Source organism: Pelmatolapia mariae, linkage group LG18, assembly GCF_036321145.2.
Source record: "Pelmatolapia mariae isolate MD_Pm_ZW linkage group LG18, Pm_UMD_F_2, whole genome shotgun sequence".
NCBI classification, from domain to species: Eukaryota; Metazoa; Chordata; class Actinopteri; order Cichliformes; family Cichlidae; genus Pelmatolapia; species Pelmatolapia mariae.
In genome coordinates, this window is record NC_086243.1 from 28,687,197 (window position 1) to 29,263,912 (window position 576,716).

General features: G+C 39.5%; 5 protein-coding genes and 3 non-coding genes across 15 annotated transcripts; 5 read left to right on the forward strand and 3 right to left on the reverse strand.

Moving 5' to 3' along the window:
- Positions 1-41,260: 41,260 nt before the first annotated feature.
- pard3ab (par-3 family cell polarity regulator alpha, b) lies at positions 41,261-279,912 on the reverse strand. Of its 5 annotated transcripts, XM_063462888.1 has the most exons (26): positions 279,556-279,912; positions 243,141-243,242; positions 200,533-200,716; positions 195,462-195,649; positions 194,690-194,833; positions 171,991-172,079; positions 169,988-170,071; positions 166,192-166,317; positions 163,887-164,296; positions 160,410-160,549; positions 159,625-159,753; positions 156,914-156,949; positions 154,233-154,280; positions 144,570-144,758; positions 143,664-143,834; positions 137,356-137,506; positions 129,777-129,963; positions 128,079-128,230; positions 127,009-127,053; positions 120,251-120,481; positions 118,887-119,127; positions 109,175-109,303; positions 100,112-100,393; positions 56,228-56,351; positions 49,147-49,289; positions 41,261-45,124 (listed from the first exon to the last, which is right to left on the reverse strand). In XM_063462888.1, exons 1-26 carry the CDS (start codon positions 279,673-279,675, stop codon positions 44,731-44,733), a joined length of 4,239 nt encoding a protein of 1,412 aa, XP_063318958.1. In that variant the 5' UTR covers positions 279,676-279,912; the 3' UTR covers positions 41,261-44,730. The 5 variants fall into 5 exon arrangements, with proteins under 5 accessions (XP_063318958.1, XP_063318959.1, XP_063318961.1 ...); XM_063462889.1 differs by lacking the exon at positions 156,914-156,949; XM_063462891.1 differs by lacking the exon at positions 154,233-154,280.
- Positions 279,913-284,732: 4,820 nt separating this feature from the next.
- crema (cAMP responsive element modulator a) lies at positions 284,733-300,115 on the forward strand. 3 transcript variants are annotated; one of them, XM_063461745.1, is made up of 8 exons: positions 284,733-284,857; positions 286,508-286,625; positions 286,774-286,902; positions 290,072-290,160; positions 290,260-290,396; positions 291,214-291,402; positions 297,598-297,757; positions 298,199-300,115. In XM_063461745.1, the coding sequence occupies exons 2-8, from the start codon at positions 286,518-286,520 to the stop codon at positions 298,341-298,343; spliced, it is 957 nt and encodes a 318-aa protein (XP_063317815.1). In that variant the 5' UTR covers positions 284,733-284,857; positions 286,508-286,517; the 3' UTR covers positions 298,344-300,115. The 3 variants fall into 3 exon arrangements, with proteins under 3 accessions (XP_063317815.1, XP_063317816.1, XP_063317817.1); XM_063461746.1 differs by lacking the exon at positions 286,774-286,902 and having other exon boundaries at positions 284,734-284,857; XM_063461747.1 differs by lacking the exons at positions 284,733-284,857; positions 286,508-286,625; positions 286,774-286,902; ... (1 more) ...; positions 290,260-290,396; positions 291,214-291,402 and adding an exon at positions 295,418-295,693.
- Positions 300,116-305,950: 5,835 nt separating this feature from the next.
- On the forward strand, positions 305,951-328,985 carry LOC134616943 (cyclin-Y-like). Of its 2 annotated transcripts, XM_063462056.1 has the most exons (11): positions 305,951-306,451; positions 319,030-319,104; positions 322,594-322,611; positions 322,893-322,927; positions 323,091-323,185; positions 323,273-323,308; positions 324,173-324,230; positions 324,585-324,704; positions 325,136-325,302; positions 325,691-325,853; positions 326,599-328,985. In XM_063462056.1, the coding sequence occupies exons 1-11, from the start codon at positions 306,298-306,300 to the stop codon at positions 326,713-326,715; spliced, it is 1,038 nt and encodes a 345-aa protein (XP_063318126.1). In that variant the 5' UTR covers positions 305,951-306,297; the 3' UTR covers positions 326,716-328,985. The 2 variants fall into 2 exon arrangements, with proteins under 2 accessions (XP_063318126.1, XP_063318127.1); XM_063462057.1 differs by lacking the exon at positions 322,594-322,611.
- Positions 328,986-329,471: 486 nt separating this feature from the next.
- LOC134616177 (gap junction delta-4 protein-like) lies at positions 329,472-330,904 on the forward strand. Its single transcript, XM_063460908.1, has 2 exons — positions 329,472-329,526; positions 329,814-330,904. The coding sequence occupies exons 1-2, from the start codon at positions 329,472-329,474 to the stop codon at positions 330,902-330,904; spliced, it is 1,146 nt and encodes a 381-aa protein (XP_063316978.1).
- A 6,835-nt stretch (positions 330,905-337,739) lies between these two features.
- LOC134617259 (frizzled-8-like) lies at positions 337,740-340,561 on the reverse strand. The gene has a single exon (XM_063462464.1). The coding sequence runs from the start codon at positions 340,314-340,316 to the stop codon at positions 338,571-338,573; it is 1,746 nt and encodes a 581-aa protein (XP_063318534.1). The 5' UTR covers positions 340,317-340,561; the 3' UTR covers positions 337,740-338,570.
- A 20,281-nt stretch (positions 340,562-360,842) lies between these two features.
- On the reverse strand, positions 360,843-360,935 carry trnar-ucu (transfer RNA arginine (anticodon UCU)). Its single transcript has 2 exons — positions 360,899-360,935; positions 360,843-360,878 (listed from the first exon to the last, which is right to left on the reverse strand). It is a non-coding gene; the product is annotated as a tRNA-Arg (tRNA).
- A 5,803-nt stretch (positions 360,936-366,738) lies between these two features.
- Positions 366,739-366,826, forward strand: trnay-gua (transfer RNA tyrosine (anticodon GUA)). The gene is given in 2 exon segments: positions 366,739-366,775; positions 366,791-366,826. It is a non-coding gene; the product is annotated as a tRNA-Tyr (tRNA).
- Positions 366,827-377,973: 11,147 nt separating this feature from the next.
- On the forward strand, positions 377,974-378,060 carry trnay-gua (transfer RNA tyrosine (anticodon GUA)). Its single transcript is given in 2 exon segments — positions 377,974-378,010; positions 378,025-378,060. It is a non-coding gene; the product is annotated as a tRNA-Tyr (tRNA).
- Positions 378,061-576,716: the final 198,656 nt, after the last annotated feature.

The following is a 576,716-nucleotide window of genomic DNA, read 5'->3' on the forward strand; positions in this document are numbered from 1 at the left end:
ATGTGGGAACACTAAGAAGTGATTTGCTCAGGTTAAGGAATAATGAATTACAATAATTTAGGTGTGATGAAATAAAAGCATGTTTGAACTTGTATAACATTTGAAAACTTTTCTCAGACACACATTCTGAAACATTTTATATTATTTTAAGTTTGAATTAAGGGTTAAACCCTGTGTGGTTACACCACCTTCTTTTAAAGGAAGTCCAAAAACATAAAGAGAAATTAATAAATATTAGGAAAAAAAGCAAAGCGCATGCATAATAGTGACAGCTGACCTGATAGAGCAAAAATAAAAAATACACAAATGATGTTCTTTCACATTCACAACAGTCTGGGTCAGTGATCTGGAACAACGTGGCCTTTGAATGACAGAAACCCTGCTAAGTGATCTGACTGTCGGATAAACCTGATGTTTGTGTGATTTTCAAACATTTCCCGTGATTCTTTAAGCTCTCGGGTGCTCTTTGTGTTTTGCCGTAAAGGTCAGAGGAGCTGCTGCGTGTGGGTTTAGTGTTTGCAATGGTTACAAGTATTCTTGTTGCTGTCATTTTCTAGAAATATGTAATGGTAAATCAATTTTGAATGAAGACAGTTGCTTTGAATTAACTGTTAGCACCAATATATAAAATCTATATCAGAGCAATAAATATAACATGTAGAGTCAGCCACCAGTTTATTGAGTGTACCAAACTACAAATTATTTAAGGGAGAGTGTGACACTGCATGCGTCAAATAAAGCAAAGTATACAGCAAAGTAAGGTGCTCTTTTCTTGCTAAAGTTATGAGCCACATAAAAAGGTTACCAAGCGCTACCACTGGCCCACAGGTAAACCCTACCTTTTGGAAAATGGATGGTTATGGGAATAGAATAGTCAAACAAGGGAAAGAAGTGATTGGAGACTGCAGCATGACTGGAATTATTCTGACTCTGTGCAATGAACTTGCATTTTTATTGCTTTAACATGGATGCTTTGCAGTATGGGAAAAGGCCTGAAATCATTTGCAGTCAGTTGCAGTCTTCAAAGCAACTTACATGTACATGTTGCTGCCACCCACATCTACTTTAACTACCACTCCAGGAGTATAATCAGAATAAAGCTAGTTTGCAACCAGTTAAGTCAATTTGCCTATACACTAAAGAGGCACGTTGCACACAAGCTGCATGTGACCTGTATAATCTCATTGCAAGCAAAAATAATGCCATATGAGAATGCAACACCCACAGCTGGTCACCGTAACTACTTGTATGTGCTCTTGGACCAGCTGAAAACCGCCATGACTAATTGATGAAAAGACACTGGTCACTACTGGTTAACAATCTTCTTGCCTCGCTCGGTGTCCATTTATTGACTGAAATCAGCTCAGGAATCTGAAACAAAACTCCACACAGCCAAGTATCATCAAGTCAGTCAGGAGGGAATTGTATTTGTCATGTGGCTAATGTTCTGACCTGCTGTTGTGCCACATGCTGTCCAGTTAGATAAGTCACCGCCTTTGTGTGAGTTGTTAGAAGAAAAAAAAAAAGAAAAAAGAAAAGCGAACAGCCTTTCTTTCCAATATTACAATTGCTGTACAACTTTGTATAGCAGCACCTTTCTCTGCGAACAACAGCAAAGCTTGTTTACAGAAGCAGAGGAGACCTTACTCTGATCCCATGAGTTCCATCAGAGGATCCGGCTGTGCAGCAAAGAAATAAAACATTGAGCAGCTTCAAATGTATCTGATCAAAAAAAAAAAAAAAAAAAAATCAGGAGCAGAAATCACACAACAGACTGAACTTCACAGACAGACTGACTAAAATCCCCTGTTGTGCTGCATGGTAAATATCTTCCACTCCTGCACCACTTGTTGCTCAGATGCTTTGATTTGGCACAGCCGTTTCCCTTGCTGAACCATCAAATACCTAATTTAAACACCAGAAAGACTGTGTATCTCTCTGCCTTTTTCTTCATCCCTTGCGCTGCTTCCGTCTTATATGCTAATGCGTGAACACACAGCGCTTTAGTTATGAATTTACCTTGGCTCTCTTTGGGAACAAATACCAGGCAGAACAAAGCTGAGCATACTTGTCCTAGATGAGATAGCTTGATGAAATCTGTGCATGTGTGTGTAAATACATGCGAGTGTATCTGTGCAGGAACAAAAAGAGGATCAAACAAATGTGCATGGACGCACATGCATGTTTCTTCTGTTCTTTTTAAGAGCCTCTCTTTGTCCCTGGAGACCCTCCAATCTGCAATCTATCATTCGACATGTTCATTAGCGTAAGTGTGTGTTGGTGTGTGTGCTGTATGTGATTCACCAGGCATCGCTCGCCTGGGAATCAGCATTAAGCGGTGCAGCAGCTCGCCATATGCTGAGATCAGGAAGAAGAGCATCAATTAACAGACTTTTGATCCTTTCTAATAAAGCACAAACACAGTGTACAATAAAGGCTGATAGCAACAAATCCCACAATGGGATCTAACAATCAATGGAAGTGTGTACCTCTGACTCAAACCTAAAAATAGAGTGATCTGATAGCTCTGTGGTATTTAAGACTGAAATTTGTTGTTTTCTGTACACAATATTGATATACAGCCAAAAGCATGTCAAACTTTATTCAGTGACTTTACTGGAAAAAATGATTAGTCAGTGCTGCCCTGTGTTGCACAATAAGCAAGGGTTGTGTCTAGTGGCCAATCTTAACCATCTAATCTGACCATCTCAAAAGGCATAGCGGTGTAGTCTGATCCTAATAATACTCCAGAGAGTATAAAAGGTGAACAAAGCTATGTTGACATCACCCATTGTTTTGTGAAGTCCTGTTATGAAGACTTGAACTGCGTGTTTTTTCTCTTTCAAACAAGCAAAAAATGGTGCTGCTGTAAAACCGCACACTCATTGGCTCGTGATAAGTCTTTAGCCAATGAGAATACCCAGGATAATCCTCCTTTGTGACTCTTGGATCATAAGTCATAAAATTGACTTAATTTTATTTTCAGTAAAACCCAAATCTAGGTCATAAAGTCATCAGGAAAGTGTTTAGTGAGGTTGCAGAGCGAAAAAGAAAGCCAGGGCTGTTTTCCCATAGTGAGGTATACAACTGGAAGTCATTTTGCAACCACAAGAGTTACCCCCTGATGGGCATTAAATAGAATGCAGGTTTAAAACACTTACTTTTTTGGCTTCAGTTTTCAGACCTCAAAGTTACATCCATCTGTGTACTCTCGGTGGACGTTACAGAGGTTTACCTGTGGTTGAATAAAATAGTTTAAGAATAGAAGTCACTGTGCATAAAACATTTAGAAAAAACTAAGGATAAACACAGAAGAAAAGTCAGTATGGAATAAGGTGGCAGTTGTGAGCCTTTGGCGAAGAATTTGTCAAATTAATCTTGTGGGTGAGAACTGGTCATGCCAGGATTTATGCTGCCTGCTGATGGATAATATCTTAATCTTTGAAATATTTGTGTTTTTCCTATCCAAAGAGGTGTGGGGGAAAACAACCTTACTTTCACCTACAAGAAATAAAACAGGATGTCTCAGATTACATAAAAATCTCAAATCACCCAGAACCTTAGCAATGGAATGCATTCAACATATGGCACCTCTTCTATGTGAATAATAAAGGGATTGAAGTGTGATCAACAGTTGCCAAGGTAACACATGTTTGTTCTCATATGTGATTTGTAACTAAATTTAATAAAAGCGGATGAAATCACAAGGCTGTTTTATTATAGAGCACAGTCTGCTACAGTGGGGACGGAGCCACTTTGAAGTATTTATTATCATTGTTTATTCATCCATCTTTTACAGAGCATGCACACACGCATGTTTGGGATCCAATGTAATTCTTAAACCACCTCAATTTGGCTGCAACATTCCTGGTGCACAAACAATGGTATTTTAGGAGATTCTTTACTTAAACTGATTAAATAAGCCTACAATTTTTTTACAGACTTAATCATCAGTTATATGAATACTGTGATATATAAAGGATGGTATTAATGTTGCTGTTAATATACAAATCTAGTACTTAACCTTAATTCAGTGATGATTAAAAGATTTATCATGTGCACATGCCCTAAATCCATATGTTTAAAAAAAAAAAAAAGGAAGAAAAAAAGAAAAAAAAAAATCATACTAGGTTAAAAATTAAGGGGTACTTATTACCTTCAAATATCATTAAAATGCTATTCCTGGTACCTAAATTAAATAAATATTAATTACTAGATTATGGGTACTTTAATGTAACATTTAAAGGAAACCTTACAACTTCATATTATTATTGGAGTGTAATAGATTAGCTTTAAATGACTCAGTTTGAAAAAAAATAATCCATATTTATCATGGGCATGAGGTAGGACCATGACAATACACAAGATAATGAAGAAAGAAAACAGGAGGTGCAACACATTTAAACAGAAAAAAAAAAGAACAAAAATGGACAAGGGAAATAAACTAAATCCCATTAAGCACACTAGACAAAGGTTACCAAAATAAGAGAGGAAATAACCAAACTAGCGGGACCCCACTGATGAAAACTTTACAGAAAGGGCAGAACAACATGGAAGATGTGCAAAACCCAAGAAAAAGAACAGAATTAATACACAAAGGGGAAAAGAATTTTGAAATTGAACCCAAGTGTGGAACAGAGTGCAAAGACAACAGAAGTAGTTTTAACAGTTTTATTTTGGTAGTGACAAACACAGCACAATAACTTGGCATAGAAACGTGGCAACTTAGAATATATACAGTAGGCTATACAACTTAGCAGGGTGAGGGACTAACGAGGTGGACTGAGTCATGGCTGGAAGTGGGTGTGGTAGCAGTTGCAGGTGGAGTTGGAGTAGCTTTGAGGGGAGAAGGTGTAGCTCTGGTGAGCTGAGCAGAGTGGAATGGCTGACCTGGGTTCGAAAGATCCACCGAGCAAAAGGTGGCAGGAGGGCAGGCAGGTGTAGAGCTGGAAGCTTTCCAAGAGATGGAGTGTGAAGAGCAGAGTGTATGGCTTGGAGTCTGAGAAATGAGCAAAGCCTGAGGGATGAGCCGTGACGTGACCAGAAAACTGCAGCACAAGAGAACAAGGTGGACTTGAGACAATAACAGAGCGTAAGAGCCTGTTACTAACATGGGTTAGTTGACAAACTGGCGGTGACAAGACAACGCAGGTCTTGGTGGACACAGGTGAATCTGGAACCCAGTGGAAATTTCCAGCAGCTCACCCGGACTGTGACAAAGAACCACACATTTACACAAAAAAACTAGAAAGTCCACAAAAAACTCAAAATCACAGGGTAGCAGATCCAGGACCATAACAACTTCTTGTAAACCGAAAGCTTCAGTAGAAGGAACGTGGGGCTGCTGTACTAGCAGCCAGCCTCAAATTACCATATTAAGGATATCCATGACCACTGGTGTCAAGTGTCCAGGAAAACTGTTGGAGACGGCACGTTTAATGAAATATGAAGCCTGAGGTTTTGGCCTCATTATCTGAAACTTTGACCATGTTATAAATACGCATCTAACATCGTATTAATATATGCATGGCGGAAAATAAAGCGTGGTATGTCACCTTTAAAACAAATCTACTTTTAAGAGAGAATAAACCCACACAGAAACATATGTACAGAGCATCAAAGAATCCATCAGACCTCATACTGTTTCGGCTGTAAAGAGGCTCAAATGAAAGTAGCAACATAAAATGATGATCTAATGTCACCGGGGTTCAGCGTCTCATCAAACAGTCACACTCTGAGGCAGAATCTAAATGGCGTTTGGTACTATATAGTTATTTTCAACAGTCGACATGGTCTGTGCCGCAGGTGGCAGAATATCCATTCACCTCTCAGGGTGCTTTCTCTGCTCTCATTTCATTTCTCATGGATGAAAGAGAATAAGGGGAAATGCTACCCACTGGTTCTCACTTTACTCAACAGCACTCTGCACTAGGCTCTGTTTTGTCAAAAGCCAAAATGGCTTCATTGTAATTCAGCAGATATGTTTGAGAAGTAAGGGAGATGACAAGTCTTAAGACACTCAATATTTCTCGCTGCTGTTCATGTGAAGAGTGAAAAGATGAAGATTTTCTGCATAGGAAAGAATCGGGAGTTGATGTCTTGGCTCTTCTATGACTTTGAAAATGTGTTTTTGCTGTGCCAGCTGTACATGTTTATATATAACTGGTGCAAGAAAAAGACATCCACACACATATTCTATACAGCTGTGGTCAAAGGTTTCATCACTCGCATGTCATGGTAATCTGGGGCTATTAAAGATTTCTTTGACCTCTTCTTTTTTCCAGGGTGTCATGATTGTGCAGCATATATTAACTTCTTTAAAAACTGAATTGGGTGCACATGTTTGAATTTATATAGAATAGGGAAAATCAAAATAAGGTCAAATGCACTGTTAAAAAGTTAAAGGAACACTTTCAAAACACATCACATCTCAAAGGGGAAAAAACCCATGCTGGTTATCCATTACTGATATGACCTGGATAATGTGTTGCCATTTTTTGATCAAATTAAAATGTTCAACCTACAGTGGGGCTGAATTCAAAGACACCCTGAAAATCAAACTGAAAAAGTGGTTACGGTAACACAGTCTAATGAAGGAGAAAACCCCTGGAAAACACAAAGGAAATTATTTTTATTGATTGAATTGGTATGCTTGGTGATAAATGGCCAACAAATGCAACTGATGAGTTTTCTAATCTACGCTCTATTAGCTAAAATTCCAGGAGTGTAACTTAGACATAAAATCGTGTAAACACTTCCAGCATCACCAACTGAATACATGTAAAATCCAATGAGAATGTGACACACACTTTGTGCCTCTGTAACATTATAGATGGGTTTCATTTTATGGGTTTTTTAAACTACAACTTAATAAGCTGAACTTTAAAAGAAAACACATTCTCCTAGCAGAGGATCTATATCACACTTGTGGGTGCTTCTACCTGATTTTAAACTGAAACTCTGAACATATGCTGGTCCTGATCAGGGTATGAGTTCAGCATACAGTGAGTTAGTCACGTAATAAGAAAGTAAATTCTATGAAAAAACTTCTGACTTTAAGCCCAAGACATCTGGCACTTTTACCCAGCTGTCCAAGAGGTAAGGAACAAAAAGTACAAACTGTACACACAAGACACAGACAGGGATGGGAAAAAGAAAGAAAAACAAGAGGAAACAACAGAAAAGTAATGATCAGTCTTACTAGAATCCATTTGTGGTCTGATGTTGTAGGCAGTTCTGTTTTTGTCTGTTGGTCATTGTTTACGAATGGAGACTTGGGTCACTTGTACAACAGCTTCTAGTGCAGAACAATAAAGGTGAAAAGTCAATACTGCTGCAGATACATTTTTAACAACCGAGAGAAATTAACTAAATCATTATCAGATGATAGTCAGTGGTTTTGGCATTGGTCTTCTGCCACTTCTCTTTCATTCTTTAAGCAAACTGTTTACCTGCATGCAACGATTCCTTGCTCAAAGCTGACTGATCAATAGCACTCAGAGTAAAAGCAACAACAAGAAGAAACCAAAAATCTTTTCATTGCTAGCAGATTACAACAGAAGCAATGATCAAAAATAAGATTTCTAAATAAGGTGTATGTGTAGAATTAAGGGACAGCTAGTTGTCACTACTCTCTGTGGCAACTGTATCTGTATCGTAAACATAGGTAAAAACGAATTGGTCAAAACCCACTTTAAAACCACAGCCTGATGGGGTTTTTCTATTGAATAAATAGATAATAATAAATACATAGACATTTTGTCTTGCTACCTTTAGACAGATCCAGGTCAGACATTTTCCTTTGTTTACACTCCTGCAAAGCTAAGCTAACAGGCTGCTGTAAGTTACATTTACTATGCAAATACAATTGAAAGACATTATTTTTGGCTTATATTTAGAATAACATAAGAAACGCAAACTGTTTAACTATTCAGTAACTATCAGAAATAACCTTGCAAGTTAAAAATTGAAACAAGGAACCAAAGGAACGCAGAAGAAGAAAATCATGAAGCAGTGCTTGTTCATTTGGTGAAGCCACTGTTTTCATGAAATGTTGAAGATGTTCGCACATTGTTGGGGAGTCCACTCACTCGCTGCTTTTCCCTTCGACTCGGGGACTTGGCTCGATATGAGGAGGGTGTTTTTACATAAAAATCAAGATGCCATGATTCTATTAAATTTGAATGAACTTCGGAGAAACCCATGTTGCCTTTAGCAAAAGGAATTCGGTCGAAGTCTTGGAACAAAACAAATGTAGGCCAAGCAAATTAATGTAGATGAAGGAACAAAATAAAATGAGTTTAATGGAAGAGAAAATGAAGTATTTGGCACGACGGAGTTTAAATTATTGAGCTCTCTTTCAGCTCACAACCAGTGGCTTCAGGGTGCTACAGGAAGACCCCAAAAGACACGTCTGGCCTTTCTCTCCGTCATCCTTTTAGTTTTATAGTTCTTAATCTCCTGCAGTGCGTTCCACAGCTTTTACCATTGTGGTTATTTTCTGCATGGAGTGACTCACAAAGAAGTGCCATTAATCATAAAAGTACAGCTCAGCCTGATACTCAAGTCTTTTAATTTACTGTTTGGAAGATAAAAGTTTGCAGAAACATTAATACTGTGAAATAAACCCACCGCTCAGCTTGTTGTTCCTGTTATATGTGTGAAGACGTATGAATACAAGCTTGGGAGCTTGGTATAAACAATAGTTTGGTGGTGTATATGAATACAGTTAGGCCCATAAATATTTGGACAATGACAAGTTTTTGTAATTATGTTTCTGTATTTCGCCACAGTGGATTTTAACTTACTGTTTTAATTTAAGGTGGTTAACAAAAGCATTGCACTGACTGTTTAGGATTTTTAAACAGTCCCCCTTTTCAGAGGCTCAAAAATAATTGGACAATTGACTGACAAGCAGTTGCCAAGTGAGGCCTGTTCATTTGTTGTTTTCTAACAAATGAAATCTGGAGTTTAATCCAAGTGTTAAACTTGCATTTGGAAATCTCAACATTGGATCCAAAGAGATGTTGATGCAAGTGAAGGAGGCTATCATTAGACTGAAAATAAATCCATCAGAGAGACAGCAAAAACATCAGCTGAGGCCAACAACCTTGTGAATTCTTAAAAAGAAAAAATGCACTGGGCACTTCTGCAACATCAAAAGATCTGGGAGACCACAGCAGGGTTAGTGCACAATGACAGATTTACATGGTTAACAAAAACAGTGTGATAACATCTAACCAAGTATAGGATAGCCTTGAGGAGCCAGGTGTGTCACCATCAAGGTCTATAACCAAGAGATGGAAATATAGAGGGATAGGAACAGGAAGACCTGGTCAGGCTGCCAGAAAACATCTAAAAGAGTCTGTACAGTTCTGGGAAAAATATTTTGGACAGACAAAATCAAGATGAAGTTGTAGAAGAAAAGAAGAAAAGGAGCAGCTTATGATCTGAAGCATAACACAACATCTGTCAGACATCTGTCATACATGTGCATGTTATGGGTGCACATGTGCAGAAATGTACATTGGGTATGCACTCTGCTCAGATTCACCCAAGTGCTGGAAAACTGATTGGACAGCACTTCACAGTGGAATTGGATAATTTTGTATAATTTTTTCAATTCAGTTTATACACATACATATATGTAAACACATATACATACACATATATATACACATACATATATAATATGTGTATGTATATATACACAAAGGGACATACCTACATATACAACTTTTTTTATTATCCTTGTTAACTTTGGCCACAACGATAAGTCTAATGCAACACCCTCATGACCCATCAGGACAGGGACATGAATTTAGGTGGATAATTCTTCTATGGACCCACATTTGGGGGTTTTGTTCCCCTCACCACCACACGGCCCACGACAGCTTCCTCTGATAAACACTCAACGTTTGTGGCACTGGAAGAACTTTGGCATCAAAATTAGCCTGTCTGAAAGTCCCCTTGTGGCTTTTTGTTCTGAAGCACAGTTGGAAAAGCATGCCAGGAATGACCCTCAATCCCAGAATGATGATATCATGACAGAACCAACAGCCAAAAGCTGTCACAGCACTGAGTCAGTCAAGTGATATAAAAACAAGCAAAAAAAAGAGAGCGAGAGAAAACCACAGTTGGCTCTTTCTCTGTATTAAATGCACATGCTGCATCCATCAGTGCATTTCTTATAAACAAAGATGCTCTATTGAAGCAGTTTAGCCTAAAGCAAAAATACCAAGAAGTTTAACATTTATAGGTTTTAACATTATTGCAGCATCATATTTGGCTGGCATCTGCGCTTGTTTCAAAGGTTTTATAGGCTAACTGTGTACTAAACTTATGTGCATGGTTGCCACGATGTTTATTTTATTGTTGGTGACACTTTATAACTTCATTATTTATCACTATAGTAAAAAACAGGCTCCTCACAAAAGGATGGTAAATGAGCTCAGCCACCACTTCTGAAATGGTGATATCTATTCTTGCTAAAGCATTCATTTTTGTTACCTCGCTCTACTTCAAGCTAAAGAGTGGCTGCCAATGATGAAAGCAATTAATGGCATCTAAAAGGAGCCGTAAGCAATGATGCAGTGACTTAATCTGCCTTCTATTGCGGGGCCTATATTGAATCTGTCAGTCTGCCTGTGTGCCACAATAGGCTATTGTTTAGGAGGAGGACATGAGGGATGACTTCTGCCTAGGCAACTGTCTTTTACGTTAGGATACACCTGAGTAGACACCCATGCTATACAGTCTGAATGGGTAATACACTACCTTAGTTATGTATGTACACTTTCAGCATATTTTTGTAATGACCTATACATTCAGGGATGTGCATAGAGGCAAACAGGGATGTAAATCTTTACAAATACAGTCAAACATGCAGATCATTTCATATAATTTGAGTGATACTGGGCTGTTTAGAAGAAAAATTATGTCTTATAAGACATTTACATAATACAACAAAGAGTAAGGAGCCAAAAACATATTCTCATCCACAGACTTTCTGTGAATACACCTCAGAAAATCCCAGCAGGCAGAGACAGCTACTATACATGCAAACTCACAACCAGTATGAATACTCAAAACTCATACAATCACAGGCACCGGCGCTCTAAAATAAGCCACTAAAAGATGAGATAAGCACAGAAAGAGAGTCGGCACGAAGGCTTATACTCCACAACACAAACACCTTGCATACAAAATTCTGTGTGCTCACAGAGATGACAGCGCTGCTAAAAGTGACACAGGTGCACAACCTGCTTGCATTAACATGCACATTTTTAGAACATGTGCCAGGCTTTGTATGTTTAAAATAATTTTTTGTAAACATAATATGAAGAGTAAACATATGTGCTTGTTTAACATACTATTGAGTGCATATAGCAACAATATAATCATAGCATATGTTCACTTGCCAATGCATATATTAGATTCCCTACCATGAAGCAATAATAATCAACAATTTTGCCTTCAGCTTGACACAATCTGGACATTTTCATCTGACCTCTGGCATCAAGAAGGTTACAGGATATTTTTTCTGCTCGTTTTCTATAAACTCTTAGATTGTTATGCAGGAAAATCCCAGCAGATCAGCAGTTTCTGAAATACTCAGCCCATCTAGGACCAACAGCCATGCTACCTTCAAAGTCAAATCACCTTAAATCACATTTCTTCCTCATTCTGATGCTCAGTTTGAACTTCAGCGAATTATCTTGACCATGTGTACGTGCCTTAATGCACTGAGTTGCTGCCAGTAATCTAACAGGTATACCTACAGTAAAAACATGGCGGCTGGGTGTATATCTATTATTAAATGCATTTTCTATAGAAAGGTAAAAACTTCAGAAATTCCATCCTAATATTTTTTTCTCTTATTCTCAATCTTTGTCTGGTTAGTGGCTTTCAGGAGCCTAGAGGGTCTCTGGGTTAACGACTTTCCCAGCCACAGCTGGACAGATAGACAGATGTGTTCTATAGATGGTGTTGTTGCAGATAAAGTCGAGGGGGAGTTACCATGTGTCCTGGTTGCTACAAAGCCCTTTGGTCTCCATTCATCAGCAAGAACAGGACCAGACCGCATGAATCACACACACAGCCGAGAGCAGTTTGTGTTTACTGTGTGTGTGTGTTCATGAATGTAACATACTGTCTGTAGGCAGAGCACATGCACTTTGTCTCACCATTGCAAACGATACATAGTGACAGAGGCTTGTGTATACAATGTGCAGGTGCAGGGATTTTGCACACACACACACACACACACACACACGCACGGGCACAGGCTTTCTGCTTTTAATCAGTCAAATAAACGCATACGGAAAAAAAAAATCAGTGCATCCATACCTCTCTCATCTAATCACACGGCATCATCTTAAATACAGGAAGTACAGGATAGTTTGCACACTGAGTGTCAGCGCTGTAGATGTTAACCAGAAAATAGTCATATTGTCCTTCAGTAAACAAAGGCTGGTAAACAAATAGGCAAGAGTGGGTTATTATTACCCAACAGCACACACTCATATATTACACACACACACGCATTCACACAGATATAAAAGCAGGAGCAGTATTCATTACTGTGCCACATTAAAAGACAGCACAATGGAACATAAATGACTCTGCGCTCCAATAGCTTAATTGCTAATCTCTTCTTTTAGGACAGTGTTTATTTCATTAGCCTCGTTTGCGCTGATGCTATCTCCCTCCTAATTAACTTGTTTGGATTAAATGTCTTTTCCCTTCGTGCCAGGAAAGAAACAAACAAATGCAAGGACCACCGTGAAGCCTGTTATAATAAATGTGAAAAAATAAGAATAAGGAAAATATATAAATCACAGGTTTACATGGACTTTGCGCTGTATTAGAAATAATGATCATTAAACGTGGAGTTAAAGTACTGGAAAAAGTCTATAAGTAACTAATATAGCTATTGGCCCATTTTGTAACTAATAGGAGAGTAATTAGCGTTTAAATATGTACTGCGCATAATTGAGAAATGGAGAAATATGACCCCATCTTTAGACCTCAAGACTGGAGCTTTTCAATCTTAATATTGAAAGCGTTTTTTCTCTCATATTTCTTATGTCTTCTCCTACTAGTAAATATCTTCTCCTTCTTTCATATTTTTTAATGTAATTACATTAAACTTTCAGTAATCCTAGTCTTTAAAACTAATCAGGTCTTTCAAGATGAAATGCCCAACCTTCCTCACATCGCTGAGAGAGCTCATGAGACACTGCACCCAGAACTACAAATTAAATGCTCTGTGCGTGGCTGTTCGAACAAATATAGTTACAAAATCTTAATCTAAGGCACAAATATCTTTGTGATCCATCCATCTGACTGGATCACGGCTGTATTCTCAGAAGCACAGTGCCCCGTGAACAGGTTGCCAGTTGATTATATGCCTAACACAGACAAAAAGGCAATCATTCAAGCTTCTCCTGCATCCAGTATTTAGAATGGCCAATTAACCTAAGATTCATGTCTCTGGATTGTGGGAGGAAGCCAGAGCATCTGGATTAAAAGAAGGCAGGCAAAGGGAGAACATGCAAATAACAGGCAGGTTTGATCCCAAAACCAGTATCAGTATTTGCCATACTTTGACAAAGAGCAATTACATAACTGTAACCAAACCTTAGCAATGGCCACAGTGCTTTTCAAGCCTTATTTCCAGCAGCTAAAAGAAAGAAATGCATTTTAAAAACATGGTGATTAAATGTAAATAGAGCTTCACTGTGTCAATTAAACAAAAGCTTTGTTCTTGTTCAAATCGTTCAAAATTCCCAGCATCTGGTTCCCCGGGTGGCCTGCTACATCAGATGAAAACTGAGATGTCTGGAAGCCTTCACCGGTCCTCATTTGTTTTAATCTGCTACTTTGGTCTTAATCTATCACTGTGGTGCTCTGCAGCATGGCATTCTTTCATTGTGTCAGACTCTGACACTGCAGGCTAGTTTATCTTCACAGTTTGAGTTTGTGCTGCAATGTGGAGCAAAGAAAATAAATGTTTAGGGGAATGCGCTCAGACATGTGTGTGTTTGAGAAAGAACAATAGGTTGAGGGTGGTAGACAAGTCAAATGGTGGATCGAGGGAAAGCTTGAGGTGTACGCTTGCTATTTTGTGGCCATTCACCCCCAAAAGTGATTTCTTTATCTCATTTCTCAGTGTTTAGAAGCCTGAAAAGGGAAGAAGGCTGGGGGAAAAGGACGTGTAAGAAAGAAACAAAGACAGAAACGTTATTTCTGGTTTGTGTAATTACGTCAACGTGATTGACGGTCAAAGGAAAACGATTCCTTTATCTCGATCCTCAGTCCTGGGAAATAAGAGGGGACGGAGAATTAGAGGAGAAAGCAGATGTGGGGCAACGAGAATGAAATGGAGTAAAACACTGTGTGCTTCGGGATGTGTGTTTTTCAGTCTACATGTACAAGGTGTGTAAAGAAGTGCAGTGATAAAGAGGCCGCGAAGACAGCAATGAGAAAAAGAGAGGGTGCGATTAGAGAGAGAGAAAAAAGCGGGCTCCGAACTATTGAACGGCGTATCTGGCTGTGTACACAGCCATCTGTACGCGGGGCCCTGAACCCATTTAAATTCAGGACGATTGCACTGTTTCTCAAATCCTTCAGAGCTGAATGCTTTTTGCACCCCGTCGAACAGGCTCAGAAGAGTAACACTGCGTCTGAAAATACGAACAGCAGCAGCACACGGAGGGCAGATCTCTTTGTCTGCTTAGAAAGGCAGCATTATCCACCCGGCAAGACACGTTTACACCGCGCGGCCTACAGGTTCTCACTTCGTGTTTTCATATCCTTATTGATGGGGGCATTTTACGGTGTGCTGGTTTTTGTTCAAAATGCCCAGAAGGTCAGTATAACAGCTTGGCCGGTCGGCTAACATCAACCAGTTAGCAGACATGGATGAGGACAATAAAACATCACAACCGGCTCAGTTTTCAAGAGTGTGTATGTGATTGAATCTCTTGGACATAAAGTGAATATTGGAGACTGACTGATCAGTTCTTAGAAGAGAAAGCATAGGTTGTTGGTTCATCAGACATATGCAGTCTAAGCAGTCATGAGTCGGCTTCGTTGGACTATAAAAACAAGTCAAAAGCCAACACTTTGGTAACCACCCTACCCAATAAAATGGTAATTCAGTGCAGTGGTGTGGTAAAACTCCCCTGAGGGGGAGAAACAAAAATACAGACCACAACCACAGCAGCGTTATAGACAGGGTTAGGTTTTATTTCTGCCTCAAGCTTGTACTCGATCCCAATCAAAAGGGCACGTTGGCATCTAGACAGGTACAAGAGAGCCATTTGGGAGATACTTAATAAAAATACAAAACTGAAATGGAAAACTGTGTGTCATACCCCAAACAGGCAACCTGTTGCTTTTTGTACCTACTTTTTTTGCCAAGATAAAATTGTAATATTGGGCTACTGTGCCAATATTTACTTACTGGCACAGAGTCCCACTAATTTCATCTGACTGCTGCACTCAGGACAGTTGCAATCAATGTAATATATATACATAAATTAATTGATTAGTTTTGTTAATCTTGTGTCATGGTTTATAGTGTAATTAATATTTTACACAGTTCATTATTGTTTTCTCATTCTTTCCTCATGTTTTTCCATTTTCCCCACTCTCCTCTGTGTGTATTCCACATTCCTTTCAGTTACTTCCCATTCATATTACTTCCTTATGTGGCTTGCTGTGTTTTGAGTCCCTGTCTTGTTATCTAATTGAATTTACCTGTGTCTTATTATATTTGGTAAGTGTGTCCCTTTCCTCAGTCTTAATGACCTTGTCGGGCTATCCCCCTCCTACTCCCATGTCTCCCACTGCTTCATTTTCTTGCTTCCTTCAGATTTTCTGTTTGAATTTTGGATTATTCTGTCATATTCTTACGGTACTGTTTTAAAATCAAAAAGTCAGATTAAGGATGATTTTCCTTTTTACAACATACAGCCTTTTTGTGCCTTTGTTTTGGTCTGCTAAAGACAGCATCATTTTATACAAACAGGCATCTGCCCACTAACTTCCTCCATCAAATTAAGGCAGATGAAATATGACTTTTCTTTTATGCCATTTCTCCTTTGAGAATTCTCCAAAAGCTTTCAAAGTGATGCTTTAAGCAGACACACAAATGCACAAAAATACACCAAATGATTCGTGTCATTATTTGTAGACCAACCATTTTCACTCTCTTATCTTCCCATACTTGCACTTGATAGGGACCTGTATGCAAGAGTCCAATAAAGTCAATAGGAATCCCTCCAAGTCGCCATGAAACCCCATCCCCCCCACCTGGCCTGTAAAGGAAAATTAGTTCGGTAACTCATGATTGATCTTCTTTCTATAGACATCAGAATTAAATTGGCTAAAACTAATGACCATGTGAAGTCAGAAGTGGAAAGTGTGTTGGCTTGTAAACAGAAAGCATTGTGCTTCTGGTTGAACTCCCACTTCACCATCACGATTCAGTACAACCTATGCATCTGTGCTAATGCTGGAACAATCCATCAAATCACTCCCCTCTATTGTTTTCTATGCAATTTTACAAACTCAAATTTCACTTGTGCTTGAACTGCTCCCTCTACACATTCAGTACATTCAGCTGAAACATGTCATATAATGTAGCTCCTCTGTTTTTCACTTTTTTCCACCAAGTCCAGCTGCCGATAAGTGAAACTGCCACATCAGACTTTACATAAATGCACATCTAAAACTATAACCGTTTGCTGTTCCAGATTGACAGGTGTATTACATTAAATGAAAATACAACCCCATCTACTGCACAAGTACATAAATTCATAAACAATCATCCCTCACCCTCTCAGGATACCATGCAGCACTCAAATCAGTGCATCTCATCAGCACCCATTCCATCAACACTTTGGTTGCTGACACTCAAGGGCAGCCTCTAATTTCAGCCAGTGATGAATGAGCTGGTGGGACAGAGGGAGGGGGATGAACTCCAATCAAGGGGCTCCTATGGGACTGTTATCAATGGGGTACTTCCGGAAACATCTGCCACATGGCTATCTATCATCAGATGACCAGAGAAGCTGCAGTGGGGAATGATGGGCTCAGCTGTGAGGCTTGTGTGGCTGGAGGTAGAAGCGCACCTTTTGAGTTTTTCATCACTGTACTTTGTCATTACATGATCAAAATGATAGTGGGACAGGTTAGCACGCATTCTCCACCTGTAATAAATCAGTGATTTTCTGTAATGATAAGAGAATGTGGTGATGGATTTCTATGAAAGTGTCTCGGTATGCTGTACAACCACATCTTATCTGATCTACGCGGAGCATGGAAGTTATTCCCGGGAAGCGAACATCTTCAATAAAATTGAAACCTATCAGAGCTCTGAACAAAAATCTCATTTAAAATATGAAACACAAATTTGGAGAAATGCTGCGCTGTCGTGTTCAAGAGATGAGCTTTGAGCTGCGGGTATCAGAAAGGACATTCTATGTTTCCTTTAATCAGTGAACAAACAGAAACACTGTTGCTGGAAGCAAGGCGCAGAAAAAAAGTTGCTAAATTTAAGAAGTAACATTTCTTCCTTGTTTTATTTTAGGACGTGTTCTCTCGTTTTAAAAGAGGATTCTTCCAACATGCTACGCCCTGTTGCTTTTGCTCGTAGTGTGTGGAGTTCAGAGTGATAAAGCCCATGGTGTTTGGTGTGATTACCCCAGATGCTGCCTGGCATGTAACTAATGACTTGCGATTCACCCTAGGTCAAGTCTGAGGCTTCTGCTTGAGCTTTGAAGCTTGTTTACCCTGCTGCTTAATGCCCATGAGACCTCTATGCTCCCCTCCGCTCCCTGCATACCTTCTAGACAAATTAAGTACCTGCACTAGAAAAGGATTTTTTTTTTTTTATGAAAGAAAAGAAACAGTCTTTTGGTGCTCAAAGCAACAAGAACAACAAAAGAAAGAAAAGAAAATACATTTGAAAAAGTCAGCAGCAATGTCTCTTTCCAGAAGTCATGACAGTGTTGTTGAAAATCCACAGAGCTTGTTGAGAAATGTTTCAGGCAGGAACTTTTTTTTCTGTTAAATGTCTACATCCTCCAACCAAGAAGCATGAAGCTAGCTAACTTTAACGCTGCCAAAAGAGACACCATCAGTATTCTCATTATATCGAGCAAAAGCCTCATCGGGGGTGGTGGATGCTTTTCTCTTTCAAGTGATGAAGACAAAAAGTTGTACATGAAGCTGTTTAGTGCTTGACTTAGTTAACACGTGTGGATTTCTTCATTCCTTTGTGGCTTGATCTGGCATGATTTTGTCAAAAACACATTGCTGTCATTGGGTTTTACTGTACTCACATTGTTACACGGCCTGGTCCGTACAGACAGGGAACTCACACCAAACTGAAGCAGACTGTGTGGGGAGTGAGCAGGACCCAACTGCACACACGGAGGGAGACGGAACTAAGGTTAAACAAAAAGCGAGCTGTGTATTATGGCTGATACATGAGTAGAAAATAAAGCAACAGGGGCAAAAATAAACCTGAAACATAAACAGAAAAAACTAAACTGAGGTAACTATGTCAGCGGACACGAACATGACTCTGAACAGGCACGTGCGAGAAACTATAAGGAAAAACATGAACTGAGCAGAATCAAGTACATGGAACTTGACATGACATGGAGGGAAGGAAAACAGACAACCTGACAAAGACTGAATGAAAACACACAGACTAAATACACAGAAGGGTAATGAGGCAAGTGGAAACACCTGGGGAGACACAGCTGACACAAATAAACATAATAGCGCCACAGGGGAAGAGTAAAATATTCATATTGAACATAGAAACACAAGACTTTCAAAATAAAACAGGAAACATGGAGAGACGTAAATATAATGACACAGACTAGACAACATGACACACGTAGACAAGAAATACATGACATACTGACACTGAAGACAAGAAAAGACTTGCATGAACTGCACCTTTAGTTTGAAATGTTCCTGCACGTTTCTTTTTTTCAGAAATCATTGTGTGCATATGGCATAAAGTGCAGGGCTTATGCTTTGGATTTAATTCAGTATTATAAAAAATGTTGAATAATACCAGATCTGGCAAGTGGGGCTGTAGATGAGTGATGGCTGTTTTAGTGTATCAAAAAAAACCCTCAAAACTCCTTTTTCACTGCACTGCACACCGGCAAGCAGCACAGCTGAGGTTGTTTGTGCCGAACGGTCCTCTTCAGACACTTTAGGATGTTACACTAAACCCCAAATTCACAATGCAAAACCATGTGAATGTCATTAAAGAAAAAAAAGCATAATCCTGACCTGACACACTGCCGTCAGGGATGGATACTGTGGATCCTTCCACTGAAAACAGCTGTTTGGTCTCTGAGTTGTAGCCAGTGATTCAGCTTTTCATCATCCTCAAACCCAAAATGATGATCTGTGGTTCAGTTTGAAACAGTTGATGTTTGCACTTTTGTCCAGTTAAAAGTAGTTGTTTATTTAAGCGGTGAGACAGGGATTTTCAGTGAGTGATCTAAAAATATTGGCTCAGAACCGCTGGAACCAGTCCAGAGGTGCACAAGAACATGACTTTGAAGCGGAGCCGTGCCAAATTTAAATCAGGTACTTTTTTATTTTTAATTAACAGGGCTGGAAAACATTGGCAAATTGACCTTTCTAATATAAAGGAAAACTGTTTCAAATCATTTGTTAAATGTGCTGTTATGATATCAAAAGGAAACTGAGACACATGGAAGATGGTGTGTACCTATAAAGACCACTGTACAAAGTGGTCATACAACCATGGCATCCATCAGGCTAAAGTAGACAAGTAATTAATATTGACTGGGAGCACTGAAGCTAAATAATCCAAATGTTTTATCTAAAAGAATAATCTGACTGTAAAGCACCATAACACTCAACCTACAACAACATGTTCCTTCATTTTCTTCTGTTGCAGATTTACATGATTTCTTAAGCTACAACCAATTTCACAGGACTCCAAACTTTTAAATGTGAGAACTTCACTCACTAAAACTCTTCAACCACTTGAAAAAATTAAATTAGTGAACTGATCACAACTCAGACATGTAATTACACAAGGCTTCATTTCAAAGGGTCACAAGCAAAACCAAGCAGAACTTCAAATTACTCTCATAGCGCCCAGTATTTCAACACCATGAAGCGATATCAGGTTCTTTAAATTCCATTTCAAACACCCTAATAAATTATGTTTAAGCTCATTAAAACTTTCATTTAAACCAGAATGCTGCATTGAGAGTGATGACAGGACTAAAAGGCAGACCATATATTACTAGTTAAATCCAGAATTGGTCTTGAATAATCAACCCCCATCATCTCTTAAAGACGCTACACTGCAACACTATTGTATTTAATCATTAGTAATTGATTGGAAATTTTGGCTCCCTCACAGTGTGTCCTTTGCCCTGTCTTCCTCCCTGCACCACCAACCAGTCGCAATAGATGGCTGCCACTCCCCGAGCCTGGTTCGACTGTAGGTTTCTTCCTGTTAAAAGGGAGCTTCTCTTCCTCACTGTTGCCAAGTGCTTGCTCATGGGGGTCATTTGATTGTTTGGGTTTACTTTCTAATATTGTAGCTTCTTTACCTTACATTATAAAGTGCCTCGATGTGACAGTTGGTTTGATTTGGCGCAATATAAAATAAATTGAACTCAACTGATTTGAAATATTTGCTTTTTACAGTTCCAGAAATAAAAGCTGAATAAATGGTTGTGGTGACTGTCTTTGCAAAATGTGTCCACTCAAGGTTAGCCCAAGGACACTAACCCCACCACACCTCTGGACAAAGCCCCTTAGCACATTTAGCTGGCTCCCATGCCTCTTTAATAAATAAAGCTGACTCCTCAGCTGTATTACAAGAAGCTGGAAAAAATGAAATGCCTGTGATGGGTAAAGGCAGGGCAAAGAGTCAGGCAGCCTGGAAACAGATAAAAATCAAAAGTCAAGCAGGATTTCTGGGGACTTGCAGCATCTAGCTCAAGGTTCACTGCTGGAGGTGTGTGTGCGTGTCAAGTGTGTGTGAGAGAGAACTGTGTGAGGCATTTAGTCTTGACCTTGCCATGCTGAATCCTATTTCCCTTTGGCTGTTGCCCAGCAACATCACCTTGACAGCAAGAAATGGTCAGAGAGAGATATAAAAAGGAGGATAAAAACAGAAATGGGTCTCCCGCTTACTTGATACGTTAATATCACCCTTTGCTTCAAAGCTACATGATGGCTTTTTCCCACATTTCTGCAGTAGCAGGGACTTTTTTAATTATTATTTCAACCTAAGTGGGACAGGTCAAAGGTCAAAGGGAAACCGATAGCATCTGTGGCCCCTGTGGAAGGTTTAGCAGCTTTAATCTAAGAGAAGTTATGGCCTTCACTTGGATGTGACCCTGGGGAGGCTGCAGGGCAGTAGGTGGTCAACATCAAAGTTGTCCTGCAGGACACTGGCACTTATGGTCAGGGAAGAGTCTGTACTGCTGCACAGATAAACATGATATAATATCTGTGTGAGCTCGCAGCTGCCCCGCCGAAGGCCCCGCCTCCTCACCCCAGAGTCCGTGCAAAATGAATGTGCTCTCTTCTTCAATCAAAGGGGAAGGAAATGATTGAGTGGCTCCCACGGAAGCATTTCATAGACAGAAGAAAACGTTTGACAAACAGGCAGGAAGATGGGGAACACGCAACATGGATTCAAAGGGGAAACATGAAGAGGCTGGTGCTATAGTTGTGACAAGGCTCATTTAAGTTTGTTTACATTGTTTTAGTATTTTATAGAAAAATATAGTAGAGACTTAATAACATGATAGTCTATCAATCAATCTTTATTACCGACATGAAGTTTAACTGTCACGTTGGATTTTCAGCTTTTACTGTCAGAACAAGAAACAGAAGTAGTCAGACATGTTTTTGGATTAGAACATGAAGACAATCTTTGTGTGATTCTTTCATCTTTCACTGCATGTACTTTACAAAGCTTTGTGACAAGAAACTGTAGCAGACTTTCTCTTAAGAGAAGAAAAACACTTTTGTATGCTAGAGGCTTTCGGCAAGACGAGATCAGAAAATTGCTTCAATTCAGAGAAACCGAGGCAGACAGATTTATCTATATTATATCCCTAACTGCAGCATTTGAGGATAGATGGGCCCAGGCTTTTATTTTGATAGAGTATAAATGGACAGGACTATCTAATGCATGTCAAACAGCCTCGCTTCAAAACACGATAACAAAAAGTGGAATTGGCTGTAAGGATATGAGCCCAACTGAACACAAGTTTTTACAAAAGAGATCATGCCTATATTATGATATAGGTAACACTTCTACGCACTTAAAAGCAATGCACGTTTCATTTTTTGGCTTTCAGCCTGTTCAAAGCAGGTTCATCAGGCTACACATTTATCTTTTCTCTTCTTTTGTGTTATTTCTTAAAAGCAATCAGCTGCAGAAACTGTCGGCTCTGAATCCAAAATATCTGTTGAGTTGAAACCGGTCTGCTTGTTGACTCCTTATATAGACACACAGAAATTATATTTTTTGTAATGATCAGTCCAGCCTTTAAAACCTGCGTGGGAACATCTCTGAGCAACATAACAAATGTTAAATGGGCTCAGAGTGTTTTATACATCATGTCTGCTTCACCCATTCACACATATATTCTTTTTTTTTTTACATCTAAGTGCTTTTTACTGAACATGGACACATAGCCACACTCTGATGTTCAGTATCTCGCCCAAGGACAATTTGGCATGCAGAATGGAGCAGCCATGGCTCAAACCACCAATCTGATTAGCAGATAACACTGCCCGTCTTTAGTTTTGATGACAGGATGCATTTGTTTCAGTAAACTTACACAATGTCACACCATTTATTTCTATCCAGAGTTTATTTTCTGTTCATTTTAAAACCAAGACCTTGCATTGATTTTGGCAGAGTTAAGTTCAGTGGAGTTAAGGTCTGGACTCTTTGGTGGCCATCCATGTGTGAAAATGATGCATCGTGCTCTGAACTACCCTTTGGCAGTTTGAGCCCGATGAATCTTGGCATTGTCATCTTGGAGCATGTCCATGCCATCGGGGAAGGGAAAAAAATCTGCTGATGAAAAAAAGCCTGGTGATTCAGTATATTCAGATAGTCAGCTGACTTCATTTACTGGGCACATACCCTTTGTGAACTTAGATGTGACCAACTGATGCAACCCCAGCTCATAACACTGCCTCCACAAGCTTGCATATTAGGCACTAGTCATGATGGGTGCATCACTTCATCTGCCGCTGATGCACCAGTGACTCTGCAGCAGGGTAAATCTGGACTCATTAGAGTGCATGACCTTTTCCCACAAACTTACCTCAACCCAGAGTTAAATATTTATCCTCCGCAGCAAACAGAAGCTTGTTTTTTTCTGAGTAGCCTCACTAATAAGTTGTTTTCTTAGGGCTGCACAGCTGTTTAGTCCCAATCCCCTGGGTTCTCTTCACATTATCCATGTAGACTTGCTCTTACTTTTACAATTTTACTTTAGTGATCTCCACTTATGATCATTCAACTTTTTTTTTCAGATAATATTTCTTCCACCTTCCAGTTTTAGTAATCTCCCTAGTTGTTTTCTGTGTTTTTGACCCAGGATACTAGTTTGACCTTATTGAAACAGAATAACAGGGTAACTTTTCCACAGCACGGGATGTGTCTTCCATATCCAAGAAAGGAGAAGCTACTCACTATGTCAGTTAAGGTTAAATAACCTGCTTCCAGCTGGAATATTAGTCGCAGCAGTAATTATCTAATGCAAAGCTCTTACCCCGAGTTAAATCCAGGTCTATAACGATGCAAAGCAAGCCACCAACTCTGCATTGAAACCCACATTAGCTTTCTAGCCAACGTCTCTTGTATTCTTAAGCATGGACATGAATATTTAGTTGTATGGTGGATTTTTATATAAACAACCAGAAGCTAGAAAACTGCAGCACACATCATCAGTCTAAATTAAAAGTTTGTTGTAAATGCTGGTACTGGCCATCTTTCCATGCTTATATTTTCTTCCTCTTTCATTCTCGTTCAGTGAAAATTTAATAAAGAAGTTAAAGTTGCAAATCATAGATACATGCATGTATGCACACATACAGAAATACCAGATAACAGCTGCATATCGACCAGTTATGGCATACAGAGTTTGTTTCTTTGCAGCATGCTTTATCAGCCTACACAACTTGCTTCCCCTCACTTTACCCTTAGATATTCAAAAGAGCACAGTCAGCAAAGTTAGTGCAGAGCAGAACATAAAAGAACACAAAGTCACAAAGTTCAGGAGTCACTTTACATGTCGAGACAAAGTGCAAAATGATATCTTTTCAGAGGGATGTCTAAATAACCAGAAGCTAACGCACAGAGTTTCCACGTGACACAAAAATCAATGATATCAGCTGATTTGGCAGCCGATGGACCAGAGCAGATGTGAGCAAAGGTTAAGTGTCAAAGCACTGCAAAACATTCCCTCTTTGAGAGAGAGATATTCACAGCGGGATACAAGCTCTATGTCATTACTCAAAGGTCAAAGGAAGCCGTGGACAGTGGAGTTCTAAGATATGAAACAGCCCATCAAATTGGTTGAAGACTTCATTTGCTGTTTTTACCACTATGGAAAATCCTGGTCAATGAAGAGGATTTTCAGATGCCCTGTGGCAAGATGTTTATTTAAAACTAGGTCAAATTCATTTTCTACATTTCAACAGTTGTCCCGAGTATTTGACATGTAACTCTGGTTCAGTTGAGTAACTTGGGTTTTTAAAGTATTATTTTACTCACCGAGGTCAGGAGAAGTTCTTATGGGGGAAAATCGTGATTAGTCAGATGATCAAAAGGGTTTTAAACAAGCCAATGGTTTATCCAAACTGTGGTTTGTTCCACTCATGAGTGTGCTACATTGTATCACTATCTGCATGATGAGGAAAATTTGGGATATCCTATAAAGCTGTTCATCGTTGCAGTGACAGCATGAGTGCATTACTTTTCTCCTGTGCATGTTAATATTTTACGGATGCAAAGCACTAGCAATGCACTTTGGCCTTGACCCAATGTACATACATAACAAATGATGCAAGACATGCATAACAAATGATGATTTCCCCTGAAGGTTTAAAAGCTTGATAAAGGCCAAAGAAGCAGGAAGTTGCTCTTTAGGTTCTGATAGATATTTTTAACAGGCAACTCTTTACCATCATCATCATTCAATCAGTGGATCTATTTTCTATCAAGGTTTTGGCAATGTGTTTTTGCACAGTCTGCTCTATTAGATTCAGAGCTAAAGTCTAGGAAAGACAGAAGAAAAAATATCCAAATATATGCTTGTTGCATAAAAAGAAAACACAGGAGACTTTGCAAGACGCTGGGTGCTTGGCAGCTTTGTTTATTAGGCGAGACATGAGAGAAAAGAAAGCTTAAAAGCGACTACCACAGCACAGTCTGCACTTAAAAGACATTTGAAGTCTACTTCCCACAATCTACTGTGTGGAATTCCCTTCTTGGCAAATGTATCTCATAAATTCAGCATGAGAGAGAGTGAGAGAGACTGTAGAAGGGAAATGAAATTCAAAGGAAGAAAAAAACAATTTCACTGGAGAAAATGTCGATATTTACATTAAAAAAAAGCTTTCCAACATGAAGCCGTACAGCTGACTTGTGTTCCCATCTCTCGCAGTACAGACAACACAACTCCCACAAAATAATTTCCACAGCACAGCTTTAGTAAACTGGATGGATAATTTTATTGTCCAACAATTGGCCGAGCTGAAAGCTGGCAGTGGCAGAGACAATGTAATTAGCTGTTTTACTATCATGCCTGACCACAGAAAGCCTAATTGTTTTTGCTGACGGCGCACACAACAGGTTGAAGAGATAATGATCACACAAATGTTACATTTCTCCATGAACATGCAGTCAAATAAAGAAAGACAACCCCTCCCCAATCTATTTAATATGGTAAGTGGCATTTTAGCACACCTGATTGGGGTCTCCTACCTTTAAAAGAGCATAATCCTGTACAATTACACAAGATGTATCATGCGTCCCCTCCCACATGTTTTTGGAATCAAACAGAGGCCCAGTTCCAGTCTGGCCCCTGCACCCTCCCCACACACTTTCTCTCTGTATGCTTGTTCGTGTGGAAAGTGCTGTTCCAAACCAACTAACCTTAAGTGGGAGTGGGTCATAAAATGCTCCAACACAGAGTCAACAATGATGTCAGCTTACTAACCACATTCCTTGAAGGTGTAGTACCTACTTGTGTCCAAAAATGGAGGGAATAAAAGCACGCTTACAAAAAATGACTTCTGTGTGGTTATTTTGATATAAAATGAAATAATCAGAAGGTCCTGTTTCAGCTGAAAAAGGACCAAGGCTTCTGAAAACCTACTGCTGTATTTATAATCTACCCTTTAATTAAGGGGCCCTTCAGGAGTTGCGAGTGTGACTCCACATGGAGATAAACTCATCTCGGAGTACAGACTGGGATTTTACCACAGTTTGATTACAGACACAAATAGCTCGCTATACATGCTATTTTTGCTGCTCCTCGTTGACCAGGTTAATATCCATATGTAGCAGTTCACTCGCAAATGTTAGCATCATGAGCTTCCCCAACAGGAGCTGTTTGATTCATCTGCATTTGTTCTTCAGTTTTACCTTTTTGTTTCTATGCGCCTCTTAGTCTTATACATCCCTTTTCTTTAAATGTCTTGTCTAACATGCAGATGCTCTTGTGCATGTTTTATTTTTTAAAGATTTATATACAGATTTTTCACTGGTTATTTTGAGTTGCATACTTTGTGTATGTTTATTAATGTTGCTTAGCAGTTGCAAATCAACCAGACACTTTAGGTAGCTATCAGCAAGCTTATAGTGTAATTCTGGCTGAATATTTGAGCACTTTTTTGGGGAGAATTTGTAAAATTCATCAACACCTTCAACAGCACCTTGTCATTGTGGCCAGTTAGCTCCATCTCGATCGACCAAACCAGTCAAGCTTAAATGTATCGACATTTGGCGTAGGGCTTCTTCCTTGGTCACCACCCTCTCAGTCCATGGCGATGTAAAACTCGCTTCACTGTAGACAGTGGTGGTGATTTTCCTGTTCATAGCAGGCTTGAGCCTTAGTGCTTCCTGGGCTGTTCTTGAACATCCTAGCCAATTTATTTTGCTTTAAGAATGACACTCTGAGTCTTCTTCCAGACCTTGGTGACATATATGAATAACTTACTGATGATTTTGGAATCTTCTGTTGTCTAGAAATGGCTTCAAGAGACCTTCCCAACTTGTATAAATCTGCAATTCTCCGTCTTAGATTTGGACAGTCCCTTGGACTGTACCATTGCTAAACAAATCAATCATGATCTCTAATTGGAAGTTAATTGGTCTTGGCCTTTTGAAGTTAAAAGACACTATAGAACCTTCAGCACACAAAGATTGATGTAAGCATGTATGTATATAAGTAAGCATGTGTGTAGTCTGTGTAGATTAGAGAAAATTCAAAATAATTTCCAACTTGTGCTTCAAATTCCTGTTTTTTTTTTTTTAGTCATTACAGATGTTTGGTGTCCATTCATTCCACTCTTGAAAAATAACATTTCAAAGAAATCATTAAAAGCTTAAAATTACTCAAAATGAGTGTGTGTAAACTTTTGACCATAACTGTATTTTTTGTTTGTACAGGATTCCATTATATGATGATATTATAATAGAAAATACAATATGCATGACTTTGGAGCACCTTCTCTTTTTTAAAGCTTTCAGCCTCGTTGCATGAGTTCAGCTGAGCTGGCCAGTGTTGAAGATCTTCCTTCAGAGAGTAGAGCATCTCCTTGCTTTTTAGCTAGAATGTGACAAATCGCATGATAATAGCACAAAAGCAAAACAAAATAAAAATCAGTGGACAGGGACAGAAAAAAAACGTATGCATGGATCACCTGCTGGCAGCTGGATACATGTGCAGAGGTACTGTTGTGAGCTTTGGAACATATCGCTGCCAAATAACTAAGATTTCTTACTCTGAGCTGACAGTACAAAAGCAGATTTATCCAGACTTTTGCATTTCAAGTCCAGCCCCTGTTTACCCCAGTGAGGAAAAAGCCTTTAGTCCAACAGTTTTGCTTGAGGGTACAAACTGGAGTCTATTGTTGAGGCAAAATTCCATCAGTGGAGTTACAAGAGTACAGCCCTGTTGTAGCTTAAACACAGTGATTGAAAAAGCTATCTGGGAAAGCTTTTATTCGTAGGGGACAATCGTTAGCCACAGTCTTGATAGCGCCAAAAGCTTTATTTAGACTTTTGTTTCATTCAGTCTCTGCAGTCTGAGATAAGCTGGATGTGTGGGCTAAGCGCAGACTAACCCTCTCAGCCATTACATGCCATGACTTGTGGCCAAATCTGGACAATGATGGTGTGTTGGGAGAACCAGTTATGTTTGAAGGGCAGTCTGTGAAAACACTAGAGGCCGGATGGAGAAAGATGTACAGAATAAAATGGAGTATGGATGAAGAAACTGAAGGTAATTCAATTGGTTAGCAATCTCTGCAGATAACACTGCTTTAATCAGAGGCATCTTATCTGAAAACATGTTATATAGAGCTCGAATTTGGGGGTGGGGGAGGTTGTCCTCCTGGACCACAAAAAGAACAACATGGCTTTCTGCAATTTACTTATGAAACACACGACAGGTCATACACATTGTATCTCAGCTATTATAAGTCTGCAGATTTGCTGTGGATACCCGGAGCAGCATGCTGCCAAGTCTGCAGCACAACATTTTTACAACAATGTGCAATTCTATTGATTGAAAACTCAGTGGATCCACGGTAATCTTATCAGCTCCTCTCTTTCCACAGTGGCAAAAACAACAGTGGCACACTGAAAGGAAAAACAAGCTCCTATTTCATGAGATAAAATGACAAGAGATGGTCCCACAAGAGTACTCAAGAGATGATACACCAAGATCTGCAAAGCCTCCATCAGATATTAAAGTGGGTTAGAACTTACCTTAGATATAATATTAAAAAATAAAAGACTCCCGCCAAAAGCCAAGAAAAGCCCCCAAAATCTTCCAGTTTCATTTGCATACATTGTTATGACATCTATATTCTGAAAGCATGTGCAGCAAAGAAGAGAGATGGCCTTTTCAGGTTTGGGGGCCTAGATGGACAGGCCTTGGCCTCAGGCTACCGACCCCGTGTTTTTCATTTGGAGCCCCCATCTTGGTCACTCTCTAGTCTTTATTTTCCATTAGGGAGAGAAATGCCTGTGGACGAAAAGTGGAAGCACAGAGAAAACGAGGGCAACACACACACACACACACACACAGAGGAAGAGAGAGAAAGGAGCTGAGCAGAAACACAGAAGACAAAATGGCTTTCATTCGCGCTGCAGTAGAAGGCCAGAGGTCCCTTATTTTTCCTCTTTCTCTTCATTTCTCGCCTCCTTTCATCTCGTCTGTGAGGCATGTTGTTGTGCAGCATTTTCAAATCACATAAAAGATGTTTACACATGCTCCACAAGCCCCTGTGATTGCCGTGTTTTGCGCAATTGTATGCAAATCTACACAAACCCGGATCAATGCAGCGAGAGGAGAGACTTTTATAAGCACACACAGTTGGTGATTCGGCATGCCGGGTTCCTCCAACACTCCTGCCTAAAGTGTTGGTGGTGAATATGAAGTGGAAAAAAATAACCTCTCAATCTGCTATTGAGAGGCATGTGTGTTTGGAATTATGCGCGCGTTTGGCTTATTGTTGTGTACGGTTTGCCCGGTGCACGCCATCGGTGTGTGGTGACAGTGATAAATAAGCATTATTAAACAGGAGACAGAGGCCTGGTGGAGCCATTAATCTTCATCCTTACTGGCACCATCACAGGACTCACTTCTCATCAACCCGCCACATCTACACGTCCCATTATCAATAAGACAAAGGATGCAGAACCAGTTGCCCGTGTTCTGATGGGGTTTGTGTGGCTCTTTAACCAGAGTGGACCATCTGCAGGGTCACAGCGAGAAGCGAGAAGCGAGAAGTGATTAACATCTACTAGTATCAGATGAGCGATGGGACAAAGAGAGAGGACGACACCTTGTCCGGTGGCTCAGAATTAATCACACTCTGCTTGGAGTTGACACACAAGTCTATTGCAGCAAAGGAGGAGGAATATGAACCTGTACGAGGAGGCTCGCTGACAGTGAGTGCCACACTGCGGCTTCTGACATTAAACTTAAAAAAAAGGATAAAGACATTCCCCGTCTTGTCGCTCCTTCCCTGGAAATAAAAAGCTGGGATGAACAGAAGCAGGTTGGAGGGGTGGGGGAAAAATGATGAATCATCAGGCAGTCTTCTTTTATCAGCAACTCAAATCAGCAGGTGGGAGGAAGAGAGGAAATAATAAGATGTGTGCAAAGCGAAAGCGCTGAACATGGACCAGTGAACACGCAGGTACCTTTTTAGAAACATTTCTATGCTCTCTAAAATTAAACTCCCACATACTGTCAACACATACTAATATTTACTGGAGGCTTTGTTTTTTAACATATGTTCAAAAAAGGGGATGGAGCAAAAAGAGTTGTTCTTTGTTTGTTTTTAACTATAAATGGGATCTGCAAGAATAATGAAAAATATTAAGCACATTTAACAACATAATAATGTCTTCATTAGGGGTATACTTGTAAGATTGTATTGGTAACCAAATGCTTTTATTAATTCTTCTTACAGATTTGATTCTTTAATGGATTTACTTATTGATTCCTGAGGGAAACATGAACATGCTGTCAATACAGAGTAAATAGAAAGGTTTGTATTAGGCCACTAGAAGCATGACAACAATAACATCATTCCAACAGTGGACAGTTTAGTATCACTTCTGGTTGGAACTGGTTTTCAGTTTCCATCCCTTTTCTAACTGATAGGGTCTGAAAAGTAGCAGTCTGAAGTGAGAGAATTTTGAAGAGCAACTCGTTGATTTTGGTCTTTCGGCACTTTCACCAGATGGTCACCAACAGCAGCACCTCCCTCCACAGGTGGCGGTACTTTCCCCTCCACTCATCTCCTCAACCCTGTGATCACACAACATCTGGTTCCACGGTTCATCGTACTCTTGCCTCTCTCTAATAAAACTGTGGCTCCAACCCTGAGGTCATTTCCTTCATTTGCAATATTTTTGTACCTCCTTACAGCAAACTGAAAATTAGGACAGGAAACAGCAGGAGAGTTTAAGGCAATGGAGCAGCACCGTGTCAAAAATTCAAGGGCAAAGGCCTTTGCAGATAGGAGACGGGCAGAGAAGTGAAAATCGAGCTGTCAGTCAAGCATAGAACCGTAATTAACGCCCAATATCAGTTGGAGGTGGAATCAGAGAGCGAAATAATGACAGAACTAAAGTGAAAGTACATTTTCCCACAAAAGGACAAATAAGTAACAGGTGAGCTGGTGAAGGAAATCTCTCTCATAAGTTTCTTTGCACAAATGCCAGGAAGAAAAATGACAACTCAACTTTGTTGTCCTCGGTGATTAACAAGATAAAATCAAATGCAGGCGATCATCAATCGTGTGTCGTAATTACAAAACCACAAAGTAATCCATTTCATGAGGCCTGAACCAACAGCATCATTATCTATCCATCTGCACTCAGGAATCATTGAGCAAGCCTTCGAATTGTTCACACGGGCCACATGAGCTTCGTTAATGTTAGTGGAAGAAAATGGAAAGCAGGCTTCCTATGCTCGATGTAATCACAAATCACACTGTTAAATTTGGTTCAAGGAAACAAACACGACGGACTTTCTTTCAAATAGTAAATACTCACCTCATCCACCTGTGGACTGAAATTAAAATAAAGACATTTTAAAGATTCAGCAGGCGGTGATTCTTAACTGATTGTGAACAGGTGCAGGCTACATCCTCCACACACACACACACACACACACACACACACACACACACACACACACACACACCATGTACCTAATAAAAAGCAATTGTGTATTATTATCGATTAAAAGTAAAGACAATTGCAAAAGTTTTCTTTTGTGTCTTGAAGTCTCAGCTGTGGTGTTATTAAATGTCAAGATATGGGCCTCTTTTAAAGAGGAACAAAGAACATGACCACAGACCCCAAGCATGCCGGCGGCTGCGTGTCCTGATTGGGGACTTTGTGTTTTGCACCTTGTTTTCATGCTCTGCTTTGGTTTAGGTGCAGGAAAAAACTTAGTTTGGTCAGAGTTTGTGGGTTTTGGTTAACCTAAGGCCCTATTAATCTTGCATGTTGAAAATTGAACCCAGGCGCAAATAAAATGCAACGCCGAAGGGGTCCATATGCAACACATGGTTAGTGACAGCAGTGATGCCAAATGAGTATTTCATGCTCTGGAAACAAGAATGAGCTGATATTTACCAGGGGAAGGAAAAAAAGTAGAGTTTACCAGCTTTTTCTCAAAAACTGACTCAAACAGCTCTGCAAACAAAAATTGTAGACAAAAAATAAGATTAAGTATTTTTTGATAAAAAGTTTTTTCATTGGAAACCATTTATGATTCCTTATATATATATATACAGTTAATAGTTGTTATGTGACACTTGGCAGTCTTATTAGTAGTCAGTGGCCTTGCTAGAACTGAGAGCGTAACATTTATGTGACTCACATACACGCCATGCCTATCAGATCAGAGTTTCTGCAGGATACTGCAGGGATAAGAGCCGCTCATCCTCTCAGAGGCAAACTTGGGAACCCGCCAGCATCAGACAGCTCAATGTCCAGCTACAGAGGCATGAAATCCGGGAAGGGGGTTTCATGGCTAAGCAGGGCAAAGCAGAAGAGAGCTGGGTGTGTTAGAGCCATTTCATGGAGCATTTGACAGCGGGAAGTTGGACAGAATCCTGTCGGAGTCCATGCTCGTAGGATTTGAGGCTCCTAGTCCTTCCCAATCTGTGCTGGTGATGCTTGATGGAGGTCCATGTCTGTGTTTGCTGATTTACAGACTTAATTAGCATTGCAATGTTTCCTCTGGGCCTGTTACATTTTCTCTGTGTTAGTACTAACTTGTATTTATTATTTTGGGCTTGAAAATCCAAACAGTTTTCTGTGATATTTGTTTGGTTTCTCTTCGAATTCTCAAATCTCCACCAGCGACGTTCCCAATAATAAATAAAGGGGCTTTTTTTCTCAACAAACAGGTTTCACGAGAACCTTGATGTTTGAGTTAGAAAACAGCTGAAACTAACTAAACGACAAGAACATTTTTTAAAATGCATTTATAAAAGCATGAGGGAAAAGTACAAGTAGAATAACAAGAACTAAGAGATAGACTTGCACTTCTGGGCAGAACAATGACGCAGTGGTTCAAACTGTCGCCTCACAGAGTGAAAGTCGTGGGTTCTTTTCAGGTACTCTAGTTTCCTCCCATAGTCCAGTGATATGCTAGGGTTAGGCTAATTGGTGATTCTAGATTAGTCACAGGTGTGAATGGTTCTTAGTTTTTCTGTGTTAGCCTTGCAATAGGCTTGTAACTTGTCCAGGGTTTATCCCGTCTTTCCCCTTTTGACAGCTGGGACAGACTTCGGCACTCCCACACCGCTAATTTGGATAAATCAAAAAAAAATGGAAGGAAGGATCTTTTTAAAATGCAATTTTGACACCACGTATAAAAGGTTGAGGGGAAATTATGGAGGTTACCAATGGAATAGCAACAACTAATAATAATAATCAGAGTGTTTTTATTGAGTTTTCAAAAAGCATATCATTCATACAGAAAAGCTCGAACTCAAGTCCTACAACACAGTGTAAGACAAAACTATACCCAGACAGAAAAAAAAAAAAGGGGGGGGGGGTAAAAAGTTGCCAGTTATGGAGTAGACGGAAACTCATCTTCAAAATAGGAAATGAAAGGCTGCCAGACCTTAAAAAATTTCTTGGTGTTGCCCTGTATAGTAAATCTGAGATGTTCTAATTTGAGGTGTGCCATCACCTCTTCCACCCAGCGTTTATGGGATGGCGGTGTTGCCTTTATCCAGTTGAATAGAATCAGTCTCCTAGCCAACAATGAGGTGAATGCTATTGCCTTCCTCTGAGAGGCTGTAAGTTGAGTTTCCCTCGGTGCCACACCAAAGATGGCTGTCAGAGGCATCGGTTCCATATCTTTATTATGAATGAATGAGAATGTTCTAAAAATGTTAGCCCAAAAGTCTTTCAGCCTGGGACAAGACCAGAACATGTGGCATAAGTTGGCTGGCACCTGTTTACATCTGGGGCAGGTCGGATCGGCCCCCCGGTACAGTCTTGCCAGTTTCTCCCTTGACAAGTGGAGTCTGTGTAACACCTTGAACTGTATCAATCCGTGTCTCACACATACAGAAGCAGAGTGTACTAGATCTACTGCCCCTCCCCAGTCAACCTCTGAAATGTCCAACCCCAATTCTTCCTCCCATTTCCTTCTTACATTATCCAGGGAGGGGGAAGCCACATTCTGAATATTTGCATATAGCGTGGAGATTGTCCCCTTAGCAGTCAGATCTGTGTCCATCAGCTCGTCTATCCATCCGCTTTGTGGAAGCTCGAGGGAGGGGCTGAATGACTTTTTCACAAAGTCCCGAACCTGGAAATATCTAAAGTAATTAGTCTTGGAGGAGATTCCATAGTCCTTTTCCAGTTGAGCAGCAGACATAAAAGTACCATTTTTAAAAAGATGTTTGACACATTCCACCCCAGCTCTATGCCATTCCCTAAAGGCTGTTCCCCCGAGGGCTGGGGAAAACAAGTGATTTCCATAGATGGGAGCAGATAGGAGGGCGTTTCTGTTTTTAAAATGTGATCTGAATTGAGTCCAAATTTTCAAAGAATTAGATACCACCGGGTTGTTTGTGTAAAGATGTTTGCTCAAGGGTAGAGGAGCGCAGACCAGGGAGCGCAGGGACACTGGGCTAGAGACATACCTCTCCATATGAACCCATATTGGGGTTTCATCCTCATCTAACTCTTTGACCCAAAATAACAACTTATGTATATTAGCAGCAAAATAATAGTGCATATAGTTCGGCAGAGCCAGGCCTCCCTCTTCTTTCTGTCTCTCAAGAAACTCTCTTCTTATCCTGGGGACTGTTTTTTTCCAAATAAAGGCAGATGTACATTTGTTCAATTCCTTAAAAAATGATTTAGGAATGAAAATTGGTATCGTCTGAAATAAATAGAGGAACCGTGGCATTATATTCATTTTAACAGAATTTATCTTCCCTGCTAATGATAAGGGGAGCGATGCCCACCTTTCCATATCTAATTTTGCTTTGTCCAGTGTTACTTTAAAGTTATTGTCCAGTAAATCTTTATATTTACTAGTTACATAGCAACAACTAATAACAATTAAAACAGACTTGCACTTTGTCTTGATGCATGCGCGATCATCCAGGTAAGTAAATCCCACATGGTTGATTCTGTTCATCTGGACGTAACGTTTTCAGTGGGAGAAACATTTCGTCAATCATCCAAGTGACTTCTTCAGTCTCAGCTGACTGCAGGTTTCCCCAATCTTATAAACAGTATATTTGCATAATGACTGAAACCAGCCCACTGAAGGAACAATGGGCTGGGAGGTCAGTTCCTTAATCATAATTATGCAAATTCTCATGACCATTGATCAACAACCACTGACCAAAACCCATTGATCAAGGACCACTGATCAATGGCCATGAGTACCATTCACAGAGAGTTGGGGAATGGCTGCAATCACAGCATTGTAAGATGGCGAAAGATGTACCCTTAGGCCCCCTCCTCGATTCAGAGATGGTCTTTCCCTTTTCACGTAAATGGCCTCCTTGACTCTGCGCTCAAACCAGCGTTCCTCCCTGTCCAGGATGTGTACATCCTCATCTTTGAAAGAGTGTCCACTGGCCTGTAGGTGTAAATAGACTGCAGAGTCCTGGCCTGACGAGGTAGCTCTTCTGTGTTGTGCCATCCGCTTCGCCAGAGGTTGTTTGGTTTCCCCGATGTATAAATCCTGGCATTCCTCCTGGCACTTAACAGCTTAAGTAGGTTTACGGTACACGTCAGCTTTTAGATGTCCCCCATTACTGATGGAAATCTCACAGTCTAAGAAGGCTAACCTGTCACTTTTCATATCCTCCCTGGTGAATTTGATGTGTCGGTCCACTGAGTTAATGTGATCCGTGAATTGTGGTACGTCCTGAGATTTGATTTTCACCCAGGTGTCATCCACATATCTGAACCAATGGCTTGGTGGTGTTCCAGGGTAGGATAGCAAAGCCCTCTTTTCCACTTCTTCCATGTACAAATTGGCCACGATGGGTGAAACTGGGGAGCCCATGGCACACCCATGTTTCTGCCTGTAGAACTGACCCTTGTATGTGAAGTAGGTGGAATGAAGACAGTTCCAAAAGCAAACACACTTGGTCGATGCTGAGAGTGGTCCTGTTGCTGAGGTTGGTGTCATCCTGTAATCTCTTACGGACCACCTCCAACGCTTCCGTGACTGGGATGCAAGTGAAGAGAGATGTAACGTCGTACGAGGCCATGGTTTCATCTGCCTCCATAATGACATCTCTCACCTTCTCAACAAAATCCAGTGTGTTCTGGATGTGGTGTTCAGAGTTGCCCACCAGCGGGTTGAGGAGCGAAGCCAGAAACTTGGAGATGTTATAGGTGACAGAGTTGATCATGTAGACAATCGGTCTTAAAGGTGCACCCTGTTTATGTATTTTCGGTAAACCATACAGACTTGGTGTAGACTCCCCTGGGTACAGCCTGTGGTATGAGGTCCGGTCAATAGCCTTGTCTTGTTCTAACTGCTTCAGACAGTCTATCACCCTCTTCCTGTAGCCACTTCCTGGGTCTCGTTTCAGGGGCTCATAAGTATTTTCATCACTGAGTAGTGACAAAATTTTCTCATGATCAGTGGGTTTTGGTCAGTGGTTCTTGATCAACGGTCATGAGTACCATTCACAGAGTCAAGGAGGCCATTTACGTGAAAAGGGAAAGACCATCTCTGAATTGAGGAGGGGGACTGAGGGTACATCTTTCACCATCTTACAATGCTGTGATTGCAGCCGTTCCCCAACTCTCTGTGAATGGTACTCATGGCCATTGATCAGTGGTTGTTGATTAATGGTTGTTGATCAGTGGTGTTGATCAATGGTCATGAGTATTTGCATATTAATGATCAAGGAACTGATCTCCCAGCCCATTGTTGAAACTAGCCCAGTGGTGCTGGTTTCAGTCATTATGCAGATGTACTGTTTATAAGATTTGGGAAAACCTGCAGTCAGCTGAGACTGAAGAAGTCACTTGGATGAGTGACGAAACGTTTCTCCCACTGAAAACGTTACCTCCAGATGAACAGAGTCAACCTTTTGGGAGAGACTTGCACTTTATGTGATAAATACGCATTGTTTTGCATACAGCAACATCTCATCTCAGGACAATGACAAATACATTCAATTTCTTTAAAGCCTTTCTTTTCCTCAAATGAACAAATGCTGCAGATTTACAGTAGTAAACACTAATATTTGTTACTCATTTATAATATTTGTTACATGTCAACAATGTTGGAGTTATTGAGTCTGTTTAGTTTTATGAGGGTCAAAACTTCACACCCTGCTTCCAGATGTCTGACAAATGGAGAGGATGTTAAATCTGGAGAACTTCCTCAGTTAGTTTCCTCTGTCCCCCATCTTGATTTACGCTCTCATGTCTTGCCCTCCTTTTGCGACTTCTCCAGCTTCCTGCCCAAATTCCAGAAGGATGGCATCATCTACGAACGATCCTTCCTAAACATTACGGCGGAAGGAGGAGGGGGGGGGGGAGAGCAAAAACAGGTGTCACCTCTGAATAGGCCTTTACACGACCTCCCAGGAGCTAAATTGCTTGGCTGCCCCCTACACAAGGTGAGTATGACATTAAACAAAATGATAGGCTTTGTTAATGGCATCACGGTGCACGGATGGCTGTAAAACAAAAGGTTTAGCAGCTTCTTGTTTTGGCTCGGTGTTGACAGAAAGGGTGGTGGTTGAAATGATCCGTGACAACGCTCCGGGGTTGATGCGGAGTGCATCAAAATGTTGTAATGCTGCTAAAGGAAAATGAGAAATAACATAAGGTGCAGTTTATTTGCTCCCAAAAGGCGCTGCATGCGCAAACTGTAGAACCCAAAGTCTTTTCACTATTACATCAATTTAAACAATTAATTTGTTAATATTCCCAGAAGTAAAAAAGAAAAACAAAACGATTATGAACAGATTAATTACATTTGCATTTATATAATTCATGAAAAAACTCAAGAAAAAACATGTAGCAAAACAATCAGTTTCTGATTGCCCTGACCACACCAATAAATAAACTTAATCTAATTAACTTAAGACAATCAGAAAATGGAAAACATAAACAGCAGAAAACAAATTAATTGCATGATTGATAAGCAGACACATTAGTGAATGAGGGGGAAAAAGGTAAAAATGAAAGAATCCCTTTTTATAAACAGACTTGCGATTACATTTTGAAAACCAATTATTACTTCAATTAAAAACAGAATAAGCAACTAGAATAATTAACCAGCAACTTTTTTTTTCTTAAACTTTAGACCTGTAGTGCAGAGTTTTTGTCTCTATTGGGAAGTGAGATCGGAGTTTCCTTCCTCTTTTTTTGGATGCTTCCGGTGTTTGAACACTGTAGACTCAGACATGGTCTCAGCTGGATGAGCTTACTCTGTTGCTATTAGTTGTTGTTCCTATTAGTCGTTCAGCTGTGGAAAGCCAACTATTGCTGGCTGATGTGAAGCACGTGCATCAGTGTACAGATGTCTCCACAGATACTGGATTTAAAGCTCTGGAATGCTTTGAAGTTCGTACAGATTGAGACGGCATTAAGAGGCTTTATTGGCAATGTGGAAACTTGCTTGGCAAATGTCTATATATGTACAGGAAATACATTTACTGTATAGTCCCTCCCTTCATCATGCATTAAGAACTAAATTTAGTTTTCCAATTTGTGTGAGATTCTCTGAATGCAAATTTTTATTCGTTTACAGACTATCAGCCAACTGTAGGTTCCACACAAGCAGGTTTCTTAAAGATATGTCTGCATATAGCCGTTTTTGTGTTAAATATTTGTAAATGCAAAGTAGTGCCAGCACTCATTTGGACTATTTAAAATTTTCCACTGGCATTTTTTTAAACCTGGCAAACTGTTATGAGTAGGATACAGTGATGAAAGCTTTTATGTGAAACACATTAGCCTGATGTTTACGGTTAATAGAGATATGATTTAATTGAGGTTAATTCTTGCAGTGGAGAAGTGCCATTTCCATATTTCAGAGATGTTTTTGGAACTCATTATGCAGCTTTTGGCTGAGAACTGAAGCCGATGAAGGTTACACGAAGACGATCACCTTTAAGACGGGGGGGTTTGCTGGGAAGAGATCAGAGCTTTTCTTCCCAAAGAGGATTTTTGGAGAGCCTTTCAGCAAGGTGGTAGAACCGCAAGTACTGGAATTATTAATGGCAAACAGAAAGTGTAGTTATGTTTTGCGCAGCCAAGAGAAATAACTCCTTAATTACTGGAACTTGTCCATGGACATTCTCGACATTTGGCCAAAACATATTAAGGACTGATTGTTTCATTGATTATTATTATTATTATGCCCAAGAAAAACTACATTTGGTCACTGATAGCATGCTGTAGGAAAAAGGAAATAAATCTTTATGTTACAATGTGTTGCCCCATTCTGAGGATTGCAGCTGTATGGGAAGAAATATTGGGCCATAGTTGCAAGTCACTGAGTTAAACTAAATGCATGGAGATCTAAAGGCTTCAAACAAGTCAGGAAGTAATACGTATTCTGAAAGAACACTATTGGGTTTGACTCCTGCCCTATGGAAGCTGGGACAGGCTCCAGCCCCCCGATGACCCTGATAAGCACAAGTGGATAAAATATGAATGTGAAACTGAACTTAAACAGTTTAGAATAAATCCCTGGTTTTGTTAGTACCGTGTTAATTTTTCTGAGCTTTTTTACTTTCTAGAGACATTTTTATTGTTCATCTTTTTATGTTTATGTAAGTTTTTTACTTAAGCAACTTTATTTTTTTCATTTTATTTTTAAACATTTATGGTTTTGAACCAAATTCCATCCCTGGATAAAGGAAACCACAATATCCAACAACAGTATATAAGCCTAAGTATCCAGCCTACAAGGTATGAGCTGAAGCCTGAAAGCACCTGTTAGTTCTGACTGGGTCTCAGTGCACTGCAGTAAACCCTGGGAGGGCTGTGCATGTTCCATATTTCAGCTGTATTTGAATACCAATGTGGAATGAGACAGCTGAAACGGCATCCTGTGTTCTTGTAAATCCACACTTGTCAGTGCCAAATGCCCTCATAAATGCAAGCGTGAATGGCCGGGTATTCATGCGAGCTTCCTCAGTGAACCTTAAAGGATGTGGTCTGAAGGTTATCATCGACAGTCTGCGACTCAAAATTTCAAAGAAGAAATAAGCACACAAAATCCCTTCTGTTGTCTCACTGTGATCGTGGCATTGTTACACATGACATGTATAATTCCTTCTTAATGTCATGCTATTAACCCAGCAAAAAGAACAACTGCTGTGAATAATAAAAAAAACGCAGGATGAGGTAGAGGGATCAAACTGCTTCCAGCTCTTTTTCCTGTGTACCTATATCTTAGTTTCTCTCAACACATGCAGGCTGTTGTCTTAAGCAGCATTAATTGTATTTAGTTAGGATGTCACCTTTGGCCTGAAGAACAAAAACAGTAGCAGGGAGCTGCTCAACAGGTCCCCTGTGAGTCACAGTGGGAATAAAGTTGGACTTAATAACAGGAAACGCAGTGGTGTTTTGGGAGATTATCTCATTGTATTCACCAGGTCGGTTACACGGGGGGAGACAGCGCCGTTACCCACTAGCCAAATGTTTGTTTCAGTTATGTTTGTACATCAACTGCTACACCATTTCCCCCCACGGGAATGAATGATTTCATCATGTTATCTCCTCTTTATCCATCAAACTCTCTCAGTTTGTCTTTCTGAAAAAGACATCAGCAAGCAGCCCTGACAGGTTTGACATCTGACTGCAGAGTCCCTCATGGTTAATTGACGACACGTCTGATCAGGGTTGGGAAGAAAAGCTAGGGAGGTGGAGCGAGACAGAGGCAAGGCGAGGTTGTAAACAGGATGGAACAGCCTTTTGTTTTATTCTAAATTTGATATGTACAGGAAGAAGTGGCTGCATACATTTCTTAATAGATCATGTAAAAGTTTTCTGGAAAAAAAAAACCCAACAACAACAAACAAAACAATTGCACATCAGCATCTAATAACTTCCATTTCTTTTGAGATATTTTAAAACACATCGTGGTGCAGTATGGTTGAAGGCATATCAAACAGAGTACAAATACAATGATAACTGTCCGCAAGTGTTGGCTCTTACAAATATTAAAAGAAAAACGTTCAGGAAAGTGTACCCTTAATATGGATTTAAAATGTTAAAAAAAACAAAATCCACTGTAATTTGTGTGCTGCAGTGTCACTGACAGAAAAAAAAAATCACATCATAACCTTCTTTGTGTAACATTTTGTGATATTATCTCAGGCACTTATTGATATAACAGGAACAGCTGAGCAGCTAAATCCACTGTATTTAGAGCACAGGTCAAATACATCCTTCTAAATATGCTGGTCTGCAATTTGTGTTCACAGCAGGAACCAAACACTTCGGTAAAATAATGTGCGTAATGGAGAATGCTTTTACTCTCATCTGCACAGCTTGTGTCATTTTTTTGGTAAGTTTTTCATCAGCTTCATTCTCAGGTGGGTTTAAAAACCTTCAAACTGGGAAGACGCCCCCCTCCCCAAAATCAGTTTCTATCATTGCACCCATGCACACATAAATACGTGCACTGAACAATATTGTTAGCTTTGCTAAGTTTAAACCTGGAACAATGCAACTAAAGGTTCAATTTTACTTCATCTCACTCATTACCCTTACCAGGCCTGCATCTATCCCAGCAAGGGTCTTCATTAACCAGCAGGAGATAATGTTTATCATGCAGCTTCCCTCTGCATATGGAGATGGTGTGGGAGTGAAGGGTGATTATGCACTGCCCATTTGTTCTCTGTAGCTTTTTCTGTATTTCCCTTTTGTTTAAAATTTGACCCCTGTCCCGTTTCATTTGTTAGCTCGGAGGCAGACACAATCACGTCACAAACATTAGCGCTGTCAAAGAAAGACAAGATAAGAGGTTGCCACCTACGGCAGCAATTATAATAGTGGGCTGGTGGCAGTATTTTTTATTTTTTTTAAAGTATGTGTCATCGATGCCCAAGCGTTTTTTCCCAGTACACCTACAACAGCTGGCTTCAGTGATTAGTGCCTCACAGAAAGTTTTCAATCAGCAGCTGCAGAGTTGGGCCAGAATGGAAATTTTTATCTAGTCTTGCAGATATTTCTTGTTTAATTTGTTCCGGTTTGGTTTTTTTAAGTTCTGTTTCCTCATAAAATGGAGACCAACAACAACAACAACAAAACAAATCGAGAATAAAAGTCCTTCTCAAGGCTGTCACAGCAAAAACCTACGAAACCAGTTCATTTTGAACAGAATCAGTGGGTTTGCCAAGAGGTCCGACGTAAATCTGTGTGCAACCTTTTCATTTTCATAACAATCTTCCTTCAATTTTAAGCGGAGCCATTGGGAGAAAAGGGGAGGAAGACATTTGAATAAATCAAATGTAAATAGTTAGCTAACAATAGACAGTTCGACAGCAAGCAAAATAAACTGAAGCGCTATTGTGACTAGTGTGCATTAGCATTATTCCAGCCTGAAGATTGCTGTGGAATCTTCACCTGTGTCACACAAAACCCCTGCTGCCCGGAAAAGCCACTTCCATGGGAACTCCATGCAGGGCTAACAGCCAGATGACCCTCTCACCTTGCATAATGATTAATGAAAGCCCGTTTGTTTACTTGTGAGCCTGTGGAGAGATTCCATATTTGTACCAGCTGCACAGAGAAAGAGGTGGTAAACACGAAGTTAGCATAACCCACTAAGCCTAATTGCCATATTAAGGGAAACATTTCAGGATGGTTAAAAGGGAGTTAAAAATGTTTTAAACGTTTGTTTGGAAAGAACGGCTTCTTTCCTTCTTCTATTGTCAAGAGAAAAGTCCTATTTCATCGACTTATGGCAGCAAAAGCAAACTCAGAGCTAGACACTGCAAAATAACAACAAAATGATGTGCCAGTAAATAAGCTGTTTTTGTCATTTTGTTCTGCCCTATAAAAGCTTTTGGCATTCAGATTATCTATTGACTGATGCTTTTTTTAAAGTATGATAGCCCGTTTACCTGTTCCCTCTTTTTAAATTATTATGGAGAATGGGGCTGACTAAATGCTAACAACTGCAAAAAAATACAAAAAGCAATTATAGCAATTGAAAGCAATTAACTCCCAAGGACAGTTTTGCCTTTTGTTAAAACTGGGAAAAAGCTCCAGCTAATCTCACACTCGGAGGCTCGTTGTCTCTCTTCCCATCTTTATTCTGTCTGTCTTTTTTTTTTTTGGCTTTTATTCCACTCTTTATGTCAGAAGCCGGGCCCTCTGTCGATGCCTCCGGTGGCAGCGTTCTTTGGCTCTGGCAGGCAGCAGGTGGCTTGTGATGAAAAATTCAGTGCAGAGCCTGACTCGGGAGACGAGGAGGAGGGTGGCACCGTGTAGCAGGAGGAAGAGTAAGGGGAAGCGAAGGTGTGAGATGTGCAAAGAAGGGAGAGCAGGGGAGCAGAGGATAAAGGTAGGGGTGTTGAGGTAGAAAAAGAAAATAGGAGCGTAATGAACAGAGAGAAGACGAGAACAACGCAGAGAGGATGAGGGCTCCAGACAGACAGGCGGGCGGGCCGGCAAGTCAAGCCCAGAGCCAAGCAGAGGGGCCAGGCAGAGGATCAGAGCTGTCTACCCTCTCTGCCTGAGCCTCCTCCATGGAGATAACACAAAATATGAATCATTTATGAGGGGGTCTTTTTTATTAATAACACACACAATGCGCCCCGCTTTCTTTTACACACTTTGCCTTGTTTTCTGTGCTCCCTGTGGAGTACTGTGCGAGTTGTGTTGCTGTGGAGAGAAGACTAAAAGCAGAGAAAACAGAATGCTGATAAACACCGGCAGCATCTGTCGGGGCTGAACGTGACAGGTGGGCAGAGTCATCCGCGGGACACATTCTTGATAGTGAAACATGTACCTTGTCACATGCCCACATACAAAACCCACACAGAAACTTACGCCTCCCCGTGGGCTCAAAAAAGCGCCCACTCACTTGCCTGTCTGCCCATTTGATTGTCAGTACACGACGATGCCAGATCTCGATGAATCAGAGTCCTGGACGACTGCGAACAAGCTTCGTGTCCGTGAATGCAGAGAAGGCACTGTTTGTAGGAGGGTGAATGACTGACTAGTATAGGTCATCCTCACACGAGGACTGAACACAAACACCCACATACCGAGTACACTTCACAACTGTTTACCTATAAGATCACTGCTAAACTATAAGACCTCTAGGTTGTCCCCTGTCAAGATTCATAGTGTCCATTTTTCTTTCTTCAAAACAATCCCCTTGGCTCTAATCGTTTCGTTTGGCTCTTCATCAATCAGTCCAATGATGCTCTTCAAGAATAAAAAAGTCTTCCTTTCTCAGAACCCAATCTATTAAGCCTCGCTAACTGTGAAGGCGAAGGTGGCACGTCGTGTCGGTACGGCCCTTTAGGAGAGGCGGGGTCTTTCAGATGTGCCGTGTACCCCTCATAGCTGCTGTTGCCGGCACTTTCCTGCATTAATTTCCCTTTGGCTTCTTGCTCTCTGCGTCTCTGCTCCTGCCTCAAGAGCTCCTGGGCCTCCAGAAGGACTCTGGCATTGACACCGCCTCCACCTGGATAGCCGTTCCTGGAGCCCTGGTAGCTGGAGTACCTGGGGTTGTCCTTAGCAGTCTGGAACCCTTCACCAGGTGGGTATGCCTTATCCCAAGAGTCTTGGGAGATGGTGCTAGGGTTCTTCCTGGGTTGCCTGAAGTAGAAAGAAAAATACAGCAAGGGTAAATGTGAAACGGCTTTTGACATATTCATAAATAATTAACTCTAGGTTGTTTTTATCACCTCATTTTCACTCCCTATTTAGTTAATCACGCCATCAGCAATCTGGAAACCTATCAGTTTCCAGTCCTTGCCTTTGGATATCCTGGCTGTGACTTCCTGTTACATTGTCCTAAGATGATAGCTGACAGTTTCGATAGAGATTTCATCTTGGCACGTGCGATCCCTATTTTGTTCTCCACAAGGACCGTTTACCTGCAAGTACACAAAGCCTCCTCTCCCCTTCAGTCAAAGCTTTCTTGTCTATAGAGTCAAGATATTCATATGCACAATCTGTTTTTAGGGATCATGCCACATGTGGTTATTTTCTGAATATATTTGCCTACAAACTGACTTCATCAGTTGTAGCAAATGCTGCAATTCATAGTGTAGGTTTGATAACATAGAAAGGGAAGCACTTTTTGAAACTGAGTGTAAAATATAGTCTTATGTCAAAGTCAGCTTTTTTTAAGCTTTTACTCTCTGGTTCTTCTTCAGTGGGACTAAGACGCGACGTTTAAAGCTCTGGAAAAATCTACCACCTCGAGCGTTAGGTGAGATATTTTTTGTACAATGACTCGAAATTATGTCACGAGGTTTTCATTTGACAGATTTAAGAGAGGAAAAAAAGTTTACCGTCATTACGTTTGTCACTCCTATGTTTATTGCCATTAAAAGCAGTTAGTATTTTTAGGCTACAGCTAACTTCACATAGGCGATGCAAACATAAGGTGTAATGTTGCCATGGAGATCAGCACAGAAAACTCTTTTATTAAGGTGAGATTTAAGGTGGATTTATCTGTTCTGGGCCATTTTTCTGTCCGCTTTTCCTCAAAGGAATATTTTAGGGTGGATCCTGGATGGGTTTCTTTAAAAATCAAGAAGGGGCTTTGCCACATTATGCTTCTTTGTCGGTGCCCTTCCAACCATCAACTGACATGGTTGTATTACAACCAGTAAATTAACTTGACTGAACTGACATGATGGAACTGATTATTTATTTATTTTTTAAACTGATGTAATAATTACTGACATACCTGAAATTGAATAATTTGACTATGTATTTGAGGTAAAATGAACAAATATTCTCTCACAAAAACTAATTTTGGGTTTATTAACAACCGAACCTGTTACCTCCAGGCAAAGCACTAGTGTTTGGATTATTTTTTCTGTTGTTGAGAAAAAAAAATGATAGTGTCAGTAGCACAGGAGCCAAAACATCACATTCAATGAAAATGAGGCACCATTAGAGCCTCACAAACTGCCTCTGGGCAACTATCAACCCACAGCGACAACATACAGGGATACCTAACCATGTCAGAGTCTCCTTCCAGCACATTGGGCCCACGTTGAGACGGACTGAAACAGCCATTGGATCTGACAGACAGTAATAGCAGAGCATTGGATCTGACAGACACAAATAGCAGACCTTTTGCAGCTAGAAAAATGAGGCGACCATGTTGTCCCCTATGGATTCATACGGGCTGATATGCAACACCTGACACAACAGTCTTAAAGGCGCAGTTGGTTGTCGTGATTCTGGGGGACTGCCCTGGCCTTTATAAGAAAGATAGACAGACGGGGGGGGGTCCAGATGTGTGACATCACCTCTCATTTCTGCTTGGCTGGCCTCTTTGTGGCAGCCTTGCCTTTGTGTGTGTTTGTGAGCCTATACGATATGCATGAGTATTCCGAGTCTAACAGCTCCACCCGTTTATCCCGAGGGCAAAACGGGAGCAAGAGACATAGAAGACGGCGACACACAAAAACATCAATGGGCATTTGACTGTGAGCCATGCATAATTAGCAGGTTTATCAGCCAGCTGTGAAGAAATCGTATTATTCCTGTGTTTGGATTTCAGTAGGAAGAGGAGGGAAAAAAAATCCTTAATGAGAACAAAAAAGACCTTTTGTTTTTATTCAAGGGGGATTGAATGCGATTGGGAATGGATACGCTCCTCGATCGGCAAGATAGGAGTATATAGCCCAGGTTTATTCTTGCACACGCCTGAGCGCTTCCAATTTTCAGAGACAGGCGTCCCCGGGATCTGATTTCATTTCATATTGTTGACAAAGAGGCCAAAGCCGGTCTGCCTCCCTGCTGAGAAATGCAAACCAGATCACCGCCTCAGTCTTATGCTGTGCCAAGAGGGAGCGTGTACATGTGTGGTAAATACAGAGAGATGTATACCGTTCTGTATTCCACTCATGCACACAGTGAAGCATGAAGAAAGAGAGAGGGAAAAGGTGACAGAGTGAGACTGACAGAGAAAAGGGGAGATGGGGCAGGGGTGTCATGACATGTGGTTGCGACACCCACGCATGCACGCAGGCACACACAAGTAAAACCAAATGCCAGCTGTTGCAGCCAGCCTTTGGCGTTCCGAAATGGCATTACTTTGGCTCACAGATCAATGGTGCTGATCTGTGATAAAGATCCCATTCCCCATCATTATTTCCAATGGTGGCCATTTATTTTCACTCATGCCTCCTTGTTTAGGAAAGGGTCTCATCCAGAAGAGAACTGGCCTTTGTCGAGAATAAACGCTGTTTTTATGGAATGATACTGTTATTAAAAAATAAATAAAAAGCTATGCTCATCCACTTGACGCTCAACAGAGCCGTGACCTTCCAAATGGAAAATGTAAAGCCTCTGACTCCAAAGGATGTTATGCTTCTCAGTCAAACAATACTTAGTGTTCTGGAGAAACTGCAGCCGTGTTTATCCAAACAGAGCAGTTTATTAATGGAATTAGTGTAAAAGTGAGGGTATGCGGCCACAGGATGTTGCCTCTGACCGCTGGAGCGCGACGGTAGTTCATTAATCTTTCAGCAAAGCTGCCTGCAATATTTATCAAGGAAGGGATTTATGTTGATAACAGTGGATTAGAGTACTACGGTGAAGTAAGAGAAGATAATGTATTAAATGTTGTATATGTATGGTAAGTGTGAGGCGACACGCACCAGGATGTGTCTGCTTAAACATAGTTGGCCTTAAAATGAGTTTGAAGGAGAAATTACACAGATGGCTTCGGGAAAGGCGACAGTAGCTGTGAACAATGTTTTCCTTCTGGACTTTTCATGCTTAAAGTGAAGAATTAAAAAATATCCATAATAGGGTACTGCTATGATTTTAAATTAACATCAAATCTATGATTATAATCTCATTACTAGGTGTCATTGTTACTTAACATAGTTTTTTTTCTTTTTTAAAAACACAATACTGAGGAAGGGAAACGATCATTTTTATTTCCTGACTTTCCAAGTGCTTTAGCGTTTTTAGAGGGGCTCATTTTTACTCTACATATGATACAAATATGTAAATATATGTAATGTGTTCAGGGGTGCTGAAAATGTCCACCCTGGACGTAAACATTTCACCAAAATCAACCCTAAACTCACACCAAAAGCATTAAAGCAATAACCAGAACTTCTCAAATTTAGAACAAAAAGAATAGAGGAAAAAAAAAACACACCCACACCCCAGCACACTTCCTGGAACAAGAGACGCGCATCTCATGCAGATCAAAGGGAATTACATTAAGGGAGAGGAAAGCAATCATGTCATATCTTTGGAAGAGGGTAACATGATCTGTCCATCCTGACACTGAGAGTGTGTGTGTGCAGCTTTGTGGTCTGAAGCTGACCAGCTATGACCCTTTTTCTTACTCAGACGGTTTATATATGTATCTATAAATTTAATCTGCCATCACTACTGTCACTGGGCCATTACGATGAATCAGACGTAATCAGACAGGCGCGTACACGAACGCGCACACGTAAAACCGCACATGCGTCACTGCTCGAGATCCATTACACCGGATCTCAAACAGTCGCAAACTCCAGGACACTTTTCATATTAGACAGACGCACGAAAATCTCTTGGTACGTATCGATTGTTGAACAGAAATAAACATCAAACACAATCGTGTCAAGTTCTACATCCGTCAATCTTACCGCGGCAGGGAGCTGTACTGTCGCTGCGCCTGGGTGAACGAGTCTCTCTCCTCCTGCCTCTGTCTTTGCATCTGCACCTCGACCGACACCGAGTGACGGCCTGGCTGGCTGTACCCGCCTGGACCGTTGCTGCTGGTGTTTGACTGAAAACATGAGAGCGGCAGCTCAGTTAGAACTCAGTCTCAGTGAGAACACAATCACCGCGCATATAATCAGAGACATACTTTAGTTGTCTAGCTACTGCACTTTGATGCCAATCCACAGAAGATACTAACTAATGAATATCACAGAAAATGTCCATTGGGTTAAAAATATTGCATAGAAATCAAAAACATTATGTATAGAATGCAAAAGTCTTGAACCAGCCCTTTTGCTTCCAAGGGGCCACGCGTTCTTGTAATCTTTGTGGTCTTGAGCCAATGGTTCTTCCGGCTTTCTGAAGGTCTTTCAAAGTCTTTCTCTGGACTTTGGCTGCTTTTCCCCCTCATTTTCAATCCAGTCCTTGTATCATTCAAGCACCTTTAAAAGGCACCCAACTCGAGGAATGGGCCGGTGTTTTGTCTACACATAACAGACAATTTAGCAAAGCTGATTAAATTCTTTAGCTGAATGTGTAAAAGACTGCTAAAGATGAAACTATTTCACTGTGTGGAGTGTGTTCTTGAAAATAATTGAGGAAACTGATAAGTAGAGGACAAAAGAAGAAGGGGTAAGTCTAAAACACTACCTAGAGTAGATGAGCAGTATCTGAAAGTCATGTCCTTAAGAAAATGGGGCGGGGGAAGAGATCCAGCAAAGACCTGACACAGGACCTGACAGATGCATCCTGGCCCTTCATCCATCTACTGTTCACTGAAGCCTTATCAGAAATAGTCTCAGTGGAAGGGTGGCTGTCAACAAGCCATTCTTAAGGAAGGAAAATGGGGAGAAAGGCTGAGGTATGCCAAATTATACAAGAACTGGACTGACAATCTTATGAAGTGATAATTATGGAGGTGGTCAGGAGAGGCCGAACAGTGTGTGTGTAAAATACACTGGAGCCTCCGTCACAGTTTGGAGCTGCATTTCAGCCAGCAGTGTTGGTGATTTTGATCCACCACGCAGTACCGTCTAGAAGAGGGGTTGGAAACTCCAGGCCTCAAGGGCCGGTGTCCTGCAGGTTTTAGATACCACCCTGGGTCAGCACACCTGAATCAAATAATTAGTTCATTACCAGGCCTCAGGAGAACTTCAAGACATGTTGAGGAGGTAATTTAGCCATTTAAATCAGCTGTGTTGGATCAAGGACACATGTAAAACCTGTAGGACACCGGCTCTTGAGGCCTGGAGTTCCCCCACCCCTGTTTTAGAAAGTCTCTGATTCAGCATGTCACTGATGCCAAACACCAGTCATGGATTGGCCTCCCCAAACCCCGGACCTCAACATTACTGAAGCTGTGTGGATCATCTCGACTGAGAAAAGAACAAAAGGCAGCCAACATCCAAGAAAAAGCTTTGAATGTCCTTCTAGAAGCCTGGAAAACTATTCCTGAAGACTATTCAAAGAAATTACGTGGCCAAATATCGACTTTCAAGCTTGCTACAATTGTACCAACTATGTTTGCCTTAAATACTACATTTCCATTTGTGATTGTACATATTTCATTTAATTATTGACTGCTGCCCATTTCCTAGTAAAATATAAAGAAATGAGTGGTGGCTTGAGACTTTTGCACCATATTGTAACTAATAAAGACATTTTGTTTATGTACTATAATTAGATAATCCACAGATTTTAAAATTTGGTTAAAAAAAGATGTATAGGAAACTTACAGAATTCAGAGATATTCTGCTGATCTCAGTGCAGGACACTGTCTAACTGCAAATGTGTCACAAGTAACACAGAACTGTTTCTTCTCAGATTAGTTATGGACACAATCAACCTGTATCAAAGTGTTTTGAAATATAAATAAGAGCTAAAATGTCTTACCACCTTCTGTATCACCTTTTGTGGCTCTAACATGAGCAAAAGTGCTGCTGGAAATGTCCTTGTGACAAAGCTGAAAATTGTCAGTAACGATGTGTTGATCAGAGCGCTGCTTGTACTCATAAAAGCTAATATGACTCTGGGACTTGTGGGAGTTTTACACTCCCAGTGTTAAATAAATACTGATGACTTTTTTGTGTCCCGTTAAATATTTATGGGGCTGAAGAGCCTCAAGGAACGCAAGAAAGACTCTAATGTGCCAAAGTGTGAAGTAAGTAGAATAATTTCGTTTTTAATGTGAACTGATAATCACTGGAAACTCAAACTATACACATCAAATACACATACATGACACATGTATATACAGCTGTAGCTAGGCTACAAAATTGTGGTGAATTTCATGCTGTAAATATGCAAAATCCTTAAAGAAACAACAAAAGAGTTTTTGTTTTCTTGATAGGCCTCTCATAAATTAGTGTGGCGAAAACACCACATTGCCTGTATAATAGCACACATCAATACATATTTTTATGAAAATGGCGTTTTGTTCTGAAAACTAAACTGCCACCGAGTTATATTTGCACGGACATCTTGACTTAAAATAGAGAAAAGAGCACACGATCCCTCGGTACAAATTCAAAGCATGAAAATCACCACAACTTGGAGTTCGAGTTTCCTCACAGTAGCCCAATAAAACTAGCAGCCATCCCTGACACAAGATACCCTCGCAAAATCTCCCCATCGCACCCCTCCACCCGCCCAAGCCCAAACCGCAGACACTTACCAGCAGTTAGTGGGGCAGACACACCCTGAGCTCGTCTCTTCTCAGGTCAAAATGAAGGTGAGTCACACAGACAGACAGGGAGGGAAGGTGATGTGAGAGAGGAGGGGGAGCCATGCTGGAGACTCAGAAGGGTTACACAATGAGATGTGATGGATGTTAGTGGGTGTTAATGAAAAAGACAACACCTGACATCGTGACAGTCCTCCCCATACACGAACACCTCCTGTGTTCCTGTTATCGGGCTGTGGTAGGTATGTGCACTCAGACACAGACAGCTGAGATAAATTTCAATTTTGTGGTAGCAAATAGTTCATGACTGCATACAACGGCGTGATTCAGATATGCACATACACATTTTTACTGCTAAACTGTGAGAATTTCTTAGCCCAAAAGAGGTTGACTATATTGAAACAAATGCCTTCATATTATTTGTTGCCCCGGCATGCCTACAAAGAAAAGTATCAATATCTGTTCCCTAGTAGCGATACTTACAGGCAGGGGGAAGAAATAACCCTGACATTATGGCCTTGCAATTCCTCTCCATTTTTTCTTGGAGAGATGTATGTCCTAGGCTGCTGCAGTTCAAACGGGGATAATGGCACACATTATGATACACCGTCTCCTTAAAAGCACTCACCAAAAGAGACGGTAGCAGTTGCAAACTTGTGACAGAAGCTCAAATCTTGCATATTTTTGCATGTTGGTCCACGCTAATTTGCCTAGGAAAGTGTACACACCTGATTAGCGGATATTTCCCCCACTAATTCAGAAGTTGCAAAGGTTGTACCTTTTTAGCCATTCAGCAATCTGATAAATGCTTCATTTGGAGTATAATTAGCTTTTAACCTTAATCCCCTTTATTGCAACTACAAGCCTAATCCATATTCTTAACTTGATCGTAATCATAACCCAAACATTGTTAAAATATGCAAGGGCAGTGCAGATCATACTGGACCTCACAAAGGCATACACACAAGAATGCATACACACAGATCTCTCTCAGAAACCTCAAGTTTCACCTCGAGGTTCAGCCCACACTTGTACCACAACCCCTCTTCCTGCAATGCTCATTAGCTGTGTGGGTGCAATAACTGTGTGCAGATTAGTTGCAACACAAAGCCAATCTAATTACTTTTATGGCTGCGCAACGTATTGAGAGCCTGGTGGGAGCAGTGTGGACATCAGTTGGTGGGAAGGCCATAAAACGATTAAGAGTGCTAACGAGGCTCGCCTTTATACCAAATGAAGCCGGGGCAATCATCTCTGGCACTGAGTGGCGCTGGATTGTGGTTCGGCTGACAATAAAGGAGGAGCGAGTGCCTGTATAGCCCGTATTCCACATGTGAATTAAAAATGCTCATAGGAGAAGTTCTGGCTTAACATTTTTTCCCCCTACTCGAGAAAAAAGAAAAATCCCTTCAGGGAGTGCTGAATATTCTTGGGAATGTTTTCTCATTCCTAAACACAGTGATCGCAGAGGGGAGTGGAAAATACCCCGAAGGAGGCCAGATAATAGCAGCATTAAAATGTTACAGTAAAATACAAAAGGCAATATCGTACCATTTCTAAACCCCCAACATCAACTGAATGAACTCCTCAGTTCCCGTAGTGGTATAAATGAGTGCAATAAAGCTTGGCGCGGTGCTGCCGAGAGGGTGAGCATCAGTCATCGTTGATGGAATTAGACCGTTCTACCCACAATCCTCTCCTGCTCCCCAAACTATGGAGAAAAAGGAGGAGAGGGGACCCATCACAAAGAATGGATATATTGACCCAACGCATGTGGCTACATATGGATGGCTAAGAAATAAGTGTTTATTTAGCCATCCATATTTAAAAAATGTGTAATTGGGTGGATGAGAAAGACGGCTGCAGATACCAGTCGTATCAGTATGGTGTGACACTGTGGTCAATAACTCCCAGTTTAAAGAAGAGAGATAACAGAGTGAATTAGGGCTGGAACTCATGATCGTTCTAACACCAACTAATCTCTCTGTTTTGCCTTAATTTGTAGATTATTATTTCATGAAATAACCAAAAGTATAGTCTTCTTTTTTAGGATTTGAAATTTGCAATGGTTAAAAACCAGATTCTCACGATTTATATTTGGCAAGTTTGCTTGAAAATGTTAAAACGCTGAGCCAAGTTTTTGTCCATTAATTCAATAAATCTACTCTATTAATTATTCCAGCACCGAAAACCACTGCTGCCCCTATAAATCTACATATGGTGAACAAAGGCAACTCTATTTTCATTTGCATCATACAGCATTACAATTTTCTACTATAAAAAAAGAAAAAAAGAGCAGTAGCAAATGGCACCATCTCACATGCGGCACTGTTCTGGCAAAGACTAAGTGGGGCAGATGTAGGTGAATTAAGAAAAAGGACGGTGGCTCCTTGAGGTTTGCAGCACATCACTCGGATGAAGCAAGAAAACGTAATAAATGCAAGGCAGAGGTAATTGAATTTCAAAGAAACGTTCTCCTGTTTTCCATATGGCCCACAAGTATGGCCAGAGCATGAGTCTAATAACATGCAATTACTATAGAAAGCCTGAGTGTGGGCTGCAGTCTGACAAAGTAAAAGGGATTTAACAGGCTGTGGAACTGAAAAGGATTGCTGGGAGAAATCTGTGCTTGTCAGGTTTATTTCCGGACTAATTAAGCTTTAATAATAATACTCTTGACACAAAGATTTTTTCATGTACCAATTTATCGGGTAACAAAGAACAAAACATTGCAGCTGATGGAATATGTAATTTTTATGGGTAACTAACACTACTTTCCATGATTTCGATGGCAATAGAAAGTACATTGCAACTAATAAAAGAAAAAACGCTGCAACGCTGTCCAGCTCTTTAAACAAGAGCACGCTCAGTAGTTTTTCAGACAAAAGGAGAGATGACCTACGCTCTTCTTTCCCACACACGCTGCTGCTTTTCCTGTACAATGCTGGTTGGAATGTGCACCAGTTCATCTATCCCATTTACACGCAGGACACTGGTTAATACTGCCAAATGCAAAACACTGCTGCACACATTTGTTGGGCTTATTAGTTAGAAAAGAAAGAGCCAGAACACAGAGGATATGGTTCATGAGCTCTCACTTTATCAATTCATTTCAATTATAAGTCACAAGGGGAAAGTTTTTCCATTGCACATCAAAAGACTGAGCAAAGTTACAGTGGGAATTTCTAGTTTATACACCAACAATTAAAAAACAAAAAAGTTCATACAGAAATATACAAAAACATATTTGTGCGAAAACACCTTGTAGAGGGAAAACGCTAACAAGGGCGCTCAATGTTATTCCTTATGGACAACACACTGTCTGGTATGGGACAACCCACATTTGTGCTACCTACCACCATAACACACTATTTAAAATTATATGTATTGTGTTATATATATTAGAATAAGTTGGGAGGGACTGTGTGTTAAAACAAAACAAAATGTGTGTTGTCCCGCACTCAGCGCAAGTATGTGAAGACATTTCATTTATAATACACATTCTACCAATTAGAAAAAAGGGAATAAAAAAGATGATGTATAAGGTTTAAAATCTGCTACAGCTGGCTGTTCATTTAAACAGTTTTCTACTAGAGTTCATGTAAAACCAAGTACACTTGAGGTGCAGTGCCAGGAAGCAAGGAGGACTAAAATAAATACTAAAAATATGACAAGTGATTGCATCAGCTCAAAAAAAACTTTGAAGGCATTCAGATTTTGTTCGCTTATAATTACCCCTTGTTGCTTCAGAATGCACTGATTATCCCTCTCCTCAGCTAATGCAACTTTGATTTAAAGCAATGTCCGTTAAAAAGCACATAGCTCTCACTTGAAACTGTAAGAAGGCACAGGTCGAAAAACAGGTGACCCCCTATACACAGAAACAAAATGGAAATGACCCAAATCCATGAGGTGGTGGGCGGGTCCATGTGGATGACTGACACAGAAAATGAAGACGATGGATCAGTACAGCAGGTCGTGACAGGTGGGTGGGGTTAGTGATGGTTGTATCAGGAGGTGTGAGGACTCCTGCATGCAGACGGTGTTAGCATTAGCACAATTAGCCATGAAGGCTAATGGAGGTTAATGGTAATCCTCAAGTGTAGAGGACCATCAGTCTTGTTCATGGCTGCTAGTAGTGGGGTTAGTGAGGGTAAGCACCATTAGCCACAGGTGCAAACACTGTTAGCATTCTCCTCAGGCTAGCACTTGAGTCTCGGCCTGGTAGATAGCGCTCGTTTCTGGACAGTCTTACAGTTTAGCCGTCTTCTCGGCCCAGCAGCGGATTTTAGTTACAGGCCCCAGTGATTTTAGACACTCACCCAGGGCTGCTCGAAGCTGTAGGTCCTCCTGCGATCATCTGGGTCGTCCGGGACATTCTGGGCCTGCTGAAACTCCTGCCTCAGCCTCTGTATCCGGTCGTGGTTGCTGGGGGTTAGTCGGTTACTAGGGAGAGAGCAGGGAGAGAAAAGAGAGAGGGTGGAGGGAGATGGATGAGTGTGAAAGGTCCATTGTTAACAAGTGACCTGATTCCATCATTGCAGGCAGAAATGGCCTGCAGGATGATGTTCTTTAAAGTCCAGCGTGTTTTGTCCATGAATTGATCAAATGCACTGTTGACACTGGCAAAGCACCCGGATTTACTCAACCCAGATAAAATGTAAAAAATGTGATAAAGTGAGGCCGGAGCCAAGAGCGAGCTTACAGCTGAGCCAACAGCAATATGAATCAAACTAATGTGCTTCTGATGTATTATTCAGAACAATGAACAAAGACTAGTGGTGAACGGTGAGTAGTACTCCAACATGCCCACGCCCCCACCCCATCCTTCCCATCGCAGCCTTATATCATTCATCCACTGCGCTGCTATTGTCTTTCGCAGCCCTGTTTACATCAGACAACGCTGCTGTCAGTGTAACTTCCTCATGGTACAACGAGTAAATACACTCACACTGGTCATTCATAATAACTCTACAACTGCAACTATATTAGGAATTACAGAGTCTGAAATGCTCAGATATAACACCATGAAGTGTGTAGGACGATTTTAGGGAACAAAAATATTGTTTTGATTTACTTTACGCTGAAAATCATTTTATACATTATATGTAAAAACTAAAATGTGTAGATAGATAACAATAGAGTGATACAAATATGTATATTTACAAAAATGTTTATTTATTCTCATGTGTTGTATTTATTTCTTGTTTGTTCCTACTATAACTGAACATTTTATTTTGTACAGTACTTTATTCTACTGTATATAGTATTTTATTCTTGTTGTACAGTATGTTATTCTATCTTATCCTATTCTATTGTGTTTTCTTAAATTTTACTACTCTTAAACTTGTACTTTCTGCTGTTAACAAAAAAGTTCCCAAGTGTGGGACTAATAAAGGTTTATCTTATCTTATTTCTCCTCATAGTTTTATATATATAAATTGTGTGAAATTTAGATTTTGAAAGTTACTCCCTTTCACCAACGGTTTGGACCATGCGTCATAAATCAGTCCTAAAATTTAGCTATTTTATTTCCACTGATTTTTCTGCATTTCACCATAAAGGTTTCTGCGTCCTCATGAACACAGAATGGAGAGAAATCTATAGACCTAAATAGAAACGAAGGGACAGGTTAGTGTTAAATTCACATGGCCTCCTACAGAGGAAAGTAATTAACACATTTTCCCTCTCACACAGTGTGAATGAATAGAAGTGTTGGGCTCTGAATGAAGGAGCAGCGGGTGACTGTGACTCTGAGCTTGACTTTTCAACTTTCCAACTTTTGCCAGGAAATTCCTGTGGACTTTGTTATCTCTCAAACTCAAAAGGTCCAGCCTGCAACCTTTTCAGCTTTTTCAAATCTTCTCCTGACTGAAGACGGGGAGCGTTAGGGTCAGCATAAAAAATTCCAAACTGCAACTGGTAAGGGTTATGATTAAACTAAAGTTAAAAAAACATAAAATACACGCTGTGCATATGCAAAAAAGGAAGAAGAAGAAATCCCAGAGCAGCTGCACATTTAGAATAGACTTAGAATAGCAGTTTGTCTTTATTAGGTCAACGTATGACTCTATGTAGCATAAAATTACTGCCTAATTCATTTCATCCATCACAAAACAGCCAGAAAGTGAGCCCTAATGGCATAACCTAAAACACAACAGCACCACCAACTTAGCCAGCTATCAACTCCAGACACACACAATAGAAGAGCCAGAGGCGGTCAGCCTTGTTAAAGACCAGGAACCTGCCATATGCAATCCAGCTAATCTCCATGACATGTAACACAGCTGCTTGGCCTTTCTGTAACTCAGCTGAACTGATGTGTGACCTTTTGACTATGGGTCAAGGATTCAATGCCAGCTTTAGCAGAAAGGCTCATATCTAATGTATGTAAACAGATGCCTGTCCAAACAAAAGAAAGAAAAAAATACTTAAAAAAAATGTAATGTTTGTCAGATGGAAGCTCTTCAGTCTTCCGAGGCTCAACCTTGTAATAAAAAAACGTATCAGCTGATATTACAGAATCCTGCCCGAGAGACTAAAGAAAACAGGAACTCAAATAAAGGGATCAAAGATCTCCAATCTTTGACAAAACGCTGTAAATCAATCAAAGAAAGAGCAACACAACAATACAACTGTACTGCCAAAAAACCCCAGAGACCAGGAAGAACAGCAGGCTGAAATTTAGCCTGAGATGAGCTTCATCATCTGGACAGACTCACTCAATATCTGGCACTACTGTATGAGGCTGAAAGGTCACTGTGAGGCTTTGTGGAGTGGAGTGTCTCTGGGACTCAATAAGAGGACTGTGGCTTGCTGACTGGGCTGCCAGCAAAGCTGTTTACGCTGAGATGCACCCTGCCTTTCATGGTCGGGTGTGCCTCCTGAAAAGCTGTCTGTCTCTGCCTTAAGCCTGGCAAGGAAGGAGCTTTGGGAAGATGTAATGTCTGCACTGTGGGCAGACTTTGACGACACTACTACAATATGCCCTAATGCGGCGTGTTCAAGCAGAGGGATTGCTCAAAAAGAAGCTTTGAGAATAAAATCCAAACAGTCAAAGGATTTTTTTTAAAAAAAATCAAAACTTGTGTCTTTTTTAAAATCCTTGGCTATAATGTGGGTCAGGAAGTCTGTAAACTCTGTGGTAACTTTGACAGATGCTTAAAAAGAAGAAATGTTTGGGGGGGAAAGGTTTACCGCTGACCCTTTCTCTGCCAAATCGGCATCTAATCAAGTCTAAATCAAGTGCTAAATCCAGTTCAATCACTGGTCAGAGAGATGACATTAACATTACAATACTAAGAACAATCTGTAATCTGCAAGTAGCAGATATCGATTACGCTGTTTTTAACAGCTTGAAAATACTGACTTTTACTTTTAACTGATCCAGATAATGGAGGCCCCGAGTCCAAACTGTAAGCTTAATGAGCATACAATATTGATTCAATGCATAAATGATATGACGTAAGATTATTCTCTTCAATGTGCTGCGATTAGCTGTTAATTTTAAGTATCACTCTGTTAAGTTTACTGGCAGTGACGACTTAGAGTGATGTCATTTCTACTTAGTAAACATTCTTTAGCAAATTACAAAGTGCAGCTTGGAGTGATCATTACCAAAAGACCAGAGTTTGCAGAAGATGCATCAGAATTAACGTTAATTATAGCTCATATAATCTTTTTTTTTTTTTTTTTTTAAAAACAGAAGTAAGCAACCCTGCAGGTTACAAACAAGAATATTGGCACTCGGTAATGCAAAAATACTTCAAAAAAACTAAAGCAAGTCAAAGCATTTCACAGAACTGAAACAGAACTTGATGGGCTCTTTGTATCTGTGACTACTTATTCTTGGTGCCCTTTAATGACAATTAGGGCAGGGCATTATGGTCGAAAATATTTATCACGATATATATTTGAAAATTTGCGATAACGATATAACTGACGATATAATTGACGCGAGACAAAATACTCCACAACTTTATTAGTGCAAAAACCCCCCATCAATGTATTTTCACTTAAACAAGCAGCTGTTTTTTATGTGCATTAAAGCTATAGAAAAATTTAACAGTGCAAATGCAAATTCCTTGCTGACAGTTTAACCAAAAGGCATTTTCAATGGAAATTGGCCGACATAATCTCAGCATAACCATGTATTTAACGGACGAAAGCCAAACCAGTGCCACACCACTGAAGTTGCAGCATTTCTACAAACCAATTCTGGTTCATCTGTTTCATTCAACGATTTGATTTCACCCTTCTCATTTTCCATCGCCGCCATGCTTTTTCCGCCATGTGCGTATGAAAACAAAGGCATTGCGCATGCGCGTTTTACACATATTCTATCGCGATATTTCATTTTCTTATCATTGCCTAACATTATACCGGTATTACCGTGAACGGTCCGATATGGCCCAGCCCTAGTGACAATGCTGTGGTCTTAGAGCTAAGGAATGATCAAAACTACAAATTCAAGATTTAAGTCTTTAATAAACACAATTTATTCTTGAAATCTGGCCTGTGTTACAGGCAGTCTTTTTGATCTCAGAGCCACAATATTAAGGAAAAATGCAGCCAAAAAACTCAAAACAAGAACCCAAACTTTATGAGCAAGATCGATTTAAGGCAGGCATACAAAGCCTTTGCTTCATTTGGCAGGGAAGAGGACTTCCAAACTAATAGGATTAGAAGATATGGGCTGTCACCTCAAAATCCCACATGACTCTGGCACTGCTTTCACAGATCCCAATCAAAGCATGCCAACAGACAAAGGGAAGGTGCAATGTACAGTAAGTGACAGAGGCAGCTGATAGGCAGCGCTTTAATCCTGCAGATTACAAATGAATGGCCTCATTCACAATGTGCGCTCTTCCCATGTCTTTAACATCCTTCAGACCTACCAGCAACTGGGCATAAATTTTACAACCATCGCTTAGAGGACTTGGCAACCTTTAGTGGATCGATGTGCTCTCGAGATGAATGCAAAGCGGCGGGTGTCCGCGCAGTTGAGAGCACTAAAAGAGAAACAACTGGAAACGACCCCACGGCCCGCAAAGACCATCTGAGCATGTACAGCCTGCTGAAGTTCAGAAGCCTACATGGTGGGAAGATTCAAGTGGATCTTGTGTCTGTTTTGTGACGAGGGCCCTTGTGGTGAGTGGTTACAAGTGGGGTGACCTTGAAGATACAAGAGCAGCATTGTTGGTTCACACTTCAAAGTATTAGATGAATGCATCGCCCTGAGCCAAATGCACCACCATGCAAACGAAAACCCCAGCCAAGACTACTCAGTGTCTTAAATGTTAGTGCCTTCAATTCGGGCTTACTTCATTACACTCCTTTAACTTAAAGGGCATCTTTTGCCCTTTAAGCAAATTAACAGTTGCTGACTCAAAAAGAAATCTCACCTCCCTTTTAATAACGATAGGGGTTGCGTTCTGTGATATTCTATCTATTTAATTTGGCAAAAATCCTCACTTCATAATAATCAACTTTTTAATTAAAAACACCATCTTAATTAAACATTTAATTAAGCATGGGTAGTCATGGGATTCCCATCTCTGATGTGACTGTTGTACTGACTAGCTCGGCAGCCTCTTAAATAAACATTTACTGATGTACCGATACACGCGGTAAGGAAAAAAAGTGCCCACACGTCCTTCTTGAACGCAGCAGATGTGGTGGTTAGTTTCTGTAATCTTATCAGATGGGTGAACTAGGCCCTACATCCTCTGACAAAGAGGGAGTAGCTGGTGGCGGCTTTCTCTGCTGTGAAAAATGAACTGAGATGCTGGAGATGATAATCCAGGTCTATTGATCGAAGGCTCGCAGACAGCTAGAAGGGAGACTGATGCTCTTGCTAACTGCTGCTAGCAGCTAACTCTCCATCTGTGAGCCACTGTATGACAGTGTCCCTGTTATCTACTGCAATAAAGCAAGAGGGATCGACTCTTTTTACACTCTTGTACAGATCTGCGATAGCTGTTAGATAGTTATTCCGATTTTAAAAAATGTAATTTTCTAAGTGTATTTCTGATTACAATCCAACATTCATGACACCCCCATATTTATTCTTGTGGTTTATCACAAGACTAAGAGCTAACCCAATTTTATGCCTTGATTTGCTCTACTTATGATTTAAATGGTTTTACTTTTTAAAAAATAAACTGTCATGCCATCTCTGTCGACTTGTTCTGGTTGGATGCTCATAAAAGCGCGTTTTAACAAGGGAGCCCTTCTTGTGGCATTTTTTTTTCTTATTTGTAGAGCTTCTAAGGAGAGACAAAGTTTATTGTTTTGAAAGTAATTTTCTTTCCTGAGTGTTGTTCACTGCTGCTACTGTGTAAATGGTGTCTCACGGGCCCATGTAGGCTGTGTGGTCGATGAAATAAAATATTCTCAAAGATTTTCTTGATTTACTTTTTAACAGTTTAATATCTAGATTTCTATATTTTTCTGTGATGCCAAATCTTTTCCAAGAAGCTGACTCTATATAGATGACGTGGCATTACTGACAAGACAGAGGATAAGAGAGAATTAGCTGAGATGTTTGACCACTCACAGCCTCGCTGGTGTCTGCTGATGCACTGGAAAGATTAGAGGTTCCAAGAGGCCATCGAGTCTGTGCCATTTAGGCACTATTAGTCCCATCTTGCCTTTATTCTGGATTACACAGGTTTAACATTGAAACAAATTGATCTGCAGAAACATGGCAATTAGACACCAATCGATACAATATCACCACAGTTAGCAACTCATTATCAACCCCCAGGTATTTACTTCATGATGTCAATGGACTAAGTGAGACTAAAGGAACTGCATGTTGATGAACTGCGCAAACAAATCAGTTAATATGTAGAGGAAGAAACAGCCAAGTAAAATGTCTCATTCTATGGAAAAGCTCGTGTTGACAGGGAAGTTAAGAGGCTAATGAATCCAGCTAACACATTCTGTAACCCAGGCCGAAGCAGACACCATCTGCGCGCTCGCGGCCCGGCTCGGATCAAACCGTTCTCTTCTCAGAGTGCACAGCATGGGCACAGCGCCGGCATGCTGTGCCAAGCTCAGAGCCATGAGTGTGCAAAAGTGTGTGTGTTCACCGGGAAAGAAACATGGCTCTTTAGTTGACTTTTTGCCACAGAAGAAGCGGTCACTGGGCTGCATTAAGAGCTGCAGCTATGGAGATGGATTTGAATACACGTGATGAATTCACACGTGTCACATTTTAGGTAAACTTTAAGGACCAAAAATGGATACAGAAGCCGATCTAATGACTAACTTGATTTACTGAGATTCATTTTGGGTCACTTCATCATTTAAGACTAAAAGCGCCACCCCCCCCCCCCCTCCCCCCCCCAAACTTTATGCATTACATAAATGGAGGAAACGCTTCATTTGTTTTCCTCAAAATGACGGAAGACAACTTTCCAAGAAATGACTAATTTCCTACAGCACACAGATACCCTCCTGCAACTTACAGTAGCAATCATTCTGAGCCTTAGCAATCCCACCGGGTGTCAACACTTGTGCAAAGCAGACAGTAAACATTGGAATCCATTGACGGAACGGATTGAATTTAATTGGCTTTCAGTTTTATAAGGCGTCTCTATTTTTCCAGGGGAACTGCTGGTCAGAAATGTGGGTGATGGTAATATAATATTTGACTGATATTAATGCAAGGGTGAGCACACACACACACACACACACACACACATACACACACACACTTAAAGCAAGATGGGTAACAGTTCTTCGATTTCAAGCCGTGGCGCCACTGGAAGCAATAATGGCGTGGCACACAGAAATATGCCTCCTTTTAATTCATGGGCCAATTTCATGCTTGCACACATCAGCGTATCGATGCCGGCCTTTTCAGTTAAGAGCAAATAAATTGCTCTGCGATTCTAATATCTGTAATTCTGCCCTACTTTTAATGAAGGTGAGGGACATGCCATGTCCTATGTGGGCCATTTAGGTTTCATTACTCAGCCCCAACCCCCCCCTCCGTGGTAGAGCCACTTCTGAATATGTCAGTGTAATATATGCAAGAGCATTTCACACGTGGTACAGCAGGAGCTCCGTTTCCTTTTCCTAACAAATGCTTTCTTTACAACGCTTTCTGAGATTAAACTTCATCCCCGGATTAAACTGAACAGGGATGGCGTCAGATCTAATCTGATGGATGCCAAAAATACAACGGGATCAAACTTACTCTTTCAGAATAAAAAGTGATTCTAAGAAAAGCAAAATTTACTGTAAACTGTGTGCCTCTTATATGAAGATAAATAGCTCTCCGTGTAACTGTCAAAGCTGACTACATATTGGTATTTACATCACTGCTTTGAGGCATCCGCTGTTTGTCTGCATTGTGGTTAGCCTCAACACCACTTTTACATTTTAGACAGTCCATCAAGAAAAAGACTGCATTTGCAGTCAACTCAAAATCTTAAAATGACATGTGATAAGTTATCTCATTATATGTTTTACATCCAAACAGCAACTCAAAGTCACAAGAGGCCGATTAGCAAAATGCTCATTGTGCTCCTTGTCTGTATTTTACAGGGTGTATCAAAAAGAATCCAATGTGCTCTAATTCCACAACCATCCACCAGTAATGACCAAAACGTGTACTGCTAGAAAAAGGGGATTCGTGAGTTTCACCTGGTCGCCAGTAGGTAGTTTAACAACCGCAATGGCTGCAGTGACTCAAGGATGGTCGCAAATGTTTAGGATGTAAATACATTACTTAAAAAATACAGCCTTCTTTAAATCAGATGATTCTTTTTGATACACACTGCACCTCTGGGCCTTCAAAAATACAAACACCCTCAGGTTCTGCAGTAGTGAGGGGATACACAGAAATCAATCAAACATCAGTTAAACAAGTGCATCTCAACAGATCGGAGCAAAACTAACTAAACTAACCAAAGGAAATGCATGAATGGTTAAAACACAGATGCTGGAAACAGCCTAAACTATTGCTAAAAATGCAAAAGCAGCTGATGGATAAACAAATGAAGCTGTTACATCGTAACATAATGGATAAATACATAAATAGTTAAAACTGGCACCTTATCATAATGACTGGCTGTTGTAGCTACAGTAATTAAATCAATGAGTCAAAGAGTAATACGAAATAAACAGGCAGACTGTGTGAACACCCTCATCTTTACTGGTTACTGTGCATAACTGATAAGCTAAAAGTAGTCTCAATCTAGAACATCTTGGACATGAGAAATGTTGATGAAGGGGTTTTTGAGCCCACTGGCGGTATGTGATATGAAACCACAAGTTGTCTCACCCATGTAGGTTTCAATTCCATCTCCCTGCTCCGCATTGAAATGCTAAATAGGGAATATCTGATCTTATCCACATTAACAGCAACTCCTGTAGATGCCATCGCAGTACCATCAGTAGTGCTTTGATGTAACAGTACGAGAAAAGAGCCTAATCTCATCCATCGATGATAGATGACAATCTCCTCGGTGCAGAGAAGGCGTAATGAAAATGAGATTATTTAAAACCGTGGAAGTCTCCAGACACTCGTGTTTAGACTCTTCTTCCTTTGTGAAATTTGAAACAGCTCTGAAACACAAAGCACATTTTCCGTCGCTTTCACCGCCCGTCTGTTTCAGAGTCTATTCATCTCAGATATAAATTCGCAGACCCTTTCGCGCCATCTCCATCACACCTTGCTTCATTGCTCTCTCTCCCCCCTACAGACACTGACACTGACTTGAGGGTTAAGCAGAGACGGCATCCATCAGGCCACACCGTTCAATCAGTCAACAGACAGATCTGTGCTGTCAGATAAGTCACTTACTGTAATATATCTGAGCTTCACATTGCCGTTACAATCCCACCAATCATAACTAACGCCTGCAGGCCACTGTCTTAGTGAGTCACAGCTGATCACTATGATTCAGCACATTTGGTCACCTGGGGAAACTGTAACCAGGCAACAGGGTTTGGAGAAAGGGTCGTCCGAGTTAATGGCTTTACCGCTGGCAGCATCGCATCCTACTAATTATTCCTTTCTGTGTCAACACGGCCGTAAAGTACACTCTTCTAGGCTATTAACTTGTAGTGGTGCTTTAACAACTCTGCAGCGAAGCGAAAACTAGTTTCAACCTGCCTGTGCCCACAAGAGCAGCGTTTTCCTACAGGTTGTGCAAATTACTGGCAGAGTTTGAGAACGCAAAGTGTGAGATGAAAGGGTGAGGGGAAGAGGAGAGGATTTTCAAACCAGCAGGGTGAGTACGCGGTCTTATCAGCGGTGGATTAGGGAAGCATTAAAGAGTCCGACTGGCTTTTTTACATTTTTATGAGGGCTCAGCTAAACTAAACATTGATAACAAGGGCTGACTTTTTCATACTCATGAATAAAGTTCAGTCTGAATGAGAAACTACAGTTGAACAAGTTCTTTGGCTCTTGTCTTTTCATGTTGGCAAAGCATCACAGAGTTTCACTCAAACATTATTTCTTTGTTGAGGTGAGAATAGAGGATTTCAGATTTACCAGTGGTTTTTAATTAGGATGTAGGGTTGCTATTCAGTGACTCAAAGTCTAGAGCGCTACTGGAAAGGAGAGCTGTGACCGACACTTTCTTTTCTATTACCGTATTTTCCGCACTATAAGGTGCACTTAAAATCCTTTAATTTTCTCAAAAAATCGACAGTGTGCTTTATGTATGAATTCTGGTTGTGCTTACTGACCTTGAACCGATTTTATGTGGTACACAGCGCTCAAAAATCTGTCAAAAAATGTTTTAGTATGACTTTGGTAAGCTACGAAGCTGCACCGCCTGATGGATTGTCGGAGTATTACGGCTACTGTAGTCAGGAGCCTCGCGGAGTAATCTAGGTCCAAAACTCCGTCCGCTTCAGGTCCAAAACAGTACGGCATCACTGCAAGTTAAAAACTGTCTAAATTCTTTCATCTTTAATAAAATGATCAATGTTGCTGCTTTACCAGGTGTAACAATTAAGTTTAAGTTAGCTCGCTAGCGAGAAGTTAGCTCGCTAGCTTCCATCTAAACATGTTCTGAGAGATTTCTGAAAAAATTAAAACATACAGCTCTGCTACCACTTCCAACATAAATGAAGACAGAAAACTAAACAGCAGTGACATTTGTAGAGTTACTGAAGTTGGACTAGCTGGTATATAATGATGTGCTACGTGATCGCTAGCGACACAGCTATGTTAGCATAACATAAACACAGTGAAGCTGGAGGATGAACTATAACTTTTTTCCACTCAATAAAAGTCAACGTGAGGGTTCCCAGTGGTTAGGAACAAATGCAATCGCATAGGGTTAGGGATGCTGTAAACGGACCAAACTTCAGTCAGGAGAACAACTGAGATAATCCATCCATAATACGAGGTTAGTCATTAATATACTGCAACAACATGGGAATAGAGCAGCTGTGAGAGAATTCAACATTTATAAATCAATGGTACGGAAGTGGAGGAAGCAAGAAGAATGAGTTGAGTAAAGTTTGACTTATCTGACAGTTTTGTTTCGCTTAATGCGCCTTATAATCCGGTGTGCCTTATGGTCTGAAAAATACGGTACTTGGCATTTATTTGGTAATATTTATTAGCTTCAGTAGTAGTAGTAAGACAAGATGCCCCATCTTAGTACCTTTTCTTAAACTCTGTATCAAGATCAGGATTAACAACAAAAAAAAACCCAAAACAAACAAACAAAAACCTGGGCTTACAATAAAAGTCTTCGATGGGATCACTGCAGATAACGGTAAATCTCACTCTACCGTCCATCAGAGGGCATCACCCCTTGTGGACAAACCTCAAAACTGGCAAAAAAAAAGGAGCTAATAAAAACCCCAGGAAAATAGACTAGTAAAATGGGAGAACACATAAAACTTCAATAATGGATAGTAATGACTTTGAACCTATTATATGCATGAGAGGCGAGATATCCTAAGGTCTCAAAAAATGATTTATCTATGCATGTATCAAAGACCGAGTTACTCAGTGCAGTAAATTTGCTAGTGGTCACAATGATCTGTACATTAGGAAGTGGACACTCTGAGTGGGAGATTATTCACGGCAACTACAAAAGGATCCATCCCATCTATGGCAGCAGAGTAGAGACAATTTTAACTTAAAGTAAGTCGAGCAGGCACACATTACAATTCCAATGCTCGTTTTATTAGCAAGCGTTAGGGTTTGACTGATGCTCGTGTCCAATGCCGGCTGACAATTTTGCCCTGACCTGGACTGGGAGAAAGGGAAGCAGTCATAAATGAAGGGGGAGGAGAGGCAGAACACCACAGAGAGAGAAAAGAAATCAAATTGGAGCAGTCTAATTTCTGGGGCAGGCATCACGGTCCAGCTCATATGGCCCTCTTGTTCTCTCCGTTATGGCGACCGGTGGGTGATGGATGGATGTCTCACTTGTAATGGTTCCCATTCTCAGAGAGCTGCATAATACTTCCGACTGAAGCATGAGCAGCATCTGATAAATCATAATCTAAGTCAAATTAGGATCCATTATCATCAGGAGGCAGGGGGCCTTTTTCCCCGTTTCAGGGCAGCATTGGAAGAAAATGAGACTGGAGGCATCTTGTGACAGCAGGCAATTTTGAGAGAGAAAGATTGAGTATTTGATGTATAATTGCCATGGTAATACATGTCCTGGATGCCAGGGAGAATGCTCACTCTCAGGCCGGATTTTGACAAAACCATGTTCTAAACATGAACCCATCCCCAGTCTCGTATGCCCTTAAACCACCCAGATAACATCTTTCTACAAATGTAAGTCTCTGACAGCGATTCCTGTAAAACATATTTATCGAAAAGAAAACAGCCAGTGCTTCTGTGTTAAATCGAACCATCTATATTTGCAATATTACATTTCAAAGGCCGGACTTGTTTGCTTTCTTTCTTTTTCTACCATTGCTGACTGAAACTGATCAGCTCATTACAATGTTCTGATGGGAAACCTTACGTCTTGCCACTTGGTATTAAATGTTCACATACGACCCATCTAAACTTTGCTCCACACCAAGCATACACTTAGAAGGTAGCGGGTGAGGTCAGAATATGATCTATGTTGTTACTGATCTGTTACTTAGTTGCTTGTTTTAGTTCTGTGAAAGACATAAAAAATGTATCAAATGAGTATTTTTGTTACTAAATCAACCCATGTATCTCACATTAGCTGAAAACCAAAAAAAAAGGACATTTGTTTTTCCAAATCACTCTTGGGAATGAAGCTAAAGTGCAGCAGTGGTTCAGGAAGCCTTCATTAAAAACTGGGACTCTACACAACAGCCTCATGAAATATTCAGGATATAGGAGCTTTTGGAGGACATGATTTCCAGACCACCACAAAAAAAAAAAAAAACATTCTGAGCAAAAGAAACATGAAATCATGTGTCTGTTTTATTTTAAGCAGAGACGGCACACAGAAATATCTTGGATTTATTTTTCCCTATACAAATTTAAAGGTTAGACCGAGTCGTCTCCTTGATATTTGCAAGCTTGAGATTTTAATAACACTGCAATAAAGAGTCAGATACTCAACGAGTCAGGGCTTATTACTTCAGATAGTGATGAGCCTTGAAATATGATCCTTGAGGTCCAGTTTAAACTCATAATTGTCGTACTCAAAGGCCAAAAGACTGAATAATCATTTATAATATGGCAACAGAAAAGTGAACGTAGAAGGCTACATTGTGGCAATAATAAAAATTTGCAATAACCTCCAATGCAATTCCTTGGGAACTGTCCCTTCTTATGGCTTTATATCTTTACTTGAAAAGTGTTAAGTCTCAGATCAACACCAGATATTAATGCCCTTTAGCAGCACAGAGTAATGTTTTTAAAGCCATTCATCTCTCCCAGCAAAACAGAAGCTGAAGTTGTTTAACAGGAAATCCTGGGTAACCTCCTCCTAGTCCTCTACCGAATGCTCCCACACAACCAGCTGCAGCCGTGAACACAGAGAGGCTCTACAGGCGCGCATACAGACTTTCCTGCCTCTCTTCAGGACAAACATTTCAAAGCAGGGCCACCGTGAAAAATACCCATAGCATCAGCAGGGTACAGACGCTTCCCCTTTCGTGCTCTCCCCTGCCTTTCATCAATCCCTCTTCCACTTTTTCCTGCCATTCAAATCTAAGCAGCATGAACTCCCCAAACAGGTGGAAATTCTCTGGCTTTTGGTGAGTCGCATGCAAATTTGTACTAGAAGTAAAATTCAGGCGCTATTTTAGACTAGTTTACAATTTTTTCACTATTTTCTCCTGGATGCGTCTGCGTGTGTCTAGGCTGTGTTGGATTGTGGGGAGCTGTGTAGTAATGACCCACATTGTGACAAATCCCAGCAATACTTTTCCCGCTGCAGGCGTTATGTTTTTCAATTATATGATAGATTTGAAAACAAATATAGGAAAAAAATTGTTTCAGTCTTCACTGCAGAACCAGAAAAATTGCTTTAAAAAAATCTGTTGCTATAGATCACAAAATTCACAAACACATTTCCAAGCTGCAGAATTATCGATATGAAAATTAATTTTGTAGCTGCCGGATGCAAAAATTTCCACTTAGCTGGAATATCATATGTTGCATTCAGAATTAGATTTGGTCATACTCATTGCCTAAGGGTGAGAGAGCACAGGGGAAAGCAAACAAACAAACAAACTGTCTGGTCTCTATTCAGGCTACCCCTCTGCTTCACAACCCCTGTCAAAACATCCACCTAGGCTCAGTGGTTGCTTAGTTAGACGCCTAGCAGCAGAGGAGTTGACAGGGTGACTACATCAGGTCTGTGTGTGTGGGTAAGGGTGTTTACATACAATCCTCCTGCACATAGGTGCAACATGTCTGCTTTATTTAATATGTTTCTAGTGCATCTTTGTGCATGGAATTGTCACTGCATCTAAACAGTGATTCTAAAATGAGAAAAGAAAGAATAATTTAAAATTTAGACTAATTTATGAGGCAAAAATCTAAAACATTTTTTTTATGTTTGTGTTTTGGATGTAATGCAGTAACACTAATTTTGAGCTACACTTGTTGCTTGTTTTATTGTCCTTGTATTTCATTGTTACTTTATGATTTAAGACCAATATCCAAAATGGGGAGGCAAACTAAACTTAAGTGGGAAGTAAAATAACACTTGCAACATTAAAACAAATTCTAGTCGTAAATGGCGCCAACCTAATATTGTAAATGGAGACACATAAAGACTCTAATTAATTAGGAAGTTTTATTTTTACGTATTTGTTTGAATAGAAAAAAAGAAAGGAAAAAAAAATCTGTTTTTCAAGGCCTGCACAGATCCTCTGCGCTGCCTGATGCAACAAAACGACACACATGCACCCACACGAAACACATACAAGTGCAGCCCATCAAAGAGCCCCCATGGAAAACTCAAAGGGAGTCACAGAGTTTCTGGCAGGTACCCGTCACACATCTCTCCACGGTTCAGATCCCTCAGGGAGGCTGGTTGCTGTCTAGAGAATGCTGTCAAGACCTCAAGATGGGAACTCTTTTTGAAAGCTGCGATGAGAAAGATAAGTGAGGCTGAGGGTGGAGGATGAAGGAGCAAAGAGGGAAGACAGTAATGGAAGGGAGGATGAGGGGATAAAGCAGGTGGGGGGATGGGGGTTCATAGGCCAAGTGTGAAGGAAGGATGAGTGAGGGAGATGACAAAGGAGGCAAGATGGTGGTGGGAGAGACAAAGGCAGGCAAAAAAAAAAAAAAAAAAAAAAAAGGTGTGGCAGACTGAAACCAGGAGTTCAAATGCATTCTTTTTACGTTAGCAAACAAGTCTGTCTTAAATTAAGCCTTAAATTTAAACGTAGTGATTGGGTTTCTGAAAGTAAAATTTGGATAATTTTTCATTTAAGTCGGAAGAGATGCTGAGCTGACAAGGTTACGGGAGATAGCGACAAGTCAAGGGATGCTAAAAGGATGGCCGAAGGGAAAGAAATATTTATAGATAAGGGCAGACAGTAAGAAGGAGAGCAGAGATAAGACTGAATGACAGCACAAAAGGCAGAGTCCGGTGAGAGCCTTCTGTAAAGACTTCAAAGAGATCAGGGGGGAGAAGAGGAGATGATACATGGGAAAGTGGGAAGCAGAGATAAAGTGCTGTGGCCATATCCACACCAAGCTAGCTAAATTTAAAAAAAAAACAACAACTTTTTCTTATCACTAAAAGCATTTTTTTAGCCGGCCAAATTGCAGACATAGTTTGTGTCGCAGTGCTGAAGAAGACTTAGCCCCTGACGGTTGAAGAATTGAATAAGGAAGAAGACAGGCAAGGGTGCAGTCTACGTACTGGCATGAAGTGAATGAATCCCTGGAGGTCCTGCAACTAGCTGCTGACACAGGCTGGTTTTATAGCAAACCAGGGGGCCATAAATAAGACATTAAGGCTTCGTGGGTGTGTGCTGGGTTTTAGTGTGCCACTTTAAAAGGCCTTTTTGCCATTAGTTGAGTGTCCAAGCTGGTTGGCGTGATAGGCCTATGCGTGCACGCACTTGCAACCGTAGGAGTGACCTCACTATGGCAGCACCGTAATTTAGGCGGCCAGACGAGACACAACTCAGGAGGCCTTGAGGGATCCGCCTGTCTCTAGATCATGATTCCCCTCTTCCTTGCCTGTTGTGCTGTTAATCATATTGTAAGAGCTGGAGTATAATGGTGCATAATGGTGGCCATCTCATCATGGAACAAAGCTCTTCAATCACTTGTAATATATTTTACATTGTATTGTGGAGGCAAGAGATGTTGAATTGATTGTGCATATTAGAACACTTTCTCCTTCATTTATTAATCTCCTACCATTTTCATATCTGCCAGAGTTCCACAAATGAGACTTGAAATGTAATGTATTCTCCATTTCACTCCCCCCATTCTTCATCTTTCCCATCAGCTCTTATTTGTGTAGCTGCCTCCATCCCTCGGTGTATCAGAAATAGTTGTACTGCTGTAGTGACTGTACTGGAACTATGCCTATTGTGATTCACTGCAGTTTTATTTATACGGCGCAAACTCCCAACCATAGTTGCGCCTCAGAGCAGCCTTACCAGGACCAAACAGGTGCAACCGGCACCAAATAAACACACTTAGAAATCAATAACAAGGGAACGTGCCTTTTACATGTATATTTATATTGTACATGTAGTATATCCTAGGTCACAGCTTAAACATAAACGACTTTTGAACATATTATCAGGGTTGTATTTCCTCCTTTTTTGGTATTTGTATGAAGTAAAACAGGACGATTACACTGTTTTATTGTTATGTTGTACTATATACAGATACTACTGAATGTATTAACAGCAAACTACTGTGAAATCTTACACTAATACAGTATTTTTTTCTTTGTCAGTTAAATTGGCTGAAATAAATACTGTAATCTAAAAGTTACATTTAAATACTTTATTCTCAAGTGCTGTACTGGTACAGTGTTTCTATTTGCGTGTATGTATGCTATGGTTTCTCGTATTAAGGTTTACCTAACAATGGGTAACCATGACTACAGCAATTAATCGTATCTGCCCAGCATTTTTTTCCAGTGTGGTTTTTTATGTCAAATAAAGCATGATTTTATAGAAAAATACTGAATGGAATAATATATCATGAGTAGAAACATAAAAGCAACACTGCAATAACAACCAAACAATTAGCAGTATTATACTGGCATATGTAGTACACAGTACTTTACTGTAAATTCACAGGGAAACTTTTTCTAGTAATTGACTTATAGATTTGTGCTAAATGAGTATTTTTACTGCAGTTGCTGACCTTTACTACTTAGTTTAACATATTTACATTGCACACGGTCCCCAACCTTTTTTGCGCCACGGACCAGTTTAATGTCAGACAATATTTTCACAGACTTTAAGGTGTCGCGGATAAATACAACAAAATAAAATGATACGACCAAGACAAAAACTGTGGTATTTTGTAAATATAATAAAAGCAAATTCACTGTGTAATTGTGTAACTTTATTAGCAGCGTCCTCCTGAAATGCACCAATAACATTTAGAGTAACATCCTCCTCTATGGGCCTTAATGCTCTCTGGTCGCTATGGTAACGCGTGAATATTTCTTTCAAAATATGACACACAACTACAACACTGGAGAAGACCCAGGGAAACAGAGTTAACGATAAAAACCATAAATTTCACACCCGAGCCTCGAAGTACCAAATGACTCATGGACCGGTCCATGGCCCAGGGGTTGGGAACCGCTGTACTAGATGGAGGATTATATGGAAACTAAGAAGTATTATCAACACTTCTGAGAATATTCCTATTTTTCTGTTTTTTTGTAATGTATTCCTGGGTTTGACCACCTCCTTTAAACATCAATATTGTTAATTACATTAACCACACCTGACACACTCACAGCTGCATATAAGCTTTCGTTCTAAGCTTGAGGGTCATTAGCTGCACTGGAAGACTTGGGCATCTGATGCTTATCTGATAAAGAAAATGAAAACGAAAACTGTGTAACAAAAAGCTTTTGCAGTATTTCTAACTGTTTTTTTCACCACTATGCACTACTTAACAGGATGTAGTTTTAGACTGCATATTTTCATTTTTACTTTCATAGGAAACTCCAGTCAAATACTGTCTGTATTTGTCATTTCCATGAAGTGTAGCTGCTCACCAGACACTGGATCAAAGTAACTGCACAGACAAACTTGTATTACCCTTTCAGGATCAGATGTTTAGAATTTGCCACAAACGACGGGACAATTACTGAAAAGCACTGTGAATATACAAGTCAGTTTATTACCATTTGCTGTGATTAACCATGATTAACCACCTGCAAATGGCAAATATACTGTATGATCCAGTTCTGGTTTCTGGCAAGAAACTGCTTTGTACTAAACTAAGGAATAAGCTAGCTATTAACATATAAATACCACTTGCCATTACCTTCCTCCGTCAGTGTGCGGTCACTGGGTTGTCAAGGTCCACGGAGCGTGAAAAATCCACAAAATTTGACAGGATACAAGGGTTAGTTAATTCCAACATCTGGTTTTTTTTTTTTGAAGTAAAATGACAGACGTGCCCTCTTAAAATAGCTCGGGGAACATGATAGGGATACACTCTGGATTAGTGTTAGTGATGGAACATTTACAGCCAAATCTACTGTTTTGGAAGGGGATTAGCACACGAAATCTGGACGTAATTCATATGGCATTAAATGTTAATATACGGAAATACCTGATAAAAATGCATAAGCTTCCTTTTGTCGAGGATTACTTGTCAATTAATGACACAGTGTAGGCCTTAAGTAAGAGACCTATGTAAAAAGGAACAAGGGAATGAGCAAGAGAGAAAAACGCAGCACATTCAGGTTCAAATTATGGAAATCGCAGCAGGAGCTAATTTTTTTTACAGTTTCAAAACCAGTTTTCGAGTGTTTCTGCTGTAATTGGAAAGTGTATATTTGATTTATTTAACAAATCAGTGCCACCTCAAAAAACACAATAACACAGCGACTTTGAGGTCACATCCTGCAAGATAGAAGCAGAACAGCAGCATACAACAAAATGATTTTGATAATCCGAAGAGCAAATCATACTTAGGCTTCCCTTGCAAGACCAAACTACTGTATTAGTTAGCCCAGTGGTTCCCAAACTTTTTTTTGCTGCCCCCCCCCTTTGTTTTACAAGAAAAATGTTCGCGCACACGCACGCACACATCCTCCAACCGCACACACCCATATTTTGCTCCATTGCGGTTTATTTCACACCTCAAACATTTAGTAAACAATTAAGCAAATACAAGTAATCTGCAATAAATTACAGGTAGTAATAAAATAAACTACTAACTCTTTTACGCTACGTCCGCACCTACACGGGTATTTTTGAAAACGCAGCTGTTTCGTCCACACGTAAACAGCGTTTCGAATCACCGAAAACGGAGATTTTTAAACCTCCTTCTTTGCGTTTACGTGTGGACAAGGAATACAGAGTTCGTCACGCAACGTCAAAGGTATGTGCCTTTTTTCACGTCACGCTGTGCGCCGCGTTATTGTTTACATGAGATGAATTGCAGAATGGCAGGTAGAGACAAAATACTGTTAATCTGACTGTCTGCAGGTTTTACGCGCTTACATATACACACGCAGTTACTGTCCCTCCATTTAGAAAGGCAGAGGCCTCACGGTGTGATTATTTTACGTGTAGTTGTTTTTTTCCTGTGTAATAATATTCAACATTGCTATCAATACATTTTTCAAAAAATGCCTCTCCGTGCAAAATGGGTTCAAAAACATAAACAGCTGTGGGATACTGCTTGTCCGTGATTTGAACCGGGGGAACAAATCGTGGCAGGATCAGCCTGATATTATTTGTATCCCCCTGTAACTTTACTGTATAAAGAGCTAACATCTCCAAAATGTCAGGAGTAGTTAGTAATTACAACAAGTGTTTGTGAACTAAAAATCAAGAATGTGGGATACTGTTTGTCCGTGATTTGAAGAACCCAGTGCCAGGGGCGGATCTAGAGAAATTTTCTTAGGGTGGCAAAGAAATCAAATGGGGTGGCAAAATTGAAGCCCTTTTTTTTCATACACATATGCAGGTGGTTATATATGGTTAAAATAATCCAAATGCAGTAAGCATACACGTTTTTCATATAAATAAAGTCTATAACTTAATTATTGTCTATAGCCCACATAATTAAACACTTTAGTTACATAAAACGTGAGTTTTGATGCTATGTACTGTATAGCCTGTATAATAAATAAATATGTAGCCCAATATGTATAAAATCCAGAAAGATACACAACATGGGGCGGTTCATTTACAAACACAAGTCTAACTTAAGTTTCACACTGTTCTTTGTTAGAAAACTATCACATTGTTACAGCTTAAATTACACAAAATGTCAGAAATCTGCACTGTCATGAACAAAAATTTAAACCTGATTTTTTCATGATTTGTTGGATTAACCCACTGAGGTCTGAAATACAACCGGCCATTTTTGACTCCTTTTGAGTTTACGTTTGTATTTCACCCTCAAATTGTTTAATTTTTTTCCCCTTGCCTTGTTTGGTATCTTTTTAGCTCAACTGAATTTAGTTGTTTTGACTGACATACTGCATTAGTATTACTGATCTGAAATCACACAAATAACTTAAAATCCTAGTAGTATTTTTTTACTGTAAAAAAACACACAGACATGTTGAGTAAATTTTTATAACTTGGAATGCAAATATAAAATGTACATTTTGTAAACATATACAACTATTTATCTAAAAATGCAGCCACTACACCTGCCGTTTTTTTTTTTTCATTTTGTATTAGAATTTAAAAATATTACTAAAACTAAAATGAGAGAACAATCAGGTTTCGCAATAAGATGCCCCACAAATGATGTGTGCCAGTAAAAAATAAGTTTGTCCACCAAAAGACAGAACAGCACAGGGATAAACCTGCAGGCCTGACAACAGCAGGTGTATCACTCCGCTGGTTTTCTACTTAGTGACAGTGTTTACATTGCAAATGTGCCTTTGTGACATTCATTAGTGCCCTCACTGACACACAAAACAAAGCAACGACTACACAACACAACAACTACACAACACACTAAGTATACACTCCACACTAAACGTTACAAATCTCCCACATCTAAAAACTCTCTCTCTCTCTCACTCACTCGCTCGCTCTGTCTCGCTGCCGTTACCGTCACCCCCAAAACTTTCCCCTCTTCCTAAACAACCAAATCCCACGTGTTGACTTTTTCTAAATTGGGCGACATGGTACATTTTTCCACGGATAGGAAAGAGGTGTTTTTTCCCCTTTCTTTACTGTTTTCGCGCTGTCCTTAGAAAACGCTTGAAACACACACACACACACACACACACACACACACAAACGTGACGACAGTATTTAGAAAAAAGCATGGCTTATATATATTATCATAACTCTGGATTTACTGGCCTGTAATTAAAATTAAAAAACTTTGAAGTCCGAACTTTCAATGTGGGCTGAGAGACTCAGCGTGGCTGCAGCTTGTTGCTATGTCAGCTTAAATCAGTCATGTGATTTGGAGGTGCAGGGTGTCCGTGGACCACGGAGGGTTAATAACACTCACCTTCCTTCCATTTCCAGAGTTTAACATCCATCCACCTGTGTTAAAAGTGAAATTCCCATGGTGTTGTTCAAAATGTGCTCTGGCACAATCATAAACATCGCTTGCTACTGAAAACAAGAAAAAAGCCGGTCCTGCTATGGGCTGAACCGTTTGTTAATGGTGGAGGGGGGGAACACTAAGCAATATATTCAGTTTTAGCATTTATATTCACTGTTGACTGTAACTACGCTCAAACTGTTAATGCTATCTTATTTTAATAAACAACACTGTCATATGCAAAATTGGGGTGGCACTTGGGGTGGCAAGGGATCATTTTAGGGTGGCACTTGCCACCCCATGCCACCCTTCTAGATCCGCCCCTGCCCAGCGCGTGCTCACGACATGCAGGGGAGACCTACCTTGGCACTTGTGCAGGTGAAACCAGAGGGAAGATATGCTTCACCATATTTTCTAGTCTTTGGCTTAGAATGAAGTTGGTTTGGAAACATATTCAGCAATGCTTCATCTCCTGATTTGCGTTTGTGGAGGCGCCCCGTGCTAGCAGTGTCCAAGAATTGTTTTTTTGTTTTGTTTTGTATTTTTTTTCATGCCGCGCCCCCCCCTGCAATGGCTCTGTGCCCCCCCTAGGGGGCGGGCCCCACACTTTGGGAAGGTCTGAGTTAGCCTGATTAAAGGGGGACGCACATAACCCTGGAAACACTTGATTTCCTCAAAAGGCACAACTGTTGAGTCAAATGCAGTTCAAACAGGCAAGCGAGGGAGAGAGACAGCTTCTGCCCATGTGGTTGTCATCACTGCTTCCGACGTACAGCCACGGAAATCAGATCCACTGAGAGGGTAAGGTCAGGGCAGCCCGAGCCTCAGTGCACTAAGTGCTGGCTTTGCTGCCACAGGAGCATCGTTTACCCCACATTCTTCCTCACCCACTCATGAATATGTATATCTATACCGATGGAGAGAAAAGCATGGAACAGCACATAGCCTCTTCCACTCTTTTCTTTACGAGTGAAAACAAAGAAACAATACTGGCCTTTTACCAGTTTGAGATTTTCTAAACTAAATATTTAATTATGAGAACCGCTCTCCTGTGTCCTGCTAATATATTCCTTAAATAAGACACCAGACCTCCTGCTCATTAAAATGTAACACGCACACTGACATATACACAACGTGTCAAACCCGCCAAAGTGACAGATGTGACAAAGCAGAGAAAAATCCCTTCTTGATGCAGCGAGCTGCCATTACAACTTGTTCACCGACAACTGCACGCAGACAGTGAGTGATGAACTGAAATCTCCAATCAATGCAAATCTACATAATAGATTCCAAATAGTCAATAAAGCCTCAGATGTGTGACCAAACTGCCCCACTACTGCACAATCTAACCCAATCAAGGCACGCCACTGAGGACATGCTGATATAGGGCATTTAATTAGAACTAAACTAAAATAAAAATGTATTTAACTGCATACGATGAAGAGAAACGGGTCTTCGCTGTGATTGGTTAAATTGATTGGCTGGTAAGTGAAATGAGTAAGAGAGAGTGTGCGCTGCTGTGACATAAATCTAGTGTTAAAAGGATATTCGCGGGGACTGCGGCGCATATTGATTAGACATTATTTGTACTAACGGGCCTGAGGGGAGGAGGGATGGGGGTAGGAGTGGATGTGCTGGCAATCCATTATCTAAAGGGGGGAGAGAAAGACGCTGGCAGGGATCAATAGGTCTCGCACGGGTCTGGCTGCGACTACGCTCTTCCCCTTTTAAGTTCCACTAAGACACAACAAGGGGGAAAAAAATCACTTACAGTGGTATGACTAGTAGAGTAATGGTCCTAGGCTGGCCGGCTTATGACCCCTTAGAACGAAGCTATGAGCCGTAATCGCTAAGATTTCCGTCCCCAATTATTCTTTATTTGGCTAATCTTCAGGGCCTCGAGAGGGACCACTCGTCTGTATTTTACAAGAAAAAGCAGTAGAAATGTTTCTTTGCTTTCCAACTTTATGAATCTTTTAAAACTGAATTAAAAAAAACTTACTGGAAATATGGAAAATCCTTTTATTAAAAAAAAGACTCACAACCAATAGAAAAATATATTAAGAAATACTGACATGGCTCATCAAGGGAGACTGGAAAAGAAGTTTCCCTTCTTCACCGCCAAGCAACAAAGCTGTCAACACTTCATAGATTCTTCCTTCTCTTCCACTAAACTATCTCTCCCTTCCTTTCTTAATGTTTCTGGAGGCCTCTGGGACTTCTTTTTCTTTTTTAAAAAGCACTGCTCAATTTCTTATCCTTACATTCTCCCTCTTTAACCCACGAGAACTAAAGGCTAGTAGTTTTGGAACCGGCGGTGTGTCGGGGCAGAGGGCCACTGCTTGCAGATGTCTGCTTCTTGTCAGAAGTCCTTAAGTGGACAGTACATGGAATAGGATATGTGAAGAAAGAGGGGAGGTTGTGGCCTGACGTCCTGAAAATATCAGGTAAATGAGGACTAATTGAGATCCCTTTAATCTAGAATGTTTCCCCTGTGTGTGTGATTTAAGGTGATTTGAGAACCCAATTACCAATCAAAGAAGAGGCGTCTTGGTGTGAGCCACCCCTGTCATCAAGTAGTCATTACACATTAACAAGGACAATAATTTAACTTGAGTCTTGCTTGTGTGAGGACAAAGACAAATTAATGAGGAATCAAAAGGATCTTTCTGTCAATCTGGTTATCTGTTCAAATGTTAAACACATGACAGTGTCTTATGGCAGTGAGGCTCCTCTTCAGCCCATCTATCATGTGAAAACAGACCATCTGACTGACATCACAGTAGGGCGGTGTGGTGAAACTAAAAACATGGTTTCAATCACAGGCGGTACAGTTTCACTTATTTCACCACAGATTTTTAAATAAAGTTAATGTGGTTTTAATCCAAGTACACAATAGTGGGGAAGGACGTTTTTCCTGTGATTTATCTTCTTTGAGTTTGCTTAGAGTGGCTTTTCTCAGAACATCAGTAAATAATTAATTTGCAACTCAGTTTGGCTACATTACATCTTTAGTAGTTGTATTTTCTTTTTGCTTTGCCGAGCCACAGTTTGAGAGTTGCATACAGACACTTCTGCATGACTAGCAGATGTTATGGAAACTTGCCATTAGATGGTCAGTGTTCAGTCCAAAGAAGAAGAACAAAGCAAACTGAGAACAAAGTTTACTCCCACGTCAGCAAATGTCTGAGCTAACCAGCTATCGAGGCCTCCATGCTAGGTAAGATACCCACATGGTGTTAACTGCTTTCTAAAAACAGCACTGGATCGCTTTCACTGTCATACTGAACAAAGTGTATTTCTCAGCTCCCAAAGTGAATATCAAAATGAATTCAAGTGGAATTATATGAGAATATGGTTACTTACAGATAGGGCTGTTCGATATAACGATATATATCGGATGATATAAAAACGTCTATCGTTTCATTTTACGCTATCGTTTGTTTCGTTGTGTCGCAAAATAAACTGTTTACGGCAATATTTTTTTTTCATCGTTTTGATGGTCACTGTAGTGGCTATATTAATTTCTTAAAGTTCTCTCTTTCTCTTATATTTAATATAACCACACTACTGACGGACAAGCAACTGTTTTTATGTGTTGTGTTAGCAACAACGACGGTAAAACCATCACGTGTCCGCTTGTTTATTTTCCACATAAACCTTTCACAATAAAGCTCAAGATCCTGTTGAGACTTTTCAAAATAAACTGAATCACGTGAAAGAGTATGCAGAGTATTTACGGATGAGAAGCAAAAAAGAGCCGTCAGGTGCTAAAAAATAAATCTTAGACTCAAACGTTAGAACAGGCTTTTCCCCGCAGCACGCCGTGTAATAAATACTCACAAAGAAAACGGCGGCATCGCTTAAAACTCTCGACTCCAGGTACACGACGCTCAGCTGGAAACACTTCACGCAAGTCGAGCTGCCCGAGATTCACAGAATTTACAGAAAATGTTACATTTTTGTGATTTATATCGTTGTCGGGACGCTAGATGTTTTATATCGGGATATGGGATTTTGGTCATATCGCACAGCCCTACTTATAGACATTAAATAAAAAGGGAATTTAATACATTTTTTTAACAACTCTAATTCTACCGTGGACTCAAAGCTGACCAAACACAACCCCTATTTTTAGAGCCAACATCAAAACATATTAAATTCTTCTTGACCCAAATCAACATCCTCACCCAACCATGTAGATCTTAAGAAAATAAGCAACATACATGGAAAGTGAACTTGGTGACTTTCCATGTGCCTGGTGTCTTAGCAGAGAAGCCAAGTTTATTGGAGATTTGCAAAAACACGGAAGCATAAAGGAAGGATTTTGTTTGGCAAATCATTCGCAGCAGTCTCCAGTCATTTCTCTGGTGTCATAAAAGGACGACAGATTGTCATCGGGATAAAAGATTCAAAGTGCAGATACACACTTTGCTACTGAGACTTTGGTAATTAGTCTAATGACTTTTCCTCTTTTTCCCACCACCATAAAATCATTGCATCTAATTAAATAAACAAAAAAGCCCTATAGTTGTGTGTGTGATTGTGTGCGTGGAAAGGGGCCAAGGATAATTACATTGAAGTCGTTGAAACAGGGGGTCTCTTAATCCCAAATGCAGTTACACTTATTAAAGCAGAGAGGAGAGAGGGGGCTGCAAACAACAGCAGCCCGATTCAATTCAAAAGAAGATTTATTTTATTGGCAACATCGTATTCTCCCAACAATCTTATGCATTTAAATAAATGTCTATTTGTGTTGGGCTAAGATAGTCCTGAAAATGCACTAAATACTCAGATATCTATTTATTTACTTATTTTAATAACTGCACCACAGTAACCTGGATCAACAGCAGTCAAATGTCAGGTGATTGATTGTCTGGCTTAACATGATACCAGACTTCTAAAATGAAGTCATAATGGCCGTCACCATCTTAGCTTTAGAAGTGAGTTAGAAGTGATCATATTTAATTTCTTAGTTTTTTTTATACATGTAACCCTAGAAAGTTGTTGCTAGGCAGGTCTGTAGACTGGATGTCACACACAATATGCTCCAAAAGGAACCAAACACAACTTTAGGGTTAAATATAGTTAAAATGGGTGACTTCCAAAAATAAAAACCAACAGAAAAAAAGCTGCAGATGCCCAAAACACATTTTGTCCTGGGTTGTAACGATGATTATTTGTACTTTATAGCTGGTCATGTCAACATGAGAGTATTTTTAAAAAATGGCCATTTGAGGAACTGCTCTGTTTTTCTTCTTGAAACCAAAGCATCCTCATTTAAATAAGATATTTCTGTCATTCTTTTGACTGCAAATTGCTGGAATTTAGATCAAACTGAATACTAATACAGTGGATAGTTTTTCCTAATTTGGATGTTCTGTTCTTTTCCCCTACATAACAGAAAAAGTACCACACTATTTTCCACTCTCCCTCCTCTCTAGGTTTTCCTCCAGTCCTTTCTTGACCACCCCAGACCTCATCATCTCCTTTCCTTTCCCCCTCCCTCTCAGCATCCCTGCCTTCCTCCTCTAAATAAAAACCAGTCGTTGTGATGCAGGCTGCAGCTCCTGCTGGTTGAGCTCTGCCGACAGCTTTGGAGGAACGCCCTCTATTTTCTGCCCTCCATGTGGGAAACCTGAGGCCTCAGCATTGTGGGCAGCACGCTGAGCTGAAGACAAGCCGGGGAGGCCTGACGTCCATTTCCTGAAATTACACACTCACACCCAACCGCACACATCTAGATTGACATTTACTTATGCATCCATAGAGCTGCAGTGAATCAGCATCAGAGACTGAAATGACTCAGATGGACAGCCTTTATATCGCCATAATGTCATGGGTAAAACACTTCTTAGAGAAGAGCAAAGAGAAGACAGACAGGAGGATGATGATCAACAACAGCCTGGAATCAGGTCATATGTGAATGAAACAGTGGATAAGCAACTGGGCTACCCAGAACTCTTTGTGAGTAAACAGTATATTTTCTGAGAATTGCATACACAGCAGTTTATCAACACACAGATGAGATGGGTGTGTCTGTCTGCTTTTGTGAGACACTATCTTAATGCATCGCACGTTTCCGAGGGTCTCGCAAGGTGCAAAGTCACTCATCATCAGTGAGCTCACGTTTATCTTTCCAAGCAGCACACATGCAACTCATGTATGATGAAAGCCAGGTGCAAAACATTAAGCTCTCTTAGTGAAAACATTCTCTATTATTATCATTGTCTGCTTTGGCTAAGACATGGTATCAAGTTTAAAAAAAAAACAAATCATCATACTTCATCAGATGAAGAAAAACACTCTTAATAAGCCCTGCTCGTCTGTAAGATTGCCTATTATGGTCTAACGTTGTAACAGAACGAGAGATTTATTTTGAGATTTATTATGAGTAGTGAAAATATCCACTTAAGTGGTGCAGATTTCGATAATTCATCTGCAAACTATATGAAAAACGCATTTGAAATCTTTCAGCACACGCAACATCCCGACAGCACAAGGAATCCGCCAAAGGCCAGCTCATCCTGTCCAGTCATGATATAGTTTTTGATAAAAAATGATGTGTTGGTGGAATGAAAACCAAGCCAGTACGATTCCCAGTTTTCAAATGTTCAGGTCAGGCAATCAAAGCATAAGTTTTCATGTCTCCTGAGGCTAAACACAACAATCCAGCAGTTCACGTGGCAGGTGACTCCCAGCCGAGGACAGAGCTCTGCTTCTCTGCTGTTTTGCTTCGTAGCTGCGCATCACATGAGACAAGAAGCCTCCAGGCGGGCATCGTATCTAACCATCAGAAAATGAATACAGGCCAAAACCCTTTGTAGAAGTTCACATCCAGAGCAACATTATGAGACGGAGAGGCACGACACAGGGCCCTAATGGCTACATCATCACACAAATAAAGGATTCTTATAACCAAAGCTCTGTTTGATACCCCAGAGGCATAAAGAGAGCATGCATGCACACATAAAAACAGTTTCCCTGCTGCATCAAAATCTCTCCCCATTTCTCTTTTTCCCCTTACCAGACTAGAGATTACATTATCTATGAGGGCCTAACAGACACCCCATGCTGTGCTTGCTGCTGCTATAAAAGCAGTGCTTTTCACATGGAGCGCTTTGCTATCACTAATGATTAACCAGAACTTGGACAGCACAGTTATTCTCCCAACACTTCAAAGACGAAATGCAAAGACGATTCAATTGCTTTAATAGGCCCCGGGCCGAAACGGCACAGAGAATGCACACTTCAACCCATCTATAAATGTCATAGGCCATTTAAAGATGAGAGCCCTGATGTAATTTTTATGTGGTGCAAGAACAAGTCTTGTTGAGAAGGGAGTGGGGATGTAAGAGCTGCGGACGTGCTGGATAAAATGTAGAAAAGATCGAATGCATGAGTGCGTGTTTTCTGGTAATGAGCTGCAGAAGAAGAAGAAGAAGAAGACAGGCCCAGAATGAAATCAAAAACCAGTCACGCTTTGCTTTTTCCAAGGAAGGATAATCGTAAATATCTTTATTTCAAAGAGGACACTATGCTCCCGACAGCGTGATGAAAAAGTTTCCTCTGATGCCCTGTGGTCTGTCGTGTGCATATTTGTGTGTTTTTTCATTTCCCCCGTCTTTCCTGCTGACTCTGATCTAATAATCGCGGAGTTGAGAAGTGATGCATCTCCAACAGCGGTGCAGCTGTAAGCAGAGGCACTCTGGAGTCCTCTGCGTACGCATGCAAACTGCAAAGCTTGAAAAGTTGGAGTAGCTTCGCTTTCTCTTTAACTTCCCAACCTCCTGCTGCTCCAGGTATTTTGTAAGAAAAGAAACGAAAGCGACAATGTTTGACACTAGAGAGGAGAGCAGCAACATGAAGCATAAATACATTAATACTGAATGCCATATGCTGTTGGGGAGTAAGCATCTGAATAGGGGATGAGCATGAGAAGGTCTAAAGAGGGGAGGAACGGGAGCGTGAAAATTTCCGAGGATGTTGCAACATGCTGTAACTCCCAGCAAACTCAGCCGGTACATCCCTAATGGCTCAACTGTTTCGTTGTCAAACAACTTCTCGCGTCCCCCTCCTTCCTCTCTTTCTTTACAACCAAAGTCCCCACTTACACTGTCCCAGATTGTTGTTGTACATCTACCTACATGCCGTGTGCCATATGTAATGAGGTCATCAGGTTGCAAGATGGGAGCACTTTAACGTCCGCGGTCATTTTGAAGAAGGAATTATGAAAAGGAAAATGTGAAATCCATGACTGAGCTACTTGAAAGTTGATCTCGACCATATATCTGCGCTGGTGGGATTAGCGTGTACTGAAGACCGACTGACATAGCCGTTTATGGTTTAGAGGAAGGGGAGGGAGGCTTAAGAGGGAACAGGCTGTTCTAATGAAAACCAGCAGGCTCTCAGGATCTGCTGTGATTTAAATCAAAAGAAAAATGGAAAAAACAGGGACAACCCAGGTAGAGCCATGCTTTGTCTACCCAAGGGCACATATTTGAATAACTGGTCATTTTAGGTCCCGTCTTTCTAGCAAGTGCATGCACACATTTGCAATAACTTGCAAGTGACCTACTCTGCTAGTTTGACATACCTGCTACTATTAGACGAACACAGTCCATCCTACGTTTATATGTTCCACATCTCTCCACCCAGTACGCACATGTGTTTGTGTGTGTGTGATTCCATTATTTAGAGATAAGTCTTAAATCAAAACTCTAATTAGGTAATACATAACCCCACCTGCCAAGGATTTCCCAGTGTGGTCCAGTTTAGGATGGATTAATGCACAGAGTCATGATAGGGGTTGGTGTCTCCAGGGGGAATGTAATGGTAGTCCTGAAGAGTCTTTCAACTAAGATTTATTACCCTCTTCTTTATTATCATGATTTGAATAAATTATTAATTTTTAATGGGGGCAATTTTTTCGATTGTTCTAGTAGTCAAGTAGTATATGTAATTACAAAGCTGACATGTAATAACATCTCCAGTTTGATTCCATTCATGAAAATTATAAATTATTCTGTTATGCCTTCACATCTCGAAGAAAATGAATAATTTACAAGAGCACAGAGGAAACATCTTTTAACTGCTTGTTTTGTCCATTCAGCGGTCCCAAAGAGATTTCATTTACACAAATTTTCTCTTATGCAACTAATGATTCTTTGTTAAACACAAACACTGTAGTACAGTTAACAAAAAATGAAATAAAATGCTGTAAAAAAGAATTGACACAACTCCACCAAAGTTATTGTATGATGCTTGCAAGTTAAACACCCGCATACACACACAGGGACACGGGGAGTTGCATGCAGACAGCTAAGTGATACAAAGTGCCATCCATGACACAAAATGTGGGTCAACAGCCTTTTAGGCTCAGACCAGACTCTGAACCCCGCTCTTGTGCTAAAACGCAGATGGTCAAGAGTTCCCCACTTACACCTCTGCTTTGCCCGTCTACTCGTGCTCCCACTATGACAGACTGCATTCCATTCACAGTGGGAAATAAAGCAGAATATGTCGCGCGGGCAGCGCACCATTACCGCTACACTAATGCGCAACATACTGTCAGAGATGGCTCAGCTGCAGTTAAGCGCTTTTGAGTGCTATTAGAAATGTTGGCAAATTCCTTGATCTGATGAATATTAAATACCTTAAGTGGATTTTGCAGAGACATTTGTGACATTAATGGCTTCACTGCTTCCAGGTTTTGTGACGAGTCGTGCCTTTAAGTTGACAGTTTGAATTTTTACTATTGCTTAAAGAAAACTGTTGGGAGTGAATGAAAAACATTTTTCTTTCTAATCTTTGAACTGAATGAATAATAATACCAAAAAAAAAAAAAAAAAAAAAAAAAAAAAAAAGGACACACAAAAAGAAATACAGAAATCGGTGAGAATCTTAGTAACAAAACACACAGGGATGCTAATCGTGCTAAATAATTGATCTGACCCAGTAAAAGCTTAAATGTAAAAACCTTTTTCAGATTTTTGGAAATATGGTGAGAACAGTTTTCTCTGCAATGTTAAACATTATATTTTTATGAGAGACTTACTTCTTTAACTTATAACGACCTCCCTGGGGTGTTGATAAAAAACAATTATTCAACTTGCCTGGTTGAAGAACTCTTCTCGTTGTAATAGTCACAAAGTAATGCAATGCGACTTTGTGGTTTCGAGGAACATCATGATGTTACGGTTTCATAAAATCCTTTTATTGCTGCTATGCTGATTTACTACAAACCTGTATTGCTTAATAAGGTTTTTGTTGTCAGGTTTAAAGGCAAGATGTGATTCCTCGCATACATTAACAGTTTTTGAAAACAGCACATGTATTTGCCAGTACTTACTTTCTTATTGGCTTGTAAATATTAGGAGCATATTGCAGCCTCAGTCATTATGAAGCACTTATCAATTTATTTGGCATTAAGATATTCTAAAATCACAATTCCAAAAATTAAGACCATTCGCTCCATAATTTCTTAACTATTTACTTTTTAATATGCATTAAACTTAATACAAATTATTTATAAGCAACAGCACCTTTAAGTTGTTATTAATAACTTTTGCTTCTGCCAGAGGTTTCTTCCTGTTAAAAGGGAGTTTTTCCTTCCCACTGTCACCAAAGTGCTCGCTCATAATAAGATGACCCCCTCATCTTGTTGTTAGGGTTTTCTCTGTACAGTGGAACCCCGACTTACGAAATAAATTCGTTCCAGAGGGTCTTTCGTAAGTCAAAATTTTCATAAGTCGAAGCACCTTTTTCCATCGCCTTTTGAGTGAGGCGATGCTGGCTGAAGACGAAGTTCTTGGTGGAGGAGGACCTCGCTCATATTTATCAATAATTTCTCTCTTTGTTTCCATCGAGAGCACTTTATGTTTCTTCTAATTGCAAACGTAAAGCACACGAAATAGCGCACTGCAACAACAATACAGCGAAAGCCAAAGGGTTATCACATGATTTGGAAGGCATTGTGGGCATTCTGGGCTCAGCCAGCGGATTTCGTTACGCAGGCATTTTGCCGTACCACGGGCAGAAACATTGCCGTTAAGTGCCTTCGTAACTTGAATTTTTCGTTAAATGGGGTCTTCGTAAGCCGGGGTTCCACTGTATTATTATAGGGTCTTTACATTACAAAATAATTTGGTGCTATATAAATATAACTGAATTAAGAATGGGGATTTTATTTTGAGTTATTTGGACATGTTTAAAAATTTATTTTTTTTAATTATTTTTTTTACATAAAATAAGAAAATACAACTACAATATCTTTTAAGCACTATTCTTGTGGTAAAGAAGCACATAAGGGTCAAACTGAGCAATGTATTTACTTAGGTTAGTTCATGTACAACAACTTTTTAATCAATAAGCAATGTCACATATAGTAACAGTAAGCAGTTAATAGTTAATGGTTACTTTTTTCCCAATATGTTCTCCATCCAGTCTCTTGTACTTTGTACCACTCTTTCATTGCTGGCATTTTCAGAAAAACTAAAACTAAAGGTCTTCAGATGGACGGACAGTCTGGCTCCAAATAAGAAGGAATGACATCATTACGCCATCAGACATGGTCAATACTGGGTGGAGATGGCCCTCAGACTGTCCCTGACAATAAACATGCGCACACATAGAGTCGAACACTGACACAGTAAATTTCTAAAACCTTCAAACTCAATTATACTCATAAATTCCAGCTACCATTATTTGGAAGCTTCCTCGCCTCTAATCTCACAATATTTATCTGTGTGTGTGTGTGTGCGCGCACTGCAGTTTCCATACTAACCACTCCTTGCTTTCTGTTGTTCACTCTAATACCTTCCAGTGTCCCAAAGGGCTTCCACCCCATGTCTGCGGTCTTGTGAGAAACATTACTCACAAATGGAAAGGGTTGAGATAAAGTTACTGACCCAAAAATGAGAAGAAAAAGCTTTTTTATGAGGACAGATCGAGTATCTGAATCTATATCGGGTTTTGGTGCCAATTAAGAATACCATCTTTGTTTTATGAATCTTCAAATATTTTTTCCTGGTGTGGGCTTTGCTTCAAAAAAGAAAATAATAATAAATAAATAAATAAATAATTATTCATGCAGGTTTAAAAAAAAAATTTAATTTCTAATCTCACCTAAACGGCAAGAATAAACAGGTTATAGCTTGTCAATTTGGGATAAAGGAAAAATAAAAGTTCAGTGCATCAAACTTATATTAAAGACATTTCCCTTTTCCTGTATTATTTTGCACTCTGAACTGCACTCCACTAATTATTTTGATGACAGTATAATCTTGGATTACTGTACATATTCACGTAAGCTCAGATCAAACACTTAATTCTGATTAGGACTCAGAGGGTGGCAGTGTTTAGTGCGATCACAGCAGGTTGTCTGTCATTAAAATGTTTGGAATGTCGAGCATCGATATCCACCACATAAATATGAGACATAATCCTCATCACTGTATCAATCAACAATGCACTTAAGGGGGGGATTCTGTTGCTTCTGCACAGCTGTTATTTTTGTGGAGGGATTACTATGAATCTGAGAATGTTGTTACTTGACGTCACACTTCTCAGACCATTAAACGGTAGCTGCTGGTAGGATATTAATTATATTAATATTTTAGTGTTGCAGGAAACGTCATTGTTTAACACCGATTGTTACATTATGATGGCCATAAAGGCTCTTTTGTGGTGAAATTCGCCTTAAAAATGCGTCGGGTCTATTGTCAATGCTTCGATGTGTAAATATGAGAACTAATCCGTGTGAACAATGCAGACGCATCACGTTCACAGACTTGCAGCCTCAGAAAGGAGGGAAGAGTGTATAAAAATGAATACATTCTTTTCAGTGCACAAATATTTGCTCATTTCAATTAATTCTGATTGAATTTATCTTTTTTATTTGGGTTTTGTTACCTCTTTTTTTTAAATCCTTTTTTTAAACTAATGTAAGGGTTTAATAAGATTTGAATTGTAAAGACAGAGGGGAATGATCTGTCATAGTTTTCTTCACTTGTGTGATATGTAGCTATTTCAATCAGTAAAATTCATATTCAACAGTCTTCTGTTGCAGGAAATAGTCAGAACCAATCATTTAACCAGCTACATCTCCACAGGGTTGAATGTTGAGACCATATATACTAAGTTTGATTTACAGGGCCTCCATGTATTCTGACAGGGCCAAATCCACCTGGTCTTAAAGCTATTTAAAACAACTCATATTTTACAATCTAAAATAACGAGACTTTAGAGATTTGGACCAACAGCTGCTTTGTTCAGAACCAACAATAAGTTTTTATTCCCTTCTAAGGAGAAGACAAACAGGACCAGCATAAGAATGTAAGAATGTTAGTTAAATCATCGGTTTATAAAACACAAGTGACATAGTCACCGTTTTTAAACAGGATGACTCTGCTCTTCCAAAATAAATAAAAAGAAGAACGTGGAAATAAAGCTTTCACCTGCCTGCTTTCGTTCCAACCCAGAAAACACCCAGATGACCCCTAAAAACCCACAGAGCCGTCCTCTCCCACATTCATAAAGGATTCCCCGGGGCAGAACACATCTTTCTTCTGTAGCTGTTGGCCTTGATCCAAGGATTAGGAGTGCAAGACGACTGGCCTGTCTCTCCTCATTTACAGTATAACTGATTCTCCCATATAGAAGCAGATGGTTCCTGACCGGCCTTAGCTTTAATACAACCCATCTCACGCTATACTCCGATTCATAATCATTAATATATGAAATATTCTGATTAAAGGACGGTGGAAGCCATTTCAAATTATTTTAAATGGAAGGCCGGCTGGCAAAACAGCAGGCATGAGGAGTGGTGGTATAACCCAGCTTGTTCATTGCAATTCATTGTTCAGCGGTTTGCATTAAATAGACAGAAAGCTGCAAGTGTAGAACAGGCAGTTTTTAATCCTGCTGTTGCTTCAGAAAGTTGACGTATTACATGAGCGGCAGATTTAGACAATACAACTATGGAAAGTATGCATTTCGCGTAATGCTTTAAAACATGGCATTACAGAAATTAAATTTCAATTCAATTCAATATATTTATTTATCGCCAAATCACAACAACAGTCGCCTCAAGGGGCTTCATATTGTAAGGTACACCCTACAATAATACAACAGAGAAAACCCCCAACAATCATATGACCTCCTATGAGCAAGCACTTTGGCCACAGTGGGAAGGAAAAACTCCCTTTTAACAGGAAGAAACCTCCAGCAGAACCAGGCTCAGGGAGGGGCGGGGCCATCTGCTGCGACCGGTTGGGGTGAAATAAGGAAGATGAGACAGAAGACATGCTGTGGAAGAGAGACTAATAACACGTATGATTCAATGCAGAGAGGTCTATTAACACACAGTGAGTGAGAAAGGTGACTGAAAAAGAAGTACTCAATGCATGATGGGAATCCCCCAGCAGCCTACACCTATTGCAGCATAACTAAGGGAGAATTCAGGGCCACCTGATCCAGCCCTAACTATATGCTTTAGCAAAAAGGAAAAATTAAAGCACTTAAATAGTTGATACATGAGCCTGCCAGTTTCTTGTAGCATAACAAAAATGTTATTTTTAAAAGAACCAAATAAAAAAAAAAAACCCCAGTACATTTTAAGATCAAAATGAGACGTCCTAATGTTTTTAGAGCCACATTAAGTACAATCACTTCCCTGGTTTTCTCCAAACTGTTACTCATTAGATGAATGCATCCTTTTAGGTGATGAATGAACATCTGTATCAGTGTTTTTTTTTTTCCACTGCTGCTTCACACATATCAGTTGGATTCCATCTGTCTGCATCATAAGTCACTGTGAAACTCAAACTCATGATCGCTCCACGGTTTGCAGTCCCAAATTCATAAAGTAAGATGTGATTAGTATCCTGCAGAAACCCTGACTGAATATAAAGAGCCTCAGACCCCAAGGTTAGAGTATCAAAAAACAAACAAAAAAACTGGTATCATTACAAAATGATTTTAGTTCAAATTTTAGTCAAGAGAGTTTTTCGACCTAATTTTGGGTGTGAGGGGAAAAAATAAAGTTAAGCTGTAATGCGTGACCTGCTGTGTGCACTTGGAAACCACAAAGAAAGTGTACCACCATCTCCCACAGAAATATGCTCAATGTGTCCTTTGGCCATGATGCCTTGATATTTGATACAGAGAACTAAAACGTCTTCATTTAAAGAGTGATAAAGTGCAAATTTGGAGGTTGTTTTCATTTTAATTTTACTTTCACTCGCTGTTTGGGTCTGGCAACAAAAATTCCCTGGCTACATTTAGGAAACAATTATATCTTGGATTAAACGATACCGCTCAAAAACATTATCCCTGAGCAAAGAAAAATGGCACTGAATCTGTGTTTAAATGTGCAGTCGAAGGATTTTTATTTTATTTTATTTTTTTAAAATGCTATGAGTTGAGTGTCAGACTTGTCTAAATATCGCCATAAACCTGGTGTGTCTCGTTATCGACACTCTGGGCATTTGGCATAATATCAGTATTTGACTCCCTGCAAAAGAGAGTTGGGTTTTATCACCAGTATTTGCCAGATAATGATGATTATGGGCTCAGTAAGGACAATTTTATTCCTACAGTTTGTTAACCTGCCATGCCTACAGAAACCTGCATTCTAGTCTTCACAGGTTAAACAAACCTTGCTAGCTTTAAGTGATAGTGAAGGTACATTTTTTCTTCCTTTTTCCAAACAGCGCTCAATTACACATGTTGAGTTATAGTTTTAATACATGCTAGCAACGATCAGATCCCCAATTTTCTCAGCTACCTTCTGCTGTAGATTTGAGTTTTCTCAGGTGCAAAAGTTCAGTTATGTCTGTGTTATGTAGACGTGTCTTACTCGAGGCAAAAAAGGTGGCAGCTTATCAAAATTCTGTCCCCGTTCTCATCACCAGGCTCTGGATCAACATTCACAGCAACAAATTCAAGCAATCATGATGACCCTCAAGCAGAGACGTTCCCCAAGCTGTAGTAAGACATCCTGTTCTGCTCAGTGAGTAGTGAGAACGCACATTCATATGCCGTATCGGAGTGAAAGCCAACATTTTGACTGTGATAGTGCAGCAGCTGAGGTGCGGAAAGATGTGACCGAGCTTGATTTTTCTCAAGTTGGTTGTCTGTTAAATGGTTGCGAACATGGGAAAAGTCACAGCTGCAACTTCCTACGAATCCAGGTTGATCTGGCAGAAGGAGTAAAACTTTTCTATGTACGTTTTTACTTACTGACTTTAATTTAGGGTATAAATTATAGCAAAATGTAAAAACGTTGGTGGGTAAACTTTACATTACTCAGAAATAAGACAATTCAATAATGGGTTAAATAGTCAAAGAACGCAACTTCCTCTATGTCCAAACAGAGTGATTACATCACTGACAAAGTCATTTGGTAATTATAGGGTGTAATGAGAAAGAAAGACTTGTTTTCTGATGGTCCCATCCTACATTGTACACTGTATGTAATGTAACATAATTATATTTAAGCTTTTAAAATCCCGTTAAATCTCTTTGTACTCTAAACTCATGAGAATCACAAGATCCCGACTAGACAGGAATGTTGGATTAGATGCACGTCTACTCAAAAGAGAATGAAAGGCGAGTGTGTTTAGATGAACCGGTAAGCATAATAACATTCCAAGTACTTTGGAACCCAATTTCATAACTGAGTCTTACTTTTAATGGCGTGGTTACAATTCCCCTAAAGTTGAAGTAACGAATAGCAGCCCAACAAAAATAAACCCTACATTTATATTCCATTGTCCTTATAAGATGTACAAATTACACCTTAGGCAAGCTCTAAGACATTAACAGCAATGTTTCTCATTATTGGCACCCATCCCACTATGACTCTCGAGTTGTACTTGTTATAATTTGAACTCTTTTCCTTTGATCTCCCTTTGGTCTCCACTGACCACTGGGCAAAAATGGCCATGCTTACTTAATAAGGATATTCTTCAGCATTTTTTAGACAACATCAAGCATAATCTGTGTTTATTCCTACATAAATGTATGCTTGAAGCCAAACTATGACTAAGGGACTCGTGCAAAACCCCCGGGTGGTAACGAAAATGTAACAATGCTGTCATATGCACTCAGGAACGCAGACACAATGGGGCCACAATGCTGGTTAATCTAGCTCTGGTTTCACTTCACCAACAACAGAAATCCTTTTAGAGTTTTAGAAAAGGCAGGGGCTTTGTATTCACTGCATGCTGCTGCACACCTGCCATCACTCTCTATCTCTGAGTCACAGCTCTGACTTGTCACCCTCACTCTTCGGAAAAAAAGTTGGGTTTTTTTGCAAACACACGTGCACACGAGCAAAACCCAACAGACGGAGTAGCACCTGCATCTAAACTAGGCAAAAGACAAAACCACCAGCAGAGATTCACATTACTAAATAACATGTACACAGAAAACACATGAAGTCAACAGTAAATGCATGCACGCAGGTGCAAACACACACACCTCATCTTATCAACCTATAAAAAGCTGCAAGGTGAGTACTTGTCTATTTGTTTGTGCGTGTTGCCGTTTCTGGTGTGTTTGTGATACAACACGGCCGCGTGTGCTCCCTCTGCGGCCTCTTATTCCCCCGGTGGAGATGAAATGTAATGGAGCCGATTCAATAAGAGCGCCGCCTCCTCGGAAAATGCGGAGAATCAAATCACACCAAATCCCTCGGAGCCTTCCCAGCATTCACTGCTGCCTCGTAGTTGGGAGGGGAATAAAACAATGGTTGCTAATTCACTCGGCTCTTTGCACACTTATTCTCACACAACAGGGACAGAGTGTGATACAGCAAACGTCGAGGGCTAATAAAGCTGCTTAAAAACATGCCGTCTACATTATGTTTTCACTGAATTCAGGTAATTAATTTCAGTAAACACAAAAGAAGCACCCAGTGAGTGAGCTGGTAAAACTTTCACGGGATATTGTCTCCCATTACTTCTTAATTACACTTCCTAGGCTACAAATGTTACCAGATGCCAAGTATACACACTAAAAGCACTAGTCGCAATAGTGGGGAAAACACTGGGGGAGAGGGGATAAAATCACCACACTTTGAACAATATTTAGCTTGGCAGGCTTCGAAAAGCAAAAGAAAGAAAATAATGTCTCAGCAGTGAGGTTATGCAATTTGGTTGAGAGCCAAAACAAAAACACACACACAAAAAAAAAAAAAGACTGTTTTCAACCTGATACTACACCGTACCACCTACGCGGTAAACCACAGAGTAACAACTAAAACATCATGTGCTCCAATATGCTGTCTCGCTAAAATATGCGGCTGTGGATATAAATAAGAGACATCTAAGAAACACAATTTATCCTGAAAGCAGCAAAATGTTGTTTCAGGCTTGTTGCAGCAGACTGCTTGAGCCTATAGGACTGTGTGGTCATTTTCCTTAAAGCAAAGGAAACGGTAGACGGCTCCCAAAGGCACACACGAAGCTCCTTCCAGCCTCTTTAGTTGTTTTTGTTTTTACACCACTGTGGTTAAATTGAAATTTCTGACAGTGTTTTGTTTGAAGGAAAAAGAGGCAATTAAAAATGAATTCCACTGGATATTTATGCAGCTGCAGCTACTTTTTTTGCGTTTCCCCTTGGAGTGCCCCGCACGACAGCGCTAAGGAAGGCAATAGTACGTTTTACAGGCCCAGAGGGAATTAAGAGACTAACGGGGGCGGTGGGATTCTGGTATTCTAATCTGGACACTCGGGAATATTTTTAGTCTTATTGTTCGCTGTGTTCAAAGTGACAGACAAGGTTAGAGATGAATTTCCTTTTGGCTAGAACGCATTTGGATAACATGTTTTGGGAAGATCAAGGTGACAATGCTGATGATCAGCAACTATTAGTAGCAGCAGAAGGAACAGTGGTAACAGGAAAAAGGAAGACTTGTGTCTTGTTGCCTTGTATTTAAGCTGTTTTGCCCCTTTTTGTGTTATTATTAGTCTTATGGCCTGTCAATCATTGTGTTATTCTGTGAAATGCAGAACAACTGGGATAAAGGTTACCATACTGTAGCTGGCAGGCCTCATATAGACTAGTGCAACACATTATTTTCATGCCTCACATGAACATTCACATGATTTATTATGCTCTTTTTTATGCATGTTTACATACTTTAGCATTGCGATGCATGCAGTTCTGTTTTTGCTTTGCATCTTATGGTTTTCGCAGGGATCAGCGTTTTAATTTGTGCTTTGTGTTTTCAGTGTAAATCAAAATGAAGCCATGTTAAAAAGGATACTATGCGAAGATAATTATTATATTTATTTAACATGCTGAAACTAGATCTCTCTGCCACAGCTTTGTCTTCTTCAGTTTTACTGCGAGTCATAATCTTGTGACAGTCACAACATTGCGGCACCAACAAAAGGCGCACACAAACAGCAGAAAACACAACTGTGACATTTTGAAAGCCATGATTTGGGGCGTGTAATGGGCACAACTTAACAGATGGTCAGAGATCAATCTGCTTTTCTCATGCAAATAAAATAGTTTCCTGGTTTGAACAATGTAAAAACAGCAAACGCAACACAGAGCGACATCCTGTGCACGTCGAGTATTTACGCTGACTACAATGAAATCTGAAACCTTTTACATGTGTGCCATTTTAGAGAGAAGTGTTAATGTTGGAGGAAAAATAACATTTTCCTTCACTGCCTGCTTCTAAGGACATGTTATTGCTTTGATTAAATCTCCACAATCCTCAAGCTCTGATATCAGCTCACACTGCCATTTGAATCCCACAATAACAAACACCCCTTCTGTCAGGTGAGAGCCCCCCCACGCACACACTCTGCCACCCACCCCGATGTGCTTGGCGTTGCAGGATCTAATTCACTTCCTGTTCAGCGGAGGGGGCAGACAGGAAACAGGAAACGTGCTTCCCGAATCTCTCAAAAGGTATATTCTTCTAATACTCGGGGGAGATGAGAAAGGAACACAATATCTTTCAGACGTTTGTGTCCCTGGCTCCTACACTGCTGTAATCAAAGCTTCCTGAAAAGAGCAAGTGTTCTGGGGGAGAATAGGTAGCTAGGAGGACATTATGAAAAGAAACAGTGTATCAGCTATGTGCAAAATTATAGAAAATTCTTTATTGAAGCAAGGAAAGACTTTATTATTTGCTCTGAAACCTGCCAGAGCCACTTACATTATCAGAAGAGACCAATATTTTCTTAGTTTGATCCTTCTGTGTTGCCTTACATTGATGTCCAACAGAGTTACGTCTCTTTTAAACAGTTATGTCTTAGAGAAAACAACGAAAAAAGCTTTGTGAGCATGATTTTAGGGATATATTTGTTGTTTTAATTCCTTATTTGTTGACAAATGTGACCGTCTCTTTACAAATCGATTCATAGTTTTATTTGTAAGAACACGTAAACTTTCCATCACGAGATACGTCCTTAATTTGCTTTCTCGGCCCAGAATCTCCACATTCAACTTTACAAAGAAACAATCAGAAAATCCTCATATTTCCATATTTGTAAGTAGTGAAAACTTAAAATGTTTGCTTGATGAAAGAGACTTAATTTTCAAAAAAAATCTGCTTATTAAAATGATTTCAGGCTAATCCATTTGCCTGTCGCCGATCCTAAACTGCAGCAGCATTTCCACAAAACTCATGCTTCCCCATCTCTAAGAGGTATTAAACTAAGAAAATCCCAGTAGTCCGAGTGAGAGGGAGGAGAAAAAAAAACCATTAATTGCTTATGTGGTAAATGAGTGAAATGGCTACAGATTTTAATAAGATGATGATGATTAAAGCCTAAATCACGAGTGAATTCCATCACCTAATTAAATAAGGCTTCGTATCTGTAATGCTAGTATATTATCTTCTGTTGTGCATCTGCATGCCTTAATACAGTGCCACATCAGGGACTGCACAAAAAAATAAAAAAAAGGAGGGAAGTGTGCAGTGACAACAGCAGCACAATGAATTATGAATCGATACGTGCTACGGCACTCTTGAAGTAGACACAGGCTGCTGAGGCCATCTGGGGATGCGTGAAAACCACAAGGAAGACAAACCCATTCATTCAGCTGTGGAGCTACTTGCCCGCACAGACTACGTTTCTGCTGCACAGCAGGTTTTCCTCAATTTGCTTCAAGTTCCCCAAATCCATCTTAGGCCCACGAATCTCCGCGTTCATCGATCGGAGCAGGATTGGGGAGCAGCTCAGCACCGGCGTGCAGTGCTGAGAACTCTGCTTCTGATGACCTGCATGATTTTTAAAACAATCTGGCTTTTGTTTGCTCTTTGCTGTGGAGTTGGCGTTTGGTTATGCGGGGGAGCCTCGTGGTGCCATTTGGCTGCTCTACAGAAACATAAAACCGTGTCAATGACAAAGAGGCTCTTTATGTCAAGCCTGGGTGATTATTTTAGAAATGACTGACAGCTCTCAATTAATGAGACCGAAGGTTTGAGCTGCCAGTAGCTCAGGTAGTATTGTCTGTGGGAAGACAGGAAAATGATGGAAACGCAATAAAAGTGAAAAGGTGGCAATAAGGTGAAACCAACAAGAGCACAAAAGACAGCGAAAGAGAGGTAGAAAGGTCAAGAGAGACAGAAAAAGAGACAGATATTCAAAGGTTTCCATTCACTCACTGCCTCCGCCGAGTATTCCCACATCCCCCTGAGAACAGCTCATGGTGTCTAGCAGTCGGCGAGCTGACATTTACCGCCTGCCTTCTGTTGCTGTGATTATTTTCTCCTCCAGGTGTGATAGCTAGCCTGCCGTCTCTGTGCAATAATGCCGCCTCAGAGTTACGAGAGCTGGGAAGGCGAGGCGGAATCAGACCTGGACAGACCTTTTACTGAAATACCACAGGTGAGCCGCACTTTGGATTTACAGGTAAGAAGGTTGCTGAACTGTGACTGGCAGCCCGTCACCTGGCTTAGAGGAAAGTGGCTTCTGAGGGGGACTCTGACTCCAGAGGTATTCGTGAATTAAATTTGCCAAGACTAAAATAAATAATAAAGAAATAAAATAAAATTCACATGATTCACATAACACTTGAAATGCATCAGTTCACCTCTTACCTGTCTGCAGACGGAGGTCGCTCGTTGCGCGCCTTGCTAACTTGGGTGTAGAGGGTATCGGAGTGCTGGTGCTGGTGTTGTGGATGGATGTGAGGGTGCTCATCACGGGGGCTGTGGGGGCGACTATGGCCACTGTCCATGGAGCTGTTAAGTTGGCTGATGCCAGCGTACTGGTGGTCCTCCTCAGAGGATCTCTCCGGCGATCGACTTATATCCAGAATCTCAGCGTAGTCTCGTTCCCTCGCCTGACGCTCCCTCAGCTCTCTGGTCTTAGCTTGGATCCTGATGGTAAAGATGATGTTGTTTATATTAAAATCCAATAACAATCTTGTGGTTGAAATGATCATATTAAGACATAATATTGCAGTTTCTCCCAAGTAAAAATCTAGGCAATGTCTGATCAGTTGCATTTTGTACTTTTTCTTAAAAATCAAGGTTAAAAAAAACTAACCAGGAAATGTATTTATTATACATTTACTATTGGGTGATAGGTTTATCTATTGTGACCCACTGGCAGAAGACTGGGGGCTGTTGTTGTTGTTGTTTTAAAAACTTTAAGGTTAAAAAAAAAAAAAAGGGGGATCTTATCTGCTAAACTTCGGCTCAAGGGAAAAACTTTACTCTTTGGCTTCTTCTGGCAAGTGTTTGCTGGTTTACTCAAATTACATTTCTGGGTCCTAATGCTCCTTTATTTCACAAAAGTAAGCAAGCCCTGAAGCACCTTTTAGAGCCATTTTTGCTCCAATAAGATGGCTAATCTAAAAGGCATTACAATAAAGCAACATTCAGACCTGTATGAAAACAAGGACTATATGATGGTTAGCCATAAGTTAGCTAGCTAGCTGAAGCATTTCCAAAACCACAACTGTGGATGTAAATAAAGATGGAAAACTAAACACCAGTGATGTCTACAGGGTTAATAGAGATGTGCTAAATGAGATATAATAATCTTCTAGCTCATAGCTAGCTCAAGAGCCATGGGTAGGCTTATATAGTTGGGGAAGATGTAGAATACTCGCTCAATAAAAGTGCATGTCGAGTCCCCAATAGGCAGAGAGAAATGCCATCAAAGTTGAAAAATTCTTCAACACAATTTTTGTGCCTTTTGGGATACTTTAGACTTTTGGTTTGAAAAAGGGAAGACATTTGAAGACAGCACTCTTTCAGAACAACAAACCCAATTCACTGAATAATTAATAATCCAAATAATACTTACTAGTAGCAGTTTCACTAATTATTTGTTTATTTTTAACTGCCAGGTTTCTGAGTATGATATTTTCAGTTGTCTGGTTTCCACTGGCCATTGACAGTAGCCAACTATAAATTGTAAATGCACACTGCAACTAAAAAAAGAGAACGGATGTAGGGCTACATGGAAAACTGCCTTACTTTTTTCTTTGTATATAAAAAAAGTCCTGTAGCGTGTCCAATCTAAATGAGAGATGCTGTAAATCTCAGTCGTCACATTAACAAAACACCAGATGAACCATTGTAACATCTGCTGATTGGTTATTGCACTTTTTAACTTTCCATTACAAAACAGAGAGAAGATCTGGAGTCTATTATTTATGCAATTTTCCCCACTGAATAATACCATAAACAATGCATGACAATCTCTTGCCCCCAATAACACCTAGCACAAGGGAAGCATTTTGTATTCACAGAGTAGTGCTAATATATAGCTAGCATGCTTTTCTCTTTCTTTCTCCCTCAACAACACACGCAGACACACATCTGACATCTTTCTGTCTGTCACGCACACACAAAAATCACACATTCGCTCTTTCTCTTCAGGCCATTATCTTGTGAATAACTGGCAACGCTATTTTCTATAGCGGGGGGACTACCTATCACGCAGCCCCCGTAATTACAGCCTTGCCAATTATCAGAGCTTTACAACTACCAATTATCATACTGCTCTCTTTTCTGCAGGCCTCTTTTTAATGGCAGTGGGAAAGTGAATGGGACAGGCGCCGTGGTGACAAGGTAGGGGGTGCAAGTGCACTGAAAACTCAGTGGGCTAAAATCTGAAACATTTCCTCCAGAAAAATTGCATGGTGTGCATAATGAAACAATAACTCTAATAAGGAGGGCTCCCTGCCGTAGACTACAAAATGTGTTAAAAAAAGGAAGAAAAAAAAAATCAAGGCCAAGTGGGTAGAAATGCTTCACTACTACAAAGTAGGCTGTTAATGAACTTGATGGTTTCAACGGCTCCCCACTGAATCTGGTCAGGAGGTAGACAATCATTTTTGGCAAAAACGTACACTTATTCCAACAACTTAACTTGAAAGCTTGCGGAGTCGCACGCTGTATCTTTGCTATTTGTGGACTCAGCGATTATCTAATAGCGCAGAAGGAAGTGAGGCCCTTGAGGGATCTATCTTTAAACCCAGAGGAAAAACTGTGTTTTCCATCAGTGAAACAGCAACAGCAGCAGAAGTAGTGGGAGCAACTACTGATTGTGTGCACAAGCACAGTGGCTGATAAGATAAGGCCAGACATACCAATCCAACGCACGGCCTTTTCTGTGCAGCCCCTTTCCATAACAAGGCACTGCATGGGTCAACAAGGCCACTTGCTGAGTTAGGGAGGATGCATCATTGAAACACTCGTGCTGTGTTGTGTGAAAAAGAAACTCTGAATTCTTATGAGCTTACGGAACAAACTTTACGTTTTGCTTCCAGGAAGTCAGACCTCCTTGACATTGTCAAACTTTTTCAAAACTATTCTTCCCACTTAGTTCTCTTGGCTTTGTAAAAGTCTTTCAATGTTTGTTTGTTTTTTTAATGTTAGCTGGTTTTTCCACTCATATTCATTTGATTAACTGAAAGCTTGGAGTATGTCCCTAAGGAAACTGGACCCCTCAAAGACAAAAAGAAAAATATCTACAGCAGATGAGAGTCATGTTCTTAATAAATATGAAGAAATCCAGCAAAGATGTGACACAGGACCTGAGAAATGACCTGGCCCTTCAGTTGATCCATCTCGTGTTGGCCAAAGACTCATCAGAAATGGCCTCAAAGGAAGAAGCCATTCATAACGGACCCTGACAAGGTGTGTCATATTACACAAGAACTGTACTGACATCAGTGGGCAGAGGTTTCACAGAGTGATGAATCCAAAATGGACATTTTTGGCTCAAGTTGTTATCAATCCAACAGTGAATGTCTACAGCCATCTGTAAAACATGACAGTAGGTTTGTCATGGTCTGGAACTGCATTTCAGCCAGTGAGATGGAGATCTTGTCGAAACTGACAGAATTATGAACACAGGAAAGTACAGCCAGATTTTGATCCACCATGCAAAACCATCTGGAAAGTCACTGAGTAGCAACAGCTTCATTTTTCAGCATCACAAGGATCCCAAACACGTTGCCAATGTAATGAAAGCATACCAGGATAGGAAAAAACACACAGTGGAACGCCATCAGTCATGGATTGGCCTCCCCAGAGTCTGTGAGAGTTCAAGCTGTGGTGTTGGGGTTTGTTTTGTTTTTTTGCACCCATCTTTTTTCATCTACATAAGCTACATATACATGAACAATAGCTGTCATTGCCCAGAAAACAGCAAGGTGTCCAACTTTTCTGAATTACTTTTAAAGGGCGCAGGAAATGTTACTTTAAGACAAAGACCATGACTGTCTGTGTCAACATGACAAGCACTTAAAATGTTTCACAAACACAAATGCAGTGCTGACTGAAATGGGACAGGAAGGAAAACCACACTTGGCCATATCATTACCCTTAATCCCAAAATACCTGCATGTGACAAGGGTTTCTCTTAAAAAATAACCTTAATGACAGATGAAAGAACTCTTACCATGTAGAGTAAATCATTAAGAAATCCAATGAGAGGTGGCAAAAGACCCAGAGGGGGAATAAAAACAATGTAGAGCAGAAAGAGAGGAAGAGGCGGCAGATAAAAGGGTATAGAAATGGCAGAATGGGATTTTATGGTAGAAGAAATTTCTGACAAGTGACCTTTCTACCACATCAAGCCAGAACAATGGTCCATTATGTGCTATTGTAGTCAATGTGTAATAAAGCGTTCTCTTACCGATACTGCTGACACAACTGACAGACTACAGTGAAAGGCAGGAAATACATGAAGGGAGAAGGTCCAGCAGGACAAGATGGCTGCTGAAAGACCTTTTAGATTGATAACACTGGTACGTGGAAATGTTTTATGATTTAGCGACAACTAGCTGCAGTTGGTTTTAAAGCACTTGTGATTTCTGAAGGTTAATACTAATAGCGTTTGACAATGCATGCCTTAATATCTATTTTTAGAATCACACACACACACACACACAAAATGCATTGTACTTAGACTGATGCTGTTCATCTTGAACAAGAGTAGCAGTACTGAGCAAGTGTTGAGGTCAAGGGAAGTTCACTGTGACAAATTACTTCATATACAGCAAGTCTGTTGTATAGATTGAACTTGTAACCTCTGGTCATGTGACTGCTGTTTAAAACAGTTATGTCAGAGCATGATCTGATTTAGTCTACAGATGGCTAAGGCAAAACCTGCTGTGCTGCCCAACGAAAAACGTTTATCTGGAAAAAAGCACAACAATCAAACGATAGCCTGTGAGCTAGCACTTGGCGATGGTCGGAAGAAGGGTTTCCATTTTAACGGGAAAAGACCTCTAGCATGATCAGAGGGGCAGCAAGGACAAAACACCAAATATAGGAAAAAACAGAAAAAAATGTAACCATAAGCAGTATTGGTATATAGGGAATGAAAAGATGTAAGTGGAGAAGAAATGCTCAGTGCATCACGGAAAGACCCCAAGCAACCTGAGCCTATGTCAGCATAACTAAGGCGATGGTTCAGGGTCACCTGACAGAGCGACAACTACAGCTTTATCAAAAAGGAACATTTTAAAGCTGATCTTACTATACAGAGGGTGTCAAGTGAAAGCTTGTTCCACAAGAGAGTGCTCTGTCTCCTATTCTACTTTTAGAAACCACAAGTAACCCTGAAGTCTGAGAGCAAGGTGCTCTATTAAAACAGTACAACACTATGAGGTCTTGCATTAGTATTGCGAGTACAGTAATTTTAGTAAAGACCATTCGATTTAGATCAAGTAACATAATATAACGTAACAAATTTATGACACTACTGAACAGTTATTCGCATACCTGTATATTTATCTTTTCTTCAAATAACTTCCACGAGTAGCGTACAATCTGAACTGTCTGTCAAGGTTTGTCTGTCTGCCTTGGGGCTAGGGTCCTTTGAGACCTGAGAATTAAACCTGTGAGGAAATCCATTCATCTAGTCAATCACAGCTGGATTAACCACAGCCTCTGGCAGTGGTCAATCGATACCTTCTGCAGTGAGGTGCCGAAGTTCCCAACGGAACCTGTGCAGAGCGGCTTGGCAGTACAGCAAACTGGATCGTTGTTTAACACCAAAGTAGCCGCAGTCTGAGCATGTGCTCCGAGGGATCTCTCGGTCAATATCAGCATCTCTCAGCTTAAATATAAACAAGAAGCGTGTTTGTGCTTTTGGGGTGTTCAGGGATGAGTCACGCTTGGTTGGAGTGCCTCTAAGAACCAACACATTATAAACTAATTAACACATTGACTTAAGAAATACTATGATCTTATTTTATTTTCTGCTTCAAGCAGGAACTTTTTACTGCTCTCTGGACATTTTTTGGTTTCTCTTGTAACCATTTCGCCAGATTTCTTTTGGCTCTTTGGCCCCAAGAACTCAACACAACTAAAATTGTTCACACCAGCAAAGAGAACTGAGAACCTATAACTCAACCTAAAAACCCAAGGAAAAAAAACAAACAGAATATGCTATCTCTACTTCTAGTATGACTTTTAATCAGACTTGTGCTTTATCAGCTAGAAATAGGCTGATAACTAATTCACATTTTATGATGCTAATAAATCAAGGTTAATATAGTTTAAAAAATGTAACCTACATTTCATTTAACAGCACAACAAAAAAATCTAAGCTCTGGAAACTTCTAGCTCTGTTTTGAGCTCAAAAAGCTTCACCTCTTGTCTGAGAGTTGGAAATAAAAGCAAACGCAGTTTAATCTACTTTGAATCAGAACGTTATTGCAAAAGCATTACAGTAGGCTACATGTAATTTGTGTCATCCATGTTCTTATGTGTGTGAAATAACATAATGGAGTCCTGAACAGGCTTAAATAGTCCAAGTTGTGTGTAACAAACACACGTGACAGTGATATTTAAGGGCAAGAAATAAGAGAACACTTGGACGGGATTAACACACAAAAGGACCAGTCTGAACTTTTAACTATATCCAGCATAACAACCAAATCATCTGACGTGGCCTTTGCGTTAACTTTATACCAATTAAAAATAAAGACTCAGCCATTATCATATTATTAGACTATCTGCTCTGCAGGCGCAAAGGAAGACTACAAACCAAATTTTCATAACAAGCAACTGTGGGGAGTAATGACTCTTGCCCTACACCAAGAGCAAGGGATTTAATTAGCTGGCAGGGCTGTAATGGCCTTGGCATTTATAAACTGCTGCCCCCCCAAAAACCTGGCACTGTGCCTGCCTGACATTTCCTTTGGTGAGGAAAGAGTGGGTTGCAGTGGGAAAAGGACTTGCCACTTGAGGCTTTTTGGTTTTGGGCACCCACGTAGTAAAAGCGAAAGAAGGCACAGGTTCTTTAACCGTGTAGTCATTATTTAAACACAGAGACTATCGATTTATTAAACAGTTAAACAGACAAAGCAGCTCTTTCAATTAATTTTTATGCAGCTTCATTCAGATTTTTTACACTAAACTGAAAAACCCGTGCTGCTTCAACCATCATTTTTTTGGGCTCTGAAACTTTAGATGTAATCAAGATAATGGTTGTGCTACAGTTTGAGTCATCTTTACAAGTTAAATGATTACTGCGAGTGTTTTTTCTTTTCTTTCATGCAACCCACGGGACCTGTGAGCATGAGCTCGCTGCTGAACAGAGCTGTGCCTCCAGTGCTGCAGTGAGACCTTTGCAAAGCAGTACTTTCTGTAGGTTCAGGTATGAAAAGCAGCTGAGCCTAGCAACAAAGCTGCTTAGCTGGCAACAGTGAGGTGAACCAAAGCCTGATGGCTGCTGTGAGTGAGATGCATGTCCAAACGAACCATCTGAATCAGTCTTCTGATTCCCCAAACTAAAAAACCCAATACGTGTCCAACGAGCTGATGCTCAAATATTGACTGTTCAGGTAGAGAACCTTGAAAACTATAATAACGCGCTTAGCTGAGCACCAGAGAAAAGTACAGTAAAGTATAACATGTGGACAATGGTGTCCACATACTTTTGAATAATTTGGGTTTGGCACTATTCATATTTTTCCCAGTGAGGAGACTTTGAGAATTTTTCTGCATACAGTTTGTTTCAAATCTTTTCTTTTTTGTTTTCACCCTGCAGAAACTGGGTCTATAAATGTAAATGAGGAAGAGCTCAACTCGCCTGCACTGAACTGCTGATTCAGCTAAATACTTATCAATTCAATTCAGTTCAATTTTATTTATACAGCGCCAAATCACAACAACAGCTGCCTCAAGGCACTTTATATTGTAATTAGGGCTGGGTATCGTCACCGATTTCTAGAATCGATTCAATTCCGATTCACAAGGTCCCGAATCGATTCGATCCACGATTCAATTCAATTCGGGGAAATTTTGCCTCAGAGAGTCAGAAATATTATAATTCAGATCATGCATCAGTACATTTCCATATTTTTATATCTATAAAAAGAAAGCTGACACTTGTGAGACTTTATCAAAGGTGTAAGCATCACAGCAGATGCCTTTGTGTCAAAGTAGCTGAAGATAAAACACAGAAAAACGTGAAGGTGATTTTCCAGGCCTGAGATTTTATAAAAATATTCTGCAGTAGATCAAAAACGAAAGAAAACCATTAATCAACATATGAGCATTACCTGATGCTGCTGAAGTGGAAGCAAAGCAAAGTTACAGAGGTTTTATTAGAGACACAGGTAAGCGTTTTGCAATTTTGCATAATTTTCAAAAGTTTAAATTTGTTCAGTAATGAACAGCAGAAATTAGGTTTTCTTTTCGGAAGTGAGTAAAAGGAAAAAAAACAGCCACCGACAGCGCTGTAAACCACTGTAGACTTGTGCGTAATAAGCAAGCGAATAAAGAAAACAGAATTTTAGACGGGAAACTGTTCTTGAAGTATACAGACAGAGAGAGAGAGAGAGAGAGAGAGAGAGAGAGAGGGAGAGAGAGAGAGGGAGGGAGGGAGGGAGAGAGAGGGAGAGAGAGAGAGAGAGCTGTGCATGAAGTGTGATTTTATCGTGTTGGAAGCAAAACAGCAAAAGTAAGAGGGAATTCATGACGATGTTCATGTGAAGCGTAGTTTGCTGCTTCTTTTGCTGCTGGTTCAGTCAAATAGTTTGGAGAGAGATAAAACTAACAGCTTTAGAATCAGCGCAAAAAAAGGCGTAAACACAAAGCGCGGACCCGCCGAAACATCAGAATCAGCGAGCTGCCGGCTTTCAGCCCTGACCGTGTCCGTGCCGTCGGGTGAGAAAGGCGACATCTCGCTGATTCTGATCCGTCGGCAGGTCCGCGCTCTGTGTTTACGTCTTTGTGCAGAATCCGTGTACCTGCTCTCATTTACTGTTTAGCTGTTTGGTGGTTGTTGAAATTTTGTGAGGTTTCACCTGAGATTCTGGCGTTTCGGGCAAAATAAATTTTTATTAAAAAAATCGATTCAGGATTTTAATGAATCGATATCACGTTATCCAAGCTAGAATCGATTTTAATCGATAAACTGATAATCAAAACCCACCCCTAATTGTAATGTCCACCCTACAATCATTCATACAGAGAAAACCCCAACAATCATATCACCCCGTATGAGCACGAACTTTGGTGACAGTGGGAAGGAAAAACTCTCTTTTAACAGGAAGAAAGCTCTGGCAGAACCAGGCTTTTCAATCTTATTTGAAACACTGATCTGTTTAAATGTCTATATACATTTGCTAATGTCATTAATAGCCACTCGTTGTCAGAATAGGTGACCATAAGTTGCCTCACCTTTCTTGCTCCATCCTCATCTTCATGGTCTCCTCGTCTGACACCTGCGTCTCCTCTGGCCTCCACTTGCTGGAGCCTTTACGATCAATCTTTTCTCCCGGCCGCTCATCCTTTCGGTGCTTCCCAAACCTGGAGTACATAAACAATTAATATCCACCACTTCATTAATGCTGCTATACTTCATTTTAATATTTTTTGTTGTATTCAAATTATGATTCGTCACAAGTTACTGCTGCAGTTGCATGACTAGACAGAAAGTCAGAAGCTACGGTGCAATTTCAAAAAACTCTATATCAGCTAATGTGATGCAAAACTGTCCTCGTAAACACAGATGTGTCTGCCAGAACCCTGACAATAACCCAACTTTTACCAATACGGCTGAAATGTTGTCTGCGATCACAAAAACAGCCCACTGCTACGACTTAACAGTTAATCAAGCCCACAAATGAAGCATTTGAAAAGTAGCTCTCACAAATTCAAACCCAATTCAGTTCTTTTAAAGTTGTGGAGAAGGCGTAGACGCAGCCCATCACAGTAATTATATTCATAGGGAGGGAGTGACGATTCACCGAATAGGAGGCACCGCAAAGATATTTCAGCTTGATTGACTCAGTATAAAGCTGCAGCCTGTTGAAGAAATGACTTTGGCAGCGCGCTCGCTTCTACAATGAACTGCCGTGATTATTCACAGAGAAATTGGTCCGCAGAGAATATCTACGACTTCGAAAGAGACAGCGCTGAGAAAAAACCAAAGAGGTGTGTCTGTGTGTTAATGAAAGAGGAAGACAGCGAACAAGAGGAAAAAAATGAACACGCACAAGAGAAACTCGTTGAATGAACCATTAAGACCGAAAACTAAACTATGGCGAAGAGCACAAAGACTACCTTGAAAGGAATGTGTGAGCGTCTGTGTGAGAAAGCTTCAGAAGAAAGAGCGATGGGAAAAAAGAAAGTGAAAACTCCGAAAGTAGAGTGCGCTTAAAGAATAAAGAGGATGAGTGTAAATTGCCTGAATATAAGTGCAAAAGAGAAAGAAGAAAAACACTTAGATGACAGGTACGTGAATTTGTGGTTTGCATGGAAATCAATACAGAAGAAAGAGAACTGAAAGCAATAAAAGTAAATACAAAAGTAAATCGATGAGAGAAGCACAAGAACCAACAAAACAAGCAAATGAAGCTGCACATAAAACCCAGAGGTGAGAGAGTGTAGGAGTGAGTTAAACACTGAAAAATAAAAGAGAAAGAAGAAAACGGCAGCGCACGGGGGAAAAGGTAAGAGAGAAAAATAAATGAATGCAGGCCTGAGAGAAAAATGCATAATGCAAAATTAAATTAAAGTCATATGAATCATGTAATTCTCTTTGTGGAAAAATACAATGAAATGAGACATGAAAAAAGAAGAGTATGATAAAAAGTGTATGGAAATTAGTAAAAGATGTGGATCAAAGTCATAGTTCATTAAAAACATAAATAAACTATGAGAGAGAAAAAAAGACTTTCCAAGACTTTTTCTGTTTGTGGCATTTTTAAGAAGTCGCTGATATATTGTTTATATTTCTACTAGTTTAGTAGCAGTTATACCATAATTACATAATATGTGATGATACAGTTATACATTTTGTTGTGATATAAAAACTGTGTCACAATATCACAGCTATAGCGAGACCGCGTGTTTATGTTCGGTGTACACAACAGCAAGTCTGAGAGCGAGAGCTGAAATTCCTGATATGGCTACAAGAAGGAAAAGCGGGACTGTAAGCATCTGGTTAAAAAGCTTGACCCAAGATTAAACAACCCAGATATAAATTATATTTCAGGTTAATTATGTGACAATATTCTGCTGCTCCTGGCGAGTTATATCCTTACGCTGTTTTAGGTACTGTGAAACTAAAGAGTAGCATTGATTTTATTCCTATATGTAAAATTCTAAGGAAAAACAAGACCAAGGGTACTTTGATTAATGCTGTGTCCCTGCTATTGCACTGCAATGCTACTAGCATCTTGTTTCAGTAGATTCACAGACATTAAAAAAGGAGAAACCGCTTCGATACCACACGCTAGTTCAGCTGCACCTATAAAGGTGACATCATACAGGAAGGCATAGCTCAAACTGATGGATCAACTCCTGCTCCACTGGACTAAAGCAGCAGTCCTCAACCTTTTTTGCGCCAGGGACCGGTTTAATGTCAGACAGTATTTTCACAGACCGGCCTTTAAGGTGTCACGGATAAATACAACAAAATAAAATGATACAACCAAGACAAAAACTGTGGTATTTTGTAAATATAATAATAAACGCAAATTCACTGTGTAACTGTGTAACTTTATTAGCAGCGTCCTCCTGAAATGCGCCAACAACATTGAGAGTAACATCCTCCTCTCTGCCCCTTAATGCTCTCAGGTCGCTATGGTAACGCGTGAATATTTCTTTCAAAATAAAAGACACAACTACAACACGGGAAAAGACCCAGGGAAACCGAGTTAACGATAAAAACCCTGAAAATCATAAATTTCACACCCGAGCCTCAACTCTCGCGGCCCGTTACCAAACGACTCCGGTTCGTGGCCCGGGGGTTGGGGACCGCTGGACCAAGTACCGGGGTACAGTTGAATATAGGTTTGCATCATCCATATGCTCATAACATGTCAACTGGGTAAATGCTTGTGAACTTTCTCCACAAAATGAGGGAATAAATGGATTAAAGAACAAGCAAGCTGCTTTCTGGTAAACGAGCGATCTGCTCAGAGTTCGACTCGTTTCCTGTCACGTCTTTACCATCTAATACCCAACACACAAAAAAAATGCCTTGCAAATTAGTTTTTCACACCATCTACACAGCTTCCCTAGTATTCCTTGAATGTTGTGCTAAGTACTAACCCCAAAGAGAGCATATACTGATACCATGGAGTGTAAAAGACAAACAGAAAAGCTAAGAGACAGGAATGAGGAAAAACTGCAGCTGGAGGGGGGAGGGGCGCAGACTAAGGGCCATTACTTGATTAATTTAACTACGGCTGTCTGAAATGCTCAGAGTGACAGCCTGCCGTTAATGCTAAGAGCAGGAGTGATCTATCACGGCGAGAGACGGTTGACACTTTCTCCACACCACTAACTTTCATTAACAGCCCCTTTTAAAAAACAGCCTCGTCATACACACACGTACGTGCGCAAATACCCGCACGGTGTGATTTATGACTGAAAAGGGAAAACTTTGAGGAGGAGACCGAGTATTAACCATGACACCAGGGCTTTTAATAATCTTATATTCCAGGCACAGTTAGACCCGCCTCGTCTTGTGAGTGCAACAGCATCGATAAAGAGGCTTTGACTGCTTTCTGCGGTTTGAAAAGATCACTTCAAAATGTCAGGGACTGAGCTGATTGAATTCAGCAGACCACCCGTGAAACACCGTTAATCCTTTTAATAGCACAAAAAGTGAAAACAAGTTTTTGGTAGCGTGCCGCAGTTTTTCGGGAACTCGCATAATCAGATGTGCGTGAGGAGCAACGCTAATTGCCAAGTAACTTGTTTTTGATTTCCACTGGGCAGAGACACACTATCAACCAGATGGTCATGAGCAAAACATCTCAACAACCAATGAATGGACTTGGTTGCCCAGTGATTTTAGTGATGACCTAATTTAATCGAATTACATCCACAGCTGAGGTGTACACCTTTAATTTTAAAACAACTAAGATTTTTAAGGTGGCCTTGCTGTCTTCTGTCACATCGAGGCCACATTTAGATTATTGCAAAAGTTTTCATCAATCCAACTTTTTTTCCTGATGTGAAATTACTCATATAAATTCATGTCTCCAAGGAAGGTGTTTCATCGGAATTTTTCAGTCATTTATTTCAATGATGGAACTGTTACACCGTTTTAAAATATTTTAATCAATCCAGCTGTATACTGAGTCTGCAGAATGCCTCACATTTGTCTTACACTATACACAGATTAACCATGGACTATATATAAATATATATCCATATAAATGATCGATGTACCAACCCAGATGTCACCCGATGCGTCATTTGGCCCCATCTTAGTTTTTAAGACCCAGAAATGATTATATTTAGATGACAGGGTGGAATTTCCCCTCATCGAGGGAAGGCACAACCCATAATCCGCATGGGTGCACATTTACAAATACTTGCATATTAGCTCTAAGTAACATAGAAACAGAAACGCATTAGAATTTCACTCACCATATCTGGTACACAGATTTATAGGAAGGACTGTTATTACAATTAACCACTAAGGATAAAATCGAGAACCAGTTCCCAGCAGTCCAATTCCTTGGAATTGTTCGTTTGCTTGCCTATCGATTCCGGTCATCGGTTGCATTTGCACTACACATTAATGCACACACCAGGAGGAACAGTGGTACTTTTCTACAGCGTGGATATGGACATTACTTTTATTTTTAATGTACAAAAGTATGAGAGCACGATGTTAAAGTGCAAACTAAGACAGAAACAACTGCTAATATGCTGCTAATGAATCTTTGGCTCTTTATAAGCACCTGGACAGACAGCATGCTAATGCTAAGGTAGCCATAGGGATGCTAAAGCTGAGTGAATGCCGACCCCAGCCCAGCGTCCAGACCCTGAACTTCAACAGGTAACAAAAGAGCAGTGATGAGCAGTCAGGCTGCAGTCTTCGTGTTTCTAAAGTCGAATCACTAAGTGTTCTGTGTAACATGTCTACTTTTTTTGAGTAATGACCCCAACACTGGCCACAACAAAGAGGGTAAATACCTCCAACATGCACAAACATTTGACTACACAGCATGCAATTAATTTGCATGAATGTAATGTCTCTGCTTAGCGATGGTGGTGACTCTCAAAGCAGAGCCAATGAGAACCCAATGAAAATGAAGAAGAGAATCAATAAAGAATCGAATCAAAGTGAAATCACTGAAAATGCTGCTGCTTTCCTAAGGCTACTCATGCTGCATCACTGCTGGTGTAGTGTTGCAAGATTGAATACCATGTCTTAAGTTGCAGGAACACCCAGCACTACATGCAATACCTCAACATAAACATATTATTACCTACAGCTACGACTATAAGGACCGCAATTATTAGCATTTTATCTTGCGGGCACCAAAATAACAGAGCACGATGCATTGACGTCCCTTCATCCATGACTAATCTTTCCTCGTCGCTGTTCAAGCCATCTCCGAGTCTAAGCTTGCTCCGCTTACTCGCACACAAACATGCACTAAAACCACTGCAAATTTAGTGTAGCCCTCAAATTTCTGGGCAATGACCACGTTCGCAGATGCCAAGCCCATAGACTGGGTGTTGCTTCTGTGTCCAAGTGATGATCAGAGAGCGAGAGAGGAGAGGAGCGGGAGAAAGGGGGAGGGAGGGCTACAGTTGGCAGGCCGCACTGTTGGCAGAGGCTGATGGTAATGATGCTTTGATTGGGACTGAGTGTGAGGCCTTCGAGACATGAGAGGGTCAGGCAGTGGCAACTCTGTTGATCACACACACGTGTGCGTGAGTGCGTACACAGACACACACACGGTCCTCCAACTTCTAAGGGCCTCCCTCTCCTGATCCACCCCTCCTACATGCTAACACATCAAAGCTCCCGGACACTCGCGCACCATAAAACCTTAACTCACAAACGCTGCCTCGCTCAAACACACGACACTCATCGGGAGCTCTTAACATGCTGTACAGCCACTCTTGGTATCAAACTTCCCAATTCACAGAGTGACACGGGCACACTTATAAAAACCTATGCCATTGTTCTCCACACAGCCAGCCTTTGCCTTAAGTTTCATCACGACGTGTTGACACTGACAAATGGAATACATAAATTCGGATGCTTTTCCCCCTCTTAGTAACATATTTGTTGCTAAATGCTCACTGCTGTGGTGTTCGCTAAACTGTAGCTCCCACATATCACCTTTCAGTCACACAATGTGGGTGTTAATGGGACTTTTTTTCCTCCTTTGGATTTTCTCTTTATGCTTATTTTGGAATCTGGATGTGGTATTTTTTGTGTGTCTTTAAAGCACATTGAAAAAAGTAAAAAAGCTACATGTACGCTTTTCCTGCTCTGTTCAGATGTGATACATATTCAGATTAGGTCTCTACCAGTGTCATTTATCTAAATAAACAACAAACTGTGATGTAAATAATACACTTTATTAATTTTCCTCTTAGATACAATACTTTCTTGCCCAGTAGTATGAATTATAGAGTAAAGACACAACAGTTTAAATATATTTATATTTTATATTTTGATGAAATTGGAGGAATTACTGTTTAAACTTAAAAATTTGCATCCATAAAATGAACCGGTCCCCTCAAAATTTGAACTTCTCCAGGAACTTGCTTCAATATCAAGTTTACTGAAGCCAAACTTTCTGGGATGTGCCCTTTAAAATTAGTATGAGGTCCAGATTACACACACAGACAGATGGATTGAATGCATCTCGCATCATTATTTTGGGGCACACAGCTGTCTCGGCCAGTAAACACTAGGCGTGGATCAAACAGGCAGCCAGACGCCGTTTTAATGGATCAGATCTGATGTGGGCTATATTTGAGCCAATCAGAGCAGGATAACATTGATGCTTTGACAATACACGCCAATCATTAACATATGGCAGGATAAGAAGGAAACTAGTGCTAAGTCGGTGTGAGTGCATGTGCATCTGTAAGAAAGGAAAGAAGATTACTGCAGTGTGCGGTTGTCTGTGACCAAAATTGTACGCGTGAGCTTCCCTGTCACTTTAAATCCAAAATCCAGCATGTATTTGCAGCTTGTGCATATCTATAAACCTCTGCATGTCAGTATGTGCAATGCATATCTTCAAGTCTGTGTATGTTGGAGCTAATTAGGTCAAATGTATATAGTGGAATTATTTACAGTATTTGTTGATGTGTATAACAATGTAGCGTTTATATGCAACTCTATTGTCTTACTGCACTGTCTCAACCAATGATCCCCCTTTTCTGTACGTTGCATTTTATTCTTGTTTTGAGGATTAAATATTATATCACATTAAATATATTCTGTAGTGTTACAGTGGATGTATTAGTGGACAGCATGATGCCCAAAAAAGGCTTAAAGTTTAATTTAAGCTCCAAATGAGACTTTCCTGCTCCTAATTCTGTATGATGTCACCGAGAGGGGATTTTCTCAATATGGTCATCTAAGGCACACGCCCCTCTGTTTGTAAGGGGCAGCCAATCAGAACAAAGCTGGCTTAAAGAGAGATTAAAATGGCTTGTTTTACACTCTGCCCAGTTTGAGATAAATAAAGATCAACTTAAACCTTAAATTACACAAAGCTATTACAGTAGCATCCAAGAATAAAAATATGGAGCTGAAGATTAGCGTACACTTAATTAAGCCATCACGTCAAACAGATTTGTCTTTAGTTTGACAAAAATTATTTTCAATGAAGACCCACTTAATAGACTTTTTTTTTTTAAATGTGTTTTCAGTTGGCTCACCTCCGTGATCTGTGATTATAGAATAGTATTTATGATTTTTGGCATTTGATTAGTCTTTTTATTCATTCTGCAACATGACGGCAACATCTGGACTAATTACAAACCATCTCAGTGAAAAGAACAACTACTAGCCCAGCCTACCTGCAAAAACTCCCTGAAACACTATGCAAGAGGATCTTATTGTTTACGTCTTTTATTTATTTTTCTGTTTAAGTTGACTGATAACAAAAACAAAACAAAAGCATTCTAATGTTAATTTTTGGTTCTCCATTTTATAAACTGGATCTATAAATGTTGACCGTTCACTGTTAAAATTCCCCTCAAATCCACATAATCCACTTCCCTTCCCTCACCCTCATGAGTTTAAAGCTCCTTTTATTCTCTCATCTACTTTTTATTTCAGAAGATTGCGTTTGTCTTTTGCTACCTGTTGCTCCAAACCCCGTCCTTCTTTCGCACATATTTTCGTTATCTCCTCATCTCTGTGGACCTCATTATTTCTCCCCATCAAATATTGATACTCTGTCTGATATACTCGCTGTTTTCCCCACTCTGTGTCACTGTCACTTTGGTCAATATCACAGACAGATAAAATTACTGGCAAGATCTAAAGCTTTCCAACAAATCGGATGAGAAGACCTTCAGACCAAACGACCTGTACACCAATAGTAATGAGGATTGGGACAGAGAAAGGGGAGGGAATATGTAGACAACACGCTAATGAGAGTGCGTTTGTGTGTGCTATTTAGCTATAAGAGAGCATAACAGTTGTAATATCAGAGGCTGAAAAGAAATTAATTAGAGGGAGATAAACCACAAAGGTCAAGTTGTCTGGGAGTCTAATTAAGGTTTCCACAGACTATTTAGCAGTGCCACGGTTGTATAACAGGCTTGTCAATCGTCTCCATTATGCAGGTCTTTCTGTTCTACCAAGCGTTCCAAAAATGAGGCGAAATGTTACATCTGTCTAAAAAACAACAATAAAAAAAACAGAAAGTTCAGGTTGTCCATGTCTAGACCTGTAATGAGTGATTTAGGGTTCTTGCTCTTCACGCAGGCAGACAGAACACAAAGCTCGCTCAATGTTCACAGCATCGATCACTGTGGCTTTGACACGAGCTCTGATATTGAACACAAGATTCTCTCTTTTTCCACTCTTAAAAAGTTACGGAGGCGGGGTACAGGAAACAGAAACCCTCAAAGATATGACGTTTTTCCCCCCAAATGAAAATCATCTGCTGCCGTCGTGCTTTTATTAAGGGGACAAGCGCACATGTTGGAGGCGGATTTGTCTGCTACACAAGGCAAGACACAAGTTACAACACCACAAGATAAAATATGAACACACTGTGTACGGTGGCCCTGGGAGGCCAAACGGACTGCAACTTAAGAAAACACCAGTAGTAAGAAAAACGCTGCAAAAGCACACAAAACACAACGGAAATAGGAAAAAACTAATTTCTAAAAGCACAAGCGAAGTGTTTCTGGGGAGACAATAACCCGACGGACCAGTTGCAGGAACCAAAATATGCTAAGATTTGCGCTGGGAGACACTTAAAAGAAGTGGAGGATCTATCGGTTTTGTGAGGAAAGAAAAGATGAGAGGCAAGTGTGTTAGCCTAACTATTATCTTAATTGCCCCTTGGGGATAAATAAAGTTGTTTTAAAAATCTGTCATCAGTATTGTATGAATCATGATAAAACACACCAATTAAGTTTTGGGTTCCTGCAACTGGTCCGTCGGGTTATTATCTCCCCATAAAAACTTCCCTTGTGCTTCTGGAAATCTGTTTTTTCCTATTTCCGTTGTGTTTTGTGTGCTTTTGCAGCGTTTTTCTTATTACTGTTGTTTTCTTAAGTTCCAGTCCATTTGGCCTCTCAGGGCCACCGTAACTGTGCGCTTATGTTTTGTTCTCAGGCAAAGTTGAACCAAAAAGTAAAAATAGTAAAATAATACAAAAAAAATGCAAGTGTGTGTTTGACTACATACACAGACTCAGTCGATAAGATGACCCTAGTTGCCCTATAAGCTCACGAGCTTAAATCTGTTTGCATATATTAAAATATTGACATTGCATGCACAGAAATGTCTTGAAAACTAAACTGAACTTTGTAAAATTTAATGAGGACTTGTCTGCTTACAGCTCTGATTGCTATTAAATGAAACCATAAAGTCATACAAGTCTTTGATTAGTTACTGTTACTCACTTCAAAAGTTTTAAAACTTCACCTGAACATGTCCCCGAGTCCCTTCAGCATCCCCTTCTTAGGTTTTCCCTTGTCCTTGTCCTTCCCTCCCTCCGGCTTCTTCTTTTCCTTCCCTCCCTTGTCCTTGTCCTTCTTCTTCTCCTCTTTGGTGCGGTTTGTGCCATTGACCAGTGGCTTTTCGGTAATCGACAGCGGCGTCTGGTCCGCTACTGTTGACACAGAGTCTCTCCCCGACCGTGAACTCTCCTCAGTGTCCTCCTCCACTAAAGGGAGGGAGCAATAAAAACAGAAGACGACAGGGGCAGAAAATTGGAAAGGAACGAAGAAAGCGTTCGTGTTAACCATTGAACAGGTAAGTTTTAAGATGGACTGTAGCACATGTGAAAATCAATAACCTTAATAAATGAAAATCTATAAGTCATAAACGCGCAATTATGTCTCCTAAGCACCAAGAGACTAATACAATTTAAATACATATTACAAGTGCTTAAAGAGCTCTGCTCTAAAACGAGACAGAAACCATTAGAGACTATTAGACACAGACTTATGGTGAACGGCGACACATTTGTACAGTTTTATGTCACTATGGTGTGGTACGCTACCTAAATTACATAATCTTCATACTTTTGTAATACTGCGGTTATTGAATCGTTAATGAGTCATTGGACAATCAGCACATCAGATTAAAGATACAGTAGCTACACTGCTGTCTCCTTCTCAGTTCTTATATTTGGAATGTTTAATTCATTACACAGAATAAAAAGACTAAAGCAAAGAAGGAGGGTTGTTTATCAGGCTACCCTGTGTAATCTTTACCTAAATTGACTTAACACTGCTCAAAAAGTAATGTATGCTTGAGAGGTTTTGAGACATTTTGACTTTTACTATAAATTAAAAAGCTGTTTTTTTTATAATATACAGCAGTTTAAAATTTGAACAGATTTCCCAAAAGATGGAAGCTCCTCTGTCGACTCCACTTAAGCTGCCCCTTAGTGACACTGTGACCCTGTGATATCTGATACAGTGCAGGTTACATCCTGACTCACCCAGATGCCATTGCCACAAGCAGTGATAATATCAGCTGCCAGATATTGAGCATTAGTCAGAATGCCGTCACTCCCATGCACAAGCATGAAAGCCACGTCAAAATTTTAGGTACTGACACTTCATCCGTTTCAATAATGATCCCTGCTGGGAATCATCATTGCTGTTAGTGTGAGTCGGCATCATTTCAGTAACCCAATGCAATGCCACATAACATTTCACATGACACATTGCAGGCGAAGGAACCGCCTGGGTTAGGGGGACACCGTGGTCGCTGTGGGAATCAAACCTGTGATGCTGCGAAAAGACGGTCACATTAAGATGGACCGTTTGATGCCTTACATGTCTCCATGCCCTCGTCGTCCTCTTCCGTGGCGGCCGGTCGGTCGTAGGATTTGTCGATGGCTGCTCTGAAGCTTTCGTTACAGCCCCGCCCCCTGATGATACGAGGGCGAGGCCTGTGGAAGGGGACGTCCCCGTTCAGAGTTACCTCTGCTACTGCTGTCTGGAGACTCTCGAGCGAGCTGGACTTCTTTAGGCCCAGCGATGGCCCCACGTCCTTTGTGGAAGAACCTAACGGGGGATATAGCAGTACGAAGTGAATGACATGAACAAACAACTCTGACCAAAACCTCTCCATCCACAGCAGAGGCCTTCAAACGACCCCATTAATGCTTTTTAGTATCGTTTATTGTACTATACACTAGAATGGATCTCTATGCTGACATATGAGGATATAAGTTTAGCATACAGGCAACACATCTTATACAAATGAAAACAAACCTTTCTTCAGGAGTCAGCTGTATTATTACAACAGGTAAAAATGTTTTTTACCAATAAATGTCACCTCTATTGTTAAGATGTTGCCTTGTTTGTAGTGTAGCGCTCATTATCCTTTACTTATCCATGTGTACCACATCTGTATAATCCCTGCATAGCAGCTTTTTTGACAATTTCAAAACAACAAGCAGCTGACTCACAGTCTTTCACGATCTAAAAACATTTTAGCCACGAGCAAAGAACAGCTCACTACGTTATCGCTTTAGGAGTGATCACAAGACTGTTCGTGGACTCCTGCCATCAGAGGAACTGATGACCCAGAGGATTACTTTTGATGGCAATGTCCCTGCAACAATATGGAATTAGAGGTGGTACATTAAGCAGCTACTGTGGCTACATAGAGCTGATGCTATAATTAACTTTGACTGCATGGTCACAGTAATCAGAACTGTTGGAAACTTAAAAGCTGATTTCAAACTAACAAACAAGGGCTGAGTGTGAGCTGCTGGCTTTTGCTCTAATGTGCAACCCAAACCCAAATCTTTTTTAGAAGATAAGGTAACAGAGTTGCTATTGAAAATTTAAAGAATAGACAACTGTGTTTAAAATATGCTGAAGGACAATGGATGGTGAATGATGATGCAAAGGATATGAAACAAAAACAGGAGAGTTATGTGAGAGGATGACTTCAGAGGACAGAGGTAGAGGATGAGCGTGTTCGTTTTCCCACCTTAAATACTGACTCAGCAACGTCACACATGTTTAACAACAGCAGCACACTAAAGCTGTCCAACTATGACCTCAGACTCTTCCCCAGTGTGTCCGCTTTGATTTTATGTAGCCGCAGTACTGTTGTGTATAGTACGTGAGTTAGTTATTTATTTACTTTTTGCAGTCTGGGATTTGTTCCAGCCAGCCTCACCATTCCCTCAAGGTGAACGCATCTACAGCAGCATCCTCAGCGCACACACACGTGTGTGTATGATGACGATGAGGAAACGCAGAGGCTGCAGGAACATCATACACAGACAGCTGATGCTACGTGTCTACTGTTACGTCTTTTTCCACAATGTGTGATTAAAGGCTTAATTTCTTGTTAACGCTAACAAAAGACGGGATCGTTAGAAAAAACAAAAAACAAAAAACTGTTTGTAGTCATGTGAGCTATAGCTGTATAACAGTGTTTTAAATATGACACCCTGACAGTATAATAGGCTGACGTCATATTGTCATAAAAACATCATAAAACATAAAACTCTTGATCTTTTGGCAATAATTGGTTAATAATTCATTAGTCCAACTACTACTTTACTGAAGCGTGACTAAAACACCTGGTTTACCTGAAGATGAGCGGTCTCCTAAGGGACAATAAGCAATAACCTCTAACAACAATGCACCGTAATCAAACCTGGCATGCTCGTTTCACTAAGACGGGAGGCTTATCGATTGTGTGCGCAGGTTCTCCTGTGTGCACGTGTGACAACGCCACTGACCGAGTACAAATTTCATTACGAGATGTGGCTCTAAATGAAAATAACCATCAGCAAAATTGGAGAAACATGACAGTTTAATTAAACTAAGACTATTCAGACAGTGGTGCAGGTATAATTTTTCTCCCATATGGCACCTTTCACAGGCTCAGAACATGTACAGTGAATAATAAATGTGGAAAAAAGATAAGGTGAGGAGGTTGGGAGGTAAATGAAATAGTCCCTAATCTCCTGGGTGGTGTCACTTCAGAGTGTATGAGGAGGCTGCAAAATACACAAATCCTAACAGAATAGCACGAGCTGTCACGGCACAGGAGGCTGAATGAAAACGATAGGCTACAAAAGAATAGCACAAAGTTTGGAGTAGTAGGAAGTGACATACAAATAAAAGCCAAAGACATGATGAAAATAGAGCAGTGAGACGAGTCAACATGTAACAGTAAGCAGAGCACTGAATCTGTACATTTTAGCATATGACCGGGCCTTCTTTCAAACATTCAAATATATGAATGAGATTACTTTCAACCTATTTTAGTCACATTAAGCTTCTGCAAAGATTTCTTTTGTGAATTCGATTGTTATTTATAGGCAGAATGTTGCTGGCATTCTTTAAACAAAGCAAATATTCATAAAAATCAATTTGGGCAAAATTTATTGTAATATATTAAAATGACCTGCCAGCGCTGTAGTATATTCACAAACGCCAAGTCTGGAAACAAGCAAAAAATATTTGCCAGGCAGCTTACTCACATTGAGACGGACCCAAAAAAAAAAAAAATCCAAAATAAAAAACTGTAGACAAAGTGAGCGAGAGGGGGGGGGGACAGAGCTGGAAAATTGAATGCATGCAGAATGAACAAGCTTGTGGGTTAGCAGCCTCCCATTCATTCTCATCAGCCTGTCCTGTTCCCTTAACGTCTTACTGAGAGCCGGCCTGATAGGCTTTTCACGCTGCGCAGCCACATTATTTAAAAGCTTTGCCCAGTGCCATTCACAAAAGTCACACTTCAGCAGCAGTCTTAAAAAAAAAAAAAAGAAAGAATAGTTTACACTGAGTTGGAGATCTGACAAATGGCATTTAGTCACAAACATGAAAAAAACTTTTGCTTTATATAAGACTTGACTTTTAAGTAACTTGGTGAGGACATTTCGTCTTATTCAGTCAGCAACTCAGAAAGCATACAGATCATACAGAGGACTGCTCACATGCTGGCAACCAGTGAGAGTAAGATAATCGTTATATTTCCATTTATACTGTTTTAATTATATTGCCACACTAGCCCAGTTGGTGGCATAATGGTAGATTAAGGCAGCAGTCATGTCAGGTTTTTAGTTACCAGCCTTTTCTTTTGTAAGAGGTTTTTTGTCAGTGTTACAATATTGAGACAACAGTTTAGGCCCACTCCCCACCAAAAACACTGACTCATGTTTCAAAAATAGCCCATAGTTCACTCTGGGAAACATTTCCTACCTCCCAAAATTAATATAAATGAGCTTGTAGTGTGAACTTTTCAGATATCACGCAGGGGTCACTTTCTCACAGATTTAGACCTGCAAGAAATCTGGATGCAGTTTCAGAGACTGCCAACAGTCCAGTACTGTCCTCTGTCAATGGAGTGTCCTCGTCCAACATGTGGCAGTGGCCTGTGCCAACAAACATCTCAGTCAATCACTGCTTAGGAGAGGAGGGCCGCTGTATCCCCTCTCGGAGCTGTCAGAGTCTTTGGTTTCAGCAGGATGGTCGTGTTTTGACTTTGCTAAATGGACCATGGATCGCTTGTACTTAGTGGAGAGTTCAAATATTGAAGAAGAAAAAAAAAAGTCGGTAAAGTGACACCAGAGGCCAACAAGCTAAAAAGAAACACTGAGCACTTAAAGAAAAAAGCAGGGTGGAATCTATTAGTCAAACCAATCGGGGAATGGAAAGGGAATCTGATTCCAGCCTTTAAAAACACTTTATTTTTCATGAATTTCACGCTAAATATCAATTAGATTATGATAATTTCAGCACATTTAGTCTTTGAAATTAGAATCTCAAAATTTCAGTGAAAAGGAAAAAGATAAGCCAGCGGTAATTAAACTGTAACCACACAACCAGTTTCATGGTAAACTGTTTTCAGATCCAAGGGATTTTTAGAAGAATGGATACTATCGGTCACCACTAGCATTCTTCTGGAGTCATCTGAAGTCATTTGCCGAAACGAGCTTACATCTGGATTTGAACGTTTACATTTACACAGCATCCTTCTCTATGCTTAAAACAGCCTGTGTCTTGACTGTTTGTGGTCTCTGCTGCATTGGTTGTCATTTAGGAAGCGGAGACGGACAGTTGTGCGTACAAAGCATCTAACTCTGACATTAAAGCCCTCCTGCTTCAATCAACCAGTGTTTTAGCTTGACGTTGATGTTTCCCCCAACCATAATCAAACAGTTATATGTGCGACTTAAAGAAACCTGTTATTAAACTATTAAGAATAATGTATTTTGTCATTTTAGGCATGAGAACTTGATGGATTTTAAGATGTGATGACATGCCAAGTTGTTACTTTTCTGGCTGTTATCAGATTATGCAACAAGTACAGTTGACTCATCTGTTGCCACCATTTGGCAGACACAGCTTATAAAATATGCAGCACTCCCATCCTCGGTGACTCAGGCCATCACAACATGATTAAAAGTTGGGAACAAAATCACTGTTACCCACATGCTGTTAAAAAAACAAGAGGTTGCATAAAAGAATGACAATGGTGGCCTTGGTATCAATCCGCATTTTTATTTCTCAAAGTCTAAAGCCTCATCCCTCTCGCTCCTGCTCCGCACATCTTCCTTCCGTCCATGTCACCAATTTCAGAGGCAGACCCTTTCATTCAGTTGAAGCGACAGCGAAAATACACAAGACTTGACAGTGACTGATGACTCGCTGTCAGCTCACTGCCTTAACCAAGGACAGAGCGCTTTCTCTCTACTCCCTGTACTGCCACACGCTCACAAAATAATTAGCGCAACAGCGGCATTTGAGGCAAAAAGGGAGAAAATCTAATCTGCAGTCACCCGACTGCTTTCACAACCGTGTTCAGCAGTGACCTTAAAGTGCAGCGAGGGCTACGAGTCTTCACTTTGCAAACTGACAAATTTGTCTTGCCAGCGAGCGAGCCAAACACGGGGAACACTACACAAATGCATAAAGACTCGTGCAGTGGGTAAACTTTCAGAACGAACCCTGCAAGCAAGCTGCAGAATCTATGTTTGTAGATCAATGTTTAATTTAATGGCTGTCATTGTAGCTCCTGTGCGATTCCTGCCTTGTACCTGTTATGAATCGATCTCTCCAGTACAAAGAAAAAAGAAAAAAGGGTGTAGTTATAAAACCACCTCTAATCTGCAGTTAAAGCGTTTCCAAGAAGGTTGAATAATGTGTTGCTAAACTAATCTGCGATCTGTTTTATAAAGGAAAGAGTAAAGGGGAAGATGATATGCAGGACTTGGATCAGAGGGGCTTAAGCTGGTTTCTAACAGAGTTGAGTAAACTTCTTTGCTGCTGGAGGACATTAACTTGAACTTTTGTTATAACAAATGAAGACAGTTCTTCTTTTTTCTCCAGTTTTGGAAAGCCTATTCCCCAGAAAGCACACATTACTATGTGAGTAACTTAAATGTAAAAAACCATTCTTAAGGACATTTATAAGATTAAACACAACTGCCTCATATGACGTATAAACCAAATACCGTATTTTCCGCACTATGAGGTGCACTTAAAATCCTTTAATTTTCTCAAAAATCAACAGTGTGCTTTATAATCCGGTGCGCCTTATGTATGAATTCTGGTTGTGCTTACTGACCTCGAACCGATTTTATGTGGTACACGGCGCTCAAACATCTGTCAAAAAATGTTTTAGTACGACTTTGGTAAGCTACGAAGCTGCACCGGCTTACGGCTACTGTGGTCAGGAGCCTCGCGGACTCGGAGTAATCTGTGTCCAAAACTCCATCCGCTTCAGGTCCCAAAGTCAAATGAACACTGCGGCATCACTGAGATTTAAAAACTGTCTAAATTCTTTCATCTTTAATAAAATGATCAGTGTTGCTGCTTTACCAGGTGTAACAATTAAGTTTAACATTCAGGCATCCATGAAAACAGAATTTATTAAATTTAACAGAGTTAGAAGTTAACAGGAAGTTAGCTCGCTAGTTTCGCTAGTTACCTAAACATGATATAGCATGTTCTGACTGAGAGATTTCTGAAAAAAATAAAACGTACAGCTCTGCTATCACTTCCAACATAAATGAAGACAGAAAACTAAACAGCAGTGACTTTTGTAGGGTTACTGAAGTTGGACTAGCAGGTATATAATGATGTGCTACGTGATCGCTAGCGACACAGCTATGTTAGCATAACATAAATACAGTGAAGCTGGAGGATGAACACTAAGAGGGTCCCAGATGGTTAGGGACAAATGCAATTGCATGGCAGGATATTTTAAACTTCAGTCAGGAGAACCACTGAGATAATCCATCCACAATATGAGGTTAGTCATTAATATACTGCAACAACATGGGAATAGAGCAGCTGCGAGAGAATTCAACATGTATGAATCAATGTTATGGAAGTGGAGGAAGCAAGAAGAATGAGTTGAGTAAACTTGACTTATCTGACTCTTTTGTTTTGCTTAATGCGCCTTATAATCCGGTGTGCCTTATGGTCCAAAAAATACGGTACCACCTGTACCCTTCAGTACCACACTTCTGAGATGCAGCTCAAGAATGAAAATATGATGAAGATGTTCTTGTTTTTTGGCTTTTAAATCAACCTTTCAGTGCACCGTTCCTTACCTGTGTAGGTCTCAGGATGAGGTGTGAGGTTAATCTCGTCGGCTACTGTTAAAGGAAGGGGGGGAAGAGAGAAGGGATACAAACATTTGGGGTTCAGTTAGTGCTCACGACATTCCACATGCAACATACAGGTAGTGCTGCAAACATCAGAACGAGCCTCATCTCAATTAGGATCGGAAGCCATGCGAGACCAGGGGGGTGGGGTCGGAGTGGGGGGAGATGGGAAATGAAAAGAGGGTTTGAGGATAGCAATCAGACTTGTTGTGATATCAACATGGCACACAGCAGCAATCTGGTCGGGAAGATTAGATATGATTATAGAGAGTGCGAGCAGAGAGACTGTTGCAGCCAAAGCAATCAGCGACTGTTCGAAGCCATTTCAAGGTGAATCAACACAGTGAAGTTCTTGACTTTGGCGAGAGATGCAGAGTGTGTTTTCAAACCAAGAGGCAAGGGGGGTGGAATACATTTAAATACGAGGTACATGTCTGAAACGCGAGGAGCGTGCAAAGATACGCACTCAAGGTTAAATGAAATCCAGTTAAACTAGTTAACTAGGTTTACTGACCTGATCAAAATTACTTTTAAACACTGACTTCACCAAAAAGTTTCATAAGCCATATGAAACTTTTCCTTAACCAACAAACAAAGCATGGGTATAACGCTCATGTTGTATATGCCTTTACTATTAATTTGTTCACATTTTCTATTAGAATTAGCAATAACAGGTCCTCGTGGATTATTTGCTTTTACTTTATGTATCAATGGGTATTAAACTCGATATTTCTAAACTTTAGGAGGTCTAAATACAGTTACTTTATAAGCATAACCTGGATTTTAATGTGAATGGAATTAAAAAGCTTTCATTGGGATATTCTGAGTCAAAGATGATTGATGCAAGACACTGACTATGTTTTAAAAAGTATTAGCACTATATGAATATGAAAGAGGAGCGTGTACAAACGGCTTTAGTCTATATAAAAGGCATTATTGTAGCATCTGGAAAATCCTTGAATTCTTAAGTCGAACTTGAATGATGGAGAGAAGCAGAAAGTTTTTAAACACTCTACCTAAATCCATGCTCTTGGACTTGCGTGTCTTGATGATTTCAAGTTGAGAGGCGTCTCCAAATTGCTTGGTGCGCTTCTCTGACATGCTCTGGCGTCCAAAACCTTCCCTCTGGAAAGCACCATCTGGATGATTTTCATCTGGAGTCGCAGAGCTGGATGGAGAGTGCGACAGGTTAAGATGAGCTGGACCTGATCTCACACACGGAAAACCTCACAGAAAAATATGTGTTCAAAGTCATTTCAATGGATTCAATTACTCCAAAAACAGGAATGTTTTGAAATAGTTGTCATATTTTTTTTATATAAAAGGAATGTAAAATGAAAGCAGAAAAGAAAGAAAGAAAAGTGGGAAGAAGAAAGCTGAACATGGTATAAGTAAAGAAGGATTCAAAGAGATTCAAAGAAGCTGTCCTCTTTGAACTCGAGGCCTTCAAAGGAGGTGAAACGAGGCTGAACAAGACATGAAGGGCATCGGGGAGCGACGGGGCAAAAATCAAGAAAAAAGTATGGGAGCTGAGCAACTGGAACTAGTGGAATATAGATTGGGGCAATGAGAGAAACAGGGAAGAAAGAGCAAAGTTGGTGAAGACAGCACGACGGTGAGAACTAAAATAAAAACAGCAGAACTGAGAGGGCAGAAAGGCTGACAGCAGGAGACAAGGAGTTATCTGGATGGAAGAAAGTAAAAGAGGAGATAAAGGTAGCAGTAGAATGGAAGAAAAACTTAACAGACAAAAACAGAAAAAAATATCTGTTAATCTTTCTCACACTGACACACTCAAGATGTCCTTATCATCACTGTGGCAGAAAAGGACATCAGGCTGAGAGGATAGTAGGGGAAAAAAAGAAAAGTAGCTGCTCCAGGAAACATAGCTTACAATCAAAGAGCAATCAGCTGGAAAATACAAACAATCTGCACACCGATAATCCACAACACTGAAACCCCTGACAGACAAAACACTGATTATCACCTCACAAAAGGGTGAGATATACTGTACTAGACAGCAAGTGAACAGTTAGTGCTTGAAGTTGAGCCAACAGGGAAATGAGCAATCATAAGGATTTAAGGGACTCTGACAAAGGTCAGACTCGACAACTGGGTCCAACAAAAGTGGTCCAAGGAACCGCACAGGTGACAGCGTTTTGGTTAGCAAAGACTGGCTTGTGTAGTCTGATGCTACAGAAGAGCTACTCCAGAATAAACTGCTGAAAAACTTCATGCTGAATAAGACAGGAAGGTCTCAGTATAGTGCAGCCCTTCTAATGGCAAATCATTAAATAAGTAACGGCAGCAATCTGTTAGAATAATAATGTTTTCTGTTGCTCTTGTCAGACACAAATTGCATCGGGGTGCACTGTGGGAAAAGCCCCCTGACTGAGCTCTGGGCTATAATGTAAAATTTTAAGGAACAGCTTCCAGAACAAGTGTTCAGAGCATCGAACGAACAGGAACCATCTCACAGTTTACAGAGCTTAAAGAGCCCGCTGCTAACATCTAGTGCCTGATACTGCATGACTGTGAGGTCTCAAATAGCCGTAAAAACTAACAACCTGTTGCAGGAGAAGTTTTTCTCCAACAAACCTCATTATTTTCAGCTATTATATGCCATTTGGTTAGATTTAGGCAGGCACAGTAGCTCTGTGGAAAACATGTTAAACTGTACGCTAACCAGAAACAACAGTTTCCACTTTGCCTACCTGTGATTCTGATTGGGCAGCTCTTTGGCCCACGGTGGAGTCACATCAGCTGCGAAGCCGACATCATCGTGCGAGCTCGAGGACGACTGGTCGGAAAGGTGGGGTGGAAGAAGCGGCGGCCGGTCATCTTCTATGATCACGGTGTCGTCCTGCGGCATGTTGACGGTCGGTGAGAGCTGATAGTTTCCTGCAGGGGACAAAAATATGCTTTTCATTATTCTTATGTTTTCATCGCTGTGTTTATGTGTTTTGGTCCTTCAGATCTAAAGTTTTCTGTGTTCCCAACTTCACAAAGAAGACTTTTTATGTCTCCACTCTGACAAAGACATAAATATACATGTAGAAAAAATGAAAAGGTTAAAGCCAAGTTGTTATGTTAGTCCTTGTGACTCAAAGCAACAGCAGCATTTCTCAAGTCAATAATAAGAGAGAAAAGGACCGAGAATCAACTCGCCAGAACACAAAGTTACAGTCTTACAGCTCGGTGTGACAGAGTAAAGTAATCTAACAAAATCAGTTAGTTTACATTTATACTGCTTCTTCTGACTGATTTCATTTCTCATGACTTTCACTAATGAAGAACAATATGTTTTATTGACACGACTCCAATTAGAGTCTTGCTTCTTCTTACAGTTCAGTAAGATGTATGCGACAAGTGCACAGCTCAACGAATGAATTGGTACTCAGCCGCCGTCTACTGTACAAACCACACAGCATCCCCGTCAGTGTGCTTGAGCATAAATCAGGAGTTATTTCCAGAGAGAACATTTGAGCCACACTTCCTAATCAGTCAGTGTTGCAGCGATTTATCAATATGGAGAACCTGAGAGTTGAGAAGACACTATGTCTCATCAGCAATTTCATTTTATTGGAATAATTCCGACATAGAAAACACCATCCGCGATTTATACTGGCGCCAAGGTGAAAATCATGAAACCTGAAAAAAGGAGCACACTGAATGGAGAAACACCCTCAGGAATTCATTTATTTGTGACAGAAGACAACTACTGTATTAAGCGTGAGACTGCAGTCACAGTTTAATTGGCCAGCGACACCAAAATACAATGAAACACGGGTAACTTTTGAAACCACAAAACATATTTTGAAGTTTAAAAACGGAGTGAAACGGCTTCTGGCTAATCAGCTTATACCAAGAGGAGTCTGGCAGCAGGCACAATGGTGTTCCTATGTCAAAACACTATGATTAATTCAAGCTGTGCCCTCGCAAATAAAGATTAAAAAAAAAGTCTCTGTGTTGAGGCAGAAAAAAAAATTAAATAGTCTCCTTTCTCCGCCTCTGAAAAGCACAGCTTAAAAACTCTCATTGATATGCAGCACATGACTTTGTCTTTAATCTGTATTTTGAAACTGGCATCAAAAAGGGTATCTTCAATGGTTCATAAAAGCCTTGTGTACTGAGCTTAGGGAGAGGTTTGTTTGTCTTTAGAAAAGCCAGAGACCAGGCGGTCTAAGCCAGGCCTGCTGTTTGCTTCTCTTAACCAGGCACCGAGGGGACCGCAGGGCTGCTGGATGTTGCTTCATCCAGCTAGCATGGGTGAATGACCTGATGTAAATGAGCTGAAAGGAGACAACAAAGGAGCGATGAGGAGGTTTGAGTGTGTTAGGGTATGCAAATTTGTGTGTAGAGGTCAATTAAAACGTCGTCGGTCAATGTTCAAAGTGGCATCTTATTTATGTGAACTGACTGATGCACAATGTACTTTTTAATCCCATTTTGGAAACATAATAAGGCAGTAAAGCTTGTGCCACACAAAACCCTATTTAGAGTGTTATTTTAAAGGAATTATCTGTCAAATAATATGACTTATAGTGATGTTTGTGCTGCAGTTTTGGTGATTGAAATTCTAGTATTTCAGCAGTTATCTGTAAGGGATGTATGGGAAGCTGCTTGTAAATCAAGGTTAGCAGCAGTAACTGATGACTTTGCCCTCCACCTTTTAAATATGGTTCTGGTTTCAAAATTGAGAGCTCAGAAGCCAATGATGAAATAGTTAATATTTACAGCCTCCTTGTGCTTGGTAGTGACTAAAAAACTAGTGGGAGAAAAAAGACAATAAGAAATGCAGAAATAAGGAATAAATGCACACATTTTTAGGAATATATATAGATGTTAGTGTACAAGCATGAATTCTCTCACACTCAGTGTGAATGTGCTGTGCTGGATCTGCAGAAGTGTGCAAAGTGCACGGCCTTAACCTTCCCTGAACAACTACAACTGTTATAGTGGTTTTAGTGTGTGTCTTTGCCCTCCTTTCAGCCCCGCCTCCTGCTGTGCATGTTTGTTATTCACTGTGAATCTGGGAGTCCGGGCGGGTCCTCCAGCACAGCATGGCCACTTCTTTCTCTCAGACCACAGCCACACACATTTTACACAAGCGTCCGCACACATGTGCATTCACAGAACCACTTAATCCCATTTCCCTAAGCAGTCCAATGCGCAACACTGAGAATCCCATCAATGTCACAGTTTGAATCACTGCAGTACAATCAACTGGCAGCTACTGAGTAGGAAACCAATGAATCTGTCAACTCAGTTGCTCGGTATAAGGAGGGGGAAAAAAGCGTCTTTGTTTTAGTGCCAGCACCCGAGGGCAGCCGTCGGCCAGCGACAATGGCTCTGCCATGTGGACGCAGCACACACCCAACATCACCTGAGAATCGAACCAATAAACACACATTATTGTTCCCAACGGCTGTAATAATTTTAGACAGCGCTGCAGTGGAACAATAGGCAGCATTTCATTGGTGAGTCTCCAGTATTATTAGATTATTTTTGTATACAACTACTGAATACTTGAAGGCCAAAAAAAGGGGGACATGGAACTGGCAAGAGGGAAGGAGGGGGTACAAAAGACTTTCTGAATGAAACTGGAAGTAGCAGGAGGGGAGAATAACATGAGGTGAAAGCCATGCGGAGCATTCCCCCCTCCCTCCTTTTAATTTTGTCTTGTCTCAATGTATTTGCATAATTAGCAAAGAGGTTATTGCCAGGGGTGCTGGGCCTTGAAAGCTATTGGCCTGAAGGAATAATTAAGCTGCTCTCTTATCCCTGGCATCTTCAGCAAGCGATCTAAGAGCGCACGCGGTCCGAAATTCAAGCTGATATGTTCGAAACCAAGTTCTCCTCTAAGAAAGCTTAATGCATGATTTATGTTTAGCTGCACCCTCACAACGCAAGAACAGGCTTATTCCAAGGAACTGTGAAGGACCCCTCCAGCACTCAAACACACACACAGACACACAATTGTATTTATCTTAAGAAGGTTTGCTGAGCATGCAAAGCTCTACTTTGTGTTCACATGCGTTCCCATCTGGGACCTGCTTCTAGTCTTTTCCTGACAGCTCCTGACTAGCAGCAATGGAGCAGCTCATAGCTGTGCATCTGCTTTTCCAGACCCTTCCACTGTATTCACATCAGTCATAACACAGCTGCCTATGTTGGCGAATCACCACATTTATGTTAATTCACAGGGAATTGACTCAAGTACAAAGGGTGACAAGTTAGCTCGTGCAATCATCAGAAGTTACTACAACTCAAAGTTGCAAATCCTGCAGCTGGTCCATCATGACAAACGTAAGCACGGGCCAGAGCACTCGTCCAACTCCCAGACGTGCACTTTAAAAGTGGTGGTTGACCCAAATTACACAGAAAGACGCCACGATTGTTACCCTATGTTGTAGTGGTGTGAAGCCATGTCCAAAGTTTGGGTTTTTCCGCCCATGTTTGGACATATTCTTGGAGGTGTCTTCTTTCACTCAAATACGGTGTCAAAAAGCTCTAAAATATCTTTCTATAAGACAAACATTAGATTCCACCAGCGCTACTTTCATTAAAGAAACCGTTCCAATCCAAACAAGAAGGGTTCTATAGAACCGACCTTCTAAAGTCAAGTCATGATCAAAAAGCTGCTGAAACTTTGACATCGACTCTGGCAAACCTGGTCTGAGGGCCAAAACAGTCATTTTATAGGTAGACATAAATAAAGGGAAAAATTAGATGTGGAATGAATGTTTGAAAAAAAAAACAAAAAAAAACCAAGTTTTAATAGCTTTAAGAACGGGGATGAAAGATCAATTGTTTGGGAGAAAAAATCTGATGTTTATGATGGGTTTGGCTGGACTATCGGTCCTCCATCCAATGTTTATTTATAATTGCCAGCACAGCCTCTATAATTCTCATGCTAGAAAGAAGGAGAAGAAAGATGCAGATGACACAAAAAATGTTCAGCTAATGATTTTTGCAAGACTCACTTTAAGCAGGTGGGTAATTTGCACTGGATTTTTTACTTTACAGATTACTGTCGGGTGATTTTCACAGGATTGAGATCAACAATCATATAATTATTACAGTTTATTAGATGTATATACATACTAACCTCATGTGAAGAGGAATAAAGTTCAAACTGAGTCCTATCAGTGTAACTGATTCTGCTGGAGGTTTCTTCCTGTTAAAAGGGAGTTTTTCCTTCCCACTGTCGCTTGCTCATAGGGGGTCATATGATTGTTGGGTCTTTCTCTGTATGTATTACTGTAGGGTCTACCTTACCATATAAAGCGCCTTAAGGTGACTGCTGTTGTGATTTGGCGCTGTATAAATAAAATGGAATTGAATTAATCCAGGTATCAGGTATGGTCCCCATCAAATCTTATTTTTAAGATAGCCCTAGATTAGACACTTGAGCTATAAAAATGTAGTTATAGACAACACAAAAGACATTTATTTATCACATTTCCCTTAATAAAAAATACCTTTAAAATGTTAATTTATGAGGAAAATACTAAGAAAAGCAGAGTCTACCAGCTTAAAGTTTGAGATTGCTGGCCTTTATCCTCTTTGCCGAGTCCACAGTGGAAAATTAAACAAGAGTTCATATAAGGATTTAATCCTTTCCCTACCTCTCCCAATCTTCACAAAACCACAGAGCAATGTTCTAAAAATCCCGAACTGCTTATCTGTAGTGATTCAAGTACATGAAAAAAAATCATTTTATAACCCACTTGATTTTAAAACCACGTGTCAAAAAGAAGACCCAGAATATGTTATATGATATATTGGGGCTGAAATGCCTCCTTAAACGGTCAAGGGAAAAAATCCACTGGGCTGATTAAGTGTTTAATAAGCAGAGAAAAGAGTCACGTGTCTGTGACACATAGCAATTATAGAGTGCGCAACCCTCGTAGGCCAGCCTTGGAGGTTTCAAGCATGCGGTGTCTGATCCTGGTGGACAAACGGACCACTCTTGGTGCTTTGATATCAGATATTCCCTGCTTAGCCCAGTCAGTTCACAGTGAAATTACAAAAACAAGACACGTGACAGAGGATCAAAAAGCACGTGGCACAAGTGTTGGGAGACACAAATACTGATGGGGCATGAGCTGCATGCCACCAAACACTACAGCAGCACTGCGGTGACATTATTTAATTTAAGTTGAGCCTCATCATGTTTCACAAAATCCATCTCTCGCTTGTAAAGGTTATGACTGGATGCAGCTCCACATTTTGGACAATATTTAATCATATTTAAGGGAGACTGACAGTAGAAAAGCAGATATTAATAACAATTTCTATATTTTTTTCTTAGTATAGCCTTCCTTTAATTTCACCTAACAATCTCATCCTCACCGACAGGCCAAACTTCACTTTTGATTTTTATTCTGGAAGATTATTTTGTTTGCTTAGTTTCCATTTGTTTGGATCGAATCTCTTGCTTAAAGAAAGAGGAAAAAAACACTTAAAGTATTACTGCAACGACTGTGCCACTCTGGTAACAACCTGAGAACCCATCAGCTAGTACACTGACTTGGCGTCCAAGTGCAACGGCTAGTTTTTCAGGGCTTCAGGATACCCAAACTGCGGATAATAGAGATCTGTTCAAAACCCCCTCTTTTGTTTTGCTCTCGACATAGATAGACTGACCTGCAACCAAAGCATGCTCAAATATTTGCTTAGTTAACAGGACACAGGAAACTTCTGTATATCTATCTAATAGCTACCCCCGAAAAATCAAAACTGTTTATTTGTATTATTTTCAAATTTCTGTAAAAGATCCTCTGCCAGGTTCGATTTTAAAGTTTAACAAAGTCCCATATTAACCACCCACTGTTTGCAGAAAGCTCTTCTATGCTCCAGTTCAACCTTGACAGCTTTACTGCTTTTTGTTTTTCGTTTCAGGCAGAAAAAAAGACTCTGCAATCTTTAGAAAGCCTTCTCCCATTCAACAAAACTAAAGATAGGCAACTGTTGAAACACGCCAGATCTGGTCAGTACATTCTGGAGGCCCCTGCAGATTATGCTGATTTTGAACTGTATACACAAAGTGATGTATTAACTTCATCAAGCATTAGGATAAACTCCAGCTTCACAAAAGATTCAGACATCCGTTTGTCTGGTCGGCAAAGTGACAGCGATCTCATTTGCCACTGCTGAGCAGACAACTGCTGTATCTCCCGTAAATCTGCCTCGTGCTTTCACTCCCGACCCTGTACGCTCATTATGAGCGCTTGCTGTTTGTTAAGCATGGATGAACGCAGCCACTGTAGCAGCATGGAGGAGCTTCACCTATTAACACTTTCTCTGTCACTCATAGCTTCCACTTTTGTTTATACTGACAGTGTCAGAGTCAACCGATTTGCATAAATGGAAAACACTTTCAGTTTAAGTTGCATTGATTAATGAGACAGATTTGCCTAGAGCTACTTTTTTAAAATACAAGATAAGAGTTACTTCAACTCTTCTTACTGTTTTTCTACTTAATTCATTTACATTAAAAGTATTTTCTGTGTCTTTTTTCCATTTGGGCTCATTTGCAATGATTCAGCAGAAGAGAAATTGAAGAATTCAAAGCAAATAAACAACTGCAAAGGACAAGATGTAGGAAGATGGTCGGGTCATTTTGTTCTTTCTTGAAATTAAAACAGGCGAGCTTGGCGATTTTACCATCTGGTGCACAGAAGCCTTTCTTTGACATTAACAAACATAACCACCCATCCATCAATCACTCAAGTGCTACACAAATGCAATCCTGCACAGATGCGCACAAAGCTCTTACACACAGATAAAAATATGCTTGCTAATCTCTTGAACACACACACACACACACACACACACACGCAGTCACTTTCAAACCAGCTCAGAGCATGTTTGAGCAATAGGTTATTTAGAAACAGGGAGAATCGCAGGTTTGAGAACCAATGCACGCGTGACACGCTTTCAGAAAACATACAAGCAACAAACTGTCGAGGGGGCATTTGTCCATCTCTGTCTCCTGCTGCCTGACATTTGCAGAGACATTAAAAACCACTGATTCCAGATGATACTGCTGGCTCATGCTGACAAAACCTGGCAGGTTAGCTTAGAGAACACACACAACAAAATGCTGTAATTGCTGTAAAATGCTGCAGTTGTGACCCTATAAACATCCTTAAGCAGAAGAAACAGGGAATCGCATTGCACCTGAAAATGGCCATAAACTACAACAAGGCAGGAAATGTTATAACCAGTTGCCAATGACTGAGTACAAAAAAAAGGTCAAAATTAATTAGTTATGCCGGAACTCACCTATCGTGCGTGGCAGCATGCCTTGCCGGGGCATCAAGTTGTCATCGAGGCCCTCCAGGCCACCATACAGCGAGTGGGAGATTCGGCGCTCGTGGTCATCTAGGGAGGTGTTTAAAATCTGCTGGGGTCCCAGTGGGCTCCCTGGTGTCTCCTGAATGAAGAGGAAGCTGATGTTACATCAAAGACTAACTCCTTCCTTTGTTTGAATCACCTGTAAAGTGCTTTTATAAAGGTTAACAAAGAACAAATAATCCTTTTTAACGGGGACAGAGTGAAGTGCTAGAAGTTAAGTCTTTTTCAAAAGTGAGAGAATGATTCTGAAGGGAACTAGCATCGCTAACATTTGCTCAATAGTAATGGCTGGACACAGGGGTGGCGATCCATGCTAATGCTACCAATGTGGTAACAAGGATAAATGAGGATGGATTTCCACTCGGCTGTTGAGCCACAGGCTGTTACCGAGCTGGCGGTCCCCCGCTGGGGAAGATTAGCTTCCTAGCATCTTGACATTTCCCTTAAGACCCATGATGACACTCTTTCTTGCTGGACAAATAGACCATTTGCATGCCCCGTTACCCTTTTGCACACATCTACTGCCTGAGAAGGTGTGTGCACGTGTGTCTTTTGTCCGTTGGATCACTGAATGTACTGATGTATTGATGTTTTCGGTATGGTTTTTGCATTTCTTTCTGAAGGTGATGACAGCTCTAAAGATAACAGTCATAAATGTCAACACATATCAGGACATGACACTATCAAACTTGACTCAATACTGGGACCAAATGACTCCAATCAATGACTATGACTAGCTTGGCTGGGATTTGAGTTTGGCAGAAGGTCTTTGCCCAATGATCCCTTTCACTTCAGTGAATGGTTGTGCTGCTATAAACACTGCCAAATAGATAGGGATGTAACAGAATACTTCAGTTTATGAGAGCATACATATGGTGGTAATATTAGGATGCTGGCAAAAGTGTCATGAGGCAGATTACAGAAAAGAAGGCTCTTTGTGCAAGACTAGAAACATGTTCACATCCTGAATCACCTTTAGCTCATTGATCAAACTGCTTTTTCTTTCTTGTTAGGGATTCACTGGGGTCATTTAGACAAGACAAGTCTGTTTATGAAAAAGGAATAAATAAATAAACCCTTGCAGCAGCCCTGAACTCGATCCTGTGTTGTGAATGCAAAACGTTATTTAGCACAGAAACCTATAACTAGGGATGGGTATCGTTTAGGTTTTATCCGATACCGGTGCCAAATCGGTACTTTTGAAACGGTGCCGGTGCTTAAACGGTGCTCGAACCGGTGCTTAAAGAATGGAGAACACAAACTTCATCCAAAAACCTCTCATGTTTTTATTTTTAGCAGTCTCTTTTTTTCTGCAAAATGATAAGAACCGTAACAACATATAAACATCATCTGTGCAAAGATTTATGTTTTTAAAGTGAAACAGTGAAAAATTACAGCGCTGTCAATACATGAATATCCAGACGTTGTACAAAAATGTCCAATTCTGGCAATTGGACACCATGCCAGTTGATTTTTTTAGGTATTTAAGAGCAGACATTAATTAATTTTATTAACATTAAACTTTTAACATTAAAAATCTGTTTTTGAAGAATTAACCATACATTTACATGGTAATGGGCCTTTTCTGCCATGGAGCGCTTAATTGGCCTCTGGCCCTTTAAACTCTGAGGGGCTGTAACTTTGGTTTCTTTTGGTCAATTTGCATGATTGACACCTCTTTTTAATTGTTTGAGCCAATAGAGTCACAGTAACGATGCCACGTTCACGTTACTTCAACCAATCAGACGTTCCAAGGCCAAAACCCACGTGGGCCCAAATTTACTGCATGTGACGTCTGTCCAGTCACGTGTCTATAGGTGGGTCTAAAATGGAGGTTGTTGACGGAAAACGACTCTGATGTGGCTATGTAGGCGTGGTAACTGCTGATAATCACATGGCTACCGGCTACCGGCGAAAATAACGGAGGAAATCTGGACGGTAAGCCAATTTCTGTCTTAGCACATTTGCGCCGCTGTATGTTTTTGTGGTCTTCTTTTGCAGCTCATTCAGTGAATTTTGGTCAGAGTATGGTGAAACTTGGTGTTTGGAATTGGTGATAGCTCTGGAAGATAACCAGCTTTTCTTTAGCCGGTTACATGAAGTCTGGAGAATTTCTGGTTCGCCTTGTTTGTTTAGCGGACTTTTGCGCATTTACATAACTGCTCGTTTAATCATGGCTTGTTTTCGTTGAGTTTGGTGGTTGTAGAAATGGTTTATATGACATTTTAGCTGAGATTCAGAGGTTTCTGTGGATACCACACATGTCTGGACTTATATTTCTCACCCCGTGTTATAACCGATTAAACGTGATCTCTTCCTTTTTGCTCGCGGTACCGGGGGCGTGGGGCTTAAAGCACTTGTTGCAGGCTGCTGAGTTTGCATCTTTTGATGTGAAGTACAGCCAGACTTTTGAGCGCTTCGCCTTGGGCATTTTTAATCTGTAGCTCTGCTCTAAAAATGGTAAATGGTAAATGGCCTGCATTTGTATAGCGCTTTACTTAGTCCCTAAGGACCCCAAAGTGCTTTACACTACATTCAGTCATTCACCCATTCACACACACATTCACACACTGGTGGTGGCAAGCTACATTGTAGCCACAGCTGCCCTGGGGCGCACTGACAGAACGTACGTACCTGGGCCCGCCTACTATCCTTGTAAAGGTAAAATGATTGGCTAGAATCCAAAGTGTATGACATCTCAAGAAAAAAAAAAAGCACCGAAATAAAGCACCGAAATGTGCGCTGCTTTTCGGTCTGGTTACTACCGTTTATGTCAGAACCATAATGGCACCGGATACCGGTACCCATCCCTACCTATAACTTTCCAATAAATGTACGCAAGTAAAAATACAGCACAGGCCTGCGAAATGTAGAGTAATACAATAAGTTCACATTGGAAATAAGGCAAAATTCAAGCACCTAAAATTTAAACTCTTTTAGAGAACTTGAGTAAATTAAGAGGACCTAAACCCTGAAACCCTTAAGCAAGACACCATAATAGCTCTTGTAGAACAGTAAGAAAGTCATAGACATTTCCTTTTTAAATAACTCCTCCTGTAGAAAAAAATGTTAGTATGCCAATAAAAGTTTCTACCAGTTTTACTGCTAACACGTCTTAATTTTTCTGGATGCCTTTCTTGCACTACAAATGAAGAAAGTCATTTGCTGAACAAATTAAACAGTTTGAATGATGGCAAACATAACTAATGAAAACTTCACATGGATAAAACAAATCAACTACGGAGACCGACTCATTTCGAAGGTCGCCATATGGTGCTGTGACTGCCGGCATGCAGCTGCTCTTGACTTTAAATGAGGTAGTTAATGAATCGGGCGACTGAGGGGCCGGGGTGAAATGCCTCGGTAATAGCCGATGGGATTCGCCGTACTGAGGGCACATGGACAAATCACACCGCAGCTCATTGCATATTCAGGCTGATAATTGAACTCCTGGAAGGTCTCGATCCCTTCGGGTGCCAGCGGTGATGTGGAAGTTGGCTGGTTGGAGTTCACTGCGTTTCTATGGGGATGGAGGAAAGATCAGAAGTGGTGGAGCCTGTGATTTATGCAAAAGCAAACATTTGAGATTGATATGAGATTGACGGGGACACGGGAGGGAGAGTAAATAGAGATTTATCTGATCCCATATGTCGCTAAATGTCAAATGAGCTATAGCTCTTATCCTATAGTAATTAGGTGTTATTAGATTTTAAGTAATATTTGATTGACGGCTGGTTATGATGCGTTAATCTATACTGAGCCTATGGGGCTTCGAGCTCAGACCAGTCTCTTTGAGAAAAAGTGTATTAAATTGTTGTTTTCCTCTTCTTGTTTTCTCAGTGTCATGGACTCTATTTTTATAAATAGCTAGACACTTGGACAGCCTCAGGCCATGCCTCCAGCTCTGCATGTGAAGCAAAGATTGATGAGACTCCCAGCGCTCGAATTTTATTCATCCACCACGCTCTCTGTGAAGTCTCACTGCTTCGACATGTCGGCAACACGCACACGCGTGTGCATATACATAGGACGTCTTGGCAAACAGACACACAGAAATATCCTGGTAAATAAATGCATACGTGCATAAGCTGGATGTACAAAAGCACAAACTGCACACTTCACTACACATATATACACGCACACAGGCTGATAAAACACACACACACACACACACACACACACACAAGACACACCTCCAGGCTTAGCCTCTGCTTTCAATTACGAGGCGGACCGAGGGGAAATCAAAACTTTGACACACCAGGTTGGAAAAGGAGAGCAGAGAAGCCAGGCACTGCCAGAGGCGTACACGTGCACACGGACGTGCGCGCCCATTTGCAGACACGCAGCAGCGGTGCACACAGATTCAGCCTCAGCTTTCAAGCAGGCGACAGGCCAAGGTGTACGGAGAATGTAAAAACATGACATTGAGGGGAGGAGAAAAGTTGCGCAGCTCAGTTCGCAGCCGTGTATTTTTCCTCCACCTGCCTCGAGGGAGGCAGGAGTGAATGTGAGGGGTTGGTGAAATGCTATGACCTGACTGCTTCCTTTTATTTTATGAAATAATTAATTGATGCTTATAAGGGTATTTCCCAGTGGTTTGGCTTTGGGTTGTTATATATTTATCACAGAAAGGAACTCACAGAAATCAGGCCTAACGACTTAAGTGGCTATATTCAGAAACAGCAATGCCAAATTTTACAGGAACAAAAGCAAAAAAAAAGCACAAAAGCAACATGAAAACTGCAACTATAGATATTCTGATCTGAATACTATCAGATTGGAAAGTGAAATTTGCCCCATTAGAGTTGAAAATACTAAAAGTAAGGTTGGACTCTAGCAGACTGAAATAGCAGTTCTTTACCAAACTGCAGTCTGCATCTAAATCTGGATGTTTTGTGAATCAGCAGCAGCAGTCAAAGAACTCCCTACACTGCTTCAAAACAGAACAGCTGGTAACAAAAAAGCCCGAGCATTAATATTGAATGAACGCCACCTTCTTTTGCTCAAAAACTAATGTTGACACAGCCTTGGGCACGATGTTTCCCCACAGTTTTCCCAATGAAACTGCTCAACTCTGCAAAACTCTGAGGTTTCAACTTGTGAAAGCCAAGTCGGCTACTGCAAAAGGTCATATATGCTCAGAGTGAGCAAAAACAGTAAATTATTCTAGTTGCTGTACTAGTTGTAAAATCTTCTGATTGCATGGTTTACACAAAAGCGTGCTGGTCACAGCTATGATGCTGAACTTGAGTAGATCCCGACTAATACAGCATTCTTTAGACCAATATGAAATTTAGTCACTTAAAAATCCAAAATAAGAGCCAATGTTTTTTTTTTCCTTTCATGGGACACATGTATGGATTTCCCTAACATTTGTTATGTTTAGTTTAGTGCTGTCAGCTTTAACGCGTTAATACGGCGTTAACATGGGTAAACGCGTTAATGCTGTCATCACGATTAACGCAATTAAAATTTTAGCGCACTCAACCCATCTGGAGTGCAGAATGGACAAATCGGACAAGCTGGCCAAAATGCTCCAGATGAGTTAATTGTTAATCGCGTTAGTCGTGATGACGGCGTTAACGCGTTTAAGCTGCATTAACGCGTTAACGCCGAGTAACCCCTCACACGGACTAATCTGCATTAACTCGTTAACGGGGATTTGCCAATTTTGACGCGTTAACATGGGTCAGTTCGCGTTAAAGCATTAGCGCTGACAGCACTAGTGTAGTCATTTATGAGTCCTTACTAAGGTGAACGCTTTGAGTACTCCGGGAGAGTAGAAAAGCGCTATATAAGAATCAGCGCATTTACTAAGGTGATATGTGAATGCTGTTTTAAAAAAATAAGTTAATAACTGTTTTACAAGTTATGAATCAGTCATTTACGCTCTGCCCCCTGGTGGACAAATTAAGCAATGTCAATGGTTGAAGGGTGTTTCTTCCACCTCCACTTTTAATTTTTCAACGCTGGAAATTCTGACACTGATTTATCTCCAAACAGCCAACATCAGGCAATGTAACGGCCAATATGCTGGATACGTTCTAAAACTGAGGCTTTAAATGGGAGTCTGAGAGGGCTTAATCATCAGTAAGACACATTAGCAAAATCGGCAAAGCAGAGGTTCTAATTAAAAAGTAATGATTGTCCTGGTATATATATATATATATATATATATATAAATTCACACAGCTGAGAACCAGACATTCAAATCCATCCTTCACCTTGGTTCCTACCTCATTTCTTTTGGCAACTCGTCTTGCCACGATGAGCTGGATCATACCACGCTTGTTGCCTTCGGTTGACATGGACTTGCGTAGCGTCTCCATAGCGTCTTGGTTGGTTTTGCCCAATAGCGACTCGCCGTTGACAGCAATCAACTGGTCATTTACTCGCAGCCGCCCATCCTTTGAATAAACAACCAATTACATATGCTGTTTAAAATTTTGACACTATGGAAAAAGTGCATTGTGCATTTTTACTGACTGAACAATAAACGCTGTAAATAGACCTAAAAGCACTTACACCTCCGGTTTAACAATAACCTTGATCTAATCAGACAAACGACCTCACTCACTAAGAGGATCCTGTTTCTAGTCATGATCTAATGTCTTGGAGAAAACAGTGCTTTCAAGACCATTATCATGAGCTGTCAACACAAGCTTGTTTGTATGAAAAACAATCAAGTTGAAGGACTATTGAAACTGACTGCAGCACTACAGACAGCCATGGAAGAAAGGGTGCTTTGTGCTCATAGAGCTCATCACAGCTTAAGTGTTTCTTAGAAACAGGAAAGTCGTTTACCTCACGTTCCCTGTTAGAAGGTTTGAGTTACTTTTTAAAGTTTGGCATACCGAAAAATCACACCTAAAATATAAAAAGCTTTAAGGCAAAGACATTCTAATGTAATGTAAAGACACACAGATTTAATTTTAAACTTAATGATTCTGCCGCCAGCCAGGTGTCAGTTAGGACTTGCTGGTGTACATAACATTTAGAGTCAGATTTAACTGAATCAGCATCTTTATATTTCAATTTCAGATTAAAAAAAAACTTGCCTACATGAATGAACACCACATTTTTAATCTTTCTTCTTCATTTCCATTCAGACGCTTTATTATTCATGAGAGAGGCTACTGTACCTTGCAGGCTGCACCTCCATTTATGATGGATTTGACAAAGATGCCCAGATCTGCATGGTTTTCCTTGGAGCGGTTGCCTTTGACGCTCACACCCAACCCTGCAGAACCCGAGTCACTGAGGGGGATCTCAAAGGTCAGGAACTCTCTGGTCCCATCAGGGGTCAGGACCAACTCGTCCTCCTCTGTCTTCTGTAAGAGGCGGAGCAAAGATTGAGATACGGAGCCCAATTTACAGAGTGAAAGCAACCCGACCAGCGACTACAAAAGAACTTTTGAAAATCCGCCAAGACAGAAGCACATTTAAATACATCTAAATGCTCATACACCGTAATAAATATTTAATCATCCAAACCAAAAACATTCATGCATTTAGCCTAAGCAGTAAAGCAAACACCCCTTCAGCCTTGCCACACTTTCTCCGTCTTCTTGGGGTTAGCAAAAGTACAAAAGTTAAAAGGACATTCATTTGGCTACTTGAGGTTAATGAAAAGAACCTGCATATAATTTGCAGCAGGGCAGTTAGCAGGGAGGTAAATCAGAGTGCAAGCTCATTATCTACAACAGATTTATTAGTGTTAGACTACCAGTCTTAAGTGTTAAATCAGGTGCTTAGTATATGCAGGCAGAGACTTCTGTTGTATAATTAAGGCACACGGCTCTCATTAGTCAACACTGAACCAGATAAATTAAGGAAATATCCATTCTGACATCAAAATGGCATCTTCTAATAGTTGGGATGTGATGTGTTAGTTTTGATCTTTGGTGCCAGTGAATAAGCTGCAAGTCTGAGTAAGTTCTGCAATCCCGTCTCCTACACTGGAAGAATTTTGGAGAAGAATTGTAGCCCGCTGCGCCAAATGAGAAATGACATAACACTAACCTGCTTCCCATCCACCAACAACAAACACTGCATTAATGACTGAGTCTCTTTACCGCGCGGTTATATGAAGCTCCACAACAGCCAATATCTTGGCTAACTGAACACTTCTGTCATGTACTTGAAAGCACAGCGTGAATCAAAGCAAATGCAATTGGAGAGCATTTACTGTGAAGCATCTGCAGGTACACAACTAAGAAGTGTTCAATAACTGCAAATTTGCCAGTGCGTGTTTCTGATTAGATTACTGGGTATATACTGCATCTATATTGTGATTAATGTCAGCCTTATGAGGTGTTCAAGCTTAGTCCAATATGATTATCTCCTGTTAATTTCAAATCATTACAGCACAGATGCACTCCAGATCAACGCCACAACTACATTTAGTGTTTCAAGGACACGAAGACTCCAAATATGGCCAACAAATGTCAAGACGTACTCTTCTTAAACATCCCTGTATACTCAGGACTAAGGCCTCACCTCAGAACTAAGAGTTGTGGCTTAGATATTAAGTCACAGCTGAATGTCTCCACTAAAAATGTCTGACTAAAAGTGTTCCTATAGAAAAAAAGCACAAACCTCGCACCTGAATCACGATGCCAAGTGCGTCAAACAGGCAGTAAACTTCCCAGTAACCCTGCATGAACACAGCAGCCTAATTGACATGCTGAGTGCTCTCTCTGTCTCTCTCTCTTCCCCTCCACAACAGGTGCTTCTCTCACTCTTTCTCTAAATTCATTCTCCCTCTCTCTTCCAGCTCCAACAATAAAAAGCTATTCTCTCTTGCTTGTTATTTGACAGCTGTCCTCTGAATAGATGGGTGCGTGCACGCTAGCGCCTGGCAATTATTGTGCACGCCTAATGAATTCAATCATCGGGCTCGGTGTCAGCATGTCATTAGCTCCCTTTGTTTGCTGGGAGAGAGATGGAATTACTCTGGGTGCAACCGAGGAGGGAGAAAGAGGGATGGAGGGAGAGGCAAAGTGGCGGAGGAGGAGGGCAAAGTGAGGATGGAGTAAAAAGGATGGGGAGGGAAGGGGAGGAAGGAAGGAGGAGGAAGATAAAGGACAAGGAAGCACGAAGAGCACCGTCAGGGTGTCTGCGTGTTTCAGAAAGACAAAAGAATGCTACCTGGAAAAAAGTTGAGACAAAATTAAAAACAGAGCACGAGTCGATTTGATACGAGGCACAATTCACTGGAAGTGCTGCGGAATAATAAAGACAACAGGAATTTAATTATTTGGTGCAATTCATTCTGCTGGAATAAATTTAAGGCTAATTAAAAAGTGACTCCTGAGCTGTGAGTAAGTGAATAAGAAGAAAAGTGAAGTCAATATAGAAGTGATCTGTAAATGAGGTTTTATTTCAGGGCTGAAAATAGCCTCCTGTTCCCTTTTAGATTTAAATCTAATGGTTTGATTGAATTTAACTGCCATATTTCATACAGCGTTATGCAAAACTTACAAGATAATTGGACTGGAAAGTATATCTGGTAACCCTGAGAGCAAAAAAATGGTAACGTCGGAGATGCTCCAAAGTCTTTTCGCCTTTCCAAAACACAAAAGAGACTGGAGAGCCTTCCAGCAACGGCAGTTAGTCTGGTAGACATAGTTAAGACTGATACTGTATCCACAGATGGCAAACTCAGCTAAAAATCAATTAATTAATTAACTAATCAGTTAAGCCTGTTATTTTAAATGCTATAACTCACTGTATTTCTAGCTAATGCTGGTCTCTGTTAGCTAAAATGTGCTTGCTCATCAGCTGGTACCACCAGTTTTTGATAAAAGAGGGTAGAGGTTGCTTCAATTAATTGTACTTTTTCTTCCCTAATGGCACGGGCATGCTCCAGCCAGGATTCATCAGGATCGCTTCTGAGAGCACGAGACATTTTCTTACATGCATCGGCCTCCACAGAGTCCAAAATCCCAACCAACATTAATACAAGAACTTGTCAAAATCAGTGCTACTCTGGATGGAAATCAATGTTGTGATATTGCATATGATTAGCAAGATCATGTCACAGCAAATGCGTGCTGTCATTGAAGCTAAAGATGCTTCTAATAAAATTTTAGGGAGGGGGCTTAGTATTGTGTCTTTTTGTAGGTATTAACAGTTGTCAAACCATCGCAGGCTTATTTACAGCATTTGCAATGTTGATTTTACACATCAAATGTGCACTAGCAAAGAATTTCCACCACCAACCAACACAATTATGGTTTCATCTGGAAATATAATGAATATTATCTTTGCAAAAATGAAACCTTGGGCTTCTTTATTTTGAAGACGATGTCAAAATTTTATTTTTGCCATTTAACTTCATTGCTCTTCTTTCTGGGCCATCTTTCTGGTACCTAATGATTGATGAGACTCTCATTCAGCATGCAATATGTGCACTTCACACCACAGGGTTCAATGTGCTGTTTGAGGCAGTCACAAAGGTCAGAGCAAAACAATTAAAGACTTCCAGCAGTGTTTCAGTCTGTGCCCTGCACCTCTTTTCTTCATTACTTGGAGGAACAAATCAGAAGATTTTCTCTGATGCTCTTACTACAATCTCAAAGCTCAATTATATAATTCAGTTACTTTACACCTATAATATCAATTTTCCCTCGATCCCTGCACACTGCTGTGTGGATGCCGTCTTTCCATTGGCTGCGAGGGCAGCAGTCACAGCTTGAGCGAAGCAGTGTAAATAATGGGTTTCAGAGCGTGCCACTCACGAGGCATCCTGCGTGACAGCACTTTAACAGGCAGCGAGTGGGCCTGCCACAGATCAGGTATGGTACCATCTGTGGAGAGAAGTCTGTGAAGCTAAGATTAGCATAAACCGCCAGAGTGGCTACTTTTTTCTCTTTTTTTTGAAAGGAGCTGTGGGTCAGCCTGGGAAAAGTTCTGAAGTACATGATTTTACCACTAAGGCCAACCGTGGGCATCAAATGTGCTCCACTCCTGCTACATCCCTGTTTACAGTGTGTAAGCAAAATTATAAGTAACATTCTGATCCTTGTTTTGTTATTATGTATAACAAAGTTACAACCTTCTGATAACCTATAATCAAAATTTTAGTCATGATCCAAAATATTTATCTTAAACTGGACGCAGTGTACCAACTTTTAAATAAAGCTTAATTGTTGTTTTTCTGAGATCCTGAATTATCTAACTGATTATTATTGTTATTAAGACCAGACAGAGAAAATACACCGACAAGAAAATCAGAAGAAAAAAAACCCCACACAGGCACAGGAGGAGGCAAAGAAGGTACAAAGTGAGAGGAGCTGAATGAAGGTGATGGAAAGAAAAGTAGCGATGGGCTTGAGGAGCGATGGGGGGAAACGGAGAGGGTGAAAAGGCGAGGAGCCGAAAAGAAAAGGGTGAGAAGAATGAGAGAGTGCGAGCATGACAATGACAGAGTGAGCGAGCGAGGGAGTGTGAATGAAAGGCCGACAGAAAGGGATGAATCCATGTGGAACACAAAAGGAGAGCCGCTGCCACCTCTCTCACTGCGCGCCTGTATCTCTCACTCTCTCTGCTTCTCATATTTTTATACTGCTCTTTCACATTTATTTATTTTTTAAATCTCCATCTCCTCCCCGTTTTGTGCCACCTCCCTTCCCCAGCTCCCACGTACTTGTTCTTCCTTCGCCCATTTATTCAGCTCCTCGTTTCGGTTCCCCCTCTTATCATTTATTCCTACGAGCACACCCAACATTAAAACATCTAAATTTGAGGAGCCATCGTTTTTGCTTTTATCCTTGACACTAAAGTAGTGTTTGTGCCTCACGGAAAACGAGCTTTTCTCAAAGTACTGTGCAGAAAGATGCATTTGAAAACGTGAGCCTCAAATTTGAACTCAGTTCAGATAAACACCGCTTAAGTCTGAAAACTCTGAAATCACAGGAAAAATGCTTTTTGTCTAGTTCACAGGTGGCATCCATAAAGTAAGCAGCTCCTTCTTTCTCAGTTATCCGACTTAAGAAATGGAAGAACTTATACATGAGAACAACCACAGATTGATGGGACTGGAGTGTTTAAAGTCAGCACAGGTGATGACAGTGAGTTGGACGAGGCTTTGAGGATTAACAGGCTTTAACTCAGAGCAATAACTTTTGTTTTTTGTTAACTGCTGACCAAATTTTGGCTGTAACATAAAACTTTATAGTTTGACACTTAAAAGAAGGAAAAGATGACGCATGAGATTCTCGTCTTTAAGCCCTCTCACACACACCAGCTTTCTGAAGCATTCTGTCCCTCTCGCGTTCTCCTTTTCACTCATTCCCATCCATCCCCCCCAAACCTCTCCAGTCCAGCACATCTAATGCAAGTCTCACACCTTCAAAGCCTCTGCTCTTCTTTGTATTCTACAGTGAGTAAAACTTGAGCATTATGAGGAATCAGACTCTTTTCCCGCTTTTCCCTTCTCCGCTACGGGGCCTGGAATGATTAGCTTGACTTTGGCTGTACAAACCTGTCGATTTGATGGCATCTGGAAAAGTCAGTTGAGGGGAATTTTAAGGGGGGGGGGAAAATGAGGGCTGGAGGTGATGATTGAAAAGAGAGAGAAGTAAAAAGGGGGCAGTGAAGGGTGTAATTGGTCAAGAGAAGTCGGGCATGGAGAGCATTGTTGGCTGCCTACTGTAGCACAGTCCATCTCTGCTTATTCATACTCCAAATCTTTTCATATTCCTGACTTTCTATTGCTGCTTTAAACACTGCCATCCTCGCTTTGTTCCTGTATCTTCATCAGCGTCACTCCATCTCACCCTTTACATCCACACTATACCCAAAAAGTGCCTGACGTTTCTGCTATGATCCTTTTTTCCAGTGAAAAAAAAAAAAATGTTCATAGCCTCTTCCCTCGTCTTTCCACTCTCCTCCCCTTCTCCCACCCTCCTTTCCTGCTTCCCCCTTTTCTCCCCTCTATTCATGACTCCTACTTGTCCCCCCTCCCCCTCACCTTCTCTCTCTTCTCCCACTCTTTCTGATGCGTCTCGCTGTAGCTCCATGCTGATAAACCATGAATATCAAATACCTGTGTGATCGACGCACCCGAGGCAGGCACAGCACGGAGGAGGAGAGGAAGGCAGGTGTGTGGAGTGTGTATGTGTGTCATAGAGAAAGCCAGTGGCAGGGGGAAAGACAGAGGAAGTGTGTGTGTTAGTAAGATTTGTGTGTGTGTGAACAAAAAAAAAAAAAAAATGCTATCCTTCTATGATATGACTATGCTGATAGACACTTCCTTTACAGCATTATGGAGGCTGATATCCACACACACACACACACACACACACACACACACACACACACACACACACACACACACACACACACACACACACACACACACACACACACACACAGTTACATGTTCAACTTGCAGTCCAAAACTAATCAGCTGCCCTCTTTCTACCTCTCCCTCTCCCTCGGCCACTAGAAACCATTTATAACCTCATCCAACCCCAAGCAATTACACTAGCAGCTGCTCCCAGTCACTCTACGCCCGTGTGTGCTAGTGCGCAAATACTTATGTGCAAATGTGTAGTGGTGCGTGTGCATCTGAGGTGTTGCGTGTTTGTGTAAATCGTGCCATATGGCTCGTGCGTTTTAGAGTTTGCAATGTGCAAAAGGCTCTATGTAGCTGCATACTGTGTGTGTGTGTGTGTGTGTGTGTGTGTGTGTGTGTGTGTGTGTGTGTGTGTGTATAATGTGCTGTATGGGTGGCTGTAATGTGTGTGCGTGAGGGTACAGGCCAGGTGGCAGCTTGAAACATCACTTTAATTAAGCCAAAAAGCCTGTTCTGTGGTAGAATGGCCCTCTCTGATTGACTTGTATGTGTCACCACCGTGCCGCTGCAAAACACAGAAACACCACTGTGCCTGCTGCCACCGAGCTGCAACCATTAATCACTGCTGCTATTCTCCTGTGCTAATAATGATACAAGTTATGTAACTCCAGTAATGACTTCTTGCTACATTACAGCTAAAAAAAAACCCCACTAAGCTGCTATTTACCTGAGGTGGCGATAACACCAATATTCAGATCATGTACACTAGTAAGAGCAACAGATACCCCATCAACAGAAAAACTCCAATTTCAAAGTACATTTTAGTTTACAGGGTTAGCAAGTTATGAACTGTCCACCAGTATTTGACTTTCAATGTATTTGACTAGAAGGACAAAAATTGAAATGCAAAGATTATTTGAGGCTGAAAGCAGTACAGTTAGGTACAGTAACATATTATCTTTCAACAGACTTATTTATCTTACACAGAGACTCAGTTCATCCTCTGTCTGAAATGTGTCCTTTTAACTCTTTTAGGACAGTTTTCTTTTGATTCACTGCAAACAGGAGGTCTGAACAGGAGGTGGGTTGTCGCTTTTGAGCTCATGGAGATCCATGTTACCCGACATCATACAGAGTGCAAAAAACGGTCTGGAATAAAATGTTTAGAGCATTGTCACGTCTGAGCTTTTGGCCATTAAGGATCACCTGCACACTGAGTACACTGGGCACAGTTTTAGAGCTTTGGACAGTGGTTGAGTGGTTAGGACCTATGGAGTTTGGAAAGAAAAGCGTCTGGACTTCTTTAAGTTTCCTTGGAAACGTTTCACCGAGAAGCTTCTTCAGTTCTAAGAGCAACTGAACAAGATCCCTTCCCAGACGCCTTAACGCCCACTCACATCCTGGGCCATTTGATCTCAGTAAATCACATGATAGGGTGGGGCTAGGTTTCACCAATGGATTCACCTGAAACCTTGGCTGATTGTGATCTACACCCACTCCCATAGGGTTTGAAATCTGGGACTCTCCACCAGTTGCTCTTAGAACTGAAGAAGCTTCTCAGATGAGAGGTGAAACGTCTTTAAGAAACCTCAAGAAGTCCAGACGCTTTTCCTCCCAAGCTCTTTAGACTACAATAACCTAGATGACTGAGAACCTTCACAGACAGTGGTTAGGACCGTTGCCTCACATGTGTAGAGTGACTGGGATCAGGAATCCACTGGTCAGCCAGGAGCTTCCTGTGTGGAGCTTTCATGCTCTCTCGCTGAGTACTTCAGCTTCCTCCCACAGTATGTTAGATTAATTGGTGATTCTAAATTGGGCATAGGTGTGATTGTGATCATGAATGACTGTCAGTCACTCTGTGTTAGCCCTTTTGTTCCGCCTATCACCCTCAGGCTTCAGCGTCCCCACTGTTGAATACATATAAATAATAGGAAAAGCACAATAGGTACTGCTTTAAAGTCGGGCTTTGTTTTATTAGTTATGCTTGCTTTGTACAAAGACACCAGCATTTTAGACTTTAAATAAGAATACTTGTCACTGATATTGCCAGATAGATTTATGCTGACGTAGGCCATCAGACAGGCAGCAGCAATAACCAGCCACCTAATGTGGAAAATGCAGAGTGAGGAATATCAGATCAGATCTTTTGAGATAGAGATATGATGCAATTATTACCCAAGTCAGTAGAGCTGACTCGTGGCTATAAAAACTACTTAACAGTGCTAGTTTCTCCAAAGGTTGAATCTGAATGCCTGCCATGGAGTCTGCAGTTATGATCCAGAAATATGTGAGATAATTTCATTAACTTCCTGGAATGAAAACTTTGTTGACTATGCATTCTCTTTCAGTTTATCAAAAATGAATTACGACCCCATATTCCACCGTTGACAGCATTTATTGCTTAACAAATAAACTGTGCACAGTTGTTTAAATGAAATATGGCGTAATGTTTGTTATATTTTTGCAAAACCTTAGATGAGTCCAAAAAAAAACCCGGACACGTTCGGTACTTTACTTCATGTAACAACTGCTATATCGGGTGCTGTGTGTTACGAAGCGTTGAAACAAAGAGCAGAACACAGAAGCTTTGATGCATCATGCGCTCACAGTTTTCACCGACTGACCTTGTTATTACGAGCTGCAAATGAAACGATGTTGCACTAATGCATGGCTTTGGTTTGTCATGCAAGTTGTAGTTTAAAAACAAAAATACAAACCCTCCCACACACCCGCACCACACTTCTGACCTCCTCACAGACAAATACAGTATAATACTGCCAAATTTTTCTGTAAATATATGCCGTGTCATGGGCGGCCAACGCACATCGTATGCTGAATGCTTTATCACGCTGTGAAAAAATCCTTCATCATTACACCAAAATGTGCTAACAAATTACCATTTCATAACAGCTTTGTGTGCAGAGAGAAACATTCACATGTGATAGATAGCATCTTGGCACGGCGCTGCTGTAGCATTACTGCTGCTCCTGCTGATGGCTTTTCAATATAGCATTGCAGTAATTTTCCATAAGCCAGTATGACTAATGGCATAAACAATGGAGCTGAATGTTCACGTTATGGGCCCATTATGAAACTATCAGAGCAGGCATGTAAAGACGGATGCCTTTGATCAGCACTCTATTGTAGCAGCCAGGTGCAGAGAAGAGGATTTAAGTCTTAAAGTGTGTCTTAAGTGTGCGTGTGTGAGGCAGAGAGAGAGGAAGGGGGGGAGTGAAATAAAGAAAAGGAGAACTAACAAAGACAGAGACAGGAGACGAAACAATGAAAACTGAAGAGAAGAAGGGGGCGAGGAAGAGACAGAAGAGAAAACCCAACAAAGTCTTTTGTTTTTACAGACCATTGGGAAAGCAATGGATTGCTTAAATGACTCCCAGTCTATTTGTGCAGCCACCAAAAGTATCTCATTTGCCTTTCATGCCTTTTTTCCCCCCTATACAGCACATAATAGCCCACGCTGGTGATGTCATGCAGCAGTTACCTCTATCAGCCAATGGTGTTTCCCGGCTGTCACAGGCTGCCGTGGATGCTAAAGGGAGCAGTCAAAGTCAACAGGTTAGACACAGAAGCCCCTTAGACATGGACCACTTACTGACTCCAAGACACTACTTGCAATAAAGAACCTATTTGGCCAGAAAGTTTAAAGTGACTTGGCCAAATATGTAACAAAGAGGGTCATGGGCACTAATGCCATGGATGAACTGCTAAAAGAAACAGAGTCTCCTTAATCATTGGCCATTTTTATTGCAATGATGGAGAGCACGTTGGCTTTACCGCGTAAAAAAACAGAACAAAACAACTAAAAGTTTTAGCCAACCTCTAAAGCACTACTGTAAAATCGTGTGTGATTTTTGGGTCATTGGACCGATTTCATAAAGCGAGTGCTTTTTCCACTTCACTTGCTGCATTTTGTCTGCCGTGTAACCCTTGACAGAGCTCTCTCAAAGGATGAGTCATGCTGTGCCAGCTTCCAAAAACCCAGCTGAGTGCCGGCAAAGCCGCGGATCTAAAAGCTGTCTACATAGTAAGTTTTGTTAGCTTTTTTAACGCTACTAACTGCACTGTAGAGATGCATAACAGAATCGTTTTTTCAAAAAGTTAAAGAAAATCAACAGATATAATTAAGCTCCCCATGCGGCGCGCTGAGCCTGCTTTTTACTTACTGCTAAAGAAGTGAAAGCTTTAGATTTGTTTTAATTAAATGCTTTTCAACTTTGGACAGTTGGCTGAACAAAATTAATGATTTGAGAGTGATTTGAATTTTCACAATGTTCTATAGTTGTTTTTATTATGTGGTCACTTAAGAAAAATAATACGAGAATGAAGACAATAATAACGAGCTGCTGTCCCAGGGGCACTGCTGTTATCCCGCCTTTTCCACTGGAAAGCTATCTAATACTTGCATGTCCATTAAAAGATGTTCTTTCGGACCCACTCCCTGCCCCTTACACCATCATGGTGCCTCTGCTATTGTTGCTGTTATTGGCAGTGAGATGTTTAAAATGAGGCGCCTGACAACAGATAACATCTGAAAGGCACTGAATCCATTATGGCGGTTGATGTTCCGGGAAAGGGTAAGGAGAAGGCTCATCTGGAGGTTTGGAGTTTGGAAAGCAGGAAAGAAGGGAGTTGAAAAGAGAAAACGGGAGCGAGAGGAGACAGCAGGACTGTGGTGCTTTTTCTTATCCGTCTGGCTCCGGTTCACATCGATCTTTAGGGTGGGAAACATCCAAAATTGAGGAAATGGATATTATTTTCTTGCATTAAAGACGCAAATTGCAATATTGCTACATTATATATATATAAATAATTAGGCTAGCATCAATTCCTATAAAGATAGAGTCAGAAAGAGACAAAACCACATGAAACTGCTACACAAACCACACAGACCACCTGGATTGTTCTTTACATTACTGAGAAAAAAGAAATGTGAGTAAAAGGCAAAAGCAAAGCAATTAATTCCCAATAAATATTCCAAACGTTTAAACTTATAGTGCACTTTTGGAAGGAAAACAGCACAATGCTTCCAAGGATGGGCTTATACAATTCCTACTTCGAAACGTGACATTGAAATGGCAGTGGTGTTTATCTGCACTTATTCTAATGCTTCTGGAATGATACGCGTCATCTTTTCTGCACATGTGCACACATATGAAATGTGCCAGCTGCAGTCACAATAGTCAACAACGCCCCGCCATAACGCTTCGTCACGATGAGGATCATCCCCACAGCTGGCAGGTACAACCGCCAATCAGATTAACTGGGCAATTACACTTCTAATGTGCCACGCAAAAACCTAACCAATTACCTGCACTCAGCCAGATGTAACCTGAAGGTAAGGCCAGATGTGAAGACGTGAAGTCTGTTAAATCACAAATCAAATTTGGCATGTAAATGGAGAGTTATGGAAATCTGAATAGCTTTTTAATACGAGCAGTAAAAACAGATGAGCTTTTAACAGCTGCTGCAATAGAGAGCCTTTTTGGGTAATGTGTGCCATAAAGACCACACTGTAACAGTTGGAGACACTGTACATCCTGATGAGAGCTGATTATTCACAGAAGGTAGATTCTGAAACACACTCCATAGGGTACGATCCCAAGATTAAGAATCTCTGTCAGACATTTATAGCACGCTATATACTTTATGTTAAGTTCCTCAATTACGGAAGCCGTTATCTATTAAAGCTGTCAAAGTGTCTGTGCACTTTTCACTGCACTGTCTGCATTTCCCCCTAAACTAAACTGGGTTTGTTATTCCCCTCACATATCGGAGCGGGTCTGCAGCAACAAGGCCAGACTGACAGCCTTAGCCACAGCCAACAAATACAGCAAACTTCCACCTTCACTGGCAAACAGCTCTGAAGGGAGTTATGGAGCAAATTATACTGCAGCACAGCTTCAACAGCCACATACTGATGAAGCATGAAATTGTGACTTGTTACAGCGACTCTAGCTAGAGATTTAAATTAGTGACTAACACTATAGGTAGGGTACCGACTTGCACTCTGATTAACCAGCTAGTTTAGCAGCAGAGGCTGGATGGATGCATAAGATGGGTGATAAGAGCGGGAGGGGGAGTTTGGGCTAAATAAAGAGGAGGGAGTTGTTAAAGAAGAGAGGTGGAGGTTTGTTGCAGGTCGGTGTAAGGGTGGTGTCTTACCAAATCTCTGGGGATTTGCATCTGGGGCTCAGCATTCTAGAGGATGGAGGAGGGACAGAAGAACCAAAAGTAATCAGGAAATAAAATATACTTATTTACATAAACAGTGAACATTCGACTATAACAGTAATCAGGGAGTGCGAACTAGTGGATAAAGTTAGGCAGTTCAAGAAAATGCGCATGCAGGATATGAAAACGATAAATCTGACAAGTGCAGAGACTTTGAGTATTAACCGTGGCTCGGAAACAACTGAAGCGGTTGCAAAGACAAAATGTCATATCATCGAAATGCTGTCTTTGCATCCACACAAACTTTTACAGTTTCACTTTCATTTACTCTAGACTTTTTTAACCATCCAGCTGTGCCCTATCGCAAGCTGAGACAAACATCCAGATTGCTTTCATCGCAAGAAAAACGACCTGAATAAATTCACAGCCACAATCTTTACAAGTAAAATGCTCCGTGTAGACCGAGATTCTGAAACTTTCACACAGTTTTGACTGTAAATAAAAAGTCAGCATCAGTCATCAAACAAAACAACAACAACAAATCTTGGTGAGCACCAGAATTTGGCCAAGCCCAAAGCGCGGTTAAAAAAGGATCGTCAAATGCATTCGGCACAGTTTAGTAACCGCTTTGAAAAAGTTGCCTGAATTTAACTACATTCAAAACTGTAAAGGACAGAGCTGCTTTTTACAATCCTGCTTCTCTCCGAGTGAAACTAAATGTGATTTTATGCCAGATTCTTGTATTGGTGATGCAGGAATTTGAATAATAATACAGCAAATCTGAATAACATTTCCAATTTCTTTGTTATCCTACCATTATAGTGTAAGCTTAATTTCCTGCTCAGCGTATTACGTGTCACACTGATGTAGTTTCACATTAGTGATAAAATAGATTGTTCAGCTTAGATTAAGGGCTTTTATACCTGCTGAGAATTATGTCACCTGTAATACAACAGCTGCTCACTTAATTCTTTTCATTACTCTACATTAGATTTAATATATTAGGCTTAGTAATCGCCATTTGTAATTCATAACTATGTGCCAAGAAAGCTCGATCTGGGTTTTTTTAAGCTTAAATTACCCAAGTAATGCGCTACTGTGAATTTAGAACATCTTTCACCCGTATGTTGTTGTTAACTGACAGACTGTTTCGTCTCTACAGGCTCTAAAACGCAGAAGAAAAAGTGCAGTCTAGCTTTAGATAGAGACTCAAGCTGCTCATTTTGTGCACTGGACCTCATCTCCCTCGAGTCCCATCTCAGCCCTTTCACATCGCACTCTCCACCCTCTGCAGCTGATAACCACAGATCAAATAAATCCTGCCATCTAACTACCAGCTATGCAGAGTCAGCCAGACTTAAAGCTCTGCTGTAATCTAAAGATGAGTATCGACCAGTGTGGCAGTTTGCCTCATCAAACTTCACCCATGGCGACAGCCAGCCAATAGCCTCATCTGCATCGCTCACTGTGATAATTGTCACCAATCAGCCGTTTGATTGGCACCGCTTGCTAGTGAATAGCTGTTTGTGGCTCTACTGGCTGTCATGGCTTCTGAAGGTAGAGGGAGAAATAAATTTTTGCTACAGCAGAGCAGAGATTTAAGGCTGTTTGGTGCCATTACTCACGTTAGTACTCGATAAGCTGTGTGTTAAAGCCAGCTAGCAGAGGTAGGGAGATAGCAGAGAAACCTTGACTGTTGCTGTAGAGTAAACACCAATGTGGTTTAAAGCGCACCCACAGCCTCCACTGTTCACTTCCCACACATTAAAAAAGCCACTTAATTCTCTGTGTTCTGCCATCTTGCTTTTGCCTTGGTCATTATAAGCTCCCTTCCTGATTAAAAAACACAACTTTGAGGTAACGCCATACATGCCGAGCATCCTATTACATGTTTCTGCAAAGATAATTAAGTACAACATCTGGCACCATGTAAAAACATGAACTTCATGAACATAAACAAACATGAAAACTAAATTAGCATCAGTATGCATGAATCACTGAGAGTGGCTTCTGCCAAGACTGAGTGACAGCAGCAGCATCCAAAAACTGCTCACAAACAGTTGTATTTCAGTTTGTAAAATGTAATGTGTGTGGACTACGCCTGATTGATATTCAAGCCAAGTGTGTTTTTCACTCTCTGCCTGCTACCTGCCCTGCGTCTGTCTTTTCATCCACACATCCATCAATCTACCGAGTCAGCTTGGAGGCAAAACACAGTGAGAGGAGATGGAAATGCAGATGCAGAGAAGGTTACCCACCAAATGTGAAGAAAGAAAGGGAGCTGGTGAAGTAGAATGAAAAGAGCGGGAGAGGAGGGTGATGGATAATGAAAGACTGAAGACAAAGTGAAATCGAGAAGAAAGGAGAGGGTGAAAAGACAGCTCTACAGGTTTCCACCGAGGCTAGCCGCGACTTGATAATAAAGAGCGGTGCGGCGATGGAGCAGGACAATCAATCTGCATGCTCGGCTAGCGTGCTGTGTTAGCTGGGAAATAAGAAGACGGCACAGCCCTCACTGGAAGGATTAACAGGGCTTGTGACAGCTCAGGATCACACACGGAAGCGCTCACACACATGTGCCAGAACACACCATCTCTGTATATACATAAATTACATATATATGTCATGATATCTAATGCATTATGGTGACAGGGTGAAGAGCTGCAGTGATGCTTCACTGAGGTGGCGAGCAGCCAACGTACCACTTCTCGGGGTAGGAAAGCATCCTCCTGGCGTAAAACCAGCAGCCCCACAGCCCCGCCCATGGGTGTAGCTCTAAGCAAGGAGACCACTTCCTCCTGGGTCCGCCCATTCAGGTCCACGCCATTCACCTGAACAGGAAGCACAGTAATTGGGTTAAACTCTACATTATCTTGTATGGATTATCATCTAGGCTTGTTTTAAAAAAGGTGAAACACTCAAATCTCTTAATTACGCCTTTTGGCCGTGACCGAAAAGCAGCAACACTTTACATTTTTATCAAAGCGGCAGATGGTTCGTTTTCTAATTTGATTAGTCGATCAACTAGTCGCTTTAGCCCTAGTTCAAACAAAGTTTGAAAATGAGAAAAACATGAGGATAAAAGGATTGAAAGTTTTGGTGGAATAACCCCATACATTCAGAGCTGCACAGTGTAATCCTTTATGCAAATGGTTTGCAACGTGGGATGATGCAACTTCAAAAGCCGTTCTGTTTTTGCTGCACGAGATAGCGTGTGCAAGCATAGTCTTTGATTTAATTTCAGGATCCCCATTTCCATTTAAAACAGTTACGAGAAAGGAATTTGTTACACTTCAGCAGATGGTAAGCAGCGTATATCACATATTTAAAATTGCAGTTTCTCGTGTTTTGGAACGAAATCACCGTTCCTACGTGATGCACATCTACTTTGCAGATCACAATCACCATCTAAGACTTTATTAAATGACTAAATTAAAGCCTCCTCACACATGCCTTGTAAAGCATTATCGCACTTTCCCGTGCTTACCTCTAGCAACCTGTCTCCTGCCTTGAGACGGCCATCTTGGATAGCAGCTCCTCTGGGCAGGATATTCTTCACGTAGATGGGTGCTGAGCCCCCGATGGGAACATCCCGTGACGTTATACTGAAGCCGAGTCCCTCGGGGCCTGCGGGATGAGCGGGTGAATAAGTGAGGATGCAAAATCTAATGATAGGATCTGGTTTTATCTTGACGCACAGTCTCCTCTGTACCTCTGGATCTCAAGCTGCTAAAAATATGTTAACATTCAACTGATAAAACTCTCCTGTATCTGAGAGGGCAATAATATTGGCTGGTGTTTTGGGAGACATTTAGCTGAGAGTCAAGTGGGTTCTTTCATTAGGAGTAAAGGGTTGGTATGAATATAGTTGTCCCACCCGAGGGGAACACTTGACCCATTAACAATGAGTACCTCATCTCTTTTAATAGAGCACACTCCTAACCAGTTTTTCCAGCACCATCATCCAGTAAAAAGTGGCCCACCTTACCTGAATTAAAGAGTGCGTCCCCCAGTGTCAGAGGAAATAACTGTAATCCACGTTAATAAATGAGGCCGTTGTTTAGGCCACTGTGAATATACTACTGCAACATCGTGATAAACATGATCCGCCTGATTCTGTCTGATTCAGCTCAGCATGCAGCTGAATGATTACATCATACTTTCAGGAAATAATCAGTAGCATATCACGATGCTGAAAAAAACCAGAGGCAATATAATCAGCATTACAGCGACAACCGGTGCTGTAAATTTCACAATAAATGCCTCTCACACCATCATTTATGAAATCTGAGCTCTGTGTTTTGAGAAGAATACACTAACGAGTCTCTCCTTTCCCTCGTGACCTGGCCTTTAAGGCACACAGTACCCTGAGATGTTGTTGATCTACATGTGCTCATTAACCTGTGTTTCTGTGGGCGGATTGCATTTGGCTTGTGTACGTTTGTAAGTTTTGCCTGCAACCTCGTACGAGTGCATCATTATGAGCCATTAGGAATGCAGGTCTCTGTCTCATATTATCCATATTCCTAGCAGACAAACAAACTATTTCCTATTATTGGGCAACTTGAAGTTGCAGGAAATGAAGAGAAATCCTCTACCCTGTCAGCACAGCACTTAAGTAGGTTTGTGGTGAATAATTAAAGTAGTTTGTACATTTCAGGGCAATGAAACTGCATGCTTTTAAAGTCTCAGTTTGAACCAGTCAATAATTACACGCAATTATGTTGTGCCAATAAGAAAGTTCAGCCTGAAGAAATGTAATACTTTTGCTTGATTTTTAATTGGAGCCAGAAATTAAAAAAACAACCTGGGTCAAAAAAAACATAACACATATTACACAACAGGGTTAGGGAGCAGGTAACCAGAACTTTTCATCTGCAAATGCAATGCAACTCTAAACCTTTCTACACAAAACCTGCAGGTCCAGAACAGAAACATCTAAATGAGCAGGACCAGACAACTGCAGATACTGCAGGTAAAAAAGCAGTGAATTAAAACTGAACTGAGCATTTACGGTCGTGAGTGGATGTCTGACACAGGCTGCTCTTCTCTGCAGCATGTATGAAGGAAAAAACAGCACAATGTCAATGCCAGCACAATTTCTCCAGATAATCAACATACTTGAGTAACTTCTCCCACATAAAGATTACTGTACAAGTGCTCAGAACTTGTGATCATGTGATATGTTTCTGTAAAACCATTTGAACAGATATGTGCGTCAAAAAAAAGTTAATATAAGAAGAATGAGGAACATTTTTGCTGTATAGGGGTTTTGGCCTTAATCCCCCCCTGCCTGTCTGAATGAGCCGATGAAAAGAATAGCACAACACTTAGCCATCCTGTTTCACATCCTCTACCTAATCCCCTGCATTGATGAGCCAATCAACTTCCCGCAGGCATTCGAGGTGCGGCATTAAACTCACCGGTAAATGCTTGTAGAGTTCCTGGCTTTAAACAGGGAGGAGGATCTTTAAAAGTCCCATTAGCTTGATTAAGACATACCTAAGCAATTTCCTGTGCAGAAATAAGATTCTGTGATTGATTTTGATACTCCCTGGGATTTGCAAGGAGCCCGGTGTCTGATTCAAGCACATAAGAAATGCAGGAGCTTAATCTGCGCTCAAAGCTGTAGGCTTAAGTCGGTACTCAAAACAAAACAGATGAGCCAAACAGCCTCTTGGGAATCGCTGTTAATCCATGTAAGTGTCTGCTCCAACAACAGCAAACAAAGGTGGAATGAGAAAAGATAACATCTTTGACTGTGAACATAACAGATCTCCTGCCATATCACGCACAGAATGCAGTGTTTTCACAAGTGTTTTGTCAGCGAGCGGGCAGATGAGAATGAGAAGAGTGAAAAAAAACCTGACAGAAGAATGGATGGTAAGAACTATGAGTCAGGAATTTTTAAAAAGCAGCTGGACGTTTTTATGTTTTATGTTCTGGCTTGATTCCTGCCCCATGAGAGAGGACAGGTTTGGGTGAAAACTTCAACGGGCATATGGTGCAGCCCTGTCAGACTCTTTGCTGTGGCATTTGACAGTGCACGGGGACGAGCGGCTGCTTAGCAACAAGCTCTCTGGCCCTGAGACCTGGCACCGACACCTGGAATCCTGTTGGCAGAGGTTTGCACCACCTGTGTCCACTGTCAGTCAAAGCGTACACCAGGATCCCTGCAGCTTTGCAGTCCTAACGTCGCCTGTTGCTCCACATTTCCATCTAACCAGATGCTGTTTGCTTTTATCACCCACTTTTTCACATCTTGCATCAGTACGGATAGCTCTGGATGGGGTTTTTAAGCCTCTTACATCCTCGTTCACATATTCCACGCTTCCGTGCTTGAACCATCTTCCAACAAAGGGTTCCTACACTTGTTTGCAAGGAATCAGGAAGCTGCTTGTTTATTGGGTAGAAATAAAAAGGTTAGACTGATGCTGTGTATTCCTCTAAATCTTAAAAAGCCAGAGAAATGCACAGCACGAGAAGAGACTCACAGATCCTCTGGAAAGAGTCTGAGTATGCTTCACAAACAAAATGAAATAACCCAACCCTTTTACAGCGGCTAGGATGACTTTGCTTTTTTCTTCCTCAGAAACAATAAAGATCTTTCCTGATAATGAAAGCTCCAAATGTTTTTCTGGGATAAAAAAAAAAAAAAAAAAAGACTGTTACGGCCAATCAGAATGAAAAACACAAGCTAAACTGCCTGAGATGTGACTGCCCCAGCTAAAGAGATATGACCCAAGTTATGGTAACTTAACTGTTAAAATTGCATCATAAATCATGTGGATCATTTACTTAACAATGAAAAACCTAACCTCATGACATCTTAAGACATAATTAATGTTAATAATATGCTTATGAGACTAGTTATGGTTTATGATATATCATCTTTGAGTTGAAACCAAAACCGCCACGAACACTAAAGCAAAGTTTGTGCGTTTTTGTGGAGACCTCTCCTCACCTTTCTTTAGCTGAATGCTGAGCCTCCTCCCGACTTTTTTCGTATAGCCTCCTGCTGGAGTGGAGTTCATCCCCTTCTGCGGTGAGTGGGCGTGACCTGTCGGGGGCTTGGCCGCAGAAACCGCGGGGTGAAGCAGAGGAGGGTAACCGTCAGTCGGCTCTGAGAGCACATGGGGGTGCGGATGGGAGTGTGGGTGCGTTTGGGAACCGTGCCGGGACATCCGCTGTGGCGTGTGGTCGATGCCTGACACAGTGCTGCCGCTGAGGGAGTCGGGGCTGAAACGGCCCGAGGCGTACGCGGGGTTCCTTTCAGCGTAGGACAGCTGCTCGTAGTGGGCCTTCATCGATGACGGCACCACGTGGAACATGATGACCGGAGAGCGCATGGCTTGACGGAACATATTCTGGGCTCTGGGATGAAGACAGTGAGAGGAAATTTACGACTTTTACGCTGGTTTAAGGACATGGAGAGAACAAAGGATAGACACAGAGGCAAAACTCAACATACTTAACAATCAAACGCAATACTTGTCTGTACAAACTTGCCAAGTGGAGCACTCCATCTACCCAGTGTCTCTCAAACACACACACCCATTCGTACTATATATAAAATCCATCTTCGCCCACCTGAACATTCTGACATGTTAATTAATACTCATTGCCAGCGTGAGCGGCTCTAGAAAGTGACTGAACCCTCCCCAACAGCTCCATCGCATAATCCCCTCATTTGGCTCCAGATGAAGGAGACCTCCAGTCGTCGAATACTTTGCAGAAAATCCTCTTTTAAAACCCCTTCGGTCTGAGCTCGTGTACATTAGGTGTGAATGGAAACTTATGTTGGCTGTCAGCGCCCTGTAAAACCAAAGCCTTGTTAGCGCCACCTGTTTCAATAAAGCAAACGTGGGTCCCCTGACAGCTGAACAGACGTTTGAGAAAATGCTAGGCCGCGAGAATTTCTATTGCTCCCCCTCCACCCCCAGACCGATAACCAAAAGTCGCGCTGCCGAAGAATTTCTTTGTGAAATTCCGGGCCTCTTTTCCCAGCTACCAACAACCTTCCCTCAGGGGGATGGTCTCGTCACGGTGTCTTTACAATTTCAGGCTGGATCGAGTGTCAGAGGAGATGTAGTCTGCCCCCTTATGAAAATAAATAACAAGAGCAACTGTTGCACTAATGCACTTGTTGCAACACTATGTATGGAAGCTTTATTCCCACCCATCACATAACTTGTGGCTCCAACTGTGGGAATGGCTGGAACATGACAACATGACCGGGATCCAGAAGTTGGTTGGTTCACCCAAATTATTCTTATATACCCCCACTCATACTTTTGGTGCAACTGCTCAGTTTCTACCCAGTAAACAGATCTGACAGCACATTCCTTGTATTATCAACACAGGAATTCTGTGTCATGTAAGAGATAATACTAAAGTAAAATCCCATTAATCTCCATTATAATGAGGTGGTAGCAAAAGTCTCAAAGCCTGAACTTATCAGAAACCAACCAAAATGATCCCTGTGACTAGATTCTGATTTAATTAGTTTGTTAAATGGGGAAATATATGTTTGACTCTTTACGTTTCGAGGAACGGTTAAATCCACCAAGATGCATCTATACATGGTCACGTGTGGGTGGTACTTTGCATAATAGGTGTCTTACATAATGTTCATCAGTTTGCAGCAGCTTATTGCATTTAAAACATGCATATACTTTGTATAAATTTAATGCTGGCAAAAGAACATCGCAAACAAAAAAGCATCGCTGCATTGTTGCATTGCTGATATTGCATGTACTGCATACACAGCATATAGGTTCGCATGCATCGTACGGGATCTAGAAAATGGGTGGATGTGTGAGTTTGGTTAGGCAGGGAATAAAAGCAGGAGACATGAACAGCACTGAAAAGGAGAAGCTGTGAATTTTAGGAGATTTATTCCCATTCCTTCTGACAGAAGAAAAGAGAAAGTAGCGAGAGTAGGAGTCCAGTGGAGCTGTTACTGTTACTGAAACACAAGGGAATAAAGGCTAAGAGGATTGCAGGGACGACTTGAGCAATTGAGGCTCTGACCTACAGGAGTTAAATAGGGAAAGGTTAGCTTAGCACAGTGACAGGCAGCAGAGGAGACTGCGCCGGCAGGAGAGGGAGTAAAATAGGCATGAGGAGAGCAGCCAAAAAGAAGAAGAATGTTTCAGACTATGGGTATAAAAAGCTAGGGAAGAGGCGATGGTGCGAAAAAGCCATTCACACAGGAAGACCAGGGACCATCAGAGCTCAACAACGGCTCCCGTGAGCTGCAGTCTTACTGTTCAAATCTGATGTTTCGCAGGTCTCCGTTATTGATACGGACGATACAGTCGTTCTCCTGGAAGAGGCCCTGCTGCTCGGCCTTCCCTCCTCTCTCCAGACGCTTGACCAACAAGCCAAGAGTCCTGAAATGTTCAGAAGTTCATGTCAAGAGGATGCAGTGTCTGTGGATTCAACATGGCTGTTAAAACACTGTGGCCTGCACAGCCGGGTGAAGAATACACTAGGACTTTTTTGCACACTGTATAAAAGCTGGCTAAGAGTCTTTGTCCTTGTGTGGGGTTATAAAATCTTTGACCACGCTTTGATATTCAATATAGTTTCGATTATTCTGACCACAGAAAATAATTCTCTTTTTTATTTTAACAATCCCTCTTCCCGTGGCCAGATGGTTATTCAAGAATCATCAATGTGAAGCTAATGAAAAGCCCTTTTTTTGGCAAAAAAGACAACTATGCCTAATTGCTGCCTCTGCTTCATCATGCAGTACTAGTGAAGAGAGTACAGTGTGGTCCTGTCATTTGCATCATCAGTGTACCAATGAGGCTTATGAGAGAAAATAGTCGCATCACATCAGGGTGCTTTAGAGGCTGTGTGTGGGGGAGGCATCTATTCAAAGGCAATCAACACATTCAAAACCTCAAATGTAGTTCTGGTCGGGTTGACGCTTTGCATGTGTTAATTTTCGAACCTCTTAAGCTCCTCTGTCCTTTTTCTGAATACAAAGTAAACAAAGTGGTTTCTGAGAGGAACAAAAAAAACCAACAGTATTAAAGACTGATGGCAGACAGTAGCTGGTATATCACGCTGTAGCTCTTCAGCCATGCTGAGCTTCAATGCTTGTCGCTCTGTAATCCAGTGTGGCAAACTGGCTTATGCCTCCCCGCACAGCCACAGCGAGGGGCTAACTTCACCTGAAAGGGCGCTTTTTGGATTATAGACCAGAGAACGAGGAAGAAAATCAGCTATGGGTAGGGAAGACGGCGCGACCCTAATCGAGTCTTCTTCGGCACATAGTCCGTGTCTGAGAGCATCAAGGATTTTTCGAGGGTAGTGTGAGCGAGTGTTGCCTAGGTAAATTGGGTTGATTTTAGGCTTTAATACTTGCCCTCGCCTCGGGCTTATAACTCAATATGAATGAGAATGTGATTACTCCGGGGGGCAGAAAAGTTCAGGAGTTGAAAAAGTTCAGAGACAATTCGGCTGATTGAATTTGAGTGAGAACACAATGTGATTTGCTGTGGAGGGGCCCATTTCTCTGATGAAAGCTGGGCATCTTAATCTTGGTGAACCACCCAAACTGACATTTCCCCAATAGCAGAAAAGCACATTATAAATGTGCTTTTAGGCTGATTACGTTGGGCAGAGAGAAAAGTGATATGATCTTGATTTTCAATAAAGTACAACAGAGACTTTACAGTCAGTGATGGCATTTGCGAGTCTTAGTTTAGATTGATACGTAGAGGAAGTCTGGGAATGTGCTGGTGGGAAAATATCTGAGACAGGAAATACCTTAGCACTATGACATTATATTAAACCTAAATAACCCGGTCAGCGCTGGGGTTTATGCTTTTTTTTTTTTTTTAAGGTCTACATGTAAACTTCAGCTTTAAAACTACGCAGACAGCTAGCTGCATGAGGTTGGCTCTATAGTTTCGTTATAACCTCAAAGGCATTCATGATGTGGATCTTCAAAAACCAGATGTGAAATTCCACTAATTCCTTCAGAGTTTTGTTCCATGTGTGCTTCTGAATGCGAGTGTATAGACGTGTGTGTGAGTGCACTGCTCAGTGTATTCTTTAAATAATGTAAAGCTGATGTGACAGCAGCCACAGAGAAATAAAACGGTCACCTGCAAACACCAAACAGCCATGATTAATCACTGTAAACTGGCAAATTGCTTCATGATGCCGGCATGAAAACCTCTGCGGTCGCACATGTGTGTGTGTGTGTGTGTGTGTGCGTGCTTGTCATTCAGCCTGTATGAGTGATGAAGTTATTAGGCTTTGCCACCAAAGTGGAATGTGTGGCATGCATTGGCATTACTGTGTGGGAGTGTTTCTGAGGTAATGCAGCCCGTTTCTCTCCAGGGGTTTTGCAAAAAATCAAAAAGGCCAAATTAACACATTTCGTGACATTTGTTACCAGAAACCAAATTCAACCAAGGAGAATTTCTTTTATGAGACTACAATAAGGCTGACAAGTCATCAGCTAAAGTGGGCAATTTTCTTTTTTCCTATTTTCTTTTCTTACATATAAAACCTGTCAGACGTGTGCCAGTGGCAAAAACCAAAACTAGAAGTGAAAAGATATATTTAAAAAGAAAAGAAAAGAAAGGCAGAGACCAAATGTTTGCAAAAAATCCTAATTAAACACAGGCGATTAGCAGAAAGAATTTAACATAATGCTACATGTTAAAATTGTAGCATTATGTTGCTAACACTTTCCTGTGGAACCCCAAATAAATAAGAGTCTGATCTTTATAGTGCTTTTGTGTGCTCTGCAGTGCTATTCATCAGTCTAGATAGTTATGTTGTGCTTTGGCCAGTTTTTGAGATATTGGCTTTAGAAATGTGATGCAGCACAGCAAAAGCCAGCCAAGCATGAAGACTGAGAATCCAAAAACAGCCGAGCAATGACGCAATCAAGAAAAAACACATTCTTTACGTCACTGTCTGCAGCTCTCTCTCAAAACTATGATCAAAAAATGGTTTATTGAACAGTTTCTGATGCATAAACTGCAAATAAACAACTCGATATTTTGCTCTTAAGTCCTTGTCCAGCAAACTTTCTCATCTATGAAGGGAAAACACTCGGCTCGGGTGCAAAGTGGACAGTCAGCCAGCAAAATCTGTCCCCTCTTAGTGAGGCCAAACTGGAAACACTGGAAAAACTGGACTGTGGCCATAGCACAATTTAATTTAAACATACTGGCGTTTTTAATCAAAAGTACAATACTTTATAAATAAGTTGCCACAAACTAAACCACATTAATAACTAAAGTATGGACACAGTTTGGCAGTTTTTTGGCATGTTCATGAAGATATTTTACAATTTTAGGACATACTGCAAATTGCAAATATTAGTTTTTAGCCTGATTTTTTTTCTTTTCTTTTTTTCCCCCATGCTCTGTCTGCCTTCTTTTGGATTTAATGAAAACTCAAGACCCGTAAGATGCTTAAACTGGAACAGGAAAAAAAAGGAAAATCAGCAGTAATGTCTTTATCCAGAATTCATGATCTGCTTACTTAAAAACAAAAAAAATCCCCAACAAACTTTGCTATGAGCATTTACATACAGGAACTCATTTCTTACTGTATACATCCGCCTAATGAGAGGAAGGCGCAGCTACTGTAGCTAATCTTACAGCTATTGCTGTCAATATTTACGTCTTGTAACACTGTCATGAATAGATGCATGCAAGTTGGTAGAAGTTGGTAAGAAAGAAAGTTCCGACATAAAACTCGATACATTAAATGTATTTTTTGGCTGTTTGAGCATCATAAGGCTAGTGCAGCTGGACTGCAATATATTCAAGAGCAATAAGACAGATGATACCCCAGAACTGGCAACTTGTATCAAAAGAATCTAGATGAATAAAAAGCACTGCAGGTCACAGAACAAAAAAAGGCTGAATTGGCCCTTTGAGCACACATATTTTAAATATCTAAGACCTTTATGCAAAAACCTGTTAACGTAGTTAAACCCGTGGACACCGTGTCTGAACGGCCCCCAGATTTATTTTCTTCTAGCCTGTCTGAAGAGCAAAGCGGTTCTGCTCTGGTTATTTTTACCTGCGGTCCCTGCCACTGAAAGGCACCACGTGGATCCCCAGGGGCCCACCGTCGTTTGACACCTCCACCAGTTTGACAATGTCTCTGGGATCGGAGACGGATGAATGACAGAGAGAGACGGGGGTGGGTAGGTGGGTTGGGGAGGAGGTGGGGGGTAGAGATCAGAGGAGAGGGGTGACACCATGTGGGCAAAAATAAAAACAGGAAATGAGGCAATGAAGACAGAAACATTATGACAACAGCTCAGTGGTGCAAACAAACAAATAAAAATAGAAGTCAAGGAGGAGTCAGAGGAGACAAAAAGCACAATAAAACAGAGCAATCCAAAGAAATCAAACACATGTACGGGAAAACAAAAAAAAAAGGTTTTCAAAAAAACTCTCACACCCCCAATTCGGACTTAAGATGCTCTTCAGAGGGTGTAATGAGACAAATGCAGTGTGTTTGCTTTTTGGGGCGTGGGACCTTAATCCTACGACACATTAATATCTGTGGAGTGGAAAATTGCCCTTTCAAAGCCGGAATTAAGCTGCATGTAAGCGAATGGGTGCTGTTTGAAGTTGTACACAGTGGGGTAGAAACTGAGTGTTAATTAGAAAGTTCCTAAACCAAATGGTACAGAAAACAATCAAGTCAAATCAATGTAACCACACAGACAAATTTAACATCCACTTATCCAAGAAAGAAATATGTCAAAATTTGAAATTTAACACTGTAGCACTAATAAGTTCCCTAAAGAGGAATTCAGCTTCCTCTGCTCTGCTGGAAAATCTCTTCTGGCAGCACTCTGCTGAAATGCACAGTCAAACTTGGCAAGAAAAAAAAAAAGAAAGGAAGCAACTTCCTGACAAGATGCTGGATCAACATATCAGGTTCCTTGAGAACAAATGGTACATGTTACTCAGATTTGAGAGGTGTGAGCATCTGCGACTTGACAAACACTTTTGGGTCAATAAAGATATGTTTGTGCATCTCTGCAGAGGTAGTTTTTTTTAAAAAGCACGTCTGATGTCCTTGAGTAAGCAACACAAACCAAAATGTTCCAAAAAGTTGTACAAAAAGCTCAAGTTTACTGATGTTTTGGCTTTTGCATGTAGAAACTGAAAACAGCGACAGGGGAGACCTAATAATGAAAGAACTGACAGAAAGTTGCATTCCTAAGGATGTTAAAGCATTTATATGTAAATTAATATGTGTGCTAATATCCATTTAAAAGCAAAGAAAACCCAAAACAGTTCCAGCTATTTGCATTTCTGAGGCTGTCCATACACTGGCAAATATTATAAAGATGCTAGATCTAATCCATTCACAGCTTTGATACAATGACTATGATTAGCCCAGGGAAAATGGGCCCCTTACTGACAACTAAGAGGCAGGAGAAACCAGAGTCTCTGGGAAATCATAGGAATAATAATACCATACCTGCATATTAAACTGGAAGCATGCAATGGAGCAAAATAACAAAACAAAACACAGTTGTTAATAACAGAAGCTGAATGGGTTAGTGCGTGGGAGAGCTCTGATGGCGAGACGAGGATCATTTTGCTCCCACAAAAGAGAATTATGTAAATCAGAAAGCAGGGCTGAAAATGAGATTTTCGACAAACAAACCTCGGCTACAATATAGAACCTGCTGCTTTAGCTTTTAAGTGCCTATTATGTGAAGAAAGCAAGCGGAGAACAGATTTACAACGGTCAACTCTGAAGAGATATTCTAGTCTCGAACAACCAAAGTTGTTACTTCTTCGTGTTAGGTTGTGTCCATCATACTTAACACTGCACGTACCAGGTTGCTGAGATGCGGAAACAGTATCGCAGTATTAGCAAGACATCAGGCGCTGGCTTACAGAGGTGTGGCGACACCATAGTGCAATTATTGACCAGCAAAGGTTGAATGATCTTCTGGTCAGAGTCACTTGGAGAGGATGAGATTGAAAAAGCTGCGCGTCCTCTACAACCATCATTCTAGCGAAGGAAAAGACGCTGATCAGCGAGTGACTTACTCTAGTGACCTCACAGCAGTGTGGTCAATGGAGTCAGCTCGGCCAACAGGCTCGATCCGTCCGTTTTCTTCTTCTCTTGCCGCTTCCTCCTGGAACGAAACAAAAGGAGAAAAGAAAGAAGAATTTGGAGTGAGTGACACTCAAAAAGCACACGAAGACTTGAGTCTGAATCTCTTTTACATAAACAGATTAATCTGAAACATTCAGCTCAGCCACCACATTACAAGTGCGAGGTAGATGAATCCTGTTTTAGTTCAAGGACTGAATGATGTCCATACAACTGTTGGCAACACACACCCATGACTAAATGTCTCCACGATGAAACCGCATACGCAGTTTTCCAGTTTTTCTTGCCAGCCAATGAACTGGTTGACAGTCACTCACATTATCTATGCTTTACAGAAAAATGATGTTGTCAACAGGCTACACAGCATTTTCTGCCACTCCAGTTGGTCCATATGTCACACTGGGCACTCGTGCTCGGCCATGAGTTGGCCAACGTTCACGTCAGTTGAACGCAGTCCAAGAAGCGTATGGTTTCTCACAGACCTCCGAGATGTGCGGCTATGATCCAGCAGGAGGTTTTCAAGACAGATTTCAGAGATCAGGAATGCATAACCGGCATGTCAACGTGTTGAAAATGTGTCCAGTTAGAGAACTGAACCTCCGTTATATCTTCAGGACCTAGTGTCGTTTCCTAGTGGGCACAACAAACAGGATAAGACCACGATCAACGCTGCTCCTCATCCATCTTATTTCCTGCCTTTCTGTTTGCATGCTGACACAAAAACAGTGCCATCCACCACCCAAAAAGTCTTAAATGCAAACCTGATGTGGCCAAGAGGAGCAGACCGGAGGAGGTTTTCCACAGCTATAAAAATACATGCCCTTTACAGCCGTACGCCATCAAAATTACATCGCCTTTGTTCTCTTCTTGTATTAACTGTGGACACTTTGTGCGTGTCAGTTTGGACAGGGAACTTGACATTCATGACACACACGCGTGCACAAACACACACAAGGTGCACTGAGAGGAGAAAAATGAGAAGCAGAGAAAGAAGGTCATTAAAATTTCAGGGCGACACTGGAGAGGAGAGAGGAGCGAGCGGCCGCAGCAGCAGAGGCGCAGGCCTCCCCGGCAACTGGCCTCATCAGTATGAAAATGAGCCTGCTGTTACCGTGGCTGCCGTACGGTTGCCATGACACTTTGGTTGCCTTGAGGACATGGAGCTACAGGGCAGCATACGAGTGTAAGCATGACTGTGAAGAACTTTCGGCTGCTGTCTTTTAATTTCGAAGTCGTCTTCTGCCAGCCCGAAGTGCTGACTGTAACAGTGAAAACAGAAACGTCAACAAATGTGACAAATGCAGTATACGCATTATTTACAAACGGACAAAAACCTGAATTTTCAATGACCCTAGATAGTTAGAAAAGTTACAGGAATTTAGATATTAATTAAATGTCTTTTCATATTTACAGGGATACACACCTGGGACTCTGAGGACTTACATTTCTTTTATTTTACACCTTTTTTTGTTTTGTTTTGGTCTATGCCATCCGGGGACCAGGTTAGGAATAAGTGTTCAAACACTAATGACTAATGCTGAAATCTAATGCGTCTCATACTTGGTGAAATCGTACAATTCTAGGACTCCACCCATTCAAACCACTGAGCACCTCTGATTGAAATTTGGCTCATTTCATCATGCGCACCTCTAAATTTCCCAGTGCATTCCCAGTCTTCTTGCTAATAAAGTGTGGCTGTGTGTTCAAGTTTAACCATGGAGCTTTAAACCAGACAACTTCTGTGCCAAACTGACCCAACTTTAATGTCAGCGCCAATCGCTGCCGATTTGACTAATACATTAAGACAAAACCACACTAGGAGCATAAGCATTGCTTTGCACTGAACTTTGCACCCTGAATTCTTCCCAGGGTTAGTCCATCAGCACCAAGATTTACTTTAACCTCATGAAAAACCTTTGGCCAAACCACCACATACAACTATTTCATCGTGCAGTGGGAAACACTGATGAAAAACACAGCATCTTTTACACCACATGAGCAAAACCACTGTTAACCACATTGCTTTTAGCAAGATTTGGTTTGGTCACAGATCTGGCTACCTGTGACCGTTTTCTATTCTAAATTTGAAGAGATGCATAAATCTTAAACTTTTTGATCCATAGACATTCAGCTTTCTGTTTCATGATTTAGTTTTTCTTTATATCAGCTTTGGCACTCGACTTCCCTGCCACTTACAGCAGTGTTCATCACACATCAGCTCCTTGTTTCAACTTAACGACCGCCGAAAGAGGCTTTTTCTAGCCCTCTAGCAACTGTTCAGAAAATCACCTACCAAAAAAAGTACTGCTTTGCAAAAATTGTAATTGTAATTGAGTATTGTTGTTGAGCTAACTGCAGAACAAAGGTTTCACAACTTCTTCTAACATTATTTCTGAAAAGCCCTGAATCCCCCAAAACAAGGTATTGAAAACATCATCATTAGTTAGTGTAATAACACAAAGTATAAATAACATGTGCTTTTTACATGGAAGCCATTAGCCAGCTAACCTATCCATGCAACATTTATTTAGCATCCAAGTCAACTTTTTATTCATTCCACTGACTCTCTCTGGGTTTTTGTACGAGACATGATATATGCTACACACAGTGCAGAATAATAGTGCAGGACAGTCTTATAATGTCTCATCGCTGTTTTGCCCAATTTGTGTGTGAACAAGCTGTGCTCAAATGCAAAACACACTGCAGTTTACACAGCCACCACCAACATTAATATCATTTATTTATTTAAATGAATGGAACCACTGATCTTCCATCACATATGCATAGATAAACAACAGCAAACATGTTAGACATGCTGTTAGACAATTTTTAATCCATCCATCCCCCTTACAGTAGTGCAGCACTAACAACTTAGACAATTGCATCATAAATGCAATAAAGTTTCAGTGCTATATTTTGCAACTTTTACTGTGGCTGTATCTAATAATATTCAATATTCTCTGCATCATCAAATGAGAAATTTAGTTCAAAAATGGCTCAATGAAGAAGAACATTAAAGTGTTCTGCCTCAGTCTCCTGGATACAGAGATGATAATATAAGCACTATGGGGAACACTATAAAGAAGCCAGCGTGGCTCTTAAAAGAGCTCTCTCTGATCGGTGGAGAGAAGCACCGAATTCCAAGTTTTTACATCATCATAAAGAAGTTATGTAATAATAATATTTTAAAAGAGAAGATTCCTAATGTGTCATTTTGACATTGCAGAAAAACTCTTCTATAAAATGGTGCAAACCTATGATCTAATCATCCACTGAATATTTGCCAAAGCCATGCAGCCTTGTTCATGTGCACATTAGAAAGAAAACACACAAAAACCAGAGCAAGAGAAAAATCCAGCAGGCAGAGAAACAATAGCACCTCAGAGCGCCTAATCCTAATACTATTCAACACTTATCAGGAGATGAGGAAGTGAGGCAGGGGGACATCAGAGGGGGGGAGAGGAGTCGCTATCTGGGGAAGACCAAATGAGATCCACATTCATCACAGCACACGCTGTTTTATTTCATTAGAGGAACAAAATGAGAGACATTTATAAAAGACAAAGTGTGCCGGGAAGAATGTATTAACAGCATCATATTATTCATTCATGGCAACTCCCATGGGCTAATGTGCATAGATGGATTTGCCAGTTGTCGTCAAATAACATCAACACAATAGAAAGTTTACTAGTGAAACATGGATAACACCATCTGCTGATGAACTTTCTGTGAAATGACTGAAAGCTTCAAAAGAGATGAAGGGAAGAGACGTGCAATTAAAAAAAAGCAAGTACTCGCTGTAAAGAAAAAACAAACAAACAAAAAATTGTTTTTCTCAGACAATTTCGGCGACAACTTGATTCGACCAGTTTAATGGAACAAATTTTTTTTACTTCGGCATCCTTTTCAGAAGTCCAGCTGGAGACACTCTGAGAGGCATCGCCACACTTTGCAAACCACACAATCAAGACGTCGCCCATTCCCGTTGCTGGGAGGGGGCCGAGCGAGCAAAGCAAAGGATAGAAGCATTAATAATTCAGGGCCGAGTTGGGGGGTTAATGGCTAGCAGGCAGACAGGCAGGTACGAGGGCCGGCGGCCGATGTGTTTTCCAGCCGAGTCATTGTTTGTTTCCTGGATGTGGAAAAGTAGAGGCAGGCAGGCAGTTTTCAGGCCCGGGGGCTCATTAAAGATTAATAGGAGAATCCATTGGGGCCTGTCCTTTCTATCTCTCAGACTAAATGAAGTGGTCTGCACCTAGTGTGTATGCATGGGAGGGAGACTGAGTGGAGTATTGCTGCACTTTAATGAAGTGTTGCCCACTCCCCTGTCCTGCCACTTTGACCATGCTGTCACTTACGAACTGATGCGAATGCACACACACACACGCACACACACACACACGCAGACAGATAGAGGAGTGAGTGTTATTTGCAGAAACGAGTACAACTTTCTAAAGACGCTGACACAAATCTGCAGAGACCAAATGCAAACATTTTGACGTGGCAGGAATGTTAAATGTGACGGTGAGCGTAAATGTTTAAAATCAGTAACAACCGTAGTTACAGTCATTTGTGGCATCGTACCTGGATCCTTTCATTTCTTTGAAACGCGCATTAAAATTTTAAAATCCCCACCCGTTTAAATATGAATGATTGTGTCTCCGGAGTACGGAAAGTTTTTGATCATTAGGTTTGATGTTAAAGCTGCCCTTCATCGTGACAACCTCTGAGAAAGACTTCACAGGAAGTGCTTTGAACTGGTGCAGTGGTGAGAAGTGCTGATTTGCTTTGTCAAGCTGACTGTTAGCAGTGCCAATTAAGTCAAGTCAAAGTTAAAAAATAAAAAAAAGAATCATACAAAGTGGTGCCTCGCATAAAAATCAATCTTTGCAAAATGCTGCATTTTTAAAATCAGTAAAAATAAACAGCAGGGTTAGGAATAATTAAATGTCTAAAGGCCATCATAGAGCCAAAGTATAAATAAAGCTTTATATGCACACAGGCAGGCTAATCAGACATTCTGTTCTTGGCAATTTATTTTTTAGATTTTAAAAACAGAATAAATAGACTATACCAGGCTGCCTGTGTTCAGTTGCAACCGCTGGTCAACATCCATGACCCGTCAACTTAGGTGCTCTTATATGATTAGCATTACATACTGGCTACTGTGCAGTAAATATGCAGTTTTACACAATAAAATTCAAAATGACACTACTTAAAATCTCAAAAGTGAACGATAAAAATATAAATATATCACAAAATATCGTCAAAATATAGCACCTTTTTATTTTCAGTTTCATTATGATACGAGGTCTTAATCTTTACTTTTAAAAACACTTAAAAATGAATGGTGCTCATTAATATGTGATTTTTTTCCTCCTATTATTTCAGTACTTTTGCATTGGAATTGGATTTCCACTCTGTTTTATTTCAAAATGTCATATATACATGCAGTTATATTGCACAGTCCTATTACTTCAATGAACTTTCATTTTCAAGATAACCAATGCTACATTAAAACACAAGCGCACAAACATTTATCTGTGTTAACTGGTATCTGTGTCCTCTCCAGCAGAACTCCATATGTTCACAACCGGATGAAACACTGAACTAAAGACTATAAATTAGCCTTAACCTTTAACCTCTAACCTGAAAGCCACCACACACCATCTGTGGCTGACAGACAGATGAAAGTTAAAGGTGGACTTCAAATAAAGCTCCAGACCATCTTTGCAGCATTCGGTCTTCCGTGAGCTCAAGACAGCTGCTGTAAGCTTTTAAGTTCTTTTTCCCCTCATGGAAAAATCCTGTAATGTTGGAGATAATGATGTGATAGACTTTAAAACAGAGAAGTGGTTTGTTAGGATTAGCACTTTGCCTAAAATAACTAAAGCAGAGCAACTCGTACACAAGCCGAAAGTGCTTCAATACAATGAGAATCTTTCCTTAAAGACAGACAATAACAACAGGACCACAAAACCACTAATAGTTTCTGGGGCAGTGGCTGTGTGACCCTTTCAGAAAGAAATAAAAACAACAACAAAAAAAAAATCTACTCAATTTCTTGGTGAGTTAGACAACAAATACAGACAGCTTCAGATTTTCACCAGAACATTTACTGAAAGCACTCAAAAGGTTCATTAGAGGCCACCTGAATGGACTCACACATTTCATCACGTCAAGGGATGTAATGATCAAACATGGCTGCACATGACCTTCGATGTCTTATTCATCGACGGCAGAGAGGAGGCAGACATCCAGCTAAGAGGATAAAAATAGCAAATAGTAAAAGAATACTAGCTCATCTCAAGTTCAGCTTTACTAGCTTTAAACATTTGATGCAGGATCAAATAAACCTCGTGTCCCTGATAAGTTTGATATTGCGCTGCACACAGTCCAATCCATCCCGACACAGAGACGTATAATGAATGCTGATGCTTGTCTCCGTGCAAGACCACAATGCATCATTAAAAGCAAGCTTTCAATTACAGATCCCTGCACTAATTCAATTAGTCTCCTTTGAAGACACTTTGATAATGGGATCCAGACGGGCGGACGGCATCGTCAATAACTCGAGGATTTATTGAGCCAAGGGGACGTTATCGGAGTTTATATCATCCTGGCAGCCTGTCGGGGTGTTACACAAGGAGGGGAGAACGCTACGTGTTCATGTGAATTGTGCGGTTTTGCATGAAGGGTATATTGAAAAAAATATAGAAGATTTCAAAAGATAACGTGCGATTTTGAATGTATTTCACTTTCAAGGACTTTACTTTATCTTTAGTCTATGCATCTTTGTGGTGTCACTTCTCTTAAATCCTGGCACAGAGAAGGATTTGAATATTTTTCTCTCTCTTAAATGAGTCCTAAACAATTTGCTGTAAGATTTTCCCGTATTGTGACATGGCTGAACAGTTCCTCCAGTGTAAGGGGAGGAAATGTTCTCTCGTTCTAGTGAGTGGTGCTTGTTAAAAATGGAATAACAATATTTTATTGTGTTGCTGTATTGAATTACAATGAGTGTTAACTTAACTGGTCCTCCTCAACTTTTAAAAGCTTGTTTTGCCTGATCATTTAAACATAATATGAACAAAGACGACCTTAACTTCAATCATTTGAGTTCTTTGGTCTCAGCCCATTTCAGTTGCTTTGGGACCCTTAAACTGGTTTATGGCGTCATGCTATCTGCCCATAGATTAATGTTGCCACTGGGAGGTCACCCAGTGGTTTTTGAAGTCCTGCTTTGAAGCCTCGGTTTAGTGTGTGCATCTTTTTTTTTTTTTTTTTTTACAGCCTGGGTGGAGGGCAAAGTGCATCGATACACTGTATTGGTCTAACATACAGAAAACAGATACCAGCTCATTTCTGCTGAGCAGCATACAAATAAAATCCTGTATGTTCTACTTTTGGTGGATGAAAATAGACTTGGTCAGGCTTTTGTCAGATAATTGCATTAAATGTATCCTATAACACCGACACCACAAACATGGCTGTTTGATCAGTACAGTGACTCTAATTAGCCGAGCAGAAAGCTAGCCGCATGTGTTAGCATCCACCTGTCAGTTACAGCAACCATGACATATATAATGCAAACTTTCTATAGCTAGCACTGTTTTTGTATCAAACTGTAACATGTTTATTTTATTTCTGCTCTTGCGAGTCTACGTGGACCTTCTTGGTTTTGTAGCCAGCCTCATGTGGCCTTTAGAGGAACTGCAGGCTTGTTTTTTTCCACTTTTTCAGCCCCAGTGGTTACTTTTGTTTAACACATTGGTAATCTAATTTATTTGCAAATAAATTGTGATATTTGACTCTGGGGTGCCTTCTCCATTTTAATGTCAAAGGGAGGTAAATGAAGAAATGCTTTTCTTGGTTTGGGGGAATTATCCCTGACCTTAGTCAGGTTTACAGTGTTATCCAACACCATTAGGATGAACTAGACCACATATTGTAAACCAGGCCCCACATTAAAGTTCAGGGTTCAGCGTTAATAAGATGAATTCGGCTGCATTTCTTTGGTCCCGTCCGTTATCTCTGGGTTCTGTGTCTGCAGCGCCAGGCTGGCATGAATAGTTTCCCCCGGCTCAGGATTATTTCGCAGTGACTCAGTCCCAGCCAGCTTTCCTTTGTTGCCAAACATCCCAATCAGTTTGATTGATCTGCGTAGTTCTCTCACCGGCCCCTGTGAAAGCGTTAACTTCTATTCAATAGCAACAATACGTCCATTCACCAGATGTGGGGACATTATCTTCAACCCATCCTTGCACTGCCACAGCTTTACGATGGTAGGACAGTAAGTCCCATCTTCAAACTGTTGGGTTTCAGGCGTAGTTGGACTGGTGGCAGCCGTACTACAGATTCCAGCTCAAAACTAGCAGATGCAGAGACCGTTATTCCTCAAGAAAACTCCTTATGCAGGAAAATTCTGTGCCGAAATTAATCCTCATAACAGGTTACAGTGCCATCACTCCCAATCCACAGTCACCTTCTTTGAACTCATCTCTCTTCCTCTTATTGCCTCTTTCTAAGGGCCTGCTGATACAGCGCACTCCCAAAACACTCTCTTGTGAAGGTCGTTTGCACCGTCTCTGATTGTGACCCCTATCAAAGAGGCTACTTTTCCTTCTTTCAATGCAAAAGGGCATCACCGTGCAAATATAATTCTTTATTTGAACGTAGAGGTCATCCTCATCAACTCTCCATATCTGATGTCTCCCGATGAGCCCGATGAGGAGCGGGTTTGACGGACTAAATGATTTCTCGAGGTCACTCTGCAGAACAGTCACTCTTCTCATTTCTTCTCTATATTTGATGGTTTCAGGTAAAATTATCTTGTGCGTTTTCTTCTGATTTATTTCTTCTCACACGTCTCACAGGGCTGGATTGTAAGCCCTTTATTTAGACCGGTAAATAAAACATTAAAAAGCTCATCCCCTCCTTGATCTTACTTGATCCTCCAGAAGAGTGTGTAAATGTTTATATTTTCCATTTTAATGTGTTCAGCTTTCCTGATGGTAGGATATTTTTCTTCTTTCTCCTGGAAGGAAATCTTCCCATTTTTTTTTTTATAATGTATTTCCCCCTTCCTCCCTCCGCTGCGCTGTGTGCCTCCTGTAACCTCGAGATAGTCATAACATTTTTACAACTTTGCCTCTGTATACCACCACAGTGGATTTCAAATCAAACAATTAAGATGTGATGGAAGTGCAGACTTTTAACTTTAACTCAAAGGGTTGAACAAAAGTATTGTGTTAACTCATTACTGCCAGTCCCTAACAGCTCTAGGTCCCCATGGTTCTGGTGAAAAGCCTTTGCAGAACAGTGGAGACTATGATTTTCTAGGTAAATGTACAAAAATCACACTCCAGAAAAGTTTAGGTGTCTTTGAAGGACAAAAAAAATGCTGACAGCGACAGCACGTCCTTTCCACAGCCCCGGCTCCACACATACAGCACTGTTTCTGCGACACTCCCATGTACCTCATGGAACTACAAGAGGCAGCAGTAATATCGGCGCGCACAAAATGAGACTTCCAGCACTTCCTAAATTACCGCAGAGCCGCTGTAGCAATCCACTTAATTCAACTGCAATTTCTCCGATCCAATTCAATCAAAGTGGCTGGGGTTGGTGGAGGGGTATCAGCGCACCAAAATATGCAATGCAATTTACTCAAACATAATAGACAATGGAGGCCTCATCAGGAATCAAAGCAATTTCAAAACTCACATTTTAGAAGCCGATGTCCCCTAAGAGCTCAGTCAGTCTCGTTTGAAGTAAATTTGTGGGTTGTGTTAAAAACGCTTGTATTGTGAGTCTGACTGAGGACGCGGAGGAGGGCAAAGGGGGGTTTCCCTTTTAAGCCAACTTTATTCCTTTCCCAAAGTTATCAGATGTAGTCTACAGGAAAAATAACTGAATATAAAGGTTACAGAGAGGTGTATCAGTATTCCTCCAGAGAGTGAAGGGGAGATGAAGCGAGTGATGGGACAGAGAAATGAAAAACTACAGAATAAAAGGAACAGTAGATTGAGGGAGTGACTCAAAGGATGACAGAGAGGCAGATAGCGAGACGGACAAAAACGCATTACACGAGGGACAGAGAGCCACGACAAAGCTCGTTCAAAGGATGACAAATGACACTTTGAAAACTCCCAGCTATAAATCTGAGGGGATTCTGAGATCTTCTGACATTTTACACTTTCACACTTTTGGCTGTCAAAACAAAAAAGAAGCTGAAAGTTTGAGGTTCTCCGGATATGTCAATCATTCAAACAGAGTATTTAGAAATACTAAAGGAGAGTCGCACAAGTGAGCTGGAAATACCACCAGGGGGTTAACTATCTAATGTTTGCTGTGGGGGTTATACCTGCCATTGTCACCATCCTGAATGGTGACGCTACATCCATTGATATGAGCCACACAGAGTGGCGGTACGAGAAACAGGAGGAAGAGCGAATGTGTTCGACTTTAAACCATATGCATCCCATATGGAGAGTCGAAATATGTGGCAACTGGAACAGATCAAGCCTACACACATTGCACTTACTTGCATATATAAACTTTGAAGTGCAATTACATTCCATTTAGAGAGCAAATAAAGGGGATGGGGTGCATATGCGTATGTTGCAAAAACATGCTGCATAAAAGTAACGAGGCGCGGTGCCATTACTGAAGTTTTTGCTGTTGCGCGTGTCAGCTTCTAAAGGTTTTAACTCAGGAAGCTAATCAACATGAATGCTCAAAATAATGAGCAGTTCAAACATGTTCAGTTGGACAGAAAAAACACAGACTCAGTGTGCTGAGGAGGGCTGTGTAATTCTTTTAAACTGACCTCCCGGGCTGATTAAGCTGCTGATTGATCTTCTAAAAGTCACGAAAGAACTGTCAACTTCAAATATACCATGATTCTTTGCATAAACAGTACATACCAGCTGATTACACTGAAGCTATCTGAGCAAGCTCTGCACTAATGCAGCATGTTCAAATCTCTGCAAGTACGTTCAATTTCAGACAAATACCCTGACAGAGGAAGGAAGTGGTGAACACGTTTGAAGCAATATTTACTTCCTGGACATTCTAATGGTGTTAGCGCAATGAAACGTCTTTTATGTTGGTAGTTTTCTGAAATTATTCACCTGGAGACAGAACACAGCTGGAGTGGCGAGGGTATGGGGATGTTTTAGAGCATGAAGAGTAGATATCATTTATAACAAAATAATCAAATAATGAACCCAAGTACTTCCTGATGTTACAACATCAACCTTTTAGCTGCCACAGTAACAAAAACCCAAACAGCGTTTTCTTTATAGAGCTTACGTCAAACTTGAAGTATTTTTTCATTTGTGTGCTTTCATCAGAGGTCTTAGAGCTACTGCAGGTCTAATCTTCGTGGTGTATTCGCCATACGCCCTTACAACAGAGGTGACCAGGATGAGCCGTGGCCAGTCACACAGCTTGTTATGTGATGCACCATTTACCAAGATGACACTCCCGATAGAGCCGCTGCAATAGAGCAAAATAACAGGTAAAGCTGACCAAACTACCCCTCTGAGAGGAAGGGAGCTATAGATAATAGTGACAAGAAAAACACACACACACAGCGGTAGAGATGTCAGATTGAAAGCCATTATTCTGACTGACTCAAACTGTAATGGCTGCTGCTGAGAAGAGCGTGTCTATATAAACAAGTCAAGGGGAAAAACAAAATTTCTCTCTATCATCTCCCTCTGGCTTTTTCCTTCCTGCAGCAATGCGTTCTGTACCTTCAACAGAACTTCTGTAACTCTCACAGCACCGTTAATGAGTCAAAAACTTGACTGAACATAGCGCATCAGTCAAAACAATGAAAGTTCAGTATATAAGAGTGTTTATTCTTACTATTAGAATTCAGGGAACTGTAATTTAAAATAAGCCCCAATTTTAAGAATTTGATTTTTTTTTTTTACATTTTAGAGAAATCCACCTAGGCCTTACAGCATGTCACATATTTGACATTTTTTGGTCTTATCAACTGATGATTTGCATTTACTATAAAGTTTTCTGCCTGTTTTGGACCCTTTCTGGACAGAAATCAAAACTAAGCTAATTAACAAATTGAAATTCTCATGTTTTGCAAATGAGGGCAAAAATAATTAATTTGTAGTGAACTGGCAAATCACTCTGGAGGCTAAAACCCAGGGATGAAAAAAAGGTTTCATCTATATTCACTATTACAGTTTTATTCAGATGTTTAAAAAAAAAAAGCACTTTGAACCTGCTTGCAGGTTTTGAGATCAGCTGTTTTGGATGTGTACTTGTCGTCCTTCATTTCAGAACAATCTGCCCGACTCTTCGGTGGGCAGGTTTCGTTTCCAGAGCACAACAGACCTCAATAATCAGCTCCATCCCTCTTTTGTCAGATCTCTGATTCTCCTCTGATAACAGCTGGCACCTGCTGTTGTCATCCTTCTCATCTGTCTTTGATCGTTTTATAGACCGCCGATAAACTCTGTTGCTCACGGAGCCCGTAGAGCGCTGCAGATGTACAAAACTGAGATCCTTATCTTGGATTTCAGTCTCTGCTGTATGTGTTTCTAACCCTTCCTGAACATCAACAGGCAACAGGTGGATTAAGTTTTGAGAAAGAGCTACCATCTGTCCAACCAGCGCAGGTCTCTTTTAGGTGTAATTACTTCTTGGTAGCAGGTGAGCAACATGGAATTACATGCTCGTGTGTGTGCCTGCAATGTCCTGACAGCAGCTTGCAGCCTAAGATGGAGCTCCCTTTGGGAAAACTGTGTACCCACAAGAGGGGGAGAGCTGTCTTTCATCTCTCATCCGTCTCTCTGTTCCGGCTCTCTCCCTGCGTCCCTCCCGGCTGGAAAAGATCTGGGCTCCCACAGCTCTCTGTCATATTAAAACCAAAAGATCAAAGGTGATGAGGAGTGGAGGACCAAAGAACAGACAGAAAGAAAAGAGAAATGAGAGGAGTCAAAACAAAGGGGCTGATGTGAGGACGGGATATAAAGAGCAAAGAGAAGAGGAGGATCAATAGAGAGAGATGAGGAGCGGGATCTGTGAGAACGGAAAGATGAAGTGAAATGGAAAGTTTTTTGGAGTAACGATGTGTCGCTCTAAAAAAAGCTGACGCTAATTCAACTCTCCTAAACGTCTTCCTGATTGAAGCAGAGGAAGAAAAAAAGAGGAGGGGGGTGTTTAAGCAAAGAATTTGTTCAATCAACAGCAGCGGAAGCATATGTCAAATAAACAATGATGAATATGTGAGACTGGATTTCACATGTGGAGACGTTTGTAAATGAAGGACGGAGACATGTAAGTCAAACACGGGCGGTTATTCCAGGTGGCTTTAAGGCTGTAAGCATGATGTCCTTGTCCTTCAGTCATGTGTGAAAGAAACTGTTACTGTAACCTTCTTATTATTACAACAGCAACATTACTCCTCCTCAGAGGCCTTTAGAAATACAGAAAAAGGAAAAAAATGAAGCCATCTCTCTGTGTATGAATATAATTAATAAAAAACAACTCCTCCCACGGAACATGAAACAACTACTACACAAAATTAACAACCACACTGCTTAAACAAGCGAGCAATAGCTGGTCACAACCAGCAGATCGTCATTTCAAGGTCACTTTGATCATGTTTGGCTAAGTACATAAACATCTGAGACTTCATTCTCACAGTTCAAGTCTGTTTAAAGTTGAAACATGAGCTGCAGAAAGGCCAGCTTTGGCTCTATGGGAAAAATACAGAATTTAAAAAAAATATTTCTGTAAGCACATGTGAGCTGGCAATGGGACTGACGGGCCGGTGCAACGCTGGCTTGAATAGCATTATTCTGCTTTTAACCTCATGATCATTGAGATGGACGATAAATAACTGCCAGTATGTTAACACTGCAAGCTCATGGAGATATTCCATATACTTCCTGGATCGTATTTCAACTTCTCACAGTGTAAGAAGAGCCTCCTGTATTTTTTTTTTAATTTTAAATTAAACATAGCCAGTCTTGTCACAATACCAGATTACTAGATATAATGAATCGAATCTTTTGTTCACAAGTATGTGAAAGAAAGAGGAGGGGGTATGACAATTAGGTAGATATGTCCTTAGATAGTAAACATGACATATTACTCTGTCATTAGTTACAATTGCATAACTGGCAATATGTCAATTACTTGACACATGCCTCTTTTTTCTTATCTTTAAAAAATAACCCTTACCAAAATGTGTGCATTTTGTTTTATATTTGTATTATTTGACTGTAAGATTCCCCCCAGATATGCACCCAGATCTGGTGACTGTGTGAAAAAGGCAAATAAAAGATTTCATCTTCATCTTATCTAGCAAAAATTAAGCCAGAATGAAGGTGCAGTGTGTGAAAAACAAAGTCCACTCCATGATTTACAACTTGTAGAAGTCCCTTTAGCAGTAATAGCTTAAAGTAAGCATTTCCTGTGCTATTATTGGATGAATTTTGGCTCTTTCCACAACCTTGCTTTAGTTTATTGAGATTTTCCTGCACAGCTCTGTTATGGTCCTGCCTCAACATTTCAATCAGGTTGAGGTCTGGATTTTGACTGGGCCATTCACTTGATTCTGTCTTTATTCTTTTTCCCACCAGCCATTCCTGCTGTAGATCTGCTGGTGTGCTTGGGATCCTTGTCCTGTTGCATGACACACTCTGTCAGACAGATTGAGTCTTTGGCATACAGAAGTGGTCACGGTCAACTCAATGACTGCAAGCCGCCCAAGTCCTCTGGCTGCAAAGCAAGCCAAAATCATTGCCCCTCCACCATCACGCCTGACAGTTTAATATGTGGCCGTTTGTGCTGACGTTTTATACGCTAACTGAAGCCTGTAGAGTCTGAGATATAGTTCTTGGTTTTTTTTCAGGGTTTTTTGCAGGTTCTCTGAACAATGCACGGTCTGACCTTGGGGTGAATTTGGAAGGGGCATCCACTCCTGGGAAGACTGGCAGCTGTCTCAAATGTTTTGCTCTTGCGAATAATCTCTCACACTTTAGAATGACGCACTTCAAATAGTTCTGAAATGTTCTTACAACCCTTCCCAGATTGATGGGCAGCAACAATTGCTTGTTTAGGATCATTGCTGATGTCACTGTGTTAACACTTGAAGGCTCCAGTCCAGCAAACTGCCAAAAGTCCTGCTTTTTTTTTTTTTAGGTGCGCTCACACTTGCTGATGATGAATTAATTAAACAGATCTGATTAGCGGCACCTGGCTGCTACTTACCCCTTTAATTCCTATGGAAGCAGGAAGGGTATTACTCAGCTTTTTTCCACTGATTCTGCATTTTGGCTTAATTTTTGTTAAATAACTAACAATAATAATTCACCTGAGGTTGTATTTACATCATCTTTAAGACCTGCAGAGGACCAGATTATTATTTTCCATTATGTCCTAATACATAAAATGTTACAGCTGAAAGAGGGTGCACTTTCTTTTTAGATAATTGTATACGTATACTATGCCTAGTACTCTTTACAAGTGTTAATGAAGCCATTTAGTCCTAGAAAAGCATAGTTTTATCTGTGCTGCGGAGATTTCTTTTTTCTAAATTAGCAATACTATAAGTAAAAAGGAAAAATGTATAAATGACAGTATGCTGTGGTAGGTGTATGTCATGTCTGACAAGTGGACATCAAAGCTAATGAGCACAAATGTTAAGATGAGACAAAGAAAAGAAAATTGATTGAATGAAAAGAAGACTGTGTAATTACCTACAGTGTGCATGACGCTGAAAGAGTGGCACAAAAAAACAGACAGGAGGGTTATGATGTATGAGACAGAATAACAAAGTTCAAATTAAAATAATAACATTGGAAGAGTGAGAAGAAAAAAAGATTAGAGGCTCATTATAACAAGGTGACAGCAGATTAACACTGTTCACACATCTGCAAACACACACCTACAGCATTTATCGATACACTCATTTACACCACACCAACATATTGTACAAAACCAGAAGGAAACACCTTCAATCTAAGCTCCACAGCAGCACCTACTGGTCGCTTGCACAGAATCTGTTTGCACTGATCGTACTGCTTTCACCCATCACTTTCATCTGTCTTATTAACACACAGACACACACACACACACACACACTCTATAGTATGCACCCACAAATCTCCTGAACCATCACACAGAAAATGATATGTACACCACACAGCTGCACAAATGGAAAAAAATAATAATAATAATAAAAAAAAAATCATATACACAGAGACACAGACATGCCACAAAACTTGAACATGCAGGTTTCAGTGCACATTACACATGCACATACGAACACAGTCTCACACAGTCTGAGGTGATTTATGACTGTGCGGCTCAGGTTTGCATGATTTATCCTGCTAAAGCTGCACTGTGCACCTGAGGGACTCAACCCTCCACTACACACAATGCATGGAGGCTTGTTAACAGCAAAGCAGCAGAGGAATGTGCGTTTGTGTGTGTGCTTACACATTTTTGTTTTTGTGCACACTTCGAGTGTAATTTGCTTTTATTGTGTAGGTGTGCACACAGCCTTGATCACTCTGGCTAAGGAATGCCTTGAATCCATAATAGCAGTATAACGTTCTTCTGTGTTTTAATGAAATCCTAATGTACGTTTATCATGTGCACGAATCACAACCTTGTGCTAGTATCTGCATGCTTACAATGTAACATGTTACTCGTGTGTAGCAAAGCTCACAGTACAGATATGCCAAGGCATTAACATTCCTGCACAGGTCTGTAGGTGTGTGAGCAGATCCACCGTCAGAATGTCTGTAACAACAACATCCCCAGTGAGCCGTGTGAAGCCTCCATCCCACCATGAAAGATAACCTGGTCCCCCAGCAGTCTAATGGCTGAGGACACGCAGCAGCAGAGCAAGCTTCTGTGATCACTGCATCACATGCTGCGATACACTGAGCTGCTTTATGCTACCAAGGACTTTTTTTTCCTTTTAATATTGCATTTAAAAAAAAATAAATAAAAATCTCAGATTTTATAAAGGTTACATCCAGTTTAATGAGGTCTGTACTCGAAAGGTGCTAATTAGGAAAATAAATAAATGTTATTCACATTAAAGCTACTTACGAGTGCAGTGCTCACTGCTAAGACGCTACAATCCCCTCAGGGGCTCACTTTAAGTTGCGGTGGTGAATAAATGCAACACACCCAACTGTTTAGAAAACATTTCTTTTCCTTAACTGATTCCCTCATTTGTCTACAAGATTCATCTACCTTCCCTGTTGTTGTTTCCTTTGGATCTCACATTGAAAATAACAGACTTTCCAGAGTCCGCTTTTGTGTCTTGTTTCTGAGGCCATGGCGGCTGCAGCTTTGTCAGTAGATAGTCTGTAGCTAGCACCCCTGGAGCTGCTGATAGGAAAATCAAAAGCATTTCCTTCAAAAATCATTTGACTTTATTTTATAGTTGTCTGGAAAGAAGAACTAGCCCACAGTCCACCACTCACCTAAAAGTATGAAACATTCCTAATAAGAATACGGAGTAAGCAGATTACTCCTTCTAATCGTGGCATAAATATGCAGATACAACAACAATTAATTATAAATTAAATAAGTAAAAAGAATTAAAATTGTTTACGACTTTGACTAATAGAAAAAACAACAAAAAAACAACATTATGCCTGAGTTTAATGATATGTATGAGTGTCAGAAATGAGTTAAGAAGAGAAAGTACATTTCCTGCATTAACACTATGGAAGCTCCAGCTCTGGGTATCAGGAATGTCAAGGGAAGTGCTCCAGGCATATTACACATGCACAGAAAGAAGCTCACTGCTGTCCTGTGAGTTGTTCATCCCAGTTCTCAGTTATTGAATTTTTAGGTAGAAATAAAAGGAGCCTTTACTTGAATTGTAAAATTGTGAGTTGGAGTTCTTTACTTTTTATTTTTTTATCCACCAATCTGATCTTCTTTTTTAAAAAAAAAAAATCAATTTATTACAATTTATTAATTTGCTGACATTTAATGGACAAATAAACGCAGACAAATATACAGTTTTGTATCTAAACTACATACAAGTGCAATTCACATAAACACAGATGCCAGATATTAAAAAGAAATACACCCAGTGCACCAAACAGAAGCAGACATGCACTGACCTGCAAGTCCTCAGAGACTGCCGTCTAAGACTGACCCTGACATGCTACAGTGAGAGTGTGTGTGAGTGTGTGTGTGTTGTCAGGGTTCAGCTCACTAACACTGCAGGTGGTTCAGTGGCTTTTGGTATTTCTTCTTAATTGGTTGATTTGCAACCCACTCGAAAACTGTTTGGATTTTTGACACCTGCTCACAGCTGACACACAAAACATACACACAACGCATACACACACACACACACAGACGATGCCACAGACATATTAATGCATAAACACACACGCACACACACACACACACACACACAGATGCAAAGATCCATAAATGCCCTCATGACTCATGAATATACACACAAACGCAGACGGCAGCACAGTGCAGGCCTCTTTTCTCTGCATAGCCTCGGCACCTCCACCCGGCTCTCATTAATACACACTCGAATGACAGCTCGCTGTTGCCATGGCGACCCCCTACCTGTTGCCAAAGGAGGCTGGTAGTTTAGGGAGCTTGTGAACGCTGCTCAAAACTATTGCAGCTCAATTTTTTTTTTTGCTGTGTGTCAGGAAGCTGCCAGTGCTGCTCCAGGCACGCACAATTAACCACTTTGGAACAGAGAATAGTTTCATTCATTTCAATGCAATTCAATCTGGCTCACTTCAGTGCAAAGCTATGCCCTGTTCTGTGCGTTTTGTTATGAGAGAGGCTGAATTCTCCTCAGGAGTAAAATAGGCCTACTCCAATATATGATGCTCTATTCTAATTCTTCTCTTCATTTTCGTACTCGTCTGTTCGACGTTATTCATTCCGGGAAGATAAGATGAAACTAACTTGAGGAAATTGCTTTGCTTAATTCATCATTCCGAGCTGCTCTATTCTAATTAAATCACTGCATATTCTATTCTTGCTCTGCTATTCTTCTTCGCCACACCATTCTATTTTATATTGTTAACAAAGGTTTTATAAACTGCTGGAAAATGGCTTTCTGGGCTAATTGTGCCGTGGAGGGATTCTTCTTGCTTCTCAAATAAACTGTTAGAGGAAGTTTAGGAACTATACAGAAACTGTACATCCATTAAAAATACATGAAATGTTCCAAATCAGCACTATTAAGAGAAGATGCTTAAAAATCACACCCTCGCTGCAGCTTCTCCCACAAGTTTTTATCCACCAGGATAACTTCAAACTCTACAGTTTGTTTCTATTCGTCTATATTCTGCTAATGTGTGGTGTTATTTTTTTAATGACCCATGGCTTACATGCCTGTGCAGACATGTTGGCCAGGGATTGCTGGGGTTAGGGTAGGATGTAGGGTTTTAGCATCTTTATGTGTAAAGTTTGCATGCTCTTGTGTATGCGTGGGTTCCCTCCAGGTACACCAGCTTCCTTCTAAAGCCCAAAGACACGTAGTTAGTGGGGTTAGGTTAACTGGTGATTCTAAATTGCCCATAGGTGTCAAGCTGAGTGTGAGTGGTTGTCTGTCTCGCTGTGTTAGCCCTGCGTCAGACTGGCAACCTGCCCAGGATGTTTCCTGCTGCTCGCACTATACATACACATACGCACACAGAGGTATGGACCTAAATGTTGTATGTTTAATTGGTAGTTAAATGTTTACCTTTTATAATATCAAAGATCAAGCATATCCATGTTACACCTATATAGGTGATTTTTCTTGCTTCAGCACTGTGTGGGTGTGTACAAATGGATTAAAGCTGAAATCTCGGTCACTCACTTATTTAGTTGCATTCTTTAGGGAGGGGATTTTTTTTACCTTGATCATTGTGATTTTCACATGGAGTCTAGTGAGATGGCTTTCCTTCAGCCTGAGCAAAGGTCAATCAAAAGTCTGTTACACTGTGTATGAAGATGGTGCTGAAAGTGACAACTGATAATTAAATGGTACCATCTTGCTATAGTCAAAGTGGAAGTAGATGCTCATATTAAATGTTTTTAAAGTTTAAAATAATGATGGCATATGCACAAATAATCAAAGGATTCAGACTGCTCTCTTTTTGCACTCCTGGTTTTGGTTGATTTCAATAAGACTGGATTTTCCCTTTATCGGTTACTAGATGAGCTGCACCCCAAGCACAGCACATGTTCTGTTGACTTAAATTTTTATCCAACACTTCCTGCTTTGACCTAGCTACTCTGCAGGTTTTCAAAGTTAATCAAAAATGCCTTTACTGTGGTAAAGCTAAATGCACTTAGCAACAAGGAATCCACATAAAAAATACAAAGCTAAAAATGAACATTTGTTTTTACCTAAACAGGCAGGAGACTTTGTGCTATTTCATAATTCAGACATGATGTCTAAAGACAAAACTTCTCAGAGGGCAGAGTCTGATTTAAAGGGTTACATTTTTATATAAAACAAAAAAATGTCTCCTTTTCATTTAAATTCAGACTAACAAAATGAAAAGGAGACATTTGTATAGTGATGAACAGTGTTTTGGTCAATGCAACAATAGAATAAGATAAACGAGAGCATTTTAAACTTAATAAAGCAGCAGTCACAGTCTATAATCAAGTGTATACCAGCAGCTTCAAACACAAGCCACCCCACCCCCCTGGTCTGGTATATCTCATATTCTTTCATTTGATTACAGTAAAAGTCCGGAACAAAATCAAGGCTTTTCTCATCATGCACTAAAGTTGCACCATCCTTCCTGGAACAAAGTAAGCTAACTGCAGCTTAAATCAATGTGATACAAACCTGCACACAGAGGGTTCCCTGTGCAGAGTCGGCCAACACAAGCAACTCGTGAGGTCTCAAACTGTGTTTGTAACACTGGCAAAAACCAGTCTGACTTTACATATGATGTAATGTAGCAGATTCAAACCGTTTCACTGGATTATTTTCTGCTCGGCCACACACACACACACACACACACACACACACTCCACCTGAGCTCTTGCAGAGCTAGCACAAAAAAAAAGAAAAAAAAAAAAAGACAGGACACCATGTCAACAAGCTGTCTCTCTCCATCACAAGGAGAGAGACAGCTTCAAATAAGACAGACACACACTCACACACTCCAAGGCCACACAGAATATTGTAGTTGGTCCTGTCATTGTGGGAGCTGTCAGGATGAGCGTATGGTTGGGGGACACGTGCTCGAGTGTGCATGTGTGTGACTTTAGGAGGGCAGATGGCTTTCAGCAGGTCATTAATACCGACTACACATCCTGCACTTATTCCATCACTTAATCCCCTTCAAACTAAAACCTGTTGTAAGGCGGAAGGAGGAAAACGGCGCAGCCCCACACTAATAAATGGTGACAACTTGTTGTACATTTAACCCATCAACCAGTTTACGAAAGACCTTATATAACAACAAAGGAAACAACCACTTTAAGCTAAATGGCACTTTGCAGAGAATCTAAGTGCTTAAGACAATAAATCAACATTAATCCATAAACAGTTTCAAACTGCTTTTAAAGCTTCTGAGAAGCGGCCTAAATTGTTCTGGCTATTACAGAACGAGAACCAGGAAATTATGATTTATCACTCATATCACAGATTATTTCTTAATGAGGTTCCACCAGAGCACAGCGTAGGCAACGTTTAGCTAATTGTAAAGCACATATGCATGAAAACGAAAAAAGTCTTTATGATGTGTTCAGTTTACACTATGGGCATTAAAGTGAAACATTTTAATGAACGCACAGTTTTCACAACGATTGTGGATCAAAGCTGAATCGACTGCTTTGTTTTCTTCCGTTTCATCTTCTGCATTACACAAGAGCAACCTTCGGATCATCATTATTTCAATACAGGACTCGACTTTAAACCCAAGTATTCGAAGCTAAACAGTTCTACTAGTGCCAAGCTGAAAGGCCAACCAACAGAAAAACATCCTGAAGCTATGAAACTGAAAACTGTTCATTTCCAAACCTAATACAATCCAAAGGATACATGCAGATCATACCGAGTCATCAGTATTTATCGTGATATTCCGAAAAACTCCTTGTTATACTTCATGGCATAGACGACCCCAGTGGGAAAAGATCCCCCAACTCTGCAATGTTCTCGGGATCCAGTTAAACAAAACCATATGTACTACGGGTGCTTATGTTATTTACTATATCAACATTATGTTATTTCCCCATCCTCACTTGCTCGCTCATTGTGGATTTATGGTAGAAATTCTTCACTTTTTAACCTTTCTGCAGAGATCCAAGGGGAGTGATAGAACTGGGCTCTGGCTCTGGAGTGGATCTAGACCACTCAGACAGGCTTTCAAAGAGCCTGGGCCTGATGGGTAGTCTCAGGGTAGAACTGGCTGTAAATCTCTTAACCTGGAGAGTTGAACTTATCAGGTGTGCGCGTCATGTGAAGCCATAAAAGTCTAACAGATGCAGTGCTTTCTGCTGTACCCCATCTTCCGGAACAATTGATTAATCCTCATGTCTTCACTTTCCACACACACTCTGAGAACAATACAGACAAAATGCACTGCTTTGAAGGAAAGCCCTGGTAGTATACATGCAGAAATAAACTCCTACCTGTTCCTGTCTCTCCAGCCAGCGGTCCACCATGGGATGATTGGCGCTGAGCGATGACCGTGCTGTCTCTCTCTGGAATTCTCTCTGATTGGCCCAGGTCCCAGCGTCTCGTGGCAGACTGCGGTACGTGTCCATCCCTTTACCCTACAAGAAGAAAAAGGTATAGTTTTTGTTTTTACTTTTAATACTGTTACTACATTTCTCAGACATATGCCATGTTTACTTTTTGTTAAGTAAATGTTTCTTTTCTTACTGAAAAATGCACATCAAGCATTAAAACCTTAACGATAAAGGCTAATCAACCTGCGTTGAATTTGCTCACAACTCTTTTTAAAGACAGACCGGACCACTTTATAGTTGTGAGCTGGTGTGTGTACATTGCTCAGTCTTCACACTGACAAACAAGTCGATACAACGAGCATCTCTTAGTCGGTGATGTTTAGTCACACTTATTGGGAGGTGCATCTTAAACAACAGTGTGGAGGTATGTGGCTTTAGGCATAAACCGATCAGAAGGGTGCAAATGTTCAATGTGATCAGTTTCAGCTTGGGAAAGTACAAAAAGGCGAAAAGCAGCTTTTAAGGAGTTCTATGGTGACGACAACAAGATGTTGATATATAACAGATGTAAAGGAACCTTTAGTCCATTTGTACTAAAAAGACAATGGCATCCCTCATGCAGTTTCGTGTGTGCAATTTCCTTCATTACCGTCAAATTATTCAAAATTAGCTGGCGCAAAGCCATGTCTGGTTCTGACATCCAAGCACCAACCTTCCTTTCCAGGCTATTTGTGCCAGACGAGTGGCGAGCTTTCAGGAAGCCAGCGGTGGTCGACCAGCGGGTTGGGTTCTTCCTTGATGGCGTCTCATCTGGTTGGACCCGTGACTCACCGCCGCTGAACGGCCCATTGATGGTCATCAGAGCAGGGTCACTGCTGCGCCGGACGTGGAGGGGCATATCTGAGGAACAGGTCATACACCAGGGCGTCAAAGCATTGTTGTACCTTTTTAGAGACCCAGAGTTGTAAAAAAAACATTTTTTTTTGTACTTTTCAATGGAAAAGTTCCACTTTCATATTCAAGTATGTAAAAAACAAACAACAAAAGAAACCCTCGGCTATAGCTGTTAAAGACTAACGGGCAAAGGCTGAGGAAGAAGACTGTTTGGAGATGATTGATGTAAATTTGCTGGAACAAATTTTACGTCTCAAACAATGTGGGCTAATAAAAGAAACAGATTCCATTATCATCCCATTGTGAATTAATGTGATTTATCGCCACAAGTCTAATCAGGCAGCCCTGCTTTACTGTCAGTGCATCTCACCCATAACGCAGAGCAGCAGGCTCTGTGTGGGAACAACAATAAGAGGAAGAGCCTATTGAGAAACTCCAGCGTTAGTGGATGCCTTCCATTAAAACTCTTCACTCTGTTTGAAAAGTTCCAGTGTGTGGGCGGTGGGCCAAGGTCCAAATAACAACCTCCAACAGGGGCAGCACGCACGAAAACACCGCAGCCCGCGCTTGTACACAAGACACGACGCTATGACAATAAAAATAACCTCTGGAAATTTCCACGAGCTCATTTGATTAGCTGAAAGGGCAGCCATCAGACCACACAGGAGACACGGATTATAAAAGATTAGAAGTGTTTAAAAAGCCCGAGCGTCGTCTCGGGACGACTACGCCGAGTGTCATGTTCCCATGTTCTCTTCCAAAACATATTGCTGTTTACAAGCTTTCAGATGTTTGGAGATGGTGGTGTGTGCTCATACAGGAAATGCTGTGATCTTCCCAAAGAGTGTGTGTCTGAGTCAACAGCTCGTTTTTGTGTGTGTGTGTGTGTGTGTGTATTGTGAGACTAGATTGACTGCATTCGTCTGTGTGTGTGTTAGTGTGCCTGTTTATTTGTGTTTCCTGACAAACTGGTGAGTATGCACATGAGATCATCTAATACTTTTGTTTAGAGTAGGATGCGTTCACATTAAGTGGATCTTTGTGTGTGTTCAACTTGTGTAAAGAATACGCATTAATGATGAGTTTTAATTTCGTATGTGCACAAATCAGTGACCAATGTTGTTTATGTTTGGAAGTACTAGAGCCCACAGCTACAGTAGTTGATGAGAATGTGTACACTCATGTACTTGGCTCAGTGGTTCTTCTGGGTCATCCAGAGCGTGGGATATGAATCGCTCTGAGCTGTGGGAGGCAGTGGCTCTCTGGGGGATGGAGTTCAGGAGGGGACAGAGTGCGGGCTGCCTGACAGGTCTCAACAACACCTACAGCTGAAACTGCAACTCCCAGGAGGCATTAGGATGCAGGGGTGCTTCCCTCGAACTGAATCACAGTCAAGACTAAATGTGTCCCGAACCCACATCTACTGAATTTGCATCGGTGCTGTGGAAAATGCTTCGCGGTTTCACGCAGTCACAATGCTTTAAACAAAGACAGGCCGCTACCCTTCTTTGTCATCGCTCATCTTAAATGCCATTGTGATCTCGCGGCACAGCTGCAGTCATTAACCTTTTGTTCGTCTTGTCAGACGCAGTGATCATAAAACAATTATTCTAACTACAGCACAACAGCTTGGTTAATGAGTGCCGGTTAAGATACCGTTCACCAGCTCAAATTTCACGCTACTTCAGACATCTCATAAGTGAGAAAACAGAAGTGCATAATGACAGCACCTATGTCATGAACGCAGCTGCAATAAAACACAGAATAAATTACACCAAAGTCTGCATAACTCTTTGAGTACAAGACCTAATCAAATTAAATGAGGAGGTATTAAAAGCAGGTATGTCATTTAGAAGTAATTGCAACATTTAAGGGATGCAGGGCAGTTCGGCAATAACATTCCCGACATAAAAACATAGGATTTGGGAACTCTAAGGCAGCAGTCCCAAACTTTTTTTGCCCCATGGACCAGTTTAATGTCAGACAATATTTTCACGGACCGGCCTTTAAGGTGTCGCGGATAAATATAATAAAATAAAATGATACGATCAAGACAAAAACTGTGGTATTTTGTAAATATAATAATAAATGCGAACTCACTGTGTAATTGTGTAACTTTATTAGCAGCGTCCTCCTGAAATGCGCCAACAACATTGAGAGTAACATCCTCCTCTCTGCCCCTTAAATCTCTCTGGTCGCTATGGTAATGGGTAAATATTTCTTTCAAAATAAGACACGCAACTACAACACGGGAAAAGACCCAGGGAAACCGAGTTAACGATAAAAACCCCAAAAACCATAAATTTCACACCTGAGCCTCAACTCTTGCGGACCGGTACCGGTCCCTGGGGGTTGGGGACCACTGCTCTAAGCCACGATTACGGTCCCCATACAGCGTATTTTGATGTATGTCAATGTATGATGTATGCAAAAAGTTCAAATAATTATTTTTTGCTACACCCTCCTGGTCTTCATTACAGCTAGTTCACACAAAACAAATGATGCTTCTTCGTCCACGACACAAACAGAGCTCCGTTTTTACCTCCATCTATTCATATCAGGTTGTTTGGGGGATTTTTTTTTACCATTTGCACCAGTGTGATATGGAGTAAAATCATTGCAGCTTGTCTGATCACAAGACAAGCTGCAACAATCAACCTGGACCATCACTGTGCAACAAAAGACTACTGCTCTGGAGAAAAAAACTAAAGATATCATCACAATTATTCCACTTTGATCATCTCTCATGTGGAATAGCGCAAAATCACACAGGGTACACCAAGCTCAGTTTTCTGCTATGTTCAAAGACAATCTTTTTCAAGTTGGCATCTGAAAGCCTCACACGTCCACAACAGTAGTATTGTCCCTTAATTATTATTTTCTTATCTGCAGAGGTTTTTCAATTTAACAAAGCCAAGAAAATAACATCAATCCATTTGTGAATTTCAATAGAGCTCTCTGTCTAATAAGCTTAATCATTTTTCTTTTGAGCTCCTGGGCCGAACAAGAAAACTGGCAAAGCCCCACAGAGTCCAGCGCTTCTCATCTCCTCTTCTCTCCAACATAAATCAGTGATTGAAAGCTAGTCTCATTAGGGTGCTTATGAAAAAAATAATCGAATTCCTTCTCTTCCATGTCAGACATTTTTCTTAAAACCCATTAAAATTCAGCTGATGAGATTCTGAGTCGTCAATTAAGCAGGGTTAGAATTTATTATGAAGAAAGTTAAATTGGACGTATCTGGCAGGTGTGATTGTAGCAGAGATTTCAATTTCTTACTGAAAATTCACAATCAGCATCTCATCCAGAAACGCAATTAGGGCTAAAGTGACCTCCGTCGCACTGTGTGTGTGTGTGTGTGTGTGTGTGTGTGTGTGTGTGTTATTGAGACCAAGAGAAAAGGAAAACTGTGCCGTCTCTGTCAGTCAATGCTATTTCAAAAGGTCATTAGTGAATAAGACAGTGGAGGGCTTCGGTGCTAATTAAAAGACAGTAATGAAAAAACGCCTTTTAACTTTTACTTTCTGATAACTACACATAAAGGTGCTCGACACATCCAGTCCAGAGGTAAACAAGCTCTATGCTAAAAGTGAAAAATCTTAATCAAACTTCTAGTTTAGTGCAGGAGTCTACTTTACAGTGCTGCTGTGATCACTAAATACATGCTAACATGCTAATTCTCCGTTTAAATCAGACTGACTTAGCCACTTCAGAGTGGCTAGCAAGCTAGCTAGCATTAGCATTAGCTGACAACTCCGGAGCTACCTGCTCGATCAAATACGGTCGCCTTCAAAAGAGTCGGCAAAAACGCAGCACCAACAAACAAATAAATACAAAGAGAAAAAGAAAGGCAAACATGAGGCTTCGATTTGTTTTAATACAGTCTGTAACTATAGATTTACTTTAATATCTTTTTGTCTGCATCCTACTCATTAAAAAAAAAACTTGGTATGAATTAGACGTATTTCTTTTGAACCAAAAAAATATTTTGAATTTATGATTTTCTCTATTTTTGTTATTCTATTTTATATTAATAAAACCATATATATATATATTTTTGGCTTTTTCAACTGTATTCAATAGACACAGTGAAGAGAGGACAGGAAAGCAGGGGCAGACATGCGGCGACAGGAAAGCAGGGGCAGACATGCGGCAAAGGGCCGCAGGTCAGGCCAGCAGCTCTCAGCTGCATGGCATGTGGTCGCCCGCTCAACGTACTGAGCTAAACTGGCGCCCATAAAACCATAATTATTAATTATTCTAATACAAATAGTAGGAACACTTCTTTCTTGCACTTTAGGCAGTGTGATAAAAATATGGACGGGTGGTGACGGTTGTCTTTCTGTATATTTGCATGTACATGTTTGCTTGCTTCTGAGCAAAAGATCTCGCTTGATCCGAATTGACAAATCACCTACACGAGTCACTTTCCCATCCAAACTCAGAGTAATTGCAGTAGAAGAAGCGACTTGGCCAGCGAAACTGCAGAGGTGAATGGCCTCAGCGTCACATTTGATTTAGGAGGCAGCGAATAGAACCAATTAGCCACTTTGGCCGGGGATCAAACGGCTATCTGTGTCTGAAAAAAAAAAAAAGGCACCTCCTGTCCAATTAACAAAATTTATGAACAGGGCGACGGTACGGCTGGGACGTGATAAGGTGATTTGTTGTGTTTTCTCTATACTGCTGTGGTTGATGACATTTGACTCCAATGAAGATGATAACGTGAGGAATATAAGACGAACTGAATTAAATATTAATCAGCCAATGTTGCAGTTCCTGATTGTATCTTTAGGTAATGATACCTCTGTCAAAATAATGCATGTCTGTGCAAATAACCCTAATGGTATTTGATCCAGAAACGCGTGTTCTCCAGTCTCGTGACTTACTGGTGCGCAGGGCCGAAGGCGTGACCTCGATCTCGCTGGCGGCCTGGTAAGGTTGGAAAGCAGAGGCTCCGCTGCCTGCGCTGAGGTCTGCAGCAAACAGGTCGGGGCTCTGGGTGCCTGTGGAGCTGGCACTGGTACCATCACCTCCATGATGGGGTTCCTGTTCATCATATATAGCTATTAACTGCAGGGAAAAGGAAAAACAGAGGAGAGAGCACAAAAGGTCAGATTTCAGAAATATGTAGCTTAATGTTACACCGCAGTATCGAAGTAATATAGCACAGGAAAAAAAAATTTTTTTTAACTTTATGGAATGACAATGCTTAGCTGTAATCTGGATATAGAGAACAATTACATAGAAGGTGCAATGACAGGAAACAAAAAATGATAAACACCCAAAAAGAAGAAGATGATAATGATGAACGACTCTTTTGTAGCGATACCTACTCATTTTCCCTTAGACTTGAAATTAAGCAGCATTCATGCATTTTCCCCCATATTTAAAACTACACAGGAAAGGAGAGACTTCATTATCTGCAAATCTGATTTTAATCCATTTAATCCAGGAAGAGGCAAATGAGAATAATTAAAACACAGCATACTGTGTGATTTTTGAAGGTAGGCATTAACACCAACTGAACCACACTGGCTCAAAAATCAGTCCTACTGGGTGTAATCAGGAAGTCCAAATCATAGCTGGTGTTCTATAAATGTAGAGGTAGCTTCCTTGAAAACAGCGCACAGACAAATAGAAGACATGGTGGTCCTTCTCGGCTCAAATGCACGGGGACCGCACATAAAGTCCAAAGGAAAATTGAGGTGATTTAGACCCCCCCCCTCCCCATTTTATTCTATGACAGAGACACACTCATTATGTCCAATCATATTCTCCCTCCACTCAAAAAGCTTCGTCTTTCACTCCACGTCTTTATGTTCAAAGCTCTTCTCCCTCACAGATCTGATTAATTCCAGCCTCTGCAGAGTCCCTTTATTAGATTAAAGATTACATTCATGCCATCTCTCTGCGACTCCCACTAGGCCGGCGTATGTGTTCAGCTGGCTTCAGTTAGCTGAGGAGAAAATGAAAAATCCATCTAACACGTGCCAATTCGAGGGATGTGATCCGAGCGTCCCTCGAGGTGAGATCTGATGCAGAAGCACGACTGTGATAAGGTTTGCCCCCTAATGCACAAAATATTAACCACATTCAAAACTAGCACACGTGCTCAACCGCTCAAACATCTTCAAGACATCACTTCACTTTATCTGGGTTTATGGACATGATCCTAACCAAAGGAAACGCCTGAACTTTAAAGAAAAACTGACCGAATACCTCCAACGCCAAAAGCAGCTAGTCACAGACAACATACTAATTTCACCTCAAGGAAAATATATATATATATTTTAAAAATACGTTTTTGCAAGGGCTCTTTGAAAATCAGTAATAAGGGTTTCCAGGTTTATCGATTTTATTTAGCGTCAGAAATAGATTTTCCTCTTAGAGGAAGAGTTTCAAATGAAGCCAGTTTAACATTTATAAGAGGAGGGAATTCAAAAGGGGAAGCATTTCACTTCTTTGAAGCAAGCAGTTCTTTAATCAACAATTTTAGTTGCATATCCATCATGAATACTGCTTTTAATATCATGGGGTAGAGCTAATCAGTAAGGTAACACTCAGGAGTATGAAAGCAAAACAATCACTACAAGCGAAGGTGTCTACATAAGAAGCCTCGCTTCGACTGCAGTCAGAGGAGAAAGCTTTGGCTCTGATGGAGCTTTGCCACATCTGTCCTTGATGATGAGTAACTTTATAAAAAAAAATATAACTAATTTGAATTTGGACTATTCTTCATTTAAAAGTTGCTTTCCAAAGCACAGCTGCAACTTTTATACTAATCCCAGGAAGTTCTGATTTGACACCGTGTAGAAACACGGTCTAATTTCACCACGGGCAACCAAGAGAGAAATTCTGTGTCAAATTCTGTTACCCAATTTTGATCAGCGATGACAAGAGTCCATCGCAAATGCTCAAGTGCAAGTGGTCACACTGGGACATCCAAAAAGCGATTTAAAAACAGCCGCCACTCAAACCAAGGTCGAGGGCTGCCACTGGAGAAATGAGCAAAAGAAGATCAGCCAAATTTCTATTCCATGCGGTTTTTGACTTTTTTTATGAGTATAGACGGGGAACTTAAGGGTCACACCTCGCCGTTTATGAACGTACGGTACAAAATGACTGGAGGGTTCTTTTAAAAGTAGTATATTTGTACGACTTTGTATGACTAAAATAAATGAAATCAATTCCATGGCGGAGTCGTTGTGCGTCTATTGCTTCAATGATTCTCACAAGTAACATCAAAATCCAAACATCATCTTCATCACACTAAAGATGAAAAGAAACTACAAGCACAAAATATTAACACTTCAAGGCCATTCAGGCTGCATACAGTGCAAATTAAAATACGTCAAGTTCTCTAAATCACAACTCTTAAACACACAAACACACACGGACAAATAAAAAGAAATGCATTGATACACACACAATTACATCTAGAGACACAAAGACACCCACAGAATCCATTAAAACACACACACACCATTCAAATCCAACGACCATTTTTCCAGCACATTAAACCTTCATTTCAGCCACATTTAGCCTGAGAGCTGTGGAGTTTTATAGCTTGCTGGACAGGCTCCCCTGGTGAGAGAAACACACTCTCCAGGGCACACACACAAACACACGCACACTTAAAAACATTTACAGACCTCAACACTCATTTTTCCCATTAGTCCCTTTACATAAACGCAAACACATTTACTTCGAATTACAGCTCGCTACAGCCAGAGGCTAATGTGAGCGCACGTTAATGAGGATTACAAAGGTCAAAGGGCGAGGCTATATGTGTGCTGCAGAAGTAATGAAAGTGCGAATAAAGACAGAAAAGAAAGGAGAAGAGGTGAAAATAGCGGACTGACAAGTAAAACAGAGCAGGTGTGTGCGGTCAGGTGCGAGCGTGTGTGCGCTTTAGTGAGACTCATGAGAAAAGGGAGTGTGTGCTGTGTGTTTGTAATTGTGTGTTTTATGTGTACAAATCTATATAAACCTGTGAGTGTAGTCTGCTGCTCCCTCATTAAAGCTCAGTTCAGGCCACAAGGGCTGAGTCAGCAAACTCCCTGCCTCCCCGGGCTACTCCCCGAGGGCACCACAGAAGAAGAGCTCTCAACCCCATGTGCTTTTTCAGCCCATGTGGCTGTTATTACATGGTAATCGGTTCAGCTGCAGCGGGCACTAAAAATGTGTTCAGGCTGAGCTTACCTGATATCGCTGGAAGTAGAAATAATCTGCAGCAATTAGCATTGCAGAAATAAAAGCCGTACAGCGCTGACAAAAAACAGCAGCAATCATAAAACCTGTTGAGCCACACAAATATCTGCCGCTAAAGCCATTTTGGACAGATCGTTAATCACATTCGCCCATTATCCCTGACGCTTTTCTGCATTATTATTATTCTATGGCATTAAGCTTCCAGTCTTTGACGACTGAAAAGCCTGCAGGGACCTCGAAAGTTTTTCGCATAATTTAAATTATTGAAACCCAGAAACAGTCACTGGAAGTATTTGCATTGCATTGTTTTCTGCACGGCATACAAATTGCGCATGTACGGGACCATTTGCTTACAATGAATATATCCATATGCAGATGAGTAGATAGTAATAAACATTTTTCAATACAAAAACAAACGGTTGCTGCGGGGTACACCAATAAGACACAAACGTTGCAAGAGTGTAGCTGCTAAAAAAAACCTTTTAACTAGCAAACACGCCTCAAGCTTTCAGAAGGAACTGTCAGGAATAAATGCTGTTCAAGAAAAGTGCCCAAGAGCATTTTTTTAAAACCCAAAATATGCATTCAAGTCTTAATTTGCATTCCCATGAAAAGCTTGTATCAGATTGCAGCAAGCGGCATACGCCAAACTTTGGGAGGGTGGAATTTTTTAAGTCGTAACAATATGAGCAGAAGATTGGTGGTTCGGAATGTCATATTTCCTACTAACATGTCCAGCATTTGAATGCAGCACAAGACTTCAAGCTTAACGTTCAGCTCGAGTGTCATATGTAACGCTAAAATGCACAGTAAAGTAAAAATGTTTAAAAAAAATTAAAAATACATTACTTATAATCCGAGTTGACTTTCAGTGTCTCGGTGGATTTGGCTTTTGGCTGCTATTACGTTACACGTTGAATAAGGTCAAAGTGAACATCATCAGTTGCCAGACTTTCCTTGGAAACTGACCAAACATGGGTTTTAAATAAGTGAATATGCCGTAGCTTCAGCAGTACCGGGCAGCGTCGTGACTGACAGATGCTCCCTCGAGGTTACGTGTTATTTCTGTCGGAGGTTTTGAATTGTTGTCTGCGAGCTAAGAAACAGCCCCGAGTCAAAGCTAATTGCTGAGGTTTGTTGACAAGCACAGCCCTGACCCTGCCACAGGAGAGCTGCTTAAACGCATAGGAGCACACAAGGGTGCACACACACACACACACACACACACACACACACACACACACACACACACACACACACACACACACACAGAGAGCACAAAACAAGGGTGACATCCAATTAGCAAGGTTCTGAGAAAAACAGAGGATGTAGAGTGAGAATTAGGTGTTGATTGGTCTGTGGAACTGTGTCAATATGTTGAAGACAACAAAAATAAATATGTAACCTGCTGTTTGCGAGGCACTATGTGTATTTTTCAGTTGTCTTTCAAAGTAATAGTACTTATTGAAAACACAACTACATTTGCAACTTTTCCTTTATGCAACTTTCCATTTGTGTTATTAAGAATATATTGATAACAAAAGAAATATGAAACTAAAGGACTTCGGATTAAAGGGAAGAACTTTTTCCATAATTATAAAATCCAAATGAAAATGATTTGCAATCCATCCAGCTTTATTATGTGCTACATTTCTGCATAGCTCTGTAATTACACCTGCAAAACTCGAGTTGACGTGAGGTTTCTATGCACTGCTGATCTTCTTTAATGCCCACTGAGCTGAGAAGAGTAAATCAGAGATGGAGCTAACAGTAAACACTGCAACACACACACACACACACACACACACAAAGAGCAGACCTAGATATAGACTAAGTTTATACACAGACTGATAGAGCTACAAAAATCAGAAAATAGCACCTAGCAAGTCAGGAATATTACACATGGCGGTCACACTTGTCATAAGCTGGATCATGTTAGCAACAATGGGTGTATGCCAGGCGGAAAAAATGGCTGATTCTGGTCTTCATATGAACAAACAATAAATAAACAAATCATTCAAAAACCAAAAAACCCAAGCAGATGACAGTTAAGAGTTAGCAAAGAGGTATTTTGGAACAATTTTCTCTAAAACAAGCCCAATAAAAACATAATTTGCTGACGGGCTGTACTGCCTCCCTAACATAATTTAAGTAAAGCCTCTGAAATGTTGGAGAAAGATGCAACTCTCTCTTCATTCTGTAAATCCCTTTTTAAAGCACAGATTGATGTCACATAGCAAAAATATAGCAGTACTTTGGCTAATACAGCAACAGTAAATTCCCACAATTTTAACTGAAGTGTCTCAGGGAAATTTGTGTGCAACTGTAGAAATCACAGCATGGAATACTAGAGCAGGTATGAACTTATTCAGGTGAATCAGTTTAATCCAACTTTATTTACACAGTGTAAAATCACAATAACAATGAGATAATATATGTTAAGTAGATTTGCTAAACGCTGTCCTTCAATACTTTTATCAACTTGTATCCCCTTTCTTGCACTTAGATTGCTTTATACTCAAAAACTAACAATTACTGAAGAGCAAATTACAGTGGAAAGTGTGAGTCAGTCCACTTTTCAGCAGTCACTTGCAGCTCGTAAATCATCATCATAACTCTGGCTAGAACAATATGCTGGCAGCGGGGCCAGAGAGAGGAAACCAGAGGTTTCTCAAAGGGGAATTAATCCTCACGGATGTGTGTTGGGGAGAGGATTGAATTTAGCAAGACGCAGTCACCGCTTGTGCCACATCAGCAATTGCCCATTTTTATTTCATCGAAATTCCCCAAGCTTTTGCGGTGCGACCGTCCCAAAAGTTACACTTGCCTTAGTTCTGGCTATCAACTCCAAAACATAAATCTTTCCAAGTTGAGCGTCCATCTATTGAGCATTTGATTTGTTCCCCCGTCACATAAAATAACGTCAAGTCATTACAGTTTCACACAGAATTATATTACATCAACAGACCGCATTTTCCCTCATGTCAAGCTCCACGTTGCATATCCTCTGTTCTTTCATAAGATTTATTTAATCTAAACTGTATATATCAATAAACGCAGACACATAAAACGAAAGTGAGCTCGACTGATTATTTGAGCAGAGGGGAAATTAAGCTTGTCATACACACTGCAAATGACGAGACGTTGGATCCTGACACGATACCAAATGTGTCACTGAAATTATAAATGAAAGACAGGATTAAAAATGGTGATAAAACTGATTATTTTTATTATTAGTGATTTTCATTTTAACAAATTATCTCTTTATGTGGCAACTCTTTAATGCATGGCCACTGCTCGTCAAATTACAAGCAGACACTGGTATCTTAGATTGTCATCTACTTTCACAGGTCCCAGTTTGTGTTTATGTTCTGCTGGTTTGGTGCACTGACAGTCCAGAATGAAACTAAAGGCTAAAAATGTAATAACTTATGAAAGAAATTGAAATTTTAAGATATAAATATTGGTAGAAGGCTATTTCAAGCCAAAATCAAAGAGCTCAAACATTTTCTTTTGAGTTCTTCGCCATCAAAGATTACCCTGATTGTGGGAATCAAAACCTTTCAGTTCTCTGGCTTGCACTATACCAGTTTCAGACCAGGAAGTAAGAGGGCACAAAGGAAATCGTCAGCAAAATGAAGGAAGTAACCGCTAAACTTTCACCTACACAGCTGTGTAATCCAAAGCATGTCGTCCCGACTCTCCTCTCAGGTCAAGAAACAGCAGCCTGGAACAAATTTTCTTGGTTACACACTTTATGTCGAAAGTGCGAGGTTGCAACAGGCCTTTTCCCAAAAGCAACAGCCATCAAAGCCCCCACCATCAGCTCGCCAGAGCCAAAACCCACACAGTGCAGACAGGCAGTGACCAATGTTACTCCCGGGTCAGTATACCACAGTATTTATGTGAGGAGTTTAGTTTCAAAATGAGATATCTAGCGATGCGGGAAAAGACGAGACACACCATCAGTTTTAAAGAATGGTTGCAACTTAAAACCTCAGATGACAGTATGATGAAACTCCAAGTTTTTAAAAGATGAACTTTAGATCATTTCTTATTTGAAAATAGATATATACTTTAAATATTTAAAAATGAAGCACATACTTATTTTGTCATTACATCCATTTCTTTCACTCATGAAATCTATCTGAGGTTTGGGAAACAGGAGGAACACGACTCTTGACAGGTTCATTAGGTAAAAGCAGGAAACTGACTGTACATTATGTCTTTCTTTAGAACCCTAAAAAAGGTGAAAACGCTGTGACAAGAGTTATGGCTACATGGTTTCTGCTACATCAGTAACATATACATGAAGGCGGCGAGAGCAATTTATCAAAAGTAGGGAAAGAAGACGTTTGATTTGTAAACTGAGAGGTTCGTGAAAGTTTTTAATGTAGCTGCTGGTGGAAAGCTGTACAGCAAGGTCATATAAAAAGGTACATTATCACATATCTGGTAGGATATATAAGATATATGGTATTTTCCTCAGCTTTTATTAACAAAAGGAAAAGCATGTGGCTTAAAACACAGCCTCTGGTATGAATCCGAGACCTTTAGAACCAACAGTCTTATTTCCCAAGACATTAAATACTGAAAATAGGGAGAACTGAGTGAAAATGGGGATGACGATGGTGGGGAATCTGGTAGGGAGTTAGGCCCCGATTATGAGGTGTATTCGATGGTCTCGGAAAGGCAAATGCCGTTTGGTCTGCCTTCGCCACAGGATGTCTGTGGATGCACATGGGATGTGCCAGGGGAACTGTACAGTAGTCACGGAGCGACAAACAGAGTTAGCTGTTCCAAGCAGCTAAAAGTAAATCAGGTGACATTGTTAAGAATAAGAATCCTTTATTATCATTATGGGTTCGCAGTATAAAATATGTTAGATTTACTTTCCCCAAATACATATTGTTGGCAGAAAGCTCACCAAAATGTTGTTTTTGTAATAGCTAGAAGCAAAAATCATTGGCAAAACTGAAATTTGATTAGTATCTAGCATCTGTGCCTGACTAATCAGTTTAGGGCAATATACAGATGAGCCTGTCACTTCTAACTTGTCACGTACGGGTGCATGTAAACAAACCTCTTGGCATCACATATAAACACTAAGCTGCTCATAGTGTCTAAACCTAACCAGTTCTGGTTTGTTCAAAGCTCCCACACACGACACAAATGATGGCCTTCCTCAACTACAACCTCCTGAGACTCTTAACGTAGCTTCTGTAGCTCTTCCAACAAGGAGCCTTGAGGAATAGTGCATCAACGCAGAGACGACTTCCTCAGATTAAAACACAGTGGAAAGTCTCATGTATCACAATGTGTCCTATCTCACTTTGTGTGTAATAAATCTATCCTCCAAAAAAATATATTTCTATTAAAAACGTCATAACTGACATCAGAGTACACTTGTTTTTCTAAAGCTTCCCTTTCAACACATCGCTGTCCTTGGAGAATTAAATGTATATTCAGACCTACTACTAAATTCTTGCATTAACTTCACAATGCAGTTAATGCAAGAAGTGCTGGATATAAAAGTTTTTAGTTATTTTGAAACACTCCTTCACAGTCAACAGATATCACTCTAATCCACTCACATCTACAAGTTTCAGAAACACAAATTTAAGACTTTGTGGGAAATCACTGGAGAAGAGCTCCCAGAGAGCAGAGGAAGTTTTGTAAAGCAGATTGGAAGTGTGCACTATGAACGAAACAAATACGAAACACATTTACTGCCCCCAAACGTCACTTTTCCCTACATACTTTTACTTTGTTTTCTCGACAGTGTGCAATCCTTAATTACTTAAGTCTGCGTAAAATAGCGTAAAGTTCAAGATGTCTGATTGTTTAAAACTTTCTCTTGCTTTTTAATTTAATTTGACTCATTTTTGTACTCAGAAAAGAGTGTTGCAACAATTAGTCTTTGTGGAAAAGTGTTAATCTGAGCAGCACAAGCCAAAGGGGCAGTGGTTTGGATGTGTGACTGATGTGACTAAGATTAGCTGAGGTTGCCAGACAAGCAATGCAACCCCAAACTCCCACAGAGACTGGGTGAGCTCAGGCAGAGCACGCAGTAACCTTGACCTCAATGAGTTTAACAAAAAACACACAAAGGCGAAGGAGATGTATTAAACACAGGGGAACGAGACCCGACACTGACCAGGTGCGAGCCAACCTTCCCAAACCTTTCAAACAGCCACTCCAAAAAACACCTTCGTGCCATTTCGTTCATTCAGTTTCTCATTCAAAACTCAATCTGACACAAAAACACATTTATTTGTGAGAAAGCACACATTTAGGATTACTGTGTAATAGAATTGGGGACAGCTCAGACCAGTGTGAAACAATCCCAGTCACACTGATGACCTACTATCCATTTCACTTTAATCCAGACAATAGAAAACATGTGGGGGGAAAGCAGTGTGCAGCCTGAGTCGAGGCCAAACGGACAAATGAAAACGGCAATCAGGCAGAGCCAGGAGGGAGTGAGGGAGCGAGGCACTGAAGGTAATTCATTCTCCAAAATGAAAGCAGAGCTGAGCTGTGACTCGTATTCCCTGAAAGATACTCCCCTAGTACACCACTTTTTACTCAACTCAAGTTCTACTGAACTTTGGCCACATGTACGGAAACAGTACTTGCAAAATATTTACTTTGCATAGCCATATACTTTTATCTTTATATTTAAGAAAAGAAATCAAACTTGAAGACAGGTTTTGGAAGACATTTGTCTTCTGATCTGATCTGGAGCATTGAGGTTTAATGGCAAGGAGGAAAGACATTAACAACAATGAAACAATTGTTGCTGCCCATCAATCAGGGAAGGGTCATAAAGCCATTTCCAAACAATTTGGAGTCCATTACTCTGTAGTGAGAAAGATTATCCACATGTGAAAAACACTTAAGACAGTTGCTAATTATCCCTGGATTGGCAAATTCACCCCATTGGCAGACTGTGAGATACTCAAATAAACTAGGAAAAACTCAAGAGCTACAACTCAGAATCTGCAGGCCTCGGTTAGCACGTAAAATATTAAAGTTCATGGCTTGTTTGGAAAGGTTATGGCCTTATGGAACAGTATTCTTTGGACAGACAAGACCAAAGTCAAGGTGCATGGACATAATGCACAGTGTCATGTTTGGCAAAGACCAAAGAACATATCAGCACAAACACCTCATACCAACCATCAAGCACAGTGATGGTGAAAAGGGAAAGAATCAAGGTGTTGCAATGACCCAGTCATGTCCAGACCTCAACCTGACTAAAATGCTGTTGTTTATAGAAGCCAAGCAGGTATAGAAGCAGGCGACCCACATAAGGCTTCTCCAAAGGCTCAGGTTTAAACCTGCACTGAGGCAACTTACTGGTCGTTCTTCCCCCCGTTCTCTCCACTAATATGGCTTAGACATTTTAGCCAGGCTGCTGGAGAGGAGAGTCCATCCATTAGTCAAACCTCAGAGGAGAAACAGTGTGGCTGCAGTGATGCTGCTGCGGTACCAGTCAGTGTGTTCTTTATTGCTGTATTTAAATCACTTTGGTGAAAACGTATTGCCCCTCCAAATTCATTTCAGTAATTACTTAATGAATACCTACTAACTAGTTATTTATGACTCAATTATTTGATGTATTATTCTTTTACCGTCCTGTAAATCTGGTTATATGAAATAAAAGATTTTTTCTATTGACTCCCACTGTGGAGTTTTATTTCAGGCTCATCTTCCCTTGTCAAATTAGAGAAGCCTTGTTCTCAACTGAGCCCGATCTGCTCATTCACTTACCTGCGACAACTAAACTGACTATTCTGGATATCTGAGCTTTAAAAAAACAACAACACTGAATAAGAGTGCTGACAGTCTTTCAGGGTGAGAAGTGTGTTTAATTTAAGCTGCTGAAAGCTGATAGATGTTGATACAGCACAAAAAAAAGAAAGAAAGAAAACCCACACGATAGTCAAGTGAATAGAAACACACAGACCATTTCCTATGGCCAAAAACCTGATACTGCACGCTGAACCCATTACTGAAACCTCCATTGCACCACCACTGCACCACCATTCTGACAAGTTTGGTATATATACACTAACAGCAGGCAGATTCTGGTGTTCACTGTAAACTACAGACTGCAGGAGGAGTTCATTTCTATTTCAATATTACTGGAAGAAGTACAAACTAGCCCTGACCACTTCTTCAAACATAAAATCATTTTGTAACAAATGTATACATAAATTCAGTTGTTAGATATCTAAACATTCAATCCCCACTAACATTCTTATCCAAACTGGCCTACTTTTTTTAAAATCAGCTGTCCAGGACTAAAAGGTTTTGGATCTTGAAATCATGTTTTCTGATATGAAATCCCCACACAGTTCTACTGAGCCCGGAGGCTGTTTCTGCAGAATAAACCTTGTGAGCTATGGACAGTTTTTCCACACAGCAGCTTCAGGGCCGAACTGTGTGGTGATCCGTCTCTATCATTTCAGTTACCAGAGTAAACAACCCAGACAAGCCAGTGCTGCTGGCTAAAAGAAAATATACAAAATAGCACAAGGAAAATCTGCTCAGCAATGCTCACTGATATATTGTGCACCGTATCTGGTGAACCAGTTGTATATTTGTAAAGTAACCACGACTGATCATTTTAGCTCTTACCTTTGTGAGCCTAAAGGAAAGGTCACTCCATTTTTAAGCTCAACATAAATTTTTGGGACTCAGACTAAATAACTTAAGTACAAAACCAAGCCTGAACCGAGCACACACCAGCCTAACATATCCTTGTGAAACCTGGGTGATCTGACGGAGATAGCACAGACACACTTTACGTCCTGTATTGATCACCACTCCTGCCATCAAACAGAGAGATAAGGAGATAAAGATGAGGTTGAAAATCAAACGGGGATTCCTTTAATTGAACGGCCACACAACGGTGTGTGTGTGTGTGTGTGTGTGTGTGCGTGCGTGTGTAGACAAGTTGGTTATGGGTTCTGGGTTGAGGCGGTTGTAAGCTAGCAAACTAATGAGCACCATACATCACATGCTATCACTGTTAATCACACTTAGGGCTATATTTAGCCATTTAGCTTTAATTACCCGTTTTCCATAGAGGTAATCAGTACTTAGTAGGCAACACGTAGCAGGCGATACTGAGTCTGTCTGTGTGTGGACGTTTACATTTATAGGTGTGTTTTAGGTAAGAAAATCCACTGAAAATAAGAGCTCTTGGGAGGAACCTGTGGCTCTCAGCATAAACTCATAAAGCTAACAGGTCATTTTAGGTTTCAGTCACACAGTCCTTGAGACAGCTCCTTGCAATTGCTTTGGTTGCTAGATGGTTGCAACAGTCGCCAAAAATCTTCATGAAAGACGCTCACTTGTGTGCAAACTTTGCTTTAAGAAACCAAATGGTGTCCATTTCCCGTGTTGCACTTTTCACAGTTTCATTACTGCTTAGTGAGTAATTTGCAAATATTTACAGACAAGTTGGCGTCTTCCACTCAGCCTACAGCAACTTGCAACCAAAGCAACCCCAAGGAGGTGTTTGGTACTGTACAGTATCCCACTTGCTAGCTGTTGTTATCACCTAGTAAGCAAACATCTAGCATCCACTTGTTAATCAGTTGTAGAGTACACACTTTTCCCCACACTTACAGCATATATTTACACACCAGTGGTTGCAGGGATCACCAACAGGTCTCTAGCAGCACCTGGATGATGCTTTAGCAGTAATTTCACAACGACTCCAAGCAACCTCCAGCAACCAACTGGTCAAGGAATACACATTTTTGGCATCATGAACAGTGGTTGTCAGATGGACCTTCAGTTAAAAACTCATGAACTAGGGCTACAGAAATCAAAACACCAATCACTTACAGCTAACCAGTTACTTACACTTACTTACTTACAACTACTTTGAGATTACATAAAAAGGTCTAAATCCAAATTTGAAAGACATTAATAGACATTCCTTGTTTATGTTTTGCTGTGACGGCTTCCATTTTCATGAGAAAACACACATTTCTTCATCTTAAACAACGGCTTTTCCCCTTTAGCTGACAAAAAAATGTGTAAAGTGTAGAACAAAGGTCTTATTTTTCCTCCATGTGCCTATTTCAGGATAACAAACGTGTTATTCATTTTACTCCCATTACGTAATATGAGAAACAGACAGCACACTTACTGGATGTGTCCTAAAAAAAAGAGACGTAAACAGAGGCGACTCAGGTACAACAAAGCTTTTTTTTTTTTTTTTAAAAAGGGGGCAAAAAAAAGGCTACATAAGATGTAAAAATGTAGATGCAAAACACAAAAAAGAGAAGTGTGAGGAAAGAAAAAAGAATAAGTTTGGATGGAAGAAGCTAGAGAGGGGAGAAAAGGAAGAAAAAGGAAGGAATAGATAAGAAAAGGACAAGGAGCAAGGAGATCATGGGGTTAGCAGAAGAATGAAGAGGAAGTGGGTGAAAGGAGGAAAGAGGCGAGACCAATCGTCCATGAGAAAGACTCGTCGGAAATAGCACAAGCTCTCACGATGGAACCGACGGTGCTTTAAACTAAGCTGTTTCTTCACAGAGCCTGGCTGAGATGCTCAGAACACAGCGAACTGGACAGCTTCCCTTCTCTCTTTGCCGGGAATTATTCTGTCACTCCCTTGGCCTGGACAAGTGGTGCTGGAAGAAGTGTTAGTGTAGCGTGAGCTGAAATCAGTGTGTGTGTGTGTGTGTGTGTGTGTGTGTGTGTGTGAGTGAGATTGCAGCAACACAGCTGGCAAGCCTCACGCTGGCTCGAGTGGTGGGGCATTTTCTGTTGCACAATGAAACAGGCATCAGCGAAGAGGAACCCACTCTTTTTTTTAGCAATAAATCAGCTGAGGTAAAGAAGGTGGGAAGTGAGGGGAGGCAGGGGGAGGAAAAAGAGGGGGGGTTGATGGGAGATTGAATGGCAGAAAGGACGTTGAAGAGACACACACACTTGGAAAAAAGAAAAAAAGAGTTAGACTCTATTGCCTGTATTAAGCATATATTTTATAAGAGACCTTTCAAGTTTTAAAACCCTAAAGAGAAGTCCAAACACATTGCATGGCAGCAGCAAAGGAAATTACTTTTTCACACATAAAGCTAACACACTAATGGGGCTACAACTATTTCCGATGACAACGCATTAGAGTCTTGTAAATATTGTTTTTGGGGGTTGTCCATATTTGGATGGGAGGTTGAAATGCCACATCATCAGCCAACACTGGAGCTAGCTTGTTTATCAATGTGAATCCGTGCACGGTCCCTAAGCACAGACACACGCACCTGCAATAAATGCAATACCAGAATGCCATCACTGAAAAACCAGAGTAAACTTCTTGTACATGCTGCACCTAGCAGGCCACACATTTTTCCAGATATCTGCAGTAAAAATGCTCCAAAATCTCAAACACAAAGGAGAGGTCCGAACTCTTTTTAATGTTATGTTTGCAATAATTTTCTGCTTAACAGAAAACCGCAGTCTAATACTGAAAAGCTTTGATGACAATTCTTCCCTTGTTGTCTGCTTTCTCTCTTTCTGGTTGGTATAAGATTTTTGGGGGGAGTTTTTACTGCAATTATGGTAAAAATTACATTCACCCATGTGAGAAGGTGCACTAGTGAGAGCAGGGGGAAATGAAACTAGCATGACCATCAGTATGCATCAGCCTAATGACTCCCACTGAGCCGAAATGAGTCCAGTGCAAACAAATTACATCAATAACGAAAACACAGAGGGTAAGGGTTATCTTGGTTCCATTTTCATTTACAGTGCTGTGAAAAAGCATTCTAATATTTTCTTTTGCTTCATGAGATTTAATCAAAAGACTCTACAACTTCAAACATTATGATAAATAAATGAACAAAAGGAGCTCTGCATTAGCTCAAAGAACCATTTATATTAATGACAGCAGTGCCTGTGAATTAAACTGATGTTTTTCATGTTTGCCTGTGTTCGCGCTCAGTCGCTAAAAGACTACAAGACTGTGCTGCTGTGTCGCACTACTGTACTTGCACGTATTGTACGGTATATTGATATTCCTGGGCATATTTATTTGTTACATTGCATTTTACAAAGCTAAGAAAGCAATATCAAAGTTGAGCCTGATGTTGCCTTCCTAATAAAAGACTGGTAGATTAAATTCGAGCAACCCGACTCAATCTAAAGAGCTTAGAAAGAAAAGCGTCTGGACTTCTTTAAGTTCTTGAAGACGTTCCAACTCTCATCTAAGAAGCATCTTCAGTTCTAGGGTCAAATGGTGGATGTGAACACTGGCATCCTCAAAAGAGTGACCTTTGTCCTTTAGATGCAGATGGACCGCCGAGTCTTGTCCCGTGGAGGTGGCTCTTCTATGCTGTGCCGTGCGTTTATGAAGTGGCTGTTTGGTCTCTCCAATGTAGAGCTCTGAGCATTCCTCGCTACACTGTACAGACACAACCCAACTCAATATTATTTACATGAGTGTGTTAACTTGGAGGACGACCCTGGACCCTTTCGTAATGAGACACTGGACTGGATGAGCACCTTTTTTCTTCTGACCTGCTCCTACACAGGCTACTTTACCCCAAACCTGTTCTCCAAGTCCATGGAGAAATATATTTGTTGCACTCTGCTATACTTACATATACTGTTGTTCATAAAGTCAGCAAATCAAATATACCCATATGAACAAAATAGAACATAATTACTAAAATGTACTGCTATTAGACGCTTCTCAGCCTGCAAGTACTACATGGTAGATTTCCAAAAACCACACCAATATAATCTCTGAAGACATCATTAAAAGAATATTTGCAGAACAACTATTACCCCTGAGCTGTGTGGGCAGTAACCCATCATAAATAAAGTCCAGATCTGTATAAGAGCAGCCCCGGTGGGAATGAAAGTGCTAATACTAAACATGTTAGTGCCCTTAAAAAATCTGCAGAAACACTTTGTGTTATGGAGGATTTAGGGATACTTTCAAACTGCGTGCCTGTCATTAGACGGCATCTGCGACTTTATGCGCACATATGTCTGTCCAAGGATTTGAAACCTCAAGATGTAAGACTGACCCACATATGCAGCCGTTTTCCAGCCAGGCGGAGGTCTCGTAAGCCTTGCTGTAATTGAGGGCCAAGGGAGCACCTCGGGAGTGACGGTCGTTTAATGAGAAATTATAGTTGTGCTGATGCTTTCAGAAAACCTGACTCCATTTGATAGTAATTACATCTCATATGGTTTCATTACGCAAGCTCCTTATTTGGATTAGGAAATATTACAACTGAAATAGGAGAGGATAAACTCTGCTGGGATTAACACTCATCTGAGACCCGAGACCCCCACAGCCCCTTAGCAACCCCCAACACACACACACACACACACACACACACACACACACACACACACACACACACAACCTCATTTTTGTGTGCGTTTGTAAGGGAATTCACCGGTCATTAATATATAAATAATACCGTGACCTTATCTGAATTATCTTCGCTTTGTCAATTTGCTCAAATTACAGTCATTAGTGGCATTACAGAAGAACAGGACTAACATAAGTAAGTGTCTCCAAGGTGGTGATCACATTAGATTAGTCTTGATGGATACGCAACTGGCTCCGGTGGGTTCGAAGGATTTTGTGCACTCTTGTTATTTCCCATCTACTTCTTCCTGAAAACTGTGCATTTCTTAGAAGCTGTTTAAGCTAAAAGAAAGGTACAACTGTGAGTGAGTAAGTGCTCAATCCACAGCACAGTGCAGGCTCAATTAAATCATCTGCGAGTAAAATGAAGAAAAGTCCTGCAGATTCTGTTGAAGACCAACTGACATAACACTATATAAAATGAATACATTTCATGCAGGGCTGTGCAATATGACCAAAATTTAATATCCCGATATAAGACATTTATCCTGACAACGATATATATCACTAAAATTTTACATGTTTGTACATTCTGTGAACCTCTCATCTTCACTGGCCATGCTGGTAGTCCCTACGCCTGAATCCACGTGGTGACTGTAAGCGCCATTTATAGTTACTTCATGTTTTTATTTGAGGTAATTTGTTTGATGCATATTCTGAAATTTGATGTTTGAGAATAATGTATTTTGTCATCATTTCAGTTTATTTTGAAAAACCTCAACAGGATCTTCAGCTTTATTGTGAAAGGTTTATGTGGAAAATAAACGAGCGGACGGCGGAGCCACACGCTGGGTTTACCGTATTTGTTGCTAACGACAGCGCGTAAAAACAGTTGCTTGTCCGTCAGTAGTGTGGTTATTTTAAATATAAGAGAAAGAGAGAACTTTAAGAAATTAATGGTCACCATCAAAACGATGAAAAAAATATTCCCGTAAACAGTTTATTTTGCGACATCACGAAACAAACGATAGCGTAAAATGAAACGATAGACGTTTTCATATCGTCATCTGATATATATCTTTATATCGAACAGCCCTAGTTTCATGATAGTTTTTATTTATTTGTCAGTTAATAGTCTTGTTTGATTGCTTAAATACCTACAGTTAAATATAAGTTACATGTTTTCTGCTTGCTTTTAAAACACTTTACCTATTGAGCCAGTCAGTAAAGGTAGAAGCAACTTCAATTATAAATTATCAACTGAATTGTGTTATAATATGAATACTAGGTGTGTTATAAAACGTGCATGCTTTGGTCTGAATTCAACTTTAAGCTCATAAAAAGGGCCAGAAGCCTCCAACTTAGTGACTGCTTCAACCTTTATCTCACTTGGGAGGCCTTTCTGGGTCAGTCTAACTGCTTTTATGACCACTGTTGACAATGGGAGACCTAAAGTTTGCATAGAGAATATTTCAGGCTGCGGCAGCTTTCCCATTACCACAGATAGTGCACTTGAGATTTGAAGTGCTTCTGCTAAGTCAGAGGTAAGAGCCAGTGGATTTGAGGTGCAGTGGTATTAGCCCTGCGAGTTTAGGCTTTAATCCAGGCCGAGGTAGCGCAGACGTCAAGGTTTTCCTCGAGTCTATCTCTTACACCCACACTCACTCTCAGGAGGAAACGCACACCCCCACAAGTTAACTCTGTGCAAATTTACGAGTTCTAACCTGCATACACACCAACGCAGAAGTTAACTCTTACCTTAAAAGAACCCAAAGTTTCCTCATCTCTCTTTCTCACACACACACACATACACCTCCCCAAACCCATCATCAAATCTCTTTGCCTTTCACCACCTCCATCCTCAGGAGAGGAGCCCCAGCACTGAAATCTAATTAAAGGCTCCATAAGCAGAGCTCAAATGAAACTGTCACATCAAAGTCGCAGCTGGGACGGAATGACACAAATCAATAAGACTGAGAGCTTCGGCAGATCCCCCTGCACCCCGGAGACTCCTGAGCAGACCTGGGCTGGGATTAGGCCAGTCAGACTCCACTCAGGTGGGAAGAGAAAGGGCTCTTCTTTGTCTATCTATTAGTTTCTATGTCTGCCCAGCAAAATCCAGATTTAATTAAGAGTGTGACTTTGATTAGTTTCACCTTCTTCACCCTGAGCGCACTACAGAATCAGGTTCTGTGTCTTTCAAAGGTTATCTGATCTATGACATTTTATTTCCAATTCTTCTCAAGTCACCCAGTTTATTTACTGCCGGGTGTGTCGATAATAAACACACAATACATCCCTTGGTTTTGATGCTACAATGTACAGGGTTTAGGTAAAAGTTTAGCCCACCTGACTCCCAACTCCTTGTGGTTACACTTAAACACATTGAGTAAGCGCCTCCTTCCCACAGGCAGGTTTAATGTTATGACAGGCCATATGTTTTAGATGCGTCCTTGAGCCAACACAGCTGATTTAAATGACTAAATGACCTCCTTAACATGTGTTGAGGTTCTCCAGAGGCCTGGTAATGACATAATCATTTGATTCAGGTGTGTTGACGCAGGGTGATATCTAAAACCTGCAGGGCACCGGCACTCCAGGCCTGGAGTTGCCTACCCCTGCTCTAAAATAAGGCCACTGTGTCATGGCCGCCGATGTCCAAGATCACCTTTATTGGATCTTCGTGACGCCGGCCGAAGCTTTCAAGTATTATTTGACCCTGTGCGGCAAAAAGCATCGAGTTAAAAAAAAGAAATAAACGAAACAAAGCTTAGCATACTGCTACTAGCTTTTATTCTTATGTATATGTACATTTATGTATCAATGCTATACATATAGATCTTGCTTTATAAAATTCAACTGAATGTGCGTCATGTTTTTGGTTTTTTTTATCTTTCCATATATTCATATAATGTACTCACATGAGTAACATACTGGGATATAAACTGTTTTCCCAAAAAACAATGCTTAATTTAGGAGCGCTCTGTTCACTCAGGTGTCCAGTGTAACCACAATAAGAGCTGAGCAGCTCTGCTGAGCAGGCGGTTGATTAAGGGTCTTGCTCAAGGGCACACAAATGATGAAAGTGCTACTTTTTCACTCTACATATTTATCCCGCTGTTCTGGGAACGGCACTAGTCACAAGCTTGGATTTATAAAAATCTGGGTTTCTGACAAAGGATCCAAGTTAATATATTATAGCTCAATGTGAGTCACACTGTCTGTTCGCATCACTGATCTATTTAAAAACCCCATACATTTTTCTGAGAACTGTGCAAATCTACTTGAGGGAGCTATGACAGCCAAGTGGGAAACTTTATTTCTTGTAAAATAGATTGTTATACGGATTTTATTTATTTTACAAGCCTGCAAAATGAAGCGCATTACTTTTTAATAAGTGTGCAGCCATAACTTGCTGCTCCAGGTGTTGTTCAGAAAGTGGCCCAACTTTCAGTGTTTCCTTTTGCATAAATCCCCCACAAACTAGCACACTGTATCAGACAATAAAGCGCAGTATTAGGATATTTTTGACAGAACTTATAATGTAAACTGAATCCCGCATGCAGCAGGTTTCAGTGGACTGTTGTGGGAATTCAGAGGATTTACAGGTGAACTGGAACAACAGTTTAAAGAACGGAGGAACGACTTACCTGCATGGATGAAAGTCGAGAAGAGATTGAAAGGAAAACATGAACATGGAAAAAAAGACAGAAAATACAAATGAGTTTCTTCAGTAAGCCAGTGCACCTCTTAGAACACACCCCAAAACCTTTCATCTACACTATAACAACTCGTGTTTGACACTTTCACATGTTTGGGGTGCAATTCTGCAATCCCCCCCCCTCCCCGAATCCTAAAGTTCACTAAGAGAGAGCCAAGAGATATTTCAGACAACATCAGCTTTTATTGGCCAGGATTTCATTCGTGCTGTGTGAACTAATCTCCCCCCACAGGCTTCAAACCTAATTATACGTTACACAATATCAAATCGCCAAACAACAAAAGCATTGTTTCCATACAAAAACCAGTGGGTGCCAAACAGTCTACTCTTTTTTCCTTCCTCCATTCTAATGATTTAATTTACAAGTAAAAAGACGAAACTTCTTCTGCTGAAATACATCAACACTTGTCTGGCATTTTTTTCCCCTCACAACAAGACAAACCTTGTGATACGAGACATGATGGTGCGCTATTCAAATGCAGGTTTTAACTGTGGTTTGAGGAGATTTGATTTCACCATTAAGAAAGTGTTGTGCAATTCAAGTGTGAGAGGTTAAATATGCATCTGAAAGCAATCCTCTTGACTTTAGCGGTACCTAAACAGCAGATTCCCATTTAATATAACATTTTTCTCTAGTATCCCATGCTTTCCATACCACTTAGGGAATAAAAAGTACATTAACCCACTCTCTGCAAAGTAATGCTTGTCTTAAAAGACACTGATACTTAACCGAATACCAAGGGAATAGGAGAGTGGGGCCGAGTACGCCGCCCTTGTTGTTGAAATAAGCACTTTCAGTCTCGCACAGACAGCAGAAACCTGACAACGATATCTTACACAATGGCCATTGTAGGAGGCAAAGCCGTAAGGGAAGAGCAAGCAAATGGGCTAATTTGCTGTGTGAACAAAAGGATGTTGGTGACAGCTCAGCAATGACACATTTCTGTTGCATTAAGGCGCGAGAGGGGATTAGAGAGAGCGTGCGATCCCGTCTTGTCTGACTCTGATCTCCGTGGAAAAGACGCTGCGTGGCTGACAGAAAAATGTCTACAGAAAACAAAATAATGGGAGCAACAACAGAAGCCTCTCATTCACTACATTTATCCTTTATCCATCCTGAAGAAATGCTGCAAACAAAGGCGGTCACTCCTCACGTCACCTTTATGGATCACACTTTGTTGTCTTCCCTTTATTCCTACAGAGGCAGCGAGTAAAGACATCTTTTTTTCTTTATTAGTAACAACACGTGAGCTGACACTTCACCACTGCACACCTTCCTCTGCTATTTGCACTGTGTCGTACGTCCCTTGAAACAATAGGGATGCATAACACTACAGAGTAAATGGTACAGGCCATAAGCTGAAATGGTCACATTTGATTTTATGGGAAATCCACTAAGGTTATATTCAAAGTTATATCCAAATATATGTCACTCTTAGTAGAACTGTTGAATTTCAACTTTCATTGCATAAAGCTGAATAAAGCTATTTAAGAAGCTGTCTGTAGTCTATATTTTTTAAAATGTGAATGGGTACGAAACATCTAAGGAGATCTGTGATTGGCCCGAGTATAGCCAGATGATTTGAGCAGCACTTCTAGTTTGATAAATAATGTACACTGCAAGTGAAAGATAGGCTATGTGGTTTCGAAAGCACTCAGTTTCTGAGAAATGCTAAATTGTGAATGAAACACCCTGAGACCTCATTTCAGCCTTTCCCCCAAAAAGATTAGTATAAAAGACGAGTATGAATTATCTATTTATCCTCCCTTTAAAGTGAAAACACTCAATGAATGACTTAAAACACATAAACTGGATTAAAAGCAGCATTTCAACTTCTGAGGAAAAAACAATATTTTTAAATGACTTATTTGTTTTCTGTAGAAAGATCAAAGTGCAAGTGCAGTGATTGCAAAGATGTGCTGGTCAGCTGTTGTAAAAAGAGCCAGGCGTGAATTCAAAGCTATCAACTGCTTGACCTTCCTTGCCTCCCCATGAACCGTGGATTGTGAAGGAGAAGAATAAAATAAAATCAAAATGAAAATGAGCTTCCTCACCTTTAGGATGAGCAGCCTGGTTATTTGGAAGAAGCTCGGGGTAGAGCTGTTACTCGTCTGTACTGAAAGGAACTAAGTGTGTGGTTCAGGTGTTTGACTAAAATGATGAGGCATTTCAGGCATGTCCAACTGGCATTCCCAAGGTAAATCCAATATATGCGGGAGAGCTGTCTTGACATGAGATAAAAAGTTGTTGATAAAAAAAATAATCCATAAAGAAACTCATTTTTAGCATCTGACGTAGTTTTCTCTCTGTGCTCCTGAATATTGACGATATATGTTGGATGGATCTACTTGGTATTCTGAACTCGGTACACTAGTCATGCATGACAGATAAGCCCGTGCAATTCATCGCCAACCCTGAAGCAGAAGGTGCACTCTGACTAGACGTGGAAACACACAGTTTCACAGTGCGATTCCTAACACACATCTTTGCAAAAGCCGAGGTTGTATGTGCACGTCCAAGTTTGACTAAGCAAAGAAAGAAAACATGGTGATATTTATGGACGTGAATTCATTTGCAAACATTGCCACTCACAATCTCTTTATATGGGCCAAGTTGGACTTCTGCATCCTTGAGTCTTATCGCAATTCCCTGAAAAAGCTTCAGAAATAAGTTCCCATGACTGAGTTAATACTCATACAAAGTCCTCTTACAACCGTTATGGAATAATTGCATCATCTTCATCATCTCCATTAAAAAGCTTTCTCTCTGGCTGATCTGAGACAGATTTGGTCTAGATTGGTCTTGATCAGCCCTGTCAGACCAAAAGTTCAACCTATTCCCAGTTGCACAGTATCAAAGGCTAAAATTCCCATGATGGGCGAAGGCCTGGGTGGTACTCAGGAGTTTAATACAGAAAGACAGGCAGAAAACAAGCAGAAGAGATGGACAGGAAGAGAAAAAGAAACAGGCGTGCAGAGAGATGGAGCTCTCAGTGGCTCCGGTTCAAAGACAACTGCACCGGGGCTCTGTTTTAATGTTAATTCAACCAAACGGACAACAAGTGCTGCTCTGCTTCTCTACTAGGCAATTAATCTTGCGTGAGCCAAGCAAAGAGATTTCAGAGAGGGCTAAAATAAGTCTGCATAATTTTTCTGAGCCAATTACCATGACAAGAAGAGGAGGGGTGAGGAGAGTGAAGGGGAAAGGAGGGAGAGAGGTGGTTGGACAGAAAGAGAACGAGGAAGGAGGTTAAGGAAAAAGGAGGCATTTGGGAACATAAATGAGGATATGAAACAAAAAATGGGAAAGTAGTAAGGAAAGACGCCAAGACTTGGTTCTAAGGTCAAAAAAGTGCTTGAAAAGCAAAAAGAGGGCTATAAGCTGTCAACAAAAGCTCAGAGTAAGACTATCCCAACTTGTCAAAATGAAAATATAAATCAGTGTGTCACAGAAATCACTAGTCCTCAACGTGCATGAAAAGAGGATGTGAAGTCTGATACTTTGAGAGGACAGGACAGACAAAGAGCTTTTCTGGCTTCCTCTATAAGCTTAGCTGTCAGTAATGCACTTACTTTGACAGATAACCGTTATTATAGAAGACACTATCATCAAATGATGATGCTAACAGAGATATAAACACATTGAAGGCGGCTTGTACAATGAGATGATTTCCCCTCACCGGAAAAGTAGTTAAGCCAGGAACATTTTTTAAACTCCCACGAGACTATAAAGAAACAGGATCGTTTCGTGGAACGGGAGAATAAATATATGTATAATTCAGAGCCAAACTGGTATAGGATTTTTAAGATCGATATTTGGTGCTTTTAAAATCTGACGCGTCCGCCAATTATTTTTCCCGTTTGCTTTCAGACACAAAATATAAAAACGCATTTCCCATTATCCATTTAACATTATTTATGAGTCCTTACTAATTTAATATGACTGTGCTTTTAAAAGTCATGGATTACTTGTTTATGACACGCCCAGTTTTGTTCAGATCAAATGGTGTTGCCATCAAAGAAGCGCCCTCTGGTGGGCATGTTAGAAGACTTTTCCAGTCACTCAACATATTAGTAACAGCCAATATCGGCCCTGCTGATATATCAGTCGAGCTCTAGTAGAAATTCCGTAGAATTGTGACATTTATGGTTTTCAAGGTTTTTAGCGTTATTTTTCATCGTTTTTATCGTTAACTCTGTTTCCCTGGGCCTTTCCCCATGTGTTAATAATAATGTATACTTTATTGATCCCTGTGGGGAAATTCCTCTCTGCATTCAACCCATTCACTCAGTGAAGCAGTGGCCAGCCATTGGGCGCCTGTAGGGACGGTACCTTACTCAGGGGTACCTCAGGGTAGCCATTTAGTGGATTCGAACCCCCAACCTTCCGATCATGGGGCCACCGCTCTAACTACTGAGCTATCCCTGCCCATGAACAAATCTTTTTCCTTTTTTTTTTGCTACCGGTACTGGTTTTATTTTGTTGTATTTATCTGCAACAACTTAAAGGCTGGTCCGTGAAAATATTGTCAGACATAAACAGGTCCGTGGCGCAAAAATGGTTGGGGACCGCTGCTCTAATACCAATAGGGATGTTTCACCCGCTTCAAATTAATCCTTAAAACATTAAAAGGGTCCGTGTTTGTTCCTTTCTTTGGTGACCACATTTACCAGGACATTCACAAAGACCAACTAAGGACATCTGGAGCCTTTTATGAGTTGCCACAGTGTGTTCTAACTCATTGTGACAGCTTGGGCAAAAACATCTCAGGAACAGCAATGGCAGCAGAAATGTCCCCATGCCTGGGGTCTGACTGGTTTTTGAGTGGTTTGTGTGTCTGAAATAACGCTGCACAATTACACAAACGGGTTCTATGACAGGCGAGAGGGTCACAGTTTCAAATGTAGGGCCCAGCTGTGTGGAGCCAGTATTGAATTGCAATTATTGTTGCTACATATCAGTGTAGTCACACTACAGTCACGCAGATAAAGGTTAAAGAGGTGTTAATGAAGATAATTACAGGCTCTGTATATTAAAATAATAAAGTCTGCATAAGGCACTGATAACATTCTCTTATTTGAACTTTAGGTGTTGAAGTCGAAGTATTTCCAAAGAAGGCTTATGTGTGTATCTCTGTGCATGACCGTATGCCAAATATAATCCGGACTACGTTCTGACACTGTGTCCACACACGTTTTTATTTTTTTTATTTAAGTACATCACTGTGCTCATGTGTGTCTGCTCTCTCCCCTGCTGTTCTGTGAGAGATTGCGAGGGTTATTTCATAAAGGTCCATCTCCAGCCCTGCCTCAGACCGAATCATCCCGCCAGCAAATCTCATTTACACCAAAGCCCCGGGGACATGACGGCCATTTCTGCTGCTAACTCTATACTGCAGCAGCCTGCAGCGACGTTGCATTTGGAACAAAAATAAAGAAGCTGGAGGACGCTGACTTTGCCATTACACTATCTCACATAAAATGTAAGTTTTAGATCACACTGCAGAGTTAAAGCTAACTATCATCAGATTCTACTTTCGTTCCAGAGACCCTTTACACACATCTGCAGGCATTTTCACTGGACACTGTGGCCTTAATGAAAATCTGTCAATCTGACATTTACATTGGCAGTGATTTCACCACTGCTGTTTTCAGAAAGCTTCTTATGCGGTCTCAACATCTGGATGCATTTGATATGCACGAGGGTTTGCAAGGTCAGATTTTGCCATTCGAGGGCTCTGTGGCAACATCCACAAACCTTTCACGCTCACCTGTGTGCAATCTCATAACAAACATGTTGCCTACTAACAGTTTAGATACCTGGCTATAATACTCAGAAACAATCGTGGAAACCGTTGTGTTGTTTATGAAATCCATTTTAATTGGTAACAGTTTCATAACACAAGTGTTGTTCAGAACTATGCAGATGCTGACTGCATCAAACAACAAATATACCATTACTTTACAGAGATGAAATTTCCATGTCCCACATGTCTAACATGGTTAGTGCCAATATGCTGCATAAATTGATGAATGATGAGCTTTACTCTTATTAAATTGCTGAAGTTTCCATATGGTTCTGTGCTGCGGGAAGCAAGGAGGGTCACGAGCGTGTACCAGATAGTGAGTTTGAGCCTAATGCGAACCAACACCGCAGATCCGCATCTCACATTCACAGACGATTCTACTGCTGCTCGTCCTCTGAGAGCTCCAGGAGCCAAAGTCAGACTTATCAGCGTCTCTGTTATGGCAACCGAGCTGATTAAAAATGTGTTTCTGTGTGTGTGCGCGCGCCTGTGTTTGCATCGTCTTCATGGCTGTCTCTGCTATAGCAACCAAATGTTTGGGATGAGGTTAACAGTAACTGAGACGGTAGAGAGTTCTTGCTCATCACATGGGTCCTGACTCAATTATTATATTTTTTTTTAAATGACTTTGGGGACCAAGCATTGAACTTTCAATGACAGATGAATCAAACCTCTTAGTTTGGAACTTCAGAACTAAATATTTCCTGTAATATCTGACTTGTAAAAATGTCTTTTTGGAAATACATCTGGAAATCATTTGCCTAAACCACAGTCCCTTGTGACTTTGGAAATAGTAAAGTTTTCTTCTTCTTTTTTTGGATGCACAATCACTTTCCTACATGACTGTACCCTGGAGGTTTACCACAGTCTGCAGACATAGCAGCCATTTGGTTCATAGGTCCTAACAGTTGTGCGTGCAAGCACCATGGCTACAAATCATGTACGCGTTACATTTTTGCTGACTGTGTAGCAATTATTTTTGATTAGTTTTTGGAAGTTTTGGCTGAATCATAGTTGCTGCTTGCAAAAACCATCAAGTCTGCAGTTTTTAGTTTTGTTTAGTTTTTTTTGGTGTATGGTTTAAATTTTGCTTTTAGACTCACTAAGAACAAATTCTACCAGAATAGTAGAAAAATGTAAAACACATGTGATTCGAATCAATAGGTCCAAAATCTGCTTAATTAATGGCAAAGTCTGTTAAAGGCCAGAAATGACACAATACAAAAGGAGCCATTATACCACAAACACATACTTTACATCCTTCCCACACTTTAGTCACTTCATATATCAGACGATAACAGGATGTCTTCCCACTTGGGTCAACTGCTGACCGGAGCGTTCAGAAGTGGTGTTTAGATCTGATAAAAACAGCCAGAAAGTAGCGCGGCTGGCCGCAAGTCAAGAATCTGCTTACTTAACACTCACGTAGAGTCCCTCAGATCAAAAAAGGAAAAAAGAAAGAAGAGCATGCACGCACACACACACACATATGCTTCTCCAGACTAGCCGGGGTGAACTTGGCACTTGTTGATTAGCCGTAATGGATTTAACATGCGCTGAGAGCAAAGAGGCACTGGCCTTTATCCCCACATGCCAGAGTTTGTGAATGAAGGAATAAACGAATGGCAGGATATCAGGGCACTCCATCACATCCGGCAGCCCCTCAACCTGCAGCTCCCGATAATGTGGCCATCTGTTTACACAGCCTATCAGGCAAAATGCTGCTCACGCCATTCTGAGAAAAGTCTTTTGTGGCAGATGTAAATATGTGAAGACACCAGGAGATCTGCTCAATTGCACTGGAGTCCACTTATCACGTACTGACGCAACAATTTTGCCTGCATTGTGTAGACTGCACAAAAAACCCCATTGATAAAATACATTTCTTCAGGTTTCATCATTCAGTGATCTCAGAAACACAGACGTTTGATTTTTCTGCTCATGTTTATGACAAACTACTCTAATTACTCCAAAAGTCTTCAGAACAGAATTATTAAGGTGGAATGGAATGGCCTGTATGACACTTGGGGGATTAAAGGTTGAGGATGTTCTAAAAGCTGACACGGTCCACGGTTCAGAGGTCCAGTTGACTGAACTGGCAGAGGTGAAGCCTAGCAGATCTCCAAACGCCATTCAAAGTGGCAACGGTGCATAATTTAAACCTTAACAAAATTCAACTGTGGGAGTATCAATAGTGTGTTAGCAGTCTAGCAGTCCAAAGCTATTCTTTGTAACATCAAAACATGATTTTTAACTTGGTGACATTTTAAGACTCGCCTTCACACTGGCTTCATTTTTATTTTTTTTTTAAGGTTGTCACTTCCTTCAGAAATTATGTTAGGATGACGTCAAAAACAGTAAGCTTTTCGATTAATCAGTGATTTTAGGTTTTAATGCTGTAGTTGTCACACATTTGATTCTGTTTAGTCCCATATTTACATTCTTTTCCCCCCAGCAGCTTAATATTATTGAAGTCCCCCTTGTGCCGCTACGACAGCTCTGACCTTGGGCTATCAACACAGGACCTCTAAGGGTGCCCTGTAGTGTCCGGCACTGGGATGTTGAAAGAAGGTCCTGTTTATATGCTGCAGTTGCCAAGTAAGGTCTTTGTGGTTGAGGTTTCGTCTGGTGCTTGATCTGACTAGGATCTGGAGTGTTTGTGATTATATGTCTTGGCCTCACCACCATTTAAATTTTTCCAATCTAGGATGCAGTTTTGTACATTTCACCTGTCATTGCTTCTTTATTTGGCAAGACATACATTTAGAATTGGATTAGTAATAATCTAATGAAAGAATTATGAAAAAAGATGAGATCAATTGGTTAAACTGTTATTATCGGCGATATTCTGGGAGTATACGTGTAACATTAAAGCTTTTTTTTACCTAACAAAACTATGACCATGTCATCAGGACACAGATCAGGGCAGAAGTGCAAACAACAGGAACTGCTACTGAAAACCCTGACAACATGCAAACCATAAAATGGCTCTTCTGGAGTAGCAGTGCTCTGTTTGGGTTGTCTTTAGTGTAACAATAGAAGGATGAAGTGCTGAGAGGTGAGATGATGAAGTGCCGAGTGCATTTGAAAGAACTCTGACTCTTAGAGGTTAATGAGTTTGTTGTGAGAAGGTGGTTTTCCGTGCTTCACGCTGTTCTGGCATTGGAATTAGCTGCTTAAAGGAAGTCTATATTTTGAGTGAAGGTATGTACTGCACATGCAGGAAACTGTACAAATAATATAAATGTTCACTAAAACTTCTGTGCACACTTCACAGTTTATTATTTTATTGCTTTCTTAATTTTAACATAAGGGCAGCAAACCTCCCATAAATAGTATAGCATCATGTATGGTGACCAACACTGTGAGAATGGGAATGCTTTCAAAAGATTTCAATGACTAAACTAAAATACGCTGCAAAATAAAAAGGGGCCTCAGATGCAAAACAACAAACAATCAAGGAACGTGCTCAATTCATTGCATGTCATTTTAAATGGAACATTCCAGCTACAATGGGAAGATCAATGGCATCTTTCACAGAATATTTCTATTCAAGTCGAGTCTGTGCCTGCAGATGAGAGAAAACAATTTATTTTCTCACTCTGATTTATTCCTGACGACCATCAAAGCACGGATGCTGGAAGGAAGTGACTACACAAACACTGCCGATCACATCACAACATCCTGTTTATTCCCCCCAACACTCACTTCCTGCCTGCTTTCTGCCACTTCCTGCAGTAGGAATTAAAAATTTATAGTTGCCCTTTGGTGGAAAAAGGGAGGAAATGATGACTGTTGGTCGTAAAAGGTGGAGGTTGCAAGATCGGGGGAATATTTTGAAAATGTCAATTTGTGTTACGCGTTTCAAAAACGTGTCATGAGAGATTTGGATGAGGATATAACAGAAACCTTACAGTTAATACTGCAAGATGAATGCCCTGTGTGTTATCGATCCTATGCTACATCCTCTACTGACCTCTGCCACAGAGCCAGAGAATTGTGGGCATTCAGTATTAGTGTAAGTAACACATAAAATCACCTATTTCCTGCCATCCCCCACAAACACTCTAAAAGAACCTTCTACAAGCATCCTAACAGTAACTACAGTCCCAGCAGGCACAGAAAACACCCGGGGGAGCGTGACGCAAGGCCTCACAGCTTTAAGAGACACAATTACTCCTGCTCTACCCCCTCTGCAAGCAACACAAAGTCCACGACCTCAACCTGGTTAATCCTAAACCCACACTGCCCCCTGCTGGTGCAATGAGAAAGTACTACAGGACAGACTGGGTCTTTGAGATCTAAGTGCAGTTACAGCCTATATAAGAACACAGAAATAACCACCTGCTAAAATATATACGAAAATTATTAAGAAAAATATGCAGGATGGATTCATTTAATCCCGCATATTCTGATATTTGTCACAATAAGTTGTTACATTACCTGATACTTAGAATATTCTGGATTAAATTCACAGGAGTACATTTAAGATTTTGGCTGGAAATCCCACACATGCAAGTGATGAACTATTACAAAAACCCTTGGGGCTCTTTTCAGATCTGTGTCAACTTTAGACATAATGCAGACACAACACGCAGAAATAGTCCCACACCACTTCCTGACTGTGCAGCCCGTTCCCACAGACCACAGCTGGGCTGGCTGAGTCACCGTGGTGAGAACCCCTCTGGCAGAGTCTACGTACGAGTGAGGGAGTGAGTTAACATAGAAAAGTAAGAGTCAAAGAAAAATGTCTAAGAAAGATAAAATAAGCCGAATAGCCATGGCTATTCGAACCACGATAAAATAAAATAAAAATGCAGGCGTTTGCATATTTTGCTACAAGGAAACGTGAAAATATTTAAATGAGTTTATTGCTTTCCTTTGTGCGAACTTTCAGCAGCAGCAAGCAGCACATTTTTAAGTGGCAATAGTTTTGTTTAAAACAACCTGTAAAGTACTGAATTTTTCATGCTTGGTTTTATAGTATTTCGATATTTGTGCATTGTGCTCGAGTGTAGTCATTGTGGGCACTGATCTGCTGAAACTGTTGTGTGTCTGAGACAGAGTGCAAGTGAGCGGTTTCAACTTCAACAGTTTCAATGTTTATGGGGGGGGGGGGCTAAAATGTTCTAGAGAAGGACCCTACCCAGTGTGTGTTTGTCAGTTTTAATATCTAAACCAGGCAGACAAGAGAAACAGACAAAAGAAAAGAAGCAGGGGAAACAATTAATGCACAAAAGCAACAGGAAACACTCCTGTTAATTTAAGCCAGGCGCATCGTGGGATCATGCAGCAGTAAATATCTCTGCAGAGATTCCTGAAAGCGGTAAGAAACTTCACTGGAAAAACGAGCTGACCTGCCCCCACACGTTGCAATTTTTAGTTAAAAATGATCAGGAAAAACTACGTGACTCAGTTTTGAAAAGTGAGTTTCTGTACAAAATCTGCACTCTGCATGCATGACCTCCAATGGTCACTGAAACAACCCTCAGCATCAGACCCTGACCAACAAAATCAAAGAGCCCCCACAGGGTCAGACGATCACAGCATCACTGTCTATGTTTGTCTCTGTGGTCTCCCACTGTTGCTTCTGTGGCCCAGAGGCTGTTGTTAGCAGTTATTTTGGTAGAATGGCCGGTCCTGAAACAGCGACAACAAGAAGCTCACAGTCCCTTTTAAAGAGCTTGAAGAGCTCCATGTTTAATCCTTCAAAAGAACCTGCTATGCTCATCGACACCTGCGTATTTTTATTCTTGGACTGAGCAGCTTTGCATGAATCACAGCGCAAAATACTCCGTATTAATCTGACACCAGGCTCTGATCCAGACCATCAGTTTATCCACTGTAAAAAAAAAAAGAGAAGCTTTTTTCTCTTTTCTTTTGCTCCTCTCTTTTTAAAGACATCACCCCTTTTAAGCCCATTCTCCCTTTAAGATCACGGTCTTATTTACTGCTGCTCATAACCAGAACATCTGAAATGTATGCCCAAGAGGACCACATCTGGAACATCTGCTTTCACTGATATACCGAGCAGAGAGTAGAAAACATAACCTGTCTGAGTATTTAGAGCAGTCTGAAGCCTGAGCTTTGGGCTCACAGGGACGACTTGTACATAAGCTGACATAAGCTCATGAAATGTGGAAAAGCACAAGATCCCACTTTTAAAAAGGAAACTAACAAAGTTCATAAACTTGTCAGTTACAGTTGCAGGGTGAACAGTCTTAAAACTGTGTCAGAGCCAAAGCAAACATCTCTGCAGCAACAACCAGAAGTCACCACGTCTATATTTTTGCTGTTCCAACTTAACTTTAAAGAATACTTTTCTATTTGCACACAGCTATGCAAAAGTACTGAAAGATGCACTGACACACCAACACCACTAGATGGCAGGACAGGCCTAATCTTACTCTTCCTCAACCATGATAGTTGAAGATTTTTATATGAGTACTATATTACCGCACAAAGCCTAAGTACAACACGGAGCCAGTACTTCAATACTTGACAATATCTTGCTAAAAACAAACTATTGTGGTGGGGAAGCAAAAAACACACAAAAAAGGAAATTAAGCATTGAGGCAGGGGAGAGAAAGCAGAGAGAGATGGATGGCGAAGAGAGGGGATGGAGGAGCAGAGATAAAGGAGACAAGGAGGGGAGGAGGGGGCGAGGGGAGTCATAATCTCATTACCGCCAACACAGAGACACAAAAACATCTGTTGTGAGACGCTGTAATCCAAACACTCCTGTTGACTCCTTACGCGTAGTCTTTGTTTCCTCCTGACAGTTTTCTATCACAAATTAAGATTAAAAACCTCAAGGCCAATGAAAATTCAGCGAAACCAGGTTTTAGTCAAATGTGTGGTTCACGGATTAACAAAAGTCTTTTCTTTTTGGCAGCTGCTGCCTTTTGTTCAAATCTTTTGAGTCAACGAAGTAATTTATGTTTTTTATCTTTTTGCTATAAAAGCATAGTTCTTATTCAACTATTCTAAACAAAAATCCATATAGTCTGACTTTTCTTACAGGGGGTCATGTGAACTACATTGCCATCAATTTAACACAAAGTGAGAAAAATCAGAAATACATTGAACAGCAGCAGTCATGCAAAGAATGTTTGAATATTGGGATTTCTGGGTGAACATCCACACCCCAGAATCATGTCGGTGCCCTGCTAAAACACCTCAGCTCATCACTCTTATTTTAGTTTCATCAGTGTTTAGTTGCCATGCTGAAAGCTCCCTGTGCCAAGGTTAAACGAGCTTGCATTGCTGGTAGGCAGCACTGAACTAATACTGGTACGGGACGCTGAATTAAAGCTGTGCTAAAATGAGATGATACAATTAAGTGAATGCACGAGGTATTTATGCCGGATGTTAACCGATGTGTTAAATATAAATAGAGGCGAAGTACCATTTTTAGCTTCAAAAACAGTGTATATCGTTACAACGGCCGGCGTAAGCTCCGTTTTCTCAGTTTAGAGTCTTCAATCCAATTTCACTTTATCACCATGGCGATGGAGAGTGGCGTTTATGTGTAATGAATCTTTAAGAGCTCAGTAATAGACTGACTGACATTGTAATAAACTACTTTTTAAAGCGACTGGATTTTTTTCTACACTCTTCAGCGTGACATGGATTTATTTCTCCATGTCCATGTACGGTGTTGTCGAGCTCAGGCCGTGTTGTCGGTTCTCTGGTCTCTGACCGTATCAGACACAGAGCGAGGCAGGGAAGCGAAGACTCGCCACACTGTTACCACAGAAGGAGATGACAGTCTGCGACGGTTACCTCACTGCTAACCTGCAATTATGCTGAAGGACCACAAAAGATGAACGCATAAGACACAATGCACAGAGTGCAAATGCACTTAGCATGCAGGAAGTCTACGCACATATGCATGCACACACAAACACACTTGAGTAATCATTACTCTGGATTTGTGTGGGTGACAGTTACTCAAGGTGAAGTGCTGAGACTGCTTAAGTGTGGGTGAGTAATCGTTCCACACAGCACTGTGAATAATAGACGGGTTATTAGGGACATAGGAGGTATAGAAGAATCTTATTTAAACTGCTTTTCTGTCCAATCTTACAAATTCATGATGAAGCAATCTGCAATCTGGTGTTAATTATACAAGAAATTGAGACCATGGTTTTCACACACCACCAATTATTGCAGCTCGTAGGCAGTATAACCTTTTTCTAATGATATAATGAGTCCATAACAGCAACAATAGGTCAGCTAAGTTCACTGTGACACATAAATCCTATTTATTTTAATCATGTTCGTAATATAAACATGCACAGTAAGAACGGAGGACTTGCAAAGAAAAAAGACAAGTGATTTTATTTACTTGCTCATATACTGACACTCTGCATGCACACATTTGACTCCATTCAGCAAAAATATATGTTTAAAATGTTGAGTTTCACTTCTTTATTTAGAGGTAATTCCATCCATCCGTCTTCTTCCACTTATCGTGGGGGGGGGGGGGGGGGGGGGGGGGGGGGGGGGCTGAAGCCTATCCCAGCTGTCATAGGGCGAGAGGCAGGGTACACCCCGGACAGGTTGCCAGTCTGTCGCCCTGATTTAGAGGTAATAGGCTATTAAATGTGTGGCATCAATGCCAGCATACTGTAGCTAATTAAAGCAGGAAGACCTAAGAAGACGTCACAAATTTATCGCAACATCAAACAGTCTAATGCTGATTTTCATCTGGGAAGCACAAAGACAGAACTGTATACCAACCAAGACAGTATACCTATGATTTGTACACTATACAGACTAGTTCAAAGACAGTATGAAGAAAAGGCCTACATTTCACTGATATAGGCTTAAAGATTGCATACACATCCTAAAAAATTCAATTATGGTCAAGAAAACCTAAATTCATAAATTTGCGCAACCAAGAGTCTCACGAGTTGCTCCCATAAGGCTGTATTCATCTGTCGGGTGAGTGAAGCCACTGTCTGCAGAACACAAGAGGTGGGCTGTTTGAAACATGACCAGGCACAGCAGCAGAAACACACCTCCTAAGTTTAAACAGCTCTCTAACATTTGCAACATTTCTTCTGTTTAAACAAGTACGTCTGCTACGGCTATTAAACGCGCTCCAAACAACGAGCTTAAACGATTTACAAAGAGGGAGAGAGTAAGTGCTTGTTAAGACAAACATGCTAAACTCCGCACTGATGGCAAGCCAAGTGGATGTCATCAATCTAGCAAGTACGCGTAAATTAATTTCATAAAAGCTTCGTGTTGCTTCACACGGAACGACAAGGCGAGGTTGGGCACGACTGTTTTGACAAGACTCCTCCAAAATAGGTAATCTGATCGATGTTAATATCACATTCATCATAGTGAAGAATCTGACTCTGATCTTTTTGGAGTCATAACGTAATTATGAAGGAACCATAAATCAGATTTCATCATAACGTCAGCAGAGAACATAAATACTGGTTCTCCGTCGTGCCTGAGCATGTGGGCTTGTGTTTGGTATTTTATCTATATGTAGCGCCAAATCACTGCAACAGTCGCTCCAAGGTGCTTTATATTGTAAGGTAAAGACCCCGCAATAATGCAATCAGAGAAATAACACATGCGATTAGGTACTGGACCTTTAGCTGCATTATTTGCACATCAGTCTTCAGAATGGAGCAGGCAGGTTAAAGAGCAACTAACATGCGTATGACTGCGCCAGACACTGGCGCCTCTGTCGGGTGACGTCGAGATGAGTTCAGGGCTGCTGTGCATGTGTTACAATGGCTCAATATACAGTCTGTATTATACTAAATGTATATGTTTGTATGTACTGGCCAGTATAAAATCATTTTATTAACTCTGAATATTTATTCTGGCATCCGTCAGCAATAAACTATCATTCAAACTCTATTTTTTGTGTGTCTACTCCCCTCAACACAAATGCGAATAAAACATTTTGACACTTAAACGCAACTGAAAACAGTTAAGATACTATATTAACTTTTTGAAAAAGGCAGTCACTTCCATATATTCATGCATAGCATTTCCAGAGTTGATTGCTCTTTCTGCGTCCACCCCCTCCTCTCCCTCATACCCTCGACTCATGCAGGAAGACTTGCTCAGAAAAATTCTGTGTCACCCATCTGATTCTGGTATAAAGTTGTCATCTTGTTCTCATTAGGAGGCTAGAAAGAGGGAAGAGAGAAAGGGAGGAGGAAGAGAAGGAGGAGGGCTAGCCTGGAATAAATGAGGTCACCACTAACACTCCCTGAGGAGGATCACTGAGGCCTGGAGGAGGGGCCCGGTCGGCCGTAGTTTGGTAAAAGTGAGATGTGTTTTAGCAGTCCAAAACAAGACAACCTCTCTGTTTGTTGGGGAAATATTTATATTATATAGTCATATCATATTCTGCATCCTGCACTTTTAGTTTTCCACGAGTTCTTAGAGGGCTTTCTCTAGAACTAGAAGTGAACAGAAAGTACACCGGAGCTTATGCATTTTCTGTTTACAGCAACAGCTCCAGGAGTTTGAAAAACAGGATAAAAGTCATAAACAGCACACACGCAGCTGTATAAGTAAAAGTACACAGTGCCTGCTACAACCAGGGCTTTTTTCCGTGCTGCTGCTGACTGGCATGAAGCTGACAATTGTTGAATTATTAAAGAAAAGTCTCACTTGCAACCTACAGAATGTATTTCAGTATGTAAGATGCTATTTTTGTTACTTTTTAACCACCACATATATGTATCAGATGACCTCTCATCTATCTCAACTAACTGTTGTTGGAGCAGCTCCACACAGGCAGTGGTCCAAACCAAAATCCGCCTCGCAGCAGCACTATCCATGGTATCCAGCTCCCTATATGGTTTTAAAAAAAACAACTTTTTTTTTCATGCTCAGGTGGCACAGATCGGCAGTATCTGTCTAAGGTTCGATTCATAATCTGGACAAAAATCCTCCCCAAACAACAAGGCAATGAGAGTATAATGCGAGAAATACATAAATCAGTTTTACTGAAAATATTTCACTACACCCTTCAATTCCCAAACGCTCCTCTCTCTTTCCAATATGACCCGCTTCCTATCTGAGGAAAAAAAAATCTCCATACTCAGCATCAGTCAGCATCTGCCTTTAAGAGGCCTCAGAGGGGATCAGTTTCACAGCACTTCCCCATCCTAGTGCATGCACTTAGAAAAATCAATACCAACCACAGACAAAACAAATACAAAGACATTAGATCAATACGTGTAAACGCTTCTTTTTGATTTAAATAGGTGGCAGCCTTGTTTTCAAGCTATATTTATTATCATATCTTACACCAATGGGATCATTTCTTAAATATTTAGTTCTTGCACAAAAGCTATTAAATATATTTTTAATAATGTCAACATTAAAATCTTAAATTATGCACAAAAAAAAGCTTCAAAGAAAGTAACACTAAGTAATTTAGTAGCAAGCCCTGCAAAGGCATGAATGACAGTCAGCACACTTGCTCACAAGGATCATATTGCTCCGATTCCACACATGCACGCGCGCACACACAGGCGCGCGCAACGCCAACTGTGAGTGGTAGCCTGCTCGTCTGTTGATATTCTGTGACAGGATAAACAGAAGACTGATGGAGTCGTTTTAAGAAACTCCTCTGGGTTTATTTAACCCAGCGGCCCCTCCTGTCTGTGTCTATTCGTCTCCTACACGGGAAGACGCTTCTATATTCAGCTCAGACTAAGATATCGCCTGGATCAAAATCAAAAACATGCATAAGGCAAACTCAAGCCAGAACTAGTATACAAGGAACATCACTCGGTCTTTCTGTTCAGTGTATCGTATTAATCAAAACATAACAAAACGTACAAAAACACTCAAACTTTTCCACATCCAAGTTAAACACAGATGCAATGAAGACGCTGTGTAAATTTAACATGTTTGAAGAAGGCACAGATGTCTGCACACGCACACACACACCCCGATACACAGAGCTAAATATTCAGTGCGCCTGTCACAGAGCCAGACACCATGCTGACCGGGGCCCGACGTGTCAGCGATGGAGTGAAGGCAAGCGCAGCTGTGCGGCACACCCTGACACCACACACGCTCAGAGGAATGTGGTGCTGGCACAGCCCAGGTGCCGTCATTTAGGGTTGTGACATCGCTGCAGGAGTTTGTGTAGGGACAAGTCTGTCATCAGACTCCCGGGGTACGTCGGTGGGTGCGCGTCAGAAGAGAGCAAAGAGAACTGGATGACAGAAGGTAGCAAAGATATCCGAGTGTTCGCATATGAAGGTCCACTGTCCAGGGGCAGCATGGGGAGCTTTAATCTAGCATATTTTCGTTGGGCTCCTGGAAAAAAAACAATGCAAGCACGAGGGGAAGATATAAGGTGGGTAATGCTGGGTAGTGTTGTGCTGCCAAGACTGCACGTGTGTTGCAGTGCAGAAGATTGTGTGCATGTCTTAGGTAACTATTAATGTACTGCCCCTGAACTTTAGACAACACAATAAAGATTGGTGAGGATGATCAAAGTATTTTTACGTTGCAGGCCAAACCTTAGCACATACACTGTGTCTGCAGGTTACTACTGTACAGCTGTACTTATCCATCGTAAAGTAGCAGAAAAATTTCCACCTTTCTGTAATCCAATCAAAGCAAGACGCTTCATAATCTCCATTAGTAACAATGTGTACAGTGTTGGGTCGCTCTCGTCCTCTCTTTTCTAGAATGAGTGAAAAAGAAGTCATACATTTTTTAACATGTATATATATTTTTAAGACTCCATTATTATTCCAGTTTTGCTTCACGTAGACACCTATCATGCTTTCATCACACATTAACTACCACACCTCCATATGGCTAATAAGCATGAACAACATGAAGGGGAGAAAGGGAAGAGGGAGCCACAGCACAAGACTATAAGGAGAGAGCAAGAGAGAGATTTGGTTTCTATTTAATAATTAGCTCTTCACTTGCAATTAATATTGTTCCTTGACTGAGTAAATTAAGTAATTTAATTTTTACATTAAGCACATATAGTACAGTAATGCTGTACTGAGAACAAGGAGGCTGCAGACAGTATAATTAATACTGCCCCCTCCAAAAAAAATTAAAAAAAAATATCACTGGCTGCCCTCTGCCACCCCTGGAGGTCATCGGCAGATCCTCCTGTCTCAGTAAAACCTGGGCCATCACAGCACTCCGTCCACCACCTGTTTGACCCGCTGCCCTCTGGTAGGCGCCTCAGGTCAATCATGTCCCGCACCTCCAGACTCACTAACAGCTTCTTGCCCTGGGCCTAACCCTAACCCCACCCCAGCCCACTCACTGCACCACTCTGAGCCATGATCCGAGTAACCCACCTCGCTCGGGTCACTCACACATGGACTCTAGTCAGGCTTTTCTTTGCACTACTTCCAAGCACTTTGCAACTTGTTCCCTAATGTGTGCCCTTCACTTATTTTTCTATGTATCCCTCTTGATTGTATACATTTCCCCTGCTTGCTACTTATTCCTTGTGTCTACTGTTTATATTTTATTCCGGCACTGTTGGTGTGGAGCACCCACAATTTCACTGCACATGTACAATGACAATTAAGGGTTATTCTGTTCTATTCTAGTGAATGTCCCAAGTAATACAATCTAAACCATCCAGCCAATCATACAGGTATCTTCTATGAACACAAGCAATGACTACTAACTGAAGTATGAACTATAAAGAGAGCGTCAGCAGCCAAAGTAGATTCTTAGTTATTGATGTTGTTACAGTTCATAGAAAATATGGTATGAAGGGGGAAAAGGAAGGAAGTCTGATGAAAGAAGGAAAAGATGGCATCTGAAAAAATATTCCCTCTGTGTGAGTTCAAACTGCCACTTTTTTTGGCAACGATGATACTGACTGTATCTGTATTATATACACACTTTATACTTAAAGGTGCTTCCACAGATACAGACACAAACACTCAGGGAAAGTATTAAACTGTGTTGTATATACTTGTATTCCCCAGATGAGCACTACACGCAGCCCGTTTCATTCCAGTGTAAGCTAATAAAAGTGTCCTTGTGTGATGGGCCAGACATTCCTTCCAGTCTTTAAAAAGCTCCTGTGCAATGGCAGAGATGAGTCACAGCTGCCAGGAGACCACCAGTCATGTTCAGTGGGACACGCGGAGTCACTCACACTCATACATGTTTCATGTCCCTACGTTTCCCCTGTTTTCTCGCGCCAAGTGTACATGAATGTGGATCAGACTCTTCCTGTTAGAGTGTTAAATCAACACAAATCCACAGTTTTCAAAAACTAAAAACAAAGGGAAAACATTTAAAACTACTAATGACAAATTTAAATTTAAAAGTAAAAATATTAAGGTTCACTGACATCGCTGGTACTTGAGAGCAAGAATGTTTAGAAAGCTGGTTGTGGTGCCGTTTCACATCCATATAAGGGATATTCCTTTTGGTATGAGCGCCACTTGATAAAGCCACATTATAAACATAAACAATTTATATTAAAAAATCCCCATTTTAGTTGTAGCTTCTGTATTAGCTGTGTAACATTATCACTTTTATTTGTCATCATCATAAATAATTACACAAAAGGAACAGCATCTCTTCAAGCGCTCACTGGGCTAATTTACAAAAGGATAACATCTCGTTACAATGTCACGTTCTGCTACCTGTTTAATGTTCTGCTACGCTACATTAAACAGGTGCTTCTGCCCTTATGGCTGATGCCTGTGTACGTTCAAACTTTGTAGAAAAGCAAAACATCCACCCGCAAAGGATGTGACTGTGATGCAGATGTGTGTCAGCGAGGCTGACAGGTTGTCATGTATGAAATGTACACACACTCTTCTGCGGGAAACGCCTGCAGGGACCAATGAGAGAGGGATGTGAAAAGATGAGCATGATGACAGCTCGTTGTAAGGGTGCACACGTAAACACATGAACTCACAAACGTGCAGATAAACACTGAGGCATGGGGGCTTATAAACAAAGATTGAAAGGGTTGCATGAGAGAGTGTGCGCCACAGAAAGCACAAAGATTCCTTTGAGCCACTGACTGTAGAGCAGATGGGAGAAGTCAAGTAGATCCTGTGCACCTGAAATCTCAATTCTTACTTTAACTTTAGCTGGAGTTTTCGTATTTGGGCCCCTAAAGTTCTGCCAAATGTTACGAGTTCTAAAACTGTTAGCACCTATGGAAAAATCAGCTCTTCATCTTTGAAAATACAATCAGTAGTTTTTATCTATGTGTGCAGAAGTCTGTTTCCAGTGGAATACCTCACAGAGACTCTCGATATATTTTCAGATTACTGGCTAAATGAACTGCTTAGAAATAACACCTGGCATTGATTGGCTGAAAACAAATAAGTGCAGCTAATAGAAGTAGGAGATCCAAATATCGATAGCGTCGATACCAATCCTGGTATTGGTACTGGATCAATACTGGCTCAAAAGGATTGATACTTTCTATCCTTTAAGTTTAGTATGTAGGTCACTGAAATGTGCAATTATTATCATTTTTTTAAAAATGAAAATATACTTAAAATTTTCACTATAAAAATGTTGAGTTGAGTGTCGCATCTATTTCTTTATAGCCTAAAGCACATTTAAACGACAGAAGTCGACCCAAAGTGCTTCACAGACGGGAAGATTTACATTCCAGGTCTCCAAAAAACCCCAAAAGAAACAAACAAACGAAAAAAAAACCCTATATAAGAAGCGGAAAGGGGTTTTGTTGCATTAACTAATTATTGTAGAAAGTCAAAATCACAGTGATTTAGTGGCCATTAAAATGTGTTCAGAATTTGCAAGTCGACGATTGAACTCATAAATCATGACACACTCTCCCAAAATTGTCGCACACCACCAGTGGCTGAGACGCTGCTCATGAATAACAGCAGTAAAAAAAATGTTTCAGTTATCTATACAAATATCTTTTTTTTTGGACCAACCTTTTTGTCTTTCATTGTTCTTTTTTGGGATTTTTAACCATAACACTCCCACCAACCACCATGACCTGAATCAGAATGGCAACACAGTCAGGGAGGTTGGAGTTTATGTGCACGCACAAATGATGAGTGCCTAGTTTGATAGCTGTAGACTTTGGGAATAAAACAACTGAATATTTACATTCCTGACCTCAGAAAGTCGTGGTTCAGGAGCTCTAAAGTAAAGCACACTGCTCGATCTGTTTAACTTAGATTTACCAAGAGATAGGCGTGGCCATGTAAATATATGGGGAGTGTTTAACTGATTAAAGAGATGGTTAACGACGGCATTAATGAAAATCCAGAAACCGATAAGAGGCACTTTGGTGCACAACAAATTCTCTTATCTGTCTGGTCAGTGAGCACTTCCTGTGCCTTGGAAAACAGAACAAAAAAACAACATTTTTAAAGACTTCATGAACAGTTCCCAGAAATTACTCACCCTGTCTTTGTCATCAGCCACATCGCAAAGCACATCATCCAGGTCGAGGATTCCCCCATCACCGTGCTCCAACCGGTGAACCTGCAGCCAGTAGCTGGCATCCTGCAGAACAAGGAGGCAAAAAGAGACATTTAAATTCAAAATCAACAGCCGTTTTAAGATTACCTGACACATGAAAATTTGGGGCAGCAATTGTAAGAAGATGCATATATCGCAAATGACCTTCAAGACCTATTTTATTCATTTTATATTTTAAATGCAAAGAAATGAGTGCATACAACCGTAAAGCATAAACATTGTGAGAACTGATAAAGGGTTTTAGTAGAAAAGTAGACATGACTGAAAATCCCTCAAAAGCTCTTTGGAGCTTACACAAGTCCACCAGCGGACACTCCAAACATTTTAACATGCCACTCATCTCATCATTGTTGGCTCTTTAAAGCAAGACTATCATAGTCATCGGGACCTGCGAGGAATGCCACCCACCATTACTATATAATCAAGTTCAATTACGTGTCAAAGAGTCTGACATGAAAAGCACACGCAAAGGTCACGCTTGATTGAAATAAGTGGGAATAAAGGCAAGGGTTAAGAAAAGAGAGGGGAAAGAAAAAGACACTGTACAATTATAGAAAAATGTAGCTTTACAATAACAAAATAAGGCAGGGATAAAAGGTAGAGTATTACCGCCATCACGCAGTGGTAAAAAGGAAATCCAACTCCCAGATGATTGTAAAGCCCCCTCCCAGGGTATTGACATGCAAAAACATGTGCACATGTAACTTGCTCCAAGCTAAAAGGGAGAACGAGTCGAGCGCACATGCATGGAAGTGCACAGTGTCCTGGCATCATTTGACAAAGTATTAACTTTTGAAGTGACTGTTTGGCTTCGTCCCACACACACAGAGCAGCCTTGAGGGTTACAGCCTCATTACCCACTTATACAGTTCCACTCCACTGCAACACACGCAACTCACTGCAAAAGGGCACCAGACGCACGTCTGATGTGTTTAACTGGCAAAGTAATACTACATGACAGGCCTGCCTTGGAGAAGGAAACTGAGATTTCTTGGGGGGAAAAAATGCAACTATACAGCAATGATAGTTTTGATAGTCTGAGTCTAAATGCACTCAGTGAAAACACGACAATTCAAACAGCTGCATTAGTATTTTTCATGTGTTGCTCTTTTTTAGCTTCTCTTTAACTCACCCACTCGCTGCTGTGACAGATATCATAGTTTATTACAGCCAGTGTCACTTTGTGCAACCCCAGACACAAAGACCCTGTGGATTCTAAATGATGGATCTCAGACACAAACACACAAACCTTTAATGTCAGCGATTTTATAAAGGAAAAAATGAAAAAAGTTTGGCCAGACCAGACTTTAGTAGTGATTGAACAGTAATCATTAACAGTGAACCATCCTGAAGCATCACTGTCTCAGAAACACTTGTTTAAAAAGAAATGGAGACCTCAAACACAACTTGTGTTTGTAACAAAATAAAACTTGAAGCGATTCTTAAAGTTTATTAGGAACACTCCACTGTACGCGACTATAAATAAAAGATGGAAGTTGAAATCAAAGCTAAGCTGTAAAACTTATCTGACACAGAAAAGCAGTAGCCAGCACTCACCAGAACTACATCTGCAAACAAGCCAATGCAAACAAATTACTGTAGGTTTCTGTGTGTGCTCAAGAACTTTTTTTTTTTTTTAATTTATCGCTGCCTGTTATAACTGAAAGCATTCAGTCCAGAGTATTCATCTGAAACAGAGCCAGCACGTCCAACTTTTTTGTTTGTTGTGGGAAAGAAAGCCACAAACCACTGCCTTTAAGCCAGTTCAGCCAAAACACATTTTACTGTTTTGTTTTGAATCAACTGGGGCGTCTCCCCAAAAACCATAAAATCTAAACACTTTGATTTATTGTTTATGATTAACAATGACTGAGCGTTCAAGAATGACTTAAAAAGCCAGGATTTTACCTACTTTACAAAAACTGTTACGCCAATTAGAGAATGACCCCGACAACCCATCAGCTTATTCGATAATTTATATACAATGTATATAATGCACTTTAAGATAATAAGGATACAGATTTAAAAAGTAATACTAATCCAGCCTGCTCTTTAGTTGAGGCTTTAAGAAGATAGTCACACATAATAAGTGCACATAGCAGCACAGTCTATTTAAAGTCCCCTATAGTATGTCACTGTGGGGACAGACCAGGGTTGGGCACAAAGAGACTTTAAAACTGATGTGTGCGTTTGTGTGTCGTTCTGTGGTGCCAAGTTCATCGCGCAAAAATAGCTCACAGCAAAATGTCACAGTGCCAGACTTAAGACAAGGGACTAAGTCACATAGTAAACAATGTTTCAACATAACAGCTCTCTGATGTGGGTATTACAACTTTCTGTGCACATCATCCCTCAAACCTTCTCACTCGACTTTCGGAGAGAAAAAAACAAAACATTACAAACAAGTTAATGTGGCATCTTCTTTCAAACTCTAGTTTGATCCCTGTGGGCCTCATTGAGATTCTCACGACATTATTCTGCTGAAGCTCTCTGCTAAAGAAAGGAGGACCGATCTAAACTATTGGAGCCCTCAACAGTCCAACAGCAGACTTGAAAGGAGGCCAAGGCAAACACGTTGGCAGCAGGGGAAGCCCATCACTACGTTTTAGCAAGACAATGCAGAGTCGTGAGCACCAAGGTCTCCCTAACACAGTGAAAAGGAATGTCTGGAAGGGCCAGTGTCCACAGTTGAGAAGTATTCAAATGGTATTATACAGTACTCAGTGTACTGACATGTGACAAAGACACTGTATGCAAAGTTGTGGAGGCAGACTAACTCGATACTATGTATTTCGCAAGATACTCTACAATGTTACAATTTTAACTACAGAGGAAAAAAAGCCTGGAAAAATGCTGAAACATTTAATTTAAAATATATATATATATATATATGTATGTATCTTACAGCATACAGCAGCCTGTTTAACAGGAAGCCATCAAAATGATGTGAAATATAGGCTTTAAAAATCTCTTTTCAATAACAAATCTTTCAAGGTCTTACACAATACTATTTTCATACAGTCCCAATAATACATTTATATGACATAAATTACATCACATGTTGCAGCCTTGGAATTTGTCCAGAACAAGAAATGTGTGAGGAGAAAGTGACATTTGCAGGTAAGGACAAGAAAAAGAAAAAACAATGTTTTAATACTTTCAGTGCGCAACTTCTCGTGACGTAGTGGCACAGCGTGTTAAACAAGAATAGCAATAAGGTGAATAATACATGCAAATAAGGGCTGTGTTTTTACTTGATGGTAGTTATTTTAATTTTGAAGACATTAATAAAACTATCAGGACAAGCTTCTTCTTTTTTTTTTTTCTTTTTTTTTTAAATGAGGAAACTGTAACCCTGAGCTGAAGTAACAGCAGCAGTCCAGAACTCTACAGTACTTTTCAAATCAAAGCACCAAACTGTTGTCCAGCGTACAAAACAATACGTGGATTTATCGTGGCAACACTCATTCTGATCACAGCAGTGTGCTGTACGAGACTTTGCACCACAATGTCTCTGGAAGACCTCACCGTATACTTCGAATCGGACGAGAGTGACAACGAGGCCAAAAAGCTCTGGAGTTACGGTGAATCTGACGACGACGGCAGCGAGGTGAATTACCGGGATCTTGTTTGCCTGCATGACAATCTGGTGAACTTTGAAAACATCTACTTAAACAATGCAGTTATAGACATGGAGGTAAGGTTATTTTAGGTGGGTCGATTAAATAGTGTTATAGCTGAGACATTGAATAGGCTTTGTATTTTATGCCACAATAAATGATAAATGATGTTGGTGGTAGAAATGATTTCTTTATTTTCAGCACTATTTGGTGAGTGAAGGTGGACAAAGCTTTGAATATGACAGCAGAGAGTCTCCAATCGCTCTGATTCAAGACTATATGGAAAGCACTGAAGAGCTGTTGCCCAGCAGTTCCTCCTCATTACCTTCTGTTGTACCACCTGAAGCTGCGGCGAGCCCAGACACAGATGACTCGGAGAACTCTACTATGAGGTTGCTTCAAGATTTAGAAGATTTTGTCCAGGTGTTTCAAAACATGCTCGCCTCATTCTCCTCCACTTCATCAGACTCAAGGGAGTCAGATTTACAGGAGACCAACTGGGATGACACAGACACCTTGGAATGAAAATCCAGAGCGCTAACCTTGATGGTATGAGCAATTATCCAATAAACAAGTGCATCATAGTCTTCATGCTAATTATTTTATTTCTGTAGGAACTAGTAAATTGTCTTGCAATACCAAAAATGCTTTAAAGAAAAATTTTGTTGCCAGGTTAAACTATTTAACATTTTATTTATCACATGGCCAGAAGAGTTAAAGGCCAAAATGAGCCAATGACACTCAGTCCAGATTTTAATAAAATCAGTCCAGATTTAACCAGAAAAGAGTTTTTAGAGCTTTTTTATTTGATGGTAAAGGTTTTAATTTTGAAGAAATTAATAAAACTATCTGGACAAAATTAAAGCCATAGAGTTTTTATTGTTTAAATTTTGGCTAAAGAGGGTTTTTCCCCCTTTTTTTAAATAAGCCAAATAAATGCATGACGACACCCAATATTTAAAAGTTATTCGACTTTACGGCTCTGATGGTCAACTGGATTTAAAGGGATATTCCGTATGATTTTTTTTTTTAAAAAAAAAAAAGTATTTTTGAGAAAAACAAAAACAGTTAAAGATACGATTCTGATTAAAACATTAATTAAATAATTTAAAAAAAACACTTGTGAAAAATGTGTTCAAACTCCAAGAGAAAACTAACCTGAAATAAAGAAAGGGAACACCAAGAAGTACGATAACATTGTGCATCTCCAGTTAAAAAGCTGGTTCGGTTACATTGTGTGTTCACAGTTCTCACACAGAAAACAATCTATGCTGTTAGGTTAGAGGTTTTAGCACAGATTACCTGGTATTCAGGCATTTGTGACATTGGCACTGTTTACTATAGTTAGAAAAAACTCACTCTGTGTCACTTTAAAGGCTTTAAAAAGGATGATGTTGGGAATCCATATAAAGTCAATCCAAAGACATGCGCAGATACCAACTTGTCTTCAATGGCACAGATTACATGTACCTACAACATTTTTAAACTTGTGAAACTGAACTGTGTTCACCTCGGGGCTGAATGAAACCAGTTCTCGAATGTTCACTCTCTATCAATCATCCCTTTGTGGCACAGATCATAAAGAGGTTTTTTGGGGATGAATTTTGAGCCAAAGACACTCCTGTGTGCCTTAAAGAAACGCAGCATTGTTCTGCCAGATCCAGCCTTCTGCTACACAGTGTGTCAGAGCTTGTAGACACTCTGTGTTCTTGCCAAAGGTTTGGGTTTTGTTATGATCTCTTGCAGTGGTTATGCATTACTGTGCCACAAAAGAGACATGACAAACTGTAGGTCATGTTCCCACCTACTCCTGTATTTACCACCAGTCTGCTCTTCGTCTTACTGTAAATGAGGTCTCTTTTTTGTTTTTTTAAACTCCCTTTTCAGCCCTCCTTGCTCTTTATTCTGTCTTTTGTCAAACATTTCAGTCATTTTTTAACGTATTTATTTTTTAAATCTTTGTTTTAATAAAAGTAACAGATTGCTGCCTTATGCTTGACACGAATTAAAATGTGTTTATTATTTCAGAAGTCGCCCGCAGTCTTCCCCTTTACTGGGAATCTTCTACACATCTATCCAACTCACTAAGCCTACGGTGCTGGATCAGTGCAGATCCAAAAGCATTTGTTGTGTCAACTTTAATTTGCAAGTTGAGTGTGACACCGTTTTGTACTCTCCAGAGAGCTTCCCCGTCACTAAAAAATGCATTTTGCTGCAGTCTTCTCTCCTCCTCCCTTTTAATTTAGGAAGATGGGGCAGAGGAAAGAGCAGTGAAGCACAGAAGATCTGAAAGAATATTTAAGAGCATGTAGATTCTAAACACAGGCCAGATGGAGACCTGGGGAGGAAGTCACTTAAAGGAAATGAGATGGTGGAAGCTCCCAAAAATCAAGACAACGTGACACTCATCTTATGGTGAGGGCAAACACATGCTTTATCCTCACAGCAGGCTCCACTAATGAACAGTGGATTAAGAACACACAGTGGGGTTTTTGTCACTTAAGTGGTGCATGAATGTGTGCACGCTCAACTCACTGTAGTTTCCCTGACCTTGGCATTTCACAACAGCCAATAAACCTCACTTACTTTATCGGTTCACCCAGTTTAACTTTCTGTATACGGTATTTTCCTTTTAATAACAAAAGGACTCTGATTCATGCGTGTAGCTTGCATAAGTAAGAGATCTCTTTCCCTGTAATTGAATTAGCGTCTGCAATTGAAAGCTAGATTTTTGATCCATACTTTTGGATTTTTCCAGATTGTTCCAAACCAGAAATTACAGGATTCAAACCTTTTGTGGACCACAATCTGTGACAAACAGTTAACACTGGTCCAACAACTAGAAGTGGTTTTGATTACTAGTGTGAAAACATGTCTCAACGCGGACTCTGTAACCTATTCCAGAAACATATCAGAAAATGTTTTTAAAATAAAACTTAATAATGCAAAAACTTTATAAAACAAGCTGAGGAAAAACTTGAGAAAAACAGTATTGAGAAAGAATAAGCAGGAGAGTACACTGACTGTATAATGAGTATATTGCCTGAACTTGCTCCCAGTAACACAAATTGCATAATATTTCTATACAAGCAACGTTTCCATTATTTTTCTCCATTATTCAAAAGGCAGCAGGGTAACATATAAAATAATAGAATAATAGCCAATATAGGTTAAGTATCATGAAACACAGCCCACATAGGCCATAACAACCACCATCGGATGTTCATGAACACTAAATGCTACACTCAGGTCAGTCAAACTACTTCTTGCGCTGGTTTGTTGTTTAACATTCTCAAGCCAGTTGCAGGAAACTGCTCCTCCTTGGGCCTGGATCTACCAGAGGTTTCTTCCTATTAAAAGGGAGTTCTTCCTCCCCAATGTCGCCAAATGGTTGCTCAAAGATCAAGATCAGATCGTTGGTGCTCCCGTTCTAATAGGGTTATGTTTTGTTTTGTTTGTGTTTTTCCTTGGAATATAAACCTTTGTATGATGACACTTGCTGTGAACTCAAAACTGAATTAAACTGAATTGAGCAGAATGTGAAGAATCGCATGGAAATAAACTGGAGTGTACAATCAGGGGATGGATATGTGACGATAAGCAGGACAAAGCTCCGCCTCCTTTCAAAGTTTGAATAAATATATATTTGCACTCATGTTGGTACAAGACGTGATGAGGTAACCTTACTGTGATATGTGAAAAGGAGCTACGTACTAATATGTTTTCTTTGTACTGCTCAAGGAAAGACTATTGTAGTAATAAGCAGCTCAGGCTGACAGTAAAAATATAAAGCGGGTGACTGCTGGAAGCAGACGCTTATTTTTCCAGGCAAACCCTCCCTGGATAAATAAAAGTTTCCTCAAGACTGTACAGAACATCTTTATAAGAGCTGTGATTTTAAAACCTTAAATAAAAAAAAACAAACAAACAAACAAACAAAAAAAAAACATGCTTAGACCAATGTGAGTGATGACTTTCTCACTTTTTTTAAAAAAGGAGAAAAGGTCACCTTTTAAGATATTATCACCTATCTCAATCTTGCAGACAAACAATGTGAGTGCTCTGTTCATGACGACTGACAAATTCCCCTTTCAATCACATCTGTTGTTCGGATGTGTACACAGCCACGGTAGGGCAGCACACTGTACGTTTCCTGGATTGTAGGGTCAAAGTAAGGTTGGCGTAAGGTACAAAAGACCCTTTCATTCAAGTACAATGACATCAGTGAGAAGAGAAACAGGAATTGGAAAAAGCCACAAAAGTGCTACGCGATGTGTGTAAAACCGCAGACAGACGTGTGCACAAACGCAGACCCATACGCGTGTGCGAGTGTGTGTAAGAACTGTGTGTAATCTAATAATACATTTTATTAGCTGTCAGTTTGATGTCGAGTTCACTTCGGGTTCGATTTGAACGAGTGCCCTGCTGGGCTCCACTGAAGTGAACACCAACACTGACATTATTAACTTTACCAGTGCACTTGGACCATGCTTATCATTTCAAAGCCTCACTCGTGCTTTGATATTAATCTTTTAACCCCTGAGTTGTGTTGCCATTGGCTTTTCTTTCTCATTGTTTGGGGGTCCCAAAGACCAGCCCACTACCCATGTCAAAATAATAAGAGCCATTTTTCTCCTTTCTTTTGTTCTTACCATCCAATAAAACCCATTACGTGTTGTAATAAGATGTTTTCCACAAACTGGGCTTGTTCATTTGATAATTCAGCGCTTCTTCCCCAAATTTTTTGCAAGATACATGTTCTAGGGAGTTACATGATATATGTAAATAAATGTCCTCAAGGTTTTCAGAAAGCTTTGATGACATCACTCTGACTGGTGCTGTCCTCTTCAAGAACCAAACATTCCTTCTGCTTTATGTGTCAAGTTGAGTTAATGTTTCCAAGACTCAGTGCTCACCATGTAGTAACAGACTAACTGTGGTCTTCACATATAAATATTCATTCTGGATGGAAAGAGGTGCAGGTAATGAAAAGGTTAGGTTCTTCTCTGTGCACTCGCTCACTTCCTGAATCAGAATCACTTCATTATGACCTTGATGACGAATGCCTCAGTTTACCAGTAAATTTATTTAAATAAAACCTGAACATCACTTCCTATAATTAGACACACATGAGCATAGAGCGATCACCAGAGGTCAACTACAGCAATGTCTTGAATTATGTTTCTTATCCATTATACCCTGTGTCAAAGTCACTCCTGTGGCACCAACACCATCACCCTTTGTCCTTCCATTCAAATCCACTAATGTTAAAGTCTTTGTCTCAGGAACTGAAACATAGGGATAATAAACTGAGAAAAGGCAGAAAACTCAGGCGCTCCAATGTTGCTAAGCCATACACAGAACAATGTTGCCATTCAAAGAAACACTCATATCTGATCAAAACAGGCAACCACTTGACAGCATAACGTATTACTCTCCAAAAATAGTCAAAAATTACACCGTCTGGGAGCAAACATTAAAACTAGGCAGGCAGGATTAATCAGCAGACTTTATCCAGCGCATTAAGCTTTAAAAGAAACCAAACAAAGGTATCTTTATTACAGCATGTGTGAACCACTGCTGCGAGTCGTGCAAGAAGAGAGCTCTCCATCTTATAAATTACTTAGCTGATTAACAGAGGGGGAAAAAAGATACCTGTGCAAAAATGCAAAAGAGGATTTCACATGCAATCCAAAGAGAAAGACACAGGAGATTTACGCCTGTAGCCTGATTAATTTAATGAATCATGAACAATCATTAAGCAGACTGCATCTTTTAATTCCTCACATGCAGCAAAATCCAAAGCAGCCTGAGAGGAAAGAAGAGTAAATGGAAATTGTGCCACAAAATCAGAGATCCCCCCCTCCCCCCACCCCGCACACACACGCACGCACCTGTATGAACTGTAAGCTGTAAAAATGTAACTTTAAAAAAATGCAATACAGTTAATGCAAATAAAATGCAATCCGATTTGGAAAGTTTACCATCATGGCAATTATGAAACTCACTAACGTGAATGCAAATGTGAAGTTCACTGCAAGTGGCTGCAAATCCCACTCAAATTTTTGGAGTAAAAATTATTTGTTTATTTTAATCTGTTTCAAAAATAACAGAAATCAAGCAGTGGAAAAGTGTGCAGTCAAATCCATTAAATGAAAACATGGTTTTTGTCATGTATTTGACAAATCACAAGTTACTTGTAGTATATAAGGTGCAAAATGGGGGGGGGAAAGCTGTAAAGTAAGACATTTTGTGTGTCACACAAAAATATACACATACATCGAGAGTTCAGTCAGTTACAGCATTGTAGGCTTAGTAGGCAAAGCAGACTTTGGGCCTTCATCATGATCAATTGAATGCATTGTCTTCGAGCTCATCGCTATAATGACCTTCACACTGGTTGTACGTTAACAAGCTAAGGCCAAAAAAATCAATGGAACCACAGGGAATGCTGGGAGCAAAGGTTTACATGTTAAACTCGAGTGAAGGGAGATAACACGCAAAAGAAATTGATCATCTCAAAGTACCAACAATTTTAAAACGACAACAGCTGTTTAGTTCGGTTATATTGTCTAACTTTTAAAACAGTCACTTTGAGCTGCTGTCAGGAACCAAACTAAGTGGCAGAAGTGCATCTAGTTGGGCCTTTTCCATGATGCTTCCAGAAAGTCAGGAAAACCGCACACGCTCCTTAATGATATGGATGTAGAACAACCATCTACGGTTGCAGTTTCACTTTCTTGTACAATGTTGAGGCGAGGATTTGTCTTCCAATAGAATTTATTGATCTGATTAATTAGTCAGGTCTGCCTTAGAGTGAAGCTGCATGACACTTGATGCAAGTGAAGCTGGCACAGCTGCACTGAAATCCAATAAGCAACTTGTGGCTGCTAATAAACTTGACACGCTTTCAGTTTTTCCTGGCTTAGCGTAGGCCTTGGGGGTAAGGTGGGGGTGGAGGGTAAATACTCACGTACGCACAGTAATGGCAGTGAGCCTGTGCTGCCTCCATAAACCCCAAACTATGTCTTTGGGTGGTGAGAAACTTTTTTTTTTCCTTTTTTAAATTTTTTAAAATTCACCGCTGTTTACTTTGTGTGCACCTTCAATTGTTGCTATAAAGTTGCATCATCGCCACGAGACACATAAAAGAATTTCTCATCAGCAGCGTCAAGGTAATTCAGATGAGATCCCTGAAATTCAAGAAATGCCTCAATGGGGAAAAAGCAGTAATCTGTCATTGGTATTTACACTGATGGCCATGGTTGAGTTCTTTAAAAAAAAGAAAAGAAATTTCCCAGGCTGAAATATTTCGGCTATGTTTACTTAAATCCCAACAGCCCTCAAATAAAGTCATTTTCCTAAACTAAAGTCTATTTTAAAGTTTGAATACACACAAGTCAGCAGCACAGAAGGTTTCAGGAAAACAAGCCAATAAATCTCAATTTCATCAGGTTCTTTTTTTCCTGGTCGTGTCAACAAATTTGCCAGCGTTTTACAAAAATGGCCTTAATATAGGTTCATTTTCTCACTACAAATAGCTGCTTATATTAACATTGCACTTACTCTTTCAGAGAGGGTCAAATATTTCACTACTCAACAACACTAACTCTTTGGAACAGTTCTGTTTGGCTGCATTTAAAACCGGAGGGTTAGTGTTACAGTCATTTAACTCCTTTTGGAACAGCACGTACATGGTTTACAGTATCACAACTGTAATACTGTTTACCACATGTAATGCTACATTTGAATTACGTTTTCTAAAAATCCAACATCAATTGAAGCAGTAGGTCAACTGTCTTCTGGATAAATACTTCTTCCACTAAGCAAATCACAAAAGAAAAATCAGAACAAAATACTGATGGCAATCATCTCCAACAGTTATGGGGGAAATCTAGGCCTTAAGTTCTTACTTGAATTCTAAAACTACTTTAAAGAGTTTCCTTTTTTCCAATGTAAAGCCTATTGTGGTCAACCAGAGAAAGCTACACAAGTTTGGTTTCTTTCAAGGGTCGAGAGGTAAAGTGAAGACACACGTCGGCGTGATGTCTAAGGTTACACCAACTGTTAGCCTGAAAGCACGTCAGCCCTTTGCCCGGCATCTCTTAATCCTACAACAACGAGAAGAACTGAAATCCGGCCCGAGTGGATTTCAAAACAAAACACAATCTAGACTCTTAAAACACTTTTTCAAAAAAGCAAAGCTGAAAACTGGCAACTGTCTATGTGAGTCTGAGATGTTAAATACCCTAAAGGAGACCACAAATTGACACAATGGAAGATTTTGAAAAGGCATACAAAGCTGTTCAAGAGATAATTTGCTAGGACTCGCTGGCAGATTCACTTAGCCGTCAATCGATTTCAGTGTTGATGCCGGACATGTTAATTTGGGTTTTATCATTTTCCCCACCTGACTTGCAAACTTGTCATAGCACGACAAGGGATGGGAAGAGAAGAAAAGAAGAAAGATAGACTAATATGCCCTTTATCAAGTATCTTTCTTCCTTTCAACATCACTGCTAGAGCGAGGCAATGCTTTATTTTTATTATCCTTTTCAGAGAAAAGCACGAGATGCGCAGAAGAGAATGAAAAGAAAACCACAAGAGCAGCAACTAGTGTGACAGGAAGGAGGAGATATAATCAGAAGGTGAGTCGGGGACAAAGAGCTCAGGTGTTTGAGAAACCGGTGATGAAAAGTTCAGTTGCGACACTTGATTCTTTCTCAGCGCTGTCATCCACAACTGACCTGCTTCGGCAGGCCTCGGCACAGAACGCACAGTGACACGAGACCAGTTCAATAACGTTATTCGGTGCGTTTTAGGATTTCAATTGATTCCTTGGAGGAGTCGTTTTCAGTCTTTATCGTCCAGCTACAAAGGTGAAATTACAGTGACAGGAAGAAAGGGATGTGTCCCCTGAAAGGTCCTCAGGAAGTAATACCCAGCGTAGGGGTGATACCTACTGCCATAAATGATTAAAAACAGTAATATTTAGGGTTCCTGTTGGATTTTGGATAGCCTATTACATCTAACAACTGTAGAAGTGCAGTGTCAGTCTTGACAGACTGTTCAAGGACCTTTCCAAAGAGCAAGACACGTCAAAGATTTGGTACCCTAAAATTAAAAACCTGATTACTGTTTTCATCTAAACCAGCTCTGCTCATGACACTCCCTGCAGTAAAATGGAACAGTTGGCAACTTTGTCATCTTAGCTTCGTCTGTCCCTCAAAACACTAAGATTTACCAATGTAGCATAGATTGTAGAGCTTGGATGCTGATAGCTGGCAAAAGATCAGAAATTGAATACAACTGGAGCACATCCCAGTATCCCAAACATAATCCCAATCCCATCCAACAAGGGTCATTCCTAGTAAGCAGTGCAAAATGATTAAACTGCAGCATTCACTAGACAGTACTAAATACTTGGATACACTGAGTCAAACCCCTCTCTCTCTTTTTCTGTAGCGCTGCAATACAACAGAATAAAAGATCATCCATGTAAAGAAAACGCTGGAACATACCTGACTGCCTCGGCATGACTCCACTTTGAGTCTCTTCTTGAGACCATAGTGGTGCTTCCACATTTCATCTGTAGCTTCCGCTACACACCCTCCACTGTTCGTCCACTGCAAACGGCCTGCAGCTTTAGCCTCGTCTAGGATCACACATGCTGGTGTGTGCATTTGTGCATCTGACATTTCACATTGTGTTGCATGTGCAGGTGTTCTCTTGCATGTGTGCAAATGCAACCTATCCCATGAAAGGGACATGAAAGGAGACACACGGCTGCACAGCAACCTGCTTTCCTTGCTTCAGAGACAGTGTGTATCAAATTGCCACTGGTGTCGCCGGTTATGGATACTCTAGCAGGGTAACAAGAAGCTGTACAGATTGAACTGCGTGAAAAATTACGTTGATAACTGAGCTTCACAAGCTGCATGCTATTTGCATTTATACGCCTTGTTGTGACAGCCACGTCAGGCCGTGAATAATCGTTTCATGAAGCACAAATCTCTGTGTTATGGTTCAGTGTCATATAAATGACCAGAACAGACATTCATTTTGCTGTGACAGAAGTGTAGCAAACACACTACATTTTTGAAAGACAAAAATTTTGCTTGCTAATTAAATTCTGTTGTTTAAGTACTGCATTTCATTGAACCCTGCGCTTCGACCCACACATCCGAAAAGCTTTCCACTCCTGTTTCTTCCCAATAAGATCAAAACAAAACCAGTGGTCGTGAAGCCCAACCTGGAAAAATTCACTTGTGCTTTTATTTTCTCTACCCTCTCCCGTATAAATGAAACATCACTCTCAAGTCCATTGAGTTCAAAATGCCTCTGAAACCAGCTTCACACTCGTTTCAGGAGATGATGTCACATCAACCCAGCCTTGGCTTCTCTCCATTGGCTCCCTGAACTGATTTTACGGATCACTTCTAAATCATGTCTGGATCTGGCCCCAAGTTACAAAACAAAAAAACCCCACTGACCTCATGTGAGCCATTTCACAGTCTTACGTCCTGAGGTGGATCCTTCTGGCTGTTACAAAATCAAAGCTTAAATCTAAAGGTGACCGTGCTTTTGCCATCAGCGTCCCCCAGCCTTAGAGCAATCTGCTTTTAGTTTGCCTATCCATCGCTTTGATTAGAATTGCTTCATTGCCTGTATTGCTTTATTAGTATCCAGTAATTACCAGGTCATTTTGTGCTTTGTAGATGTTGTTTTTATCCATCTGTCCTGACATTTCTTTATCCTTACTCGTAGCTCCACTGCCAAGCTTTGTGTTAAAATTTAGCGCTCTGCTTTTGCTCATCTGTCGAAGCACTTTAAAACTCTGGTTTTCCTAAGGTGCCATAAATATTGTATTAGTCTCCTCGTTATCACTACTACTTATTACTTCAGTTAGAATTCTTCATGAAGAAGGTTTTAAAAGAATTTAGGAAGTTATGCTACTTTTCTTGATATTTAATCTGGTCTACTAAATATGATCCACCTCTAGAGGACGACAGCATTATTTCATCAAGCAAACTTTTGTTCTGCAAACTCTGAAAGCAATAGGAACTAAATGTTTAGAAGACAACAACAAAAAGACCAAAGCACATGACCTCAGAGCCTTTCATTTCCACCGACATATGGTACGAAGCTGTGAAAGTAATAGCAAGCGAGTGTCAGATGTTGAGGATCGGTAAAGCAGAAGTGAATGTGGCGGACAGGTGCAGGAGACTCTGCAGGCAGCTGACTCAGATCAGATGAACAATCTACTGAGGCCGAACAAAGCAAAGCCATCAGGCTCAAAGCATCAGCTGCTGAAAGGCCGTCTCAGTGATCGCAACAGAGAGGTCTGTGCCACGTTTCGCTTACTTCTGTTTTACCGTTTTATTTTGGGGTCCAACCGCCTTCAGTAATTGTTTCAATAAACTTTTCTAAGATGGAGTTAAAAAATAAAGACAACAAATTTGTTTCTGTAAATTCTGGCAAGGGCAAAAAAACAAACAACCTTCTGTGGTCACCGCCGCCTCGTATTACAAAATCCTGTCACCACAGGCATCACTTCTGACCCCATGACTGACTGCTATCAGCAGACAATCTCGCGTTTGCTCCTGTCTGGTTTCTGAAGGAATGTGACAGGAGGATATCCTGTCTGTCAGCAGTAGAAGCCTCACAGACAAAATTGTGGCAACTTTAAAGAACCAGTTCAACCAAAGCCACTTCCTTCTATCTTCCAGAACAACCTGTTTTACGCCCTCATGCATGATTAAAACCCCATCGCCTCCTGACAGCCATAACATGCACCACATCTAATGAACTGAATGTTCTCATCTTTCCTTTTCAACCAGGAAGTATTTCTTTGAAATAAGAACTTTTACAACATTTATTTTTTTTTAATTACTTGACAGTAGATATGTACCTTGTGATTATTATCATTTCATAATAAACAGGCTAATTAATTTAAAATACTGGCACCCCGATGACTGGGCAAATCACCAAAAAGTGCAACTTAACTGCTGAGAAATGAATACGCTGGTTGGGCCCACAATAGTAACAACTCACAGCAGATCTAAACTGCAAAGAGTGCTTTGCTATTACGCATTATGTATGCTTTGGAGACAAACTTCCCTAAACTCACATCAGGCGGGCAATATAACAATAAATAGATTAGTAAGTGGCAATAGTCATGGTGCAAAACTATGTTAAGTCTCAAAGCAGCCCCATTATGATTTCATGAAAACAGTAACTGCATCATTGCGTCAATGTTTTCAGAAACTGCTCTTCAAAGGCACGAACATTTAAAGCTCTAAATCCTTGTTAGCTCAGTCTCAATCTTGGCTTTCCCCACTCCAACACTGACAGAAGCTCAGCCAAGAAGAGCTTTGGTCATCTCCAACACCGACACATCCCAGGTTTGGATGACAAACAAACCAAAACCATGGAGACTGAAATGACATCATCGCTGTCGTTTCTCACTTCAGCCAATCAAACGATGAAATAAACAGTGGAAGGCCCACTCTTCCTAGGAAAGTGGGTGGCCCCTACACCCTCTCTCCATGTGGAGTCATAATGGGGCAGTGGAGGGTCAGTTAAGTAAGAGGTGGGGTGGAAATACAAGTTTTGGGAGTTTATCAGATCTTCTACTTGGCATCTGTGGCAATATGAAGTCAAAAGCAAGGATTTATACAGATCATATGCCTTGCATCACCAGCTGGAAAATATCTGTTCCATTTCGCTTGCATTTATTTATTTACAACGGAGGCAATAAAACATTTTCTGACATCCTCTGACTATTTTATAAAACAGAAGCACAAAGTCCAGGAAAATTCAGATAAACGAATCCTGCAGAAACGCAGAAATGCAAGACTGATATCAGTATAAAAGCCATTGTTTTATTGTTTGAATGCCTGTTCTTTACAGTGTTTCCACTACATTAGGTCCTTTGTGGAAGCAGGAATGATTTTAGATTGGGTCTTCCTAAATTCTCAAGGTTTTGCTTTTACATTAGTGTTACTGCTTTATAACAGTGGAAATGTTAACTCTTGCTAGCTAAAAAAAGGCTTCACACAATTTATTAGCAATTTATTACATTTATAACAACACCCAACAACATTATTTCCAGCATGCTGGCTGTTATAAAAACTGATGTGAACCTGGCATAAAACTGGTCAATCTCATGTTACCCTGTTTGCCAAAGCCTTACATAGAAGAAGGTTGACAACCTTTTTGCTCTACTTGACAACAAGGCCCCCCTTTTCTCATTTTACTGAACTTTTATTTTGTGGAATAGTTCCAAGGTGCTTTTAAAGGGATCAAGCTTAAGAGCTTCAACAGTGCTGGACCAAAGCAGATCAACAATCCAGTTTGCCAGAGATACATGTGAAATCATTTGATCTCTTCTCTTAAAAAAAAAAAAAAAAAAAAAAAAAAAAAGAGTGCCAGCAACAGGTTTTGTGGAAAAAACAGATTTAGTATGAATGTATATGAATGACTCCAAATACATTTTACAACTCAATGAATATCTCCATTTTATTTACCAGACTATAATGCCATCTGGGAGCATTTTACAAGCAACTAACCAGCTCTGGTCCTTACCATCTCTTTGACGACTAGGCTGCTATTGTATCAGTATCATTCAGCTGCTTCTCCAGAGAGCCTCTTGTTTCGTGGTCAGAGAGGCTCCACTCTGCAGAGAGCTGGAAGGCCATTCTAACCAGAACCTGTAGCTGCTGGAGAATTAGCTCATGTGCCACTACACCGAGCTCACTGAAGTTGCATGGGGGAAGAAGATCTGCAGCTGCAGTCAAAGAAGGTGCAGCACGAGTCCATCCACTAACTGGAGATGGTGTTATTTACTGCCACAGAGTATATATAGCATTAGTTTCAAAATCATTTAATAAACAATGGGTGTGCTTTGCATGCACAACCACATCTGTCCATATGTGCATGTGCATGTGCATACCAACACCATCGCCACAAATGAAAATTAATTCTGAACCTGCAAGTTCTAGTTGTCCAGACTGGGTTTCACGTTAAGCTCCAACACACACATCTAACTCACACCTCTTAAGAAAACACGCACACACGCTTACACCTCTTTGAAGTGCAGTGATCTAACAGACGAACGCTCTCATTTAAAGTTTTTATATGCCGTCTCCATGATGTGGACGAATTCTGCTGTAGCCATACTGTGCTCCAGCAGGTCCATACATGTTATGACCAAAGCGGCACACACCTTGGCCATTCTGCTTCCCAACCCAAATGAAAAGGAGATGACAAGGAGTCTTTCGGGGGATGAGTCACATCAAAATCAGTGGTTTGGGTATAAAAGCAGCTGGTGACAACAGTCTGAATAAAAACAACTTACTCACATACAATTCCTGATCCAGTTATAAAGACTGAATGTTATCCAGGGGATTGGGAGATGTTGTACAAGAGGATTTGCGAGAGCAGAAGTAGTAGGAACAGTTGGTCAATAGGCAGACAGCGGTGGCATGGGATTATTCTGTAAAACACAGACTCGCACACAGAATCAGAAGCAGCGCTCTCTCTGCCAGCGTCATGTGACAGTTTGACAGTGGAGAGGAATAACTGCCAGTGGCCTCAGCCGTATCAGATTACAGCTCACCAAATGGAAAAGGCAAAAATAAGGAGGCTTATTTGTAGCAGTCTGAGATATGTCCTATTATCCATAAGTGGAAGAGCAGAGGGATGCAGAGGAAGCCTGCCAAAATAAAAGCTCACTGCACCACAGGGAGGCACGGGCTGCCAGAAGAGTTCTGCTGTGGAGAAGCACAGCAAGACCTTTCAAACTCCAATACATTTTTAAAGATGTTACAATAGGAAACTTACTGACAGTGAAATAAATTATAAATATTTAATAATATACAACACGATAAATCAATGTCTGAACTGAAGAGAAAGCAAAAATAATAATAACGGTGATGATAACAACATGAACACAAGTTACAATACTTAAACTTAAAAAAAAGACAAATTTGAAAAGACAAAAAACAAAACAAAACCAAAAACAAGGACTGCCATCTGATGCTTCTACGGCAGTTCCAAGATGTGACTGCACCTCACCTCGGCTTATGGGTGCTTGCTCAAAACAAACAGCGGATCACTGTGAGAAGCCAACAGACCAAGAGTAGGTCAGTATTAACTAAGTCGTAGGGGCTTTAACAAGTGAAACAGTGCACTTACATGTGCTCCAAATATCTGATTATAAGTTCGCAAAGTCAATATCCTGATTACTGGCAAGAGGCATTCATTAACAACAGAGCTATCTTAATTATGCAAGAAGGAGGTCACATTTAATTGGTCTATTCTGGTGGCCTATAAGGCTAACAAATGCATTAGATTTGTAAATTATTGTTGAAATATGTTTAAAAAACTATTCTACTGTAACCTCTGTCATGAACTTACACTGTTAACTGTTAGCTGATTGTGTGTGTGGGTGTTTTCGTGTGTGTGTGAGAGAGAAACCTCACCATGTTGGCAGGCTTGAAGTAAATGACAAAGAAGCACTCGATCAGGCTTTAAGATTCCTAATCTGAACCCAACAGCCATTTTTTCTTGGCCTTCCGATGGAGATAGGATATCCAGATATCAAATAATGGATATCCTGTTCAAGATTTCCTGTTCTGTGTTTTTTTCCCTTTTTGTTTTTTTAAACTGTGCCCAGAAGCAGACTGAACCAAGAATACTGTCTCTGATCTACAGAGACAATATTCTTCGCAATATTGATAATATGTCAAATGTGTATAGCCATTATAAAAATGCTTGGGTCTGATGCAGTCTGCTCTGGACATCTCCAATTTGATCACATGCGTTACACCATTTCTGATGGTGTGAGCAGAAGTGCATGGCCAAGGTGTGGAGTAGGGACCCAGGAGTTAACATCTATGGGGACTACAGAGGCTTGTGCTAACAGCAAATATAACAGACAGGCCCAGGCAGGCAGAAAACAAAGTACGGTACAGTCACTGATGGTTTACAGACATCGTTGCGTAATGTTTATGGATGCAGTTCAAACAGAGAGAAGTTCATTGAAAAGGCGATGGAGACGGACAGGGAAAAAAAAGTGTGCATCCCCAAGTGTCAAGCATCGGGGCTATACAGAGGTGATTCTGCAACGAAGATGGCAAAACCTCTTCACAACAGCTGGAGCGCATCCGTGAACATCCACAGGTGCATGAGCAAGATGCTATAAGCCTCCAAGCTGCATCTGAGCTCATCATTTTGTAATGATGACAAACAAGATCAGTGCATCCTCAGAAAGTTTGGGATGCATTTTCAAAACTGGCAAAAAAATCAAATAAACAACAAAAGGACTGTGAGAAAACAATATGTAGAAAATGTGAGGAAAGAATATATGAATATAGAGCTACTCCAAGGGACTAATGCACATTTCTTTGTGCATATGTGTAAAGAAAAGATGCAGAGCTGCACCGTTTAAAGCTCAAGCACAGGCCCATGTGGTTCAAAGCTGAGAAATGGGGGGGTTGTTTCAAGAAGTGGGTTGTGCAGATGGTGGGGGAAGTAACAAAGCAGGGAGGATGGAGCGCTGGGAGACGGAGATGCAAACTGCAGTCGTTTCCTCCTTTGGAGAGAAGTTGAAGGGGGTGTTAGTTACAGCAAGAGAGGCGAGGAGATCATTTTCTTTGGCTCTCTGAAACGTATGATGAAATAACAGTCATAACCCTGGAAGTATTTAACATCCATTTGGACTTTGGGTCAGAAATGACTCAGGGCTGTAATTTACATCTGCATTACAAAAATAATAAAATTTGTGATTTGATCTAATCAAGGTATGCACATATTTGTTAGGACACAATCGAGGAAAAACAATCCCTACTTACTTCCTAAACATCAGTTACTTAATATGATCTTTGAAAAAACACCAAGGGCTGGGGGCAAAAGAAGAACAAAGAAATGAAACATTGCTTTTGGTCACTAGGATCACATGAACACTTAAAGTCTAAGCATTTCTAATCCAACTGCAATTTAGATTTTTATTCTTTGGTACCAGCAATATAGCATGTATGCATCAGCATGCTCAAAGCAGGACTCACTGCACTGATTTACCCTCTGCAAGTCTAACGCTGGTTATGTAAGAGGATAAACCGCAGGGTCAGGACACTGTCTGATCCAATGAGACAACAGACACGGACATGATACATGATAGCAGAAAAGTTTTGTATCTAGAGAATCAATTTTTCTTGTTGCTAAAGGCACTGGTAGCATACATCATACCTATATGAAGATCAACAGATCTCCAATGTGAATGTGCTACTCATACAATGAAATGAAATGCGGGGTTTTTTATATTTAAAAAAAGCTTCATCTTTACGAGTCTCTGATGGGTGCACAATCTTCTCTACAAACATCGAATAGGAGCTTTTTATAGAGAACCAAGTGAACTACAGCACACATGGTTCCAAACTCTGGCAGGGGTTAGGCTTTTCCATCCATCTGAAGTCTGGATGGTGGAGATAGAGGTATTTGCAGCATCTCCTGCTCTTTGCCAGACTTTCACACAGCTTCACTTGCTACTAAGCTTCAACTAAGCTTTAAAACGGTGGACACATCAGCAAACAGCATCGTGGAAAAAGAAGTTAGCCACATGAATTTTGAAGAGCAACACAGACTTGCAGCTGCTGACGGTGAAATAAATAAAAAACAAGCAGCAAACACAAATGATTACCAATCAGAACCAATCAGCTTCTCGTGATGCACAATTATAAGCTTAAATGCACTTTTCATTGAGGGTAGATAAATCCAAGCATACCCTAGTTTATTGACCATGACTATGATGAAAGACATTTAGCAGTCATCTGGTTCACTAAGGAATCTGACCACATGTGAGGACCAGAAAGAGCCAAGCATCATGAGAATGCCTGAAGGGTTTTCCTGTTGTGACACAGCAGGAAAGGCTTCTGCAGCGGGCATGTAATTGGGAAATAAGTAGAGCGTGCAACTTTGAAGCTTGGGTCACTTTAAATGTAAATCAAGTCATTTGTAGCTGGAACTGTTTCTGTTGACATGTGCACTCACCTTGGAGTGCACATGTCAACACAGCGATAATATTCAGCAACAATGAAAGCACACCACCACCAATCACACTACCTGATAAGATTCCCACAACCAAATCCACTTTAATAATCGGGCAAAAGGGTAGATGACGCTGAGAAAATGAAGGATAGAAGTACTAAAAACACACATTACCTTGAAGACAAAACAGGTAACTTTTTAGGGCATTCAAATACAATGAGACTAAAGTCAGTTTTTTTAAACCATATCCAAAGCTTGCCTCAACTTGAAATCTAAAAGAGGTGCATGTGAAAATCCAAATCTCCAATGTGAATGTGCTGGGACTCCTTTGTGCAAAACCTGTGTAATTACATTGTATCAATGTACAAATAGTGCAGCTAATACTCTGATGCTAGCAAGTGTCAGTGGTCTATTGAAGCAGCTCCTTCACCTAGACTACACTGAGCTCACATCAGCTACAAATGCTTCCTTTCTTCTGGGTACTACATGTGAGAAACAACAAATGTGGAGAATAGCCAAACCTGATTCTCCTGAAAATGTCCACGGTTCATTGGTGAAAAGAGCTTATAGCAAAGCTAAGGTCAAAAAAAACGTCTTCACCGAAGTTTAAACAGCAGTTGATGGCTGGAACAATGGGACAGACAATGCTTTTCAACACAACCATCAACTTGACTTCCTCTCTGAGGCCGTTTTGGAGAAGTACAGCCTCGTGCCACTTCCATCAGCACCACAGTTTGAGAAATACAATTATAATATCTGCCATAACAAGGCTGACTATGCAGTGATTTGTAGTTACACGCCTTTACAGCCGATCAATTTCCCACTTCTGGATTTACGACTTTTCAACATAAATGGCTGCTTGTTTCCCTAAGTAGAGAAACCTTTAGCCAACGTATGGATTCTCGTCTGCAGACAAACTCTCATTCTGCATGAAGAGAAGGATGTTCCTAAAACAAGATAAAACTCACACATTCCTTTACTGGGACACGAGTGCAACTGAATATTGAAGTCCAACCTACAGGGTTGCGATTCTGGGCACACTTCAATACATGGATCAGGATAGTCTAAATGGGGCGCTTGTCTTCAACAAATGGCCTCCTCTTTGAAATGCCAGGCGTGTTGGGTTTGGTGTCCTAATTCATGTGTGCGAGAGGGCAAACTTGAGAGCTGAATGCACACACACACACAATCTTGTTCGATCATGTCAAAAGAGGCATCAGTCCCAGGCCAAACCTGACACAGTTCTTTCACACAGTAAGCTTTTTATCCCGCGAAGGCCCTATTCTGCTTCTGCTGACAGCAGTAAAATAAGCTGCATTCAAGTCAGAAGTACTCAGAATGCACCGTTTATTACAGAAATCATTTTCTTCAGCTTTAACTCGTTTCTACAAAACAAAGCTGAAAAGGAAGCCTTGTAAAAGCCACAACATTTTAGAGGGAATGCGTCAAGCTACTTTTTGCATGCAACTTCGTGCAACATTTATGCAACAAAGGGAAACGCTGGAACATTTGGTCATCGTGCAGAGAAGATTCTCTCAAGCTACTTTATTAGCAAATCCTACATTTTCCAGCTTATTGTTGTTTTATCACTTCCTTTCTGCAACATTCTGTGAACTAAGCAAAACTGAAACCTTCCTGCAGAAAGAAACTTCAGCAGAATCCACTGCCACCATATTACACCTGCCAATGAAGCCCAAAATATCTAATCTCTGCATTGGCTTCAGGCTCTGCAGTAAGAAATATCTCACTTATTGAACTCGTTGTAGTTTTCCTAAAATAGCCCTAACAGAGCACCAGCTGGTGTAAAATAACATGCATTTATTTGTGGTGCTTTTTCTTTTTCTCTTAATCTTTATTTTAGGTTTGTTTTTGGTTTTTTTTATCTTGGCTCACAATTAAACAACTGCCACTGTTTTCTATGACTTCAGATGTTCCTTCACCGCAGCATCAGTACTATTCTCTCTCGTGTCTTGGAGAACACCATTTCTGGTTTCACCAACTCACAACAGACCAAAAATGTCTTTAATTTTAAGTTACATAAAAACATCTAAATTTTTTCAGTGATATTTATATACATTGTCTGTTCTATCCTCCTCATTGTTAGTAGCCACACCTAGCTCCCTTCTGCTCTCCAGAGCAAAACAGTGGTCAGTTATTCACCTTTAATCAAATTGGGAGTTTGAAATGGCTACAGTATATAAACTGAACTCTCAATGACTCTGATGTCTCTCTGAGAGCACAGCCACCCCCCTCCATGCATTTCCTCAACACTAATTTCCTGCACACTAACGAGAAAAGACAGGAAAACCCATCTTCCACTGTGATACACCAGTAATTCTATGCCATCTGGGCTGAGGTGGCTTCCTCCAGCAACAAACTGTGTCACATGGACTACATGAAACCAGAACACAGTACTGTGCAAAAGCCTTAAGTCCCCCTTGATTTCTTTACATTTTGCTTCTGAAAACTTACTACTTTTAAAAACTTGCTACTTTTAAAAGTAGCTTTTAGCAATAGCTCTCCAGGCATTCTGAAGGTCTGTAACATGAACATTCCTAATTCTTTAGTTGAATCTATTAAGTTTGACAGGTATAACCGAAATGTGTAGTATTTTCACACCAATAAGGTGATTCTCCAAAGGTTGTATGCAGACTGCCCTTAAAAAGTTTGAGGAACTGGACAAGTAGAGGACAAAAACAAAGTTGCAGGCCTTAAAATAATAAATCTATCTAAAAGTCATTTCCTTGAGAAATAATCCTGCAAAGACCAAACACAGTACCTGAGAGATGCATCTAGGCCTTCAGTTGATCCCTCTACTGTTCACCTCAGCAGAAACCATCTCAGTGACAGTTTGAGAGCTTTTGTTGGTATTTTTAATACGTTTTTCTTAATCCAAACTCTTAACTGGTACTGGCAAAAATCAGACTGCAACTGAACTAGTACAACCTTAATATGCACTTCGATCATGCACTGTAGTCAATGCAATTTATGTCTGTGAATCACAAACAGCACAAGAAAGGTTGATATGGCATTCAACACAAGTCGACAAAGTTGACAGGACAAACAAAATAAATTGCAGGCCCTCTGTTAGCTTGAGTACCCACTTGGTGGCGATATCTAAATGTTGTACATCAACTGGTCAGGCAGAAAGCAGTTTTTCCAGTTGAGCAGCATGCCAATCTCACAGAGCAGTTTCTCCAGCTGACTGACACCAGTCTACTGCACAGACATCAGCTCCTCAGCTTTAGCTCACAGGACTAATACGATTAAATTATTTTAAAAACGACCTACACGGCTAGTTTAGAATCAGGCATCAGGTGATAACTTTTCCATCCATTTTCTTTGTCAAATGCACCAGAAGCAACCGCAACACTCCTACAGACATCCTGGAGAGGATGAAGAATGGAGTTCAAGGCCCTTGTGTGTCTGTGCTCTGCTTGAAGGCCAATAATCATCTGTCACAGGCACAGCTTTCATTTGGTCCGTCCTATATTTAGCAGACAAAGCCTTATCAGCCTAAGTACTGAATTCAATTTAAAGGGACATCATTAATCTACACTCATAAATCATTTGTGCTATGCTAATGTGGGTTCCTCTTTCCTCTGCTCAACATCAAATTTTCTTTTGCACAAAGCGTAACCTTGCATTTATCTCTGGTTACAACCATGTTTCAAAAATATGAATTATGCCGATGCGGTACCCGCCATCCCTTTGAAATGCATTTGGGTTTCCATGGAGAACATGCCTGGCAGTCTAAGCTGTGCACTTTGCATCACAATACTACCAGGTTTCTCACTTAGCTGCCAGTAATTAACATCTGGCTGAGAATGAGAAAGTCTGTTATGAGGGGGAAAATAAAATTACCTTCTAAGAAGACTTATACTGAGAATTCCAGAGGAAAGCAACAACACACAGAAGCAAAACAAGAGTTTGGAAAATCAGAACAAAAATAAAGGGTCAACAGCAGAAAAACAAGAGAACAGTTTTAGTAAGAATATTCTCCTGACTTAATCAAATATCCAATTTGTAGCACGGTGCACTGAGGGATACGCTACATCTGAGCTGTACTGTCCTGAGATTCCTCAGAGACAATCCTCTCCCTGTGCTCAGCAAGCCACACACAGCAAGTCCTTGACATTTCAGTCGGTGTCTGTCCACTTAATGGACAAGGGACAGTCATCCTATGAACAAGGCCAGTCTGCACGCTGAAAACAAATGCACATTCATTTTACATTTATCTGATACTCTGTTCTAAAGCAAATCATGCAGAGTCTGCTAGTAGAGGGCAGATGGGGACTCCACGTCTTGCTAACAAACACCACAACAGGGCAATAGATCATAAAATAAGCAGTTATAGAGAGTTCTGCTCTACTTGAATCTGAGCTGAAATGGGCGAACAGAAGACCCAGACTGACAGAAAATTCAAATGCAGCAATTTTGTGAAAAGAAAACATTTTTGACTTACTTTCCTAAACCAAACAATGAAGTGAAAAGCAAAATAATCAGCAAATTCAACATGGAAACTGAATAATATCTTGTGATTTGCAGCCCTATAATTAGGAAAATGATGTGAGCGACCAGTTCTCCCAGCCAGATGTAACTCCAAAGGCAGGTTCACATGCTTTTATAACATTGAAAAATACAAAATTGAAAGAGTGCTAGACATAAAATCTTTGCTAAGTTTTAAACCAGAGAAAGGAAAAAGTCCTTCCACACTCTGCCCAAACAGCTTGGGGTCCAAAGAGAATATTGTTCCTTTCTGCTCTACGAGACGTCTATGAAACCACGGCGTTTATTACAGGAGAAAGTTGATGAGTACCCAGCTACACTTGGCCAGCTTAGTATAACTATCAGTTGTGACCGTCTGAATGTTACTGAGGCTGAAGCCAAAGTACTCCAGTGTAAATTCACTGCAGGTCGACTGTTGAACCAAATTTTTCTTTAAAAATGAAAAAAAAAAGGCACAAAGATGAATATGGCGCAGTGTTCTCAGTACAAGCAATGACACTGTTCTGTAAGCAATCATTCAAATTGCTAATGGCTTCAATAACATGGACTGGTAAGTTTTCATTTCATACCAGATGTTTTATGGGTTCATTTGTTTTAGAAAACGTACACAGTGTAGCTTTAGTGTTGCTCTACTTAAGAGGGGGGGGGGAATCTAACACTCACGTCATTACATTTTCTTGATTTCAGCTTCTACAAGGACTTTATTCTCCTGAAAACACTCAGCCACACAATCAGGTTTTTCATAAACATCCTTCTGTGAACACTCTCTTTCATAACTAAACTATTTGGCTATTAGGCTGAAAGTTCGACTGACAAAGATGGACAAAAACATGAGCCCAGATGTAGAAACTTTTTTTACTAGCTTCCGGGTCATTCTTCCATGCACAAGTTTACATTCAGGCGCTTCCATTGTTTATGGAAGAAAGCCTACAGCTGAACAGAATGGGCGGGGAAAAGAAAAATCTTGACCTCTAAACACCACCCTGTGATGCAAGCATTCATCAAGAGATCTTCGAGTGCTGCTGATAATTTTTGAAGCATCCATCACCTAAAATAGGCTGCTGTCAGCCTGTGTCTGCATGGCCTACTTTGTCTGCAAGGCCGGCTGAGGGATGCAGTTCCATATGGAGCCGACTTTGCTTCACATGGTTGGGGTGCCAATGCTCGGCCGACTGGACCCAAGCCAGAGTTCAAGTAATCTGTTTACATAGCACTCTCTCAACTTTAAGCTCTCTGTGTCATTAAGTCTCGTGATCTGCTCCCTTATTAACTAAGGCCTCCCTCCATCGTGGTCAAGAGTTCAGTTGGCAAGTTTCATCTTGTGTTCTTCAAGTGATCGAGAGGAAAATTATAAAAAAATAAAAATAAAAGTCAGGTTTTCAGGGAGTCAAGTGTAAAGGTCACGTGCAGTATATGCTTCTGTGTCATCTAATCACTCCAGCTGCCAAAGTGGTTAGAGGTACTTCCAAGGGCCACTTTTAAAAGGCCTCCTCCCCAAGAACCTAAAATCACAGAGTGAGGCATGATGTGATAATCCTTGACCAGTTGGGACAAGGATTATGCACATTTTCAGACTCTCCTCAAGGGCGTTCATAGTTACATTTGAGCGTACATTCAGAATTCAGGTCCTGCATTAATTCTCACATCCACACACTGACACACAATAATCGCAATGTTAAATGAGTGACTGTCGAATAATTAATTATCAAAAAGGTGCAATGCAGCTGAACACCCACACCCCCATTTTCCATGTTGATTCGGTGTAGATAAATGGTGTTTCAGACCCTAACAAGCAACCTAAAAAGCACCGTGACACCTGAAGAACACCTGAAGGACACCTGAAAATATTCAAGTATTAATCTTAGTGCCTTGAAATCTAACTGAAGTTCAGATCTCAGATTTCACATCTCAAGTCTACAGTTCTTCTACATCCTGAATACCAATTATGTTCCCAATACAACCAGTAAGAAGATTATTAGCGGCACCATAACATCTGCAACGCAGCTCACAAAACTGAAAAACCGCATCTTATTTAAATTTGGTCTCTAGTTTAAGGTTGTGTCCTTGGACACCACCACACCGCTTCCAGAGGGGCTGTCATATTTCAATTGCATTCCCTGAAACTGCCAGCCTGGCCACTTGCATGTCTGTGATGTACGCTGGATCTCATCCACTGACTTGAAATGGCACCCGTTCAATGGGAATTTCATTTTGATTATATTTAAGATTGTACTGGCGTGGCTGAACGCCCTGTGCAGAATGGCATGCTAGCCGCAGCTGAGGTTTTTCCTTCCACCAAATGCTTTTTCAGATTCGTCAGGATGGTCAGTCGAAGTCGGAATTGGCCTCCTGACACCAGAGAACGAATTCAAAATAAAAACCCCATCAGTGTTGGGGAAAAAATAAAACTACAAGCGACCATGAACTCTTTAACAAAAACTGTTCTTTGGAGAGCTAACACTAAGCACTCGTGATGATCCCAACACGAAAGGCTGCTCAGTGATACACAAAAGTTTTTGTTTGCTCTGTGAGCAAGTTTGAGGTCCAAGATGAAAACACAATCACTTAAGTTCAAGTGGTTCCAGGAAGCAATCTAAAATGTAGCAGCTGTGCTGGGATAGCTCCAGAGCTCTACAAGGAGATGACCCTAAAGTTGAGAAGGAATGATATTAGGACAGTAAATATTCTTTTTTTGAGCTGCTCCCTTTAGGGGTCAACACAGCAGATCACCTGCCTCAATCACACCTATCCCTAGCATCCTGTCACACTGACAACCATGAACCTCCTCTGAGGTCTTCTCTTTTCCTCCTGCCAGGCAGCTCCATATTCAAAATCCTTTGTCCAGTATACCCACTGTCCTTCCTCTACACATGTCCAAACCATCATAAAGCCTGAGCTAAGAAAATGAAGAAAATTAATTTAAAAAAACTTATATGACAATATATTTTAATATAATGTTAATTATTATAAATAGCCTCCTGAAACTTGTCAGTATAAAAGATTTTCACCAAGTTTTCCCAACAACCGTTTGAACTTGCAGCAATAGTTTAATCTTCTGTCGGGGATGCCTTAATGATTGTGCGTCTTAACACAGATTTCTTGTGTTACAGGCAATTTAAAGAAGTGTCATTACAGTCAAGTGTTAACTTTAAAGTAAACAGCTGTGGATAACAACATGAGCTTAACTTCTGAAATGTAAATGAACTTCAAAAGAAGCAGCAGTCTTCCCACAATGTGAGAACTCTGCAGTCAGCACTTTACAACCTCATACTTAGCATTTCTCTCCCTCTCCGCCCAAACAGTTGTTCTTCCCCAGTAGTGACTCCAATGCTGCTGGGGTTTTCTCCTCCTGAGAAAAGCCCAGCGGCAACTGACGATAGTGACTCTTTTCTTTTTTTTTTCTAAATCACATCAGTATCACGATATGCAACATGATAAGGATAACAGCTCGCTTATATAATGCCTTACTGTGAAGCAGCGTTTTTGAAACGGGGGTGGAGCATTCAGAATGCACAGCACAGCAAAGAAGCACAGTGGGAAAAGTGGTAACGTGAGCGTCATCATGTGACGCAGAATGGGCGGACTTTCTCACAACCTCTGGGAAAAAAGACGAGCTGCTGTCGATAACCATCTCTTTAGCTGTTTAAAGCACTGCAATGCCAGTGATTTCATACTTAAAATTCTTAAATTGCAAAAACTCTGTTTATATATTTGGATCATCTCAACCTGATTTTTGTGTTATTACTCCACGTTCACACAGGAAGCCTTACTTTGCTAATTTTCTTTCAACCGTTCATTCATCCCAGCGTGTCTTTAACAGGCTCCTTTAGGAAATGAAATGCTGTGCCAGGTCATGTTTTAGAACATTTTTCACAGTAGTTTGGTCAAGGGCAAAGTCAGCGGCCCGGGGATCATCAGCGAAGCTTTTAATCCTGCACTGTGCTCGTTTTGGAAGCAGGAAACCCTGGCTGGTACAGCCTGGTGACATGAGGATCAAACAGTTGAACTGTAAAATTTTTAAGGTTTGTGACCTGACACGAGGGAGAGCTACTGCAAAATCACATCTTTAGGTTTAGCTAGTTCCAAGGACAAAAATCAGTTCAACATCTCTGAAGTGCATAAAGATGTTTCCACACAAACTTAAACAGGATATGGTTCTTTTCTGATGGAAATTGTTCAGGTAAGGGATGCTGCCTGGATACAGCATTAATGCTCCCTGTACATTCACATTACTCTCACAAGTCAGAGACTAGAAACCTCAGTGGCTAGACTGTTAGTGTCCAGTCTGACTGCTCACGTCGGCCTCAATCAGGAAATGGATAGAAAAGGTTACATAAGTTTCTCTGACACCATTCTGTGGCACCTGAACTTGAATAATATCGCTTTAGATAGGAAGGACTACTCATCTTCCTGCCAGAGTGGGAATAAATAGCTCAAAGTATGCTTGGCACGTACACGCCCCATATGCAAACAAATATAACCACGTACTGTTTAGATGTTTCGATAATGTCAAACTGAGTCAGTACTTTGGAAATACCCCGATAACATCAATAACACTATTCTCGCATAGCTGGCAAGAAAACAGGAGGAATAAACAGGTTTTACTGACGTACAAGCAAAACGTGATCAAGCAAACTGCTATATGTCAAAACAGGTGCTAGGTGTTTGGCGACTGTGGTAAAGAGAAGGAACTTTAATGATAAGAATTACATGGAAACAACCCACAGAATAAACCACATCAAAAGCAGACCAGAGACACTTCACTCTAACAAACCCTGAGTGAATGCTGCCTTAGCAGAGCACACTTGTCGTTCAGGCTTTTTCTGCTCACACTTTGCACTCCAATGGATACATGACACCATCCTTCATCGATACCATGCCAAGTGTACTGTACCATTTCATGCATGCAATTGTGTTGCTTGTTTGAACAAAAATGGGGCCAGCCTCAATAGCTGTAACTTTCGCTTTAAAGATGAAGAATACATCTAGTGGAAAACATTTTAATCCATTAGCGTATGACCAGAACAGCGGCGGTTAACTCTCACACGACACGCACTAGTGCATATCTCCAGGCTCAGTCGGCCATCAAAGGCCGCTGCACACTAATTAAAAACAGTCATTTGTGTAATGAATTGTGTAATATCTTGAGCACACTAAAGCACATTGAAATGACATCAGGATAAGATTAAAAGAAAAAAACTGACAGATTGGGCTCAGTCAACAGCAGTTGACAGCTGCTCAAATGTGATGATTTTCTGAGCTTGAGCCACACTGAGGGAGGTTTTTCCACCAAAGTGTCAACTCTGACACTTGATCAAACCCTTTATCCTGTTTATATCCTTTTTTTTTTTTCTAAAGTAAGTCCCCCCCCCACACACACACACACACACACCCCAAAGAAAAAACAGAATTTTTAAAGGCCAGTAGGGCTGGGCCATATGTTAGCTTGTGCCACCAAAGCACAATTTTTTGTAGAACATGCTGCAAGCGGGCCGTCGTGGCGAAGGGAGGAAACACTGCAAACTAGGGCTGTGCGATATGACCAAAATCTCATATCCCGATATAAGACATCTATCGTCCTGAGAACGATATAAATCACAAAAATGTAACATTTTCTGTAAATTCTGTGAATCTCGGGCAGCTCGACGTGCGTGAAGTGTTTCCAGCTGGGCGTCGTGTACCTGGAGTGGAGTGTTTTAACCGATGCATGAAACTACACATTTTTAGACATAAGTTGTAACGGCCGCCATTTTCTTTGTGAGTATTTATTACACAGCGTGCTGCGGGGGAAAGCCTGTTCTAACGTTTGAGTCTAAGGTTTATTTTTTAGCACCTGACGGCTTTTTTGCTTCTCATCCGTAAATACTCTGCATACTCTTTCACGTGATTCAGTTTATTTTGAAAAGTCTCAACAGGATCTTGAGCTGTATTGTGAAAGGTTATGTGGAAAATAAACAAGCGGACAAGCGATGGTTTTACCGTCATTGTTGCTAAGGACAACGCATAAAAACAGGCGCTTGTCCGTCGGTAGTGTGGTTATATTAAATATAAGAGAAAGAGAGAACTTTAAGAGATTAATATAGCCACTACAGTCACCATCAAAACAACGAAAAAATATTGCCGTAAACAGTTTATTTTGCGACACCACGAAACAAACGGTAGCGTAAAATGAAACAATAGATGTTTTTATATAGTCATCCGATATATATCGTTATATCGAACAGCCCTACCGCAAACCTATTTCATCTAGTGCTGTCAGCGTTAATCTCGGTAAAATGACGTTAATGCCATAACTGCATTAACGCAGCAAATCTCTGTTAACGAGTTACCGCGGATTGCCCCGTGCTTGGGGCTGGACGGGTTAACGAGGTAACCGCGCTAATGCGTTTGAAGCAGAAGCAGTTGTTGGAGAACAACAAAGCTGTTAAAGCACCTGAAGAGGCGTCCGCTTCAACTAGCGCGGTGGTGAGACCAAAGAACTCAAACAATCGGTGTAGCTTTAAATAGCTGCACGCCTTATGACAAAAGTAGCAAACGCTGGGGGGAACTAACTAATTAACTAAACTACTATAAACAGCTGCTTGTTTAAGTGAAAATAAATTGATTTTTTTTTTACTAATAAAGTTGTGGAGTTGTAAAGCACTTTGTCTCGTGTCAGTTATATTGTCAGTATATCGTTATTGCAAATGTTCAAATATATATCGTAATAAATATTTTTGGCCATACTGCCCTGCCCTAAAGACCAGTTTCCTCTATTTACATACATGCCACTGGTAATGAAATAATCATGAGTGTGTTTATCAGCATTTTGCAGTTGAGATAAATGGGAAAAGAATTAAAAAACACATTTCCCTTTTTTTTTTTTTTTTAATTTGTTTAAGCCATCTGCTTCTATTGTCTGGAACAGGTCAACGTCATGTTAAATCTCTGCCTCAGTGGTCAAGTATGAACACAATAGCCCAGACACTGCCAGAGGAAGCATCAGCAGTGTGAAACTGTACATGCTCGTGGGCTGTGCGCTCGTGTGGAAATGACCTAACAGACACCTGATATTTAGAGGAGGATTGTGGGCATTGGGAACAATCCAACAAAAAAATATCAAAAAATTTCCTGACATGCCAACATTCCAGCCCCTTTAAGGTTTGGAGCAATACACTATCAGTTTTCCAGCACAGGGTCTAATATTTAAAGCTGTTTCCACACTCTTGGTTAAATGGTGAACATTAGAGATTATCCGCATTATGATCTGTGGAAGGAAAAATGAGAGTGGAAGATCATCTGACACAATATTTTTTCTCCTAGGCGTTGAGAGAAATTAAAGCTTTTTGCTCTCGAGTGCAGTCAGATGTCTAAGTGAGAGCACTGTACAATGTAAACAGTTATCCTGGTGTCCTCATCTTTCTAATTCCATGCTTATGAGATGGCAAAAGGCCCTCAGAAGTGCACTTTTTCCCTTTTCTGCAGGAAGCATTCCTCTCTAATGACAGGGGAAGTTACAAGAAGGTCCATGCAAACAGTGAACCAGGAGAAAACACCCAACCTAAATTTGGTCATCTTATTAAAAGGTGGGTCAAGCAAATAAGCTGTGATCTTCAACACGACATCTGCGGCCAAGAGACTTCCTGAGACTCTTGCTCAAACCTAGTTGGGACGAAAAGGGCTGGGTGGGGCTCAAGCAATAAACGCAGATATAAGAGGATAAAGTGACTAAAGTGTTGTGGATTTAAAGTTGTGGGTGAGGAGTGCGTGAAGAGCTCTGGTTTATTTTATTTAGATCAAAAGTGGCCTCGGTGCCACCGCTCCCACCACAGTTCCATCGCCCGGCGTTAAAAAGCGGCAAAGTCGGGTTTTCCAGACGATCGCCCTTTGCTAAATTGTGATAATAGTCTAAAAACATAGCTATTAAAGTTAAGTGAGCTTCTAGCCAAGCTCAACAACAATTTCAGCTAGTAACCACAAAAAAGTCATGTGTAGCACCAGGCAATAAATCTAACCTTACTACTGTGAAGCCTGATTTAAATGGGATTTTTTCCAGATCTTACAAATTGTGTTAGAAGTCAAGTCAGCCTTTAGGTTCAGTACATTATACATAACACAATGTATGCTCTCAGAATCTTACAAAGATTCAATCTCCCCAATAATCACAAAGAAAACAACATTGTTCAAACTGCTTTCGGGTTAGGTAGCGAATTTTTTACTTTTTCGCGAGGAAAATCTGTCCTTTCTTTTTGTCTAGAAGAGGTGTAGAAGATTGTGTCTAGATTTTAAGTAAAGTGTCAGCCTATTTGCTGGCTAGTTTTCTGTCTTACAGCTGCGGCAATCTGAAACTTGAAAGTCAGTGGAAATCTGTTACATCCCAGTCACAGAAATCACATGTGGGACAAATACAACTGCACACACCAGCCTCTATAACATCATGTTAATCACACAGAGTTTCACTTTGACATTGCAGCTCATGCCCTACTACCCACGCCCGCTTTCAAGGAAAAATGCCACTGATAAAAAAACAAACAAACAAAAAAAAAGGTTTCACGTTGTAAAACTATTTAAGAAATGCTCCTATCCTGCACGTCACTCAACCTTCTTCATAACGCTTTACTGAGTTAGTATTGTTTCAGCACACAAGGTTCACAGAGCAACTCTTTAAACCTGCCTCTCAACATGCAGAGATCTCATCCTGGCTGCTGAAGCTGAATTATTCAAAAGGAGAGGGAGAGGAGAATACAGTAGGACTTCTAGGTGGGTCACTATCATTACAGCAGAAAGAGATGAGCTTAAACTTAGCACACGGATGGGCAAAGTATTCATAAATTATGAAACCCGAGTTGCTGCTTAAGGTTTGTTCCTTAAAGGAGACTAGCCCGTTTATTCACGAGTATTCAAATTACCACCACTAATAATTTGCAGCAACTTCAATTCTTTGAAATAGTTGGAATAATAATAAAACTACTGCCTGTAACATCTAACCAGCTAATGGCATAATATTCATCAAGGGGATGACATGAGGATCAATACACACTTAAAGTGTTCTTAAAGCAGGAATATGTAAAAGCTTTAGTCACTCCAAGCCATGACTCCATTGAATATTTCAACACTGTAAGTGAATATTTATCAGATTATGATGATGTAAATGGTCAGAGCTACTGGAAACAATATTCTATGATCCTGCTGTTCCCCGGCATCATCTTATCTGATCTCACTAGACAACCTCGAACACTAAGATAATTCAAAGGTTATCTGCAGCTACAAATTTTCTTTTCTTTCCATTTTATCTGCATGATTTATTTGTCAGGTCTATCACGTCTCCCAACAGTCAGCTGGAACTGGCTCTGCAGTTTCCCTGTCCGTCCTGCAGGGCCCAGTGCCTGCTCACCCAGCCGTGCAGCTGAAGACAGCTCCTTCTCTGATGATTCTACCTACAGCCTTACATAACTTTTCAAAAAGTCCCCGAGTGTGATCTTCCTCTCCCTCTTTTCTCTTGCATTGCTGATTTGCTCCATCATTACCTGCACATACCAACTGAACCTTCAAGCCACTATTATGAACCAAATAAAAGAGCAGAAACGTGGTTCTTTAGTCCCTTTCTTCAAACGGGATATATACATTAGGCCTCTCCAGTTGCTAATTGCAATGACCTGGTGCCAAATCACCTCAGTCCTGCAAGTCCTCCTCCTGCAGCCTGCTGGCTAACTCGCTAGTAGGCTAATCTCTGCTGGCAACTTTCAGAGGCTCGACCCCGTGGACTTGCAACTTGGATGCGAAGTCTACAAAAAGTGCGTGCCTAGTTCGGCGTTAGAAATTCACGTTTTATGCTTCGAGGTTGCAGCCAAACGCGGACCGCTGTGTTGTGTGCCGCAGTTAGAAATCCCTGTGGAAGTTTTGTGGGTTTACAAACACAAGAACCACAATGGCGGTGCGCCTTTCTTTGAAAGCACCAACACACGGGCGAATGCACACACGCTCACGGTTTGGAGATGAGCAAATTGTGCAATGCAAGCGCAAGAGAGCAAATACAAGCACCTCTTTTTGTTCACCCCCTCTTCTTTGCATCTGTGTGAACTTTGCGCCATATTGAGCGTGCCCGCAGAGCCTGCCTGCACGGCGCAATATTGTTTCCAGGAAAACAAAAGCCGCAAGAAAACAAAGTAGCCGCCACTCACCTTGGCGATAGCCTTCTTATATCTCATGACAGCCTGCTGGATGAGTGTGTGGACTTTAATATTCCCATCCCCGCACGGCACAACCACCCGGGTCCTGCCAAAACACACCGTGACTTTCATGGTTTAGTATCCGAGATCTTCACCAGATTCGGAGCAAAACCGAGAAGAGAGGAGGAGGAGAAATCCGCGAGAAAATTAAAAGGAGCATGGGTTTTTCGTTTGCTCTGCTCCGAGGCTGTCCCGGTATTCCTTCACAGAAGCGAGCGCTAACGGTCTTTCCGCCTCTCCCCGCCGGACGACATTGTTTTCTGCGTGTTTTCAGACCACCTGTTTAGCTGTGTCTCTCTCTCCTTCCTTCCTTCCCTCTCTCGATCCCAATCCCTCTCTCTCCCTCTCTCTCTGCTGAGCTAATGCGCGGTCATATGTTGCCTTCACGTGCACCTGGTAAAGTTGAACTAAAGTTGACCAACTTAAATCAATTAAAGAAAAATCTATTTCAGTAATCAGTGCTCGACTTGGACCAGTTTGTTACAATCTAGCATTATGAGTCGGTAGAATGTGGTTATTTCATTTACCATGCAAGTTAAGGTTTATTCTACTGATCTGTTTATATTGAAACCTAAGCTTATCCAAAGAGGCTTTGTCATTCCCCAAAAGAAAAATAACCAAGACCTCATTAAAAATTCTATTTTTTAAAGTAGATTTTCATTTACTCGGGTATAAAGTTAATTTTATTTCCCGAAAGGCCAGAAAAATAGGTAAAATGCACAGATTTCAGTTAGGTACATTAACACAGACTCATTACCAAAAACCAATTTTGACCATGGAAAAAAATGCTGTTGGCCAAAATGTTTTTCTTGAGAAACTGAAATAAAACACGGACATGATGATACACACAGATACCACAACCTATTAGAGGTAGAACTGCTATTTCAGGATTGCAGGACTTACGAGCGGGACTTAAATGCAACCTTCAGTAGGGATGGCTGGAGTTGCACCGTGACTACGCGCTGTGGTCAGTGTGGGTAATGTTTGGCGCCCACGGGGCAGCGGAGGGAAGAAATAATGAGAATCAACACACTGAATGAAAATAAAGCCGAAACCAGCAACTTACTGTAGTTTGTAATTCTGCCTTACAAGGACAGAAAGCTGTGTGAAATCCTCCAAAGTGAAACACTTTTGTTTCTTTGACTTAAGAAGCTGCTTTAAAGTTAAGACTTGAGTTTGGTTTTAAAGGACGAATTAGGATTAGGCAGAGATTAAGTTTGGTAATAGGAAATGACTTAATAAGTAATTAAAGACTTGGGAATTATGTGTGTTTCCACCACCAGTGCACATTTCTTTTTACTAATCAGTGACGTATACTTTATTTTTTCCAACATCTAATTTGATGATACACCACTTATTAAAAGCTTCAGCTTCGTGTGTACCCAGCCCTTTACTACTTTCGTCTACTGCCTCACCTGGGATTAAAACAAGCCCCTTTACAAAAACCAGTCCAAACCCATGTGGGGAGCTTTCAGGAACAGCTTCCTCAGAACATGCATGGATCACATGGATCGCCTTCCTCTGGCTGAACACAGTGAGTTATAGTGCCAAGAAAGGATGCAGTGCGAGGTTTAGTACAAGAAAAGAGAACTGCTGAATTTGAAGTATGCAGAAAGTGTGTGTGTGGTTTATATGGTCAGTGTTTAAACAGGATCGCTCCATCATGTAGTGCCAGCATGCAGCTGGGAGGCTATTTTAACTCTTAACACAGCTGGAGTACTCACAGGCCACCAACCACAGCCACAGCAGCTGTCGCAATGGATTAAACAACCTCACCTTTGGATATATGAGCACTTGTTTATCATCATTTGCACAAAACATAACAGAGGAAATGTGCAATCACACTGTCATAACAAAAGAAAGTAACCTATAATTATAGTGAGGGGGGCAAATGAAGAAACATCTGACTGACGTTCTGGTACAGATATATGTAGCTGCAGAGCAACAGTGGATCCAGTTTCTACAGCAAGCAAAGGGGTGAAGGGGAAAATGGCTTTGGCCTTCAACCTTTCTAGAGAAAGCAAAAACAGGTTAGAAAACCCACCAAATAAAGGGACATCCTGGCAAACAAAACAAGCAACAGTCATCGGCTGGCATTTATTCTATATTAAAAACAGCAGGAATAAAAATAATAATGAGATGCAGAAGATGTAGAAGCTGACCATGAGTCAATTTTTCAGATGATTACACTTCCCAAAGTCAAAAATTAACTTCCATTCTTAATAGACAAGGAAGCCTGTATTTGATATCCCTCACAAGTAACCACACACAGTACCATCAAGAAGTATTTGATCCCTTCCTGATTTCTTATTCATTTACATATTTCTCACACTTTCATGTTTCAGATCATCAAACACATTTTAATATTTTATAACAATAACAAAGTCAAGCAGGCTAAAAGATCTTAAAAAGTAACACATCATGGCCCGAGTTAAAAAAACTCAAAGTCCTTGACATCTATCAGTCCGGAAGGGCTACAAAGCCATTTCTAAAACTTTGTTTCTCCAGTGAATCATGGTGAGAGCCCTTATGGACAAACGGAGAAAACTTGGAACAGTGCTGAATCTTCCTGGAAGTTACCAGCCTACTAGAATTATGCATTGACGACTCATCCACGAGGGCACAAAAGAACAAGGAGGCCTCACTTGCCTGAGTTAAGATCATGATTCATGAATAATGCTACATGTTACTGATCTCCAAGACTTTTGGAAAAATATTCTGTGAACTGGCGATATACACTCTAAAGTTTTTTGGAAGGTTTCAGTCATGTTACAATTGTTATAAAACTAACAAAGCATTTTATAACAGGAACTTTATACCAGCAGTCAAATATGATGGTGGTAGTGTGATGGGCTGCCACAAACTTCAATCTGTAATATAATTAATGTCTTGAGATACGCAAGCTAAAAAGCTCCTAGTTTCAGGAGGATTTAAATTTAAGTATCCACCAGTCAACATAACCAAGGACCATATGTGTTTCAGTAGTGACCTCTTGTGGTGCACTGCTGTGGTACCTCTTTAAGATGATTTTAAATCTTATTTGGTATAACCTTTATTAAAAGAGCAAATATACTACTTATTGGTAAGCTCAGTTATGGCATTTATAGAATTTCCTATGTGTATTGCACTTATTTAATATCAGTGTTTCCCCAAACAGAAACATCTTCCATTTGCAATTTCAATGAAAATATAGTATATGGTTTTAGGATGCACAGTAAGCACAATAAACGCCAGATGAGATGGGCCTACCCCTTTGCAGACATTACCTGCAGTCTTTCACTTAGTATAAGATGCTACAATTGATCTTTTTAATCTGCAAATTAATACTTGGAAAAACACAGCTATAAAGCCTCTGCATCTTCATCATTTTGTGTACGGTTATCATGAGATGACATTACTTTACCCTTACATTTTAAACTTTGACTTTCCCGAAAAAAGCCATACATTTTCCAGAAATATGGCGGTCAAGCTGGAAAGGCCATGGCAGATGCTCAAATACCTCTTTGATGGTATTATCAGCGTGAAATTGTGTTGTGTAGTTATCCCAGGCTAATTTTGTGCTAAAGAGCTGTCTGGCCCAGGTCATATGTAACTCCCTGCTGTCAGGCCTTTGTGTCACCCCAGGGTCCCCCTTATGTTGCTGGTACTTGGCCATCTGGAGACTCCATCCTCTGGCCACAGGATAGGCCAAGGAGATGGAGGAGGAGGAGGGAGCAGCAGTGGGGGAGCATTAAGACAATGTAATTTTTTAATATAAAGCTGTGCTAGTTAGAAGTATATGACACAAAACCTTTACAAAATGATGGACAGCAAAACTGGGAAAAGTTAAATACTGTAGTCAGACTAATACTGATATCAATCATCATCATCATAATGCTGAAAGAATGGTTTACACTACAGTGAATGTAATGCCTGTTGCACTCTTGTTGTATACATCAATGCATTGCACCCAACAACACACATAATAATTTTTTCTTGAATTATATAAATTTATGCCACACCGTTTGAGATGAAGAGGACTACTCTTTGATAACATCGGGTGGCGCTGTTGTAACAGTGGAGCCTCTCCAGGCATACAGGAGGACAGATGGTGGCTCAGGGGTCAGCCAGTCAGTGCTAAATAAAGGAACCCAGCAAGTACATCACGGAATCTACAGTAAACCACAGTTATCTGCACATTTTTTTAAACAGACTAACATTATACGGAAAAATTAGCACCAGGAAACAAGTCTGAGTTTATAATGTAGTGCTAACAGGTGAGGTAACCATTAACAGTCCAAATATAGCCTCAATTTTGTAACTAAAACATTATTTGTTCTTTAGATTGTGTGGTCAGTTTTTTCTTTACAATCTATTATTGTTATTATTATTATTATTATTATTATTTTTAATCACTGTCTATCAAACAGCCAACAGAATTTAAATGCCCATAGTTATTTGGTTGATTGTGGTAGACATATAACTGCCTACACAAGCATCACTTTCTTATTGGAGGGTATGAAGTTTGCAGTCTTAAATATAAATTCCGTGTACTCTTAAGTTAAAAAAAATCTCTCAAACAAAATGCAACACATTCCTCTGCTTCGGCTTTTCAAAGTGTAATTGCTTCTTACGGGCACTAGACAGCAGCATTACTTTGCTCTGTAAACATGAGTGTCCAAGTTACAAAACTATCACTGTAGCACTGTCGAATTGTAGTTGAGCGTCTTTGTTGACTCGGTTAATGCACACTTCGACTTTTGTTGTTTAATTTGAAATTTCCTTGTTCCGAAAATTGAATGTATGAATATGAATACACTTCTCTTACCATGCTAAATTAAAACAATTACCCTTTTGAAAACTTTAACATAAAGTGGTCGAGTTAAGCTGTAGCTATGACTGCTTTTCGGAAACAATTTATTTCAAACATTTCGCGAACACATACACGGTAGAAAAACTAAAAAGATATAAGTTTGAATTAATTTCCAGATTCTAAGATGTTATGTGTGGCGTCTTCCCGTGAAATTCCTGCATTCTGTTGACTTAAAGCAAGAATTTAGCCACGGCTTGTTTTTTCGCCCGCCGAGTGTAAACAAGGAAGCAGGAAGGAGTGAATGCTCTCGCTCCACCTCGACACTCTTCGGCGTTAAACTGACTCGCCTGTCGACATTTTCGGCACAGCATCATCAGCGCTGACGTGGAAACTACGTGAGCGAAGGCACGGGCCGTTCACCCATACTGTCATTAGTGACGACTCAGACTACGTAAAACTTCGGTAAGTCGCTGCAAAGCTGTCACATTTTTGGTCAGCGCCAGTCGGGCAGAGTCGAAGGAAAATGTGCAAATACATCTTCGGTGCGAAACGCTCCATTAAAGCCTCGTTTTGTAACCACAGCTGATAAATTGCCGACCATCATGGAGTTAAACAAAATGTTCTCAACTGTCAGCAGTTCCTCTCTGAAGTTTACTGAGCTACGTCAAGTCAGGCGGAATAGATGTCGGAAGTGGAGTGGACGTGACCTCTTCAAAATAAAAATCCTAAGCCCAACTACGTAAAATATTCTAAAATATCCAATGTGAAGACTTCGGTTTTTTGTTCTGAATTCGTCATGTGTAACACAATTTATTTTAAAATTGTATTAAATATATTGCTCAAAATAAAAGTCCAACATTTGTCAAATTTTCACCCCGTAAGGGTTGCCCCTAAAACAAAGTCCATTTTGCCCCCTATTTTTTCTTATTTCAACCGACAAAGATCTGTTGTAACTGCGTGTAATTTGTTTTACTTGAAACGTTAAAAAGTGGCTGTCTTGTACGGGTGCTGCTTTAAGAAAAATTCACACATCTCGAAATATGTTAGAACGGGTTCAGGACATTTCTAGGGCAAACGGCTGTGGATTGCTAATTTAATTTTATTGAAATGTTTCAGATTTTCACTAGTAAGAAACTTCAGAGTTTGCCATCAGTAGCAGAGAATAAACAGTTTGAGGCTAGTCTAAAAAGCAGGGCTCTGTGGCTCATCATGAGGGTCCCTGATGTGTATAATATGTAAATATTTTGACAAAAAATGCTTTCCAGTTATGATGCTGGTTGTTTACATCAGCCCAATTTCTGTTGCAGAGACCCTGTAAAAAATAGAATTAGAATCCCTCCATTTGTTTAGTTTTGACACTGCAGCCGGCCTCTAATTTGAAGCAAACCTGTTTTAATTTTCTAAAACCCAGTTGGACACAAATCTTTACAGCCTTTCATTGTCATTATTGCCCTCTAACGAAATTGTACTCGAGTTTGTAACAGTCTGTCTCCCAAAGTGTGAAAAAAAAGCCTCAATTCAGTCAGCCAGCTTCACCCGGTGGCTGCCACACTTAATGAGCTTGCTAGTTATATAATGCAAATTTGTCACAAGCTGAAAAACACTCTCAGCACAGATAATTTTGACTCAAATCAGGAGTTTTTTCATTTCATTTATTTCTGTTGGCTCTGTCTTCTCAAATTGTATTTTAGACTCACTGATTGAGGAGCATTCAGTTCACCGTCTCATTATTCTGCACTTCATTACAGTGCAGTTAATGTTGTTATTTCTGCCTCTATGCACCCGGCTGTCTGGATCTTTTTTGCGTGTCAGTTAAGCTTGAATGGAATCGTACTGAACAAAGTAATTAAGTGCAGAAAGAACACTTATAACACAATATAAAAATATAACACAGGTCTTGTAAACACATACAAGACAATTCTTGCGGATATTCCAAGGTTAAATGTCTATCTGTAGCCAATGTTTAATGAATACTGGGGGGAAAATTGGACTGCGAAAACACATTTATTTGTCTTTTACCTGTGTAATGATGTTAGAGAAGAAAACATTAGGATTGCCTTTGTCTGCTTCAGTTGTATCATTATTAATTTGCCCGTCCATCTGTCTGTCTAGGTGAACGACTATGGATAGCTCAGTATCGTCTCAGCTGGACAGCAGTTTAAATGACTCATTGACAGATGGAGAGGAAAACCAGAGTGAAACCAGCCCTTCTCCTGCAGCTGCTGCTCAGGTGCACACATGCGCGGTTAGGAAGTGTTTGGTGGTTTTAACCGAAAGAGAACAAACAAACTTTAAGATGTGCACAGAGAGAAGAGGTGTTCAGACACTCAAGTCTAACTGTTGCCGGCAAACATTCATCATTTCATGTGTGCCTGCAGGTGTCACTAGCAGAAGAGTCTTCCGGTGTGACTGTTGTTCAGCTGCCTGGTCAGACAGTTCAAATCCAGGGGGTCATCCAGGCCCCGCAGACCTCTGTTATACAATCACCACAAGTTCAGACTGTCCAGGTGAGGGCACATGCTTGCCTCAGAACTCATTTGAACTCTTTTAATGGATGGCTCAGTTTTTCACATCAGAGAATAGCTTTGTCAATACATGCAAAATTTAATTTCAGTTCCAAATTTTAACTAGAGACTAATGAAACATCTGTATGCAGTAAGCAAAGTAGTTAGAGGCTCCTTTGGGTCATGCCAGAGTCAGAACCCAAGTCAATCAGGAGACGGAAGTCAACTCCTAGCCAAGTTGCCAGTCTCTCAGGGTGGGTCTCAGGTCTTACATAATTCAAGATATGATCAGGTCAGATGTTTCAGAGCAAGTTTCAAGTCCATTAGGATAAGTCCAGATTATGCCTCAAGTCACTGAAAACAAGTCCCGACAAATCTTAAGTCAAGACGAGCCTCCAGTAACACCTCAAGTCATTTGAACATGTTTCAAGATAAGTATCTCTGTCAAAGCACTACTGATGCAAATGCTCTAGTAAGATGAACATTTAAGCCACAAAGCCTGACAATAACACCTAGAAAAGCAGTAAATACTGTCCTCACTCTGCTCTGTACACTAATTTAGATCGAGATCAATATCTTGGTCAATGAACTTGTAACTGCTGTGTGCAAGGCACACTGCAGGGCTTATGGTTTAATGTAGTGCATCTGTTAATAGGATTCAAGCGAGCGGCAGGAACTGAGGTTTAAGCTCATCAGTCTAACCTTCACTCTCAGGAGATGTTGTGTCTCGTTTAGATGACTGCTGTAGAGCTGCAGATGCATCAGATAACAGTGATCTGTCATGTGAAAATGCTGGCAAGAAGTTATTAATATTATGGTATTGAGGACCAGTGTCTAGAAGTATAGGGCCTGAGAAAGGAAACAGTGGTTAAAATGGAGAAGCAGACTTTTCTCTACTGTGCAGCTTTGTTTGCAAAGCAGAGGTTACTTTGTCGTCTCATGGAAAGTATTTTTTCAAGGAAATTAGCATGAAAATAGATTATATCTTTGAAATGCACAGTCAGATGGCATAGATCTACACCACAACGTGGTTTTGTTGACTGGTTTCAAACTACTCTGTACTTCTTATCTGTGAAACTATCAGTAGCAAGTTTGACTTGTTGCCGATTGACTGCTGGTATTAGCTGTACGCTTCCAGTAATAACTGTTATTTAAATAAATCCTGCATCAGTAAGTCTTAACGTAAGACTCTGATTGAGTGCCATTAAACATCTGGAGGCAGATGCAAAACATCCTGTTTAAAGTCAGCACTAACACTGTGCTGTGCTGTTACGCACACAGTTATTTCTTGCTTTAAATTTGCTTCCAGAGCATAAAGCTGACAAGCTTAGTTCCAACCTCCACTCTATTATAAATTAATGGACACACCTCTGTTTAACCCAGCACCTTTGTCTGGTACAGATATTATCGTAATGTACATTCATTACACAGCAGCGTGAGTCATAAAAGCCCTCTGGCTTATGACACATTACCAGGTTGACTTTGTTATTATTCCCACAGTATGTTTCAGTTGGGAAAACAAACAAATGCTTGAGGGGAGAAAGGTGGTAACTTTTTTTTGCAAATAATTGTGCAGAATATACAGTGCTGTGCAAATGTCTTGACCCTTTATATGTTGTTTCTAAAAAGCCAGACTTTCTTGTAATTTTAAAATGGCTTGAACCATAGTTCTCCAGTGTTTCTGAAAGCCTTTCAAATTTTTTCTTTGGACTTTGACTGCTTTTCACTCATTCATAGTTCAAACCTTTTACCTGACCAATTTCAGGATTTATGTTTTTTTAAAATTTGTTTTTGCTTAACACTGATCTATGAATCACTCAAACATAAAACAGGCACCCATCTCAAGGGATAAAGCTGTGCTGTGTCTCACATTTCAGACAACTTAGCAGTGAACCAATTGTAAATCATATATCCAATTTCTTTAGTTGAATCTGTGAAAAATGTCAACAATAAGAGTTTGATGGACATCAATATATATACACACATATATATATACATATATACATACATACATACATACATACATACACATGTGTATATCTCACCAAGGTGATTCCTAAAGAGTTGAGTCCTTGATATCTTGGGATTGTGTGCGGTCTGTCCTTCAAAAAAGTGAGGAAACTGGACAGATGGGTTACAAAAAAAAAGAAGTGGCAGGCCTAAGAAAAATCTATTCATGTCCTTAGGAAATAGGGAAAAAATTCTGTAAATACTCAATGCATCAGGCCTTCCAGTTGACCCATCTACTGTCAGTTTAAGCCTCATCAGAAATGTCTCAGTGGAAGAATTGGGCCAATCTTAAGGAAGGGAAGCAGGAAGAAATAGCTCAGTTATGCAAGATTGCACAAGAGCTTGGTTGAAAATCAACATGGCGAGTCTTACAGAGTGATGAATCCAAATTTGACATTTTTGGTTAAAATCATAATCAATATGTGTGGAGGAGGTCAAGAGAGAGGGACAACAGTGAGTGTGTGTCATGGTTTAGGACTGCACGTCAGTCAGTGGTGTTGGGGATCCAACATTGCTGGAATTAAGAATGCAGACTAGTACCTCTCTATACACTGCCAATGGAGTAAAATATAGCTGGATGGAAAAGACACAATGAATCAATATCAGTCATGGATTGGCCTCCCCAGAGCTAAGACCTCAATATTACCGAGGCGGTGTTGGATCATCATGACCGAGAACAGAACAAAAGGCAGCAAATATCTAAAAAAAAAGAGCTTTGAATGTCCTTTAAGGAGCCTGGAGACTTAAAGAAGTTACAAAAAAGCTTTCGCTAAGAGTTTTCAAGCTTGTTAGAAATGTAAAAACTCAGTTTTTGCCTTTTATACTGTATTTCTATATATATTTGCACACTTCAATACATAATTTTCCCTGGAAAACTATAAAGAAATCAAGAGTGGCAAGACTTTTGCGCAGTACAGTTATTGTCTCTTGTGACATGCAATGCGTTGAAAAGAGTAGGGCTTGAAAAAATGCTGCTCAAATTCCTTCTTTGACGTCATCTTTGTCTCTCACAAACACCTCCCAGTGTTCCACAAACTGTGTGTGGAAAGGTACACCCACTCAGTGACAACATTTAGCACAAATGATGTTGCCAAAATAATTTAAAAAAAGAAAACAATGTGGATTACTCATCACTATTAATTACTGCCTGCTTTTTGCCCAGATTGCTACTGTAGCAGAACTGGAGGATGACGAGTCAGTAACAGACACACAGAAAAGGCGAGAGCTTCTCTCCAGGCGTCCATCATATCGGTGAGAGGATATGAAGAGTAAGCTAAATTGTGATATATGTCATAAAAAGTCTGCTGGTGTTAAAAGGTCTTTATGAAAATACTTTATTTTGTTTGGCAGGAAAATTTTGAATGAGCTTTCCTCCGACTCACCGGCAGTTCCTAAAATTGAAGAGGAAAAGACGGAGGATGAAGTGCCAGTTTCCAACTCCCCCACAGTGCCAACCTCCATCTACCAGACCAGCTCAGGACAATACAGTCAGTACACACGAGAATGGTCCACTCACTATAGAGTCATCTTTAGCATTTTCTGCTCTGGCACATACATTTACAGAACAGTGCAAAAGAGTTTTAGCCACACTTCACTATTTATACCGTGCTTGCAAGGAGCCTGTAATTTTTAAAGTGGTCTTGAGTAATAGTTGTCCAGGCATTTTCTTTAGATACTGGCAGCTTTTTCACTTCTTTTCAATCCAGTCCTTGTTCCTGACCATTTCTGTTTCTTTCTTTCTTCATGAAGCCAATTAACACTGACCTATGAGCTATGGGGAACGATTCATGAAGTCTGTTAAAAGAAATTAAAAGAAAGCTTGCCTAAGAGAGTTCAGGCTGTGCTGAGGAACAAAGGTGGTCATACCAAATATTGATTTTCAATTTTTTAAAATTTGTATAAACTCTGTTTTTGCCTTGTGTACCAAATTCCCATTCATGTTTTAAATGTTTCCCAGAAAATATAAAGAAGTGAGAGTGGCTCAAGATTGTTGCATGTAATCTGTTCATTGGGTACATGCAATTACAGGAAATATTTCATTGCTTGAAGAGATTAGCAAAGGTATTCATTTCCTTCCTGTGTACACATTTGGAAGCTTTAAGTGTTCACAGTGGGTTAACTTAATAATTATCTAAGTCGTTTAGACAAAATGCTCAACAATAGCTTATAGAGCTTTATGGCTCCTATTAGGACTAGGACTATAAAGCTCTGTGAGCTATTGGAGAGCAGAGAAAATCAAATTTCAAGCATAGTGATTAGATGTTACTATTTCTTCATACTAACTTCATGGAATCCCCTACACAGTTGCAATCACCCAAGGGAGAGGCATCCAGTTGTCCAGCCCTGGAGTTCCAGGTCTACAGGGGGTCCAGAACCTGCCAGTCACAAGTAGTCCCACCCCACAGCCTGGAGCCGCTGTCTTACAGTGTGCAGCTCAGCCTGGAGATTCTCCACAGCAGCTCTTTATCCAGGGAGGACAGGTACTTATCCAAGGTAGGGTGCAACTTTGAATTTATATCACAAAAATCTTTACGAAACAGCAGCATACATGTTGGGGTGTAAATGTTGAATGTATTGGCTTTTTCTATCGGCACCTCAGATTTTTTTTATTTCTTTTCTCTACAGATATAAGCCATAAATGATAGCAGAGATCCAAATCTGTGTTAAAAAAAATTAATATGGTAATCCCCATCTGACATTGTGGGATTAAGGCCTCAATAAATTATGGGATGTTTCTCAGTGAAAACATACAAGACCCTTTGTGAAAATAATTTGTTCTACAGACAGTAAATTGTGGCTCAAAAAACATTTGAGATTCATAACGCTGCCATATTAAAGTTTTCATTAGGATTTCCATTATGTTCCAAAAATGTGTCCACACCACTTGGATTCATTGTGCAATACATTCATCTTTTACTTTCTGTGATTTCTTAAGCAAGTTTGTCCAGCTGCTGTTGACCATGTCGTGTTGTCAGGTCTAATCTCTTGCTTCATATCAAAAGTAACACATAGCTCAGCAAAGAGCTTATCACTGTCATCTGGCAGAACTTGGAGCCTCTGTTACCTGTTGAAGGACACGAATAGTTAGGTCAGTTTTGTTTTTTTGGACAAAGGGTTAATGGCTGCCTGAAGTCTAAAACTATGGACATTACCAGATGATGTGTTTCTTCCCTTGAGATGCTCTGCTAGTCATCTATAACAACAGCCTTCAGTTTCTGCTTGTTTGTGGATCTTTCTGCATTGAGTTTTGTATTTAACTGAACAGGATGCTCTGTTGGGTTGAGATCAGGTGACTGACTCGTCCATTGAACAATGTCCCATTTCTTTGCTTGATAAACTCTTGGGTTGGTCTTGCATTATGGTTTGGATTAGTATCCTTTTGCACCATGAAGTGCTGGCTAATCCGTTTTGCAGTGTTTGAGTGAATCTAAGAAGAGAGTATAGCTCTGCATACTGAAGAATTCCCCCCCTGCTACTTCTGTCATCATCAGTAAATACCCTGAACCACCTTGAGTGGGCTCCTGTTTTCATTGGGTTTAAAAGTTACGGAGTTACGGTTTTCCACAGTGCAGACATCACACACCACAACTCGTCCACGACAGTTGGTCTAGCGTATGTGAAATTAGTCATCTTTATCTCTTTCACTAAATCTACAAATATGGGGCCTCTGATCTGGATGAGCCCCTATGTGAATGTCTACTTTCACTGAGGACAGCTATCGATTTAAATCAGACCATCTTCAGCCAATAAAGTTTTAATATAGGTCATATAAGCCATAGGGAATAGTTGCTGGATCCATCAGTAGATCAGACAGATAAAATAACAAGCGTTTCTGTGTTCAGATCAATTCTTTACTTTTCTGTTCTTAGAGAGAGTAAAAAAAATCTGTCTTTCTTTCATGTCCTTTTTGAAATTCAGCTACAACGGTCTTTCTGATGTTGCACTTCAGCCTCAACACCATGCAAACTAAACCCTTTAACCTGAAGATCAAAGTAATGAATAGGAAAAAGAACAGAATGAAGTTGTTATCTGTGAAGGAGCTGGTTGTGCTCAGCGCTTGTTGAAATTATGAGCACAATACTTTGCAAATACCTGAAGTTAACTGGATAAAACTGCTGACTTTTAATTTTAAGCTAGTTAGGACGAGTTTTCAATATCTGATCATTTTTTGCTGATACTAAGGTGAACACACAAAAGGCGAACTAACCCATGCATTTACTCTCATGGACTTGTTCATAACAGTAAATCTGTGGTTTGAGAATTGACGCTTTAAGAAAATAATTGCATTCAGAACATCCGAAACATGTTAATTTGAAGGTGAAGTTCTAGTTTGATTTACAGTCAATGATAAGATCAAAGTAGCACTCGCCCATGTGCTTGACTTATCAGCAGAGGTTCCAAAAGTACAGACAGTCTGTACTAAAGTAGAAGTACAGATACTATTGTTAAAGAATACTCCAGTAAAAGATGAAGTAGTGAGTCTACTTGTTTTCTCGAGTAAAAAGGAAAAAGTACAGGCTCTGAAATTTACTCAAAGTAAGAAAGTACAAAGTATCTCTTTGAATGACAGCTACTTTTTTGCAAAGCTAACTGAAACTTGCCATATTGGTGTAATAAGAAAATAATATTAATGGATGGGAATACAAGCTTTATTTTAGTCTAAATTTCATCTTGAATCAGATTAGCAGAACATGAGCAGAAAAAGTAATGCTTTCTGTTGCCTGCACTGTAGAGGGTTACTTTGACTCTAAACAGAAGAACAGTAGATGTGGGGTTAAAGTGGGATTCATCATGTCAGGGGTGCTTAAAATCAGTTGAAATGGCCCATCATGGGGAAAAGAATCATAATGCACAATAATATCTATTGAGAGCTCCAGTAGATTTTCTTAATGTACAGGCTGTGATCAGCTGATCTAAATCCATCACGATACAGCACACTAACCTGTTTATCCTGCACTAACATATTTTCATGCAACCTTTAAATAACACAGATAGTATACCTCAGTTTGTTTTGCAGCAGGTTTTGCAACATGAAGAAGACATAATGTTACATGTGACCAACCTTTATCTGATGTAAAAGCATGAGGACTTACATGTAAGCTTTAAATTTGCAGTTCAAATACCAGGTTCAAATGGGTTTGATGTTTGAAGGCCCGCAGCGACGTGAAGCAGTAACTCCCCTCTGATGCGTTAAAGCAAAAGTAATGAGACTGTTTTGAAAATGTAAGAAGTAGAAAGAGTAAAAGTAAAAAGTTGTCAGGAAAAAACTACAAGTAAAGTACACATACCTGAAACAGTATTTGTAATTCGTTACTTCATACTCTGCTTTTCAGGGACTGTTCGTTGTATATTTTCACAGAGTCACATGCACTGGCATCGTGTTTCATACCCTATGATCATAACTGATAGTTTTGCAGTGTAATAGCTGATGAATGTCTGATATTAGTGGTCAGGTTTCAGTTCATGTAGGTGCCTTTTCAGTAACTCAGTAACTCTGCCTGACACTGTGTTATTTACCTTATCAGTCCATAAGTCCATATCCAGCTGGCACAAACAGAACCACCTATGTGCTTGGGCTCATTTGTTCCTTCCAGCTGAAAAGCTCTGTATTAACAACAAAGCTAATAGAGCTGCTCAGCAGCAGGGCTGTGGATGTACTAATAGTTAATCAGGATTGTTTTAACCATGGTAAAAAGTCACTGAAACCTTTTTTACGCATGTTGCTATTACTAAGAGGTTCAGAGTTTCCCTTTTTGAATTGATTTCAGAATCAATGGTTAACCAACAATAATCAATGTTGCTTGCTGTCTTTGTTTTCGTTCCTCTGGTATTCTTTTCTCGATATTACCGGGAGCTAGAGCGCAGGTTTTTGTCTAAAGTAAAAGCCCTGCAAATGTTAGGCTGAGCTGTGATAAATTTAAACATGTGACAGTGGCAAGAATTGTCAAATTAAAAAAAAAATAAAATAAAATAATGCATGATCCTCCTAATTAGTAATACCATAAATTTCACTCACATCCTTTCCATTCTGGCTGCTGATTTTCCCACCAAAGACCCGTCAGGCAACTAAGTGGTTAATATTGTTTTCACAGATTTGGTTAAATAACTGTTTTGTAGAATTCAGCAGGATAAGTAATGGACATTTGGTTAAACTTGAAAAAAATGTAAAACCTTCATTATCCATGTTTACTATTTTCTTACTTCCTTAACACTTTCCAAAACACACACACACACACACACACACACACACACACACACACACACACACACACACACACAACTTGAATCAGGGAGCTCAACAGTTTGCATGGCAGCCGCTTGGGACACAATATCCTCTTGTTTGTTGAGCGTCGCTCTAGTTGCGTCACTGGAGCTAAAAATACACCCCCTCAGCTACCGCCCTCCCCCCATTAACTCCCCGCCTTCCCTGCCTCCCTCCCTCCGTTCCTGCCTGGCTCACATTGTGTTTCTGTACTTCAGTTACTCATCTGCAGGAGGGGAGGGTGGGAGGAACTCTAATCCAGGGTGTTTTACTGACTTCAGCGGGCAGTAGTGATGTCATTGTGATGTCAATGCCTGTAATTGTAATCAGGCTGTAAAGTTGGCAAGTGAGCACTCTGATACAGAGAGCTGAGAGGAAAGGAGAAGCGGGAGCAAAGGAGATACAAGTAAAGCAGAAAAGGATAGTGGTAGAGGAGAGTTTTTGTAGTGAGGTGTCTCTCTGCCGTGGTGCTGGATTATTGGAAACCAGAGATGGCTGTAACTGGGGATGAGACTGAGTCAGGTAGAGCTTCTTCACATGTTTAATAATGTGTTCACTGCAACACTCTGACTCTTTTCTCTGTGCTTTTTCGAGAGATATTTGTGCATGTTTTGATTTGATGTATAGCTCTAATTATACCTGAATGTAAGTCCTCTTAAAAATATGCTTTTGGTATTTGGAGCTTCTAATTGTAAGAGGATCTCTTTTATTTAGTAAACTGTGAGAGCAGAAGCTTTTGCATCCAGGGGCATATTTATGAAATTGAAATTACTTTTACTCGACTTTCAATTTCATGCCTTGTGAAAGTGAAGATGAGTCTTTACACAGATCATACCGGTGTCCTTGCAGTTGCAAAACAGGAAAAACACTCATGACAGTTCAGGGTTGAATTCAGATCTAGCAAGTAAACAAGCATTTAGTTAGTATGCTCAGCGTTGCTCCATTCAGACTCTTTCTCGCTGTTGCGAGTATGTTCACACACACACACACACAGTCTACTCTTTTAATCGCTACAGTGGTTGTTGGGCAGACAGGCAGGGAGGGAGTAATAAGTAAGGGAGAGGTGGGGAGGGGGTGGTAAGATAGTTGGGGGTTTGACGTCACTCCAGTTTCCTGGAACAGAAGCCAGGCAGGGAAGAGAGAATGCAAACGGGCAAGTGAGACGCACGCACTGACGTCAGCACAGCCCGAGTCACTCTGTTATCACAATGAGAGAAAAAGAGACAGACGCTGTGTGTCTGTGCGTGTTTGTGTGTTCGCACCTGCTGTGTCTCTTTCTGAATGAGTGTGTGTGTCTGTGTGTGTGTGAACAGCAGGTCAGGGCAGAGCAATGAAACTTCTCGGGAACAAAGTGAAAACGAGAGGGTGAAATGTTACGAGGCAGCAGGCAGAGCAGCACACAGTTGAGTCATGAAAGTGATGACTCAAATCAAACAGCTCATAAACCACATCCACAGAATCGCTTTGTTTTTTCAGCCTTCTCCGGAATTAGCATCACTTTCTTTTAAGAATTCGAGAGGCTACCAGTTATCAGTAGCACACAGTGGTTTACAAAAACGTCACCCCCCCCCCCCAAATGCAAGTGCTGTTATCTCGTTAGAGCGATACCAGATCTTGTGAGGAAACAAACTAAATTGTTCACAAGACTTATGGGTTTATTCTACTGAGAATAAATGCAGTCATATTGTTTGCAGTTTATCATATGTTTCAGTAAATGTTAGTATAATATAAAGGCAGTAATGACTCTCTATTCAAAAATCAAGCAGTGAGCAGCTTATTTAGATTGGACAGTCTGATAACAAGTTGTTTATTCTGCACCGCTTCAGGCTATAAAGTTACATTGCATTACATTAGCAATAGCAGGACCGAAGGTGTTTTAGAGTATTTGGACACAGCAGGCCTCTGACCTTTAGTTCCTATGGTTAAAAGCACTTAACTCTGGTCCTAGAGCATAAATTCACAATTTATGAGGGCAAATTAAGTAAAAACAAAAGCAGATCTTACTAATGTCTGCATAAAAGGAACAGAAATAGACTTTATGGCACTTGCTGTGTTGCTTAGTATCCCTAAGCAACACTAGCTGATGAATGTGGGAACTGCTTGACTTTGTATTTCAGCAGCAAAGTTTTGAAGTTTGTTTGTTTGAGCCAGCATCTTTTTATTAGAGCTCTTAATTCCTGCTTTTAATGTAATAAAATAATAAGTACAGCATAATGTTAGGACACACCTCAAGAATTTTTCTTAAAAAAAATGCAACATTTTGTATTCTGTGTTAGTCTGATGGTACAAGGATAAATTAAGCAGGTAAAGATTCTTGTACAGATTTAGAGTTTTTATGAGGAAAATATAAAGGCAACAAAGATCAACAAAAAATAAAAGGTTGCAGAATCTTGATCTCCTATTCTTTTGTCTGTATTCGTCTACAGCCGCTACTGGAGACATCCCCGCCTACCAGCTTCGTTCACCAAACTCGGGCCTGGCTCAGAGCATTGTAATGGCTGCGTCTCCAGGCAGCATGCAGAGCCCCTCATCACAGCACGCCGAGGAGATCACCCGCAAGAGGGAGGTCCGGCTGATGAAAAACAGGTAGGAGCTGAAGTAGAAGTAAAAGATTGTATTTGAGGTGTAAGATCATTCCTTGTCAGTGATGGAAATATGATGCAAGCAAGCAAGGGAATAAATGTTGGGGACCCCCTAATTCATGCATATTGGAAACTTTGACTGAAGTGTTATTGTGCATGTCTGGAGGTTGCTGTTCACACTTTGTATCAAAGCGACTATTCACAAAAGGTCAAAGCTAAAGATTTCTGCTTTTGTAGGTGATCGGCACATTTAAAAAAAAAATTGAAAACGAAACACTGCAGCGAGTAAATTGTTGTCTACGTAAACAGATTCGTGAACTCATGAAACTCGAACTCAAAAGCCTCAGACATTGTTTTGTTTATGGATTGTGCAGACTTGTCTTGACTCTTATATTATATTTTCATCTGGAGACTCATCCAAATTTTTCCTCCATTTCCTCCTCAGGGAAGCAGCTCGTGAGTGCCGCAGGAAAAAGAAAGAGTATGTCAAATGTCTGGAAAACCGTGTGGCTGTGTTGGAAAACCAAAACAAGACCTTGATTGAAGAGCTAAAAGCACTAAAGGACATTTACTGCCACAAAACTGAGTAGCAGTGGCTGTTTGTGGTCATGGGCTGAAGACAGTTTACAAACTTCTACAGCAAAATAAGACAAAACAAAACAAAAAAAAACCAAAAAAGAAAAAAAAGAAAGAAGAAAAGACTCTGGAACAAAAACTACTTTCATCGTCTTTTATTCTCTGCTCACTCAGGCCTGATTTACGCCAAATTTCAGAAGTGTCGTAGGGAAGTCAAATAGCTTGAGCTTGCCAGTTTCGCTCTTGTTCTTATCTTGTGCTCTTTGCATGTGAAGACTCAAGTGTCGTACACATTGTGTTTGCTGTTGCTGTTGCGCACGAGCGAGGCTAACCAATGAGAGCCAGCTGAAGAAGAGGAACAGGAAGAGGAAATACAGGTGTTTCCTGAAAATGTGCCGCTCATTTATGGCAATTACGAAAAATCCTTCGAGGGGTCAGCCAGGTCCCGCAACCAGCATGTTTCTCTGAGGTCAGACGAGCTGCTACGCAGATCCATCAGCACTGCGACAAGGCAACTCAGAGTGTGTTTACCTGATTATGTGTTATTTATGCTTCTGTTTTCGGTCATTGCATTCCTTCATGCGGTAAAAAATAAATGAAAGAAGATTTATCAAGCATTTTATCTGTAAAGTGGATTTTCGTCATTGTTAGTTTGTTACAAAAGATCTTTTTTTTTTTTTTAAAGAAAACACTGGTAAAGTCAATGAAATCAAGATAAAAATCCATTTATGTTTGGTTGCGTTTGCACAGATTCATGAAATCTATTTCATACCAATATAGAGAGAGGCATTATCTGAATCAGAGTATAGTTTCAAAGAATCAAATAATGTTCAAAAGAATCTTTATTTTTGCATTACTGAAGTGACGTTACAGTACTTGAAGTGAAACGAAAGAGCACAGTTGGACTTTGGACAAAGCACAGAAAGTAACCAAGGACACGTGTAGATATTAGAGTTTATATTATATTGCAGTTACCTGAATTTATCCCCCTTGGGGATAAATAAAGTCTTCTGATTCTGATTTCACATAAAAACGTATATATTCTACAAAGATAGTTGTTGTATGTTTTAAAAATTGAAATATCAAATTTGTAAACAATCATTTTACATTGAATATGGCCCCAAGAATAACTGTTTTGGTCTGCTGTTAAATAACTTTTTGAAATGATGAATATCCATTTTGGAATAAAACTGTATTTATGGCTTATTGTAATATTAAAATGCTCTGTTTAAAGGGTAATGCCAATTCTTTTGTCTTTTTTTTGTAAAAATATTCTTTCTCAAATAATGTATCATTTTGTGTTCATGTTTCTGGTAATATATGTAAAAGCTTTCTCTGTTTCTGTTGTTTCCCTGATTATACTTCATTAAAATATTTGATTTTCTATGAAGAATGTAGACAAATGCACAAAAGAGCATTCCTCTGAGTAGCAGACCCTGACATCTGTTACAATGCGGCTGCCAAAGCTCTTTAAGTAACAGTAAAGGATCTACCCACTGACTAACTCAGTCATAACAGTATCAGTCTTGATAGTTGCCACCCAAACAGTCTGTTACTGTTTGTGATCTCAGACGTGTGCCCATTCTTTTAAATTCTATGAAAGGAAAAAATCCAGGCCTTCTATATCTCTATTTCTTTAATATCAGATGAGCTGAATATTTTCTGCACTTAGTTTTTGCTGTTTTAAATGGCTCAGTCTTCTACCAGGTGTTCTGTTGTTGATGTACTTCCTCATTTGAATTGTAAAAAAATATTTTTGTTTATCTAATAAAATATACAAATGTGACATGGATTGTGTGATAATGTTTAGCTCACATACTGCTGATGAAACTCCCTCAACACTGAAGCCATCTTATGTTAGTGCAGTTAAAGCTGTGCAAGATAAATCCGCACTTTACAGGTCCATAAATTGTCGGACAAAGCCACAATTTTTGTGGTTTTGCCACTGTACACCAAAACACCTTATATGTAATTGAAGTGCAGACAATCAGAGGCTCAAAATTCATTGGACAGTTGACTGACACATGGTTTCATGGCCAGGTGAAGCCTGTTCCCTCATGTTTTATGACAAGTGAAGCAGACAATCTGAAGTTTATTCACACTGTTGAATTTGTAACTTATAGCTGGTCACTGTAACTTTAAATGTAACGGCCACAGAGATGTTAATTCAAGTGAGGGAGGCCGTCATTAAGCTGGAAAATAGAGTAAAAACATATAAATAAACATCCGAGAGAAAGCAGGAACTTTAGGAGTAGCCAAAAGGCCTGAAGTCAAATAAGGTGCATGATGACAGAATCATTTCCACGGTTAAGAAAAACAACATCGCAACATTAACTAAGTGAAGAACTTTCTCGAGGAGGTAGGCGTATTATTGTCAGTGTGTACAATCAAGAGGCGCCTTCTTAAACGGAAACACAAGGTGCAAACCACTGGTTATGCTCAGAACAAACTAAGATGAACTTGTAGAATAAAGATAGAGAAAAGTATGGAGAAGGAGAGAAACAGCTCATATTAAGAAATGAATCACATCGTCTCTCAGACGTGATGGAGCCACTACTGTGGCACGAACATGTATGGCTGCCAGTGGAAGTGGACCACCATACTTTATTGATGGTGTTTATTGATGAGGTGACTGCTTATAGAAGTAAAAAGATGAATTATGAAGTATACTGGGTTATACTCTCCACGTAGATGCAGCCAAATGCTGCAAAACAGTCCTAATATTTAAAATGATTGATTATGGTGTTTAAAGGTAAAGCTACAAAACTGTATCTTTGCACAACAACATATGGGCTTAACTATATAAATTAAATAAAAGAAGGGAACTATATTATATTATTGCATGATTATTAATTGTATAATCATATATAAGCAGCATATTACTTTATTAGCTTAGGAGAGGAGAAAATGGGTGGTAGCTTGAATAATTTTAAGAATTGTTGGGTAATTTTAACCAATAGGGATTCTTCCCATTTCCAAAAAATGTCAGAGACAATAACACCAGTGTTTTCTGTATTAGGACATTTTCAAGCAATCTGATGGGTTTTAAAAAAACTTGGTCTTCAGTTCATCAGACTGAAGACCAAGACATAAAAGCACCAAATGTGACTTATTGCAGCCAACAACAGAGAATATTTGTATATACTGATCTTCAATAGCTGCATAGCTAAAACCTCAAATAGTAATTAGACTAAAGCCATAGTATTAGCTGAAGTAGAAATCTTATGGATGTTTATGACTACTTCAGAAATTAGGAGCCAACACAGAGCTGTAATATATGGAATATTGTACACACTGTAGCTGTTATATTGTACTTTCTCTATTCATTTCTTCACTTGCTTTCACTCGCTGCTTTTGTATGTCAAAATTGTGAAAGCCCTCATAGAACAAAGGTCAGTTTCACAATATGAACGCGGCATACACATACTTCAGCCTCAAGGCTAAAGTATTCAATGCAGTTAGGTAACTGCATACATGTACCTCTGCAGCGCAGGCATGCTGTGCTAGCAAATAGTACAGCACTTATGCCTTGAATGCTAACATCTGCACTGTGTTTAGTTTCGCAAATAAAAGGATAAAACTTAAAAGCCTTGATGGCAAATATTTGCCATATTCATTCGTGCTAGTCAGGCATACTTTTCTCATAAGAAGACTGATATTTCCTTCTGCAGTAATTTACAGTTGAAGGTATGGCTCTCTTCTGGGACCTCCCTACACTTTCATGTGGAGCATGAAAACATCAGCAACACTGGCTGCGGACTTTACACTGATTAAATCGAAAACTCAGTGAAAAGAGGAAGCGGGGGTGGAGGAGGGCTGCAAAATGGCTTGCAGAGGTAGCAACAACTGTAAGAAGGCTAACACGAGTGAAGTATGAGATTTGGGAGCAGGATGCACAAAACTGGATCGACTGAAGCATTAGCTAAGCTGAGCTGATATACTGGGACCGTGGGCGAAGCTTGACCTGCCTGAACTAAGCTCAGTTTAAGGTCACAGTGATAAAGATCAGCTTGGCTCATTAGTCTCAGTGTTGTAGTCTATTTTCAGTAATGTTGCAGGGCAGATTTTATGTTAGTCGTTTCATCTTTTTGTTGGTTAAAGTGATTTCTTTGTATCTAAAATGTACCAAATCAAGCAACCAGTGCCTTGTCCATCTTGATGCTGCACTTAAGTTCAGCATCTAAGTAATAAAGCATGTTGCTACTGTATCACCAAGACATTCCTAAAGGTTTTTAGTACTTTTCCTTGTAAAAGAGTAGTAGTTTTGTCTTTGTGTATATCCTATTGTAACTACTATTGGCAGGGACAGTGTGTTTGTACCTGTTTAAAATTTCCTCCAGCACCTAAAGGTCACAGATTATGTAATGTGCAGGCTGAAGAGTAACAAACCTTGGCTTTTATTTTGCTTCCCAAAGCAAACCAAAGGTTAGTTCCTCTTTGGAAAGTAATAAACCTTGTTTGCGTCAAAGCACATTAGATGGAATGTAAAGAAAAAAAAACATCTTCTAAGAGGGCAGAAAACAAATATTTAAATAATACCTTTCTTCTAAAGACACATATTTATAGTGTGCTGTTTAAGATAAAAACAAACTACCGACAAATAATGAAGCTGAAAAGCTGCTTCATGAGCCAACTAAAATTTTTAGAACGAAATTACTCTTAACAGTGGATGCAAATGAGGACAGTTTCCATAGCAACCTCATAGCAATATAACACTGACCTCAAAGGGGTTGATGGTGATAAAAGCACAGATAATTCTGTGTGATTTTTAATTTAAATTGGATTGATCTCTTCACCTTATACTATATGTTGCAGTCTCATACACTCACCAAAATGAATTATGCATGCACATGTATTCTGTGCTCTGCACTGTGAATTCAACTTCAATGACAATGACAGACAATTCAACTATTGAAATACAGCTTCACTCTCTGTTACACACACTTACTGCCAAAAACCATAAAACCATAGTTATTCATGTTCTTATTCTCTCTCTCTCTCTCTCTCTCTCTCTCTCTCTCTCACACACACACACACACACACACACACACACACACACACACACAGCGGATCGGAGAAAAATGCCTCAGAGGGAAACCTTGAACACTGCTGTGCATGAAAAGACTTTATGAAAAGACTATGAAAAGACGCATCACCAAAAATATTTTTTAAAGATAACACACATATTAACATCCTAATTAAAAAGCAAATATATAAATTCCAAGTCAAACTTGTGGAACAATTTACCCAAACTCTAAAGCCAAGCTGTTTATGACCCCTACTTTTATGCTGTTTACAGAAAAACAAACCAAAATGGAAATTTTTAAGCGTGGGAGTCTATTTAATGTTTCATTATCACTCTTTTCAAACATCTTCATGGCCTTTGGTCAAGTGTGGCTTGAGTGGAAATTTCCACCTAGAGACTGGCTGCCTACCAGTAAACTGGGGCCCACTACCTTGACAACATGAACAGCGCCTCCACTGAAGAAGTCAAGGCGGACCTCTGCTGTTCAGTACACGATACTGCAACTACCCTCTCATAATTATAGTACTACTACTACTACTACTACTACTACTACTAATAATAATATATATTTTTTTACTCTGAAAAATGTCGATGGCTCTCATGTGTTAAAATTTTTTTACCAGAACTTATAAAACACATTCGATTCAGTTTTTATAACAAAATTATTTTACTGACAGCGATCAAATAATCTATGTGATACTCTTTTACAGTTTTCATACATAGTAATTGTCCAAGTAGCACCTGAAAAAAAACTTCTTGTCTACAGATTTTCTAATAGTGATCCCTTCCTTATCCCAGTTTTAATGTTAGCACCAAAAACATTATACCTTGTATACGTTAAAGAAATAATGTTTCTGATCATCGATTTGCTAAATTACGAGTCTCTTAGTTTGGCCTGGTGTACATGGATGTATAATACACAGATTCAACTCTGTCTCCCTTTTTTAATGTGTTGTAAATAATTACCTCATTTTTCATGTGTAACTGAGTCAGAGCTATTTGTAATGTTCACTGCGTCTGGAGAACACAGAGATTTAAAAATCAAAGTATTCCTGGAGAAAGATGCGACATTCGGTGATATACAACCAACTGATAGCTAGGAATGGTGCTTGTTATCTCAAGTGTTGCTATTTAAAGTATATAAATTATCTCTCACTTTTTATCTCTGTCAGACTTTTTTTTTTTTAATTAAACCTTTGTGTTAAGATGACGTGTCATTTCTTATATCTTGCTTGGTTGTAGGTGCTTACTTTGTCAGCACTACGATGCTACATTTTCACCTGCAGAAATGTATAACACGGAAAAATCACTGACAAGATGTAACCCAGTAAAGAATTGTTGTGTTATTTGAGAATGACGAGTACTTTCTCCATTTGGTTCTCCGAGGACTAACTGTCAAGGAAAGTTTTTAGAAATGTACGGTCAAAGAAAGCTCAACAGTCACATGACCCCCTATGAACAAGCACTCTGTGACATTGGGAAGGAAAACTCCCCTTTAACAGGAAGAAACCACCAGCAGAACCAGGCTCAGGGAGGAGCAGCCATCTGCCGTGACCGACGTAATCGCTTCATAATGTAACATATTTGGACTCTGAGTCTGGGTGCAGAACTCTACTGTATTCGGCTGCTGTAATAAAGTATTTCAAGCGTGATTTTTCTGACTAAATAATAACCTACTTAAGTTGATAATTTGGTCCTGATCTCCACTCTGGTGGAAACACTGGTTAATTTTGTACACACTCAAAAGTGGTCCTAGATTCTTGTACACATTACATGCATCATAAATGTGCATACATGTGGTTCACATCACACATGCACAATGATTGACAGCGTGGTTTACTATTTCAAATAATCTGTTTTTAATAATAAAAGATTTAACCTGTGAATAAAATCCTTTCAGTCATGAGTATGTCTTATTGTGCTTTGACTGTTGACCATCTTAAGTTTTTTTTGTATCATATAATCCTGCATTGCCAGGAGCTGGCCAGCAGATGACCCTATTTCAACGCTACCACCCACGCTCCTCACTCCCAGCCACCCACACACGATTTTTTTTAAATGTAATTGTTTAATTGTTTTAATTGTTCGTTTGTGCTTATTCAAAATAGCCCGATGCTTCACAGAGCTGGGAGAAACACGATCTTCAAAGGTTTTAACGATAAAACAGTTTATGAGTGTAATGAATATAAAATTCTTGCTTTCATCTGATCATTGAACTTGGCCTCATTTAACCTGGCCTACAATAACATAAAGATTTAGCATTATTCTGTCACAATAAGACAATTTCTCTTTAAAATTAACACATAGGCACAAACCATCGTGTAACACCTCATTTGCACAGTATTTCTGTAAAAACCTGCAAATTTCTATTTGTATCCTAAAGATGGATCCATCTATTTAATGGTGGATTAATAGACAGACGTAGATAGATGGACCTTTCGACATTAGGGATTAAATACCATCATTAATTAACAATAATAAATCATTAAATCAGCTCTCTCGCCCCTTAGCCTCTCTCTTCGCTGTCTCATTTGTATCCACCCACTTGAACCGGAACCTTTTCTCGGGATTTACACCCTCCCCGTCGCTGCATCGCGCTGACAGCCAGCCTCAACACCGATCCACACATCACCGTGCGCCCGTCGTCGCTCACATCATCAGCTGCACGGGATACTCCGGGTTGTACAATTCCTGGGGTAGCGGTGGTAGGTCGGCCCGTTATTTACTCTGGCTTCTAGAGGAGTGTCATCTTTATCTCCCGTGACAGCTTCACTGTGGACACCAAAGACTGACAGCATCTGTGGGCGCTACGATGGATGCTTCAAGTGCGCTCTCGTGATCTACGCTCACCGGCTCGGTGGGGTCGTTTCAGCTTCCGTTTCAAACGGAAAGGATAGATTATATGCACAGCTCCTGCCTGTACGCGCAGTGAACGGGTAAAGATGGGGAGCACGACCTCTTGCTGCGTGTCTGGGAGCCCCAAGCTCCGCAGAAATGCCCACTCCAGGCTGGAGTCGTACCACCAGGAGTCGGATATGAGTAGGGAGGAGACGGGATGCAACCTGCAGCACATCAGCGACAGGGAGAACGTTGACGGTAAAAACAAAACAAAACAAAAAAACAAAAAACAAAACCTTTAAGGTGTCAACACTGCATTTTGTGCCATGACGATAAAAGATAAAAGTTTATGGCTGGTATAATTTTTTGGAATTAAACAAACAGCCTAATTGAAGCTAATTACACGTATGTATAAATGAAATGCAGCTAATAATAACGTGGAGTGAAACATTCAAGTGTACCAGTTGGGTGCAGTAAACTAATGAAAATAAGTTATAATGAAAATGTTTTATTATTCCTGTGGGAAAGTTTTGAGCCTTTTCTATTCTGGTGACTCTGCTTAGTCTAAAGGCAAAAAGGACCCTCATGAACTAAAAAAACCCAACATAATTAAAAACATGTCACACCCATTTTCAAATCTTGAAAAATTAATCTGTAGCTTTCACATATCCACCTCTGCTCGCACTACTCATGTGTCAAAAAATACTGAGTTGACTGCAGAGACGTATCAACCTTCAGTACAGCCGGGCACATGCATGGATCTGTGTGCATTTTCTTCTCATGTGGCACTGCAGAGAGATATGGAGCTGCAGAGAACATCCTGTCCGTGAGGGCAGACGTCTTTGTGCCAGTCTTTGTTTTGCAAGCATGGTACGCAGCCCCCTCCACTGACACATGCTAATATGCATTACAATTGACCCATTCACGCTGGAAAGTGGCTACTAAATGGGCTGCCTATTTCCATCCAACAGCAAACCATTTCATGTAAATGGTTTTTCTCAAAAACTGTACAAAATCCCCCCCCCCTACAAACTATGTCCCTGGCAAGATTATTTGAAACTGTTTTATTAATCATTGTTTTATTGAAACTGTTAGACACTGTATTACAAGACAGTGGCTGTCAGATAAGTTGTGACATTTTCACTCTGGCTTAGGAAGATTCTCATAACATCAACCACTATAGACTCAAATATGGAGTCTAACAAAGCATAGCCACACAAGGACATGCTCTTTTCAAAGGCTGCTAACTTATCTGGTGCACAAATTAAGCTGTATTTAATCCTGTATCTGCTCTGTAATTTTCACCTGATTTGCTTTGGGTCACGTAAAGAGGTCGAATTTCCATGTTTACAGATGCATTTGACCTATTTTTTCCTTTTTAGTCACTTTTAATTTATTTGACCTGCTCATCAAAGAGTTCTGAATCCTCTTCCACATTAACTGCATTCATGTTATACAGGATACAGCCTCATTATCTGTGCTTTTTTAAGAAGTCCCACATTCATAGTAGGTGCTCATTCTTAGTCATACATTTTGCCACTACTTGCTGGAGAGCCCCGACACATCTGATAGCATCATCTTTCCTCTTTCCTCTTTGCCATGTTTACCGTTCTGTGCTGATAAAGGATCTTCGCCCAGGAACACTTTGTACGGGTTATCATGTGAGGCGGGAAAAGAGGAAATTATTCTCACCTGCCGATCTAATCTTGTTTTAGATGTGTTGATTTCTTTTGCCAAATCTTTGCATACCTGCAAAGCTCAAGAAGAGCAGAAAACAACCCGAAAGAGGAAACATCTCAGCAGCACATTAGAAGAACCGTGTCTGTTGTCTAAAATCTAAAATCTGATTGCACATGAATTAAAAACATTTGGAGCCATATTTGCTTACATATTTTGCTATAGGAAGCCTATCGACCTTCATTATCCGCACTGAGTCAGCATGGTGAGAGACCTGCCTTTTATTGATCAGCGTTGTCACTTCCTCTTGTAAAGATTCAGCTTATGTTCTGTATGGTATTTGTGGAGACTACTGACTTGAGTGCTTTGCATTACAGCAGGGTAATGTTGATAATATATCTTCAGTATCTGTGACAAGGCGGCTTTAAGATCACTGAAAACATTGCATAGAGAAGTGGAAATCTCCCCCCCAATATGTTTTGGATTGTTGCTTTAATTGGATGCATAATTGTCTGAGCGTGGAGCCAGATGCTCTTTCTAACAGAGAAAGAAAAGAGCCATGATGAAGATTCAGAGAGTCGACTGTCATTTCTGGTGAGGATAAAGATTACTCGCACTGAGAGGCCGTCTGTCTCAGCGGTGCGGTGATTGAAACCGGAGCGTGTCTAATGTGTTCGGACTGTTATGAATTCACAGACAGATTAGTGGGCTTCATTAGAATCTGCAACATCAGAAAAAAAGAAAGAAAGAAGTCTTCGTCCCTTTCCAAAAAAGAGGCAGCTGTGAGCCTGTGTCAGAGCAGATAGAAGAAGCCTCAAGGGACAGTTGATTGCCAAGAATTAACGCCTCAATTTAGAGCACGACATGCTGCTTTCAAATCATCACGTGCCTCTTAGTGAATGGGCTGACTTTGCAGCATTAAATGGGAGTACATGTAGGGAGGTCAGGGTCACTTATCGTTTTAATTTTTAATTAAAAGAGAAAAATTGTTATCACGATTTTCCCAGAGCTCATCGTAACATCGTAAGATCGCGTTGTCTTTGTCGAACCAGCAGATTTTCTTTGGTGTTTAATTTAATGTTGGATCTGACGGATCATTTGTCCATGAACAAACTACTATCCCTTGATTCTTGATACATCTGAATGAAGCTCAAAATGCTCTGATGTTGTTGGAGAAATGTGCTTTTTTTTTTTTTCTAATTGTTGTTTCTCTCAGCTGACTTACAAACAACCAGCAATGATGTCATCCATGCTTGTGGCTGTTTTCCTATGACTTTAGCAGGCTGATAGAATGTCTCCATTTTTAAAGCCCTTGACCGATTATTCTTCCTACTGAGCAAAAAGTTAATTGTGCTTGAATTCAAAGTTCATAGAAATGAGAAAATGTTGTGTTGGTGCACAGAGGTTATCTGAGGATGCGCGGTGGTTTTCATCAGAGGCTTTCAAGCTGCTTAGAAGGGAATTAGAAGTTTTGTTTATGCAAACTGTTAGAGATAGATAAGAAAAGATCACCATGGTCCCCTGCATAGTAATCTTATCAGAGGAGATTTTTAGTAACAGTAAATAAAATTAATTTATTGAAATAAACTCACAGAGGAGATTACGTGTAATGTTTCTATCTTGAGTTTGTTATTATGGTAGGAAACCATAACTGTAATTAAATTTAGGCCCAGTTGCGATTATGGTTTCCTCTGATTATGAAAACAAGATAATCAAGAGAAAACCATTATTATACAGTGTTTGAGCTCTTTCACTGACAGGCTTTGGCAGGCATAGTTCAGCCTGAGTTGTTTCAAATCACTTTGGTTTCGAGGAATCTGGAGAGGAACAACTAATACGAAAATCATGTTTGTTGAGTAATAATTTTATCTGAATTCAGATTTTTCTGTTTTGCTCGGAGAAAATTGCATCTGACTTCTGTGTGTAGAGATCAGGAGAAATTCTAGACAATAAGAGAACTAGATGGACGTGAGAGAGGACCCAGAGTCTGGAAACGATGTGGTGGCGACTCAGTGATGAACAGAGGGTCTGAAGGGAAAGTGTGCTGGGATTTGTGAAGCTGGATGAGGGGCTCAGTGGTCACCAAATGAGAACAAACAGTCTATAGTGCAGGAAGACATATAATCATAGAACTGGAAGGTCTTATAAATTATCTCCAAAGTATTAAAAAATGTCCAAAAAAAGTATTTGAAGTAGAGATGTATGATTTTGCTTGGTCTTATTAACTGAATAAAGTCCTCACGTAATTTTTTTCCCATGACATGAACTCGGTGAGTTGGCGTGGAACGAACAGATGCCCTTCTTGGAAATTCAGTTTGATTAAAATATCTTGATAGCTTGACTGATGTTTTTCCAGTGCCTCAACCTTAAACAGTTGTGTCTGAGTCAGTGTGGGCTATTATGTCACTTGGGGGATTTTAGTGTTAGAGTCCTGAAGTGACCTCCCAGCATGCTCTGTTTATAATGACAGATAAACGCTTCACTACATAACACCATCATTTCACTAACCTGGGAACTTGAATGCTGTCGTAAACTAAGCCGGTAGCTAGTTTCACAAAAGACAGCTAAGGAGAATTTCAGTTTTTGCTATTTTGACATGCAAAGATGCATTTATTTTGGTGCAGTTCTCCTTACACTGGTTAGGAACCTACTTTCATAACACCAGTTTTAACACCAGCATGTCACATGACACTGATTATTGCTGCTTTTTATCTTATTCACGCTGAACTGGCCCAATGCTCCTTCAGATTTGTACTTTTTTTTAGCTGTTGTGATCTCACGAGGGATAAAGCTGGCTTAAAGCCTGAAATAGAAGCTAAAATGTTGAGAAACTGACATGTGGTTTGTGCTGTGAAAACATTCTGCATTTATAGCGAGACACCAGTCCTGGAGGGAAAAGATAAAGAAAGTGAGAATGAGAGACAAAGCTGTCACGTGACCTGCCTTTCTTTGACAAAGCTGTCTGTGTTCCTCTGTTAAAATGACTCTTTCTGTTTCTGTAAGGCATCATACATCAACTCACATGCTTATATTTAGGTAAGGAGTATGGAGGGTGGAAGGAAATATATATATATATATATATATATATATATATATATTTAAAGATTTAGAGCAAATTCAGATAGTCTGGTGAACCTGGTATTGTGGTAGTTTATTATGTTATCATCAAATATATATCTCCTAATGCAAAAGCAAATATGCATGTGTTTGTTACTCAAAGGCATTTTACATCTATATCTACATAATCTACATCTATAAAATAGCAGAACATTTGTTTCCTTGTCCACGGCTTGGCAGGTAAAGATCATGGTCGCTGTCATTTAGGTCTTAACTCAACACTGTCAACCAAGGTTCACACAAATGGTTAATAGAATAAAAGGATGAAAAGATGACAAGAAGGGGCAAAGGTTAAATGCAGACAGACGTGGCTCTGCGACTTGACTTTGTGCAGGGCCATACAGCCCTAACTGAAATAAAGCCTCCTTTTGTTTGGGTTGTGTGCACTTGTGAAGTAATAATATGCTTAATCTTTTGATTTTGGCACTAGAGAGGTGAGTAGGAAACACTGAAAATCTAAAACCAAAAGCTTATCCTTTTACCCATTTACCTCCTTAGTTTTCTCTAAACCTCTATTTATTACTTGTAATCAACAGACACCCAGTTTGTCTTTGTCTTCCAGCCTTTTTCCCTTCTTTTATTCTGCCATACAGTTTAATCATTGGGGCTCTTTCTATTGTTTCTCTTTTCTGATTTACACAGACTGAGAACACAGCTACACAGACAGGCAAGACATGATATTTCAATTTTAACTTCATTTTAAGCCAGTAGTGATGTGTAACATTAAAAAAGGTAAAGTCAAGTCAGCTGATAATAAACCAGAGCAGTCAAATGAGACACAAGAAGATTATTCTCATAAAGAAGAGGACAGATGAGATGATATACTCAAACTGGTTTCTTGAACACGACAATGAGTTCACTGTGCTCAGATGTCCTCCACTGTTACCGGAGTTTAATCCAATATAGAGCCTTTAGGATGCGGTGGAACAGGAGATTCACATCATGGATATGCAGCAAATCTGCAGCAACAGTATAACAGCTGCGTCATGTCAGTATGGACCAAAAATCTGTTTAGAATGCTTCCAGCACCTTTTTGAATCTATGCCACAAAAAATAGCTCTAAAGGCAAACTCCAGTACTATCAAAGTGTACCTAATAAAGTATTTGGTGAGTGTATACTTGCACTGATGTCTAAAATGGAGCAACTGTGGAGAAAGATGACTGATCAAGTGGTTAGTTAGTGTGGGAAGGGTACAGGGCAGCAGCAGCAACAACAACAACAACAACAACAACAACAACAACAACAACAACAACAACAACAACAACAACAACAACAACAACAACAACAACAAGATAAATAAACTGGACTCAGGAAAATGAATACACCCACATCTTTAATTAAGTGTCTCGTTATTACCACACACCAACTGAGATCCTTAAAAAAACCAAATCAGCTGCTCCTCATGTGCTCACAGCAGCCTAAACAAACAGCACATTTTGCCCTGTGAAGCTTTCTCATAAGAGGAAGAGGACTTATGTGTTTTATTTTTAACAAATGAGAGTTTTCAGATGTTTTATTTCTATTTTCTCTTGAAATTGTGTAACAAAACTAAAAACAAAACAAAAAAAACAGTAAGAAAAGTAACATTACAAAATATTGCTGAAGTGGCACAACATTCAATATATCCACTTCTTTCCACATCAAGAAGCATTGCTATTTTTACAGCACTAGCAGTCATGTGTTTCCCCAGGAACATATGACTGGCTCAGCTCAACATGTTTGCAGAGCTGAAACGACTCAGATAAAGGAGTTAAAATATTCTAAAACAAAGAAAAAGATTACTAGGCACCCTTATTCTTCCTTTGGAGAAAAAAAGACCATTCAGGGTTGCTTTGAAGGAGAAAGTACTTGTTTGGCTTGCTGACTAGTAATGAGAGAGCAATTTGTCTGCCACTACACATCAAGACCACCTCATCCCACTAATTATCACTTCAGAAAGGTCTGCTTGCTTTGAGCTCCTGAGGCAGAAAACTCCTAAAAGACAGTCTCATTTAAATTAATGAGGACTTAGAGGAAGCTGTCAACTCTTGACTATAAAGCTAATCAGAATCAAAAGCACTTTCAAACTGACATGTCACCTGATTTTACCTTGTGACCGATCCCCTTCAGATTCTGCCAAGGCTTCCATGACACGTTTACCTATAAAGGTTTTATCTTTCTTGCTGTAACTCATTTCCCAAACTAGTACTTATAGAATTCGGTCATTATTAAAGGAGGGAATAAATAAAAGTGTTACGATGAAGAAATATGCCAATATGTTTAGGTTCAGTCTGGGATATCTTGGCTTGAATGTGCGATTGATGCTACACGAAGCTGAAAATAAGGTTAAGCTCACTGCTGCGTGCATAGCTTCTTGACGAATCTCTCGTTAACCCAGCATGTCATGAAATACAGATCGAGGTGTACTGTATAATGAAGGTGTGATTAGCATTGGTTTTATTTATTCATTTTACTTCTGTTAAGGAGATTGCAGTGAATTGAAACACTCACCACTGGGAGTGTAGTGATGCACCGTTGTCTGGGAATGAGAATCCTAAAATGGTCAAAAAAAGTTCAAAATTTAATTTACTAGCTGGGCCCACATCCTTATTTTAGGATTGCCTGCGTTTTAAAGGCGAATGGCTTAATCAAGAATTGAGCTGCGGTTTGCGGAAGGGGGACTGACGGCGGCTCCCGGGCCTGGCAGATCCCCGTGTACTAACGAGAAGTGAAGAAGTGAAAGAATTGAAAAAAGGGGAGCAAGGGTGGGGCACGAAAACAAGAACAAAGAGCTTGTAGAACTGGGGGTCATATATAGATTAGATAAGAAGGGGCATGTTTGGAGGTGTGGTCCCACTCCTGAAAGTCAGATAATTTATCTCCAATAAATCTCACTTTATGACTTTTGTCCATAGTAGTCCCTATAGCATTACTGATGTGATTGTGTGTGTATACGTTTGTGTGTGTGCTTATGCTTAAGCTTATCAGTGCTTTCCCAGGGAGCGCCCCCTTTCTCTCCTGGGAATATGAAGCCATGTGCATGTGTGCAAGTCCTGTTTGTTTAACTCGGTCTGATACCACTCAAAGCCAGTGGTCAGTGTGTGTTTGTTCAAATAGTGGATCGGGTTTTGGAAAAAACTCCAAAACAAAACCAAAAAAATGAAAAAAGGACCAAAAAAAGAAAACTAACATAGAAAAGAATAAACTGCTCACACACTGCAGAACTCTATTTTTTTTAATTTAATGCATGTGCTGGTGTTGGACATTTTAAGAGTGCCCTCTCTTCATCACGCAGTGATAAGGCCTGATAAAGATGGTCAGCGCCATCATAAATCACATTAATTGGTTGAGTAGGTTTAAAACATGTCTAATCAGGTGTATCAAAGATTATACTGTCAGATATTGCCTCAGGCATTATATATATCTTTCTGGATTTGTCGAGATGTAATTCTTCACGTACTTGTTCTTATAAGTTTCCTTTTTGTTTTTCTAGTTAGTCTCATAACTCATGCAAAGACAATATGTATTACTCGCAGATGCTTCATTTATTAACTATTCTTCCAATGTAATACGTGGTTCTGTTTGAATATTATTATCACTGGTCGTGGTCATATGACCTATCACAGTTTATTCAACATGGCGCCGCTCTGTGTTTCATCATCTGATGAAGAGCAGGTGTGTAGGAAACTTCATACCCTACTTGATGCAGAGTTTGGCAGTGTGCGAAATGTTAATTGTTTCCTGAGATGCTGTTACTCAGAAATCCCTTACTCTGCTGTTTGAAACGTGGGTAAGGTCCTTCAGAAAGCGATTTCACCTCAGCATTTATTTATTATTAAACACATTCATGTACAGTACATGAATTTAGACAACGCTGCTAAGAGGAAAAAAGAATACACATGACTGAACAGTGACCAGAATTACTCTCTGCATGGGAGCGAGTGAGTTTTCATGCTACCACAGACTCCAACAATAACAGTGGCATCACATTCATAACAGTGAACTTTAGATCCTGCTCAGGCAGGCTCTAAAGTTAACAGAGGCAAAGCTGCTCTTAGTGTAGACATGGTCATAAGATAATAAGTCATGGGTGAAGCTTAAATGCCACAATACAAATAAGAAGTAAAGTAAAATAAGTCAAAATGAATTTGTGAGGTAACTTTCAAGATAAACATCGGTATGTGCTTCACAAGAAGAACTCGTCCAATAAGATTTCAGTTAATTAAAAAAACCCAAAAACCCAGCCAGTCTTAACTTGTCTGAACATTTATTAAATTCATTTTTATATGGAAGGACCTATACGTTTCAGTTTATGAGCAGTAAAAGAACCAAACAGTAACCCTTGGCATCTAGATTCGGTGGTAAAATTAACATTATTAAAGGCATAAAAATAAATATTTACCTTGAATGGATGAAAAGGGCCAGAAGATTTTTGTTTTGCCTGAGCTTTTGGCTATTAGATAGAAAGTTGTTGGACTTAAAGAGCAGAATTGGAGAAATTATTAGCATTGATGTATCCTTAAAACAAAACAGCAGTACATTGTTGCTGAGGCTGCCACATTCAATCCTCCGAATATAACACGTACTTCTACAAAAATTGATGCAGGTAGTTACACGTTAGGGTTCATTACGTCCCTTTTTTGCAACAATATTTCCTCGAAAAGGTTTAAAAAGTAGCAAAACAGACACAGTGTTGGAAGTGTTGCAGTAGTGGACTGACCTGTTAAAAGCATGGTGCCTGTTTTTAATTCATTATGTAAGAGTAGTGAGACAGACAGGTAGGTTTGCCAGCTGATAGGTTAGCTGAGCTCCTCCTGTTTCGGTGTGCCAAAGCAGACCACAACTCTCCGTTAAAGTTTACTTGAGGTGGTGAATATCATGTGTCAACACATGACACCAGCTACTGTACACCCCGGGAAATCCAGCAGGTTGGCCTAGAGGGACAGGTCCTGTGAGATTGATTCAGAAGTGCTTCTGCTAGTCAAAAAACACTTCAAGGACCTTGTGAGACCAACGATGTTTAATGTTACATCATCTTTAAACCACAGAAACAACTAGAAAAGTAAAAGTGTTTGTCTCTCTGTGTCAGCCCTGTGGAAGGCTGGACACCAGTCTACCTCTCACCCTACTGCAGCTGGGATAGGCTCCAGCCTCCCATCGACCCTGAATTGGAAAAGCAGAAGAAGATGGATGGATAGATTTTTTTTTTTGCTATATTTTATAGTCCTGCTGACTAATGTAGCCTTGCCCCAGGCCTACTGATTTCCTGGAAAGATTCTTGACTGTGGCTCCACCATTGTTCTCTATGCAGTAAAAAGCAGAGTTAGCTGTGTGTGACTGGAAGACTCAGACTGACGCATGCATCATATATTTGACACAGCAGTGGTACATGTGAGAAATCACTCCACCGTGATACAAAGGTAGGTGTGTGTGTGTGTGTGTGTGTGTGTGTGTGTGTGTGTGTGTGTGTGTGTGTGTGTGTGTGTGTGTGTGTGTGTGTGTGTGTGTGGTTCCTAATAGTAATAAATTGCAATAAATAAATTGCTAAGTCTGATCTTTATAGAAATGGCAGTATGACTTTGACATACTGGGAACAGGTCAAAGTCTGTAATCACAAATGCAGCAAAGTGAGCGAAAAGTCAAACTACAGCTCTCATGCATCATGGCCTGACTAAAATATATTGTGAATGGACTGCTACTTAATGCTTTTCTACTCTTTCTTACTACAAGCCTCATTCACCCACTCTCAAATACACAAACACGCTTTTCTTTCTTTTTTTATGTTTTAATGTGTTTTTTTTGTCCCGTGTCTGTTTTCTCTGGGCTAAAGTTTATATATATATATTTTTGCACCCTTGTGCTTTCTTGGCATGCTTTCTTTTAAGTTTCAGACAAATTGAAAACCAGTTAAGCTACCATTTAAACTACTCCTGACTACTGTTACATAAGGTGCTAACTTGACACAAATCTAATCCAAGCTGGGTCCATTCACCCTGGTGGATTTCAGAGGCTTTTGGCGAGACCAAATCACATGTGCAGCTGTATATTGTAAGAAAGCAGCAGGGGAAACAGCAGCACAGCCCAAACTAATTAGGAGATGCCTAATTTGATTAATATTATTCTGGAATACATGAATGAAATGAATCGCTGATTAGCCTAACCCTTCGGCATCAACCAGTTCATCTGTTAATGCTGTATTTTTGGCTGATTCCTAAAATCAAACTAGAGTTCATTTGAACTTCAGTTGTTACTTTATGGACAGAAAAAGCTTAAACTAAGCAGACTTATATAACAGGCTTCTAGTAAATCCTACCTGCATGTTAGCTATTTTTACTTTTTATTTGATTGCACACAACAGGAGGTGTTTGTCAAAGTCTTTGCTGTTTTGCAGAACTGCTGTAATAAGTGAAAGTTGTTTCTCCCTGTACAAAACTATTCAAGCAATTTAAAAAAGGCTCAGCATGGCTGTTTGTAGTTCGAGAGAACAGAGTCTGCAGCACAGGTAGGTTTGTTAGAAAGAAAGACCTGTTCAAAAACATATTAGCTGTGTAATTGTTACTGTAATTGTTACTGCAGTGTCACAGCTGTTTTGTTCTCATTTTAATTTACCAGCAGTCATTCATAGTCCAGCAGTTGCTGTGGCTGGGACAGATGATCAACCATGTGTCCCTCTCACTGTCTGCATTATAATCAAATAGTCTGGATTTCAATCTGGGGCGTTTCCTGTCATATTGTAGGAGACTGCATGCTGGGCATGTTTAAAAGCTGACATCACCAAAAACAGGCTCGTAAAATGTTTCTCATTTGATGCAGGACACTACAGGATTTGTAGTGACGAGTTAAGTGAATAATAGCAGATGCTGTACCTGTATCATTTTTGGTGTTGCTTATTCAATTTTGTCATTTGACTTCAATTACTCTCAATTATTTATGCTCATGATTGATACGCACGTGATTTCGAATGCCGGGATTTGTTTTTAGATGTTCTGGGTGTGGAAATGATCGCTCGCTGAAGAGAGAAAGCTTCTCACTCATAACAACTGTGCTCTCTGTTGTCAGAGTAGCTGATGTTATCGGCAATGAACAAGGCATGAAAGGATTTTTTGGCATCTGTTCTGAGTCCTTCTGCTGTATAATATGTGCGCACAAATGCCTCGCTGGCCCATGCCTTTAGGCCATGATGCAATCCAGATTAGCTCTGGATGGGAATGATTCATGCCCGGATTTATTAGAGTAGAGGAACAAAAAACAAAAAACGCACACAGACTTACAAGAGTAACGGTTGTGATTTAAATCAGAGTAAACTAGTCATCCTTTATGAGCGAGTCTTCTTATTTGCTGGTTTCTCTGCCACTATAAAAAAGGAGCCCAACCAGAGGTGTGTTATAGTGATGACTGCTTGTCGGCCAACGGTGCACGGCTGATTGTCAGAATTTTTGCAAGGAGGTAAAATGTGGACAGAGGGAGAAAATATTACAATTCATTTAAAAATGCAAAATATGAGCTTGGAGGAGCGAGTGCTCTCTGAGCAGCCTTTTAGTTTAATTTCATTTGCAGTATTAGGCATCAGTAGGAATCTATAGTCATATAACATGTAAGTGTTTGCATGCTAATATATTGATAATAATATCAGTTTATACACCAAAGTTGGTTAAACTTGGTAATGTAGTAGATCACACATTTGACTAACAAGCAAAAGATCCCTGATACAATCCTGGGAGGAGACGCACACCCTTTTGGGGTTTGCCTCATTTAGGGCGTCCTGCATAGAAATCTACCAAATGAAACATGCAGGGCTACCTGCTGTGGGACCCCATTGTGAATCCGCTAAAAGTAGCTTCATGGTGATGGTAATAATCGCAACAAGCTCTAATTAATGTGTAGCCTTGGTTTAGCATTTGTGCAAATTAAACACAAGATATGTCTGGAGCATGTGTGAATGCTGCACCGAAAAACATTGTGTTTTTTCTACTGTCGTGTTTTTTTTTTTTTGTTTTTTTTTTTGGCTCATCTTTGATATTTCAGGAAGGCGTACATATTCTTTGCTCTTTGTTTTTGACAGAGTTGAATATGGAGTACAATCCATCAGACCATCCACGGGCGAGCACAATATTCCTCAGCAAATCACAGAATGACGGTGAGTGGCTTGGTTTTTATAAAATTTCACATAACAGGAAATTTGTCTGTTTATCAGGGTTTTTCAGTTCTGGTAATTAAATAATTTTATTACATTTGATACTCAGTTGAGGAAGAAATATAGAGAAGGTCAGAAAGAGTTGCATTGTGTCTTTTTATAGATCTAGAGCATGGGTGTCGAACTCCAGGCCTCGAGGGCCGGTGTCCTGCAGGTTTTAGATATCATCCTGTTTCAACACACCTGAATCAAATGATTAGTTCATTACCAGACTTCTGGAGAACTTCAAGATATGTTGAGGAGGTAATTTAGCCATTTAAATCAGCTGTGTTTGGATCGAGGAGACATCTAAAACATGCAGGACACCGGCCCTCGAGGCCTGGAGTTCAACACCTGTGATCCAGAGGAAGCCATATGATAGGATGCCAAGAGACAAACTGTGGTACTGCATGAAGAAGTCAGGCAGCAAGACAGTGGTGAGGTGTATGATAGGAGTGACAGATGGGTTCAAGGTGGGTGTGGGATTCAATCAGGAATTGGCTGCGAGTCCCTTTTTGTCTCAATTGTTATGGACAGGTTGACAGATGATAGTTAGTTGGGAGTCTCCGTGGACTATGATGTTCACAGACAACATTGTGATCTTTAGTGAGAGTCAGGAGCAAGTGGAAGAGAGCCTGGATAGGTGGAGGTATGCAGTGGAGAGAAAAGGTTTGAAAGTCAGTTGTTATTGAAGGTAGATGTGTTCAAATACCTGGGGTCAAACATCCAAAGCAACAGAAAGTGCACAAGAGGTGAAGAAGAGTCTGCAGGGAGGGTGGAGCGGGTGGAGATGAGTTTCAGAGGTGATTTATGACAGAAAGACAGCAACAAAAGTGAAAGGAATGAAATACAAGATGGAAGTGAGACCTACGATGTATGGTTTGGAGATGACGGCAAAGAAAAAAAGAAAAGAAGACAGGAGATGGAGCTGAACATATTATGATTTCCAAGGATGGCGAATGCGGAGATGCCAGGCAAAAAAGAGACGAGGCAGGCCACAGGGAAGATTCATAGATGTACTGAAGGAGGACATGTAGAGGGTTTGTGTGACAAGGAGCAATGTTAGGACAATGTGAGACAGAGACAGAAGATCTGCTGTGATGATCCATAAAAGGAGGAGCTGAAAGACATGTAACAGGTTTCCAGTGTTTAGTTTTGATGTAATTATATACAACAAGACAAAACCCCAACATTTAGAAAGCACAGTTTGCAAAAAACATACAGATAGTGTTGTACAGTTCAGAACACAGTTTTGGCTTTATTGACATTAGCTTGACACGCTGCACTTCCTGTTATCAGCACTGCAAGTTGCTCAAATGCAGTCACAATAAAGAGGGTGTGGAAAAAGTCTGGACACAGTGCACACAGCAGCTCTGCTCACGGAAATGTTTGCAGCCAGCTGAATTTGTGCTGTTGCATTAAGACTGAGACTTTTAGCATCCTGTTGGAGAAAGCTTGCACATATAGAGAGGACATACTAAAGTGTTACTAAGATCCATTAACGTCCCAGCATGAGATTGTTGTTGTTGCTGGAATTTCAGAAACAACTAAAGATGCTTGCTTTTTAATGCTTTTTAATATTTTATATTGGATTGAATTTCTTTTTGTACATGCTTATGAACTTATTCATGTAGAGAACTTCCAAGTGACATTTGATTAATGTTCCTCCTCCAAACAAAGAAGGAATAAAATGATGTGAGATGTGTGAGTTTTTTAAAATATAATCATTGCTTAATATCTGCAACATTTAGAAACAAACTCCATCGTTTTTGTGGCTTTAAACAAAAAAATGGTGCTTTTATAGCTTTCTTTTCTGAAGTCAAAGAATCCCCTAAAGACATCAGTGTTAAATAAATTATACTTGCTGATATTGCTCATGTAGTCACAGAGTGATGTAAGCCTTTGTGCCTCTGAGCTGTTTTATTATCCAGAAATGCTCCAAATATAAAGCAGTGTTTGCAATTTGTTTTTAACTCGGTCTGGTTTTGGTCTTTTCATATTATCTCTTGTACTAAAAATACGATGCAACACTAGCTCTATCCTTTAATACAAGACTGAGCACAAGTCTCAACCAACACCTCATTTCTTAATATTTAGTTAGAAAAATGCAAAAAACATGCAGCATTTTACTGAAATGTGCAAATTCACATTGAAATACAGGATATAAGACAAAAACAGTTTGTGCTATTCAGTGTGCTTGAAAGCCAATGTTTGAATATTTGACCACCTTTTTTCTTCAGCACAGCCTAAACTCTCTTTAAGTGGAACCCAAGTTCCCTGAAGGATATTCCAAAAGGCTTCTTTGGATATTGGCTGCCTTTTGTTATGTTTGTTGTTCATTTGTCATTGCCCCTTTTCCTCTTTTTGGGAATGACCTTGTTGGCATGGGCGTAACTTTGTGCTGAACATTGGGGGGGGGGGGGGGGGGGTGTCAAGATCTCTGTCTAAATAAATAAATAAATCTGGGTAAATTCCCAGATGATTAAACATGCAACTATTTTGCTGGTAATACCTGAAATGAGTAAAGAAAATCAACAGCCTATTAATGCAAGATAGTTCATAATTTTATTGAGGGGGTTATATTGGTTGGGTCTGATTATTGGGGGGTCATAACCCCCCTTAACCCCCCTGGAAATGACGGCCCTGCTTGTTGGTGCAACACTAGAGTTTTATTACTGCGTGTTTCTTTGTTCCCATTTTAGGTGAAACTAAGTATGCGTTTTTGTAACAGACTGCTACTAACAATGTGCCTACAGATACAATTTAAAACTGGTTTATACAGAAAATCATGATTATACAAAGGCTGAACTAAAAATGAGCGACAAAGCAGCCAATGTCTAAAGACAAGAAAAAAGAAGACCTTTAGAAGGACTGGAAAACTATTGCCTGAGGCCACTTTAAAAGAATTACACATCTGTCTCCTTGAAAGCAAAATATTAAGAAATGAGCGATGGCTCATGACTGCACAGCTCTGTATTTTGTTTAAAATTCATAGTACTTGGTTTATGAGCATAAAAATGTTGGACAAGTTCCTCAGCTGCTTATGACAGATTGCTTTTGCAGTAGACGTTTACTTAAAGAGTGATCTTTCTGTCCCAGGTACTTATTTTAGTACTTGAAGTGCTGACACTGTTCCCAGAGAAAAGCCAAAATGTGTGACACAAGTGAGACAAAAAGCAACAATAAATGACTTTATCAGAGATTTCCTCTCTTGTAAGGATTTATTTTGACCCCTTAGATGTATCTCACGACCCTCTAGGATGCCCTCACTGTTATCAGAACCCAAACCATATTAGAATATTTAAGCATTAACATGTTGACATTACAAATGTTTGTTTGATGATCATTTATGAGGACGTTTTGCTTTGCCCTACAATGTATGCCATTTGTTTCTTTAAAAGAATCAGTGAGTCTCATGCAAAGAAATAAGGCTGTTGGTTCCTCTTTTTTCAGAGGTAGCATACAGGACTGGTGAGTAGTGTAACTTTGTCTCCATCTAGTGGCAAAACTGCACATTTCCCCCTCTGTGTCGCAGCTCACTCTTTACTTTTACCCTTTAACACTTCCTTTAACTATCTTTTCTCAGCAATTTATTGCAACCTTTTTTGCTAGCTGCTATTAACACTTTGCTAATAGTGTTTAGTGTGTTTTACAGGCTTCTATTTGGTGGGTTTTGTGTTTGGCTTTTTTTTTTGCTTCTGGCATTTTAGGAAAAATTACAGATGTTGAATGTCTTCTATGTATTTTTACAGTGCGGGAGAAAAGAAAGAGTCTCTTCATCATTAATGTGAGTGCACAGAGTTTTCTGCTTTACTGCAAAAATTGAAACATGATATTTTTTCTTCTTCTTTATTCTTTTTGTGCACATTACCCTTGCATGCTATAGATGAGACCAAAACGTGAATTCTAATAACAGTCTTTTGTTTGTGTGTGTGTTTGTGTATTTGTAGCACGGAACTTTGAGGCGCAAATACAGCTCCTGCTCCACCATCTTCCTGGATGACAACACAGTCAGCCAGCCCAACCTCAAATACACCATCAAATGGTTGTAACACCAGGAAGGAAAAATTTGTATTTTTTTAAACTTACATGCTTTTCTGTTATTAATATAAACATTTCTTTCTGTCTACAGTGTAGCATTGGCAATATACTACCATATAAAAAACAGGTAAGAATTCTCATGTTACCTAAAGACTGCCAGTTAATATCTGGGCATCTGATATCAAGGACAATATATTCAGTTTATCCCAAAATCTAAATGCAGAACTGCTGCCTATTCTGGATGGTTTATTTGCTTCTCTGTGTTTTTTAAGCTTTTTATGATGAATGCACAAAATTACATCTAAAATTCAGCACAGTTTGAAGTCTGCACTTATGTTTAATCTTGTCACAGTTTCAAGGATGTCTGGACTGTTGAAGGATTCAAAGTGAGGGATCCAAGACATAAGAGTTATCAGAATAAAACAGGATGAAGAACTTCTAGAACTGAAACAAGAAGGCATGAAACATGACACTAAAGAATAACTAAGAACAAACTAATTCTGGAGGGAAAAAATAAGGACGTTGCTAAACAAAATCTGGAAACCAAAACAGAAATCTAAACTTCAAGTCCCAGAATAACACGTAAAGAATTCCAAACCCCACGTAATGACAAACGGCAGGACCTTGACGAGTGTATACTTCTGTGACAGTGATCTGTGTTTTTGGATTAAAGGAAGCTTCAAGCTGTTCAAACTCTTCTTACAACTGTTTCAGTTGCAGTGATCTTTATCCATAACGTAGCCATAATAGCCTACTTTAAAATAGTTAATATGTATCTCTCTACCCAAAACTCCATGGCTTTTACAGTTTGTGAACATCTCTGATTTTGCTACGGTAGTAGCTCACTGTGGCTAGCACACTGAAGCGTACCCTGCCTTTCGCTCTGTGATAACTGGAATAGGCTCCAGGCTCTTTGACCCTGGATTGGATGAGTGTTTGAGAAAGTGGATGGATAGAAGAGAGGAAAAATAAATGTTTTATTCCTTTTCAGAGATACAGACGGTGGGACGCTATTAGATATCTTTGATGAGAGGCTTCACCCTCTCTCGGTAAGATAAGCGATTTCATTTTTAAATCTGTCGACTATCCTGCTGCTCGTTTTGACAAAACTGTGTCAGATTTTGTATTGTATTTTTAATGCAACTTGGTAGAGTCTGGTTCTGTGTGTTAAGATTTTTTTCTCTCCCATTTTAAACCCTTTATTTTTGCTCTCACCCTCACCGTCTGTTGCTTCATTTTCACTTGCGCTCTTTTCTTTATGCCTTGTTGTCTTTCTCACCCTACTCTGTGTTTTGGCTTTTCTTCCTCCTCGCAAAATTGTCATTCACCATCATCCACTTTTCTCACTTTCCCTGATGGTTGTTGTTCTTTAATCCAATCTCTGCCTCCCTTCGTTTATCCAGAAATCAGAGGTTCCACCGGACTACAATCAACACGATCCGGAGCAGAAGCAGATTTACCGTTTTGTCAGGACACTGTTCAGTGCTGCTCAGCTCACTGCTGAGTGTGCAATTGTCACACTGGTGAGGCTCATTTATTTGTGTATTGCCATTAAATAATGCAGTTTTAGAAAAAAAGGTATCTTCATGACACTTTGCCCCCCTAAGGTGAGATAAGATGGACCTTTCAGTTGCGCGTACACAGTTTGTGTTTAGGTCCCCGGGAAATTGCAGCCTGATATGTTCAGACAACCCAGGCATGTGTGCAAATTGTTGATGAGACTATGCATCATAACTACTGTGATTCATGTGACTATTGTGGGCTCTGAGAGATCAGTGATGAATGTAGTTTGTCATACAGGGGGAAAACAAAACAAAACAATCGTTTACCTCCTGACACTATTAGTTAGATCAAATCAGGTTCTGTTAGTAAACTGTTTTTTTTCCATGTTAATGATTGTCTGCTGCTTTGTTTTTCTATCTAGTTTTCAGTCTTTATCCATGTGATTGTGCAGGTTTATCTGGAGAGGCTCCTGACCTATGCAGAGATTGACATATGTCCAGGAAACTGGAAGAGGATCGTTCTGGGTGCTATCCTGCTGGCTTCCAAAGTCTGGGATGATCAAGCTGTCTGGAATGTCGACTACTGTCAGATTCTCAAGGACATCACAGTGGAGGACATGTGAGTGATTAGCATTAAGGATGGGAATGGTCTTGAAATTTAGGATTTTATTCGAGGGTTAAGGTTTGAATTGGGAGTAGGTTGGGGACTGGGTCAAAATTTAAAAAAAGACAGAAAAGAAAACGACAAGCAGCCCGAGAAAAACCGGAACGATGCTCATGAGATTTGCTGTGATAAGCTTCTTCATCAAGTCATGGATTTACATCCTCAAGGTTTCAAACAAATACATAATGGGAATGAAAGACTCAACAACACCTAACTTTGAACTTTGAAAGATGATTTGTGATTTCAAGGAGCCGTTTTTTCTTCTTGATATCACAAAGAAAACATTTTTAAAAAGTCACTGGGTGAGTGCACTGACACAGAAACTGTATGATCATGCGACCAGGAACGAATTGGAGCGACAGTTTCTGGAGCTGCTGCAGTTCAACATCAACGTGCCGTCCAGCGTCTACGCCAAGTACTACTTTGACCTGCGATCTCTCTCAGAGTCGAACAACCTCAGCTTCCCCCTGGAGCCGCTCAGCAGGGAGAAAGCTCAAAAACTGGAGGTGAGACGTCACCGTTAAGGTTTCCATCCGAGTCTTTTTCTTTCTTTTCTATCCATCAAATTACTACATTTTCCCCTTGATTAGTAATCGATGAAAATAAAGAAACTCAAAGCCAATAAATATAGGAGTTATAAATTGTTCCAGATTGTAACAATTCAGCTTTGCCCCATTGCCACATTGATTTCTCAGGGTTAGCAACATAGAGAAGGGAATTAAAGGGATAAGCCAAGTACTGCATTTATTAAAACTAGTTAACTAAAAAGAACCAATTATGTAGCGTGGAGAGACTTTGCTCCTGTAGAGCCTGCTGGCTGAAAGAGACTGTGCATGTTGGACGTGTCACTGACTGATCAGGGCAACTAATTGCTGATTGGGCTTTCAATTTTATTTGTATAGCGCCAAGGTGCTTTATTTTGTAAGGTAAAGACTCCACAATAATACAGAGAAAACCCCAATAATCAGACGACCGCCTACGAGCAAAGTACTGGGCAACAGCAGGAAGGAAAAACTCCCTTTTAAGAGGCCGAGGGGAAGAAAACCAGTTTACCAGGATAGGACAATTACCTTTACAGATCTTCCGGTGTATTGAAAATGTGTAAAGGGGCGTCAAATTGCACTATTTACTTTTAAACAAGATTTGAAAAGTTTTCTAGAAACTAAAACGTTAATGCTTCAATCACATAAAAGCCCTGCACGCAGCCAAATGACAACGATATCTTAAAATTCCTTTATGCCCTTTTTGCAGGCCATCTCCAGGCTATGTGATGACAAGTACAAAGACGTGCGGAAAGCTGCCAGGAAGCGCTCGGCGAGCATGGACAATCTATGCGGGATCCGATGGGTTCCTGCAATCCTCCCTTAACCACTAATATGCTGTCATATAGTGAAGAGTGACATCGTACTGCAGACGCTGCCTGAAGGAGAAAATGTGTGTTTGTGCTCAGTGGAAGTGTGTCAGTGTGAATGGACCCAGGATGCAAAGCTACATTCTGGAACAGCGAGTGTAACCTGGCACCATCCAATGGACCTGGAGTCAAGAATCGCAAACTACAGTTGTAGTTTTAGAAGATTAAGCGAACAAGACGTGTTTCTACTTTAACTTAAATGCCTTCATAGTGCCTCGATATTTTTGTACTGTAAGAGGGAAGGGAGTTACTGGTTGTCACGTCAACCATTCAAAGACATTCGGAGACAACTCTAGTTTTGGAGTATAAAGGAAATCCAGGACAAGACAAAGGTCTGAAACTTTTGAGGACATGGCATTGTCAACCTGTCTCAGTGTAAAAAGTCTCAGTTTGGTTTTCTGGTTTTGTCCAGACAAATCTCTCGGTTTTAACTAGCTTCAGAGATTCTAAATAACCTGTCTTTCAGATAACCCTGCGTATTATTTATTTATTTTCTAAGTACTTTTCAAAATTTTCAACCGTGTTTGGCAATTAGTAGTGTAGCACAGGACTTTCTACTGGTTATTTATTTCTTTGATGGGAGTAAGAATAATAAAGATTTCTTCTCTGGAAATATTCAAGGTTTACAGTTCTAGTGTACCTCTTTATGCTCAGGTAGTCTGGTTGATATGTCGATTGACTGTAATGCTCCTTATTTCGGTTACTGGGAGGAGAAATGAGATTAGATAATGAAATAAACACCATAGAAAGAAAGGGCTAGAATACATTAAAAGTATCCCTATAGATGTATCAGTATAGCAAAAATCACCAGGTTTTCCTTCAGTAACATGACTCCACAAATTCAAAAGCAGGAGCCAGCACGACCCTCTGCTGACATCTAGTGGTTATTTGAGGTGTTGCAGAAAAAGGCTGCCAGTCCAGGGTACGGTCATTTAAAAGAGTAGTTTACAGAAACTACCATAAAATTCTACCATACCGCAGACGAAGTTACGTGTTACGTTATGTGTTAACATTACATCGAAAAAGTATCTGCAACACATGTTTCAGAGAACATGTTTCCTATTATCCCAAATAATCCACATTTCTTGCAGTGAACAGTCTTTTTAGACGTTGTAGTCAAATTATACACAGTAATGTTTGTTTAAAATTTGAACACTGGCTGAATGGGAAAAAAGAGAAAAGATAGGTGAAAAGATGGAAAGTTATTTTGTACTGAACATTTATTTAACAAAACAATATCCATTTACTGTCAAACTCAAATGTGCTGTTGCTACCTAACAAAATGTTTTATAGTCAAGTAAAATTTAATGTCTAACTTCAAACAAAGAGAATGATATAACTGGTCTGACAAGTGCACTGACCACTGGATGCAGATGTGAGGAGGCTACCCAACATTCCTTTGTTTATATATGTTCAGTATTATAGCATTACTGACTGTATATATCACATTTACTGTTCATCTGGAAAATCTGGTAAAAAGCCCCGGTCTCATGAGCTTCATGCTCAGTGTATCCTACCCTGGCTACTGTCTTTATTTACAGTATTAACATGTCCTTGGATGGATGCTTGAAGGACTTGCTGACATGTCTGGGTTAAAGGGTTTCTGTTTTGCAACTTCTCAAACCCTATGAAACCCAAAGTTCCTCAAATATAGGGGTAAGCCAAAAAAGAGAGCTGTTTTCCTTGTGTTTGATGAGGTCATTTTTGTAGTTATACAAGTTTTCACAGGACACGTTAGTAAGATAGCACGCAACTCAATAACAATATGAACCAAAGAAAAGTGTATTAATTGTATGACTGCAACTTCACAAATATCTAATGCCTCAAATCCCACAAAGTTCTTATCTCATATCCCAAAATATTTGTTTTATTAGAAGCAAAGTAAACACAAGTCTCATCTACTAGTTATGTATGATTGGTAGTCTTTGATCATCAACAACGTGTCCTTGATAAAGGGTGTCTTGAATCCCTGTGTTTAATCATGACACGCTAGTACTACTGCTTAATCTTTAAATTTCCACTCACCTTTAAAAACATTGTTTTGTAATTTGGATTTTCTCATTTGGGCAAGATATGAATTTTTCCATGTTTCTTTTCACCTCAGTGTCTCAACGCTAAACCAGTAAAATATAGAAATATAGTGTAGTTATTTTGGAAATTAACTTTGTACAGTGTATAAAGAGTTCAAAAACTGAAACAGGTTAAATTTAAGTTATTTATGGATGTGACTGATTTGTGTTTTTAATAAAACAAAATATTCTCGTTTGATAAGTCGTTGTCCTTTAATTATTTTTTATGTTTTTATGGTCATGTTGTAATTATGCTTCCGGTGTTATCTAATTAGTATCAAATTAATTATTTTGTGGTGTGACTGCCTGTTTCACTTTAGCGGATGATTAACAGATAACAAACCTGACCATGTATGAGTGTGACTGCCAACTTCCAGTAAAGTTGACTTGTACCTAGACATCCCAACAATGCTTTGATGGCAGCACGGTAAGAATAGCTCTCTCCGCAGGTCCTGTGCTCTGCAGACAGGGGAAGAGGCACTATCAGCGCGTTAGAGGTCAGTGTGTTTAGTGGGAAGCGCTGAGGATCAGCATTGTGATTTTAGAAGCAAGTTAAAGGGGAGAGCAACTCGGGGGACACTACCTCGAAACATCATCAGAAGTCGGACTTGCCAGTTTAAAAGAGGCGTTGAACAATGAGGATGATGGGGGCAAAAGAGATATTCTTCATCACTATAAATCAAAATGTGTCCTTTATTGGTAAGTCGGTGTGGCAGAATATTCAAATTAACGAGTGAAATCATTAAAACGTTTTCATGAATTATTTGTGTATAAGCGGGTGCTTTATAATGATTATCACTCTAACACGACAAAAGAATTTCCTGTGACAATTTATTGTTGCTATTATTTTTAAATTACTAACATTAATACATTATATGCTTATTTAGCTGTATTTAACTTTACTTAATAAAAAATACAGCTTCTTATTGAAGCATTGAAAAGATTTGATAGCACATATTCACACATATTCACCATCTCCATTACAGGCAAAACCTGGTGGATACTGATGTTGGTTTTCCGTCTGCTTGTCCTCCTCCTGGCCGGCTTCACGCTCTTTAGTGACGAACAGGACAGATTTAACTGTAACACCATGCAGCCAGGCTGCTCTAACGTGTGCTTTGATCTATTTGCTCCTGTCTCTGTCCTCCGTCTCTGGCTCTTCCACCTTACTCTTCTCGGTCTTCCCCATTTGATGTTTGCCACCTACATCATGCACAAAGTTTTGTCATGTCCCTATTTTGGAGGTTTCTACTGGGGCAGGAGTCGAGGAGGCTCGCCTTGCAGCGAGAATTCAGAATCCTCGAGAGAGCGGTCCTCGTATAAAGCCCTGCTTCATGACCTCCCACTTCAATGGGGAGCGCCACGCTTCTACGGCGCTTACTTCGTAGTTATAATTCTACGGATTCTTCTAGAAGCTATTTTTAGCGCAGCCCAGTTCTTTCTCTTTGGTTTGTCGATTCCTAAGAGTTTCCTCTGTTATGAGGCTCCCTGCACATCTGGAGTTGAATGCTATATATCCAGACCAACAGAAAAGAACTTAATGCTCAACTTAATGCTATTCGTTGCGTTTTTATCAGTCCTATTAAGTTTGGTTGATTTGGTGAACTCTGTGAAAGCAATGGTGAGGTGGAGGAGGAAGAGGGAGATGCTGATGGAGGAGATAAGTAATAGAGAGCAAAACAGCATGTTTACAGTGGCAACGGTGACAGGAGACACTGATATTCTTTTAACCAGAAGATCCAGCCCAAGTGGAAGCTCAAAGGTGAATGGCCTCAGAGATGAAAAACCTGCTGATGGAGTTGTGCCAAATGGTGGACTTTATCAAACGAAGGGGAGTGTTGGGACCATGGTTAGAACTAGTGCAGCTAAAGACAAGAGGCCAGAAAGAGATGGCAAAGAGGTGATGCCTCGGTCACCCACAAGCACTTCAGTGTCATCTCAGTTTGCCCCTCAGCATCACTTAAAACCTCCACTGTTCTCTCAAACAGACAAGGGATCACCAACAAACCCCAGAGCAACAACACCAATCCGGCAGTGTCCTAACGAAGGCTCTCGAGACAAGAGAGCATGGGTCTAATTGACTGACTGTGGCTGTTCATTATTGGCCCTGCACACACATTTACCTTGTTAACAAAACCAAATATTTTGCTAGATGTGAATCAATAAGTTCTTCTTTACCAGGAAGTTCTGGGAATTATGGACTAATAAAATTTACAGTTGATAAAATACTGTATTAAAATTGAAATAGGGACCTCATAGCGAGAGCCCTGCAGCTTCCTTCAGCTCTACAGAACTTTTTTATTGTCTTTTAGCATGTTGTTTTGATTTGATGACCACTCCACTCTCATAAAATGTGTTTATCCTTTTAATTTAGCAGAAAAATAAAGTTACCAGCTAGAAACCTAAAGTTGTGTTTCTACTAATGAATACAGATATTGTTGGAGATTAACACCAGAGCTAAAAGGAGAAGGAAAACTGTCCTAACCATGCTGTAGTGCTGCTCTATACATGTAAACACAAATGCTAACTAACATGTACATAATGCCAACATTAAAAGAAGATGTGTCAGAATTTTGCTTTACATTTTCTTCAATTTCCTCCAAGTGGCTCAAAATCATTTAATGCTGCTTTAAAACACACAGTGCAGATTTTGTATTTCAGCATGTCAAATGTTACATGTTGAGCAGCTACATATTAGAAATAAATACATTTCTTTCATGACGAAAAAAAGCTAAATTCTAAGAATCAAAGCCAGCTTGATACGACAAAATTCACTGTTAACTCTCTGAAACAGTCATAGCAGGTCTGAGCATGTTTATGTTACACCTTGAGCTATTTGTGTTTCATTATGAGAAAAGGAGGCGTTCAAAATGAGTAGGGAAAAAACCTCGACTGCTTCATCAAGGCTGACCTTAATAAAGTAGCAGTAACAGTGCTCAGCTGTTGTTTGGATTACTGTGTCTGGCAGTGCGTCTAGCAGCCACAACCAATGCACACAAACCTGACTTCTGACCTCTCATAAGACCAGCTGATGACCTAGCCATGACCTGACTTAAGCTAACCCTGCTCAGGTTACATCAGACTTCAGCCTAGTCACCTCCATCAAGCAAGATCAGCTCAACATGCAAGCAAACTTTTACATTTTAACGTGCAGGTCAGGGAGTGCTGCTGCTAAAAAGATGAAATAATGCCATCATGACACATTAGATTTATTCTTTGCTTTTTTCTGACAGTAGAGACGTTCAGTTTGTTTCTAATGAAGGAGAACATCAACAGAGTACAGGAGTAGTTGATGGGCACTTGATGAATATTTTCTGTGAATGTCAAGCTTTACATTGCTGTTGTTTCATCATTTTAGTAATCTACTCTCTCCTGTGAGTAACTGATTATTTGTTGTGCGTCTTTTATTATTTGTCTCACAGTAAGAACTGTTGGTTTCTTTGTGCACTTAGACAATTTCTGTGTGAAGTCATTTTTAAACACAGTTATGTGCCATTTCCGCCATATAAATATCTAAACTTGTGCTGAAAAACAAAACTTTGATGACTTTCCATCCATCTTTATTTGCTCATCTAATTCAGATTGGCAGCCTATCCCAGCCCCATAGGACAAGAAGCAGGGTACACCCTGGACATGTTGCCAGTCTGCCACAGCGCCAACACAGAGGGGCACTCACATTCACACCTATGGGCAATTTAGAGTCACCAGTTATCCTAAACTCCTAGAAGCTGGAGTACCCACACGCAAAGGCCTCATCCTTTCTGTGGATTTGAACCCAGGACCTTCTTGCTGTGAGGCAACAGTGCGAACCACCATTTTACATTCAAAGAAACATTTACTGTCCATTGTCATGCAGTTGTTCTATGTAATTACTGAGCTCAGAGATTCCAGATTTTCTCTCTCTGGTAAATGTGCGACAGTCTGTTTAAATCAGTGACTGTGAACAAAACAATAGAGCATCTACAGTGTTGCATGACCCCTTAACACATGCCTCGTGCCCTTCTCATTGTCCTGCTGTGCTATTTGGGGCAGCTAAAACACAAAGCAGTATTAGGAGGCTGGCACGTCATCAGCTGGGTGCTCTGACAAAGGACTGCACTGTCACTGGTGTTGGTTCACAGGTCAGACCAGCTAACCTGGTGACCCACACCTGTGTTAACCCAGATTCATTGTAGACCAGTGTCTGTTGTTGGCCATGATATCAGCATTGCACATTTTATTCACCCAGTAAGTAATTATCCATCCATCCACCCGTCCATTTGTCCGTCCGTCCATCCGCATTAAAATTATTTTTAAAAGATGTTTATATACAGAACTTTTTACAGAAGTGTCTAAAACTCCATAAAAAATGTGATTAAAGCAAAAGTATGTGGGCATCTATGCATTATGCTGATATGTGATAACTGGACATCTATTATTTCCTTACTGTAGGCATTTCTCCAGATTCAGGAACCTTGCTGCACACATTTATTCTCACTCAGGCCCAACAACATGGACACTGTCATTATGAACTTTGCGGTCAATGAATTTCTTCTCAACCAAATCAGGGAAAAATTCTTTTAGTGCTGGCTTGTGCATGTGGAATTAGTCACAATAAAGCCGTACACAGAACTTTATCAATGGAAACCCATTAATGTCTTTATATACTTCTGGTCTTGGGTTCAATGTCATGGGTGATTATTTAATAGTTACTGCTCAATGATTTTCTTTAATAGTTTGCTGATTACTGTCTTATTTAGTATTTTCGCTTTTACTGCCACCTTCTGGTCAAGGAATGAGAAACACAGCCAACAGGACAGAAAGAAGTGAGCGTCAATTCAATTTTTTTTTTTTTAAACTCAATTCAATTTAGTTCAACACCTATAAAAGTAAATCATATACAAGACTGTAATGATTGATAAAACATAAATAATGCTTACATTTCCATGTAAGTGTGATCCATTATTTCTTTGATTAAAGCTCCGGTCAGTTTCCATATTTTAATAAAAGAATAAATAAATAAATACATATTTCATTCATTGTTAAATTTCTAATTCTGAAACCAAGTTCTTCTTTTGTGGAGTCTGTGTTGTATATCAGTACAAAGCAGAGAATTAAGAGTTGACACTTAGACTCCTCATCGATCCTCTGCTGGAGTTGACGCATCAACCTGCGAGCGCCTCCGGTGTTATAACGCAGTCGGATCTCATGGGTGACAGACGGAGGAGATTGAGAAGTAAGAGGGAAAACTCAACATTGACCACAGCAGCACATCAGAGAAGATGTCAGAGGCATCAAAAATATTGATCACTCAGCACCCTTCTCACCTATGAGGATGTAGCTGAGATGAATGGGAGGATAAGGTTGTCCCTGATGGCTACACAGAGAAAGAGAAAATCTATCCTGCCCCCCTTTGATGTTCTTGATACAGGGATTGGAGAGTAAAAAAATAAATAAATAAAAGAGAGAGAGAGACAACGAGCCTATGCGAAGAAATGTTGAATAGCTTTCAGGTGTTTTCTTACAGTAGCTGCGGCTTCTTGTCTGCAGATTAGCTTATTAAAGAGCTGAAGCAGAAGCCAAAAAAGCTCATGAATTAATTTCAGTAAACACATGAAAATCTTTTTGAAAAGGAGAAAATGTTTCAGCCAGCATTTCCCTGGCTTGTGTTGTGAGCAAAGCTTATGCTTTATGTACATCATTAAAAAGGACATTGATGCAATTATCATTTCTTCTAAAGCATAATACACTTAGAAGCCCCTTTTCTAGTGTTTTATTAAAGAGTTATTTGTCATGTCATTTTGAATTCTGTTTAGTATTAAATATCTTCAGTTTGTTTCCCAAGCTTGCGTTTCATTTATTATTTCAAACCTTTTGTTTTGTCTCTGTTGTAGGTTGAGTTTTTTTTACTTGTAGTAATCCTGCATTTTCAGATTCCTGGTGTCTGGTGTTCCCATGTTCTGGTTTTCTCCACCTCTCTCATCCCTTTGTGTGTATAAGTAACCTTCTCTTACCTGTGTTTTCTTGTCGCATCGTACTGATTTCCTGCCTGCCTCTTTCCCTCTGTGTTATCTTGCCATTTGTATTGTTTGTTACTCTGCATCTTGGACTCTGTTTTGGATTCATGTTTGTATTAGAAATCCAAAAGTGCTAGTACCTACACTTTTTAATGAGCCATAAACTTTACGGCAAATGCCCACATCAACCATATTCTATTAACCCTGGTCATAACTCTGATTTTCAAGTCAAAGATAATCTTTGCTCACTCTGGCCCTGTTTGTAAGAAAAATGAAAATAAAATAAAAAATTAAAAACATCTAAAACAAAGTGGATGTTTTAATCATTAAGACATTTACTGGAGGAATCCATTCTGCCCAATCAGATATGTCCAAAGCGATCAAGTTACAGCTAATAATTATTTAGTGGGCTGATCTTTTTGCCCCTGCACAGAATGCCAGACAAATATGACCTCTGACCTCTGCACCCTTCACCTTGCATAACTTGACATGTAGGCATTTGCGATTTTAAAAATGCAGGTAGAGTAAACTTTATGGGTCTTAATAGCATTTATGTAATCCTGTCAAAAACTACACAGATAAAAAAACATTCACTTTTACCTAGTGGTATTAAAAATTATTTCTTATAAGCTTCTTAGAATATCAGTGGGCTAATTTTATGACACTGTAGAGCTTAGAAAGCAGGTTTTCATTTGGCCACATTGGCTTGTCAAACTTCTCATGCAGCTATTTATTATTTTTTTAAGTCATTCGTTTTCCTTAAACACTTCTTTTCAGAGTAATGTGGCATTTGTTCTAGCATGCTCTGAGACAGAAAGCAGTGAGGTCATCCGTCCATCACAGACCTGTCAGTTAGTACTGTTTGCTTAAGACTGCATTGTAAATCAGCCCTGGCATGACAATGGTTGATAATGAAAGCTAAATGCTCTCCCCCCAGCTCTGTATACTCTATGAAATTAAAGGTTCCTATTGCTATGTGACCTTTAACAGCCCATATAAGCCATTCAGACATCTTAACATGATTTATTCCCAACCAGTCACAGTTCGACATCGAATTAGGTCATTATACAAAGACTGCATTCACGAAGATCCTAATTGGAGGAAACGAAGACGAGTTGGGCTCTCTGGGTTTTACCAATAGGATCTGGCTGCGATGAGCTGAACTGGCAAGTCAGCGTCTTGTTTACGTTAGAAGGAGATGGATCGGGCACGACCTCTCGACCCATTTCCTCTGTTGATTTTTTTGCTTGTGGGCTTAAGGGAGCATGCCCAACCCCCCTGCCACAACACAAATATACACACACCACGGGAAGAGGAAGCAAACTTGTCTCATGCCTAACAAGTAGTGGCAGAGCAATTTGTTCTGAGACAAATTGAAACATGTCAAAATGGCCTCTGTAGGAAATAAGTGATCCGAACTGATGCCCTGTGTGCAGACAGAATTAGGTCACTTAAAAGCCATTTAATGTTGGAGTCAGAAATGTCCATATGTTTACCTAAAATATTAATAAAACAAAAACCCCATAAACATTAGAATAAAAACCTATTCACACACACACACACACACACACACACACACAAAAATATCATTGACCACTTAATAAGTGAAGACAACTGTTCCTTATTTTTGATTTGAAAATGTGTAAAATGTGTATTTAATTTAATTTTCCATATGATTTGAGATGTATGGAAACTTTACAGCTTTAACTGGGAGTGTTTGGGAAAAAAGAAATGGTGTGATGAGCACTATTTTTTAAAAGGAGCTTCATTAAGATGACATATTGTTTTTTAGCGGTTCAGAGCATTATCTTACATAAGAGTTGAGCCATATCTTCATACTCTCAGATTAAACGAAGGATTTTCAGGCTTTATGTTAAACTAAACTAATTTGTAGCTGCTACTGTTAGTTTTGTGCTTTGTGAGCCACTGATGGCTGACAGCTTTTAATAATTTGACCAGAAGATGGCGGCATTTTATTATCGTTTCCCTCGTTCTTAGCGAAGTACAATTTCTACCCAAATTTTGAACACATAAGGTTTTGCTGTGACATTTGAGTTTATGAATAGCGTGTGGATTTATCATGCTGGGGAACAGGAATCATTTTTTTTCCTTTTCCAAATTATGGACACAAATAGAACCACAATGTTGTGATGATGTTCAACAGGATAAGCGGACCACACACTGCAGAGACGTATTCAGTTATACACGATGGAGAGTGTCAGCCTGCAGTTACAAATCTGTCTCTCCTCTCTGACGTCTTAATTAGAAGCCTCGGCCATCACATTTGTAAATGATCCATCTTATTAAGAGTTATGTGAGCCTTCAGCTTAAAACTCTTATAAGTATTTTTTGTCCTGGCTTAACAGACGGTTTCTTCTTTAACTTCTGATGGCCAAACCAAAAATAACACTGGGAATAACAAATGTCCCACTTCCACTACCGCTCCAAAATCGAATAACTGAAGACTGGGCGATCTATGTGTGTCCAAAGGGATAAAGTAAAATGTGACACATTAAGCTCGACAGAGAACAGAAGTCAAGAGTTAATAACAAATCTTAAGCGCAGGGGGCTTTAAACTAAGAAGACCACCTGTAGTTTCACCATTGCCGTGCCGATATTGTTCTCCTCGTCTCACAGCGTGTAAGTCTGCAGCACCAGGGACGCTTAATAGAGCTTATCCCACGTGGCTACAAAAGCAATTTACATGTTTTAGTTAAATATAAATGAAACTACAGCTGTCATAGCTCAGCCATTGCGCACAGAGATGCTGAGACTTTAGCACCTTGCGCACTCTGCTCGTTAGTCTGCTGAATACTGAGATGCATCAACAACTTAAAAAAACCCCTAAGAAATACACAGTTTGACAGTGTCAGATTCCAGGAGAAACAAGTAGTGAGAATAACCAGGAAGCATGAGTAAACGTTCAATAAAAGTTGTTTTATTCTCAAAATAAAATCTTCTATCAAAATGGAAATTATATATATTTACAGTCTCGTAAAATTCAATGTACAAATGTACAATGTATGTACACCAATAATTATATAAATACACTTTATGCGCAAATGCAACCCGTACGAGGCAGTATTAAGGCATTGATTAATGTACGCATAAATCCATCTTGTAGACAAAACAGCCCAGCAATGGCCTCATTTCTAGCAGAACAGTCTCATTGTGAATATTGTGTTTAAGACACAGCGGCTCTTTGCAGTGAGAATAAGGAGATACTCAGATATACCATATAACCTATCGTCAAGGGGGATCTTGTCAGCTGTGTGCATTCAATTAAGCCCAGATAAGACTCTGCATTCTTCGTGCCAGGTACATTGTTCTGCTGCTGACAGTCTCATTATTTAAAGAGAAGCCATTAGGCGCTCATTAATGTGCTAATTACAACACGCTGATGGACAATCCCAACACAATTAGTCACCCCTCCCCCTCTCAAACCCTCTATTCAAAACCCCTGGACGTCACTGGGATAAGGCAAGGGAAGAGCACTTTCCATAAGTCAAACCGATCTTCTAAGTTTTATAAGCAAACCGGAGCATAAATCCATTAAACTTTCACATTAGGGGAGTGCTCAGGAACAAAGTTTGACTTTAACTGGCAGTTTGGGGACTGACGTTTAATAATTTACCCATTAAAAACAAAACAAAACAAAAATCATTCTCTACGACACATTGTCCCCAGAAAGCTGGTTTTAAGTCTTTAGTGTCAAATGACATGAGATTGGGCGTCCAATCCACCTGATCAAACCCGGGAAAGTGGCATCTGTTTGGGGCAGGAGACGGAACTGGCCGTCCCAGACCTCCAGGTCAGTCCAGTGCTCACGTCACTGTACATGGAGCCCGCTGAGGCTTTACTCCCCCAGCAGCACCGCGTGCAAAAAGTCCTCCAGGAGTCCAAGGTCTTCCCGGACCAGATCCAGGCTCCCGACGTGATACCCACCAGGAGGCACATGAAGTATTTCAGCATAAACACAGCATAGTCTGGCCTCTGCCTGTTCGGGTCCGTCATGCACGTACAGTTGTGCGTAATTTCCCACGTCTGCCTGTTATGCTGCTCGTAAAAGTAACACGCCACTATGACAGTGGCCGGGACTGTATATAAAACTGTGAAAACTCCTATCCTGATCATCAGCCTCTCCAGTTTATCAGTTTTTGTGCCTCCTTGTTTGATAACACTCCTGATCCTGAACAGCGAGACGAAGCCGGCCAGCAGAAACATGGTACCGATGAACAGGTAGATAACCAGCGGTGCCAACACAAAGCCCCGCAAGTTGTCCAAATTCTGGTTGCCTACATAGCAAATCCCGGCTACGGAGTCCCCGTCCACTGAGCTCAGAGCCAGAACCGCGATGGACTTCATGCTGGGAATGAGCCAGGCGGCTAAATGAAAGTACTGTGAGTAACTGGCTATTGCCTCGTTACCCCACTTCATACCTGCAGCGAGAAACCAAGTGAGGGACAGAATCACCCACCAGATCGAGCTGGCCATGCCAAAGAAGTAGATCAGCAGAAAAACGATGGTACAAAGAGCAGGACCAGTGGTTTCATAGTGAATGTATTCTCCGCCGTTTTCTCTATTGCAGGCCACTTCTTCGTGTCCAGCGATCAGTCTGACAATATATCCAACTGACACGAACATGTAGCAGGCGGAGAGGAATATGATGGGGCGCTCCGGGTACTTAAACCTCTCCATATCAATTAAAAAGGTCGCCACAGTTGCAAAAGTGGAGATAAAACACAGAACCGACCACAGGCCGATCCAAAAGGCAGTAAAAGTCCTCTCCTCTGGTGTAAAGTAAGGGTTGTGACACGGAATGGCACAGTTCAAGATCTGTCCAGTTTTGACGCGGTTGTGCAGTGGGTGGCTGTCGCTGGTAACGGGCACCATGGGCGCACGGCAGAAGCATCCCGTTTCACACGTAGACGCTGCTGGTTTGTGCTTACCGGGGATCCCACGACCATAGCCGCTCTTCTTCTTGGTGTTGTACGGCTTTAATGGTCGGTTGGTTGGCTTCGCCACCACAGGAGAGACAGTGGTGGTCTGGCTGCGGTTGTAGTCCATGCACAGCGTGTCCTGGTTGCCTTGTTCGGGCAGCAGGTCGCATCTCATCCGGTCTGGCCACGGGAAGCCGTACTGTCTCATGAGCGGCGCACATCCAGCTTTGGCCCGCTCACACACACTCCTGCACGGTGGCAGCGGCTTCTTGTAGTCTTCAAGGCAGATCGGTGTGTACATACTGCAGAGGAAGAAGCGCAAGTCGGGGGAACACTTTATTTCCACCAGCGGCCAGAACTGGTGCACTTCCAGGCCGGCTTCGTCCTGCGTGTCGTGTTTGAACTGGTTGGGCATGTAGGTGTAGTTGTAGCCGATGCCTTTGCACAGAGGTACGGAGATCTCCTGGCACTGGAGCTCTTTGGCAGCCAAGCAGCGCGTTCCGTGCAGAACCAGGGTTAACAGCACGCACCATCCCGGGATGCTCCTATCCATCGTTGTTTTCTGTGCGCGTTTTGTCCTCCAAAGTCAGAGCGAACTTGCTTTTTGCAAGCAGGCTGCAAGTCCAGTTAATCCAGGAGAAGTGCCAAACTCATGCTAATGCGCACACAGTTTGCGAGTATGTTTAGTACGTGTGATATCCAACACAGGCGTTTTACTTTCTGAGAATCTGTGGATACTTCCAGTCTACCCTCCCTCTCTCTCTCTCTCTCACTCCTTTGTGTCGGTGCAGCACCGCGTCTCTGCCTGCATGCTCTGTAACACACGGGAGCGTTTGGCTTTATACGAGCTGGAAGAGGACACTCCCTCAGCCTGGGCGGAGAGGAAGAGTAAGTCAAGTCAATCAAGACTTCCTTCTATAGGTGTTTGTTTAAAATGTTCACCCTGGTGGAAGGGTTATAATCACTTTGCCCTTGTTTGCACTCCCCCAAGAGACACACACAGACGCAGAGTCACACCGCCCTTTACAAACAAGGAAAAGTTATCAAAAAATAAATACATTATGCAGGAATGTAAATAGGAATGCAGACAGCCAACTAATAGGATACAAATGAACCAATTAGGGCGGTGGACTTAATACATTAGTGGCTGTTCTCTTGGTGGTGGGTTGTAGGTCAAAACACTTGACTCAATCATTCATTTTCTCAAAAATGCAACATGAAATGAAGGCGAAAACTAAAATGTTAGCTGTTTTTTCTCTTGCTGTTTTTTCTACTGAATTTATAACGTCTACCTTCAAATGATAAGGAGCATCCAGTGCTGTAGTGATTGCCATTACCAAAATAGTAAGCAAATCAGATTCTCAGCAGACTCACAGGATCTGCAGAGGATGGAAATATTACATCTTGTACCTACACAACACCAGATCATTTTATTCTGTCACAGCTCTTAAGTTAGAATTTAAGAATGCTACTTTAATATCTGGGCAGTTTCTGAAAATTAGCTTTTTAATTTTTTAATTTCACAGGATTTCTCGGTTCATTAATGTTGTCAAATTAATGAATTAAACACAAATATGGTTGTCTTCCCCCAGTGAATCCTGCTCTGCACTTTAGCTGGTTTCATTGACAATCTTTCAAGTTAATCAGTGGATCAAACATCTTCCAGTCCCAACCTATACAAGTAGGAAAAAAGAGCTGTCATTGCTGATGATGATACAGCATATTCCCAATCATCAGAGCCTGATCCATTCAAATTTTAACTTGTCTAAATCTAAAGAGAAAACAGTTTTGCTCATTCGTTGTTTAAAGCCAGATGGACAAACTAGTTTCTCTGGTTTTTAATTGGAAACCAGTATAAACTCAGTTTTGCATGCAAACCTCCTGCTTCACATTGAAGATAAGCTTGATAAAATTAATTTCACTAATCTTCTGTAAACAAATGGTTGTGAAGGCCACAAGGAAACACTCCTTTTTGATGCTGTCTGTCATTTAGACACAATCCAGTGCAATGAAAAACTCCTGCCCTTATATTTTACAATGTAAATATGTTTCTGTGGCCTACATGAAAATGTTTGTACATGCACATTTGCATGTGTCTTCTTGCATGCAGGAGAACTACTACGGGGAAAATGTGTGTGTGTGTGTGGTAAGGGTGGTTGCTATAGTCTTGTTAGCGCACAGCAGGGGGTCGTCTTGTTTGAAAGGGAGGGGGCTGTTTGTCTTAATGCTGGTGCCAATGTTTCAGTAAGATCATGCTGGGCCAGCGATTACTGCAACACACCACAGGCCTAATAGACAGGATAGTGTGTGTGTGTTTGCAAACAGTTTCAGAGCTCAGCTCTAAGAGAATAAGCTAACATGGGCAAACACAGCATTGTGATAGCACTAATTAAAGTCATTCACACTTCTTATTGGATTCAGCAGCTTCAAATGGAGCTGAGACAGTTTGGCAGACAGGCAGTGTGTTTCCAATCCACAGGTTTTATCAGAACTAATTAGCCCCAAACTCCAGTATTTGCAAAAGGGTGCTTGTTTCAGCTGGGTTTGGATTCTTGGATGTGTGGGGTTGTGTGGTTTCTGGCTAAACTCTCAATAAGAAAGCCTCTAATCAAATCAATAAAATAGCAAAACTGTTTTTATTTACCATTATCAGACAAACATGTCTTTCTAAATATGGATAGCTGTTGTCTTATCACAGCTTTATTTATAAGATACATATTTTTTTTTCTTTTAAGTCAATCTAAGTCCAAACGTATAGGTTAACCTCGCAACATACAGAAGAACTTAAAACTAGCCCTCAGATTATCTAACATGTAAAAACAGAGGTTCTTCTATTCTAAAGGAAGAATGCACAGAACTAATAGGATTCTGTCAGTGGTATAATTGCGGTTTTTCAAAATAAAAATATATTCTTGCTGAATTCCCCTGGATTCATCCTGAATTCCCAGTCACCCTTCAACTCAATTCACATAATAATTTAAAGTATATTTCAGCATATTAAAGTGTTTCCAGTTACAAATGTGTCAGCACATTTGCACATTAAGAAAACTTTTCAAAACCCAAGTCATGACTTGAGTTACATGCACTTCATTTACCTGCAATATGGACAGATAGAAAAAAGGAAACAAAAACAAATTGTCCTTTTCCTGCTCACTGTAATCAGCTGACTTCACTCTGCGTGGAAGGAGTTGAAAAACAGCAGAATGGTCTGAGTCTGCCGAGGAGTAGCAAGAAGAATATTACTTCCAGTTCAATTGCATGCATAAATATGAAAACAATGACAAAGTGCATACTGCGATGTGGCCAGAAGCAACTATCAGCTGCTGATGGCAACACACCAACTCTTTCCACACGTCTGCATAAATAACATATCAGATCTAATGACAAAGAGAATAATCTTAAACCAAAGTGTATGCTGAGCTGTGATTTTTTCCAGAGGTAAGAGAATGAGAAGCGTTGAGGCCTACAGTCACAACCGCCATTTTGTGGGATGTTCTACCTGTCCTTGCTCCAACAGGTGTGGGCAGAAATGGCCTGATTGCTTTTCTTTGAAGCACTTTTGTTTTTTTTTTTGTTTTTTTTCACTAACTTAGATGAATGCTGTGTGCTAACAAATAAATGCTAATTCTCTAGGTGGGCCCACGTCCTCATTTTAGGTTTGACAGCGTTTTAGTATGTAAAGGTGAATGCTTGGACACGAATTGAGCTGCGGTTTGGGGAAGGCCTCGGGGGGGACTGGTGATGGCTCCCGGGCCTGGCAGATCCCCGTGTACTAAATAGAAGTCAAGAAGTTAAAGAATTGAAAGGGGGAAGGAGGGTGAGGCACGAAAACAAGAACAATCAGCTTGCAGAAGTGGGGGAATTAGATGAGAACCGGAAGGAGCGTGTTTGGAGGCGTGGTCCCACTCCTGAAAGTCCGATACATAACTGTCCAATAGAAGGATATTGTGTGTGTGTGTGTGTATATTGTTAAGTATGTGACAATGCACATTATGGAATAATGCAAAAGTAATGCAATTTTTGTTCATTCTTTTGATTATTTTATTGATTATTACTTTATGACCCTAACATTGGTGGTTTTAAACAGTGCATTTGTTTACACAGCAAGAAAAACAACCTGAATGAATTTGTTTTACTATTAATTTCAGATAATAGTGTCTCATTTTGGTTGACTTCCACATAAAAATGATGCTTTTTGCAGCTGGTTTTACTTTCAAAACAACATTCACTTTGTCTGAACGGGGGGGACAATTTTCTCATGAAGAAATGAGACTCCTCAGACATTCTTATGTATGTGCAGGAACTTTTTGGGGCTGATCCAGATGCCTCACGCTGGGCCAGCCATCTCCAGCTGAGCTGTGAACTGCAGGTGAAAGTCTTAAGAAACAGGTGCCTACTCCTCCTGCCAGAGGGAACAAAATAGCAGGCTGGGCATCGGTTACACCAATCGCTGTCTATCAGAGTGGAACCCGTATTGATTAACAAGGCCGATAGACTCGGTGGCCCCAGCCACCAACTGTCGACTGCGCCTCCCCCTTCTGTGTGCAACAGCGATAGTGGGTTTAAGGTTACGCACTGGCCCCCTGCATACCAAATTTAAAAGGGTGGAAATGGAATTACTGCATCTGTTTAGAAGTCAACTTCTGCATTCTCTGGGCTGCCCACTCTGCCACTCCTCTATCTAACCTCCCTTCTTGACTCTCGGTAGGTTTCCCCCCCGATTCTCCCAGGGCTCTCAAAGTTCACGACGCCAAAGAAAAAGGTGGGTGGGTAGCAAAGGAGGGCGGCTTCTCACAGAGTTACTGAGGCGTGCTGTGAAACTCTGAAATGTCTGTGTCTTTGTAACCTCCTCATGGGAAGTTTGGGCTTGTGATACTCTCAAACACTCCTCTCCTTTCTATAATTTAATGTGGTAAAATTAAGTTGATTCGCACTGTGGAGCCACAACCCTGTCAGTCTTGAGTAGTTTGTCTGAAAAATGTGGTTAGATCGATAAGAAAAAAGGGAATTAGGGTTAACAGCAAACAAGATAATAAAGTCTCAGTTAATGTGATGCTTCCTCACAAATCAACTCATGTTCATAAGCTCCCACAGAGCGTAGATGATCATCACTGCAATGATGATAAAGTGCTATTTTGTTTTAGCTTTGAAAGACAGAATGTCACAACTGCAATTATATTTAAAGGGAAGTTTATGAAGTCTGATTGGGGTGAGGAACAAGAATAATTACTCAGAAGACACATTTGTGCATAATCTGGGAGTCTTTGCACACATACAGCTCAGAGCACCGGACATTTGTGTCAGATTTGTCCCAAATGTCATTAGCTGGACTTGACATAAACTAGGGGAAGCTTTTTGTGGGACAGATGTGACCCAGATGTCAGTACACACCTCACATCTGGCCTATATAAACTGAACCTGGTCAAGCAACCAGTCTTACCTCAGAGTCAGTGCAATGAGTCATGGTCAAATCTGGCACGCAAGAGAACCACAGCTTTGGGCTAAATTTGTGCCAAACAAGCATCGGTATCTGGATAATGTTCTATACATATTATAAACAGTAGTGTATATATATGTTAATACACAATCCTCATGTATATACTGTGTGTGTATATATATATATATATATATTTATTAACTAGTTATCCATATCTTATTTATTCCAACATCTTCGAACTCTCTACCGTGTACCATGAATATAAATATCTCACACATGTTACACATGTTGCAATTGTTAGTATTGTGTGTTGTCTATCCTGTTACTTACACTGAAAGAGAAGAAAAAGCCCAAATCCTTTTACTTGGTCAATAAAGTTGATTCAGACTCAGATTACGGTGATGGAATAAAAGGGAATTTTACTGCCAAACAGTATAAATAGCAGGAATACTCAATAGAAAGAAAAATGAGGGAACATTTCCTTTTGCTATAGCTTTATTACCGGGTTCTCCGCATTGTGAACAGATTAATAAATACAAGCCCTTGTGTAATTCTTAACCACCTCTCTGGATATTCAGTAGATAATAGTTAGCCAAGAGATTTTAAGGGCAGCACACTCCACTGACTCATGGCACTTGGGCAGAGTTGGCGCATGTGAAATTGCTGTCATATTTCCCAATGTCTACAACATTTAAATTAGATTCCCCCTGAGAGCAACATGTCTGAGCCACTGTGCATGCATTAATGCCCTTAAATGCCAGGATACAGGTATGTACAGGTATGCTTTGTTAGCAATGTTTGTCCTTGCCACCATCATCCACTTTTGAAAAAAATGAAAACAAAGACGACAAACAGAAAAGCTCAAATTAATTTCTTTTAGCTGCTATGTTGTCAAATTGTATCCATGATTACATGTCAGATATAATAACCTAAGAACAAGTCTTAGCTTTCTTAGCGTCTCATTCTGTAGGCACCAATAACCGACCTGACCCAATTTCATTGAAACCTGCAACTCCGCGTATAATATCTTTCTGAAGCTGGCAATTAAATGAATATTTAAATGAGTGTCGCCTTGGTCCCCAGGGTAATTTGGTTGATTTAAAACTTCATGTGTGCATGGGAGAAGAGGCCTGAGTTTAATTAGATGTGATGTATGTCTTCAAGATAAGACGTGAAGGCCTTCCTGACTTCTGAAGATGTTTACTTTCTTTAAGTTTGGATGCAGTCTTTCAGACGCCACCCTTGATCTCAGAGGGAATGCTGCTGTCACCAAGTTCTCACTGGCTGGATAAATAATCAGAGTATAAATAAACTATGATATAGGAAGTGTTTGAGTAAAATCTGTGCATTCTTTTTTAGGGAAACTGGCGGTGACTCTGATTTTGGAAGTGTCAATTGCTCTGAGCTAATTACTCAACAGCCTTGAAATTCAACACTCAGCAATAAATACTCACTTAAATGCTCATCCTTGCCAAATAGTTTTGACAAATTTGAATCTGCTGATATTTCAGATAAACGCGATTTTCTGTCAGAAAAATCAGCTTTACTTTGTTTAAGCAGGTTTCTTTTTGACAATGTGTTTTTCTGTTAACGGCTGAGCGATCATTATTGAGTGGAAGGCGGTCACTTCCCAGGGGAAATCTGAATTCCTTGCAGTGTGCGCCCATTCTGCATCTCCTGGTCAGTGATGGATAGAGGATTCCTCCCTTCCTTCCTTCCACAGGTTAGATTCCTCTGCGGTTCTCTTCCATGTTTACTTAAAGACAAACTACTAATCAGCCTGGGGTGGGTTGGGAGACTTAGGGCAGTCACCCTTAACACAAACACGCACTCGTGCACACACAAACCCTGACAGTGTTGCACTACTGATAGAGTGTGTATGAGTGTGTATTGTATGGACTCACCTTCCTTCCGCTCATTAACCAGAGCAAACATTGACACGAATACCTCCCATCCAATCAGTCTACTGCTGGGCAGGACCATGACAGCCATGTCTGTGTTAACCAACCTCCTGAAACCACACACACACACACACACACACGCACACACACACACACACACACACACACACACACACACACACACACACACACACACACACACACACACACAGATATGGGAGCCAAAAGGTGTAAAATATGCTGAAATATTGTCTTTTGCATATCAACCACCCCTAACATTTAGGGTTTTTTTTTTCATTATAACATGACTTTAACTTATTTAAACCTTTCCTAATGCAGCCTAAAAACTCACCCTGAGGGGTTGCTGGAAAATTATCTGCAGGCTTTCCTGTGTGGCTCCAGTGTTTCTCCATGGATAGGGTGATTCCCAAAAGTCTTGGCTCCAGCCTAGCTTTCTTTGCCACTATTTTGGTAGCTGAGTATCAGGATTTTACAACCAAAAAACTCCTCAGAAGCTTGGGATTTGAAAATAGAGCAATTAATATATCATAAAGATGGAAGGTGAAGTTACAGATAAGTCTTCCAAATTCCAAATTTCATTTTTCCAAATGCCTTGAGTGTTGAAAAAACAAATTCCTCAAAAATCCCAAACCAAAGCTATCTGCATGGCTTGATATCACCAGGTGCTTCAAAAAAAAAAAAAAAAAAAAAAAAAAAAATAGGCCAATAAACAAAAACATGTACATACAATGACTATGGAGCAGTGGCTGGCATTGTCTCTTTAAACTACAAGCTACCACATGACCAGATACGCACAGGGTTGTACAGGTGTATGAATTCAAAGACACACAACAACAAAGAAAGCAGTAATATTGCTTTAACTCAATACCTTTTAACCGCTGACACCTGAATTTAGCTTAGGGGATACAGACACACACACACACACACACACAAACTTCAATAATGTGCGATCTGCTGCAAAGCAATTTTACTTTCACTCACACAGCTTAACTGTGCCCATTCAGTTACTGCCTGAAGCCAATAATGCACACCTGGTTTCACTACAACAGAATGAGCTGATAATTTGCATTGATTTGAACAGGTCACAACCTTAGGGAATACAAGTGAAATCCAACTTAAAAGGGAGTGGAGTTTTGCTGTGGGTCATCCAATAATAATTTGAATCATCGTTTCCAAAAACTGGCAAAATCCTCACCCAGTTAATTGCTCAGATTTGGCAGCAAAAAGACATCAAACATGACAGTAAACCCGAGCAGTCAGACTGCTAATGAGACTGCTTTGAACAAATACCCAGGTCAATGTAACAGGTACAAGTAAACAAATAAATCAGAGGCTTTACAAGTACAGTTTCCCGCACTCTTAGAGATTATGGGCAACATGTTTGTGTCATGTCTTGCATTTAATTCAGAATAAGATAGATTGCTTGTCTAACACTCTGACTGATTGCATATCTTGGCACTACTGTTGTAGACATATTGCCGTGTTCATACACCTCATGAATCAGCTTGAACAGAGCTATTAAAATAACTTCCTGGGTTGTAATCGACGAGTGTTGCTGTTTAAACTGACGCTATTGTACCTTAACTGTAACATCACTTAGCGATTAAAAACCCATGAACAATTATTTCAGCACTTTAAACACACACAGAAGTGAATGCAACAGAAGACAGTCATGTGTTTCCCTTTCACAGGAGGTAAAATCAGCTGCCAGAGTCTGACCACTTGCGCGTGTCTCCCTTCATAATCCCTCCATACTGTAGTTTAAATTTGGAGGCTGCCAGCCCTGCATTGAGGGTGTTACCATGAACCCTTCTAAATTGCCACTTGTTCTCCTGGCGTCATTAAGACCCTAGGGCGACAGGGGTCTGTTCTTAAATTGCTACCACTGGAAACAGCAGTGGCATGTTTATAATTACAATCTTTCTTCAGCGGCGATGACGTCTTCCCTGCGGTAAACACGAACACTCGGCCGGCTCTGGTCCCGAACAGGCACGAGGATTCATTAAGAGCCGTGACGACAGCCTCAGAGCTCACTTAACTTCGAGACGTTGGCTGTGTTTTATGAGAGGCTTTCAACCTCAGAGGGACCTTTTCAGTGAGGCTGTTCTGAGGGCAGAAGCGGTGACGAGGTGAGAAATGTAACCATGTTGAAAGCCATTAGTTTTCCATTAGAGTTTGGCCTTCAGGAGTAGGCTGAAGCAACGAGAGGTGACACACTACGTCTTTCATATCTAAAACCTGTGGCATGTGTGTCAAGGGCCATTTAAGACAAATTATCCGTTCTTGATTAAGCAGTGTGTTAATAAACAAAAAGAAGCTGTTTTAGGACTAATTAAATACTCACTGAATTAACAAAACGCACATTTTCATATTGATGTTATGTTTACACTTAAACTGCAACTCACTGTATTCTTTGCAGTAAAATTTTTCAGCAGCATAATAATATTTAATAATTAATACAGTTATAATAGGTAAAGTTCATTATTTCCAGTAGTAATGAGTCTGGTAAGCCAGTATCTTATCTTTTTCATTCTAGTCAAAAAAGGCAGATACATTTTCAGTTCTTGTAAACTAAAGATCAGAAATATTCAAACCTTTTTATCTAGTAGAAAGACAATAGCTGGCTTATGTATAATCTGGGAGTTAGCCTGTTGACAGGCTCTGGGGGCAAAGGTTTCTGGTGTAGCAACCAGATGTACTAATGACTTACTGTTATGTTTGCTTTTATTATTTAGAGTGCAGATAAATTAATAAAGCTAATGATTGCCCTTGATTGCCCAGGGGATTGTCGGCTGTTCTTTACCCTCTCTGGACGAACTGCACCGCTCTCGCTGTCTCAGAAAAGCAGGAAATATCATAAAAGACTCCTCACAGCCCGCTCATAATCTGTTCCAACTGCTGCCATCAGGCAAAAGATACAGGAGCATCAGAACAAAGACAAATAGACTAAATAGCAGTTTCTACCCTGTAGCTGTTAGGGCATTGAATTACAAGTAATCACCTACAATTCAACCTGCCAAATACTGTGCAGTGGATGACATCCTGTGCAGTAGTGTCTATGTGCAATAAGGTTCTATTTATTATACTGAATGACTGTGTTCTACCTCTCTTATATTTATATTTTTTTCTCTTGACACCACAGGGACTGCACTTATTTTGTTGCACTTGTTAAAATGACAGTAAAAATATCCTGATTCTGATAATTAAATTGTTGCTAGACACAAGTTGATGATTTCAAGATTGCATTTGCATGTTTTGATCTGTACAAAAACTGTTCACTTGCATGCAACCAAAGTCTGCTCAGACCTGTTTGATTATTGCAGTGTAACTTGCGCTCTTGGTAACAATAAATTATGATTGTTGATCACAGGCTGATTACAGATTTCCTTTCATATAGATCAGCTTTCTTAAAAGAAATAGTTGCTGCTTGCTACAAAAAGTACAGATAACGTATTCCTCATTTTATATAAAACTAAAGAGACGCTCAAGTGACATTTATTCAACCCGTTCTTGCTTAAATTTATACTAGATCCCCTTTATCAACATGAGTCTTTAACATCTGGGAAGATCAACTTCCTGAAATACTGAAGCTGTGAGTGTAAATGTTTGAAAAAGAGATAAGTGGGATCTCCATAGTTCTTGGGCCTTGCCCTCTCCTTCTCAGGGAATTGGATTTGGCAGATTTCCATCATCTTAGTGGAGCTGGGCCTGTTTTTCTTTCTCTTTTCTTTATACTGCTGCTAAACCTGCTGCCCCCTTTTTTACTGCTGTCCTTCTAGCTCAAAATACCTGGAGCAGTGAAGCTGGAAAAGCCATTTAGGATGGATATCAGATGATGTGTAATTTGGGCTTAAAATAACATGTAGGCAAAGAGTAAGTCTGACGGCTCAGCTTATTTCCTGGAGCGTTTAAGTGGCCTCATTTTACTCATTTGGTAAAAATCTGACTAACATACACATTGTACAGACAGGTTAATAAACACTCAGGCACACACACAAACACACTCAGGAAGACGACCCACACACATACACACATCTGCACAGAGTCTAAACAGTCAGCCAAGCTCACTGTTTCTCTTTCTCACACACACACACGCACCATGTACAAGTGATCCCGAATAATATTTACCGCTGTTTGCCCCTGCTGTAACAGCTGTGCAAAAGTCTTGAGCCACGCCTTATTTCTTTATATTTTGCTTCCAGACTTTCTGAAGGTCTTTCAAAGTTTTTCTTTTTTACTCTTTTTCAGTCCGGCCCATTTCACAGGAATGCTTTTTCTTGTTTGTTAAGCCACTTAACACTGACCTGCGACTAATTCAGGGACTAAAAAAGGCACGTAACTCAAAGGATGAACCAATGTTCCATCTACAGATAACAGACAGTTTAGTAATTAACCAATTTTAAATTGTATTTATAGAAACTTTATTATTACACTTGTTATTATTACACAGCCTGTTACAAAAACACATAATTTGCTACAGATTTCTTTAGCTGAACCTATAAAAAACAATAACAAGTTTGACAGGCATAAAATTGTATTTTTTCACCAACAAGGTTATTCCCAAAGAGCTATTCACCAAAAACTTGATATATATTGGTATGGTGTTACAATTTGAGGAATTTGAGGACAACTGATGGACAAAAAAAAAAGAAAAAAAAGAAAAGAATCTAGACCAGTTGAATATTATCTGAAAGTCATGTCCTCAAGAAAAAGGGAAAAATCCAGACCTGACATATCACCTGAGAGATGCATTTTGACCTTCAGCTTATCCATCTACTGCTCACTGAAGCCTCATCAGAAATGTTCTCATTGAAAAGGATGCTTGTCATGAAGCCATTCTTAATGAGGGGAACAGGGAGAAAGGCTAAGGAATGCCAAATTATGCAAGAACTGGACTGACAATCAGTGGCAACAGATTTTATGGAGTGATGAACCCAAATTTGGAAAATGATGACTCAAGTCATCAACAGTATGAATGGAGGAGGTCAGATGTGAAGTACAACAGTGAGTGCCTACAGCCATTTATAAAACACTTTGGAGGCTCTGCCTTGTCTTGGGATTTGTATTTCAGCCAGTGGTGTTGGGCAAAGATCAAATGTTGATCCACCATTTAGAAAGTGCGTGATTGTCACCAGCTCCATTTCTCAGTATGACAATCCAAAAACACTGCCAATGCAGTCAGTTATGGATTGGCCTCCATAGATCCTGAATCTTAATGTTATCGAAGCAGTATGTAATCATCTAAACTGAGGACTAAGAGCTCATACCCTTCACAACAAACCTGGAGAATTATTCCTAAAGAAGCAGTTACACAGTACTGTTTGTGTTCAGATTGCAAATATCCAAATGTATGATAACTTACCTTATTTCCATTTAGGATATTGATTAAATTACTTGAAGTGTCTGCAACAGTGCAGGAAATATGAATTTCAGAAATGTCTCCCATTCACCCAGCTTTAAAATCTAGATAAAACACAGGGTGTTGGCCGCTCTCTGAAGACAGTGCACATACATTTATTTGCATCAGGAGGAGAAACACATTCCGCAGGAAGGTGATGAATCAACTTTGACCCAGATGAAACTTGGCAGAAACCACCATGCATGACTTGACCAACCCACCCATGACAATGTTTAGATTGTTCAGTCCAGACACACAGTGATTATGAAAGATAAATCCCAAACTTGCCTAATCTAAACCTAATGTTACCCTAACCAGGTACTGCCTTGAGGGGAACCTTTCACAGAGCTGCTTCACAGTGATAAACAGAAACACATTTCATAATTAATTGTATTAATACCCATTATATGCTTTTAAACTGAAGGTAATTGTATTTAAATTTTATTTGGGCTCATCTTAACAACCGTCATATGATGCAGTTTGGCCTCCCTTCTTGCTATTGTCAAAATAACCGAAAACAATATGTGTCTCCATCTTTTCTGGGTTTATTTAGTTTGTTTTTAGGATTACTGAAAATATAAACTGATGTTATTTCTCTTTGCTGAGTGACATAAACGCAAGAAAGCTCTATGTAATGTGTCAAAGTCATATCACAGTTTCTACTGGCATTTATTAATCCAATCTAGATGCACATTTTTATGATTTGTAGAAAATTATTTAGCATATTATTCACCCTTTGCCATTGGTGAATACTTTGAAGGGTTTTTACATTAAAACATACCTCGAGATGACTGTTGTTGTGAACCTGTGTCATATAAATAAAATTGGATAATTAACGGAAAAACAACAAATGCCTTACCATGGGTCACAAGTCTTACCACTTTGATAACCCAGAAAGTGACTCCATAGAGACCAACATTTAACACTTGTGGTCATCTGAGGACTACCAATTAACCCCATGTCTGTATACTGGAGAAAACCTACATAGACACAGCAAGAACCAATGATCTTCTTGCTGTGAAGCAACGGTTCCCCTCCCCCCTCCACCACAAAACAGGCAGGAATGAGGTACTAAAGTAAATGTGGGCCACTGTGGGAATGAGGAGGGAGGAAAATAGAGCCGTGACGACAAAATAGTACAGAGAGGTGAAACAAGTGACAGGTAGCTATGATTTCCAGCGATAGTATTTTTATATGGATTCTCAGTATATAATGAATGAGCTGTTTTTAATCATGCATTGTATAAGTTAAGGAAGCAAGATTATGAAACAGTTGATCGACTTTATTATCCTTGCAGGTGATTATGAAAAATTTTTCTTGCAATTCATTTATCATTCACAAAATACTACATCCACTGAATGGCATTCCTAAAGGAGTGCAGACCCAGTACAAACTCTAGCAGTGTCACTCAGCAATGATAAAGCATGCACCAGAGTGTAATTAAGCTTATCTCACCTCAAACTTGTTTGACAACAGGTGCATTCAGAGCTGCAGTTGTCAAGGATTGCAGCTGCATGAGCCTTCATTTGTGAGATAGCGCTGTCAAAGGGTAACCCACTCAAGGAGAAATGGCTCTGAATGTTCAGACGGCTATAAAAACGCCAGTCTGTACGCTGGTCTAATGGTATTTTGCTTGCAAATTAGGTTGGTGTTTTCATCTGATAGTAGCCCAAATCTGCCATGTTTTATGCCACAGCTTTTTAATTGGTCCTCATTTTCAGTAACACAACTTGATATTCTGAGATTAACTTGATTATATGATACAGACGGGGAAGAAATTAGATTTTATAAAATTTTTTTGGTGTATTTTACACATGTCAAACTGAAGAAATTTGTTATTTTGTTTTTTCCCCAGACTTGGCTCCCTGAACTCAGCTCCAAAGGTCACAGACGTTGACAGAGTGAGACACTCCTTTCCTCTCTGTCAAAGAACCTCGAGTGCTTATAGCATGGACATTCCAAACTTAGAGACATAGTCCTAAATACATACAACCTTTTATACCACATGGCCCGCGAACATCTCGACCTGTCCAGACAACAACCTACTAATCTCAGCAAGCTGAAGCTAACTATTTAGTTTCTGTGGTAACGCTGTGTTGTGGTACTTCACAGTAAGAGCTATATAAAGGGTCACTGACTTAAATGAGTATTTACAGTACAAGAACGAGATCAATACTACGAGATACGGTTAAAATAATCGAGGCTCAGAGCTGTGTTGGCCCTTCACTGATGACAGACTCCTTGGAGGCCATTACTATGTACGTTGTTTTGGTACAACATTTAACTAAGTGTGCATACTATGCATTGTATAACCTCTGCTTTTAAAAACAATATTAAAGTTTTAAAATTAGCTCTTCTAAATCTTTGAATATCTGCAGCTTCTGTGCATTTGCCAGAACTGCTGTGGGCTCGATTCTCCGGAGTTTCTTCCAAAACAAACATTTGTCTCTAGGGATTTTACTTCTGCAGGCAAGCGTTTAAAAAAACATTTTTCTACTTTTTACTCTTTATTTCTTTGTCTTCTGAATGAGTGACACCCCAGAAGATAAGAAGAAAGATCTGTTTTTGTCACTGCTAATCCACGAGCCATCACACTCTAAGAATCTGTAGACTTTCAGCATCACTGGTGTGCTGGAAATTCCTCAGTGATGACGATTAAGTGAGTGACTATAAGCGTCTAGTTTTTGAGGAAACACAGTTGTTAAACTGAACCAGAGGGGTTAAGCTGACAAAAAGAAACCCTGTCGTCCATTTTTATTAAACATAAAACAATATAAAGAAATATGATGAAATTTTTACCGCTAAAATGACAAAAACATTTTCTGGATTTTGTTACAATTGTTATAAGCTCTTTCAGCATTTTAATACGCTGCATTGAAAATGCAGTTTATAGTTTCTGAGATTCTATACAAATGTTCAGATACCATTCAGTATGCAAGAAATGGAAATTTACTGTATGCAAATAAAAGTAAAAGTGGGGATCTTGGAAGTAAATGTAAGAAAATGTAAGATTGTACAGGGACATTTTAGAGTATTTGCAGTAATCCTACTAGCTACCTGCTGTGGTTTTGGCGTGGAGCTGTAAGCGTTGGGTTTCGCCGGCGGGTCTTTTGACCGGGCTCACAGAGGATGAGTGGAGATCCTGAGTGCTGTAGAGGCACTTATGAAGGGCGCACATTGTTGCCAGCCCTGGGGAGAAAACTGAGCAGTCTGGCAACACAGGCGGAATTTCCTACTGTGATGTTATCTCACACAAGACATTTAGCTTCAGCCAAATGAAGAAGGGGGAGAGAAAGTGGTAAGGAAGAGGAGGGTCAAAAAAGAGGGCGATAGAAGGAAGGGGAATGACACCTGAGGACATAAGGGAGAGGATGAAGAGGTGGTCAGATAATGATGATGATGATGGAAGTAATATGTCCTGTAGAACAAAGGAAAATGAAGTAAAAGGCAATGAGGAAATACATTATGAAGGGTATATGGGGAACAAGAAAGAGAGACTGCAGAAATGGGAGTGTAGGTACTTTTCTTTACACATTAGTTTTATGCACATTTTATATTCACATGAAAATCTTGTGGTACCTTCTTCTGTGTCTCCAACTGTGTATAAAGCCTGCATGTCATTCATCCTGTATTCCTCTGTGGGGGTGCAAGCATCAGACCAGGCTCACTTTGCTTCTGAACATATTCTATGTTAACCAGAGGGGGCCACGAGTGGAGTAGAATTCACCACATCAGAAAAGTGAAGATATATAATTTACAGACAGGACACATCCATCCATCCATCCATCCATCCATCCATCCATCCATCCATCCATCCATCCATCCATCCATCCATCCATCCATCCATCCATCCATCCATCATCTCCCACTTATCTGAAGTTCAGTTCTGGTGGCAGTAGGCTATAAGATGGATCCTTTTATCCAGGATCCTTACCCCCACACTTTCCATTTCCTCCTGGGTATCCCGAGATCATACGAGAAATATAATCTCTCCAGTGGGTTCTGGGTTTACCCCGGGGTCTCTTTCTAGTTCGGTAAACCCAGAACACCTCCAAACTTGAAGTACCCAGGAAGCATCCTAAGCAGAGGCCCAAATAACCTCAATACAGGATACCTGTATACCTCAATTTTTAAATTTAATACAAGGTTTTTTAAGTTAGAGAACTGAAATGAAAAGGTGAAAGTTCTTTAGGGACACATAAATGATCAGAAATATTTTCATTTGTGCACAAATTGAGCACCGAGGAAGAGAAACCTGAATATGGTTTCAATATGTTTTGCAGCGGAAATCGATTTAACAATCTAGATAAAGGCCATACATCAATTATATCAAATGTTACCAAAATCAAATGGTCAACTTTTAGATCCACACTCTTTCTCTGCGTTGCCATTACACAACAACATCTTCACTGCATTGCACAGTAATATATGGTGCGATTTTCACTGTATCATCAAAGCAGTGTAGCAAAGAGAGTAATGAGAGGACCTTTGAATCGGGGACTAGAGCAAGACTAGTAAAGCACTTTTATGACCTTTGCATCATAAGATTTAATCATTGAACCACTTGACTGAAAGTGCAGTTTGAATCACGTAAAAACAGTTTAGAAATCAGTTGGAGAATCAAGTTGAATGAGGAACTAGGTTTGTAATTTTAACAAAATATATAGGTTTGAAAATGCTAAATGTTAACACGCACTAACTGTTTACATGTTTGAATCACACTGACATGTCAAACTAAATCTGCAGGGTGAAAACTACAACAAAACCACATTTATGAGCCTATGTTTGTTTTTTAAATTAAACAACAGAAACAGAAAATGTGACATTTCAAATATATTACAATCAACAATGCTATAGTTAAGAAAATGTTCCCCTTTTCCTTTTAAAAATGAGACATTTCAAGACATTTATGCAAAATTGATAACATCATTTTCTTATATGAGCTCAATTCTTAAAGAGTCTCATTATAAAGTCAATAAAATAACACCTCATCAAAAGGACTGGGAAAACAGCCTAATAAAAATTCCACAAGCTCTAAAAGTTATCCTTCTTATCTCTCTGATTGAGCTGCAAGAGGACAAAAGTGACAACATAAAATGATAAATTGGAAGCACCGTTGGGATTGCAGAAAACACTAGTTAGACTAGTAAATGTTTTACATGTTTTATATAGGCAGCACTCTCAGCGAAGCCAATAGCTGGCCTGCAGCCTGGAATCCAGAGATTTAAAAAGTTGTGCAATAATAAAACAAAGAGTAATGTGCCCTGAATGACTTCAAGCAATAACATGACTGTTGCTTTAAATTAGCACTTCAAGAAGCTTTTTGAGTCTCAAAGATTTCCAACATTAACATAATCTAATATGAGGTATTACAACCTGTGTATAAAAAGCACTATTACATTTAAAGTATTTATTTTCTTTTGAATTTTCTGTCTAAGAGAAGACATCAGCCCCACTTTTAAAGCCAAAGTCACTGAGAGTGACATGTGACTGTAACATTTTGTCATGTGCAGGCCTACTGCATCTGTTTTGAAGTCAAAGGACGTCACTCTCAAGTGAAAGGAAAGATTGATCCTCAGACTGACTTCAGGCCTTTCTTGCTTCTGTCACATCAAAACCTTTAAGTCTCCTTGATGCTGAAAAAGGAGATCTCATGAAAGTTTTTATTTTCAAATTGACAGTCTTATTTCTATATACATATCAGAGAGACTGCATGGGGTTTATGGTTTATCTGAACAAGACCAGTCAAGTAAACACATAAAAATACTTAACAATTTAACAATATAACAATTTGAAATTAAACATGCCATGTGATTCATTCAATAACCTGTAACACATGACTTGATATAATTCCTGCCAAATAAATTTACTCAACAGTAGTGTTCTTCTGGATAATAATTACCGACCTGTTTACTGCGCAGACAGTTAATGTTTTGTTAACACAGTAGTCGCTGTAGTAACATGGCAACAATAAAAACAGGAGAGCATTTTTCATTTTTCTGCCAGTATTAAACAAAGAAAGCTATGATCGTGATCGTCTGACATTCTTGAAGTACTTTTTGTTTAACTTTTATTTAATTACCTGAGAAAGTAACATACAACAAAAGCAAATGTTTTGTCTGAAGAGAGGATTTTCAGACATTCAGGTGTGTGAGCACAGATAAGCGTACAATCGCTCAGATGCATCACTTCCTTTGACACTTGACTGGAAAACAGTGATCCATATATGGTTTTCAGGGTTGGAGCAACAACCAACCAACCAAATAAAGTCCCGCAAACAGCTGGTTTGACACACCCTCGACCTAAGAGCGAGAAGTTGCCAGGTTTCTTTTCCTTGTTTGCTCGTCTTACTTTTAAAAGGCATCATTCTGCTTTATAAAATGATGATTGGATTACACAGGTGACCTGTTGGTGGCATCTTTCTATTATGTTGAGTTGCATCTACAGCCATGTGAAGAAAAGTTGAATGAAACAATTTAAAGTATAGAAATGTTCCCTGTGAGAGAATACCCTCGGAAAACAGGTGTTAAGGCTTCTCCTTGTAAACACGGTGAATACTTTGGCTGCCCCCGTTGTCGCATAACAAGTTTGATCTGGCAGAGTTTTATAACTGATACCCTTCCTAAGACAACTCAAAATGTACAACTCCTGCTGGATCAAACCAACACCCTGCACTCTGGGAGTACTCACTATGGAGGAACTAAATATTCACAGTAAACAGTATTTCTCTGCATTAGACCTGCATGAAACCCAAACCTTTCAAAAAAATGAGCAGTCCTCATTGTACTGATTGTAGCAATGCTCTGCCAGAAATTCTTAGTGTTAGCATGTTGGATAGCTAACAGCTTGGCTAATAAGTGCAAAAGCTTGAGCGCAGCTTTGGCTCTGCTTAGGTTTCACTTCACACTTTGCAAATGGTAAAAAGAGCATGGCACCAAAGTATTGTGCACTGTGTATTTTCAGACATCTACAGCTGCAGGTTTTAGCAGATAGTTCTTACATAGATGTGCCTCGCTCACAGGGCTGCTGGTTCACACGACCAGTTAGAGCAAGCTTTTTCAGTAATGGGGCCTTGCAGATACAGGACATGAAGGTAAAAAGGAGGTCAAAAGAAGTGCTCCATATCTGTGTTTTTAACTTTTGTTTTTATTCTAAGGTGCTCAAGGATAATGTGAGCAATTTAACAGCATATACTGCATGAAAACAGGAGAAAATAACTCAGAATTGCAAATCAGATAGTGAAGAGTGGCAAAGGTACAACCACAATCATAAAAATTCCATCTACAAATACAGGCGCATTGTCTTGTGTACTGACAATGATGCTGCTGACCTGCAGATTTTATTTGGGCTTTGTTTATTCATTAATTTGACCAAGGGAGATGTTGAAAATGCTCTGGTTTAACTTTTACACATGTGAGGTTTGTACATGCTAGGCCTTGGGAACTTACATTTGCTGAAAAAGCACCTGATAAAGACTTTAGGACAACAATTTTTTAAATAACACAGTTTATGGATTAAGCAACGTCTATGCAGAAGGCCACGGTGCATGTATAGATGCAAAGTTCAGTTCTAAGGTTACCTAAAGGTAAAATAATTCTCTTGTTATAATGTATGTTAATACAGTTTTTTAGTTTCAGATTTGTATTTGACGCTGAGCTGCTACCAGATCTAAAGGTCTGGTGCTGAATAATTGAAATCAGAGCAATGAAAAAAGCTTTGGGGATTTGCTAACTTTTCCTGGATAAATACAAAAGGGTTGAAAAGCAGCTCTTCGAATTATGCAGAGCTTTGTGAAACATCCACTTTTGACATATGACCTGTCAATCTAAGTCACAGTTGGACCTGATTAAGCTGATGAAACCAACAGAGAGCCACGTGAAACTGACAAAGACACATTCCACTTTGTATGCATAAGACGCTGTTGTTCCAGGAGCAACAGACTTATATGAAAAAATGTTAAAAGCAGCTCCAAAAATAAACCATCATAACACCTCTTTGATACTAAGGCTTTATAAAATCTGCCAAATAGGTGAGTTAAGCTTGCTTGTTTTCAGTGCAAATGAGCTTTAATCAGTTGCATCATGTGGCGTCATCCTGATACCTGCGCACAATCTGCACATTTATGGCAATGGATACAGTTGGGAAAACTACTTTTTTCTAACATTTTATTTTATTCTTTCTAACGCATCATATTAATTTAATTCATTTAAATCAATTCATTTAAATATTTTCATTGACAATTTACACCCCCATCTAAAACCACCTTTGTGTTCTATCATCTAAGTGAAACAGCCCATAATCTTTTGCTCAGATAGAAAACAGCGACCCTGGTGGGACTCGAACCCACAACCTTTGAATTGCATCTCTATGTCTTTAACTAGAAGTCCAATGCGCTATCCATTGCGCCACAGGGCCACATGCATGCATGCTGCTGTCCCTTTCTCCTTTCGTCTGAAAATGTAAATGAATCTGGAAGCTGATGCTTTCCTTCTAAAGTGTCAGGATTCCTCCCTACTAGACATCTCACGATGACTTCTTGGGAACTACCACTAATTCATATGTGCATTAATTCCTATGGATTGGGACAGGTAACAGATAAAATTGAGTGTCTCTTATAAAATTTACATGTTTTGCTTTTAGTGATTTTAGTCAAGACCAATAGCAGAAGGGAACAGCATACACTGTAATGTCCTATATACAATGTCAGTAATGTCAGTAAGGGAAAATATAAATAAAAATTAGTGTTAGAGTTTTTGATGCTTGAATATTGAATCCATCTGAATCTATTCTTCTTTTTTGTTTGAAACACATGAAGATTGGTTTGTTCCATTTTTTATGTTATGAAATCTAAAGATAGCTGACCTCGATGAAACTTGACTTGAATGTTTGAATACAGACCGAGTTTTCAGCTTGGGGTTACATGCAAAAGGGGCACGGTCACTATAAAGATAAATAAGTAATTAGCAACTTAGATTTGTTCACTTAAACCCATTTGTTTTAAACAGCTTATTGAAAAGCCAGACTGCATTTTTTTAATAAAGTATTTTGGCATAATAAAGGGCAATAGATGTTTTTCCTTTGTTGTATTCAAAGGAAGCAAACAGACTAAGGGCTCTACAGTTGCTCATAAATTTGTTGTTTTAGCTTAAACCCTGCTGATGTGAATGGGTACTTGTTGCCATGTGTCTGAGTGAAGGGGCCCGGTCCTGGTCGACTTAGCTGTGTGACACGCGATAGGGTCCAAATCCAAAGTGGAATGGCTGCAGGCTTCAACCTGCGCTTAAGAGGGTCACTGCTGAACAAAGGGGGTTCAGTCACTTGCTGAGAGGCTGCACACACTGAAAGGAACATGGGGCCAAGGCGGTGTGTGCGTGTGTCCGTTTGTGTGTGTGTGACACAGAGGGAAAGCGAGCGTGAGCACGTTTGAGCTTAAAATAATTTTAAAGAGAGAAATTAGTGTATCTTGTCTCAGATGTCTTGCTTTCTTCATTTAAATCTTTCCCTCACATCTTACATGTCTCATCTGAAGAAATTAAGAGGAGAAGTGAGAACAGAGGAATCCAGGAAATGCGCACTTAGTGAAATGAGCCGTCTTTGCCTCTAGAGTGACATCAGAGGCGACATGAGTTAATAATGGCTGCGCCGCTGGATCAGTTTAGCTGCTCTGTCTTTTGCTGGCTGCACTGCATGGATGACTAATTAAATACTCCCAAAATAATGACAAAGTGAGCAGTTTGTAGTAGGCTTACTGCTTTCATATCATCAAACAGGACCCTGAGAATTGTTTCTCTTTCTTAATACTCACAAGAAGTCGACAAAAGTGTTGTGGTGATGCATCTGCATTGCAGCCAGATCACCACTTACTAAATATTTGAAGGCATTTTTAAGCTCATATATGCTAGCAGTGTGTTGAAGGTGTCCTGTGTAGTTTTCTTGTCTTTACGGGTTAACAAACCTGTTAAACTCTTTGATCCTCATAAATTGTTTGTAAAAATTTTACAATAACCTTTTACAACTCTGCATACTTTCTTGCTTCATCAGTGTTTTACTGTTACATTGCCCTGGCTTTGGGGTATCTGTGAATCAGTGGAACAAACTCTGCAAGTGACAAACAAAACAGGATGTGACTTAAAAAAAATACAGTTACATGGAGCTACGAGAGCTCAGAAACCTTGCAGGAAACCTCTAAACTGTTACAACACTGAAAACCAATGTGTATGTGTTTATATGTGTTGGTGTTTATGTCCCTGTGTGTGTGTGTGTGTGTGTGTGTGTATGGGTGTACAGGGCAAAGATGCACTAACGACGTCTGCTTGTTTAGTCAAGAGCAAGAAAAGTGAGCGAGATTTTCAGATTAGGTTCTTGCCAAAAGACTACGACTGCCCCGTGAGGTTTTTCTAAGCACTCTGAGAATGTTAAACAGTGCGTTCTGTGTACAAGTGTATCTTGAAGGGAAAAAAAGCAACTCAGACATCTTTAAAAGCTTTTTATTTGTACTGTTTGTTCATATTTTTTGTGGAAGGTCACACCTGCCATTCCTCCAGGTGGCTGGGTATTATACTGCACTATGAATTAAACCAAGAATGCAGCATTTCACAAGAGAACAAGTCTTTTATTTGGTCAGTGATATCCGTTGTGTCTGATTCCTGTGTGTTACCATCATAAAAGGGCTCAGCTTTTGCACTACACTCTCCTTTCCATGAAAAAACACTTCAAAATTCCCAGACGTGACATCCTGAAACAATATCTGTACTAATCTGGAAGAATAATACAGTAAATGTTCCCATACAATCAAGAGGTGTCTGCAAATTGTGTCTTTTATTGCAGCTTTTTCAAAATCCAAACTTGTGTAAGTCCCCGTTATATTGCTTCCCACAGTTTTGGCAGAAAGGCTCCTCAAAACTGGGAATATTTCACCTCTTAAGCCAAACGTGAAGTGCCAAACCTGCAAAACATAGCGACTGCCTCGGCTTTTCACTTTGCCTGGCACAAATCATTCAATGTCAGGCCATTTCCCACGCCAAATAGGCTTAAAATGCTAAAAAGACGAGAAGAAAAGAAGAAAGTCCTGTCAAGTTTTTCCACTTGGTTTTGTTCTCTTTTTCTGCCTCTGTGTTTTTTCACCTCAGTATCTATTTGTCCCCTTTTCTTTTCTCCTTTTCCCTCCCCCCTCCACCTCCTCCCCCCACCCTCCTCTGCAAGTCTAACATGTCATTCTCCTTCTTTTGTACCTACAGGCCTTTTTTCCTATTGAACTCCCCGCCCTCTCCACTCCTCTGGCTCTCCTTTTCCCTCTCAGGGGCCTAATTATGAGCCGGCATTAAATAAAAACATTTATATTTCTCCAAAAAAAGGCTTCTCTCTGTGCTTTCTCTGGACAATGAGGGCTTATGATTCTCCCTTCCCTCCTGCTCCCCCTTTCTGTCTCTTTCTCTGCTGAGTGGCCATTCACTGGGGGTCTATGTCTCTTTGTGATTGGCTTGCTCTAGGACTCCTAGGGGGCAGTAATTGTGTCTCATTAAGTCTTACAGTAGTCGTGAGGGGAGTGTAGTGGGGTGGGAAGTGAGGGGGAGTTTGCTGCACAAGGCCTTGCAATTAGAAATCCCAGAGAGCTTGAATGGGAACCCTAATCAGACCACAATGGCCGAGGCTCCCTGCCTATTAGGGCAAAAAGGAAGTGTTGCCATTGTCCAAACACACACACACATGCAGACACACACACCAGGAATGCATGCCGCACAGTGGGGATGGATGTAGTTGTGTGGTGGCATCGTCCCACAGGCCAATTTGGAACGATTGGGAGACTTAAGAGAGCTTTTCACTGCCTCAGTCACGAAATACACATTCATGCACTCAGAAAGTCGAGTATACACACACACACACACACACACACACACACACACACACATACACAGGTGCAGGCACACATACAGTTTTCCATCCATACTGAAGCTAAAAACGGGTCTCATTAGTGATGTTGAGGACGAGCTGGGAGTTTGCTTTCTGTTTGCTCATTTGTCACCCTGTGATTCCTCTCACTGCACACAGGAGTTTTTTCAATTTTTGTGTGAAAAACACTTCCTGCAAGAAACATATTTTAGTGTAGCAGAAGCGGGGTAATACAATCAGCATGCCGTGTCTGCGGTGGATACATAAATAACCCATGCACCTCATCTCTGTGGAAATTCAGTAAATTTCAGTGTCTGTGAAATAAAAAAAGAAAAAAAAGAAGAAAAAAACATACAAATAATGATATTCCACCACCATCTGTCTCTAAAAGGGAAATGCATTGGAAAGTGAAAACTTTGCAAAGCCTTCCCTTGTTTTTATCTCATAATAGGAGCAGAAAGTGGGTCTCTTTTCCTCCGTTTATCTGTGTAACGTTCCCAGGAGAAACAGTGGCTACCCCTCCTTATCTTTGTTACTGCCGAGTGCTGCAGTGGATTATGAAGTGGATTATGCAAATGTCTCACAATATATTCATATTAACAAAGGTTGAGGTTCATGTGCCTGTGCCCGGAATTTATGAATACGCACATATTTTAAAAATGGCTGGAATGTGCTATAATTTAATGGAAATGAACTCAAATGACTGTTATACAGTTCTAATTATTGTACTGTGCTTTGCCTCGTTTTTAATTTGTGGAATTAGTAGCAACTTTAAAATAAAGTGATATTCAATTCAATTTAGCCCATTGTTGCAATTATCAGCTCTATTGATCCTCTGTAGAATAGACGGTTATTGTTGGACTTTGATCCAAATGTTGAGTAATTTGCAGTTTATTTTTTTTTGGAGTCATAAAAACTGCTGGGATCATGTCACAAATGGATGCCTCTCTTGGTTTTGAAGAGTTTTCGTTGGTGTTTTGTTTGCGCTAAATGCAAAACATGGACGGTCTGAAGACTAATAAGCAGTAGAGGAAGCTCCTTGTCAGCTTAAAAAAAGTCAAGGTCATAAAGGAAGCATTCTGTTTTCTATTGAAAAGGAAATGCAAAGCTTATGGACTACAGGGAAATATTAACATCCTGCTTAGCCAAATGACTCATCTGAAATAATGCAATAACGGATTTATGAGCAGTTGTTGAATTTATGATTCATCTGGTCGTGTCCTTAAAGCCATCAATAGGTGAAGTTTAAGAAAGATGTTTCTGAATGTAAGGAGCAGAGGTAAAACATTTTCAGCATACCTCTGTAGACTTTAGAGGATACTCAGTAGTTACATTTCACATTAGGTTATCTATACTTGGGAAGCAAATCAGTTCATAACAGATCTGACATCCCTAGAGATAAATGTGACTGGATAAAGGCACAAGTTCAAACCTGCTCGCTGGATGGGAAGATCTGGGTGTGGAAAGTCAGCAGGAAACATATCTGCCTTCACGTGCTACAATGACCTTCGCTAAGCCGTTCGGTTGTGAACCAAGCAAAACGCTGAAGCTGACTAACTTTGCATAGAAGCAGGAAGCAATTTTAAAGATATTGAAACGATATTCCTGTTTTAAAAATAGATCAAATGACAGTATGGATATTCAGTGTTACTCTGTATTTCTATAATGAGAGAATGAATCTGGAGTTTCTCCTGTCTCTCTGTAGTTTCAGCCATACTGTATATAAAATGCTGTTATATTGTTGTTATATTATGACTGCATATAAAAGATGGACTATCAAGAACCAGTGGCATGTGAACTGCCTTTGGAAACTGACACCTTCTTCTTTTGAGCCAAAAGCCGCTATGTTTGTAAGAAAAGGTGTAGTGCAGTGATGTCAAACATAAGGCTTGTTTGAATCAGCCCACTTGGAAAATGTGAAGGAGGACATAAATTTTAGACTTTTATCTGTATTTTCAAACATTTTACAGCTTTTTCTATGATTTTTACAGTGAATTCACAAACAAAAAAAAGTCACATTTGGTCAATTAACGAAAAATTCTCCTCAAGAAAATTTTTAATCCATGATATTACATACACCAACATGAGCCCCATGCTTGGTTTCAGCTCTTCTTCTTTTCTTTTATTTGATGTTTTGGCAAACAGTCTTACTCTTTTGGTTTACCAATAGCAACTTTGTTTTTGTCAGCAGTCAAGTGCTTCCAGCAACCTGCAACTGATAAAAGTCTACAGCAGTAAACAGCAGTAATCAGTACACCTACAGTACTGTGCATATATACACAACACAGCTGTGTGTAGAATATACAACCTAACAAACCCAAAGTTCACCCCTTCGATAGCTCAGCTGGTAGAGCGGAGGACTGTAGAAGAGTTGTGCTGAAATCCTTAGGTCGTTGGTTCGATTCCGGCTCGAAGGAGGAGGCTTTTGTGGTTTGGTAACAGCTGCAAACAGACACTGTCAATGTTGGTAGTTGGAAATGTCACATACGTTACTTGTAAACTGTAAACTCCCTGATCAGTGTGTCAACTTGGGTGTGTTAGAACGTCTCATAGTAATAATCTAAACCAGAGTTCATTTATGTATGTATAATACACACTGATAGTATACTATTTACTCTCATTAAAGTCCACTTTAGATCAGATCTCTTGTAGACAACCTATCATAAAATGTGTTATAGTTGTTGGCATTATAGTTATGGCTCTCATTTAAGTTTTGTATGTGCTATATGTGTTTTGTTTTTAGTCAGACTAAAAACAGACTAAAAAGTCTGACTAAGCAGCAAAATGTTTGCTGTTAAGGACACTTCAGTAGGATATTTGGCTACATCAAAACATACTGACATTCCTAAAGCTATTTTATTTGCACCCTCACTGGTCATGTCCTTTCTCACACGCTCACTATCAGCACCAGTCTCACTGTATCATTTTCCACAATGAGAGCGATCTGCCCACAAATTTCATGACCTCATGCCAGATTACTTTACATCCACATTATATCTTAAAGTTGAAGGGCTGACCAGCTTAACCAGTATTGCGGGGCATTCAGTATACCGGAGAAAGCATAATGAGTTTTATCTCAACAACAGGCAAAACAGTCTTTGGGTGTCAGCCGGGATGACCTGTTGGCTAATTGGGGTTGTCAGGATTTTAAACACAATTAATGAAAATTCCTTCTCCTTTTCCCTGACCTAATTGCAGGTGATAATTATTGTTTGTGGCCAAATTTAAACAAATAATTAACAAATGTATGCTGACAAACAGGCTGACTTGATTCTTTGCAAATCCCCACACCATTGTATTGTTAATTGGGTTGAAAGTAAGTGGAGACTCTGACATGTTTTCCACCCCCCCAAACAGGTCCTTGCTGCATACAGTCTTAAGCTCCTGAATAAACAGCCTCAACTTCAGGAGGTGTTCTTCTTAAAGCCTTAATATAGAGTTTCACATTGTTAGCGCAGTTAAATGAACACATTATAGCTGAAAAGTTTGTTTATTGGAGCCTTTGTGACAAAGCCAACAATCCAATGTTGAGTTTTTGTACAGCTTAATGGTTAATGGATAAGTAAATTGTGAAACAACCAAGAACATTTAAATGTTGGCAGAAACGCTGATCTTCACTGCATGTGGAAATCTCAGAGAATTGCAGTGATATTCTTTAGAGTTAAAGTTTTTAATCTCATTTTTTACATAGCATTCTATACATAAAAACTGTCAGTTGCAAGACATGAATACACATTTCAAAATGTGGAAATGGGAAAAAAATGCTAATCTAAAAAAAAAAAAAATAAATAAAGGTTTTTTAAACATCCGTTTGGGTAAATTTTTGGTATTTATACTTCTCGAAGGGGGATTTTTTTGAGTATATTGTTTTACATCTGTAACACAAACCCAGTTTTCTCTGCAACACTGCCAGATGCTTCAACATCCCCCTGAGCTAATCTCATAATACCCTATTAGTATCCCTGAAAGTGTACAACAATATGAGATCTCAGACCATGCCATGTTTCCACTGAGCACATTTCCAAAACATGATAGAGGCATGAATTGCGCTGGTGATGGCTATTTGTAAGGGGTTTCCCTCCCTGCCACACAAAAGGGGCTTAGCAGAGAGGCAGCATGTTCACAGGCATTGTCTCTGGGCCTGGACCACCCGTTCCCCCTTGCTGTCCCACTGTCAGCCAAACAATGCAGTGGTGCTACTCCCACTTTGCCCCCAACCCCCATCCTATTTACTCAACCACCCCCTCCCTTCCCCCACCACCCACACTCTGGACACAAGTAGTGGTGACATGATGTTTCTTTAGTGGTGAATGTGCACCATTAGTCAACAGCTGGGCGCAATTCATTTGGCCTGGAAAGTCAAGTCAAGACCAGATAGCTTTGTTCGAGTAAACTGCAACAGCATGGCCGTTTATGAACACAAAAGCCATGCTGAGATATTTTATCCTAAAAATGTAAACTTTTTTTTTTTCAGCCAGAGAAGTAAGTGCAGCACTTCTAATGTGAACGAGCAGCAGCAGCATGTTTTATGTGTTGTTTAATGCAAAGTTTTCACAGGTAATTTTAGCCTTTAAAATCAAGTTTTATCTCTTACCTGTTCCCTTAAATTGCTTGAAAAATCTTATCATATCTACAGTTACAGGGCTGTGCATCTCAAAAAAAGTGAAAACAGCAAAATCACAAGAATCCACATTTTTGTGGTTGAAACTTTTTTGCATAATAAATATTCTATATATGGGAGTGCTAATGTGATATGACTGTTTCTAAAATAAATCCTTTTTGGTCCATACACACAGCTTTGACTGGTTTTCCACTGCAATCCAGTACTACTTAACATGCGTGGTTGTCGTCATAGAAACACGCATAGAAAAAGTGGACGTCAAAGCAAGAATATACCTGCTGCTCGGTCTGTGGCTTTCTGTTAGACTCTGGGACCACAGCGTTGTTTCTTGTAGCCATTTTCCTTGTTGCCAGGTTTCAAAAATGGCGGTTTTAATTTTCAATGATACTACTGACCAGCCAGTTGGTGGAGTCCTCAGTCTGATGACATCACATTTTGTACCTGCTCGGATTGCTTGGAACCCCGAGCGAGCAGGTACTTAAAAAGTACCTGGTACCAGGTACTATGACCTAATGAAAAACCCTGGAAACTGTGGCGAACTGTACCAAGTCAATCTGAGTAAGTACTAATGGAAAAGGGGCTTAACTGTACTATGGGACAAATGAAGTGGTTAAACACTTATTATGACACAGCTACTACAGACAGAGCAGTGGTATGAGAGAAAACATTCTGTACATTAGTTTACTATTAAAAGCATTGCATGAATACATGGGCACTTTCTTTTCACAAAAAGAGAAAAATCCAAGTGAACTTCAAGCAAACCAAAATGTGTCATTTGCAACCACTCGAGAATCTTTAGAACACTTAATGGCCAGATGTGTCTTGTGCGGGAGCAACAATGGTAAATACAGGATGAAGGTGCTGTGTTCTGTACTACTGAAGAACATGGAAAATTAATGTTTATTTCATGACTAGCTGCTAGCCCGTACAGACATTTGCACATCTATACCCCATTCCTTCATCCTTGAATACTAAGCATCGTTATGGGAAATTTCTTTAGCTCAAACTTGCAACGTACACCTAACGGTTGGCTCGGATTGAGGTCAAATCATATTCACAGCAAAAACTAACCACTCTGTAGTTATTCAGAGCTGCAGTGATACCACATCCTCCAAATGTCTTGCCTCGGTTTTTTTGGTCTGCAACTAAGTGTGATTACTGTTCTGCACAAATGAACAGCACCAAGAGGGAACCAGAGTTCAGTTTAAATGAACTAAACACTGCAGGTGTGACAACCATCTAAGAATTTATATTTTTTACTGCTCACCAGTAAAATGCAAAAAACATGGGATGTCATTAAAAAATCCTTACCACATGCATGTGTGAGGTATCTTCGAGGTGATGCTGTTTTTTGGACAACTGACTAGTCAGTAGGTAGTGATTTGATATTTGTTGATCTCCAATCAGGAACACAACCTGGTCCTTTAAAGGTTAGGTTGGTAGCATAAGTTACCATGGTGATATAACCATGGGAGAAGTGAACTACCTTTGTAGCAGGAAAATCCCTGGGTTAACCCTGAAGTTAACTAGACAAGGCAAAAATCATGCTTCGCAGCACAGATCTTTGGTCTGCTGGGGTCTTTCTGTGTGGAGATTCAATGGGTAGATGTGGAAATAAAAGTGTGTGGTCTCTCTGTTAGTCCTATGACTCACGGTGACCTGTCCACGATGAAACCCATCTCTTGCCCTATGAGAGCTGTGACCCTGAGTTGCATAAGTAAGAAAATGGATGGTTGGGTGGATAAAGTTTTGAATATTTACAGTCCCTAGGGCAACAGCTGCCTCACTTTACAGTGCACTGTGTATAGAGACTAAAACTAACACAAGCTAAGTGTGAGCTCTTTAGATAGCTCAGTTGGTGGCATGAAGAGCTGTATGAGAGCTTTGCTGAAATCCTTGAGTCTGTGGTTCAGTTCAGTTAAGGAGTAGGTGTCTGTACGTGGGTGACAATAAAAGTGTATTCTTGTAAGCATTGGTCTTGCACTGGTATGCATCACTTTGACAAGTAGTGATGAAAAAGTGCATAATAACCCCTATGAATGTACTCTGTTGGGGGCATGTACAGCTGGAGACACCATGGCTGAATAGTCGTTCCTGTCATACTTCTTTGAAGTCTCCTTGCGTAGGTTGCAAGCATAGTTGGCACATGATAATGTAAAGCTCTGCAGATGACTCCATGGTGTCACAAAAACACTTGCAGGCATGTGGACAAAAGCTCACACCGCACAGACATGGACTATAACGTGCCTGAACAGCAAACAGTTTGCTAAAGAAAATCTTTACTGTCTTTGCAGTTTTTTTCTCTCAGCAATGGGCTTGCTTGTATACACAGCCGCAGTGCCTAAGTAATCTGTGAAAACTAGCCAGTAGGTTAGAGGACTCCAGGTACACTGTGAATATTGTGATATGTTTGATATAATGTTATTATGTTAACACTTTGATAACTGAGAAAGACATAAGGTGTCATTCTCCTAAGCTGTTTTAATGAAAGCCTTTTTTCTCCAATGTTTTCATTTAATATTTTAAATGCAAAGACACCAAATCTGTCATCATATATTTCCTTATAACATGTCTACTTGGTTTTAAAACAGAACTAAACCAAACTGTCTGTCATCTTGGGCTGCAGCTGTAGATGCGAAATAATCAATCAGTGCTCAAAAGAGGCAGCAGATAGGGTTATTGAGATCATCAGCAAGCTAGCACAACACAGTGTTGTTGGTCCCTGGGGGTCATATCTGAGTTTTTGGCCCTGGACTCATAGAATCAGAAGTGAGACTGACTTTGTTAACTGATGTCTCTGTGCAGGCCCAGGCATGAGCCAGTGTGAATAGTGCCTCTGGCAATGCTGACCGGTAGTCAGGCAGGAGTCAATGTGGCTTCAGGCTAAAGCATCTGGGCAGACAGCTTTCTAGGTAGCCAAGTCTACATTCTGCATTACATGTTAAGAATGAGGAGGATGCTCTTTTCTAGCAACTTGGTAATGAGTGGCACCGAGTTTAAACCCCCAGATCGTTCACCGGATTTTCAGCAAAAACATCCCAAGAACACAATCCAAACACCAAGCCATAAGTGAGCATACATGACAGACACATGGTACAATGGGAAACAAGGGCTTAGGTGGAGAGATTTGCATGAAGCCAGCATTAATTTTGTATGACTGGACCTGGCCTCACTTACTTGACAAAATCACCAAGGGAATGATTGTTCTGTCAGTGGCCTGGCATGCACAGCGACTGTGCAAAGAATATTTATTTTACATATATTCTTTTTGAGAAAGCTAACAATATTCTGGCATATTATTATTTAACAGCGAACGTCTGCTGATGAACGCCATGAGGAGGTCAGAAACAGTGTGTCAGTTCTCTGCTCAGATCAAGGAGAGGCTGATACTGTATTTCCACCATGACTGTGACCAACCTTGTTAGATAAACATGGAAACATTTATGAAAAATTTGAAAGGTGTTAGGCTTTTAAAATAGCAAATTGAATGTATTACACAAGGACTAAAACATGTTGTGAATTTCAACCCAGAACATATCTATTTACATTGTTACCAATTTAGATCACTAATTTAATGCAACACATGAGTAGAAATTGGATATATTAACAGTATGATTACTGGTGACAACTATGAAAGGATTAGAGAATAAAATTGTGAATTGTGCCTTAATGTATCCATCTTTAATCCAAATTTTTTCCTAAATAACATAGATGGGTAACATTTAATTAATCCAATCTCAAGAAAATAACAACAAAAAAGGAAAAATCATGACGTTGCAATAATCCCAAAGTAAATTTTGGGGGTCAGCCATGGAGACACTGTGGCTGCTTTTCACTGGTAGTTTAGTGTAGTGGAATGCTAATGATGGTGAATCACACGTCTCCGCTTGATGTGCATGAGGGAGTGAGGAAGTTGGGAGACCACCCAGATCTCCTCCCATGTCTCCTTCTGAAACACTTAGCAGTGCAATTAAATGGGAGTGATGTGAAAAACACTCTCTGTGCAAATATGGATTAAATCCCAGACAGCAAGCACTTCCAAAACACCACGTCTTACTTTCCTTTAATCATCACCTGAAGTTACATAAAATATAGAGGATAAAGTGTTGCAGTCTACTTGGAGCTAAGTTGCTGGTTCTTCTTTAGGAATGCCACTTTGCAAAAGAATGGACAACAATATTAAAGTAGCATTAAATCACTATCATTATAAAGGCTTAGTAGTTTATGATATTCCAGTGAATACCTTTCTCAGTCTCGCATCCTCTTCTACTTAATCACGTGCATTTCTCTCCAATAAATCACATTTAATTTTCAGGTTTTGTTAGATTCACACCTCGGAAATAAAACTTTAAAAGATACTACTTCTGTATTCACTGACATATAAACATGAAAGTTATTCTGTAAAATGCTTTTCTAATTTTCATGCTAACAGAAGGTGTGCAATTATATGGTAATTTGGAAAATGTTTGTATTCAGAATCCAAATCTTTTTTTTGTCATTTGGCCAAAAGCGGAATGAAATTATATGCCGTCCCATTCGGTGCAAAGAAAGCCATCTAACTACAAAAACAGAAAAAAGAGAGTCTAATAAATAAATAGAGTATAAACAGTACATGAACATCTATATCTGTTTGCGTGCTTGAGTCATCAATCAATCATAAATCAAGCAAAATATGATTTTTCTCATTGTGGACCTGTGTTTCAGTGAGATAGATTGTGTAAGAGGCTTTCATTAAATAATGTTAATCTTTAGATTTGAAATTTAAACATGTTCAACTTTGTCATGTTAATTTGACATTTCTATATACTTGAATATTTTTAATCATTTTTGGTGAAGGCTACATTTCCCCAGTGCAAAGGCCACTTCTTTATTGACTGCTAAATCATTGTAGGTGCAGGTGGTTTTATGCTCATGTGTTCTTTTGCATTTTAAGAAATCCATTTCTAGAGGGAGCTTAGAAAAAAAACAACAACCTTGCAGTTCACTTCACTGCTGGTGACGTGTCTTCCTTCCTTTCATGAAATCTTATATCTGTGTTTGCTTGATCGGATAAACATCTGTATCTGCAGCAGCAGAGATCCCACAGCCCGATGCGGCCGATCTTCTCTTTCCCTGAGAAACTTTAGTGTTTACGAAAAACAATCAAAAACAAACATGGCATTCAGAAGTATAGACAATGCTAGGGTGGCCGGGTGAGAATGCTGTGCATTCCTCCTGATTCAAACTAATATTCTGGGAGATTCTATGCTTAATGTAATTACAGGGGAAATGACAGTCTCCCATGCACAGACCGGAGCTGGTGACTGACTGCAGGGATGGTTTCTAATACAGTGAAACTCGTTCTGTTACACTGAGAGGAGTGCTAAATGTATTTCCCAGAATTCCAAGGCTCAGGTTTGACGTGGACCATATTTCAAGAGACGTTACACTTCCGAGGGATTCGGCTAACCAGCCCGACTGCAAAACAGAACAAACTTGATCTCTGCTGCAAAAATATAAATTTATGAATTTTCCAGTGACTAACTATTAAAGATGGAGCACAGAGGCTGTCAAGCGGTGAGATCAGCTGTAAAACAGATGTTAAAAAAACAATTTTTGCAGCATTAAGCAAGTTTCCAATCATGTATCAGCTTTCGAGGGAGATGTAAAACTGTGTGATCTGGAATGCAAGTGTTTGAGAACATAAACATATAACTGAACTGCTGCCATTCACTCTACAGCAAACCAATGCAAGCCCACACCATCTGTCAAACCTATGAGAAAAAAAAATCATATGTTAGTGTGCACATAAAGCATGTAAAAACATCCTCTGTGCAAGCAGGGATGAACCTGTTTACAGCATTCACGAATGACCACTTACTTTATATGGACATTTGTTGTCTACACATGCAAACACAAAGTTAGATGCTTTAAAAAAAGTATGTGTATATAATAGAAAAAAATCACCCACAAAACACCATCATTGATGTAAATGCTTTCAGTTATTCTACAAAACTAAATCTTTGAAACATTCTCAAGAATTTGGGAAATGCTACATTAATCTAGCATTTCTGGAACTGAAGGCTCTGAGATGAATCATTATCAGTCATCTGACCTCACAAAGTGTTCTTGACTCCCGCACAAACAAATCCTCCCTGCTTATTGTTTGGAGACAGGATGGAGACAAGAACTCTGTATCTGTAGCTGTGATCACCAAGAGTTTAAGGTTCTGGACTTGAAGCCTAAAGTGGACATTTGAATCCTTCACACAAATCACAGCTTTAGTGCATGGATAAGCTAGGCATCAGTGTTTTGTTGTTTTTCTTCAGAAGATCTGGTTTAATTCGCATTTTACAGGTGGATGTAATAATAACTGTGTGCAATTTTACTGTTTTTATGAGTAATAAGTAGTTTCACCACTACACAACATGTACCTTTTAACTACATAATCCTAAAGTAGCAGTTGTCATACATTTTCTATCCTATAAATGGTCGAGAACAACCTCCAGTTGCAGTGCATCAAAACTGACCATGCAGAAATGACACAGTCGGTGTTGGGATTTTTACTCAAAAAAGTAATGTATTACACATAACTTATCATTTTCTTAAAAGTAATGCAATATGTTACTTAATTGCTCACTGGAGAAAGTCATTTGTTGCACAGCTCAGTACATTACTTTCTTGATACTATGTAAAATGACCTGAAATGCATTGTCACATAACTACCAGTTAACAATATAATCCTGTAGGCTGCAATTCTACACACCAACGTAAAGGTGTCAAGACAAAGCAAACCAGTAAACCAGTAAAACAAACCAGATGCAAACCATGACAAAGAGACTTCAAAGTGATTGATTGTTCAACAGGTAGACCGGCACAGTTACCTGTTGAAGCACATGTTGTGGCTGCTGGTCCAGGGTCGGCATGCACTTAGCTTTAACCTCATTCTGGGTTCTGTAATGAGATTACACCCATCACTGCTAACAGTCCACTTTTTTCTTAATTTTAGAATGAAAATGCTTGTGTTCAAGAACTTTTTTATTCTACAGAGTATTTATATTTTGGGTACGTAACCTAATGAAGCCAATATAATCTGTAGTATGAGCCAGCATTGCACTACAAAGAAGATGACGTACCATAACCTCAGGGTCATGAACATTAGAGAGAAAATTTTACACGTTTAGCTGATACTGTCAGATGTAACTTAATGAGAACAGCAGGTACAGATTTGTTATTTTTGCTGAAGGATACATGACAGACTGTTGCTAATGGAAACATTGTCTAAGGGACACAGGGAACTGATCATTGTTTTGTTATGGCAACAGGACTGGTCACAGTCTGCTTTACGTAAGATAGATAAAATATCCAAATTCTGACATTTTTCCTTTAGTTTTGCACATAGATGATGTTTGAAATGCAAAATATAGACATTGCTTTACCAGAAGGTCCATTTGATTTGTAATCTTCCTATCAGTGTTTGGGGCTTTGTTAATGAGACAAAGCGATGACATCTAATCACAGTGTAACTGGTCCCTTACATGTAATACAGAAAGATACAGAGAAAAGCCCATTTGACAGCTCACTTGGTAGAGTTGAGGACTCTAGTGGGTGATGCTGAAATCTTTAGGTTGCTGGTTCAAAGGAGGATTTTCTTCTGCTTGGATGAAAATCTTAACGTGATGCTTACTCTTGGGTCTTATATGCATGTTATAGTTTCAACATCTGTGATTGTGCTTGGGTCTAAGTCATGTAAAGTTGCTCACAAGAATGTGAATTTCATGGTCAACATTGGCAGAATGGTGCTCACAAATTATCACAGGATCACTGTGAGACTCAGTCCCTGTCTGCATACAGATACTTAGCAAAATAAGCTTGTTTTTGTTCTATGTGTTTTGGCCTTTTGAGCACACATAAATGTTGTTTTAGATCAATGAAAATAGAGCTTTTGAAAAACTTCAAGGTCAAGATTTTCAGAAACTCAATTTCTGCATTTATGGAGACAAAGAAAACAGAGATTTTGTCTCACACCTTCAGAGGTGTTTGCCTTTGTCTTCTTTTTTGATGTAAGGCTGGCTGTGTGTGCAAGTGCTTGTTGTTTTTTGCATTTTCATGTGGATGTAGATATTTTTCAAAATGATTGTGGAAAAATCCTCAGAATACCCTTGTGTAGATGTTAGCATTTCCAGAATCTTAGTAAAAACACTGTGTGAGTAAGAACTCAGTTTTCTTTCATCCAAAGTTTAGAACTTACCAGAGTTCAAAATGTCCAGTGCTGAAACCGTCCAACTTTAACCTGTACAGGGTAGCGTGCAGGTGGCGTATGGTACACAGTAAGATTAACAAAAGTGACATGAAGACTTGTTTCCTGGCTTGAAGGAGTTTGTTTTGCCCTTTGAAAGCCTTAAAGCATTGTCATGTTTATTAGGGAAGCACTGTGTCTAACATTTTGGCTTAGACACAATTTAACTACGGCAATAAGTGAGAAATCGTACATTCTTTAATTCATAGTTAAGAACTTACGAGAATCAAAATGTACCGAAATTTTCCCAGCACAGGGTACTTCTTGTACTAGCTGTAGGGTACTCATTGACACTAACCAAACTTTCAAAACCTTTGATGTCTTTCTATTAGTGTCTGGTGCTTTTGTCCATTCAATCACCTTGGTGGTAAATGTCTAGTGCTTAAGTTCTCCAACTTTACACAGTACTGAGTGTGTAGTTGGTGCGTGGTACACAGTAATGCTAACAATGTTTCTGCTCCCTTTATGTCAGTATTTCTTATTTTTTTACATTTGTTATTTTAAATGAGACGCAGCTATTCCATGTGATCACAATGTGAGTGATCAGTTGCAATAATACCTCTGGATCAACACAATGTTTTAGCAGGTACACCCACAACCAATAAGTGAGGGCATGTTCTGTCAGCACATTGACTATAAAGCACAGTGAACCATGCAGACACGACCCTTCGATAGCTCAGTTGGTAGAGCGGAGGACTGTAGTGATGTGAACAGAAATCCTTAGGTCGCTGGTTCAATTCCGGCTCGAAGGAGTGTATTATGTTGTTTGGGTGAATGTACTAAATGTGCAGCATCAGTAGTAATAGATACATTGTAGAGATGGCACGATACCACTTTTTTATGTCCGATACCGATACCGATATCATAAATTTGGATATCTGCCGATACCGATATTAATCCGATATAGTGTGTTTTTTAATCAATAAAACTGTTTTTTTTAAATATCTTGCTGCATTTTGTATAAATTCATACTCAAGTTTAAATAAACAACAACACTAAAGCTATTCTGTTATATCTGTATGTAAAAAATACACTGCACCCAAAATATTTCATAGTTCAGCAACACTGATCAATCTAATAAACTTAAACCTACTCCATCCTTCCTATTCTGGTATTTTAAAGAGTACTTAGCAGAAATATTAAGCAACCTAACTAATAGGGTTGCAAACTCCCAGCAAAAAAAAAAAAAAGGGAACCACCCCCACCCTCCACCTCATGATGCTTAATCGACGTAATCAACTTTAATTTGATGCAGTGTGAAAAAAATGCACAGAAATAAATTATTTTTCAAGAATAATTAAATATATTCAACATCTTTCTTCTACAGAATTGCAGACTGCACAGATGGTTCCCAAAGGAAAAAGTACTATAGCTTACTAGGGTATATTAGACTTAACAGTTACTATATACAGTAATGGACTTCTATACATTTTACATCAGATTAAAACTTTGGGTGTAAGATTCAGATAATTATTTATTAAAAGCTAGACATTTTAAATGAGAATAAGAAAGATAAGTATGTCTTTGTGCCCCCTTTTCCCTGTTAATGCCCTATCGGCCCCCCTGGCTAAACTTTGCTAGATCCGCCCCTGCACAGTTACCAGCCGTCAGCTACGTAGAAAAGGATCCTGGTGTAGAAAGTAATATTAAATAAATTCTAACAACAGCTTATCAAGCTTAAACGTGCTGCTGTTGTTCAGCCGCTGGTTTCCTCTTTCTGGTGCAAAGTGGGCCAAAAACAAAGAAGAGAGACGGACTCGCGACAGAAAAGCCGATCAGCTGATCATTAAGCAGTTTCACGATTGAAGTAGCAGCAAGAGAGGGAGAGAGAAGAGGCTCCATATATCGGTTGTTAAGCTTAACGTAGGTACGCTTTACAAACATTCAGAGATGAACTTACACACTTGCTTTACTTCTCTCTGGGATAACTTCCTCGGAGATGAAATGCTGGATTGCTAGCGAGGCTACAAATAAACACAGCCGCTCTATCACGTGAGCACACTGCTTCGATGTGCTACGGTTACAAGCCGAGGTGCTTTTTTGATATTTAATGGATCGGATTACATTTTTTAATTTCTCGCCGATATCCGATCCAGTAATTTAGGTCAGTATCGGACCCATACCGATACTTAATATCGGATCGGTCCATCTCTAATACATTGTGAACTTTCTTGGGTCCAAGTGATGTAGATTTCCTTAACACAGGATCACTGTGACACTCTGTGCCTTTCCACACTTAAACAGATACTTTTTTTTTTTACTTTAATTTGTGTGTTTTAGCCTTTTGAACACACATAGGTTTTGTTTTAGATCACTGAAAATAGACCTTTTGAAAAACTCCTTTAATTTATTATTTTAAATGAGACAAAGCTATGGCATGTTAATACAATCCAGTAGGTTATTTGCATTGCAGAGCAAAAACAGCTAAACAATGAGCAAGTGCATAATCTGTCCGCATTGGCTACACAACACAGTAAGTTATGCAAGCACATAAGCACAACCCTTTGAGCAGAAGACTGTAGCAGAATTTGTTAGGTTGCTGGTTCAATTTCATCTAATAGGCATATGTTATTTTGTTTGGGTGATAAAATTCATATTCATTTTTGCCACTGAGGCCTTGAGGAGTAATACATGTGTTATAACAGAGTAGTTGAGTTGTTTCTTACTTTCTGTTGTTCCTTTGATTTTGTAAATGTCGAGTAAGTGTTGCATTCAGGATTCCTTCAGCTAAACGTGTTACTAAACTTTCCTGTTAGCCCTGCCTTTATTATTATGAATTTTATGCTAAATATTAGTTGTATCCACTAAATTCTTGTGAGGTGTTTCACAGTGCAGAAGAGAAGGTACATGTCTGTCTGAGTTTCTGCTTGCCTACCTGGATGACTGGCTGCCTGCCTGTATCTGTCAGCATGCCTGTCTGTCAGTTATGTTGTCATAATTAATGAGAAATAAATGTTTTCAAGTCTGGAATTGAAGGCTTAAGCTTTCACAATAGATACCTGTCAGTTTTGGAAATGTTTTACATTACATTTAAAGCCAGTTAGCTGACACTTATGCTGAGTGATGTTTGCTGGATACAAGTGTGTGATAATATATGATACAGTGAGTAAAATTAACCCCTGTTTGTAGAATAAATACAAATAGTAAAACACATTGAGGCGTTTTCATTTCTGTGATGTTAGAAAGATGATTAAATAGGTCTAAAATGCATGTATTTACAGCATCGTCACAAAGAGCAAGTCATAAAATGTTTAAACAGGCATTCAGTTCAACACGTGCTCTACATCTGAGAGAAAAGAAACGGCACAATTTCTAATCTGCTTTTTGTTTCAGCGTTCAGCTGTTCATTACATGTTCATTATACTGCATGTGTATGAGTGGGCCTTCGCCCATGGGGAGGCTCAGTGGTTGCATTAAGCCTGAGGTAAAAAGGAGTGTCTGGGCAGGTTAACATCTCAGAGCGCCAGTGTCAGCCAGCTGTCTGCTGCTATCCTGCTGCCAAAAATATGACTCTCTAGCCCTGGCATCTAGCAACCTGGCAAGAAAAAATCTGTCTCAAAACACTCCACACAGAGTCCACATGCAAACATGCTATGTGAACGCTGTTCTGAAAATGCAGAATAAACACTAAATGACTCACTTTTCCATTACAGTGTCAGCTTGGTGATGAACTGTCTGATTCAAGAATTAGTCTGTGCAAAAGGAAATACAGACATTTTTTACTGATCCCAAACATAAATTGTCATCATTACATATCCTGATTTTTGTGTGCAGTGATACACTGTCACCAAAGCTTATGATGACTGCACTGCCTCGACTGTTTCAGTCTGCTGACAGAGCCACCTTTTGTGGTAAGTGGGTTTAAACCAATTATCTTCCTCCCATGCCTTCATCCTTCTGTCCTGCCAACATGCTGTGTTTTGTTTTTGCACATGTCCATTAAAGGGCAGAAGTTGCCATGTGTGCGTAATGTCGAATAGTTTTTGAAAAAGAGTTCTCTTCCACAGCAAATTATTCTAAATCCTCAGTAGATGTTTGGTCTCCAGTCTAATTAGTGCAGTCCACGTGGACTGATATGCAAGCTTTCAATCAATGCCCTCACTGGATACGCCCCCTGGTTATTAGAGCAACAAATGTAGCATTCTTTTTAACCATTTTACAATTTTAAAGAATCATTTTGGCTTAACAAAATGTGCTGGTTTGCACATTCACCTCACAAAATCCCTGGTTTGAGAGCAGGAGGAGGCACAAATCCCTTTGGGTTGTGTCTGAAAGGGCATCTGGTATAAAAATCTGCAGAACTTTTATTCAAAATGCATTTTTTTATACATTTATAGCCTCAGTTAAAAAACCTGGCGATCATTTAAAATTAAAGTAGCCAATAATAAATATTCAACAGTATCCCCAGTCATCAACCAAATTCACAAATGCACATAATGCAAATTCTGTAACTTAAAAACATGTAGATGCACAGAACCAGAGGGTTATCAAAAACAGAAATTCTTGTCTTCTCATGAAGTTTTGTCCTATATAAATAAGAATACTGAAAACACCATATAATTTCAAATATTATAGGTTGTTGGTAAACGATTAAATTGCCCGTGGAACCTATTAATCATATGTGATGAAAAGTCACTCTGCAGGGCTGGAGACAGACTGCGTACAGGCACCAGAGATTTAAGGGAATTTGGGTAAATTTAAGGGTATGAAAGGGACTGACTGAACCCAACAGACGCACACAGACGCACGCTCTAAAAATATCAGACACATAGATGTGGTTTGACTTTCGTGGAAGTTGGTAATTGTTGTTGTTCTCATCTTAGTAAACACAAGAGACTACAATATAAAATCTGTATCTTAATTATGAGTCTGCTAGTTAGATATACAGTTAACAAATTATTCAAAGCAACACAGGAAAATTTGGTTGTAGCTGTCTGTGTGACATGGGAAGAGAGGTTTCGAACGCTTCAATTTTCCCATGTTTATAAATCTCTCATGGCAACCTCCACCTTCTGTCAGCAAGATTTTTTTCTTTGAAAGGTTATGCGATCCTTTGCACTTTATTCAAATAAAAGTCAGTGAAATGTCAGTTTCTGAGGTTTTTAAACACTGAAATCTTTCACTGCTGTTACATTTGCTGCCTTGTGTTTTGCTTAAAGAAAATCATGTGCTTGAACTCAAACCTATTTGCCAAATTACTACAGTTCAGAATAACAACTTCTATGTGTGTGGCAGGTCTGAATAATTACATGTCTTTTTGCCAACACTTTAAAGATAAACAGTGATGTAATTTCCCTACCTGAACAGGTTCTATTTGTGCAAATTGTGGTTCAGAACTGACTGACTGTGCAGACTGTCTTCTGCTGTAATTCTTGTAATATGTTTTATTTAGCTATGAATTGTATTTTTAAGATTTTTAAAAATCTGGATCTAAATCTCTTTGAAGCTGGACCTATGGTGCATATGTGACAATGTAACAATGATAAGCATTTAAATAGTTCAAGGTTGATCGAATCATAATTTCCTGTGGATCCTGAGACAAACTATGCCCACGGAAGAGATTGTTGTCCCTTCTCAGCTGTGATGTTGTGTGGTCTTCCTTTTGGGTCACCTGGTGAGTTAAAGCACCTGAGGCAGAATAAAACTTGACTTGTGGGTCTAAAGACAGTTTCGTGTCTCATATATTACTAGGAGAGATGTGCTATCTCAAGCACATTTGTAATGGAAGAAAACCATTTTGTCTCATACCAGACAATTCTGAGTGCACTTATAGTGTCTCATTTAAAAAAAAATATTTTAATTTATAAATTATTCTAAAACCAGACGTAACTCTGGAAAACCTTAAACATGCTTCCAGCCAAAACTCACTTCGTGACCACCCAGCTACAGAAACAAAATCCACCACATTACAAAACCACGCCAGTCACAGAATGCCATTTACATGTCAAAAATCAACCGCATCTTTTACTAAAGCAGCATTAATAAATAGTTTTGAGAAAGGTACTGTGTGAGTGTGCGTGTGTGTAAATCAAATTCAATTACAGTAAACGGCTCTGGCAAGAAAAGATGGAAAAACAAAGAGAGTGGATGGCAAAGAAGAACAGAATGGGATGTGAAAATGAATATAAGAAGAAGGGATGAAATCTGGGCTGCAATGGCAAAGAGAGAAAAGATAAAAAAAAGAGAGATGCAGCCAATTGTAGATTTGAGCTTCTATATTTGTCCCTCTGTGTTACTCTGCGATGGAATGTCCATTGGGTACCTCGCCAATCGCCCTGTGTTAGCTGGAATTGGTTCTACCCCCTGCAACCCCAAGTTTATCAAATGGATGAATGGCAATAAGGGAGGCATCAATAATAGAAAAGTGACAGTGGGGTGAAGAAAGAAGAACAACTGAAGAGGAAAAAGAGAAATAAATTATGAAAACAAGAAAGCGGAGAAGAGAAGGGGTAATACGCTGCTGAAAAGGTAAAACCAAAGGTCAGGGAGAGCTAATCAGGACAACTAGCCCCCTGCTTTGAGCCTCGCTCCATGGGGTTGATGGGAAATCCCACTGATAAGCCACTGACCTTGAACTACCAGGGGAGAGGAATAATATGAGAAAAAAAAGTATAGATAAGGATTGGTGAAAGTAAAATGGAAAAGTCATGAATCAGGTACCCAAATCATAACTTCGATAGCGTTAATAAAAAAACAGAGTAAAAACTGATTATATCAAATTTGCTGACAGTGAAACAAGAAGAAGAGGGAGATAATGTATAAATAGGTGAAGTAGGAGAAGGAAGGGGAACAGATGAAGAGAGAAGTGAACTTAATCCAAAGATATTCAACACAATGCATGTTACGGGACATACATATATTGTTAATGTGCGATCACTTCATGAGCACTTCGCTCTCACACTGCAGGCTTACTTGTTGTTCCTAGAGTATTTAAAAGTAGAACGGGAGGCAGAGCCTACAGTTCCCAGGCCCCTCTTCTGTGGAACCAGCTTCCAGTTTGGATTCGGGAGACAGACACTATCTCTACTTTTAAGATTAGGCTTAAAACTTTCCTTTTTGCTAAAGCATATAGTTAGGGCTGGACCAGGTGACCTTGAATCCTCCCTTAGTTATGCTGCAATAGGTGTAGACTGCTGGGGGATTCCCATGATGCATTGAGTATTTCCTTTTCAGTTACTTTTCTCACTCACTATGTGTTATTAGACCTCTCTGCATTGAATCACACTGGTTATTAATCTCTGGCTCGCTTCCACAGCATGTCTTTTATACTGTCTTCCTTTTCTCACACCAACTGGTCACGGCAGATGGCCCCGCCCCTCCCTGAGTCTGGTTCTGCTGGAGGTTTCTTCCTGTTAAAAGGGAGTTTTTCCTTCCCACTGTCGCCAAAGTGCTTGCTCATAGGGGGTCATATGATTGTTGGGTTTTTTTCTCTGTATGTATTATTGTAGGCTCTACCTTACAATACAAAGCGCCTTGAGGCGACTGCTGTTGTGATTTGGCGCTACATAAATAAAATTGAATTGAATTAATGCACTTGTCATGGAAATATGACTTCTGTATAATTAATGTAATATAGTGTATAATTCAAGCTAACCTCAGCACAGATATCAAGATGCAGAGAACAGTAAAAAGATCCTGAAACTGTCTTCAGCTTGTAGTTGTTTTTGTAAGGTGAAAATAATACTTTGCAAACTCAGTAGTTAGTTATGTAAAAGTACAACAACACCTGAAAAGTCAGTTATAGTTTTTGTTCCAAGTCCACCACAGTAGTTACAGCACAATTTAATATAATTTCAGGAAACTGTGGTTCCTCATACCTGGAGGGAAAAAAAGTAAAGGAAAAATTAACTCACACTTTAAGCCAATAAACATTTATTTCTTAATGTTTTCTCAGCCTACAAAGAAGCAACAGTCAGAAAGGGTTGCATGACGAAAAAAAAACAAGCCCACCAAATGACAGGCAATTGCTCATCACGAGGGAGAGAGAGTGGGGCGTGGGTGAGTGTTTGGAGCCTCTCCCAGCTGTCAGAGGGCACTAGGTGAGGTGCACCCTGAGTCCATCAGAGATGTCAACACACAGAACCATTCACGCTCACACGGACGATGTGAGGAAGCTGGAATATCTGGCCAGGGTACAGGGAAAACTCCAACTCCAGCCATTACAGTAAAACTCAGTGCCCTCTTGCTGTGAGGCGACAGTGCTAATCACTGAAGACTCTTGCTCATGTGACCCCAGTGACAGTGGCTAAGTATGCAAGGACCAAGTGTGTGTTTGTGTGGGATCTGATACGATGGACGACTGAATAACATGAATATATCAAGTCAAATTAATTCAAATTTAATTTAATTCATTCCTTACAAAATGCACTAAAATGTTACTAAAAGAGAAACATTTTGATGCCATTATAAAAGATTCAAATCTACCATCATAATTCATTATATTAATTTTTCTTTACAGCATTAAAAGCTGATATTTCAGAATCACGCATGAGAAAGATCAACGCATTAAGTTGCAAATAAAAACACTAAAAAATATTCTCAGTTCTAGTCATCTCTTGATATTTAGTAATTTATGTGGCAAAATGTGTTTGAATAATCAGCACTAATAATGGTAACTTCTGAGCGTGGTTGGAAAACATGCACTCACATTACATAATTTATCGAGTCCCATGGAAGAGATTTTGATTTATTTATGATGAATAAACTAATGAGTTGTTCACTGTTTAGTTTTACTCACATGACCTAAGGGAGAACAGGGTTGCAGAGAGATATGACTGACAAAGACAAAGTGTTAAAACCCACATAGCAAAATTGGTATGGCCCGGATCTGGCCCACACAATGCGCTTACACATGGCCCACGTACCGCAAAGAATGATGGCCCTTTGGTGGCCCAAAGACCAGTTCCAGACACACTGGTGGTGCTGTGCTGGCCCATGTGTGGATTACCTCTGGCAAAACTGATATGGGCCACCAAAGGGCCATGATTCTTTCCGGTATGTGGGCCATGTGTAAGTTGTGTGCAGCCATGGGCCAGTTGTAGACACACTGCTGGCCCAGTGCTGACCCAGAACACTTTGAGGTCTGTCCCCAGATGTCAGCCTAATGTGTACCTCAATCAAGCCATGTAACAACATGTTCCGGAACACAATAGTGCAAAATAACAGGACAAAACTGTATTCAGACAGTGAATGGACTGATTCTTATATAGTGCTTTTTTACTCTACCGGATTACTCCAAGTGCTCTATACAACATGCCACATTCATTAAACTGGGTGCTTCCTAAACATTCACACTCTTGACATGCAGACTGGAGGAGCCAGGGATCAAACCACTAACCTTCCGATCAGTAGGTGACCTGCTCTACCTCTTGAGCTACAACTACCCGGTGATAAACATGAGTAAACCCTCACTAGGTTTTGGATAAAGTGTACACTCACAAACCTGTCGAACCTGCATTTGAAACGTTGGCTACCATAGCAGTATAGTATTGCAACATAGCATTTGGGTCTTCTAACTAAAACAGGAAAATATGAACATAAATAGTGCCATCATTGCCAGACCTGGCCCACATCTGGTTGATGTACACCCTGCCATGACACCAGGCAGTCAGAAGTGCCAGCTTGTTGCCGGATCAGGGCCAAACCTGTTTTCTATGAGCCTGGGCCACATAAACCAAACCACAAATGGGCCAGATGTGGCATACCATCACATAAACAGTGCCATCTACGCCAGGCCTGGCCCATATCTGGATGACATACCACTTACCATGCCAGAAGTCAGCCAACAGTGCCTGCTTGACACCAGATCCTGGCCTGACCTGTCAGCTATGTGGGAAATGCAAATACAACTTTCTCACTACACCTATTATCCTTTACCAAAAAGTCACCTGGTCTTTAAATGATGACATGATGAATCCTGCTTCCGGGCCCAAACTACTCTGTGTTTAATAAGGCTGTTGTTTTTTTTTTTTAAACACGTTTTAATGCTTTGTATCTTGTTCCATTTAATCTCCACAAGCCCCTAAAAACAGTCAGTGATCACTGTCGGCCTCTCTCGGTTTTTATTGTCGCTAATCATTTTAAAGCTCAGTTTTTAAAACCTTAGATGTAACTACAGCCCAGCCCATGAAGCAGTATATTAATGTCTCATATTGATTATCTTATATTGTGGATGGATTATCTCCTGACTGAAGCAGAAGAAAGAAACAAGCTTTATTGGTCACATACACAATCACACAAAGTACGATATGCAGTGAAATGTGTTGTGGCCGAGCTGCAATCAGGCTGCAGACACAGCCGCGCCATTCCAGGGCTTGGTGTTTGGCATGGGGGGGGGGCTAGCCAGGACCCTTACTGGATACTGGGAGGGAATCAAACTTCTGATTTCTGCTCTAAAGGTGTGTGGTCTTCCCACTACACTATCCAGCTGCCAAGTATGGTCCGTTTACAGCATCCTGCCATGCGATTGCATTTGTCCTTAACCACTGGGAACCCTTACGTCAACTTTTATTGAGTGGAAAAAAGTTAGCATTTGTCCTCCAGTTTCACTGTTTATATTATGCTAACATAGCTGTGTAGCTAGCGATCACGTAGCACATCATGATATACCAGCTAGCCAAACTTTAGTAACCCTAAAAACATCACTGCTGTTTAGTTTTCTGTCTTCATTTATGTCGGAAGTGATAGCAGAGCTGTACGTCTTAATTTGTTTCAGAAATCCCTCAGTCAGAACATGGCATATCATATTTAGATGGAAGCTAGCAAGCTAACTCCCTGCTAACTTCTAACTCCGTTAAATTTAACCCACAGTTAAATTCGGTTTTCATGAATGCCTGGATGTTAAACTTAATAGTTACACCTGGTAGAGCAGCCACACGGATCATATTATTACAGATGAAAGAATTTAGACAGTTTTTTAAACTCTCAGTGATGCTGCAGTGATCGTGTGACTTAGTGACCTGCAGCACAGTTTGGACCCAGGCACAGACAGCATGGATGGATGTGTCTGCTCCAAGCAGCTGATTGTTGTTGATTCAGCAAACTCTTTTCTTGTGTTTTTGCAATGGTGCAACCTGTGCACATTTAAACTCATAAATATTCCTAAATATATAATCTGAATTCACATTCACATAATACTTTTTAAATTCTTAAAAATGCATCTTACATAATATTTCTGGACACCCTTTTCCTAACCGTATGGGATCTATTTCTTCTGCACACACCCTTTGGTCACCATACACATTAAATAGTTTACTAAACTAAACAAATGCAAGTTTAAAATGTGCATCAGCAAAACAGGTTTTACAACTTCACGCTTCCTTGCTTCTTTTGTGAACTTGTAAATATGTTTGGCCAAGGGCTGAATAGCTTCTTTCATGAGACGGATGCTAAATTGAATTGTGAAGTTTTCCATCTTAAGGCTACGTCGGCTCTGGCGTGGTTAATTCAATGTCTTTGTCTGAATATGAATAATTCAGACTGCCTCAGAATTGGAACAAGCACAACATAAAAAAATGTTTTTACAGCTTTTTGTTACAAATTTCATGAAGTAATCAGTTTTCTACCACCTCAAACATACATAATCTAATGAGTCTCAGAAACACAAGTATATGTTTGTGACAACCTTTACCTCACACATACAGTGTGTGTGTGTTTAGGTGTGTATTGTACTGCCTGACTAATTGTGCTCTTTGTTTGTAGGCCATTTGTGCTGAAAACAGCTGCAACAAATGCAGCTTAGAGGGATTATTAGTCCACTGTTGATTAGGGCAGAAAAGTACATTTTAAAGAAGACAGATAAGGTGATTACACGTGGTGAAGCTGGAGCAATCAGCACATGTCAGATGTGACCAGCCTCATCACCACATCAATAAATATTTCCAAGTGAACACATTTTAACCTCAGTTTACACCTCTGTTGTGTAAAAGCTGCTCATGTCTCACAGATACACAAGCTGCCATTTTTACATATGGATGGTTGCAAAGACTTAAAGATCACATTTACACTGGGTAACCATTTTTTCAGTGTGCAAGACTAATATTGTGATGGTGCCTGTATCATAGGTTTTTCAATTTTACAGCTTTTGCTAAGCTTTTATTTAAATCCGTATTCTGCTGCGTGCTAGTTTAGCTCATGTGGTTGAAATGTAGTTGCCTGGGTTCAAGTCTGACATGTACCTTTTGGTTGTGCATCTTTCCCTGCTTTCCTGTCAAATCTCCACTATCAAAGGCAACAATGCCAAAAAATAATAGTAAAAAAAATCTATAATCCTTTTGGAAGGTGTAATAGCACTTGCCCACACACCCCAGAATACCCGCTGTTGACCACCGTTAAGTTACATATAAGCATGTTTGAAATAAACATGTAAAACCAATAGAAAAAAGAAATACAGTAGCATAGCATACATAATGTAGAGACCTGTATGCCTTATATTCACTCACGTAGAGTAGAAACATAAACATAATGCGTTCACATTCCATCACTGATAGCTTTTGCATCACTGATATCATTCACAGGCAATATTCACATTTTATTAGTAAGGTACACAGTCTTGTTCTGGCCTGTTCAAGAAGATTATTAGGAGGGTTTGGTTGGGGACACATTCTCCTCAGAGAGAGCTGATGTTTTTCATCCCTGCTAAACCACATCTCTGTTTCTGTCACCCTCTCACTGTATTCTTCACTGTACCATAATTTCTCTCTCTTTCTGTCTCTCATACACACTTCAGGGAGCGAGTCCACATGTGGTTAAGTGTCTTTCCTCTTTTTTCCTCATCATGTTGGAGAAGTGGAGCTGAGCCCTCGGGGCACTGCTGTCTAATGAGCCACTGGCTGCTTTGCGTTTGTCCTGTCAGTACAGAGAAACGACCTCGCTGCTGCCGCTAAAGCCATGCTATCTCTGTGGGGAGGCTAGCAGGAGCTGCAGCATCTTTAAAAGGATTTAAAGCAGCTGAGCGTGAAATCCCAGTCTCTAGTGGTGGATATCCTTATTTAAACAGATGTTAAAATCACATCCACCTGGAAGTCTGGATGTATGAACACCTGAGGGCCTATCTTTCTGTCTGCTTATGTTTGGTTACTCTGACTGAAAAGTCATATGCAGCCTAAAGAGACATACAATGTGTCTTTCCATGGATTCCTAAATATATGCCATGTGTATCAGTGCCACGTCATATTTCCTAAAGATTTCCAAAACAAATATAACCTCAAGTCTCTTGTACTCTCACACAAACTCCTGCACTTTTTAAGATGAAAACAACTCTTCAAAAATCAATTAGAAGAGAAAGAAATTTCAAACACTTATTTCAAGGAGATTGATTTAAAAAAAATCTTGGCAACAAATCCCTTTGCCTTGCTTATTTATTCAAGTGAAATCAAAGAATACACATAAAACCCGGCAGTTCAAGAATACTACATACCCACAGATAACCATACCCTTTAAATAAACTGATCTAATCTCATTTATTGCCTTAACAGAAGCAAATCTTATGATTTTTATCCTGACCGATTAATTTCCTTTCAGTCTGTCTGAAGCCGGTTGATTGTAGCTTCCATTGCTTTTAGTCACTACTGAGGGATGCAGTGTTCATAAGATAAACAGACCTTACAAGAAGTGACCTGTATTGTGGATTTGGTTATATTCATTTCATTTTGATGGACTGAAAACAACAAGCTGCTTGTTAGAGATCTTGCAAAACAGTACAGTTTTTGGAACTGCATTAATAAAATCACTGTTTTCATTAGTTGGTCAAGTTCATCTGCATATTGAACATATTGTACTGTTTTAATATGGTGTATTCAGTAAGTGATAACTAATAATGTCCTAATATATTCTACATTTTCTGCACCCTACCTGAAGGGTAGGTTGTCCATCCATTGTCAGCCTTTCAGAATCGTACACTGAAACATATACCAAATGAAAAATGTAAAACACAATCACAAGAATGCATGCTGATAAAGACCTGGAGCGTATAGGAAGTCTGCAGCACTCAAAATGAAGCAAAAGGCGGGAGGGAAGCCGTGACACAGACATCAGTGTGTTGCTGTCAGCGCTCTGCAGCGTGTGTCGGCTCAGTGCTGAGGGAGAGTGAAACCCCGCTGAGAGGAAAGTCCACCAAAGGGCTCATTGCACAAATGTGACTGTGTATGTGTGTGTCTGTGAGAGATAGAAGAAGCGACAGCATTGCTGCTGCACAGCTCTTCGTGATATACTCCTACACACACCTTTGTTCTGTTATCACATGCAATACCGTATTTACAGAAGGCTCATAGACGTGCACATGGAAATGTTTTTAAAATGAAACTTTTTCTGTGCATTTGGCATTTTGGCCTTTAGTGCACAAGAAGGCAATGTTAGGTCACTGCACACATAGCTTTTGGAAAATGTTTTTGCAACCAGGAAATAGATGTTTTGACCCGTGATATCAGAGTGTCAGTACTCCTGACTGGTCGTGATGGCTGTGTTAAGCTAATGCTGTTTTTGAACAGGCTTCAATGGTATTTTTTGCAGTTTGAAGTGAGAAAGAAAAAGATTCATGTGATAGGGTTGTCATGATACTAGGATTTCAGTAAAGCTTTAGTACAAGAAGGAAAACACGCTTTTATTAATATTTCACTATTTTTAAGTTGTCAGATGCAGTGACAAAAAGAAAAAAAAACCCAACAAATTTACATAAAATGCAAAATATATGTGAAACATTACCCTAAGTAGTACATAAAAGACAATTTTTTTCTAGGTTGTCTGCGGTGTGCTGTGCGTCTGTTGTACCATATTTTCATTGCTGATCAAATAGAGTTGTTCAGGTAGGTGTCTGTCTAGTTGCTGATAGACTTTGCTCATTGTGTTATGCTATTAAATTAACACTGTCTATTAATGTCGGCAGGACTGATAACGCTTGCTGTCTTGGTTCCAATATCAGTGCATTGTTTTATTATTAGCCACAGCCGCTGCCTGCTACAATAATGATAACTTAACAAGTGGCTAATGTGACCACTGGGTAATTGCTAATAGCTAAACAGCTAAAGTTATATCTGCACTGGCCAGCTTAACATGTATCATAACTGTTTAACAGATCAGTGTTGTTGAAACACTGGATCTTTATTGACCTCTTGAAATTCCCCATAAAATGGCAGTGTTCAATGTCAGTAACTGTTCATGTGTTTGAATCCTAGTGAGGGAAGTGTGTGCCTGCCTGCCTGCCTGGAATAGCGTTGTGTGAAGTTGTGTTAGCTGGAGACAAAGCCAGCACTGTTGGTATCATTGAGAAATTCAGACTGAACCTGTTTAGACTGAGATTTAGTTAAATAAAATTTTCAATTTTCTAATTCAATTTGATTTATACAGCACCAAATCAAAACAGCAGTTGCCTCAAGATGCTTTATACTGTATGGTAAAGACCCTACAATTATACAAAGAAATCAGAGAAAACCCCAGCAATCATATGACACCCTTTGAGCAAGTGCTTTGGCGACAGCAGGAAGGAAAAACTCCGTGTTAACAGGAAGAAACCTCCAGCAGGACCAGGAAGGGGCGCCTATCTGCCGCGAACAGTTGGATTAGTTAAATAAAATACTGAAATAACAATCAGTCAGTATAAATTAGTTAATCTCATCAAGATTGTACATGAACACTGCCTTTTTGATTTACAATGTCACATCGCAAAAGCATAACAAGTAAATATTAAATATATGATCATTTTTTTCATCTAGGTAACATCTCAGAAAGGTGTAGTTGAATTTTGAAGACATTCAAAAGGCCAAACGAGAATATTTATTGTGTTCTGTCATATTTTAGAATTTTCGCAAGTGTGCTTTTAAACTAGCTTTTGTAACAGTAGCTAGTTATTTGACAGGCCAGCAGTACCTAAAACCCCAAACTCCTGCAGTGTCGGCAGCCACATTGCTGGTAACAGGTGAAAAGCTGGTCATCATGGGAAGTTGGAGTTCTGATATTAGTTCTGATAATTAAAAAAACCTGTTTATTTCCTGTTCACTTATGTTGCTTTTTCCTACTGCTGGCTTTCCTTCTACCTTGTCTTTGCAGTGTCCTTCCTGCTTTCCGATGTCTTCAAGGTTAAATGCATGCACTTATCGGAGTTTTGAACAGTAACACAGCATTACATAATCTACTTCACCATATTAATCTTTCCATTTGTCTTATCTTGGAATCAGAATTTCAGCTTCGATGGTGCTACTGCTTCGCTGATGCAATTTAGATTATTCCCCCAGGTTGAGGAATGGTGTTTCAGCAGGTTAAGGCACAAACTGTACATCACCATACCTGCAAAACTGTAGATTTGAATCAAGTTATTCCTCATCCACTCTTTTCTTCCATATCTATCTTCCTTCATTTGCGATTCTTCACGATTCTTCTTCCCTCTTTGTCCAGCCTACATCTCATGACCTTCAGTCTCTGTCATGCCATGTTTCCTGGTGTTCCACAAATAAAGGAAAATGCTGCTAAATATCTACATACAGTAGCATCATTCACCATACAAGGCTAAGATCTCCAAATCCTCCTAGTGGAGGAAAGTAACTTTTTATCTCTGATCAGCTTGTTTTGTTTTACTTTCAACTCTTAATGAGCATTTTTATCTCTGCATTACCTATATTCACCACTATCTGTTATAAATCAGCCATGAGAGGAGGCGGAAGAAGAGGCAGAGGAGACTTAAGTAACCCACATTTATCTCTGTGTGGTGCCGCACTGAATTCTTTTCCATAAACGAATGAGAAAATGACAAAGACTTTTGGGTTAATTAGGGACTCGACCCCTTGGAGAACAGGCTACACAGTTTATCTCCTGCTACAACAAGCATGTGGCTAACAGCCATTTAATACGCCACTTATTTACATTTAGAGTGAATCTTATGGCCCCAACAACCCTTGACAGGAACCTTGAGACTCACAGTTGAAAAGAAACAAATGCGTATAAGTGCCAGCTTTTTAAAAAGTAATTAACCCATTTGTTGGAATGTCACGGTTCTTGAGTTTTTTTTTCTTCTTTTTTTTTACACTGAGCGAAGGTTTGATTAGACATGGCGTTGGTTTGTTATCCACTTAGGAATATCTGTCCAATTCATCTCGCCACCGTGTCCGGAGGCAAATTCTCATTTCTTGTACTAGATTGGTGAGTGTGAAATCAGAAAGTTAACGTCAAATTGCAACGAAAGAGAAATGTGTTTAACTTGGCTTTTCCTATTTAGAAATTAGTCAAATCAGCTTTTGGTATCTCTCTGGTTTGCTAATCAAATTGTCCCTGCGTGACACTGAATTTTGATGTTGGAAGTCATTGGGTTTGTGCTTAAGTGCTTTCTGATACATGTTCTTTATACACGATGCACTCATGCCCCTGCCCTGTTTCCTGTAAATGCAGTCCCTCCCCATAAAACCCGCTAAACATATGGTTTGCACAACACAGAGAAATAGTGACCGAATTCTCTAAACTTGCTACGTTCATATACTTCTTCAGTCTCAAAGGACCATCTATTTATTCCTTTAAACCATCAGATAGGAATCATTTTCCTATTTGCTGACATGAATAGGAACTTAAATCAGAAGAATTTTTGAGATTTCTGAGAGAGTATTTGCAAAATATGTTATAACCATTCTTTCCAAAATTCCTGCTGTGTATAGCTCTTGCCCTATATATAATATACACTTTCTTATATGTAATATAAACTCTTCTCTTAAATATAATATAGATTATATATAATACATGCTATGTACTGAATTATATATACTCAAGTATCTCTGTTTAAACCTTAAAAATTAGTAGCAAAATGCATTCAAATTGTAAATATACACTTTAATGTTATATACACAGACACACACACACGCACAGACATGCCCGCATGGTGCTGATTTGTCATGAGGAACCACTTGGATTCAAGGACACTTAAGCCTGTTAAGGGACCCAGGGTCAAACTGCTAACCTTGCAATTACTGGACAAACCTCCCTACCACAGTCTGTTTCTGCCCTTTTAACAACTTTGCACACACCACAGATTTCTCAAAAAGAAAAAACAAACCAAACTGGGAACTGAGACTCTAACTTAGGTGGAAAACCTCGTCTAACCCGGTGTCATGAAATGGTATTTAAAACAACACGCCAGTTTTCGTATAGGCCATGCTTGGCTTTTACTGAGTTTGTCTTTGTTAATGAAATTTGCTAAATGTCTCATTTAACAAATAAAAAAAAAAAAAACTGTAAATGGGCGCTAAATGATCAAAGATAAATTTATGTTACACTACTTGGAATGAGATGTATTTAACAAATTGAAAACTCTGACTATGCTGCACTGGGACTGGAAGCACTTTTACAACACTGCGATCCTCTCTTGCCCTTCTTTCCTGTCTTTGTGCAAAAGATTTTTGCCCAAGCATGCATGTGTTGTTTTGCCAACTGAAATAGGGGAAATGGATAAAAAAATATACACCTCTGCAGCCGTCTACTCTGCTTTACTCACATGTTCTGCAGCATACACAGTCAGCTCACTACAGCACAGCTGTGCACCACTGACGCAATCAGAGGTCTCGAGGAAGGGCTTAAATGTTGTGAGCAAAAGTATCCCACTTTGCTCCTAACACAAGCAAACCATTGTGGGTACGTTGAGTGCTAGAAACAGCTGGACCACACGGCGGGTATCTTGGACCCCAACCCTGTGGCGATGACAGGCTCAGCTTTGCCTGAAAGCTGTCTTATCCACAGTCTGCACATGATATCATGATGGATGAGGGCGCAGACAGGCTCGAGGGCTGTGCTGGCATGGAGTAACAACTTTTATACTTCTACTGGGTGGCACTTTACTATAGCCTTGTTCTAGAGTTTGAACCTGTGTAAGTAATTTAGTTGTACTGTTAAAACCTCAGCCATTTTTAATTTCAGGGTGTAAAACATAGCTCAGTGTGGGATCCCTCTTAGACTCATACAGTTAGTTCTAGCTCATCAAGTTCATCTTTCAAATTACATTTTTCCTTTATGAAATTAATGTGTACCCATTAGTCATAGTTATGTAAGATCACAGTAGATTAAGTGAAAAAAAAAACTGATTAAGAAAATGTATCATTATAAAAAAAATATTAAATTTAAAATTTTGCACCAATAGAAACAAAAGCATATTTTTGTCTTGTTAAAGGACTCTTTGGCCCTCATTTTGCACAATATATCTGTCTCACTCACACAGATGTGAGGATTTGGGTGATGTATATGTCTGTCATCACATTGAGTTTTTCTTCACATCTTATAGGACAGTGAGTGATGTTAAGGCTTTCTTTTGACATTTAAAGCATATGTTTAGTGTGCTTTGCAAAAAAAATCAAACCCTTTATTTACCATTAGTGGTGAACATTTCCTTCGGCTAAAAAAATGAAGTCGTTTGTTTCTTTGTTCATTTTAAATTTGATACTTTTTTCAGTTTTCAGAGAATTTTGAAGGTTTACTAAAACACTCTTAATTTTATTGCAATTTAATTAAAATTTTATTTTGATTGCTGTTGTTGTAGCAATCAGTAAATTCTCACTTATTGATTGCAGCATGTTTAATTGGTCAAACAAGAAAGAAGGCAAACACACTGCATGCAAATACATGTTTTTTAAATTCTAGCGCCACTGCAGTCTTCTGAGATGCAAATTTCCTGTCCTTCAATCTGGCTGACCACATGCATGGAAACACTTGCAGGCTAACAATGAAGTGTACAAAAATATATTCGCTAAAGCAATCACACAAACCTCAAGTTAATTTTCCAGGAGGTCCATGTGCTGATATTAAGCTTTAGATAGCAAAAGAAAAAAAAATCATCTTCTGTCCCACTTGTATTAATCATAACATTCACAAAATGATGCAACACTTGCAGCTCCGAGTTGTAAGTCACATGTAACACCTGCCTGGTCTGGGTTGAAATATTTCTCAGTTTGAGTTTTTTTGGTCAAACACTTGATACAAAATAGTCATTTTCTCAAAGCAGGATGAATCTATAAGAGAGAAAAACACACACTTTTCTTGATGAACATCTAAAATTCTGAAAAATGTGTCAACTGCCTAACTTTGGACTCACTTTGCTTAAGTCAAGGGCTGATTCATCTAAAAGAAGTGATGTTGAATTTTAAAATTAAGAGTCTGTGAGTCAAATAATTCCTTCCACCAGCTGATTGTAAAATAAGCAGCAAACAGATGAGCTAGGGCTGGGAATAAATCCTCTCATATCTCACAGTGCCTCCATAATGCTCTCCTTAGGTGTTATTAGGGATCTTAAAACATTTGGGACTTAGCCCAGCCTGAAAGCTTTACATTTTTTAAACCCAGTAACTTCTTCATTTTTAGGTTTATTACAGTAAAATTTAATATGTAAATCATTGTGCCCTACCAAAAGTTTCCAGCTATGTTTGTAAAACAAACAAACCAAATCACATGAACCTGTATTGTCACTTAACTTTGTTATTTAGCAGCAGCACTAAAACCACAAAGACAAAAAATACTTAAAAAATATGAAAAAACGAGAACTGCTACATTGTGGAAACAGTCACGCTGCATGCTAGATTACATATAAATGCTTTGCTCAATTGTAAAAGTTGGCCATTGTGTGGCCTTTGTGGCTCCCTTTAACTCTGAACTTTGACAAACTGTGTCAACTTTTTTTTCTTGTCTGAACTGGTGTCTCATCTCTCCTTTCATTTTCCTACTAAGAAAAAAAACACAGACAGCTATACCTTGGAATTAGTCTTATTAGTTTATTTACTTGGCCTTGATCAAATTTTGCAGGTATGTCTTGAAAATATTTATTTAAACAAAAGGTGTGTCCTTTGAAAAAGGCTAGCCCTCATTTTCACAAAACTGTGAGCGCATCTGCTACAAGAACCGTTGACATGTTGACTCACCTGTAGACTGTTGCATGCACCATCTTTTAAAAATGTTATTTTAAAAGCAAACTATATCCACATCCTAACTACAAACAGATGCACAAAAGGGAATGTAATGTGCTGCTTAGTTGATAAACAGTATACCTGACTTATGGTTTACTATATTACATAATTCAGGGGCTATAATCCATCATTGTAATGACAGAGGAATAGATGTAGGGCTATTTTTTAATTGTTATTCGTTTTTTTTTTTTGCTAATTTGAAGCCGTGGATAATCAGGTCTAATGACACAGAGCTGTCCAGCAGAGCTGCAGGGAGTGTGCTTGACTTTTGACATACTGGACAAATCTGTCAGATCTGCGAGTGCATGTGAATGTGTGTGTATTTATTTTTGTTGCTCTACACTCATTGCAGCTCTGTGCAACACTTCCTTGAGGTGACTTGTTACTTATGAAGTGTTGGTGCTATGAGGTCAGAGCCTCGGCAGGTCAAGCTCTTTTCTTTGTCTGTTACAGCTGTTACTGTTCCCACGGCTTACACCTCAGCTCTTTCGACAAGTTGTCAAACCTCTGTACTTATAACTGCATAGTTTTTTGGTGTCACGGAAGGTAATCTGTTTGACAAGGGAATATGTTTATTTTCTATTTTGCTGGGAGTGAGATGAGAAGATTGATATTATCCAAAAGTCTAGGTGTATTCAGCAGCGTGTTGGCTTGAAGCAATGGGAAACATGTCAACAACATTTACGCATGTCCGCTTTTCATGTAGTAGAAACAGCATTAAAGCACTTACAGCGAATCAAATATGGATACAGGAGGGTGTCAAACAGTGTTAGGGCCGTTACTCAAAAAAAGGAATGTATTACACATCATTCTTTTCTTAAATGTAATGCAGTCCGTGACTTAATTATTTGCCAGAAAAAGCAATTCCTTACACTACTTTGGGATGGGAACTGATAAAAATTTCGCGATTCTGATTGAGGTTCTCATTGGCTCTACTTTTCGAGGGTCACCACCATCTCTAAGCAGCATATCAAAAACATTGCATAAGTGCAAATTAATTGAATTCTGTGAGGTCAAATGTTTGGGCATTTTAGAGGTATTACCACTCTTTGTTGTGATCAGTGTTGGGGTTATTACTCAAAAATGCATTGTATTAGACATTACACAGAACACTTAAAAGTAATGCAGTATGTTACTTAATTTACTCATTTACTTACATGAAAAAGTAATTTGTTACACTAGTTGTTACACTACTTTTGCCTTTCTCTGTAAATGACCCGAAATGCACTCATAATCTCTATAATCTGATAGTCTCATAATTGCTAGTTAACATTATAGGCTACAGCCCCACACAACCAACACAAATACCTATCCTATTAAAAACCAGCACAAAGAAACTTTAAAATGAATGCCACAGTACCACACTCTCATTCTTGCAGAAGTGCACAAAAAGAAACAAAATAAGGGTTTTTCCCCTCTATATGTCTGGGCCCTGGGGAGGGAAAAATGGAAGCACCTGTGTGTAAACGATGCACGACAGACCCGACCACATATTCACGTTTTTCCAGAATACTTTTTATTACTGGTTTCTGTATTTTACAGATACGGCTGCAGCTTTTCAGCCGCCAGCCGAACACGCACCAACAACAACAAACATCAGGACCCAGCACAGACTTTAAAGCTGCTGAGGCGTGATTGCCAATGCCGCTCAGGTGTGTCTGCCTCCCTTGCGAACGCGCCCCAGACCACGCCCTGCCACATATCCCCGAACCTGCCCCCCACCCCCCGAGTGGGACAGGGACCGTCTGCATCGCCCAGCGGCGGGGACGTGTTGGTTGCCGCTTGTCCCACAGCGTTAATGAAGCTGGTCCGGCGGCCGGCCGCATGGCCAGGGGCAGCAATGGAGCCGGAGCGAAGGCCGCCCGTGTGGCAAGCGGCGGCGCAGCAGTCGCAGCCATGATTTGAGGCTCCCAGGTAGCTTGACAGGGGGCCGGCATGCAGGACCCTTGCTCGCCCCGACCTCTGGCTCCGGCTGAGCAGGTACCTTGCGCGCCCCGAACTCCGGCTCGGCTGTCCTCCTCTGGGGAACGGGAACGGATTCAGGCAGAGGGAGATACCGGCGAAGCATGATTTCGGATGCCGCTCAGGTGTCTCCCCGGCAGTCGCGCGGCAGACCACGCCCTGCCATACCGTGTCATGCAGGAAATGGCATAATTCTAACTGTAATGTGACTACTGAATTTTGTAGAGTAATACATAACTATGTTACTGAAAAATGTAATCTGATTACAGTAATATATTATAGCCAACAGTGTGCTTTATTGGGGCCCCTTGATGGGTATAATTTCTCATAATGTTTCAATGTTAAAGTTTACCAGTGTGAATGGGCACATTTTAAACTAAACTGTCATCTTTTCATAAACCATACCTAACCTATACTAACCTGACCTGATGTCCGAAGCTAATCAAAACAGTCTATGAAAGCAATATTAACAAGCTGAAAACAATTCAAAGACCAAAAAACAGGCTTCCACATGCCTCTTCCACCTTACACAAACTTTTCTCTCTTTCAAATGGGAGTGTTTGCAGCAGCTGGTGTAACAAGGCACTGATACCATACTGGTAACATTTGACACTTAATGAACACTTTACATGAGAGTTGTGTTGCCACTTTGTACATCTTGCAGGGCAAGCCAGCCACAGTGTATTTTCTTCTGTATGACAGAGTGTTGTGCCTGCAGAGCGAGTGCAGTAGGTACAGGTAGTAATACAAGCAAAGCGAAGATGCATGGAGCAGCCATGTTTAATAAATGAACAGCTGAGCTGCTGGAGTTTTTTTCCATTTGTTTTTGACATATCACATACATATTTTATAGCGTGTCTGGTTGGACTACGGCTTGCCTAGGGAGCAAGACAGATGTTGTGGACACAAAAAAGGCATCACAAATGTGTAGATGTGTGTGTGTGTCTCACTGTGACATTCAGCAAAACAGGATGCTTTAGTACACCAACAGTTTACTTCTCTACAGGTTACTCACACAAATTATTTAGTATGTGCCATTTAAAATATTTGCAAAAGTCTCTAGTATGTTTTCCTGCCCATGACATTTCCCCCTTATAAGCGAAGATTAGACAGAGCACAATACTTTGCAGTAGTATAAGATTTGTATTTATTCCATTAAGAACTTAATGATAAAACAATGACCAAAGTCTTTGTCTATTAACGAGTAATGTTTCTGCAATGGTTGCCTGCTTCTTCTCAGATAAAGCAGGGGTAAATAGTTATATCACCAAGGTTACTCAAAAAGCACCAAAACAAAGAAGCAAATATTTTTAAAGTAGTTTTAAATTTTGTCTTCTCTTCTTCCTGTGAAAGACGGGTTCAGAAACACTTTTAAGAAAAAAACTGCCACATGTTAAAGAGAGATTCCTGTAGCGTGCTGGTTTGATTTGGCACATAAAGTCACTTTCGAATCAGGTGACTGACAACACTTTTGTTTTCAGCCAACTTTTCTAAATGTCTGTCACCAAGCAGGCAGTTTTTGTTTTTCATGAGACAAGACTGCCTCACCAAGGTGACTTAGGGTGCATTCATTTTGTAGCTCAAGAGATGCTTTGACATTAAATCAGCCTATTTAGAAATCTGGAAATTTTGCTGTTAGACATAATGTTGTTTTTGAGTAATTTAATGAAATTTTAAGCAGATCAATAAAATGTAAAGAGAAGCAACTTAGGGATAAGTTAAATTTATATGACAGCAGAATAAAAAAAAGGCACAGTTCACAAATAGATTAGACTTAAAATAAATACTCATACTTTACAAGGCAGTTCATTTAAATGAGACGTCTAATTTCTGACCTGAAAAAATAAATAATTTTCAAACCTTGGTTTGCTTCAGATCTTTCTTAGAGAGATTTGATGGTTCCTTTTTTTCCAAATGACATTGCGTGTCAGTCACTTAAAGCCGATTCATATAAACAGCAATTGCTGAAGCAAGAAATAGCAAGAAATATTGCAAACACCGTGCATATGAGGCAAAGGGTGCAAAACGCTACTCAACAGAGGACTCTCTCAAAAGTCTTAATATGTAAATGATTTTTTTGTGTAGGTCCATCTTAACCCTTACTCATGCATGGACATTGCTTTATGACATCATAGAGTCCATTTCTTCTGCTGCACGAATTACAACTACACACATCATAATCCGCTTTGCTGAATCAATACTATTCAACTTCTTCTGAGAGTCTCAAGAAGTCATGAAGTATCATTGTGTTGCTTTGATAATCAAATATATGTTTAACAAGATTGAGTTGTTTTTATTACATTTCTTAAAGGCAATCAAGCAAAGAAGTCTTTTTGTTTTTTTTAACAACACGTTACCTCTTCAGGACCCCATTTCTGTTTTGTGGCTGAGTTGTACTGTGTATTTTTAAGCTATCACTCATTCCTCTTGAAAGCCAAGAATATCGTCATAAATTAATGAGTCTTAGTCACCTCTCGCATGGTTTTTAACACATTGCTCATTTTAATTGTTAGCATTGGAACGTGGCCAAGGTTTCCCTGTGGCTGTATTGCTTTTGGCTGTTTGTAGGTCTCTGGGAATTGTTTTTCCAGACTAGGAGAGAGCCACCCCCTTTCCTCTCTGTCCTGAAGTCTGAGCCAGGGCAAGAAAGGAGCCCTGGGGTACTCCTCGTTTCCTGTCAACACACACAGCCAACACTGTGACGCACCATTCACACTAGTCATGTACACATGCAGAACTGTGCCCGTGAACTGGCCCCCTCTCCAACCTAGTCTCTTAAGAATTACGTTTATGTGCAGCTATTCTGAATTAGTGGGCAACAGTAAATTTAGAGGCAAAGAAGGAAGCAGTGTGAAGTTCTTTGTTCAGCCAAAAGCAAGAATGTGGAGGTCAAGGTGATGAATGAATCTATAGCTGTGCGCCTTGAAGCTGCACCAAGAGGTTTTCATTCCTTTGACTTTATAGAAAGAGACAACACATTTACTTTAATCTAGACCACGCAGCAAATACCACTAAAAAAGACAGTTTGAAACCCATTTTTAGAAGAAAGTTCAGTTTTGATTGACTTTTCCATTTTAATGTAGTGTTTTGAGAGATGCAGAGAGAAAAACTCCTTGGCTACGGTTGAAAAGCACAATAATGTTTAATGCATTCTCTCACAATAATACTGAACCTTCTGGGAACACAGACATGAAACCCTGTCCAAAAGTTCACAAGTGACAGGTAAGGTTTATGTAGCTTCTATTTAATGGTTTGGATAATTCTAATACTACGAGCCAATTACTGCGCAACCAGGTGACAACCTCTAATGTCAAAAAAAGTTCTGGTTGGCTGTGTGCTGACCATGTGCTGAATTCATGCATTGTGCTTTGGTTTCTTTGCCAGTCTGCTTGTTTGTGATTATCACATGCTGCATGTTACCTCAGAGGTACCGCATCTTGTCCTGCAGCACAGCAGCCTTTCTGCCATAGGTGCCATAATGAGAAGATGTTTAAACACAACTTATTACTAACAAGAGTCTAGCACCAAAGCAAACAAATATTCAGAAGCCATTATATAATCACGAGGAAAAAAGTTTTTTTTGTGACACATAATATATAATTAAAGCACAAACAAAAATAATAATTTTTATACATATTTTTATCAATTCAAGTCATGCAAATTCTACTTTTTTAAAATACTGTTGAAACCATACTATTGATTACAAAGACACCAGTGCCCCTTGCTTAACACCATTCCTCAGGCTGTCTGAAAAAGAGTCATCCTGTTGCAGTTTCTCCTTACGGTCCTGACCTTCTGTGCATGACTGATGTTTTTATTGGTGTCCTACTGACTCCGGAGTGATGCGGCTATTACAGAGGTCACTGAGGTCCATTATGTTAACCACACCGTGCAACTGCCTGACAGCACAGCTCCGTCTGTTTCCAAAAAAATTATCTTGAGACCAAGTCCTCCCTTCTTGTCTTACTGCGCATTGGAACAAAAATGAACTTATTCTTTCCAAAACTTTTAAAAAATGTTCAGAAAAAAGAAACTCCTCTACCCCAACTCCACCTCCTCCCCATTTTACCATTGTTTAAATTTGTTCCACCTCATATTCAAACACTCACACGACCCCATTGCACAAGTTCCAGATTACATGCATGTCAGTGTATGTGCTGTCCTGGGCGGGCTGGGTTTCAAAGGGGGTTTAATGGAGATGGTTGGGAGGGCAGTAGGAGAAATTACTGAATTATGCTGCAGTAATTGAGTTAAACAGGTCATACAGCAGTGTTGCTTTAAAAGGGTAACCTATCATTTGTCATATGTTGCTGAGAGTTATTTTTGAAAAGCCTGCAACTCAAATTAGCTGAGGTCAATGTCTCAGTGGTGGGAAAAAAAAAAAAGAAGACTAAACTCCTTTTGACAGGACTAAGAAGTCACAACTGCTCGGTGAAGAAGAATACAGCAAGTTGTGATTTAAGCGCAATTACAAAGAGCTTCGCATCAAAATATAAGACAGGTCTGGATGATAGCTCTAAGCTAAAGCTCTTAGTGAGGGGTCTACTAAATTATTGACACGCTGAATACTTACCATATTTTCACTCTTGCCAAAGATGCCAAATGATGAGGGGGAAAACATATTTATCTATTCCCTAAGTGCTTCAAAGAACCCAAAGTGTAACATAGACAAACTGAGCCAAATACAAACACTTGAAGAGAATATGATGATGCAGAAGCCAAATGGTGCTGAGCAGCGCCTGTAACAGGAGGCAGCAAGGGGAGTTTTGAAGAGCCATGCTGGGTTGTTGGCGGTGATGACATTCAAGCCGCGACACAGCTCACCGGGATGCGATTTAGAGCGTGTACTTCCACCTTCCAAATGATGGCACTTCTAAGAGGTGAAAATAGATCCTTCTGCCTTCTCGCAGAGTTCAGAGACGTTATATTTCTGCTAGCGAATCATGAAAAAGGTCTTTTGGAGCTATGAGACACACTAAGCTTGGTTTCAGCTTGGTAACAAACGGCTCAACTCATTAAAACTAAGTTAAAAGTTATAATAATGCTCGTTCTAAAAAGATTGTCTGTTGAAAAGTACAGAATATTTTCTTGACCTAAAGGTGATATTTTATGATCAAGCAAGTTTATGCTGCTAAACTCTTGGTCATTTTAAATGTGTAATGATAAAATTATAAAAATCATCCTATTTAATGGCAAGACTGTAAGATATTACCAGTAATAATCATATAGCCCATCAGAGATCAAATTTATTTTGTATATTGACATCAACCATCGCTTTTCATATGTCAGCATATAAACTGGGGGAGTTTAAAAGTTTCAGATTCAGACTAGATGCCTGGTATTGTCAGTTGGATCCCACAGTCAGGAGAGGACCTCAGCCTACCCTCTACTCTGTGAGATTTAACCCTCCTAATGAAACATACGGAAATGTGTCTCAGAGGAGGACACCAAAAAGCAAACTCTTCATTTCACTGCATGAATAAAGGAGACAAACTGCTATATAGCAGTCTCCATGAGGAGTTTTTCCCGATTTTGAAATGAAAACAAACTTGGCTCCAGCCATTCACTGTAATAGATCCTTGGGAAAACTCAGACTCTAGGGCTAACTGGGACATTTCAATTAAACTGCTCTGGAGAAACATACACAAAAATGTTGATAGAGACCTTATTATAACTATGCAAATAAATAGTTTGAGTTAGGTCCAATTTAGATATAAAATAGACAGTATAATATTACAGAATAAAAACAATCAGTACACATAGAATAGAGTGATGTCAGGTCATGGCTGCATGTACCGCATGGCTTTTATTCCCAGAATTTTGACTAACAATTTTGAAATGACAAGAAACAGCAGTGTTTTTAACAAGTAGTACCCTTTACCTCTTTAACACCACCTGAAATCAAACATGGCATGACACACTGCATCTGTCTCCGTCAGATCCCTTCTATGTTATTTAATGCTAGCTTTTATTAATTTTATAACAAGATTTGTACCGCTCAAAGAAAATAGAAACTACAATGATGCTGTTCTGTAGAACTGCTAAGAGGATTTTAGACCAGAATTTCATATTCATCAGTTAATTAAATTTGATTTTAAATGAAATTTTAAGTTTTCTGAAGTACAAGCTGGAAGACACTAAACTTTGCAATTTATTCGTCTATTTCTTTGCATTAATGAGAACCTGGAAGGATTTGAAATTCCATGGAGGATGAACACTGAGCCTTTCCTTCATTTTCAGTTTGTCCTTATTCGCATTTCAGTGGACAAGTTATGTGAAAAGCTCCTTTCTTTCCCCTCAGTGCCACGGCCACCAGTTGCAGCAATGCCAGCCGTGGCTTTGTTATTTATCTATTTATTTAGCTGCTAGAGTTAAATGGCTTAGTGACAAATTAGAGTGTAACGATAATGACCGCGATAGTTAACAACACTTGCTTCTCATCGAACAGAGGAGGGTTTTTCCAATGCTTCTTTTCTCTCATTCTTATCTTGACGTATTTCACGCCATCTCAATATGAATGACAATTACTGCCCCTGATGTGAAAGGGAGCTCTGAACTTTGTTTTCTTTTCTTTCTTGTTGGAGGCTAATGTGGCAATCCAGAAACAGAGCACTGGTTGCAAATGAAGCACACAAAAAGGGGGTGAGGTGGGAAGTTTCCCTTTTTTTTTGACCAGGTTTGGAAAAAAAAAGGGGTCAAGAATCAAAATGGGAATGACATTTGCCATCAACGGTGGCCTGCTTTGTGCCAGCCATTGATGCGCCGTTCCCAACGTAAGCCTGCAAGGGTGAGATCTGAATTGCAAATTTGCACTGTGCTGGCCCTTTTCAAAGGTGGACAGGCAGGCCAGGGCATGGTTCCCACACACACCCTATCTGTCATTCAGCCCCCCACAACAAACACCCATCCCCCCACTTCCCTACTAACCTCAGCTTGCCCGAGCGGCCTCAATCGTAGCCACGATGGAAATGGCTAAGGGTTCTCTCAGGCTTACTCCCCAAAGCAGCCATACACAGCAGGGGCTTTGTTCCAGCAGCAAGGCCAGGGGAGGGTCTGGGTCAAGGGGAGGAGACCAATAGCTTTGACAGGCTGTAACTAAAGATACTTATAATCTGGGCTGTGTGACTTCACCCACAGAGAGCTGCATGTTTGTTTGTTTGTTTTCCTTTAGCTTTTCCATCTGAGACACTTTTGTTTTCAGGGAGTATACAGAGTTTCCATTATTTGAATCATTAATGTAGCTTGTTCAGTCAGTCAGACCGTTGAAGTTGTCACAGCAACAGGATCCACGTGGTTAATTTAACAAATTACTTCAAATAATAGATAACAAAGCAGAAGCCTGTCTGACTGCAGTGGGCCAATAAATGTATTTTATTTTGACATTAATTAATAATAAAATGAATACTGCGAAAATCGCTGAACACAGGTAAGAGACAGTTTGAAAAACCTTCAAGGTTTTTCAAACTGTCTTGAAGACAAACAGTATAGCAAAATGTAGAGGTACAAACAAATGCAGCCCTATGAGCATGTCCTTTGGCGACAGTGGAAAGGAAAAACTCACTTTTAACAAGAAGAAACCTCCAGCAGAACCAGGCTCAGGGAGGGGTGGCAGGACAATGAAATGCTGTCAAAGAGAGTCTGACATTAAGAATGATATCTCTGCATTTAATAACTATTGAGTAAATGCAGAGAGGTGCATAAACACATAGTGAGTGAAGAAGAAAACTCAGTGCATCATTGGAAGCCTCCAGCAGTATGCAGTGTAACTGAGGAAGTTTTAAGCCTAATCTTAAAAGTAGAGCTGGTGTCTGTCTCCTGAATCCAAACTGGAAGCTTGTTCCACAGATAACAATGATAATAATGAATTACATTTATTACAGCAATAATGTAATTAAAAGCACAGAGAAAATGATCCCAATAGTGTTCAAAGTGTTTGTCATTTAATTAGCCCTCTACATAGAACTGTATAGAAAGTAGGGAGTAATAAATGAGTGAACACAGCCATAGTAACAGAAACTATTATTAATCTGCACTTTCCCTGCAAAATAACCCAGTAGGACATGTTTTGAGCTGTGATCCTTTAAAGAGGCGTTTTCAGCTTTGCTGCTTGATTAGCTCCTCCGCAGTGTAGCACTGGTGTGTGAAAGACTGTGCTTGACAGACACCTCTGTACAAATCCTCTGCTATATTTTAATTTCAAAACTGATTCTAAAACTAATTAACAAGCTGCCAAAGTTTAATAAGTGTAAAACTTTAACCAGTCTGTTGATATTGCTCAATGTTTAACAGATTCCTGGAAGTTCGGAGTTTTCAACAAGGTTACTTCAGCTGAAATATGCAAGTTTTAATTGTGAATTGGTGATCTAACCAGGAAATTAACAAGTGGTTTAATGAGTCTCTTGATACTACAAAGTGACAGATTGGGTACAGTTTTGTGATATTGCTGAGATAAAGAAAAAATGAGCACTGCTTTACTTGTTTTCAAGTGTAAAAACTAAGTTAATAAGTATGGTGATGTTAATCAAGCACAGAAACACAGACCTGAGAAGACGTGGATCACACACGATATGTATACTAAGTAATGGCAAGGGGGTTTCTTAAGATGAAACAGCAGTATTCGTATGATTTAACAGACATCTCTAATAGATATATTTAGGTACTAATATATTACGTTTTCATCAAAAATGTTTAAAACAAGTGTCAGTGGTGAAAGAAAATTTGGTGACGTGACACTTTGCGTAATGTAAATGTTTGGTGTTATTATTTTCAACTGTGACATGTTAGTAAAAACTGCATTAAGATTTGATGATGATGTTAAAAGGCTTGAGAGTCATTCTCAGTGTTGCAAACAAAGTCATATGATAGTTATAGATAGTTACAGAAAGTGTGTGTGTGTATTTCAGTTTAAAGATAGAGTTGCCAAAGAGCAGCAATCAAGCAAATCCTACTGACTGACTTTCAAACCTTGGCAAAATTAGGAATAAACTGGAAACTGCATACTTTCCCATACTGTGCAGAGCCATTTCTGTCTATTTTTGATGAAAATGGAACTCTCAGTATAAAAAATACTGTATCAATAAATTCAATCAACACAAAAACAAGCTCAGCCTGTATTCAGAAATGTTTACTTCAAGCAAGCTGTTAAGATGTCTGAAACACTGCCCTCAGCCATGCCCCCAGCTCGAGTCAACGTACAACTTTCATTTTTTTGGATGCAGTGTGAAGCTATGTCACACTCTAACACCAACTCTAGCTTGAAAATGTTTCAGCCATGAGCAAAGAACGGAAAATGTTCTGTTGGTTACAGAAGGGAACACAAGCTCACTTATGCACTCCTGGAATCTAAGGAACAAAACCCCCAGCGGGTTCGATTTCCAAAACAATGGCATCACTAGTGTTAGTAGGCTGTGCAGCTAATGTGACTAACATTACCATTACCTTTTGTATACGTACTATTCGAAACTTCAAGACTGAATCCAAATCAGTCCCGTTTTGTGTTATAGTGCAAAATAATCCTTTTCCTTGGCATTCCTTGATGCTATATTACCTCAAAATATGGTTAGAAAGCAAAGTTTTACCACCCAAAAGCTTTTTGGGCTTATCATACAACATTGTTTATGGAACGAGTATTATTATTACTATTTTTTAGTCTTTTGCGGTCATCCGTGGCAACTTTTGTTGAGAGATGTGTTCAGCAGATGGTTGTTTTTATTTGACAGTATTACACTGCAAAAGCCTATTTGGAACATGGATGAAACCAATGGTACACAAGCAAGAAGAATCTCTGCAGGAATTTGAGCTGAAACTTACAAGATATTCTTGGGATTTGTACAACAGGCCATGCTTTTGTAATTTGGGACCTTTAGTCCAGGGTGCCATTTAGTGATTAAGTTATACTGGAGGGACAGTTCCTTTGCTTATGCTGGGGCCTCCAAAAAAGTTGCCAAGAGAAGGCTAATCTTGCAGACACAGTTTTTTGAACAGCTGAATCCCATTTATGCACCAAACATTAGCACAGCAGGAGGCATGAAATATGAAATACAATGGACCTCATTCCTGGCTACAGTGTTCTCAAAGTTATGACAGATTATTGTGAGTATTTCTTTCACATTTCCTCCTACATAACTTAAGTCTAACATCTGTTGGGGGAATTAGAATGGAGAAAGCCAAACACGAGTCAGTTGACACTAGACAAATATTGTAAAATTGCTATTAAATGCATATTGAAGACAGGGGAAATGAGACGGTGCCACACTTCAAACCTCATATTTCTGCCAGAAATTATCCAACCTGCAAGCATCAGCCCTTCATGCCTCCTAACCAGCAAACGCTTACTTAGGATATGAGTATGTCGATGAATATAACTTCTTTCTTAAATAGAAGAATGAAGCAAGTTTATTTAATACTGACCACTGGCAAGTCATTTTAAGTAACTGCCCCAGCAAAATTACAACTTTACATTCATGAATTTGTCAAATAATTGTTTAAGAAAGTGATTTAGAAATTACAGATCATCTATCAATGGTTTACCATATCCTTTGTACTAGGCTACCAAAACTGAATAAGAAGTCTGACTTTGATACGTGTTGTTTTTTTCCAAGTAGTGAAGGCCTCCACACTTTACTAGAAACAACAGTGTCTGAGAGAGCACTTTAAAAACAACCATAAATTGCAACCCTGTAAAGCACTCTTTGTCCAGGCTTTTAATATCAAGACTTTTATTACCAGCCTTGACATTGTGAGTGAGGTTTCTGGAGTGTTATTGACAGTGAATGGGCTCCGCTTCTTGTGGTAGCTCCCATGGATGCCCTCAAGCCTCACTCCCCCTATCCTGAACACTCTTTGTCAACCTTCACATTCAGCATTTCAAAGACACATAACCAGACCAGTTTATAATGTGCTCTGCAGCAGAATAAAAGTAAATTCCTGAATCATCAGGCACACATCCCTGTTTCTCAGAGTAGTGCTTTTTTTGCTGGTGGAGGAACAGTTGACAAATTACAAATGAAACCAGACCGAAGCACCAGCTAATGCCAGTTTATGCAGTAGGCTTTTTAAAATTAAAGAAATAAATTTAAACGGTCATTTTCAGGAAAGGAAGAGCTCGAAACGCCAATATAGAGGTATGGTAGCTCATCAGCTGTGTTCCACTTAGTCAGAAAATAATTTGGAAAAGACATGTTTTGCTGGCAGGTGCAGCAAGGAAGTCAATGATGGTAATGAGAGTCTGTACCACCTTCTGGTGACCACAATTTAAGTTAGTGAAATACAGCACTGAAACAAACCCATCCAACCAAACAGTTAGAAATTTAGGAATTATTGAAAAAAAATGTGGAGGTTTTAAGATTTTGAAAAGCAGCAATGACAATCCCTTTAAGCTCTCAAATATCTAAATTTAACGGCAAATATGCCACGTAAAAATACTTTATCATTAATTCTAGAGGAGCACAGACGCAACAAAATATTGCTGTCACCCTGTAATGATCATGTAAATAAAGCCCCAGAGCAAAAATGGGGGCGGAGGTGAGGAGGTGCAGATGTTTCCTTTTCTTCTCCGCTTCTCAGACAGGGAACCTGGTGGTTTTATATTAGCCTGTGTGAAAGGGAGAGGCTGCTGAGGGAGCCTTTGTTAGCTGTGCTCCGTCTTTCTGGCTCCGCCTTTATGTTTGAATGCCTTTTGAGACAGGACGTGAAGGTATGCGGCTGGAAGAGGGCAAGTTCAGGGATGAATGGCTTCACATTTTCATTTGTTTTTAAAGTATAGGTTTGTTTTCACCCCAGAGTGTCCTCCCCTCCAGGATGCCCCAAAGCAGAGCAGTAGCAGTGTGGGTTAATTATCGAGGCGTCATGCTGGTACCTGCGTATAGAATTAAGACAGACACACAGGGAACTATATAGAAAACTATATATTATAAGCTACATGCAGTAGTCTAGTGCCTAATTGGATTGTTCATGCAAAAGTGAAAAAAACTTCCAGATTATTGAAGTTTAGGCTTATTACTTATTTTATCCATATCAAAATGTGGCTGACAACCTTTACTTGGGCAACAATTTGAAGATAAATTGATAGAAATAGAAAAACATTTTGTCTGCCTTTAGTCACTGGTCTGTATGCATGCTTCCCCCTCCATCTTAAAGCCTCTTCATTTTGTGTATTACAGTTCATTTTATCACACAATTACTTTATAAATCTTATATGATAAAGTCTAATGGTCCTCTTTATTATAAGACAGCAACACAACATGGTGTTTATTTGTAAGGGACTACCTTAGAAAAAAGCTCAGTTACCTCTGCTCCCTTGTTACATTTAAGCATACCCCTTACACACACAGTTACGGGACATTTAAATTTTAGCTGGACGTTATTCACACTGAGATTGGAAAAACTGAAAAAAATGCAAAGAAAGGAGAGGAAAAAATTATCAAGGAATTCAGTTTTTATTACCAAATGAAACATGAGACGTGACAAAAGTAAACAATAACCTCTGAAGCCTAATAAATCTATGCTTTCTTTACACCACACCACAAGTCAAATTTGGATCATTTAATTTCCAGTGGAATAGACTGCATTTCTCATCAGCCACTGAAGACATGCTCAGCAACCCACTCATAACTTTACTTGAATGTGCAAAGAAAAAAAAAACGAAGAGAGAAAAACATTGGCAGGGAATTGCAGCAGTTTTTTACGAAACAGTAAGGTGAAAATGAGGATTTCAGTACTTGACAAAACTGAGCTTTGGTGTCTCCATTCAAACTCTGTCAAGCTTCCCTTCTCTCCGTGCTTCCATGAGACAACTATTAACGAGCGAGATGATTTCAAAGGCCCTCTGGGTTGAAGACTGCATGTCCGGGCATCTGTGGAAGGGGAGGGAAAAAAAAGCCCCATATTGCTCTCTCGCGCTCTCTCTCTGTCTCCGTCTCCTCTCTCCCTTTGAGAACTGACAGAAGTTTTGACAGTGGCAGTAAATTCACTTTGCAGACCTGCTGGGAGGCAGGGGAGCACAGCGATGGGAAGGCCTTTCTGCACTTCAAGGACCCCGAGCGTCTGCCGGATAGCCTGTCAGAAATACCAAGGCTGATAATAAATTTGCTTTTGCACAGCTGTGGCTGTGAAACGAGCGCAGAGGCACTGGGGTGGAGGAGAGAGCTAGAAGAGACAAATCTGAGGCAACTGGTTGGCCCAACTTTTTTTTTTTCACACAGAGAGCAATTTTTCAAACAGTGAAGGCAAGGCAAAAAATAAAATTTATCACCATTACAATTTCTTCACAAATAATAAACTGTATGTCCTGTTTTATACAATTTTATCCAATAAATGTTCCAGAAAACTCTTTTCCAAACACATGCTCCAAGCTGAACAGTTGCTCACAAGTTTAATTATTAATTCAGTTCAGCGCTGTTCAATTAGTGCCAAATCACAAACAGTTGTTTTAAAGTGCTTTATATTGTAAGGGTAGCTCATATTATGTTTAACATATTATATATTAATTGGAAGGTTGGTGATTCTAAACCTGGCAGTTCCAGTCTTCATGCCAAATATCCTTAAGCAGAGGGACGAAAGTGTTTGTATGAATGGGTGAGTGATACATGTTGCGTAAAGTGCATTTAGTGATCAGGTGGATCAGAAAAGCACTATGTAAGAGGAGGGAGGGCCAGTCAACCAGTTGGGGGCGATGGGAGGAAGACAGGATAAAAAATTGACTGCTGAAGAGAGCCAGAGATGAATAATAACTAATGATTTAATGCAGAGTGAGAGAGAGTATAAACACATCGTGAGTGAAGATGAAATACTTAGTGCATCACGAGATGCCCGCAGCAGCCTAGACCCATGGCACCATAACTAAGGGAGGATTCACATACATTCATATACACTATTGGAACATTGTAATATGTCTGTAAAATAAAATGGGGGGTGAGTCATTCTTTAAGGTAAATAATTGCAAAATACAGTAGAAAAGAACCACAAAGTAGCACAAATTAGAAATATTTAAAGTAGAATTACATTAAACCTGTAATTGAGAAAAGCAATCTAGTAAATGCACTTTACTAATTAGTTACATTCCTTCTGGTCCCATGAATGCTCTCAGTCATGATGGTTGGGGCTTTATATGAACAGTTAATTGCCCATTTTTAAACTTTTGTGACTTTTTAATATTGAGAAGCACCACATTAACCAGTCTTTAATATGCCAACCCTTAGTCCAAAGTCCGTGTAATGTTTGATATTGCCTGTGCATGCTCAGGCTCTTTGTCTGGCATTACTGCCGAGTACCACAGGATGAATTTAGGGCTGATATGAAGCATCTCTGTGTTTATTTTGTCCCTATTTGGATCTTATTATCCTGTTTTGCCCCTTTTCATGTAGGATGAGGTGGGTTTTTTTAGGCCTAAGGAATAGTGTTTATTATGGAGTTCTCCAAATGGTGCTTGGAAGGCCAGATGATTGCTGCCAAGAAAGTAAATTGGGATAAGATCAAAATATCAAACATGCCTAAAACCTTTGCAAAATACTGAAATTCAGTGGTATAAAATCTTAAACCTGGGCTGGCAGCTAAGCAACAGGCTAAAACATGTAAACCCACTGGTATGGTCCTATTGAGCACACATGACGATAGCAGGGATCAAGCCCGTGAACTTGCAGTCACAGAGAGGTTTTCCTGCACACCTCCACAGCCTCGGGCTGTGTTTGCTCTGTAGCATGTATGTCAGAATACTTCCAAACTCGGCGACCTGTCAGTTTGTCTCTGCATCAGTGTCATCAAAGCGCGCTCCTGCAGAGTTATTGCAATGGTAAATAAAATTAATTCAGAATGTTAAAACAAGTGTTGGTATAAACTTTAATTTTTTCTCTTCAAGTATGAAAGTGTTAATGTTCAGTTGGATTTTATACATCTGAAACAGGCTATGCTGAGTACATTTCAAGACGTCTGCTCACATCCTTGCAAGAGAAGCCTCTCGTTCCTTTTCCTCTGTGTTTCCTGTGATCTGCCTTACACAATGTAAAGGAAGGTGAAACGTGTCCCTTTGCAAATTCCCTCATCTGAAGCTGTTATTTCCTTTCTTATCACACAAATGCAATGAGATCTGTGAGAAATCAGCTCTCCTGGTATCTGCCCCTCTCCCTTCTCCCTTCTCTCCTTCGCCCACTCGCTGTCCCTCGCTCCCCCAGCACTCTCTTTTTTTTTTTGTTTTACATTCGCTTTGAGCCACTCTGTGCATTAAGGGATGTATAAATATATTTATACCTGAAAATGTATAAATATAGTTTTTCAATTTTTCCACACAACCTATCATAGAGTTCAGACAGGCCTGGGGTGTCCTGGACCTCCTTGTGAGGCTCCCATGGGGGGAAATCTAGTGTTTGAAGCCATCTGCCTTTTTTTTTTTTTTTTTTTTTCTTAAATCTCCAGTCTGGGGGTAGGGCAGCATGGAAAGTAATAGAAAATCTAAAAACAGTAAGCTAGACAGGTTGAGATTTATCTCTTTCTAAGCTTTTACAGATTAATATTGCAAGTGTTTAATTTTTTTTAAAACCACAGGTTTGACATAAATCATTCATAGCTTTGCACTTCAAGACATTTATGGATACATGTTGTAATTCATGTCTAATGACATGACATGAACTAAGCCTAGTCCTAGTTTTATGCTTCTGGGATGCAGTGGACAAATATTAAATAAAAGATGCCCCACAAAGCCAGCTGTAAATAATGTACTGAAAAGCATTTCAAAACAGAAAAAAAGCATAAAAAAAGAAAGTTTTATTCATGTTAAATTAAATTATGAAATAGATTCCAGCTACTCCAGTACAGGTCATATTATAAGCAATAAAAGATTTAGCAAATTTGATAATGTAATAATGCACTTATGTAGTTGTGAAAATATCTTTGGCTGGAGCAGTACAAGTGCTCCTGCTTTTTGTCCCACATTTTTATCAATTTATAAATTAGCTAGAAACACTGTTAATTAACTTTATAAAGCTGGGATTATTGTAGCATTCACCACTGTAATACAAAACTGTAAACTATCTAACTGACTCCTATAAGTATAGTAAAAATGTTAAAATATGTAATTCCTTTAATTACATTTTGGGTTTTATAAGACACTTAACTGTCTACCTACAAAGATGTTAAATATGGGGCCACAGTGCTGATGTATCATAAAGCCCTGTGGTATATATTCTGCTTCAACAGATATTAGGCTGTCACATTAGTCAAAAAAATACTGCATGAATACTGGAGCAGTCATAGATCGGTCTGTGTTAGAAATGTTAAAATTAATAGATGGTTTTACAAGTTAGAGATACAATTTTAATGAGCACAAGTAACAACAGAGACAACTTTGAACAAAAAGTCTCAGTTGAGACTTTATTCTCAAGAGCTATTAATTGTAAAGATTTCACTGAATAATACATTAAAAAAATAATAAAAATACAACTGTCACAGCTATATATCTGGTTTGGTTGACATATCAGAGTCTGACTGAAACATTTATAAAGTGATTTCCTTTTAGCATGGGAGCATAGTCGAATGTCTTTCATGTAATCTGAAATGTCTTTACTTGAAGTGGTTTGGGAACTTTGAGGTAAGATCAAACAGCTTTACGCTTCAAGATAAGAAACCACCTATCCTTGCTCAAAAACCAGCTTAACGCTAGTTTTCTGGGATTTACTTGCTCATTCTGTGGTCTCACTCTCTGTATACATACATACATGGCTCGACTTCATACATACATTACTGGTGCTCAACGCAGTACAGCTTCTAGAGTTCAAACGAAGATGCAACTTTGAATAAGGTCTTTGAGTGATTGAAACATACACTTTTACATTTTATATTATGGATTAATAGCTAACAGTTGCTAATTTAAAACAACAACAACAACAACAACAATATTACCACTGCCACTGTGAAAAAGAGTCTACAATATAAAATATAAAAGAATGACAAAATGACCAAGAAGTCTTTGATTTCTCATTTGAAATCCTTCCTTTGTCCATCACCATGTTGTTTCGAGCCAGAAGTGGCCATATTATATATTACATGCTGCACACCATGCTGAGATACGCCACCTTTTCAGGTAATAACTCTTTTGAATCTCCTTGATTCTACATTTTAAAATTGGTTCTTTGCTAAGTTAGTAACACTGGTTCATGCCTTGAGTTATGTGCCTTTTATATGCTTGAATGATTCATAGGTCAGTGTTAAGTGGTTTAACAAACAACCAACCAAACAAACAATGACTCAGGGTTGGCTCGAGACTTTTGCACAGCACTGTATGTCAGCTTGACCTTTTTAAAACTTTTTTTTTTCCACTGTATAATTTGTAATGGGGATTTTCACCATTCAAATGTTGTAAGTTCTTGATGTTCTCACCTAAAATGCTTTGCATAGAGCAGAGGCTTAACGGGGCTTTCATCTCTAGATTTTGAGTAACAAACCCAACTGTTTGATACAGTTTGAAAACTACTGTGTCTTAAATTTTGATTTCCCCCTCGCCTTTTTTTTTTTTTTTTTTTTTACAAGATGTGCTGCGTTTAAAAACAGCACAATTAAAACATTTGCTATCAAAATTAGTCGCACAGATGTCATAAACATTTCTAATGTGAATTCCTTTTTTTGTTTTTCTTTTTTGTAATCGGGTTTAGACAAATGAAATCATTTTTTGAGTCATTTAATTCTTAAACTCCCCCATATGCTGTGCCATCTGTGCTCCACATAGCTGTTCTGTTTTCTATTGGACCAGCACACAGTCTGGCAATCTTACAGCTTGAAACCCAAATAATGGATTGTGTGTTTGCACAGGAAATCAACCTATTTCAAGTTCACATATGTCTTTTTCCACACCACCCTTAGACCTAAATAGCGACAGTTTCTCTTGGCTTCACACACTACAGCTAAGCATGCTAGCAGGAGGGCAGCATTTAGCCAAAGCATAGCTGCCTTCTGCTGAGGACCAATTTGCTAAGGAGGGTCTTGGAGGAAAATGGCTGTGCTTTTGTTGGCTTGGAACGCTGCTCTATTTCAACAGAACTGACCTTTTCCAGACCAGTCAACCAACAAACTCTGTGGACACCCAGGGAGAAGGCAAATGAAGGGCAAACAAGATTAGAAAGAAACTAGAGATATTTTGTATGTTATTTGAAGCAGAAATAAATGACTCTCCATCTTTTACACTTTGGATTTTGGATTGGAAGTTGAGGAATATGACTAAAGTATTCTGTCGCTATCAGACACCAAATGTACATGTCATTCAAGAAAGGGGTTAATGAAGCTGAACTCTGAAGTTGGTGTACTTTTGCAGCATCTACTCACTGAATATTTGAGCATTTGACTCAAAAAACAGTAGCTCTGAACTACCTCTTAGAACAGTAGTAATAAAGTACCCAATGCAGAACAGAAGACTATGTTTGAGGTTATATACTGGCTAAGAAAAGCAGATGATATCTAAGTCTTCATAAACCCTGACCATTGTGCCTAACCACAGTTTTTCTCTCCGCACTCAACTCTTTCCTTTTGACCTGATGGTTTTTTGTTTTTTTTTTTTTGCTGCAGCTAATTCTAAGTACTGTTTTTGTGTTGGAATCTAAAAGTTAGGAGTAGATAGTCATCAGCAATCTATGACCTAAATGTATGTTTAATAGTGTATTTTCTTTCTTGATTATTCGTGGCGTCTTCTGCTATGCTAAAACTGTGCTTGAAACTAAGTCTTAATGACTGAAGCCTCTAAACTAAAAGAATTTAAATGTAGGAACAAAAAAAAAGTGCAGCTTTGAATGTCCGAGGCTCGATCAGCTGACGTCTTAAGCATAAAGCAGTACAATCAAAACTTCCTGCCTCCATTGTGCAGTGCACAAAAGAGGTCCAATGTGGCAGCTTTAGTCGCCCTCTGTGGCTTGGCAGCTCTTCTAACCTGACAGCAACTAATTCACCTGTTATAGAAACTGAATGTGTTTGTGATTTCTATAAACATCCACTGCTGGGTTGCTGTGGGCTGCACCCTGCAGAGGAGACGTGGATGAGTGATTGATAGCTGTCACAGTGCAAGCTGACACTCAAAATGCTCGGATTTCTTTAATGTCATGCTTTTATTTTTTTACTGACTGAAACTTAATATGCAAGGTTTACTGCGGCATTATTTGAGGCTTTGCTAGTCTTAGCCAGATTAAACAATTTAACTTCTAAAAGCCACATTTAGAGGCACATTACTAATCACATGATATGGAGTCTAAATTGACTGAATAAAATATACTACTTCTGTCATGTGATAGCTAAACTGGCCTCATTAATGACTTGAATGAAATGACTTTACCAGAATGATTTACTTCGACTGTTTGATGACGTCTTTGTGGTGCAGATAATCATTCACCTTCTGTGTGGAGATGTCAGAATCAAAACACAGACACAATAATGGATGCACTTTACATACAGTGATTTAAGAGTGCTGCTGACAGCCGCGCGTGTGTTTCAGTCATTCATCTCTTGTTTTTTTTTTAGCATAATTTGACATACTATGACGTACATGAATATAACATACAAATGAATTTAAATACAAAAAGTTCAGCTACGTGTCAATAATTGTGCTGCTTTCAGCATTCATTCCATCAGGCATGTTCAGTTTTTTGTTAACATTTCACACAATTTGTGTGCTGAGAAGAAATTAAGTGACATTTACAATGTATATTATTTCTGTACAGGTTCAGGCCACTTCACATCCTGTGTTTTGGCTTTCGAAATATTAGTGAAATTTTACTTAGTCTTGGTTTCTAAAAAATAAAAAGAACTCTAAGTTAGAATGCAAATTTATATGTCCCAAAAATGATCATCTAAGCTATTCATGTGATAGTTTGTGTGTGGGAAGAGTAAAATCCTGAATAAGGCGATTATCAAGGTGGTTTTGATGAAACTGCAAACAGTGAGGACACTGAGGGGCTAAAGGGAAATCCAGAGCTGCATCACAGTTTTGCAGCATAACACCAATAACCAACACATGCCATTTGAGGCATTGTTAACAAAAGAATGCTAATAATCTCACCTTTACCACCTGAAGTGGCAGTTTTTATGATAATTGAGCACCTTACAGGTAGTAGTGTTATAGTATTTAGCCAGCATGCCCAACCAAGACAAACCTAAAAAGCTGGTTTCTTAAAAAACAGAACTCATTAAAGTTGTGCATCTGCTTATAGCTATGTGGACAATGGATAGTATGGTGTGTGTGTGTGTGTGTGTGTGTGTGTTGATGACCGACAGTTCTGTCTCATTGGCCAAATCTATGTCTGAGAGCTGAGTGACCTTTAGGGGATCTGGAGTGTTTTCCATTGGGGTGATGAAGAGGTCCAGAGCCTTGTGGGAATATAAAAAGGAGTTGGGTTAAAGGGAGATGAGAGTGGACTTGGGGATAGTGGGGTGTGGGGCACAATAACAGGGAGGTCCACTTGGCCATGAAATTAAAAAGAAATGCAACACGATACAAGAAAAATAAACAGAGAAGGGCCTCCCAGGTTTGAGTTAAACAGCCGGGGTGATTATCGAATTGTGTTGATTGTTTCCTGGCTCCTCATTTTAAAACAGAAGATGTCCTGAAAACTCGACTGCAAACAGATTTAGGAAGACCAGAAATATCTTTCAGTTTTCTTTTCAAATCATATTTATGTGTGTTGCCTTCTCTACCATAGCAGTGGTCAACTTTTGAGAAGTTAATATGAACGATGGGAGGAGTTTTCTCCTAAATACACAGAAATACTACACTTAAGAGTGTCATGCACAATGATAAACACTTTTATAATAGACCGGGGTAGGATAATGATGTTCACCATATTGGGTATTTCCTGTTCAACTCATTCACTGATCTTTGGCCCCTTAAGCAATCTATCCCATGCTCCCTGTGTGAGGAGGCCCCACTGATCTAAGGAGACTCTATGTAGTTATCTGTGGAGTAATTTACACACAGCGTACTGCACATTGCCCTCATCGTAAATCAGCTGTACTTCAGCAGAAAAGACATAATCTTGTGGACAAAAGGCACAAGGCTCCAGGTTCTAAGTAGGTAGACTGACTGAGGGACTCTGACAACTTACTGAGAATTTTCCTGTCAAACATGGCATCTACAGTTTACAGCATGTTTACAAGCTTTAGGGCAAGTTAAATGTAGTAAAAGTGCAAGTTGACATTCACTGTCCTCGTCATTGGACATTCATGAAGCAGGATACTCACCAGTCACTGGCTTCCCTCTAATGTAGCAAATAACCATCAAATTTCTTGACCAGCTGTACTGTGGACTCTGAAATGTTGCCAGTTTAAATCCAACTGGGCAAGTTATTGCAACAAGCATGTACTGGAAACTAAGTTAAAAAGCAGTTCAGCCCTCCACATTAAAATCTCATAACCTTTTTGTTCTCATGAATCTGCTATGTATGTCTTTCATTTGTGTTTCTGTGTGTGCGAGAGTTTGAGAGAGAGAAAGAGCGACTTGTTTATAGCTCTTTTTCTTTTCTTTATGGACACTTCCAAGGGGGGTATAATTTATGTGCTGAACCTCATATGCGCCTTTACAAAGAAACTTAATCACTGGAGATTTCTTTTTCTTTTTGTACTGAGGACATGATTGATTCATGTCGTTTTTAACAGCCTTTTCCTTTGGGTTATGTAGCTCAACCACAACCAGGAATTGGAATAATCCAACTCAGCATCCTGGCAGAGTGTGAAGCTGCAAAACACGAGTCTTAGAGTTGAATTGGCATTTTGGCACAAACTACACTGAGAACATTTTATTTCCTTCTAACATGTATCTCTACATGAACAGACTCTGAGGGCAGTGGCTGGGCCAGGCAGTTTATATTGGAGTGGAGCAGACTGATGGCATAGCTTGTAATCGAGTGGCACAGAAATGGATGTGCCATTAATGTTTTTTTAAGCAAATTACTGTATGCCAAACTTTCATGATGAGTCACTGAGTCAGTCATTAATCATAACTTGTCACATTATTAAAATTTGTCAGTGTGTTAACAGCATCTGCAGTGTTCTTTTAAAAAAGTTGATTTTTAAAAGTAGTTTGTGCTTAACCCCCGAGTGTGCAGGATAACCTGTATGGTGATTTTGCTTTTTGGTCACTATTGCCACTATTGGCCACACCTTAGCTGCAGCAGGCCTACTATTTCTGGGCTATATTAGCTTTTTAGCCACACTAGCAGTTTAACACTAGGGCTATTTGGGTAGCCAGTAAACACTACAGTAACTCCACTCCACTGCTTCTGGCAGCTACATCTGTCCACTACATGTACCCAGACCAACCAGACAAAATATTCTAAGATATGGGACCCACGGTCTCACCTTTACCTTTCTGTTGACAATCGAAAGAAAAAGTCTGGAGGGCCAGAGCAACATTAAACTGGAGTTTAAGTAGTGGGTGTGAAGAAGTTAATGTCTGCAGGATGTTTACCTAGACTATCCATGTGAAGCACAATGGAATGCCATGGGGGAAGAAATGGAGTACACAACAGTTTTTAGTGGTGCTGGGACAGCACCTGACTCATGTATTTACTCATCTCTGCTCAAGACCATCAAATTACTCATGTATTCGTCTGTTTACCCCTATAGGGTTTTTGGAAATGGCATTCATTAAAGGTTCATTCCCAAGCCGTGTGTTTAGCTATTAGCATCCTTGCAAAATGTCATTTTGAATTATTTATTTATTTGTTTTTATTTTTGGAACCAAATTTTTATACTCTGGTTTGTGTGTTCTTAACATATTACTAAGAATACAGCAAGTCTGGTTTGGTTTTCTAGTAACAACATATAAGTATCAAGTAACGAAGCAACAAGTTATCAAGTGTTACTTGTTATCAATTTACAACTTTGCTATATATAAAGGAATATAGAGTTAAAAATACTACTTTCTTTTACTGTAGATGCATTTTAAAAAGTACTTCAAGCTTGATTTGAAATTTTAACACATGTTCATACATGAAGGCTAAAACATTTTACACAGTACATTTATACCATTGCATTTGTTCTCGCATGTGCGTGAGAAGGCTCCACAGGGCTTTTCCTGCATTCTCTTTAGTAAAACATACTGTACAGTCCAGTGCTGATGGCTGGCATATGCGGCCAGAGTTCCCCACTTGCACCATGACACAAATATTCACACTCTGCTTCCACAGAGCTTTGCCATCGACAGCTGCACTTTTAACAAGAGCTCTGAGATTTAATTACTGGCCTGTTTCTACTCTGAAACCTCATCTGCTGAGCCGCACAGGAAATTGCCTCTCACAGTGTAAAGGTGGTAACTGGATTGCTGGACTCTTAGGGAAAATGTACACACATTGTTCCTGTGCGTATTTAATTATGTTGTGAATTGTTGGCAGATTGCATAATAGCAAGTTGGAACCACATCCAAGCTGGGTTATACTGTATAAAAGGTCCGATAGAGAAAGTAGGTTTGGGACTCATTGGGATTGTTTTAATCAGGAAGTGAAAAATGGCTTTCAGTCATTGAGGAAAAAAAAGTAAACACAGGAAAATTTACATCTGATTGTTTCAGTTTCGGTCTCCTCTGTCTCTTTTTTTGCTTCTTCCCTCCTTTTCTGTGTCTCTGCCCAGTTGTAAGTCAGGAGAAAGTGGTTCAACTCCAACTGCTGTCACTCTTTTACCTCTAACATAACAATTGTCTGACAGCTTGAAGTTATACCACCACATCTTTGGCAACTGACCTGGACACTAAATCACAGTGAAAATCCTTCAATAACATTTGCATGGAAATTAAGTTGTTAGCTTCTCTCTTTATACTGAATCAATGGCTATGAAAATATTTTCTTCAGCTGGTTTTTCACTTTTAAATATGACTGTTCCAATGACATAGGAATATTTCCTGCTCTGGCCGTTATGCTATTTGCTTATAGGTTTGGAGAGTAGTTGGTCCATTCTGCACCGCCCAGAGCTGTTTTTAGGTCATTTAAAGTAATTTTCAAGCAAGATTTTTGTACCTTCCATTCTTTTGTTTTAAATTATATAACAATTATTTTTTGTGTGTCTCATAGTGTCTGATAACTAATGGTAGGATAGTTTATGAATTCCAAAAAAGACTAATCATTAAGTCAGCTTTTTGTTCCCACCTTGTCGTGTATTTTTGGATGATAATACTTTCCTTTTGATTTACTGATCTTGTGTGCACAAGCATAACGATTAAAAATTAAAGTTTACATGAACCTTGCTGTTTCTCTGACTTGACTGATATTTTTATTTCTCTACAGTTTAAACTGATATCAAATTATTACCAGCAGCAGCCTACGCTTCATATGTGTACAGACCTCTCACAAGAAACTGGGCAAGACTGAGTATGGTTCCCTGGTACAAATATTAGCATAAAGTGATTAGGCAATCCTATCATGGCATAAATGTGACGAGTCCTGGAACTAAAATTTTGGTTTTATTATGTTTAAAAGTCTACAACATTTTTTGTTTCAAAAGTAACATATTATACAAAATTAGATTTAATAGCAACATAATCCCTACTCAGGTTTCAGTTCACGTTACTGCCTTTTGACTCTGACAGTAAGCAGCACTGATAGTAAATTACTTTGGATGAGGTTGTCATTTTCAGTACTTAAAATGTGAATATAAAAAATGTGCTGGTAATTTATAGGTATACCATTTTGCCTGGGAAAGTGGAACAGTTCAGGAGGAAGAGCCTGCTTTTAAGGTACTTTTGACATTTTGTTGGAAATCACTGACTGCGTGAGTGAATGAAACTCTTTGGGAACACTTCAGTTTTCCATGAGAGGGAAGTGCAATGGTTTCCTTTTCCACTCTCACCTCACACACAGTTTGGCTCTGTTGCTCCCAGGATAAGTGGAGAGGTAGATGTTTTATTCATTCTTAATAGCTTGTACTATATGTATTTTTTTCTACCAGTAAAAGAGGGAAAGTTGCAACTACACAAACTAGCTGTTTTTTAGGCCCTAGAACGTTGATTAATAAATGATTATGAGCTGATAATGAAGAGCTTCAAACTCTTGAATCACAAATGATTCTCAAGATTTCAGTCATGTTAGAAGTCAGAATGAGTTCAAAATGTGTCACTGCTGTTTTATAATCAGAAAAACGTGAAATCAAACATGGACTCTTTCTGCAGATGTGTCTGTAATAATCATCAGTGACCGCTACTGGGATGATACAAGCAAAGTGCTGACAGTGGCTTAGAAGCTTTTTGCTTCCAGCACACATATCATGGTGTCAACACACAAAGTTGGAGACAAATTCTTCCCAGAACCATCCCAAAAAACAGAGCGGCTCTCACTCTCTGGACCAAAATAAATAACCAAAGAACCTAGCTGAAGCACATTCCTTTTCCCTAAAACAGCCTTAAGTTTCCCCTGGATGCAGAACTGCCGTGTCTGTTGTAGAGCGTTTTCTGCCAGTTGGGAGTCATTGAGTAGTGTGATTGACTATTGGATGGTCTAATTGTGATTACTGAGGTTAGACCTTCCTCTGGGATCAGGACGGTTCCTAGTCATCCATCATTGGCCATCATCACTCTGTCATCAGGCTCACTGGCTGCTTCCACCTTCTAGTTTCTTCCTTTTTGGGGAACACTTAAGTATGGATATTTTTTTCAATTAAATTCCATGGAGCTGTTATGTTTATTGTATTTAATTTATAGAGAATTACAATATTCCTTTGGGACTATATGGTTTCAGTTCTCCTGTATTAGCCCAAAGACATATAAAGACTTTGGGAACTAGGTGGAAATATTTTCTTTAAAATTTGGTAGATGTCCCAGTTTTCAGCTACTTATCCTTAAAAGCCCCACAGGAAAAAATAAAACATTTCTCCTGAAAGTTAGACTGAGAATAACTTTTACTTTTTTTTTCCAATAAAAGAAAATAGATTGGAAAAAAGAAAAAAAGCACATACACAATATCCAAGCTGCTTCGAATGGAGCTACATTGCTATCATGCCCTGAGACTGATAGTTAGTGTAGATCATTGAAATACACAGCTATGTACAGTTTCATAGTGAAAGTACAGTTATTTTATAGGACTTTTTGCCATTATGAGCTTTACACCGATTTAATTTGACAGCTTTCTGAGCTCAGGGGTAGATTTGAAGGAGGTATCTGCATATTTATTTTGTCCTCCTTTACTTCTGTCTCCTTTGTGGGCATTTTGTTTGAACATTTACTTTATATTTACACTTGCCAGCTCAAAGTACACTGCAAATTACTGCTCTTAGTGTTTAACCGCATACCTTTGAGCTAATGTTTTTCTATATTTTTAAAGACAGAGGTGAGAAACCAAACGTCAGTACATATCAGTGCACATTTTAATTCAAGTAAACTTTTGACATGATTCGCACACATCTCTGTCATAGACCAGTCAGCCACTGGATGTATCTTTATAGACACATGTTTAAAATAGCATGAACTAGACAGTCAGCATTCAGCTTGCTTGCTTTCATCTGGATTTGCTGCTTCGTATTGATTGCATGTTTTTCTTTGAAAACTTTCAGTGAGTGGTCTCTTTTTAAATCAATGCATCGAAGAGTCAAGGTTGGTTATGTCTTCAGGGTGTTTTTTTCCTATGTCTGCGCATTTCTGTCAGCAAGAGAATTGACTACACAGCATCAGTAAGCATTAGCCTTAGTCCCAGGGAGGAAAAGCCTCAAATCCCACAGAGGGATGAACTTGCACAACTTTCACAAGTTAGGTGAAGACAGAGCTTGTACTCCCAACTTTTCAGTCAGTGCGTGCTCCAAAGCAGTTCTGTTTAATGAATGAACATTGTGTGGATAGTGCTGAACATATGAAACCTTCTCTTTCTCTGTGTGTGAGGTCTAGTAACTATCTATTTATGGGGCTGCTATAAAATATCTATGTCTCTTAACCAACAGCACCATGCAGACATAGTCCTGGACATTTATTGTTTTTGACTATGCTGATTGCAGTGTTTACAAGAAATGTAACCTCTTTACACTGTAGACATTGCAATTGCACCAAATCTTGTTTTTCTCAGCTTTTACCCATAAACTGGTCTCAGTTCTCCCCTTGGGCTTTCTGTGCAGTAGAGAAGTTTTTTTTTTTCCCCTCAGCTTTCAGACATGACTCAGGTTGGACAGCCTAAAATTTCTGTGAGCTGCGTGCAGTAAATATCTGCCCAAAATGTGTCTGAGCTGAGAAACTTCAACTGATTATAGCCTCTTTTTGAATACTGAGGTATGTGGTTGAAAGCCACTTTGGCGAGTGCGCTTTGAGTTTAGCACAAGCATTATTATCATGCACAGAACCAAATTTTAAACATCACTGTGTAATGTGTTACCAAAACTAAACAAAGAAAATTGCCATATCAACCTAAACGCCCACCCCTTAAAAACTTTACTTCCTAAAAAGTTTCTTGCTGTTGTTACGAAACATTAAAAAAAAATATTACGTAAAGTCTCACCTAGATTTTTTTTTGTTTTCAGTGTATTTAAGTATCCAAGAAACATATCCATGCCTACATTTTCCTACTATTTGCATATAGTCATGTGCCTCCTAACCCTTTTCTCTGGCTGTAGTTGATTTGGTAAAAACGGCCAGAGAAAGCTGGTGAGTAATTCGTGCAAATATGAAAACTTACAGAATTAGATCAGATGTTAGTCTAAATGTAAAGGTTTCATTTATAAGCTTATTTTAAAATTTTGCTTTTGGTTAAAATTTTTCCCTCGTGTGTTTATATGTTTCCAACCTACGAGATAGCAGGTCATCACTAAAAGAGCAAATCAATTTAAATAATGCAATATATTAGTGACATGGCCTGAGATTGCTGTTTCTTGAATATCTAAACAAATTAAAGGAATCCTTTAAAAACTGTTCAACAGAACTTTGTTTTATAAAAATGTATAAAAATAAAATGTCATAAAAGAGTTTTCTGACATTTAAACAAATGTTGTATAAGATATGCAACCAATGCAGTTCTAGAGTGACTAAAAGCAGTCAAGAGTCTGAATTTAGCTTAGAAAAAAAAGGACTGGACTTTAAGTTTCATGAAAGAGATCAAATTATTAAAGTTTTAATTGTGGTGAAGCACTGCACATAAAAACCAAAATTACGAACTAACTTTTAAGGAAAACAGCCATAGAAAATGAGTCTGCTGCCATGTTTTACACAGGAGCCATGAATAAACACTTCGTGATGTTGTTCACTTTTTGTGTAGAAAGAATTAGATTTCATTTTATTTGATAAATCTCAGACATGCTTCTGAACATATTGGCAGTAAATTAGCGGATTATCTGGAGAATTTGAGACAAGCGGGTATTTGTACAGCATTTCATTGGCAATTAGCTGGACCTGCAGCCCGCATACAGCCTGAGGTTGTTCCAAGGTTGAAAAAATAAGAAAATTCAATATATCAAGCTTCTTCCTCTCTCTCTCCCAATAAATGTCAGAGTAGCCATGGGATGGATTGAGGAGAGAACAGTCATAGCTTGTTAATTTAGAAAGTGGCCTGGCTAATTTACAGAGTGTAATATCTGCGTTCTTTACACATCCAAAATAAACAGGCTCTGAATTTTTTATTGGAACATTACCTCAGTTTTTTTTTCTCCAACAGCACACTGTCTTTCTTTTTTTTTTTTTTTTTTTTTTTACAGCGACTGCTTTTACAGGAAAAAAATAAGCAGCTTTTCCATTAAAACTACAACAGATTCTCTATTATTGGCTGCAAATGAATTAGGCATTATGGGATGGTGGAATGAATGGAGCTTTGATTGGTTTAACTGAATGCATGAGGTCCTGGTCAAGCCAGCGATGAGTCCCTTGGAGTGCGACCAAGAATGAAGTTATGGGCTCTTACTGTGAGAATGAGAAGAATGTGAGAGAGAAAACGAGGGAGAGAGTGACACACACACACACACACACACACACACACACACACACACACACACACATTATGATATGATGATACCAGCAGCAACTGCTGACCAGTGTGATCACTGTAGGCAGTCAGTATTTTTGGACCTTTACCTATTTTAGTTTGGGTTTATTTTTTACATGTCCCAAGTTTGGCAGATTATATAGAACGTGTCATTATCATAAAACCTAGGCAGGATTATTAGAAAAATTACATTTTTTTAGCATTATAAAGCAGACGCTTTTTCTAGATGGGGGAAAAAAAATCCTAACTTGGTACTGCTGAATCTTATTGAAAACTGACATCTTCAGATGAGAAGATGAAGGGAGGAAGAATATGTGAGCAATGATGAGCTCGGCAAGAAGGGGCCTGTGAATTTGCCATAACTGCTCAAAAATATTAATTTTTATTGAATGCATCTTCACACAAATATGTGAGAATTCATTTTCTTAGGTAAAGAAGCAAATGTGCATCTATGATCAGTTTGTGAGGTGGAAGAATACTAGCCCATATTGTTTCACATTTATCTCCCTTTTCATTTATTTAGTTGTTTTTAAGAGGCCGTTCTCTGTTCAGTATTAAGCTGACTAATCCTCCTTTTGTACCAATAGATTTATATTTTTTCCAACCCATAAGGTTTGTTCTCTCAGTATCTCAGCAGCAACAATTCCCAGTAGGGATGGGTATCGTTTAGGTTTTATCCGATACCAGTACCAAACTGGTACTTTTGAAACGGTGCCAGTGCTTAAACGGTGCTCGAACCGGTGCTTAAAGAATGGAGAACACAAACTTTGTCCAAAAACCTCTCATGTTATGCTGTTATTTTGTAAAAAGATAGTAATGTTAGCCTTCTGCAGCTATAGGGCATATATTGTATCACTCTTGGCTGGAAGCAGTGCTTAAACAATGGAAAAAAATACAAACTTTGTCCAAAAACCTCTCATGTTTAACTGTTTTCCACTTTTTCTTTGGTCATTTTAGCCTTTTTAGCCAGGGTGAAGGGAGTATATGCCATCAAACAAGAAGACAGCCGCATGTAACTACGATGGTGTTTGCTAGTTCACCTTACATACATTAATGTAATAACGTGGTTAGCCTACTCAACGTAAATCACACACGAACAACATTAAGCTACTCACGCAGAGAAGAACGGCTGCTGCTGCCATCATCATCCGTCATCATTTCTGCTACACTGGCAGGGCTAGGGGCCAGGACTCTCCTCTTCGGGTTCTTGGGGGATGTTGCTAACTCCGGGTCCGATAACAGGCACCACACCCGCAGTAGATGTGCCGGTTTGAGGTCTCACAGCAAGCTATCAAATACGGCGCATTTCTTGGCTTTTAAAACAACGCTATGTGTCGCCAGGTGTTTCATCAGATTCAAGGTGTTACCTCCTTTGCACAGTACCAGCTTAAAGCACTTGTTGCAGGCTGCTGAGTTTGCATCTTTTGCTGTGAAGTACAGCCAGACTTTTGACCGCTTTGCCTTGGGCATTTTTTTTATCTGTAGCTCTGCTCTAAAAGAACGTACGTACCTGGGCCCGCCTACTACGCTTGCAAAGGTAAAATGATTGGCTAGAATCCAAAGTGTATGACATTTCAGGAAAAAATAAAGCACCGAAATAAAGCACCGAAATGTGCGCTGCGTTTCGGTCTGGTTACTACCGTTTATGTAAGAACCGGTGCCATTATGGCAGTAGTAACCAGACTGGTACCCATCCCTAATTCCCAGGGACCTTATACGTGAAACTAATCTCAAAGTGAATTTTAGATCAATTGTTAAAATTAAAGTACCGTAATGAATAGGATTAGAATGGAATAAGAAAAAAACTGGGTTATTTCCTAAATAAACATTATTGGGGGGAGGGTGTCAGTAACATTTGACAAATCATTTTTTTCATACATAAGGAGTAACGTTGGGGGCAGCATGGTGGCATGTTAGTTAGCACTGTTGCCTCATGGCAAGAAGGGAAATTAAAACTGGCCCAAGAAGGGATATTTGATGAACTAGTGTCGTCCTGGCTTGTTTCGATAGCAACTTTGGCACATACAAATTGTCTTCTGTAGGACACAATTTTCTAACTGCTTGTTTGTAATATGATGGAAACCACATTTATACAGCTTAATAATCATAGTCATCACTCATATTCACACAGAATATGAAGGTACTACAGACAAATTCATTATTAAGTGCAGAAATTTGTTTTAGAGCAGCACAGTGGTGGCGAGGTTAGTACTGCTGCCTCACAGCAATAAGGCCCTAGATTCAAATCCAGACATGTTTGTGTCTTCCCCTGTGCTTATTTGGGTGCTCTCGCTGACTTCTTCCCACAGTCCAAAAACATGTGTGGGTTAGGTTAATAGGTGAGTCTAAATTGGCTGTAGTTGTGAATGGTTGTCTGTCTCTCTGTGTCTGTCAGGGTGTCTGTCATCTGGGGCGTGCCCTGCTTCCTACCCTGGGGTGGGCTCCAGCCGCCCTGTGACCCTGAACTGGATAAGTGGAGGAAAATAGATGATGAAGCAGTGCCATCCAAGGGGAGGGATTTTTCTTAAAACCATACTGGTGTCAGCATGCCCAATGATCAGGCAACACCAAATGCTGGCAAATCATAAATATTTGAAATAGCATACGCCGGATGTATATATTGCACATGGAAACATGTGCATGTCTAACATGCAAATGACTGTTTTATTTACTGCACCACACAAATTATGATAGAATTTCAAATGCATTGTCATTTGCAGTATGCAATCCAGCATCTTTTTCTCACTATTTAAGTCAAACTTTTTAGCTACAAATGCAATGGCCATTGCTGAAGAATGCCCCTCCCTTGGTAGTGTAAACAAATACTTGCATTTTGAATAAAAGTGCTTTTGTAAAATCATTGGCAAGTAGTTATGAAACCATGTGACCACTGAACACCTCAGTGGAAACGTTTGACCTTAAAGACAAAGTAATCTGTGACTTTGATGAGTTTTTTGCCAGTGTTTTGTTTGGATAGAGTCATATAAGGACAGATGACACATCATCTGAAACTATTCCTGTCCATGGCAACATTTTTTTTTTAAAAACACATCAACATCAACTGAAATGAGCTGAAAACTTTGCAACTGTGCAGCATCAGTTCAGTTACATTACATAACACGTTCACTGTTGAAATTGTTTCGTAATATTTTCATTGAGATTTGCGATGATAAAACTTAACCTCTGTTGGTTTACTGTAATGGAAACTCTAGTCATCACCAGCTCTCACTTCGTTTCTTGAGTAGCAGTACTAACTTTAGATTGTTGAGTGTTGCCACAGGCTATGAGAAACGGCAGGCCTTACCACAGTGTCCATTGTAGGTCCACCCAGGGTAAGACATGTAATTAGCAAATCCTCCTGACAGAATAGGGTCAATTTAAGGGCCACCTGGGATATTTCAAAAACTGAGAACGGCAACAACTATAACTCATTTTAGTTTAGCCTGGGTAACAAAACAAGAGCACTGATAACTTCTAGCTGTATTTTTCTGCTTTTTTTGTTTTTGTTCTAGCAATTTTATCCATGAGCAAACCTCTAACTTGCAAATGAGTTGTGCTGTGGTTGTCTCAACCACTGACAAATGCAGGTTAGGGCTGTGAGAGACAGACAACCACCCATTTAGGTTGACTGTAACACACAAAAGCATAAACATGCACACGTGTAATGGAATGTGGCATGCATAAATAAAAACGTCTGCACACATATAGTAAGTGTATTTCTGTATGTTTTGTTTTTACTAAATTCCGAACAGATCTTGCAGCAGACAAGGGATTAATGTCAGTGATGGATTGATGGAGGGGAGGCCACTGTTCCCTCTGCCTGTTTGATACTATTGGCCCATATGGTGTGTGACCTGACTAATAGAGGGTCTCCGAAGGTCACAAGGGCAGCTGCAGGATAGGTGGTCAGTGTGGGTGGTATAAGAACCCACTGCTAGCCAGTTTTATAGGTTGCAAGTTCAGGCGAAGTTTTAATCAGGTTCATAATTTATTATACAGGTATCACTACTGATACCTGCAGTAGTGACCATTGTGGGTTGTCACCATTGTGGCTTTACAAAAAGGGCTTTTTTCATTAACGTGAATGACATTATTAAATGAAACTCTTCTTTATCAACGTGCTTACTTGGAGTGTTGTTGCACAAGGGATAAAAGATCATAACTTTAAGCCACAGTGTTTCATAGCACCCATAAACTGGGCTAATTTGAACCAATAAACCTTTGATCAATTGCTTTTTAAACAATTTGTGTTTTTTATTAATTTTTCTGATTCATATGTTTACAAGTTCTTTTTTAATCAAAGTCTATCTAAATAGGAGAGAAAAAACATACATATATAATCTTGCTATTGCAGCTGTGTCATTTTCAACATGTAATAATTTCAACAAATACAATAAATATTTACTCTGTGCTGTATAATGCTATATATATATATATATATATATATATATATATATATATATATATATATATATATATATATATATATATATATATATAATGCTCATATGACAAAGTTTTGCTGTTTTCTTCACTAATTTAAAATAAGCACCATTGCACAGCATCCTGATGTATAACTGTGCAATCTTCTGAGGTTCTGCTGCTCTGACTGTCCACCTGTGGTGAAAAATAACTGCACATTTTAAATAATCTAAATGATTGAAGTAATCCAGGTGGTTCTCTTCACTGATGATGTTCCATCTCAGTGACCTTTTTCATTCCTAGCTACTAATCCAAATAATCCCCGTTGTATTACCTGGTCGTTACTGTACATTAGCTTAAGCTAAACGTTTTTGGTATGAATACAACCTTTTATCTTCCTCTTCATATAGTTTGCATTATATGCTTTTACAAATAGCTTTTAACTTCAGATACATTCAGCTTTTTTTCCATTTACACTTTATCTGAAGCATGTCCTTTTCTTTTCTGGTCTCTTGACGCCCATTTAGGTCTGGTTGTGCAAACAGACGTTATCAGTTGTATGAAATGTTTTGTCTTAGTTCCATTAGCTGGTGCACACGGCAGCTTCAAGATGCAAGAAGTCACAGTTGGAAAACACTGAAGCACATTAGTGCTGTACTTCTATGTGCAGACTAATCGACCCTTGAGATGCCAGCTTAGCATTACAGAACGAATGCAGCCCACGGGTCCACACTGAAGTAATATTTAATGTTGCTTTCTGGACATTTTCATCCAAGCAGCCACTGTAGACAAACAGTGTAGCTCATCAGGATGGTTTGCAAATGTTGCAGAGCTATCAGTGCCTAAATACTATAATTTGGAGGCACAGCACTCTTCTAACATTAAACTCTACAGCAGTTGTGGAAAACAGCGATTATTTTTCATAAATATATTCTTACAGCTTGCCACTTGAAAATGGAAAGTAGAGGACATGCAGTAGTTAATGATGTTGTTTCCCTTAATTCTAAAAATGCACAATTCCAATTCAGGTTAAAATCAATGAATAAAGTGGAGAGTTGACCCAAATACAATATATCAAAGACAACCACAGATAGGAAAACAAACTCAAAACGAGACACAACAGAGAACATAGACCTGATAACTCTGTAAAGGCTATGAATAATTAACAAAAACACCTGGAAAAATATTAGGAACCAAAAGTGGCAAGAAACTCCCAAAACATTAAACTGAACTACAAAAACTCTCCAAATTTTCTCTTCACGTGAAGTTATCCAGTGTAATCTACTGGTTATTTTTCTGAGCTATTATCCACAAAAACTTGTTTACATTAAATGGCGCAAACAAGTTTTTGACTGGTAGAAACATAACGTAAGTTAATATGAAGAAGTTAACTCGGAAAGTAAATTTATCCGGTTACTGTTGCATCTTAAGGGGAGATTGTGGCTCAAAGAGTTGGCAGGTCGTCTTGTAATCGGAAGGTTGCAGGTTCGAGTTAAACACATCAGAAAAGACAAAATTAATAGCCAGAGGAAGCTGGTTCTAAAACTGTTACAAAATTAAAACACAGACCATTTTCCCATTGTACTCCTCTGACTAGCAAGAGCACCTACAGATGATGGGAACTATTGGAAAGAGATCTTGAAAATGTTCCTGGATTATTCTGCTCCACTTCTGAGATTGAGCTGGCTTTCTTCTAACGTTTATTCAGACTTTTAGTGTCATCCATTCACAGATTTTTGCCTCAGCAGACCACAAAGAAAAAAAAATAGCCACAGACCCATAAAACATTGTGAACATGGTCCCAAATCCCACTGAAGCATTTTAAAGTAGTGGGTGGATAGGGTAGGAGGGTGAAGTCGACTGGCGGAGGGTCTACACATGATTAGCTGTTTTTGAAATTTCTTTGGAAATTGCCTTTAATACATTCTGTCTGTGTGTCTTTCAAGCGTCTCTAAAACAGCAACACCATCATCACCCTAAGAAAGAATGATGATCACCATCTGTTTAATAAGGTTTCTGTTCTGCTTAGTTAACTCAGTTCATTATATGTTGCGATACATTTTTAAATTGTGGGACTTTGGACCTTAACTTAAACTACATTAATAATAAATAGATGCATTACTGTCACAGTAATCTGCATGTGTTCACACTACTGATGTGACTTCAACCTCAGTGAGCTCAGTTTTTAAAATTTTGGCACACTCAGAGTTGTGGAGACCACAAATTTGCGTTGAGCTTCATTCATGTAATGGCTTGTTAATCCAAACCTCTCTGGCCAACACGACTAAAAGGCGAAATGTTTTCTCAGCTGTTTGTGCTTTTCTCTTTTTTCTTCTTCTCATAACTGCACAAGTAGGGGATTAATCTCATAAAGAAACAATTAACAAGCTTCTTTTTGTCTGTAGCGAAAACAGCTGGGCAGCCAGTGGCTGCTGCTTTGGTATTTGTTGGTCATTTGCTGAGGATGGATTAACTTGTAAACGGCATTTGACTCGTACTGTAAACTCAGGGTCCTCTTATTAGGTCGGCATGTTTTTCCACTGTGGAGACAGATGAGATCAGGTTTGCAGTGGATTTATAGCAGTGTGGAGGGGAAGAGAGTGGAAGGGTCAAGTGGGCGTAAGCAGGTGGTCACTAGCTTTGTGAATAAACAGAGATGGATTGCATCTCCGCTGTGAAAAGCTTAGCTTTTACTACAAGTGTTTTTATAATTTAAAAACTGTTAAAGTGTGTGAAACTGTACAGTGTCACCCTAAATTCAGATCTTGTTGCTTTCTGTCACATTTTTCCCTGTGATGCATGTTTGCTTTTTAACTTTCATTCCATTCTTGTGTTCTTTAGTGACAAAACGACCGCATCTTCGAACAGTGTCTTGCCCACACTAATGTAAGGTCACCGACAGCAATCTGAAACTGCAAGTTTAAATTCTTTCTCAACTGCTTCCTCTGGCACTTTCCAAGTTGAAATGATACTGTGGTAAACCTCTCTGCTAAATCCTATAATGGCTACTAAGAATACCCCAGACACTTTCCTGCAGCATCACTACCAGTAGTTAGTCAGGATCCGTGTGTTTTCATTTGGCTTGTGAGTGGATGGATCAGCAGTTTGGAGTATTAACCAATAACTGGCTTCACTGGTTAGAAAGACTGCTTTTGCTGTTCCTCAGTAATTCTTGTTGATACACATCACCACTGGAAAAACAATCACCTAACTTACATGTCTATGAATACACTCATTTACACTCCTAGAGACGAGCATTTTAAACACTAAAAGCAATGAGATTAGATGCCAAACTGAAAGTTAACATAACATAGTTGCCTTATTGCTGAAAAACAAACAAATTCCAGATTAAGTGCTTCTCCTTTTGTGTACCGTTGCATATTTAGGAATTATTTAGTATATGTCTTTTGTGTTATTATTTTTACATCTGTCTCTTCTTATTTCAGCTGCTCCCTTTAGGGATCGCCACAGTGGATCATCTAAAAACATCTCACCCTATCTATAGCATCCGTCTCTGTTACACCAACCCTCAGTATGCCCCACTTCCATGAATCTTCTTTATCCTCCATATATATATATATATATATATATATATATATATATATATATATATATATATATATATATATATATATATGTATATATATATATATATGTGTACAGTTGTAGTCAAAAGTTTAAATATGAATGCTATGGCAATTTTGGCCTTTTAATTAATTTTTTGTTCTTTTTTAAGGAGGAATAATTGCACAGAATCATTGATGACTTTAGATTTGTTTTCTACTTTTTGTGTTTTTTAAAGTAGATTATATACACTACCACTAGTATTTGGTTAAATGCCTTTTAGCAAGTCACACCTGGGCTACTGACAAGCTTCTGACATATTTCAAACCACTTTCTGGTTACTATTTGACCTCAATTTCTTTCTGACGATGATACCAAGTAAAATTCCGGCTGGTATCGGTGGCGCTGATTTGTTACGAAATTTTGTACAAAAGAAAAAGTGAAAAAATGTATTTCAAACTATAAGATAAGATAAGATAACCTTTATTAGTCCCACACGTGGGGAATTTGTTTTGTCACAGCAGGAAGTGGACAGTGCAAAGTTATATAGCAAAAATTAGAATACAATAAGAATAATATACTGTACACAACTGTACAGAATAGAATAGAATAAAATACTATATACAGTAGAATAAAATAGAATAAAATATACAATAGGATAAAAATAGAATGCAAATGCTATATACAACTGAGTAAAAATACAACTTTGGCAGAAAAGAGTATTGTACTTAGTCTTATTGCACATGTGTGGGTTTGTGTGTGTTTGATCAGCTGCAAAAGTCTTTGTTGTGGAGTCTGACAGCAGTGGGGAGGAAAGACCTGCGAAATCTCTCCGTCCCACATCGTGGGTGCCGCAGTCTCCCACTGAAGGAGCTGCTCAGTGCTATCACAGTCTCATGCATGGGGTGGGAGATGTTGTCCAACAGGGATGACAGCTTAGCCACCATTCTCCTGTCACTCACCACCTCCACTGGGTCCAGAGGGCATCCTAGAACAGAGCTGGCCCTTCTGATCAGCCTGTTCAGTCTCTTCCTATCCCCGGCAGAGATGTTGCCACCCCAGCAGACCACACCATAAAAGATGGCTGAGGCCACCACAGAGTCCTGCCCTTTCCTGTAGAGGGCGTCTGAATTATGAATCCAGTCCAGTTTGTTGTTCAGATGAACACCAAGGTACCTGTAGCTGTCTACAGCCTCAATGTCCATACCTTGGATGTTCAGTGGTTGCAGTGGAGGATGTTTGTGCCTGCGGAAGTCTACCACCAGCTCCTTGGTTTTATTAGTGTTGATCTGGAGGTAGTTCAGCTGGCACCAGTCCACAAAGTCTTGGGTCAGTCCTCTGTAGTCCTTGTCATCCCCATCAGTGATGGGGCCGACTATTACAGAGTCATCAGAGAACTTCTGCAGGAAGCACTGGGTGGAGTTGTTGGAGAAGTCTGCTGTGTAGATGGTGAAGAGGAACGGAGCCAGAACCGTTCCCTGTGGGGCCCCCGTACTGCAGACGACCCTGTCCGACACACAGCCCTGAGTTCTCACATACTGTGGTCGGTCGGTGAGGTAGTCCAAAATCCAGGTAGTGAGGTGATGGTCCACTCCTGAGTTCTCCATCTTGTCCTTCAGGACTGTGGGAAGAATGGTGTTGAAGGCACTGGAGAAATCAAAGAACATGATTCTCACAGTGCTCCCAGCAGTCTCCAGGTGAGAGAGGGAACGATGTAGGAGGTGAATGACGGCATCATCCGCTCCAATGCCAGGCTGGTAGGCAAACTGAAGTGGGTCCAATGATGAGCTCACCAGGCACCGAAGCTGAGCCAGGACCAGCCGCTCCAGGGTCTTCATCAGGTGGGATGTCAGAGCCTCCGGCCTGTAGCTGTTGAGGTCCTTGGGGACCTTTGGCACTGGTACAACACAGGACGTTTTCCAGAGCTGTGGGACTCTCTCCAGCCTCAGGCTCAGGTTGAAGATATACCTTCATAATGAATATAAGACATCAGACTTCATGTTCTTTTTGTTTAATTATGAAGAATTATCATACAAGAAAGAAAAAACCTGAAAAGTCAATACCTATACCTATCAAAAACAAATGTGGCATATTGAAAATAATAATAAAACTCCAAGTACGCTGTATAGTTCAATGATACCTAGTCTATATAAACCACTTAAAATACTCTACAATTTGAAGAAATGGGATTCTGTAGTTTTAAGACTGTGGTGAAGCATCGACACAAAAACGCAAACCCAACAGTGCTGCACGTTGCCAACAGTTCCAGAGGACTCCGCGAGTGACGTCTGTCTCGCCCTAGCAGCACCTGTACCTCTCCTCCTTCTTCAGTTTGCATCATCATAAACTCATCATCATATTCTGTGTTATAATTTACTTTTGTTTGTGTTTGACAAGGTTTGTGGGCTTGACACATGTGCCACAAACCACGTCATGGCTATTTGTGGAGCAGAAATAGCTTCTTTTATACTATTAATGTTTTAAATTGGTCAATACATTTTTAAGCAATAAATATGATAGAAATTATGCTCATAAATGCAATGTCTTTGGGCCTCCTCCCACAGTTCAAAGACATGCAGTTAGTGGCTAATTGGTCCTTCTAAATTGCCCATAGGTGTGAATGTGGGTGTGAATCTGTGTTAGCCCTGTGACAGACTGGCCACCTGTACACGGTGTACCCTGCCTCTTACCTATAGTAGCTGGGATAGGCTCCACCCCCTAATCCCCAAATTGTGAATTTTCTGGCAATTATTTCATGATTCAGGTTTTAAGGGTTTAAGGAGGAAAAACAAGAAACCTGAGAATTCATTAGCTTTTGACAAGGATATAAATGGTAAATGGCCTGTATTTGTATAGCGCTTTACTTAGTCCCTATGGACCCCAAAGCGCTTTACATTACATTCAGTCATCCACTCATTTACGCACACATTCACACACTGGTGATGGCAAGCTACATTGTAGCCACAGCTGCCCTGGGGCGCACTGACAGAGGTGAGGCTGCCGGACACTGGCGCCACCAGGCCCTCTGATCACCACCAGTAGGCAATGGGTGAAGTGTCTTGCCCAAGGACACAATGACCGAGACTGTCGGAGCCAGGGCTCGAACCCGCAACCTTCCGATTACAAGATGAACTGCCAACTCTTGAGCCACGATCGATATAACAATAAGTCTGAGAAACCTTCTGTCAAAATCTTTCGACAAAAAAAACAAAATACTTTCAACTAATTTATACGATAATTTAGCATCTATAATTTTTATTATAAATGTATTTCCATTATCTTCTGCATCAAAATAAGAACTCATCTAAGAAAAATGAGTTTTACTGCTCTTAAATTCAGACTTGCTCTTTTTGTGCAGTAAGATAATTACCAGTATACAGAATTATCTTGCAAGTTACGTTGTAGAAACATTCCTCTTCTGTAGCTCTAGCTAGATGTGACTACAACACACAGACACCTGCACTCTTTCCGGCCCACTTGAACTTGCAAGTATAACAGCATAAATTTTACTGATGAACCTTAATGATCGAGCCTGTTTTAAAAATGTAAGAAGTAGAAAGTATAGGTGTTTGCGTTAAAATGTAGGGAGTAAAAGTAAAAAGTTGTCAGAAAAATAAATACTCAAGTACAGACACACGACATACGAAAATTCTACTCAAATATTTCTACTTTGTTGCTTCCCACCTCTGCAAATTACTTATGCAACTTGTCACGCGCTGCACACTTTTGTATACTGACATTTTTATTTCAAAATGATTAGTTTTAGTGTTATTATTTATAGCTATGCTAGCACCTCTTTGAACTGCAGATACATGTCATGTTGTTTTTTGCTGCTCATAAATCATCTTGTCTACACTGTGAGGTTATCAGGAATGTAAACCGACCAAAACTTCCATTCCCGTTAGCTGTGATGAAGTCATTATTAGTAGCAGCCCCTGGTGTAACTGAAATAACGTCTGCATCTGTTTTTAGTTAAACACCACACTGGAACCCTGCCATGTCCTGTATGTGTTTACTTCATTTCTGTCTACTGAGGAGCCTAATGACATTCAACACATCAAGTGATGAGAGGACACTGGCAGAACACATAGAGGACAGGGTGCAGACACCCACTACGAACCGTGTCCTGCACAGTCTCACACAGACAGGCCAAACATGTCAGATTTATGTGTCTCACACTGGCCACGATCTCGATGTTTTCCTCCAACAGTAGAAGCAATTAGTGCTGACATTTGTGTTTGCATCAACATTCCAAAGTTGACAAGTTGTTTCCCTCAAACTGAAAATGCAATTGCCATGTGTGTCTGCCCTACTGTTTCCCACGCTACCTTTACTTTTGCGGTTGCCAGCAATGTTTAAAATCTCTCAATGTGAGCACCTTTCACACATATGTTCAGTGTGTTTGGGTCATCTCCAGAAGGCTACAGATTGAAAAACACATGGTTGCTAGGCACAACGCTCTAGCGTGGTGAAATAGCAGCTTCATGCTTTTTCTGACTCTGCAACATGTATTGGAATGTTACACACAGCTGCAAAATGCACTGACTAGGCCCTCATTTATTAGTTAGTCTGAGTTTAAGAATAGCTTCTCTGTTGCCAAACACTACATCGAATAAATATCCATGACATAACAAAGAGTGCCATGTCAATAACTAGGCTTTTTGGAGTAAAATTAAGAAAAGCATCCTGATATTCTGTCACATTTATGTTTGTTTAGTACATGAACACAGCTTCTTTGGGGCTGATTTAGCCTCACTTGTTTTTCTAGATCTTCGCCTTCCATAATCTTCATTTTAAAATAGCTCTGTATTTCCAACCTTGGGACACTGTGACAAATAGGGCCATTTAAAGAAATGCTTAAAACTCATACTAAGTGGTTTGGTAAGCAGCGGTGACAGCTTCATTAGTTGACAGCGGGCAGACACAAACCATATCTACAGCACATACAACACCTGGAAAAAGGAAGACAAGACAGAAAAAAACTTCACGATTAAAGATCTGCCATCCTTCATTATGCTAGACATTAGCAGTTGTTGCTATGCTAAAAACTAGCTAGTGGGCATACAATACTAAGCTGCTACATAGTTAAATTTAGTTATTTAAGTGTAAACTTGTAAGCTACAGATAACCCGAGATAAAAGGTCCTCTCAGTGGTAGTTCTTCCGTGGCACATTCCCTCTAAAGGGTATGGACAAGAAGAGGAAATGTCTGATGGCACATTAAAACGTGGAATGTCACAGGTTCTGATTATTCTGTGTCAGCTGATCTGGTACAAAACTGCTGAACATGTTCAGGTCCTTTCGTCAAAGCCCTGTGAGATTTTGAGAGATTTTGTTTCTTTGAACCAACTGGGTCACCAGAAACCATAGACTCAGATCAGCTTGCAGTAATGGTGGCTGAAGTCTATCACCATCAGCCTTGCTTCTGTAGTAGAAGGAGAAGCTGATAATGTCCTACGAAATGAAGCTTATGCATAAGTTCAATAAGAAAGCTCTGTAATCACACATCTGTCAGCTTCCCAGGTGTTTCGTGGCTATTCTGTGCTTTACATCACTTCCACTTTTCCATGCTGGCAAGCTCATTGCTGACATCCGTGGTCTAGTCCAATTATCTTCCGTCTCAAATTCTTCAGGTGAATCCGCCATGACTCCGTGTACTTTAAGTCTCATTGGTCATCTGTCACTCTCCCTTTCAGAAGCTTTCGTGTAACCCACCTGCTCATCATCTCTGCCTCTCCCATGTTACTCAAGGCTCCATCCAAGCCTCCATCTTTATCTCCACCACCAGCATCTAGACTCTGGAGGGGTCCTGCCATAATTCCTTTCACTGCTGGGATTATGTTCTGGTGTGATGGGCCATCAGAATCTAATCACCTAATAGCTTAATTTATCTCTGTAGATCAATAAATCACATTCAAATCCTTCTAACGATCTCTCCTTATTGAATTATCCTTTGAGAACTCCTCACAATTAAGTGTACATGTCTGTACAGTGCATGCTTCTGCCACATTCATGTGGTTTGCAGAGGCAGCAAGGCAAAAAGCGCCTCAGCGTCAATCATACATCTGTGTGTTGTGTTTACCCAAGTCCCATAGTGAGAGGTGTCAGTCTCCATATACAAGCTGGTTCTATGGCAGCTTTGTCTGCTGACAGGAGAAGCAGTGTGACAAAACAGCAGGGAGATTGGCATCCATCTCGCCCCCCCCCAGGCGCTCCGCTTGACGCTGTACACATTGCTGGATGCTTTAAATTCCTCTCCCTAGAAGAACTGTCTTGCGTGATCTTCTTCCAAAGCTTGTTCTGTCTTCTGACTGGAGAACTGTCAGAGTGCTTTTTTTTGTCATCTGGGGGATGTTTTCAAGTAGGTGAAAGGAAGGGTGTGCAAGGATACTGTTCAGAGAAATCAGCGTCTGAAATAGGTTGTCTGTGACTTTGACCCAAAAATGGTCTATGGAAACAGAGTTTAACAGAATGATGCTAACATTTTTAACACAAGAAAAAAGAGTTTTCTCTCTCTCTTTTCTGACAAATGATACTCACACAAATCTGAAAGTTGAGCACGACTCCTTCCACAACCATCAGACCTTCCTACTAAACTAGATCAAGCAGATGGCAAGTGCTCCAAATAAAGGGCATGAAACTAAATCTCTGGGGCACCTGCACTGCAGAGGCCAGGTTTTCTTGAAAACCAACACCATCCCTCCAAATGTGACCAGGAAACCAGATTACTACTAGCCCCCTGACAATGGACAAACTGGGAGGGATCAGCTTGGCTTCCCTCTTTTTTGGAATCAGCATGAATGAGGTCATTATGGATTTCTCTGTATAGGAAGGATAACATCTGTATGGACGCAGGCTGAATGAACTCTATGAATATTTAAAAGTGCTTCATGCGTTACACTCTTTGCCGCTACAGTCGGACTGATTTGACATACACAAAGAGAGAGATTGTTATGACTTTTGCTCTAACCTTCTACAGTGAGAGCCAATGGATTAGGTTTGGAAAGAAACTTTCTGGACTGCATGATAGCAACAGATTGAGGGTGTTGCCTTGCCAGAGTAAATAGGAGAAAGTGCTCAGCTTTTCTGGCAAAGCAGTTTTGGAAGAGTAAGGCTTTGCCCCCAGAAAACACTGGGTTCACTTTTCAGTGAGGTCACTGTGTTGGCAGGATCTCATAAACATAGGAAGGACAGCATGGCAAAAGAAACACAAAAGGCAACTGTGAATTGAGTATGTTTTTAGAATTTACTTTCATATCCAAGTCAAGGATCTTAGTTCACAGCACTCTTTTCACAGTGCCAAGTATAAGGTCAGTAAAGTTCTGACACTGGTCTGCGTAATTGAAACAGATGAGAATATTATTCAGTAGTTTTATATTATAATTAGAGCCACTGCTTATGTCACATTGATAAATCAATCACTTCAGTGTGATTAAAGCAAGCATTGCTTTTCATTGTCTTCATGCTTTAAGAAAAGTATGATCATTATTGAGCTCTATAAGTGTACTTATTCTTTAAAGAAAGCTTTTGTTAAAACCATTAAGTATAATGGCAGAAAAAAAAGATTGGTGGTTATTACTATCAATCTTTAAGCCTTGAAATTTGAATATAACACATCTGATGATATAGTAAGACATTCATCTTCCCCTGGTGCTCACATTTTAGAGTTTAAACTACATAAAGGTTAGTTCTAACCAGTTGTAGTGCTGGTTAATGTTACAGTAGACCTTTTTGTCCTTTGGCTTCAATAAAATTTCAGAGTGTAGTCTCCAATTCTTAGTCTGGATAAATATTTTTCAAACCCACAAACCTGGAAAAAAAGCCTCAAAAGTGGTGAAAACATACTGTAAAATGAGAATAATTTACAGGTTTGCAATACAGTAAAGTAGCAATTGATATCAAGGAATAACTGTTGGTAACTGCACCAAAATAGGTTACTAAGTCAGGTGAAGATGCATTTGTTTAATATATAGTACTATTATTTTACAAAAATGTAAAAATGCCATTTTTAGCTAAAATCTGTCTTTATCTTTGAAAAGCAGTGATAAACCATTTTGATTTCTTAGTTGTGTGTGTGTGTGTGTGTGTGTGTGTGTGTGTGTGTGTACCTGATGTAATCCATTTGTGAAGAAAAAGGAAGAAAAAGTGAAGAAAAAGTTTTTTAAAAAAAAATATCTAATACATGTAGATGTTGCTTGGCTGACTGAATTCGTTTAATGTGGAGTATTATTATATTTATCTCATCTCATTTTTGCATGTTTTAGTGTAATGCACTAAAATCTCATTATAAAACACATTATTTAAATGAAAATAACCTTCCTCTGGTGATAAATTATTCACTTTTTTGAGCACTTTTTTCTATTTTAGGATATTTTTCTATTTTAATCCAAACTAATTTTAGCTGTAAAATATTTGTTGCTCCATGTATCCAAATGTGTCCATTTTTTTTAAACCAACCTATGATTAATTCATTTTTGTTTTACTGGAAGGTAGTGTGTCAATTATGCATTCAGACTCCTAGACCACTCCCAGTCATTCAGTGTTAAGCCCCTTTAGAGACGAGAACCTCAGGCTTCAGTCCTTATTCTGTCCAAGGGTTTGCAAAAGAGACAGTCCCATATGCCTCATTGTGTGTTGGATAAGACCTACCTCCATTCATCTGAACCCTGAGAGTAACCCCTTGGCCACCCTTCTGCCATTCGAAGGAAACCAATTAGAATCAATTGGCAGTATTCTCTGGGGTGATTAGCATACATGCTCCACTCGTAGGGCTTTGACAGTTATTGAATCTGTCCTGTTCGAGTGCCGTGTGCGTGGCTGTTTCGTCACCTCTCTAACCACTAGCTTAACAATGAGGTAGCCTGAGATTTAAAACATAAGAACACACTATAAATCTACTGTATATGTCACAAGTGTGTGCTTTAGTAAGATATCCTCTTAGTTAGGGGATTATGATTGAGCTCAAGTTCCAAAATAAATAAGCAGAAATAATTTCAAACTCTTTTAGAAGTGAAGTTTATAAAATCAAAACCAGCCACCTCACAAACAGATAAAGTATTGATTTTTACATAAAGAAACGACTGACTATGTTACACTATCGGGAATACAAACTATATATGAAATGTGTTTAAATATCCAACTGATGCCTGACTCCAAATGATCTGCTTCTACATGCATTTAAATGACTATACCAGCATCTGTAGGTGATTTTAGCAGGCAAAGAAAAATATGAATATTTCAAAGTGTTTGGTTGTTTTTAGGTCAAACCTGTGAATATTTTATCCTGAGTAGAACATGGAGAGCTTCTTCTGTCACACTAAACAGGGCTGTTTCATAAATTGGTTTTCAAAAATTACTGACAAACGCTTTGAACAAGGATTTGGTGTTAGCCACTCATTTCTAAATAAGTTTAGAAATGAATCCCGTGCTGGATGAATGTCATTAAATGGTAAACTGCCAAAGGGTATTAATTGGAAACCCAATAACAACAATGGCTAGCTAATTAAAAGATAATATTGCTCCACTGAATACAAAATATGTCAATAACACACTAATCATTTAAATAAGGAACCTTCAGCTCATTGCATGACTAAGCCCTCAAATTTACAGGGATCTGTCCTGGCTGATAATGTGGATCCAGTGGCCTCTGGCACAAATGCAGGCATAATGAATCATGGGACTCCTCCAGGGGATAGTCCAATGGATGTTTTCCAGCCGATCTTCATTAGCAGCCATCCAGCTGAAACATCTGTCACTGGAGTGCCTGGCACTGTCCCATGGCAATTAGTAAGCTGACTGCAACAGGTTGTGCTGGAAGATAAACAGGATACGAGCAGAGCCGAAGGCATGCACACAGCAGCTTGCGATGAGCAAAGAAAAGAAGGACAAGCTTCAGCTGAAAAAGTACTGTATATGTATACTCTCTCTCTATAAAAAAAAAGCTCATGAAGCACCTTGTAATACTATAAATTTGTCTATAAACTCCTAAATATAAACCTCAGTAAACACTTTCCTGGAAGAAAGGTTTGTTGTATGTATCTAGTTTCACATTAGAAGAGTTTGTGTAAAAATCACTGAAGGGGGAAAAATCTTCAACCTTCTTTTGCTTGCTTTTATTATTCATCACAATAAGCTGCTGAAATCTGATAACTCTGCAGACGTTATATTAAGATGTTATATTAAGGCCAAGTGCAGCTGATTGCAATAAAAGATATCTACACTAAATCATACTGGTTGCATACAAATGATCACAAATATTATCAGGTGATGTATGACTTGTTTGTATGACTAGTTTGGATAGAGAATGAAAAATTTCACAAGATTTTCGTGGACAAAAACATATTACACGATAATACTGGTTCAATGAACTCTTCATAAGATGAACTGAAAATTCTTTGTACTATAAATCTACAAAGAACAGCAAGGAACAGGTAAAACTGAAAGACTGAGAAAGTCACTAAAAGAGGAAGAGACAGTGAATGGCAGATGTAAAAATGGAAGGACAGGAAATCAAAAGGGATGAACAGATTCAGTCAATATAAATTGAAAAATGATCATTTCAAGGAACCCTATTCCAAAATACTGGGAAAATTGAGTCTATCAGTACGTTACTGTGGTTGTGGGGTGTGTTCCTTCTCTCTCAGCTGTAGCAGGGAGAGGTGGGAAAGGGCGGATCAGGTGTGTCACTCGAGAAGAGTGGCACACCTGGCTTGCACCTGCTCATTAACCTCTCACCTTACATAGTAGATGCGGGGCTGGTGGAGGCATTAAAAACACATGGAGTTGCAGCAGACAGCTATGAGAGTCTCTCAAACAAGACATGAACAGTGAGCGTGCCATAACTTAACAGCAGTGTGGAGCCAGCAGTGTTAGTGTATGCAAAAACAAAGCATGTGTGTGTGCAAAAAGGTGGCATGTTGTCATCCTTAAAGAGGACAGTTGAGGAGAGTTGCTACAGTTACTTGGTCTGTCAACAATATGTCTCCACATAATCAGAAAAACCAGATTATACCGTTTGTTGGCAGTAATAGTTGCTTAGTCTGTATTCAAAGTCCAACCACCTTTTCCATTGCTGTGTCCATCCCAGAATAGAGGACACAAAGAAGCACTTGAGCTGCACAAGAGAGAAGTTAAATCCCCAACAACCACCTGAATCACATAGTGAAACACACACACAAACACACTCCAATCCATTTAATAATGCCACATACCTGAGGTAAACATAACATGGTTGTCAAGATCAACTGCTGAGGTTTTAGTTTTGAGAGTTCCTCGAATGGTTGTCATCATATGGTCAAAAACATGTTGAGTTAAAGAATTCGAAATGTGTATGTGTGTCTGCAGTTTGGAGACTAGCAAACGAGGACTGAGGACATCAACGGTATTTAGATTGGTGCTACAGTTTTTTAATGTCATATAAAATTCATAGACTTCTAGGTAATTTTTCAAGATGATTACTGCTCTACATGTTTGTACTGCCAACATAATCTATGAAAGAGTGATTAAGTGTTTTATAAAAGGTTCTGTACTCATGAAGGTTCAGGTTCCTAAAATATCCTATAGTTGAATCCTGTAAAAGTTATTCTTCTTTTGATGCCTGTAGTTGGCTAACACACACAGTGTTGGTATCAGAATAGAGCCTGTACACAACTGTCACATGAGCAGTTGTAAAATGCAATATCATTAACAATCTTTAACAAAATTTGTCAAATGTAATGGCCATAAGCATTGACGAATTAAACATTTGAACCATAAAGATTCTTGGTTCAATCCCAGGACGAGGCACAAATCCATTGGATGCTGTGTCAAAAGGGCATCTACCATAAAAAGTGACCAAAGCAATCATGCTGACGTACTTGCTGTGGCGACCCTTTGTGACAAAGAAGCTTCCCAAAGTGGCGTCTTTAAATCCTCACCCTAAGGAACATTTTGATTTTGTCAACAAAACATGAATAAATTCATATTTTTCTTGTTCTTCATGTTTGTGACAAACATTTAGCAAATCTCAAACTCTTCAACCTGGTAAAAAATGAAGAAAAACTCAAGCCTTGACTTTTTGTTCTTAAATCAGTGACTAAGAAACAAAATAAAAACAACGAAAATCCCCCCAAAATAAACCAAGAAATCCATTTAAAAAAAGAAAAACAGTCCCACATACGACATCTGTTCTTTTGCTCTTTTCCACTTTTTTGATGGTCCATTTACAAGTGAGAATAAGAAACTATGAATATGTGTTGCATCTTATTTTTAAAAAAGTGAAATGTTGAAATATGAATGTATCCAACCAGGAATTAATTTTTCTAATTATTCTGACACCACATGGATAAAGAAATATATGGTGTTATGGAATTATTCGGTCAAATATGAGGACTTGTTGACCAAAACATCTGCCAATAACATTCTTAAATTCAGGTTATCTCATTACTTCAGCAAACTATAAACAGCTTGGATATCTGCCCTGTTAGATGCTGCATCTCTTTATAGAAAAGAACCCAGTGCCCCCCACAAGTACAGGAAGCTTTCATCTCAAATAAACAAAGTGAGGAATGATGGGAGATTCTTATCGAGATGCACACAGTTTAACACACGGAAGGGACGAATGCAAACAAAAAAAATGCCACACAGTTTAGCAAAGGCACACAAGCAGACACACGCCTTGACCTGCTTCCCACTAAATAATCAGCTGTGGAATCTGCAAGACAAATCTCTGCTCTTCCCAAAGCCAACATCAGTGAGAGCCATTATTTTTCAATCTGCCTGGCAAATCAGCAAACAGGGAAACAATTTGACACTGGTGACAACTAAATTTAGATAGACATAGGCCACTAAGATTCAGGAGATAAACTGGAGTTATCTGGCTTTCAGAAGTGCTTATGCAGAATGCCCTATACAGATTACCTGTATAACCTATGACTCTTTAAAAATGTAAAAGTAAAAAGTAATGTGCAGGACACTGTAACTCACACTCAGACGTCTCTGTTTTGGAGAAGGTTAAGAATACACATTTTTTCTGGATTCAGTAATGTCCCTTCTCACTGCGTGCCAGATAATGAGCAGCTAGTCTGGCCCTTTGTATAATTTAGGCTGGTAGTTTGTTATTGCACGACTGTGATTATGAATAACACAAAGACTCACTCCTGCAGGAGTTTAGTCTATTCTGTCTTTCCAGTGTTGCACCAGGCAGACACCCAGATCCCACTGATTAACTGGGACACAGGAAGCCAGCATGTAAACACACAGGAAGACAAGAAGACTACTGTTGGGGTTCTATATCTGTTTTATGTGGTGGTAGTATTGTGCTTTGTGTGCTGTTGTTCACCATGCTGCCTGCATCGCATGTTGCATTGAAAAGGAGACATGTTGACTTGAGTAGAGTGTGCTGCGGGCCTTTTAAAGTTATCTTAAAGTTATTTTTGATACACTGCCATTTTCATTGATGAGTGTGCAGCTGAAGATGTGTCAGATTTAGCAGATCATTTCTGTTTACAGTTAAAAGGAGAATTATCAATAATGCTAATACATTTACAGTTCATTATGTTTTTCAGGATTATGTACAACTTCTAAATTTTCTTTAATGTTTATTTAGGCTCCCATAGGAGAAAATAGTTCTACTTTGGGAAACTGTTCAAGCTGTTTAAGCTGCATTAAAATCAGACAAAACCAAACTTTTCCAATAAAAAAAAAAAGACAGCGAGAGAGAAAGACAAAATCCTTATAGCATTGCTGTGGCATCAAGATCACGAGCTAGCTGCTCTCTTTAAAGAAGTGAAAATATGAGGTTGAATGAGGTGACAATGGCCTAATGGTTTTAGTACTGTATGCCTTATAATATGTAGACATCTCATACTCTGATGAACATGATTTTTTTTGCATACAAGTCTGTTGACTTGATTCTTATTTAATTATGTTGCTTTGATTTTTTTTTATATCTTCATTGTAGATTTACTGTATTTAAACATTGTAGCAGTAAACTTACTAAAAGTGGCCACATATTCTGTTGAAAACTTGTGTGCAATAAACACTCCAACAGGAGAATCACATTCCCCCTAAAGCTCATGTTTGATAAATTCCCCAATGCTAAGTCTTTGAGTCAATGAATGAATCCCTATATGTCAACCCCTCCCTTTTCTGTCTGTGTTCCTCTTCCTGTGTGCGGCCTCTGCATCACTTAACGCCAGCTGATCTCCTCTTCCACCCAAAAGCCACCTTTTCATTTCGGTTCACTCAAACGCACTCTACACATTTACAGTGTGCAGAATCCGGTGGGTTGTTTGATTCAGGAAGCTGAGGAGATCAACGAAGGAATTAGGGGATAATGTACACACACATGCACAGCACTCTGAGTACACACAGAAGGGACACAGCACACATATTCACATATACAGGAAACACTAAACCACAAAATCTACACATCGACAGATACATATTTACATGCATGAACAAACATGCAGAGGAAAGCCTTAAACACAAGACATGCATTCACGCATACAGAGAAAACTCTGTGGCAAATGAATGGAAACACACACATGCATGGACGCGCACGCATACACGGTTTATGAGACCCGATGAAGACAAGTGTTCTATCAACAACTCCAACTCTGGTATCATTTCCTTCCTGTGGTTCACCGCAAACATTACAAGCCTCCTGGCTCTTTCACTACATGGCAAGATTACTAACAGGGTTTCCAGGTTATGGCTGATTACCCGGGTGGCCTGCAATGGCTGAAAAACACATACAGAAAAACTCATACACACATGTAGTGATTAAGATCACTGCAGCTCATGCAGAGGGACTGGACATGCTGGCAGGAACATACAAAGACGGAACATGCTGCCATAGAACCCAAAATACATTCAAGGATACAAACCATGCATGCACGCAGGTTTGAGGGGGAAATCCAGGGAGTCGGATGAAGAGATTAGTTTATCATCCCTGGTGATGACAGACCCTGCTGATGTGTGACCACAAAGCAAACAACCACTGATCGCTGTCATGTTTCTCCTGCAGCCAAGGGGAAACGATGGTGAAGAGTTTTACATGTGAAGGTCCAAACACTCAGGAGTATTGAGCTCAAGCCAGAGTGGGAACACACTGCACTCTGGAAAAGCCTAAGTGGAATATTCATCAGGCAAAAAAGCAGCTATGGATTTTACTGGGTTGACACAGAAAATTCTGTTGCTTGTTTACTTTTACTTGAAATTCTGTGTAGTGCTGAGATGCGATCAGATGCACAAAATATGCTGCCCTTTCATTATGAAGAGGGTTCATGTGTTATATAACTATAAAGATGCTCAGGAGTCTTGTTGTTGGGTCTGTTAACACACTCCATATACATGCACTTCTTGCTGCTGCCAATTTATTTGCCTCAGCTACTTTGAAATAGCTGAAATTCCTGCAAAGCCTTAACTCAATAAAACTGTTATTTAAGAAATTTAAAGAAAAAATATATTGAATTTAACTGAAAGAGAAGAAGCACTGAAAATTTTCACATCAAAATCTCATCTACAGCAAGTTTACACCACTCTGCTTCATTAAACATGCTAGAGTGCGAGGGTATCCCTTTTCACCTCACCCATCTGTGACACTTACGGGCTTCCAATACATGCTGAAAGCCTTGGCATCTCTGTTATTTACAGGAATGAAATGACGATATCACTTTGGCATCTTTGGACCGTAACCTAATATATGTATGGGTGGGGCAACAAAGTGTGATGCAGGCAGGTTAAAGATCAACACTAGAGGATGAGGAAACAAGCAAATTTCTTAACGCGTGAAAGGTGAAACAGGAGCAGTCTGACCACACAGACGTCTCCATGTATCTCCATGTGTCTGATTTTAACCAGAATAATGGAGTTAAAGGTTTGTATTAAATCATGACGGTAAAGAGAGAATTTGATCTAATCGATACATGCCTGTTTTCACGTCCCATATGTCGCCCTGTGCCTGGATTCCTGCATGTGTTCCTCAGTGTATGTCAAGCCACAGCAACAGACGGCCTTATATTACAAGAACAGGCAGAGAGGAAGGAGGAGCCCCCCAACACGTCCGCTTGGTGAAAGCAACTCTTCACCATACGGCAGCTGTTCACATTTCCTGCGTATTGGATGTCGAGTGGTGGCTATCGCTCATTTGCTGAGTGCATTATTAGCAGATGGACTTCCCGCTTAGCTCTAATATTGGGAAATGGGAGAAATGTGGAGAGCACTGTGGAGACACACATACACACTATCTATGAAGCAGCTGCTGTCGCTGCTAAAGAATTGAGCGTGTGTAGATATGTGCTGCCGAGTACCTTCTGTTTGTGTTTCTCCGTGTCTGCATGCACATACCTCTATCAATACATACTGTATGTGAGTCCTGCATACAGGAGGGTATGTGATTTCTATGAGTCTCTCTGTCTATTAGCAGTTCTGCTTGTGTGGGCCAGCTATGTGGCAAGAATTCCCCTTTGACCTTATCCATGCTTCAGTTATTCACATGAGGTTCCAGAAAATGCATGCCTGTCAGCACGGTACGTTCAGCTGCAAGAACCCAGTTGGATGACATTGTTTGTACTGTTATAATGGATTTCATAGTGAATAAAGGCTATTCCAGTCATGGATGTGACACAATAACGACTTCAAGTATTATTAAAAACAATCTTTACCACCCAGTGTTTCACTGAAAACATGCACAGATGCTAGTGAAATGTATTGGAGCAGCAGTTGAATGAGTTAGCAGGAGCACTTTTGACAGCCTGTGATCAGCATTTGATTGTACAGTTATTCCTTTCTTGGACTTATTAGGGTGGGTTGAGTCTGGATGCTAGGTTCAGCCCTACTTTTTGGCTGCTTGGATTCTTTGACATTTCCCTCCAAGAGCAGAGCATTTTCACTCGATACACAGCAACTGTCAAACCATTTCCCCTATATGGCACGTTCTTTAAAGCAACTATCAGACTAACTTTGTGCAGTAGTTTTGCCTTTGTAACTCTGGAGGCTTTGCAAGTTTTCTACTTGGATTGTACCTCATTTGTACATTGGGTTGGACAATAGAATCTCTCGGCTTAGAAACTGTAATGGGAATCTGAAGTGATTTTGCAAATTGGGAGTGTCAAATTTAGCTAAAGAGAATGAAATCCTTAATAACATACAATAAATACTGAGCAGCAATTACCTAAAATCAAAGAAAGGAAAACTTTGGTAACAAAGGATAAAGTACAGAGCTTTATTAATCACTTGGTACCAAAACAGATTCATAAATTTAAAAAATTAGTGGATGGCAAAAGTTTCTAGCATCCATTTCCCTCCACTTATCCAATTCAGGGTCACAGCTGAGCTGGAGCCAATTCCCAGCTGTTATAGGGCAAGAGGAGGGAAATACCTTGGACAGGTCACAGATGTAATGTAGGGCTAACACAGAGAGAACATTTAGATTTAACACCATTTAACCTACCTAATTAACCCACTCAAATACAAGGAAAACATGCAATATCCAAATAGAAAGGCCCCAGCAGGCTCTTAGATTTAAATTCAATGGTGCTATTTACCACACCACCCAGAAATGTTAGTAAAATATATCTTAAAATCAAATTGTTTGGATGCCAAGTATTCCATAATAAGGTAATTAGTTAAAAATCCACAGAACCACTTGGGTAGTTACTGTAATATTGTTTGTGTTGAATCAGGTCCAAAGGAGATCTGGAATGTTTTCAGGAGTCTTTATGTTTTCCTACTTAGGTCGTTACAGTTCATTATTCAAAGCATACAAGCATCCAGTTATTTTTTTCTCTCTCCACCATCATTTCTTTGCTTTCCTGAACTTAACCTGGCACATAATTCCTGGCAAAGGATGACTCATTACACCCTTCTCTCTATCCTCCTTGTGTACCTTCTCTTAGCCATTTGTTACCTGGGTATGTAAACACGACCAAGCACTTCCTCCACGTTGCTGTTCCTAAACTATATAGTCATTAAAAGGGACATAAACCAGGCCACTTCCTGTGTATGTCAAGCAGCTTATGATGGCACAGGAACTACACCAAGGCCAGGTTTATCTTAAGTGTCTCCTGCCATCTGAAGACACATTTGTTAACTCGGTCAACCATCAAGAGTCCCGGACAGTGGAACAGCACACTTAGAGCTATGCTTTCCGCTTCTTCCTTTAAAACAAACAGCAGTGGCAGAAGCCGAGGAGTGTGATGAAAAGGAGTGTTTTGATACAAGGGTTCTCATACCCTGATGCCAGCGTTTTGGGCCAAAAACGGTTTAGACATTTGAGCTTTCAATCACAGAATGTTGGCTTCTGTTTCTGTGATAGTGACAGTTTGTCAGACTTGACTGTTATAATAATGTTGTCTGTGGAGAATGACACAGATTAAGTGAATAAAATGAAATTAAGTTGACACTGAGTTATGGTTCACTTATTGATTTCATAACTGCTGGTCAGAGGTTGTAAAAAAATCACTTGCAACATGAGTAGCTATTTTTAGTTTTAGTGTTTTGCGAGAGTGTTCTAGACCAGCGGTCCTCAACCTTTTTTGCGCCATGGACCGGTTTAATGTCCAACAATATTTTCACGGACCAGCCTTTAAGGTGTTGCGGATAAATGCAACTAAATAAAATGATACAACCAAGACAAAAACTGTGGTATTTTGTAAATATAATAATAAACACGAATTCACTTTATTAGCAGCGTCCTCCTGAAATGCGTCAACCACATTGAGAGTAACATCCTCCTCTCTGCCCCTCAATACTCTATGGTCCGCTATGGTAACGCGTAAATATTTCTTTCAAAATAAGACACACAACTACAACATGGGAAAAGACCCAGGGGTTAATGATAAAAACTCTGAATACAATACATTTCACACCCGAGCCTCAGCGCTCGTGGCCCGGTACCGGTCCGTGACCCGGGGGTTGGGGACCAATGTTCTAGGCCACTCTGCCATTTAATTCACTCAGAGTAAATAAATTTGTACTGGTTTAATGTAACTTCAGTAAAACATCAAAAAAAAGAAAGTCACATTTCAGTCCTCTGGGGACTTCTTTATATCCACTAAATCCTCCATATACCAAATGAACTGTTGGTCCCTATGCTATTGCCCCTGATTACAGCGTTTGTCTTTTCAAGTAGCTGTAAAATCAATAATCTCAGCATAGCATATAAGCAATAAGCAGAGATGAACTGCATGAAGAGGTGGAACACAAAAAAAATAAAATATTACACATAGTACACATATAGTCAGACACTGGTTTTTTAATACGTTTCCACTCTTATGGAAGCTTGGCAGCACCTACACACCTCAGATATGAGAAACTGACTTGTTCTCTTACTACACACTGCACACTGATGATGTAGTTATTGACCTACAGGTCACCTGCTTTGGTGATTCACAGTGTTACAGGAGCGTAATTAATTTGTGTGATTTGAATTTTGACCTCTTAAATAATCCAAGTCTAGGAAAATGTGCTGAGCAGAAAATCAGCAGGCATAGCTTACCACTAACAGCCCATCCTAGATAAAGATACAGGAGGGTTACTGCAATGACTTTTGGAAATTGGTAAACCAAAAAGTTCCAGAATGGGTAGAAAAGTATACAGTAGGTTTCACTTTGTACACTCCAAAGAATCATGTATGGCATTCTGCTATTACTGCCAAATTTTATTTGCTACATGTTTTTGAGTGTGAAACACTTGGGAGCTTTGATTGTCATACTAAAAAAAACCCCCAAACATGCCAAAAAAGGTATATGAAGATAAAGCTATAGTGTTTCATCCATCTACATAGACAGTCAGTTTCAGAAAGCCTGATACTGTTTGTCTCAAGTCATGTTGGCACTACAACAGGGTTACCAAGACAATGATAGAATTACACCCTGGGTCCAGCAGTAGCAGAACAATGGTTTGTGATTCTGGGCTGCACTGCCCATGGTAGTCTTGCTGTCCTGAGAAGCTGCCAAATCATAACCCTCTTTCAATAAATGGATAAGGACGCTCTGTGAGCGTGGTGGCACCAGACACCAACTCCACATAGCCTGGGCTGCCGTTGTCCCCACTTTCTGTCCTTCAGCTCATGCACATGAGTCAGCTGGACACTTAAGGTACAGCATGTCAGAGCCAAACATCACAACACATGTCAGGTACTCCATTTGTAGTGATTATGTGCAAACATACAGGCACTGTTGTGAATTCCTGTCTGTAGTAATAGTGATCAATAAAGTCAGATATTTGGATAAATAGTTATTGGTATACACATGGTATCCCCTGTCGTCATATATGGGCACGAGATCGTGATTCATGTGGGAGCCCAGATAATAGTCTCTTAATTTGTTATATATATATATATATATATATATATATATATATATATATATATATATATATATGTATACAGGTATAGGAATAGCTCTAGCAGCTATACAATTAAAAAAAAAACTGAAAAAAAAATTCTCCCCAAACTGCATATAGATCAATACATGTCATCAAAAAATAACTGTTCAATTCGAAGAAATACATACTTATAAAGTAATAATAATAATAATAATAATAATAATAATAATAATAATAATAATAATAATAATAATAATATGCAAATGTGAAGTCTTGGGCTGGAGAGGTGGGTCAGCTATAATTACAGGTTTAAAAATTTTACCCCAGAACTTTTGGTTCTGTCTTGCACTCCTTTTAGCCACTCAGAATCATTTCAGGTAATTTGGGAGTAATTTTGACTTTCCCAAAGGTAAATAAAAATGAGACGTCATAAAAAGGAAATTACATTGCATCTCATCTGAGCTACCAATTTTAGGTCCATGCATAATTTGATTTGATGTAATTAACGTACTGCACAGTGTTTTGAAGGCATATCATTCTGAGCTCTCATTTCCTCAAACCATTTTGTCATGCTACCAAACGCCACACTGATCCTCATAGTATTTTTGGCTAAATTTAAAATAAGCTGCATCCCCTTGGGATATAGCAAGATTCTAGATACAGCAAATCTGCTTTTGGTATATTCCCCAACACCACATTAGCTATTTTCATTTGAAAATGAAATATACTCTAGCAGTACGTTCAGCAGTATATCATATTTAGACCCAACACAAAATCTGACATGATGTGCCCAGCAAGACCAAATCCATCTAAAAACAGCTTCCTTCCCACCATAAAGCTCCCTGTATATACAACAGCCAAAACCAGTTTCTGATGGGTTTCATACCAGGTCCTGCAGCTCCAGAATGATTGGTTTGCCTCTCCTGGGCGTTTCATGAGGTGTACAGCTGAGGTGAATCCCACCGTGAGCTCTCATGCTTCATACTGAACCATCAAACAGTGGGATTCCTCTTCTGGCCATTATGGAGGCTTCAGTGGACTCATTTGGTACCCTTGCAGAGAGATTAGATGGGAATAGAGGAACAGTTATGAAAGATGAGTATCACAACAAAAACATAATGGACGCAGTGGAAGTGATGTACAAGACTAAGGCAAATGCATTCTGTGTTCCTGCAGGGGACATAGCAGCAATTCTACTAATAGTAAATCTGCTATTACTTATGCCACTATTAGAACCTCATTCTTTAAAATGTTCAAATTCAGTGATAACTTTGAGTATATATTATATTAAACTTTCTTTAATATTCTTTGCATTAAATCCTAGGCCTAGGACGTCTTAGTGCTGTAGGTTAAAACATAATTCATTGAAGGCCTCTCATAGGTTTAATAAGAAGGATTAAAAAATTAGATCATTTCATGGTGGTAATGTTTTACAGTACAAGTAAACACATTTATTTTTCCACACACCTCTGCAGAATCCTTTGAGATTTTTATAAAAATGTAGCACACTTGATCCTGCACACTGTGGCACCTCTGCTCTGTCTATCAAATAGACACATGGGCCAGCAGGTTGTTATACATTAATGACACAGTCAGACCATATGTAAGTGATTCACAGCTTATCAAGTCCAGCTCTCATGATCTGACTACCCAAAGCTGGACACCCAGGAACAACTTAGAAACACATTAAAATAATAAGAAATTCAGAGTCACATACTCATATGGGTAATAATTATGAGTTTAAACACATTTTTAGTAGCATAGAATACAGTTAAGTTTGCAATTTATATTTTTAGTATATTCTCTAAAAGGTAAAAAAAAAAAAGAAAAAAAAAAGGGGGGGAATTAAATGTGCATCTTTTTTTTGTCCAGTATGTGTCTTTTGTTCCAATACAGCATCAGCATCACAGTTTATTCCTCTCCTCTTCATGTTTTCACAGCAGTAAGCTGTTAATGGAAGCAGAGGCTGCTGGCTGTGTCTGGCAATGAAAATAAGACCCATGTAGGGAACCAGACTGGTGGAGAGAACAAGAGGAGATGAGATATGTGAGTGCATGCGATGCAGGAGAGCTCAGAGGGAGGGAATATTATCCATTTCCATTCTAATACCCTTTGCCATCTCCATTTGGTATTGCTTGTGGTGTTTAGCCAATAAAGAAACTTCTCAAGCATCAATGCAGTGCCTCTTTCTCACCACATTACAGCATGAAGCAGAAACCATATTGTATATTTGGTACAAATCTGAGGTAAAAAATAAGTATAAACGTTATATTCAAAGACCTTCTCTAAATAGGAAAAAAAGATACAAATATAAATCTTTTAATGTTGCCTTATACGCTTGTTTTGTAATTAAACAACTATGAAATCATCTTCTATGACAGTAAAGGGCTCCATGGAATAACGTCTTTTCAAGATAACTGGTGATGATACAATGCATGTTGTTAAGCTCCACAGGCTGGATGAATCTAGGGCAAGAACGGGAAGCAACGCTTTTCCCTCCATCACGACTATCCCTGACTCACCCTTAAGCAAGGCTCTTTGCAATGGATGAGAAACGTTTTTGACGACACACCCTTACTCTTCATAAACATACAAGCTGAGGGAGCTCCACTTCCCTCAGGTTCCACTGCACTGACTCATTCTTTCCCACTGCCCCGTGAAGGTCCACGGTTGGAAACAGCATTCTAGCTCTGCGCAGACCGTGACCCTTGACGGCCAGTGTAGAGTGAGAAAACAGCTGCTGCTCCGGGAAGGAGCGCACTCAAAATTGGTTTGTGAGATGTTAGATGGCTATTGTACAATATAATTAGTCCCTTAAGGAGAGGGGTCAGGGCTGTCAGCAGTAGGTGGGATGTTAGCATCAAATGAAAATAAATATCTTTGCCAATGACAGCAGCCACAACTACACCATAAACTAGAGATTTTTGTAAGTGGCCCAGAAAAAGAAATATAAGAGGGAAAATGAAAACTGCAGTTTTTCTAGTCACATTTTTGCTGTCGTACAGCGCCACCCAGTGGTTAATGTAGTCCAGTAATGAACCAGATCATTGACAAGTTAAACCATGAGTGTATTATCCACAATTAAAGATAAAGAAATAAATCATAGTGCAAATGATTGGACAGAAAATAGCTTATCTTATTGCCTGATGAAGCAAGGTTATCATACTACTATACTTTTCTACTGCTACTAAAATAAACTAAAACTACTTTAATAAAGCTAAAAAAAATCTAATATATAGAATATGTATATTAAAATGTTTGGCTTTGTCAACAAAACATGCATAAGGACGCACTAATTCATATTTTTATTCAGATTTGGATGACTTTTTCACAAAAAAACATTACATAATAATAATAATAATAATAACAACAAAGAAAAGCTAAATAAAAACTAATAAAAACTAGACAGAATCTACAAAATTGGGAGCAACTAAATTAACATAACCAAACCCTAACAGAAATGTAAATGAAGTAAACAAAATATTAAACTGTAATGCTCCTATGAGGTTCATTTTACTCTCACCTACACAGTAAGGGAGCCTAGTTTCTTGCTAATGCTTTATCCAGTCAGACGTCTAAATTGTGGATTTATTTTATAATAAACAAGTGTGCATGAGTTAATGAAAGACAGATCGCTCTGCTGAAGACATTAAACAGAAGGAGAAATGATAGGATCTGTAACTATAAATTTTCTCGGCCTTAGAGGGAAGCACTTTATGGTGATTCGTTTTACAGACCAGGAGCTGGAGGCTCCATTATCACCTTCCTGGATTAAGCTGTGACTGCTGACAGGCACATAGGGTGAATAAATGTCAGAGCACAGGGCTACTTTGCGGGTCAGATTTAGGCATCACAAAATGCTGAATGTAAAGATTTAGATTTATGAGCAAGGGCCACAAAAGCAAAGGACTGATTTATGATCAAATTGCCATTTTGCAATATGTGGAGGTGATCGCCAAAATCAAATTAATAACTTTATTTTCTGCTTTGTAAAACATGCAGCACAGTTTCAGCTATACCATGATCACACTCTGATCTTACTTTGCTGCAGCAGTCTCATGCATCTCAGTGCACACTTGAAAACAATATTTGTAAGACTTTTTTGATATGCTCATAATGCTGGTTTTGGTATATTAATAATCACAATTTCACAATTTCATGGTTTCATATATATATATATATATATATATATATATATATATATATATATATATATATATGTATATATATATATATCCCTTACAAAAACAGCACCTGTATTACATCCTATGCATAACCACACATGCAAGGCATCAACGAGCAAGCAGGGATGAAACTGTTACTGAAAGAAGTTCAGACTTGGATTATGGTTCTTTAATTTGTTAAAGAACCATAATCAAAGGTGCAATATGTCAAAGAAAAAGCGCAAGGAGTTTTAAAAGTCATAACGTCTCCCATAAATGCTGGGTACACATAGAAAAATGACAATTTTACTTTTCCTGGATGGCCACTGACTAAACCATCGTCCTTCCTCAGGACAAGGTCAGTCCTAACCTCCTGTAATTATTCTGTGCATAATTAAAGTACTTGGATTATTTTTACATGGCCGTGGGACAAAGGTCCTACGATAACATCATGAACTCATCTGAAAACAAAAACCAGAGATCTCAGTTTGATTTCTTTCAGGAAAGCTGTGTTGGGTTAGAAGTTGGGAACACAAGAGTTTATCTGTGGGGTAAATTTGCAGTCTAGGAAGAGAGAGGATAGAAGGACCACATTTATTTTGAATGAATAAACAAAAATGTACTTTATCAGTGTGTATATACAGATTTAATTTTCCATGACCCCTTTACCACAGGTTAACATTTTGAGGAGAAGCTTCTCTTCCTGGCTGTAGCAAACTCTGTTGTCCACGCCAACCATGTAGCAAAGGCAAACAAACACCACATGGGAGCCATTTAAGAGGCACAACCAAGCAAAATGAGTCTTTAATAACACTCTGCGGAGGGCCTTGTAATTGCAAGTGAGTGGAACATTTTCTAATTATAATCACTCACAGGCACACACTCATTTCTTGCGCCTTATGTAGCCTAGCATGCCCTGTTAGCCAGTAGCTAGCTGTGCGGCTAAAACCACATGAGATGTTGGAGATTGCAGGCTGGCAGGGTTTGTTGTGCTCCGGTTGGGTTTTGGGTCAAGGTTGGTTAGCTGAGTAAACACTATGTGAAGTGGGCAGAACGTGTGTGCTGTGAGATTCAAAACAAAATCAAGCAAAGTACAAATTTTCCTTATGTTTGGCACAAGTTTGAAGTTGTGTTGTTTCTGGTTAGCAATTAGAGGATGTGACTGTCGACATAATTATAACTTCCTAATTGCAACTGGCGAGTTCCAAGTTGGATTCCAGATTGGAAAACAAAATTTTACTTTCTTTTTATTGGCATATTTCCTACCAGGAATTCCAATAAGATGTTTGTTTTTATGTAATTCTACCACAAGTACATATGTTGATTAAACCTGTTGAACTTGCAAAGTTCAGGCCGGAAAAAGCATCAAAATAGCAATATGGGTTGTTTTTTTGACATGCTCAGAAAGAGTTCGGAAGTACAGATATTTAAACAGGGGTTTTAACCCTGTTAAAGGACTCATTCCTCTGGATGTCTCTGCTGAGAGGTTTAACCTCTGCTGTAAAATCTGAGAAAATCTTCATTGACATTGTCTGCAGTCATCCAGCACTACATCTGTTTTCTGAGCGCACAACAGTTGTGTCGCCTTTGTATCTGCTGCTCCACCACACAACAGCTTGAACCTGTCACTGTGAACTGAAAGCACATTCAGTGACCTTAAACCCATAGATCAGTGTTCATTTTATCAGTAGCAGCTCTATTGACCTGGTGACTGAGAGCAGCAGTCTTCTTGTCTCAGGCAGAGTTCCAGTGGCTGATCTGCTCTGACCTCTTTGTCATCACAGTGCTGCTGTAATTAACAACCAGTATGTAGGAGAGTAAATGGATGGAAACCAAAACACTAATCTTATAAGCTTAGCGCCAAATGCAACAGCACCTCTGGGCTTACTTCTATTTGCCTCCATTTTGGATGACACACAGTTTGTGCTTTTATTATGGCAACAGATCTTTGGTGCTTAAAAATACCACAGCCCCAGTTTCTAAAGCCAGCGAGGACTTTTTCCTCAGCGGACTGTTTGTGAGGCAGTTATCGCTGGGGTTATTCGTAGTGTCGAAAGATTAATTACACACTAGTGGTACTTTTAAGGAAGCAACCTTTTAAAATTGTTGTCACTGCTTTCTTCTGTTTCAGCAAAGCTTAAGAATCGAAGAAAACTCCTACAATCAAGAAAAGAAAAACTTAACTTTGCTTTTACTGGGTGTAGCCATCCCTTTAGCTCATTCACATGAAGTGGAATTGCTATAACAGAAATTAGGGAAGTTGCAAGCCAGACACAGCAGAACATTCTTTGGACCCAGACCTTCGAGTCCACCTGTTGCTTGATAGCAGACAGCATGACAACCCAAGCTGAACCTTTCTCCTTTATCAATAGTTCTCCTTGACGAGGACTGTGAGCAGAGCTGTAGCCGTTGAGATTTGCATACACATACACGCTTGCACAATGTGAGTTTGAAGGAAGATTGTATTTATTTATGTTTGTCAAATACTTTTTAATTGAAAGTCCAGATGTCAATAGAACAAGAGTCCATTTACCTAACTTATTTAAAAGTTAGACACAGCTAATATTTCACGTGTTACATATTCTTTTTTGAAACCAGCAGAAATACTATTCTTAAATTTTTGTATTATGTGTATTATTGTTTAGGAAGGCTGTTACGGATACTGTAAATAATGCATATCCAGTATCCAAATGCATACATTAGTTGAGATTAATTGTAAGATTCGCACAATGTATAAACACCAGCTGTAATTGTGGCTTTGAATCTTAGTGGCACTTTTTAGTCAAGGCAAGTAATGTGAATCTGTTTTGTAGCAGGCATATCGAGCAAAAAAGGTAAAAGAAAACGAAAGGTTTCGAAAACATACACAAATTTGGACGGGAATACATTTTACTCGCACTCACTGAGCTGCCTCTGGATATCTTTAGCATCTGCTAGATTCTGTGCTTCAGTGAGAAGGTCAGCTGGAAGAGAATGTGTGTTTCTCTATGGGAGTGTGTGATGAATAGCATTTGGCTGTCACCCAAGCCAGACAGCCAGTGTGCTCTCTCCGAACCTCCAGACAGTTGTTAACATACAGCCCACCTGAGACCCCGGGCTCATAAATTAGAACCATTTAGCCGAGCTGTCTATCCACCTATCCAAACAGAAGCTGACAGACTTGGTCTTTCTTTCTTTGGAAATTGCTATGAGGTGATCATGATTCAATACTTCCTCAGCAAAATTCACCCCAATTTTCCTCCATTATCATAACTGTATTTGTGATGCTCTCATTTGCACTGCATGGAGGGACAAAGTCTTACAATTTTTTTCCCATTCTTTTACTTATAAATGTATTTTGCAGTACATCACATATTTATTGTTTGAATGTGATGAAGAGTTCAGAGAATTAATTTCTGTTATTTAAAACATTGTTTCATGTTGTATTGTTTTATGTTACATTGCATATAAATCAGCTTTAGGTAAAGAAATCCTGTTTTTCAGCTGCTTTGCTGCACTTTTGTGAAGACTTTATCTGCCAAAGATCTGTTCTGTTTGTGAGTGATTTGTAAGTTTTGTTAGATTAACCTGACAGATAGAAAAGCACGGCCGCCATTAATTGGCCACTGATTATAGCTTACTGGCCATGCCTGTAGGATAGGAAGCTACCTACAGGTGATATCTATAGGAATAAAAACAACCAATGATGCCCATTTAATGGAGTCACTGTATTTAAAATGGATGGCAGGAAAGTTTTACTGTGCTGCCAGCACCCACAGCCACACAGTGCTCATTGGTGAACACCACAGCAAATATCTACTCTAACAGTGATTTACTGCTGTGCTAAACCAGATATGTTCTTGTGCTAGTTGCAGTCAGGGAAATGTGATGTCTGCATGTGAAAAGTCACATTTGACCCATCAGTCTTGATGTATATAAATATTAAAACTGAGTCTCATCCTAAAAACTCTTTTGCTAGTTTAATGGAGTACCATCCAAGAACACTGTGTGCCATTACTGTTTAAATATAAGAATTAAACCATTTGCAAAGCAGATAAAATAGAGATGGACCAGCCTAATTGTGTTATAATGACAGTGATGAATTTGGAATTGCAAATATGTGTTTAAACCAATGACTGTAGAAAACAGTCATTCTACAGTCATTGGTTTAAACTAGACTTACAATCACACTGTGTTTGGCTTTTATTAGAAAACCGATCAAATGAAATATACAATACATCTCATAAAATATGGCCACCCGACTTATGCACGCGTTCCCTGTGAGGTATGCTGTAGAATTCATTCATATAGTTTATTCTCACTGCACAAGGTTTTATCTTAGAGCATGGTCTGTTAGGGCAGCATGTTGGTTACCATGATTATCTTACAGCAAGGAGCTCTTGGGTTTGAATCCACCATCTGCCTGGGGCTTTTCTGTGTGGAGTCTGCATGTTCTCCCCATGTCTGTGTGGGTACTCGGGCTTCCTCCCAGAGTAGATTAATTGATCATTATAAATTGCCCATGAATGTGAATGCAAGTAGTTGTCTTTCTTTCTGTGATAGCCCTGTGACAGACTGGTCCTGCCTCTCGCCTTATGGTACCCGGGATAGGCTGTGAGCCTGAATTGGATAAGTAGAGGAGAATGCATGGATGGATATGGTATTGAGGGAGAGTAGAGCAGTTTCAGATCTACCTTGTTATGTTTCTCTGCTGCCCTCTAATGGTGTTAATATGTGAACCAAGAGCATCCCTTTAAGTAAATCAGTTAGTCAGTCAGTAATTCAGTCTGTCTGTTGTACCACTTGATCTATTGAAATCACAAAAAATATAGGAACATGAAACATTTGTTGCAACAGATTTAACAAATAACAATTTGTTATTTGTGTATTGTGACTGCACCCCTGCCAGGACTGCCGTTCTCAGCACTGTCAATGCAGTTCTGAAACACAGATTTCTCATAACACAGACTCACCTGTGCAGAAGACACTGAAAATGCCACAAACTTTTCACATATGTCAGAACAGACAAAATCACGAATTAAAACCTGTCTTATTTAATACATAGATACCAAATGGCATACTACTTTTATCAAAATCTTACTGACTTACAGTACTGAAAAGAAGATCTGATAAAGCGTACAATGATTTCAGACACAAAAATGAAATATGTAAAGGATTTATATAATACTTCACATAGTGTTTTTACTGAAACTGGGAACTGGGAGAAACAACATTTGAAACATGTGAAACTTTGGTCTTCTACTTCTTTTTTCGACTGCTCCCTTTAGGGGTCGCCAAAGTGAATCATCTGCCTCCATCTCGCCCTCCTCTCCCTCTGCACGTGTTCCTTCACTACATCCATGAATCTTCTTTGTGGCCTTCCTCTTTTCTTCCTCTGTTGTGTCAATATATCCTTTATCCTTACTCTGCACATATCTAAACCTTCTCTTTGTCTTTCTATCTTTGTCTCCAAACCGTCTGTCCCTCTGATGTGCTTATTTTTAATTTTGTCCATACTGGTCACACCCATCTTAGGATCTTAAACTCTGCAAAACCAGCTTGGCCTCCTTCCTTTTTGTTAGTATCCAAACCATAAATCATAGCAGGCCTCACTACCTTCCTGCACACCTTCCCTTTTCGTCTTGCTGATATCCTCAGTCGCATATTTCTCATGATACTATATGAATCAGAAAAAAATATATATACCGCATATACTTGTGTTTAAATAGCACTGGCATGAGATGCGCATGTGCCACAAGACTGAGAGAATGGGTTTCTATTTGTTTAACTAAACCTCATTAAATATAACTGTAATGCCTACATGAGCTTATTATTGTGTTACAAAAACCCCTTTACTTAAAGTACTATCCTTGTGCTCCTTGCTTGCATTTTTATATTATCTAAAACTTACTTTTACATTACGTCAGCTAATCTTATGTTTATTTAGGTAAACCTCTCAAATAATATTGCTGGCACGTCACTGTAAAGCACAACATCCACCAGGAGGGGGTGCTACAACACAAAACATTTTCTTGTCTCTGTGAACGTGCCGTGTTTATGAAACTGTTATGACTTAAACACATCCACAGACCCTACTGTGAGTACAGCTGAGGCTTCTGAAATATGCTCCAACCCCAAAATTACAAAACCCCAAAATAGTGTTCCAGGGAACATTTCTGCCGCATACATTTATTTTAAGTGCATAATAACATTTGCATTGCATAACTCATGGCTGGACCGCCATCCAACCTCAAGAATTTCAGTGAAAGAGTTTCTTTCCTGCCTAGATACACAAAGGAAGGGGCTGGATGTTTACAACACATGCAAATATATTTGAATAATCTTCTTTGTTTTTTACTCAAGAGTGACAAAATATTATTGTTATTATAAAAATAATGTTTAAACCTGGATTCAAAGGAATTCCAGTGTAAAAAAAGAATCCTTCCTTTCTTCCTGGCATCTTTTATAAGTTCATAAAGCTGCTCAGCGATGGAAATATGTGGATAGCAGTTTCCATAATGAACACCACCATTTCCACTGCCTCTAGCTCCAATATAATTTAATAGCCGTTGTGGTAATTGAGCAAGTCTGTTAGGTGTTACGTGTTAATGTGTCTTAATTACAGAACTGACTCACGGGGCTGTCTCTGTGTGGCACGGACTAAAAGGTAGTCTGATATAAAAAGAAAAAGCTCAGAGACATTAAAAGGATAAGTCCACACGTTTTAATAAATTCATATTAATGATTTCATTATTCAGAGCAGATTGGATTAATATTCTGGTCTGGAACCATTTTAGCATAGAAAACAAATGGATTTGGAGCTAATGTTTTCATAATGAACAAGACTTTTTCTTCCCTCCCTGTCTCGTACAAGCTCAATCTAGTTTGTAATATCTTTCAGACAAGCTGAAGTGTGGAATAGATTTATGCCCACAAAAGGCTGATAAAATCCTTATCTGTGATTAAAATTCACTCTGCTCTCATCGTTAATATGCTTATTAGATTTTTTTCTTCCTTTTATTTGATGGAGAGATTATTGCCATTTGCGTAGTGGTGGCATTGTGGCTTGTTCCGCTGAAGCGCTGCTGGTATCGTCACACCATCGACTCCAAAAGTCTCCACCCAGCATGAAGTTTAAACGTGGTTGCCGGTTTGCGAAGCTGAAACTTTCAGAGCTCCTTTATGTGTCACAGAGATCAGAAAAGTGTGTTGGGCCTTTGAAGGAAAGTAGGTGGAAAAGACATACATTTCTGACCTTTAAAGGAAACACTTCATTGACCTATGAAGGAGTGTGTAGTTTCTCTCTGCAAACCTATGACAATCATTTTGGCTGGGCCTTTCAGATCTGACCTTTTTCAACCTTTCATACTGAGGTTTTTGATTGTTAGTTGAAACCAGTTGGCCTCATGGTTATGGAGATGGATTGGACTGGATTCCAAAGGTTACATAACAAAATCCTGCCAGCAGCTCTTCCATCGTACTGTAGACAAAAATGGGTGTCATGTTTCTGCTACTTGTCTTAGTCCAAATCGTGGGGGGCAGCAGTCTAACAATGATTTTCTTAATAAGTCAAAATTTCTGAGTTCCGAGTCAGAATTTAAACCTGAGTTTGGTTGGAGCAACCCCAAGTTAACAATCCAAGATGGTGGCAGTGAACACTAAACACTATTTATGTCAAAATTCTAATCTGTAATGCCAATATTGTGTATTTATGACTCACTAAAAATCAATTTGTAGAGTCCTGACCATGCTATATCTATGAGTGTGCTGCAGCTGTGTTTTTAAGTGCAAAAAATGAATATTATGCTGTTTTGCTAGGGATATCTGAATAGCTCTACCTCTCTAAAGAACCAAAACAAACCTTGTTTTTCCTTGCTTTTTCTCTAATGCGCTAATTTGGGACTGATATCACTTCCACGTTTCAACATCCAAGCACCAAGGTAAAGGGGGGAGGTTCCTTTTGACATGGAGTAGCAGTGACTCTACTGTGAGTCCCTCTTCACTGGCTGAGTTCCTCCCCCAATCCTTAAGAGAGAGCCATTCTAGGAATCTCATTTCTGCCACTTCAGTTCAATTCAATTTTATTTTTACAGCACCAAATCACAACAACAGTCGCCTCAAGGTGCTTTATATTGTAAGGTAGACCCTACAATAATACATATAGAGAAAAACCCAACAATCATATCACCCCCTATGTGCAAGCACATTGGCGACAGTAGAAGGAAAAACTTCCTTTTAACAGGAAGAAACCTCCCAGAATCAGCCTCAGTTGGTTCCATTTGCCGTGACCGGTTGGGGAGAGAGAAGGAAGACGGGATTGTATTCGCCATCTCATTTGTTTGGTCCGTACCTACAACTCATGACCATAAGTGAGAGTAACAATACAGATTGGCCGGTAAATTGACAGCTTTACTTTTATACTCGCTTTTCACAACAACAGACTGACACAATTTCCCCATCACTGTAGATGCTACACCATACTGTGTGTCATCAGCTCTACTCTTCACTTACAAGATTAAGATACTGAAATTCCTGCATTTGGGGTAGCAAGTAAATTGTTTATGATTAAAAAGTGGGCACGCCAACCTTTTTTTCTAGCTGAGAACTATGGATTCATACTTGGAGGTGCTAATTCCCGTCCCAACTCCTTCAGACTCAGCTGCAAACTGCCCTAGTGCGAGCTGGAGGTCAAGGCTAGATGAATCAACAGAATCACATCATCTGTAAAAAGCAGAGACAAATTCTAAGATCACAAATCCCATACCTCTTTTCTGTGCCTTGAAATATTTCCATAAATGATACAAACAGAAAAAGTTTGCTTCTTGATGCTTTATTTCTGCTTTTGCTTGGACTTTGAAAAGAGCTCCAAACAGATGCATTTAACACAAACTACTGTATTACAGCCTTATAGGTGGCATGTAAAGCTTTCAATGAAGTGAATATACAATGTATATATACAATATATATGCAATACAACTACACACCACACTGTCTCACTGACTCACATACATTTATTAAGTCACAACGTATTATTCCTGCTATGACACTCCCAAATATGCTGCTAGTATTCAAAAGCCAACATTTAAAGAGTCCTTAAACATAAGCTTGTATAGCATTTTCTATAGTTCTGTTCAAAGTGCTTTACAGGTAGCTGACAAAGTAAGACTGTAGAACTTTAAGCAGTAAAACAATGGGGGACTAATGAACAGAAAAGCTATGCAGAAGGAGGACAATAAAATCTAAAATCATAAAATAGACACAGGACAATAAAAACATTTTAAAGCAAAACAATAAATGTAAAAGCCTCCATTAACTGGAGCGAGGAGCTAATCAGAAGTTATGTGAAAACACAGCATTTTTCACTTTATTTTACTGCTGTTTGATTAATTTCAGCATTTTTGAATACCATTCATTATTTTTTAACTGTAAATCTAATACTTTTTTACATGGTAGATGTAGAACAAGACATTTTTAAACTAAAACACTTTTCCAGGCTCTCAAAAGTTACTCTTCTCAAGCAGACAATGACAACACAAGAATTGCTTGAAGACTCTAATTCAATCCAGCGTGCTTGTCCTCAGTGTTTTCCGACTCCTGGTTGCTGACTTGCTGACTTTCCACTTAGCAACTCACACATCCTCTGGAGTGTTATGTTACTAAAAGGAGCAAGTACAATTTAGTGTACTAATTAAGTATCCATCTGCTGATGTGTTATAATCAGTTATCACTTGGGGCGTCAAGATATAATTAGTGCATGTATTTATTGAAAAACGGGTGCTTTAATTGTGCATTGTGACAATGTTATATACCAGGTCCCCTCGCATTCATGCATTGGACACACTGCAGTCCTGTCATTCAATCATATATAGACCCTCTGCTTCAGCCTTTCTTTCTCCTCATCACTGCATGCTGATTTTCATTTCAGTGCTCACAGCAGGTGCCAAGGAACCAACTCCCGACTTAATGTCGGGCTCATTTCCCAGGTCAAGACTTTATTGATTGATATAGAGTACAATTACATAACCTGCTATGCATATCCCCCCACCAGTTATTAGTATAATTTCCTTTATTACGCCCTCTATGAACTCTGAGGCAAAGTAACGGGCCACAGGCTCGGTCTGCCTCTTTCATCTGACTGCTGAGTTTTATAGTACTGACCTATGATTTCAAGGTGTCACAGCTGCCAGAATAGTTTAACTGTGACAATTACACGATTTGAAATGACAGCATGATTCTGTCTTTTGTACTTCTTATGTCTTGCTGCCAGTCCTGTCACAGCTTGCCAGATAAGATAAGCTCTGTGATGAGAAGTAATAATATCAGATCAATATGTTCCGTACCTAATGTTCCCCACAGAGCTGGACAAAAAAAATCTTCAAGCATGTTCTTTTTTCTGTAATCAAGTAAAAATATCTGCTGTCATACTGGAATAATCATATTTATGTTAGGGTTTGGACACTTTGGAAAAGGCTTTCCGTTTCTCTCTGAGATGATCAAAACAGATAGGTCGGCATTAAACCAATCACAGCGGTGCTTCTGTAGTGCTGTCATTATACTTTAATTTGGGTTAAAATCACATCACTGGCATTTTTCTGAAGCTGTCGGTAGAAAAGAAACACATATTCAGACATTTCTTGAGTGCATTTTTAACCCTTACAGAATCCTGGGGACATTTTGTGCCATTACGTTTTGGGTTTTTTTCGTGCTATTTTGGCTTTGCTGAATGAATATAGCTCAAATTTGCCAGAGGATTTAAAAAAAAGTAGTCTCTGTTCCTTCATTTAGCTTAAAATGGCTTAGCTACACAACCTGCCACATTTTTATCCTAACGCAAAAAAATGCCCCATTGAAAATACAAGTTTTAATCTCACATTTATCTGGACTTTAACTAATGTCGAGGGGCTTGGAGATGCAAGTGAACAGCTGTTCTACCTCTAAAGGTGCCCATGACAGTAAATATTTTATATGCAGTTCTCACTATGGGCAGTAGATGTTGTATCAATTCATAAAGAAACTATGGGTCATTTAAAAAACAAAAAAAAACCAAACGTCTGATACATGCAACACAATCTGTCTATTCTCTTCTGCTTATCCAATTCAGGGTCATGGAGTAGCTGGAGCTTATCCCAGCAACCATAAGACGAGAGGCGGTGTCCAGTACAGGTGCCTGGAGAGGTCACCAGCCTGTCACAGGGCTTACACAGAGAGACAGACAACCATTCATATCTATGGGCAATTTTGAATCACAGTCTTTAGTATGTGGGAGGAAACTCAAGTGAAACCCCCGAGAGCATCCATGCAGACACTGGGAAAACATGCACACTCCACACAGAAAGACTCCAGCCAGTTGGTCCAGTCAGACCAAGGACCTTCTTGCTGTGAGGCAACAGTGCTAACCACTGTTGCCACCGTGCTGCCCACAACACATCTGCTTGTTTTCTTGAGGTGAGAGTTTCATCAGGAACGCATTTATTTCGCTGTTTACAGACAATGTCATCAAAATTTTCATTCCATCTTTTTTATGGTTAAAGCGTCATTTGATTTACCCGAGTTATACCACATAGATTTACAAATGTTTCTGGGTAGCTCAAAGCCACTATGCTTTAGTTTTCGCCTGTAGCTGAAAGTCGATGGGCTCACTTATTTCAACACACTGTGACAAATTTTCTTCTTCCACCGGCAGATTTTTTTCCACTTGCAAGAAGAGTGATGAGCGAAACGAGACTCAGTAGTAGATCAAGTGATTAACTTTGGCTGCTGGATCACCCGCTTCTCAGTTTTTGCTGCTGTTAAGTATAAAACATAGATCAAGCTTCCCTGTGAGCTTGTCTGTCTGTAAGTAACCATCACTATGTAAACACTGCTTTTCATTACGATGGATGGGTGTGGGCACTGAGCCACTGGTCTGTGAGGTCTGTGTTATTGTGGTGAATGGATGAGAATACAATTTTAACACACACACACATACACCCCCACCCCGCCACACACACCCTTTTATGAGTCATTCAGTGTCTCTGTTTATTTATTTAGCTTTTGGTCATACAGGGAGTGTTCTTGTCAGCCAGAAACGCCCAAACTCACGTGAAGAAACATGAGGATTTGAGGACGGGTTCATCCCAGGATTCATCCAGTTGCAACAGCAGGCATATTTTTAGCTCTGCAAAAGTCAGAATGGCACAGAAAGGCAAGTAGGCACACGTATTGACAAAAAACATTTAAAGGTCAAAACTTAGGGCTGGATAATTATATTATGTTACTTTTTAACCTGTGATGCACAAAACATTTTACACGACTCTAGCTCAAGAGTTCTCAGTAGAAAAGATTCTTAAACATTTAGACAATTACAGGAATGAAAACTAATCAAATGATTATCTAAAATATTTTTGATTTAAAAGCTTTTATTCAGGAGCTCGAAGACTGTGTGAAAGATCACTGCTTTACAAGTATGTGTGCTCAAGGAATCAAGAAACACAAGCAAAGAAATGACTTAGCTCTGATTTTGTGCTCTTTGCTGTATTTAAGTGAATGATACAATAGACTCTACATAAGGAACCCCAGTTTCTTTGAAAATTATGAAAGAGTTGCAAAATACAATCTATTTTTTCATGTACATGGACATAAATTCTTCTTTTTTCATTAGACTCAGCACAACTGAAACTGTGGCATTTAAACTGGAAGTATGTTGGACTTTTAACCCCCAAAATCTAGAAAATGGCGTTTTAAAACCTACGCTAAAGACTACAGTGGAACTCTAATAGCTTTGAATGTACGTGGTTCAACAGATCGTGTAACTTTTCACCAACTGCTCTGGGAGTGTTGACGAGCACCAGTATGTGCCAGTTATCCAGACACATACCGTACCTGTCAGGTCTCTAAAGAAAGCGCTACTAAACACAAGAAAATTACAAATAAAAGTAAATGAAAAATAAAATCAGTACACAATGGAAAGAAGCCATAGGAAAGCATGTGTAACCTTTTCCACTAATAGGAAAAAAATGTTACTCGTACTTCCTCATACTCACACATTTTTCGCTTTTTTGTTGTTCTGGTGAGATTCATGTTAACACTTGCATGTTTTGGTGAAAGTTTTCATTATTGCCTAGACATGAATTGTGGGTTCCATCATTTCTCTTTAGAGCTTGTATGACAAAAATGGGGGATATCACTTATCATTTTCTAACATTTTTATTCTCAACCTATCATAACAACTTCTCAAACTGCAAAGTTCTCATTTGTTGAAAAACCTTTTCAACCTCTGTGTAATTTTAGAGCTATCGATGCGATATTTAATAAAAGGACAATATTAACTTTATATCAGGCAAACCTATAAACACACACAGGCAAACAGGTTTCACTTCCACTGTGCTTTGCACATTTGGTCTCCCTTTGCAGTCCACAAGAACTTGCACAATCACACACATTCCTGCATATACCATTAGTTAAGACAAATCTATCACAGAAAGAGACAGAGAAGCTCTCTTTTATCTGTTTCTCTCACTTCCTCACACGCCGAAACCATCTTGCAGACATGCCTATTCATGGTATTAACAGAGCACATTAATAACAATACAACAGGGCTCCCATTGTCTCCCAAACATAATTGTATTATCCATCATGCTTCTCTGTAGCTCTGACACACATCGAAACATGGCTAGGGAGTCTCGCCAGGGCTGCTCGTCCACTAGCATTACCATAGATAATGTTTAATTATGCTAATTCGATTGCAATCATTTTGAACAAAATGACAACACGCTGGCGCTAATGAATATTTATAAGACAGAGGGATAGAAGTTAATTGTACTTTATGAGTGTGCCGGGGAAGTTATGTTGGGACCAGGATTTGGAAGGGATGACTGGACTGCAGGGAGTCAGGGAAGAACAGAAGAAAAGGAGGGAGGGAACAAGGGTGAATGGAAAACTATTGCAACTGATGATCTGTCCCTGAGTCATCTGATGGTGTTCACAGACTGGAGGTACATTTGATTTTAACTCCATCAGTGTACTGAATGAGCCGATAAAGACAGAATCAGATGATTTATTTCAAAATTGAGGTGTTTTTCTTTCATTTTTCCTTTTGAAAAAGGCATTTTCCTGAAGGCATTACCTTCGTATCACATTCTGTCTGTTGAAGTACAAAACATTTTGTCAGACAAACCAGTCGGATCCAAGTCTGATAATGCAGACACCTGCACATTTAGTACTATAACTCATTTTTAATGTCATAATTAAATCATAATTAATTTGGAAGTGCTCATTTCTTTTTTCTGCCATCATTCATTCAATTTAGCCATCAAATCTAGTCCTTGGATGTATTTATTAGCTCATATAACATTGCTTTAAAAATGATTATTAATAGGTTTTAAATTAAGGGTCACTTTACCCAAATTGTTTACACAAAAGCCTTTTTTCAGCTAATCATGAGATTCTGCCTCCATTCAAATATAATGGAGATGAACAAGATTTGATATTTAGTGCTCAGAGCAATGGCAAATTAGATTTGAGTAAGTTTTTTTGATGGCCGTATTTATAATACAACCAATGATAAAGCACAGATTACTTTAAGGCTTGGGTACTGTATGAATTTGCTACCATATAAGCATGCAGTGTCTCACCAACGAAACAAGCTGGCGATGGTCAAAATGCTTAGGTTGCATCTTCAAAACCACAGCTAACGATGGTTAATCTCACTAACGTTTCAAAATTCGTCTGACTCAGACTGAATGAGTTGCCAGTGGCAATAAACAAAAAAAGGTTTGCCTAATAATTCTTGTTCGAAACTGTATGACAAGCATTTTTGAGTTGCAGCTAGAGCAGATGTACAAGTTCGAGCTGGTTTGTTCACTGTGGTTAATGTTCAAATAAAACTGAATGTACATTGCACAAACACACTTTGGTCTTAAGTATGCATGCCCTTTTTGCTTTTTAGTTAGTGATATTATATTTTATAACACTGATTTAAGAAAGTAAGTAAAGTTTATTTATTAAGCTTTTTGTATACGAGTTCTGAGTTTTGTATAAGAGTAAAATAAATAAGAATATTAAGTAACATAATAGCCAATCAAATGACACAACAAGACACAATAAAATAAACAGGTAGCTTTTAAAATGTGGAAATAATAATAATTCAACAAAAATGTCAACTACATGATAAAAGAGTCCACTAAAGAGTCAACTAAGTGTAGTTGTAATAGTAGACTGTTCCACAGTCTTGGTGCCACAGAGTGAAAAGGCTCTATCGCCTTAGTCTTTAGTTGTGTACAGAGAACAACTAACAGATTCTGAGACTGTGAACAAAGATAACAAGCATCAGTATATTTTGTAAGAAGCTGAGATATGTAATCCAGAGTTTGGCTGTTTAGTGTGCTGTATGTCTCTGCAAATCCTAAAATCTACTGGGACCCAATGTAAAGAGTATAAAATGGGAGTTATAGTGATGTGCTTGATACAAGGTATAAATAGTCTGGCTATAGAATTTTGTCTAATGTGGAGGGAGATGATTTGTCCCAGCTGCTAAACAGGGCCTTACAATAATCAAAACACAATGACACAAAGGCATGAGTAATTTTTTCCAGTTCAGCTGAGGATACCTTGTGTCACAATTTAGAAATGTTCCTTAAATCAAAGAAACAGGAACAAGACAAAGGAGTTAGAGCCTGACTGATTTTAGCTGTAATCTTGGTCTTAGTCTTGTCAGCTTTTAAAACTAGGAAATTACTAGACAGCCGATTAGTAACCTGGGTTAAACAGTGGACTAGGGATGGATAGCCTATCCAAGCTTCAAGCTTAAAAGACATACAGGTGAATGTCATCAGCATATAAAAGATAAGCCACATCATTCACACCTAAAAGAAGTATATAGAAAGAAAATAATAATGGACCCAAGACTGAACTTTGTGGAACTCCACAGGTTAGGGTTAGGTTAGAAGTGATCTAACAGAGAAAGTCCTATCAGTTACGAAGAAAACCAGTTTAACACAGAGATACCAGCCATATCCTTAAGCATATTAAGTAAGATTATTTGGTCAGTGGTATCAAAGGCTGCAATGTGATCAAGTAAAATGATTGCATTAGAAACCATTAAAAGATCAATGCACGATGTTTCTCTTGGTTCTCTTGATTCAAACAATTAATGTTATGGATGTAGCAATTCTCCAAAACCACATTTCAGTCAATATCCATATTGCTGATCTACTGGTTTCGGTGAATCCTTGCCTTTATTTATAGGGAAGGAATAACAAAAAACAAGGAAAAAATATTTTCCATGGTCACTTGATCATGACTGGAATACAAATAAAAAGTAAACTTCATTGTCCTTACTTATTCCCTGTTCACTTGTTACCTGAATGATCTGCAAAAATTACAGCTTTCACCTGACTTGCATGCTAACAGTTCCACATGGATGTCATGTTTGGGATGATGGAATGGCAACATGATGAATAAATATGAGGGCTAGTTATCTGCAGTGATACCTGATCTATCTGCTGTGGTGGAAAATAAGGGAAGAGTTGAATGTTTTTCTTTTTTTTTCTTTCTTTCTATCGGGGTTAGGTTAACTGATCATTCTAAATCATCGATTAATGTGGGGGGAGAAAAAAAAAAGAGAAAAGAATGGGTCTCTAACTTCTGCTTCTGTAACAAAACACACCCAAATGATGCACAGCACCAAAAAGACAAAACAGGGAGAGTGTGAGGGTGTGTATGAGAGAGAGAGAGACAGAGAATGTGAGTGTCTCTGTGTGTGTTTGTCACAGAACGTATTTGAAAAATGAGGGTGAGAGACTGCAATAATACCACCCCAGAGAGCCAGAGGCAGATAGTGAGTGGCCCAGGAGACCCTGCCATCCATGGCACCCAAGAGAGCTGAAGATGGGAGGCCACACGTCCCAATGACAACCATGCGTCCACCCCAGCTGAGGGAAGAGGGAGGCCCAGGACAGAGTTCCAACAGTCAAGGGTGGGGGTGTCAGGGGACCAGAGGTAACAGCATCCAACCCCGCTGGACCAAAACGCCCAAGGGAACTGGCTGGCAACCACACCAAAATACCCAGTCATCCGAGAGTACCAAGGACCCATGTCCCAGGAGGGGGGTCAGTGGTGACCCGTGGGGAGCAGCAGGGAGGGGAATCCCCCACCCTTAGTAACAATGTCCCAGAGGGATCAAGGCCCAGGAAGCCCCAGACCCAGGCCTAGTCACCTGCACACACACAGAGAAACTGGACAGACTGAATGTACAGGATTTTTTCTATTTTACAGTGGAGTGGCTACATCATCTTTCAACACATTCTACCTTTTTAAGCCAATTTGTGGGCATTTAGACATTATGTATCATTATAGAAAATATGTCAACTTCAAAAATTACAGTTTAAGTTCATGTTCCAGCCTTTATGACTGTTGTGTCTCTTTGTAATCTTTGTGAGTCTAATTATGCTAACAATAACGCTAATGCACTTTTGCTTGTAAGAGCTTGTGATAGTGCTCATGAACTTACAACTTGTGTAGCCCACTGCTGTCCTGTTCTATAACTAAACTGAGTTGGACAAATTCAGAGGTAAACTAATTTCCATGAGTAGTTCTTCTTCTTCTTTTTTCCTCACACTTGGTCTCTTACATCTTACACACACACACACACACACACACACACACACACACACACACACACACACACACACACACACACACACACACACACACACACACAAGAATATAGTATACTGTATCGCCTTAGTGTAAGTGCTGGGTTAAATTTCAGGCAGACCATTTTTCACTGTCAGTAATGCACATAACTCGAGTACAGAGTCTGCGCTGATGGGTAACACGATTACTCATTATGCCTTTCTATGAGGGGGGAAATGAGATTAAAAGTTGCCCTTTTACATCTTAGGGAACAGCAGCCTAGCACATTGCGGGCCGTGTCAGGAGTTGGCAACTCCCTGCACAGTGCAGGTTATAATCCATCTTGATCTCATTAGGATGGCACGACTGATTTTTTACTGAAATGTTCCTTTAGATGATGCCACAGGAATGCAGAGAGGCTTTTTTGGTTCAGACGATGCATCCGCACTTTCAGCTGACTAAGCGTGAATGGGTTGAGCGCTGCACACGCCAGCTTTGGCTAGAGTTGGTAAGAAATGGAAAGTGACTGAAAGAGAGAGAGTTAATGTGTGTGTGTACATGTTTTCTTATGTTTTTATAGTAATAAGAATCGATTTCCAAGTACTGCAGAAAAAGTCTGGTCTGAGTTATAAGAAAATTTTCGTTTGTGTTAGGGCTCTGATTTGGTTTGAAGACAACGATACAGAGAAAATACAGAACATGTCACACTAAACACAAAGAGAAGAGGCAAAGAACAAAAAAAGGGAAAAAAGTTCACTGAAAGGAACTGTGACAAAAACATGGACAAGGACTAAGAATGAGGTCATATCGGGGGGGTATGGGTGGTGGGGTGTTGGGTGGGTGTTGTAGAGCGATACTGAGAGAGATAAGTAACTGAGATAAAGACTTATACTGTACTTATGGACCTGGCATGATGGAACTTGCAGTCTTAACAGTCTAAACCCTGAAACAAGAGTCTCAGTTGAACTCACTAACTTTCCATTCAAATGTCATATTGTCTGTGGTTGTTTCATAATATCTGAGTGCACTGCGTGACTGCTGTGTGTTTATCTGTGAATGTTTGCACACTGGGGGGCACCGTTCTACAGGCCTTAAGAGACATACTCTGCTTGTATTTAAAAGTGTCTGAAATGAAAGTACTGGAATCATATTTGTTGTATTTTAAATCACACTAGTAAATTGATTCCTTAAATATTAGTCCAAGGTCCTTACATATATATATATATATATATATATATTAAATTTTTTTTTGAAGAAATTAGTTTTTACAAGCAGATAATTTGGTTCTGGTGTTAAATAGTAAGCACTTTGCTTTACAAAGGTTGCTTGGCAAGAACAAGTTTTTCTATCTTTAGGTAACATATCAGCATAAAGTAGCAATATGATAAGCTTTATGCCAACAATACAATTGGATTTCTTGTATGCACTTATTTAGCAAAGCATGTAGCTTTTCAAGTCTTACCTACATCTGCTACGGTAAAAACACAGAAAAAAATAAAATAAAATAAAAAAGTAATCCAAAAATCCTCTTAATTTTCCCAAAGTAGACTACAATTATAATAAGGCTAAAAAACTATGTTTTTGTCACTTGCTTTTGGGTTTCTACCTGTGGTTTGTGTCTTCTGGTTCCTCATTGTCTATTCCATTGCTTAAATTAGTCATTTATACTTCTTCAACTGCCACTTCACTAAAAAAAATCTGCATTGCCAATTCTAAACACATTGTTACCTTCAGGGGTATAGGTTAATGAGTAAATTTAGGAATATATTGGTAATAAGAACAATATGTTGTGTAGGTGTTCAGATACGTCAGAATTTATGCTTTTTTTTTGACTGACAGCTGTTATTGATTTTTTGCTGTCGGTCTAAGATGAGTTTTCCCATGGGGATTGTAAAGTATCTCACATCACACTGTATCATATCGCATAAGCACTCAGCATTAAAAAGGTACAAAGTCCACATCCACAGCACTCTGCTAATTTCCATGACATTATCAGGGTCTCTTCAGAAGTCAGCGTCAGTGTTCAACAATGGAGAGACTCTTTCTGTCTAGTCAGGTTCATTAAGTACAATACATTGTGAGTGAGGCTGAAAGATTCAGTTGTTACTATAGCAACATCATCTCACTTCAATATTGTGTACATCCAATTCACTGCAGAGCATCCAAGGTATCTGAATTAATCTTGCTCAAGGACTAGATGTCATCAATACTGCCTTTGTATGATAGAGACTTAGCTTCTCAAAGAGGTTGAGATTTTGGTTTCAACTAGCATTTTTCACATTTATCACTTGAAAGAGCTTTGAGCTTGCAGCAGTTTAAACTGCACTTGAGATTCTTTGGACTCATTGACAGAGGAAGCGTTTGGCTGACTCATTGATGGACAAGTCATAAATCATGCTGTTTTCAAATTGATTTTAAAACCTGCTGCCAGATATTTTACATTTTAAGATACTTTATCAAGAGCTGTCTTCAAATTTCCTAAAGCAACACAGAAATAGTTAACCATACTCAAACCACAAAATACAATAACAAATAAATACAAATCACAAGTAAGGCCTGATTTGGACTCATGTTGTGAGTCTTTGTAGAGTCTATGATGTAACCGATGTAAATGGCTTACATTGCTGCCTGCAGTTATGCTTGTGTGTGGTGCTTTATGTGTTAATGATCTTGTGGTCATGTCCCGGTGTTTTATATGCAGTGCCAGCCGATAGAAAACAAATAATTTTTTCCACTTCTTTGTACAATCCCTCATGTCTATTCCAATAGTTGCAGCAATCTCCCTCGAGGAATTTGTTGGGCTTTGTGAGTCCTTGTATTAATATTATGTTTTTTATTCCTTATATTCAGATGGTGTTGTTATTCTCTCATTGATCAAATCAAGTGATGTAGGTTTCTCACTGAAGCATAAATCTCCAGTCAGTGAAATAATCTTACTTCACCAATTATACATTTTAAGAGTTAAATCATCACAGGAGGGGTTAATAAGCCTTTTCTGTCTCCAAAAAATGTCTGTAAAATACCCATGAGGGCACGTAACAAATACTGTGTGGTTTTCATTTTCATCAAAATACAAACACTAGACTAAATAGAAGGGTGAAAAAAACAAACAAACTGTAGATACAATACTAGTCTACTGTTTTTTTTTTCTGTGGCATAGAGGGTGACCTTTATGTTTGCATGTCTACATCACAGTTACTTATTATTTCTTTCTGTCTGTAGCTGGCCTAGAATTTACAGAATTGGGCTACTGTCATATGAAGGAACACAATGGTTGGAGACCTCTGTCAACTAAAACTGTATGCAATGAGTTTGCAATCTCCTTGCATTTGAAATGGTTGCCTCAAAGAAATGCAACAAAGCTCCAGTGAGTCAGTCTGCTATCAGTTTGCAACTAAATGATGTCAGGCTGGCAATTATATGCAATCTGTTTGTGATAATATGGTGATTAGCTGTAAGAAATCAGTGATAATCACAAATCTGTTTCTGTCTGTTGCAGATATGTTGCCATCTTTAGACATAGAAATTCACATTGAGCAGAAATTCACATTAACTACTTACATTAATTGCCAAGCTGGACTGATTTGAAACAGGAAACATTTCAAATGCAGTTGCTGCAGAATGGCATTTTAACTGCAAAATACATAGAATCTCAGTAACCTTGCTTTTATATAGGAATATAACCAGAAAACAACCAGCTGGCAGATGAGTTGAATACCCTTTTGCAAAGAGACCCATTACAGGCAAGTTGGACTCGCTGGTGCAAACTAACTCAGACTGACAGCAACGTGTTGCCCATCTGTCTACATTCACAAATTAGATTTGCCAACCTTTGCTAATTTGTCTGAAAGTGATTACGATCTCTCCGTGTAGGACTGATCGTTTGGAGAGCAGTTGCTTCCTACCAAGCGACCTTTACAATCATCGTTTGATGAAAAGCAGGTCGCCCAGAGGATGATGGTGTTGCACACTCAACCACTGGATGACCAGTTGGCTGCTGGATTAGTAGGTGGGTCACTGAATTCACAAAATTTCAATGCAATCACTAGCACCCACTATTTTTACTTTAGTGTGTCTGAGACGTTAGCTCGTGCTTACAGGATCTCAGATGTTGTTTGGACTGTCAAAATTCAAAGAAAAAAAGCACATTATGTTCATGTTGCATCGGTTACATTTAATGAAAATTAGCAAAATGTATCTAGATCGTTATTGAACAAAACCTGTTAGAATTGTACATGCAGTCACCGTTATACCAAGTACTCATGTATACTTCAAGCTTTTCTTGTTATGTTTTAGTGCATGTCTGGGTTTGAACTTTCTTCCTTAATACAGGAGAAAAGGGGGAACTAGAAGTGCTAGCTCAGCATACCAGGCTTTTGTGTTCTTTATTGTTGGCAGGAGTAACATTAAGGAACACGCTGTGCAGCAAGGAGACACTTTAACTGCATGTAACTCAACTCCTCGCTGGTCTAGGAGGACATCACACTATCTTTCCCTCACCTTGAATGCATGAATACAGTGTGTATCTGTTGTGTATATCCAAGTAATATGTGCAATCATGCTTGCAAACTTTGAAGGTCAAATGTTTTTAGTTAATGGTCTTTTTAGTTATAAAAAAACCAAAAAACAGTGTAACACAAGAACATCTCAGAGAATGCATGAAATTCTACTGGGAATCTTATCTCTATATGTCTGAATTGATGCTTGTTATGTGTGTCGAGTGTAGCTTTAAGCTATTGTACAATAAAATGTTGAATTGATCTGCTAAATTCAAGGCCTAAGAGGTCCTTTCAAGCTGGCAAAGAAAAACCTTTCAGTATGTTTTACTCAGGGTTTCTTTGATATGACAATGCAGACCTGCTCTTTTCAGTTGATAAATTATTTTATTGTTCATATTATAGCAACACTTAGTTGAATATTTATCGAACAGCTGCTTAAGCTGCTAAATGTATTATACTGTACTGGAACAAAAGTAGTAATTACTAGTAATAAAAGGACACTTTACAAACTGCATTACCTATATTCAAATATCCAGTTGTGAAATACATTAAGGTGACTTAATATTCCTTAAGGAGACTTTTAAGAAGAAAGTTTATCTGAGGGCTCCATTATACTTCTGACTGCATTTATTGGTTGTTCTCTACACTTATTTCAATAGAAGACCCCTTTGCTGTAAATATCTTTAATCTTTGGTCTAGAAGTGTGTTTATAAGGAGGCTTAGACTGAATGATGGCACAGTGAGAGTAAATGGTCATTAGGCAATCATAGTTTTGTTTTTTGATTTTTAGTTATTCTTGAATAATTTTAGAGCCCTAAGTTAAAATTTAGTCCTTAGTGTTATAGTTTCATTTGTTCATTCAGTGTTTCCTATTTTATTCTTCTGTGTCAATTCCATTATATTTAGTTTTGCCCTGTGTCTGTTAACCATTTATGGTTTCTCACTTCCTGTTTTATTTTGGAAGCCACTTTTTTCCTGTGTTTCACTTTTTTTTTTACTTCATCTCCTGTCTCATTGTGTTTGATTATTATCACCTGCTTTCTTCCCTTTAGTTTTAGTCTCAGTGTCTGTAAATCTACCTTTATATGTTCCCTGACTGTTAAAACTGATGAATGTAAAAAGAAAGAATTACCTGTTTTTTGTTTTTTACCTGATTTTTGTTTCTGAGAAAAATGAGATCCACATATGAGGACATTCATTTTAAATTTCGATAGAACAGTGGCAGTATAATGTCCTCGTAAGTGGATATCAGGTCCTTGTAGAGCAAAATTTTGTATTTTGGTCTAGACAACCCAAAATGTGATGTCCACATATGTGGACGCCAGGTCCTAGGAGGTTAAAGGTGCGCTATCAATTAACTTGTAGTGTATTACTAACAGGTCATATTAAATTAAAAATCAGTAAAAAAAAAATTCAGATTTCTTTCATTGAATCAATGGAAAATGCCAAAGATGACTCAATTTGAAAGACATAAAATAGTATTTTTATATTAACAAGGGGATTACTAAAGAATTACACTCATGCCAAGATATTGACATATCTCAGCATGATGTGCACTGTGCCCTTAAAAAGTGGACAATGGACAAGTGAAGTCCCAAAGTAAAAATAACATGGGATCTATGGTAATAAAATAATAAATAGAAAATGAAATATGAAATTACGGTTTTCATATTCAACAAACTTATCATACTAATACTGATATATCATTATTTTTTAAATTGTACTTAAAGATAATATTTTGGAACTCATTAGCAGCTGAAATCAATAATTAAGATATACAAGCTTAGCTCTGATGGAAGTCCAGGCAACAAAGCAGATATGAAGTGACATCTTCATTGAAATGACTCTCTTGTGAATAGACTAATATTAGGTTAATCATGCTAACTTACGATGCAGACAAAACTCATCATCCTAATCCTCTATTTAAGATGAAACTGCTGTGGGTGATTGTGTCTCTTATGTATCTGCTTATTGCTGGTATGTCTTTGCAATTTAATGTGTAATTTAGGTGCATGTGTTTGCACATATTGGCTAGATTTATTTATCAATATACCATTTTAGTAAAGTAAATATAAAATACAACATGTTCAGTATTTAATGTTTACTCTAGATTTTTAAGGGATGAGAAGTGAATTAACCACTTGGGACAATGTAAACCTCTGGAGAAATGTGAGCAATGCCATTTCTTTAATCTTAGCAACAGAATGTCCTTTTGCACGCGCACACACACACACACACACACACACACACACACACACACACACACACACACACACACACACACACACACACACACACACAAAAAAAAAAACCTTACAGATACAAAAACTTTAAAGCAGTTTTTTGTTTCTTTTAGCTCTTATCAAGAACAGATCATGATATGAGCAGTAAGCTGTTATTTGATATTGAATAACAATCCAGCTGCCAGTTTCTCTTTATAACATTCTCATCTTCTCCATCAATTTTTAAGCAGTGTAGAACAAGAACTCTTTGGAATTTGCCCTGTTTCCTACAGTAACTAACATCAAAGCTACAAAATATACACTGAACAACCATCAGTGATGTTCCTTGGAAAAACATTTTTTTTTTTAATTAAATGTGTGGTGGGGGGTTAGATGGGTTCTTTAGAGGCAAAGCATCTTGCAGACACTGATAAATGTTTTGTACACTGTAGCTGCTAAATATAGTTTCAGATCAATGCAATCAGGAACAATCTCACCATTATACCAAGCAGGTTAGCTACTGATGGTAGATATCTGAGGATGTCAAGTATTTCTGTTGTACAGTCGGGTAAATGTATTCTGTACCAGGAGCTAACACTGTGAGACTTGGGTAAGGAAACCAGACAGTTTGGCAGGACTGCACATAATAACACTCATGCCAATAAGGGACATTTAATTGGGTAAAAAGATAGAAGGGGTGAGACTGAGTGCAACATATGAAGAAAATAAAATATGAAGAGAGGAAGAAAAAGAAACAACACATTTTTTCGCCATTGAAATTGGGCACTTTCTTTTTGTCTCATTAGCACAGATACATCCCCATAAAATGACCAAGTGAACACATTTAGCTAAATATACCTAATCTATCTATAATGTAAATTACAGACTTGTAAGGTCAAGACTTGTTTTAAGGTTACGTGTCAGGCACATAATCAATAGCTGTAATTCAGCTCATTCAGTATATGAAGGTGTGTGCAGAGCTGTTGCGATATAGCTATCTCACCAAATGGACAAAAGGAGAGTAGAAAAGGGAGGAAGAGAAGGAGAGGAGTGGAGAATAATGAAAACATCATTGTATGGGAGGAGATCCTGATCTAATCAGTGAGGAAATGAGGCCTGTGAATGCCCAGTCGTTTGGACTCATTTACACATCTCCTTTAATGCTGCTCACCCATCGATTAGCCACTGAAAAGTTCAGGAGAGGAAAAGGGAGATGAGTAAATGGCCACGATTTTGACTTTTCTTGTGCTCTAAATTCAGGGAAAATAGTTATGTAGGTTGGTTCAAATTGCTGCATAGATATACTATGATGATACTTGGGAGGTAAGCATGTATATGAACTAAGGATCCAATATCATTGTTTTTTTCCTTCTCAGCGTGCGACCTACAATAAGTTATTAATATGTTATTAAATAGAAACAAGCAGTTTTGTATTTTGCAGCTCTGTTTCCTCCTTATTACACAGAAACTACCACAGGTAATTGAGTCGTAATACCATTATTGCGTTCTTGTTTGTGCCTTATTACCATACTATTACCACTTTATTACCGAGCTGTAATAGAAAGTGCTACCTAAAATAGTCATTTAGGTGAAAATGCTTTTACAGCATGCTGGACTTTTGACTTAAATTTGTCAAAACATATTTTAATTTGAGGTACCCAGACTGTATGTTGTTTTTTTTAAAGTTCATAGTATTCATCCACGGCATAGATAAAAGACGCAACGTAAGTAAAGTAAAAGGGATCGACTGGATCAAGCAGACCATGCTAACCAACCAGCCTTCTTGATACCTTCATGGTTGAGATCCTAAACTGCCACAGCAAGATGAAAACGCATTGATGCTTCATGTGCCAAATGCAGATAATCGTTTAGCCAATTTACTTGCATTGTTTAGCATTATTTACTATTTACAAGCTTTTTCCTTTTAGTCCAGAATCTCTCAAGTTTGCAGTAAAACTATATTTACTCCTCTTCAGGCATTTTTTGAAGAAACACCTTAGTATGCGCACCAGTCCATACTGCAATTAATTTTGGCCTTCTTGAAACTTGGAACTGCAGGCTGACAGATGTGAACAGCAATCATCTAATATCCCTAAAGGAATTCAATTTGGGGTCATCTACTACGGCAAGATTGGATTACCTTCTCACTTCTAATGAACCACACCATGTGAGAGAAGACTCAGACCAACATTTTCAAGTGTCAGGATGACAGTGATTGATGAACTGTAGCAAAATGCTTAAGGTTATAATAAACGGCTACAAACTTGTTTCACAAAGCTCAGGTTCTGCTAGTGCTGCTCCACCACACCCCTGCTTATCACACACACTCTTAAATGTATGATCCCAGCCCTTTCTGTCAAGACGAAATCTTGCACGACATAGCAAGAATTATCTCTGAAAGGAGTCTCGGCTCCCACATGTGAGACCTTTAAGATAGCTCTATCCTCTTATACTTATCCCATACAAGCACACACACACACTTTCCCACACACAGACACAGGCACTTTAGCACAACGTGGACTCACAAGAAGGAGAATTCTGATTAGGCTGCATCCAAAGCTGCCACCCACGGGACCCGAGGGAGATATGAATTTGAAAAGACAGTGCAGTGCCGATATGAAGCGCCTGCATTGCTGGGCAACAGGGACCCCTGTTAAGACCTGCTATCCAACGACCTGTCAGGAGAGAGAAACAGAAGGAGACGGGGTGGGGGCCGGGGAGGTGGGGGTTGCATATGGAAGCTGAGTGTGCAGCAACCCAGGTCTCTCATTAAAAAGGTACTGTAGCATGCACATACACTAGCTGGCCCAGATAATACTTTCATATACCAGCAGAATAAATGCCACTGAGGGATATTAAAAAGTTTGTGATTCACACTTATTTATTATTTTGAGTTTAAAAAATCCTTAAGACCTAAACTGTTTGTGTTCACAGCAAGCATAATAAAACTCAGTGTCAGTCATGAAGACTTTGAGATTTTAAAGATTTTGAGTGACTTGGCTAACATTGCCTAGTAAGGCCGATCTTATTAATAATCCAATGACAAACCTAAAATCAGCAATCTCTGTAGTCTCTCTGTGGGATTAAACTAAATAACATGTAGGTGAATGTCTCCCCAAACAGCTGAGTACAATAGTTTTTACCAAGTGTGACTCAAAGAGTACAGAGTGCATTCAGTGTGTGTTAGTGACTACAGCAGGTTGCTGGTGCTACTAAACTACAGGGTGTGCACTTGTGTTAACCAAGTATTGATGTCATGTTATTAAGTTTGCCAAAGACTTCCTCTATGGCACAAAGGATTAAGATATGTGAAAATTCCTGTTTATCTAGATGAACATAGAAATTAATATTTTCTACCATAGTGGGAGATCTGTTACAATCTGTTCGGAAGATGATAAACTAAAATCTGAATAAAAATAAAAATGTTTTTGATGCTTGTTTTTAAAAACAGAAAAGAAAAATCCGATGAGATTCTGCACTTTGTGTTTTTTATGATGTTTGAACAGTAGCCAAAAAGACTGGCATAAATGTAATCATAAAATCAGCTTCTCAGTAGTGTCAGTAACAATAATCAGAAAAAGAAAAAGAAAAAAAATGATGGAATCAGTATAAATAAAATAAACTACTTTTATTTAAATGTATTCTTAGATTTTGGTTTCTATAAGAGATAAGTGAGTAAATTACAATTGCTTTATTGAAATCCTATTATGTTGAAGGTGGCCATCGCTTTACCTGGCTTTATTGCATATCATTCTTACTAACTGACATAATCAAGCATCAAACATTAGTAACAGAAGATACCAAGAAAATAGAAAACAGAGAAGCTAGTGGGAAAAAAAAAGAATCCTTGTGGGGCCAGGAAAATAGAAAATATTTCAGAGCCGCTCCCAGATATGATTGGCTTCATATGTTATACTGTCATTCCACAAGCTGTTACAAGAGGATGGAGTGGGTGAGGAAGGGAGGACAGAGAATAAGGTGGGAGGGACGGAGGAATTAAGGCAGAGGTTTCAAATGAGATGCAGACATGAGAGGAGGAAAAAGGAGGGACATGGGAGGTGAAAGGACTGGCAGTGGAAGAAAGAAGGAACAGCAGAAGAAACATAAAAAAGGTGAGGTGGAAGAGACTGAATACGAGTCCATGAGAGTGGGAGTTGAGTCTACATTGTAGGGGGTGGGGGCTGAAGGGGAATTCAGAAAGAACAGAGGAGGGTGAGTACTGAAGAGAAATAAGGGTGGAAGAAAGTAGATGACATAAGGTTCCTCAGGATAAGAATGTACAAGCTGTGAGAAAGGAAGACGAGTTACACTGAACAGATAATGCAATTAAAGGGGAGAAGAGAGTCAACGTGGAAAACAGAGGCATGGACAGCAGACGAGCTTTACTGAAAAAACAACCAGAGCAGGAAAACATAGCCAATTTGACATGAGAAAAAGAAAATAAAATCAAATGAATCCCCCCAGACTCAAACTTGGCTCTTCACCCCATCTGTTTTCAGTCTCCAACTGCTGGACGGAAAGCTCCAAGCCCGGCCCACCACCATGACTGGGTCATACAAGACTTGGAAAGTACATCTCCTCCAAGATTTACACCCACGTACGCAATCCTGGGAGAGTAGGCCTGACGCCAGAGCACAACATGAACCAGCTGTTCTCCTGCTCTCGCATATTCAACCAATCAATACCTACAACTATAAGAGTCAGAGAAAGAGAAAAAAATGGTGTTGTAACTGTATTTTTGATCTTGCGTAATAGACTAAAACAGTGGAAGCGGCTAGTATTTTGCCTCCAGATGTCGTGTATTTTCCAGAATTTAACCAAGTAGCTCTTTTCAAAGGATCTCATAACCTTAGGTGCCCCACATTAGTTTAACTGGGTCAAGAAAATAACTTCATGTTTTGCATTATAATGCTTTCAGGCCAGTTTTAAAAAAGAAACATGGAGTTTCGTGTCCAAAATAAAAGAAAAAGTGTGATTTTCAGGGAAAGCAGTGAAGGGGTATGGTATGTTTATGTGTGATTTAAACTACTTTACATTTTTTTGGTACTGATTTGCACTTATTTCCGATTTCATTTTCCAACTGTGTTAACCGCCAGCAGGTCAGTAACAGACGGAGTATAAAAAGAGCATCTTAGAGGCAAAGAAGTAAAGTTAGTCAGTGGTTCAGCTGAGTCTTCAAAAAACTGCATCTACAAATTACTGAGCGTTTTTTGAATGTTCCTAAAAATAGTGAATTTTTAAAAATATCTCATTAACTCAAGGACATGTAATCATCTAAAGATTTACAGAATCTGGAGAAACCTCTGTGCAAGGGACAAAGTCAGAAATCGGTATCGGGTACGTGATCTTCGGGACTTCAGGTGGTACTGCATTGAAAGCAGACATGATTCAGTCATGGAAATCACTGCATGGGCTCAGTGACACTTCCAGAAATCATTGTCTGAGAACACAATTTGCCATGCCAGCCACAAATGTAAGTTAAAGCTCTATCATACAAAGCCATACTGCATGTGAACACGATCGAGAAACGTTGCCACCATCTCTGGGCCAAAGCTCATTTAAAATGGACTGAGACACAAAGTGGAAAACTCTTCTGCGATCAAATTTCAAGTGCTTTTCGGAAAATGTGGATTCCGTGTCCTCTGAATTAAAGAGAAAATGGACCATCTAGCATGCTATAAGTGCTCACTTTAAATGCCTGCATCTCTGATGGTATGAGGGTGCATTAGTGTCTATGGAAATACAGCTACTGGAAAGACACCATCAATACTAAACGGTATATACAGGTTGTAGTGCCACACACAGCATGCTCCCATCCAGATTACATCTTTTTTCCAGGGAAGACCTTGATGTTTCAAAAGTCAATTACAAATCACATACTGGATCTATTACAACAGCGTGGCTTTGTAGTAGAAGACTGCTGAACTGGCCAGTTTGCAGTACCAACCTAACATCCCTTGAAAACATTTGGCACATCACGAACTGAAAATTACAACAAAAAAGACTCAGAACTGTTGAGCAGGTAGAATACTATATCCAACAGGAATTCCTCTCCCTAAAGTTCGGCAACTGGTCTCCTCTGTTCCAAGACTTGCACACAGTTGTTAAAAGAAAAGGGAATCTACACAGTGGTAAATGTGGCCTTATGTCAACATTTTTGCGATGTGTTCCTGCTATCGAACCCAAAATGAGCTAATTTCTTTTCTTAAAATGGTACATTTTCTCGCCTTAAAGATTTGATGTGTTTTTTATGTTCTATTATAAATAAAATATGGGATTATGAGATTTAGAAATCATTGCATTCTGTTTTTATTTATATTTCACAGTGTTCCAGCTTTTTTTGCAAGTGGGATTCTACTTGAGGGACAAACATACTTTCATGACCACTGATGAAATAGTCTGATTATATCCATCCCATTTTCTTCCACTTATCCAGTTGAGGGTTGCCAGGCGGCAGGAGGCTGGGTACACCCTGGACAGACTATTGCAGGGCTAACTTGCTAATAATTTAGCAACTGTACTGTGTTTCTCGATTTCAAAACACCTTCTTATTGGTGATAGCATCCTGCATATAATACTCTAAAAGGTGTATGTATGAATACATTTGGGATATGGATATATAAGGAATCTGTAGAGTGGAAAGGACAAATAAATAAGGATAAAAAAGTTTTGCACAACTCCTTTTTGGCTTAATCGTGGCTTTTTTCCTGCCTTGGGTTTTAAGATCACAGGTGTGCTGACAAGTTTCAGTCACAGGTTTCACCTGATGAGGTCAACAATTCACCGTCAACTGAATCAGCCGTCAGACAAGGCCAAAGGTTGCATCCAGCACCGCAGCAGTGTAGACTACTGTTTCTCCAAAGTTTTCAGGTGTGGATGTAAATGTCAGTAAACATAGACACACACACACATACACACAAACTTTCTTTCTGTCACACACGCTCACTAAATAAAAGGAATACTTGCGAAAACATGCAGTATTTAAACAATATGCACATGTATGCATACTCCCCAAGCAAAAGCACAGACAAACTGGCAGCAACAAGGAGACAAACATGCTCTTCTTTCGGCAGTTCATAGCTTTAACTGTTAATCTACGATTATAAAATATTTTAGATTATAAAATATTCAAAGTACATTAGAGTTTTTAAATCACCACAAGCGATTTATAAAAGCAGTTATCCTATAAAGGACACAAAAAGTATAATAAAAAAACACTTTCTTTTGCCTTTGCCATTTTTAACACATTTTGGAATTTTCGGAAGCTCCTACATCCACCTCATTCATCAGCTGTTTGTCCTAAAACGTGATATTTGCAGCATTTCTGATGATGTTTGCATGTAGAAACTATGTCGAGACATACAGAACATTCTTCAGGTGGCTCGGCTCAGGCAGAGGATTTTTGTCCTGATACGTAATGTTTATCCTCTCAGTGTTGTTGCTTTTTAACAATGTATAACATACAGCATACAGAATTGTGCTTTTTAGTGAATGTGGCTTGGACTGGAGGCTATCTGAGGTGGGGTACACCCCCAGCAGGTCTAGTCACTTTCTTCATTTAAATAAAATAACAAAAATCTTCAGTGCTTCAATTTTTATTGTGAAGAGACGAACAAGATCTTTGCTTCAAATCAATTAAAGTTAAAGATGACTCTAAAGGTCAATATTTTCTAAATAATATTTCTGTGTAAAGTTTATTGCTTGTAAACATTAAAGTGAAATGCTTTGTAGCTTATTTTTATATGGTGTGCTTCATGTTAGATTTTCTGTATGATTCTGTTTCTGAGTTATTAATCTTGCTTCAGGCTGGAGTAAGCACACAGGACAACAACCTCTGCAGTCCCTCTGTACACAGTCTGCACACCATGAAGCAAACAGAAGTGAGCAAAAAGCTGTTGAACAAGGCAGAGCCATTAAGAACTTTAAGAGTCACACATTTTAACAAAATGTGTTTGTTAAAAGAGGAGCAAATATGCAATAACAGTTACAAATAAATGCTAATGTTGCTCTATGTTTTCAGAGTTTGTTAAAGAGAATGCTATTTCCCCCCTTGTAGTTGTTTAAAAGTAATGAAAGTATTTTAAATAAATGTAATAATTGCTAATTAAATTATCTAAAACACCCAGAGGCTGCTAACTTAGTAACAAATTCCATTTACAACTTAAGAACATCAACACACAAACACTTATTGTTTCATGACCTTTTTAGATACACCTGAAAACACACGTAAACCACAATCACACTCTTTGTCGCTCTTATCAATTACCTCACTGCTATGTAATTTGAGAAATGTGGGGTTAACAGCTGTTTTACACACCAAACAGAGTAGAGTTACTCAGACAGGCTATTCAGCAGCACAAAGTGCCAGTCAGAAACACTTATTTCAGGGCAAACACAGAGACAAGGTTTTGAATGCTCTGTCACTGACAGTGTGAGAAAAGTCCCCAGTTATGGCAGTGTTGCAAAATTGGATTTGGAATTGACGGCAGAATGATAGACATGTCAGGCACAGGAAGGTAAATGCCGTCAATCTGACTTTGAAAACGGCTTGACGTGACTGCAACAAAGGCGGGACTGAGTCACCCTGTCATTTTTGGTGTTTCTTTGTTTCTCTTTCACCTGGTTGACTGTGACTGCAGGGTCAGCTCCTCCAAAGGCCCGCCGGCCAGCACCAACCTTTGTGGTTTATGAGCCTGACTTCAGGTTGACCCCAAGCTGCCTGAGGCAGGGTCATGACAAGCAAGAGAATGCCCTTAAATTGAAGAGTCAAGACAGCTTTTATTTTCATAGTGTTTTTGTTCTTTATAACAGGCCGCCTCCCTCTCTTTCACATTATTGCCATTGTCATGTCACTTTCATGGTATGATTGTCCTACATTTATAAGTTGCATCTTAAGTAACACAAAGAGCTCATATTATCTGTGATGGACCGTCAGGGGAAAATGTAATAATTGCCTCAATTGACAAATTCAATAAAATCTGCTGTGTGACTGGGAAAATAATTTCCAGCGCAGATTGCCTGCTGGATTGTAATAAAGACAGACAGCTGTTGAATTTAATGACAGTACTCGGTCGTGTGAATGAAAACCACAATTTTAGATGGAATTTAGAACAAACCCCTCTGCAGGCTGAGGATCCTTTTCAGTGCAAAGTGCATGTTTACCCTTTTACCATGGTCTCATTATGATCAGTGTGATTTAAACAATATGTACAGCAGCACAAAAGAACAAAACATTTAGCATACTCGGGGTTTTGGAATGACCTTTATCATTTATTAACAGTCATAAACAAAGACAGTCTGACTTGGTAATGTATAAAAGTTGTGCTTTTTATCCCTCTGTTAAGAACACTAATTACTCAAAGAGAAGGCTGGAATTCAAGTGAATCCTTTGAAGTTAGTGGCTATAACATTCTTTAGAAACAACAGCTTCTATTATTTATTTCTTATGGTTACTTATAAGATTAAGGATGATGCATTTTGGACCACTTCACTCTAAACTTTTGTAGGTCAACAATACTTATGGGATGTTTATAAATCAAAACCCCCTTCAAGTCCTGGCAAAGCATCTCAGCCAGGTCAAGATCAGGGTTCTTGCCTTGTTTATTACAACCCAGAGGATTTAAGACTTTTGTTACATGCCTCTGACAGAAAACTGGGAGAATTAACAGACATTTGGATCTAAGAGTATCACGCGACCTACAATTCTTACTTTGGTCCGATTGCTCCCAAGAGCTTGAAGCATGCCTAAATTCAACATGGGAAATTTTAATTGTGGTGCACTTGATTATTAGGTTCATTATTTGGTTCAGTGTATAATAATAATAATAATAATAATAATAACCAAATAATTAAGGTTGTAAGGGGAAATAAAACCATCCGGAAAAAGCTGGTAGAACTGCTTGTTGTGACAATATTTTGTGACACATATTCTAGTTGTACCTTTATGCCTAGAATTTTTGTGCCGTACATCTAGTATTTACCAAAGCTAAATGATATGCCCTTCTGCTGTAGACATATCATCATATGACAGGGACATGATTTGAGCAGACAGACACAAACAGTATTCAAAACAGACACAAAAGTACAGTTAAATTGAATTTGTCCTCTTCCTAATAATCAAATCTGGCCCAGGATTTATGTGCATCCCTCTAATGTCCAGCTGTCTATCTTGATGTTTGTTTCCCCTTGATTTTCAGCTCCATTCATGTCCTCAGCTGCCCCACAAGATATCTGATATCAACCTGAAACTTCAGTCTTTCAGTACGTTTTACTTTTAACCCCAAAATGACAAAATCATGGGAGTGGTTTAATTAATACACTAATGGTCTAAAGTAGACAGTTACCACATGGTTATGTCATATAGCTCAAATATCAGATTAGAGTTAGTTAACTAGTATTTTAAATTCATCCCTGTAGACTGAACAATACATCTCAATTTATCAATTTCATAATATTAGATTTTTTCATATGTGTAAGCCACTTCTATTTCAATTATGTTGGAAAATAAAATTGCAAAAATTTAATGAAAATCAAATTTTTGAAAATTATGGGTTTTTCAAAAAATAAAAATGTCGCTTCTATTTATGTATAGAAAAGGCAATGAGTTAAATATGTTGGGATTTTAATTATTAATTGCCTTTAATTAAAAAAAGACTATACTTTTTGGTTTCCTATAAATGCACTCTTTAAACTTGTCTGCTACTTTATGTTTAAAACTCTTTAATAGTATAATTTCTCTGTTGTAACTTGTCAAAGCTTGTTAAACTGTGGGAACATTTTTTCTCGTTCACAGCATTTCTTGGAAAGTGTTAAAGTAACATTTAAAGATTGGAAATTGGAAATCCTGGAGCCATTGTGTATTCTTGGACCTGCTCGATAGTGAAGTTGACTTTTTTTTGCTATTCTGCTTAAACTTTATCCCTCTCATATGTCAAGTGTTTAAGCCTCAAATGGTTAAAAGTGATTTTACAGTGATTATTATGTAAATTTTCCACAAAGGTATTCTAAAGTATATCATAGCAGTCTCCCAAGGCAAAATACCTTTTTAAATTGACCAATGAGAGAGGTAGAATGTGCAATTTCTGCATTCTCAACAAAATACTTTATGTAATACATTGATACTTTTCCAAGATGGTGGGCAAGAGTCAATTTAGTTATAGTCCAAGAATCAAACAGCCTACCCACTCAAGTAAAATACTCAGCACCACAGGAGCCAAGGGTGGCCTGTAAAATGATACACAGCCATGGTACAGTGCTTGTGGTATGTGCAAATAGCTACTTCAAAAATTGCATATACAGTAGTAATATTTCTTGAATCGTGCTGGTTTCCTCAAAGAATGTATGAGAAAGACATCTTTTGTTTTTGTGTTTGCACATTATTCCAGGACATTTGCCTTTGCTGTTTTTAATGAGCACATTTAATAGCTAATTGGGAGATTAGCCTCCTTGCCTGCAGGCTGGAAATTGTGTCCCCTGCTGTGCTGTTTGGTGTTCAAATACAAAGCTCAGACAGTCATGCCTCTCAGCTTTGGTCTGAACTCATTCTTCACTCTATCAGTCTGCAGAGAAATGAATCTTGATCCAGAGCAACAGGAATTAACTGGAAAATTCTGCATTTGTATACAAAGAGAGTGCCTTTGTCAGGAGCTTTTCATGGACAAAAAGCTTTGTCTGCTATCTGGTCAGCCATAGCTATCTCTGGACACCACTAAGTCTTCGGCTGCTTTGCATTCAAAGTGATGGTCGATGGATCCATCACATCAACAAGTGATGAAAGAATTGATTTGTCTGAATGTAAATTGAAACAAATTTCATTATGAGGATAGCTCCTCAATAACCCACAAAAATGTCAGAGAACTTCAAGCGGTTAACTTTGTAAAGATCAGATCAGGGCTATAAAGACAAAATAGTTTTGTTTTATTTTTTCAAACGAAAGAATTTTAATTTATGAGTTTTATTAGTACTTTAGTATCGTCATGAATTATTAAAAAAGTAGTGTTTATGATACAAACTGATGTTTTCTACCTGTATTATCAGTAGCTGTAATCTTCCCCCTGTTCTACTTTCTATTTAATTGGATCCACAGCTGGCTACAATGAACTGGACACTATCCCAGGCCAAAATGTTAATATTAGACAATTCTACAAAAAGAAATGGATGAAACCATTTGTTCTGCTTCCTTCAGTGTGGCGACTAAAGCGTGAATTAGGTTAACATTGTCAGTGTGGCAAATAAATTAAGTGAATATGTTGTGCGATGTAATGTAACTTTAAAAAAAGAAAAACATTTATTTTGGGGCTTTTTGCTTTTATTTGACAGTTCAGCAGTGAGGAGTGGACAGGAGAGAGAGCAGGGGAAGCGAGGATCTGATTCAAAACTGAGCCGCTGCATCCAGTGAGCTAAACTGGTGCATATAACATTTCTTTTAAAAGTAGCATTACAATGGTACCCACTGAAGTCCACAGCCACCCCTTTGCAAATTTTGCAGGTTTTCTATGTTTTCCAGAGGTTGCTGTACTACTTCATATCCACCTCTGAATGTATTGGCATAACGTCTCTGCACGGTGAGCCGATAATGGCAAGTTTTTCCACCACAAAACCAGCAAAAAGCTTGTTAATAAACCTGAGACTGATAGCTTTTGTTGAACTAGAAACTATGTGTTGCTGTTTCAGAGCTGCAACATTATTCTCCACCGCCAGTATTCTGCAGTTGCTGTTTGCAGATGCCTTTAATCAGATGTGAAGCTGACAAACAATGATTTGTCAAATGATGATAACAGCGAATGCATTTCACTGTGATGTTGTTCTGTTTCACTTAGTACACAAATTCAAAATAATGGGAAATTTTCTGAATAACGAATATAACAATTTAGAGGTTGTCACACAAGTGTGCACGAGTATGGAGCTAGATGCCAAAGAGCATCACCCACAAAAAAACACCCGCAAAAACAACAACAGCAATACTTAAAAATTAAGTTAAGGATTATTAAATACTTCAGCTGAAGCTTTCTGATGGGATGGAAGTCCTGTCCAAAAAGTCAAATGAACTACACACCTATCAATCTTACTGACATCCTCTCCCTTACATTTCCATCTCGGAACAAAAGCAAACACTACCTTGTGCACTGGGGCTAAATATTAACACTTACATAAAAGTCATTCGAGGATACTGATTGTTTCATATAGCCTGTATTATTAAAAAAGACAGAAGGTAATATTTATGACATTGTTGATCATCTCTGGTTTTTGCTTCGTGCTGAATCCTTTCCTGTATCTGGATCTCTCTTACAAAAGAGGTCTTAATCTGAGTGCCATTAACTGATTAAACGGAGGTTATGATAATCAGTTAAGAATATGCTGAGTTACATATTTCTTAATTAAATCACTAAGCACCAACAACAAACAAGCAGCCTCGCACTCTTCTGTTACAAATCAATTGATGTCTTGATTGCAGAGAACAGAAAGCTGTCTAAAAAATTACATGAGGTAGGGTACATTACTCTGAATTAGCTCAGCGCTGAAGAATTTCAGACATTTTCATATTTCAGAGTGAAATGTCACTGCGTGCACTCTCTGCTGTGCAAAGCACTCAGTTTGTTCCAAACAAGACAATACAGTATTCTTCTCACGTCAGCTAGGCCAGCCAAGACATTCCTCTTTCCTCACATCCAATATTCCCTTATGGCTGACATAGAGCCACTCTCGCCACATCTCCTATCAAAGCTTCCTGTGGTGCCAACCTGCCCTGAAACTGGTGGCTTATGGGATTTGCGGTTCCTCATCACAGCTGGGTTCTCCCTCTGAGCTCCACTTAACCTCCATAGTCTACACGTCTGGGAGAGTCACAGAGACAGTCCTAGACTAAAAATGTGAGTGTGTGCGTGGGTGTGTGTGTGATTACCAATAAAAAAGCCTTTTATTTAATGCATAACAGCATTAAAGTAGAGTATACATTCATTTGACATGTAAACACACACACAAATGTTCAGGCTTTAGATATAGTCCAGGATTTAAGCTTCTTTTTTCCCTTTCACAATTTCCTCCACCATGTTGGGTATAAAATCTCTGCAACACCACCAATAGCTCTATATTGGCTATGTATGGCTTTTCACAGAGCCTCCAAGCTTGGCTTTTTTGAACAGTTTTACAAGTGTGTGGGAATCATCTTATACATCCTCAGTAAACTCGGATTAGGCCTGAGGATTTAGGCCATATCTAGATAGAAAGCATAGCTCGAGCTGCATCTTTGCAGAGCAGCAACTTCATTACTACCTCTGTATCCACACTGTAGGTATAGTTATATTAGTGTGAACAAAACGCAGAAAAGTAAAAGAAAGTGATAAGTGATGTCTGACTGACACAAGCGCTATAAGACACATGAACATGTGCGTTGAGCAGAGATCCTTAGGATCATTTATGGATCTTTATTGTTTGTCCTGCAAATCCCGCAGATTCCCAACTGTATTGAAATTGGGAGAATTTAAAGCTAAGTCTACAACACATTCCTGGACAGTTTTTTTTCTCCACTGGTGCTTTATCGCTTTTGAAAAGTATAGCATTGTATTTAATCTGCAACACTGCCAGGACCCAAGGTTTCCAAGCAACACTGTGCCCAACTGGTCACACCGACTCCACTGACTGCTTTTTTTTCCATACTGCATCCTGTTGTTGTCTCTTCCACAGTTATGGGATGCACACGTATACACGTATATCAACTAGATGTAAAAGGCAGCATGATTCATCAGACAAATACATCGTCTTCTGTTGCTCTATTGTTCACTTGTACAGTGCTTATTGTAATGCACATCAAGTCACAACATTTTCTTCAGGGTGCTAACCATGTAGGTAGTCTTGGTGGTGTAACGGTTCAACGTGAACTCGTTCACCTGTTCGTGGTGAACACCTTAAGGTTTTTAACAATTCGTGCTCCTCACAGAATTCAGTGAACTTTAGGTGCTGATAATTCTCACCAGTGGTCGTTTTTTGGTAGGGACTATCTACTGCATACAAAGACACCCCATAAGACTGAGATCAGACTATTACGCTGCACATTTACTGAGTAAAATAAGTACTTACTTTCTATTTAATATATCCAACGCCATTGCAGAACAATCAGTGTGTCATCAGTTTTTAATTTTTTGCTTTATAGTCACTTCAATTTGAGAAAACAGAAAAACAGAAAGAGCTGACTTTTAATAGCATTGCTTGCATGCGGGTGTATAATTGGGAGCTCCGTTTCGAAGCAGTTTAAATATGAATATTAATATAATATTTGGCAGTGATGTATGCGTATGCGCTGTATCTCAAGTGTTTTGATTATTTCCCGAGACCGCACCGTGTTAGACATCAGCCGTTATGGTAATCCTTGTAAACCACTTTAGAACCTGGAGAAAAAAAAGTGCCAACTGAATTTCTGAAACAGGAATTTAGAAAATGCTATTCCACATCTTTTCCCCAGCAACGTTAAGTAGGAGACTGCTGTCTTCAGAGAAACACGCCACTCTAACAGGACCGGCACAGGCACTCATTTTTGAACTACCCCAGTTGCTCCCACAAATGAGACTGATAGGTGGGCCCCAGGGGCGCATGGGAAGCACAATGCCTGCTGATTGGTAGTACTTACTGACTCAGTACTTTGGGATGAATATGGAGAGCTTTTTGATAGTGCCCCTGAAGATAAAATGAAAATTAGTTGCTCACTTCACCAGCTGTACAGTTTGACTAAATCACAATTCTATTTGTGGTCTTGACAATTATTGTGAGGTCTATATAGACCTAGATAGAGCACAGACAATTCTGCGCTACCTGACTTTAGTTTCTAAGCCTACTGCTTTTCTGTCAGCCAAGAATGCTACAGAGTGACTGGATTTTGACATCAGCTGTCTGAAAATTCAGCTTTAACTTTTTTTTTCTGTTTATAGAGCATGTTGTGCTCAAATCTGTGGAGGTTGTTCTCAATGGAATAATAAAAAAACACCACACACATCAAAATGTAACTGTGCATTTCATTATGATCATTTGGGCTTCTTTTCATTATATTGCTGAAACTTTGACATTTGACACAAACAACTGTGCTCTGAAATTTCTAGACCCTTCTATTCCCCACCCACCATTTCTGTACAAACCAAATGTATGTTTCATTATTAATGTGTATATTTATTTCATTTCTCATGTATGTGCATAAGAAATGCTCTCAGACGCAGATGCTCCTCTCTAGTTTCAGCAACACATGGCCGAGAACTTTGCCAAAGTTTGCTATAGCCGGCTTGAATACTTTATATTCCTTGCTCTGTGTCCATATGTGGGCGTGGAACAGCTGTGATGAGACAAGCCTGGGTCCCAAGTGACAGAGTCTGCAGAATGTGTGTACAGTTTTCACCCACGCCCCCTCATGGCTCTCCATTTCCTGCACAAAACTAAAGATTAAAAAAAGAAGAAGAAAGAATGTCATTTAGAACAAGTAGCTTTGGTTGCCACGGGGCCTTTCAAACTTTTTTTCTAAACATGCAATTTTCACATGCGAGCTTCAACTCGTCCCTTCCTAAGTGTGCCTACATTAAATTACTGGGCATGAGCAAAACGAGAAAATCTTCCCTAACAGCAAAGAGTTAAAAAAAAAACAATTTTTGCGATTTTTTCAGTCGCGTTATTCAGCTCCTGCTCAAACTGTACGACTGAATCGCAGGGGTAAGAAGTTCGTAGGTCACAAGGCATGTTCTCACACTATACAGCCTGATGCTCTGATGTGACCTGAGTGCTCACACTGTGCGTCCATACACAGCTTCACACACGCTGCACTGGCATGCTGCTCCGTCTTTTTCGCTTCCATTTCTGTGTTTGCGCACGCGCACTGTGAGAGGTTGCGCTAAATCGGCCCGTGGCACTTCTTCAACTGTGCGCTAACCTCACGAGGGGCGACCAGAATTTCAAACAGGTTTGATTTTCTTGTGACAATACAATTGTTGATTGGGAGTTGGTCGTGAGGCGTTAATCGCTTCTCATTACCTCATACTACACAATGCACGACACATGATTAAGGCAAAACTTTGGCGGATCCCCAAAATAGTCGCACGAGTGAAAAATCGTCTCAAAATGGGCCAAAAATTGCACAGTGTATGCCCAGCTTTAGATGGCTCAGTACACCCTAAACAGGTAAACACTTTATTACAGGGCTAGAAAAGAGAAATTTTATTCATGCTCACAATTACACCTTTGGTAAAATTTAGAATCACAAATTCTAAACAGAAATATATTTAAACTTTTGAGTACCAGTACGCAGCAAAAACCCACGCAAACAAACCGAGAGCATGTAAACTCTACACAAATGCCACAAAAGGCACAGCCAGCCGACAGATTCAAGGCCAGGACCTTCTCAATATGAGCCAGTGCTTGCCACCACCCTACTAAGTAACACATACACTTTGACTGAAAAAAGTACCTTACTCAGTTTCTTAAGAATACAAAGCTTTGTCACAGGGGCAGTATCTACTATTGTATGCTTGTGGTTTGTACTTTAGGGGGATCACTTTTGAAGCGCCGGTGACAGTTTTGTACGTTACATTATATACATGCTAGGGGCTAGCCTGCTGGGGGCTTCCCATGATGTATTTCTTCTTCACTCACCTTTTTCACTCACTAAGTGTTTATACATCACTCTGCATTTAATCATTTGTTATTAGTAATCTCTGGCTCTCTTCCACAGCGTGCTGTTGTTCTGTCTAACCCCACCAAGTCGTGGCAGATGGCTGCCCCTCTCATCGCCTGGTCCTGCTGGAGGTCTTCCTGTTAAAATTGAGTTTTTCCTTCTCACTGTTGCCAAAGTGCTTGCTCATAGGTGGTCATCTGATTGTTGGGGTTTTCTGTGATAGTGTAGGGTCTTTACCTTAACATATAAAACACCCTGAGGCAACTGTTGTTGTGATTTGGTCCTATATAAATACAAGTGAATGCAATTGAACTGAATATTGACCATTAATTATTCATATAATGGCTATTATAAAACCGTTTACATACATCTGTAATTTATCATTTCAAACTGGTCAATTTCCAGAAAGAATGAAAATAGCAAAGTTACACCTCTATACAAATCTGGCAACAAACACCATTTCACAAACTACAGGCCTGTCTCTTTACTACCTCAATTCTCAAAAATTCTTGAAAAACTGTTTAAAAACCGACTGAAAAAATTTATAGATAAACATAAACTACTCACCGAGAGTCAGTACGGATTCAGATCAAGCAGATCAACATCATTGGCACTATTAGATTCAATAGAATACATCACAAATTCCATAGACAAAAAGCAATATGTGGCTGGGTTATTCATAGACTTGAGAAAGGCATTTGACACTATAGATCATGATATATTAATAAGAAAACTGGAACGTTATGGTGTCAGAGGGGTAGCTTAGATTGGGTCCGGAGTTATTTAGGTGACAGGAAGCAGTTTGTGAAATTAAATGGTGGTTGCTCCTTATGTATGGACATTGCTTGTGGTGTACCCCAAGGGTCAGTTTTGGGTCCAAAATTCTTCAACTTGTACATTAACGACATCTGTAAAGTGTCCAAAGTATTAAAAATGGTTCTCTTTGCTGACGATACAAACATTTTTTGCTCTGGTGATGATCTGCAGCATTTATTGGAGGATATGACTAATGAAATAAGTAAAGTGAAGTTCTGGCTAGATTAAAACAAATTATCATTAAATTTGAATAAATCTAAACTTATGTTATTTGGAAATAGTAGTTTGAATACAAATGCAAAGATTCAAATAAATGGTGTTGATATTGAAAGAGTCAGTGAAAATACATTTCTGGGGGTAATAATAGATGAAAAACTTAACTGGAGAGCTCACGTAAGATATATTCATTCCAAAGTATCACGAAGCATTGCAATACTAAACAAGGCAAAACAGGTATTCGACAGAACATCACTTCATATTCTATACTGTTCACTGGTTTCACCATACTTAAGCTATTGTGCAGAGGTCTGGGGCAATAACTATAAAACCACATTACATTCACTTTTTACTCTAAAAAAAGGAATTCGAATCATCCACAATGCAGGTTATAGGGAACATACAAACTCACTATTTTTGCAGTCTGAAATATTGAAAATTGACGAGCTAGTGAAATTCCAAACAGCACAAATTCTATTCAAAGCAAAAAATAAAGAACTGCCAGGTAATATTCTGAGTATGTTTGTTTTGAAAGAAGGAAGCTATAATTTAAGGGGTTTTTGTAACTTCAAAACAGGGAAGGTACGAACTACAAGAAAAAGCTTTTGTGTTTCTGTTCATGGAGTGAAACTGTAGAACAGTCTGAATATGGAATTAAAGCAATGTCCAACCACAAAACAGTTCAAAAAGAGTTATAAAAATATGATCTTCTCGAACTATAAAGAAAAGGAAAATATTGAAATTAAGTGAATGTCTCTATTAAAAAAAAAAAAAAATTCATGATGTGATATTATAGTATATAGTATATCAGAAATCTGTTCACTATTTTTATTACAAATTATATCAGTAAGGAAGCTGACTAAATATTAACTGATAATTTATGGCAAAGTGGTGGGATTAAATAAGTGTTTACTTCTTCCCACTCCCTTTCAACATGTAAATTAATCAGAACGGCAGCTATATTGAAATGTATCGATTTTTTTGTATAGTATTTTTTGTCTCTTATTTTCTTTTCTAAATGTACCTGTATATTGTTTACATGTTTGAAATAAATTACCAATATAATTTCATGAAAATAAACACTACACTTAAAACACAGTCAGGTTGTCTAGTCCTGGCATGTCATTTAAGTGAAAAATAGCTACAGAGACCAAAGCAATTTTATTCATCAGACTGTAAAAATAATTATTTCTGTTGTGAAGTTGTGCAGTTTCAGTATTGGTGTCAAATGAAATTAACCACTAACTTTACAACTAGTAGCTACACCGGGTCAAAATAATGTTTTTCTGAATGCAAATACAGTAGCCAAATATATTAAACACAGTGTACTAATAGAGTCGGCATGAGACAATTTGCATTTCAAGTAAAGCTGTACAGGCTTATCTATTTCACAATTTTTTCACCTGACTTGACTAAGTTCTTGTAAAACATGAGGATAGTATTTTTCATCATTCACCCCCCCATGGATCTTTTTGTAAGTAGCTGAACAATAACCCGCATTCCCTCCAGCTGCACCAATCCCCCACCATGCAGGAAATAGGACATTCCTTCTGCTGGCTCAAATCACAGAGGAAATAGAACAAAATACTTCAGGAATAGCAAGAGGAGGTCATCACAGCAGTTGATTTCATTGTTCCTGACAATGCTGAAATAGTGCGAATGGAGCATAGAAATACCATTTTATTTCCATTCTGTAAGGAACAATCAGAGTCACACAGTTTTTTTTCACACTTTGTTTTAAAAGACTATCTGCACAGTTTGATGTAAGGTAATTATTACACTCCTGGGAAACTTTACTGTATATGGAAACGCTCTTAATTGCAAAGAGAGCATCTTTGGCCCAATATCTAATGTAGGGAGCTGTCTTGCTTTCAAAATATCTCTTCTGAAAATCTAAAGAGTTTATTTGCTTAATCTTATCATCATAGCAGTCTGAATTATTGAACTTACTCAAAATACAAACCATAAAGTTAATATAATTATGATTTCAGATCACACTGACTTTCAAAAAGGGGAAAAACATGACAGTTCTGACTCTTTGGTGGAAGTAAATGGTGTAACTTTAAAGTTGGTCTAAGACAGACTTTCTGTGTTACAGATAAGCAGATAAGCACCGCAAACTGATCTGATTAACTTCTGACATGTGCTCATAATACTAATGCGCTTATAATTTCAGAATATTATATGGTAAAATAAATTGCATAGTGTCTGTATTTCCCCATATTAAAGGTTAATCGAATGTATGATTTGCTCAAAGCTTCCAACTTCCAACTGTGGGATTTTGGCATGTAGGTACCAGATGCTGTGCTGATGGCAGAAAACCTCAAATGTGAAGCACTGGCATGAGACCAACCTGGAATTAAATTTTATGGCCCTCAAACAAGGTGTTTAACTGTTTGAGGTGTAATTTTTCCAAGAAAACAGCAGTACGGCATTCCTTTTACTGTTTAACTTCTGGTATTATGCCAGACGAAAGAGAGAAAACAAGACAGAGTTAGGGCAGAATGTTGGGTGTTGATTAAATGTGGCATTATCCACCCATACTGCATACTAAGTGTCTGGCAAAGTTGGTGGAGCAGAGCTGCTGCAGAGTGGAGCTGAGTTAAATTCTTCACTTACTGATTGGCTTCTCATTCATTGCCCGCTGTCTGTAACTCATTGCTACTTCGTCTGCACAGACCTACTGAAAAGAGCTTTTTTCACATGTTCAGCATAACGTTGGCTCCGAGTGTCTAGACTTACTTGTAGTTTGTAGAGATTTGTAAAAAAAGAAATACCTACCCGGAAGGCAGGGCTTTCGGCTATCAGGTTCCTATTCTTTGGATCCAGCCTTTAGCTTACTAGAGTTTGGAGGCAACATCTCTATCCTTAGGAAAAGGCCTCCTTTTGGATAAAGCTCAGACTCTGGGTTAGCTTATGTGGCAGTTAATACTTTCTTAGCTATGGGCACATACTTTTACTGTGGCCACTCTGCATTTTGTCCCTCAGATGAACTTTATAATTATTAATTAGTCTAAGTTTCCCAAAACACTAAGAAAAAAATATACAACAAAAATCACTTGTGCAATTGGCCATTCCTCAACTGTAGACTAAACTGAAAACACAGGGTGGGTTTAGCAGTTAACAAATGTGAATACTTTGGAATGACTTGTGTGAAAGGGGCACCTTACTGTATCTAGCTCATTCAAATAACTTGCATAAAATATATGAAATAAATAGCTCCACGGTGGCACAGTGGCTCCTTTGTACATGAGGTTTGCATGTTCTCCCTGTGCCTACATGGCATATGGCTTTCTCCTCCTAAGACATGCATATTATGTAAATTAGGTTAATAGGTTAAAAAGCAAGTAACTTGTATTTTAAACATACTTTCAAACATTTTTTTATGAGAGCTTAAGAGCTTGTGTGATTCTCACCACTTTGTTGAACTCCCTTGCTCTCTGATTTTTCTTTTTCATTTCTCCTCTAATGAACCAAAAATGAGGCAAAAGTACTCTATCAAACTGAATAAGTACTAGTTTTAGTGTCATAATAATTTTATATAGCATAAAAACTCACGATCCATGCAGGCTACATGCTGTAGTGCTGAATAAATCACTGACTTCACATCAATATTCCCAGTGGGTACCCTCCTTCGATACACCATATTCGTGAAGATTACATAAACAAATTGTGATTGACCATGGCAGGGGCGTCAGTTTAGACAGCCAATCAAAACAACTCTACATGAAGTCAAAATCGCCAGGCTGAATTTTGTCACATACACAGTTGCAACGCTTCAACAGACATTTAAACAGCACGTCTGCTTCTCTGTCCCCACTCTGTTATATTGCCATGGTAAAAGGGCCTTGTAATATCGTCTTTTTGTGGAGGGGGGTGTGGGAGGGGCGAATACTGAGCTCCCTACTGCACCACGGATGGGTGCCTTCCATCCCAGCATGAGCTCAGGAGCCTGCAGTCTTTTTATATCAATATTGCTGCAAAGCCACAGAAAATAGCTGAAAATGAAAAATGAAATAGGTGGGTTTTGTGTGTATGAGGGAAGCGTTTAAAGAGTGGGTGAGTGGCCTCGTGGCAACGGGAGAGACAAGCCTTGAGAAAGCAGCGGGACATGTGACTTCCTCCTTCTCTCTGGCCTCCAACAGATTATTCTTTTAAATGTCTCAATGCTTTTATAGGAAGTAACATGCATTTAGAAGGAAAAAAAATAGTCTGACACTCAGACGCCTGGTCATAATTTTTCATTGGGCAATTACAGAGACAGTTACAGAGAACATGGTAAAGCTAAAGACTTTCGTGAGTCTGCTCAGTAACCAAATAACCAATGTCTGATCTAAAAGGTCAGGTCAGTCTAAATGATTTTAGTCCCAACAGGTTTGGATGACATCCTTGTCTGCTTCTTTGAGTCTTGAGTTGGCTGTTAATTTTGGTTGTGCCAGTGTTCTTGTACACAAAAATGCTTCTGCTTGTCCAGATGTGGTGTTTGCTTTCCCCGATTCAAATCTGCCTCTAAATTTTAACTGCATATTGAATTATTTTAATTTTAAAAAGTAAGCTTGAAAAGACGAAAAATGCAATAAATAAAATGTAAAAATATAGTGTTTCGTTCTTGGCTTCGTCAAAGAATACGCATGAAATACTGTAGCTGAAGTTTTTGTGTTTTTTTTTTTTTTTTTACTATTGGTTACTATTATATCCCATTATTCCAGCGGGTTGATCACACTGAAGAGGGCTCTCTTGACAGCCGATGAGGAGATTTGAGCTAAAGATGAATCTCTTGGGTCTGTGACAGATCTGACAATCATTAAGGACTCATAACCCCTACCAACAGACTGTCCAATTACTCAGTAATATCCATGGTACCTGTATGTGTGCGTCTGAAAGCAACCATGCAAGGGTGTGAGTGATGGATAAAGCTGCTGGAATGACATACATGTGGGCAGGGAGATGCACACATGTGTATGTGCACATACTCGGCATGTGCTCCACGTGTGAGTGTGTCTGTCTGTGCGTATCTGTGTGTGTAACAGCATCTGTGATGGATCAAGCTATCCCTGGAATGACATTCTTGTGGGCGAGTCTGCCTGTGTGTGCGTGTTTATAGTGGTATGTGTGTGTGAATGTATTGCTTGTGTGTGTCTGTGTGTGTGCATGATGGATCAACCTCTCTCCACAGCGGCAGGATGACAGAGAGGAGCAGAAGACGGTGAAAATGGGAGAATGTTCTAGTGCTGTGACCAGAGTTCAGATGTGTTTTGGCTCCTGAAATAAGAGAGCTTAGAGGGGGGAAAGGGGTGGGGTGGTGGGGGTAGATTACATTCAGACAGGTGGGTAAGAAGAAAACAAAACAGTTAAAACAAATCAAGCACCATCCCAATAACATTCCACTTGAAGTAAACTCCACCAGTAAACAGTGCCTCTGTATAAGCAGATAAATATCGATAGTTATAGTTATATATAGAAAGAAAAACAAAGTTAAACAGCTAAATGAACAAGAATACAATCAAAGATACTTTTCAATAGAAATACTACATATTAATGCTACACTACGACCAGTGTTGGGCAGTAACGGAATACATGTACCAGCATTACGTATTTAAAATAAAAAATATGAGTAACTGTATTCTGTTACAGTTACCATTTCAAAGAGTGATGTTCAGAATGCAGTTACTTTGTTGAAATAAATGGATTACACGGCGGTATTTTCCTGTTTCATAAGTTAGGCTATGCTCTCTCTATTTCTGGTAATTCCACGCCAGTGGAAACCCAAACAAAACACACTTTAAGAGGCTCTAATGCCTGTGTCTCAATCTCGCGGCCCATGTAACCTCTACTTGCGGCTGCATAATGACATGAAGAAATATTTTTTAAAATTATTATTCAAAAAATTATTTAATATAAAGGCAATAGGCAGAGTGTTACAGGCATCGCCCTAAAGAATGTAGCCTCATGGGTAGTGTAGTCCGTCCTGCAGCGAGAATGGACTGCTATACCCGTTATGCGTCTGTGAGCGCGAGGGAGGCAGAAAAAGGAGAGTTGAAAAGTACGAGTTGTCACTGAGCAGAAACGGGAGCTGGAAGCATGTAAATATAATAATAACCACTGCAGCCAAAAAGAGTGCCTGACGAGCCCAGTTGTAAGTACGCTATTAAGACTCGACTGTACGCTGTGTTCGTGTTTTCCTCCAAAGCAATAAGCTCTTTCAAAGCCTCTCTCTGTCTCTCGCTAGCAAAGTTGACCCAGACAACAAAGTAAAGCTAGTTTTAAGCTACGAGCCCGACACGGAACCCGACGTATTAGCCAGAGGTCCCTTTACTACGGTTCGGAGCCGCGGACCTGTTTTATATATGCGCGAAATAGTTTTATATACAAGATCACTGCAAAAAGTGCAGCCTTACCTAATGTCCACCCTACTGTTACTCATTTTATATTAAGTTTTACAATTCTAGTTGGTATTGGTATGGCAAGTAACCTTCAGTAATAGCAATAAATCACACAGCAATAGTACATTCATGTAATTGTAAAAGGCATGACAATATATTAAGTAACCCAAAGTATTCAGAATACGTTACTCTCATTGAGTAACGTAACAGAATATGTTACAAAATACATTTTGGGGCATGTATTCTGTAATTTGTAATTGAAGTAACCTTCCCAACACTGCCTACGACATATTGAAAATGTGACCAGCAATAGTCTGCAGTATTTTTTGTCTTACCCAAATCAAACTCAGCCTTGGGGGGAAATCTATTAAAAAAATGACAATAGAAAGAAAGAAAATGTTACCCCAATATAAACAAGAATGTCTTTTTGTTAAAAAAAATCTACTATTGATAGCCATTCTTTTTCAACAGCTACGCTAACATAAGATATTAAGAGACCTTGGACATTGTGTAGAATGCCTAAAAACTATTACTACTACTAAAGTAGAAACTTCTCCAATAATTTAGATCTTCTTTACAAGATGAACATCAAAATTCAAAGTTTGTGCTGCACTTTTTCTACTCCTTCTCACATACATTTGGGTTGTGTGGTTAGCCAGGTCTGACACAGACCAGCTGCTTTAAAGATAAAAACACAGTGATGCATGAACATATGCACACTTCCATCTATCCATCCTCAGGGTCAATAGAGGGGAGCCATACATTCCAACACACACACAGTGTGAGAGTCTTAAATGTGGAGAAGTCCTGCCAGTCCACAGCTGCTGTCATTATAGAACATGAACTAATTGATTGGAGGGTGCACCCACTGGTCAGGAATGGAAATGGGAGGATTTATTTATTTATTTATTTACTTTTGAGCTATTAGGAGTGAGCTGGGGATAGAGTTGTTTGGATGAATTATAGCATGAGGGAGGTGAAGGAGTAGGGAGGATGTGAAAAGAGCAAAAGAGACTTGTTTGTCATGTGGGAGTGAGAAGTGAGGACGTTAGTCATCAGCTATTACTCAAGTCACGGAGTGATCACGTACTGCTGCATTAGTCCTTACAATGTGACTGGGTGTAGGTGTGCAAATAGCGATCGTCATGGATGGATGTACGCTCAGAACGACACACGTCAGTATTTGTAGCCAAATGAAAATGGCAGACCCCGAGTGCTCAGACACTGAGAATTGATGTTTGGTCATGTGTGAGTTGAAGTATAAATTAAGGCGAATCATTAGAGAAAGCACTAAAGAGAATTAGCCAGAAAAAATACAAATGATGTCTAAATAAAAGCGTTAATCTGCTGTGTTTGTGTTTCTAGTTTCATTCTTTCTTATTTGATGTTTTAGCATAATGCTTTTAGCCAATTTTGACAGCAACTGTGATTTTCATGTATTCAATGTAGTAATCCACAAACAAAAAAAATAACATGAATAAAAAATGCGATGTCATGATAATGTTTTACTACTGACTTTCTAAGATAAAAACTGAAATGCCAAACTCGTTGGAAGTCAGAAAAAAAGTAACCACCAAGTGAGTGCACTGTATTCAACAGGCTTCAATAAACATTTATTTAAACCAAAACATTGCACACGATCACTTTCTAATGGGCTTGTTTTTGGGGTTTAACGAGTAAATTTGTGAACAAATAGTTGAACTGGCAGAAACGTAATTATAACCTACATTCACTGAGAGCCTCATTTCACAATTAGTTTTGTCTTACTCAAGACTTAAAAAAAAAAAAAACACATGAAGATGACAGCTTTGCATCTCCAGCCAACTGTGTAATTATGGAGTGAATGATACCCATGCTTCTGGTATGCAGAAGAAAATCTCAGCAATGCAGGTGTCATAAAAGCCAGACGTTTATTTACCAAAACACTGTGCGTGTTTTTGCATGTGTGTCTGTATAGTCGTCTGCACTGGAGTAAGTTAGATGTGTGAATGATGCTTATCTATTTTCTATTTGTGAAGTCGGTTTGAGTAGGTTTTGACACATTCTTGGTGGATATCAGTACTGATGCATGTTTATACATGTGAATGATTCTAACAGCTAACCTTACTACAGTGCATACCTCTTCCTGCAGATCTTTTACTCGAGTATCAGGCTGTTTTGTTTTTTCGTGTTACTCACTGGGGCTAGCCACTGACTCAATGCAGCCTTTATACCATGCTGTGCTCACTTTAAAACAACACGCATACACACCTGTAATACAAACTAACCACACACATTCCCCTTTCAAATTGTTGAGCAATTGAATGATACAGTAATGTGTGGGTGGGACAGTGGCAAACTTAGGTGTTCACAGACACAAAAACATGTCTGGTTTTTAAGCCCAGAGGAGTGAGTCTGTTTGGAGCATAGCTAGTTAATGGGAAACTCTCTACCTACAATATCTGATTGTGCTTTCAGCTTTGATCCTGCGTTTTATATAAAGTAGTCAAAAAGGTGAATCAGTGAATGCTGAGATTGAAAAAAAAAAAGATTACACTGAACCTTGAAAAGGAAATTGTGCCATTATTCTGTGAGTTTCACATGTTTAACCCATGATTTCTAAAACTGACACAAGTATTCACATGATAATCTTTACAGAATAATGGAAACACAAATTGAAATGTGGAATGACAGCCCAGCAGGTATACTGGAAACTGTGCTTCTTATGTATTCTGCATTCTAGGCTAGGTGACCTCAGCTTTGGTACCACCATGTTTGTGCTGCATTATCACCTGACACTAGCAAGGCTGGTTAGTAAGTTGCACATAATAACAATAATAATGAAATAAAGATTTTGCTCACCAAAACTGAAAAAGAAGCATCGTGAACAGTCTATACTTCACGGCAATCCATATCGCTTATCATACAATCACATTAAAATGGTCCATTTTAATTGGCTGTAGCATATTGAGATAGGGCGTAGCTGTCTGTGTTGTAACACTCATCCTAAAATATTATCCTCAGTATTGTTATCTGTAGCATAAAATACAATTAAAATGTAGCAAATACATCAATAAATGAAAGTAAATACAGCATTATTTTGTATTGCTGCTGCTATACAAAAATAAATAGAAAGAACAAAAAACAGTTGAATAAAATTAATGAAAAAGAGAATGTATGTCAAATATGACCCCTAATCCAACTTGCATTCTGCCATCCAGAGCTGTCTCTAACCTTCTATTTTTCTGCCTTATGTTATGCTCCAACCCTTAAGTGGTTAACAGCCATCAAGCTTACTCCTAAATGGCCCAGATTGCCATTACTAAGGTTTTCTGGAGCCATCCCTTACCCTTTTAATGACAGCTGCTTCCGCCATTAATTCTCAATCAATAATGCAAAAAACACTCAGAGAGAAGTCCATCCTGCCACAGCTTTATTTTCTAATGCTCTTCGAAAGCTAATGAGTCAGGCTAATTGGTCTGTCATCATCACCACTTAGGAGTTTACCAGAGGAAGTGGCTATTTCTCGTTTAGCTTTATAGAGTATTAGCTGAACAGCTGGTTTTCACCGAATGTCTAGCAAAACTTGCACGGTCTCCAGTCTTGAATGTTTCTACAAGTCTTGCAAACCCAGCTCTCTGAAAAAAGTTAGGATGTAATATGCAAATAATAACAGAATCATTCGCAAATATCATCATTAGAACATAGAAAACATATCAAAGTTTTAAACAGAGAAAATGCACCATTTCAAGAAAAATATTACCTGACTCTAACGGCAGCAGCACATCTAAAATAAAAGTTGGACCAAGGCGATGTTTACCACTGTGTAGCAGAGCAGTGGTCTTTTAGCTCGAGCTTGGCAGTTGGTAGACTTTAGGGAGAGGGATGTTTGATACAGGGTTCTACCTGTTCAACAGTCTCAGGTCTTTTTTATTTTTATTTTGTACTTTTAGTCAATTTTTAAAAGGTCCTGACTGCAGGCAGGCAGCACTCTTCTACAACAAAGCCATGTTAATACAATATGTGCTTTGGCATTGCCTTGTGAGGCCTTCTGTAAAATAGATGCCATCTATATAGGAGCACATGTCGCTCTAAACCTGTATATGCCACTCACCATTGGTGCCTTTCTAGATGTGAAAGCTGCCCATTTCAGAGGCACTAATAAACCCCGGTACGATCAGAGGGGCAGGTGTTTGAACTGAGCACTGATAACATGCCAGATGGTCCATCTCCTTTTCATTCTGCAGGATACCATGTCCATGTTTCCCATAAAGAATTTCAAATTTAGATTCAACACCACAGAGCAGTGTTCCACTTTGGCTCAGTCCATTTTAAGCGAGCCTTGGCTGAGAGAAGATGGCAGTGTGTCTGGATCATGCTCACATTTGACTTCTGTCACGTTTGAGTTTTAACCTGCATTTGTGGATGGCACAGTGAAATTTGCTCACAGACAAAGATTTCTGAGCCCAGGCAGTGATTTCCATGGCAGAATCATGCCTGTTTTCAATGCCGTGCTGCCTGAAGGCCCAGAGATCACAAGCATCCGATGGCAATTTTCAGCCTTGTCCTTTGCATACAGAGACTTCTGCAGGTATTCTTCCCAATTTTGTATTCAGGGAATTATTTTACAATATGTGACCTCTTTTTTTCCAGATTGATGAACCTCTACCAAACTTTGCTTCTCTAAAATACCCAGTCACCTGATCTTTTTCCAGTTAACCTAATTAGTTGTTAAATATTTCTCCAGCTGTTTCTTTTTAAACTTTTCCAGCATTTTGTTACACCCATCCCAGTTGGAATGTGTTTCTGGCAACAAAATCAAAATGAACTAATGTTTTTCAAGAAATAGTAAGATTTCTCACTTTAAATATTTGTTTTCTATCTTCTGTTGTGAACAAATATAAATTTATGAGACTTGTAAATCATTACATTCTATTTTTATTTACATTTTGTGCTGTATTTCAGGCTGTTTTTCTTTCGGGACTGGGATTGTACGATACAGAACTGTCTTTTATAGAGTTAATGATCTCAAAAAACAAAGAAAAAAAACCAGATTTAAACATTATGCATGGGGAAACAACAGCAAAATGCCCATTTATGCCACAGAGAGTGTATTATATATGTTGTCTATTAATGATTTTGATTCAGGTTATTTATTCCTGTTGATAAATAATAAATTATATCGAAATCTTACAGTCAAGGAGAAATAAATAGGCAAAACAGTAATAAATATTTATTTTTGGATGTGAGTAAATCAGTGTAATTCTTGTGTTTGCATTATCACCTTTAATCTGTTACCAGTCAATACCAGTGTTTCAGGCTGTTTCCTAATGGTACTACACCTCATTTAGCAGAGCATACTACAGGGGAATCAAGAATATTTATGGTCAGTATAATGCATATGGAAGTCCAGTATGAAAAATCAGCGAGGATATCTGTTTTCATAATGCAAGTTCGGATTAAATTACCATTTGAAAAAGCAATTATTACACAATACATAAATTTCCACATTGAAGTCATAGTCTTCCACACCCTGAATCCCCTGTGGCTTTAATGAAGGGACTTCCCAAATTCAATATTGTAAAAACATGTAGCCTGAAAGATTATCCATATCTCAGACCCTATGCAGTGTTGTTTGAAGGAATGCAATCATTCCGATCAAACAAATAGTCTTTCGTTCGATCAATACATGTTCAGACACAGGTGAGAGAAATGCTCTTCTTCATGGATTTTGTAATCAGCGTGAGGCTCTCAGTTACATGGTGACTGCTATGTATTTTTCAGTAAAGTCAAAGCAGTTAAGGTGACTAAATAATTGTGGTATTGAATGTATTTCAAACAAATGGGCAAACTATGTGATCTGATAGAAGAACAATTGTCAGGAGTTGGCAGGAGATTTGTGGACAGCAGTGACTGTCCAAGGTCACATGACTTAGGCTACGTTCACACTGCACGCGAAAGCGCATCAAATCCGACTTTTTTGACCCTATGCGACTCATATCTGATCATGGTATGACAGTGTGAATGGCACAAATCCGATATTTTCAAATCCGACCTGGGTCACTTTCGTATGTGGTACTGAATCCGATACATATCTGATGTTTTAGAAAGCGACTGCTGTTTGAATGGTCATGTCGCATTAAATCCGTCTTTTATGTCACTGACACAAGACAGACGCCAATTACACTGAAAAAAAGGGATTGGCCAGCTCTTGGATTTATGTAAGCATCTTGCGTGTATTTAACACAATTGCCTCATAGTTTAAAGTTAAGTGTAACTATATAGTGTAGAAACTACATAATATGCAGAGCGGGTAGATTAAATTGTTCATATCATGTTCGAGTGAAGTCAATGATATAGCAATGTTAAATCTCGCGACACTGCACGGGATTTCAGTCTTGCACGCTTTGGATTGTGGTTTGAGGAAGGCATCCATCTCAGTCAAGTCGAACAGCCGCCTCTACTTTTTTTGGTATACCGAAAGAAGTAAATTGGGTGGTTGTTACATTAAAAAAGTCTACCTTGTAATTTGAACACAAAATTTTCATGTTTCTATCTTGAACGTAGTTAAATCATGTAGGATCTATATGAAATGCAACAACTTAATTTGTTCTTGTTGAGATGACATGATACAATCTAGTAAGAGTGGTTAGTTGCTGGACTCATGAAATTAACAAGATCGCACGAGATTTCAAACTGCGGGAAAATCACTAGAGTTATAAGAGGCAGTCGACTACACACACACAACGTGTACGCTATTGCTTTTTATTGTGGTTTAACCTGTCATGGGCAAAAACGTACAGAAAATTCTGCATCAAGCCTTGAAATCATAGCTTTCCTGGATTGGTGACATGGTGGTTAGCGCTGTTGCCTCACAGTAAGAAGGTCCTGGGTTCAAATCCACAATATAGCTAGTTTGCACTGGTTTCTCTCTGGGTATTCTGGTGTCCTCCCACAGTTAAAAGTCATGCAGTTATTAGAGTTAGCTTAGGTTGATTGGTGATTCTAAATTCACCATGAATGTGAATGCAAATGGTTGTTTCTCTCTATGTGATTGACTGGTGAGCTGTCCAGTGTGTACCCTGCCTCGCAACCTAGCCCCCCTGCAACCAGGATAAAGATAGGAGGATGTTAGTTGTTTTAGATCCATTCAACTTTTATGTTAACCAGACTCTGGACTTTGTTGAACATTATGTAATATGAAGACAACATGTAGTATTTAAGTGATCAAGTAGTACTGTGGTAAAGGTTACTGAATAGTGTTGAAATAAAATGACAAAATTGTGAAGGATTAAAATATTCCAAGAGCTCAATTTACTTCATCTAAACATGTTTCAATCGAGTTTTATGACCACAAAATGCACAGGTTTATTGACTATGAATAAGTTGCATTGATTTAACTCAGTTGTTTAAGTTTCTGCCAAAGCAAAACGTTTGTGTGCAACCAATGTCCACTATTGAATCAAGTAAATCCAACATGGCCTTTTTTTCAGTGTATTGGAGAAGCGCCCGAGAAGACATTGTGAACGCTTCCTGGCCATCCAGTGTAGATGTTAGTGAAACTGTTGGCAAGACAATGTTGGAGAAACGTGAACATTTTATTTGTACTGTATAATCTGCAGATTCTGACAGACATTTCCAACTATCCTTTGAAGCACCGCTCCTCTCTAAAACAGCAATAAGGATCATTATTAGGCCATATGTAAATAACAAAATAACTTTATAACTTAAAGCAAAATTGGGAAATGTAAAGTCTTTATATTAAGGGCCATCAGTCAAACAATACTGTTTGGTCTGGGTCTAAACAGAGCACATTGTGCGTGACGTCTTCTTCTGCGCATGCGGGCCACTTTGAGGGTTCACACTAGAGCGCGTTTGCTGTCACATTTTATTTGTAGTGTGAACGAGCAGACAAAAAAATCGGATTTGATCAAAAAATCGGAATTGAGCATTAAGACCTGCAGTGTGAACGTAGCCTTAGTGGTTGGATTTTAACACAACTTTCGTTTTGTTTAATAGGATCTGGGCCTACTAATAACATTTTATGGATATAATTCATTTACAGAAATAATTCCTTTTATCTTAAAAGAATTTCAGCATTTAATATTTTTGCCAGTGATGTGGTACTCCCATACACAAATCAAGGTTTGTGAATAATTAAATGTTCCAGCAATTTACTGACTGAATCAACTTTGTGTAAAATGTTTTAGGGTGCCATTTAAAAACTGAGCAACTTTCACTCCGAGAATCCTCCATTATAAATGATTAAAATATAATAATAATAATAATCATTTGGAACGGAAATCCTTAATATTGGACTGAATCCAAGTTTGTCATTTAGACAGTAATTGCAGGCAATTATTATTGTTATTGCTGCTCATTAGCCACTTATTAGCCAGAGGCCTGTACTAAAAAATCAGATTTGGCTTATGAAGGTAACTTCAGGTTTAATCCTGGATTTTTCAAAATTATGAAGGTGGTTCTCAGGGTACATCACCATGGTAACTCTTACCTGCTTTAAGCGGGTTATGTTATAGATTAGCAATCAGCAATGATATTGCTACCTAATGACCACACAGCTCTCAAAGTAAGTAGGTGAGGGTCTAAAGATTTTTACGGTAAATGGACTGATTCTTATACAGCGCTTTTCTACTCTCCCAGAGTACTTAAAGCACTCTATACAACATGCCACATTCACCCATTCGCACAAGCACTGTTTCTATGCTTTCTAACTAACTACTATTCATACACATTCATACTCTGATGGATGCATCGGAGAGGAACTTGGGGTTAATATTTTGCCCGAGAATATTTGGCATGCAGACTAGGGGGAGCCAGGGCTCGAACCACCAATCTTCCGATCAGTAGATGACCTGCTATACCTCCTGAGCCCCCAGTATTCAGTAGCATGTACAGTAAAGTCTTTGTCTTTCACTAATGAACACAAGTAATATGTATGATATCCTAAACTCCTTGATTTTTTTTCCTGTTGACTGCAATATATTACAAACTTTTGATATATAAATATCAATATATAACACAAAAATGTTATGCTTCTTGCACTTGTAGACCCTACATCAAATTTACACAACAATTAATTCTACATTTGAATTTTGTTTTTATGTTTACTTGCAGTCACCATTAAACACAACTGGAGTTGCAGCTGAACAAATAAAAGCCAAAATTGTCTTGCTCTTCCATGCCTTAATGATAAATCTGTGATATTGTCAGTGTTGGGCAAGTTACTTTGAAAAAGTAATTCAATTATAGTTACTAGTTACTTCTTCAAAAAAGTAACTGAGTTAGTAACTGAGTTACAATATTCTAAAAGTAATTAATTACTTGAAAAGTAACTATTGCGTTACTTTAAAAAAAAAAAACGTTTAACCCTCTGGGGTCCAGGGTATAATTGGCCATTTTTAACTACTTTTGATTTTCCCTCCACATTTTACCTTTAAAAACTATTTACTTTGCCTTGTTTGGTATCATCCTTTTCAGCACAACCTCACGTGTCTGAATTTACAGTTATGTTTTTTATTTTGACATACTGTATTAACACAATTGATCTAAAATCAGACAAAAACCATAAAATCAGAGTAGAAAAAGTTATATTTTTTTACTGTAACAACCACAAACATCTTTAATGAATCATATTTCATAACTTTAAATGCAAATATTAATTGTCAATTTTAAAATCCTATGCACAAGTTTTGCAAACAACAAAGTTATTTGCATCCATTTACCTTTTATCCTTTTTTTAAATAACCATTTCAAACTATTTACAGAACAATCAGCTGTTCTGCATTCAATAAGATGCCACACAAATTATTTGTGCCACTCCAAATATTTCTGTCCACTATAAAGGAGAACATCACAGCCTGATACCTGCAGGTCTGACAGCAGCAGGTGTATCACTCCTGTTTCTACCTGGAGACAGCAGTCGCCTCATTGTTCTGACACACAACACAAAACTATCCACAACACTACACACTAACTACACAAGACAACACATGAACTACACACTCCAAACACGCTAAACGTCACAAATCTCTCACATCTCAAAACTCGCTCTCTCTCTTTTTCTGCTCTCTCTCTCTCTCTCTCTCTCTCGCTGTCACTCCTAAAACTTCCCGTTTTGTTTTTTTTTGCTCATAAGCAGAGAGTGCTGCTAGCGCTAACATGACGAAACTATTGAGGAAAAAACGCCGCGTATATATTGTTTATCATGACTCTGGTTTTACGTGGCCTATCAACATAATTTAAAACTGGTATATATCACCTTGTTGCTTTGTCTTTAAGTGGTCATGTGATTGGCTTACCACGACTACTTTATTCTTCCTCAGTCAAACAGCAGCACTCATGCGATTGTTTTGCCCCTTAGCTCCAGGTGTTGTGCTAGACAGTGATCGTGATTGCCGTCCGCGGGAGCGCGCAGCTGCTTAAAGCTGTAGCGTCCAGATTACTTACGTAGTCAGCTACTTCCTGCAGCTGATATATGATGCGGTAAGCTGAACACAGCTTCAACCGTCTGTTTGTTGAAAAATAGTAACGGACCACATTTTCTTGTTAGTAACTGTAACGGCGTTGTAACGATAAGAATAGTAATTTGTTAGATTGCTCGTTACTGAAAAAAGTAACGCCGTTAGTAACGCCGTTACTTGTAACGCCGTTATTCCCATCACTGGATATTGTTAAGTCTATTATCTTACATATTTGGCATTTTTTCCAACTTTCCTTTCTGACTTCACACGTTCGACTTTATTAATATAGATCGTCTTAGCTTTTAGTGAAAAAATCAGCTGTTCTACTTCCCATGTTTGGGATTTTTGAAATGTTGCCACCTCTTTCTTGTAAGAGTATTTGTAGCTAAATTAGGAGACCCTGGGTTAACTTATTAAGTTGATAACCACCTTCATGTGACCACTTACACTGCTATGTTGAGCTGCCTAGTATAGGACTGAGGTCTGCTGAAGTTTTGGTTTGTTGCTGTTCTCTTCCTTGCTTTGGATCCTTCCCAATTTCCTGTGGAATCAGTGATGAGCTGAATTCAATCAGCCCAGAGACTATTTAGCATGAGGAAGAGGCCATGCCTGGGGCTAGAGCATTTGCTAATCGTGCTATCAGGAAAGGTTACGTTTTTCATCTTTCCCCCCATCTGATGGTCAAAAATTGTAGAAAGTGTATGAGGAAATATCTTGTTGAACGTAAAGATATTCTGTGGCTAATGTTTGTCATTACACATATTTTGAAACATTATCTCAATTTATTTTTTTAACGTAACTATATTCTGGTGTTCCATTTAAGACCACAGGTAACCTGTTAAGTTAACACACCCACCAAAGGTTAAAGAAAAAAGGTGTATTTCTCATGATATGCTATTCATGTAAAAACCCTTACCCTCAACAGATGTGCTTCATTTCTATCTAATTGAACTCTGTCTCACTGTGATTGGTCCCCCGCTGTTTATGAATGGGAACACTGACTGGGAAATGTCATTCATGTGTTTGGCTCAGGCTCAGATTAAAGGTCCCATTATTGTCAAATGGCCCGCTGTTAATATCCCCAGGCACATTGCTCTGTGGAGGTCACCATGCTATTAGATACAAAACCAGACCATTAGCATTTTCCATGCATGCTGTGTGAGTGAGAGCTTTTAAATAGAGTCGAGACATTCTTTAGTATCATGTCATATTTGATCGTGAATACTTTTAGAAATAATTTTTTCCTTTGGCTAATCATTCTACAAGGACATAACATTCCCTTAAATATTTAAAACATCACATGTGAGGTAATTTTGTTACTAGAGTAGATTCCCTCCAGGTATTCATACATGAAAACATTTTCATAAAATAACATACTTACTTGAATATTTAGATTAAGCAAAACTATACTAAATCTGCCATTAATGGACATTAACGTAAAGATTGTACGTAAGATCTTAACTTAAGGACAAACATAGTGAAAAATAGAATGTGGCATGCATAAATCTTAACTCAACAACTCAACAACAAATGGACATTTTGGTCTAATTTTGGACTTATTGGATTGAAACCAGAGCTGAACACAGAAGGGTAAACAATGGAATTGATGGTATTGATTGAATTACTGGAATCTGCCTTAGGTGATTAAGGGAGAAAAAAATGGTTGGGATGAATTTCTTGGAAGCTGTAGCTAAGCTGGAGATGGTCAGATGAGGATCATTGGTAAAGCAACAGGAAAAATAAAAATGTATCAACGTGCTGAAGGATTTTCACTAATTCTGGCTATTTAAACTGAATTTAAATTTAGTTCTTTAGAAAAATAAAAGCTTTTGATCAGTTTTTTCCTTCTTAAAGCAAAACAGACACTTTAAAGGTGATACTTTACTGCTCCTGACTTACAAATGATTGACAATCATGCATTTACAGTACAGACTGGTTGGTGTTGCAACAGGAAATCAAGCATACCACATTTCTGGGAACACTGGTCATTCATTACTTGGTTGCATGTAGGTGCAGAGGCTTTGGCAGAAATAGTAGATGAGGAAAATCTCAGTTTTCAATTGCTAGCTTAATAATAAAAAAGGTTATTTCATAACATTGATCCAACATCAAGATAAAGGGCAAAGAAAGAAAGCTGTAAAAAAATGTCTGAATCTCTAAAGTTACAAGTCAGTGCAAAATGCAGGTTGATGACTAATCTCTTAGAGCTTGACTGTTGTCTGCGAGGAGTATTTGTATTTGATGACAGAATAATCTTTATCTGATGGGGAATACAGGGAAAGCTTTAGTATCTAAACAGTTTATTCAAAAATTATTTCTCATTAATCAGAAAATGCTGATAGTAATCCTTGTGTTGATATCTTGGAAATCTGAAATTTTCATCTTGACGGTGTTTTATGAAACAATATAGTTTGAATAAATAAAAGACAGATTCTCATTGTGGCACCTACTTGTGTTGTCCAAGTGTGTCTAAGAAGGAAAATACTGGAGCTTTTTGTTGTTTTCATGAACTTTAATTCAACTTAACTTTTCTTCTAAAGACATTTCCAGCAATGCCAAGTATTATTTACAGTTGGTAAATAAACTGACTGGTTGCTAACTGACATAGGTGGCGCCATTAACTCTTAGGGCATCTTCACACCTATAGTTTGTTTACTTTGGTCCAAATCAGTTGAGGAATTTATATACTTGTCGCTTTCGCAATGGTTTAGTTTGTTTTCACACTGAGAAAAATCCAAATAAAGTCCAAGCAAACCAAAATGCATCACTAAAGACCACGTGACAATGTTCAGTCTGCTGATTGGCCAGATGTTGTGGGGCGAGAGCCACAAAAATAAATACAGGAAGTAGGTGCTGTGTGAGAAAACTAAGAATTTACATTCATTTTATGGCTAGTTGGTAGCCCGTATAGGTACTTTGAGGTTTTCAAAATATGATGGGGCCTGAGTATTCAAGACCTTTTATGTGAAGAGAAAGATTTTAAATGTGATTTTGGATTTAACAGGAAGTCAATGAAGAGAAGTCAGAATTGTAGAAACATGCTCTCTTTCTAGTTCCTGTCTCTATTCTTGCTGCAGCATTTTAGATCAACAGATCTTTTATCCTATTCTCTGTCCTCTCTTTCTTAAAATTTCTTCATCTCTCAGCATCACACTTTTTTTCCCAGCTAACTGTTCATTAGCTAGTAGACACAAAAGTGGTTTGCATATTTGCAGATATGTATGGAGCTATTTGAAAAGTTGCATTTCAATTACTTACAATTTTTTTTTAAAAAACGTAGAAAAAGTTACTCTGTAGTTCTATCTAGATACTTGTACTGCGACTACAAGTGGAGCGTGGGATGTCATTATTTTCTTATTACTGAGCAAGCACTAGAAACAATTTCAGAATGCAACACATGTCACAATAACTCTTTGGACACAATTCGACAGTATGCATTAACCCACTTGTTAGATTTAATATCCAAATACCTAATGCGCGAATGCTGCTCTGGATTGTTTCAGACCACTTTAACCCTTGAAACATAAAAGTCTGAAACACAAACATTTCCAGAGTATGAAAAATAATATTTGTTTTTACCAAATATTTGTGATGCCGTATTAATTATTTTTTAAATGTATTATTTCTTGGTTTATTTCTTTTGATAAACTTACAGACTGCATGTTCTATGAATAATGATGACAGTAATACCTTCTGCTTATGTACAGTAATTAACTGTGTCATTTCCAAGATGTTACCATCAAAAACAGATGGCGTCACCATTTTGTAATGGTCAATAAAGTTCTCTTGAGGCATGTTCAATCATCTAGGTAAGGAAGTCCCAAAAAGTTGATTTTGGGAAAATAAAGTTGGTTTGTGACTGGAAGCCTGTCTGGCAAGTTTCCTAAAAATATTTCCTTTAGTGTCATTTGAGTGTTGATGGTATTGTGAGCAACGTGCTAAACCCAAAACATCTGACTTTGCCAAGATGGACATGTGGTCAGGACCTTATACATAAAAATTTTCAGTGTACTGCACCCTATACACTGGGGTGAAGCAACATGTACAAAAGGCAACAAAGTCCACAGTAATAGATCAGTGTGATATGATGGCATCAACATAAGCATGTTTTCATCTAGCTCATGATAAAATATCATGAGCTAGATGAAAACCTTTTTCAAATGTTTTCTTCTTTTCAACCAATCTAAAAAGAATAGTTTCAGATTCTCTTAACTTGATACATAATTATCCAAAACACATTAATAATATAACCTCAAAATTGGATTTTTCTCCACTAGTAACAGTAATATTAACATTATTATAACTAACGATCCTTTGATTGGTATTTATAATCCGGCCTATTGACTTGAATCAAAACTCATTACACAAACACAACAAATATACCACATGGTTTGGCATTATAAGCCTCACTGAAAAGTACTAGTTGAATCATCATATCAAAAAGAAAATAACCCTACTCCTCTCCTCTCACAGGGTATCCAGACCATGATAAAGCTCTTTTGATTGAGATTAATAGGCCCCCTCCTTTCCCCAGTGTGGTTTATTCCATTTTTTTCTTTTTTTCTTTTTTGCTGGCAAGCATTTTCCCCATCCCGCTAATCTCTTTAAACATTTTCAGGCAAGCTGAATGCAGACTGGTTTGAGTGATCAGGCTAAATTGCCTAAAAGGCCATTAATAGTTTATGGTGCTGAGGCTGATGAAAGACAGGCAGGAGGAGAAGAAGAAGACGAAAGCTAATTAAATCAGTGTCAGGGGGTCGCTGGTGTCTTGGGCTGGCATGGTGGGCCGTAAAGATTACCATTATCACTTTCATTACCCTGGCGGTGGTGAGAGGGGGATGTAAGGGATGGAGGGACACATGGTATCATATTACTTTGTCGTCCCGTTTACAAAGCTCTGACAATTTCTATTATCATAAAGTTACAGCACAGGAGGGGAGAGATTTTATTTCACCAGCACCGTTCCCCCACCCTTTGCTATATAATTACCACAATATGCTTGATATCAAGATGTCTAGATACTTTATACAAAGAGCTCATTTAGAGAAGCAAAAATAGATAAATGCCAAGTTTTTAGGTGTATTTAAAATAATTAATTACTTTTCCCCACAGTAAAAACTCACAAATATTCTATTAGATTTTTCATTTTTCTTCCCTCCATGAAGCTCAGCAAGCTCACATCTCATCATTTTCTGTTTTCATATACATTTTATTTACTAGGGAAAAAAGGCTTCGATCTCTGGTGACTGCAGCTCACTAAATCTCTCCTTTATGTGTTCCATAAACTTATAACAGTTCTATATTTATAATGAAAAAGAACTATTATTAAAGTTTGAGAATAACAGTGAAGAATGTGGAGGTAGGCCAGTGAAAAATCATATATGCCATGCTTTAGAATTACTGCTTGCTCATTGTTTGTCCAGCGAGGTAATAACAGGAATGACCTTGTTCCCATAGCAATCTGTTGTTCATTATTGGATGCTGGTTTGGACCTGGTCTGTAACTCTTTCAAACTTCTCTCTCGTCCACCCTTTCTTTCAGCTGCTGCCATGGACTAGTTTCTGCCAGCCTGGGTGGTTTAACTTAGTGTGCTGCCACTGGGTCGGGTTTATAAATATGCACTAATGAGCTAGCGGCTGATTGTGCAGTGGCACGCTTACTCATTACCCAAGATTGCCATGGAGACTCTGTCTGCGGAGGCAGCACTGGATGCCACAGTAAATGCATATGGAGAAGCATATATTCAGGGGAGTGGTGCAGAGACAGTATACTTGAAATAAATACCCACTAATGAGGAGGCAGAAATGGATTGATGATAATGATGATTTTGACTGTGCAGCTTGTATTTCATGTTCATAGTCACAAACTGCACTTGGCTTTTTCATAGCAATATGTTTTACTGAAATATAGTGCAAAGTATATAATACAGATAGCATACACATATTAAGTATTCCTTAATGATTATAAATAGTGATTTATAGACTGCTGACCCTACAATTTCATCAGACCGATGGCTTGTAAGAACAATTGCTTCACTTTCACCTAAGAAACTCCAGCCTGTTTTTTAAATAACATGGTAAAACTGTAAAATGATCATTTCTCTGTTTATAGATAGAAATATGTAGATATGAAGAGTCACACAGAATACATTCTGCTTTATAATTTTCCCAAATGTCCACACAGATCTGTCAACATGGGGAGCTACATTCATGACTACAATCACTACACCTGTTGACGCCACATAAATATAAATACTCATAAATATAAATACATTTGTGTAACAGTGAACAACAACTTTCAAGGCAATCTTCATAATTGTTGATCAAAGTCCATCCACCCAAATAATATAATTGCTAGGAAAAATTACTATTACTAAGGGTACATGCTAATGCAAAACTCATGAAGGCTTTTATATTGTTAAAGTTGCACAGATAGATATGCAGATTATGTATGTATCTGACCGTATAAGAGAAAAAAAGTATAAGCACAAATTAAGCAGCAATAAACCAGTATACACACAACATCCAACATATATTGTGAACTATATTGTTAGATTTTTTAGGAATGACACACATATTCGGGTGTGACAAAAAAATACATCAAAGACTGAGAATCTTATTTCATGTCATTATTAGTAGTTATTGTCCAAACCTCAGCATATCTGCAAAAAACAACGATTCACCAACTAGTGTAACTGAGTGCACAGCTCAAATAATGACTGCCTCTAAAATGTGTTTATATAGGGTTATTGACTTTTGTTGCCTGCAGTGAAAGCAGTCTGATGTTCTGTCTTTTATTATCTACAATGGTACTAACTGTTTCTGGTCTGGTCTGGTCCAGCACAAAACTGGGAGAGGGGGATTAGAGAGACAGCCGGCCTGTTGGATCCGAGCCTGGTTTCTATAAATCGTGTGTTTAGGGAGGCTTTAGCAAATGGCCAATCAAAAATGTCAGGACAGGTTATGTAATAAGACATAAATCACTTCTGAGATTATTTTTGTTTTGGTGTTTTATCTGAAATGGCTGTGCAGCTGTGATCTGCGTTAACAGAAATCCATTTTTTTTTCTCCCCGTTGGTGGAAAATGTGTGATTTAAAAATACCCAGTGACAGGTTTTAGTTTGAAAATTCAGATTTCTGTTCTATTTCATGGATATTTTAAGAAAGAGTGGACCACTAGTCAAGAGTGAAATTATAGTGGATTAGGTGAGTAGATGGCAAAGTAATCTAATTCAGCGGTACCAAAATTTACCTCTCATTTATCCTAATGGTTCTTACAAATTCAAGAGCAGTTGAAATATCTTTAGCATAAAAATGTGTTAACTGAAACTCACAATCCTCATTCATTCTGGAAACAGTAAACAATTAAAGCCTTCTAAGTATGGTTTTGAAGCACTGATTACCTGCAGCAAAATGCCTTCTAATCGGATTCAATTGTGCTACACTTAACTGCTCTATGCAAAAACCTCTTGAAACCCTAGCTCACTGTTGCATGCCCTACTGGAATTTAATTCGCTGAAAAGGACTGAAGTGATGGCAAATACACCACTTAACACAATAAAGCTGAGGTTCCACATTGTAACTTCTCTCATAAAATAGTGAACTTACATTATCCATGAGTGAAAAGTTTCATGGAGCTGAGTTAAAAACCCTAAACTAGAAGAAATTGGGATCTGTTTTAGAGGCACATTGTTTTTTTAAGTATGAAAAGACATCAAACTATAATAATCAGCAGAAAGAAGCAAAATAGAAAACAAAATGGGCAGAAATAGATAAAGTTTTGGTACAAATAGACATTATTTGACGTTATTTTATGTCTTATGAATTTATTTTTTAAAAAATATATCTTGGCGTTTAACATTTAATTATCTTGGTGTTAGTTAGACCTCATTAGCATGAGTTTTGAACATGTTAAATACAAATATGTCCTTTTAGGTGTGATCATATAGCTCCTGAGTTTATAAATTATATATAATTTTAACTTCTGTGTTGAGATCATCCTCTTATGCACCCTTGCAATGCATCCATCGGAGTGTGAATGTGTATGAATGTTAGACAGAAAAAGTGCTGGTGTGAATGGGTGCGATTGGGTGAATGAATTAGTTGTATAAAGTGCTTTGAGTGCTCAGATAGAGTAGAAAAGCGCTATATAAGAACCAGCCCATTTACCATCTATGACCATAAGAAAAATGTTCTTTTTTTTATTGTTTGTTTGTTTTGGTCATCAGCACATACTTGTCTCATGTCCACCATACCCTTTTATGAGCTCAGCCATCAGTTCTGTCTCCCACTGCTGCTAATGTTTCTGCTAGTGCTGAACTGTTCTACTGCCAGGCTCTGTAATGGAAAAACAGAGGGTCCAGGCACTAGTTGTCCAAGTACTTTGTGTGTGTTTACACTTGTGTAGACAAGCGGAAGGGTACACACTGTGTATTTGTGTACTTGAGTGTATATGCATACATGTATTTGACTGTGGTATGGTAAAAAGAAAGTAAAGAGAATGTACATTTTATATAAACACATATATACAGTCTGAGATTGAATGTATGGTGGACTAGTGGTCTGTATGTAGTGATGTCTGCATGTATGTCTTGTTCGTGTATGCATTCATGCATTTGTTTGTGAACTCACAATCCAAAGCTCTGAAGCAAATGAGAAATGTGGGATGGGTGGAGGACGACATTGGGGAGTGGGTTGTCTTAAGGGGTGACAGTTCTCCAACATCTGCAGGCCCACTCCCACATTCAGGGAATTCCTTGAGAAACGTACACTATTTTTCTTTGCTACTCAGAGGGGGGCAGTCAGGCCAACTTTGTCTTCGATATTGTATTTTTTTCCCCCCTCTGATACACTGTGCAGAGGAAATGAGTTTCAGTTGCAGAGAGACAAGAGTGACAAAAGGGGAGGGGGGTTGGATGGTTTTCATTTAGCGCTCTTTATGAGTCAGGACAAAGCTAGCTGGGTCAGAGAGGAGCTGCGTGCAAGGAGAGGAGGGAGTTCACTTGTCTGGTTGACGTATGACAAATGCATGTAAGAGATGCAGGCAGAGGGGAATTGGTTTCTTCCTTTCTCAGTGAGATGGAGATGACTTTTTTTCCCTTTCTTTCTTCCCTCCAGGCAATGAGGTTATGGATTTGGACAGGTGTGAATACTGATGATGAATAGTAATGTTGTTAGCTTGAATGGAGTTCTAAGATGGATGGAGTGAGCATTGGCTTTTGATTATGATGACTACAGGAGGTTTAGCTATTCTTATGAGAGTTTATGGAGTATTATCTAGTGTAAACTGCAAAGTAAATGGATTCTCAGCCTTGTACTTGAGATCTGTGTGACTTTGCGTGCCACTCACAATTTGAAAAATCTAAACTCGCATCCATCACTTTGTAAAGGGAGGCAAAAGTACAAAACACGAAACACACACACACAAATATACCTTGCAGTTTTATCCAAAGGACTCACTTGTTCTTAAAGCAGCCATTCACACTGACCACGTAATTTTGCTGGATACATTTCTGGCATTATTTTTTTTATCAATATTTTCCATTTCAAACACACAGATCTGGTCAATCAGACCACTGCATTTTTCAACAAATCTGATTATAGCTGAAAACAGCAGCAGTACTGAATAATAATAGTGAAAATAACATTTTACCTCAGATGCACAGCTAGATGCTGCTATCTGAAAGGATTTCAGATGTGGTCTCAACTCTGCCAACAGGAGCTTTAACTGCCCCACTGACATCCTGAAATTTGTACGAAAGTAGCCGTGATACAGCTTCAACTTCTGGATCAAACCATGAAATGCTCCGGCCTTTTTGTGAGAACTGGATGACCTCAGAATCCCAGTTTCTTACTTTTCATTGTTTAGAAACCTCAGGACAAGCTCTTCATTGCTTGATGTCGACTTCATTTTGCTCACAGTGTGTTTTTTAGGACACTTTTTGTAAAAAATGCAATGCTTTTGGTGTGTATGTACGTTACACAACAAGTTTGCAACCGAAAGGTTCAGAATTTTGTCTTGCTTTTTTGCCATGTGTGTAGTGGGTAATGGCCTTTACAACTTCTCACCAAGTTTCCTGCAAATCAACTTTGTATTTTGTGAAATTTAAACTGACAGACTGACAAAACACACTCAAAGTTCTTCACAGACACATGCACCCACAAACACACGTGCGCACATACATGTACAAACATACACTTCAATAATATCTACAAGCCCTGAGCAACATGAGTCAAGGAAGAGCTGTAAGTCATACCAAAGATTTCACAGAAAGTAAAACCCACCCTGATTCTTGTTTGCCGTATAATCTTCCAGCGCCCCTCCTCTGACAACTCCAAACTCTGACAACAACAAAACTGTAGTAACTTTCCACTACCTTAGTCATTCTCAGTTCTACTGCCCTTAGCCTGGAATGCCAAACAGGTTTTTCTCTGTCACTGTCATCCCAAAGCATGTATGCTGAATGCACAGGAATAGGCCTCTAAACTTATTATTATTTTTTTGTGTGCATCAGAAAACTTAATCTCCCAGGTCATTGTGGATCACTTACCAAAGAATACTAATACCATTGTGTGGGTTAAAGTGGGTGTTCCAGTGGACACCCAGTGAGTCATATATAGACGTCCTTTGAAAATGTGAAGAGATGAACTAGCACATTGTGAAATTGTTGGTTTTAGTCTTTTATTTGTGATGAATGAGTAAACTTTACATGATTAAGATCTGATTTACTCTTTCACAACCACATAACTGTTTTTTTATCATGCATGGTTTATACATTTTGACACAATAACACTTTGGTACCGTATATTTAAACTCTTTGGGTTTTTGTCCTTAGCCAGCTTCTGAACACTTCTCTCCCGCAGTTCTTACTGACCAAAACAATTAAAACAATGGTCACTAACAGTGCATTAAACTGCTGATTGGCTCATTATGGCACAGAGCCAGTCATCAACATGACTCATTACATGTTTGTAACTTCCTGTTTTCACCATAACCGATCTGTGTTGAGTTGAATGGATTGCATTTACTGGATGTGCTCACCTTATGCGTGTTTTTATAGCAGCTAGAACTAAATGAGTTCTCCCACACACCAAACATTTTCATATTATAAAAGTGGTGACTGGTCAGAATTTGTTGCTATTTTTGTTTTTATTTGTCTCCTTTAAAATCTTTTCTAATACAATGTTACATTTTGCAAAATACAATTTGCCAATACTGAGCTAACACAGAGCGAACAAATAGTTTTAAAAGCAGTTAATGCCAAAGGTAACCTGGAGCCAAAGCTTATCTCTTTAGCTCAATATTTTGGGTAAAGGGATAAGAATATACATTTTCATATATAGTGTAAAGAAAGTACAGAGGTATAGAAACGTCATATTTTTTTTTGACTGTGATGGTCACAGAGATTCTACGGTATAACATCTAAAATGCCCTCATGTTATGACATATCCCTTGAAAGATATATATATGAATATGAATAACACAATCAGTGAAATATTACCAGGCAACAAATTACCTCCTTAAAATATCAATCACCTGATGTTTATTAGTGTTGGCATAATTCAATTACCAGGCCTCCAGCATGGCAGCAGTAATTCAAACCACGAGAGGTCTGAGGAGGGCGCGGTCTGTTTGTCTCCAGCTGATACGTTCCTTACCGGCAAAACCTCCCTGACCCTCAGTATCAGCCTACAACCTCTGACCTCAGGGATTAGACCTAGCCAACATCTGGTTGGAGGCGCCCCTCCACCACTGCTGTCTGTGTGGAGAGAGGACGGACAAAGATCAGCTTTGAAGCTGACATTTCAAAGAGCTGGTGGTGTTTGTCTATGGTGGGTGTGGGCTAGTTTGAGGACAGTCAGAAATTATTACATCTATGTTTTGATTATAATGCAGACATGGAAATGATTGGGTAATTTCATCTTCTTTGTTTCAAAACTTTTGACCAGCATGATGAAATAAAAAAGGACTCTTTATTGACTATTTATATCAAATATATTTTAAATAATTTTGCAGATGACAACAGAGTCTCTCCATCATATCAGCACCCTGAATGTAAGAGGTTACAAGTTCAAACTCTTACACCAGCCAGTCTGTCCAATACAAGCTATGAAATCACTCTGAGCTAAACACTGAGCTCCTGCCTGAGAGTCTCCCTAGATAAGACCATCAGCTAAACACCTCAGATGCAGATTTCTGTGTCTTGTTAGCAGACAGCTTGACGGTGGCAATTTTCTCCACCAGCTACTCAGCTGTGGCCCACTTCTAAAAGATGCTCTTTTATAGTTTTGCTCTCCTGCATGTAAATTCCCTTCACCAGCAGCTGTAGAAGCTAGTCACTCTGAACGACAAGTCCCATCTGTGAATTCCTCGTTGCGGATGTGACCAAACAAACAAGAGCGGGAGAACAGTGGCTTTCACTGGCGCCATATGCTTTCCATACTCACACTTAAAATCAACACCACAAAGCAAATTGTGTTTTCATTTGAGAGTCTATTATGAAACAAAAGCACATGCTGGGGATAGAAAAGAATGTGCTACCACTGAGGAAAAATGTGCTGTGAAGTAACCCCTGCCTCCACTCATGACTTAAAAGATGTACAGCTGGCTTTCACATGCTTCAAATTCCGCATACTGTGAAAACACATTGCAGCACTTATACAATTACTGCATGAACACTGGATAAATACAGCAGGATTTATAGATTCAATAAATGCCAAAGCATAGTTCTTCACAGGGTATATCAGAAAGATTTACATTGCTTGTCCGTTGTGAAATGAACTTTTCACATTTACATTGAAACTTTTAAAGCACTCACTTGCAGTCCTCATTCGCTCTTCTAAAAACCTATCTTCCATTGCAAATAAACTGCCTTCCTAGGGTTAGGTTTTGAGGAGAACTGATTTTCTCTTCAACAAATTCTCTTACAATTCAAGTTGGGTATTGGAGGTTGTAATCTTTAAAACGTCCATCAGGCCAAGCGTTGTTAGAATGATTTTTGACAAATAATTTTTCATGTGCTGTTTGGTTAGGTTAAAATATACCACTCTAGTAAAGTATGCTAACCTCATTTAATGCTTCTGCTAGTTTTCCTGTGTTACCAGGATATAGATTCCTGCTTTTTCTATAATGTATGATCGAATGAATGAACAGGAGCAACAGATAAAAAGCGAGAAAACAAATTGTTAACATGCTGACTACTTATGCACATATTAGTTAGACCAGCAGTCCTCAAGCCCCGGGTCATGGACCAGTACCAGTCCCTGAGTCCTTTGGTACCGGGCCGCGAGAGTTGAGGCTCGGGTGTGAAATTGATGGTTTTCAGGGTTTTTTTTAATCGATTTTTAAAACTATTTTTTTTTTTTTATCATTTTTATCGTTAACTCGGTTTCCCTGGGTCTTTTCCTGTGTGTTATGAATAAATCTTCTTTTTTTGGTACCGGTACTGGTTTTATTTTGTTGTATTTATCCGCGACACCTTAAAGGCCAGTCCATGAAAATATTGTCGGACATAAACCGGTCCAAAATGTAAAGATGACAGCTTTATATTTCGCCCATGTCATTTTTGAACATCTCGTGATCTATTAAACAACAGCCAAAATGTTGCTTTTATCTGTTAAGTAGAAGCATTTTGTGAAGTTTTGAACTAGATTGCAGTGATTTGCACAAAGCAACACTATTACCAAATCAAAGGGTAATACCGGATAGTCCAAGAAGGTTTTTTTCTTTGTTTTGTTTATTTTTTTTCAGTAATGGCAACTAGAATTTGATAAGAAACAAAAGAAGGCAAATATATGGTAAACTAAAACTCTATTAAGGAATAAGCTGTAATTAAAATGTCATTTGCAAATCTTAAAATGTATACATGAACTTAAATCTATCAATGTCACGTTCTAGTACTTATTATCAAGTATTACCAAGGTGACACTGGGTCTCCTGCCCTCAGCTTTTGTTTTGATCTGTGAATTCCCCCCTCCCACCTCACCTGCATGACTTGCAGCTACTGTGGTTTGATGTTTATCATAGCTCAAGTCCTGGCTTGAGTCAGTGTGTCATTTTGTTTGTGTGGGATGATGGTGGTGAGACTAATCAGAATCAGCTTTATTGGCCAAGTATATGTACACGTATTTTTCTTGACAAAATAGAAAGATAATACAGACAATAACAACAAGAATATGGTAAATTCCCAGATTTATTTATTTTATGGTACAAAATGCTGGATTTATGGAAAAAACAAGGATGTCAGGATCTTTTTTACTGTATGTAGAGTGTGTACAGTGCATTGATTAAGGGAAAAAGGCATCCAGACTCACATGGACCTGTGTGAAAAAACCTAATAACACTTGGCAGCAAGAAAGCATCTGCGTGCACAGTAATTTTGGCTCACTCTTCTTTGGAAAATTGTTTTAAATCAGCCATATTGGACGGTTTTAGAGCAGGAACCAATGTACACAGTGGTCAAATATCCAGGTACAATTATGCCAGAAGCTTGTTGATGGCTACCAAAAGTGCCTGGTTAAGATTAAACCTGCTAGGGGACATTTAACCAATTATTTGGAGTGTATGTATATTTGAGCCTGTACTGTATCTATGCTTTTGATCGCTTTTGACCTTGCATGGATTAGAGAAAATCCAAAATTTAAAAAAAAGTTCACTTTTTTTGTAAAGTATTATTGTCAAGGGCAAGCTACAGTAATGATTCAAATATAAATAATTATAAATGTATATTACATAATGACATAATTTAAAAAAGAGCCAGACCCTAAAACTCTGTTCCATTTTAAGCTTGTGTAACTGTAAATCTATTCCTTTGTAAAGCAATCTTTGTGTAGCTTTGCTTGTTTGTTTTTTTCTTCTTTTTTTTCTTTTAGAAGAAGGGTTAGTGGAATGATGAAGTGTTTGTGCAACAAAGAGACAATTATAATGGTGGTGATGTTTGGGGTTTGGGGCCTGAGAGGTAAGAAGATGTAACTACATGAATGTGAGTGACTGGAACTCAGCCAAGAACTGTCAAATCCCTGAACTGTTATAGCTTGCAGGAGATCTATTACGTAACACACACACACACACACACACACACACACACACACACACACACACATGTCTGGTTTGCTATCTTCGTGGGGACATCCCATTGACATAATGCTTTCCCTAGCCCCTTACCCTAACCCTAACCATTAAAAATGAATGCCTAACCCTAACCCTTACCCTAAACCTAACCATAACCTAATTGTAACCCTGACAGTAAAACCGCATTTTGAGTGTGAAAATTGCTTTCAACCCCGAGGGGACCTGGATTTTGGTCCCCACGGTGCAGAAAGTCCCCACCAGGATAGTAAAAGTCAGATTTTGGTCCCCACCAGGATAGTACGAACCCGTACACACATACACACACACACACACACACACACACACACACACAGAGAGATACATACATGTTCACCTGACCTACATTACCCTGCTGTCTAAAAGAAAATTTCCACTCAATTTATGCCTTGGGGCTTTAGGGAAGAGCTTAGAGAAGGGGGGCAATCTGCCTGTGCAATTGAGCAAAGGTACAAAAAAAAAAAAAAGAACAACCACAAAAGAAGAAAGGGATTGCCAAATTGGATGAGATAGATAAAGTTGGAAACTTCAATATATGTATTATACTTCATGTTAATCTGATCAATCTCAAAATAATTTAATCAACTGACTAAACATAGACTAAATGATAGTTTCGCCTCAAAAGCTATGAGTCTAGCATGGCTAAAAAAGATAAGAAATGAAAGAAATCCAAAATGGAGCTACCCATATCAAATTCCAAAGAAAACTGTCTGTCTGATAGGAAGAGTGTTTTACATAAATGTTCCGGGTCACTCATATAATCATTTATGTAAAATACTTTTATTTTAAATTAAAATCCCATCAAACTGGTGAGAAATATTCAATGGCAATGTGTCCAGGGAGACATTAGGGTTACCTAGTATTGCAAGATTTATGTTGTAAGGCTGATTATAGGAAACACTCACATGTTACTTGCAATTATGTTAGGATAGCTGTGAAAATAATACATTTGAAAAAAAAAAAAAAGCACTTTGCGGGGCTATCAAAATAGAAAAAAATATATGCAGTTGTACTCTCTTCACAAAACTAAGAAAACTGGCTCCAAGCAGAATAGAAACATAAGTGGAAGGTGATCGTGATCAGAGACTTACCTTGAGAAACAGACATTTACCAGGTTCCTGCAAGCTACAAAACACCACTCTTAACATTAGCACTGAAGAGGTGGAGGTGGCCCTCTAGTCAAATTGCAGAGAAAAAGCCAGATCTGAGTGCGGTCAATGAAACACAGGCCTGAAAAAAAAGAAAAAGTTTATATCTGTCTCAAAAAGAAGGAACATTTGTGCCATAAAAAAAGAAAAGATGCTAGCGGAGTCCTTGATACCAAATGTCAGATATGGTGGTGGTGTTATTGTATTATGGGGATATTGAACAAGTGAGGATATGGCATTACAACGCCATATGCCATGGATTCAGTTTCATCCTAGGAAAACAGGACAGTGACCCAAAACACATTCCAAACTAGGCGGGAAATATTTAAAGAAGAACCAGTTGGTAACTAGTGCAGTTACCACATCCCTACCTTGTTGAGCTGCCATGGGAACAGCTTGATTGTAAGCAAGACTTGCCCATCAAAACAATCCAAAGTATGGGAGGCGCTCTGGGGAGCATAGTTTGAAATTTCTCCAGATTACCTCAAGACATAACAGCATATGACTGACATGCAGTAAACTGAAAGATGGATGCATATAGAAAATAACTAATTTTAAATACATGTAAATTAGGCAATACAATCGTAAAATCAGTTTTCTGCTATTTTAAACTTTTGAGCATGTCTCAGCTTTCTTGTCACAATCTTCCCCACGGATGTCAATATAAATGCTTTTTATTTGAAAGATAAGCGTCCTGCCAACACCTGCTATGATTACACTGATTGGTGACTCCGTTTTTCTTTGTATTTTTAATTTATGTAAATAAATCTATAGAATCTGGAACAAGCTACAGCTTCAAAATAAAATCTTACCCCTTCACAGTGATGACTGTTGAGTTTATGAGCCTGTGTTTTAGGACTAGAGTTGAATTGACTTGAAATATCCATAATGACAATTAAATAAACTATGAAATATAGAAAATGAGAGCACTTTTGGTCAAAAGTTACATAACATTTCCATGTTTGCAGCAATTAACCAAATTACACAAAGAATGACCAAAGCCAGCAGAGCAATTATGCTTTACACTTGTTGTTGCAGATCTGTGGTATTGTTTGTCTTTGACTATTATGAGCGCTATCCTCCTATTATAGTTAACCTTATTCCTGCACATAGACGTTCTGCCTTGTACTCAGCTTTATTTACTGAAACTGAAAGGCCTTTAAATTGGTAAACTGTAGAGTACATATAAGAGGTGTTCTCCAAAGTTGTACAACAAAAACAATCTAAAGAAAGAAAACTTTAACCACATTTAGGATTTAACCACATTTAACCGACAGTGGTTTAGTCTCTATCTTAACATGTTTTCTTTTTCATTACCCCTCAACACCAACTGAAAAATAAAATTAAATAAACGAAAATGTGAAATGCATTCCATTCTTTGCCCCAGGGTTTTTTCAGGAAGGGAATACATGCTGAGCATCGGTTGGAGTCAATATTCAAAGTACTGTAGATGGGAAAAAGGCCTTTTTGGCAATTTGAAAAAAGTTACATGTCCATTAGTCATTCTATTTATTAAGCTGGGAGTGTGTCTGGTGGCACTGTCAGACTGACAGTTTACCCAGCAAGAGTGTGATGGAACAGAGCAAATAGTTAGCGTTAGAGTGAGTCAGATTGGGAAGCAGATCAAAAAATGAGTGACACCTGAGTCTGTGCACATCTGGTTTTAGGAGTGAGGCTTCTCTCCAGGCCACATGTGGTATTGATTTGGGGCTACATGCTGCAGGGTTGACCCTTCCCTGTAAGAAGAACTCCCACCACCCCACATTCGCATCTGGAATCCAACTGAACACCTCCCCAGCAGGCTCAACTTGACCCACTTATAGCTCTTATAGTTGTACCCTCCCGCCCCCTTTCCTTTTTGGTTCACTGGCAAACTTGGCTTGCTTTAGGTTGTTGTAATGTCAAGCAAAGGCAAACATGTTGTAATGCTGAATTTAGAGCTAATTATGCAGCTGCAAAACTACACAGTGAAGCGTGTGAATTTAAGCTGAGAATTTTTATTCTCAATGTAATGCAAGGATGTAATTACTGTGTAATTCAGTGTAATCGACTGTCAGATCTGTTCAAAAGACAAGAAAAAAATGTTGTAAACCTCTGAAAAACAGGTCATGAAAGACTTCTCGCATAACAGCCTTTTCACATAAAAAATAATGCTTGTGTTTTAGCAGGTAAAGCATGTTAGTCATGGTCAGGTCTGACCATTCGGTCATGGTTAAATAGAATTGTTTACCGATTCTTTCTATCTTTATCGTTTTTTTGGAAGATATTGTGCTTATTTTTAAAGAAAATGTAAAATATTATTTGAGGGACAACAAAATGGATTAAACTCAGAGCATGGTGGCAGATTTTGAATACTGCTTCATGTGAAAAGACCCAAACCAGCACCTGCATATCCGTATGAAAATCACTAATAGCCACAAAGATGTTTATTAATTTTTAAATAACCTGCCGGGGATAGTTTCCACTGCTGCAGGAAACTGTCTCCTTCAAACACATTAACAATATTGGAAACACTCAGTGTTATTTAGACAAGTGATATATCTGAATATGGGCAGGTGACAGCAAGCATGGCACCCATTTGCTAGAGACCTGCTAGCAATAAATTATCCTACAGAGTTTGTAGTGGGGTGCTGGAAAGTTAAACACCAGCCAATGTTCATGGACCTGATCGATTGGAATTTGCATTCTCCCATTCACCTCTGTTGGGTGATGTCCAGAAATTTTCAGTGCTGCAGTGAATGTGTGAAATTGGATGTAGTCACAAAGCCAAGCTATCTGTTTGATGTCATTCCAGACTTTATGCTAAGCTAGGCTTACCTCAAGTGCCATCTGTCAAACATGTTTGACAGGAAGCAAATATATGTTTCTTATCAAAATTGCTCTTTTTTTGTCCTATCTGGCAGCTTTGCAAACAGAATTGTGATCTGAATACATGGTGATACAAAAGTGTTCTTAATGATCACCTTTATCATAGGATGGAATATTTTTATCAAGATAGAACTGATCTTCTCCAGGATGATCTCGCAAAAAGGTGTAAGGCAAGAAAAGTTATGGAATGGCAAAAAACACATGAATAAATAATGATAATAATATGTAAATCATATTCTTTTGTCTTTGTGGTCGCCAGGTTTGCTGTCACCTGTGAGATACACTCAATGTGAAGCAATATCTTTCACAAGAACGGTGTTTTAGAGTCTAAGAAGCAATCCATCAAAGCTGTTCTCGTGGCATATGGTGGCACAACACCATACTAAGACTCCTTATGTTGGTTTTCCCTTTAACTTTTCTTCTTGCACAATAGATGCCAACAAAACCATTAACACCCCCGCCAAAAAAATCCCTTCCTCTCTCACTGGTCTGATGGATAATCAAGAATCACTGAGAAAAGTATGAGAAGTAAAAATGGCTTTCTGTTAGGGAAAAACAGAAATACACAATTGTACTACATAAGGCTAAAAAAATCGACCACTCTTTTAAAAAATGTCCAGAGATGTATGAGCAATTTGTTCCCCTGCTGAGCTGCTAGTGTGGCTGTTTCTACTAACTTGACACTGCATAAAATTACGGTTAATGTATGAGTCCTATTTGTCATGAGTGGAGTTTGTTTTGTCCTTCCAAGCTGCTTCATCTAAAGATCTATGGCTCAGGATTGTACTTAGCATCCACGCTGCAGCACCGCCTAACATGGGTAAATATGATTGATTCATTTTCTGTTTTACTTTTGACCCCAATATTACACACACACGCGTGAACACACGCGCACACAAAGACATTACATTAATAGGTTGGCATTAATTTTTTTAAACATTTTTTTTACTGAGTTGTGGCATTATGTGCTGGGATACTTTATCAAAGGAATATATTCTTATCACCAGTGCAGCTGCTGTTGGCAAGGTTTTTTCCATACTATCACATGGTTTTGGGCACATTGGAACTTTTGTGGCAGATAGACAGTACCCTGAAGAATAAAGGATACAATGGTTGGTTTATTACAGCATGTTTATTGAATTTCCAAAGCAGTTGTATCTTGTTTCATGCACATTGGGGTTCATATTAGCAGCTTGCCTTAAGGAAAAAGACCATTCAAAACTGCAACATGTTCCAAATTATATTCACTGAAACACGAGAACGAAGCTGAACCAAATTCAAACAAAGCATTGCATGCGTCCTAAACTCACAAATGTGGTCATATACTAGTGCAGTGAGGCCTTGAGTAATGTTTTCGAAGGCTCATGTTTAGTCCCAAGTGCATTAAGAGTGTGTCAGATTCTTTTTTCTTTTTAATTTGTGAACTCATTGTGATGACAAATAAGTAAGAGAACATTTTGGCATCAGCTAAATAGTTGCTTTTACTGACACCAACCAAATAATATTAAGTCTTTTTGTGTACCCAAGCTTTTTTAATCATGCCTGTCTCACATGTGACAAGTACTGTACAACATCTAGAGTTACAAACTCAAAGTAAATAAATAGAATTGTTAGCCTTTAAAAATTTGCCATTAGCTCAGGAGGTAGAATAGGTCATCTACTAATAGAAAGGATGCTGGTTCAATCCCTAGGTGCTCCAGTTCACAAATCTACTAATCTGCCAAAGTATCCTTGGGCAAGATACTGAACCCTGAGTTGTTAGAAAAACCATAGAAAACTGCTTCTGTGAATGAGGCATGATATATAAAGCTCTTTAAGTACTCAAGTAGATTAGAAAAGCACTATATAAGAACCACTCCACTTGCCAAAGGTCCAAACTAAAGCTATATTCAGTTGAAACTGACATAAAATCAACAAAAATTACAAACACAGGAACCAAAAACATTTTTAATAAGCAATAAAGTAATAAGCAGTAAAGCAATAAAGCTTCGACTGTATGAAGCTGTACTGAAACCAACTGCCAGGCAGAGAGTCACTGAAATCCTGTCACACAAGATCAGAAAACTACACATTAGCTTATAGTTACTGCTACTGCTGCTCCCCGCTGCTTTAAACCAAAGAGAAAAAACAACTTCTGTTTAAACACACAGTCTCGGTTCTGATTTGGGTATGCTATTTCCAACCAACAGAAAGTGCCAGTAAACTCCTGTTCCTGGTTTGCATGCCAATAGTTATCTAACATGGCCTTCGCATCTCTCCTCCAGGGATTCCCCCTAGCTATTGTAAGCGCTGTTCTGCTACTCTGAAAACTTTATTCAACTTTTGTGAGATAAACCATATAGAGGTCCAAGGAATCAAACAAAGATGTAGACTTACCCAGTATAAAATGACTGTTTGTTTTGCATAATGCACATAGAATAAAACTTAAAATAACACTTTTTTTAGTCGATAATCTTTTATCCAGGCTATTGTTTTGCAAGGGCATCGATGAAAATATCAAACATGGTTAAAAAAAATGAGCTAACATTCTGGGCAATGGAAAGCCTGCAAGCAGCAACTAAACTGTTCATGAACCTCATAATTCACTATTTAATTAAACTAAGCCTATGTCAGCAGAAAATGCACATTTTTAGCTGTTGTTGAAGTGATAAGGTTAACCCCTTCGTTAGTATACAAGATGAAAACTAATTAAAGACTCCCAAAACTTCAGATCATGTTCATTACATTTGACAAATCTAGAGTAAAGCAACTAATATATCCTATATGGAGGCTGTACGTACTATAGTTTTCACTCTGACCTCAAACCCTTTTTAAACTTTCGTGTGGAAGTATATGATCTCATACATGTGGCTGATTCAATGTCCAGCTTTCCTACTGAGGCCAAATTCTTTACACACATAATGCTCTCAGGCACACACGCACGCACACACAATATTATATATATAGGATATATCAAGACATATTAGAAATCAGAAGGATACCAGCTAGAATGAGTAAATTCAAAGCCACACCAGAAAACTCATGTGTTCTGTTTTCAGGTTCATTTTAAAGTTTGCCTTTTCAAACTGGACTTTCCACGCCTTCCTCCTAACTATCTCTTCCCTTCCCTGTTCTCCGTGGGAGTGAGTCCCTCTTGAGGCCTTCACCACGGCACTGTGCCAACTCCTATTTGGCTGTAGAACATTATTTGGAATTCACACGCATTTGAAGGGACACGGCAGGAGCAATTTCTCAGCACTCCAGGGGTGTTCTCTCTGCTTGGGGAAGAAATGGTGGGGGGATTTCTTGCTTGGCTACTGGTAACACTCAGAGGGCATGCTTGGCAAATCATAGATCTTAGTGGAAGGAAATGGCAGCAGAGCAGTGTTTGTGAATGTTCCAATTGTTACTGATTCACAGCATAGCTTGCAACTCTTTGAAAAGGGATCTTTGGAAGCTTGGGGAGGGTTGGGTGCAAAGGGCATCTCAGACTTTTATTCCTATTTCTCTTCTTCTCTGTCTTTCTTATCTCTTTCTGTCTTTTCCCTGGCAGAGCTGGGTTGTTAACTGGATCACAGACTGGAGGAGTAAGAATGATTTCATTTAGAATGGTGGGTGCATTCTTGTGTGAGCACTGCCTGAAATTGTACAGGCCCTTTTAGGGAAAAGAGGAGGGTTACAGCTGCACAGTATGACCGTTTCACTGACAAAAGGATGTAATGTGGATGGAAGCAATGAGGCGTGAATGAAATGCTTGTGTCATGTGTCAGATATGTTCCAAGACAGAAAATGGAAGTCATTTACATTTCTGGACTGATTTATTTCATAAGATGACAGACTCTGCAGTTCAATACAAAATAATTACCTTTAGAATGTTACATCCCAAAGAAGTGTGAAAGTGCATATACATGTAGTTTTATGTAAACTTTTGTAAACCTTTTGATAATCTGATGTTTTTGTTTTTTCTTTTGCACAGATTTAAAGTCTACATAAAGCAGATGGATGGACTGTTGGAGGCTGTGTGTGCAGAACGCCATAAGACTTCTGCTATGTCTCCAACTGGTGCATAGCAGTGCTGTACAAATTATTGCAAAAATCGAGAGACATGGCAATAAAACCCTCTGCTGCAGCAACCTTACCCTTGCTCCCCGTTATGTTTTTGTATTGATTCTAAAATTTTAGTACTGACTTTAAAAGCTTTAAATAGCTTTGAGCCAAAATTAATCGCTGACCTCTTGCGTATGTCTGAGCAAGGAAAGAAGGATGTGAGAAGGGGGGGAGGAGCAGGGCTGCTTTGTAAAGCCTTGCTGTGTCTTCCTGTAAGAATGCATCCTCTGAACTGGATGACACGTATAGACAAAACAATGTGTATGAGAGACACAAGGCAGTTAAATGGATTCTTTTGAATGAGCCCTGTGTGTGAGTGTGTGTGTGTGTGTGTACGTGTGGAATGCAGAGACCAAGAAATCTTGTTGACAACTTGTTGTTGGGATCTTACAAATTTGGATATTTTTTGAGTGTGTGTCCAGTCCTTATGTACATAATGCAGTTCAAACAACCTCTGAGCTGTTTAGTGTTGGGTTTGTTTCCTTTAAGTTGCTGCAAATGTGATTTGATCTCTTGCACAGACCAGTTTTAGGCCTATGTGATAGCAGAAAAAGCATGTAACATACAAATTCAGTCCGATGAACTGTGATATGCATGACTATTTGGCAGTGGTAACACAACGATCCACTAGCATAACAGCCTGTGGATTTTCCTTCATGAACTAACATGACTAAGAGTTGTCAACAGCACTAAAGGCTCTTCAAGGCTGTACTAAGGCTAATAGGTGGTTTGAGCTCACACCATCCATCCATCCATCAATTTTTTTCCACTTATCCACAGCTGGGTTGTGGTGGCAGAAAGTTACGCTGGGTATTCCAGACATCCCTTTCCCCAGGCGGGGAGGGATACTTTATCTCTTCAGCGAGTTCTGGATCTATCCCAGGGTCTTCTCCCAGCTGGATGTGCTTGGAAACCTCCCAAAAGAAGGTGACCACGATGCATTGTAATCAGATGTCTGAAGCACCTTATTTGGTTGTTTTGAAATGTATATTTACTCCCAGCCCCCTCTGGATAGCCAAAATTCTCACAGTCTCATCGCTGTGACTGTTGATCTATAATGGTAGCTATTCAGAAAAATATATAAAGTTATGGAATGCTTACAATTACTTACTTATTACCCCCTTATTTTAGTGTACCTACTTTGAAGTGTTTGTAGATAATTTCTACAATTATTAAATTGTAATTTCAGATACTGCAAAATACACTGAGATTCCATTTAACTGGACAGGAATAATGCCCTTGGTTGTTGTTAAAGTGTTACCAGAAAAAACTGTTGTGAATTAATTTCCCTGAGACTAGAAATCATTCAAAACTTACAAGGAGTAATTTGTGTTTTGAAGCATCAAACTGGCCTCGAATTGAGATAGACTGTTTTCATTCCCACAAGTCTATACTCGGCTAATAGAAAGCACATAAAAACTGTATGTAAGTGGTTCCCAAAAGATCTGACCTTCTCACTCTGACTGCACTTGAAAGTTGAAATTATGAATGTCAATAACAGGGTTGGAGACAAGACCCAGTCATAAACCGAGTCGAACACAGACTAAAACATGTGTTTTGCAGAGATACACCTCTCCGTTCGATGGTAAAAGGACCACATGGCTCATAGCACTGTCAATCATACCCTGTTCTGCCACACCACTGACAAAATGTTTTAGAACATCTTTTACTCCACAAAACACATGCAGACTACATAGATGGTGAAACTCCAAAGACATTTGGCTCAAAACCAGCGCTGAAATTAATGCAAAACTATGACGCTGCTCTGCTGCTACATGTATGTGGATTTGGAAGATTCATTGGCTTTTCATGTCCACAGTCAGTGGACATGAAATGTATCTGTGAAAAAATGTATTCTGTTTTCATGGTTATTTCTGGACAACACACTGTTCTATATCAGTCCTGTGTTCCACTTTGTTCAAAGCAAACTTATTTCTTAAGGCAATAGTTTTTCAGGGTTGAATATAAATATTAAAAGGCCAGTATTCATCTAAACTCATTGCATATTGCCCTGATTCCCACATACAGTAGTGTGAAAAAGATTTTGCCCCTTGCTTCTTTCCTTATCTAAATATTTCAAAGTCTTTTGCATATTTGTCACACTTACATGTTTCAAGATAACCTGAGTAAATGCAAAATGCAGTTTTTAAATAATGATTTCTTTGATTAAGGGAGAGAATTTATGCAAACCTAGATGCATTCTCAATCATCCAGGAAAGTAAATCTCCAAAAGTTGAATCTGTTCATCTGGACGTAGCGTTTTGTGGGAGAAACGTGCAAATGTACTGTTTATAAGATTTGGGGAAACGTGCAGTCAGCTGAAACTGAAGAAGTCACTTGGATGAGTGACGAAACGTTTCTCCCACAAAACGCTACGTCCAGATGAACAGATTCAACTTTTGGAGATATGCAAACCTACTTACCTACTTTTTCCCTGTGTGGAAAAAGTAATTGCCCCTCTTGTGAAATCATGAATTAACTGTGATTAATCAAATTGTTTGGAAAGCTGAGTTCAGTTTCACTAAAGACACTCAGGCCTGATTATTAGCAGACCTGTTGAATCAAGAAATCACTTAAATAGAAACTGTCTGACATTCATCAGTCTGCAAAGGGTTAAAAAGTAGGGATGGGTACCGGTGTCTGGTGCCATGATGGCACCGGTTCTGACATAAACAGTAGTAACCAGACCGAAAAGCAGCGCACATTTCGGTGCTTTATTTCGGTGCTTTTTTTCCTGAGCTGTGATGACTTTAGATTTTAGCCAATCATTTTACATTTCCGAGGATAGTAGGCGGGGCCAGGTACGTACGTTCTTTTAGAGCAGAGCTACAGATCAAAAATATCCAAGGCAAAGCGGTCAAAAGTCTGGCTGTACTTCACAGCAAAATATGCAAACTCAGCAGCCTGCAACAAGTGCTTTAAGGTGATACTGTGATACTGTGCAAAGGAGGTAACATCTCGAATCCGATGAAACACCTGGCGACGCATAGCGTTTTTTTAAAAGCCGAGAAATGTGCCGTATTTGATAACTTGCTGCGAGACCTCACACCGAGCACATCTACTGCGGGTGTGGTGCCTGTTATCGGACCCGGAGTTAGCAACATCCCCCAAAAACCCGAAGAGGAGAGTCCTGGCCCCTAGCCCTGCCAGTGTAGCAGAAATGATGACGGATGATGATGGCAGCAGCAGCCGTTCTTCTCTGCGTGAGTAGCTTAATGTTGTTCGTGTGTAATTCACGTTGAGTAGGCTAACCACGTTATTAAATTAATGCATGTAAGGTGAACTAGCAAACATCATCATAGCTACATGCGGCTGTCTTCTTGTTTGACGGCAGATGCTCCCTTCACCCTGGCCAAAAAGGTTAAAAAGACCAAAGAAAAAGTGGAAAAAAGTTAAACATGAGAGGTTTTTGGACAAAGTTTGTGTTTTTTCCATTGATTAAGCACTGCTTCCAGCCAAGAGTGATACCATATATGCCCCATAGCTGCAGAAAAGGCTAACATTGTTATATTTTTACAAAAAACAGCTGAACATGAGAGGTTTTGGGACCAATTTTGTGTTCTCCATTCTTTAAGCACCGGTTTGAGCACCGTTTAAGCACCGGCACCGTTTCAAAAGTACCGGTTTGGCACCGGTATCGGATAAAACCTAAACGATACCCATCCCTATTGAAAAGTGATTCCTAAGGCTTTGGGACTTCAGTGAACCATTAAACACAAATGGAGAAACTTGGAACAGTGGTGACGTTTCCCAGGATTGACTGACCAGCCAAAATTTCTCCAAGAGTACAGCAACTAATCATCTGGGAGGTCACAAAAGAACCCAGACAAAACATTAAAAACTGGAGGAATCACATGTCTCAAGTCAGATCAAAGTTTATAATTTAACAATAAGAAAGAGATTTGATCAAAAATGGCATCCATGGGAGAGCTCACGACAAAAACCACTGTTAAGCAAATGAAACATAAAGGTTCATCTCACGCTTGCCAGAAAGCATCTTGATAACCCCCGAGACTTTTGGAAAAATACTCTGTGGCCTGACAAGATAAAAGTTAAACTTTTTGGAAAGTATGCGTCCCATTACCTCTGGTGTAAAAGTAATACAGTATTTCAAAAAAGGACCATCATACCAACAGTAAAATTTGGTGGTGGTAGTGTGATGGTCTGGGGATGTTTTTGCTGCCTCGGGACCTAGAAGACCTGCTGTGGTAAATGAAACCAAGACTTGTGCTGTCTATCAAAACATCCTGAAGGAGAATGTCCGGCCATCTGTTCGTGACCTCAAGCTGAAGCACACTTGGGTTCTGCAGCAGGACAATGATCCAAAACACACCAGCAAGTCCACCTCTGAATGGCTTAAGAAAAACAAAATGAAGACTTTGGAGTGGCCTGGTCAAAGTCCTGACCTGAATCCGATTGAGATGCTGTGGCACAACCTTAAAGGGACATACTCAAAACCCTCAGATGTGCCTGAATAATAACAATTCTGCAAAGATGAGTGGGCCACAATTCCTCCACAGCCCTGAAAAAGTGTGATTGCCAGTTATCACAAATGCTTGATTGCAGTTGTTGCTGCTAAGGGTGGCTGAAACAGTTATTAGGTATAGGAGGCACTTAATTTTTTACACTGGGTGATGTAGGTTTGGATTTTTTCCCTCCTTAATAATAAACACCTTTATTTAGAAACTGCATTTTGTGTTTACTTGTGTGATCTTTATCTAATATTTTAATTTGTTTGATAATCTGAAATATTTAAGTGTGACAAACACAATACAATAGGTAATCAGGAAGGGAGCAAACACTTTTTCACAGGACTGTATATGAGCTCCCATCTGTGCAGATCTGAGTTATACTCAACATATGCTCTAAATACCAAAGCAAACAGTTTAAATTTCCAAAAATGGGATCTTCCAACCTTCTCATTTTGATGAAATATATCTTCACAACTGTTTGCTGTCATAAAGCTGTTTGGATGTGATTTGGTAGATGATAGGCACTCCACATGAATGGAGCAGTGAGCACCACCACACAAGGCAACGTGCAGTAAGTCATTCCTTGACTTGTTATTTTTCCCCTTCTGCCTCTTTTGAACAGTTCCACTGAAGCAATGGAAGCATTGTGCCTAAAAGATGGCCGGATATGGGCCTCCTGTGTTAGCTGATGGAGCAGCCACAAGCACAGTATGTGTATGTGTGCTAGTGTCTGAGATCGTGCATGTTTACTGGTGACAGAGTCATAATAAGGATTAGATGGTACATTTCTTCATAAAGCACACTAGAAAAAGTGTAATAGTGTATCAAAATTTGACAAATGACAACTTTTATTTAGTACTATCAATAGCATAATGAAACGCAATAATATGGTTCTAGATGATTATGGCCATCACACAGACTCATTATAGCCCACTGTTATTTTCTTTGTTTTTCCAACTAAATGTGCCAGAAAGTATCCTCTTCATAAAGCATTTATTTTCAACTTTCTCCTGATTGAAATGAAAGTTGATTTAATTTGATGAGTAACTTAACTCATTATTCAAAGAACAATAGAATAAAATTTAGAGTTTTTTATTATTTAGTATTGTGGAAGATGAAACAGGTGAGTGTAGTGGTTCAGCATGGAGCAAACAATGAAATAAGCCATATAATTACTTGTTTTGTGAGCGCCACAGATTTTTTTGTGTACATGCTGTGATCAGCTGACCTGTGCTGCTACACTGATCATTGTGGATTTAGCCAGTTTAATTCAACAAGATGTAAGCAGATATTTCACAAGCCATAAGACTGATTTCCAACTGCCAGACATTGTAAAGCTTGTGAAAAAGGGAGAATTTGGTGAGCAACCTAATATTGACCAATTTCAACAAGTACTGCAACCAAGACGTTTACCCTGTACTAAACTTTACCAAACTGCCATGTTCAATATTTTCAGGCAATCTTTGAATAAGACAATATTACCTTACTTCACTTTGTTTTGCAAGAACCAGCCATCCATGCTTTTCCACATATCCATTTCAGGGTCACAGGCGGAGCAAGTATCTCCCTTCCATCATTAGAAGCAGTGCTACAACACACACAAAATTGATTTATTAGACAATTATACACATTAATCTAGCTATTAGATTTAATTGGTCATTAAAGGACTGTCTATAAGACTATAGTCTTACTACTATAGAATATAATTTGATATATGTATATATATATATTATGGCATGCAGAGGAATCTTAACATGGAAGCACCATGCAGAAATTGAGCTTGCTGTTTAACCCCAAGTAGATAGGGGAGCTCTTTATTAAACACTTGCTGGAGCTACACTGTGCTTTGATGGTCAATAACAGCATAACAGAACTCACTTATGGTACTGCATTCTTTCTATAAACAATAACTGTCAGTGACCTTGTACCGCAGTATAAACACAACATTTAAGATAACAGTTAAAAGTAACATAACCATAACAATAAAACAAGAACATCTAAACAGCATCACATGTCCCAAGACATGATGGGAGAGAACTAGCTGCTCCCCCAACACGCCACAATATATATGCACATACAAATCAAAATTTGAAAGACTCACATAACAAACTTATCAGCAAAATGTGTAACTATATACTGCAATATCATAGAATCCAATGCCAACAGCAAGGTCAATGCAGCGATTTAAGTAGTCACACAAAGAGTCAATCTGAAATATGTTTATATATAATATATTTCATTAGTATGCCAAATTTAATTGAAATCCTTTGCATTTCATCTCATACTGACCAAAAAATATAACATGACCCCAAGGTATTTATTAGTATACTGCCTTTAGTAATAAGCTTCTAAAGGACTTTCAGACACTAAATAGTTTTAAAAAGAAAGCATAAAAACTGATTAAGGAGAAAATGTCAGTTATTTCATACCACGTATTGTTGTTGTTAAGTCTATAATTAGTAGACGTTGATGTTGGCTAAGTCGCTAGCGACTCAAATGGGGATATTTACCAGCCTTTGCAGAAATTGTTAGGTGATGACATAGTTACTCACATATGAAAAGCCAGTCAACAATTGCATGAAGAGGAAATGTTTGGGGTTTTTTTTGCATATGCATATGTAAATTGTATGTGTATGTAATTATTGATAGGAATGCTTCAGCCGTAAGAAAAGCAGAACTACAACAATAGTAGTTTTCATTTTTTCAGGTCATTAGGTAAAAATACCATCAATATATATCAATATATGCTCAGTTTTAATCGTCTGCAGAGTATCACAGTAAAGAAAGTGCAGTTTTGATTCCCTTTGGAAGTATAGGCAATGCTGCCGCTAGACTGTAGACAAACACTGCTAGTCTGGACAAACAATAACACAGTTCTTTAATAAGATCTCCAAATAAAACACTCCAGCATATAGGAGGTCTGCCCACACCTCAATATTGCAGCTATACTATGGAAACAATGGTGTATTAACCTCAGCCTTGCTGATTTCCTCACCAGTCCACATGTTCAATCAATGTTGAACACATCCCAGCCAGGGCACCATTCATTACTAGACATTATAAGTAACGTTATCCCTCAGTTTTAAACATGGTCATCGACCTGGGGGCCAGTTAATGATAGAAAAATGATATCATTTGCAGTCGTGTTCCTTTGTAAGCTGACCCCGAAAACCACACGGGGTCTCTTCATCTTGACCACGTCGGCTATCGATTTCCACTGAGGATAATGACTTTTTATGTCTGTAATATATGAGGGTATGTTTGATGTAGGCTGATCTGTTTGCTCACTGTAGCCCATTTTCATTGCCATTGTCAGGGGAGTCATATCAAGGAAAGCTAGAAGCAATATATATTAGAAGACACTCTATGGACATTGCTTAGCAGGCTTTAGCCTCTCATTTTCCTGAGCAGCTCATCTATCCGAAGCCTGGTTCTTTTTTCCAGTCACATTCACTGGTGTTAGGGACATATTGTACAATTTACTGGGTGTTTTCGTTAATTGCATTAAGTTGCACTCTAAAATAAAGTTATATACTCTTTCATTTCCAGCTTGTGGAAAAAGCAATGAGTCTTTAACTGTATGTTTAATTACATTTCTAACTTTTTGCTTTTTTTTGTTCCACAAAACACTCATAACTGTGACAGCAAAATTTGCAAAATGCAAACTACATGAAAGGAAACTAATTTATTCTTGGTGAAGAGAACTCTGTCTTATTTGATGTTTCAGAGTTGTACTTTAAATTCAAGTTTAATTAAGTAGCTTTCAATACCCCGCATGCCACGCTTGCAAATAAGAGATGTTTTACTTTCCCAAATTGCCTCTTTATTTCAAGGTTATGTGCTTTGATTACTCTCTTTTGAATTACAAATAAAATGCACCTGAAACACAACCAGTGTTATAACAGATGGCAGTCAAACAGTATGTGGAAGATTTTAAAGATGTTGGAGGCAATCTGAAAAAAATTATATTACTTAAAATTATAGAATTTAATTTGATGTTCCTATAAGTGACACAAAGACAATCAGCAGAGACAGAGAAATTGTTCCATCTTTCATCTAGGTGCTGATTTTTGCCCCCCTTGACTACTGGTTGCTTGTGATGTTGATGAGCCAGGAAACTAAACTTATTAAGTAAAAAAGTAAAATTTATTTATATAGCGCTTTTCACAGATAAAAATCACAAAGTGCTTTACAACACAGGAAATGGGAATATAAAAACAATATAACAGTAAATAAAACAATGTAAAACAATAAAACAATAAAACTATAAAACAACATAAGAAGAAATTGTACTTCTTACACTTGTTTTGGGCAACCCCAAATACATGGAAAAAAATTCATGGACTATTCTATAAAAAGCGCAGCAGCTACCTTTATTTATGTGTTCTGTCTTTGCTAAAGGTGTCTATAACAAGCTAATAAAAATTTTAAAGACCCTCACTTTAAAAACCTAGCAAAAGTTTTAGCAAGGAAAATAATCGCTTACTGAACTATTATGAACAATCTGAGGTCGTGTGAGGTCAAGAGTAGCATTCATAAGGTCGTGCAGTTATAACCTTTCTAAAGGACAGTGAGGAGGATGAGGTTCGCCTGGATGAGCTGAGAGAAATTAGCTTCGGCAGCATATGGATAATGACCTGCCGTCTGGCTCAGCACTCACACTCGACAAAGAAAAAAGAAAAAATAAATAAAGTAAACCCACCCTCCCCCCTTCTTAGGGTTAATGGACACATGGATTTATTTTTTTGCCCCTCTTTGTAGCCCAATTTATCTCATTCTTATTGGCATTACCCTCTTGCCTTTGTACTCCAGCAGGGAGGAGGGGAGGCCAAGCGAAACATGAGACTGTAATGAGATTTTGCAGACATTGCACCATGTAGAATTTCGGATGTTCATATTACAGTTTGTCAATATCCAAGAGAACGTATTAAATCGGGCATTCTTGACGTAGCAGTGGAATGACTGATTACATGACCCACTTTTACGTGCTTAATCAAAGAGTGGATATATAGGCATTTAGTCCTGTTTTTCTCCAATCAATCCAAAAGAATAGATTGTCAGTGAAACATTACTGAGTAATACCATCTTGTTTATGATAATATTGTGAAGGCAGGGAGAAAATAATATTGTTAAAACCTTTCTAGACCTAGGTCTTTCTCTCCGTCTCTCCAATTTGGCCTACTTTGTTTCTTTCAATAATGGGACATTACATTGTTGTTACATTGTGGACATTGTTTTTTATATTTACATTTTCATTTTTAGCTTTTGATATTGCACACATAGAATCTCAGATTGAAAACGAGTTTTGTTCTTGAGTCAAAGCATCTTTAGGCAGACATGAGATAGTGTACCTAATGTGGCAAAAAAAATTTGAAATGACCTGACGCATTAGAAAAAAGAACTGTAAATTTTAAGAATGTGTTTATTAAACATATTTTTATCCTTAAAAAGAGCTTTGGCATTTTAAACTATATAGAGAACTGCTGGTTCCCTGCTATGCAGTAACACTTGTGTCAGCTGCTAGACACATCATAATAAGCAGGTAATATCCAATGGCTTTTTACAGGCACATTACTGTAATAATCCTGGGCTGCTGAATATTGTTAAGTGGAGTGTTGTTCTGCTCATATTGCTCCCTGCTCCAATTTGACAAAGCCACTTAGGCTCCTCCATGTTCAGTCATTTCCACTTGGACTGGAGGGGATTTAAAGCCACTGGAAATGAAGTCTGTGCAGTGACATCATCATGCTGCTTCTGCATGTGTGTGTATTTAGCTTCGGTCCTAGAGTGATTTTTGTGCCTGCTTGTGTGTGAATTCTTGTAGCAAGTCTATTGCGATTTTCTACTTCGTGTGTGTGTGTGTGTGTGTGTGTGTGTGTGTGTGTGTGTGTGTGTGTGTGTGTGTGTGTGTGTGTGTGTGTAAAACATTGTGAAGCCCACAGATTTTTATAGAGCACAGGGTCTTTAGGTGTGTAAATTCACTGGCCGACTGCATGACATCATGACGGATGAGTTAATTATGTCAAAGTTTCATTGGATGGGTCACATGATGCAAAGCCTGCTGGGATTCCCACTTTAAAGGCAATACAGCATATTATTTTTGGTCTCTGATAAAGTGACACTGTTTTTTTAGAAGCAAGTTCACTGCAAGGAAAAAAGGTACACATGTATATGTTCTAAATCGATTGAAAGCAAATACAAAACAGAATTCAGGTTCGGTTTTACATTAAGTAACATAAACATATGTTTATGTTCATTAAGACAACGTACAGGAGCTTACAGAGTTAGAATTTTATGAGTCTATCGACATAAAAGATATAAAGTGATCTCCCTTCAGCTGCTGTTATCAGCTGCTGCTGATCTCCAAACACATTATTTTATGCTGCTACCATGAGACCAATTCACTCTTAATTAGAAAGTGAATGTATTGCACTGCATTACATCATATAACAATGGTTCATTGCTGGTATGTGTTGAACAGATAGTTTGAGACTTTAAATTTTTTTAATCTGCTATCAAGACTTTTTATCGAGAGTTTTAGGGTTGTGGCAAGAATGTGAATTTATATTCTGAATAGGTCAAAGGTTGAGGTTTGATACGTTTCCCTGATGTCTGGGTTATGTTTGTGAATATTTTTTCTTTGCGTTAACTACAGGAGAGCCAGCCCTCGAACACAGGTGTTTGACATGTGTTATTTGTTTCTACACTCAACACTTCCTGCAGAGTTTTTTAAAGTGCTGAAAATGATATTATCAAGCAAAAACAACATTCAAGCAATATTTATCACTCTAGAACTCCTTATTTGTCATATAAAGAGGGATAAGGGTAACAGACAGCAGCTGACTGGTTATTTTTACAATCTATCATAAAGCTTATTATTATTTACATGTGTGATAATACAATGTTCTGCTATGCTAGCTGTGTTTTTTGACCATCTTTGCTCTATGTCAGATCCGCCAATGAAGACAGAATAATCTAGACACCCACCAGTACTTGGACCAACTGCTGGTGCCCAGAAGATTGAAGGAGTCAGCATCCATCTCATATCCAGACTATATCTACCAGAATTTATATTTCTACCTTGCATGAAATCTACATCTATAAACATAGAAGATATTTACTGTATTCACTTCCAATGAGATCTAATTTCTTTCCCTCATACACTGTCACAAAGCCCCTTCCTTTCAACTGTGTATTTTAAATAGATAGAGAACAGGTATTTGCATTCACCTGAGAATCCAATTTTGCACAAAGGACATTCGGCTAACACTCATTTGTCTGTCAGCAAGATATCTCAAACTGGTATGAATGTATTTCCATGAAAAATTGTGGTAAAACACATACTTCAGGCTTTAAAAAAAATCACTTAGTTTAGGGAGATGGCACGTTATAATATATGATCCCCAAATCCCATAGAGATGGTTTTAGAAACAGAAACTTTGCAGTGATGAGAAATTATGAGTTTGTGTGCCAAATATTATCATTTAGTGTCAATTTAAGGTTGTCCCTCAGAAGTATAAATCCCCTTTACAACCACCAGCCATCTGTTAGATTTGAAGGCTCCATTTTTGTGCACAAATCCTTTATCAAAGGACTAAATTTAGTATTGTGGCTATGGTTATGATTGTTGTAGCATAGATTGTTTATTTTGTGGAACTCAAGGTATATTAATGGATGTTTTGGGGTTTACATTTACAGTTCATTTACTTGGAAATTCTGACATCACTTTACATTTAAAGAAGAAAGGGATGGGCGAAATCTGACTGTGCAATGGAAACTGTTTGCAAGCAACCAAGCTGCTCTCAGCTTCAAAAGACTCCACCTCCAACCCTAAAGAAACATCTGGAAGTAAGTTCTTTTTTTAAAAGCTAATGTTAGCCTACTGCAGCTAGTTTGTTTTAGTTGGGGTAGCTACCTGGGTTATGTGCCACTTCAGTGTCTTCGATGTGCTGTTGCTGTGTGATTTATTACTATTACTGAAGGCTGCATTACAACCTGCTAGCTGCAAATAATCATGTGCAGTTCTGAAAGCAGACAGAAAGAAAACAGATTACTGATACAGAAATAGTTTTCTCTATGAGATCACTGCAAAAAGTGCAGCCGTACCTAATGTCCACCCTACTGTTACTCATTTTATAGTATGATTTAAAAATCTAGTTGGTATTGCTTTCAGAGCTGCACATGATTGTTTGCAGCTAGCAGGTTGTTAATGCTATCCATTAAGTCTAACAGTCTGCAGTCTATGAACTAACCTCAGCTAACGCCAGCTAACAATGTTAGCTTGGTGGCGAGTAGCCTACAGTAATAGTAATAAATCACACAGCAATAGTACATTCATGTAGTTGTAAAAAGCATGATAATATATCAAGCAATCCAAAGTATTCCGAATACGTTACTCACATTGGATAACTAAACGGAATATGTTACAAACTACATTTTGGGCCATGTATTCTGTAATCTGTAGTGGAATACATTTTAAAAGTAGCCTTCTCAACATTGACAAAGACCTAAAACTTACCACCAACAACTGGCTAAAGAAGAAGCACATTAAGGTCACTGAGTGGCCTAGCCAGTCTCCAGACAACAATCCCATCTGTGGAAGGAGCTGAAGCTTGAACTTGCCAAGAAACCCGAAGGATTCAGAGAGTTTCTGTAAAGAGGTGTGGGCTAAAATCCCTTCTGAAATGTGTGAAATCTAATGACCAACTACAAGAAACATTTTGTCTTTGTGCTTGCCAACAAGGGTTTCTCACCAAGAACTAAATCATGTTTTGCGTTGGGAGAATACTCATTCATTGACTTGCAATTTAATGTATATTGTTTCTGGATTTTAGGTTGATACTCTGCCTCGCTCCATTAAAATGAAAGTCCCATAAAAAATAGAGACTGTTCATTTCTTTGTAAGTGAGCAAACATACAAATTCTGTATGATTTATACTTGTGTCCCAATAACAGTAGAGAACAGTAGAGCAAATTACCTCTAAAACCTTATGTTTTTATGTAGTTTAATGCTGTATGCAAGATGCTTTACACATATGTTGTATGGCATCCTGGAATTCAGTTGTTGAAACACTAAAAAAGTCAACTGCGTATGTCTAATGGATCTGGCCTACAATAGCACATATCAACTCCCAGCTCTGTCTGAGCCTCTCTGTGGTGCATAAACAAAACCCTTCACAATTTACACTCAGCAATGCCCTGACCCTGCATTACTTACTCTATCCAGCCAGCATCTGCTGCTCAGTGACTCAGCTTCCTATCAGCTGCTGTGGCCGAACTCAGTCTGGCATCCAGGAAGGAGTGTTAGGCAGAGATCCCCCCCTAAGCTTAGCAAGAACTGCTGATCTCATCCAGCTATGCATTCATTTCCAGTAACAGTTCAGATAGTGTTTTTCAGTTTCCCTGGTAGACTGCAAGAAGTGTGTGCATGAGTAAGTGTGCCTGTGTGTGTGTGTGTGTGTGTGTGTGTGTGTGTGTGTGTGTGTGTGTGTGTGTGTGTGTGTTACTTTCCCCTTGAAAGCTGTTTGTTATTAACTGTGAAAAGGAAAGACCAACTTCCACAGAAGTTAAACTAAAAGTAATGGTGCAATATTGTTTGACACATAACACTGTCGAGATTGAAGAAGTCATTTGGATGAGTGACAAAACGTTTCTCCCACTGAAAACGCCACGTCCAGATGAACAGAATAAACTTTTTGGGGCATAACATTGTAGTTTGGTTGTTTTTGGAAATATGTGTTTGTATATTTGATCACATTTATGGTTTAGGGCTTATAGAGAATTCTATGTAAGACTGGACACTAAAGAAGGAAAGGGATTTATATCGACTGGGTAGTTAAAATCGATCAAGCTGGAAAGGATGTGCAGCAGTTTGAAATGATTAAAAATAAAGACATAAATGTACTAATGAGTGAAGACATTGAGTTGATAAGTTGGAAGGAGTATTTTGAGGAGCTCATGAATGTAGAAAATGAGAAAGAGAGGAAGATGGATGGAGGACAGTGACTCAGGAAGAGCAGAGGATTAGAAAGGAGGACGTGACCGCTGCTATGAATGGATGAAGAATGGGAAGGAAGTTCGTCCATACCTGTCGAGATATACAGATGGCTTGGAGATAGGGCAGTAGCCTTTGTAAACAAATTGTTTAACACACTCTTGGAGGCTGAAAGGAGCTGGAGTAACTATATATGGATAAAGTTGATGACAAAAACCATGCATCTATGGGAAAGAGTTGTTGAAGCTATGTTAAGAAGAGAGCTGAATACCAGCAAGCACCAGAAAGAGCACTACAGATGTGATGTACATCAGAGCAGTTTGAAGACATAAGACTTTTATCTGCATTGTAGGGGGCCAGATCCACTGGAGCAAAAGCTTTCATGGAGGATGTTCATTAAATTGTAATACAAAACAGAAAATTTGATTCAATATCAAAAGGTAGAAGGAGCAAATAATGAATGTCTTCACGTGCTGTTTAGATGAACACTTAAGTTCCATGTATTAAGTTTGCATACTGTAGACACTGTGCAAGTCCTTTTATAGACACTGTGTTGTATATGCTTAGAAGCTGTAAGTGTCTGCAGTATCCCAAATAGGAATTGTTTACAGAAGTCTTGCAGTAGTGAAACAGATCCTGTGCAGATGTACCTATGCACCTATCACATCTGCCACTGTACTAGGAATAGAAAAACAACCTAAGCAGCAACAAAGTCAAAAAACATTGCTACACAGCAAACAGATCAAACCTCTGTTAGGCTTAGAAAAGACTGAATACATTTGTTTCTGTTGAACATGGCCGATTCGAATGTCACTACAGCCAAACTTTACACCAGCTATTTTTATGCTGTCTATTTATGGTCTCATTATTATCAGGAACTTAGTTTAAAAGGTTATGATACTTATTTTCAACCTCAGTAGTCAATGCTTTTGCTCTGATAAACAAGGGAAACTGAAGTCAGCATCTGATATATTGCAAGACAGCAGCAGTAGTGTAATGGAACAACATTTGACCTATCAATCACAAACAGTTTATGGTCATTTTAATATACTGCAGAGATTTAAAAAAAAAAAAAACTCTCCAAATATGATTACTGTGGGTTTTTTGTTTTGTTTTTCCCTCTGACTCATACGGATGTCATTCAGTTGGTGTTTCCCCTTGGTGCAGTTCATTTGTGCAGATGTGAACACAGTAATCACACTCAGGTGTGGACTAAAACAATCGTACCAAGATTCTTTGGAGGAGGTGGTCTTGGTACGGTTCCAAGTGGTTCATTTATGATGCGATTGTGATCTGAACCAACTACCAGGTGTTTGTTTCAAGTTTGAGCCAAAAAAGGTCCCGCAACCATCTATGCTTTGAATTTTGGGATGTAGTAAGGGACTATAGATGTTTAAAGGGCAGGATGGGCTAACAGCTAGCAGATTCCAACAAATTCTCCATGTTCTCTAATAGCCCAGAATACAGCACCTTCTTCCCATGTTTACTGTTGTTGTTTTCTACCCAGAAAGCTTAAGTATAATTTCATATATGTGTTTGTTTGTAAAGCCTCCTTTTTATATTCTATTCTTAGGTCTCAGCATATGGCCGAGACCGGCAGAACCTGAGCCTGGTTCTGCTGGAGGTTTCTTCCTGTTAAAAGGGAGTTTTTCCTTCCCACTGTTGCCAAAATGCTTGCTCATAGTGGGTCATATGATTGTTGGGATTTTCTCTGTATGTGTTATTGTAGGGTCTACCTTACAATATAAAGTGCCTTAAGGCGACTGTTGTTGTGATTTGGCGCTGTATAAATAAAATTGAAATTGAGGTCTCCTTGACAGAATTTAAAAATTCCTGTACATTTTTCTCATTATGCCATGTAGCTATAAAAGAGCAACTGATTTTCTACCACAGTTGCTCCAAGGTAGTAACACTTCAGCCAGTTTAATTTAACTCTCCTTTTGCCATACACTTATGTTCGGTGTTGATCACAACCACAGAAAAACATCAGAACTTGGAATGAAATGGAGAAAAGCAGCTGTTCCTTTAGGTGCGGTGCTGATGATTACAAAAATGTACTTATTCACTATGACAGTTCACTGCCATAGATATAATGCCTTATTTTCCAAATGTAAGTAACATCAGAAAGAAAACTAAGAAAAGAAAAACAACAAAAGAAAACAAGGAATATATTCATTTACTAGGCACTGTAAAGCAAGAGAATATTAAATGTGATACGACATTTACTAACTAAGCTAAATTAAGCGAAGCATCAGCCCAAGATTTCTGATTTGACTAGAAGCATTCACATACACTATATTCGTGGTTAGCTGATGAGAGAAGCTGAAATCTGAGATGTGTGATACTTCTACTAGCAGCCAATTCTTGAATGTTTTTCCTCTTCTCCTTTTCTGTGTGTATGATTATAGCTCCATTACTGTGGGAAGTTTGTGAGAAGAGTGGGTGAGAAGCAGCTGCAGCAACTTCAAACTAGATGCTGAGACGCTGAAGTTAAAAAATAAAAAATAATTTCCAATTCCAAATAACATGCAATTTCTTTGCTGCCCTATATGAAAGGAAATGCAACATTGGGATAATGGAGAAAAGTTGGTCCAAAGAGTAAAAGCTACTCACTAACAAGCCATGCTAAATATGGGTTTTTAATTGCTGTTTTTGGATTTGAATCTTCACAGTTAGTTGCTTTATCCACTTCCACATTAACAAAGCAGCAACAGCTGAAGGACATTAGTGTGACTCAGGGTAAAAAACACATGGATGCAACATAGCAGTTATTCATACTTAACAGGATGCAGTTTAAGCATTTTGGGTTAGCAGGGGAATGAAATCCTGTTTCCATTGTCCTCAGTCTAACTCCAGGTTCTCTCTAAGTTTCATCATGTATCCATTAAGCCGTGCAGTTCCTCAAAACTCACAACAGTGACGTAAAACAACACAGGCAGAGTGAGTCTGGGTCACTGAGTCTCTTTCTTTGTACTGCAGTTACTGTAAGCATGACTAAATCCCTACCAGAGAGATACCAACAGTGAGTCCCTTTGGCCTGTCTTTGCAGGAACAATTCCCCAAAGCCTCGTACTCCTCGCCGTAGGCCTCAGACATGTGTAATTAGGTGTAAAATACAGCTGTGTGGAAGGTAGGGTGGGCCTGGGCCACGGTAACACCAAAGGGAGTCGAGGCTCAGGGCCGTAGAGCCTTGAGCTGCCAGTGCACAGAGACAATTAGGTCCAAATGAAAAATTGATTTCCACTCATACTGAATGGATGTTAAAACAAAGCACGTAATAAATACCGTCTGGTGACAGGCAGGAGTGCTGGCCGCAGCAGACGAAGCCCCTTGTTAGCCTCGGCAGCGCCAGGATATCGATCGCCTGTGGTGACAAAGGCGACTCTAAACGAGACCGAGAAGATATATAATTCAATAAACATATCACAGGCCTTTAGATTGAACGTGGCAACATGAGCGTACGGGTGCCACCTTAAATGTCCGAGGTGGTTAGTCTGTTGGTGGACTCTTGACAATTGATAGAGAGAACATTGTGCTTAAATGGATCAAAATATTGAATTATGCACTAAGACTGTGGTGTGTTGTGCAATGCATGATGACATGTATGAAGCTCCGCTGAGACTTGCTAAGATGCAGTCGCAATTCTGACGCTCCTTCCTCAAGTTCTACTGAGCCTTTGTGAAACTGGGTAATGTGGTCAGTCCAAAAATAGTGTAAAGTCATGTTTTGATCTCTTTTCCTAGTACGCTTTAATATCGAGTTGGAATTACATAAGATTATGTGAAATATTTCAACCCAGGAGGCTGTGGCTACACCAGGGATGGGCAATCTCAGTCCACGAGGGCCGGTGTCCCTGCAGGTTTTAGATCTCACCTTGGGTCAACACACCTGAATCACATGATTAGTTCGTTACCAGGCCTCTGGAGAACTTCAGGACATGTTGAGGAGCTAATTTAGCCATTTAAATCAGAGGTGTTGGTTCAAGGACACATCTAAAGCCTGCAGGGACACCGGCCCTCGTGGACTGAGATTGCCCACCCCTGGGCTACACTATGGCATAAAAATTCAATATTCTACCTGTCATGTGAATTATTTTATACAAACCTTCCAAACAATTTACTTTTGACATGTGTGGATTGGAAAAGGGGTTTCCGTTCTGTTTGGGGTTAAAATTAATATTGGAATATTTAACTGCAAGCTAATCCTAATCTTGATTAGGTCATATTTAATTTTCTGAATACTGCAGAAATTTTGAATTTCCAGGATAGAAATGCAAATGTATTTAAGATCGACATCTTTTCAGTAATATGGAAATTTGACTCTTTAACCTTGTAAAACCTGACCCATCAAAAAATAGCCAGAAAATTCTGATTTTTCGGAACTGAGATGTTTATTAACCCTTATAACAAAATCCACTAAACTCTTTTTGCTATATCATGCTGTGTATGATATATTTTTATTATATATTTTTTGTATTGTATTTGGTACATTGGGCATTTTTGGCAACTTCTTGTTAACAACAATGTCAATTTTAGACAAAAAAGGAGTTTTGTCCATAACATTTTGAAATTATGGCAAGTATTGATCATGTTGATGAGATAGAGGTCTCAGAAACTCATGTATCAAATATGATACAAAAGGCATTATAGGGTTAAATGACTGCATCACCTGTTTTTAAATGTGTACAGGAGAGTCTGAAGCACACTGTCAGTATGAGAGCAGGTTAATGTACAGTAAGTTTAATAAAACATGGCTTTTTGGCTACATTTTTTCAGTACAGGACATTAAGGTGACTTTAGCTAGCATATATTTATTTTCAATGAGGAAAATCTAATTATGAATAAACATATTCATGTATAGAGTTAGAGAGATAGTAAACATCCCATAGGCTTAGAAAACATAGCATGCTGAATATAAAGGGAAAAATGAAGTCTGTGCAATGTAACCATTGTTTTATCAAATGGCATTTCTGTTTAATTATTCACTTCATAGAAAGACTGTGTTGGTAAAACTGAACAGTCCTTTTTAGGAGCCATTCGCTAGTGACTTTGAGCAAGGATTTCTCCCTTGAAGTAGTGGCAGAAGAGTCTTGTAGCATTGCTACATCACTTTCTGTTCACTTAATATACCTCACTAAATCAAGTGAGCATAGATCTCCAAAAGAGACAGAAGGAAGGACAGAGACTGTGAGAAAGGAAACAGACTAGACAGACGCAAAGTAAAGGATGGACCAAATGGAGATGGCAAAGATATGATGGGAAAAGAGGTAATTAGACAATGAGAAGGAAAATTAAAGAGCCTGACTGAAAGGTTTAAAAACTCTATACAAAGGAAGTGAAAGAGCTTCTGAATAATATTAGCACACAGCTGCCTGCATGTCAAGCAGTGAGAGATTGAGTGACAAAAGAAAGAATAAAATAGTGCTTAAACATAAACACGACAAACTGTGAACATTTTAGAGTTTAATTAGATTTTGATGGAAATAGACCAAAGCAAGTTCTCAAATAATGAAAAAAAGGTCTCAGTGAAGCTAAGACTGCATTTGTTGGCACATTATATGAGACATAAAAAAGTAAACAACAAAAACAATAATAAGAAAATGATAGAAATCCCCAAAGCCTTAGAAACATCACCTCATAACAGAATATAGAAGGCTTTGTATCTGCAGCACATTCATGGACTTAATTGCATATTTTGTTCCTCTACTTTAATCTGCTCTACTGTGACAGTACAGACTTAATAAAATTTACCTTTTTTAGGGGCCTTTCATCACGCCCTTTGAGGGTCTGTCAGTTTTTGTTTGCCGTATTTGCTGTTTCAAATTCATTTATCTATTTTTGTGGGGGGGGAAAACCCAGCCATTATTAAATATGTATGTTTTATACACAACATAATACAATGACTTTAATGTTCTATTTCTGACACACTACATTAAAAAGCTACTCAAGAATTATGAAGGTGTTTTAGTTATTCAAACATTTCTCAGAAGCAGAAATAATTTCATTAACTGAATTAGGTCTCAGTGACCTGAGCCATGCAACCAATCAGTTTTTTTGGCTTGTGCTTGACAGGTTCAAGAGGCACAGAATGAAAATAAAAGGCAGCAAATGCCAAGTGCTGGTGCAACCATTTTTAAAGCCAGTGCATACATATATTCAACTCCCTAAAACTGGATACAAAAATTTTTCTGCACTCCCCACAACATCTGGAGAATGTTCGAGATTTTATTCCTGACGAGTGTGTTTTGCATTAAAATTTTGCACCCACTGTTTAACTCCTGTGCATGAAGTTTGCTCTTGCATTCAGTGTTTTGCCATCAACAAGCCTTCACCTACCCTGTTAAAGTTATAACTGCACCACCTGTGATCCAGTGCAGAGGCAATGCTGTATGAACTCAGTTCAACAGAAAAACAGGAATGTACTTAGATTTAGCTCCTTGACGAACTAGATTAACTAGCTGTCCCAACATGATTATTAGTAACCATGATTTGCTTTCCTTATTTAGCTAAAGCATTAGCTGTTGGTACAGTGCTGTGAAAAAGTATTTGCCCTCTTCCCGATTACTTTTTTTTTTTTTTTTTTGCATATTTCTCACACATTTTGATCATCAAACAGATTTTAATATTAGACAAAGATAACCCAAGTAAATGTAAAATTCAGTTTTTTAAACATGATTTAAAAAACCTACCTGATCCTATCTGAAAAAGTATTGCTCCCTAAAACATTTTTGTCTTTTTGTCCATGTTGTCTCATTATTGAATTGCGAACACTAACCTTACCTGAGGCAAATGATTACTGTAGTTTTTTTTTTAATGTTCTGGATCCTTTTGTGACCTCCTGGTTGAGTTGTTGATGCTCTCTTGGAGTAATTTTGGTTGGCTGGCCACTCCAAAATGTGTTATCCTTTCCAGGCTGATAAATGTCTTTGTCAGATTTTTCAATTCATGATGCATCAAATGTGTTTAGTTGGTGGCAGGTCTAAAACTGCAGGCAGGCAGGCCAGTTCAGGGCATGGACTCCTACTCCTACTACAAAGCAATGTGCTGTAATAAATGCAGTATTATGGTTTAGCATTAAGTAGTATGCAGTTTGATTTAAATCCATTGGCATATGTCCAGTAACATTTTGGGTTCACTTGGGAAATCAGAAGAGAGGATCACTCACAAAAATGCTCTGAAGACTTTGGATTCATGCTCATCTTTTAAGTAATGATAAAAGGCCAGCAGCTGTGATAAGTAGGATAAGCAAAAGAATAAAGATTGCTGAACTGAAGGCACTTATATCAAATGAGGACACCTTAAGCCTTATTATTATTCATTCATAATAATAACAACAATATAAACATCTTCAAAAAACTTACAAGCATTGCAACATGTTAGCCACACTGTTTGTAACACTATGTACTTCTTTTGAACATTAATCCATAAATTTTTGTGCCACGAGATGTTTGTCTAAATAAAAATACATTCTTCCTCTAAACACCACACTGTATTAATTATTAAAAGTTCTCCCACATGCTATCTCTTGGGATGATGAGTCCCACAGTAAACCTACATGACAGTTCATTCATTAATGAGCTGGGAGGGGATGGAGGGAGAGTTCCCAGCACCAGTGGAAGAAGCCAGAAATGCCCTTGGGACTAAATGACAGTAATAGTGAGTATAGGATAGCATGATTGTGACAGAGACTGACAGACAGAACCATTGTGCATGGAAGAAATATTTGCGACATGTACAAGATGGAAAACCCAGTGACACTTGGTCGTTATCCTAAAAAAAGGTATATTTCTTTCTATAATCAGAAAAAACAAACTTATCATTAAACATTTTTTACATGTTCAGAGTCCTCAGTTCAGGTTTTCCAAGCTTTCACTGCCCTTTATTTTCAAAGCATAATGCCACTTTTGGTGCTGGTATCTAAACCAATAAATCTAATTGCTACCCAATGACAGTAATTTGAACCATGATGTTGATAGAACGCTGGATCACCATGTTCTTGCCAAAGATGAAAATCCTGCATGTGGTAATTTGAGTGAAATCCCATCCATGTTTCTTCTGTCCCTCTGAAGTGCCAGCAAATTGTCAAACACGGTGCTCGTACTGTATATGATTGCAGCTATGTCTGAGATTAATTATAAAAAGGTTTTGATGGTGTCATGGGAAAAGGTATTTGATGTTGTTTTGTGGTTCCCTGCGTCGCATAAGCTGAGTGGATCGCATCATGGTTACGCTGAGATGTGTCTGAACATGTTATTTTGTTACCCGCAGGGCCAAAGGGGTGAGGTACTCTTGGATTCTTGCTAAATTCTGATAATGTGGGACACTGCACAAAACAGTTTCTCAAGAATTACGATGTTTATTCAAAGTTCAGTTATATTTTCGCTTCCAAAGAATTACAGTATACTATAAGGAAGTGTATATTAAGTATGTTAATGGACACGTCAGAAATACAAGCAAACACAATTCTTTTGATTTGCACTAATCATGATAGCTGGATTGCAGCAGCAACATCTCTGGAGACAGGAAGATTCATGTAGGTAAAATGTCAAGTGTCTTAGTAAAAAGGATGATCACCTTTTTTGCTTTCAGATTTGAAGAGCCTCTTTTAATTCAAAGAGTCTTTTTCTACAATTCGATGTACACTAAAAAAAAGAGCATGTTGGATTTATTTAATTCAATAGTGGACATTGGTTCCACACAATTGTTTTGCTTTGGCAGAAACTTAAACAACTGAGTTAAATCAACACAATTTATTCATATTCAATAAACCTGTGCATTTTGTGTTGATAAAACATGATTGAAACATGTTTAGATGAAGTAAGTTGAGCTCTTGGAATATTTTAATCCTTCACAATTTTGTCATTTTATTCCAACACTATTCTATAACTTTTACCCCAATACTACTTGGTCACTTAAATACTACATGTTGTCTTCATATTAAATAATGTTTAACAAAGCCTAGAGCCTGGTTAACATAAAAATTGAATGGATTTACAACGACTACCATCCTATCTTTATCCGGGTTGCAGGGGGGCTGGGGCATAACCCCAAAATGATAGGTTAAGAGGGATGGTATATCCTGGACAGCTCACCAGTCTATCACATAGAAACAAAAAACCATTTCCACGCGCAATTATGGGTAATTTAGAATCACCAATTAAGCTAACTCTAATTGCATGACTTTTAACTGTGAGAAGAAACCAGAATACCCAGAGAGAACCTACTGCAAACTAGCCAGATTGTGGATTTGAACCTAGGACTTTCTTGCTGTGAGGCAACAGCACTATCCACCATGCCACCAATCCAGGACTAATGAAAGTAGGAAAGCTATGATTTCTGTACGTTTTTGTCCTCGACAGGTTAGACCACAATTAATAGAATTTTGCAAATGTAACAACCACCCAATGTCCTTTTTTCAAAATACCGAAAAAAGTAAAGGTGGCTGCTCGACTTGTCTGAGATGGAAGCCTTCCTCAAACCACGATCCAAAGCGCATGAGATGAAATCACGAGTAATGTCGCGAGATTTAACATTGCTATATTATTGACTTACTTCACTCGAACATGATATGAACAATTTAATATACCCTCTCTGCATATTATGTAGTTTCTGCACTATATAGTTACACTTAACTTTAAAGCATGAGGCATTTGTGTTGAATACACACAAGATCCCTTTTTTTTTTAAGTGTAATTATAACATCTTTCAAATTCTAAATGATACAGTTCTGGTGAGTAGTGGTGGAGCATGTGTTGCTGTTTAACATGTTGTTGGTAATATTAAAGATGTGAATCTTTACATTCTACCCACTATGGCTAATTCTGATTCAGACCTCTTAAATGAAAAGTAATAATAACAAGCAGCCAGCCCCAGCATTATAAATAAACTCAAATACAAGAGTGAAAATCAAGTATTTTTATGGAAATAAAAGCTTTTTAATAACCAAATATTTTATGAATTGACAAAAAGCCTTCAGTTTGAAGCTTTGCAGATGAGACAGACACAACACATAAACCTCTATATTTATGATGCGATAATACATCTTTCAAATAGAGAACTGATATCAACACTTTAAACTAAGAAATTAAATGACACAAATGAGGACACATTACTTTTAATTTCATCTCACTTGGTAAACTAAACAGAAATTGTTCATTAGAAACTGGCTTTCTTTGCTTTTTTTCCTTGCAGAAAGTCTTAACAGCGTATATTGCTTTGAAATGCTACTTCCCTTTGGTGGTTTCTTGGTGATATCATTTTATCAAGGAACTTACTGTGATTTGCATGACAATTTAGAGTTTTATCTAGACGATGAGCTATTCCTTTCCAATAAATGTTTTTGTGTCAGTGCCAGAAAGTTGACGCAGCATTTTCAGTTTGAGGAACATTTCATTACTCATCCAAGTGACTTCTTCAGTCTTAGGTAACTGCAGATTGACCTAACCTTATAAACAGTACAGTTGAATCATTCAGCCGATTATTGGCCAGTAGTGATGGGAGGTCTGGCTTTTTTCAGAGATTCAGCTTTTATGGCTCTCAAATGGCTCCTCATTCAGAGGCTTTTTATTTTACCCTAATTTAGCAATGGTTTGTTTGTTGGAAGGCCATATTTTTATGCATTTACTACTAGGGTGAACATACATGAGATTAAGGCCTGATCAAAAGTTTAACATTTTTTGTTCTCCAGAATAGAAAAATTAAAATAGAAATGGGTATAGCTTCAGCCAGCTCCTTATTTTACAAATTCTACTCTGAGCTTTTCAGTCACCAACATCATTGACATGCAGGTCCTTTTCTGTTTTTGCTTGTTATTTCACTTTTTTTCGACCCACTTGCATTTATAGCTCCCTCTCTGTCGCTCTGTATCATTACTCTCCCTGGCTTTTACATAAAGGTATGATCCTAGTCTGTCTTTGAGGATGAGGAGATTTAAAGCACTGCGTTGCCCAATCCCCGCTTTTGACGGGAGTGGGCTTTTGCTGTTCGCTACAAAAAATTATCGCTTACTGCTGGCTCGTTTATGAATCACACATCACTATTGATTGAACATCCTGCTAGGGATTACCCAGTGTAAATACAGTCTACCTATGGTAAATGGACTAGTTCTTGTATATACCTTTTCCATTCTACTTGAGCACTCAAACTTCACACCATCTATGGTTTTGTTTTGTTTCTGCCACTGACTGATTTCTATCTTACATTCACACATATCACCAATTAATTGGCCAGCAACCAGGGATTGAACCACCAACCTTCTAGTTATTGGATGAAGTGCTACCTCCTGAGCTACAGCCATCCCAAGACACATTGTCAGCAGTTTTGTTACCTACAACATCTCTGAGTTCCTGGCTTCAGCAACTGAAAATGCTGCATCCTCATAAACAAATCGATTTTCTTGATTTCCTCGCTTTGAGCATGCATCAAGACATCTATGTCAGTGCTTTGACTGGAAATTCACAGTTCCTTCTAGAATGTAAATAATGTATTAATGCATCTGAGAGATATGCTGGTGTGTTTAATGATATCAATTCAACGTGTACTTTCTAATATTGTGACAGAGACAGAATTTTCATTGTGCATAGGCTCAGTGTTCACTGTGTAATCACTGCCAGCAACTTCCTAAGCCAAAAGCAAACATGACTATCAGCTGATGCATTGTGGGTTTATGGCAGGATCACAGGTTCAGTCTATTCAACAGCATCTACTCTTTTACTGTAATAAAATGTTCACATATCTTAAATATCCATTGCTAACACTTCTTTCTAATCAATACCTATGAAATGTTGCTTCATTACATTAATCTGAGAAATTCACAAACCATCATTTCTGGGATAATGAACTGCTTAGTAAAGTCTGTTTTACTCTTTAGAACATATAGGTTGTCTGATACTTTTTTTTTTTTTAATCTTAATGATATTAAAATTTCCATAAGGTCTTCTCAGTACATGGGCTGTCTGCCCAGGAAGCCCTGATCAGATATTGGTGGCATTCCAGATTCAGATTTCTGCCAATAGAGATGATCTTTTCATATTGATAACTTCCGAAGAAATGGAGGTAGACGCTGAATCCATATTCATTGTTTGCCAACTAAAAAGTAAAATACAAGTTAAACTTCATTCTAAAAAAACTCATCCTACTATCTGGGGTTTGCACAGACCCCAGAGGCATATTATTTTTTCACAGGTGGGTTTTTTATGACTTTGTCGGTCATTTAATTCCTAATTGTGTGACTCCATAGTTTTCTTCTTTTTCTTCTTTTATTTTTTGCTTAGATTAGTGCTTATTTAAAAATACAAATGTTTTTGGATCCCAGTCAGGGCATGACCTGGTCATGCCTCATATGCAAAGGAGAGTTGATAAGGCAATTACCCTCCAAGGAGTAAAGGAAACACGTCCGCTGATGTGACTGTGCAGGACGTCTACTCAACAAAGGTGTTACCTTTGTTCCTGTATCACACGCAGGAAGGTAGCAACAGCATGAGGTAAATTCATTGCCTGCAGTGTCTGACTAGCTGTTGTTGGTTTTAGTAATCGCTGGTCCCTGTAAAGCCATAGTGGGAGCTTGCTTCACACTGCCAGTAGTACAGTAAGTCAGACTGGACAGACAAGGCTATCATTTGCCACTAATACTGTTCATAATATTTATGAACAGTATTGGATGAATGAAAAAGAAATATATATAAGATACGAATAAGAATTTCTTGTTGCAGCCAAGGTATGGAGGGTGGAGAGTTCATGATGTCATCTCTGCTTTTTGTATATGATGTGATTTTATATGTATTATTGTAGGGTCTACCTTGCAATATAAAGCACCTTGAGGCAACCATTATTGTGTTTTGGCGCTGTATAAAAAAATTAAATTGAATTGAACAGAATTGGTTCTGTTGATTCATGACTTCCAGCTTGAACTGGGGTGGCTTGCAGCTGAGTCTGAGTTGAGATGAGAAGTGGGATCTCCAAATCTGTGGCTGTGGTTCCCCAGAAATAGGAGGACTGCCCGCTGTGGACCGGGGGCAAGTTGGAGCACCAAGTGAAGCTCAGCGTCTTGTTCATGAGTGACGGGTGAGTAGAGCAGGAGGACCTCCTAGGTGAAGTGTATTGGGCCTATCCTAGGAGAGGTGATGAGGTAGCATGAACCAATGACTTTCCTTACCATTACCCTCTCGTTTATTATCTTATATATATTTCTTTTTTAATTGTTCACTTAAAAGATCCCATGTTTTCTAACATCCATTCAGGCTAAGGGAAATATAAAAAATCTCATATTTACATTACAGTTGTTTTGCTCTTAATTTTTATTGAAATTCATCCTTCCACTAGTAGTAAAAAAATGTGGAAGCTATGCAAATAGTCATAGACAGATGCAGGGAAGCTGGAGGGAAAAAAGGAAAATTAAAAGTATGACTATGTACATGCATGTGCTGTGGGAATGTAGGTTGCAGGACATTGAGAAGCACTGACAGCACCAGTAGAAGAGCCTGCAGCACTCTTTACATGAATTGGATCACCTCACAAGTCTGCACAAGAGAACCAGTTTACATAATCAAAGTCAGGGAAAGCCCTGAAGGGAGAAATTGATTTGTTTCACACAGTGCAAATGATCTGCTTCTTTTTTCCCTTATAGCTGATCATAAATGTACCCAAAGCATTAATTTGTCGAGATGCTGATGAAGAGGTATTGTTTAGATGCCATCAGTTTTCATGAGAGGTTCACTGGCTAAGAGCTTGACATCTGAAATATTCAAAGCATAACATTTTCTATTCATTAATTATTACATAGTCATTTAGCCTCGTATAATATTATATGGGTTTTGGATTGTTGTTGCTCGTATACTGTATCTCAGACCTTTGTATTAGTACACCTTGCACACTAGATACTAGGTGCACTTGAGTGCATGCAAGTTATTGTTCTCCTAAATCTAACACCAACTGATCACCTATCAGAAATACAGTGGCTTGCAAAAGTATTCGGCCCCCTTGAACTTTTCCACATTTTGTCACATTACAGCCACAAACATGAATCAATTTTATTGGAATTCCACGTGAAAGACCAAAACAAAGTGGTGTACACGTGAGAAGTGGAACGAAAATCATACATGATGCCAAACATTTTTTACAAATAAATAACTGCAAAGTGGGGTGTGCGTAATTATTCAGCCCCCCTGAGTCAATACTTTGTAGAACCACCTTTTGCTGCAAATCCTTGCCCATTCTTCTTTGCAAAACAGCTCCAGCTCAGTCAGATTAGATGGACAGCGTTTGTGAACAGCAGTTTTCAGATCTTGCCACAGATTCTCGATTGGATTTAGATCTGGACTTTGACTGGGCCATTCTAACACATGGATATGTTTTGTTTTAAACCATTCCATTGTTGCCCTGGCTTTATGTTTAGGGTCGTTGTCCTGCTGGAAGGTGAACCTCCGTCCCAGTCTCAAGTCTTTTGCAGACTCCAAGAGGTTTTCTTCCAAGATTGCCCTGTATTTGGCTCCATCCATCTTCCCATCAACTCTGACCAGCTTCCCTGTCCCTGCTGAAGAGAAGCACCCCCAGAGCATGATGCTGCCACCACCATATTTGACAGTGGGGATGGTGTGTTCAGAGTGATGTGCAGTGTTAGTTTTCCGCCACACATAGCGTTTTGCATTTTGGCCAAAAAGTTCCATTTTGGTCTCATCTAACCCGAGCACCTTCTTCCACATGTTTGCTGTGTCCCCCTGAGTCAATACTTTGTAGAACCACCTTTTGCTGCAATTACAGCTGCCAGTCTTTTAGGGTATGTCTCTACCAGCTTTGCACATCTGCAGACTGAAATTCTTGCCCATTCTTCTTTGCAAAACAGCTCCAGCTCAGTCAAATTAGATGGACAGTGTTTGTGAACAGCAGTTTTCAGATCTTGCCACAGATTCTCGATTGGATTCAGACACCAGACGGGTCAGGGATAAAGTTATTGAGAAATTTAAAGCAGGCTTAGGCTACAAAAAGATTTCCCAAGCCTTGAACATCCCATGGAGCACTGTTCAAGCGATCATTCAGAAATGGAAGGAGTATGGCACAACTGTAAACCTACCAAGACAAGGCCGTCCACCTAAACTCACAGGCCGAACAAGGAGAGCGCTGATCAGAAATGCAGCCGAGAGGCCCATGGTGACTCTGGACGAGCTGCAGAGATCTACAGCTCAGGTGGGGGAATCTGTCCATAGGACAACTATTAGTCGTGCACTGCACACAGTTGGCCTTTATGGAAGAGTGGCAAGAAGAAAGCCATTGTTAAAAGAAACCCATAAGCAGTCCAGTTTGCAGTTCGCCACAAGCCATGTGGGGGACACAGCAAACATGTGGAAGAAGGTGCTCGGGTTAGATGAGACCAAAATGGAACTTTTTGGCCAAAATGCAAAACGCTATGTGTGGCGGAAAACTAACACTGCACATCACTCTGAACACACCATCCCCACTGTCAAATATGGTGGTGGCAGCATCATGCTCTGGGGGTGCTTCTCTTCAGCAGGGACAGGGAAGCTGGTCAGAGTTGATGGGAAGATGGATGGAGCCAAATACAGGGCAATCTTGGAAGAAAACCTCTTGGAGTCTGCAAAAGACTTGAGACTGGGACGGAGGTTCACCTTCCAGCAGGACAACGACCCTAAACATAAAGCCAGGGCAACAATGGAATGGTTTAAAACAAAACATATCCATGTGTTAGAATGGCCCAGTCAAAGTCCAGATCTAAATCCAATCGAGAATCTGTGGCAAGATCTGAAAACTGCTGTTCACAAACGCTGTCCATCTAATCTGACTGAGCTGGAGCTGTTTTGCAAAGAAGAATGGGCAAGGATTTGCAGCAAAAGGTGGTTCTACAAAGTATTGACTCAGGGGGGCTGAATAATTACGCACACCCCACTTTGCAGTTATTTATTTGTAAAAAATGTTTGGCATCATGTATGATTTTCGTTCCACTTCTCACGTGTACACCACTTTGTATTGGTCTTTCACGTGGAATTCCAATAAAATTGATTCATATTTGTGGCTGTAATGTGACAAAATGTGGAAAAGTTCAAGGGGGCCGAATACTTTTGCAAGCCACTGTAATACTTACAATATGGTAGCTTCTTCATTTTCTGACTTACAACTTGCCAAGCCCCTGACTGCACATAATATTGGATTTCACTATAAAAAATACAAATTAACATTCATAAACACTAAATTAAGTCACAACAAATGTAGTTTCTATCCTATAGCTAATAACTATAGCCTCTGTTTCCTAACTCACTTTCTCATCTGTTACACAGCCAAAAGGAATAAAGTGTTTTTGACCATTATACGAGGCCCCCACCATCCAGATATTCATAGTGCACTGCATGTAGCATTACATTAATCAGCTATGAAATTAGAAACACTTTGATAGTACTCCAAATTGAATTTAAGTGCATCTAATTTGGAAAAAATGGAACAATTATGCAGTCTGCAGGTTAAATGATTCCACTACGGGCCAAGCATAACATTGAACTTTGTTAACAAAAGGAGGAACGGCAGATTGAGTAAGCCAAATCTCATGCATGTCAGAGAAGCTGTGGCATGTTAGCTCATGCAATGTACTTTTCTTCCCCACAGCAACACCTCCTCTAGAGTTTCTCAGGAACAAGCAGGCACAGGCAGACAGACCCACATTACACCATTGTTAATAACAGAAGCTGGAATCAGGCCATGGGAAAAATAAATCTGTAACACTTTATTGTAGCTGTACACCTGCCAGCCAGCATGTGCATGATATAATCATTCTAATTCTCATAAAGGGCATGTCTGGTCCAGTTTGGTCTGCATCTCTCATGTAGTGTAAGCAAACAGGGAATTACCCTACCAAGGAATAAAGTATGATTTGGATAAGACAGACTTTATCTGTCTAAAAATGTTTAGTAGGTCTGTTACGGGAAAATCTAGGGCTTTACAAAATTGCTCACAATTTCCCCCCAAAAAGTGGTGAGGGTATTTAGCTTAAGCAGTTAAATGACTTTAGAAAAATGTCTTAAATGCTGTATGGTTCAACTGTAAAAATAAAGGGAATGTTCAATCTTAAAACATTTTATAATGTGCATTTTTCAAAATTGCTAAATTACTAACCAGATATTAATACACAAATACATTTTATTTCAAAGTAAAATGTGTAAATGCATAATAATATAACAATGGAATCTGTTTTACTTTTACTCAGCATTTTGCAGAGCTTTCTGTGAGTGACAGGTGAATATAAGATCCTGACCTAAAACTTGTCAGTTAAATGTTGTCAAGTAGCCTCAGGCTGAGGTAATGTCTCTGCAGGCAGTTGAAGCAGTAGAGCAAGAGTTTGAGAGTTGTGCTTAAAAATGTTTTGCTTATGTTCACTGTCTTCTGAAACTTTCAGCACTATGGGTCATTTTTCTTTGATTCCAAAACTAAGATATGTTTTCGCTCAGGTAATCACAATAGAACACTAAAAATAACATCAAAGAAACACCTAATTCAGATAAACAAGGGATTTAAGCATGACTTCTTAGCCACTGATATATCCTATGTGAGTGCTGCTGTAAGTTAGTTAACAATTATTGACCTCCTAACTCGCTTGCTTTTTGCCAGCACTGATTTGCTATTCACAGGCTTATGTTCTACTGAGATAACTTTGATTTCTCGTCACAAA

Bases quoted from the DNA above. Each gene is read 5' to 3' on its own strand.
- pard3ab (XM_063462888.1), bottom strand. From the start codon at position 279,675: ATGAAAGTCACGGTGTGTTTTGGCAGGACCCGGGTGGTTGTGCCGTGC. The intron at 170,072-171,990 runs GTAAGTCACTCG...CTCCGATCCCAG, and splicing joins ACTGCTGTGAGGTCACTAGA to AGACATTGTCAAACTGGTGG. The intron at 159,754-160,409 runs GTAAGCACGGGA...CTTCCTGTTCAG, and splicing joins CAGGAGACAGGTTGCTAGAG to GTGAATGGCGTGGACCTGAA.
- crema (XM_063461745.1), top strand. From the start codon at position 286,518: ATGGATAGCTCAGTATCGTCTCAGCTGGACAGCAGTTTAAATGACTCA. The intron at 286,903-290,071 runs GTGAGGGCACAT...CTTTTTGCCCAG, and splicing joins CACAAGTTCAGACTGTCCAG to ATTGCTACTGTAGCAGAACT. The intron at 290,161-290,259 runs GTGAGAGGATAT...TTTGTTTGGCAG, and splicing joins TCCAGGCGTCCATCATATCG to GAAAATTTTGAATGAGCTTT.
- LOC134616943 (XM_063462056.1), top strand. From the start codon at position 306,298: ATGGGGAGCACGACCTCTTGCTGCGTGTCTGGGAGCCCCAAGCTCCGC. The intron at 322,928-323,090 runs GTGAGTGCACAG...GTGTATTTGTAG, and splicing joins AGAGTCTCTTCATCATTAAT to CACGGAACTTTGAGGCGCAA. The intron at 323,309-324,172 runs GTAAGAATTCTC...ATTCCTTTTCAG, and splicing joins TACTACCATATAAAAAACAG to AGATACAGACGGTGGGACGC.
- LOC134616177 (XM_063460908.1), top strand. From the start codon at position 329,472: ATGGGGGCAAAAGAGATATTCTTCATCACTATAAATCAAAATGTGTCC. The intron at 329,527-329,813 runs GTAAGTCGGTGT...TCTCCATTACAG, and splicing joins TCAAAATGTGTCCTTTATTG to GCAAAACCTGGTGGATACTG.
- LOC134617259 (XM_063462464.1), bottom strand. From the start codon at position 340,316: ATGGATAGGAGCATCCCGGGATGGTGCGTGCTGTTAACCCTGGTTCTG.